Raw genomic sequence first — 552,590 nt, forward strand, 5'->3', positions numbered from 1 at the left:
CTTTTTCACAGCCTCTAAAAACTTTTCAAATAAAATAATCCTAGAACTACTAGTTTTTTTTAAACCAGGAAAAATACAGCTAAATAGTTTGGTTTTGGATATAAATAGCTTGACTGAACCAGTAAATATTGAACTATGTTACTACTGAACATACTGTATGTTTGGATGGTAAGTCCTTTAGATATATTTTAAGTTAACTTATATCTGTTGTTATTTATCTTTACCCTTAGGCTCAACTGGAATGTGAGCGCGGAGGTTCCTTGAGCTTGAAAGAAATCTCAGCATAATGTATGCTAATATAGTGTTGGGGCTTGAATGTTTAATTTTATTAGCCATGTACTGAAGGGTTCTGCCAGCACAGTGGCTGGAGTACAGGACCGGAGTCTGGCAGGTGTAGTGCAGGAATGGAGCCTGGCAGCTGGGAGACAGGTAGGTGAGCCAGTGGAGCCAGGGAAAGAGGAGGCTGCTGAAGCACAACCACAGGAGACTATTGCAGCACATGAACTGGGGACTGCTGCGGCTCAGGAACTGGTGAATGCAGCAGCTTGCGAACAGGGGTCTGCTACAGCTCAGGAACAGGGAACTGCTGCAGCTATGGAACTGGGGACTGCTGCAGCACAGCAGGAATAGGGGATTGCTGTTGCTCAGCAGGAACAGGAGATTGCTGCAGCTCAGCAGGAAAGGGGGCTGCTGCAACTCAGCAGGAACAGGGGACTGCTGCAGCTCAGCAGGAACAGGGGATCACTGCAGATCAGCAAGAACAGGGGGTTGCTGCAACTTAGCAGGAACAGGGAACAGCTGCAGTCCAGCAGTAACAGGAGACAGCTGTGATCAGCAGGAACAGGAGACAGCTGCAGCTCTAGAACGACGGACGGCTGCAGCATGGGCACTAAAGACTGCTGCAACAGAGGCACAGGAACAGGCTGGGCATCAGCAAAGGAGGCTGACAGCTTGGAAGCAGGCTGGGTGTCAGTAGTGGTGCTAGGCAACGGAGACTCTGGAGAACCCCAATGCAGACCTAACAAGCAGATAGGTTGAATGAGGAGTCTTAAAGCTCAAAATCAACAAAACAGGTTTACAGGTACTCAATGGAGAGGTAGTCCAAAACATGCAAACAAGTCCAAAGGGAAAATAGCAGGCAGGCAGGTCAAAACAGTCCAAAGTCAAAACCACTGGAAGGGCAGCAACAGATACAGAAATAGACAAGATCAGAATCAGCTTGGCTGGAACATAAGTATACAATCAGGTAACAAATTAACATGGGAGGAACTTAGACAAACTGACAGAGAAAGAATGTCTGAGACTGGTACATGAACTGAGGAGCTAATGATGGAATAGGCAGCAGGTGCAGACAATTATTGAGTGGAAACAAGTGTGCAGATAGGTAAAGGAGGGAAAGTCCGAGGGCATCTATTGGACACCCTGAGAATGGCAGGTCTGGGGAGCAGGAAGAACAAACATGGACAGGGAGAAGTAATGCAGAGAGCTGGAGATGAGAGTGTGGCTGTAGAGAGGGATTGAGGAGCAGACTGTGACACTGGTTGCCTCATCTGAAGTGGCTGCTGGCCTTTAACTTGAAACTTTTTCATAGGTGAGGGATTCCAGTTTTTCAGTTGTTGCAGGCAAACACGTTCAGCTTCACATCCATTTTGCTCTTTAGGCTCGTGTTGCTGAGCTGAGAGCTCCACTAAAATAACTATTTAGCGTTTCTCCTCAACTTTAGAATGTATGTTTTACACAGAACAAGGACTGTGAAGTTTGTCCTCCAATCTGGGGAGACCCCGCACATAAAGATAGCAAAGCAGGCGCATCTCATGTACCCGGTGGACACAAACACACTGGTTAGAATGGCAGCGGATCACTGGCAGCCACAGTGTAGTTAGAACGCGATGCTGTATGCTGTTGATATTGCAGGTTACACAGCCAGTATGGACAGGAAGAATGATTACAGCCACCAGTAATTCTCAACATACATATTGGCATGCGAGTGTTGTATCAAGACAGAAAAAATACAAGCCTAAACTTTAAGTGTGTGGGGAGCAAAGATAAGCAGACAGTGTATGACTTGCAACCTTGCTTCTGGAACTATCTTCATAATTGTATTGTTTGTATTTTGCAGTGGGAAGGCCAGCCAGATATGGCTGACAATCCTGTTGCTCTCCTCACTGTGGTTTCTGACAACACTACTGGTGTGGTCCACTTCAGCCCTGAGAGCCTCTCTGTTGTAGTCGAAGATGAAATTGCTGTGAGTGGTCTCTCCAGGTTGGCTGATGCATTTGCACTGTTGTTTGGCATAATGTGTGCATTGCATTTGGACTATCCTTAGACTCATTCACATGTTCCCCTTTATCCAGAAAATACTGATGTATCTTGATGATAGTAAACCACTGAAACAGTTCCTACTGAAAATTACTTGTTGAAAGAGTGAACCAAGTGTACTCCCACGAAAACCTATGTTTCTTTGGCTAGTTATAAAGATGCCTGTTCTCTAACACTTCTTTGATGTTACTTACAGGGTGAAAAATATGTGGGAAAGAGCCATAATGCACAGACAGAGTGAGACATTCACACATACTGTATAATTTTCTCACTATTTACTAATAAACAGTGCTGCATGAAAATTACATTGTGATTTAAGGTGGTGCAGTCACTTTTCACATAGGAATAAATTAATTTCCACAACTGTACATATATATAAAGCACTGACCTCTTTTACTGATTTGCAGTAGTAAATGAGTTAAAGATCCTCATCCTGAAAAGTGCCAACAGGCAGACATTTTGACTTGCCATATTAAGAAAGGCGCAGGTGTTACTAATAACATTAACGACAGCTCTGTTCTGTTTAAGCGTCCCAATAAGGCATAACAGTTTGACAGTGAGCCAACATATACAATACCAGGACCCTGAAACTGAAGCAGCTAAATGGAATTCACTTACCATTAACCTTAACTATGTGCATTAAATTTATCATCTATGACATGTCAAAATGTCTTCTAGGAAAAAGGCCTATACCAGCCTTACTTCAACCATACATTTATGTAACTGCAATTCGTTTGTTTACACAGAAGGTGCTTACAAATGTAGATGACTTTTTCAAAACAAGTCAATCATACAATAGAGGAAAATTTGTAATTAATTGATTCTGTATTATTTAACTTCACAAAGACCTCTTCTGATTGATTACTACTTAGAACAAAGTTCAGTCTTTGAACGTGCTCAAAATGTTTCTCATGTTATTTTACACTTTATTTTCAATTTTCAGTAAAATAGTTAAAACAAAGAATATGGACTGCAGAGTCTTATTGAAGCATGTGCCATTTATTGAATGGTCAGTTTTAAGAAATAGCTGGAGCCACACTAACAGACTTATAGAAGAATTTTGGGATTTTGTCACACTTGTTGGTTAAGGTATACAGTAGTTAAATCTAGATAACTTGCTACTTGGTTAAGGCTGGGGAGAGATTGTGTTCATGGTTAAAGTTGTAGTAAACCAAATTAATGGCTGAGATCTGGGAACATGATGACATCGCTAATCTCAATGAGACTTTTACCAAGCTAATAAATGAAAATTAAACCGACATACACTTTTCTCACAGTAGACATTTTCACTTGTCAAATAAAAGTTTAATTAATAACATTATTAATGGCTGGATTTATTTTAGGTGTTCCGGTTACAGAGCTCCTTTTCACAGAAGACATTTTGACATGTCTCAGTGGGAAAAAACACATGTAAATAATAAAATGAATGATGGCTGAATTCCATTTTGCTGTTCCAGTTTCAAGGTCTTGGTAATGTGCATGTCAACTCACTGTCACACTGTCATGACTTGCTGGGGCACTTGAATGGAACAGAGCCATCGTTAATGTTATTAGTTACACCTGTGCTTTTCCTACTGTGACAAGTCAAAATGTCTGCTGTGAAAAAGGCTTATAGTGCAATCTGCCTCACTGGCATGGTTTATTGGCTCACCTGAATGGAAAGGAGCCATCATTAATGTCATCAGTTACAGCTGTGATTTCCTTGTATGACAAGTCAAAATGTCTGCTGAGAAAACAGTCTTGTACCAAGTTATTACATAGAGATGTAAGAGGTTGCAAGGTGAGGGTAGGTTTTTTTGTAACTATTAACATAATTAATAAAATCAAAAAAAGATTCCATGGGAGATCTCTTAAAATGGACAAAGATGCAAAACCATGACTTACTCTTAATGTCGGCACTCATTTCTTTCAAATGTATAGTTTCCTCACATCCCAAGTATACCACATGTATTGATTATGAGACTAAGACCCTAAGACTGATCAATTACTCAGCTATGTGGGTGGGAGCTCAGACACAGCTGTCAAGTTAACTATCTGTTTTTTTGGGGTTTTTTGGAGGGGGGGGTTGTTCTTGTTCTTTTTCTTTCTACACGTACAGCTGTCCACTTTGTGAAAGTAGGGTAATGTGTCTGTTATGCAGAGCTTAATACTTACTAATACTAATAATGCTTTTTTTTTTTTACAAGGCCTTTAGGGCACAATTACTTACTGTATCATGGCCTGTTCCAGATAAGGCATATCCAATAAGAAAGACAGAGCTGCATTCTCTCTCACTCGGTTTCTCCTTTCCTGACATGTTGCACAAAGCCTTTTCTTGTGCTGAGTATCTAAGGTGGGTGAGTGGAAATGGAGGGGTAGCACCATCTGGTGGATCCCCTCACATTAAACCACAGTGACAACACGCAGCAACATTCAAAAATATAGTAGTTTAAGAAGAAATTACAAGTCACAGAATGACTATAGCAGTTGAAACTGATCACCTCCTCAATCTACTCTCTGCTTGCAGATACAGGACCTAAAATACAAGTGTATACATTTATAAATCTGTATGCATGTGTAGCTTATATGTATATATGTATAAATATATCTGGGAATATATGATTTGGCATTAATGTATACAGCATGTGTTGTTGTGTATTTTGTGTGTATTGCATGTATCTGTATATTTTCATGTGCCGCTGCAGACAATGAAAACAAATTTCCTCCTGGGACAATTAAGACTGTTACTTTTTAGTGCTGTCATTGGCATTTGGCCTCAGCACACTGTCACTAATGCATTACTCTTCAGTCAGCTCACCGCAGACCAAATGCTAATTAAAAAGCTACATGCTACCCCTGTTTTGGACAGGACATAAGAGTTGATGTCCTGTTAAGAGCTGTGCTCTTAACTGTGCAAACATTTTTTTGTATGCCAGTGACAAAAGCGTGCCTAGAAACTGCTTTTGAAACAGGCTCTCCAAACTGGCATGGCTCACTGTGACAGGAGGCATGGGCACAAAACTACCAGATGATGACACCATGGGAGATGGGAAAGGGGCAAGAGTTGGTCAGAGTCAGCACCAGACTGACTACATTTTGTCCAACTGCAAAGAAGGGAATAACCAACTTCAAACTTGGTGCAAAAATAAAAAAATAACCAGCGGCTCTTAAGCATTTTGTACTTAAAGCAGCTTTATCTACTTCGTGGTTTTTTAAACTCTTTCATTTTGCATAAACACACAGCAAGCAAAGTGTGGGAAGAGGGGCAAATTGGTTGTCATTTAGAGGATTTATTGCACAACTTAATGAACTGCAGTGCAAAATGAAAAGATGGAAATTATATGTCTGACATGCATCACCCACTGCCATGCTCAATCATTTACTGGTGATGGTTTGACTGATGTGATTTGAATCATCAGCGGAGGAGCCTCTAAATCAAATGTCATGTTGTCAGTTGACGCATCAGTGTTTTCTCTTTTCCCACAGTGCATCATTATGCAGGATAACAGCATTGGCCACAAAGTTTTACAAAGTTTGTCTCAAAATTACCTGTCAGCTTAAGTGTGACAGAAATAGACAGCAATGCGCGCCCTGTTTCTTAACCATGTTTCTGTATGCTGTGATACTCTCAGCTGTGTTGCTGAGTGCTAGCGAGGTTGGCTAAACCACTCAAGAACCAGAGCAGACTCCGCTCAGCACTGGTCCCTCTGCTGCTGTCCAGTGAAAGCATGATTAATTTGTTAGCATTCGACAGCTACAGCTCCCATGAGACTTTGACAGTGTGCCGATGGTCAAGACTCACAGGATATGTTGTCAGGTCTTCTGCTTTCTATAGTATTTTAAAGAGCTGAGAATTCCCAGTTGTGAGGTGATCTCACACAGACCAACATGTTGCCATCACATAGGGAAGATGGTGCTTTAAAGCTGCTCTAAACAATATTTTTATGTTAAAAATTGATTAAATGAATACGTGTAATGTGAACAAGGTTCCTTGAAGTTACTCTGTAGTTCCCCACAGCTGTACAGAGCTTTTTAGCATCCTTCAGCTCATTGTTTTGGTTTTATGTCTATATGATATTATTTCAATGACTATGTTTAGATGAATGAAATATTCCAGTTTTTGCCCTTATTCTGAAAAAAACAATAAGATCCTCATGAAACCCTCTACAAGGCTGTTTTTAAGGACCGTTTCAACAAGTCGGTTGGCTTTTGGAAGGAGGGATACTCCTGGAGTATTTCAGATTGTGGTAGGGATTTTACCTCTAGTAAGCCCTTTATTGCCTGCTTGACACTCTTTATAGAGGAAGGCAGTGGTTTACTATAAAGTTCTACTTCTTCACACAGTTTAAAGGAAGGACAAATGGCAATGAGGAGACATTAAACATTGCAGAGTGACCATCCCTCAGGCAGGAAAAAGACTTGCAACCAGGATCCGATCTGCATTGTGGAAAGGATTTTGAAAAGGAAGGAGGTGAGAGAGCCATGAAAAGCAACATCAAGCCAGGGATGAAATGTATTAATATTTAATGAGTTTGTCCCTTTCTCTCAGGGGGCTCCCTCCAGAGATACATGAGTAAAGTTGAAATTTCAGGAGATATTGCATGAGGCAGAGTTTGGACTCATATATACCCCTGCATTTCAGCACATAACAGCTTTTCACAGTCCTCCTGCACTGTTAAAAGTCTTTGAGTGCAAATTCGTAAACTGTTTGAAATACCAATGTGTAAGATTAAGTGGCATCTAGCGGTGAGGTTGCAGATTGCAACCAAATGAATACCCTCCACCTCCAAGCGTGTAGAAGAACCTTCAGTGGCCACGAAACCCTCTATAGGCCCTCTCTAGAGCCAGTGTTTGATTTGTCCATTTGTCCAACATCCATAGTATTATAGTATTTCCATTTCAAGTGTAATATTTTAGTTTTGCCTCAAGCAACTTTGGAACTTTCCGTATGTATTATGAAACTAAGTTACTGTTTAGCAGCAGTCCAAAACAAAATGCAATAGCAGACATGAAGCAGCCTACTCCTCTGTTTTGACTAAATATCCTCTCCACTGTATGCCTCAGGCTGAGGCATTAACTGCTGCATGGTATAGGGGAGCTCCATCACTCTGCCGTTAACCACCCATCGTTCATATCCACTGTTCCAGGCACCTATCATAGATCAAAAGTCCTGCTGAGTTGTAAGTGTTCGAGCCATAATGGTGAAAAAATGCAAATCACAGTCTTCGTTTTAGTTTTCAATTTAATGGCTTGGAGCCCAAAATGGCACATCATGTATTCTTTCTCCACCAGACAGCAGAAGTCTGACTCAGAAATGTTTATTGCAGATATTTGCGCATGGCCAGATCCCAAAGGATGGAAAATGCCACATATTTAAACCATGCCTCACGCCCACAGTGTGATCTTTTCTATCAATTTTTCTGTCTGTTTCAGTTTTCATTACATTACCCGAGGACATTATGAGGCAGATAAAGAGAAAACATACAGACTTTCTATTTGTAGATATTCACTGATATAAAATGAATACTAAGATTGGAGTCCAGGGACTCCACCACAGCTAAAGATAAAGCTTTGATCGTTTATACATTTAGACTCTTATGTGTTTGTTCTACATGGACCTCGATCCTACTGTGCGCAAAAACCTCTCTGGTACAATATTTGTAAATCAATGAGGCTTCATTATGGGATCAAGTGACAAAGTTGACATGTGTTGGCAGTAGCACACACACACACACACACACACACACACACACACACACACACACACACACACAAACACATACACACTAAGTATCTCTATTTATAGGTTTAACTGTTTGAAATCAAAAGGTGCTCATGTGCCTTTGGGGGGAGCTAGAACATGATTCAATTATATTCTACCATAATTCTGAGGATTTAGATTTTCCTGAATCCAAAATAATGTTTTAGCATCCTGTAGGTTATTCAGTATAACTTTGATTTATACTGTACTAACATTTAGACAAGAATAGCAGCTGCGCCTGAGATCATCTGCTTGTTATGGTATAGAACCGTTTGCCGAGTTCAGCAACATCAAGCTGGTAAATCATTCTACTAATTGACAGTGGCTGAATTGTTGCCTAAAGGCATTAACATCCACACAGAGTCTAGTTTGCCACCAACATGACAACATTTTATTCCGGTGGTTTTAAGCCATCACAATTTAGCAAAAGCACATGTTCGTAATATGAGCTTGTTTTATTGAAAGTATTTGGTTGGTATCATCATTTGGTGATTTTGTATGTAGTTTAGAAGTCTCAGTTGGTGGAAGTGGACTCCTCCTGTCTCTCATTCCTTTTCCTCCTCAAACCGAGGGAGTGGCAGATTCTTTTCCACACTGATCTCTTCTTTTTCTTCCCTGGAACCTTCTCACCAGTGGTTTCCTCCTCTACCAGCATCTTAATGGCCTGTAATGCGACGAGGGCTTTGTCCTCCTGTTCCTTCAGCTCTTCTTTGAGCTTGGCACTTTCTGCCTGGAGGGCCTGGCTTACCTCTCTCTCAGCCTGGAGCTGAGTGGCAAGCTTAACATTGATGGAAGTCTGTTCCTGAAGTCTTTTTTTCAGGTCCATCATTTCACATTTCACCTGGTCCTCTCTCACCCTGTCAGCATGAGACCTCATCTGTGCCTCAAGTTCTTCCTGATGGGTGTCTCTCTCTGTCTGAAGCTGATCAGTGAGCATCAGTCTCTCGGCCCTCTCATCCTTGAGCTTGCTGGTTAAATGCTCCACCTGTTTCAACAGCAACTTATTTTCTTTGGTCTCTGTCTCCAGTCTGGTGGACAGCTCAGTAGCCTTGTTCTCCTGACAGGCAATGTGTTGCTCTGCACTTTGGAGGTGAGCCCTCAGCACCTCGACCTGTACTCCCAGAGCCTCATTCTCTATCTGGCAGTTGCTCAGCTGCCCGCACAACTCCCTGGGGTCCAGGGCCGATGGATTATTTTTTGAAGTCATCTTGTTGAATGTTGCTCTCTGTCACTGATGAGGAGTTTGGTCTTTTCATAACCTGTTGAAAGGTGTGAAATGAACTCATTCTGCCTGAACAGATGCTTCAGTATGCAAATGCCTGCTGATGTCATAATAAACAAAGTTCCAGAGTTACAGTTTAACATGTTTACATTCAGTTCACATTGACTTGCTCAAAGACTTTCCTGTATAGTTTGGTTTAGTTTCATGGTTCATCACACTAAACCCTGAGAATCATCAAAAACACGAAATGTGAATGTAAATATAAAGGGCTGCCCCACCATCGACATTCACTTTATACACAGAGGTGATAAACTGTGATCCATCCATACTGATATGAAATTCTTTACCTGAATCTGGGTTTGTCAAATAATTTGTTTTCATGTGAGTGCCACAAGGAATATTATCTCTAAAAGAAAAAGAACCTCTGATGAGGTTTCCTTCCTTCCATCACAATTTAAAGCACATTGCACAATTTTTCTCCACTACATCAAACTTCTTTAACCATCTTTCCTTCATCACAGCTACCTCCCTGATGACAAACAAGGGGTAGTGACCCTGATGAAGGCATATATTTAGTCCTTTCTTTCTTTTAACTATCAACAAGCATGTCTGATACATTATGAGTTTTCCTCCTTTTGCTCATCATTTAGATTTTTATGTTTGGGAAATCATTTACCCCCATCACATATGCTATATTTTCAGTGTTATTTATGTGTCATGTTTCCACTTTATTTTTTCTCTTTTTTAAATTAATTTTAGATGCTGGACTGGAAATGTAGCTGCTACAAAGTAAAATGGCAAGTCAAGTCTGCACATACTGTCCTACCATTGCAAATGAGACACTGAATTCATTTACACCATGACTACATTTTCCAAGCTTTTGTGCTTAAAATGGTCATTTGCACAAGTTACTTTTTTATCAACTATTTTCATTTCATTTTTCATTTTTAAAGGCAAAGAATGCATTTGAAATAGGATTGTTGCTAAGACTCTGCAGCCTTGGCTTTGTTCTTAATACTTTATGCTGTTTATGTGTTTAAACTAGAAAGTATTGCTTGGAATTAAAGAAAAATATTTCCCAACCAATTGCTTACATATCATTATACTATACCATTAAATATGCATATTTACTTTTCCTACTTCTTACTTCACAGGGATCAGCAGCACCTTTAATGTACATGTGATTTCATGTCACCCACTAGTATAAGTTTAGCTGACAAAATATGAAAAAGCAGTACCAGCATTGAAAACTTTATAGCACATACAACGTGAAACATGTATTTTGTTAGTTATGCTTTGAGCAGGCCTGAAGCTAAATTAAAGTAAAAGGTGCTGACACAGTGCCCTCTTCTGTCCAAGCAATGCTATTGTAATCCTCTGCAGTTGCTTTTACTTTTTTATTTATGCAAACATATAACCACATATTTTCTTTTTTTTTTTTTTCAAATTTCAGATTCATTTTGTATTTAAAAGGTTAGAGAGGGGCAGAGTTTAGAGATGTTTTTGAGATGGTAGAAAGAGGTTTTGCACAGATATCTTATGCAGTCATCAAAAGTCAGGTGAGGGTCAAACCAAACACCCAGATCAGTGACTGAGGAGGAAAGGGGGATTGTCCTGGATGCCAAAGGTGAGATGAGGTATGGGGGAATGACTGAACCTGATGTGGAGTGCCAATAAGGAGAGCTTCAGTTTTGATGGTTTTATCATGCTTATTCATTATTTTTCCCTTGCAGGGTGGTGCTGCAGCTGATGTAATAGCTTGGACTGGCCCTATTTTTATTTTATTTTATTTTACTTTTTTAAATAAACAGCTTTATTGAAATAAGTATACAACACGTTTACAGTACCTTGTGTATACAACTTGAGTCTACAATCACATACATGCTAGTGGGACTAAAGGTTGTAATAAAAAATAAAGTTGTTAAATAAATACCTTGTAAGGCTTACAGTGGATATACATTTTAACAGATTTTTTCATTGTACATCCAGATATTGAAGAAATGTATTGTGTAATGTGAATAATACATTTTAGTTTGGCTTTATGCTTAAGAATTTGGATTTGTGAACATAAAAGTTGGTCAAAATAGTGAAAAATTTATCAAATAGAACTGAGAACAGAGATATGTGTCATATTCAGTGAATCAAAACAATACATTTTTCCAAAGTAATGTAAAGTGAGGGTTGATTTGATCAGCAATAAATCATGACAATTTACTTTAAGTTTCTCTGAGCTCCCCACAAAAGGTACCACTTACATCAATGTCTTTCTTGAGTTTCTGCAAATGATGATTTGTGGGATAAAACCTGTGAAGCATTTTAAAGGGTATCTCTTGGACTTTGTTAGTCAAAAAAAAAAAAAAAAAAAAAGAGTTGGGCAATAGCCAAACTCTTTCCCAACAAACGTGGACCAACATGATAAGGCAGAGGATCAGGCTGTAAAGAGGATTTTGAGGGCCATATGAATACATAAATAATTATATAATTAAATGCTTAAATATATGAATAAATATATAATTATACAATAAAATGCTTAAATAAATGAATAAATAAATAATTAAATGCTTAATTTTCACCATTGTCACAAATTAAATGAGACTTTAAATATGTAAATGTATGTGTATTTATTTATTCATTTATATACAGGCCATATATATATATATATATATATATATATATATATATATATATATATATATATATATATATATATATATTCACACATTATTCACACATTATTCACACATTATTCACAATTTTATTTATCTATTTATAATTTTATTTATTTGTTTATATATACTTTTATTCATCTATAGTGTAACTTGCTGCAGAGAAATAAATAAATGTGTCAACTTCATCCATCACAAGTCAGGGGGCCGGTTAAAGTCTCTGACTGGTCGCCCTGCAGCCTCAGTTGCTGTACTATCTCTGCGAGGATCATGAATACAGCTTCATTAATTTCTGTGTCAGTCAGGTCCAATGTCATTCCAATTCATTCAGCGAAGCCCTCAATTTGATCAAAAAAAAGTATAGGAATTTGCATTTGCCTCTATCTGTCCAGCCACAGCCAACATATCTACCATTGTAGCATGTGAGATTTCATTAAGATCCACACTGGGTGCTGCCATCTTGAATTAGGCAAAAGCAGTAGATTCAAGTTCAACCACTAATTGCAGAGTCCGCCCCCTGACTTTTGACGGATGAAGTTGACAGATTTATTTATTTTGCTGCAGCAAGTTACACAATGGATTAATGAAAGTATGTATAAATAAATAAATAAAATTATAAATAGATATATAAATGTTTTAAATAAAGAATAAGTAAATACATAAATTAATATATGAATGAATAAATAAATAAAAACACAATTTAACATTTATATCTTCAATGTCTCATTTAATTTGTGATTTATTTATCTATTTATGGTGACATTTAAGCATTAATTGATATAATTATATATTTATTCATTTATTTAAGCATTTGATTATATAATCATTCATGCATTTATATATTTAGTTACGGCCCTTCAAACCCTCCATACAACTGGCCCTTTAACCATAATACATCCATGCCTTTAACTCTGACGTTTCAGTTTTCCTCCACGTTGGCCGCACATGCGCAGAGAGCCCGGTCACCTGCTGGAAATCAGGAGCGAATAAGGAAGTCTAGCATTGAGGACTGGATGTCAGGCTGAGTAAAGATAAAATTACATCTCTGCCCGATAGCAGTCATCTGCTTGTCAGCTGTTAGCTCCACCGGCGTGACAAGATGTTTAAAAAACTGAAGCAGAGGATAAACGAGGAGCAGTCACCGCAGAGGAGTGCGCAGTCACCACAACAGGCCCAGGTTGGTTGTTGTGCTGCTGGGAGCTAACAGGCTAAGCTAACATCTGTTTACACTGCCCGGAGTGTTGTTTCAAAGAGGTTTTTCGCGAATATCTTACTAGCTAAACTTATTAAACTGTTCACTTTTAACAAGGTGTTTTGTCAGCCGACCCTCTTGCTTTCTTGTAAGCGTTTAGGACCATGCTAAGTCAGTTAGCTGGCTAACTAGGCTGTCATCAGCTGCTGCCATTGAGGTGCGTTCAAGAAAACTTGTAACGTAAACTGGTAGATCTCGATGTCTCAGGTGGAAATAACAACAACAGGCAGCCAGTATTGAACTTCGTTGTTGCTGAAACACTCGACAACAATCTTATAATCGACTCTTAGACAGTATGGGCGTGTCAGTGCTGCTTGCATGTTACTGTTGGTCAGCTGGCAGCTTTATTTGACACATGCTAATCCAGCTGCTGCACGACAGCTGCCTTCGTGCTCCATAAATATACAAGATTAACTAACGTGCATAGCGTATTTACTACGCTTTTAACAAGCTAACTAAATAACCTTTGCAAACACTGCTCCAAAGCAGTTTGATCTGGGACTTGACCTTGCCCTTGTCTATCATATCCTTGCTGGTCAGGTTCAACTTTTCCCTCCTTGTTACTGCAGTTTGTAAATGTTTGTAACATGATTGTGCACCTTCATATTGAGCAGATGATTTGGCCTGTTAGGAGCTCTGTTTGTTTTTTCATGGTGTTTTTTAAAAAAACCTACATATGAGCATTGTATGTCAAACCTCTTCTGTAGCTGGAAAACTACTAATATGACCAACCTTTGAAGTACTGTTTGTAACTGTGTTCAAGTTCCCTTAGATGTAATAACCCGTTTTGCTTGATGTGTTGCATTTGTTATATAGTTTGGGTTTCTTTTTATGGAATTTGGCAAACAGCAATTTGTTGCTTTAAGTTTGTTCGTGTTTACAGTTCATGACACCCATTGTCTTGTTAATAATATCAATGCTGCAAGGGGTCAAAGGTGAAGATTGACAAACAGTTAGGTACAATGATAAGAAAGGGTAGATTAGACAAATATCAATATTGTAGTGGTACATTACATTGCTTTATACTGTATCAGGGAACCAAAAGATGTGACTTCTCAAACAAATATCATAAGAAAGAAGGGCAGATTATGAGTTTGTGTGTAATTCAGGGAGAGGCATTTTGTGTTTTAATACAAACTTATGTACCGTTTTTCAACAGATCGGAGCTGGAGACCGGCGCAGCAGCCAAACTCCACCATTTCACCATGATGGCTCACCCTCTCCCAGTGACAGAGAGGTGAGCATGGTGTCAGCTTATGATGGATATATGTTTAATATCTCTGTACTCAAACCGCAGCCTGCAGAGGTGTTTTATTCTCTCCCCACCCCATTTTCTCATTTTCAATACAGTGTAATGTTTCTGTCAGTCTTACAAAAATCTGTCATGTGTTTTGTTACGCTTAATGCTCCCCTAATAACAACCAGTGTCTTTTTGCCTTTTTGCTGTGCCAGCAAGTAAAAGTAAATCAGTTACTTATTAGTGCTTTAAGGTTTCAAAAAACTCTAGGTTAGTGATTATCTTTTCACTACTCATCCTCTATCATCAAATTAAGTTTAAAAAAAAATCTCAACAATCTGTCCCTAACTTATCAAAGTTAAATATAACACAAGATAAATATTATTCCCTTCACTTTTTCCCTAAGCATATTTCCTTAATCATAGCTGTTTCATTACTTATACAACAGATGAGAATCATCAAAAGGTCCTCAAACTTTCATGGGAACACTGAGAACACTGTGATAATTGATGTGATGTGTTGCAGAGCAAACAGTACTGTTATCTCATTATATACAGGTACGGTCTGTTATTTCTTATGCAGCTTTTTCCTTCATGTAACTGCATGAATTATGCAACAAAAAGCCAAAACTTAGGGTATTATGATGTTCATCTTCAAGAACATTTTGCCAATGTAATAATTTTTTTTTAAAGAAGCTTCATAACACAAATGATATATCAGTACATTAAATCATAACAACATTTTACAATAGATCATTTAATGACTGAGAATAAATTATTTTTCATTATGGTACAGGAACTTCCCACCCAAAAGAGATTCTCGTTTAGAGTCACTGTGAAGGGCATTTCAATGGCGGAGGGCATATCACATTTCAGCATATTTATGAGTGTTTTGGTTTTTTCTCCTCTGGTGAATTGTTGTAATATTTTCTCCCTAGCGATCTCCGTTTGTGGATATGTGCAAGTTCATGCAAGACTTCTTAGATTCATCAGACAGAGGTAGACCGTCAATGAGATACTGACTATAATTCTAAGATGGATGTTGCAACATGTGGTTAATAAGAGCTTAGATATGGATCTTTACACCTTGGGCTGTTAGATCTTTAGTACTTATTCATGATAAGTTTTCTACATTTTGACACTGGACACCCCAAACTGGAATAGTGACGGTGCACCTCTTGGTCATGTTTCTATACTCTACTTTCCCCTTTTATCCTCGGGAAGCACAAATATGTGGTTATAGTTTGGGCCCATGAGCCCTCAACTTTGAAGCTTCGTACCATTGCAGAATCATTTTTCACCTCACAAATCTTTAACACTTTGACATCTTTGAAAGTGTAAGTTTGTTCATTGAAGACAGATTTGACAACAGCACAACTTAAAGACGACACACTGAGATGTCAAACTGTTATTCATAACATAAATGTTGATTGAGTGTTTCACTTTCCCGCTTTCCTTATTTTTCTTGCAATTTCATGTAGTCTCTCTCTCCCTCCCTCCCTCTCCCTCTCTTTCTCTCTCTCTCTCTCTCTTTCTCTCTCTCTCTCTCTCTCTCTCTCTCTCTCTCTCTCACTCTCACTCTCTTTCTCTCTCTCCATTCATCTCAATCTCTCTCGGCCAGCCTCCTCTGGATGGTCTGGCAAGACAATCCCCCTCAGCGCTATTCACACTCATGGTGTTGTTTTTCTCATTGCTCTCTGTGTTCCTCTCCTTTCCCCACCTTTTCGTCCCGTTACTGCACTGACGGGGTCAGATGCTGGCCGGGATGATAGCAGAGCCCGCTTTTCTCTCTGAGTATACTATCTTTGCTCTGGACCATTCAAAACGACCCAAAACGGCCCAGGTAGCCAGTGTGGTGAGTTTGTCCTCACTTCCTGCCTCTTCCTCATCTTTCTCCTCCTCCTCCTCCCGCCCTGTTCCTTCCTCCCGTCTCCGCGCCTCTGGGGAATCAGTAGAGGACTGTGGCCCACGTAGGGACTGCTTGTTCCCTGCTCTCTGTCTCCTGTTTCCTTTGGAATTAGCAACAAGAAGGCATCTCATATCTAGGCTAACCCTGCATCTGATGGGAGTTATGGTTTCCATTGTGGGATAGAAGCTTGTGTGCTTTCTGCCGTTTGTTGGTTTATTGTCCTACCTTTCAGTTATTATGATCTGTCACTGAATTCAGTATCATCCCCCTTGTCTTCAGGTATCCTTTAGCTTTTAGTTGCTTGCCTTATAGACCCCCAACATCCTGTTATGTTGCCTGATAGCCTTTGTCCCTTCTCCCGACAAGTCTGTTTATTTGGAGAGTTGAAGTTTTCATTTTATAAGCATTTGGCTGGCTTTTATAAGCAGTTGAAATGTTGAATGTCATGTAACTCTTCCAAGTAAACAAACAGACCAGAGCACCCTTGTAGATGCCCTTGTGGTCAAAAGCTAGATGATGTGGAGGAAAACAACATTTGACGCAACTTAGGCTTAATCAGTTTTGGTATCAAACATTTTTCCAGAAGTTAAGGATCAGGCACTAAACCAGTGGAGGGAAATCATACAGTTTCTACTTTACACAAATTAGTTATTAATGCATACATTCATTTTTCTAACATTTCGTATGTCTGTTTACATGTATTTGATGTAACGTACAGTACCAGTCAAACGTTTGGACACACTTAAACATGTCCAAATGTTTGACTGGTACTGTAAAGTGTAAAATATTTCTGTTTAATCTAAATAGCTATTTTTTTGTTCTGGCTACCAACTAACTGCTCGATGTTAAGTGTCTGTGTGTGGCTAGTTATTGCAGTTTCTGTAATGTACATCTATTTTGAAGTTTTAATTTTAAATGCTTATTTAATGTTGTTTATCCAAACTATTTTAAGCACTGTTATAGCTGTCTAATTATGTGGGTATTTAATATCAGCAACCCGTGTTTGCTAACATGAAATACATACTGAAATATATACTGATGTTAATGAATATTAATAAATTATTAATAGGTATCTCCTTACTAACGCCAGTAAGGACATACTGGTAGTGCGGGTAAATGAATGGTCCAGTCACATTCATTCTGTGAGGTTTGATCTCTGTTGCCTTTTACCTCTTTATTACATCTGGACTAAATATAATTGAAAAGGCTGCACTATACTTTTATTCTTTTGTTATAACCTCTGTTGTACCGTCAGTAATAGACTGTAGTGATCAGTTAGTTATTGCTTTATAGTCTGGAGAGTTTTGGTGCTACAGATACAGCAGATGTCATGATCACGGCTGTCCGTTGATAACCTGCAAATTCCTCAAATCCATCATAATGCCTTTATGATTTTCCATCTACACAAAATGTTAAATCCTCCCTCTGTTGATAGTAATCCCATCCAAACTATCTCATTCATTTTGTCAATTTTTACATTTTGTTTTGAAGGAACAAACTCTCATTTTGCCAACTATGTTTGTCATTTTATCAGAGCCGTATTCAAGCAAATTTTTGGTCTCTTTAAAGTATGTTTGTGCTGGTACTTGATCAAGGTAGTGATAGTAGTTACCACTGTTAGTAAAGTCATTTTGGATTCAGAACCAGTCTGAATTTGGTGAATGATTTGTTGTCTGTGAGAATTAGCATGGGGTAAGTAAAGTATGCTAAGTAGCGTTTTTAAAAGTGGCCTCTTATTCCTGTTTATTCAAATAACCTTGTGAAAGTAAAGTAGGCGTATCATGTAGCCCTGGCATGCTGCCTAAATAAAGAGTCCAACCATCTCTGTCCTCATCAGTATCAACCTTCTAGATGTATTACATAGCAGTAACATTTGTGTGTCCTTTATGCTCATTTAGCTCTGTTGACACAACACACACTCATTCACAAAGTCAAACAATTGCCCCAAACCCAGTGACATGAAATCATTTGGGTTTGAAAGTAATTACTAGATTGGCCACTGATGCATAGCAAGCTGTACTTCATTGTTTATTTTTCAGAATAGAGCCATTCTTAAACTGCGACAGCAATTAAAACAGATCCTGGAATTGACCCAAAAGTGATCCCTGTCCTGTTAAGAAAATTTCCGCATGTAACAGAAAAGAAATGTTCAATGTTTTGCAAAGCAACTCAGAGGAAGGAGTAGCTCGGAGCTGGACAAGTGAGAGGAGAAAACTGGCTTACTCTGATCCTGCTTCTAACACGTCAACTAAACCAACTAAGCTGCTAAATATTCACTTCAATTGTGACTCTCTTGTGCTCTTTTAATACAGCTGCACACGGCACTGCCAAGCATCTTTAATTCAAATACTTGCTCTCCCACTTGAATTTAACTGTCTGTTTGTTCTGACCTCATGGCTGTTCAGTAGAGTATAGTTTTAACCCTTTTTTTGTTTAATGTACTGTAGAGATGCCTTCTTTTTATGTATTTAACCCCTCTGTTTTTTCCAAGTTGCATGAGGGTACCCATTGCCCCTGCATTGCTCCCAGCAATACTAATATTGCTCCCTCCAGAGTAATCAGGGAGTGCCATGCTGGGTGTGGATGACTAACTGGCCCAGGACAAGTTCACTGGCACAGTTTTCCTTTCTCTCATAACATCTTTTTTTCTGCAGAGTGCCTCTAAAGGGCCAGCGAGATCTCCCAGAGGTAGCATCAATGGGGATGGAAGTGCTTCTCCTCATGTACGTGAATTCCCAGTCTTCTCCATCCTCCTCTTAAATCTTCAAATTATTCTTTAAAATGCAATTTCTCACTCTTTGAACTTCTTGAATTTTCCAACAGAGAGAGGAGCCGCAGTCGTTTGCCCAAAAACTGCAGCTGAAAGTTCCCTCCATGGAGTCGTTGATTCGCGTCGGCGCCAGTCGAGCGGAGAACCTGTTCCGTTCTCCCTCTAAAGAAAGCCTGGTCCGAAGCTCATCGCGTGACTCCCTGACACCTTTGGGGGAAAACGAAGCAGCGGGCGCCCTCATGTATGATCCCCCCTCGGATATTGAGAGTGAGGCCGAGGAGTCCCCAGGAAACGCAGAGTCCCTTTCCAAAGAGCAGTTGTTACACCGACTGCTTAGAGTGGAGAGGAGCCTGGGGAAGTACAGAGGGAAGTACTCAGAGGTGAGAGTCACACTGAGAATGGTCCCGAGGAGAGTAAAATCTTAAATTTGTCCAGTGCTAGTGTTTAACATAAAGCCATACAATTATACAATAACTATAGTGATAACAATTTTCTCCCTTTACTTACCTCCACTTCTTCACCATGCAGCTGGTCACTGCATACCGAACAGTACAACGAGATAAAGAAAAAACACAGGTAATTTCTTCCAACTACTGTGTTGGCTAATATTTGGTGTATTGAGATATTTATTTCTTTTCATGTTGTTCTTAAGGAGTTTTCTCCTCAGTCATTTTCAGTGTGTGCCTGAAAAACTCATATGTACATTTCTGTTCTCCTTCTCTCAGGTCATCCTCAGTCAGAGTCAAGATAAAGCTCTCCGCAGGATAGGGGAACTACGGGAGGTATGGCTATAATGAGAATATTGTTATCTCTCTGGGTCAATATCTCTTCTTTTCGATGTTCATTTTTGGGAAGGGGGATGTCTTATGAAATTGCTCTCTTCACAACATAAGATTTAAGATTAAATTATTAATAAACATATTGGATGATCTGTAGGAGCTGCAAATGGACCAGCAGGCCAAGAAACACCTACAGGAAGAGTTTGACGCTGCGCTGGAGGAGAAAGACCAGATGATTACTGTTCTCCAAACGCAGGTGAGAGTGTTGGTATGTGGTTGGTTTTAGGTGGGGGCCAAGACTGCAGCAATATCTTTTTTTTTTTCCTTCTTCTTCTTTCAAAGTATAACTTGACTTTGAAAAGCTGCACTAACCATTATCACAAAACCTCTTGACTTGAGTACGGTTCCAACACAAACCACTGGTGCCTCTTATAGTCATGTACTCATAAACTTCAAACATGGCTGCTTAACAAAGGCATTTACATAACTTTGTTTTTTTCTTTTTTAATAGGTTGCATTGCTGAAGAAACGAGTCAAGGGGGTCACTGATGGCACTCTGCCACCTGAGGGTGAGGTCTTTCAGTCTGAAGATGCTGTAGACTCTACCTCTGCCCCACAAAGTCCTTCTAAGGATCAAGGAGTGGAGTCTGATGTCACTGAGGGTAGCCTACCTTTTTATATTTATAACATATATGTAATTATATATTTGCATATATAATTAAAACAATTAAAACATGAAGATACAGTACTGTGCACCAGATTCTAATGAGAATGCTTTAATGTTAATTTTTAACCTGCGCATTTTATTTTCTGGACAGAAGAGGGCAACAGTGATCCAACCAAACTTATGGAGGCTCTACAGAAGAGAGTGAAAAGGCAGGAAAACCTGTTGCACAAGTGCAAAGAAGTGATGCGTACACACAAGGAGCGGAGCACCCAGCTGGGCAGTGAGAATGAAGCTCTGCAACAGCAGCTGCAGGAGAGACTGCAGGAGCTGGAGAAGATGAAGGTGAACAAAGATACTGACAACTGTCAACCATGTTCATACACAAATATTCAGATATTTTTTTACTAAAAGATCTATACATTTTAGATAATACCTGCTTATACCCATTACAACATTGTCAGGAGGGTATTTTCAAAAGTATATCTGATTCCCAAATATTTCAAAGCAATCCCCTGGAGACAGCCACTTATTAGAAATTGATGTGGTGGTAAACTGTAATTATAAGGAGGGTTTATTGAAATGAGGCTGGGCTGAGATGCTGTGAGTCACTGAGCAGTGTGTTTAGACTAATTAATGTTATGCTGCAAAATGTCTGCCAGTGACTTTATGGTCCACTGATAATGTGACTCCATTATCTCGTTGACACAGTGGATTGCTGTGGTTCTCAGAGTCCGAACATCCAAATTCTCTGGCTACGCTCCAGCACCAGGGTTCATGTCATGTCAGCCTGACATGACTGAACCAGTGTTTTCTTTGATTTCAAAACACATTGCTTTAATGGTATGACAGGCATGTTTAGCTTGTCTGTAGCTCCTCTGATGTTCTGCAGCGTCTGATAACAAATGTTTGTTGTTACAGAGACACTGCAATAATGGAGAGTTTGCCTGTGACTGAATGTTGATTGACCCGCTTTCATTTATTGCCATCATTTTTGTGTTGAATCTGTACTCTGTTTTGGAAAAGGGCCTCCCTTGAGAGAGGAAAAGCAGAGGTTAACAGCCGTTTAGCCCTCTTAAAGAGCATGAAGCCATGCTGGAACTGGTCTGGGCAGTGCTCATCCCCTGTCTCAGACAAATAAGTAATAAAACAGGCCATCTGTCTATGATTCCAGACACTCAGCTCAAGGATTTTTGAATTTCTTATTCACAGTCTGGTTGACAGATTATTATATGGCGTTTTTTGTATATTTATGGTGTAATTATAAATATTCCATCCATTTTCTTAAAGATAATGTTTGTCAGAGGACTGTGTAGACACTGTTGCGTTGTTGCACACATAGATCAAACAATTGAGAAATAGAGTCAGCCCAGCATTTCTTGTTTAGTAACCAATGGTTACACAGTGGTGGCACAAAGACACAGCCACTACATGCCACTGCTGCTGAACGGGGCTGTAATTTGGGTTGACTTGTTGGTTTAGCTGGGCTTCTGTACACTCTCCGGTTATTTGGCTTGTGGGTGAGGCATCCTGGGTGGTGCAGCAAGCATCTGATTTTGAAGTTATCTGACCAAAGCATAATAATGAGTCCAAAAATCTGAAATGGCCCACTGTAAAGCAGGATATATTGCTGTATTGACAATGTTGTGACAAATGTGTTCTCATTTGTAATTCTGTCAAATGTTGTAGGAGCTGCACACAACAGAAAAGACCAAGTTGATCACTCAGCTGCGTGATGCCAAGAACCTTATTGAACAGCTGGAGCAGGACAAGGTGGGTGAGAGTTTTTTAGGCTTCAATCAATGAAGTTTATTTGACACATATAAGGTGCAATCACAGTGAAATGTAATACCGCCAGTTCCTTCAATTTGTGCATTAAAAAAGGACTTTAAATAGAATAGGAATTGTAATAAATATGTGTATGATTGGAATGGGGGTGGGTGTGCAGTGACCTCAGGATACCCTTCTACCCTCAGGCAGTGGCCTTAGGGTAACTTCTTCCCAACTGCAGCAGGGAGAAAAGTCTGTTACCGGATGGTTGGGATCCTTAATGATTCTTGTAGCCTTATTCTTGCAGCGCCTGATTGTAAATATCCTTTAGGCAGGGCAGAGCACTGTCTAGTGTTTGTTCAGTCAAACAAACCAATCTTTGCAGTGCCTTGCAGTCCTGTTCAGTGCTGTTTCTGTACCTGGCAGTAATGTTCCTCATCAGGACACTCTCAATGGTGCAGGAGTAGAAATTCCTCAGTATTTAAGGGGATAACTGGAATTTCCTCAAGCGTCTGAGGTGAAACAGTCTCTGCCTTGCCTTTCTCATCACTGAGTCAGTATGCAGCACCCAGGTCAGGCCCTCAGTGTTGTGGACACCGAGGTACTTGAAGCTGTCCACCCTCTTCACTGAGGACCTATTGATATTAATGAGGGTGTTGTTCCTTACCTGCTTCTTCCCAAAGTCCACTATCAGCTCCTTAGTCTTGCTGACATTCAGGAGTAGGTTGTTGTCTCGACACCAGCGGGTCAGGTCCTCTACTTCCTTCAGGTAGGCCTTTTCATTGTTATCTGTGATCAGGCCCATCACAGCTGTGTCGCCAGCAAACTTAATGATGGAGTTGGAGTCGAAAGTGGCTACACAGTCGTGTGTATACGGGGAGCACAGCAGGGTCTCAAAACACTGCCATGGGGTGCTCCGGTGTTAAGGATCAGGGTAGAAGAGGTGTGTCCCCCTACCCTTACCACCTGGGGTCTGCCTGTCAAGAAGTCAAGGATCCAAATGCACAGTGAGTTGTTTAATCCCAGATCCTTGAGCTTTGTGAGAAGCCTGAGGGGAACTATGGTGTTAAACGCTGAACTTTAGTCAATGAACAGTAATCTCACATAGCTCCCTTCTTGTCCAGGTGAGATAGGGTGGTGTGGAGGATATGTGCCATGGTGTCTTTCCGCGGTTGGTTGGATGGTAGGCAAACTGTAGTGGGTCCAGTAGTAGTGTAGTGAGGAGCAGATGTAATCCTTGACCAGCCATTCCAAGCACTTCATCACTACAGAGGTGAGTGCCACTTGGCGGTGGTCATTCAGGCAGGCTGGTCTTGTTTTCTTGGACACATTAATGATGGTGGACTTCTTGAAGCATGTGGATATGACAGACTGATCCAGGGTCAGGTTGAATAACATTGTGAACACCGGCGTTAGTTGGTTAGCACATAGTTTGAGGACCTGCCCACTGATACCATCTGGTCTTCAAGGATTGCCCTCCTGGAATTGCAGTTCCACTTTCTTCCTGTAGTCCCTTTTTGCCTCATTTACTGCTCTTCTTACATTGTAGACAGTTGCTTTATAATTGTCCATGTTTCCAGACTGTAGCCCTAAGTTGTAGGTTGCAGCGCGTGTGTTTATGGCATCCCAGATGGTTCTAGTAATCCATGGTTTCTGGTTGTGGAATGATTTAACTGTAGTTTTGGGTACAGTTAATTCTGTTGTTTCACAAATTAAATCCACCACAGACTCCATTGATGTCATCAGTGACATCGACGGTGGTGTCCTGGAACGTGCTCCAGACCTCATGAAGGGCAGACTGTAGGGTGGCCTCTGATTGGCCTGACCATTTCCTGACCTCTTGCATCACAAGATGGCTACATGGTCGCTCTTCCCGAATGCAGGTAGCAATTCTCCTCTGTAGCCGTTTTTGAATGGCGTTTACAGTGATCCGCAGTGTTTATTCCCCTTGTGTCAGTATGTTGATGGAAGTCAGGCATCACCTTCTCAGGGTTAGCCTGATTGAAGTCTCCAGCAACAATTAGCGTGGCATCAGGATTACCGGTCTGCAAGAAGTTCAAGTCTTTGTAAAGAGCTGATAGGGCAGTCTCTGTACTCGCCTGTGGTGGGATGTAGACCACTATGATCATGACTGACATAAATTCATGGTGGAAAGTGCAGTCTGTATTTGATTGACAATAGCTCCAGATAAGGTGAGCAGAGACAGGATAGCACTTTAATATTCCCATTGTCACACCAATCCTTATCCATAAAGCTCAGGCCTCCTCCTTTTTTCTTGCCAGAGTCCTCTGTTCTGTCAGATCAGTATACAGAAAAAGTTACCTCGTTGAATAGCGCGGTCCAGAATTCCAGAAGTTTTGGTGAAAAAAAGGACATCACAGTTCCTGATATCCCGTCGGAAATTGATATGGGAATGGAGGTCATCCAGTTTATTATACAGCACCTGTTCGCTGGCTAGGATGCATAGTCGCATCTTGATTGAAGGTCTTGCAGATTTAGTTGTATTTGAAAAGTAGGCATGTTTTTACTCAGCCACTGAGCAAAGAAGTCAGACACCTTGAAGTCCCATATTGTTTCTCTTAAACTTTGACCCCAGCTCTGCAGGACAGACAGCAGCTCACGAGATCTCTTTAAGGAATGCTAAAAACCCTAAAATGTTAAAAACAATTACACATACAGGGTTTGACTTGTGGTGTAAAATACTGAGACATTATTTATCAAAACATCATCAATTTGAATGGTAATTGGTTTTCTCTGACTAAACATTAAATGTTGTTTTTTCTCATGGGTCACTGGCTTTTAGGGAATGGTCATTGCTGAGACAAAGCGCCAGATGCATGAGACACTGGAAATGAAAGAAGAGGAGATTGCACAGCTACGGTCCAGGCTTCAGCAGGCCACTGCCCAGAAAGAAGAGCTACAGGAACAGAAAGAAAAGGCTGACAAATCAGGTGAGTGGAATCCACTTCTGAAAGTGATGGTCAGGAAAAAAACTGTTTTTCTGGATACGTTGCTGATGTATGTTTTGTTTTTTGTTTTTTGTTTTCCTCCTTTGTGGTAGCATTTGAGGAACTTGAAAGGGCATTGGGTACAGCCCAGAGGGCAGAGGAGGCCCGAAAGCAGCTGCAGGTTCAGCTGGAGGAGCAAGTGAAAGATGTTGAAAGGGCCAGTGAAGAAGAGAGGAAGAGTTTGCAGCAGGAACTTACACGTGTCAAACAGGAGGTTGTCACTATCATGAAGGTCAGAAAATGACTCATGCATTTATTTTCATTTTGAAGAAGTCATTGATATCTTACTTGCATAACTTACTTGTTCTTCTTTTAACATGAAATGTTGTAATCACTGAAGATAAGCAAAGTTAACTCTGACTCTTCAACCTTTTCATTAGAAAAAAATAGAAACAAAACTATTCCACTACTCACATGGAACACAGTACGAGCCAAATTTATTTTGTTTTGATTTTATTCACTTTTAAAGTAATTGATGTTGACAGTATGTTATGTTGTTAAGTGTCTGAGTACACAGGAAAGCACTGTATGTCAATCTGTTGTCTTTTCTTCTTCTTCCTCTTCTTCTTCTTCTTCTTCTTATTATTATTAGAAATCATCAGAGGAAACCGTGGCCAATATGGAAAAAGTCCACAATGAAGCTCTGGCTGCTAAAGAAGAGGAGATAAGTGCCAGAATCAGCAAAGCTGTGGTAGGTGCCAATGCTTCTCGTTTATTAAAGTTTGCAACATAATCAAATAAAACAGATGGAAAAACAATGCTTTTGAATCTTGCTTTGACGTGGTTTGGTTGCTTGTGTATTCAGGAGCAATGCAAACAGGAGTTTGCTCAGTTAGCCAAGGAGCGAGAACAGCAGGCTTCTCTGGCTCTGGAGGATAAAGAGTTACAGATAACAGCTCTGAAGACAGAGGCTGACAATAAAGTGAAAGAGATACAGCTTGAGCTGGAAGCTGCAAAAACTGTGAGTTTTTTTTTTCTGTTGTTGTTGTTTCTTTCTTTTGGTGTTTTTACAGTTGCATTGTTTGAATGTAGTTACATTGCTAAGGTAGGCTTAAATATTTGCTCATGTCCATGTTAACTGATGATAAAAGTAGCACACACACACACACAGATAGAAGGAGCAAAATGGCACACTTTCTTAGTTTTATTCAACATGACGTTGTACACACACAGTATGTTTATATTCTGTTTACTTTAAGAGCATCACATTCAGGCTGGAAGGCAACTTTCTTTGCATGGTGTTTACCTCTGATAGATATTATTTGTGGATACTTTTCTTTCTTGCATTACAGCCGCAACAGTAACACATCTCTCAACCATCAAGAAATGAGCAATTCAATAAATAATGTAGAATTTTGAGCAACTGCACATACACTGCAAAGCAGTTTTATATTCATCTGAATTTCACACGGTGTTTCAAAGTTTATCACACCAGATGTGTTTTATAAGTAGTAGTTTTACATGAAACAGAGACAGATACAATGCTCTCACATGCTCTTTTTTATCAAAAGCCACACTGTTATTCAGAAATACCACCCACGCAACCGTCCCTCCACACCCATGAAGTTTGAAAATGTCGTTATTGTGAACCATTTGTTTTTATAGTTGTCTCTGCATTGTGTGAAACGATTCATTGTTGTGACTTAAAAGATGTAGTGTATAAACCTTAATGTACATGTTTACAGAGGACATTGGAGCTAGAGAGCTCTGTGGAGAAGATCTCCCAAGATGGATCAGAAGTGTCCCATGAACTCTCCAGTCAGTTGGGTGAACTGAAGGATAAACACCAAGAACAAATCTCTGCCCTAGAGGAAAAGCACCAGGAGCAGCTGGAAAAGCACAAGGGCACCCTAACCCAGCAGCATAACGCTGCTCTCGAGGATCTTAAGGAAAAACACAGAGTTGAAGTGGAGACCATTCTGAAAGATAAGGAGCTGCAGTTCCAAGCACATGTTGAAGACATGAACCAGAAAACTTTTGAAAAACTGGATGCAAAGCAGGCAGAGCTGGAGGCACTTTCTTCTGAACTTTCTGAGGCTTTGAAGAGTAAACAGCTTCTGGAGGAGAAGTTGGTGGCACTTGAAGATGCTCATCGTTCAGCTCAACGGGAACATGAGAAGAGGTTTCAGGATCAGGCGGCAAAGCACAATGCAGACATTGCAAATATCAAACAGGAACATGAGCAGTCACTTGGAGGTATGGAGAAAACTCTGAAGGAGGAACTCAACGCACTGAAGATTGTTCTGAGGGAAAGGGAGAAGGAAATTAAAGAACTTGTCCTTAGAGAAAAAACACTCAAAGATGAATCACATTCCACTCTACAAGAACTAAATGTCAAGGTAAAGGAATTGGAGGAGCTGCAGCAGTGTTTATCACAATCCCAGGTGGAAAGTGGGAGCCTGAAGGAATCTAATCAACAGTTAAGTAAGGTGTCAGAGGATCTTGTTCAATGTAAGAAGGACTTGACAGATATGGAGCATCAGTTGGAAGTAGCAAAGAGTAATTGTCAACAAAAAGAGGAATCACTTCGAGAACTGGAGCTCCAATTAGAGCAGGCCAAAAAGGAACTCTCAGAGCAGGAGAAGTCATACACTGCAGAGCTGAACACTAAGCAGGAGGAGCAAACACGCCTCAAGAAACAGCTGGATGATGAAAAAGCTGCCCACGAGAAGAAGATGAAAAACACTAGAACAGAGATGGAAGCTAAGCTGAAGACCCAGGAAACTAAGATGGAAAAGTTCAAACAGAAGGCCAAAGAAATGCAAGAGAATTTTAAGAAAAAGCTTCAGCAGAACGAAGAATCCATGAAGAAGGAACTTGCAAAGAAGGAGACAGAGCTTCAGCAAAAAGAGCAACAAGTTCAAGAGAAAATTCTAGAGATGGCTCAAAAAAGTTCCCAAGGCCTCAGCAGTGCAATGTCAGAGCTGCAGGCCAACCATAAGGAGGAACTGGAGAAACTACATGACACCCAAAAGCATGAGACTGAGCAAATGGAGCGTCGTTGGCAGGAGAAGTTAGGACAGCAAGAGGAAGAAATGATGGAGAAACACTCACAGATACTACAGGAGAAGGCACAGGAACTGGAGGAACTTTCTCATCAACTTAGTAGAAGCAGAGAGGAGAATGAGCAGGTATCAAGTGAAATAAAAGATCTGAAGGAGGAGCTGGTAATTCGAGAAACCACTGTGCAGAAGCTGCAAGAAGAGCTTAACGAAGCAGCAGTTAAGCTCGAAACTTTATCTAAGGGTGAATCTTTGCTCAAAGAGCAAATGGAGTCAGTGGAGAGGAACCTTAGCCAAGCTCTGAATGAGAGAAACACCCTTCAGGACAAGCTAAACACGACAGAGGAAGAGAGCAGAGAGAAGTTAAAGACTTTGTCAGATAAGTTGGAGGACACAGAGAGGCAGTTTAGAGCACTGGAAAGTTCCAGATGTAAGGAAAGTGTGGACTTGCAGAATAAATTTGAGGAAACTGCAATTCAGCTACAAGCCAAGGAAGCAGAGTTCCAGCAGCAATTAATTATGATCAGTAACCAAATGGAGCATTTCTGTAAGGAGGTTCAATCTAAAGTTGAATGTGGGTCTTCTGAACTCTGTCATAGAGTTGAATATAGAGTTGGAGAGCTAAAAGATAGACTGCTCTGTAATCAGAAAAAGATAGGGCATCTTAAAAACGTTATCCTTACTAAAGTAGATAAAATTTGCACTTTGGAGGAGAATGTCCGCCAGCAGACGGAGGAGAATAAGAATCTATGCATTTCATTAGAACAGATGACAGCTCAGGTAAATGCTCACACGGAGCATATCAAAGCCTTAACACATGAGAAGGAGAATCATTCTCTGTCTATCGATGAAAAAGTTCTGAAAATTGAGGAGCTGAGTGAAGCAAACCGAATCATATCAGAAAGTATAAAAGCAAATGAGTCCCAAATCAATAACTTGGAAGGCATCATCAGTGACTTGAAAAATCAGCTAGCAAGTAGCATAAAAGAGAAGGAGGAAGCCATAAATCAGCTGAACCAGCAGTATGAAGCAAGACAGCAGGCTGTTGCTCAAATGGAAGAGACCATTGAGAGACTAGAGCAGGAGAGAAAGTCTGCTTCAGAGCAGGCAGATGCACTCAGGAACAGTCTGTCGGAGAAAGACAACACTATTATATCGCTACAGACCAGGCTTGAAGACCTGGAGCGAGAAATCTCTCAAAAGACTGAAGCTTTGCAAAGGCTGACAGCAAGCTTTGACAATCAGTCCATCAGCAAGTCTGAGATGGACCAGGTATTGAGTGAAAAAGAGCAGAAAGTCAGTGGACTTACTGTGGAGCTTGAAAGTTGCACCAGTCGACTTGGTGAGCTTCAGGAGCAGTTAGCCTTAAAGACAAAAGAGTGTGAACAACTCACAGCTGATCTCAAACAACAACACAGCATCAGGGAGAATGAAAAGAGAGAGTTGGTAGAACAGCTGCAGCAGACTCAGATGCAGTGCACGCAGAACGGTAACTTGGAACAAGAGATGGTGGAAAAACTACACTCTCTTGAGGAAGACAACCAAAAGTGTAAGCACGAGCTGGAAAGTCAACGGGAAGAATTTGAAAGGATGAAAGATGAGATAATTAAGAGCAAGGAGGAGAGTCTGAAGGCAACTGAAGAGAGGTTATCTGCAGAGAACACCCGTAAAATATCAGAGCTGAAGAAGAAAGCTGAACAGAAAATAGGTCAGATTAAAAAACAGCTGACCTCACAGGTTGAGGAAAAAGATCAGACGATCAAGACTCTCCAGGCAAGCTTAGAGGAAATCCAGAAAAATGAAACATCCAGCAAGGAGAACACAGAAACATTAGAGGAGAAAACAAAAACACTTGAGGAAGCTCTTGTCAAGCTCAAAGAAGAGCAGGAGAAGCAACTTGAACAGATTCTGAGTCATGAGAGGCAAGAGAAAGAAAAGTCTTTAGAGGAACTGAAGAACATGTATGAAGAGAAGTTGTCTTCACTTCAGAGAGATACAGCACATCAAGAGGCGCTCAAAGAAAGTGAGTCAGCACTACAAGACATTGAGGCAAAGCTGAAGGAAGCAGAACAGCAGAATGGAAACCTTCTTGAAGAAATAAATCGCTTGAAAGAAGAAATACAAGAGAAGGACGTCCAGCTTGATCAGCATCAAGTTGCTATTAAGCAGGTCCAAAATCCATTAGAGGCTGAGATGAAGGTGGAATGTAGCAGCGTGCAGCAAACCAAGAGCATGCTGGAAAATGAGATGGAGAACCACTCGCCAATGCGAGAAGCCGATGATGATTCTCCAGAGTCTCTCAAGAATAAACTGAGTCAGATGAAGAACGAGAAAGAGAAAATCCACAAAGACTTCACCAGGTTACAGAAAGACATCCGGTCACTGAGAAAAGAGCATGAACAGGACCTAGAATACATGAAGAAAGAGTTGTTAGAGGAGAATGAGAAAAAGCTGAAGTAAGTTATGTTGCTTATTATTGTATTATAATTTCTGTATGTAAATATTTATACAGGTGCTTGTGGTGTCCATGCTAATTTTACACATTCCCTTCATGTTTTCCAATAGACTGGAGTTGGAGGATATTGAAATGAAGCACAACTCTGCTATTAAGCAGTTAATGAGGGAGTTCAACACACAAATGGCTATGAAAGAGATGGAGCTTGACACAGCAGTGAAGGAGGCAATCGGTGAGGCGGAACGAAAATAAATTGCCCATTGATTTAATTAAACTAACAAGATTTACAGTTGTGTCGTGAAGTGTGTGAAATGGCTAATTGGAATAATTCTCTTATGATGTGGTGAAATTTTAGCGTTCTACAGTCTACTTAGGTTTTAGCCGCACAACTAACTGCATGCAAATTAAATGGAAAATCAAAGTAAATCTAATTGACTTTCATGTACAACAGTAGGGTGGAATAACTACATGGAAACATCATACATTTTTTAATCTTGACACAGGGTGGAACAAAATTTAGGGATCATTGCATTTGGAAACAGTGTGTCTTAATTGCCATGTTTCCTTGTTTCCTTCATGGTTAAATCATGTTACATTCCAGATGGGACTTGAGAAAGCGGTTTGGAATATGAATTTGCTCATTTTATGTGCTAACTCTGGCTTCTTTCCCTTTCCTCTGCACAGCGAAGGCCCAGAGTGTAGAGACAGAGCTCATTACTTGCCATCGTGAAGAAGCCAATCAACTGCGGAAGGTGATTGCCCAGAAAGAGGATGATTTGCACAGAACTGTTCAGACATATGAACAGGTTATACAGGTACTGCGCAAAGATAAATCTTAAATACATTTTCCCTAAAATAAGGCCCTGTTTTATAGGTTTTGTGCTGAAAGCAGAGTAACCCCACCCATCATTTGGAAGCTATTACGATACTAGTTGGCAGCTATCTTCCCTGAAAGCAGTGGTTCCCAACCTTTTATGTCCGACGTACTGTATACCCCCACAGCCCTGTGAGATGAACTCAAGTACCTCTTCTACGTCATGACCTGCCGTGTTTCAAATGTGTCTCTTTGAATTTATTTGAAACAGGATATTATTTAACTATTAATGATATAAATGTGGATATAATAGTTGATGATAATTTTTTTTATACAATTGACAGTTCATTTATCCATTATCTTTACCATCCATTTTATCCTTATTTATATATAGTCAATGGTTTCAACCATTTATCTATTATGTTTAGATAACTATTTCAACTGCTTATCCATTCATTTTAACTAACTGTTTCAACCTCTCTGCTCACGTGTCAACTAGTTTTTATGCACTCTCAAGTACAACATTGTTGAGGTGTTTTAGTTTACTCAGTATCTAGACAGATTTTTTTAAATCAAATCGTAAATTCTATTTAATCAAATTCATTGAGCTGTTCCATGATGTTTTCACTGACACCTTGGCAACTGCTGAAGTACCTCCTGGAGTAGAAGTAACCCCAGCTGGGAATCAGTGGTCTAAAGAACTTGACTGAATTATACATGAATGAAAGCCTGAAGGATTATATTAAAAACTTGGCCAAATGAATATTGAAGGACAGCCAGTGGCTGGTATAAAGTTGTCTTGTCTCCAAATATAATTAAGGGTGGGAGGTCTGAAGCAAAGGCAGTGACTTGACCGACATTCTTGAGTTGTGATGCTGAGATGAAACATAGGAAATGACTCAGACGTTGTTACTTTCATCAGAATCGAGAGGAGGAGATGGGAGACAGAGTGTGGCAGGTTCAGAAGGAACTGGAGGAGCTGCAAGCAAAGGGCCATGGTACTTCTGAGGTACAAACATTTCTGACCCACTCACTGTATATATTGAACAGGTCATCTGTCATCTGGTGATTGATGTCACAACTGGGTGATGTAAAGGAGACACTTTTTCCCACTCAGCAGATGTAGAAATGCAAACCTGTAGCTATTAAAGTAAATTATATCCGAGACTAGAGGATGGTGATTCTGTTGAAGTCATAAGTCACTTCACAATGGCTGCATGAAATAATAATAGTAATAATATTAATAATGGCTGTATGAAATCACATTTTTCAACTCCCTGATGGAAGCAGGAAGTTTTGAATGACAGCCTAATCCAGATGCATTTTTGGTCATCCCACGCTGTCCTTTCAGACACCTTACTATGTGAAAGTTCATATCCAGGCTAACAGACTTAGCAGTTATCAGTGATCTTTTTCTTTGTCTTGCTTTGTAATTGAAAGGTTCCGTCTAAGAGCTCAGGGACAATTTGCTTACATACTTTGCTCTGATCAGTCTATCACTCCAGTCGTGTGGCTGCTCTCCAAAGCGCGCCGGATGCTGTGAAGCTCGTTTGAATCACTCAGGAATGTTCTCCTCGGAAAACAGAGATTGCGAGGCAGCAGCCAGCCTCAATCCCTGTTCTCAATTATCATTGTACGAGGTGATTCTAGGCCTTAGATTTATACTACAGCAACACTCATATGCAAGATGTGCTCACTGGAAAGGAGCCAGGTAGGACAAAAGTACTCCAGGGAGACATTTTGCCCAGGTGTTGAGGTGCCATGAGACCCCCGTGCTGATTCTTCTACCTTTACACACATATCCAGATGCACACAAACTTGAAGAATTACGCTGCTCTCTCTGCTGCATTTTTCCCTGGTGAGGTAATAATTTTATGGGTGGATTGTATGGGTTTATGCTCTGGGAGGCCTTTTCCTTACTACGGGCCTCACAAACCATTCTTCATTTAGACAGTGGGTCAGTGTGTCTCTCCATAGAGACAGCAGAACAACACTCTTAACAAAAGTTCAAAACCAGTTTAGTCTGACTGCACACAATAAACTGGTCTTGAACACTCCATTAATCGGACTATGCAATTAAATGATAAGGCTGTTATACTGTTGCTATTGTCAACAAATCACATTAAAAAAACCTCAGTCTCTTAATACTTTCCAGCTTCTTGAACCTGTCCCAAAGCCACTCATTCTTACTGAAGATGTAATTCTTCAAAACGGGTTAAGAATATATAGACGTTTTTTTTTTGTTTGTTTTGTTTGTTTTTTGTCACACAAACAGCATTAAACTGTGTATTTATTCACAAATATTTTTAGTGGCAAATTAATACACATTTGGACATCTAGTGAGTATTTACAGCAGCAGGATGGTGTATATGGGATCAACTCAGTGTGTGTGTTCATGGTAATGAAAGAGCAAGTTAACCAGTGCAACAATGTGGCTTGTTGATGTGTTTTTAATAGTTTTTCAAATGTATTTAGTATGCTATAAATGACTGTGTGTATTATTGATTTTACTGTTATTACACAAGCATCTTTTCTATTTTATTCTAACATGCAATATTTTCCATTTTATTCTCTTTTTGCGGCCTCAGATGACCACAGAGGAACTACAGGTATGCATCACAGGTTTCAACGTTATGTATTAGTATTCAGATCATGCAAGCTTTGAATTGCCACTGTAAAACAATTGTTTGACCAAGGAAACAGGCATCATCGATAGGCAGACTGTGAGAACACGTGATATTTGTGCTTCACATTCACTACTGAACCTTCTAGTCTTCACAGCTTCCGTCCTCTCATCCTTCTCTACCTCAGGCTCAGCTTGCCGAGAAGACAACTTTGCTGAGTGAGGCTCGGCTGAAGGAGCAGGGGTTTGTTGAAAGAGTGAGTGTGCTCTTCAGAGGGACAAGTGAACAGCAAATCCCATCCAGTGTATTCCCAGGGTCCTGTGGCCTCTAGCAAAAGGAGCTACTGCTCTCCTGCTGCATCAACTTAATTACACAGCACATCTGTTTACATTTGGTTTAACCCTATAAACACTCAAAGCAACACACCTCCCACAGTCTCTCTCACATAGTCATTCTCACAAACATCCCCCAAGGATCACCAACAAGATGCCGTGCTTATATCCCATGCAACAATTAGACTAATGCATAGAATTAACCCTCTGGGGTCAAATGCTTTTTTTATTATTAATCTGTTCATGCTTGTGTGTTTTTCCACGGTAGATTCACTCGCTTGAGGACAAGATTAAATGTTTACACCGAAGCACTGTTGTAACGCATCTTGGGAGCACATTCAAAGGTAATGTTAACACCATGAATCAATTAGTTCTCCTTTTTGAGCCAATTTCCTTTTCAGATCAGTAAAACAAAGATGCCATGCATAATTCTTGAACACAGTACAATATTATGGAAAACTGTGACATGTGTAAGATAAATTACCTTTTATTAACTTTTTTTTACTATAATATGGATTTTTAACACATAACATATAATTACATGTCGTAATAAAACTTTTATAGTTTGTGTGCAATTATGCTTCATAAATGTCCCAAGAACATAGCTCCTCTTTAGGATCTGTAGTGTTTTGACACACTACCATTTATCTGCCAGCACCCACATCACTTCACGGATCAGAGATGGGACAGGAGATGCAGAAACTGAGTAGTGTGTTATGGGGTGTGGGTGTGTGGTCTGGTTTAACTATGCTTTTGAGGACATTATGGCCAACCCTAAGCGTGATTTTTAGCCTTACTGGTTAAGATTGGAGCCGCGGTTATAATTAGGGTTTGGTTAAGGTTAGCGTAAGGGTTAGGGTTAGACATATAACGGTTCTGGTTAAGGCTAGGGTAAGCCTCTAGGGACTGATTGTAAGTCAACGCAGTATTCTCAAGTATACCATAAACTGAACACCGTATGTGTGTGTGAGACAGGATTTAGAGAGATTGAGTGAATTCTAGCCTCTTCTTAGACCTTCCCTGCTGGTGTAATAAAGAGAATCTGCTGTCAGAAGGGGAGCGGTGAAGAAGCCATCCTTGGATTTAATGGGTTTTGCAGGCTGTGTTCTTAAGGTTTCCCACACAGGACCCTGCAGCACACGGACTCTTACTTCTCGAATCCTTACTTCCAGTTCAGATATTATATCAGAGCTGCCTACTCTGTCCTGTATTTCGTTTGCAATACATTACTTAATGTTGAAAGTGTGTCGTTCTCATTATGAATCTGTTGGGCCGATTTAAACTGTCTAGAGCTGTGTTTTCAGGTAGAGAGGCTGCTGATATCTGGTTTCAGGTCTGTAGCTCTGTGATCAGTGGGACGAAAGACTCAGCTGGGACAATGTAGGGTCAAGAGGACAAAGGCTATGGGATTTATTGGTCACCCGTTACTTCACGCCAGAGATCAAAGAGTTGTTTGCACTTCTCTATCACCTTTTCCTGTCCTTTTCGCACAGTCTGTCCTGACACATGCAAAGACATTTGGTATTGTCTGAATGATTATTCCAGAAAGGCAGAGAGCAAGTGGGTGTTCAGTAGATTGTTCCATATTAAAAATCTGATGGAGATATTTCAGTGGGAGAATCAGTAGCATTTGTGTTACCAGCCCTTTCCACGTTTTAACACAGTTTGCCATTCATAGATTTTAGAGGGATAATGGTATAGCTTTGGGCGGAGAATTAAGACACTCATTCTTAGACTCTTGCTGTATTAAAGTGCTCATGCTGAGCCTCGCCATTCTTTCCCATGCTTATAGTTTGTGTTTAATTTGCACCCATACCACTGTGGAAAGTGTTTCTGTATTTTACAAACCAAATTTGTAATGCTTTCAGACCAGCATCCTGATTTAGATCTTATTGCAGCGTGACGGCTGATAATTACAGTCTTAGTCAAGAATGCATTATAGTGTGACTGACCAGGTCTCCCAGTTTAAAGTCCATGTAAAGCAATAATAAATATGTGTTCTGAGTTTGTCAGACCACAGAAAAATGTGTAATTAACCACCAAGCCAAATTTGTCCACTGAAGGCGCTGAAAGCATGGCCCAACTCAACAGTCTGAGTTAATAAGGCACGTACCTCCTGTATAAAAATACACAATTTAAAATAGGCCTTGTTTGTAGGTGTAAGGCAAGCAACATGGATGATATTTTAAAAATAAAGTAACATTAGGAGCCGCTGTTTAATTCGGCACATATTCAGGCCCGTCCTCCCAGCTGAACAGCCGGTGCTGATAATGGTCACTGGCAGCTCCACTCGTCAACAGACGCTTCAGCTGGGTTTAAAATAACTCCTTGAGCACTAACATTGACTGAAAATGGCCCCATTCACCAGTGACAGCGGATTATCCGAAATTAATCCCAGTAGTCTCTGATGAAAGTTTGTAAAACTACCCGGTGTAAAAATAGTAACTGAGTATGTGCCCTCTAGTGTTTATATAGTGGGGGAGGGGTCATGCTAGTAACCTCTCTATGTCATCGAGCTTCCGATTCAGGCCCGCCCAAAAAATCCTGAATACAGAAGTGGTGAAAAATAGTTTAACGATCTATCTCCACAATTCAGTACTACGTAGTTCAGTCTTTTCACATGTTTTCAGCAATTATTTTCTAACATGTATAATGTGTTTTAAAAGAAATCTCTGGTTTTCCTTTACACAGACTTTAATTAAATGGCTTTGTTTGCTTGTTTTTCACAGATCCTGGGTTCACTGATTCCCTCTCAGAAGCCACTGAGATGGAGTACCTAAGGAAGGTCTTGTTTGAGTACATGATGGGACGGGAAACAAAAGTATGCTCTTTTTTCTTACATTATTATACACAGAAAATATTGATTGGTTGTTCACATGATTTTTTAGTTCCTATTTTTTGTCTCAGTCTTGATAAATTGTTGGTGGACTGTGAAAACACCAGGGACAATGATGGAAATAAGTTTGGTACTTGACATGTTACATTTGTTATATATATTAGAATGTTTTCAATAAAGTAAACCATTCAAAACCAGTATATTTTAACTGGGTGCCTGGTGAAACCCAACAAAATATGGCACCACTTAGACAGCCATATAAAAGTCATGTTGTGTCCAGTCTTGTTGGGCAGAATTAACGGCGATCTCCCTAATTAACAGTGCTCTTGACATGGCCCTAAAGTCAGCGTGATTTTCCCAGCTCCTCAACAAACAGTTAGTCTTTATGGCAACATGGCAGACCTCCCCATGTGGAGGATGTCCCCCGGGCTGCCTGCTAGCACATTCATCTTACATGATGCAGATTTGCGATTTAAAGACATACTGGCCTTGTTTAGTGTTAGTTGAGCTGTTAGGTTTCCTACACAGCAGCCCTGTTTCTGATTATCCCCTGTGTGTGTGTGTGTGTGTGTGTGTGTGTCTGTTATGGGGAAGCACATTCACCCTGACAGCTAGGCCTGGAATTGATTATGCAGATAATGATTTTTTTTTTTTTTTTTTGGTCTTGTTACGTTTTAATTATCTCAGAACAAGCGTGCTTTGATTGGATGATGGTGTGAAAAGGAGGGGTTTAGTGTATCTGGTGTTAATGTTTAAGGGATGTTGAAATATTGTACAAGCAGCATACATGAGACATTTATTAAAAAGAGATGTTTCATAGCACTGACTGCCAAAATTTTAAAAATCATATGTTCAAGGGCCTCCTTTTTTTTTAAAATGCAAAATCAAATTTATTAATTTATTTTTGTGTCTCACTCTCAGACGATGGCCAAAGTGATTACCTCCATGCTCAAGTTTCCTCCAGACCAAGCACAAAAAGTTTTGGACAAAGAAGACTCAAAAACAATTGTAAGCATCTGCTCACTCACTAAAGTCAGCTCAGTCATCCTCCAGTTAAAATGTATAAGCAAATGTTATTGATAATTGAATAGATATTGAGAAGTAACTCATATATTTGCTTTAATGTGATTAATCAAAACACTGACAGTGCCATGAAAATGACTGTAGACATACATGTCCCGTTCAAATGATCCATATATTGTATGTTGTGACATGTGATAAGGAAGTATTGTATTAATTTGAATGGGTTTTACGTCTGTCCCTCCACAGCCTTGGTTACGATGAGTGTCTGAATGGTTCGGGTACTTTGAGATGAAAATAATGTTGCTGCTGCTGCTGCTACTACTGCTGCTGAAGGGGAAGACTGCCATGGATTTGATCAAGCCCTTCTCTCTGCATTTCTTGTCATTTTATGTTTATGTGTGATTGTGTGTATGGGCACACACTTGGGTTTAAAGTGTGCGACGTGTGTATGGAGCAATATGTGTGAATATATCTCAAGGTATGAGGGAATTAGAGTAAATGCCGGAAACAGAAAATCTTCCATAAATCCTGTTTTACATTAAAATTAAGTTTGTTCATTTATATGTTTTAGATGAAGATAAATGGGTTTCTTTTATTTTAGAATGTGTTTATACAGATTGGCGTGTGCAATAAATTATATCATTATCACGTATTGATGTTGACGGCCAGTTGATTTATAGGTTTTCTGTGTTGTGCTGTTGTCTGAATCACTTCCTCTGTAAAACTGTAAAAGACCCTTTAACTGTGCACTCGCACCACGTTAAGATACTGGCCTCTGGACCTTGTTTGTTTAACAGCTTTTTTATGCTTTATATTTGGTCACGGACACTGACATAGAAACCCCAAAACACCAAACTGTAAATTGTACTATGACAATTAAAACTGTACTATAGGGCACTATATGATGTGCTATACATTTTCTGACTAACAAATTAAATCCTATTTACAGAACACACCTTGTCACTCCTTTATCTTTACTGTTGTACACTGTCTTTTGTGCTAAATCCAATTGCTTATCTCATTATTTGTATTCACATTGTTTAACCTGCCCAGCAGAGGTTAACGTGTGATAACAACCTGTTGTAATAGATATGTGGAATGCAGACATCACAACAAACCTGGATGTGTAAGATGCTGTTGTGAGGTGGTCACATACTTTTAAGAGTGACCTTTATTTCAACCCACTACAACAGAAATGTAATTTTTTCCATTTAAAGACATTTATTAATCCATGGACCCCTCATTTTATCAGAATTGTAGAAAATTTTATTGGTCAAGTATGTCGACACATGCAAGAAATTTGACTCCAGTTCACAGCCGCCCTCATTATACTCATACACAGTGCAAAGAATAAAAATTTTCCAGGAGGGTATAAATACAGACATACAGCTTTTATAGCTGGTATATAGTACAGGCAAGAACTGGACTACAAACTATACAGGTCAGATTGGTAGTAAATGTGATACAGATAGTGCAAAGACTACTGGCATAAATATTGTAAAGATAAGTCACTGTATATACAGAGATTATGTGGATATTTTGTTGAAAGTATACTGTATGTACAGTATACAGTCTGTTTAGATATAACAATGTGTATATTACATTATAACACACTGGTCAGGAACCCTACAAGGTGTCATAAAATAAGACCGGGGGTTTGCCAGATTCAAACCTTCATTCATACAGGGTAGGCCATTGAGAGCAAGCTCTCTTTTTCAAGGACATCCTGATTACAATACAAATTTAACATAATAAGCAATAATCAGTATGTATAAAAAGCCAATTTAAACAGATAAGCAATATAAAATATAAGAAACAATAAAAGAATATATAAAAGCAATAAAACACATAATATAAAACATATTATGGCAATAAAGGCAATATATGCACAAAAAGTTAAAGCCAAATTAAAACACACATTCACACTGCCCTATGTCAGCTGAAAGAGACTTAAATGAAAGAGGGATTAGCTCGTCAAACTTTACTATCTTCTGCAAGTTGTTCCACTTGTGTGGAGCATAATATTTAAAAGCCAATTTCCCAGTGCCAGTGCTAACACGTTGATTTTCAAGGACCAAATAGTCTTGGGACCTAGTGCAGTGTTAAATTGGACTGAAATTACTAAGACATGTCAGGTTCCCAGGAAGTTTGCCAAGGAGCGCTTTATATATAAATAGAAAGCAGTACTGTTCTCTTCTCACTGCCAACAACTGCCACCCAACTTTCTGATATAGAATACAATGACGAGTTGTAAAGCATCCCCAGTTATAAACTTTAGGGCAGAATGATAGATGCATATAAATTACATCACCATAGTCCATAATGGACAAAAAGGTTGACTGAACAATGTGCTTTCCATAATTCTTGGTAATATATGCCTTATTTCTATGTAAAAATGTCAATTTTGCTCTTTAAGAGTACAGCTTGTCATCTATTCAGACACAAGGGTATTTATAAAAGGATATACATAAACAATTACCAAATGAGCAAAGCAGAAAAATCCTAGTTCTGCAAAAGAAAGTGTCTATTTTCTTGCAAATATTGGATCATTTTATATCTTCAGGATTCTAAAAAAAAATCTAATTAAACAAGGAAAAATATTTGATTGAAATGGCCACAACATATGAAACTGGTGACAGACGGTTGCTGTAAGATTTGTCTCAAGAAACCATATTTGAAAGGGTTATTTTGAGTGATTTTCATTTTGTAAAATTTTGCAAAAAAATGTTTCTTACCATAAAAGCTGCAATTAATTCATTAGAAATGTTCTCCTACATTTTCTTTTTGTGCTGACTCTTAAAGAAGTTGCTCTGCGGGCTCCCTGGTGACCCTTATTCCCATTATATGAGAACTTCAGATCTTGAATGAATACTCATCTACTGCATTATATCTTCTGATATGAAAATGTTGATGTAACACTGCTCATCGTCAGTGGGAAACGTTAGAGGGCAGCAGTGCGCCCTCATCTCTCAGCTTTACTGAACTGATCCCCCAAAGCCCAGGGGTGAAATGTGATGCTTTGCGCCTCAAAACCATCCGCGTCTCTCCATGACTGCGTTACCATCGTCAACGCTGCACAGCGCAACCACATTTTCCGGTTTCACCGTTCACAGTAAAATTCTCCGAGCTCAGTGAGCTGCAGCAGCCATCTCCACCAACACTGCTGCTTTTATTTTGAGCATAACTTGTTGTAGTTTCTGTTACATCCCGGATAGCTCATGTTAACTTGCCGCAGCTGACCGCATTTATCTTCACGACAGGGAGCCTGCGAGCAACAACTTTCTCAGATTGACACAGAATGGAGAGAAGCTGACGCACCGTTATTTACCGGACCGTTAACTTTCCTCCTCAAGCTTTTCCTCATGCTATTACAGCCTACCTGCTGTACTAGACCAGGACAATTTACTGAAATATAGTTTTTTTTAACTGTTTGACCACTGAAGATCTGACAAATCCTGCTTATTGTCTTTTTTCCCTTCTTTTTGGACACTTTAACCGCGTTATTACGCATGATGCGCAAAGGGATGGCTCCTCTTCGCAGACAAAAAACGGGAGTACAACATGTTTTTTATGTCTATCTCTCCATTTCAGTGGCTTATTCTTACAATATAGACTTAGAACATCCTTTGGTGTTCCGCGGACCAAATTCTAGTTTTTTTGGCTACTCTGTGCTGGAGCATTATCATGACAACACACGCTGGTGAGTCTCATGTTTTACTGTTCCTGGAAATGCTGCTGTTTGCTTGTCAATGATGCAGTGGATTAGTACTTTTAAACAAATGTTTAAGTGTTTCTAGAGCTCAGGCTGCATCCACACCCAATACAAACTTAAAAATGAATGCGTAATATGTTCTGTTTGTGCTGTAACTTTTTCTGATGGCAGCAGATTCTGATTTTTCATGTAAATGCTGTAGACAGATTAGAGATACTGTAAGGTGTTTGGAGGGTGAAAACACCCGCTATGTCCCATCCTCTCCCTTCTCTTCATGTCTGCAGGGTAATAGTAGGGGCTCCTAAGGCAAACTCTACCTACAGTAGCTCAGTGCACTCTCCTGGAGCTGTGTATAAGTGTCGAGTTCACAGCAACCCAGACCGCCGCTGCACAGAGATGGACCTGGGAAGAGGTCAGTCACTGCCTGCTGCATCAACAAAAGAGCCTGTAATGACATCCAGCTAACTGTAGCCTCAGGACAACACATGCACCCACACAAAAGATGTAGAAATTAACACTCACCTCACAGGAAAGTTCACAATCTGGTGATTCAGTCCACACACACACATACTCACACACACACACACACACACACACGTAACTTTTTCTTGTCCGTGCTCTGCATGAACTCCCCCAAGCATCTGTTTTGTTTTATGAGAATAATACAGCCTTATACTAGTCTTAGTGGAAGAGTTGTTATACTAGAGTAGCACAGAACCTGGTAGGCTATATGGAGACATGCACAAGACAACAGGGTTCTGTGTGCAGAGGTCCATAAATATTTTGATACATATGATTTATGCTTCTGCTAATATTTTCCAAGCACACGAGCCAAAAAGTAGAGCTTCCACCCCCACGAACCGGGCCCTGTTCTTGTGGTCAAGAAAGCCGGGGTGCACGCATGGCTTTAATATTAACCCTGTGCTCAGTCAATGTGTCACCAAAAAAAAAAAAAAAAAAAACCCAGACATTATCAAAGCGAGCGTGTGCTGCGCTCAGTGAAGCACATGGGCCGGAGGAGCTGGACTCTGATGGGCCTCAGGGAACCCAAACACACTGACACAGAGAAACACTCTCAGCTACATGCCATTGTGCTGAATCAATTGTCTTGAGGGAGAAGTAGAATAAAACTTGGAGAAGTGAACAACTTAGTGAAATAATGTTCTGTTATTTAAGATTTGCACTCTGAAAAGAAAAAAAAATGTCCCACAGATCTGATTCTTTTTCATTTTCTTTATTTTCCCAATGATGTAGATTTATGTTACAACAGTAATGTGCTACTACATACACTAGTAGAGTAAAGCTACACTCAATTTGTAGTTAACACTTTTAATATGAAGCTGTGTAGATTTGTGACTATATTGCATATTGCAAAGATGGATATCTCTGTAGCTGTGCTTTCAATCTTCCTCTTCCTCAAAGTATGATATCCTGTTTTCTGTTTGTTCCTCTTTAGAATAGGTGTGATAACTTAATGAGAGTAGATATAAACATGCTTGTGTAAGAAATTGCTGTTCAGAATGTCGAAAATAGGTTTGCTGTTATTTAGAAACAATGTTTCCATGACGTAGTCTGTCCAACAAAGAGCACTGATAAGTTTATTTTTAAAATGTCCCTCTAAGTACATATCTTGGTCACATTGCCCCAAAAAAGCATTTTGAAGAGATCTATGCTGAAATTGTGTGTTTTTGTTATATGCTTATGTAGAAGAAAAATATTGGCCCATATACAGTTCTGTTTTCAGACTTTTAAAACTCTTAAATATTGTTAAATTAATATTGGTCTCCCTCTGTAAAGGTTACTCACAGCATTGACAGCAGCTGTACAGTTACCCATAAATAGTTGTTGTGCAATACTTGAGATAAGTACAAAATGTAGACAAACAGTTCCCTATTTTTAGTTTTAAGGTTTCTGTTTGCCAAATGGTCAACTAAGTAAATATCACTTGCACATTCAGCAGAAATAATATAATAAAACCCAGGGTCCAAAAAGCTGACAATGGCAAACAAGTAACAAGTTACTTACTCCAAGACATCCTCTGTCCTGATGACTCAACGTCTGCAAACTGCTCTCATTGTCTTTCAGGAAACAAGCAAAGAGAGTCGTGTGGGAAGACCTGCCAAGGCGATAGAGATGATGAGTGGATGGGGGTCAGCCTGGCCCGCCAGGACAGAGCTGACGGCAAAATACTGGTGAGTTCAGGGACACAACGCCGCAGTCACTTCAGCAAATTGTTTAATGCGAACCATGTACTCTCGTAAAAACAGACCTGATTATACCAACATCATTGTTACAAATGTCTTACCATGAACCACACAGTTAAACCGCAGCTGGTCTCAACGTTACAGCCAAGCTTGTCCTTCCTTTCTGTGTTTCATGCTTACATTCTAGTGAAACCAGGCTTTGAATTGCTTTAGTAAAAAATGAACTTAAAATTGTGATTTTGAATTATTATTTTTTGCATAGTCAAAGCTGGAGTAGCTACTAAAGTGAGACAGATTTGGAAACTGCTGCGTGGTTACATAATACTGTGACATTTACCTCGTGTCTGAAGCTGGAAGAGTCAGTGGAACAGGGTTTGTCAAAAGTAGATTGTTGTTTATGAAAAATGAGAGAAGGGTTGAGAGAAATCAGAACTTGTGGTGCTAATCCCAGAGGTGCTCACCTGGGTGTTTGCACAGAGATCATAGGGCATCTGGCAGAGTTTGTTTAGGCTTCAGCCCCTCTGTGGTGGTCCCGTCCAAGGGCAGCCTTTCATTAAACGTTAACCTCCGTCTCCTGCGGGTTACCAGCCAGCTTGCAGGACAGTCTGAAAGCAACCCGTGTACTCTTAAACTCCTTCTCGGCCATACATGTATACTTAAAACACTCATGACAGGTGTGAATGTGCTTGAGTACCTGTCACTGATTGACCTCCTCCTCTGGGAGTTAGAAAAATCACAAGAATTCCTCCCTCCGAAGATGTCCTGATAAGTTTTTGGCCTGTTAAACCTCTATTCCTCTCAATGTATTTGTCTTTGGTCCATTTTTTTTATATCTTCGTGGAATGTATTGGCATGATTTTCAAACCATTATCCTTGGCTTTACTCGTTAGCCCGTCAAAATTTGAGGACTTCTTGGAGTTGTCAGCCTTGGGGAATTTGAGCGAGGGGTTGTATAACAACAAGCTTTTAGCTGCAGACTCTTTGGCCGTCCAGACAGGAGTACGATAAAAGAAAGGTGACTTTCAAGAGCCACGTGTTGCTGTGCCTCTCCAAAGATGCTTTTTTTTCTTCTTCTTTTTTGTATCTCATCTGAATGGACTCACGTTTCTGTGCAACAGAAGGGAAACGGCTGTTTGGCAGATGTGTACAGTGGTGATTTCATCTGTACTTTCAGTGAAGGCCTTGTTTGTGACCAGCGGACTCTTTAACTGAACAGGAACATGACAACAGCACAGACTCCAACCATAAAGTCCTCCTTTGCTGCTTCGACAGACCTTGTCAGCCGCTGCAAGAGCTCCTTTTTCTCTTTTTCTACATTTTGTCAGCTGATTGATCTTTTTCTTTTTTTAAGAATCTGTTTCTAGTCAAGGGAGAGAGTTCATGCTGGTATTGCTACTACTGTTGGCCAAGCTTTCCTTTGGAACACAAGTGTTTCTCAACTAGCATCTTGCTTCCAGACAGTCATCTGACGCTCTGTGTGCGCCCACAACGTGTCGAGCACTTATATTCATTTAGATTGGCTGTGTGTGTGTGTGTTGAGGGGGGGGGGTGCTGCAGGAGTTAAACAGTGTGAGGGGAAATTAACTGAATTTTGTCTTCAGAGAAGCGACAGCAACTGTCCCCAGAGCCACAGAAGCCCCACCACCATCCCCCCGGGGTACTAAATTATTACCACATTCATGATTTGTGCAGGGTCTGAAATCTACTCTATAGTTCCTTGTTTGCTTACTGATCTGTGGAATGGCAAAATGTTGTTTTGACTGTTACTGTCAGTTTTAGAAATGTACTCCGTGTTTTAGCAGCAACATAATAAAGAAGCAGTTTGTTTATTTGTCTTTTGATCCATGTCTCCCTAATGGTTGCTAAATCTTGGGTGCTGTGTGAACTTTTGACTTCTCCCATTGCCTGTAAAGCCTTGAAGAACTGTTTTGAAATGTTAAAAACACAAAATGAAGGTGCTGATAATGTGAGCACTCTCTTCTCACTGCAATATTTAATGCTGTTTGGGAAAACGCAAATCTCAAGCTGCATCTGAGATATTCACACCACAGACCATAGCTGTTATGGTCAGGAAGGGTTATGGATGGGCTTTAATTCCCCCTCTCATTGACTATCGTTTGACAGCCATAGAGACGCGCTGACTCCAGCCCAGCGAGAGAGGGGCTTAAACAACCAGTGTGGTGGAGGAACGCCTGCAGACTGAAGTGTCTGAATTTGTTTGCTGCTTTTCTTGCAGGCCTGTGCTCACCGCTGGAAAAACGTCTACTACAACTCAGAACATATCCTTCCACATGGATACTGCTCCATCATCCCTCCAACTCTGCAGGGCAGGACGCAGCCGCTCATCCCTTGTTATGAAGGTACAGTAGAGGCACCATGGTGGACAAGCACAGGGCAAACTTCATTTAACCCTTTCCCTCAGTTTAACCCATATTAACCCTTTATTTTAACAGTAAACACTAGGAAATATGCAGTGTTAAGGGTGAGAGGGTCTCTTGGCTTAGTCCAGAGATTGCCAACCTTTTTTGGCGTGTGACCTTATGTAGAGAACTTTAACTTAAACTAACTGTCTCCAGGCTATAGCTTCAAATTTATCATACAGACATGACATAATATTGTGAACCTGAAATTTTTTTTTTTTTCTTTTTTTTCCCCGTGTGTATCATCTTGTGAACCCTTAGAGTTCACAGGATATCTCTTCATGCTTTTCTGTGGTTATATTTTGTCATGGCACGTGATTTCTGCACCATCAGTCACGGAGGCCCAAAACTGCTCCCAGCCTCTACTTGGTGTTCTGGCACTGAAGACAAGTAGCAGGAGGGCCTTGAAGTGTGATCTCCCTGTTTCAGTCCAACACAAGTACTTTGGCAAGACCCCACACCTACTTTTTTGAAGGACTCAGAAGTTTGTTATTCTAAAAGTTAAATATGTGACGCACTGAACATTTGGCCAATGGAGAAGGAGCGTTTGTATTCCCCGTCCACCTTTTAGCAAAGGAAAACATTCTTATAAAGGTATAATTATGAGGGCAGCTGATGTTGCAGCACAGATTTTGGCAAGATTATCCAAAAATCAGGAAAGATTTTCTTGCAAGGTAGAGAAATTGTTTGATTCTGTTTCTGATTGTAGTAAATCAAATCCATTCATACTGCAGGTTGTTTTCCTTTGTGCACCCTTTACGGCACTAAAAATCAAATTCCATTTGAAAAATAATGTACTGTGTAATATTTCAAGCTGACTCATGCAAATGTGTCCTTCGTGTGTTTTGATATGTGACTCAGAGCTATTTATCAAAGGCTGTTTTACACCTTAATTGTGCTCCCAGGTCAGGATTTCACTTCCTTCCGTAACTCTTGTTTCCAGCGGTTGTAGAGAAGCCAGACTTGACTTTGCATTGGACCATATTTACAGTGCATTTTGTGCCGATCCAAGCTCAATATTTTTGTAACCTGAGAGCACTGTGTCCCCCTTAAAGTAAGAGGTTGAATGTGGTGTTTGCGCCCCTTTTCTCAATCTGCTTTCTGCCCCCAGATTCCTCTTGGATGGGACTGGGACTTTGACTAGCTCCATATGGAATGCAGGAAAAACTCCAGTAAATGCTGGCTCAAGCACATAGTGAAATCATTTGTGGTTTGTTTTTTCTTACAGACTATAAGCAGAAGTATGGGGAAGAGCACGGCTCGTGCCAAGCTGGGATAGCGGGAGTTTTTACGGAGGTCAGTAACAGCGCTTGTTCGTCTTCTTAATCCATGTAATACTCTGTTTCTGATAGTAGTTTGTTGTCATCTGAACTCTGTTGTCTTGACGCTCACGCAGCTTTTCAACAGCACCTTCAGCCAAACATCTATCAGTTCACTGTTTGGTAAACTGAGCAGTTGAATCACTTCTTCACCACATCTCATCGTAAAAAAATGTGTTCTTTTAGTTTTCATGTTGCCTACTGAAGACATTATTAGTCATTCTTTGTTCCTGTTTCTTTTTTCTTGGAGGACTTATTCAACTTTTTGTTGACTTTGACTCTCCGGGATTCTGAGGACAGTTAGCAGAAACTTTATATATTTGGAGTCATGGGGGATTTTTCCCCCCCAAGTTTTTTAAGATGTCAAATGATGTGGAAAATCTAGATTCTACAGTAAGAAATACACAACTATTTGTATGGAAGCAACTAGCACTCTGCTGACTAACTCCTGATAACTGTAAGCTTATGTTTCCATAGCAGATAGGAAAAGCTGCAGTGGCCTCACTTGACCTCTGGTGTGGTTCAACAAGATAAAGCATTAAAGAAAACACACTTTTCCCTTCCTCTATATAGCTAGGGATGCTGTCTGTATCCATAGATGACATCAGCCTTGGTTGCACAATACTTTTTTGTATCTTACAAAACCTCATTGACTCTCACATGTATTTGTAAGTGTATGTAAGTAGTCATAAGTGGTGAGAGGAAGGTCAAATAGATTTAACTTTTAAATGCATTTTTATGAAGATATGGTTTGACAGGGAAAAATGTGCATATGAAGAATAAATTACAAATTTAAAACTGACTAGTTTAGACATTTTGTTTTCTATACATTAGCAATATAATTCTTTCCTGATGTTGCCCACCAGCGACATGTTCAGCAAAGGTCCTTTTCAAGTCTCAAATTACAGTCACGCTCAATTTGGGACATACAGTAAAGTACAGCAGACTGTAGAATAACTTAAAATGTGTCCTCAGTGTACAGCTAGGCCCTTAGGTAGGCTCACTCTAGATTTGAGGAGAAAGATCCTGATGGAAAGAGCATTTTCTCTTTACTTTAACTCTGCTAAATAACATTTTTTAGCCCTCCTGCTGCAGGACAGACTCACAAGCACACTCAGTAACAAACACAGAGCATGCATAATTGTTCACACATGCTGCTTTGGTTTTAAAATAAGGTTGTCCTTTACTAAAATGGGATAATTTCACATGATCTGCTTGCTAACGTGTTAAATATGTTACTACACATTCTTTGATGTGAATATTTCCACACAGTGTGAAAGTGCCTTTAAAAATCTCAGTCATGGCTGTCATAAACACTCAGGCTTACAGCAGTGTATGACATCATGTGTAGTTTCATAACTTTATTACATAAAACATCATCAAAAAACACAAAATATATACTGAAAAGAAAAGCTCAGGTGAGGAGCTTACAAGTGGAACCTCACCTAATGTTATTGTGCTTAATAGGTTTTTCTCCTCATCATGTGAAACCTGTGACTATAAAAACAACAAAAGCTGAGAGGGAAGACTTTTGGCTTCAGGAAAAGCTCTGATAAAGCTGAATTCCACAATAAACCCACTGTTACAAAACCAAAGAGAAATCATCAAACACACTTTCGTTCGGACTCAGTGTTGATCTGTTAAAGCATTTGAATGACCCCCCCCTCTGAAAGAATGTGAGGAATTTAAAGAAAAGATGTCCAACTGTTAAACCTTATCCTTGTCTGAACCAGGGTCCATATGCCTGGTGGTGCCCAGATGTGTGAAAGATCTGTGAGGTGCTCATTGTGTTGTTCAGTTTGTTTGTATGAAGGAAGTGGAGAAACAGATTTGCATCATGTCAGATTTGAATTAGATGACAGATTGGACTTAGATGATGAGAAAGGATACAGTGCTTGTTTGGGGAGGTATGTGTAGTAGAAACAGAACATATTTGTACTTAACTGTGTTGCTCTGGTCCCTGTAATAGCTGTGGACCATCACAACAAAAAGCTGTGAACAACTCATTTTACAGCTGTCAATTTCACTTGGGCTCTGGATTCCTCATCACATCAAAGGGGTCAACTTGAGCTGGCATGCCATCTGGCTGTGTGGTTAACAGCAGATAGCACACAACACTCTGTGGCCTTTGGTTAACCAGAAGTTCACCCAGCAGCTCTTTTTTTCCCCTTTTTTTTCCCTCAGCAGGCTATGATAGTGCAGATAGAAGGTGAATCACAATCCCAGTTGTGTGAATTATCTGAATGAATGCGGGGGGTGTATTTTTCAGGAGCTGGTGGTGATGGGGGCACCGGGGTCATACTACTGGACTGGGACAATCAAGGTGTACAACCTGACTTCTGAAGCCTTCTACAGCCCAAACAAAGAAGACGTCGACTCCCACAGATACAGCTATCTTGGTGAGAGCCAGTTAATGAGTATCATTGTGTCAAGTAAGAATGTTAAACACAAAAAGGGGAGTTGTAACTAACCATGTCTGCTTCTCCAGGCTATGCTGTGACTGCTGGACACTTCTCCGCTCCTAATGTAATAGACATTGTTGCAGGGGCACCTCAGCACAGCGGCAGTGGAAAAGTAGGAACTTCACTTCATCTTTTGTCTTATTCCAGCTGTTGAATTGAAGGCCTCTGTGTTGTTTGCTACAGTGATTTTGTTTTTCTCCTGCACAGGTTTACATTTTCAAAATCGATGGTGTGTCTTTGGTGAAGACTTTTCAAGCCTCAGGGAAAATGGTATGAGCTCGGATGTGGTCTCTGACAGTCCTGTTTGTAATCATCATATAGTGCATATTTTACATTAAGGCTATTGTCATTCTGTACTCCATCAGAAACAACACAACTGTATTTTTAGTCTGCCTCAGGGATCAAGTAGTTGATTTTGCACGGTGTGTTGTAGACTCTAATTGCTTTGTTGTCAGAACTGCACTGTTTATGTCTACGTAAGTGTTTGGACAGAAACAGTGATTCAGAGGAGAAACCAGAGCCAGGAAGGTAGCTAATGCTTTCCATTCAGAGTAAATAAAAGGAAGTCAGGGCAGCTTTAAGATATCAGTTGTGTAAATATTCTTTTAATATTGGTATAGATATGAAAAGGAACATAAATCCAGTCTAAGCGTGTATATGAACTATGAACTGAAGAGAAGTGTCTGTGATCTGACCCAATACTCTGTGGCTCGGCTTGGTTCCAGATGGGCTCTTACTTTGGCTCCTCATTGTGTGCAGTTGATCTGAACCAGGACGGCCTGTCGGACCTGCTGGTGGGGGCACCCATGCACAGCCAGCTCCGGGATGAGGGCCAGGTGTCTGTGTACCTCAGCAAGGGCAATGTGAGTGGGATCTGTGGGTCAGCAGGAACATGATACCATAACCTGCAGAGTTAATGCAGTATATATGGCACAGACTCTCTCTATAAAGTTATTATTCTCTGTAAGGTTGATTTTTAGCTTTGCTGTAGTTTGATTTATTTCTGTATTATATTAATACTGTATTACCATATTAATTATCATGTAATTAAAATGAAATAGTGAAGAATAGTGTGATTTAACAGTGAGATTATTTAACCTACTAAGATTAGAGCTTCTGTATGTACATTTTATATTTATGAGTTACTGTGAGGATCAGTTATTGTGGTATCTGTTTCGTTGTTAAATTTATGGGATAAAAACCAACTAACTGAAAGTGCAAGTAACTTCACTGCAGCAGTATAGGACTTTTTTTCTTCTTCTTTTTTTTAAGTTTCCAGCTCAGTGCGTAAACTGTTATCTGCCTGCTGCTGTTTTCAGGGGGTGATGGAGGAGGAGGCCGTTTTGACCGGCGACAATGCTTACAATGCACACTTCGGAGAGTGCATTGCCTCAATTGGAGACATAGATGATGACGGTTATCAAGGTCAGTGCAAACATATTATTAGCTGTCAGCTTGACTTCATAAATTCATAAAAAATAAATTTTATATCATGACAATAAATTGCTCACTTCTGTTCTGGAGCTTTCGGCTTTATCACACGCTCATCAGCAGATAAAGTTTGCTCACTTGTCATAGAACTGTAGTTGTTCAAATGTTTCTGAGCACTTTTAGGACTTCTTGTTCATGATGGCTTTTATCATATTAATATATTTTTGTAAGTTTCTATATTTCTAATTTATACTGTATGTTATTATGTTAGTATGTTATGTTATAAGTTTGCTCCTTCTGTATTTTGACAATGGGAAGATCATCATGAGAGAGACCACTGTGTTGCTTTTACATGTTTTAGCCCTTCAACCATAAATCACCTGTATTTTACTTTGGTGCTGACTATTTCTCAAGCATACCAACACTGTCTTTAATTTCTTTCACTATGTAGCACCTCAAAACTTGCCAAAAAAGACAGAGTACATAAACGATCACAGAGAATGTCGGTCTTACTTGTTATCATTGTGTACTAATACATTTGTGGGAGGGAGAGTTTTTAAAAATTCTCATAGCAGTTCAGCATGAGAAAAGCGTTACATTTACCAGCTGTGTTGTGTAAAGTCAAGCCCAGAGGACAGTGAACAAACATGAACATAGTAAAAAAAAAACAAAAGCCAGAGTGTCCTTGAATGCACCAACAAAGAGAGATTTCAAAACCTTACATGCAAAACTAAACTATCACAGGCCATGTGAACTGTTAGTAAAACATTGAGCCACTGGTGAGAGGTCAGAACTAAGTTGGGGGTTGTGTTTTATGTGTAGATTTATAATTTCCTTCCAGTGGTGTATGAAGCAATAATCCAGCAATAATCATTGTATCCAGTGCAATTAGGGTGACATTGTCCTGTAGTCAAGCAACAAAGCTATTTCCTCTGTCAAGTAATAAAGTCATACAGTCTATATTCTTCACATCAGCCCACAAGCAAATGTTGGCTTGTTGAGATATTCAGTAGGTGCAAGAAAACCCGTCATTTCCACAGACATTTTGTTTCGATTACACTGCGGCGAGGGGGATCTGTAGAAAATATTGCCCTCTCTCACCCTTGTGTGCACAGACCCATCCAGACGCAAACCAACTTATCCACACACAGAGACGTACATTTACGCTGTCTGTTTTCCTGGCACTCACTTGGCTTGGCTCTAAAGGACTTGACTTGGCGTCCGTCTCACACTTGAGGCTGGAAGCTGTTGCCCGGTTTCATCTCCGTGTGAGATACGCCTCGAGGCCTGCAGCCTGGCACAGTGCATATGTGGAGAGAGATGGCAGCTGGGAATTATAACTCATCTTGTAACTCTTCACTGTTGGAGTGTCGAAAGAGCCAGACTCGCACGCTGACTGACAGTCTATTATTTACAACTTAGCTGCTACCATTTAATTTGGAAGAACTGTAGAAATTAGAATACTCATTTGGTTTCACTGAAAAGAAATTACTTGTTTAACTCCCTCCTCTACTTAATAAGTTAACAATGGTATGATATTTAATAAAAAAAAAGTACCATTCTTTTACCATTTCTGCTTTGGTATGCTACACTACATGGTATGGAAGTGTTTTGGTTTATAAAAAGAAAGTTTATATGTGGGTCTTTCTGTGGAAATTGGGATAAGGGGACGTTGTTTCAGTGCTCTTGCCAGCACTTTATAGTCTTGTTTCCACTCTCTCAGAGGTCACACAAGTTTTATGGCCACTAACAACACTTAATTGTCTATTAAGAGTCTTACTGTAACAGCTTGTTTCCCAGACACTGGCCAGCAGTCAGTAAACACAGGGTTAATGAAAGCTTTGGGGCACATTCACAAATACATGATGTAATTTCTGTACTCATTCATTTTTATGCTGCGTTTTCACACAAACACTTTTTGTCCTCTATCTGTCTCTTCAGATGTGGCCATAGGAGCACCTAAAGAGGATGAATATGGAGGAGCTGTTTATATCTACCATGGAGATGCCACAGGAATCATCAAAAAATACTCCATGGTAAGAACACTTCCTATTGCCAGACATTGTGCCATTTTTGTTGTTCTTACTGTTAAACAAAGGAGTGTCATGTTGCGATCCTCTTTCCCTAATTTCTAGATTTATTAGTTTCTTTGTGGATTGACCAGCATTTGCTAAATTTTGATGAAAACTATGCGGTCACCTTGCATGTGTGTTGATGTAGTGACTGTTGAGGTAGGTGAGTAATGTGTGAAAGAAACACAGGTGGCAATGTAGCCTTGGGAAAACATATTAGGCCCACAAAGCTGAATGAGGTTGCTCCTTGTGGGTTTCTTTTTTAAATTATGGCCTAAAAAGCATTTTGTTATTGTCATTATGGGCCTGTCTACTGAATTCACTTCATGTTACATTAAAGGAATAGTTTGGCATTTTGAGATATACGCTCATTTGCTTTCTAGATAGAGTTAGATGAAAAGATCAGTGCCATTCTCATATCTGTGCTATGGAGCTAGAGCCAGGAAGTGATTAGCTTAGCATAGCATTAAGACTGGAAGCAAGTGAAAACAATTAGTCAAGACCAAAAATACACCTACCAGCGCCTTTAAAGCCTACTAATTAACACGTCGTATCTGGTTTGTTACAAAAACAAAATCTAAAAATGACAAGTTGTGGTTTCTTGAGGATTTACATGTGGTAATGTCTTAGCGATTAGTTGTCTAAAAGTAGTTACAAGAAATAGTAACAGCGCTTGACTCTTTCCAAAAACCCCAACTGGTTGTTTTTACATTTCTGTATGGAAAGAAAAAAAAAACAAGATAAAACATGACAGATTTTTAAAAAACTTTAGACAGACCCAGGCTAGCAGTTTCCCTTGCTTTAAGTTTTTATGCTAAGCTAAGCTAACTACCTCCGGCTCTAGCACCATAGCTAAAACACAGGCAAGAAAGCAAATAAGTATATTTTGTGACCATGGGGGGAAAATATTTAATATGATTAAAAACAATATCAAAGTATTAATTATCAGTCATAATGAAAGCAAAATAATTGATGGAAATTTACTCTTTAAATCTGAAAAGCAAACATCATTTATCTATAAAAAACAAAACAAAACCAAATACCAGGCAAACCACACAATGTTCTCTCTTTTCCATGTTGGCTCACATGTGTTATTTGAAGGCTGGTATCATCTGTTACAGAAACTATCTGGGCGCAGTGTGAACCCTGGTCTACAGATGTTTGGCCAGTCAATCTCTGGCAATGTTGACATGGATGGCAACGGATACACAGGTAGGGTCATACCAGACTGGATGGAGGCTTGAAAGATTTTCCGAACCACATCAGCAGGAAAATAGAATAAAAACATCAAATAGAAAAAGAGGAGAAAACTATTTGTTTTTTTTAATCTCATGTGTTTTGACCCTCGTTCTCTCGCAATAGCAGTGCTAAACACTCGTGATTGAGGCATCTTGTTTACTGCATTCCACAGCTGATATTCAGGCTTAGCCAGCATGACACTTAAGGACCTCTGTGCATTGTTTTGGATTTGCAGGTGTAAAAAGCGATGCCAGACACAGTTGGAGCCTTTTCTGCTGATGTTGCATTAATATTATATTTTCTTGTGTACATGTTTTTGTTGCAGATATCACCATCGGAGCTTTCATGTCAGATAGTGTGGTGCTGCTGAGGTGAGTGACTGTGACACTGTGAGTGAGAGGCAAAACAGTATTTGTTTCTACTCTCAGAGTCGTTTTAATGCCCTATCTCTCCCACACTGCGTTCCTGTCTGGGTTGATGTGGTTATAGGTCCCGGCCTGTCATTACGGTGGATGTCTCAATCTTCCTGCCTGTCTCCATCAACATTTCGGTGCCTCAGTGCCACGAGGGCCACCAGAACCTAAACTGCTTCAACGTCACCGTCTGCATGCGCTTCCGTGGAAAACAGCTGCCTGGACAGATAGGTGAGGACAAATCTTGACAAGTGAAACCTTACAAAAGTCATCCATCTGATATGAAAGTGCCATTAAACTATCTTTGATTGCAAAAGCATCGATAGGTTTCTTGAACACCCCACCTTTCTATCATATTCCCACAACAAGTAAGCTAGCTCAATAGACGGACAGATATGAACAGAGAAAAAAAAACATCTACAGATGAGTTACTACATCTTGTTGCAGAATACTTGAGTCATTGTGAGAGAGTTTTTGTGGCTCATGAGCAAAATATTTTGTTACAGTTGAAGAGTTTTTGCAGAGTATGTCTCAAAGTGCTTGCAGGCAGGAGGCTTTTGTTCTCAAACAGAGCACATGATGGAATTTTTATAGCCAAAAATCTCAGTAGGCATTTGCCATTGGTATTGCTCAACAACAAAATGAAATTCTTACTTCTCGACCTTTTAGTGGACATTTCAACGAGGGAAATTTGTAAACATGATCATGCTGAGTGTTTCTCCACGAGTTTGTAGACAGTCAGCATGGTTGGCCTTTGGCCTGTGGCTGAAGGTCAGTGCATATGGCCATTGGTTTACCCTTCAGTCTTTGCTAACTGGCTCTTGGGTACAGTGCCTCTTGAGTAATGAGGCGTAGTCCTGTTCTAGTGTTTGGGTGTGGTCGCTCACAGCCCCCCAGGAGAGCAGGAACACTTTTGTTACGTAATGAGTACGTCCTGGCTCGTAGGAATAAAGCCTCTCTGTTTAACCCGTCTGGCGAACGCCATGGAAAGTGTAGCACCATGTGTTTGGTGACTCCCATAATGAAACCTTCCTTTGCCTCCTCTGGAGTGAGCTCATGGCGTTCCCTCTATTGGACGGAAGAAACAGTGAGCTTTGGTGCGACTGGGGTGTGTTTGCCACCCCTCCCACTGTTTTACCAGTATGACGCCCTCTTGAAGCAATTACTACAAACTGAGGTTGATTCATTCAGAGGAATGGATTTTAAATGGCCGAAGGCCCATATATGGCTTTCTCGGAAACATTGGTAACATCTGACTTCATGCTTATGATTACTCAATTCAAAATAAGTTTGAAGTTGGTCAGTGTGTTTACATCACCAAAGCCAGGGGTGGAACCAGAACCACCAGGAATGTTGTTATTGCAATGTTTTCTTTCACATTAATACTAGTTCTGCTCCACCTGATGGAAAATTAATTTCCTTTCTTTGTTAATTCTTGTCTGCTCACCTTAAGCTGTATAAATATCTGCACAAAAAGTAATCTTTTCAGCATGAGTACTGAGCACTGAACTGAACCAGGATTGCTCAAAGGCAATGCTGAATCAAAGTTGATCACAGTAGCACACCTATGGGCAAAGGACCTGAAATTTACTGAAATTAGCACTGTTTTCTTCCTTGCGCAACATGAAACAAAGAACTCCTGTTATGTCAGATGATTTGACCAAGAAACCATCTTCCCTCTGACTGCAATAAGCGATCATTTATTTTTTCCTCATGTTTTGATGGCAATTACCAGAAAACCAAATCCTGCATACTTAAAGTGTTTCTCAAGATTATCTTTGCTCTACGAACTGTCGCTGTCGGTTTAAATTATGTGTAACAGTGTTTCTGTCTCTGCTCAGAGCTGCTGTATAACCTGACGGCTGATGTGGATAAGAGACAAAAGAGCCAGCCTTCCCGGGTTTACTTCACCCAGAGTGGATCTCAGATCAGCCAGATGAGCCAGCAGCTCAGCCTGGACATCAACAGGGAGGAGTGCCAGCGCTACACTGCCTACGTTAAGGTAAGTTTGGTTTGTCTGGTCTTTCTGCTGGCAGTGTTTGTAATGGTTTGTCCATGTGCTGCTCATGTCCTCAGCTATTCTATGAGTTGTTTTCTCATGACCCTGAGCACTCTCATTCTGCAATGTTGATGTGTGATATGAATTATTTGCTTATGCGGTCAGATTTTCTTTTTTGTTTGTTTGTTTGTGTCATTTTTGGTCGGAGCATCAAAGTGCACAGTTTTCCAGCTAAAATGTTTAGACAGCTCAAAGACAAGATAAAAATTTAAAACTGAAGAAAAGGGAAGAACCATCACAGCTGAAGGCTACAGATCAACAGGCATCTGCTGGGAAGCTATTTGTGTCACCCTGCTGGGTTAGATTAAAGGTAACAGTCAGGCGCTTGATGGTTCGTGAAACCATGCTGTACTGGGAGTGCGTGTTACTAGCCTCAAGTGTGCATCTGCAGAAACTGACAGAAACAGGAAACAGAGTCTCCTTTGTCATCACATAGTCCCTCTATTGTGTTCCTGGATGATTTAGCCGTGTAGCGACAGAGAGGGTCCTCGTCCTGAGGGCACCATCCATGTTTCACCTCCTCTAATACGGAGGCCCACTGCAGGCCTGTAAATTTCACTGGCGTTTTTAACTGAGTACTCCAGGCGCTTTCACTGTGGGAGGCTGAGCTTCTGACTGAGGGGGGCTGTCATTACTGCGCCTGCCCCTCTTCCTTCAGCCATTCAGACTATAATGAGAGTATATCACACTGAGCAATAGTAGCAATAAGCTCCTTTATTCATCACGACATACACATCACAGTTATCAAGGTTTATTCAGTGAAGTTTGGCATGTTTATCCAGACTTCTCAGTAAACCTGGATAGTTTAGCAGAGCTCAACTCATGGGAGAATCTAACATTTAAAATTTAATTTTCATTATTCTGCATCTAACTTTCAACACACAGGACATTAACAGGAGGGTTAGTCATGTAAAGTATTGTTTCTGCCCAAAGTAAATCTGATATTTCAACACTTGAACCAAACATCCTTAGGATTGTGGGTGGGCGAGTGAATTATCACTCAGTCGTAGCTCCTTGTCGCCACATATCTGTGGCATCTCTCTAGCTGTGAGATAAACACTCTTATACTTTAAGTGCTATCCATCAGCACAGATGTTACATTAAAGACGAGTGGTATTTTGCAGTTCTTTTAGTCTGTTGAGTCACTAATGTTGCTGGGTGAAATTACACTTTGATGTTGTTAAGGGAATAGTTCAACATTTTGGGAAATACGCTGCTGTAAAAACATTACACTGTGGACTCCGGGAAGTCGCTGCTCCCAGCCAAGAAATAATCCTGCGTACAGCACCCTGTAAAACTGTAACTTGTCATACTTAAACTCTGGTACTTGAACGAATTAAATAAACTAGATATAACATATTAATTATTGAGCTTTAGAGGAGCTGGTAGATGGATTTTGTTACCTTCAGACAGAACCTAAGCTAGCTGTATCCCCCTGTCTTTATGTTAAGCTAAGCCAGCCAGCTCCTGGCTCTAGCTTCATATTTAACGGACAGATATGAGTATAGACCTCTTTTAACTCTCGGAAAGAAAGTGAATACTCATATTTACCCAAAATGTTGAACTATTCCTTTACTACTCAGTAGATGTTTAAGTTTACAGTAAAACAGAGTGTTTTTTGGAGTGACTTTATGTGCGTAACATTACATCATTTGTCTGTTTTTGGTTTGGCTTGACTGAAGTGTGAAGTGCAGCATGGTTGCCACTGTAGCTGTTAAATTCCAAAGTTCGTCTTGTGTATATTTTTATTCTACCTCTGTAAGAGGTCACAAAATCCACCTGCTTAGCAGCAAAAACCTGACATGAGATTCCCAGAGTGACCAAATTCTGCAAAGTCACAAAGGACGTTAAGGTGTGGTCCCCAAATTGCAGACTGTTTACAGGCTGAATGACCTTAGATATGTATGGCAGTGAAAAAGTAAAGGGGACAAAGTAAAGGGGACAAAGATTGCGACCTAGCATGATAACTGTCTACTATGAGTCTTCATCATCATACATCATCATAGTGTTTATCCTAAACTTTATAGAAGAACAGAAAAATCACAATAATCAGAGGTGATCTGGCTCCGCTCTGAGAGAGGGTCTAGTCTGCTTGACCAATCGCATCATTTATCTTCCTCATGTGTCTGCCCACATGAGCCAGTCCTCCCATTCCCCAGAAGAGGTATGGTAATGGAAACCAGCTGGTTGCCCGACTGCATCCTTAAGGGAGGGGGCATTGTGCACCCCCGCCCCACCCGTCTCCCAGCTGAAACATACAGTGAAAACATAGGACTGAGGCTAGCATCACAGCAGGGTGCAGGGCTGCTGTTGTGTCAACTGGACCTGCACGCTGGCGCTGCTGATGGAAAACCTGCATGTCAGGGTTGATTGCTCAAGCCCTGATGCATGAGGGCTGGTGGAAGCAGGCCATGAGCTATTTTGAGCCCCTCTCACATTTGTAACTACTCTGACCATCTGTCGACCCCCATTTGTTCACTGTATGAATTAAATACTTTTAAAAGACCTTAGTTAACAGCAAAACTTAAAAATGTTCTGTTAAAGTTGAATTTGTTCAGCATAATGTACATGCGGCAACAGGACTGGAACAGACACTCAATTTTCACCATCTGAAATCAAATACAAAGCCGGATTGGCCTCCTCAGTAAATCATGTAGTGCTGAGAACACAAGGGCATAACTGCAGTTATTCAGAGAGCAAAGAGTACAGTGCTGGAGTAATTTCTTTTAAAATTATGCAAGTCTTTCATGTTGATCATTTTAAACATGTTTTTATTGGCATCAGCTAACAGCATACCAGACCTCCAGATGGACTTTGGTTATTTTTAGGTAAATAAACTCCACGCAGGCTTTTTACTTCAGTTGTACCTCACATTTAGGGAGGGAAAACAGTGATGACTGATGAATGATTACGGTTCAGATGACTAGAGGTGCTGTGCGTGAGATGATAATGAGTCATTTTGTCAAGAGAACCACCAACTTACTGCAGAAATTTTTGAGCTGGATGTGTTGCATTAAGTGATTTTGTACAATTGGCATGTCAACCTTTTGTGGTGTGGTATTATGCCAAACAGTGTAGTGAAATAGCTTGAAGGTTTGGAGTATTATTCATGTACTGCTGGACGCCAATCAAACATTATTATTGCTGCATCAAGGACAGAAAACTGAAACAGGCCAAATACCGTACTTATGAGACAGGTAAATGACTTCATATGCAGTCATACTTCATTACTGTAGCTTATGTAGGATATGATAAGGAGCACACCATAGTAGTTGGAGGAACGGCAAGTAAAAGAGTCACCAGAGCTTTCACAAAGACCTTTTACTTTTCAACAAAACTACTAAGATTCTACAGCAACGCTAGCGGCTCTGTGAGGCTGTACTAAATGCTAATGTCAGCATGATAATGTGCTCACACTGACAATCCTAACATGCTGATGTTTATCAGGTAGATAAATGGATCACGGAAGTTATTTCAATTCATCTTGAGGGGGATTTGAATGTCTGCACCCAATTTCATGACATCCATCCAGTAGTTGGAGAAACATTTGACTTAAAACCATAAATGTGAATGTCATGGTGGTGCTAGAGAAACAGTCTGGGAATCAAAAAAGTCATTAGGATTCATCACCAGTGAACCATGCATGTCTGAACAAAATATGGAGCCAGTCTTCTGGGTAGATATTGAAATATTTAGCTGGATAAATTAAAACCTAGTGGCACTAGAGGAAATGTCACAGGATCACCAAAGTCTTAAGGATTCATTGTCTTTGAACCATGGGTATATTTACCAGATTTTACAGTAATTGGCCATCATATCCAATAGTATTTGAGATATTTCAGTTTGTACCATTGTGGTGGACCAACTGAATGGCATTGCCATCCACAGAACTACGCTGCTTGTATGGCTAAAAACAAAACAGATCATGTTGTGTGCTTTGTAGTTTAGCTTTGTATGGACGGCTGCTGTATGTTCAGTGGAGGACATTAGCGTCCACAGATCTTAAATGCAACAGGTGTAATGTTAACATTACATTGTGATATTTATACTTACTAACTACAGTGAATACATTATTCAGTATTATTTGGCTGTAGACTGTCTTTTGGCTTTGATTTATTGCTTGTCTTGTAAAGACGCCGTTTTAAATACTACTTTGTTAAATGATCTGCACTTCTTCCAAACTCTCTCTGTGATCACATCTTGAGGTATGGCATGTTTACATCTTTGGCAATTCATCTATCATTGGCGCGCCATGGTAGCCGAAAGGTTACAGCACATGCCGCGTGACTGCAACGTCCCTGGTTCAAATCCGCATAGGGACCTACATGTCATACCCCTCTCTCCCCCTTGTTTCCTGTCTGCTTTTCCACAGTCAACTGTCAAATAAATGCAAAAAAAACATATCTGTTAAAAAAAAAAAAATGTATCCATCGTCATGTATATGTTTCTGTTCCAGCAGACCCATCACAGTGGAGTGCACATGCACCTTGAAATCGTGCCAAGAGCCAATGCCATTTGTGGTCATGAATGGTATTGTGTAGCTCAGTATATGCATCGTAGTCTCCAAGGAAGAGCTAAAATAGGCAGCCAAAGCCCTGCCTGTAACAGTTGTCTGTTTAATTTAGCTCGTAAAGTATCCCACTCACAACCCCCCCCTCCCCCATCACTTTCCTCTGGCCTATATTCCACTCAGTATGTGCCCTATATCTCATGTCCCCCTAACATTTGCTTGGCACCACCACAGCATTTAAGAGTCCATCAAACCCTGTTCTCATGACTACTTCTGTTATTGAGGCATCTACAGAACACCCATCTGTCAAGTTAAATGCACTGAGGCCATCTCCACTCTCATATGACTGAATGGAAAAACTAGACCATACGAATTGGGTAGATGGGCTGATGATGGTCTACAGTGTTATAGAAGGAACAAAGTTATCTGCATCATAACCTCTGCAAATTAAATTGAAAGGGGGTGTCTGCTTGTTGTTATCATCGTTGGCAACGTGCCTCATTCATATCTCATTTGGCTAATTTCAATGGGCAGGTCCGTCTTTTACATCCTATATTTTGTTACAAATCAAAGCCCGGAAGACAAATGATAAACAAACATTAAGTTCAGCTTTACAAATTAGAGAATAAATCCATGTTGTTGGAAATTTGTGTTCTGGTGTGTCAGGGTCATTAATGTAGATCCAGCTGTATTTATTTAATTGTACTGCATGATCTGCCGTATAAATCTGTTGTTTAAAGCTCCAACCAATATTTTTATATTAACAATGGAGCATTTTAGTGTCTAGTGTAATTCATTTTGGGTTTGTTTTGGTTTTACGGCCCACAACTTTACCATTTTGGTGCCCTATCAGCAGCACGCAGCTGTTCTGAACTAAAAAAAATTCTGATGATCCCACTGTACACTTTCTACCCATCACCAAACTGCAAACAGACAAAATTAGTGAGTAGCTGGTGAACATAGTTGAGCATTCAGCTGCTAAAGAGCTAGATATTTTACTTAGGAGTTGCTGTAGACCAAAACGGAGCTAAAAGGAGAGTGAATGTTGGCCAGAAACATGATTCTAAATTGATAATGTTGCTTCACATTTGCTAGATTTACTAACTGTAGAAGGAGATAATATGTCCATGTTTTATTTCCATTTGTCCTTAAGTGGCCAAAAAATAATTAAATGCAGGTTTTAGTTATTTTTATAAGCAGAAATGCCAAAAAATGAATGTTCTTATACATTAATATTGGTAATTTTCTAAGTCTTTTGAGTTTTGTTTTGTTGGTCGGACAAAAGAAGCTATACTAATTTGTCAACGTGGGGTTAGGAAACTTGTGAAGAGCATTTTTCACAATTTTCTGACATTTTTAGACCAAATGAGTCAATAGGGATTCTGACTGATGAACAGTAGAATTTATAGGTAGCTTTACCTTACTGTATGTGGTGCCAGACAGTGAAATATGGCTTATAGGATGGGATTCTCCATCCCAAAAATTCCAGGCAATCACAGATGGTTTGGCAGAGAGTGTACAACTTTTCTTTGATTGACAACTTACCTGATCGTATTTTAAAAGTGTGATGCAGTAAAATCATCCACTAATCTGGTCCCGCAAGTAAGTCAGAAAAAAATGTCAAAAATCTATACCTGACAGTTTGACCTAAGTTTGCCCTCCACAGACAAACAGGAAACCCTGGAGAGTAAAGCAATGCATGAGTTCCTGTTGCTGCATCCCAAAGAGTCCACAGCAGGACAAAGTCCCAGAGCCTCAACACTGTCTAACACATGGAAACCCAGAGTCGGGCCGCTGCCACACTGCCTGCTTTGTTTGCCTCTTTACAGTTCGACAGAAATGTGCAGTTCCCTTGATGCTGTTCCCCCGGTTTCATTTACCTCAGGCCAAGAGAGCTGATACAATGAAAGTATATAGCAGGAAGGTAATCATATCCAGCTGTCTTCTATTACATTGGCTGAAAGTCAAGCACCTATTTATAAAGAATATAATGAAAAAAATGTAAAATATACTAGAGCAGTGTGCTGCAACAATAAATGGAATGGAAAATGTCACAGACACTTTCATATAAATAAGTTTAGCTGAATACTTTGTCCTCAAGTATTAGTGTTAATAGCATTTACTGGATACTATCGGAAGAGGTATTCAGGTTAATTTTAGCACAGAGTAATATTTTGGTCAGGATTTCCCTACATGGTTGTGCCAGAGTGAACATTAGACAGTTCTTCTCAGGGCTTGTTTTGGGAGTGCACAGCCAACAGACTTTTGTTACAGTAAAACAAGTCAAACTTCTCATGAATGTGCATCAAAGATTGTAGCAAGGTATTATTTTTGGTGTGGCTGCTCATTAGACTTACTCTATGTTGTTGCCATAGTAAATCTATCATTGTTAGTCATATCAAGAGCGACCAAAGGTTGCGCTGATTTGATGATTTGTTGATTTTGGCAGCTGAGCATACAGGGCAAAATGTTTCAGCAGTCTTTTGGCTGCGTTGCTGCCACACGATGCCACCGCACGGCAACGTAATGGGTGGCCAAGTCTGACCACAATGAAAGAGTTTTTCTTGCCATGTTTCCCACTTCCACTGCAGAGGAAACATATGTGTATGGGTGCACAGTGTGTGTGTGTGTGTGTGCTGAATCAGAAGCAAAAGCTCCATCACATGGAGCGTTTGCTTCCCCACAGCGGCATGAGACAAAAGACTTTGATTACTTCATCACTTGGCGTCTTCATGATGCTTCCCTGAGAACCTGGTGATGACCCCGTTATCATTTCCCCCTGTCTGACCTATTTGTAAATGGCAGTGTATATTCCTGATGTGCTGGCGTCAACATCATCGTCTACTTCCTGTATAAATGGGTGAGATCCGCTACAAAGGAAGTGGAATAAATACATACATGCATGTCCGGCAGAGACTGTAACCTATCTTCACAAGGTGGATTTGATAAATTTGTGTTTGTGTGCTGCAGTTCCATCAGGCTTTGTCCAAAAACAATGGCTCCAACAATAACACCCATGTAAAAGTGGCCCAGATTTGGTGCTTACTGATGAAATCAGCTGCAGGAAGCATCTGGAGACCTCCTCTATCACCAGGATGGAACAGACTCAAACACAAACACATTGAACTCCATTTAAAAAGGGCACATTTTGAACTGCTCCTCCCTGCTGGTATCTCATCCATCAGCGGGTTGTTCTCTCCTGAGATTGAAATAACCATTTTTAACACAAGCTTGTAATGAAAGTATTGTTTAACCCATTGCAGGGAATCAGCAACTGGGAATTTGAACTCAGCAGTTGAACTTTCTTAAAGAATCATCAGTCTCTGAGAAAATTTGTATCTACAATTAATTGCACAAGTGTGCAGATAATGAGCTTCCTTATGCATGTAGAATACTTATCTTGTAGAAGACTTATCTTTTAGGATGTTGCAGGAAGTTAAGCTGTCAAAGAGAGGAAGTCTTCAGATAGTTGTTTTTCTAAACAACAACCAAATTCTGATGCTTTAAGTGAGATTATTTTAACAGTAAAATCCAATTTTAAAACTTTTTTTGTTGGCTAGAAGCATGAAAAAGTGAAATTGCTGGCATTCATTCAGATACAATTTCTCTGACTCCTTTTTCTTTATTATTCCAAGTATTGATAAAAAAAGAAGATATAGGCTAAAGTGGTGCCCTGCTTTCTATTGCCAAGATCCCAAACTGCTTCCTTAAAAGGATCTCATCTGGATTCTACTTTTTTTTCAGCACTTGGTTTGTTTAGCTTCCTAGCAGAGCCGTGCATGTGTCCTTATGGTGACTCCACACTTGTCAGCCAGGTTACAATAGAGATCAGCTGTGGGGTTAAAGGTAGATAGACATGATGATGATGATGATGATAATGATGGGAGCCCCAGGTCAAGAATTTGGGGAATGAAGAAGCAGTAAGACAGGACCTTTGGTGCTAATTTCCCCTCAGTTCTGCTCCTGTGCTGCAGAATTTAAAGAGCTCAACTCTGCAACACTTTAGGATCATTTCTAGAGAGTCAATCCTTGTAATGTTCTCAAATGAGATGTAGTAATGCCACCGAAAATAGCACAGAAACAAATAATGTGTTGAGAATATCACAATGTGGGGGAGTTGAGTGAGGAGGAAGCAGACGTGTATGAGGGACCACATCTGTGTGTTTATTAGTGGCTGGCTGGATTTCAGATCTAGATATTACACTAATACAGCTATAGTTAGCACTGGCATGAAATCAAGTTGTTGTTGATAGAATGTAGTAAAAAATAACACGCTGATGATTTTGGTATGTTTGAGTAGTAAACCAACTCCATCTGCCAATTTCCACTGGGGAAGTGAGGCACCTTTTCTCTCCTCCTTTATAAATCCCAGCTGTGGATTTAACTGTCCAAGGGTCAAATGTTGAATGCCTTCTTCATGATGCATGTGAGACCATAAAAGTTTCCTGTAATTTGTGTTTACGTGAACGTTGTTTTAAAAAGCAATAAATTCAATACACCTAATGTCTCAAAGGCGTAAGAGATGTATATCTCCTTATCTGCACCCTCGGGATCTTTATTTGAGTGGAGTCATTTTGCTGAAGCTAAGAGGTGTGTGTTTCAGAAGAAGCTTGTAGTGTGAGACGAAGATTCTCAATAGCATGTCGTATGTATTTCTGCAAAAGACTATTTTGCATGCTGTGTTAGGAGCAACATGATATTCATTGGTGTTTAATTGTGAAGCGGCCTCATGCGTGACAGTACAGATGGTATACGTTTCCTGTCAGTTAGGTGATGGTCCTCCTCTGTTTAAGCCAGGAGGAAATATGTGTTTGCTCATGGGAGGCATTACAACACACTGCCGATTCTAGCAGCACTTAGTCTTGCTAAAGGTTAGGATTTGGTTGATTTATGTTTTCACAGAAAACAGCGGCACAAATTGTACTCAGTTCTGTCTTCACAATGAACCGCAGTAACAGCTAAACTATTGCTTTTGGTAGTTTTCAGGCATATTCTATTTCTGTTTTTGTATTGTGAAGGTGTAGGAGGGATGGAAATAAGGGGAAATTAAACTGACTGATCAAACAGACTAGACATGAATCAGAGAAGAAGTGAGAGGATGAGACAGTGATGATTTAAAATGGAAGGAGGGAAAATGCTCAGTAAGTAGAGAGTTAGAAATGAGGGAGGAAATATTCTTATGGATTCAGACTCAGAAGCTCCTACAACAACACACAGAGATGCACCTGCACATTGTTTCATGAGTGAAATTTGACAGACTCACACTTAAATTACACTAACAATTCAGCAATGAAAATATACTCCTGTCTTTCCTCCTTTTTCAAAGGCTGCAGTGAGGTTTTGATTTATTTGTACAAAAGTTCATTGTAAGTGAAACCACTCTGATGTTTACTGGATGGACTATTTCCTCCTAATTACCATGAGTGTACAGCCCTATAAATCAAAAAAATTGTTTTCATCTTTAACTAAATTAGCTTAATAAGAAAAAATATCCCTGGCGTAGCTCTCAGTAATAACAACATATTTACCTTTTGTACTGGACGCAATGTGCAATAACCTCTGAACCTCACTGTACCCTCTTCTGAAATGTTCTGTCAGTCCGATTTGTTTCTGAGCACGGTGTGTTTTGATGGACAACAGGTTGTGAGGTTGAAGTGTGTGATTTATTAGGTTGACGCCTGATGTTGGACAAACATCTGAAAATCTTTGCCTCTACTAACATCAGACAGACTGAAATATTTTCCAGTGGTTGGAGTAAACATGGTTCATGTTGAATGGGAACAGTTTTCAAAGACATGCTGCATACATTTGGTATGAGTGGTAGTCTGGCATTTTCAGATTAGTCAGAATAATTTGGTTTTGGACACGCAGAAGGTATCAAAGTCCAAGCGCATTTTTTTGTTGACTACTAACTTTTTCTCTTTTTTTGTAACCAGATAGGCCATGAAGAATATGAGTACTTTTACTGGTTCATGTCATTGTTCCAGACAACATATTTTCCTTAAAGCTTTAATAACATATTTTTATATTAACAATGGGTCAGATAACTCTGTGTAATGTGAAAAGTGTTGCTTGTAGTGATGAACCCACTGAGAATTATCACCCGACTCTGTAGTTTTAGCATCTTTTAGCTCGTTGTTTTGATTGTGGCTCACAAATTTACTGTTTTGATTCATTCTCACTGCTCTCATCAGCATCATTTGCAGAGCAGGCAGATGTTTTCATAAACTTGCTGTATGCTACCTGCTCAGCACCAAACAACAGACAAACAACGTTAGCATTAACTATATCAACTTTAAATTGTGATAAAAAGTCAATATTGTTTTCACAGATTGTTCTTCTGCCCCCAAGTGAACAATTCCTTCTGCCTTAAAGAACACACCAGAAATATGAGGACAAGACATGAAAATTAGCAATAACAAAGTTTGAAAAATTACAAGAGGAAGAGCAACACCTCATTTGAAATGACAAGCCAGTAAGGGCACAATAGAGGCATAAATACATGAGTACCGGATCTGAGCTATTAAGCGACAGTTAGAGTAACACAACAACAAGAGGAAAAGAACATGATAAATATGCAGTAACAAAACAATCACCAGCTTTTGAGGCGGCTGCACTCCTTCTCTCTAAGCAAAGTCCTTCACAAAGTCCTTGAAGGAAGTTATGTAGATTTTTGAAAATATCCTGTCACTGGCAACAGCAATCTGAACTGAGGAGCTGTTCTTTGAGGATGTTAGCAGGATGTGAAGGGAGGTACTGTGTATGGATATGAGATAAGTTCATGGCAGATACATCAACTAAAAGGGGATCAAACCAAAAGGAACTCTGTAAAATATAATCACATGCCACTGGATTTGTCAATATGTATGTGTGACCACTTTTGGTTTGAAAATAGAGATTGCAGGGGTGTTGTTTTGAGAAACTGTGGTACTAAACAGGTATAGACTCAGACAGATTTAGGAGGACGAGGAATCATTTTCACAGACAGAATGAAGCTGCTTCTAGTTGACTTGTCCAAATACGTTTCTAACAAAATTAATTGGACAAAAGTCTTTCCTACTCCTACACAGTTTGTCATTCTAGGCCTCTCAACATCTGCTAACCTATTCTAATTGGTTCTTTTGGGGAAAGCAGCTGCTATAGTTTGACCTGTCTCACTTCTATACTTTTTTTCAAGAACAAGGCTAAGATAAGCTGTTCAAGTGCATGTCTGCCATATGCTGGAGACATTACTGTAAATACTTTCAATTTCAAGTTGTCTCCTTGTATCTCAGTATACACTCATAACCCTAACCTTTGACAGGCTGAATCCATTCATCACTCAACTAAAAAGCTTTTTCCATTTAAACTAAGATTCCCTGGCATGTAGCCCTTGAATGAAATGGCCTCAACCTGCAAGTCATCCAAACTTACATTGTCCTAAAAAGGAGGGCTGTGTGTGCATTTCTCTCACAAGTTAATAAAGACTTCCCATGACCAGGCTTAAGCTTATATGCTTTTGAGGGAATGGTTTGGCTGAGAGAACAGCTCTTGTGCATTTCAGCCAAGCATGAGGCGTTTAAACGGAGGATCAGAGCCTTTTTCAGCCTTTTGCAGCACGTCATCCTCTCCGCACTCACCGTGGTGGAGCTGGTCTGTGAGCATAAAGGGGCAGCTTGGTGCGTTGCCATCTTGTTGATCAGATTAACATGTGAGAATCAGAGCTTGCACAAGTAGAGTAAAACTGGAGCACAGCTCCAATCGAGTTCATGGTGAAATCTATAAATTATGTTGAAGTAAGTCAGATTCATTCATAAAGTAGGAGGATTTATGTTCCAAAACACAGACACACACAATATGGATATGTGGATGTGTGTAGGAAAGAGTCATACAAGCAACAGAGAGGGAAATGAAGGGGAAAGAATGGTTGGTGAGGGGGAGTGTGCTCAGCATACTAAATAAATGAGTCCTGAGTTGTGAACATAAACACTGAGATAGTATATTTGGCAGAAACCTTGTTCCAGAGTGAGTTGGTGTTGTAGGTGAAGGTTTGCTTCCCAGTTGTTTTCTTTCAAAACACGCAGAATGGTAAGCTGTCCTCCATCCTGTGAGTTGACTGTATGAATATACATACAGAGAGGAAGAGATTGCATCAAGTGTGTCGTAAAAAATCGCAGCTCCAGATTTTTCGTCCTATACCGTAGTTGAGAATTTACAGTTTCCAGAGTATGGTGGGAACTGTTGGAAAACAGTTGCTTCCTGCTGTGTCTGCTGGCATCTCTACAGTATGACTGGAACCATTAATAAGTAATTTTGGCCTTGGGATGATGAGAGGGTTCAGACTATTTCTAAGTTACCATGCAGCAAATTTACCTTTTTTATTGACAGTATTTTCCACTTTAAGGATACTGTCAAAAAATCCTTTAGTTTGTTTAAAGCCACTATGTGTAAGATTGAAAAATTTCTGACTTTGGCACCCCCAGTGGTAGTATAAAAACAGAATGAGTGATCTATCCAGTTTGCTGACATCATTTTCAGTCATTTTTCAATTTTTCATGAGTCAGTTGCTTTAAGGACGTCATCAATAGGCAACCTGACTGAGAGTGGGTGGAATGAAGACTAAAAGCAGGAAAAAAACAAGCATGTCTCCATTACGGAGTGTTTACTTCTTGTTTTACTTTTGTAATAAATGTTTACCTGTGACATTCTTCAAAGCAGTGTAATTGACCACAAGTACACAAGAGTCATAAAGCTGACTGACTGACTTAGTGAGCTACACAGGAATATTTATTTTAAGTTTACTAACAGCGAAAATTAGGCACCATAAGCTGCTGGTCATTCCAGACCAAGTAAGGCTGTAGCGGCAAAACTCTTGAGCATATTGAATTGAGCAAGGATGCATTTTATTGCTTATGAGTTCAACTTTTCATTTGTAAGAGGAAGAATGTGTTACTTCCTTTTCCAAATGTTACATAGTCTTGCTTTAAAACTGGCTAAAACTGATATAAACCTGTTTATTATGCCCACTTTCATGGTAATGGCTTTTGAATAACATGTATTAAATCCCTAGAAATACTTGATCTGATCTCAGATCAGAGACCCACCCTAAAGCTTCTGTGGTTAAATGAGGATTAACAGTGGAGGCCTTTGAGTAGAGAATAACCTGTCACAAGCTTTCTCTTGTGAACCTCTCCAGCATGTAAGGAACAGTTGTTGGGTTTCTTTCCATAAAATTATAGGTAGCAGGCAGTTAACACTAGCCGGTGTCCTTCTCAGCTGGAGCGCAAGAATTCCTCTGTTTCATATGTACAGGCATTACTAGCAGGATCAGGAGGGAGTAGGTGACTGGGCCAGGGGTGGAGACTCGGGTGGGGCAACTGGCAGCATTGATCAAGGAATAATAAAGTCTTAAGCCAAGTGTTACTGAACAGCCTCCGGCAATTCTAATTTGAGCTTGCTGTGAGTCTTGGGTGCTCTCCAGTTAGTTAGCAGTGTTTCGAGAAGAAAGTGATCCTGTATCTGCACAATAATAGATGCTCTGTTAAAAAAAAGACACGGAAATCCCTCCACAGCACACTAGTTTAATGGAGAGACTAAGCCCATTTACTTGTACATAAAAGTCATTCTTAAAGCATGAGATTGTTCAAAACTCCACATTGGATGTAATTATGTCCCCTAGGTCTCATGTGGCTTATGAATATGTGAGATAAGCGGTGGGAGTTTGGGGCCGGAGACCCGAGCATGGAACTCCCAGGGGGTCAGTTCACTCAGAGGCCAACGGACAGGGGCCATTTGAAGCATTCTGCTTTAATGGCCACTGAGGCCGAGGGCTTTGCCAATGCCTTACATAGTACAACACCACTTGTCATGCATTGACCACAACATTGTTCATGTCACCACCCAGCTGAGCAGACATGCTACCAGAACAACACTGTCTCTATAAGTCCAACAAGGCATGAACTGCAGTCCGGTGATGAATGGGAGGTTGACCTCTTAAGTGTTTGCCCGTCAGCCTTATCATTGACCAGTTTTACTGTGGGAATGGAGACTTTTATATTGTCTTTTTTAATTAGAGCTGAAATGATTAGTCGATTGATCGATAAGTCGATTGACAGAAAATTAATCTGGAACAATTTTGATCATTTAAATGATTTTTAAGAAAAAATGCAAACAATTAACTGTCTCTAGCTTTTCAAATGTGAATATTTGCTTCTTTTATTTGTCTTATATGATAGTAAATGGGTGTGTCTTTTACTATTTTCTTACATTTTATTGACTTAATACACCCTATGTGTCAGCAAATGGATCAGTACTGAAAATATCATTAGTTGCAGCCTTATTTTAAATTAGAAACCTCTGAAACTCTCTGATATCACCATCAAGGCCACAGTTTTATCTACAGCAGCGCCATTTCCCACATGAGCCCCAAATCTTCAGTTTCTGTCTATTCATGTCCTGTACTAACGTTTGCTCTTTCCTGCTATAACTCTCTCACTGTTTATGGGTTGGGTGGGTTCTGGTGATGCCTAATGTGTTCAAAGCCCATTCTGGCTCTGTGCCTGCCTGAGGAAAGAGGATGGGTGGGTGGACACTGGAAAACGTTGTGATAATGGGCAAAAGAGGGAAAGTGCAAAACAACAAGTGGCCCAAATGACCACCGGAAAATACAGGGAAACCATTATGTTTACATTGTGGGTTTGGCTCCGTGTTGGTAGACATCAGTTGGGCAAAAGGCCACAGGTTGCCTATGGAGCTTGTGTGTGTTTTTGCTGTGGCTTTGAGACACTGAGACCAGCGCCAGACCCACCAAGCAGCCTTCAAAGAGCTGAGTGTAGCTGTAATGGACAGAAGAGATGAAAAAGCAACATCAGTATCTGCTTTTCCCATGTTCGTCTTTCAGCGCTGTCATCTAATGAAGATATGGGATTTGATCACATTTAGCTCTCTGTTTTCATTCTGTCTGCGTTGTTTCCAGACCTGATGCCAAATCAAACACTTCTTTTGTGGTCTCAGATCGAGCCGCCAGAAACACAAGGATATCTCTCAGAGGCAGTGCCAGCAGGTTATAAAAAAAAAAAAAGATCCATATGTTCACATTACTGAGAGCTTTCATTGATTGCCCCGTTTTTATTACTTTCAACAAATAAAATGACAAGAAAGTAATTTCCGATGATGAGAGAGTTGTGTCAGTCATCCATTAAAAGCAATTCAGATGATTTTGTGGTACACTAGTATACTTACGTCTGTATTCAGCCCTGTGGATCTTTGGCTCAGTGATTACAGTGATAATATCATATCCAGACTGATGTTCTCATAATCTGCAATGTAATCAGTCTTTGTGCCAGGCGTGAATTGGAGAAAGATGTTAAATTACCATAATCATGCAGGCTGTTTATATGACACTTATTTCTTTGAGGTTAAGATTTATTTTTTATATTTCTGTGTCTATGGCGATGCTGAATTCATCGCAATGGTGGTTGTCATTTGTGCTCTCTGCAGAAGGACGTGAAGGACGTGTTTAAAGCCATCACATTCGAGGTGGCTTACAGCCTGGGGAAGCATGTTCTGTCAGGACATCAGGAGCGAGACATGCCCGCGCTCACTCCGGTGCTGCGATGGAGGAAAGGAAACAGGGTCGCAGTGAGGAATGAGGTAAAACATTGTGAAGAACACAATGTGATGGAATTATGCGGTCCTCGCCAAATTTTGGTGGGGCTTTCCAATGTCTGATTTCATGTGGTGAAAGTAAATTACCAGGAAAGGAACAAACAAGTGTGTGGAGAAGTATTATAATTCAAAATGTGCCCTGGCCACTCATATTTTTACTATCTGCAAATTTTGTTAAAATCTAACACAGTGGTCATGTAGGGAATTGCTGTCAGTTGTTGGATCTCAGGGATAAGGAAACACCTATGATGCACATAAATGTAAGAATGTTTTTTACCATTTCCAGTTATATTGTTGAATGTATTTGCCACAGTGTAAATGATTTTATTGGACATTCATTTTCCTGTATTTGGATGATTAGTCACAGATTTAGTGTCACAGATCACAAGATTATGATGATTCACGCTCTCAAATTAAAGCCTCTTTCAATCTCATTCTTGATTTATTTTTTAGAAATTGATCAGATACCATATAATCCTGCACTTTGGTAAGGAAATAGTTCAGTCCAGTTAAGACATACTGTACTGCAGCGATTTTCTTTTATGTTAATCTTGCTCTTGTAGTGAGAGGATAGTAGCTAAAACATGCTAGTTATTTACAATTCATTCAAATTCTGATATACTTAATTTCCTCAGCTGATTGGGCTAAAAATGAAACCTACCCAACACCTGATATAAGGCAGCAGTGTTGTATCTTCCGTTCCACAGAAGGAATGAAGGAAATAGCTCAAATTGAGGTTATAATGATTTGGTGTTAGTTACCAGCTTGTTATTGTCTGTGTTAGCTTTTCTTGAGTGGGATCCAAGAGACTGATTCATTTATTTTCTTTGCAACCACCTCTAACCTGCCCCACATGTGTTTGCCCAGTGTCTGCACTTCTTGAAAAATTGAGGGATTTGTGTCTTTCAGCACCTATAGAACCCTTTTATCTGAACTTCATCAACGTAACATCGACGTTTCCTGTCACGATTTAGCCTTAAACCAAAGACCATCCTTAGACTGATTAAAATAGAGAAGAGATAAAGAATCAAGCCTTCCTGGATAAAATGTGGATTCAGTCCTAAGTTCCAACAACAACACAACACTGCCCCCTAGTCTGAACATTAAGTCGGTGTGTTGAGGGCATTGACAGCATGAGGTCATAATGAACTGTGTACTTTACTGTTTCCTCCTCAGACTTGGTTTGAGAAGAACTGCCTGTCAGATGACTGCGCTGCAGACCTGAGGCTTCATGGGAAACTGTTGCTTTCGGGGTAAAAACCTTCTACTTCTACAAAGTTTAGATTACGATTCATTCTCTATCTTGGCCATTGCATCCAGGACTGAGGAGGAAAGCTGAAGTCATAGGCCATGTGGGTGTGGGTAGTGAAACCATGACGCATGCTTGGAAGATATCCATATGTTTTTCCATGCTTAGGGAGTTCCCTCTCTTTCTTATTGTGTATCTTTTGCTTTCTGTACATTTAGTGACAGTTTATGTGTTTGGTAAAAAGTAGCAAAGTATCCTGTACTGTAGAAAAAGCACACTCAGTTGCCAGTTTATAAGGTACGCCTAGCTCAACTAATGCAGTCTAATATAACAGCCTTGTAATAATACAATACCCTTATAGAAGGTATAATGTTGAGCTTTTTGCTATGGATGTATTCCTATATACAGACAGATGTTTCTGATCATTCATCTACCCCAATATAACCATTAAGTTGAATCAACACTTCTGTAAAACTGGTTCAACAAAATTTAGACATATAATCTTGATGAAGCTAGGTGTATATTCTGTACTTCAAAAATAAGTAAATAATCTTTGAAATGGGAACTTTCCTTTGAATAGAATTTTAAAATAAAATAAACTTACATCCCTCTTAAAAATAAATCTGCTTCATTGATTACTGCTTCATCCCACAGATGTGCTAAGAAATCTGTTTATTTGCTGAGATGCATCATTTACTTTGTGTTCCCATCAGGTTGCACAGCAAACCCCATCTGGCCCTCGGAGGAGTGAAGAATGTCTCTTTGAACCTGACTATCTCTAATGCTGGAGACGATGCCTACGACACCAACATCTACTTCAACTTCTCCAGAGAGGTTTTCTATATCAACTTCTGGCAGAAGGTCTGTTGCTCTTGTGGCTGTTGAAGTGTTTATTTAATCTGGTGCACATGTTTATTTCTGACATCTGGTTGGTTGTTGCTGCAGTAAAGATGTGGATCAAGTGGGAATAAGTCACTGAAATGATACATAAAGTCAGATTTTACACATACATATCAACTGAATATCCTCAGATGTACACTTTTCTCAACGATAGTTTATTTGAAAGACTGATTAAATGTCAGAAGCACAGTATAAACAGTGAAGCATACAAAAAGACAGACCTGCGAATGGAGGGATAAACTTTGCCTGAGATGTGTAGGCAGCACTGCAGAAGAAAAGATGAAGAGGAGGGGAGCCCCAGCAGCAGCAACAGCTGTCCTCTCTCAGAGGGCAGCTTCTCTGGCTGACCTGTCATACGCCTCTTTGACTCGTTCAAGAAAGAGCCACCATGTCAGCAACGTATGAGCTATGTGCTTGAGAACAAATCCGAACATACATACTTCGTATTCCCACACTGCTTGAGTTATGTACCGTTCAAATCACATCATTCATGTTAAAAAAAAACCTCATGGGGACATATTTAATCGGGTAAATACAGTGAGTGTCATGACTGACATTCACAGGAATATTGATTAGATCTGCATCTCACAATCTTTGACCTGTGGTGGAAAACGAGTACAGCATGCTGTCACTGTTAAAGAAATATCTACATGCTGACATCCCACGTTAAACCTGAGAGATTTTCCTTGAGACCACGCTGTACGTGGATGGATTTCACAGTGGCGAGCTCGGAATAAGACATCAGGAGATCCTCTCGCAGCTGAGATAGACTCCACATCAGATCAAGCGCTCTGCCACAGGCCTGCACGGGCTCAGCAGCTTTTCAGATGCTAGAGGGGACAACATCCATCAGGAAGGCTTTTCCCCTCATAATGGACCATATGTTTACCCTCTTGCAGGTTTTGCACCCCTGTGATGGATAAGACCATCTCTGTAAAGCACACAACCTGTGACATGATTTAAAACCCCCCGAAGAAGGTGAAATTGAATTTAAATAGAATATGTGCTGTGGGCCAATATTAGAAAAACAGTCTTTCAGTTTCAGTTTCATAGCTAATCTAATGAACCAGGCTGAAATATAGTATCATGTTACCGGCAGCCACAGAGCCTCATTTTGTTCAGGAACCTGATAAGTCAGGGTGGCCTGCTCCACAAAGGGAACAGGAAGCAAACAGTAGAAGAGATGACAAAGAGGACACTGAGCAGATTTACTCCCGTATGCTCTTTGAGACATTTCTAATTACTACGACAGAAGTCCGAGGTGATGATATGACCCCCTTTTGCAAAGTTGAGGTCAGCTCATAATCCTCCCCTGAGGCTTTTTCTCCAGTGAGTGCAGTGTGAACTTGTACTCCCCTCATATTTAAGAGTGGTGTGTGTTATCTCTCTGTTGTTCTTGCAACACAAGCTGTCAGAAAAGCTGTGGAGGTGAATTGGTTTCAAGAGCGCTGCTTTGACTCCCGTGGGACTTGGAGACTGCCGCACCGGCTTCTGTGTTTTCTTTTTTTATCTCTGAAATGTTTGAGTTGTCAGTTCTATTTTTTTTTTTTCTAAAAGGACAGAGCTGTTGGATAATGGCAGAAAAGCAACAGATGTTGCTTTGGGCCATTGTGATTCCGGAGATAAAACAAATGGATTGTATTTTGGAACAAATCGGAATAAGTGAGCATTGTAGTAAAAAGTCCAGAAATCAGAGAAACGTGTCTAGTTGTAAATTCCTATAATTCTTCAAACCAAAGAGTCTATGAATGACCATGATTTTTATGGCTGTGAAATGTAGCTTTGCACATGCAATTTCACCTTCATACCTGTGCAGATGGTAGAAACCAGACAATGACACTGGTTTGGAAACAGTGGACCAGTAAAGTAAAGCCAAATGTACAAACACTGAAGTGAAGGAGACATGCAGAACATGCAGAAAATGGCCCTCCTGCGTATTGTCATCCCCACTTGCATACTAGGCTTCAGATGACACTAAAGTAGAGTAAACAATCCTGATGATATTTAATGGGCCTGCCATTTGTGAAAATCCCAGCGTGTTTGTTCCTGACAGAGAAAGACCAGAGAAAGTAAGCACGAGAACGAGAGCGAAGAAGTGCTGAACAAACAGACTTAGGTCGCTCTTCCCCATGGAAGCCCAACATGCCATATGTCTGAGTGCTCTGCTCTCTCTCAAGCACTGCCAGGTGGGTGATGGGTAAACAGGCTGACTTCCCCAATCCTGCCCAGCCTCATGGGACAGGCGGTGTTTGCACAGCAGCACGGAGGAATACAGGAAATAGAGGAAATTCCATCACTGCCAGTTGTGCAGGGGTCCCCACTCCCCCTGCAGGGCTCGCTGTAGTCTCTGTGCAGAGGGCAGCGCTGCTTATTTAAGCTGACTTAATGAAGATGGAGGGCACGGCCACACCCTGGGCTGAGGCTGGGAATCTGCTGAATAACGGGAATGGATGATACCGTGGATGTCTACCTTTTAAATATGTCAGCAGCAGAGTCCACCTTCACAGCTCTTCTTCTTTGTCACTTTTGGAAACATGTTATAAACAGGTGTTAAAACTGGCCAGCAGCCCGTGCATGTGCAGACGTTTTGTATCTGCAGTCTGTCTCTTTTTTTTTTTTTTTTTTAATCGTTGAAGTTGTGCATCTCTGTCCTCTTTCATGCTCCCAGCACACAAGCTCAGCCACCAGCCTCTCAGTGAACTTCACTAAAAGAATTCTTACTCCTCGCAGGGTCGGGGCCTGAGTGTTTACACAGCGCAGCCGGTGAAGCTCCATATTGTTTAGACAAGCTTCCAAACACACAGCCTGGAGGTTGTCCAATTACCCACCCGCTAAGATGTGTGTGTGCCATCACTGCTTTGTACATTCTTCGTTTAACCTAATTTAGAACTTCAAGAAGATACGAGAACCTATTCTTTTACGCGTAAAAACCTGTTTCTAACAATAAACTTTGATTTTACTGTAAGTGTTGGCAGGTGTGTGTGTGAGTTTTAAAAACTATAGAACTTGTCGTACACCAGAAAGTATGTAAGTTTTTGTGGTGCCTATGCCGTCAATACATGATTTCTGATATTTGCATTTATTTTATCATCCAAAGCCGCTGCAAATAGTTTTTGCCTGTTAACTTATCAAAACCAGTTGTTCTCTGTTGCAATCTGCTGTCACAGTCTTGTCTACTGTGTCTTCCTCTTTGTGTCTTCTGTCTCCATGGCTGTCACCCACTCTGTCTCCAGTATGTCTATAGCAGCCCCTCTTACTCTCTGTCTGTCTGTCTTTTTTCAGGAAGAGAAGGGTATTTCCTGTGGACTTGTTGACTTGGACTTCCTCAAATGTAGCGTGGGATTTCCCTTCATGAGAGCACAGACTAAGGTAGCTCAACCCAAAGTACAACTAAATTCACAATGTCATAGACTGCATGCATTGTACATACTGTAGCAGATTTATAAGTGTGAAATCTTGGTAAAACATGAAAAGAACTGATGTGCAGAAGCCTCATAGGAGCTTACAGGAAAGAATTTTTTAAAAAAAAGATATTACATTTTGACAGAACTCTGCATGACACCCTGCTTTAACCTTTCTTTTTCTCTCCAGTATCATTTTGCAGTGATTTTTGACACCAGTCAGCTCTCTGGGGAAAATGACACATTGCAGTTTTTGGTGCAAGCAAAAAGGTACTTTAACACTGATATTTTAGTGCAAACCAAACAGCTATTGTTTTATAACAAAGGAATTCCTGTGAATGCATCTAAATTAAAATGCTAATTTACCTGGAAAAATTGCCCCTAACTTGCCCAATAAAGCAAAGAACCTTTTTTAAAAAAAGATCCTTCCTTGTAATGGGTGTTTATTTGATTTATTATTGTATCCAGCGTTGATTTGACCAAATTGTTCTTCATTTGTTTTAGTGCTAATCCTGAACACAAACTCTCTGACAACACTTTGGATCTGTCCATCCCGCTTGTTCATGAGACGGACACAACTATTACTGGGTAAGAACAAAACAAACATGAACACACATATTTAACAATGTGCTTTTACTTATATACTAATACTATACTGCTTATGTGAGTTCATATGCCTCAGAGACGTGGATTTAGTTGCCTATCTGTTGGCTCTTGGGAGAAGAGGGAGTATGATAACGCATTCAGAGATAAGGCTTTTCAAGTTGATATGCTCCATACTGACATAGCACTGCTTCAGAGAGAAGGGAGAAAGATGTAAAACAGCCCGAATCCGCCAGAACTCTGACATCTGATAAGGATGCAGTGTCTGCTGTCTAACGGGAAGGGGAGGCTTCAGAGCAAAGCTGGGCACATCTGACTCATATCTCAACGACTAAAGAAAAACTCTGCTGCATGGCTAATAACACAACTTAAGTCCGAGATATGTATGAAGCTGTTTTCAATATTATTTCTGTTGGCATTAAAGTAAATACATTTCAATGCCTCAACTACATCTGCTGTCATTCTCCTGAATGCTGCTACTGTTGTCTGCAGTGTGGTGACGCCCAGCTCCTTTGTGTACGGAAACTCCATTGATGCTTCACGCTTCGTCCAGTTGGAAGACATGGAGTGCAACTTTCAGCCTCTCAATGTCACTTTCCAGGTACCACAAGCACAGATTATACAGGATGTTCAGTATTTTTACATGTTTTCAGAGGTGAGCTTATATGCTCACCTCTCTGTTCTTTCTCTCCCTCTTTCCCTGTCTGTGTGTGATGTCGTTCCAGGCAATAAACAACGGGCCCAGCAGGCTGCCTGGCTCCACTGTGGACATCAGGATACCCAACCGGCTGGCTGGCAATGGAGCTGACATGTTCCACATCATTGAAACACAGGTGGATGCCAACAGCAGTCTATCTACATTATTTATTTAGCCCAAATCACTATTTATTAGTTTATTCACCTGCAGGCAGCCACATTTTACCTCATTTATTCAGCCCATGTCTGTCTGCCTTGCTTCTCTTCATGGCACAGCTGCCTGTATCCACTTCAGAGGACGCTTTTATGCACAGAAAACTATTAAAACTGCTGCTGAAACTCTTTTTGTCATGGCGTGGGCAATTTGCTTAGTGTGAGGCACCGCTGGGCCAGTGAAAATCTTAAGTGAAAGTGTTGACGTTGCTACTGAAGCTAGCCGACCATTTTGTCTCACAACATTTTGCATTTAGATAAAGAAACGCAATACTCCCGCTGGGTTTAAATGTTTTCTTAACCCTTGCATTGCTCCTTTCATATAGGTAGATCATGGGGGAGCTCAAGCTGTTAATTGTATTTACTGTGAATGAGTAGACAGGGTTGACTGTATCCCACCCTCCTAGAGCCCATCTGGAATCACTTTCAGGGGATCAGACAGCTTGCACGAAATGGGAAAGGGACACCTGCAGAGCTGGCTACTGCCCTGTACCATCCCCAGCCTGGAACCACCCATCATAAATGCTGTTAACGCTGTTTTGAGCCTATGGCACATCGGACAGTTGCACACTTATATTTTATAGCCAGATATTCTTACATTTTATACAGACCTCCATTTGTTCAGACGTGATATACAAGTTCCTGGCTGTTGCTCCATATGTTCTAGTTTTTCTGCACAAAATCACTCAATCTTCCTTATTTACTGTATAAATTCTGTTCTCGTGGGGGATTTCACCATGTTTAAGTTATGCGCGCCCTATTAATCTTCACACCAGCAATGGCAGCAGAAACACAGGACATGAGAAAGCGTGGCAGTAAAAGCTCTGTGCAGCCAGACATGCTGGGTGGTAGTAGCAGGAGCAGACAATGAGGAAGGCCAGAGGAGATTTCCACCTCCAGAGCTTCAGGTCGGACTGAAGAGAGGGGAAAGGGGAAGTGTTCCCTGGGGGCTGGGTAGTAAACCAGCCACCTCTAAATCACTCCATATGGGACATCTGTCTGGGAGGGGTACCAGCTTCTTGTTGGGGAGAACTTCCTGCCACCTCTGAAGACTCATAACAATGGTGGGGTCGGGCCAGTTTAGGTGACAAAAGTGCTTGAGTTCACATTTTCCATTGTCAAACCCAACCCTGTTTTTGCAACATAAACAGGACAAAACTCCTGCTGTCCTTCACATACCCCCATTTTAACTCAACACTGTTATATGTATGACTTCATTTATGTTCATTAGCTTTGATTTTACCTAAAATCAGAGTCAACACAACTCAGTATGACAAGTTTTTCTCCACCGCTGTCCTGTTTCAGGTGACCGACGGCAGAGGGAACTGCACGCCTCACAGGAACCCGACACCGTGCACTATCCCCCAGGACAGAGAGAGCATCTTTCACTCCATATTTGCCTTCTTCACCAAATCAGGACGTAAAGTCTTGGTAAATACGCAGCTCTCACTTTGCACTTTGACATTTCAGAGGTCACTGAAAGTCACCCCCTGTGAGGATTCTTGTTTTATTTTTTTAGTCAGGGCAACATCTGTTTATCACACATCCTTTTTCTCTCACACACTTTCTTTCCTTTCTTTCCCACTCTATCTATCTCTCCTTGTCTATTTTAACAGGACTGCGACCGGCCAGGAAGAGCATGTATGACGATCTCCTGCAGTCTCGGTCCACAGTTAAAAGAGGAAGCTTTGAGCATAGATATAAAACTTCTTCTCAACACTGAAATTCTGAAGAGGGTGAGAGACATTGGTACCTTGATAACTTCAGTCAGTTACAGGTTATTGTGATGCCATGACTAACAGCAATCTATTCTCTCTGTTGCCCTGCAGGATAGCTCCTCTGTGATCCAGTTTGTGACAAGAGGCAATGTGCAAGTAAATGACAGAGCTGTGGAAGTGCCAAAAGGCCTGCCAGAGGATATTTCTGTGAGTACATCACAAATAGTTAATACACCATGTTCCTACAGTGATTGGAATTATTTAGGGACCTTAAACAGAAGTTAGGAAGTTCTTGTCCCTTCTTAACTGTGGATAGATATTCCAAAAATGAATTAAAACACACAAAATAACTGCATTGAACATCACAAACTGGTTATGTGTAGCAGCATAAGAGTAACAGAGGTTAGTTTTTTTTACTTTGAAATCAAATTAAAGGGTCAGGTCACCCACATTTCAATAAAACAGACTTCTCACTTTCCACCAGTGATATCTATCCATGCAAAAACAATGTGTTTTCTTTGCTCAGTCTTTGAGATATCTGTATCTGAGATTTCTGCTGCTAACCCAAAACAGAGGTGAAAGGAATTTATATGTGTCGCTCACAGCACTGAAAAAATATGTTTCAAAAGACTAGTGTCTGCATTCAGGATACTATTTGTTCAGCAAAATGGTTGCAATAAAAAGTTTTTACAGTGAGGTTAGTGGATTGTTTACAACAAGGAAATCTCAGGAATGCATATCTAAAAACCTCGCCAAATAAAACCAAATTATCTCCACTAAAGGAAAGTGAGAAATTATGTTTTTTGTAACTCGGGTGAAATGACCCTTCAAAGTATGGTTGCTTTGGCTCAGTCTGGATTCAACATCTTGACACATTTTTTTCTTGCCAGGAGTCACAGGTGAGGTTGTAGAACACAAATCTTTGGCAGGGACAAAGCTTGTTGTGGCATGAAGGACATTCATCTTACTACATGGCTCTACTGGCAAAAATATATAAATGAGCATATATATTTTCATCTTTCGATGCACAGACCTTCATGCTGCAGTTAGACATTCTGATGTGCTCCACTGTGGAGCTTTTACAGGGATATGAGCCCAGGGAACAGCTGGGGCCAGTGGGTATATGGTGGCACTTATACTGGCTGTTTTTGGGGTTCTCAGCTGTGCTCAAGGACAGACCCTCCCCCACACTGTTGGTTGCTGAGTGATTGAATGGCCGAGCAGATCAGACGTGATGATTATACTGAGCGCTCAGCAACCCCACAGCAGGATCTCTCACGTGATTAGGGCGCCGACCAAGCTGAAGCCTTCCTGACCCTGTGCGCCAGACATGCTCGGAAAATTCAGAGCCGCCATGAATGCGTCCATACTGTGCCATTCTTTCAGCACTTAGTAAATGTGCTCATTCCAGCTACTATTACCCCCATAGGTTTTAGTAAACACAGTTACCTTTTCCCTCAGGAACCCGGCTAGCTAGAGTACACACTGCAAAGTATAATTTGTGGTCCCTGGTTGTATTGCTCACAGCAGGCCTAACGGTTGGCAGCTGAACGACAAGTTCAGTTTTTATCACCCGTGACATGTAAACAAACCAACATAAATCCATACAATTCTGCTGAAGGTATGAAAGTAAATCTAGTGACGCAGAGCTGAGTTGAATGAACTTCCCAGAATGATCTGATTGCACAAGTTAAACTGAGAAAGTCAGAGTCAGAGAGCAACGACCAGTAGAGCTTTTATGTTTTCTGCACACGCAAGCACCTCGGCATGCATAACAACAGTTAGATTCCTGGGCTCAGAGTAGGGGGGAGGTGTTAATGTGGGAAAGTATTCAACAGAGAGATTAATCTTCACTTGTCCACTTGGTTATGTCTTGGCTCGCAGTTGGCGTCTCATGCCACATTTGTGTTCAAAGCCCGTGCAAAACTGTGCAGTGAAACTGTTAAATTCTTCACTTGACTTTGAAATTGTCCCACTCTTGTTTGCAGTAACAAATTACAAAAGATTACATGACATCTGGGAGAATGCACATTATTTTCATTTGTTTAAAGTCATTAGTAAATACATAAACATCTATTTCATGATCCTAATGAATGTTTTGTTCTCCATTTGAGGCCTGGATGCTTACATGAAAGCAGGCCTAGTTGTGGTGCAAAGTAATGCAATATTTCACTGAAGTTAAGCCACTGTTAATTCACTGCCAATCAATTTACGCAACCAAAATAATTGTGTTGGAGATGACTCACGCGCAGAAGTATCAAATAACTTCAATGGAACTTTTTTTCAAAGAGAAACACAAACAGAAAGAAAATGAAATTAAAAGCAAAGCACTGGTATTAGAATACAGTTTAAAATAATTAATTACAATAAATGCAGCATTTGTCACCAGATAGCTCCTCCGTCCTTTGTGGTCAAGTGAACTGAGTTTACTGTCAGTGACAGATTATCCAGTATTCACTCATGTCATGGGAAACAGCCTAAATAGCTTTTATTTATTGTGGAAACAGGCTATTTTTTTAGAGTTGCCAAGCAAGATAACTCTGAGAATCAGCGTCATTGTGGGCTGCAAAAAATCTGCTTCAAGACATTTGGCTCTAAATTGAAAAAGGGAGTGGGTGATATATTGTTCTGAAATGTTCTGGCCTAATAAGACGAATACTTGTAGGCATAGACATATAAAGATTTAGAGAGGTACGTTACTGACCAGTGACAGTCAAGCTTACTTGGTATTAGAGGGTACTTGTTAGAGAGTTAGAGGCAATGATGACTAAAAACTCTGATTTAATTCATTACTGAAAACAAAATAAAGAGCAACAAGTTGTTTACAGTTTGCACTGCCAAGAGCTTTAGACGCCAGGCTTCTTTTTTTTTTGCATGTTGAGCAAAGGTCAAACACTACCCTGTCCTGTCCTGGGTGTGTTCAAAACTCAGGGTGAAGAGAATATATATGGATGTTGCTTACAATATAATGTATGTATGTATGTATGTATGTATGTATGTATGTATGTATGTATGTATGTATGTATGTATGTATGTATGTATGTATTGAATCTACATTGATTTTGACTGTTTGTGCATTTCTTGTTTGTATTATGAATGTGTTTTGTATAAAAGAGATTCCATTAGTGTCCACTTTCCTTTCGTACAACAGTATTTTCGGTTTACATGTAGCCCCTCTTAACTCAAATCATAAGCTCTGACAAGAGCTTAAGCTTTTTCCTGGTTGTTATTGTTGCACTACATTGCATCATTATGACTTAATGCGTATTCTTGTGTGTCCCTGCGTGTGTGCGTGCTGTATCTGAGTGTGACTCATGAGCTGACTGAAGTGCTGTTGTGTTTCAGCTGGTCTTCGAGGCTCTGCACAGTCAGGAGCCGAGGGGTTACGTAGTCGGCTGGATCATCGCCATCAGTCTGCTGGTGGGAATCCTCATCTTTTTGCTGTTAGCTGTGCTACTCTGGAAGGTAAAACGTCACATGAACACGTTTTGTGAACAGCACAGTCTCTTAAAAGTTGCCCAGCACACAGTGTCCGTTACAAAGATTACAAAACTGCTTGCGACAATATTTTTTTTGCCAGAAATGTTTTTATGCTGACGCTGTAATAGTAAACAAGAGGCAGATGTCATTGACGTGAGAGTCGAACTCTGGTTAGACATCAGAGACAGCTGGAGGTAGGGGAAGGGGAGTTAGGCTGCTTCTGGCCTTTAATAACCATGAAGAGGACAAATCACAGACTGGACAATAATTCACACCATACCCACTCACATGAAAGAAGAATCTAAAAGGGAAATGGCAATTACACTGACATCCAGAGGCCCTGTTAGCACAAAACTCCTTTTCTTTTTCACTGCTTCATTTTCCACCGGGAATGCCACAACTGAACCTTGGAATGTTGGTCCTGGGATACACCCCCGACCCCCTTACCCCCCAACCCCCAACCCCCTAACCCCCCATTCCCCAGGTCCTTGGATCTTGCCAAAATAAACCCCTCTTACAAGAGCAGCACATGTCCTGTATTGCTCTTTTCAGGAAATGCCTGAGGAGAGCACAGGTCTGTATCAATAAACTTTCGTAGTCATATGCAGATAAATGAATGGAGTTGTAGTGAGAGAGGCAGCATCTCAGCGTGGCTGCTTTGTTACAGTGGTGTGCTTTTCTGTTTAGATACACACCAAGAATCTACTGTGGTCTCCATCTTTCATATTTTTTTACACTTGCTAAATGCTTGTTGTAGCTCAATGAAATGTAAATGTGAACACAATATTACATTCCTAAAGAAACAGCACATCTCTACAGGGGAAATGCTTGATTTGCTTCCTTCCATGCTGGTGGTTTTGCATAGTTTAGTCCATTGAATTGGAATTATGTATACTTATCTACTTACTTACTTAAGATTATTTTTAAAGCACACCATATGTTTTTTTAATTGATTTCCATTTGTTCAACTACAGAATAAATCTCAGTATGTATGTACAGTATATAATCCATCACAGTGAACTTCAGGTTATTAATGTGTGATGAGGGAGCTGAAAATGTGTCCTTGGTGGTGTGTTCAGTGACAATCCAACATCTAAAATTGTAGGAATCCGCAATGTAATGTTATTTAGCTGCTGAACTCTGTTGTCATAAAATCAAACCCCCTTGCAAAAGCAAATGAATGTTGACGTTGTGAAAAGTATAGGGTTGCAATTAATGCCAATTTGCCAGTTGATTTATAAATTAATTATCAAAAAATAGCGATAAATGCCTATCATTGTCCAATTGATAGTTTTGTCTCATTATACTCACAATTTAGAAGCAGGAACCAATGAATATTTAGGTTTTTTTGCTTGAAAATAAACAATTAATTGATTAAGTGATTATAGTATAATGTATGTAGTATGATACAATTCTTGTTCTTGCATGAAAATGTTGCTGTTCTGCAGCATATATGTGTGATAAGCTAATAATGGCTGATAATACCAGCAGAACAATTTATCCTACGTAAGTTTCATTTGAAAAGGGAAAAAAATCTATCTAAAGAGTTATGGTTTGCTCTGGAAAATGGTCAGCAGTAAGGTAAAGCGTGATCTGTAGTGAATGAGCTGAAACATGTAAAACCTCAGGTTTTTGACTCCTGCACTCAGATGTGACCACAGATACACGTTACTTACCACTCAAATTCTTGTTTCTCTCGTTCTTTGACAGATGGGTTTCTTCCGTCGGCGCTACAGAGAGATCATCGAGGCTGAAAAGAACAGGAAGGACAGTGATGAAAGCTGGGACTGGATGGAAAAGAACCACTGAGACTGGCAGTGGGGGTCCCAGAGGAGCCAATGAGATTAGGGATTGGGTCAGGAAGGATCCAATAGCAAGGGGTCTCGCTGCCCAGCCGCCCCAGTGGCACCAGGCCCTTCAGTCTTCCATATGTGGAAGAGAAGAATATTCTCCATATTTTTTGGAGACTTGATATTTTTTTGTGGGTGGGGGTCCAGGAAACAGGCTTCTGAGGTGACAGTGTGGCTTGCCAGAGGACACTTGCTGTGGAATTCAGCTAATCTCAAAGGAGGTATCTCCCAGCCAGTGGAGTGGAGCTGTTGATGGAGACTCACATCCGTACGGGGATGTGGAGACGGCATGAATACTGGTGGACAACAAAACCCTCAGGGCTGTGTTACATAGCAAATTTATTTTTATACATACACTTTAAGCCATATTGTATAAAACTGGGCTTCGAGAAGAGTTGGGGTTTTGAAGGCCATTATAAACATACTACAGTATGTTTTCCTAAAAGCACTGATGTTTGATAAGAATGAATGCCTTGGCTCCATAGCTTTACTCTCATGCCAAAGATATGTCCTGTATAGTATATGATTGGAGTCGTTTGTATATTCAGTTCTTCCTGGGAGTGAAAGATTGTATCTTTTCTGTTCTATTTCCGGCTTACAAATATCTGGACTACACATCTGACTGTCTCTCTCTCTCGTAGATAATCACCCAGAGCTAATACTGCGTTTAACACCCACACACATAATGATTAAAACGCTGTGTTCTCATGTCATCCGCTAATGTTGTCAGAGATGTCCCAGAGGTGCTGAGTTCAAGCGCTCTCTGAGGTCATTAAGACCTACTTCAGGATGTGGTAATCTACAGCACTGTGGAGTTCTCTATTAACACTTTATTTGCCATGTCTCCTTTATTATCCACGCCTGAAATGCAGACGATGGGTAGTAAATTATACCATAAAAGCCATCATTCACATTTCAAGCTTTGTCACTTTTCACGAGCATTCCATTTGTTATGGTCTGGCTTTTAACCGAGTTGTTAATAGGGGATAAAAGTGGATGTGATATCAGTGATTTTGCCAGATTTAATGTTAATCTTTCATTCTCTGCGATACTTTAAAAGTGCAATGTGCAGTAGAACAAATTATCTGAAGCTACTTTTGCAAGGAACTATTGCTCAGGTGACTTTAGATGGACTCCAAAAACCTTCCAGGTTCAAGTAAAGATATCACGGTGGATTCTGGTATAAATTCTCAATGAAATACAGTAGGAAATGATTTACTTTATGTCATGAAACAAGATCAGATTATGATTTATTTGCAAACCATTCCAGACTTCACCTTAGCAGGCCGTATTTAATTTTACTATTATGTTATTAGGCATTGGGTTTTCGTATGAAATATGAGATGCATTACTCTCCACGGCCAGATGAAAGTCTGCGATGGGAGTCCACCTATAGTCATTTACAGGGGCCCATGGCATGAGTAATGCCCTAAAAATAGGTGGGAATGTGCTGCACTCTATCACTACCCATAAATGAGCTCTTTTCGGCTCATGGGAAAAGCTGATTTTAAGTCAACAAGTAGGAATGTTAGTGCCCTGAAATTCTGCCACCATTAAAGTACATGGCTTCTCAGTGCTTAAGATTTTACCCCACACGAGTCTTTTACATGCTGGGCTTGATTGTGAATGAGATTTTACAGAGTACAGTGAATGAAAATGTCCCCCATACATGCATTAAATTAAGCTCTAAAATAAGTTTTGCTGCCAGATATACAACATGTTCGGATGAAACCCTGCAGCTGCATGAGTTTTGGGACTTTTTCACTGCACCTGAGTCAGATTTAAATGTGCAATGCCAAAGAATAAAAAAATATATATATTAATATGTTTCACACTTCCTCTAAGACTTCAGTGCTAAGACACTTTATGGCTCACTATGATCGCTTGGCTCTCTATTGTGCTGTGTGAATCTTTTATTGATCCGATACACTTTATTTTACCAATTAATTCCACTGGCATGACGGCATATACTGTACACATTCACGTCTTCACTCTGCATCTGTTAAATTGATGCTATACCTGAATGCAGAGAAACCGACACTTGACTTTTTTTTTTTTTTTTGGTAAATTTTAACTGTGATGGTTATATTTTGTTTTGTATGTTTGTTGTTACCGTTAATCACGCCGTTTTTTGGGGTTTTGTTCTGGATATACTACTGTCACTGAATATCATTACCATTATAGTGTGCTGTATGTTTGATGTTTAAAATTGTGTTTGAACTGTATATTTATCTGTTGATAAATTTTAGAGTGAAATTTCATGGTGCTGTATGCTGTTTTTGTCAACATGATTCCAGTGTGGTTGTTGGTTGGTTCACTTTTTATGGTGTGTGGTGCTCTCTGCTGGCTGCTTTGCTTTAAATGTACAGGCACAAACTCAAGACCAGAAAAAAAACATACTACATGCTCAGAGATCCTGGAAAACAGTAATATTTGCTTAAAAGTTAAAGTCCCCTTCCACTCAAAAATGGGTTTGCTTATTGTTACTTACGGAATGATGTATGTGCAGAGTTTGGCGAAAGCTTCTCTGTTCTTATGTTAAATCTGAGTTTAAGACTTGTACATACAAGCAGGATTTTAGTTTGGAAGCCAGTCACAGTCCAATATGCAACTTACACAAGTAATGTGGAAACTTGAAGCCTTCAGTGCACATACTGTACACTGAGAATGGACCTTTTTTTGTGAAGTAAGAGACTTTTTGTATGTAGTGCAGTAGTTGAACATATAAAATGAAATATATTTGCATATCCATAAAGTCTGTATTTAGTAGTAGAGAAGAAGTAGATGTCATTTTAAGAATTTATAAGTTGACTGAAACTTTTTGTGGAAAAACCATATCAGACACAAATAATTATTCAAAGCAAATATATGGTTATATGTCTTAAAATATGTCTCTTGGGATCTTACAAAGTCATTTACAATAAGGATAATCAAGAAAAAGTGCCAAAAAATGCTTTTCAAATGTGAAGATTGTTATAGTATTGGAAAAAAAAAATCAGATGTTTTATAGACTTTTGTAGACTTAATGATTGATTGATTCATTTTAGAAAATAATTAATAGTATAGACAATGTTAAAAAAAATCTTAAATTGCATCCCACAGTACACTCTGCTTGCAGGTCTACATACAAAACAATAAGTGAGGGAAAAAAGGCAACTAATCATTCTATAAACCTGGTGAGGTTATGTGTAGTTGGTCAGGTGACACCGGTTGCTATGAAACACTTGACATCAAGCACAAACTCCTCTGTTGAGTATAATGAATTATTAATTCAGCTACCATAGTGAATACAGCAGGAACACTGCAATACATGGAGCTGCTCACTTTCTTTTGAACAGAGAAAATTACTAACAATGTCATTATTGGATCACGGGTTGATAAGGACTGCAGCGGTGGAGCGGGTGGTCGCACCAATCGCATGTCATTTATGCCACTTGGTGCTGCTGTGTGACAGTGCAGAGGAGCCTGAACAGTTCAGCCAGCTGGAGGGGGCAGCTCAGGCTGTGGCTAAAGCTACTGGGAACATGGCAGCAGTGGCTTCCAGGTATGTACGATGTAGAGTTCACTGAGGGAAGGAATATATATTTAATGGACAAGATTACAGCTACAACTGCCTATAAATGTCACTGGTGTCAAATACCAACATGTGACTTTATGAATGTAATGCTGACACATGTAATAAATTACCAGATGAACACCTGACGTTTTTATTTCTAGGCGTATAAGTGAGACAGAGGATGAGGTTTTGCACATGGAGATGTCGTCCCTGTTGGAGTCGGTCACTGTGTCTGGACAACATGTGCTGCTGGCAGCCCAGAAACTCAGCATCCAGCCCAGTTTGACAGAGCACAGAGAGGAACTCATCACTGCTACACAGAACGTCTTCCTGGGAGTGGTCAAAGTAAAGTGTGATTATTCCTCCCTTGGTTATAAAGGTGGTTACAAGTATTTTTTTAGATGATGCTTGATTGTCCAAAAGGAGACAGTGACTGATTAAAAGCACTGATAGGTTCCAGTAGAATCATCTTCCACAGCTGCGTCTGCTTTGTACTTTTACAGAGGTTTCCTTAAATGGGAATATTGCCTTACACTACAAAAGGTCAAACTGCTGTCTGTTTAACATTTTATACCTGAAATATTTCAACTATTCCACCATGATCTTTGGCCCAACTTTCTGGTGTTGCTAGAAATAACAGTTTAAATTATCCTGTGTTAATTTGGGAAGACAGTGAACTTTTCCCCCAGTGTTAGCTACTGAGTGAAATCTTAACATTAATGTCACAGCCTGTCTGCACAAAGGTATAAATAAAGAATAAATTACCTTATCCATCTCTCTGCTCTTAGGTTCTGTTCGTGAACGACAATGCTACTGTCAGGAAAGTTGTAGCTGCTGCTGAACAGGTGTTGGAGCGCCTCTCTGAGCTAGGCTTATCCCCAGACATCAAGTCCCTGCTCAAATCCTTTCAGTTGTTTTCTGACGGCCTGCTTCTTCTCAACAGTCTGACTGTGGAGAGAGCAAATTCCTTACAGGATCCCAGACAAACCAAACAGCTTTTTGACTCCTTGGAGACCCTGAGGAAGTGTATCTCCATGCTGCACACAGCCATGTGCACAACCATCAAACACCCTACAAGCAAGGAGGCCCAAGCAGCTAAGAGATACATACTTGACAAGGTGCAGAGTACAGTGAGTGACATTATTGCAACCCTGAGGAGTGAATGTCAAAGAGGATCTCTAGGTCCTTGTGGGTATTACACCGGAAGGAGGAACAGTCTGTTGCAGCTACTTGCTAGTTCCTCCACCTCCTCAGTCCGAGGCAGTGGCTTTGACAGCATGGTGAGAGATCTTGTGATTCATTGTATGGTCGTGGCAAACTCTTCCCGTAGAGAGTTTCAGCAAAGATTGGTGGCTCATTGTCGACACATCCTACAGTTCTGGTCCGACATAAAAAGGATTTTTAAGACCTCGGCGGATCCTGATGATTCTGAGCAGCATCTACAGAACTACTTCACCTTGTTGGTGCAACAAATACAGATGCTTGACAAAGCAATGATGACCACCATTCTTTATCAAGTCTTGGACACATTTCTGATAGCATCATCTACATTTGAAGAACTTTTAAGTGTGACAAGACAGGTCCTGGTTGCAGATTCCTCTACAAAGATTGATCTGAGCTTTATTCAGCCACTACTTGAAGATTTCATATCTTACACTGATAGAATAATCCAAGTTGCAAGTTTTATCTCAGCTGTGGCTGTTGATGCAAAGAGCCTGGAGAATGTGGAGAACTCTCGAGTCTGTCTCACAAGACTCAGGGCCCAAATTGCACCTCTTTCACTAGAGCTGGCAGACAAATCGATACAAACCCCTAAAAAGCTTCATGAGATTTGTCAAAAATGGGAGGAGGAGACTGGTCAGCTACAGGACACTCTGAGTGATGTGCTAGATGTCAGGGAGTTCACCAGTATTGCTATTACTGAGATGGTCAGTGACCGCCAAGGGTGTGACGCTGCATACAGAGAGCAGAGCTATAAACTGTTTAATGAACATGCAACAAACTTAATTTGTCATATGAAGCTGGTAACGCACTCAGTGAGGAGGTACTTGGACAGAAGTGATAACCCCATCTACAGGAATGGCCTCCTGGTCCTGTTGAAACAGGGTCAATTATCTCAAGCAAAAGTGGTCCAGTCAGTCAGAGACATGCTGTTTAGTTCCAGTCTAAATGTGGAGGTATATCCTACCTTTTCAGATGATGTTGCTGCTGCCATTAAGAACTTTAAAGTGCTCAGGGAGGGACTGGACGGCCAACAGCATCCACATCTCCTCAGCCCACTGCGAGAGAGGGCACGTCAGCCTGACGTCTCACAGTCACATTTACCGGTCAAGGACACCTGTGAACTGAACCTGGATCATATGGTGAGAAGCTCTCATTCTCCTGTTCTGGAGGTTACAGAGAGGGATTTCCTAACCAAACATGAGGAGGAGCACTCAGATGGGGAAACTGTAGAAGCGGAACTGACTCATAAAAATGACAGCAATGATTTAAAGATACCAGCTGTCTCAGATGAGCCCAAACTGATCCACAGGCCTCCTGAATTTGACCTTTTACCCCTCTTGTGTGAAGTTGTGACTGTGACTAAAGGAAAAGATGTGACAGTACTCAACCAGGCCTGCACTGGTGTTCTCGAGCTGTCAAACTGTTACGCTCAAGCTGCAAAGGAAGCTTTAGCCATTGTTGATGCTGTTGATTGTCAGACGCTGGAAAGCTTTCGAGCTGAACTGGTGTCGCTGACTCCACTGCTTGTCCAGACTGCTCAAGAGACAGCGATGAGCTCAGCGATGAGCACAGAGAGCATCTACAAGCACAGCACGCAGTTTTCTGACCTCATCAACAACATTCGCAAGGTTCTGCTACCAGTAACTGGAACCTGGTTTCATGCTGTTTACAATGAGCTGCAAGGAAATCTACCAACAGTGGCAGCCACTGTTACACAGCAGCTCAATGAAGTAATGAATTCATGTGCAGATGTTGTCCAGCTCTTGACATCATCTGATTTAGCTTCACAAAGTGACGGTCAAGAAACATTCACTGTCTTACACAACAAGCTGAACAAAGCCCAGAATAACACAAGATATCTGGTAGAGTTTTCCACCTCACCAGAAGGGAAAGTAGATCAGCTAGAGGGGCTATGTATCCTCTGGGGTCTGTCTGTTCAGATTTTGTTCAGTTCTTTGGATAAGATTTTGGGGACATCAACTGCAATGAGCCAACTGAGCCCTCAAAAGCAGCTATCAGCATTGTCCGAGAACTCGCTGAGAATCCAAGAGGCAGTGAGGCTCACCAGTCTAAACTGCAGAAGTGCTTACAAATCCAAACAGTTAACAGGATATCAGGATGAGCTAAAAACACTGACTGAAGCCTACCTTCAAGCTGCTGAGGACCTTGGCATGATGCCGAACGTAATGCAACTAGCAAAGTCAGAACTCTTTCGGAGAAAACTTTTGATTAAAATTAAAGTGCTTTCAGGTCACTTAAGCAAAGCAAATAAGGATTATGATACTGCTCTTCAAAATATTGTCAGCATTACTTACTTTGCAGCAGAAAACTTCAGGGAGAATAAGACAGAAAATGCAGAGCAAAAATTTGAAAATGCAGCACAGTTACTTTTTGAAAATGTAAAATCTGCTACCAAAAGAGTCAACGACTGCTTAAACTACATCCGGGACCCACGCTCCCGCTCTAACCTGAGGTCTATCAATGACCATCTGTCTTTTCAGATCTCAGACATAATCAGCAGGGCGAGGCTCATGGTGGAGACTCACTTTATCTGTGACACACTCAGTCTGGATGTGCAGATTCAGTGCTGGTCTGCCAAAGCTCACTATGTGGTGGAGGAGATCAGTAAGCAAGACAGGATTCACCAAGAGGCTAAAGAGTACATCAGGGCTGGCCTACAGGGCAGAGCGCCTGAGGATATCAAAGATGGCCGAACGACAACACCATCTAATGTCAAAGAAGTGGGATTTCAATCTGAAACAACTTCTTGGCTGGAAATTAATACAGAAAGTGTTGACACTGCAGAACCAAGCATGAGCACATCAGCTGGTATCAAATATGGACCTGGAAATATGGAAAAGGAGGTATGTATCTCATGATTAACAAGACTGCAAAGTTTAGTGATTCAAGTGCTTCACAATAAATCCACATTTTTCCCTACAGGATGGAGTTAGTTTATACAAAGAAGCTTCATCCTTGACTTACACCTCCCTTTACCTAAAGCAAGAAAGTGACAGCTGGGATCCCAAGGACAACAGAATTGTCCAGGTGACCAGGAAGATGGCTGACACAATATACTACATGACTCAGTACTTGAAGAAGAAAGGCCCAATACTGGTAATGACCACTAGAGGGCACTTTTTTCTGCCTTGATCTTGATACCTTTAGACACCCATTATCCACAATCATCTCTTTTTTTCTTTTTTCAGAACAAAGAGGCATTTGTCACAGCAGCCAAAGATGTGATCTCAAACTGTCAGTCAGTGACTCATTTCATCAGAGTTATTGCCAACCATTGCCTGGATAAACAGAGCACAGTTGAGCTCTCCCTCATAGTGGAGCAGATTCTCACCATCACAAACCAGCTAAACATCATCTCCAGGTCAGAGGAGCACAGACATCATCAGCAAAGTATAAACATATAGAAGTATATATAAAAGTGTAAAGAAATGTAATAGTAATATAATAGTTTTCCTACGGTTTACTTAGTGTCAATGCTGTAACACCCGGCTGTAAATCATCTGATGAGATCCTGGTGAAGAACACACAGAATCTACTCCAGACAGTCCTGCGTGGTGTCCATGCTGCAGAAACAGCCTGCATTACGGTAAATCTGTAATGCTATGAGATCTTCCTCATGTACTGTAGATAATAATAATAGATAAAGCTCAAACTATCCGTCATTTGATACTCTCCTGATACTCTCTCAATACCAGGGTTTAAAGCAGCCTGAGCCAAACTCAGATGGAGCGGAGGCTACAGCTTTGTGTTTCCAGTGGAAGAGGAAGCTGGAGATCCATCGAGCCCAGCAGACCTCTAACCCAGAGACTGATGAGCTGGGTTTGAGGAAGACCTCATCTCATCCTGTAGCACCGAGTCTTGCCCCACCACTGCAAGAGGGCACTGTGACCACGATCCCTTCAAAAGACAAGTATTTATCTCTTAAAAACAAGTAGCTGAACGCTGATTATATGTTTTCCATTTGATATGATAAAAATGTGAAACCCACTTAACTCTTAAGGGTAACTTCCACAGACATTTTGTGTTGGATATGAACACTAAAATGAGACACAAACTTGATGTTTGATTCTGAAGTAAAATTGTTGATGTTTTATCTCTTTATTAAGATATTTATATTAAAACCACTGAAATGTTATGGGAATATGTGTTGGTAAAATATCATACATTATTTGACAACCATAACCACCATACAGACAAAAAATAAAGCATTATTCATTAAAACACTCAAAAACACACTGTACACATGATTTTTCTTTTTTTTAAAAAAAGCATTTACAATGTGAATTATGAAAACAATAAGGTACGTACGTGACTTAGCTTCAGCCCAACAAGGGAGGCTCACATTATCAAACACATAGCTATCAAATAAAACTAACTCAACCCACATTACTCTCACAACATTCACCCTTTGTAGCACACATTAGCCCAATATGAGTTCATTTACAGTCAACTCCAACAATGAAAAACTCCAGTCAACTCAACAATGAAAAAAAACATTAAGGTCATATTTGTAAAACATACCTGCAATGTAACCAAGATTTTCAATCCCTCTTCATTTCTTATTTGGATGATCTAGTATGAAAACAAGTGGAGTATGTTAAAAGTGCTACTTACAAGCTGGTCAGTATTGAGTGTTTTGAGGAACGAGAAATCAAATGAAGTCACCAATATTAATTTACTCCATAAAGTGCCGGGTTAGCAAGTTGACCTTACATCCTCAAAGCATTTAGGCCACTTAAGAGAATCGCACAAAGTACAAAAAGTACAAAAATCTTAATTGAGACACTGTAATGTTGCAAAAGGACACAATGTAGCTTCTCAGGTAAGAAAGGGACTATCTCATATTGCACAAAGAATTTTGCAAGCACACTGTAGGGACATTAAGTATTGTGTGTATTTCAGGCAAGGAGCAGATGAATAAACTTCTCATGTACATAGTTGTCTTTTAGTTAGCAACACCTGCAGGGATTCTGTATTGATCATCTCACCTAATCATGTTGGAGGTTGAAACATCATTAACTCATATCAGGATATGTGTGGTAAAAATTGCAAATGTTCAAGAAAACATCTGTGAAAAAATCCCTTTTCATAAAAGTGAGCAGAAGCACTGATATAAAAGTGTCTTTAAATAAATATGTAAATACAAAAATTCTCAATGGATTCTTAAAATTGCTGTTCAATTGATTACTCACTATCATCTCTCTGTATGTCGAATTAATGAATAATCTATTCTACAGGGTGTAATGCCTGCAATTAAGGTTAGTAAACAACATACAGTATGTGTCAGTCCATACTGAAAACTGTAACATGATAATTCATTGTTTTTGATTGTTTACAACGAACATGAAAATAAACCATTGACAAAAAAACCTTCACACACACACTTTCAAAACACACATTTCAGCATTAATATGATTACGTTGAAAGAAACTATACATTGTGTCTGCGCACATATTCAGCATCATCTCTGTACTGCTAAATTTACAATGCGCTGGATAGTATGTGATTCTATTCATGATCATTTATAAACAGAATTTATATACAGAAATAAATAGATTCAGGTAAAGCTAAATAATGATTAATAGACATGTCTCATCAATGTACAAAACATATGCAGCTTTTCTACACACTGGAGTGTTTACTGACAGAAAGGGGAAGCAGTGGGATCAAAAGTCTTGAACACGTCCTTGAGTGTCCTGTCTTCTGCCTCCTCCTCTGGATCCTCCTGTTTTGGCTCCTCCACTGTGGTTTCCTCTTCTTCCTGCTCCTGCTCCTTCTTTTCCTCTGCTTCTTCTTGTGCTCCTGTAGAGCCCTGTCCTGCTAGTTTGGCCTGCCTGGGGTCAGCGTACTGGGGTCGGATCAGCCCTGCCAGTGCCTGGATGGGAAGATTATGCACTGCAGGGGGTTTGACTGGTGATGCCGGAGGCACTGTGGGTGTAGTGGAAGGTGGAGGCTGATCTGAGGTGCTGTCTGTGCTTTTCGTCTCCTCGAAAGAGCCACTTCGTTGAGTTGGGGAGAGCGATGGTGGTGGAGTGTTGTCTTTCTTAACAGGATGTTTCAGAATCCCCACTTTTTTAGGAGGCTCTACCTGGTCCTGCTGAGCCTGCTCGGTTTGATTACGAGGATCGTACAGACTGATGCCTCCAAGGATTGTAGTGGGACTCTCCAGCCCTCCACCAGATGACGCCAAACGAGGCGCATATGGCGGCAGCCTCTCAGGCTCTGTCTTGGCTCGAGCAGCGTGAGGAGAGGAGCCAGCACTGGCCTTTTGTAACCTGGGGTCAGCAACTCCTCCCCCAGAAGAGGGCTCTTTCTGACCCAGCAGCTTGGAGTCCAGACTTCCTGTACGCTTGAGTCTGGGATCTAAAGTCTTTTGCTGGCGTGGATCTATAGGTCTCTCTGTGGAGGATCGAGACTCCAGAGATACAGATGGCAGTCGACCCTTCAAACGTGCAGCTGCCAGTCTGGGGTCAGTCGGTGGAGGGCTGGAGACGGGGGGAAGGTCAGGCAGACTTGTTCGGTTCATCTGAGCATCAGCAATCAGGGGTGGGAGGGGCAAGTTGATGGAGTGTTCCTGTTTGGGCACCAAAGAAGGGATGAGGTCCTCAGGAGCCCATACCACTGTCTGAGCAAAGGAAGGCCGCTGCAGCAGAATGTCCACCCGTATGTGGCTAAACTGCTTTAACTGGCAACGTGGATCCCGCAGCACCACACCAGGGCTGGCATCTAGAGGGATGAGGGCAGCTCTGTCCCTGAGTTCCCTCTCTCCTTCCTCATCCTCTTCTCCAGTAGGTGGCTTTTGAGGAACCGGGTGGCTCTGCTGGCGATAGGAGCCCGGCTCCATGGGTCTCAACTTCCTGGGGTCCCTGGAGAGACGTGGATCCGTGCCTCCATCTGACTCCTTTTTCATATCAGGGGGTCGCTGCCGGGGGTCTGTCTTCACACGCGGGTCACTGGGTGTAGCCCTCTCCTTCACAAGCCGAGGGTCAACCAGTGCTGCGGCCACAGGGGCAGGCGGGGGGGTCTTACTCTGCATCTCACTCTGTTTCTTCAGAGATTTGAGGATGGAGGATACACAGCTCCCATCCTCCTCATCACTGGAGTACCAGTTTGTAGTTTCATCTGGAAAGTAAAGATTATATTTAAATGTTTGATCTGTCAGAGCGCTTTGTAAATCATGTCACACCTGAGTCTTGTTGCCAGAAATAGGTATAAGGATAATTTTTTCCTGGGTAATACAGATCTTAAGTTTGAGCTTCATTTCTGATGGGGTTCTGGGTTTCATTGGGTTTCATTTTATTTTAATTGACTGAGTAAACCAGCTTCTTGGATCAGGCCACTGGACACCCACCTCTGTTTGCACTGTTATCATCCTGGCCCTCTGCTCTCGGTGGCTCATTCCCCTGTGGCTGTGACTCTTGTTGCTGTTGGGTCAGGTGTAAAAAGATGGCTTTCTGCACTGCTGGTGGTAGAGACTGCAACTGTGACTCTGCACCCATCTGCTGCTGGAGGTTCTGTATGAAGGCCACACCAGGGTCCACTACATCAAAAAGAGAAAAGACACAACATCATATTAAACACTTTTAATAAAAAAGAATCTTCAAGTAATAAGCTTATTGAATATTTGTATTTTTAACATTACTGATGTGACACAAACCTCCTTGTTGGCCTATGGTCTGGTTTCGGAGAAAGTTGCTGAAGAACTCTACTGGGTTCTGACCCATTGATGGAAATGGGAAGAGGCTTTGTAGCATCTGTAGATCTGGTATTGGGGGAAACGGAGGCCTCTGCATATTCATCTGAGGGCTGATGTTTGGTCGGTTTCCATGAAAAGGCGGCGGTTGACCAGGTGGGATTGGCGGTGGCATTGGAAAGCCGTGTGGTGGGTGCTGTCCTGGGGGGCTCTGTGGCATGGGTGGCCCTGTGGGGAGACCCATAGGACCAGGGGACCCAGATGGAGGAATAGGAGGAGCGGTGGGGCCTGAAGGCACCATACCTCCACTCTGTGTTTCCTCTGACCCTCCACTAAACTGATTGGTACCTTCACCTTGATTCTGAGTGAAGTTGGATCCACTGAAAAATAAAGCTCACAATTAGGTTGAGGCTAAGCTCCAAACACTTTTCAGGGAATGATTACAGTTTATTTTAATTACCTCAGACCAATTTTGTGTGCCAAGTCTACAGTAGGTTGAACCTTGATTTCAAAGAGAGAGGGGATCTTCTTTCCTGCTTGAGCAGCAGCTCCATCTGTAGGACTGCTCTGACCAGGCGTGGGGAGCAACCCTACCCCAGGAGGTGGCTTTGGAAGTGGGGCGATACCTTGCTTCCTCAGATCCTCCAGCTCCAACTCATCCTCACGGGCGTTCTCCTCTTCAGTGTTAATGATCTGATGACGGGTCAGAAAACAGAAGCTTAAGCTGAGGATTTGTTGGTATAGAAGCATTAGAGATAAAAATCACTTTAATTATTCTTTCTTACCTTATCAAGCAACTCTTTGGTCACATCGGTCAAAGCCTCATGGGAGAATTTGCAGTTGTCCCCTTGATAACACTTGGCTCCAGTATGAAAGAACTTGCATGGATATTCATGTGCAATTGCAGGTTAAGGACCATAATAAATTAAAAGATGTAATGAGATTCCAGTTAATCATGATTTAAGAGTCTCATGTTTTACACTCCAGTGTTTCATTTAAAGTCTTGATATCCATAAGAAGACATTTTTGTTGTTTTAAGTACCAAAAACCCTCTAAAGGGCCTCTACCTAGAACAGGCTGTTTTGTGTCTGCTCAACGCCCCTCTATTGTGACTGGCTGACTGTTTCCTGAGTGACAAATGCCCAGGCCAACCACAGGTAATGGATTGTAGCCTATCCTGTAGCTAGGTAAAACCAGGGCTCTGGGTAAAACTCACTGGTAAATTGAGATGGCCACTGCTGAGAATGTTATCCGACCTTTGGAAGGCTGTGCAATGACAAATTTGCTTCCTGACATCCAACAACTGCGCAGCATTTCGTCCACGACTGTCTCTCCTCTGCTCTGCTCCGTGTGTGTGTGTGTGTGTGTGTTAAGGTGCAGTTTCTGAATACAGGCTGTGTGCATTTCTCTGTGGACTGAGCGTTTTGATACTTTCACAGTATTTATATAGCACCTACAACTGTTTTATAATCAAAAAAGAAATGGAAATCTCCCTTTGTACAATATGGGACCTTTAGTTATGCAATGCAATTACACAAATGTAATTAAAAACATCGTTAGTAAAGGATATTGTGCATGTAAATGCAATTATCTCCTTTACTGCAATACCCTTGGAGGTAGAATTTACAGAGTTCCTTTTTCTTATCTGGGACAACAAGCTCATGTTCGAACTTGCACTGTTCCCCCTGTATGAAGACAAAATGATTTTTATGGATTTTATTTTAAGAGAGATTATTTTTGCATAAATAGGTTTGAATTATTAAAACAAGTTCATGAACATTAGTGGTACTCTACCTTGATGCATCGACCTTCCAGGAAATACTTGCAAATGTATCTACCATTGTGTTCAACTGTGTGCTGATTGATAAACTCCTTGCTCATAATTGGCCGTTTCTTCTGAAAACTGGAGGGATTTTTCCCTTCCTGTGAAAACAACAGGCGTGTGTTCTCTAGTTTTGTCCTTTTTAACTCATCAGTTAATGTATGATACAATTTCAAGCTTAAGCTTTGTTGAATTTCGAGAGACACGCAGTACATACCAGTGTCATGTCTTCCATGCCCTGGTCTCCTCCTCGACCTCGTCCACGTCCTCCCCAGGGTTTGCCCTTCAGCTTCTTGTTCTTGTTGAGCATCCCTCGTCCTCTACCTGGTCCACTCCCTCTGCCTCTTCCCCTCTGCCCAACTGAAGATGACATTAAGTCAGAAGTCATTAAACTCTTGATTAAGTCTTTTGATACAAAACATTACATTTACTATTTATTTCAACTTTTTAGTAATGGTCTTGAAAATGTATTCTTACATTGCTGTTGTTTCATGCCCCTCATGCCTCCCCTCTTCATCTGGTCTTTAGCATGGCGTCCCTTTCCCTGACTTGGAGAATCTTTTGACTGCGGGTACTCGGACATGTCATCTTCATAATCATCCTCCTCATCTTCGTAGTCATACTTGTCATCGCTGTAATCGCTGTACTTGTCAAAATCACTACTCTTGTGCGGCGGGGACTTCTGTGAATTGCCGTGGCCCCCCTTTGAATCCCGTCCATGCTGGCAAGTCAAACCAGAGAGAGAATTATGTCACACAATAACGCCCATATGAACATTAAGCTTTTGATGTGCCATGTGGTGAAGAACTCACCTGAGAAGACTGGCCATCGGATCCCTGGCTCTTTCTGTTTTTGGGCCTTTCGGGTCGGTCATAGTCTGAGTCGTAGCTGTCAGAGCTGGAGCTGCTGGAGGGGGAGTGGTGCTGAGGAGAAAATAAAAGAAGTGTAAAACATGAAAGTGAATTATAAATGAGTCTAAGTACTTTACATTGCAGAGTCAGGAGGCCATCTTTTGTTGTAATAAACACGTTTATAACTAGCTTACTTACTTTCTGTCTGTCACGTCTCCTCCTTTTGGACCTCCTCTTCTCTCTGGTCTTTTTATATCTTTTCCTTGAGTGCCTGTGAGTCTTTTCTTCTTTCTCTTTAGCTTTTTCCTTTTCTTTCTCCTTTTCCCTCTCTTTCTCTTCATTCACCTCTGCAGCCTCTTTGTTTTCCTCTTCAATTCCGATCCCCTCATCATCTATTTCTCCATCTTCCAATTCTCCGTCCTCTCTGAAAAGAAAAAAAGCAGTCAGCACAGTGAGTATAACTGTAGGAGGTTATATATTTTGTCTGCTTTTCAAATCAAGAATTGTCTGTTATAACAATTTAATAAAAAAAAAAAAAAATTACATTACATTCATTTCTTTCAGACAGTTTCCATTATGCCTCTAGCCTTTCCTGTGCTAAAAACATCCTGTCAATAGTTCAAGGCTAAGGTTTTATGTCCTGTGAACCAATGCAGTTATTTTATGAAAACCAAATTAGATTCATGCTCAGCTTGAATAAAATCTATGAGAACCTCTTGCAAAACAAATATATTTTCAGCATTAAGGCTATTCAGTTACTTTATATAATAGTATAAATATAATATAAATAAAAGATAAAAACAAAAGTAGAAAAATGGCATAAGTTTGATGACATTCCAACAAAAATGGTGTATTTTGGCTCACTTTTGACATTGACGAAAAGCTATCTGGACTGTCAAATACTCTGGGCTGGAATAAAATGGTATTACTGTAAAGAGACACTAACATCTGTTGCTGGTATGATCGCTATTTAATCGTAATTTTGGAAGAAGGTTTTCTTTCTAACATTTTGCTGTAGCAGCCATGATCGTTGTATATCGGAGGAGGAGTGGTAACTGAAATGACTGAGCCTGAATGAACTTCACAAGCAAGGTGCTCTCTAATCTGTTATGTTTAAGACCAGGATGGTGGTGTAACATTAATGAAATGAAGTGGCAGGTTTTAATGCAAAAGCTTCTGTAAAACTTGGTCCAAGTTTCAAATAAATTAGATTATTATTGGCTGTGATTCAAATATTTGAAACTGGAATCAATGCTAATCATACTAAAAGACCAATTCAGAAAAACCTTGAGAGAAATTCATATAATTGACTACTTTAAAAATGTTGTTAAAAGAAAATAGTCCATGTGAAACCATTTCCTATCAACATATGACCCTGGAATAAATTAACATTTTATAACATGTAATGTCAGCTGCTTTAAAAATATACTGCAGGTAGGAAAGTAAAACAAAAACACCATAAAATGGGAAAGTATGTCTACCCACTGACCAAGGTCTGTTTTTACAGACACTATAGCTGCTGCAGCTCTTCCTCTGACAGCAGCACAGATCAGGCTTCAATGTGAGACCCTCCACATCCAAAGATACCTTGACAACTAAACTTCAAATTTAGTCCAGCTAAAGCAACACAGACCTCGAAATTCAATATGAAACATTTGCCAACTTAATGGGAAAATTGGCATAAAACAGGCCTTGCCTATTGATAATCATGGACCAAATTTGAGATTGATTAGAAATGAAGGAAAATGTGTAATACTATAATTACTGTTAGACTACTGCTTATTAGGATGATATTGTCTATTCAAGATTTGTACTGAAGATAATTTTCCAGGAATATCATAGTGCAATTACAGTAACAACACAAGTTGTGATAAAACCACAATCTCCCTACTCATCAATACAATCACACATAATGATTTCATTGGAGATGTCTGAAGGATTTTTCTGCCGCATTTTAAAAACAAGCCTTTGTAAGAGGTGAGACAGATGCCAGAGACAGATGTGAGGCATGGAAGGTGTAACACAGGCTATTAACAGCTGAGACTCTGCAAGCTTTTGTTCCAAACAAACACCACACTAGTTGCTTCTCCTTCCTTGGCTGAGGTCAGTGAAATCACCTGGTGTAGTGTTTAATGGAAAACCACCAAATTCTTAGCCCGATTTGTTCACATGCTCTTGCAGCCCTGTTGTGGAGCTATAGGCCAGTCTAAAGGACACAGGGCATCCCAACCCTGCCTCCGCAGTACTGGCAGGTGACCGGTAGGGGGAGTCCAGTACAAGGATGGGCGTGGCATTTACATCATAGTCATTTGCATAGTCTCCTGCAGATGGCAACAATGAAGCCACCCCAGTAGCACAACAACACGAACGATGATGTCTGCTATATTGCATGGAAATGATTATGAATGAGTCTTAATCGACACGGTGATGGGAAATCTCAGCTATTTGGACAGTTACTCTATTGCACCAAAAAGGCATGCAAAGATTTTTGAGAGGGGGGGAAACCGTGGAAAATGTCTCTAAACCCTGCAATTCATGGTTAAAAAAAGAAAGAAAGAAAATAAAGAAAACAGCAACACAAGCATGTAGACCCACAGCACTGAAACGCACAGATGAGCGTATTAAGAATTGCATAAGATTGTTACTCGACCTTTCATCCCCTGCAAGCTCAGAGTCTGTCATGTTTTTGTCAAGAACAGGGGCTGGGGGACTGGAAACAAGGCTCACAGAAGCCATTGGCAAAACGGATCTGCCTCCCTTCTCTCTCCCGGTACAAGAGTGAATTAACTCAAATCAGTCAATGAGACGTTGGGTTGTGAGAGATGCTGGAAGATTTCAGTCTGGAAAAAACTCACGGTGTTACATGTCTGGACAGAGACAGTAAACAAGACACTCTCCTCTTTCATATCAATGACGTTTTAACTCTGTGAGCGCAGCTTGATACCCCCGCTTTGCTAATGTCCCGTCGGTTGACAGCTGCCATGGTGAAATAGAGGAGACGGAGGGAGAAACAGACAGTGTTGTAACCATGTTCGTTGATTTCAGCATCTTCATAGGCTTTCTCAACAGGGACATCATCTCAAAATGGCTTCTGAGGTCTGCAGCACATTCCCCTCGATTATGTATTCGTCCACGTATTTATAGTCCCAGCTGGATCTACCTACCTTGGATACCACGAATCCTTGTCAGCGATTGGTCAAACATCGCACGGGGAGAGACAAGCGCGATTCTTATTGGTTCAAAGCGTTGTCAGTTATTGTCAACATCTGAAACAATGAAGCATGTGCGACGCTCAAGTTTTATCGTAAATCAACGTTTTAATTTATGACTGCGTGTGTTGCGCAGTTATAACGACCCAGGCTGACAATATTTAAAAAGGTAAAACGTCGCTTAATTTCCAGTTACGTTTCTCTGTTGTGTGTTATACACAGTCCTGCACTTCACCACTAGGTGTCGCTCTGACTCTACAAACCAAACCCCTTAAGGACATGTAATATTTTGCTTTTCACCGAGTCAAGAAACATATTGCTGTCCAGCAGCTCGAAGAGTGATGTGGGTGTTTCGTTAAAGCTATTCCCAATAATAAAAAATATCATGTGTTGCATTTTAATGTATAAAAATTTGGCCTATTCTTTAACAGTCATAGGTCATAACCTCTTAATTAACTGTGTATCCCTTACAGGTGTGAATTTAGACAATTTATCCAATCAGAGATAACGAACCATTTCATAACGTGCATTTAACCTTCTGCATATCTTATTCTAAACACACAGTCATTGTAGGTTAAGAAATACAAGTGAATGGGACAGTGGTGTCAGACTTTTGGACCCTACTGTACATTTAATAGCTATATGAACAAACACAAATGTTATAGGCATATACTCGCGTCATTTGCCATAGATAGATAGATAGATAGATAGATAGAGAGAGAGAGAGAGAGATAGATAGATAGATAGATAGATAGATAGATAGATAGATAGATAGATAGATGCTTTATTGTCATTGCATGTTAACATAACGAAACTTGGATTGGCAGCAATCCACTTACCAGAATATATAAATATATCAAAATACATATATAATAATAGTCATAATCATATATAGGCATACAGAATTAAGGCAGTAAACAAAACATAAAGTGCAATATGTACAGCATATATGCAGCTACTTTGATACTGTGAGAAACTATGTCAGCAGCAGAGAGATGCAGTGGAAACTTGTGTTTGGGAGTATCTCGGTGGGAGGGATTCTTGCTGCAGGAAACCTAGGTGGCGTGCAGAGCTCACAGAGGCTAAACTTTCCAAGAGCGCAGATCCAGAGACAGGAGCGCATCTCTGTCTCAGACACCTGACGAGCATCCTCCAACTTTTTAAGCCAAAGGACGGACCGTCACATGAGATAACTGCTCTTTTGGATTTTTTATCGAAGCAAACTAAATCTTGGGGAACATTAACAGGGGACAGTATTGCATTATTGTTACTGGACTTACAGAGATGGCACTGTCTTTTCGACGCAGGTGTTTGCTTTTGCTGTGGTTGACTGCTATTCAGAGTAGCCATGCTGCCGTTCAGGTAAGAGCTTATGTATCTTATATCAGTTAAAGCAACTGACTTGTGTAAGAGAAGAAATCTGGGCAAACTGTCTCAATAGAGTGTGTTATTAAAGCAGATCTCAAGATCTGACTAAACCACACTTTAGAAAATTTTCATATAGGCTACTCCCATTTGGTGAAAAGTGATTGATTTTCATGTAGAATGTTAACCCAACAAACAAAAAATGTGATTGTTTTTATTCTGCATTAGCACTTTATTTAGCTTTTATCTATTGTGGCTGTGTGCTCGCTCTCTGTATCACTTTAAGTTTTGTAAAGTTTGTCAGTCATCTATAGTTTCCACTGGAGAAATTACTTCATACTTTTTGCATGTGCAAAAAAAAAGAAGTTTCATTGTAGCATCTGGATATGAGTCCTCTCATGTCTTGTCAGCTGGTGGCATTTCCCCTTTGCCTGGGGCATGTAAAAGGAGGAGACCACTGTCTAACAACTGCACAGGTCCAAACTATGCGCACAATGAATTTTAATGTCTTGAAGCTAGTTGTTATTGTACAAAGACCTCCAAATGCCAGTGCAGGAATTTAAGGTATGCTGCACCGGAGAAATTGTTACAATGAGCATGTGATTAATAAACCCCTCTGAAAGGATTAGAGGCACTTTCTCTGAGGAACTTTGTAATGGCTTGACAACCCCTCTCGCTCAAGTAACTGCTTGTGGCACCCATGCTATTTTGAGTCTGCCCATTCAGGATTATCCAATGAGCATGTGCCTTCCTACCGCCATGCAAAATATACAGAGGAACAGCATTTTGGACTTATGTCCCACTGACATCTGCCAGACAGCTTTTGTCCATCTGTGTCTGCCACTGGAGTTGTGGTAGTAAGTGAAAAGGGGTGAGTGAGGGAGAGAAGAAGAGAGATAGAATATCTCACATGTGAGTGCTATGAGGACTAATGGAAAAATGTGGAGAGCAAAAATTGTGTAGTGTATTGAAAAAATATGGTGAGTTATGCATGTAGAGTAAAAAAGCATCTCATTAATACATCTTATCAAAGTCATAAAGAGTATTTTAATATCAAGGAACCCATAAGAATGACATATTTGTAACCATAAAGACCATGTGCCCACCAATAAGATTCAGTTTCAATTACATCATACTCCACAGCTGCAGATTAATGTTTATTCCCTGCTCATGTTTCATATTTTACGACCGTTAAACTGAAGTAACCTTTACCCCTGCTCCCATTTTCATGAGAGTCGTTGCATTTTGAAATGGTTTGCCAGGACCCTTAATAGTTCTTAATTCTGCTCATCGTGCTCATGCTTTATTCACAGACATGCATGGATAAGCACCAGGTGGTTGGGGTGCTCCGTCAAATGGAGAAATTTCTGAAAGGCCAGGAGATACGGTTTACAGAAGGCCTCCGGATCATGAAGTCAAAACTGGCAACGCTTCAGAACTCTGTCTCTAAGTTGCCCCAAGCAGATCAGTCATCTGGTGAGTAATAAATTGATAATATCAATCACCAATCACCACCGCTCTCATTATTGTCCTCAATCACTGTCTTCAATCAATCAATGTCTTATTACTGTAAATGCAGTAGTTAATAAATATTCAATTTAGCTTCTTTTTTTTTTTTTTTTACAATGAAATAAATAAAATATAAAATATATATAAAAGTGACATTTAGCCTATTCTCACCAAACTACTGAGTGAAATTAATGAAAGAAGAGTACATTTATAGAAATGGTAGGATTAGATTGCATTAGCTTTAGCTAAGAGGACCTAATAAACTGGTAAATGAGTATATATTAGTTTCATTGCAAAACATTGCAACACTGAAATGATGACAATGACAATTAAATATGTAATAAAAGTAGGTTAGGAAAAGTATGGAATTCAGTTTTCAGAAACAAGAAAAAAGTGTAGATTGGACTTTTATTTTTGGAAATGATAAATTGAAATAGTTTCATAATATAGCAGAAGTTTTCAGAAATTTTGAACTGTGCTCAGTTTCTATTAAGATAGAAATAATAATATTATTTTACAACATCATGATGTATGCATGCAGTGTTTGTAGGTCTTTCAACAGATGGCTAAGGTGTATGAAAGTGTTCAAGTCTGTGACAGAAATACAATTGTTGATTAAAATTATGTGGTTCATTTTATTCTGCTATTTTGTAGTAACACTGACAAACCTGCAAAATGTGTGTATAAAATATAAAAATGTCTAAAAGGGATGTTTTAGGCATATTTAATACACATTCATCTGACTATCCTGGTTCAAAAATGAGCATACTGGATGAATAGGATACTGAAAATACAGAATATACTGTATGTCTGTATCTGGTGTGCTGATCATATAAATAAATGGTTGGCTGTGCACCAATGAGCAGGACATTATTTAATCTGTGATGGCTGTTTTCTGTTTGGATCATTCAAAGAAATTCAAAGAAATATCAAAAAAGTAGTCCTTTAATTTGGAATCCTCAAGATCCACGTTGTATAAACTTGCACATGCAAGCATGATGCGAATGAGGCTTTGCTCAATAATACAATGAATGACTAATCAGAGAAGGATTATGAAACATCAAATTTACAACATTTCAGGAACATTCAGTTGTTTTAGGTTGATCATCAAACAATGTTTTTCGAAACCAGTGACAACAGAAATCCAGAGATGGCTCCTTTTATTATGGTATTATATATTCATCCAACAGTGCAAGGCCATCTCAGTTACAGAGCTGGGAACTTGACAGGGGAAGTGGATTTGTGGAATTGTGTTGTTTGGCAGGAGATGCTGAGGCCAATTTGTTGGTGATGGACCAGTGCAGTCCATAACTCTGTGGAGAGTTCTTGGCAGGACAGGAAGAAGCTGATATTTTACATTTACAGCAATAAAGGCTCAACAAAATGAAAGGACAAAAGTGAAATTATTCACCACCTGCTTTTAATGATCAAGATCAAATCCAAAAACCCACATATGAAAATATATTTTTTGAATTAGATATAGTTATAATTAATTAATTAGGAAAATAATATGGATAATAATTTGATCTGTAATGTTTTCCTTCCCTTCTTACAACACACACAAAAACATATTGCACACAGTGTTTTCTCCTGACCTCTGTCAAGCTCATGTTGGTCTGGAAAACATCTGATATAAAAAACGGCTTTCATTATACTACAAACCTGAGCTGGACATGACTGAGTTCTGGCCATGCTAGACTTATTATACAGTGTCTGATCAGTATCTGTGCCTTTTTCTCTTGAGATTGAAAGAATAGCAATAGGAATAAGAATTGGAATAGCAGGAACATTTTCTCACAATCCTCCTGGTTGGAGGAAGCATCAACATCTCATAAAAGTCAAAAATTTAATCCATTCACAATGTTATGTAATGTAATTACATTATATATTATACAAGCGTTATACAAGCATTAAACTTTCCAGAGCCAGAAACATAGCATAACATTTGGCTGCTGGTATTATTCTGACTCATAGAAATGGCCGCTCCTCTGCTGGTTGACTGTAAATGAGGCATTTGAACCGTCCTTTCCCATGAAGGCTCTGAACTGCCCAGTGACACGTGTATATCCCCAGGCAGAGAATGCCAGAGGATGTTGGGAGGCTTACTCCACATGTGACCAGCCTTCCTCTCGTGCTCTCTTTCTCTCTCCCACAGCTCCCACCACCTGCCCCTCCCTGGAAGCCCCTGCTCACGGAACGAAGTTTGGCTCAAAGTATTTTGTCGGACATGAGGTCCATTTCACTTGTTCCCAGGGCTACCATCTCATCGGTTCGGCCACACGTGTTTGCCGGGACAACGGCACCTGGACGGGCATCAGTGCCGTCTGTAAAGGTGAGACATATTGTGATTCCCCTTACTTGAAAGTTTGTAGAGTAAAATAAATCAAAGCCAAGCTTATTAACCTGTCGTAGATCCATATATTTACCCATGTGTGTGACAAAGGTTAGTTACATTTGAGTCAAGAGGCTGAAAGAGACATCAGCCCAGAAGCCAAATGGAGCTCCGCACACACACAGATAACAGGCAAAGAAAAGAGCCATTCTTTATGATGTCTGGAGTTCCTCGGCATACTGAATGAAGCCCTCGTTAGAATGGCATTAAATGTCTCTGAACACAGGAAAACACCTGTACTGCATTCCACTGTGGGGTGCTTTCCCCACCAGGTTTCTACTCCTCATGAACAGCAGCGGTGGGGCTACTGTAAGATAACCCTCCCCTCTCTCTTGCTCATGTTTCCCTGCCTCTTTGACAGCAGTCCCACTGGACGAGGTTTGGTCCAGACATTATATCCACACCATGGTCTGATAGCACTGAAGTATGCTAAGCATGCTATCGATAGCCCCTTCAGCCTGCAGTGGTGGCACTCTTCCAAAAATTCCAAGTGGCACACACAAACATATGTTTATTGACATTCATGGTTAAAGCAACACGAGAAGGCTTGACTCTGCACAGTATTATCTCTGTTCATGTTTTTTCAGCCCAGCACAAGAAGTCTAAATTTAGTCATGCTTAAAAAGCAGTATTGACAGAGTGTGAAAATCTTTTAAGTTAAAAAGAGTTTAAAAATATCTAGCAGGTTGAAGTGGGTCTTTTCATGTTTTGGCCATGTGGTGGCCCCTGGGGAAGCCAAATAAACATTAAAGGGGTTGGTTGTCATCCAGTATACTGTAGCCTCAGCGCTGAAGAGCAGAGGCTGCTTCATCATTTGAACATCTGCAGAGACCACAGAAACAGAGATCATAGGGCATGATGTGATATTCATCCACTTGTTTTGTACCTTTGACAGACAGTACCAAACCTGTGTCGTCCTATTTACTGTTGTTGTGAACAGTTTGCTGTGACTTCATACAAGGTTACTAACTTCTAGGCCACTGAATAATTAACTAATAATGATATATTTTATGCTTTGAAATATAATAAAAAACTAAATGTTGGTAGATGAATTAACGGATCTGTGCTTTGAATAGACTTATGTATTCAATGCATACACATATCACAGTCACAGTGAATGTGTTGCTCACTGCCAAAGGCACTGACAGTAATAGTGAAGTGAAGCCCAAAACATCTCTTGTAAAGAAGTATGAATGAGGATTGCATGAAAACATTAGTCCATTTGCTATAAGTCTGAGAAATTGTTGTGAGAAGGTGTTGACAGCAAAGTACCTCACAACTGTTTGTACCAGTAAAAGAAAAAGCCTTCAAAACTGTCTTTCAATGAAGATGTTCACGCCTTGTTGAAAGTGTTCACATATGAGTAAAACATGGTATATAGTACATCCATATAGTGTAACAACACTGCTTTTGCATTTCATCTAACTTCCAAAAGGCAGATGATTTAAAAAAACAATATAAGTATACTTAAATAAAAATCTCAATTTGATACCATCCAGATACTTTTCTACAATAGGAAAAAATAAAAGGGCATTACTGGCTAATTCATGTGTCCATAATAATTGTCCAGTCTCTCAATCTTACATATAAGTTATCAAACTAGGCGGACACCCATTGCTGCCCCATGAATGGATAGAAGATAGGATAGGCTCACAGAGGCTCTTTCATTTTCTCTGTATTTCATTACAAGGGACTCTTCTCTTTTCTAGGAAAAGTAAAGCCTAAACCTAAAGTCAGTAGTAATAGTTTACTGGGAAGAGCAGAATCATAGACTTTCATATATGTTTCATACAGAAACCTTTCTTCCCATTATATTGCCTTTATAAAGTTCTATTCTGAACAGATTTCATCAAGTGCTTCACTAAAGCGACTTCATGTGTCGGGTGTCTGGACTCACTGTTCTCCAGTACAGACCTAAAAATCAACCCCAGCAGCAACCACAGCATGTGGTGTTTCCTCTAAGACCAGACAACCTTCCCCAGTTAACAATTTCTTTTAGTTAGTTGAATTAAAAATCTATATCCACGAAAAGAGAGAACACAACCACACTCTTAAATCTGCATTTTACACTGAATCCTGATCTCTCTATAAATATTTTTAGCACTTTACACAGCAGTGCATCTAGACAAAAAGACCTTAAGACATAAGCAAAGATTACGTCAGAAGGTGTTAAAGCAGCAGGAAAGGAAGCAACAAAACTGAAGGGAGATGTTTTTTATTTCCAAGACAGTAAGACAGTAGCTGTAATGTGACTGACTGAAATTGCAACTGCTGCTCCTTTGTTCAGTATCCATTCGTATAATGAGAAAAAAAACCTTAACAAGGTCCAGATTGAAATTACTTGAGATGGCTAAAAGGACTTTAAATTCCTCAACAGTTTGACCAGAGTGATAATTCTCTCCTGCGCCCACAGACATCAGTGAGTGTGCAAGTAACCCCTGCCAAAATGGAGGTACCTGTGTGGAGGGTGTTAACCAGTACAAATGTACCTGCCCTCAGAACTGGAGTGGCTCACACTGCCAGCACCAAACCCAGACAGGTCAGTACAACTAGATTAATGTCAAAAACGCAGTTCAGGTGAAGAGTCCTAAGCTTTTGTCCTTTTTAATGCAGCACCGCCTGAGTGGAGTGTCATGAATGATCCAGCATTCAGCCGGAGGCCTCGCTGTGCCCAAGTGAACCGAGCCCAACACTGCAGCTGTGATGCGGGCTTTCACATGAGTGGCACCTCTGACAACAGTATCTGCCAGGGTGAGCTGTAATTATGTGTTACTTAATTGATTCCTGTGGGGAAACTCTCATTTTGCCCCATCCCTTCACTGTGAGGACGAGGTCAGCTACAGAGCAGTTCCCTCAAGCCGGTGTCTTGCTTGACGATATCTCAGCGGGATAGGAAACAGCTGTTATACTTTACCAGGGCTTTCTGGCTGATGTGCAACTCCGCACACCATCTACTGGTGAAAAGAACAGGCCCCAAATACCTGAATCTTTCACTCCTCTAATGAATAATAAGGTTACAAATGAGAATAATCTGTGGAGCCAGTCTGTGACAAACAAAATAATCCTCTCGAGAGGTCACAAGCTGATTAGCATCCATTTAGGTCACAGTTCAGTTGCTTTTAAGATGTAATTGGTGGAGTAACATTTTGAAATCACAATTTTCATGTAGTTGCTTTAAATGTTTTAATGTCCAAGGTGTTTGAGAGGCAAAGACAACCTGGGAGACAGAAACAGTATCTCCATTTCCTACATTTCTTCCCTCCAGTACACACAGTGCCCCTGCCTGGTCATGAGATGTGTGTTTTAGGCAGACATACATTTCCTTCTCTGTTTCTTAACAGATGTGAATGAGTGTGAAGTTTACCGGCTGGACCAAGGAGGGAAGCTCTGTGTCCACGAGTGTGTCAATGTCCCAGGCTCGTACCACTGCTCTTGCCCCAGCGGCTACAAGTTGCTCCCAGATGGGCGGAGCTGTGAGGGTGAGTAACAAGAGGGAACAGAGGACAAAGGCTCATTCAGAAGGCCCCAACTGCAGATCTGGCCGGGTATGTAGCTCCAGAGAGGAATACCTGCGATTTAGAAGGACGAGAAGCCTTCAACAACAGAGCTCTTAGTTTCTGCAGAGGTGTCTGTCAGTCCCAAACCTCGCTACCACTTCCATTTGCACCCCTGAAGCTTACAATGCTTGCCAGTGGAATGAATGACCTCACCCTTTCCCAGCAGAAAGGATCTTTAGGACATGAAGCGTTTGTGGGAGACTAAACTAAAAAACCAAATAAACAACCAGAGCACTGCACCCCCTGCTCAGACTGTGGTAACCAGGAAGCAGGGAGTCAGTCTGGCAAGTCTCTCTCCCTGCTTCTCATTCTTACATGCCTCTGCTGTTTTGTCTTCCAGATGTGGACGAATGTTTAAGCCAGCAGCACAACTGTAGTCAAGGCACAACTTGTATCAACATGGGGGGAGGCTTTCAGTGCGTCAACCCAGTGTGTCCCCGTTCCCATGGAAACATCAGCTATGTCAAGACGTCTCCCTTGTAAGTGGATACAACACAATTTGACCTGTTTGATTGCAACTTTTTGTCTGAAAAAAGTGAAATGGGATTTCATCTTTCATGTTTTGGCAGCTTCAACTTTCCAGTGACCCACTTCATACAGTACTAAATCAGATCCAACTGTGAGACGCAGTGGGAGTGTAATGGGCTCCTGGGGGACATTATGACTTGTAAATAGCAGGAAAAGCAGTAATAAAAGTAATGATTGCTGTGTTCCATTCAGGTGTGTCAATAATGATCCATGCCAGTGAACCAGCATACTGAGTGAGTCAGGATCTAAGGCGCCCTTGAGGAAGGCGTTACATTTATAGGGTTCACCAGCTAAACTACTTCAAGAGAAATTCAGATTTCAAACAATTTGGGTCTTAATTTGGTAGTTTTGGGCACCATTACCATTGGTAGAAATAACATTGTACTCAACAAGTTAACTGCTGTGATCTGGGAACACAGTGACATCACTAAAAGGAAGTCAGAAGCATGAGGAGCCAGACCATTATACAGAATTTAGACAAACTTCCAGGTTAGCCACATTTATTTGGAAGAGAAACAAAGGCTAATAGAAAACATATGAATAATAATTAGTAATGAACTATCACAGTTTTCAAACCAACTCTCTGGTTCACCATTGACACCATACTTAGTAGTTGTGCTCATGATTTTCCAGTGCAATGATGGATTATCACCAACATTTCAGATGCTCTTACTTTCATTTTACCTTCCTTAATTAACTGGATGAAATAATCTGGTCAAACCGTTGATTTGTTTTGTTGACTGAGTGCTCATGTTCCTTGCCCCTTTGTTGTATGGTTGTCACTATGTTCCCAGATCTAATATGGGACAGTGTAAACATAACCAATATACTTACACTATAACACCAACACTATACAAATAAGATTTGTTTTTATAGCTGCATTATAGTGACGCAAACCATTTCTGACAAAGAGCATGCATGCTCAGCAGAACTTCAATTGATGACGTAATTTTTTTCTTAAAAACCACCTAGAACTTTTGTGCTCTGGCCAAATGCTGAGAGACATTACAACTTCCAGCTCCCTATTTGCTAGTCATCATCAAGTTGCCTCATTTAAGGGAATGAAACATAGCTCTGTCTGCTCCTACTGAACCATCAATGTGGTGAAATACTGCTCCACTGCCGGCAAAGGGGATGGATAAATATTTTGGCAAACACATGTAACAAGGGAGAAAGCAAAGAATCAAGTAAGACAGTAGCTTAGTCCCAATTACAGTAAATACTATATACTAATGCTAATACTAATGCATTTAGACTGGAAAAGACACTAAGTTAAGAATACGTAATAATGCCAGTGTTATAAATCAACTTGAGATTTGAGTGTACTTTATTTTATCATTTTTCCAGCATGAACACACTACATACAGTACTGAAAACCTGCCCAGAATTAGTAAGTAGTATGAATTTGGGACACAGATAATGCTTAAAGGAAATGGAACAAATTGCAGATAATGCACATTTCCAGTAATATTTCAGAAAACAAACAAAAAAAAATGTATTGGAAAAATATTTTGCTTCCTCTTTTTAAAGCTTTTATTGACATCTTGATTAATTTCCTTTGAGTACAAAGTGGAAAAGTTAATTAATTTCTTGTATACTCACTGACAGAACAGTTACATGAATGTTAGTATGTAGTACACATTAATATTTGAATTGGGACACAGTTAGTGTTTGTGAGAGGGAAAGCATGGTGGTGATATGCAGGATCTGAGAGTACACAGAGATGGAAGTTTATACTCTCTCTCCTGTTGTTCCTACATGTAAGAATTAAGTTCACTTGACCTCTTATGTATTGTTTGTGCGTCACTTCTCTAAGTCACAAGAAAAGAGTTTGGCTCTATATATACTTTCCCACGGGGATAGTTTGATTATATAACCATTTAGCCCATTTATGTGACAACAGTCAAATACACAGAGAATGTAAAACATTTTATTACTCTGTTCTGTGTTTTCCCCCTGCAGTCAGTGTGAGAGAAACCCCTGCCCCATGGACAGCCGCTCCTGCCACCTGGCTCCTAAGACCGTCTCCTTCCACTACCTGTCCCTTCCCTCCAACCTGCAGACTCCCGCCACTCTTTTCCGTATGGCCACCGCTGCCGCCCCCGGGCGCACCGGGCCCGACAGCCTGCGCTTCGGCATAGTTGGGGGAAACTCCCGGGCCATCTTTGCTATGCAGCGTTCAGACAGACAGACTGGTGAGCTGATACTGGTCCAGCAGCTGCGTGGGCCGCAGGAGATCAGCGTCGACGTGGACATGTCTGAATACACTGACCGCACCTTTCAGGCCAAGCATGTGGCCAGGGTCCAAGTTCTGGTTTCACCTTACAACTTCTGAGAGCGCTCTTCCAAAGGAGGAAGGCTAGAGACAGAAAGGTAAAGAGGAGCGAGGAAGAGTGCATAATGGGCATTGAGTTTACTGATCACCTTCATCCCCTTGTAGCCAGTCGCTGGCCAGCCTTTGCTCAGTGGCCAAATATGCTTTGAGGTTTGACAATAGTAAAAATAACCAAACAAGAGTGACAAGCCATTATTATAGTTATGTTATGAATATAATAATATATGGCAGAAAACATAATAGAATCTTCATTAAGTTGGTTCAGTATGAGCTACATCTCATGTTTGAGTGAGCTTGAATGCATTAATTAGATTTACTTGCGAAACAAAAGCTAAATTAAAAGGTTGGGACAGAAGGATAACTTCTTTTGTTATTGCTGTTTGTATTTTTATGTCCATCATAGATCATCTCTGTGTAGCTCAGGGTTGGCCCTGGGGCTGATGCACTGCTCCCGCTGTACTGATGATAAATCCCTATAAGACATTAGTGCTCCTGCGGCTCTAATTTATTGGAAATATTGTTGCTGGTTTTTACATTGTAACATACTGAATGCCACATGTTTATCTTCCATCATATACTGTATATTTGTTCTTTTGTACTGGCTTACATTGTTATAGCGCCATTCATTCTACTAAGGGAGTTTTTCTTTTATAAACAGTAGATGCAGTACTGTACATTACCTGGGCATATTTCCTCTATTATTCATATTCTGCACATGTATGTATGTTATCCAGAAATAATCTTATTATAAATCAAAGATGATTTTTGGCAAGCTTGCCAATGCACTACGCAGTTTATCTGGAATTTTAATTGTCTCTACATAACTGAAATAAAATCAGTCCAACATTTCAGCGTTTGTTAGAACTACCTCACTTGATGCTGAACAGTGTGCTATTAAATGTCCCTGTGGCTGTGCTTGTTTTCTTTCTACATCCATTACAAGTGAATTTTAACGAGCGAAATTCAAACCAAAGCATCGCTGATAAATGAACCCTGGATGGCTATAAAAATTTCTTTGAATGGATGAAAGGGTAGAAAGGAAGAGTGTGTGTTTTAGACTGTAACCCTCGAGGCAACAGACAGGACAGGTCAAAACAGCATCCCACTTGAAACAAAGGAAGTATTTTTATTTGACTTTTATGCGAAGAACAGTAACTGTCAGGTTTTAAAATCAAATCTCACTGTGCCTATTTGTTAGAGAAAGAAGAGACTAATGTTCAACACATGTGGTCTCTTAACTTCCTTCCATCTGTCCTCTCACGTCTCCATCCAGGGGTTTACATTGCAATAAAAGAGGCCAGAAGAACTGCATGCTTCCAGGAGGGAGTGGAGGGCGAGAATCAAAACACATGTCCTGACAGCACACACACACTGCTCTGAAAATGACAACGTGCCTTAATGGCAGGCGTAATTTCCTTCAGTAACCGTACCACAAGTGCTCACATTGCAGTCTTTGTTTCAGGCTTGTGCTCGGGCCGTTTGATGTTCACATGTTTCATCCATTCTGAGGCGGAAGGATATTGCCAGAGACAATTGGAGAGCACTGAGCTTCATAACACAAGCCATTTGCTGGCAAGTAATGATAAAAATATACAGCGAGGGCCTTGAGGCAAAGCCAGCGAAGAGTGTGGTTTGTACTCATATTACGTCAGAGTCACAGAACCTCGGTGAAACTCTGACTGAATGCTCAGTCCCAATTTCATGAAGTTCTTAATGTGCTGTTAAAGCTTTTAGAGGCTTTTCTTTAATGTAGTGTGCAGTGTTATGCAAGCATTTCGGCCCTGTCAGTGAGTGTTGGTGAACACCTACATGTGATCACTGGTGTTTAATCAAATTATCACAAACTAACTAATATGCAGCATACCTGAGGTACTGCAGGGTCATATTTTAGTGTATGAATACTGTTCAGTTTCTGGTCCTGCCAAAGAGAGACACAGTGGTCACAAGCACTAAATTATACATAATATATGCTGAACAACACCACAAACTACAGCCTCAAAACAAGCTTCAGTAAACTGCTATTTAACTTCAGGGCAATTGTGTGTTTTTATTATTTTGTCCACCCCCTGTGGTTCGACATGTATAGGCTCCTGGTTATTTGCCATCTTCAAAAAGCACATTCACTTTTTCACAAAAAAGGGGGGGAAACAATCTCCACATCACAAATTCTTGAAATTCCAGGAGCAGTAAAAACTTGAACTTCAGTATAAACGTTATCCTCCTAAAACAACATGTCTTATTTTATAAGTCATTTTGAAGTGAAGCGGCAGAAAACCCTTCAATCTATGGATCTCCATCAAAACAGAAAATGGGCATGTGTTACTGGTGGGTTAGTTCAGAATGAAAGGCATTGTGGAGGAATTCTGCTCTACTTTTATTATGCAGGAAAAGGGGAGAGGTCGCCTTTGGATCATCTTTCATGTGGGATAAATGTTTGGAAAAAATCCAGAAATACGCTCTCACATAAGGGAAGCTGGATGGAGGTCCCGGCACTTCAGTGTCTGACTTTGAAGTGGCCTATAATCTGCAATTACAGGCCATAATAATGACACTTTTGTGCCCGATATAAATGTCATATACTGTATGATGCAGGCTTATTATCGGCTACAGCAGACAAGAAAACATGGCAGTAAAAAATGCATGTAGTAAGTTGCTCAGATGTAAAACTGTCAGTTAAGAGGAACCAGGGCTCCCTCGCTCTCCTGGGCCCTGCAGGGCTTTTTTTCTTAAAGGACATGTTTTCCTGTTTGTCTTGTTCATTTTATTGGTGATTTCATAACTGTATATTTGCAGTTGTTGAAACCTAAATACTGTAGTTGAAGCCTAAAGCAGGTTCCTTTAAAGGAAAATGAGGTTTCAAACTCTGAAGCTCCTGTATTTTATCCAAACACCTATGAAGTGACACTTTCACTTCAGAGGAAGGCTTAATCAGTTTGGTCTCCAACAACTTGTAATGTCGACATGACAAACACATTGGCTTGTTTGTGGATTTTATGTTTTCATAGCCCTCTTAGTCACAAGCCTATTAATAACTAATGACTTGAGAGAAACCTCAAGGTTTGTATTTTCAACAACTGTGCTTCTTTCAAACTCTCCTTTCAGTATTTCAGTCTGTGTTTCATTATCATTCATCATCATTTTCCTCACAATAGCCCATTCAGTGTACAGTCTCTTAACCTACTCCCTCTTGAAACTGCAAGACAGCTCTAAAGAGAAACAGATTTTAACTGATGTAATAAAATCATAACATGTGCATTTTTATTGCCAAATTAAGACTTAAAATGAGAGATCAGGAAACAAACATTCTCCTGTATTCAATTAATATTTAATCTGAGTGAACACGCTTCCTGAGAAGGAAGAGAGAAGAAAACTGTTGGTATGAAAAGTTCAAGCTCAGTTCTTCGTGACACCCTTGAAAGAAAGACGAAAAAAAAAAAGACGAGTCATATTATCCAGACACCACTCCACCTGCGGAATTATGAAATAACAGGAATCAGCCAAAACCCATCTGTACAAATAATCAAGGTCCACTGCAGGTGTCTGCAGTTTTATATAACAGAAGGACAGCTTGCCATCATAAGCACAATTATTCCAGGTTTCCAACCAACACACACAAAAAAAAAAGAAATAGAAAAATGGAGGGAAGTTTTAACAGTGACATTATAGACTGCTAGAAGTGATCAACTTGTGCTTGTGCTAACCACATAACTTATCTAGTGTGTCATAGTGTTGGGCTAGCCTGGACAGACAAGATCCTGTCATTACATTTACTCAAGTCAACACACATTAAGACAACAACAATGTCCCAACTCCAGACAACATTGAAAAAAAAAAAACACCAGGCCGGCCGTTTTCAAAGATAATAATGAAAAAACATACTAAGATATTAAGACTTTTTTTAAAAAGAACATGAATATTAAGGTGTCTGTGAAACCAACACAATGACTTTATCAGCAAAGAAAACAAACAAAGAAATAAGATGTTTAGCTAGGTACACTGTGAGATTGTTCGGGGTCCAAGTCAAGCGTATGTTGTAAACACGGGTGAACACACAACTTATAAGTACACTTTAGACACAAATAAATAATACAGTTTTAAAACTCCATATCAACATACAGTATATTGCTCCTTATTTCAAAAGACACCCCTCGACACACATACAGTAGATTCATAATAGACTGCCTACACTGACTACAAACCCCAACGCTTTACTGCTTCATTGAATTCAAATTGTACAAATCACTTATTTATGCATCGCCCCTCTCACACTCATTCACACACCAATACTGAGATTATTGGAATACCAGATTAGGCCTCATACAAGAACTACATGTAGGCACAACTTTGATCTTGAAAGTGCATAGGAGCAAATGTTCTATTCAAAAATCTTAGTATTTTCATTTCTGTATTTTAATGCTTTGAACATGATTTTAATGCTGGTAACAAAAAAAAAAAAAAAGTTTTCTTCGGACAGTCAAAATCATTTGAAAAATACATAGTGTATCCTGAATTCCATAACTTTTGTATTATTCTTTAGGAACTTCACATATATATAGATATATAAATAGATAGATAGAGAAATACGAAAAGAAAGATCCTGTTTGAAATTAATCAATAAACACTCTCTTTCTTCCCTGGAGATCTACCCCGCAAAAAAACCTTAAATCATTCCTGGTGTTAATTACTGCAGAAAAAAAACCCTTTAAATTATTTTCCTGTTCATAAATAAGCATCCTATTTCATTATCTCGTATCAAAAAGACACTTAACGTATATTTAAGAGTAGGTTCATGCATGAGACCCTCTGTTCTTAATTCTCTGATAAAATAAATTCAAGTGAACATAACAGAAATAAATATAGCACTTAATATAAAATGAAACATTCTCTTTGGAAAGAAAGGCTCAAAACTGATCAGATCGAGGAAACAGTGAACCGACGGCAGTTTTCCTCTAGTAGAATCTTTTGTTCTTGAGAAGTTGAGGAAATGAGCAGAGGTCCCCTTCAACTGTGGCCTGCACCACCCTGCGAAGGAGCAGCCATATCGGGAGGATCCCCTGAAAAAACTAAATGGCACTCCACCACCACCTGACTGGAAACCCTGGAGAAAACCTTGCTGCAGAGTCGGGGACGGCTGCTGTGTTGTCTCTCCATGTCAGCTGCTGGCTGGAAAGGTTTTACCTTATTCCAGCTTTGACATCTCATACTTGGTCGTCATGATTTCCTGGAAAATAATGTGCAATAATTAACTCTGCAATTTTGTTCCTGCTATTAAGTTTTAATTTTCACTTTCAGACAAAAAAAAAAACAATGTTACTGCCTGTTATTCTTTGTGTAAGGGGCTAAATTAGTCTATTTTTGATTTCAATGTAGTAGCAATGAAAATAAAGCCTGCCTTAAATACCCACAAACTTCATCCTTTCACTTTGCTCTGAAGTCACTCCAAAACTAGCCCACAACATCCTAAAGCAAGGCTTTTTCACTTACTGTTTATGGACAGTCTCATTCATCTCCACATGTCTAAACTAACCTGTCAGTGGTTAAATAAATAACATATTCTTGTTTTGTAGATTTCAAAGGTAATGTGATTCATACCTCATCTGAGTCAAGCAGGACCGGCAGAGCTCTACCGTGACAAACAGACCAAAAAGACCTTCTGTTAGAATCACACATTGCTGGTATGAAAAACTGCTTTCCAGATTAATAAATAAAAATTTCATATGATGCTTACACATCAGTAAGAGAACTAGGAATGTTATCCTCCACCCACTTCATGTCTTCATCCTGGACAGGTACAAAAAAAAAAAAAAAAAGAGGACAAAAAGAGTAAATACTGCCATCTGCTGAAATATGTGACACTTGTATGGCTGCATTTCCTAAACCTGAACAGTTATTCTCTATTATATGAGCCTAATATTAAATAAATCATGTTGAATTTAAATTTGTAATATAAAACTAGTGTTATTTCAAACCACATGTGCAGTTGTGTTACTGACTGGGTTTGTTTCTGCAGGCTTCACCGTGCCATTGGTCTCATTTTTAGAGGCTCTCAATTTTATGCCGTCAGCTGTGAATAAAAAAAAAAAAGAGATAAAAGAAAGACAAATAAATATAACAAGAGTATTTACACATGTTTGCAATGTTTTGATTAAAAGCAATTCTTCCATGATGTTACTGTACCAATGTTTGAAGAGGCAATAAATTCCTCAATCTCCTCATCGTCTGAGTCATCCATGAGAGGTGTGAAAGCATACCTGTGGGCATAGAAATAATGTGAGAAACAAAACACTGAGAGAAAAAAGAATAAAGATGTTCACTTCAGGTCATGTGAGTGAATTCAACAATGATAACGTAGTACTTGCCTTTGGTTGTTTGCAGATGGTCTCCATAAAAACATTATGACCAACAGAATAACGGAGAACAAGAACCTCCAGAAAGCATCTTCCACCCACAGCTCAATCCAATCCTTCACACAAAATAGGACATAAAATCAAGAAAACGTTTGACCTTCTACAGACAGCCATTATGTAATACAATAAATATACAAAAACCATACTCACAGACTGGCAAACCGCTAGTCGAAATTTTTTTGTTGTCCAAGCCATGAAAATGATGGAAGCTGAGGGAGAAAAGACACACAAATTATCTTATGTTCTCTAGCGATACTGTAGCATTGTGTGTTATTTTTTAACAGGTGTTATACCTGAAGGAAAATACACCAGTACTACCACAGGTCATATATTCTAATCTAACTGTAAGTGTAGTTGTACTACTTACCAATGACAGCAAATATTAATGTGTTTGTAAAGTGCCTGTAGAGAGACAACTTGACAGGGTTTCTCCTCAGCTTCAGAGTCTTGATGGTTTGTGCCAGACTCACAAAAATGTTTGTGGCAGTCAAGGTAAACACATGACAGACATCACACTGAAACTATATTACAAAATAACCGATGGGAGCCTATAACAGCTACAAGTTTATATATACGCTGTAGATATTAACCACATTTTGCATTATCCCTTACAATTATACAATTTTATACAATCAAACTTATTAGATACACCTGCTTGTTTATACCAACAACTCTTCTCCCAAAGTCATGAATAAAACAAACATAAAGCAGTCAGCTCACTTGCTCATTCTAGCTTAACATCAGAATGATGAAAAACATCTTATCTGTGTTATTTTTGAATAAGGTATTAATACAGCTAATATCAGAAACAGCCAAACCTGGACTATCCACTACCAGTCTACCCATCCTAACTAGATGTACCTAATAATCTGAACAACTGAAATATGTATTCAATATCTTTTGATTTCACTCGTTCCCTGTTTTTATTTGGATTTTACTGGCTGATTCAGTATGTTGCTCAAGGACAGCAGTTGAAATATAACCACTTGGCTAATATTGTCATTTTACAGTGATGTTGATCAATGCACATTGTGTCAGTAACAATAACAATAAAATAAAAACACTGATGTACTCAAACACAAATTGTTTGATTATGTCAAAGTGGCACCTAGGGGTGGGCAATATGACAACATCTCTCTACTGAAGGAAGGAATTTCTGTCTGTATGTCCTTTGTGTATCTCTTGAATTGTTTATCCAGTCGACTCCACACTTGGTGGGTGCATTGCTGGAGAACAAAGGGAGTGCAGTGTTGAATTTAGTGCAATTTGGACACGCGACGCGTTTAATATTAATAAACTTTGAATAAACCAGCGATCAGCGAGCCGCTCCGCTCTGTGCAGGGGCAGGGCGGAGCTTCAGGACTCTGCTGACTTGACTCCAGCATGTCAGGGAGAGAGCAAAGACGAGGCGTGACGCGAGTCAGAGAAAAGTGCTCTAAAAACAGAAAGTAAACAGCGAAAATAGAGCTTTTAATCAAAAATGGATACTCCTACCCCGTGTCTGGACAGAAAGCATAGCGTGAGCAGCATGTTTAGCAGATCAGCAGCAGCAGCAAGTGACTAAACGGGAGGTGTTCGGGTACTTTGCTGAGCATAGGTCACCTGCGTTTCGGAGGCACTCAGAGCCCAATACACAATGACTGTAGTTACACCGGTAAAACAAAGGAAATACTTCCATTATTACGTTTATTACATTATTTTATTTTTTAATGCAGCCCTTCTTTTACTTGAAATGAGAAAAGAACATTTATTTACTATCAGAGGACTTATTATTCTGTGTATAATAGAATGTTGTTGGTGTATCTACTCATTCACACCTCACATCAACTGTATTAATTTTTCTTTGCGTTGAAGTAGCGGCCGGAGGCCAAACAATCAGCCTATTACAAACCGGCATATTTTGAACGGACACTGCACTAGTATACTGTAATTGTCACAGAATTTGCTATTCTGTTTATATTGTGGTAACTACCCCTTTAACATCTCTGGGTGTATAGGGTCATTTTTTACAATGTGGCAAATAAACTATCAGGAAAGCTTCGGAGCAATATTGCATTTTTTTAATGATTTTTGCATGAACTGTGAAGTTCATGTAACTGTCTTTCAGTATTTTGATTTCTAATCTAATTAGGTTGATTAGCCAGCTAATTCATTTATTTTAATTTCTCAATAGATGCTCCTGAAAATGGAATACATCATGACATATATTGATATAAAATCAAATATTTTGTGAGAGAAGATTTCAGCCATATCACCCCCTAGTGGCAACCATGTACATATCATCTTTAAACAAGAGCACTTGTAAAGGGTGTTGGGTGGGCATGCAAATCAATCACTTATGCCAATTCAGACCAAGACAGTCAATCAGTGGCAACACAGTAAAATATTATTGATTGGACAAGAAAAGAAGCAGTGATGAATGAGGAGTTTAAGAGTAGTTAAATCAAAACCAGAAAAAATAGTGGTTAAAATTTCTGTAGGGGACTAATGATTAATGCTTGGTTGTGTCTTTCGCTGCTTATTTTCCAGGGGAAAATGAGGAAGTGTGAGATATGTTAAGCACTGATTTCCCAAGGAAATTGGGAAATCCCAGATTGATCTCTCTTGGTCTAATTTGGGCTCATGTGAAAGAGGTGAGGAGCAGGGGGGAACCATATAGGGAAAGGCTGTAGGTGCACAAAAGGATATCCACCAGCAGAGAGAGGAGTCAAGCAGAGCCAGGGGAATGTTGGCCAGCTGGGCCAAGTCAGAGTCTTTTGCCTAGAAGTAAGGACAGAGCAGGACCAGAGGACACAAGGACGAGGATAAAAATGTGGGAGGGGGGGGGGAATCACAGACAGGACGAGATAAAAAGGCAAGAATGCAAGTGATACAGAACCATTCACCAAAGTGCATAGAAAAAAAATAAACAAATTATCCACCCAAAAAGGCAAGAACACTCAAAATCATTGGAGCTCAATCAATAGGTAAAATAGGTCCGGTTTGTTGTGTTGAGAATAGAATAACTTTCTGGGAGGTACAGTGATGAGGAGTACACTGGAAGGATATGAACCAGATGCAGCAGGACTCAAACACAGCCAGAACAATTGCTGTAATGAGAGCTGGGCCATTGTCCCGACCCTTCAGTATGTGAAAAATACAAATCCTGATGTCAGTTTTACTTTAAAAAAATACGACAAATGGACTACAAACTACAGGTAATACCACTAATTTAAGTTATTTTTGATATCAGGTTAAAAACAATCAAGCAGTAGGGAAACAATAAGTTGATTATTTGATCTTTAGAAAATAAATGAAGGACTGTTTTGATCATCAAAATGTCATTTAAGTAAAAACACTGGCTGCTTGTTTATATACTATATGTAATATCTACATTTTTAACAGTTGATTGAATAAAACATGCAATTATAATTCATCACTTTCTGCCCTGTTAACTTAAGATGGCCATTTGTTATTAGTGTTGACATTTTTGTAGATTAATAAAAGAGAAAAAAAAAATGATAGGAGAACACTTCTCACCCCAGTGATCCTCAGAATGCCTTCAATGCTAGCAAAAGCAAAGTAGAGAATACCGAGCCCCACCACTCTGTGCATTACTGTCCCCAGTCGAGGCCTTGAGGGAAAGAGACGTGAAAAAAGTTCATTGCCTGATTTTGATTGTACAATAATTTCCATTTGACAAACAACAAAAATGTTGACATACTTTACAATGCCATAACCAAGGCTGACGATGATGACAAGCAATCGAGCCAAAGTTCTCTTGAGGGCAGAGACCAGCTCGGCAAAGATCAGCAGGCCTGGAGCTAAAGGCAACAGGAACAGAAACATAACAATTACCATCTCACGAGGCAGGTAAAAACTGCTCTGTGATGATCTGTAGACACTCACAGGCAGCGCCAACAGCGTTGGTGTTTTCATATTCGGCGCAGAAGACGGCCTTCTCCACCATCCCCAAGAATATGACCCCTGCTATCCAGAACTGAATCCTCAGCAGATCCTTCCAGTAACAGGCTGCCCAGATAAACCACAGCATGGCGTACAGGATGTACACTATGCACATCACCATGTAGAACTACAAACAGACAACGAGGGATTAGTCTACAAACACATCACACATGGGAGCAATTGCACTTCATTAGGTGGAGACCAAATTCCAGAGAAATGGACAGTTCAATAAATCTTGTTTTTTTCTGACTTCTCATTCAGTTTCAGTGTGATCTGCTTATGGTTTGGATCAGTCTGCTGTAGTTCACTTCAGTATAGTGAAGCTCAAAGGCATTTGGTTTTCAGAAGTAGCAGTAACTTCTCTTTTCAAATAATAGGGTTACAGATGGCTTTTTGTCTTTTTGTGCAGTGATAGTTGGTGGGAACATTTTGTAGAGATCAGTTCTCCACTCAATTGTTCACAATGCAGTCTGTTTTATCATCATCATCATCATCGTCAGATGTTGCTGTAGAGTTTTTAAAATTGAATCCACTCAGTTACATGAATTGGATTATATTGGGTAGGCTTTGTGTTTGATTGTGTTTTGGGGTGAACTGTTCCTCTGAGGTGGACAAATCCTTTAACTTTGTATTGTCGAGTTTAAATATTTATAAAAACACATACACAAACCCAAAGAAGTAAAATACAACCGTCTGTTGATCCAGGACAGGATCATGGGCATGATTACAGCATGATTACAGCATGACTACAAATGAGTAATTAATGTTTTACAAACATAAATCACAAAAATTGATTCCATAGTTATCTACTTACAATCATGAGAGGATAATCTGTGATAGAAATGTAGCCGTGGTCGCCTTTCATCACCACATCAACTGTAAAAACAAAATCTAGACATTAGGCAAATGAAGCACAACAATGTGTTAGGAGCAGCTGAGCAGGTGAACCCAAATGCAAGAGACATTAGGCACAGGAACTGAAGAATTCTCTTTATTTAGACTCTGGGGTGCAGGCAAATGCAAAACTGAACAGGATAACACAAAACTGAACAACACAGAACAAAGGATTAAACAAGACTGAACTGAAACACAGGACTGAAATACTAACTGAACTAATGAGGAGATGAGGCGCAAGTGGGGAGATGGGCGGAGAAACCCAAGTGAGGGGAATGAGGAGATGAAACAGGAGAACGGGAAAGAAGCTGATTGGCTGGAGAAAACACCGGGAAAAGGGCAGGGCTAACGAGACCGATGCAGGGCAGGAGTGGAAGGAAAAGCAGGCAGGGGACACAGGAGAAAAACACAGAGCAAACAGAAACTAAAAGCCCAGAAAACATGATAAGTAGGCTCAAGAAAACTTGAAATGCCAGCAGGCCAAATGTAAATAAAAACACTTTGTGCTACAGAGCTAAGTGGGCTGCAAGATATAGATCTGAGAGACATGTAACCCTAAAAGTCCTAAACATAGATCTGTTCCATGACCCAAAAGCTGATACATAACCACTTGGGAGTGTGAAAAGAATGATAAGCACCAGTGTTTCCCCTAGAATTTTTTTCTAGCCCAGTGGTACGCACCGAAAAAACCCTTTAGAGACGAGGCGTCAAGAGTTTCACAGGCAACGACACAGAGATTGACTCATGTTTCAGAACAGTGCTGCACAGAGGCTCCCAAATGCAAATGATTATTGATTTCCGAATGAATGGATATTTGGTGTTATTTTTGGCATTAAAGAAAAGATTTTTTTGGCCCGGTGGGGCTTCTCGTTGACCTGGTGGCCCACCAGGCCTGTACAATTATAGGAGCAACACTGAGCACTGAACCTGGCAGCTCAGGTGAAGCTATAAAACAGGTGAAGGCAAAAGTATTTCAGATTTCACTTCAGTTCTGTTTGCTCTTCCAGGCGAGCATCTGTATTACGAACTAGGCAGTAAAATGTCTGGACAAAGGTTCAATGCAACAAGCAACAGTATTTCAAGTGGTCCTTCAATATAATCTGCAACATATCTTATCCGTCTTTAACAAACAGGGAAAATGTCTGAAGGCATCTGGTGGACTGATGGAGGGACATAGAGCCAGACTGGGACAGAATCATGACACAATGTTTTCCAACACATCAAGAATTTGTGGCGGTGGAAAGTTTTGAAATCTGACACTTCAGTGTCGGCTGCAAAACAGCCAGCCTTAAGAAGCCAGCCTCTATTTACGGTAGGTATCTTTCTGATATGATTGCACATGAATGCAGCATGCAGAGTAAAATAATATAGGGTGATAATGTTCCTCTATGCAGTCACACATCATATTAGTTGTTCCTGAAAAGAAATCTCACCTGTTAAATTCCAGTTGGCATCTGATTTATTTGAAACTATCTTAACAACCAGCAGGTAAGGCCCGTCCTTCCAGGTGGTGGCTATGACATTGTCTCTGATATTCACGCTGCTGTTCTTGCTGCTGCTGCTGTCATACTCCTCAGTGATCCACCGGTTCTCATTTTCATCCTGCAGTATTACAAAGATATCGCAGGGTTAACAAAACGGACACACTGATGTCATCTACCAGCTATGTCACTTCTAAAATCTTTTAAGACTGTGTATGTGTAAACTATTTAAAGAAACAACATTAACAAAACTATATATCAGTTTAAGACACTGAATATTGGCTGATTATGTTTGTTCTGTTACGTTTCTAGAAGATTTTTTTCTTAAATCTTTGATAAGACTTTATTGATCCCCAATGGGAAATTCACAACTTATATTATTCTATTAAACTTACCAGCACTTCACCCGCCACAGGTGGACTAACCGGACGTGATTCTGCCTTTGTTTTCTGAAAAAAATATGGATGTAGAGAGATAATAAATATCACTATACCAAACTTGTGATTGTGCTGAGGAGAGTAATGTAACAAACCTACTTTTAGCATAGGGAAGGAGCGCAGTCCATTGTTACATGTTATAGGCTGGTGTCTGTGTTCAATGTACTCTCCTTCCCCGAGGGGATTTGGATCGAGGCTCTCCCCACGACTCAGCTGTGTTTTGTCATACATTTCCTACAGACAATGACAGTCACAATTGAGCATATCTCACTTCTCAAGTATCAAGCATGAAAAAACAGACTGTTTGATTATTAGTGTTATATTATAGCTTATATACTTACTTCAATATTATTGAATTCATTGTGACAGCGGTAGTATTTTAAATACCACTGAATGGTGAAGGTCACTTCCTCAGGACAGCCAAAATCCACAACTGGAAGATGAACACACAAGAGTCAAAAAGGTGTACATTATTTGTGATAGGTCAGGAGTGTGTCTTCCATATCTTACCGTTCAATCCAATATCAGTGTCTTTATACATGGATTTCTTTAACAGCAGCAATCTTGAGGTCTGTGGAATAATAAAAACATTTATGAGCTAGGGTGTAATCAAGGATTATTTTCTTATCAATATCAAATTAGTTATCAATATGTAATTAGTTTGGTGGACTGATTAATCATTTAAGCAGGACAGTGTCTGTGTCTACATTTTCTGCCTGTGTTCATGTGGTGGGGAAAAGACCTGTGTGTCCAGTGATTTGAAACTTTAATATTGTCCATAGATGTGTGTGCGTGTGTTTATCTATATGTGTTGTGTAATAAACTGGTGACTTCTCCTCTTCTGCAACTAGATACAGAGACAGACGCAACAACAGACGGAAACCAAAACTTCTCAACACTTGAATTATTGATCAAGTCTTTCTAGTTCCCCTTGCATTAAGTCTGGAAACAGTGCCTTAATCCTGATAAACAGGAAAATGTGCACCACTGTTAAAATGGACTGTGGGCCAAGGTCTGGTCAGGGTGTGTTTTCATTAATTACAACAATGATGTATAGGTTAGCAGGTTAGTAGTAAAGAACATAATTAAGCAGTTAAAGTAAACCTGGACACACAGGTCAAACTGGTGAAGTGTGCAGTGTCAGAGAGGATGGTCGTAGAGTTAGACCCAATGTTACAAATGAGGCTTTCTCCCAGGAGCTCAGCTAAACAACAAAGCTTTTGTAGACAGCTGTCCAACTTAAGCTAAAGCCTGCTAGTTAGCCAATTGCTAACTTTAAGCTTAAGGGCAACAGGCGAATTAGCAAACAGCTGCTCTTTCGGTAGACACACCTTATTTTAATTTATAAAGGACTACAGCAAATACACAGTGAATATGGCTTTACGATTATTGCCAGATTAGACGACTGTCACCACACTCACTGCTGATAGCAAGCTAGCATAACAAGGCTAATATAGCTAACGCGAGCTAACCGGTATCTTCCAAGTAGATACTCACATTTACAACAGTGACTATCCAATGCCCCGGCTCTGGTGCTGCACCAACCGCATTTATAGTACTGAGGAAAAGTACAAAAAGGACTGTCCATGGATAGAAAACTCCTCTGACCGGACAGCTCCACGTCCTCATCCTCCCTGCGGCAGCCATGATCGTTTTGGGCTTGAACACTCAGCTGCAGGAGGCGCCGTGAAGGCAACAGCTGGAGGAGCAACGTCAAACCTTTACCTGTGTCACCTGTTTCAACCCGGTGTTTGACAGCTTTATTTTTTTATTACAAAAGAACAAAGTCTCCGTCTGACATGCCTGTAAGATCTTCGGGTTCACTGTCGGTCATCATTCATCTCACTGACAGCCTTGTTGAAAAGCCCACATTGCAGGCAGAAAGGGGAACTAGTGGGTGAATAGTTCATGTTCCTTATCATCTTAACTTCAAACTGTTTAAGTGAGTTTGAGGAGGAAGACATTGAATCACTTCCTCTTACCTTACAAGAAGTTTGTATATGAATTAAAGTTTTTAGTGTACCGGCATTTACCTGAATATTTCAATTCTGTGACAGTTTTACTCCATTTCAGAGGACAATGTGGTGCTTTAGACTCCACAAAATACTTGTATCTACTTATAACTACTCATCTTCTGCTTACTGGTACATTACATACCTGTAAATTACATACCATTAATCTATGCAATTCCATATACATTTATATATTTTAATACCAATACAAGATATTTCACAGTATCTACTAGAACTGCACTGCATTGCATCTAATTCCAGTGGTGGAAGAAATATTCAGATCCTTTACTTGAGTAAAACTACCAATACTGCAATGTAAAAATACTCCATTAAAAGGATGGTCCTGCATGAAAATAATCCTACTTAAGTAAAAGTACATAAGTATTTGCAGCAAAATGTACTCAAAATATTAAAGTAAAAGTACTCATTCTGCAATAACTGATATATTATTATATTGTATATGAGATAATTGCATCATTAATACTGAAGCATCAGTGTGTAAGCAGCATGTTACTGTGACCCGGACTACACATTGCTTTTTGTAAGACGTCAAAAGCCAAAAAGGTTGGAAACCACTGGTTTCAACAATGTGTTGTACTTTAAAAGCTTGTTATATTATCCATTGTGTCAAATCTTCATCTGAAAAGTAACTGAAGCTGTTAAATAAATGTTGTGGAAAGTACAATATTTCTCTCTCAATTGTAGCGGAGTGGAAGTATGAAGTAGCATAAAATGGAAATACTCAAGTAAAGTAGAGGTACCTCAAAATTGTACTTAAGTACAGTACTTGAGTAAATGAACTTAGTTATTTTCCACCACTGCTAATTTCAGACTTATAAGGTCTATATAAATATTTTAATGCAGTTGTTTTGATATATTTTCCAAAAGTGATTTCCATGACAGTGGTACCAATTTGAAATAAGTGAATCCTGACAAAATGTAGTCTTAAAGGCAGGAGGCTCAGGAGGTAGAACGGGTTGTCGTTCACTAATCAGAAAATCGGTGGTTCGATCCCCGGCTCCTCCAGTCTGCATGTTGAAGTGTCCTTGGGCAAGATACTCCAATTGCTCCCAATGGCTGCACCAGTGGTGTGTGCGTGTGTGTCTGTGTGTCTGTGAAAGTGCATTTAGATTAGATCGTGATGAGCAGGTTGGCACCTTGCATGGCAGCCTCTGCCATCAGTGTATGAATGTGTGTGTGAATGTTGACATGTATTGTAAAGCACTTTGAGTAATGTATTGTATGTATTGCAAAGACTAGAAAGGCGCTATATAAATGCATTTCCCATCCATTTATAAATTATTTATCTTTACAGTATACAAGATCACTTTATAAATGTTCTGTACATTTCTATATTTACATAGCAACACAACATTCAACACAGTAAACAATTTCACAGTTCAGTGTATCTTAAGCTTATAGGAACATGTCCGTGAACATGTTTGATGTTGACACACATAGACAACATTACTAACACTGGCATGTAGGCTGGCCATGTAAAGCGTGAACTGCTTATATAACAAAGATAGCACTACAGATAGTCCACATTAGGAAACGTCAAGGTGCTCCCAGTGCAACGAGGCATAATGTTTAGTACTGATGAACCACTGCATGACATTTTTATTACAGTTTTGATGTGTTGGGTACCAATCTTTACAGCAGGAGAGAAGTGTCGCTCGAGTTGTGATCCATCCCTGTCACATCAGTAACCACGTCTCCATTTGTGTGACTTAAAGCGTTGCTCGACAAAAGAGGAATGTCCACTGCCGCAGATCTCAGGGAAGGATCAGAGGAGATCACCACCACATAACGATCATCGTCCTCATCCTCCTCATCCTCCAGGCTCCCGTGAATGTCCGCAGTAACTATTGAATTTTCTGCTGCCTGGCGGCTGCAGGAAGGGGAGGAGCTGAACATAGGAGGTTCTGCGGACAGTGCTTCTCCATTGGGGTCCTCCTCAGGGAAGCTGGTGTTAATGTAGATTATATCATCTTTGCTGCAGGACTCTGGAAGCTTTTCTGTGAGTTTTTCCAACATTCCACGCAGTTGGGGAAAGAAGGGTCGGTCCAGAGGATCAGACCTCCAGCAGCTGTACATGATCTCATACCTATAGTCACAGGGAAATAACAAATCGAATTAATCTTCATACCTTTTAAAGAGCCTACACCTTGTTTAGGAAAGATATATTTTTAGTTTTATTAATTTTCTACTTGCACTACAGATGGCAGTAGTGAGCAAAGCAATTCTGTTTTATTCAGATGAATTTGACAAAATAACGACAACTGAAAAAATAAGTACTCTACTCATGTGCAAAGCGACTTCTAGGTGCTTAAATTTAGTGTGTAGTTTTAAAGTGTACTTTGCTCCCATACAGAGAGACATTAGAGGGACAATACATATCCAGGCAATGTATGGTAACATTTTCTTAAGATGAATAAGAGCTATACAAACTAGTCTAACAAACAAGTGTTATAACAGACATAAGATGTGAGAAGATATGAATATTCCATCTGATTGTTGGAAGCTGATCGATGCGTCTGACAACATTTAAAGCACAAAAAAATCCAGTTTTTAAAATGTATGTGAAAAGCTTGCATAATACATTCAATATCACCATTCCCACACTTTATTCTTCAGAATAACCTCTATTTCTGCAAGATTTAGACAAACTCAACCAGACAGAGAAACTAAAATCATCAACCATCTGTGCAGAACAGAAAAATACTCACAGTTCATCCAAACAGTTTGTTGGCTGCTTCAGTCTGTGTCCTTCAAGAAGGTAGTCATAAATCTCATGGTTTTGGACGCCGGGGTACGGCGTCATTCCTCGTGTAGCAATCTCCCACATAGTAACCCCAAATGCCCACTGGATGACACAGAATATTAACTTCAGATGACATTTCATTATGTAGATAATACACAGTGCATGGAAAATTAATTTTTCTCTCTGCTATTTACATTTCTGGATTAACAATTACTCTTCAAATATGCTGACTTTCTTAAGTGACCAAAAAATGATTACATAAGCATTATCTACTTTTTATTTTCAGTCAACTCGAAAGTTCAAATGTTTGTGAAATGTGAATGCATTCAGCCTCTTTGGTGTTTTCTTTATTTCCAGGTTTAATATTTATGTTACAGCATGGGGGATGAACATAATTTTTCCAATCAATTACTGTATATAAATTCTGACTTTACACAAAAGGTAGGTTTTGTTTTTCAATGGACTCTTCAGGTAATTGGATTTTATTCTACAACGTAAGCAAGTATTTTCATTAACTACTTTTAAATTTCTAAAAAATGGTAAAAGAAAGGAAAAACTCGTGACATTTACCCCTCTTAGGTCAATGATGTTTATTAAAAACAAAACTATCACCACAACCCTAAAAAGGGGAAGTGTGAAAATGTGTGTATGACTCGTGCACATTTTTGAAAAGTACATGTAAAGACCGACAGTGCTGAAGAGGCAGGAACAAATGGAGATGCTTACCACATCACTCTTTACAGTAAAAACTCTGTCCGCTAGACTCTCTACTGCGATCCATTTTACTGGCATTTTGGCTATTCTGCCCTGCCTGTAATAATCTCCGCTGTAGATCTTCTTAGATAGCCCAAAGTCTGCTACACACACTGTCATGTCATCTCGCAGCCTAAGAGAGAAAGAAGGAACAGACAAACCACATGAGTGACAATGCAATAAATCTATACACAGTCACAAACAAGTCAGGCTCCTTGTCGGAAAGAAACTTAAAAATTGTTGCATTTGAAAAGTCATTGTGCCTGCCAATACAGTTACAAAATACAGTAGATCCAAGTGCGCCATCTACCAACTGAACTCTCTACACAAATCAGAGGAAACAACCTACATGCAATTACGAGCAGCCAGGTCACGATGCAGAAAGTTACGACCGCTGAGATACTCCATACCTAAAGCAATGTCAACCATGAACTTCAGCAGTATCTGAGTGGGAAGGAACTGTGTGAAAACACAAACAAACAAGAAGACGTGACAAGTGAATATTCTGGTAAAATTGCAGATGACAACAGTATTTCAGTGTTTGTGTGATTTCTCACCACTGGACTCTCTCCCAGTCGAGACCGCAGAAGGAAGCTGTGCAGATCTCCATATTTCATGAAAGGAAGGATAACCATGGGCTTGGGAAAATGTTCTGATCCCACTTCCAGGCACACACCTTAAGGCAATCCATCAATACACATGCACAAACACACACACAGAAATTGTAAGGACGTGCAAATGAATGAGGTAGTGAGATTCTACAATGCATGAAAGAGGTATTATATTAGTCCTACCGAGCAGTTTGATCACATTTGGATGATTGAAATCTTTCATGCAGGCCGCCTCATTCAGGAACTCTTCTATTTCCCTTTGAGAAAAGCTGTCCACTGTTAAAAGAATGATAGGAATGTTAAATATTTGCCATTTCTACTTGTTTTATCATTTAAAAAGTATTAAATTATTTAATAATGAAAGACTTGCATTTCATTGTCTTCACAGCAACTTTTTCTGATGTCCCATCTGGTTGTCTTAAATGTCCCTCGACCACAGAGCCAAATTCACCTGGTAGGAAATAAAGCTGAATCATTTATTCTTCATAGTATGTTTAGTATGTATCTCTACTAATAAAGACATGCTCATGTGAATAAAAAAGTTTCCTAAAATGAAACTGTTCACTCACCCTCTCCAAGAATCTTTCCTATGGAGAGCAAATTCCTCATGACCATCACATCCTGGAGTTTAGCCTGGAGTTCATCACTGATACCAAGGTTCCCAACTGCAGACACAAGTCATTCATTTTACTGTTTATTTTTAAAAATGTGCTGTTAACAGGATATGGTTGACATTGTTTTTTTAAATCATAATGATATTTTCGAACATACGTGTGATTCCTATAGCTGATCGATTGTAGGTTCTCTGGGGTTTGTACTGCACAATTGGCTGCAGCTTTTCTTCACCTCCGAACCACCACCTGCAGGGGGAGACAGGGAGAAAGAAAAAACAGGCAATGTTGATCAGTGAGCTAATCCTCCAACTAACGTCATTACCGTCTAGTTATAATATACACACACAGGCTGAAGTTCAGCTGAAAAGGTGGTCGTCGTGAGTTATTTCTTTCCTGACTTTGGGATCAGATTCTGTTTTCCTTTATGAGCAGCAGTCTATGACACATTCCTATCTGTATCCTGACTGGCAAGACTGAGTCAGACACTTCATAATAATGAATTCCAGAGTATTCACAGCTGGCTGTTGTGCACCTCTCCAGCTGCACAGCTATTACTCTCATCAGGTGCAGGCAGCGGTGATTAAGAGGAAGCAAAGGCAGTTTATTTACAGAGTCAGGAAGCATATAGTTTTTCATGTTACTACAACTCACTACTGACAGAGAGATTACTCAACACTCCCTGAGGCCAATGCAGTGTGAACTACTGGACACCATCAAATCTTCTGTGTTGTTAAATCAAAGCAAACATGGCAAACAAATGGGTCACAAACCCAGTACTTAGTAGCTATTTAAAAGATAAGACAATCAAATTTAGAACAAGCTTGGCAATTACATCAACTATGTGTTTGTACAGAAGAGATTAAGCATACCCGAACCAAGAGTCAGAAGTCCTGTTGTGTACACAGATAGCCCCCCAGAGGATAAGCAGCAGAAGACAGAAGCCACACACCACACCCAGTACAATATAGACAGAGTCTGGGACCCTGGTGTCAGGGCTGGACGAAGGGGACGGGACCAATTCTGAGACAGAAGGAACAAATGATGAGCATGATTTAAGTTTAGGAAAAAATAGTCAGGCAGTGGGATATCAAAAATCTAATATTCACGATTACTTATCTGAATTATATTACCATGGAAAATGGGATATTTCAGCACTGTAGCAATGCTCTGTCATTTCATGTCAATATATTTTGTTTTCCAAAATTAAGAATAAAGCAACTTTTCCATTGCTAAGTTTCCACAGCTAAGTGATCCAAATGTGTAACATGTTGGCAGCAACAATGTGTCAGCAAACTTTTTTATTCTCTGTCCTGACTGTTTATTATTAATCCATTAAATGAAATTGGACAAAGAGTTTCTGATATCACTGATGAGCAGTGTGTTTAAAGGGGCACTCCGACAAATTTAGTATGACACATGCCGAATATGTGCCCAAATGAACATTGAAACAGTTTTTTCTTGCTGTGATCATTCCTCCTGTTCATACATGCCATTAAGAAATCCCTTCCTGATGCGCTTATAGTTAAAGTGATGGATGACAAAATCCGCAAGCCTTTGTCTGTGCAAAAAAGTATTTAAAAGTTTGAAGCTAATATGAAGCTTCTGCCATCCATTTTAGTCAAATCAAGTTGATATCTTTCAAAGTTAGTCTTTTTAGTGCCAAATTTCCTCTTTTTATTACAATACTTCCACTGCAGTTCAACAGGAAAACACTGTCAAAGGAAATGTAAAGAGGGAATTTTGAACTAAAAAGACTGTAAATGTGGCAGATATCCACTTGATATGACTTACTCAAACTGCTGAAGCCTCATATAATCTTCACATACATTTTAAATACGTTTTTGCACAAAACGAGGACTCTGGATTTAGTTCCCCGTCACTTACATTGTTAGTCCATTTGGAGGGGATTGGTCAGTATGAACATGAGGAATGATTACAGTGAGCAAAACCTGTTTCAATGTTCATTTGGGCACCTGACTGTTGTTTTTAGACACACTTGAAATATTGTGAACCTATCATTTAAAAGTGGTCAGAGCCTGTGCAGCTGAGGCAGAGAGATCTTTTTTTTCTCATTATGCAACTCCTTCATGCCTGGTAAACACCTCATCTTACAAATTCCATGTCCCCAGTTTGTATCCCAGGCTTTCTATCACACATTTGTAGTCACCAAGCTGAGATAACACTGATCACATCACTATAACATCATCACAGTTATTTTTTGGTTTGAAATTCTCCTACATACAGAAGACATTATACAGCGGTCCACAAACTGAGAAGTACTGCACAGTGAACTATACAAGTGGAGTGACCCTTACATGAGTTTTCCACATTAAACAGACAGTTAGTTTATCCAAACTGTCTTTTTGTATATGTCCATGCTTATCCTGCCTTGTCAAGTTGTGGCAATTTTATCTAAAAAATACTGCATAAACACTCAAAAGGTTATTTACTTATAAAGCAGTAATGATAATATAGTAAAGTCTAATCCCCAAAACAAACTTGGGTCAGTTAATGAAGTTAACAATTTCCAGATGATGAGATAAATCAATAAAGCAGCTTACTGTCCTCTGGTACAAACAGCCAGACTGGTGGGCTGACCATGCCGCTCCCTGCCTGTGTACATGCGGCTACCTCCACGCTGTAGGTGGTGTTGAATTCCTGCACAGCTACAAAGGCCATGGTGGTGGAACTGTGGAACTGAACAACACACAACAATAGACATTTAAATCATAGTCAATCATCTTTTAAAGTTAATTATTACACTTGTAGAGGTAAAGTCAGACTTGTTAGAAGAACATAGGTCATGTTTAATGTTACAATAACGTAAGTCGTTAAACTTAAAGTGAGGCAGATCTTTAAGTCCATGAAAAGAGGTCATACTTTGGGGACATTGTGGTGGAACAGCATGCTGGAGAACATCTTGTACATTTGTGCAACATCTCAAATCCAGCTCATCAACTTTGCTGCACGTCATGTCCTTTCTCTAACTATGTTCCCTTTTTTCTCCTTTCCACTTATGCACAATAGCAAACAAGAAATGCATATAAAAAAGTCCCTTCCAGCTGTTCTCATACAGTCATTTACAGTATGAAACCTTTTTGGAAAATACAAGGAACTGTATACTGGGGAGTATCATATATATAATGAAACTCCCTACAAAAAAAAAGGGAAGACAAAGTTTCTGGATAAGTACATGTGCTGCAATGGGAGGGGGACATGTGACAGACAGAGTCATGTATTTCACAACACAACACGGTAGCATCTTGGCCAATGTGCTGACAGTCTGACTGCAAATTCTGAACCCATGATTAATGCTCTATCATGTCTGTGGCACTAAACGGAGAGTATCATGTGGCAACAACACTAAGTCCGCAGCAAATTTTGGGGAAAAAGAAAATAAGAAGGCACCATAACTTCTACCATGAAACACACAAATATATGAGCAAGTAATAGTTATGATGTATAAGGCTGTTTTATAGGAGCTGGTGAGTCTGAGGATTAAACAAGTTGCCTTTACACACATTTCCAGTAAATGCTTTTATTGCAAAGCCTTTGTCTGTAATGACCTCACCAACTGACTGGACAACACATAAGGATATTTGGGCCTACGTTACACATCCCGTTGTATTCATATTCCATTCACTCTGTGATGACTCAAGGCCACATGCCAAACGAAGAAAAACACCGATTGCCAGTTTTCACACCATCAGCTTCCTTTAACTTCAACACAGACAGGAATGGGAAACACACTATTGTACTAGATAGCACTAATGCAGTATAACTACGCACAAACCCCATCATGGAGTAATGAACCGGATATTTGAAAAAAACAGGAGTTTGTTGTTAACTTAAACTTATTTCATAGAGAGAGGGTGTATCTAAAAATGCTACTATTCTTGTAAGTGACTTTCCCTGCCTTGCTGACTCTTGGGACAAAGAGGAAAAATTGTTGTACACAGATAATAGGGAAGCTGACCTCTGGTTCAGTAGGCAGGATAAAGGGAGTGTCACATATTCCCAGTATCTCCGAATCATTCTTTTCATATTTGTCATACATTAGTCATTGTTATGATATGAACGATAAAAAATGTGAACAACAAAGAGCTATTTTTCATATTACTTGACATATTCTCCCCTGTATATATACAGATGGGTGACAAATTAAAGGAAAAACCAGTAAGGTATTAGTAAGGTTTTGGGCCACCATGTGCCTCCAGAACAGCTTCAATCCGCCTTGGCATTGATTCTACAAGTCTCTGAACTCTACTGGAGGGATGAACACCATTCTTCCAAAAGGTATTCTCTCATTTGGTGTTTTGATGATGGTGGAGAGATGTTCAGCTGGGTTGAGATCTGATGACTGCGAAGGCCACAGCATATGATTCACATCATTTTAATATAAATATAAAAATGCTTAAATCATAGGATAAAGGTGATCACTCAAAACAACTTTGTATTGATTTGCTGTGACCCTTCCCTCTAAGGGGTCAAATGGACCCAAAGCATGCCAGCAAAATGCCCCCCTCAGCATAACAGAGCCACCAGATCCCCTCACTGTAGGGGTCAAACATTCAGACTTGTACCGGTTTTCCCTTTAATTTGTCACCCATCTGTATGGATGCAAGCACATGGATGTATATCATGGGTGGACTAAGGCTTGGATTGCTGCTGATTGCTTCTCTTTCTTTCTTAGTGTGTATGTTTTTTATTGTGTATGTTAAATTTTGTGGACACTGCTTACCAATTTCCCTCTGGGATAATAATAATTTAAAGTTATTCTGATCTAATCTAGTTAGATGCAGTGCCAGTTGTAGTTTGACTACATATAATTCGTTGACTAAATATGACTCGTATTTCAGTTTTTGACAAGTGTTGTGTGTATCTCCAGTATGTGTGTATGTGAGTATACATAACTAAGGATATGTGTGTTTGTATATATATGTATATGTATGTATTTGCATATGTGTATCCTTAAAAAATATTTTAAAATATGAAAGTGGTTACCTACATAACTGCAATATAACATAATCATTTTGCATGTGTGTCTCAAGTATTGTTTTTTTTTTCATATATATATATATATAGTTAAACCTATAGACCTATTATGCTTTTCCTTATTTTCTGTTATATATATATAATGTTAAAATGTCGGATATTCATAGTAAACGTGGCCAAAGTGTCAAATAATGAGGTAAATGTATGTAGAAGTAATCCCATTGAGCAAAAAGCACCGGCTTCAGACTGCTCTAAACACTTGGCTTCCATTGTTTTTTCTACTTTCAGCAAGGGCCAACGTTGGCTTGTGATGAATTTCTTTATATAGTTAATCCGCTTCTCGAAAAGTGCGTGAGTTCATTGTTTGGTTTGCATCGGTAGTTACTTAACACGACTCTGATACAGCCGCCCCTTGGCAAGCATCCAAAAAGCTGGCCAATCAGAACAGAATGGGCTCATCGGGAGGAGAGCCTTAAAGAGACAGGAGCTAAGACTGCCCGTTGCGAGACAGAAGCTGAACTGAGGGGCTGCATAAAGGGTCAGTATACGATAAAGTTTTTTAAACTGTGAATCATGCAGAGCTGCTCTAGTGGAGTCCCAGAATACAAATATAGAGCTGGAAATGAGCATAATAGGTCTCCTTTAAAGTTATTGTGACTGCTATATAAATGTAAGAACTCAATATAATATTATTCACAAAAGAAATGGCAACACTAAAAGCAAAAGGCTAAATCTATAAATACTGTGGTGCTGATGAGCTTACCTTGTTCACTTGTGCCCCATGTCTGACAATAATATCATAACCCTGCAAGATGCCGTTTATCTTATCATCTGGTGGAGGTTTCCATCTAATCATCAGCCAAGATTCATTCTGCTGTACAGTCACATTTCGGGGATAAACTGATGGCACTGTGAATGTGACAAGAAATGGAAAAAAGAGGGATTAACACATCACGTAATAACGAGATCAAAAGACCTCATATAGAATTCCTGTAAAACAAAAATGAAAGAAGAAAATGAGACTGCCCCCCTGTTCAAATCTTTGATTACACTTTGGTATGTGGTCATTTCCTGGCACCGCATATCAAATCTTTCAACCAAAATATCCCCCACAGTAGCTTTAGGAAGGAAATTGAACGCAGCTCCACCCAGTAAGAACTTTGTGTTTTCTCAGTGAGACCACTCCTATTTCCTATGTTACCCTTCAGGAAAACAACAGATTTAGTGAATACAATATTTCTTCTGAGGGGGACTTTCTGTGAGCAGAGCAGGTAGTTATGTAACTCCTGTAAATTCTAGTTATTACATGCTGCTGCTGCAAGAAGGCTTACATTAAGCACATTTTGGATGGGAAAGCAGTAGGTTAATTACAGAGTGCCACATTCTTGAAACCTAAACAGGAATCATCTATGATGATGAAGGAGACAGGAGCATAACACAGAGGTCCTGGAAAGAAAATATACAAGGTGGTTTTTAAAGCAAATACAGTCTCAAAGCCATAAAAATTCGGAATTCAAAATGCTGGGATGGAATTAATTAGATTTTGGATCATTTTGCCCCCTTTTCCCCAGATCTGCTGCTGACTATCGCCAACCACCGACAAAATTCATCCCCTAATTTGTTCCATGGTCCCTGAAGTGCACACACACACACACACACACCTCCCTCTGTAGTGTTGCTGTGGATCCACATGGTGACAGGAGAGGCGCCCACTTCATTACTGCAGGAAACACTCATGTTGTACCACGTCATGGCCTGCAGCCCAGAGACTTCACACTGGAATGGTGGCACTGTGACATTAATGAACCTGGTGGTTGTCACCAGTCCTTTTCTACGACTCACCTCTTTCACCTTAGATGGAACAGAGAACATGTAAGGATTGATCTGAGGGCATTAAACAGCAATGCTGTTTGTGTAGATGTGGATCTTACCCTGATGTGGCACTTGGTGAGTGGAGAGAAGCCATCATGTCCTGGGATCCAGCTCAGCATCAACTTACTGGATTGTCTCTCCATCACAGTAACATTAGACACAGGACTGGGAGGCACTGCAAAACACCATTAAGACCCTCTTTAGCTACCCCCACATGGAGGCATATGGTCAGTTCGCAGAGCATGAAACTCTGTTGGAATGTCGATGGAATGTAACAGTCCCAAAAGGGCCCACTTTTACCTTTGATGTTGATATTTGCCTCTCTGGAGGTGGTGACACCCTTCGTGTTGTTAGCTTCACAGCTGAACCGAGTGTACTTGTCCACACCTGCAGTGGACACATTGGTTAGACGCACATTCAGATAAAGTTATCAGCAAGGTCATGAGAGCGCTGAATATTTTGAAAAATAAATCTCAACTCAAGTTTCACTTTCCCTCAATAGTGGGAAAAAACACTTCACTAAAAGCCAGCAAGTCACATTCTTTATAAGTTTAACTTTTGGTACAAACTAACTGCTTTCTCTGTGTCAAAGGTGAGTCTGGGGTAAAAGTGCCATGTCAGCCTCACTGGAGAAGTGAAAGTGGGGCGAGACTGAAAAATGATACAAAAAAAACACATTTAGGATGACTCACACTTCCATTATTTCTCCAAAGTTCACACAGCAGTGCCTCATGCAGTAAGCTCAGATTGAGCCTCTCCAGTGTTATGTACTGCGGTAACAATCCTTTTGCTGGGTCTCTTTTCCTGATCATACAATTCCTGTCTTTCAACAGCCACAGATCTGCACAGTTAGAATAGGACTTGGGACAGCTGCTAAATAATGTCCCTTTTGTGCTCTGTTTTCCAGTGTCTCTATCTCGGAAACATTTCTACAAAGCTAATCACAAAGCAGCCTGAGAGAGATGACTGGAACCAGCTCGGGATGTTTTGTTTACGTTCTGCAGAATATTTCTACCTCATTAGTTTGCCTTCCTCTGCTTATGAGCACCACGGTAAAGAGTGTTTCACTTGTCACACAAACTCTAAGTCCAGTATGTTTGCACAAAGACAGAGCCTCACTTAAGATAGGTTGCACTGGATCATTTACTGTATAAACAATAAGTCACTTTTCAACATCTAAATAAACTTTGGATCACATGGATCAAAATTGCACTTTGAAGTTTTGAGAGAAACGTGCAAATACATCAGCATATTTTCTAACTAAGCTGTGCAAATGTAAATGTACCACACGCCTCACTTCAATCTGGATGACATACAGATAGTTGAGGCATAGTGGGAGCTGAGCAGTTTTGACTGTAGGCACAGTAGCAACTGAACATTCTTATAAAATTTCACCAAAGAGCGAAGGGGCAACAGGGGCAAAGCCAGGTTAGTACATGTCGCAACTACTGTGGCAGCTTTTCCTTTGAGTGATACTCACAAACTCTATTTCAACCCTGTAGGGTTGAAGGGTGGCTGTATAAAGTTCACTGTATGCTGACTGTGGGCTAAGGTCATGTTAAAATCATTCCAACCACAATGGATTTGCAGTGATGACAAGTTTTCATAGCAGAAAAAGTGTTACAAAATCCACTAATCCAAAACGATTAGTGTATTCCAAACACATAACTGTGCTAAAATAACTCCCTCCAAGCTTTGACAGGTATAGGCAACATGATAATAGATGTTTGCATGAATTTGGCAGTATTTTGGTAAAACAATGGTTATGTCCAAAATACTGAGTAAATATAAGACAACAGAGATGTGGTTTCCTGAATTGATACTCCACCAAACATCTAGTTTAAAGGACAGGTTAACAGTTTTTCCAAGTTGGTCTTAAAACAATAATTACATGCCCATATGTAAACTGAAATAGTTTTTTTGGTTGCTTAGAGTGATTGTAACCATTTCTCCTGTCAATTCTGGCTGTGAAGCAATTTCAGTGCAAGAGATGAATCCACAATCCTTGTTCTGTGTAAAATGCATTCAAAAGTCCCTCAAATGCTAATATGAGGCTTCAGCAGTCTGAGTTAGCCAACTCAAAGGAGTGTCTTCCAAAGTTGCAGTCTTATTACTAAAATTTCCCTGGACTGTGCACGCTGTATAACTTTCAATGCTTAGTTGAATTACATTATATAGTATACTGTGGGCAGTTTAATACTAAACAAAGCACGTTTTACAATCTGATCATCTGTTTTTTATGTAAAACCTTAATTTGCAAAATATGTACTGAAGTAGATATTAAAGTAGCATGAAATGGAAACATCCAAGTACATAAAGTATGAGTAGAAATTTGAACTCAAGTATCAGAATTTGTTGAATGCATGCATACCCAAACATGTAACTTCAGTACTTAAATTGCTTAATTGGATCCCAGTCCACATCAAAATGCAGCTTGTAGAATTGAAAGCACTTTTTGTTTGTACACACATTTATTGAACTGAACATCAAGAAAAACAGAAATAAAGGAATTAAACAAAATGTCATAACAAAATTAATCACATTAAATGTTCGTGGTAGAGGCAAATGCCTATGTGAAAGTTTCTATATCTTCTTGCCCTTGAACAGTTTAGAGAACCAAGAGAATAACTTGTTATTCTTCTTTGGTTTCTCTTCAGCATCTGTTTGTGTATCTAGCTCTGTGCCTATTGTATCTGGCTCTGTGCCTTTTGTATCAGGCTCTGTGTCGGCCTCTGCACTGGGAACCTCCTCTCCAGCCTCTGCACGCTCCCTCTGCCGAAGCTCCAACTTGGTGAGCTCTCTTTCTGGTGCCTCTTGCGGTTTTTTGATTAAGAGGTTGATACAGTATGGAATGTTATCTCCAGGCTTTGTGCCTGCAGCAAAGCTCACAGAGGGCTTGAGATGTTTAAAGAGCGCTGTGGCTACCATGCTACAGGCCTCCACAGCAGCCATCAGGTCTTCCATCAGCCCCTCTCTGGTCAGTCTAGTAAAAGGCAGAGCCTCACCCAGCATAATCCTGAGTGGCCACATCAGTTACTGAATCAGTTTATTTTCTTCCTCTGGGTCCTCAAGACGTTTGAGGGTTTGCAAGTATACTCTGTTTTTATGGTATTTTTTGTCTCTTCTTGCAAGAGAAAGAGAATATGTTCCACCAACTGGCTTTCAAATTCACTGTTCTTCTGGTGCTGCGCCTTTCTGAAGGTCTTATCCCAACCTTTAAACAGTTCCAGCAGGACACGGCGAATAGTGGACTCCTTCACCAAAGCCCTGTCTGCAATCTGAAAAGGTGTCAGAGCACCAGGGTCACCAGCCATAAGCAGGAGAGGCTGACGTGATATGAGGCTGTGAATGCCAGCTTTCCCTTGAATGCCGTAGACAAGCCTCTGTTTGTTGCTGTGAACCAGCATTTGTAAAGACTCAGTCCCCGTGCAGGTCTGAGTCTCAGCTGTCTCCAGCTTCAAGGATGGATCGCAGTCCATGATCTCAACAAAGTAATCTTCAAACTCCACAGTCCTTTGGCGAAGTTGGTTGACTGATAAGATACTGGTCAATGCGTGCTCCAAGCAGCAGTTGACAGCAAAGTGAAAATGTTCGAAAATGTTCATTCCCATATGGGATGCACATTTTTGTTGCTTGCAATACCACACACACTTGCACCTTGTGTATACAGTATTGTTTGTCTTTTATACAATATGTATATTGTGTATTTTCTGTAAATAATATGTACGTTGTCTTGTATGACAATATGTATATTGTCTGCATTGCTTGAGAGGCACCGATGGCCGGAACCAAATTCCTTGTGTGTATTAACATACTCGGCCAATAAAGATAAACTACAGAGTAGAATATGGGAATATCATTAAGCTCTGATACTGCAAACTCGCCTCCTTTCTCCTTATCATCCAGTTTTTACTGCAGACCTACAGTAATGGCATAAATCCACTTCTGAGTACCATGCTGATAAAGCTGCATTAACATTAAGTTCTGCATGCATTTAAGGGTTAAACACACACATTCTTTTAGAGTCATATATTTTTGGGAAAAGGGAAATGAATAACGGACAAGCATTGACATTTCTGCTTTCACTGTACATGGCAAAGTGAATCAAAAGAAAAAGCAACAACACAGTAGAAAAAAAACAGACGGGTTGGCCACTTAGATGGAAACATCAGCAATGATGGAGGCAATTCGGTAAATGCAGAGAAGCGAGTGGTTGATGTAACCAAATGTAGAATGTGGAAGTGCTGCAGCAGCCTGTAATTATCAGGTTTGAGAGCGCGCCATCTTACTGAGCTGCCTGAGATGTCTGTGTTATTTTTCCAGTTTTATATTCAGGCAGCAAATATAGCCATGAAGTACTCTGTCAGGTTACAACTTGGCCTAAAACTTTTTACTCTTTTTTACTGTGCACCACATTTGGTCCATCAATTTACTTTCAAAGCTGAAGCTTTCAAACCTGCATCCACTTTACCACCATAAACTTTATATTATGATGTTTCCATGAGACAGAAAGATTGCCATGGCCCAAACGTCACTACTAATTGAAATTGTCCTCGTCTGTAAATTATGATGCCCAGATTTCAAGCAATATGATTGAAAAGTGCATGCTAATGACTCTCCTGAAATAAAATAAAAAATAATTTACCAACAAGATCACTTTGATGATATCATGGAGCCTTTAGAGGAAAAAGGAGCCCTATATTTTAGTAAGAATGAGCTAAGTTAAGTATGCACAAGAGTGAGTTTACACTGTTTTGTTGTGCCTATGTTTGGTCTTGCACAGAGCTCTGGTAGCCTGCAGCCTGCCAGCCTCTGTGTTCAGCCCCTCCCTGCAGGGTAGTGGGCCGTCCTGTGAATGAGGTCTTTGTCCTCGGAGCCAACCCCCAAACACACTCTCTGTGTAGCCCCCCATCCCCTAACTGCCCGGGCCCTTGCACACACTGGACCATAGCACAGCTCTGAACCTTTAACCCCCTCAGCTTCTGGCTGTATCACTACTCACTGCCTGCGGCGAGCTGAAAATGAGGAGTTAGAGTATACAGAGCAGAGAGGTTATGCTTCTAATAACAAATGTTTGTCTTCAAAGAGAGTCCGTTTAAGGCCATAAAGTCCACACTGAATTCACTGGCTTCACTTTCTGAAATTGCTGGTTTTAATAATCTTGCTGTATATTAAAACTAAAAATCACTAGATTTTAGACTGTTGGTCTGACAAAACAAGTAATGTGAATATGTCATATTGAGCTTTGGGAAGATTTGTTGGGCATTTTTTACTATTTTCTAACTTTTTTTTGACTGAACAATTAAATGATTAATCTAGAACATAACTGCAATAGGTGCAGCCTTACTTTAATGTCACTCTGGCCCAACGTTAATGGTATGACACGACGATAAAAATTCATTCATTAATAGTTAATTACAGCAAGTACTGTAATTTCCAAGTTATTTTCCCAGTGTCACATTATTTACTGTGTACAGCTAGCAGAGCGGTGTTACAAAAGCACCGAACATGCGAGAATGACCACCGCTAACCATTCAGTGGTGTTGCAGAAGGCCCCAATGACTGACCTTGCTGATGAATCTCATTGTAATAAGCACGGTGCAGATGCTGAGGCAGCAGAGACGAGGCAGAAATGAAACCACCAACATACTGATGCTAGCTGAGTAAGGACCAACATCACTGACCAACATTTCTCCATTATCAAAGAGCCAAATGTCCTGTATCTCTCTCTGTTGGTGAATGTTTCCACATTGAGTCAAAGAAGGAAGTCAATCAAAGTGAACCCATATTAAATTACTTAATTAGCTGCAGCTCCTGTGTTATTTCAAGTATTCTACTTTTACAACTTTTTTATATAAGTCTACTTCTAGTAAAAAAAAAGTTCCCTTTACTCAAAAATACAACCAACAAATAGAGCTTGATCAAAAAGCACTTTCATCAACTCTACCCCGATGAATCCAACTTTTAAGGAGCACTTTTAAATCAAACAAAGAAAGTATTTTTAAAAGAGGAAATTACTTCTTCACCTTCTCCAACACATTTGACATTAATAAGGGAACATTCTTATCTGAGTGTGATAAACGACAAAGCAGCATCTTCAGCTTCTTTCTGTCTAATTCAAGGTGTCATTCGAACTGATGTTGAGTCATATTCTGATCGTAAATTCAATATTGTGCTAGGAGAACAGTGAGAAATTACACTTCTCTTTAGAGATTTTCACTACCTCAAGAGGAACGGACAACAGGAGGGAAAGAGCATAGCTGTTATACTCTGTGTGTGTGTGTGTGTGTGTGTGTGTGTGTGAGATTGAAAGAGAGATAAGAAAGTGGACTGTGTGGTCGAGGCTCACCTGACACAGTGTAGCTGCTGGGAGAGCTTGGAAAGTCACTAACAGGTAATCCATCACGGAGCCAGCGGATATGAACGGGGTCTGGAGGTCCCACCGCCGTACATGAAAGAGTGAAAGGTGTGTCCCTTGTTACGTTCCTGTCCTCTGGTTGCTGAATAAATGTTGGTAGACCTGTGGACAAATTAAAGTAAATTAAAGTGTGAAGGTCCAACAAAAATGTAGAGGAAGCTCCCGATTGCAGCATCATGTCAAAACTCACCTTCCACCTCAATGACGATTAGATCAGACTCCACCATCTTGGTGCTGATATTCAGTCTGCAGCAGTACTCCCCAGCATGCACCTTCTGCACCTGGTTGATACTGTAATACAGTCCATAAGGTCAATAATCAAAGCCTGTACATACATCTTTTCACATATCACTCCATGTGTCACATACCTGACAGTGGAGACGTGAGTCGTAACCCCATCTGTGATGGTCTGGAGCTCATTGATCGTCGCCTGCATGTTTCCAGGCAGTTCCTGGCCGTTCTTCATCCATACAATGGTGGGATCCAGGCTGGCATTGGGGATGTTGATAGAACAGTTGAACTTAACCTCACGGCCCTCCGACAGCAAGATGGAACCAATGGTGGGCTTGAATTGCAGCCGTTTGAGCTCATCCGGGCTCAGGTATACCCTTGAAACGTGGCCTGCTATCACAAGAGGCTCAGAGGTCCTGCTAGGTCGGTGAAAGCGGTTCCTGGAATGCTGGGCTGTTTACAGAGCGGGGTGTCAGATTCTGTTTTACTTGCTGGTCAGCAGCATATGGTTTATACTAAAGAACCAGTACAGTTATACTGTCAGTGAGTTGACATCCAAAGTGACAAAACTAGGCCTCCACACTAATGTTCAAATCCAAAATGTTCTCTAGACCAGTGGTTCCCGACCTTTTTGGCTTGTGGATTCTTAAAATTAAGCAGTGTCTACTTGTGACAAAATGACAAAAATTGTGAGCAGTTCAACTGAAAATAGCTTATTCTCTTTTATAACTTTTAATAGAAGGATTTTAGAACCATAAACAGCTAAAGCAAAACATTGGAGTTAAAATAAAGTTGTATAACAGAAATATCTTATTCTTTATCATTCCTTTAAACATCTGGGGACCCCTCACATTTTTTGGGACCACTCTGAGGGGTTCTGACCCCCAGGTTGGGAACTACTGTTCTAGACCACAACAAAGTAACATTCAAAGAGTATGTGACAATTTAGGGCTGCAACTATTGATTATCTTTATTATCAGGTTATCTGCCTGTTACTCAATATATCATTTACTCAATCAATGTCACAAAATAGTGAGAAATGGCCATCACAGATACTTAGAGCCCGAGGTAACATCTTCAAATTGCTTCTTTTAATCAACCAACAGTCCAAAATACTTAGATATTCAATTCACAATGATAGTAAATCAGAGAAGAGTATCAAATCCATCCATCTGAGAAACTGGAACCAGTGAAAGGTTTGCCTTTGTGCAGGAGAAATTGTTTAATTATTAATCAATACTAAAATTAAATTGCTGTTGATTTATTTTCTGTTTGATATGGCTGATATTTCAGCACTGGTCAGTTTTGATTTAAAAAGTTTTTGTTTTGTTTTTTTAATTCTAAAAAGGATGAAGAATTTTGGACTTTGGACTTCTTTCAAATGCTTTTCAGCATGACAGGACTTTTTTATCAACTGGGTACTTGAGGTATCTCTATTTTACGGTCACCTTTGGCCAAAAAAAAGAGCCACATTTACTTAATAAGAAAACCAAGTTAGTAGCCTACTCTGCCTGATTGTTGAAATGTGTCGAAGACCTTCTGCAAGTCTGTAAAGCAATTTTCCTTTAAGCTTGCCACTGGCGGATATAAATCTGTCTGAATAGGCATCTAAATTTGTTCCAGCTGCATGAAGTCTGTCATACAGACATCTGGCTCCTACGAATCGCTTGGATGGAGATAAAGCAAGACTTAAAGGGACATGAAATTTGTACAGAGCAACAAAACTCAGAATATAAACAACTCACCGCTGACCGGACTCCCAACAAAAATCGTTATAGTCGCAGTAGAGAGAAAAACTCCAAACCAGCCTGGAGTTGACTTCTTTGCCATGACCACTGTGAACTCTCCAAACTGCTGCTTTCCGTCCCGCAACAGTCTGAAAAACGTTTTTATTCTAAGCGGTTTGTGCGGGACAAATAACCAACATCGCCCACTGGAGTCGCTTTAACACAGCTTGAGTAAAGACTTGTTGAGCCAAGATCACATTTAGCTGGAGAAAAAAAAAAGTTCACTTTTCCCGACGTCACAGGCGGGATCCCATGGAGGCGGGACTGAGGAACTGTCCGACATACTGAAAACAACCAAAATACAATCAGAGAAAACTTTTACATTAGTTTATACATTTTTTTAAAATACATTTTTACTTCTTTATTTTATTACTAGTTCTTTATTGCATTTTTCCTATTAGGCTTATTTTTTTCTTATACATTTTCGAGACAGCAAAATATGACCTTACAACTTACTTAATCTTATCTTATAATAAACATTATGCAGATGTATGTATCCTACTAACAAAATAGCAAGGTGGTTGATCTCCTGTATTCTCAACTACAAGATAAAAAAATCCTTAGAAGAAAAACAAAAACCCAAGTTATGTTGTCTGTCCAACTCCTCCACCACGTGGTCAACTTTGGCTACTGAGCTTTTCCATAGAAACCCTCAGTATATAACATAGTGGTTGAATTCTTCATCTAAATATATATAATCAGCTTCATATATAGCCAACCTCAGAATATGTTAATCATCAGTAGGAAGAAGAACAACATATTTTCCATAAAGCCATGGTAGCCTTTGGTTTCCATTGTAATAACACTTTGGGATGATCATAGTTGACCACTCAGAGAGGACTGAACAATCTCATGACAAGGTCCATTTAGTAGCAGTTCTGGAGGCTTGGTGGTATCAGCATGATTACCCTCAGCAGATGGACTGTGCCCAGATGTTATGTCAAATAACACATATATAGTTCAAATTTCCACTTTTTGGAGAACTTTAAGGACTTCTATTAAGCTCATTAAATGTTGAGATTAAGAGTTCATTCTAGACATTGAAAACAGTGTAACTAAACAATGAGCCAAGGTCATTTTAGTTGTTGTTTTGGAGCTTTTCTTCTGTAGGTGTGTGTCATTTTTCCATGGGCCTTTTTTCACAGCTGACATTTTGACATGTCAAAGCAGGAAAACCACAGGTGGAACATTAATAACATCTAGGAAACTCAATGGAACAGAGCAATCGTTGATGTTATTATTACACCTTTGCTTTCTCTGTTATAAATAGAAAAAGAAAGAAAAAGACTCATTCAGTGGGTTGAACTGATATCAGATGAGTCACCAGAGTCACCAGCACTCCTTTCAATTCAATAGTTTACAGAGTTTATAACAAAAATATCACCATCCCAAACAATGCAGCATGAAATTGTTAAAATGTGTCATTAACGTCAACATGATAGATCGCCAAATAATTTCCTCCAAATCCAGCATGCATCTTTCTGCAGTTTCTCTTGTCCCTTTGTCCTTTTAACTGTCTTTAACAGTTCTCCTAGTTGCCTTCAGGTGACCTCTCCTTCCTCCTTCAGGTGAAGACTTTGCTGTGGCATGGCAGCCAGCCTCACTCCCGTGCGGTATCCTTTATTTTTGTTTCCCAAATTGCTCTTGATTGCATTTTCTGAGCAGTAGGACTTCATATGATAAATACTGGCCTTGCTTTTACAGCAGCCCATGGCACTCATGAGCTGATATGCGTCCTTTCTGAAAGCCTTGGTGAAGATAGCGTAAAGGAAGGGATTGGCACAGGAGTTTATGGGGAAGAAGAGGACCAGCAGAATCTTGGAGTTGGTGACTGTGATTAGGGGAACCTTGAAGGCAGCAGAGATGGCAAAAAAGGAGATGGGTGCCATGCAGAGAAAATCTGTGAAGATGAGTACAGCCATGCGCTTTGCAATCTTGGTATCAGCACTTCGTCTAGGGAACTCAGGGTTTTTTACCGCCAGATAGATCAGCACGTAACAAACACACACAACAGCAAAAGCGCCCACGTTGAAAAGCAAGAGAATTATTATGAAGGCCTGAGCCAGGGGAGTCTCTATGTCCATGGGGAGGCACATGCTGACTTTGGTGTAACTACTTATACCAACCAGGGGCAGCATCCCCATCCCCAGACAGATGAGCCAGCCAGCTGCCATTATAGTTGCTGCCTGCGCCAGACCCAGACGGCGCTCTATCTGCATCGCGTTGGTGATGGTGTGCCAGCGCTCTATGGTGATGGTGGAAAGCGTGTACACTGACAGCTCCCCACCAAACAAGGACAGGAAGCCTGCAGCACTACAGCCAGGCCCTGTCTGCCATTCAATAGCATGCTGACTGTAGTGGCCACGTGTGCGCAGGTCTACAGTCGCTATCATCAGAAGGTAGATTCCAATGCAGAGGTCTGCAAAGGCCAGGTGGTACATGAGGAAGCGAGGCACTGTCATCTTGCTCCGGCTGGTGAAGAAGACCAGGAGCACCGTCAGGTTGCCTGTGATGGCCAGTATGTTGATAAACCAAATGGCCACTCTGAGAAAACTGAAACCCGCAATGTCCTCACAGGGATTGAAAGCATCTGCTTCAGGTGTGCAAACCAATGTTGGTTGGGTCTGACAGAAGTCCAGTTCTGGATAGTGGAAATTCACATCTCCAAACATCTGGTCAACATCTGAAAAAAAGGGCATGTCCATAACTAGAGGTGTATCTGCTGAGCCTCCGATCACATGCTGAACCCTGTTTTCCAAAGAAATGAAAAGGTCATGAAACAGTTTAATTTCAACAGAACTGAGGCAGGTTAAAGATGAGAAAACATGCTGTTAGGTAGTTAACCAAATCAAATTTTTACCTTGCTGATGGATCACTCTCATCACAATATGTGGAGCCAATATTCCATTCAGGATTAATGGGAAGGTCCCTGCAGAAAAGAAAGGACACCAAATAAAGGCTCATTCAAAAAATGCATTACCACTATTGCTTGAATATTACTTGATTAGCACTGGCTAACTCATATCACACACACACATATACTATATATGTTGTATATAATTATATAAGCAGGTAAGTAGCTTCTTTAAATAAGTTTCTGCTTTCAGTGTGCTGAAAAAATAGACCTGCAGTGGGACAGAGCTTAGTGTAAATAATAAATCTGTATTTGATTAACCTGTAAAATGCACAGTGTCATACTAAATGTTCTCTACTTCTGCAGTAAGTCACCTGTGTATGTTCCAGCTCAGCAGCGCACAGCAGTGACTGTTGTAGGTGAGATAGGCCTCTCGCAGGTTCCACAGTCCCTGCAGAGGAGGCAGACTCTTCAAGGCGTATGTTGACTGAGCCATCAACACCAGAACTGACTCCAGTCCCTGTGATGGTAACTTAGTGAGAGCTGTCGCAGAGATGTCCCTGTAAAATAACAGAGCACACAAATGAGAACATGACTGCATGGGAGTGTAAAGGCCTCTTTGTGTGCATTGTGCTGGCTGTACATTGCCTGAGAGAATAAAGTCTGTCAAAATCACACTATCTCCCATCCAGCCATCAGTCAGTCAGCTGAGCTGTTTCCACACCCACAAATATACGCATTCAACTTGCTGTTGCCATATCCACACCTCACTGTACAGATTTAAACTTTAACACCGTACACTGTTACCGTTTACACCGGACTTTACAATTTGCACTAACTACTACTGCACAATGGGCTTAAGGTCTTAAGACTTAAGGTACAGTTAGTAAGTGCTATACTATCTGTTAGCTTTCTTTCAGCTGTTCTGTTTGTGTTTTCCTGTTCTACCTTCCTTGATTTCCTGACTTTTTTGTTTTTCCATTCCATAGATTGCAGTCAGAGAGGAAAGAAATCAAAGAATTTAATTATACAGTACAACTTGTTCTTTGTGCAAATTGCAATAAAGCTTTGAATTTTGAAGCTGTTACTTTGTCATATGGCATAAGACATAAGACATAGACATTGTGTCAAGTCTCTACTGAAATCAACATTAGTTAAATATATGCATTTGTATTTAAAGTAAAAATACTTTTGCAAGTATTACAGTAAAAATATATGAATAACCCCTGACCCATCGTTATTATACATATGTAGAGTATATGTAGGCATCTTAGAAGTACATGTTAAGTAATATGTCTCAATGATCGAAACAAAAGCTACTAAGCAGCATTAACTTGTTTACTACCTCTCAAGTCTTGACAGACATATCAAGACCTATGATCAAGACTTAAAAAGCTTCTTTAAACTGTAAATTTCACAAATGATGTCTTCCAAATAAATTGAAGTAAATAAAGGTTGCATTAAGTGACCTCCACAAGGTTTAAGAAATTCACTTACAAGACTCCAGGGCCTGTGGCTCCTTTGAAAGCATCTCTGTGGATCACTCTGAGGTTTCGATTATTCTTTAAAACCCTGGAAATAATAGAATGTGGGGTAAATAAGTAAAAGTTTAATGATGTGAGTGCATAAACTTGTTCAATTTAAAAACAGGAACTTGAGAAAATACAGTTTATCTATCTTTGTCCCATTGAAGGCGAGGTCATGTATTTCTCTGAAGCCGTTGTTGTACAGGTTCCTGCAATTTTAACAGTCACAAGATTATTAAGTTCAAAGTACAAGAATCTGTGTCTCAACAGCTGACTAACAATTATTTCCAAATAACTGACAGAGTAAAGAAGTTACAATGAATTTCTTGGTCACTTACATTATGACATATTCCGTTGTCATTCCAGTGAAAGCGTTTGGAGGTACTTGCTTTAGATAGAGGTTGTCACAGATATCCCTGAATAACAGAACAAATCCTGAGCAAATCGAACTAAAGAAGAACTCAAAATGTAATTTGTTTACGTGATGAGCTCTGTTTTGTTATATTTCTTGAGTCTTTAGTAAAAGATTAACTTACAAGACAAACTCTGATTCAAGAGAATTGATAGATGTGATGTCAGGAAAAATTGTTATCCCAGTATTTGAGATGCTCCTGTTGATGCAAAAGAAAACATGTGTCATACAGTAACATTTTGGAGAACTATGTGTCTAACACTGTTTTCATATTAGTTAAAATGAAACGAGTAATGCTCATTGCTCAAGTGTATGGACTTTGAAAACACATTCAAATCTTAAATAAAAAAATATTAATTGTAATATATGAAGGTCTCTTACAAGTAGCGCAGTTTGGGAAGGTTGTTAAACGTCCTTCGTTCAATATGCATCAGACTCTTTGTGTTCTTTATTGAGCTGCAAACATATAAAACATCAGTTAAAACTGTGCTGCATTGCAGTGATCGTTGCTTTCATTATTTCAAAAAATCCAAGAAAGAACTTACATTTCTGAGAGGTTGAGAAGGTTGTTAAATGCTAAAGTCTCAATGGTTTCCAGGTTTACACTCTGAGAAATCTCACTATAGAACAGAATCAAAGCAATGAAGTTCATCCAAAGAACATTTACCTTCAAATTGTAACACTGAAAGAAAGGATGGTTAGCTGTTCTGTGTAAAACTGTCTTCAACCATCAAGACTTACATGTTCTGAAACCTAATCTTATTCATTAATGGCGCAAAGCAGCAAAAACACAAAGTTAATGATACAAATATTGTATGTGACGATCTGCATACCTCTTTTCTTACTCTGTTATATTGCGCTCATTGGGGAATCTGCATTGCATCCATTTTTATTTCAGCTCTAAAAAGGTTTCACACAATCTGTACAGTTGGTTGACTAATCCAGTGAATAATGTGGGAGGATGTAAATTCACACATTCAGCATGTATTAAAAATAATGAAAATTAAATGTGAAAGTACAAATTTTCACCTTTTGAACCATGAAAAACGTATGTAATCCTAAATCCGACCATAGAATAGCACAAATTCAGATTCCCATCATTTGTTGGATGCTTTGCTATCATTGATCCTCATAACAGTAATAATAAAATGTCAAAATTAGTCATAATACTTACATCTGCTGGACTTCCTTCAAACCCTCAAAAGAATGGCTTGAAATGGTGTGTAAAGACAAATCATAGAGAAACCTGAAAAAAGGAAAGTGAGAGGTACATTTCATTTCAGTATTTCAGAGTATTTTTGGAGCACATGAAATCATCTGCAGACAAATACAGACACTTTAAAGGGAAATTTAACCTCTTTGCCATCAAAATATACTATATATTCACTTTGAAATAAAATCTCTGACTTCTAAAGTTCAGCCATCCAGTCTCTCCTTATATCTATTCCAACTGCTACATGTGCAGTTCATGTGATAAAACAAATAAAAACACTCAAAGATTCTGCTCATTTACAGTTTTGGCAAAACAGCAAAGCATTGTCACTGGGGTTCAGCAGTATGTGTGTATGAGGTGTTGGCGTCGTAGTTTGACACATGCATGAGGCTGCTGGCCTCGGCATTCACACACTTATCAGGAGAGACTCAAGGTTCTGTGATTTACCAGAGGAGAGGTCAAGATTCCCCACCTTCAAGGCTTTTGACAGTCTGGTGAACTCTAACAGGGAGTCCTGATGCCCATGAAACCCTATAAACCAAGAGGATGCACTGTGTACTTGACCGTGTGAGATCAACTTGACATTTTCTTTACAGGTAATTAAGTTGCACACATGCAGGGCTCTCTGTTTTCAGACAACAGGGTGTGATGTACTTTGCTTAGTGAGGTACAGCATGAAATAGAAAATATAAACATTACTTAGAAGTTGATGCACTTCTGTCTGCCATGCATCCAGAATTTTTATGTTAATGTTTTCAAAATCCATCTGAATGATATTATAGTAGGAGTAATACATTTTATGTTCAGGGTGCTTTTCTACATACTCAAAGACACTTAAAGCTACAGATCTCATAAGTTTTGTAGTTATGAGGTTTCACTGACTACAATAGGCAATCAACGGTCATTAACAGAAAGATAAAGCATACAACACAATCTGCATACACGGTATGATACATATGTATTTATACTGAAAGAGCGGATGAATGCTTCCACCTGGATGGATGAAGTTGTCATGCAGGGTTAAGCAGCCAGTCTCACTTTAGGTTGGAAATAACAAACAGACCTGACAAACACTTCTCTCAAAACTTGAAAGAGTATCTTGGAGAATTATCTTACAAATTAACAAAGTACAGTCATTGCTTGCTAAAAGAAGGTTATTGCACTACGCTTTAACTCTCAAAGGACTTGTCTGCTACCTTATGCGAACATAGAGGCAATGACAAATGAGAAGCAATCACATTGAATTCTTGAAATATGATAAAATGCTAAATATGTGAAATGTGAAATACTGTCACACGGAAATCATTTAAGCAGCTACGCATTCAACTTAAATATGAGCGCATTTCAACGTGTCACCAAGCGAGTGCGTTCCAGGTGGATCATGGCTCCATGCGTAAATACGCACATGATAATCTAGCAGGGTGAATTCATTGCATGAAAAAAACATTTTGAAATGAATTATCTCTGCAAAAATTATATCAGCAAACTAACATGCTTCCCTAATCATTTAGTAACTACAGGTCTCTATAAATATATACAGTGGCAACCACTTGGAAATCTTTACCATATTCGCAAACCCATCTCAGTAGTGAACTTACAGTCTTTTAAGCCGGTAACCCTTCATCAGAGCAGCCTCCTCTGTCACATTGTTGCATTTGATTGTATTGAGAAAACAGCAACAGATCCTCGGGCAGGCGAAAACCGAAGCGCATTTGAATCCACAGAAGAACAAACCAGATAGGAACAAGAACAACGGCAGCGACGTCCACATTGTTGTACTGTCTGCAAAACGTGCGAACACACAGCAGCTGAAATATCCAACGATGGCTGCGTATTTAGATATTTGGCTTCCTCAGAGTCTCTTTTGATGCTTCAGTTCGTTGATGTAGCTGCATCAGTGCTTCATCCTTTAACTGTACAGAGGGGAATCGCAGCCACCTGATAACCAACTTCTTATCAAGTGACCCATGTGCCACTTAGAGTCTGCTGAGCTCTACGTTAGACACACTGCTGAGAAACAGTATTACACAGAGTAAAATCGGACATTGTTAAACATCTGTTTTTGCCATTGATAGCTGAATATTACTGGTATCTTCTTTTACAGTAGGTATAATGTAAATATTATATTTAAACTGGGAATTATTTGTGAGGTTATCCTGAAATTGACCAATTTCCATGGAACGCATCTGCTTGTAAACCCTCTGGATCAATTGAACACTCTAATCCTCATTTAAGTTGATTGACTAGAGTTAAATGTGCAATATTACCTTTATAGGAGAGTACACCTTTTCATGTTTGATTAAGGAATTTAAAACGTGACTGACTTCAAGGTAAACTGTGATAAGATACTTCTATCTCCCCTCTACCAAAGACCAGAGAGACACTGGTGATTTCATTCATATTAAATTGTGTGCACAGATTAAAAGATGATGAAGAGATGTTCCTCCCCCTGTGGCCAAAGGATTCACCAGTTTCATCAGTAGGGACATATGAACAACCACGTCTATAAAACTGAAGCATTATTACTATCTTTTGAAACAGTAAGACCTTGTCTTTACACCTAAATGTGTTCCTAGGTAAACATTTAGATGTTAACTTCCACTTTTATAAATAATCCTGAAAACAAACAAACACAGCAAAGTGACAGATAAGATGACTGCAGTATTCAGGATGTATAATGTATATTGCATTTTCATTTTCAGATTTAAAGAGATTATCTCACTGTTGTGTCAACAATAATTTGTAGCCTAGAATTTGTGTTTTCAGTGCCACCCTTTCCTTTTGATTGTCTGTAATTGCTGAGTATTTAAGGCTAATTAAAATGAAGATTTCTGCTGGCATAAACATAAAAAGTCAAGTCGATAGCTGTTTCCCTCAGGAGGACAGTGTGACCCAAAGTCAAAAGCCTCCCATGACTATATCTCGTTTGGCGCCAGTTATGTTGTTGATAAAGACAAGGCAACATTATATAGCCTTGGCAAAAAAAATGTTTTGACACAAGGTCATATTCACCATTATGGTAAAAACAGGGCATTTGCAATTTTGTATGTATTTTCCAATAGGCTGGCAACACATGTCACAGTTAAAGTTTTTCTTCCTCAAACATTGATTACTATGTTTGAAATCCAGTATCTTTTTAATGTTGAAATTATGCATGGAATTAGTCAAAACACTCCTCACAAGACAAGCTTGTAAAACTACAAAGCATGGTCATGTCAAGACATGGCTAAATGTCTTACTGTGCTGACAGCGCCCTGTGTCTTACCTTGTCGTTATATCTCCACTAGGTGGCGACAAAGCAACACAAAAACAGCAGGAAGCAGGGTCACATATACAGTACACTGTTTATAGCCTATTTGAAAATGGCTGGATTAATGTAAAATTAAGTGGACTAACGAAGTAGGCTATAGCAAGCGAAACAGTGATTTTTCAGACAAGTAATGCGTATTTGATGCTTCAAAATGAAGGAGAATGCTATACATATACAGTGTGAGATTCATACGCAGCTCCTTTCATAACAGCATTATTTCCGACAGAACCTGAAGGCAGCAGCAGCTCTGAGGAAATGAGGTTGTTAAAGTTGCCTCGCCGAGCTGATCTGCGGTCAGTTTGTGAAACACCTCCCCAGCGATGACGGCCACCACTGGGTGCGGACAAACCGATTCTAAGTCAGCACTTACAGAAAGCATCGTTCGGGAAGCCAGGAAGTCGAAGTTGCTCGTACAGCGATTAAAACTTGTGGACATCAACAGCAAACGTTCAGCAGGAAATATTTACAAGGTCGGACAACACTGACTTCTGAGCACTTTTGCCAGCTAGCTCTCAACGATGGACAAGCTTCGTCGTGTGCTAAGCGGCCAGGAGGAAAATGAAGAGTTGGGTCTCACTGCACAGGTAGCCTATATGACAGTATATGATGCTAATGCTAACGTCATGTCAGTAGATAAAATAGAATAAAAAAACAACACTAAGCTATGCTAGTTTCGCGGCCTGTGTTAGACTTAGTGTTAATGTACATATATCTGCTAATAATGTATTATTTTCTTAGAGTTAGCGTTAATTATTAGCATTAGCCGTCGTTAAAATGTCAGTTAGCTTTCAGGAAAACGTTAGTTAACTAGTGTAACACAAGTCCTGAACAGTTTGTGTATTATACTATAAACAAGTTACTACTCGGTTAGTTTGACCCTCTTTCAAGATAGATATCATAGTCTTCTGTTAATATTTAATTAATTGTGTTTGTTTGTGTATTGATACTTTTTACACGCATTCCCAAGGAGGAGGAAATGAGGTAAGGTGCTGACTTGAACCCTGTGTTTTTTTTATTTCACATGATGGTACTGTTTAACTCGTTGGAAAGTTAAAGTTTTACTCCAGCACAACATCGTCTCGCATGCTTGCAGTTTTTACAGTCATTGGTTCAATTGCTTCAGTTCAGTGTATCCAGTTGTGGCTTTAAGTCAGACCTGTGCTGTGTGTATTTTGTGATAACATTGTAGCTGACTGTTATTTGTCTGATGTGAACGAACATGTTTAAATCATCAGTAGGAAGCCTGTGGGTCTTTCTGCAGGTCGTTAGCTTCGCCTTGTGACATCCTCCCATTGTTCTCACCAGGTCCTTGATGCCAGCACTCTCAGCTACAGCACCAGGGTGAAATGGTTCGTCATATGCTTTGCTGCAGGCATCCTGTGCTCAATACTCGTGAGTCCTGCTGCCTTTTTATGTTAATAAGTGGGGCTGCAATTTTAGTGGGAGGGATCATTTTTGCATTATAATTTTCAATTATGAGGATGATGTGACTTTTGCTGTGGTCTGCACCAAACTATCATGTTAGTTTACTAAAACATACTGGAATCACTGTACCTTACATTTTGTTATAAAACAAAAATTTTTATTGCATCATGAGACACATATCTTTTTTTTTTGTGAACATCCTTTTTAGTAGGGCTGTGCGATATGACGACATGTATCGTGTGATGATAGAAAAACATCATCTTTCATAATATGCTCTATTGTTTATTTTGTTGTGTTGCAAATCACAGTCTTTACAGCAGTATTTTTCATCATTTGGAGTCTGTCTATCTTTCGTATGGATTACATTAATAAATTTCTCTTCTTGGCTTTTTACTTGCGAAGCTTTTATTCTATTTACAGTAATGTAACGAGTGTAGCTGTCATTAACTTGAGTACTTCACCTGGTTTACTGTCTCTCATCTGCTCCACTGTGTGTGTGCAGCGCACACACTGAGGGCTCAGCCGCGCCTGTGGTGAAACGCAGAGGGCAGAGGAGACTAGTATGACGATAAATGACAACGCAGTAGAGGCTCTGTTTATTTATGTTATTTACCTAATTTATGTGCACTCGTTTCATTTCAGCTCAGTGTGAGAGTCTCTACTGTGTTTTATGTCATTTATGGTCACGCTACTCTCCTCTGCTCTCCGTGCAATAAAAGCTTCACAAGTAAAAAAGCCAAGAAGAGTAATTTATTAATGTAATCCACACAAAAGATGGACAAAGACAAATCAAGGAGCTCGTAACTAAAAGAGGGGCTGCTTCTGTTGCATGGGCATGGTTTTGGGCATGAAAAGTCTGACATGGACCAGAAACTAGGTATTCATTGAATTTACTGAAAATGTGCCATATCATGATACATGTAGTGGATATGAAATGACCTAGTTGGGATATGAGATTTTGGTCATATCACACAGCCCTACTTTTTGGTGAAAAACAAACAAGGACAGATTCAGACTCTCACCAGCACCCAGCAGATAATCACAGTGAGATAAAAAAAAAACCCAACCTTTTTCATCCCTATATAAGATAAAACACACATTCCTAGACTATATACTGACATTGGGAATGCATAGCCAACATAACTCTGTTAATATGGTTATCTATGGTCCACAGTTGGAGCAAGTTAGTTTTTCTTGTACTATGTTAACTTTGTAGCATATATAAAAACTATCAAAGTTGTCAACATGGCTAAGCGTCACTGTCATCAAGGCAAATTCCTGTTCTGTTACACATGCAGCTTAAAAATATTCACACATGACACTTACTTAATAAACATGAAGATTCCTCAATGTTAACAATGGGGTATTTCACAGGAAGTCTTGTCACAGACGGCACTTGCTGATAGGCGGCACTTTTAAGCCACCACAGTTATAATTCACACTCACAAAGCCTCAACAAACCCTCTGTGTGTGTAGACTTTGGTGGTGAAATTCACAGAATGCAGAGATCAATGCACATCAGCCAACAAAACAACACGTGATCTTAAAGATTATCTCATCCAGTCATAGATCTTCTTCCAACACCAAAATATCACCTGGCTACCAGCCCTTAAAACCAGTTTCTGTCATTGTGCCCTCTGCAGAAATTATAATTACACAAAGGCATTCACACAACCACACATGGAAGAGTGTGATTTGGTCTACATCGGCCAAACTATTATTACTATTTGCACCAAGAAATCTGGATTATGCAATTGCACATTTATTATTTTAATTCCAAATCACAGATCTGCCTCCAGCTTCAAACTTAAGGTTATTGAAAAAGTTTCAGATCTACTGATATTGTGTATAAACTCACACACAGGGACACAGTAGATACAGTATGCCATGAACATTCATTATATTAATTAAATCTATAAGTGATTTATGAATACCTTCCTTTCTCAGAAGATATACCAACTCCTGAACCTGCTCCTTCTATGAAATCCACCTATTAGGTGCAGGCTATTTAAACACCCTTAAGGCCCCACCACTAAACTAAAACACTTGAAGTAAAATGCCCTCACTCCTCAAATAATGAACATGTATGTGGATTTTAATGCCATCCAGACAGCGCTTCTTAAACAAAGCCATATGGTGATTTGGCACTAGGGGGAGCCCATTGTGTTTCAGTAAACCGATAGGACAGCCCACAAAACTCCTTGTTTTTTCCATAATAAAATAAGAAAATATAAAAGCCTTCATCCTTGTTAAAATCCAGGATTCATTTAGCAATTTAGTAAAGACTGATGTGTGTTGACATTATTCTGTATAGCTGACGGAGACTATTTTGCTGTTTCACCAGGGTTCAGCACTGCTGTTCCTTCCGAATGGAGTCAAGCTTTTCGCCGTCTTCTACACATTAGGAAACATCGCAGCTCTTTCCAGGTAAGACTTTTAAGTGCAGCTGAATTTGGATGGTCTGAGAATATTCCTGCTATCTTATTTTTCTCTCCATGTGGCACACTGCCAGGAATATAACAAATGACGGGAAGCAGACTCATACACTCTTAAATCATTTCTGCCTTGATGACTGCCACACCCTGTTATATTCTTCCTTGGCACAGCCGCACATTTCTCCAAGATTTGTTTCTAGGATGTTGATAAAGAGTGCACGTCAAGTAGTCATGATTATAATTTACTGTTGTTACCCCTGTGCACTCATCACCTGTTGCCAGACAAGTGCCTGAGGGACCATCAGATGTTCTCATTCTGCTTTATTGATAAAGAACAGTGGTATAATACTGTTTCTGCTCTGGACTTTAGGATTACAGCTAAAATGATATTCATCTTTATTTATGATGATCAGTTTGACTTGCCACCCAAATAAGCCATATTTCACTTAATATATTTGTCTTTCTAACTAAATATAAGTGAAACTCAGGTAGACTCAGTAATAATGCCACCACAGCTTGAAGCCATTTAAAGGGATTTATCCCTACTTAGAAAATGTAGTTATGCTACACTTTTAGGTTGCCTCTGAGGGAAGAATACTGTTGCCTGCAGCTGGAACTGTGTTTGGAAAGCACCAGTAAATCACCATGTGTATAACAACTATTTTAATTATCTGTTAACTCCCGCTGCTCTTTCACCTGTTTCACTCTGGGGATGTCTCTGGTTTTTCACTCTGCATTGAGTGTTTTGTCAGACTGATGGTTATTTGGGGTGCTATAACTCTGCGTTCTCCCTCATGCCTCCATGCACCTTTTTTCTGTCTCTTTCCCAGTCCATGATCATGGAGGCTGCAGTGGAAATTGTTAATGAAAGTTTTGACAACATTTTGGTTGCAAATTCAGGAGGCTTATCTCAGCACAGTTACCGCAGTTACATTCAAATCAAGCGCACCTGCAGAGCAGCCGCCCTAGAGCATTGATATAACAGCTACATCAGCCTCACGTCTTACCTGCAAGACTCGTGTTTTAATGCTGTTGTTCATCATTTGTGATGTGAAAACATCAGAGAAATAAAAAGCTTGCGTCCTGGTATTAGTTCAGTTATAAAATGCATCATGGAGCGCCTCTCCTACCGGCTGCTGGCGGTGCTGCCAGCCAGAGAGTCGATCACACTGGATGGTAGAGGAGGATGATGGTAGAGACGCTGGTACGCATCTGTTTAAACAGGAGTTTAGCTGACTTTGCTGCATTTAACAACGGAGCTGAGAGTGTCATAGCTCAGAGCAGGAAACACAGTCATTCTGTGTCGCACTGCTGTCCTCCACCCCCATCATCTCATGCCGTTTTATTTTGAAAGAGCAAGGGATGGATGACCAATGGTGTAACTTCACCACTCACTTAGACTCATTCACTCACAGACAGCCGCGGTTATAGGGCTGGTCCAGCCAAAAATTGGTCAGGCAGGCTTACCTGTGAAAAATGAGCCAGTCTTTTAAAGCAAAGGGCTGATATTGCACCTTTATTAAGTTTATGTAATTATGATAGCAATGATCATATGAATAATTGTGTAAACCATGTTCAGTTTAATTGTGTGTTGCTTCAAAATCAGAAGGTATTTAAGAAACAATAATCATGAGGAACAGACGAGCTGTTTTTGTCTCCTGTTTGTTTAGCGATGTCTCGAGGAATAGACATTGGTGTTTTCTCGCATTATTATTTGCAAACCCAAGTTTTCTGGGGAGTGTTAAAAAGTAAATGATGCCTTCACTATGTAGGGGCATAACAGGCTAGGCTAGTATCTTCTCTGTGATTGAGCACCGTACTTCCAAACCTGTCATTACAGTGTCCATTATTCTAACTTGCTTAAAGCCACACTTGCAGCACAAAAATACAGTTTTTAAAGTCTATAATCAATCTAAAATGTTCCCTTGTGGTAGTGTGACATTGATTCAACCAGTATTTGTAGGATGGTGGTGGCATTGTGAGGGTAGGATTCTGGCTGTGTGCTCTCATAATGCTGTTGCAGTGACATACTGTACTGTGTACACTGTGTCTGGTCCTCACTGTTTATAGTTCAAGCTATCTTAAAGAAAGATCAGAATTCATCTTCACAATTTATCATCAGCCCACTGGATCTTACAACATTATTGATTATTTAATCTAGATAATCCCTTGTCTAAATGTAAAGATGGCTTTTTTTTTTCTTTGACAGACAGTAAAGCATTGACGGGGGGGTTTGTTTTCAGACAGGCCGGTCTCTATTTTCAGGTATCATATGTCCACAAGGTTTAGATGCGTCAAGAAACTGGGTCACCTTCTGCTTTCATAGCCCAGGTTACTGATCCAAAGCAAGACAATGTCATATTTTAAGGAGCTTAAAACATGATAATCCTAATTTTTCAACTGTTCCTGACTACAGAGGTTACAAGGTGGAGATTGTCATGTCACCTTCAGTAGTGGATGATTGTCAAAAATATGAATCAATGTCATGATGGGTCCCAGGCCAAATGTCAGCTGTTGCTCAGTCTTTTGTCAAATCAAGTTCAAAATTCACATCCAGTAGGTTAATACAAGCCCGATGCTAAATGTGTTTTAATTACATTACCGATTTTGTAATAATTCAAATCGATAATGTAATTAAATTGCATACGTCATTTCCTTCCTCTATATCGGCAGTAGCAGTGTGCGTGGATATCATTAGTGTCTCAGTCACTCTGAGCATCCAGCCGTCTTGGCAGACCAGTAGAAAGAGCCTGCGTCAACGCAGACTGCTCTCGTGTCTCACCTAACAGATGTGACGCTCCACAGACTCCCGCTACCCACTCAGCCCAGCTGAGCCCAGAGCCGCATGCCTCGTCATCGGGGAAAGCCTTTGTGTTGTTACACTTAGTCACGTCACACATGCATCATGAAGGAGGTTTTAAATGTGTCATTACGGTGTAGGACATTAAATATTAACCCTCTAATAATTGCAACATGTAGTGTAAATTTAATTATGGTGGCCACACAACAAAGAAGACATTTGTATGTGTGTGTGTGTGTGTGTGTGTAAACATGTCAAGACTAATTATATAAGACTATGTATATAACGTTTATATACATTAGTTGATTAATTTTCTGATGTTGAAAATGTAGAATAGACACTTATTTGACCCAAAATATTGAGAATGGAACAACATCTATGTGTAACTATGTTTGTCATGGCTGATCATGCTGTTGATGTTTGTACAGTTGATCATTTTCCAAAGTGTTACAGAAAGAAGAAACTTGTTCTGAATACATGAACAAACCTTGGTAATGACAAAACATCCCCTACAGAAACTGAACATTTATCAACATATTCACAGTCTAGTTTAACAGGTTATGTCTGGAAAGAGCGATGAAAATGCACCATCATATCTTCATTACCATTATAACTTCATATCTGGTGCACTTAGCACCAGATATGATAACAATCATTTCCTGAATTAACATTATAAACACTGTCCAGTGCACTTTTTACTGATGTTTAAAAACTGTAACCTCTCTGTTTCTTTTTGTTCTTCTAAAGCACCTGCTTCCTAATGGGACCACTAAAACAGTTGAAGCGCATGTTTGAAAAAACAAGACTGATAGCGACCATTGTCATGCTGGTAAATATGATTATATATATATTCATATTTATACAGTGTTGTATTTTGGACTCTTTGCTGAACTAAATGCTTCACTGGATATTTATTCATGTTAAAACTCGTACTGGAAAGTATTTGATGTCCATTTATTCTGTGTCTGCTTTCACACTCGAGGAGGTAAAATGTCTGAAGCCTTTTGGTTTTAGATTAGAAGGTCAGGTTCAATTAAAGAAGTAGTACTCCTCACCATGTGGTCTTAAAGGATAGAGAAGATAAAGTGTCCGATCTTGACAACACATTTCTTTGGGTTAGTGGTTTTCATTTGCTGTGAAATGTCATTCTGCCGACATACAAGAAGATAACGTTCTTATCTTTTCCCACCAGCTCTGCCTTGTCTTAACACTTTGTGCAGTGTTTTGGGTAAGTAGACAATAAAACAACACAAACAAGTTACATTCTTTATAGTTTTATTGCAGTGTTTTTTGATGAGTAGAATAATCGTTCTATGTTTTATTCCACAGTGGCATAAAAAGGGGCTGGCTATCATCTTCTGTATTCTGCAGTTTTTGGCAATGACATGGTAAGTGTGACAGTCTCAGTCATGTCTCAACTGTAGTACGTTGGCTGATCAGTCACACCTACTCAGATGAAGCCGCTTTGGCCTGCATTCAGTGAGGTCATGAGTGGAGTTAATCACACTGCTGGTGCACTTATCTGACCTCCTGCTCTTTGCATATGCATGGATAAATCTATAAATGGTTAAATGATCATTGTCACACTCCCTGCTTCTTTCTATTCGATATTTTTTCATAGTTACCTATCTTTTCAGAATAGTTTGAGCCTAACGAGCAGTTTTTTACTCTATGAAGGGTAAATCTCATATGTTTGTCATATAATGATAACAAGATGTTCATATGTGATGCTAAAACTATGATTAGAGTGATTTACCTTGGTTTGCAATCAGTGACATCTGCATGAGTCAGGAGTGTTGTAATTAGACTGTAAGGTAAGATGCCAGGTAGGTCAGTATATTTTTAGCCTGTAGAGGAAGTGGTAGTGCCAGAACCAGCGTGGACCTACTTTTTTAGACTCGCATACACTATGTGGTCCTGCCAAGTAGAGACAGACAGTTGTTTACAAACAGGACTGAATCACTGCCAGCTATCCCAGGGGTCATTACGACTACAGAGCTCACAGGTGGACAGTCCAATGAGAATTTATAGCACCTAAGTAGTGTTTAAAAACTATTTTTAAAAAGTGTGTCAGATTTAACTGTACGCACCTCAATAATTTCCTGTTTCTACCTCCTTTGAAAAGCTTTCATCAACTCTGCCCAGTTTGAAATAACATGGTTTTGCCATGTTTTCATTTATTGATATACATTCATTAGGACTGAAATATTATGTAGGTTGTTTAGTTGTTGAAAATAATAATTGACTGATTGACTGATAATGAACATAACTGTTAGTTGCAGCCTTAGTAGTCTTCAATTCAAGGTCTTGTTGTCTCATCCTGAGGGTCAGTGGGGTTAAGTTCCAGCATAGCAGTGAGTAAATAGACCTGTCAGTGACATGTATTAGCGTGTCAGTGCATGTATGATCATTTAATGAGGATATTTGCACAGTAGTGACAGAGAGTTTCTGCTCATAGAAACACAAACCCCCAGCAACTCAGGAGGAAGAGAACAGGGAGTTTCTGTGCATCACTGAGCAAGGACTGTGTCATCCTCATCGCTACGCTACTATTGCACCTACTGTTCATGAAGTACATTCACTTCCGCTCTGCCTGCGTTCTCAGAGGCATCGCCATAGCAACCACAAGTCACACATCCCAAGCTCATTCTTAACAGACTGGGGGCATAGTGCACTCCCACGCAGGCAGTCAGCAGTCTGTGTGAAGGTGGTCCAGTAAGAAGACGTCGCCACTGACCGACGCAGACAAGTGGGCAAAGTCCAGTCCTCAGGCTGAAGACTGTAAACTTACAAAGTGACCATGTGACACTAAAGCACACTGACTTAAATATAGAGGGTGGCAGACTGTAGGAAGATAAATAACAAAAACAGAATGGAAAGCTTGTTTTTAACTTACTTATTTTACTTTATTTGATTATTTTAAACATAACTTGGCCATTTCTTAGCTATAACTCCATCCAGGGTCTTACAGTAATTCTTACAGCCCTGCTTAACAGGACAGAGGAGAGTTTCTGCTGACTGGTGGTCACATAAGATGGTAATCTTTCTCAGGCTATAGTTAATCATTCAACTCCTGTAGATTCCTCACATATTTTAAATAAATTAGATGTTTGATCAGGGGATTTTTAAGCTACACTGCAGCTGTAATCGTTCTCTCCAACACAGGGTATCGTGTTTTAGTTGTACTTGGTGTCTGGCTGACAATCTGTCTTGAATCATTAGCACGAAGATTACAGTGTATCCAATTCATTCACAATCACGTGTGGTTAATCCCTCGCCAAGTTACATCAAATACCCATCAGTCCAGTGATTGCTACTTGATGGAGCATTTAAAAACAGAATGTGTTTTGATCATCAAAAATAACATTATTATGCTATTATGCTTAAATCTATATTATGCTTTTAATCTTTAATCTCTGAAACATCACCCAGGCATGCAGATAAGCATCATTGAAACACATGGAAATTTCAGTTTATGTCAAAATCTCAGAGGTCCCAAACATACCAGACATGTCAAGTTCAGCTGAAGGGAAATGTCTTCACTATGATGCTCAAGACATCTTGACTGGTCTATACCAGTGAAATATGAAATTAACATGTACTAACATGTAGTTTGACTTGCTTCGCCTCAAAATCATGTTTGTACTTTTCTTCCATGTCATTGGATTCTATTTTGTCTTTAACATAAACAGTAAATGTTCCCTCATCATGATGTTTTATATTTTTCTCTTTCAGGTATAGCATCTCTTACATTCCATTTGCCAGGTAAGATAACATGATTATATGATTTATATTTGCAGAAAATGTCAGCATTGATTTTCAGTTGTATGTTTAACACTTTATAAGAGTACACCTTTCACTTGAGCCACTTCCCGAGAAACCAGTTGCTGTCATGGAAATAGCAACCTTAAATACATCTCCCATTTTTTTATCATAACGCTCTGTCCACAAATAACACTATTAAGCCACACACAAAAAACTGGAGGCAATACTATGACCGACCGTTGAAAGACAACATGTTTTTTTATTTACGTCTAAACATCCGGCTGTTTGTCTCCACCATATGGCTGTAATCCCCCCATGACTAGGGCCGGCACTAAGTGTCAAACAAATGGCAGCTTGTTGTTTCACACTCCCCTGTGCTGTAGCTCTGTGACGTTATTTGCCTCATCCATGATGTCAAAATGAAATCATTTCTCACGCAATAATGCTCTTTAAGCCAGATTTAAGCCAGATGAATATGCTGTCCCGTATAAAATAGAGTATTGTATTTTAATACAGTATTGTAGTTGTGGTACTGTATGAAAATTAAGTCTCATAATCACATAATAGTCTCACAGGTTACTTTCTTTGTCCTTTGAATACAAGAAAACCTTCCTCTGTATTCAGGTGTTCACCCCTTAAATTCTTCCATATGTTGCACCACCTCAGTGCTTTCTCTAAGCCAAGCATGAGGTGTGATGTTGTTTTGCCAGTCCAGCTGTAAACAGGGTTATGTCTCATTTGGTGAGAGATCCAGTAGTCTCCCCCCCCCATGCCCCCCCTCCACCACCCCAAGTGCCTTGTGTGTTTGGGCGACCCTATAATCTGTCCCGACAGCTGAGAGACCTCTTATAACCACCCTATGTTCCCCCTCCCCCCACCCAAACGCTAACAACAATACAAAGCTGAGACAAAGACCTTTTCCTTGTGCCACCCCACAAAAACCAAATTCCAATAGAGAAATGCAAATTTGACGTCTTATTTTGGGATCGCCTGTTGAAACCTGGTGATGACGTATTTATTTATGTTATCCTTTATTATATTTCTTACCTTTTTTTTTTGGTCAACACATTATTATCCTCTCTTCTTAAGCTTCTTACTTTAATCCATTTTTCATTTAATTTGGATTTGATCATTTAGCTCTCTATTGTTTGCCATGTTATTACAGAGCAAATGCATATTTTGACCTCCCTCTCCATCCCTGTTCGTGCTCAAACAAAGTGTGATACCTGGCCAGCCACAACACCACATGGCGAATGGACTTGATCCTTTAATGTATTTTACCCTGTTGCCTATTTATAACCTCCCACGCCTGAAGTCCAAGGTACAAAAACCTGCTGCATGTGCACTTCCCACAGTGCTTTAAGGCTACTGTTGCTCTAAAATTTAATCAGATGCTGGGGAAGTCTCTGAGAAGCATCATTTATTCATGCAGTTTTTTTTGGGGGGGGGGGGGGCAAAAATAGCATCAAGTGAAAATTAAATTTAAAAAAAAAACAAACCTCAGGCTGTATGGGTGCAAGAGAAGAGGATCCTTGTGTTTTTTTTGTTAATACACCAGAGGGAGGAACCAAAGCATTGGAAGGAGCCAGTCTTCTGTCTGTGCTCTGACCTCCTGTCCTCCCTCTCAGACTGCTTATGATCCCCCCTTCTCCTTTTAACCTTGACTGGGTTTTCACACCTCCTCCACCGAAAATTTAACTGTGGCTGCAGGCGAAGTCTGCATAGCAACACACTGATGGCAAGAGCAAACAGTGCAAGGGGAAATAGAGTAGGCAACGGTGTGTGGTTGCCATGGTGATCGCTTGTATTGCATCATCCCTCAAACACAGAGTACCTGGAGAAAAGGGAGCCCCCATCACCGGGAACATGTGGTGCTTCCCCGCCAAAACACGCTCACTTATTCATGACGAGCCCCACCCAAATCTTCATAACAAAGGATGGAAGTGCTTTTTTTGTCGCTTTTAATTTTGTACGCATCACAGGATTTTGCTCTCGAGGCTCGTCTCCTGGATCAAGTTGTTCCTGGATCATTTTAGAGCAACTCTAAACCAACATTCCTTCATACCTTTTTCTTTCATTTCTTTGCTGTATTGCATTGTTTCCACTGTTATTAAGGTATTTACTCTTCTGTTTTTTTTTTTTTTCACAGGGATGCTGTGATGAAATGCTTCACTACCTGCCTGAGCTAAAGCTACTGAGTCTACAACTTCATGTGAAGACTGGTCCTAATATACAAATTGCAAAAGTGGTTGCTCTGTAAAATATACATTTGTGTTGTTTATACACTATATCTCCAAATTTTTACTTTGGCTGTTTCATACTGTGAATTCTCTGCTTTTTAAGTCTTGCTGAAGGTCTTTAACTATAATCAGATTATAACGCTTATCACCTTTTGCTTGTGTTTTGAGAGAAGAGTGCCTTTAATACTTAATATATTTAAAGATATTCTCATGTTTTCTGAGGGTTTTATACCATTTAAATGCAGGGAAATCATTTTGACTTTGTTTTTGACTTTCTACATTGTAATTTACAGCGCAAGTGCCTTACTGTATAATATTTGTATTTACATACAGTATATATGAAGAGTTGAGACATTGACCAACCATACATATTTACATTTTTAACAGTGTGAGATTACATTTTCTTCTGGATATTTAAATGGTGTGCTGACTTACCCACAAATATTAAAACACATTTTCTTTCTGTCTTCTGACTAGGCACTGATGTATAAATATGCTCTCAGATGTTATTCAGTGTTTTTATCTAACTATTTTCCCTCAGGCAATAGAGGCACCGCTTCAGTGGTAATACACAGGGATATCTGATATCCACGACTCTTTTGAGGTTTTTCCAGCTAAATAGATTAAAAATCAGCGCCTGTCTAGTGTCTGTTAGTCTTCCATGTGTATGTGAATACACCTGCCCCCCCCCCGCCCCCTTAGCTCATTACATTAAAATTGCTTCTCCTTTTTAAATTTGATTTCCTGCCAGATGTAGCAATGACCCAGTTAATTACGCTTTTCTGAACATTGTGCTTTTGACATGACCTAATAACCTAATATAGCTTGCATTGGGATCCTATATTGCTTCAGCATGATGGCATAGCCTTTGAGGATAGGGTTGCCATGACAACCTCCTCCAGAAGATTCGTAACCTCAGCCTACCCCCCATCTGTGCTGCAGATGTTCATATTATCCTGATGAGAAGGTGTACATCTTCTTATTTTATAGAGCACCTTGGACCAGCAGTCAGTCATCAATCTGTTTGGTTTACAGTGAAGAAATGATTTTAAAGCTGTTTAACGCATCAGTCTCCACATAAAGAAAGCCACAGTGCTTCCTATCATCCTATGTAGTAGTTGCAAGGTTTGCTTCAGGTTCAGCAAACATGCCTCTAGGTTTTCTTTGTACTAAATAACTGCATTTCAATGCCTGTTGTGCAGCCCCCACATGTTTTCATTAGGTGCTTGTATAATGTGGCAGTGGATTAGCATGGACAAAATCTCCCTTCAGTACTACTTGTTCAACTAACTTGGCAGAGAGCCAGCAAATCCCTGAGCACCATATACTCTCCAAGTAATCTGAGGGATAAAATAATTATCTTGAATGAAGGGAGGTTGGTTGTTTTTGTGATCAGTTTTCTTTACCCGCTATTTTTGGATTAAAAGTTTGAGGATGTGGGGGGGAAAATACCCTGACCCCAGCAATCTGTTAGTGTCCTGTTTCCTCTTTATTACTTCTAATCCATTGTTATGTCAGAGAGAAGAAGGATACCACACCAAGGCAGCCGCTGAAATTAAACACTGGGTGCTCTTCAGCTTAATGATCCCATCTTGTAAAGATGAATAAATAACTTGTCGTGGTTTGTCACAGATGAGTTAGTCAGGATGATCGGGCTGAACTGTGTACATAAAAATGATCAACTACAGGAATGTTATTCTAATCATAGCAACTATTATGCCAGTTTTTATTATGCCATTTCAAATCACATAGTTATGTTGCACATATTCAGTGTTGTAAATTGTAAAGATATATGTAATAACACTTAAATTTGGTATGGTAATCAATGAATTAAGTAATTATCTGTTGAATGACTTAAAGGCAAAGTGTTCTACAAATTGTAACATATGCTCAGGCAATATCAAATAAATGGTATAAACTATAGATCTAGAAGGTGAGTATTGATTTCCTCTTGCAACCCACACTGAGGGAAACAAAATTACATTGAATCAATTGTGGAACTGTCTGGGTGAAAGTGCAGATAACAGCAGAAAGGAGGAGAAATCAATGCTCTATACTATTTGTATATTCCCTCAGATTGCCTTTCATAGGCTACACGGTCCACACGACAACAATGGGCCATCCACACGCGTCAGTTAATTGACATTTGAGACTATATTGACTGACTGAAAAGCTAAAATCAAGATGCATGTCATTGTGCCTGTGACATGTTTTCTTAGGTCAAGGACAACCAGGTTATCTATAGGCACTAAGGGCTAATCAGTGTTTTTATAAGCGAGATATATTCCCATAGACAGGACTACTGTAAAATCTAAATTTAACTCTTAAAAATAGGTGATAAATATGAGTCACATTTAAGGAAATCAGATAAACCTGCTGTCACTTTAAGTTAAAAAAATATCCATGTGTCACAGAAACTAAACTGACACCATTCATATCAATACATGAAGATGATTAATACCTTCCAGGTTGATTCAGGTAAACAATTTGTGAAGCAGGCTATGTGCGTGTGAACTTCTCCAGTGGCTGGAAAACGGCAGAGGCGCTGTGAGAAAATCTGAGGGGAGCATGAGGTGCATGTGGCTCATCGGAAGTTATTGGAAATGATGAAATGACATCACCGCAGTTTTTTCGTGGCTTTGTTTGGTGCGTCTCCTGACCACGCCTTCCTGCCAGGACGGTCATAAAACAGCCAGTCTGTGTGTGTGCTCACCAGTTGATTTCTAGTCAGTGTGGCCAACAGGTGCACTACAGCCTCCCTTCACCTCGCTGTTGGATAATGCCCGCAGAGCGCCGATCGTCGCTTTGTGCAGGGCTTCCTCATCTGCACTTTGAACATTTGCACGTTTTTATATCCTGATCACTTCCAGTCACAAAAATGCCTTTTCCGCCCATCAGCCTCCACCAGCGGATCTCTTCTCCTGGAAGGGAACTATTCGGGAAAAAGAAAGCCAACGGAGTGCCTCCTCAGACTGAGCTCACCAGCAAATCCGGCGGAGAAAAAGGTTCCGAAAAGGAGAAGCAGTCCACATCTTGGACATCGGCGAATTTAAGGAATTTGGGGCGGAAAGCTCATCAAGAGAAGAGTAAAAGCCCAGCGCAGAAGCCGGGTGCCGGTCAGTGCTCCTGGCTGACGTTGCCCAAACCTCAGGACTCATCGGAAGGTGTCAGGCGCTCCAGCTCCATGGACTCATCCAGACTTCTCCATGGCAAAGAGGAAGGGAAGAAGGAGATTCAGTTCACCCTCAGTCTCACCCCTGAAGCCGTTCTCGTCATCCAAAAACGAAATCTTGAAAAGCAGATGCTGGCGAAGCAACAGAAGTGTTGCGCGGCCGCGGACTTCAGGCACAGGCGCGTTTTTCCTTCCAAAAAGGCGCACGGAGCGTCCAAGGGCAGCGCACCAGTCGCCAAAGCGGAGGGAGCAGAGCAGGACATCACCGCCATCGTTAAAATATCTCTGTTGAACGATCAATACAAGTACGATGACGTGGAGTATGAAGAGGAGGATGGAGATGTGGACGAGACTGTAGTGAGGAAATGTAAAGAGTGGCTCAAAGGGGTCGAAAATGCCGCTGCTTTGGGAAAAGTCGACAAACTTTCTGCACTCCCGCACCTTAAAGGCTGCTGATACCTGACATTTGATTTGATCACTTGATCTTTCATTTCATAGCTGACTGAAGCGATGATGGACTCGTGAAAAGTGTGCACTGATGTAGTCCTGCTGCAATGGCATCTTAAATTTAAGTCTTAAATATAAGTGTAAATTAAATGTTTGCAAATGTCTGTAGAGGAATGTCCACGTGTTTCTGAATTACTCCCAAAATAAGTGTGAAAAAAGCAAATGAGGAAATTGACTCTTAGTCAAGAAAACAAAAACAGACGAGTAAATTGAACTGGAATAAGAAAAAATATCACTTTCCTCAACAGAAATACGATTTTAAAGCTTAATTGCAGCCCATGGCTCAACCAACAGTGCTTCTTATGGTTCACAGGGATGTTGCTTTGCGAGTTTATGCCTATTCAATAATTTGTTGAAGTTTGAATTGAATACCTTAATATTCTCGTCCTTTGCACATGGTTTTTGTTTTCAGTGGGGCGCCTGGATTGGCACAGGGATTTGCGTAAAGGCACGCGAAACCGTTCCTTTGTGTCAGAGAACAATAAGCTGTCAACAACAGCGCTTTATGCGCCTGCTGCTGAAACCAAACTGGACTGTTTATTTTTCCTCGAGTAAGAGGGTTATATCATTTGTAGGGATTTATCAGTGATGTACAATATTTAATATTTGCTAAATATTTGTACTGTCAAACGTTTTCTCAGCTGATAATTTTATGCCATTTGAAGTAAAAATGTTTTTTTTTTAATTACCCAAGTGTCACTGAGCCTTTTAAATCTTAACAAGCTGATTTGTGTGTTGTGCCTCTTAAATAATTCTGTTACATGATGCTGATTTGAAGTCATTTAGATTTCAGTTACACTTCTGGCCAATCTCCAGATGGTATTTTAAAGACTCTTTGTTGCCACTGTAGCTACCTGAGGCCATTTGGGCATTAGTGTTCTAAGCTTCTTAGATTTCCTGTTAAGCAGGGTTGACCAGTGTAGGGCCTCTGTAGGGCCCAGGTGCATGATCCATTCAGGAAATTACCTCCAGTCTGCTTTCCTTATGGAATATCAAACTAAGCATTGCACATAGCTACAAGAGAGCCTTGGTACCAAAATCTGGGAGAAGTTTCTATTCAAAATGTCCTGCAGAACTGCGTGTACATAAGTTTTAGCAAAAAACTGAATTCTGGTTTGTTGCTAGGACCAACTGAGGGACTAGCAACAAACCAGTGTGTTTCCAGCAAAAAACAGAACTGAATGCAATAAACCAAATATTAGAATATGAAGGCTTCTTTACTGAATTACTGCAGGTGTCTGTATATTGTCCTACAGAAACAGTAATTATATGCAATCCTTTGACACATTAAATCTTCATGTGGGGTCACTAACATATTTAAAATGTGTGTATTTGTGTGTATGGGAGTAATAAGCTTTAGCCTTCTTTTATTGTTCTCTGTCACTTGGTAACCAGAGTTTTACTCAGAGTGTGGTACGCTTTAAAGCTCAATAACAACTTGGACAGACGAGTGTGAGCTAGAATATGTTAAGACACTGCAGTGAATTTGAAGCCCTCAAACACCAACAGCTGGTAAGCTTTTTTTGAAAAAATACTTGTATGCTCAGGTAACATTGTGGTTACGTATTACTCTGGAATGTGATGTTTACACATCAGCAGAGAGGATTCCTAAATTTTTTTCAGTACTATTTTTCAGTCGTGACTTGCCTTGTTTCTCTAAAGGTTACCTTGATAGTAGATTTGTCATGAGATCCAAGTGCAAAGACTTTCATCAATCAAGGAATCATCTCTCTACCTGGGATGCACACTTATCACCTGTTGGTGTCAGAAAGGTATTTTCTAAAAACAGACTCATCACCACTCAGAGTTTCATATTTTATTATGCTGTTATCCTGGAAAAATTCAAGAATTCATGACATAATCAATCAGGTGTCAAATATATGTAAAGCACAGCTTTGTACAAGACATTACAGATTTCTTATTTATGCCATGTGAGTAAACAAACGGGCTACTAGAATAAAGCAATGTGTCCTGAATAGATGCTCCCATTCAGTGTCACAAAGTTGTTTTATTGTCGCATGGAGCGGACTGAGATCACGACTGAGCCAGTACAGTGTGTACCAAGACTTGTTCGGTTCTCCATGGATCCTGTGATGATATTATCAACTGGCTCGGTGACTGAAAGTTGTGTAATCCTCCTCTATTGTGTCATTTCAATTGTGGCCTTGTTTATGTGCCTCCCTCCCTCGCTCCCTTTTTTTTTTTCTCGGCACTGGTATTCATTGCTGTCTGATTCAGGCTTGAGGCAGAACTATTCATGACTGTGTCTGTCCTGGGGGTAAGATCTGCATTATTAGGGCTGAAGTTATTCAGATACTTGTACTCAATAGGAAAAGTTGGATTTAAAGAAGTGGGAACTGGCAAAAGTTGAGACGGTCGGCTTGGTTACAACTGGAAACACATTCTTGAATCTGACCTTCAAGGTCTTTCTCATTTTGAGTTCTTAACTCCACCCTATGCTGTAGGTCTTTCCATTGAGCACTGGACCTCTGCCACATACTGTTTAGACCTGCAGCATCTCATGTCTTTTCTTTTCTGATTCTGTTTGCAATGTCTCAATCTCTGATGAGCTCCCAGCCATTTCTCCTGTGCCCTTTTTTGAATCAGGGGTAAAAAAAAAAGAAAAAAAAAAAGAAAAAAGAAATGGCTGCAGGCTTCTGTTCACCTCTCTGCAGCATCATGATCACCGTCTAGTACAGCAGGACAGCTGTATTATCCTCTACTGATTTATAGTGGCAGGGAGCTCAGATGGATGCTGCCTTCGCCCCATCACTGACACATGCACACAGCAGACAGAGCAATGAACTGCAGGTCCCTTTACTCTGCAGTGACAGCATCACTGTGGCAACGGAACTGATAAATCCAGTGTCTCCAGCAGCTTTTGTGAGAAAAGACAAAACAGACACTTCCTGAACAGACTCGGCCCATAAAACTTAGTAATGCGGTCATTCAGTGGCAGCCTGTTAAGGACAAGGCATTTCCCAGAGGCAGCATGACCTCAGAAAGAAGATCAGACCTCCCATCAAAGCTCAAACATGTTTTATTTTTTATTTGAGGGTGATAAAAGGAAGCATGTAGCTCCATGTTTTTCTGTGTAGTTAATCTGCTTTGGCATGCATGTTGCTGCTCCCATTAGCCTTGCATTTTTTTGCCGCATTCCTGATTTGTGCTCCATATTTTGCTTTTCATCTTATATTTTCTCTTTCTACTCTTGATGGTCTTTGTTGGGACAAGTCAACATTTCCCTCTAGATGTAGTGGTTGAAATCTGTCCCCAAAACTTCCCCCTCTGACATCTGTTGAGTATCAATCCTCATCAGCCCCCTTCATCAGGATTAAAGGACACTGTTTCCCAATGATAGGCTTAGGGCAGATCACAGCCTTACAAAATTGTTTTCTAGAGACATGCTGAAGATCTGGATATAAGGGCTTTGCATTGTAGGAAAGGAGGTGGGCATATTCCTCCTTCCTTTTTTTGGCTGGGCATTGCAAGAACACAATGTCAGGCAGTTGTGTGGGCAGATGCTCTTGGCAGACGAGAGGGATTACCAAAAATGCATTCTTTATTTAATCTTTGGGCAAGCTGACTGTTTCCCTCCCACAGCATCTAAATTGGGTTTTTACTGTTGATAGGCAGGCGATGAAGACAAAGCTGAACTCTTGAGGAGGAAGGTGATTCAAGACAGCGGCCCAGACCCAGACCAAGAGGCCAAGGCCAGGCGTCAGGCTCAGCTGGAGCAGGTTCATAAATATCATTGCCACAACCATAACGACACTTTCATAATCACTAAGACACTAATTCTGCTGTCAGTCAGAGACACTATTTGGAGGACACAAATATGCTCGAATATGGTCAGTAGCTCACAGTAATCAATAATGTCATCACGTCCTTATTTCTACTCAATACTGTAATCCCTGCCCTCTGCCTCCATACTCAGGTAGTGCTTCCTTTTAGCTCATTTCCTTTCAGCTGGTTCCTTTCAGTTTCTTTATGTTCCAGCGCCATCTTGAGGCTTACAGGAACATGCACCGTCTCAGAGATGCTCTCTACTGCCGCTACGCTGCCCTGCTCAAAGACAAAGTCCATTCACAAAGATTAGCACTACAGCAGAGACATGAGACAGCCGGAGCAAAGTCAGAGAATGAAAAGAAGGTAAAGCATTGAATGTAAATGTCAACTAAACTGTAAAATTAAGGACTTTATGTGTCATGTACTTGTTGTATGACCTGTCTGACATTCATATTTAGTGGGATAAAATGAGAGATAAGTGTTTTTCTTTTAATAATATTATTTATTATTATACCTTAAATTGTATTATTATATTCTTAATGTATTAAACTTTTACTTTTTACCTGATCCTTGCTGTCCCTGATATCCCATGGCCCCACGTTGGAGTTGTTTCCAGTTTATTGTTTCTATTTCTTGCCTGCAGAGTGTTGTCCCATTATTACTACCTATCATGGGGGTAAAAATCTGCTGCCTAGAGCGCCTACCGGCCCCCAAACCCTTCCACCTCCTGCCCTCTGTGCATTATGTATGAACCCTGTCACCTCCAAGTTAACATCAAGTGCAGATTTCCCAGCAGACTACATGACAGCTTCCTCATGTTGACCATGAGAGTGCTGAAATTTTAATACCTGGCGCACCAGATGTTCTGTTGTTAAATTAGTTTGTGGTAATTTGATTAAACAGGGCTTTCTTTACAAATATGGACCATGTGGGCACAACATAAACTTAGATAATAAAGATCTTACAACCAGAGACCCCCTGCAAGGCACAAGCTCAGGTAAAATGCAAGACCTGCCCTAGTTGATTTTGTACATTGGTGGAAATTTTTAACTACATTAACCAAAATATATATTGATATATATATATCAAAAACCAATGGACATGCAGGGAATCAGGGTTTTTTGGGTCGTCCAGTTGGTAATCCAGTCTTGACTATACTATCTCTCTCTCTCTCTCTCTGTCTGGGCTCAAATACACAACCCTGCAAATCAAAGCCCCTCTTGACTGCGACACCTTCACATTCTCTTTTACTCCTGAAGTGACATGCATATCATTAACATAATTACAGCTGCAGTTAACATCTAATTCCTATGACTGTATGTCCAGCACAATATGGGCAGTACAGTATGTTGATGAACTGTGACGACAGTGGCAACTATTGTGTGAACCTGTTTAAGTTAAAACTTTCTGCAGGTGAAACAAATCATTTACAAGTGACACTTGTGTTCACTCTTTTACTAAAGTCTCACAAATTTCACTTTTCCTTTACATGAAAGAGACCGTTCTGTGTGTAACTCTTCTTCCGCTGTGGCCGACGTGATTGACTTTGATTTTGACTGTCTTGTCTCTCTTCTGACTGGGTGTGAAGAGAGCAATAAGCTTCAGAGAGCGCCTGCATTGAGGGGGTTTAACATGAGAGAGATCCTGTCTTATCTTCCCCTCCTGTAAAAAAGCAGAGCTTCTTTAGGAGGATGTAATTGTCCTCTCTAATGACTTGCACTAGGGGAGGGGGACAAAGAGAACGCAATAAAGGACTTTAGAGGCCCTCCAGTAGGAATCCTTTGCTTCAAATTGCTAAGCAAATGAAACTACCCGTTGTTTCCTGCGCTCAGATCGAGAGGCTCTGTCACAGACACTGAGGTGAAGCAGGACCAAAGCAGGCAAAGGCAAGAACACCTGCTGGGGCCTAATTGGTCCTTGCTACAGTTAATGGCTTCCTGTGGTTGCATGTTTACTTCTCATTTGTCCTGTGTGCTCTGTTTCCCAGCCCCTGAAACAAGGGAGCCTCACTTTAAATCTCTATTCCCACCAAACTCTGTCTCTGTCCTCTGACTGTCTGTCTGCCTCCTTCTCTTTTCTTCTTTGCTCAGAAACAAAAGAAGTTGTCCTTCTCCAAGCTGCAGCACAATGATTCATACCTGGAGTCCCTCCCCAAAACCAGCTATTACCTGGTAAGTCTTGTGCAGCAGCTGTCCCAACACTGAAAGTATGATTACACAAAAAAATGGGAAAAGGAGACCTTACTTTAAATCTCTAATGCCACTATTTTTATGTATCTGTATGTAGATCTTTGACCTCCAGAACCAGTTAACTCAGCGTGGACATCTGAAAACCCACCAAGACTTAGAAGACTTTTACAGGTGCATCAAATATAACTGTCACCCATCTAAGCTGCAGAGAAGTCTGCAGGATGTCAGGGAGAAGAGTTAAGTTAAGTTTGTTATACAAAAATATTTGTTTCTTTTTATATCGTTTATGTAAAAAAAAGTAGATGTGACTATTTATGTATGTATGTTGATGTAATGTGTTAACAGTGTTGGACAGCAGATCTGCAGCTGATTTGATGGCTCAACAGACAACAGCAGAATCACTTCATCATCCCTGCACTGATGGAGATAGAGGACATGAGGACCACATTTCTTACTCAAGGTTGTGACCTGAACAGCAATAAGTCTGTCTTTCTCTCAATTAAAAATTTTTTTTAGTGTTGATCACTTTCTCTTTCTTCTTGTCCGGTGCTAGAAGCTACTTTGTGGCTTATTCTCAATCAGTTTTCTCTAGACATCACAAAAGAAACATTTTTTTCATCTTTGTAGCTAAAAGTACAGCTGAAAAGTCAATCTTTTGATTTCACACTGCACCCATCTCTGCCCTCCGCACTGCTTTTGTTCTTCTGCAAAACATTTTTTGTGGTTACTTCATCAAACAGATCTATAATTTAATTCAAAATTCCATCAAAGTTTTTCTAAACAATTGTCATCTTTGCTCCTTTGAGCACATAAAACCTGCAACTTCACAACTTGTAATGTGACACAATGTGTAAGTCTTAAGCTTTATTTGACTAAGGTACCAAAATGTTGCTCAAATTTTTCCCCACATCTGAGGACAGTTCCCAATTCCTGAGAGGTTTATTGTTTCAAAGATACACTCAGGGTTGGTTGTGGGCCAGCAGGGAGATCTTGGGCCTCTGGTCTTAACTATGAGCTCTCTGGATCTGTGTTTGCACTGCCTTCAAGAACAAACACTGACTCCACTGGAGACTTGTTTAGCATGGACCCTCCTGGAGGAGAGAGCTGATTACTCACGTAGAAGTGAGATGACCAAACACGATCTGACCCCTCTGTTAAGGAGACTCACCTCTTCGGACGGCCACTTGGACTCTTGCAAACATCATCTGGGGAAAAATGCCATAATTATGTCCACTACAAAAGAGATGTGGCAATTGGGCCAGTGGTGTCACTTCATGCCAGCACTGCAAGCAGATGTTGAAGTGTTTGGAGAGTTTCTTCTTTTTTTTTTAAAAGCTTTATGGGCTTCCAGACAAACAGTGCTCCATTTAGTAAAAGTGGCAGAGATAATCTGAGAGCCTGTTAGACTTTGAGCTGTGTTGTGGTTCCATTTAAGGATAAGTGTACAAGTATTATCCCTGCTATTAAAAATAAATTTGCCACAAATGCTTTAGTTTTAACGAACCCATTGAAGATGTTGTAGCCTATTCGGTGATAAGCAAAAACTATTGTCTTAGAAGCAGCACTATAGCTTAGCACTATAAATGAGCTAATTTTCACACAATACAACTCATATCTTCATTTTTTTTAATTGTGTGGGTTTCCTGCCACTGTCTCTTTATACCTTCACACATGTGAATGTTATCTAAAGGAAGTCATCTCCAATGAATCTCTTAGAATTTTTGAACCTGCTCAGATCCTCCAGTGTAGTCGAGGTCCTTTGTGTTTACACACTGTGAATGTCTGACAGAACAGTGTCGGCCAATGTCACCCTTGTTGTTAATTAGCGCTGAACTCTGTTCAGTAGGAGCATGTATGATGTTAGTAAAGATGTTAGAGGCTGCCACTGTGAACAGCACACTGGCTTGGGGACATTAGGAGCTTGGTAAGAAGGCGAGTGAAGGCTTGTGCTGACAAGTCTTCCGTCAGTGTAAAATCTCACCGCTCCACAGACAAACATGGCGAGACAGCGGCCCCCTTTGCCCCCACCTCAGCTGTGCCATATGTACATTCCCCACATCCATGAGAAATACCCAAAATAAAAGCAATTAGAGCTGAAGCCAAAATATGGAGCCGGCAGAGTCCTCGGTTATGTTTTTAAGCAATGAGCCAATTCATCCCTTCTGTCTGTGCCTATTTATATGTTTATTATTAGCAGCTATGATTTATTGGACAGTTCAGGCAGTAATTTGCTATCTTTGTGGCCATCTGGTCATGGTCTCTTCAACATGTTGAATTTCACAAGTATGCATTACAGGTCTGCAAAATTAGATTGACCAGAACATACCATGTCTATTACTATATTGACCTTGATGAGTGGAAAATGTACATAAGACAGGATTGGTCTTGTTGCCCCTTATGTTTAAAGATCCTGCATCAGTTCTAAGAGTTTTTCATTTTCAAGCTTCTACAGTGTCACCTGTCAACATGTCAATGTTATTATTGTACATGTATGAGTACACAGGTCCACATCCTCTTTCCTCCACCTGCATCTTGTGCAGCTCATGGGGTTTGTATAGATCTGTTACCTGCTGCACTGTACTGTGAGTAAACGCTGCCTTGCTCAGGAGTCCTCCCGGGAGCCAGTTTGCACCCAGCAGACAAAGTGTGTTGTCACTCGAGTGTGCAGTGTTATCGGGTGTGAGTTGCACCACACTATGGCTACTCTTGAGAAGTAGCACACCATTAGGAATATATTAACAACTCGACATTTTGTCTGCAGTTCACACATCAGAGCAGAAAGCAAGTTAACCAGGCGATGAGGATGTTTTAACATGTTTTATAAGGGTTGACAGTTTTCTTCAGTCATTATCATTTGTAGATGCTGCAAAATTTCAAATGTGTCTGTGTTTGTAGGTTGTTAGAAGTGTCTGGTTCAGGGGAGAGTTCAGCAGAGCTGGTCTTCGGTGGCAGCCAGGAGAAGGATGAAACTGAGCAAATTTTTCCCAAGGTTAGTGTCAAAACCACAGGGGCAGTAATCCCACTTAACAAGGGCAGTGAGAGGCAAACACACCTGGAGCAGTGATCACCCAACTGCCTCCTCAAACCACCAGGCATGAACCTACAATAATGTTTCTAAATTTCTCTCACGGTGTATAAGTGACATAATGAACTTAACAAGCAAATTATTTAAAAGAATACTTTGACATTTTGAGAAATACACTTACTCGCTTGCCAAGAATTAGATGACAAATTTAATACTGCTCTCATTTCTCTGCAGTAAGTATGAAGCTACTGCCAGCAGCCTGTTACCAAATTAAACAACCGCACTGCCATTTTTACAGTTTTTGTACAAATGAAAGGAGCAAGACATAATGTGTTAATTAGTGAGTTTTAAGTGCTGGTAGGCAGATTTCGCTAACTTCAGATAGAGCCAGGCTCTGCTAAGCTAAGCTAAGCTAACCAGCTACTGGTTATACCTTCATATTGAATGCACAGACATGTGAGTGGTATCAATCTTCTCATCTAACTCTTGTCAATATGTAGAACTATTCGTTTAAATTCTTAGGTATCAAATCAGGGTATAATTGTTTTTGTATTAAGGAAAAGGCCCTTATGCCAATAGTCTAAAGAATAAACAGAAAATCTGTGAAAGTTTGTTGACAAAATTATGAAATATATTGTAAAGACAACAAAAATATAATATTAAGAGGTGATACAGGAATAGATCGCATTATTTTAATCTTTAGGCGTGGAGCATTAGAGACTCAGAAGAGTGAAAACAATGAAGACGAGGTTATGCTCAGGTGCTGAGATGAGCATATACGGACAAGCATGCGGGACTCATTTTTCCCTCACCTCTGTGTCAAAATGGGCCTGAGCAAACAGAGGATGAGCCTGGCTAGAGGGGGAGCAGGGGAAGGCAAACAGTGGTCAGACAAGACTGGTCAAAGCCAGCAGGCTTCCATGAGCATTACTCAACCCAGCTCTGTACTGACATCTCAGATCCACCGCGTCCGAAAAGGCCTGTCATCCCTGTTGACATCCTCAGGGTGTCAATCAAGGGTGCAGGTTGTGTGTGTGTTTAGAAGGCACCTATAGTACGTACTGTATGTGTGGGAACTGAGGTGAAGTCACAACAGCAGAACGCAGCCACCGCCCTTTCAAAACATATGAGTTTTATTGTAGTTGTCCTGAAGCAGACTGCCTCTTCACTTTATCATTTAAAGAATAAATTCACAGTTGAACGAGCTCTAAAGGTCATGATTATTGCTACTTCTTCCTGTTGTGCACTTTCTTGTTTATCTCACATTAATATGTGATGGGGCTCTACAACAAATACTATCCTTTAAAATCATATTTATGTATAAATTTGTTGAGATTGGGTTTTTTTCAACTCATGGTCATTTTTGAGGTCTTAATTTTTGTGTTGTTGTGTAAAATTGCCTATTGCTATTATTTAGTCCACCATATTTCTATAATATATATATGAGTACACATTTAAGGAGAATATGGGTGTTTTGCATCATCATGCTTTATATATTTCAATGTGTTTTCCTAATTTTCAGGTTCCCACATGGCTTCCTTTTATTTCAGTATACAAATCAACTAGTAGAGACTTGAAACTTGTCAAACAGGATTTAGGTAATTAATAACAATGAGCAGATTTTTCTGATTTTTTTTTTTTTTTACATTATTATACAACAACACCATAACTATGAGTATCTGAAAATTAAAGCCAACATGATGTTCACAGTGATGTCATAACTTAAACAGGTTTCATGTCTTATAAAGTTCAGGTTATTACTATACTGAACCAAATGGAAACCAGTGGTGGCCTGGAAGATGTGAAAACCAGAATAAAAGTATTCCAGTGCACAGAATGACATGAAAACTTTGTAACAGTGAAGTAAAATATAGTGTATGTGATTTGTTGTAAATGTGATCAACTGTGCAATGGTCCTTTAAGCTTTAATAGGAGTTAATAAAAATTAATTTTGGTTGCACCTGCATTATCCTGGAGGGATCAGGATGGGGGAGTGCGTGAGGCCATGTAGGACCATATACATCAATAAAATTAATTCACAGTGCAGCAGTCCCACATCAGGAAGTGGCCTAGTGTGACAGTTAGCACTGGGTGGGGTGTTGGAGGAGGAGAGAGAGGCGCCAAATGGGACACTAGGACTGTGGGAAATGACACTGGCTATGACACCCCTGACTTTTACACCATGGTTACCTCAGCTCTTATACAACGGGGTGGTGCTTTTTTAAATTACAAAATGATTAATGGAAGGGGGAATGATAAATGAATGTAATATGTGCCACCCACAGATGAAAGCTCCCACATTTGCAACCTTACAGCCAAACTTTATGAGGAACTTCCAGAGTAAGATGCCTGATTTGGTAGGTCAGCCAATAATTACTCAAAATAATTACCTCTTGTAGACAGTGTGTGTGGTAGCCTAGCACAGGACAACAGTGGGAAATACACATTTGCTACTTTCTCTCAAACCAGATTATTCCTGAGATTCCCAAGAAGAGCAGGAAAGCAGAGATTTACCTGAGAGGACTGAAGAAAATGCATAATCTTTGTGTAACCAACATGGATTTCTCACGAAGGTTGGCCATTTACCAAACAGGCTGATATATAAAGGAAATAATGCACTAATAGATTATACATTTATTTCAAGTCACAATTATAACAAATAGGGGGACAGGAGATAAGGAATGTATTGAAGAAGTCTTTCAACTGCTCTTTAAACTGACTGGAGTTTGTTTTTCTCTGCTTGCTGTGAACTCTGGTCCAGACTTCTGGACAGAGAGACAGACTCACTGTGCTGGCAGGAGGAACGAGGCATCCAAGATTTGGTTAGTAACACAAACCAGCCACAACACAACACAACACCACAGAGCTCTATGGAAGCTTACACGTAGCTGTTACACACTATCTTCCTTTAACGTTTGTTTTTTTTGGAAGCCACCATGGCAACAGTTCACACTGAATGGAATTACCAGCATCCAGTAGTTATTTGTGTGTATGGCACTGCTGTACTACACAGTGTTTATTAGTTCATATGTTTTATTATTTATTAATCAGTTCTATTTTCCATTATGTTTCTTCCATAGGTGCTTCCAGGAATTGACTCCAAACAAGGGAAGAAAAGCCAAACAGACCAGCCAGCTCTCAGCTCTGTGAGACAGCCAAGTGTCCAGAGTGGCCGACCTTCATCTCCTCAACAACAGAGCAATATGACCTCAGCAAGGTGCATGAAAACACACATGCAGACCGAAGTTTTAAAAATGCATTTGTTTGAAATAAAAGACTGATTGTCACTTGGCGTCGTGCATGTGTGGGTGTTTTTCTTGGCAGCCGCCGATGTTTTGAGAGTCTGGTCTGGGACACAGCAATGTGCTGCCGTAAAACACCTGATCCCTTATCCATTGAAGATGTGTGTCAACAAAAGCATGTGAAGGTAAAGTGGTGTCCCACAATGAATTCATTTTTTGTTAAAATTGTATTTTATTGTTATTAAAATAATCTTTTCTGTCCTCCCTTTAGGTAATCGACCGTGGATTAAAACTATGGAGAAACTACACAGAAAACACAGACTACTGAATTTAGAACCACCAGAGCATATTATAGTTAATGTGTTGTTTCATTTATCTGTAACTACAGTTTACGGAGTCACCAGCATGCCTCTTTTCTGTTAATGATGCATTTTACACCCCTTTTTTTTTCATTACAACCCTGTGTTTTATCCATGTCTCACTCATTAACTTCTATTATATCTTATTATAAAGCTCTCTCTCATGAACCAAATAACACTAGATTATTTGATTATTTTCATTAGTTTTAAATTATGTTAATATGACAATTGTTGTGTAGGTTTGAAAATAGATATAAAATATCTTCTATAACAACAGTTAAACCAGTCAAATTGTGGTGAGAATGCTTTGCAGTCAGCAGTGAAGGAAAAACTTCAATACCTTTTAAAGTTTGTAATAAAATCATTATGTATGTTTTTGTTGCACTTGACTGTAAATTTTTGTTTATTTAACTTAATTCATATAGTAATTAATTGATTAAATTATGTGTTAATGTATTCAGTTATATTAGATTGTTCTTTTAGTATTTTTATATCTGGCAAAGTATCAACCTACTAACAGGACTGAAAAGGTTTCATTGTTTCTTGAACATTTACCTAAACTGACTAAACTGACTCACTAGATTTGTCCCATGCAGTCAGAGCAATGTATAACATTCAGTTTTCACACGTTTTTATTCATAAAAAAATGGCAAAAATCCTCATATAGAGTTGAAGAAATCAGGAACGACTCTGGGCTGAAATCTGACCAGCCATGGCCAGCCTACAGTAGTTTGGTCTCTGCAGGTGCTGCTTTGATCTAAGTGTCAATATTTACAGGTTGATGTAATAAAGTAGGTTAAACGGCTTTATTCAAAACGCTGTCATCCTGTGGACCTCAATGACATGGCCGCTTCCAGCCAATCGGTGACAAGCCCGCAAAGATCAAAGAGGAGATGAACCAACCACCTTTGCTCCAAACACCCATCCTGAGATGGAGCTTCTCTTCAGCCTATATATGTCGCTGCCGCATGACGTTCAGCATCTTGAGACAATAACTAGGTAGAAGAATTAGATTCTGGAGCAGTTTTAGTTTCTTCAATAAACGCTGTGATTACAAACTACTCAGCTCCCGAGCTGTTGGACAGGATGGCCACAGGCGCTAGTGAGTGTCCCGGGAAGGCCAGTCAGCACCGGGTGGATCACCTCCTCAGCGCGGTGGAGAGTGAGCTGCAGGCCGGCAGCGAGAAGGGCGACCCCACGGAGAGGGATCTGAAAGTTTCCCTGGATGAGAGCGAGCTCTGGCAAAAATTTAAGGATCTAACTAATGAAATGATAGTTACAAAAAATGGCAGGTGAGCGTAAATGCACAAATATGTAAGCAACATCTTTGGCTTCATAGATAGATAAAACTAATACTGTTAATAATTTAAAACTAATACTTTTTCTTGTTATTCTTCTTACCAAGGCGCATGTTTCCCGTGTTGAAAATGAACGTGTCTGGATTGGACCCGAACGCCATGTACTCTTTTTTGCTTGACTTCGTATCTGCGGACAACCACAGGTGGAAATATGTGAATGGGGAATGGGTCCCTGGAGGAAAGCCTGAACCTCAGACTCCCAGTTGTGTGTACATCCATCCAGACTCTCCAAATTTCGGAGCGCACTGGATGAAAGCTCCGGTCTCCTTTAGCAAAGTCAAACTCACCAATAAACTGAACGGAGGAGGTCAAGTAAGGAGAAGATGTTGTTGCATGATGTACTTTTTTCATATAGGAAAAGAAAAACATTTTTCCGTGATCTTTTGCAAATTCAATGTTTTAATTGGATTATCATTCAAGCTTATGGGGCATATGATCTCTTATTTTCTCAGATAATGTTAAATTCCTTACACAAGTACGAGCCACGCATCCATATAGTGCGGGTTGGAGGCCCGCGGAGGATGATCACCAGCCACTCGTTCCCAGAGACACAGTTCATTGCAGTAACAGCGTACCAAAACGAAGAGGTGGGCAAAAAGATATTTTTCACTTAAAAATAATAATAGTAATAATAATAAAGTGTATTGTGAGCGTACGGAATGTGTGCGTAATTTACGCACAGCATTTACGCACACTTTGGTTCATCTTCTCTGTTTTTTATTGAAGGCAAACCACGACGCTAATGATGTTTCTTTGTTGTCTGTTTGGATTTTAGATAACTGCTCTAAAAATAAAGTACAATCCTTTTGCCAAAGCCTTCCTGGATGCAAAGGAAAGGTAAGAATACACACAAAGTTTTTACATTTTCTTGATGTCTTCAAGCTTTGGGAAAGTATATCATCAATCATTTTATTTCTGCAGAAGTGATGACAAAGACATGAAAGAAGATGCAAATGACAACCAGCAGTCAACTTACTCTCAATGTAACTATGACACTACTTTTTAAAAAAAATGATTGATCTGATTTCATTCAGCACTTAGTGGTTCTCATGTGTTCCCATCATGTCCTCTACCCTCTGTGGAGCCAGTAGGTGGCTGGTTTATTCCAGGCGCAGGTTCCCTCTGCCCTCCTGCCAGTCCTCACAGTCAGTTCGGGAGCCCCATCTCTGTCTCGCCGTCCCACGGCTGTGAGCGCTACTCCACGCTGAGGAACCACCGCTCTGCCCCCTACACCAGCCCGTACACCCATCGGACCAACTCGCCCAGTGAGTGACCAACTCCTCTCACCCTCACCTTCATACATCCAGGAATTACACCACTTCCTCCTCGGCTATTAACAAGAAACTCAAACAAATGTTGCTGAGCGAGGAATGTTCTGCATTCCTCTTGCTTTTGTGTGAGTGGAGCCACAGAGCTGTAAACAGTCAGGCTTCCCACGGGGAATGTATGGACACACATCTTTGGCTGTCACTATATAATACTGCTATCAGAGAAACAAGGCCTGATGAGTCTATATGATACATCATCATCTCTTCTTTGATTTCTGACAAATATATTCAGAATAAACGTGATTTATGTAACTCATTGCTTCTCATTGTGTTACAGCTGGCTACTCTGATAACTCTTCAGCTTGTCTGTCGATGCTTTCAAGCCACGACAACTGGTCCGGTCTACAGATGCCGACACACTCTAGCATGATGCCCATGGCCCACAATTCCCCCTCTGGTACCAACTCAAAGTATGTGTATTCCTTCTTTTTAGATGTAACTGATTCAACACACTTAAAAATGTTCTTTTATGGGCACCATTTTTGAATAAAAGCATAAGTAGCACCTCTAAAATATCCAAAGAGGAAATAAGTGACAAGTTTTCTGTCTCTCTCTCTCTAAAGTCAGTACACCAGCCTGTGGTCTGTGAGTAACTCGCCCCTGACTCCAGTGTCCCAGACTGGGGGGATAAACAACAGTCTGAGCTCCCAGTTCCTGCGAGGGTCCAGCAGCCACTATCCAAGTCTGTCTCACTCAGTCACAGTGCCCTCCTCTGGCTCTCCCATGTACGACACCGGCACAGCCACAGAAGTGCACGACACAGCTCAGTACGACACTTCTCCACACGGGCGACTATCTTCAGCCTGGACTCCTGTTACCCCTCCGTCCCTGTGAGGGAAATGTCTCTGCAAGCAAGCTGGGAGAGAGACGGCAGTGAAATGTTTTGTCTTCTTGACTGCAGGATGTTTGATCTGCTGAGACTTTAAGGAAGAATCAACCCCAAATTGAAAAGATTTTTATTAGTTTCAAAATCAAATTTCACAGGCAAAATACTCTTGTAAGGTTTTGGTAAACTTGGATTAATTCAAGATCTTCACATTCCAAGATTTTTGCACTTTTTTCGATTGGCTCTAACAAAAAGCAGATGAGGCTTTTGAGTTTTTAAACTCAACATGCTTTCATTTGCATAAATAACCTAGAAAAACAACAAGATGAACATGTTTGTTTTTATTATGTATGTTGATCGGATGCTTTTTATTCAACATACTGTAGTAGAAAAAGTGTATTGTAATGTTTGTGAACCAAAATTAAATTTTGAATCTGCTTATATTAAGCATAACAAGATACTCAGAGCAGTAAACTAAAAGATGTACATCTGAAAATGTTAAATGATTTTAAACATTGTTTATAGTGTAAATGAGAAAACAATCCTGCTGTACCTCATGAGGCATGAGGTTTACCATGTAAATAAGTTAAGCTTTTTGTACCACAGCGACGCTGTTTGAGATCATATGCTCCAGATTATTTTAAAATACAATGAAAAATGTAATGTAATGTAATTATTCTGCTATGCAGATGATACACAACTTTTCATATCATTAAAAACATGTTGAGGTCTCTCAAATAGTTGTTTTTGAGGCTACATGACATTAAAAACTTGAATGTGTTCCTGTTACTCATAGTACACTACACTGCTCTTTAAGCATTTATCAGCACTGACGTTTCACTAGCAATAGTAAAGCACTGGTCTCAAGGATCTCCAACACAGAAACTAAATACTGCCAATTGAGTTCTGCAAATTCATACACCTTTGTCACAGCAACCTTTTCTTTGCCCATGTAGTAGGACCAATTCACAGACAAATGGAGCATTATCAGATTTCTTGTCCCCGTTTAATTCATCCTTATATTTCTGGCTATGCACTATCCTCCAATGGGCAGTTTTTGAATTATTACCTACAACAGTGGTTCACAATTCAGGTTCAGGACCTCCAGGGTTCCTTTAAATCAAGAGAGGTCACCAGCAACATAACCATCTGATTTGACTGCAGTTCCTAAGGTGAAAAAAATGGGGAAGTGGTCTTATTTCAATTTTATTAGCAGTTCTTGACAACATTTCTATAAAATCTTTGGATGTTAAATCACTTTCCCTAAATTAAATAGAAAAAACAACAACATTAAAAGCCAACTTTTAAAGCTCCACTAAAACTCAATCTGACTTCTGTGTTTGTTATTTTTTTCTCTTTCAAATGAACATTCAGTCAGCTATTTTGATAAAATGAACTTTAATAATGCTGCTTTCATCTGAAGGAGTTGACAACAACAATGTAATTAGAAAATGCACCTTAAGCTAAAATGAACCTGAATTTCCAAAAGCAACAAACCGTTTTTATATATTGTTGTTTATATATAGTTTTTACATTTCATTTCAACACATTATTATTTCTGTATAATGTTGAAATCAGTGTTGTACTCATTTACCCCCAAAATATACACATATGTTATCGGCTACCTCAACTCACCCTCAGTATTTTGCACATATGGGTGCGGAATTACATTCATGTACTGTATATCTGAGGGAGGGGGTTTGACCGCTGACACTGTAGAGACAACTGTGTGTGGATGTCAGGGTGAGAAACCCTACAGCCCTCTCACCCTGTTTCCATTTACATCTCTTTGTCACGAGTCTCCTGGGTCTCAGATCTTTTGATGGCTGTCAGTGTGAAGTGCATTTTTACTCAAAGAGATACCAATCTATATCATAATCAGTTCAACCACCTGAAGCCTAATGTTCTCTATATATACTTAAATAGCTTAATCTGACAACAGCACAGACTGTATTCAGTATCTATTTGCTTGTTGTAGTGCCTCAGTAAAGCTGTATGACACTGAATTACATATCAATACATTACAATTAACATCTTATAAAAACAATTGTTGCTCTTTGCATCATTCCCTTTAATTAAGAGATGCAGAGGGGCCAAAGAGGTTAAGATGAGAATGACATTTCCATATATTATTTTTTTTATATTATTTATTGTTTAATAATTTGTTTAGCTTTTGTTTGGTAAAAATAGATCTCTATGTTATATTCAAGTGAAAAGTATTGAATATTCACTTGCAAAAATGTTTGCATTGAACAATCATTTGAAGACTTTAGTGGAGGATTACTGGCTATTTCATTTGTAAACCAATTCACTATTAATATAACAGTACTGCACTGTGTTATATCCCCCTTTTAAGTTTGCATAAAGCTTTTAGGCAGCATCCTGTCATACTGCCCAGACATGCATTTTGTTAATTAGGTGAGAAAAATGTATTAAGTCCTGTCAGTACCAGCATAACATGAAAATGACTTTAATACATACAACAGTTTGTTTCTGTGTTCATGCTTGTGGCTGTCTCAATGGATTCACAGCAATATTTTTTACATTATTTATATATTAAAATCTGGTCATTTATAATAATATATGACAACAACAAATCCTAATTCAACATGATAGGACCTTTTCTTCATCCTGTTAAAATATCTTTACTATGAGCGTGGACACCTTTGTACACCTTACTGTTGTAAAAACATAATCTCGGATCTCTCACCGTTTAAGATCCCCCCCAGACATAATCTACTCCTCCTCCCTCATTAAAAATCCAGAATATATAAATGTGCAAATATATTTTATTTCAGAAGTTTAAGTGCCAGACACAAAATTATCCCCTGCTTCACTGAAAAGTCAATTCACCGTGTATGTGCACTGGAGGCTTCAAGTTTCCACATCACACTTGTATAAGTTGAATTTTGGACCAGGATTGGTTTCCAAACTAGTTGTGGTGTCACAAATCCTGCTTGTAGGCTCTCTCCTAAAAATCAGATTTTCATTGAGCACAGAGAAGATTTCCACTTTCAGCAGATGAATGTGAAAACACCCCTCTAGTGTCAAACTCTACACATCCATCATTCTGCACAGTGACGCTCAAACATTCAACCGTAAGAACAAGAAGAAAAACACATTTTTGAGTAGGAGGGCTTTAAGTAAACTGCCACAATCTGGATCTTTTTGGATCTGGGTCACCACATTTGTGATATCAAATGAGAGTCTTCCATAATTTTGGCCCCAGATATTTCTAAACTGATCAAACTTGCTTCCACAGCAGAAAATAGTCCGAGCACCACAGGAATTTCTTGCCCTAAATTGAGCCTCCAAGGCAGCATTTCCTTTCAGGCTGTTTATCATTTTCTCAGAATCAGAATCAGAAAAACTTTATTGATCCCTGCAGGGAAATTGGGGTTTTTTTTGTTGTTTTTTTTTTACAATTGCTCAATAGCTAGGAAAGAGGAAGTAAATAAGTAAAAGGGTAAAAACTACTATAAAATAAAATAGTAATAATAATAAATACACAGAAGTAAATAGAAAAATGTACAAATGCAAATATGCAAAAAGTAAATAGCTCAATTGCTCAACACACCGTCAGTAAAGAGGAAGTAAATAGGTAAAAAGCTGCCTCCTACACTACAATGGTTCAAAACTAATCCATGACCACAATGCTAAGCTGAACAACCTAATTACACCTAAAGATAACAATTTGATTATCAGTGTTAGACAAGACAAGATAGTCTCTGAACCCATCAGATCAGCTTCCCATCTTTGCATTGATTGACACTTTGTTTCTCATTCTCCTCCTCATCCTCAGTGTCTGATAACAGTGTGTCTTCCTCTGAGTCAATAACTGTAATCATTTGACAGGTCTCTACAGATATTTATAATAAATAGGATCAATGATGGATGATTCCTTATTTGTTGGGAATTGCATTGCATGTTGCGTCAGTTGCTACTGGAAGGCCATCATGCAGGAGATAGTTGATGCCCTACTATATGGTGTTGCTGACGGTGGACCTTGTATGACCTTCAGAGACTCAACAAAGTTCTCTGTTGAGCCATCAGTCCGCAGATACAGTCCAGACCTGAATCAACTGACATCCAGCTCCAGATTGCTGTCAGCAGAACATTTTACGTGGCAGCCTTTCTCTCTGCTGTTTGTGAGCTGTCGGGATGCTGTCATGTTGGTTATTTAAAGCTTGATTGACATGTGAGAAGAGGCAAAAAAGAAGTTTTCACAATCAGGGGAAAAGACAGATCCAAAACACAGGAATCTCCTCTGTGTGTCAGGAAGTCAGGAAACCCAAAGAATCCAATGTCAGTGTTTTGCTGAAAACATTTGCTGTAGTTTAGATTCATATGTTGAATTCAAGGCCGAGGTCAACAAACAGCTGGGGTTACCACACTGTGTATAGAACAAAGTATTTATTGATTATTAACATCTTTTTAATAAGTGTATGTATTTCATCAGAACTAAGAGTTTTCTCATATTTCAACGCCTGTTTATCAGTTCTATTTTGAGCAGGTTGTGATTTTGCTTTTAAAACCTGAATGGTAAACTTGATAGGCATCTGTTTCCTGAAGTATCATTTGTATTAAATTAGACACTAATCAAGTTTTTTTCATTGCAAAATAACATGTATATTAGCTCAGATTGTCACCCTCAAGCTCATTGCTAACCAGATGTTCCAGTTACAGTTCAGAACAACCATTTTCCTTTAATGGCCAAGAAAGAGGGGATTTGTTTTTTTTCTTGCAAGATTTGATTCAGTCCCAACTCATTAAGCATCATTTAGGCGAAACATTCTCTGGAAACTTTCTATAAAAGTTCTGCACAATGCTTCTTAAACAGAGATGATGACAACATTAATGTGTAGGGCAGATTTGAATATTGAGACAGTGCAGAGCAGTTGAGCTGAGAAAGAGTTAGAGAGGCTTTATGGCTGAAGTGAAGGCAAGGTCAGCCAACAGGAACAAGAGTCCATTCAGCCCAGAAGATCAAGGTCAGTGTATAAGGACATCATCACATCCTCCCCCTCACAAGCAGCAACCACAGACTGACATGAAGGAACGGACATATAATCCACTAAGTCAGATACACAACTGACTAATGTCTCTGAGCGTCTCACTGAATAAAACGGCTTCTGTCTGTGTGGTTAATGTGTCACCATGTGTGCATCTTGTGTGTATCCAGCGTGGCTGTTCGTCCACGCACAAAGATATTAAAGCTGAGTATTAATACATATCAGTATCGAATGAATCTACACAGACAAGGCGTATTACCTGTCATGTAAGTAGTGATAATACTAAAGAGAGGGGACAACTTTTGTCATTCCTGTGCAGGTTAATGTCCATAAACACTTATATGTATTTTTCTATGTGTTTTATAAATAAATAGATGTTGGATCTTTATGTTCTTTATAGATTTATGTTGATTGCTGTTATAAACTATTACAGATGCAAAAGGAAATTGGAGGGAAAAGCATCATCATCTTACTGTGCGATGATATACAATCATTCAGTCCTTGTAATATGCTGTAAGAGTCAATTATATGTGCTACACCCTTTTCTTATTATAAGGAATAATATTTAAAGGAAGAAAGGATAATGGGGCATCTATCAAAAAAAAAAATCTAAAAATGAAAGCATGGTATTTCTCTAAGCCTAATAATCCCATTATGATCCCAATGAAAAAAAAACGCTCTCTGTCAAAGCAGGGAGCATTGACGCAAGCATGTCTTGACGTCAGTAGCTGCAGTGAATGGGGATTGGGAGGTGGGGAGGAGGGGAGGAGGGGGGGGGGGGGGGCGGAGAGAGAGAGGGAGAGAGTGAGAGAGAAAGGAGTGTTTGCCTTCAGAAAATACCACGAAATACCAGCGTCAATGGTATGAATGCAACTGTAACTGCAAGGAAACCGCCGCGGATGTGCGCACAGATACACGAAAAAAAAAACAACAACAGCTTTTTAATTTCAAAACTATTTGCACTGACATCCAAGTGACACATTTGGAGAAACAGTATAGGTGCTGCACTGGAAATCTAAACCAGATGTAGTAGATGGAAAATGATCCCCTGACCGGGAGTGTTCATAAATAAATCAGCATATGAGAGAATGAATAGAGGAGGGAGGGAGAGGGGGTGGTGAGGTTTGCTCAACTGGTGGCAGGCACCCATCTGTGACTTTCCTGAAAGAAAAATGAATGTGTGAAAGTAGAAGTCAGGTCTGTGCAGTTTTATCCAACTGGTTATCTCTTAAAACTCCCCATGCACGCACAGTCCTTTGTTGGCTTAGTGAAAGAGGAGTGCTGATTTTTTTCTTTCTTTCTCTGGCACTCAGAGCTGAGTCGACCGGAGGGGAAAACTACCATCAAGCAATCTGTAAAAGCCAGACCGGTGGCGTCATTGCCTCCTCTGTAGTACGCGCAACACCACGACTCTCCTGCTGCATTTATTCACAGCTCAAATTGCTCTGTGGCTCCCGCACACTGAAGTGAAAGCAAACCTGCTCGTCCAAAGACTGGTCCTCAGAACACAATGCGTGTTTGTTCGATTTATGTTACTCTGGCACATGGATTAGGAGGTTTTGCGCAAGAAGTGTCAAAGGCAAATAGAGTATTTTCTCCTCGTCGCTGGACTGATGGTGTTGTAAAAGAGAAGGTATTGTACCGCGCACTCCCCCTACACCACTTCTGTAGTACAGTGTCTCCAGTTTTAGGAGGAATCCTCTCCTCCTTCACAGATGTTGCCGGAGAGCATTTTTTACCCGCAACTTAGTGTGCAGTTCAAATGTTGCCGGGAGGACACATGCTTTTGGTGTACTTTAGTGTGCAGACCACGTCCAGATAATCTCAGTTTACATTGGCCTTTACTCTTCAAGATACCCAAGAGTTCCCGTTGTGTCGCCTGTGCGTCATCCATACCTGATTAGACTTGTAGTCTGACGTCGCCGCAAACCATTCATGCAAAACACCTCATACGACGTTGAAAATCTGAATTGGTCCCTTTTAAAGCGTGAGCAAAACCATCCGGAGTGACGAAAACCACTTTTTCTTTTCATAAAGACGCGGATCAACAAGTTGCCCTCAGTGCGTAATTTCCATCTGAGCGGGGTTCAAACATAATCCGCGTCACACGTGATCAACAAATTACTTTAGCTGTAAATATTTCTCGTTTGTCAAGAGAAATAAGTCCCTGACTGTCCGTGGAGACGCATCTTGTTCGATTGCGGCGGGAATCAAAAGCAGACCGGCTCCATGCCTCGCTGCGTCTCCAGATGCTCGGCTGGCGGCTGGCCACCACATGGTAACTTTGCGCACACCGCACGCTGGAAAGAGGACATATAGAGAGTGGATCAATGGGACTGATATTTATTCGCATTTCTCTTCTCGCCTCCCCCAGACTGTTGTGTGTGTTTTATATCCTGCTGGTTGAAGGTGTCTCGCGTTATCAGCAGATATCGACTCTGCGGTGGATAGATCCATCACTCGAATAGGGAGCAGCAAATGTCGAAGAAACGGAAAAGTCCTGACGACCAGGGCTTTGAGGAATCTCCGCCTGCAGGATGCAGCGATCAAGGTAGGAGTCACGGTCAGAAATGACAGTCTCAGAGTTGAAGTGTAGCACAGGGTGCAGGAATGTGATTCCTCTAACCTCTAATATCTCTACAGAGAGTGTGTAGGAAGCACAGTTTTATTGCAAAGAAAGTCAGAGATACAGAGTTGGTCAAAGCATAATTTGTCAGGATGCACTGTAATAACTCTATGAATCCATACTGTATTAGAGCTGTACAATGAAATATCCATATTGCGTCTATCCTCCAAAAGTATTTTGATCCCTAGAAAGCAATCTTGTGTGTTGCTGCGGATTACTTTTTATAATCTCCTATCAATCCTCAGTGGAGTCACATTTGTGTGACATTACGTTTGGTTTCAGAGCAGAGTTTCATATTCAGCTACAGGAGGAAGTGTACTGTAGTTAAATACAAACTGTGGCATCAGAGTCAAAGTTATAGAAGCTGGATGATCTCAGCTAGACTGGTAGCGTGCCTGTCACTCAGGGAAAGAAAGACCTGTTGATTCAAAACTGAAATGTGCACATATGCAGTATACTGATCTGCCTAGATTCTTAATTTGAGTATAGTTGTCATTCTGGAGTTAATTTGTTGAAGCATTGTGCAGATTCAGTGGGATAATCATAGCCAGATCTACCATCAGGGTGTCCCTGGTGTGCACCCAGGGGCCCGGCATGCTAATGGGGTCTTTCATGTGCACAGAAAACACTAAAAAAAATCTGCTGTTGCTAAATGCTGTGGTTAAAAGTGGCAACACAACAGCAGAGAACACTCTGACATTTCCATTGGCAAATCCAACAAAACAAAAACACATTTTCATTAACTAAAAAAGATTAATCAAAGTTGATATTCTGCTCTGACACAGAATGAAGCTGCTACACATATTAACTGTGATGTTACAGGTCAGGTCCCTTTAGGATTAAACACCAGGGAGCATGTGGACGTCTTAATCCAGGATGATCGGTGATTTAGTATTAAATATAAATGTGGGTGAATTGTTGTGTGATCACTGTATAGTGAACAATAGCCAGTATTTAAAAAATGAGTCCTGTTCTAAGAAATATGTTCTACTTTCCTCAAAGTGCTGTGATCTCATGTAACTTAGTCTGATACCACTTACTCTGATGTATACCGTGAGTTTGCATATTGATGATTTACGTAGTCAAACTCAGTACAGCTGGGTTTAGTTTCTACTGCATCCTTGATTGTGTCATTGAAAACTCTCCAGTTTATCCTTTAGCTGAAATTCAAGCATCTCTTTATTTCAAGAGGCAGCTTTTGAAATATGGTACCTTGTGCTGCAGCGTGGATGCTATTATGCTGGCAAACACATGACAGGAGTTGTAAGTTCAAGGCCAATAACAGCATCACCTTCAAGCAGAGCATCATGCCTGCTTGTGTGAATAGTAGAGTAACAATGGAAATGGATTACATGAAGATTAGGCATGTGTGGAGTTTCCTTCACATCACTTATTCAAGTTTAAAATCATGTTTACGTTGGGAAAAATACAGATCAGTAATTAAGCACGTATACATCATTTCATCTCTTACTTTTTATCTCTTTTTAGAGACTAAATCACATTCATTTTACCTTTGAAACTCTGAATTTACTTATGTTTTGTGTAAAATGGAATCTTTGAAATACAACTCTTTAAAGGATCAGTTCACAAAAAACATCTCACTTGTAAGTAATATCCATACAGATGGATAAGGGTTTTATTTGCCCAGGAAATATCTGCCTCCACCCCAATACAGTAGTGGAAAATGGAATTTTGTTTGTCATGCCATGAAAAATTAGCCTGATCGTTAGATTGAATTTCCGATTTGTTGCTCTTTATTCTTTCAGCCTGACAGTGTGTTCATGTTAGCAGATTTCTTGTTTGGTGGATGAAGGGGTGGTTTTGTTTCTCCACAAACAATCAGTAGTGACAGATCCGTCATTTTTAGTTGATGCAGGAGCTGTGATAGCAGTTGCTAGGAGCCGTTAACTCAACATCCAGCAATCCAAAAACTTTAGAGTTGATTTCTGTAGTCAGCTTACAAAAAAATGTAAAAAACTGTCCTCCCAAGACAGACGTCACATATCTCCCTCTGGAGCCATAAATTGTTTTATAACTTGTCCACTTTTTTTTTTGCAGAAATTCTTCCAAAGACTTATAAACAGACTTTGATGTGTAAAATTGGAGGAGTGCCCCATTCACCAAGTTGTTTTTGTGCGTAAACCTAACTAAACCTCAACCATAATGGTGTAAGATCAGAAAACAGTTTTTGTGTCAGTCTGGAGGAATGTAACCACTATTTTTTTGTTTATTGGACTTGTACAGCTGGGTCAATCTCATCAGTGCTCCTCGTTATTTTTGTGACTATTTTTCTGTGGCTATTTTTCATGGATGAAGCTAGCGAGTTTTGCAGGAAGATGATGTGGACATTCTTAATCCCACCTACTGAGCTCCGATTGGTCAACTGCTTCTCCAAGTGGCAGAAACAACCTTCAATTGGCACATTACAAGTATTTGAATGTCTGAACAGATCTGAGATGTGGGGTCAGGGACACTGATTCTGGAAAAAAAATGTTGCTGTCGAATTTTTTAATGTAATTTTTCAGTGCTGTGGACGTCCATTTACCTACATACATTGTATTGAAGAGGCAAAAATCTCAGGGACAGATTTCTTAAAAACAAAGCCTATCTACATGGCAAGACACCACTCAGAGTAAAATATGTTTGTTTTGTTTTTTTGTAATTTGGGGGAACTGACACTTTAAGATCTCAATATAAACTCATGAACGCAGGCCAGGATTTAGTATATACAGTACAGTTTTTACAGTTTTTGGATTATCATTCTGTGGGATTATATTTCTGTTCTGGGACTAATCATTGGTCACCTTACTCTCACCATAGCACTTTATATATATAGTTCTTTATAGTAAATATATAGTTTTATATTTTTTATATTTTAGTTGTATTCAATTTTTTTATTTATGGATCTGATCACTGCACAGATTTGAATTGCTATTGATATTGTAGTTGATTGTTTTCTAGCTAGTTTGATATTGATACATATTTTTCTTTTTTTCTCTACCTCTTACTATATCTTGCAGCCTTTGCACATCAATTTCCCTCGGGATCAATAAAGTACTATCTTATCTTATCTCTCTCTTATCTCATACACAACATTTGTCAGGCTTCCTCTGGCCTGCAGACATGTTTGTTTGTGCTGAAGATGTGACCTGTTTGCATCATAGTCCTTGGCTCCGTATCTTTTTGGGCCCATGCCCAAATGAGAGTTTCCCTTGGCTAACACGGAAGGAGAGCCGGGCACTTCCTTCCCCGACTGTGCCTGGCATCTGTGTCTACTTAGGGGGTACACACCCACTGAACCCCTCCCACTCAAGATTTTGCTATTGTGCATGTTTTGATGCAGGCTTCATCTTCTTTGGGACATAAACGCAGATACATTGTCAAAGCAAATGTAGATGCAGTCTTTCTGTACACTGTTAAGACTCCGTATATTGAATTCAATATGGACAATTGTGCAGAGAATATACCGTAACTTCTAACTAAATCCTCCTTTATTAAAATAGGGCAGTAGTGCATGATCTTTTGCTTATCCATAGAACATCTGTTGCAGGTTATCATGTATGAAAAGGGTTTAATACATCAAACCTCTCATCTGGTGGATCTGGCTCTCAACTACAGTCAGTTAAAATACTTTCATCTTAAAATTAAATCAAAGTTGAACAATTTTATGATGCAACCATTTCTTCAAACCAATTGGATCCTGTTACAAAAAGCAGACAAGTACAGGAAAGACAATATATTCATCATCATCATGAGCGAAATCTGAAAACTAGCACCATTCACCATGGCGCTGTACTGTTGCTGCTCTATTGTCGCCTCTGAGCACTCAAGCTCCTATTTTCTCATGGAGATCGTTTTTGTCTGCTCAGATATCCATGGTGAGGCCAGGAGAGGAGGTGTAGAAATAGGGGCATTGAGATTCATATCAGGACCACAAAGCGGTTTTTGTCTTGCCTCTTGGTGTGCAGCCTGGACCTGATGATTACAGGGCCTCTCCTGGATGCATGCAACCCCCACCACCACCACCATCACCCAGCTCTCTCCCATTACAGTAGATATCATTGCAAAGCTACGGATGAACCTTGATGTGTGTTGCTTAGTTTAATTGGTATTTTCCCACTGTTCTTGATAAAGTGGCCATTAGAGAATGTCAAGATGTAACAATTACTCTGTATTAATGTAATAAAGAATGTATCTAGAATATGGACTGGACGTTCTACATCCATGCACACTAACATACTGTAAATATGATATGGAGATTTCCAGTCAACTATTTTTTTTCTGAAATAAAGCCATCCCACAAATAGGACAAAAACGTGTATATTTGTTCTTAACTAATCTCCCAGGCTAATTTAAAACAGTGATATTGGAGGGAGTGGAACAACTTCTAAATACAACATTTACATGTTATCACCATACAAAGTTGTAATGGTGAATACATTAGCAAACAATTGCTTAATTGTACATCTAGTAGAAACAGAGCAACATTAGCACTAATTTGGAGTAATTTTTCTTTCATTTACTCTTCTTTTAGCTCTGGTTTGGTCACCAACCAACTCCTAAGAAAATATCTGGAAATTTAGCCGCTAAAGGCTTCAGTTTGTTCACCAGCTAGCTTTATTTTGGTGCCGGCAGGTAGCGTACCGAGGGTTTATAAGATCTTTTTTGCTGAAAACAGCTGCCTGTTACTGTTGAAAACGACACTATTGAACCAAAATAGTAAAGTTGTGGGCCATAAAAACCGCAACAATTAGCTGAAAGATGCTAAAACACTCTTTAGAGCTCAGGGGAACAGCAGAGTTGGGTGATAATTCTTTGTTAGTTTGTCACTAAAAGCGACTCCTTTCTCATTACATGTAGTCTTTTTATCCATTGGTAATATAAAGATATGGATTAGTGCAGCTTTAAGATTTTATATATCATATGATATATTATGTACAGTACATGATATATACTACAGTATGGTAATAATAACAATAAAAATAATAATAGATTTTATATCTAAAAGGGAAGTTTAAGTGATGAAAGTCCATATAACAGCTGAAGTTCAGCCATAAAAATTACTAAAATATTCATTAGAGAAATTAAAAGACAAATTGCGGTTGATAAAACCACCACATTGTTTAGAAGAGGAGTTTATGGTTGGTAGCAGAATAACAATTCTACTGTGTTACCTTTGTTTTCCTGCATTAGAGCATTTAGAGCAAATGGTTGCCATATATCCTCCCCACTGTAACGATGATGGTGCTCCCACCTCATTAACAATACGTCAAGAAGAACATTACAAAATGGCCTCCACTCACAGGAACAAAAAAGGGCCTGTTCCTATGTGACAGTACATCAGCGTGGTCAAGGCCAGTTAGAGTTTCTTTTTCGTTTTACAGCCACCCCTGCTGTGCTGCTGACTGCTGAGAGTATAGTTCCAGACCTTGTGGATTGGTTTGTCCTCATGGATTAAACTGAGGAACAGCTCAGCGTCACACAGCGGCATGGTTTTCCAGCAGTGCACCATGTGTGTCTCTTTAGCTTGGCTCTGTGCCCACGATGCTGAAAGACTGTGGAAGTGCATTAGCGGCTCGCAGGGCTGTTTGCCACTCTAGTAACGCTACAGAGCACTTAGTGTATAAACCACATGCAACGTCATACACATTCAAACACACACACACACAACCTCACAATTATTCTTATACACGTTCTTGTCCAAAGACATTGTTGTACAGCAGTTGACAGCAGCCTTGGGGCAGAAACTGCAGACTGTTTGGAACAAGATCAACTTGTACAAGAATACCACTTAGTGGTCTTAATGTGAATTGCAAGTCACAATAGTGCACACAAAGATTTACATAAGGAAAGAATTCAAAATTTCTTCATCTCATCACATATGTTACATTTTATTATTCAAACTGAATGCTGACCTTTGACCTCTCTTTAATTTCACAATAGCTGTTAGATGCCTCCTTCAGGGTCTTCAGACAGACACACAGACACTAGGTGGGGCCAAAGTATAAAGATGAAATTCAGGGAGCAACGTCAGAGAAATTCACTGAGGAGCAGACAATTAGTGATATTTCATATTGAGGCTTTTGTATTTACAGAGTTGGTAAAGACTGCTGAGAGGTTCCACAGAATTATAGATTTATATGATGGTCTAATGTAAAAAGACGTTTCAACACCACAGTTTTTGTTAACTGGCAGATGACAGAAAAAAGCAAAAGTAATCCCATTTCATTGTTTAAGTGAAAAAATTGTTGTAACATTACACCAAGGTTAATGATTTTCAATTTCACAATTTCAATTTGACTGCAGTGCTCAACAAGGGTACATAATACTATTTCATTTTGTAATAGAACAATTGGATTATAAAATGCAATAAATCAGAAAAAATATTACGGCTGTGGAAACATAACATGAATGTGAATGTTGTGCTATATTTTCAAATTTCAGTGCAAGTAAGGAACAAGGCAAATGTGTATGTGCATAAATGTGTTAAGTTCATGAATGGATTGTATCCACGGTGTCCATGTGTTATCAGTAAACAGGCAGACTTGACGTCTGGCTGCTCGGCCTTCTTGGCCTGGTCTGATGTCTGCTGTGCAGAGAGATTGACAGGCCTGTACGTCAGCACCCATATTTCTCACCTATGATTCATACTGACTTTGTTTGGCCTCTGATGAGGGCTGCAGGCAGCCAGTTCCCGCTCGTCCCCCTCAGCCAGTCCTCAAATTCTTTGAGCTCAATATGGAGATCTTTCTCTTTCTCTCTTTCTTTTGAAGGAATTTCTTTTTTGATGAGACCCAAAATGGACTTTTATGAACTTATACAAATGAATGTTGATGTCAGCTACATTTCAGTGAGTATGTCTTGCATCAGTGACTGTGAGGGGTTTTAACATTGAGCTCAACTAAACTAAAATTTAAAAAAGAATTATAACATATGGATATGTATTATTTTTTTTACAGTAATTTCACAAACATGAGAGACGTGTTTCTATATTTTGACATTTAGCTCAAAAATAGGCAACTAGGTTGTTAAATGACATATTTGTCTATTAATTGAATTGTTTAATTGTGTAAAATAACATTTGTTCTTTGAAATCTGTGAAATGAAAAATACAGCAGATAAAAACTGAACATTATCAAATGTGAAAAACTAAATATAATGTTTTTCAAATTGTAAATTCTACAAAACGTGTTGCTTTGTCAAAGATAATTCCCTCATGGTGTGTCCACGTGTAATGCTTGCACAAGGAGCAGAGTTTAACAGTCAGTTGGCAGAGCCTCACTGTATACACACCGTACACCATCATAAGAAATACACACTGACAGGCTGTGTGACATCACTCAGCTGTAAGTAATGATCCAAATGCGTGTTTGGTGGTTACATTAAAAGGCCTCCGTTTGACCGGGACGTTCAGTCCCAGGTGTTAGCATGTCAGCTCAGAGAGCAGCACACGTGTGTTCAACAGCAGAGTGAGTGGACCATGGTGAGTCAGTGGGTAGCATCATATAGCATCGAGGAGGTTGTTTGTCTTTTGTGGAGCCAGTAACAGCTCATCAGCGTGTGTGTGTGAGGTACAGAGGCGAGCGATGGTTTGATGGGGAGCTGATGAGGTCATGGCTCATGTCTCCTGCTTGCGTCACCACCTATAGGATGTGACTCCTGCCGGTAGAGATGCAGCTGCTGCTCTCGTTGTTGTAACAGCATCAGAAGCAACCCCCCCCCCCCCCCCCCCCAAAAGAAACCCCACATCTGATCATGTTTTAGTCCACAGGTTTATTGAAATCATCACATGCAGCAGACTATAGCAAGAATATAAATTTCTCAGATTAAAAAAATGTATTATGCACTGAAACAATAGATTTAATATTTCTAATTGGGGAACATTTGCATCTCTCTCATGTGCACGTGTGAAGACACACATTTGACCTCTTGTTTTGCCTGCAGTTTTACTAGATTGCACAGTGAAGCGTTTTACATGGCTGAGTGACGTCAGCGAAGCGTATGAGCACTGTTTGCACCCCCCCACCCTCCTGCACACACACCCACCCACCCCTCAAACAGACCTCTGACCACATGCTTATCATCATAATCACCCTCTAGAATTACAGATGTGATAATCTAGGTCAGAAGTGGTGCCAACAGAAACACTGCCCGCTAATCTAAATAACCAGGATTTGCATGCGTGAGTGTGTGTGTGTGTGTGTGTGTGTGTAAATATTGCATTGTGTAAGGTGAAGAGTGAAAAAATATAAAAATATATGTTTTTGTGAAATTATTTCTGCATTTGTGAGAGAAATAAGACTGTTTTTTTAGTTTTAGAATTCAGTAAATCTGCATTTGTGATGAAAAAAATCAATTAATGTTTTCAGAGAGAATCCTCAGAAATACCATTAGGTATAAATAGCATAAACGTATAGTATTTATTAATAATAGCATTTAATGTACAGTATAATGTAATTATTGGCTGCACTGTATTTGTTGCTTTATTAGTAAAGCATCCTTTGATACTAAGAAAGCCATTTTGGTTCCTTTGGAAATATTGGCACTTGTGTCAGCTATCAGGCTATATGCTGCATTCACTCAAGTACATAAACACTTGAATGATTATGAATGGCTTGATGTTGTATAAGGAATAATGTATGGAAAACTATCCTTATGAGAAAATGTAAAAAAAACAAACAAAAAAAACAAAAACACTATTTCTGTGCATTCAGAGTAAAATCTTTCACAGTGGTTATAATTTAAGGGGAATAAAATACATGTCCACCAGTGAGCTAATTTAAACGTCATTGAATGGTGCAGTATATGTGTGTAATGCACATAAATTACATTTTACCCCCTGTGTGTGTGTGTGTGTGTGTGTGTGTGTGTGTGTGTGTGTGTGTGTGTGTGTGCGTGTGTGTCTGTGTGTGTGTGGCAAACGTTCAGGCAGGCATAATTTGTGCCAGCTCAGTGACGTAGAGGACATGAGGCCCAGGCGGGTGCTGTGAGTGGCAGTAACAGCATCTCCTGCTCGAGCCTGCCCCATCTCTGACTTCATTGGCTCCAGCTCTGACGCAGATACACCCCCCCCACCCCGCACACTTCTTTCATCACGTTTTTTTTTTTCACCCATTTAAATGTTTTTTTCTTTTTTTTATTCATGTGCTTTCTGCAGTTCCCTCCACTGCAGCGTTCCACACAGCTCCACATCACATATCTGCACCACCTGTCTCTCTCTTAAACGTGCTTTCTCTGTTTTCTCTCATGCACTGATAGAAACCTTATCAACATTTCTTTCATTTAGTTCTCGCCATATTATCCACGCTAATCCTCTTTCCTTTTGAATTTAATTGTGCAGTACGAGGTCTGAATCACAGTGAGCCACTGAGAGCATTAGAGGTGTTATACGGTCACATTAAATTTGCCAGCATGTGGCACACAAGCATAAGACGGCTTCCACTGTTTCAGTCAACTGCTGCATTAAAACTGTTGAAATGTACAATGAAATATGTTCATCATGGATTACATCAGTCCATTTTCTCAGCCAATGGCAGATTGTAAGTGCACTCATATAGTGAATACTCTCACACTCATTAAATAAACTGACTATCATAGATCTTATTTATTATTATATATATTATTGTAGGGGCTGTGTTAAAAATGTAAACATTGTAGTTTTCTGTGACCATTTTTTTGAAAGCCCTTTAGCATTTGGCAAGGAACAACAGTTTAAATGTAGCCATCTAGGTTTTTTGTGGCTCATTTACAGGTTTTCTGCTAATAAACAAAAGAATAAGCAATGAAAAAAGGAAATTAAATAGCTAGAAAAATACAAATGTGCTGAAATGAATTATTATTATTATTATTATTATTATTATTATTATTATTATTATTATTATTATTATTATTATTATTATTATTATTATTATTATATTTTCTTGATATGATGAAATCCTGTAGTAGTAAATCTAAAGTCTATGTCGACTGAAAGTAAAATAAACCATATTCATACAGACTGGTGATGTGGTGCAGCAAGATTAGCCACTTAGCCCCCGCTTGATGCCATCTGGCTACAACTGAAGTGCAGTTGTACATTTGAGTGATCTGCTCAACAACTGTGTGCCTGAATGCTCTGAATTAAGGCAGAGGAATTCTGGCAGTGCTGCATTTACAAATGGTTCATTTTGCAGTCAGAGTGCACCCTGCTGCTCCGAGTGCTGCCTCATAAACTGACGTAACTAATGTTTGGATGATTTTTTACTGTAGAGTGACCTGCTTCAGGTTGCAGTGATGCCCAAGACACTCACTACCCATCACCTTTCAGAGGTGCTACAGTACAGTTTTCCCTGACCTTTGACCTCCCTGGAGATAAAGAATTCCTCATTCAGAATAGCATTTGCCAATAAAATTGGCACAAAATACAATTGCAATTCATCATTATCAGATATGTGCTGGTACAGTACAGTAAATATCAGGTTACACTGGTAACATGTACACTGTATACTTGTTTAATTTCATCAGTCACTGCTGAATTACAATAAGAAAGTGTGGAAATAAAAATATGCTCGACTCCAGCTTTGGGCTGCTTTTATTTGCTTTTTTAAATCCTTTCACACCCACTGCCTCCCTTATTCCTCTGTGACCATAATCATTGATTATATATCCAAGATTTCTTGTTTTAACCAGTTTACTCCTCCAGTTTACTCCTCTAAACAATATATATATATATATATATATATATATATATATATATTGTTATATACTATTATTAATTCTGTCTAACATTGCAATGAGACGTAAAACACTTTATCTTTCATTCTGTAATGTAGGAATAATGCCATGCAATCATTTATTGTAATCTCAAAGAGAATAAAGCTGTCAACCATTTGTTGGCTGAAGTTCTCTAAAATTAAAAAATTAAAAATGTTTTTGAACAGTAAAATGAAAAACGTTTTATATACAAGTATACATTTTTTTTTTTTTTTTTTTTTTTTTTTTTAGCAACGTTCACTTTCCACAAAGTTAAGTTGATGTTGCCGATGAGTACTCAATCACTTAGGTGTCAATGCACTGACATTAGAGCACAATAAAAACATTTTTTAATATTTTAGACCTCAGTGTAGAATGGCCATTCTTCTTGCACTGCAGTATTTGTTCCTGTTAAGTCCTACTGTTGGCCTGGGCTGGGTGTAGACAGCATTGTGCCTCCACTAGTTCATATGGAATTGCTTTTATTTTTTCACCTGACCACATGAAGCATCACTGGAACGGCTTAAAGAAAAACAATGGTTTATTATAATGGATGGATGGATGGATAATATCATTCTAATCACCAAATTAATCGCTGAGATCTGGGAACATGGTGACATCACACAAAACAACCCATGGGTCAACAAACACAAGCGGTCAGATGATCATACAGACTTTTAACAAACCTCCAGTTTAGACAAACTTGTTTGAAAAAGAAAACAAAATGAACAATAAAACTGTTACTCAAGCTGTTGATTTGGTAATATTACAGAATGATTTTCTAGTTCAGCTTACCTACTGTACTTGCTGATTTTGTTTACACAGATATTCCCTGTGTAATGACAGATTATTACTGATATTTGTGTACTCATGTTCGGTTTTCCTTCCAAATAAGTGGTTTAGATAATCTATCTAATCTCTTGGTTTATCTAAAACCTGTCTGTTCCAATAGTTTCTCGCTCCTGTCAGACTTCCCTATCGCAATGCTGCCATGTCCCTTGGTTTTAGCAATTACTTTGAAGAGTATATGTTATCTAAATTGATAGAATCGATTGTTAGAGCTGCAAAAATAAAAAAACAATTTGTCAAGACCAACCAGTAAGAGCAAGCATTTTTGCTCCTGGGTATGCTGTGGCGTTGCAGCAACACAAAGCAAAAGACCTCATACTGTAGATACTGGATGTGTGGAGGCCTCCTTAAAAAGTATTTGCAAATGGGAGCAAAATAACGATGTGTCTAAGATATCTGCAGAGGAAGCACAGCAGACAGCAGAATCTCATATCACATAATGCACCATAATGGAGGAAAGAACAGTGCTGTGCTTCCAATAGGATTAGTCAACAATCAACTCCACCCCAGACCAAAGTTGGGACCATCATCCTCCTCAGGTTCCCTGAACATTGTCAGTGAGTCCATAAAAGGCAACTTTCACCAGATCAGCCTGTTTCCTGTTGACAAGCCAGTGCTGCGCCTCTTCTGGAGGGACATGCATGCAGCTGAAGAGCCAAGTATTATTAGTGGACACTTGCCCTTGGGGACACAACATGTAATCCCTGCTGTGTAATCTACACAGTGCTTCCACTGATGCGACAACACTGACGAAAAAATCATCCATTATCTGTCACAGTTTCACTGCACCCGACTCTTAATTTCCTGTCACCATATTCAACATGCGGAAGGAACTCTTCCAAGATACAGCTGAGTCCTACACGCCACAAACTGTAGACTTCAAACCACACAACCACTGAGAAGATGCTATTGTCTCAAGCTCAGATGAACTCCATCCCAGAGTAGACAGAGCTGCAGAGATGCAACTATGTTCCTCATTGGCCTGACTTTCTCCTGGTTCATCGGACCAGCAATCTACTCCTTCAGAATGGATTATTTTGGCCTGTTTAGTTTCAGGATTGGCTGTATGTCTGAAAGATGCAGAGCTTGACCTAAGAATGCCTGAGTACTTAATGTGTACATTTTGATCTCTTTGACAGTTTGGATCCAGATTCCTCCTCCACGTCTGTAAGAAACTTTATTGCAGTGAGTGGGAAACCATGTTGGGCGATCAAAAGATGCAAAGGATCATCTGGTTGAACAGAAAATAATTCTAATTCAAACTATCAAGTGTTCCACACTTTTTAGGATGCAGGAATTTAAGTCAACTGAAACCAACCTAAAGTTGCTGTTCTAAGGTTTGCTCCAATATCCCCAACCTGACTCTCCACGTTGCAGTCGAAGGCACCACAAATGCTAAACCTCTTGGATATTTATTTAGAGTCATATTGGACTCAGATAAGGGACTCCATGACACATATATTCTTACCCTGGACTGGACGGACACATCAGGCTGTCCAGATAACCTGACTGATACGCTTTATGTCCTCCAGACAATAAAGGTCATGGTCATGGACTGGATGGACAGAAGTGATGGCTGTGTATGAAAGCCTGGACTCTGATAAATTGTGATGACACACACCAATTCATGCGCTTTTAGTCTGGCTGAGTGAGGAACAATCTCAATACTGTGGATATAATCCTGAGAGAATCTTCACCACTGGTTAAACCATTTTATTCAGCTTCCTTCTATTCTTCCTCTTGGTCTTGGTTGCCATTTTCTGTGAGCAACAGCTGCAAGCTGCACTTCTTTTTTTCGACCACTTACATCAGTAGATAACTCATATTATGTTATTGATGTTTGCTCATCATTATTCTTTGTTTTAAGGTTTTTTTCTTTCACAGCATTGTAACAACCATGCTGACGCTGATAATTAATTGGTAAATTTTGGCAAACATTACAGGGCCAGTTGCATTATCTTTTTTTATTAAGAAGGGTCCTGCAAGTTAGAAAAGTTATTTCACGTTTGGCTATTTTATGTGAAAAAGGTAATTGTTCATTTTGGAGTAAAAATCTAAAGTGATAATTCATTCTGTGCTTGTAACCTGCCACTAATTATTGGGCAACCTCATTGAATTTTGGAACTAACTAATTTGTGTACTTTAACTTTTGATTGCTGTATCAAAATATAAATATAACAATATCTAATGTCTTTAATATTAAATGTTAATCTTCTATATACTATATCTACACACACACACACACACACACACACACACACACACACACACACACACACACAAATATCTTGTTCGTTGTATGGCCACCATAATCAAATTTACACTACATGTTGGGTACATGCTGATACTACTTCAATGTAATAATCCTCTATTTTATCACTAGAATTTGCTCTAATACTTTGTTCCACACACACAGGCCAAGGTCAAAATAGACACATGCATTTTTAAAAATTTGTGTCCTTTTGACCCACCGGGATCAGGGATCTCTTTTTTTTTTTTTTTTTTTACAGATAAGACCACAGCAGCACACACTGTATTTGGTTACAGGCAGAAAAACAATAACTATGTTACATAATTTGCCATAGACAACCTCAGAAAGGTGAGAGGAGGGGAAGGAGAGAGAACAATGAGATTAATGGCTCTGATGTCCTAATGATGTCTTAGAAGTGAGGAAAAAAACAGAAAGAGCTTCAGAACATTGAGCGATAAACAAAGATGTCATCTTTTCTCCGGGGACTGTGAGGATGTCTGAGTGTGAGCAACAAACCTTCCCTCTGGGTACGTCTAATATACTACAGTTTGACAGCCGTTATTCAAAATGGCAATTATTAAGACGACAGAGGGCAGGTAATGATGTGCTGTGATTTGTGTTTCCATTAACCTAAATTATGCACCTATCTCACATTTGTCCTAATGGATCACAGTGCAATGACGTCCATTGACGTCACATTTGAGATGATCCGCATTGCAGTCGCATGCAAATTTGTGCATGCCAGGCTTTGTGTAAATGTGGAACTCCTTTTTTTTTATTATGCATTTTCCGACAAATAAGAGTAAACAGAGGCAGTAATATGCTCATTGGTTGTTGAACTAGTTGCGAGCCAAGCTGTGAAGATGTGCATAACTCCCTCAGCCCCCCAGGGACCCTGTATTTTCATGGGCCTGCCTCTGACGTCAATGCTCCGGCTGTCCTGTGGATTGTCAGAACAGACTATTCAGTTGGGGGGAGGGGACTGGAAGTCTCTGTGGTGTGTGTCTGCCGCATGTGATGTGTGTGTGTGTGTGTGTGTGCGTGTGCCTACGTGGATGTAAGTATGCTCCTGTGTGTGTGTGTATATGTGTTCATGTTTGCGTGTGCTTGCATGTGATCTGTAAATGTTTCACTTACATCTGGGGCGTGTGTGTGTGTGTGTGTATGTGTGTGTGTGTGCAGTGTGCAAAAAGCTTGTACAGTGCCTTGAATCAGAAATGTGCTTAAGTGGATGAGGTCTGTAATGTGGGGGTAGGAGGGGGGGTAAAACTGTGTGTGAACAAGCGCACACGTCTGAGGATGTGCAGCTCATGTGTTGGGAGACAGAGGCCGTAATCATCAGGAGGATGTTTGCTAAAAACAGCCGAGAGGGGGGAACAGTTAAGCATGGCTGCCGACCACTTCACTCCTCAGTCAGCTGTTGATCCCCCAGCGGACAATAGCAAAGCTGCTCTTTCACCAGCGGCCATAGGAAGCCTCTCTTCATGTGACACACACACCCCATATCAAGACAGATGAGATTTCTGTTTCTTTCATCATCACCTTTTTGATGTCCATAAATTTCTCTGTAGCACACATGGTATCCATTCACAGATGGATATGGGATTTGGTGGCAGGATAATGTTGACAGAGAAAAGAGTGCTCACTGGCTGTCCAAATTGATACAGATCAAGCCAGGGAGAGCCCTGGCGGACATGTTGAGGTTTTCTCGGGTCTGTGGTGCTTAGTTAATTTATTCCAACTGTATTCAAATAAATAAAAAGATACTGTGATGCAGATTTAGCCACTGTTGACCTGTCTATAATCTATTCTTTTAAGTAAATATGCTATTTTTTTTTACATTATCCTGAATCAAAATCACCCAGGATGGCATTTCTGTCAGAGGACTTTTATTGTTATGTATACTCATTGAAAAGGAGTTTAATACTGTGATAAGAATATTACAGCAATTACAAATAAAAAGTTATTTACAAAAATCTTGTCATGGGTCAGGGTCATAGTAGCAATTTGGTAAACTACTCCTTTAGTCATCCGCCAGAGATGCCAGGCGGCTCCCTAGCAACCAGCAATGTGTCCCTAACAAAATGCAGCTTGCTTTGTGTACTTAAAATAGTACAGGAAACATCTGACAACTCAAGATTGGTTGGGATCATTCTGTTGCTTTTGTGTCTTTTTCCAACCGCTCATATATATACTCCCATGTACCATTTATATATACATAATATACATAATGTTTAATATAGTGTACAAGGGCAAAAATGATTGCATATCTTGCTGTACATAAAAAATAACAATATGTCAGTGTAATATAATAGTGCTGAGGTGGACTCACTCACAAAGATGAAACATTGCTTTTATTTGTCAGGTCAAACTGGTCAGTCACTTCCTGTTGTATAATAATTATTCCAACAGGAAAACAGTTGCTTTGCCACTTATGAGAGCTGCAGATCGGAAGGGTTCACTGGTGGGTCACACAGACACAGTTGTGGCATCCCTTGTGATCTACCACAGTTCTTCATCCATAACCGTCTCACATAAGCTCATAAACTTCCTGCCACGAAAACTTTGCAGGGAACCTTTTAAAGTATTTGTTTTCCATCTGAGTTTCCGTGCATAAGCTCAGAGGTGAGCCCTGAAGGAGATGACAGAGCTCTCTCAGCGTCTTCGACTTCAAGCTTCTCATTTGTTCCTTTTTTTTTTTGTATGTGTTACATTTGACAATTTGCAGTCTCCCTTATTTCATCATAGGTTTTGTGACAATTCAGAATAAAGTCATGAAATTCAATAAAAATATGAAATCTTATGTGCATTTCCCATATCAGATAATCCTAAAATAAGAGGCTGATTATGTGTTGCATGTGAATGGTTTTATTTCACCCAAACAGCTGCATTCAGTCTCCCAAACTCATGGATGTTATTAGGTCAGTATTTCAAATGAACATATGCATGATTTGTTACAACACATATCACACTTACACAAATCAAATGGCAGCATCATACAAGTATGGGAAATAAACTGATGTGTTACTGTAGTATGCAAGTTATTTTTACACTTAAGGGCTTTTCCCATCGGGTTAAAACAGAGGGAAAAGCGACAGAGCATGTCAGACAGACATTATGAATACATTATGTTACACATGACCTCTGAATGGACCAGCTGCTCGAGAGTGTAGGAATGCCAGTGATTGATAGCACACATGCTGACGTAACCCACCACAGCTCCCACACCTCTCTCTCACGATATGATCAGTATGTAGTGCTGCGGCCGTGAGGGAGTCTGGCACACTTTATGCTGTATCATGTTGCCGACTCAGAGCTGTTTAGGCGCACTGAGCGCTGATAACACCGGCGCACATCTACAAAGGTTGTGGAGATAGTGAGCTCACTTCATTTGGAACTTGATGTGGGATCTTCATCTAAACTTAAACAGAAATAATGAACATGTGCTGTTGATAGTTGTGACTTTTTTAACATTTAATCTGAAGCGAGATCTTTATGTGTGCTGTGTATTATGTGTAGTTTGTCGATTTATGGAGCAAAATTCATTCCCTTTCATGTAAATGTGTCTCTTTTGGATATTCTTGGTGGAAATATAAACAACAGTGGTGACGCATTCCTTGGCTTGCTTTAAGGCAAAGACTGTACAGTTCATAGGAACTAAGTGTGGCCTTAAAGACGTCAGAGAAAACTAATACAGGAAATCCTTTGACTTCCTTTGAATTCAAAAATAATAAAAAGAAGAGGAGAAAAATCCTGCATTAGGGTTATTTTGTGGTTACACATATTAATTGTGCTATTGTCTAATTTTAACCTTCTATCTGTGTAGTCAGTTTCTATTGTTTTTTTTCCAGTCAGTTCAGACTGTAAAACATTCATCTGGTTGACCTGAATTTGAGGTTAATTGGATTATATTTATTATTATCTCTGTTGGATGGGATATTATTATTAAAAGATTATAACTCTAGTCCACTATTCCAGTCTAAATATTTCAATTGTACTGCAGATGTGCAGTCTTTGCAGTATTTTGCAGAGTCAGGCATTTGCTAAAGGAATGTACTACATTGATTTATTTTATCATGCCAATTCAAGGTGATATTTACAATTATAATTATGCAAATGTACAACTGAGTTAGCCTGGTGAAATAAATCAATTGAATGCATTCCTTTAATAAATGCCTAACTCTGCAAGTCTCCGCAGATATTTGAAGTCAGGAGCTGAAATATCAACTGTGATCCAGAAAAAGGCACAAAGACAAATCTTATTTACTTCAGACAAAAGAACCTTATGTAAAATCTCCAGCTAGATAAGACCCGAATTAGACCTTGGCATGATGAATGTTTAGACTACGACACACACACACACACACACACACACACTGTTTCTGTGTTCTCTGTAAATGAAGTTTTTTATGCTGCATCATGATGAAAGTGTGTGTTGAGATGTTAAACATGTTTTTTTACTAGATATATTTTCTACTTGAGACTATCAGTAGATTTTTTTTTTTTTTTTTTTGCCAGACTTTTTTTTTTGAAAGTCTGATCTGAATGAAGGTGTTTGTTGGACACAGGCCATTCATAAAATTTGCTTTGGTAATACACGACATAACCTGACTGCTAAGGAGGTCAGAGGTCAGGGTCAGCTCTGGCACCTCAAGAGCAGCAATAAGGTCAGTGCCTTGCAAAAGGGCACATTGGTAAGACAATAAGATACTTACACCCGGTTTGTTTAAACACTATATGCTGCACATTTTCAGCATCTGTGCTGAAGTAGACGCTCCATGTCTTTACTCTGCCATGCTGTGAATTTGGAGGCTGTCGCCGTCTCCTCCTTGACCACAGAGTCGTGGATCAGGAAACAGCAGCGTGTCTCTGGAGAGCGCCGGACATATGGCTCGGCCCCTTTTACGCAGCCAAATTCAGGAACAGGAACAGCAGCTAAGCACCGTCAAGAGCGCGCTTCCAGACGCGTCAAGTATGCAAAAACACCGGAAACAGGGGCGGTGCACCCTTCAAATTAAAATAAATGTGTCCGTTATGGAAAAAGTGTAAATGGAAAAATGTAATATTTGACTTTTACAAGATAGCACACATCAGTTAAGTGCTATTTTGCGTAGTTTTGGTGACTTTTTAGCAATAGACCTACATCAAAAATATGTATATACCAGATATAGTTCAGATAAATATTATATAATGTTAGATTCTAGAAAAAAATGTTTAATCTCAAATACTTAATAAAATCTAACTTTAATGTTCACTACTATTGCTCAAAAAAGAAACAATTTCTGCATCTTAGATCAGTGATTCTCTACTTCACGTCAAGGACTCCTAAACTTAGTCCACTTAAATTAGACCACGGACCCCCATCTAATAAGACTTTAGCGTTCAGATGTTTTATTACAGAAAGTGTATGAAACATATGACCTAAATAGTCATACATTCTGTCATTGTGTTAACCTGATGCGCCAGATGGTTTGTTACACAGAACCATATGAGAAGTCGTCCTTGGAAACTGTTTGGAAAAGAGCAGACACTTTCAAAAAATACTTGGCAGGTGATTTGATGAACCATCTGTCTATTACTGTCTTACCTTCCAAGGCAGCTGGATTCGCAAGATCATGAGTTCATGAGATCACACGAGAATCCTCATAAGACACTGATTGATCTGGACCACCAGTAGTTAGGACACATGCTCATAACTTGAAGCCTGACAAGATGGATTCTTGCGTGATCTCATGAATCCAGCTGCCCTGCAAGGTAATCATTGTGTTACTTATGGATGGAATTATTGTGAAAATCAATTATTCCCCCTGGAACCATCTCCAGGACCCCTAAGAGACCCCCAGGCCCCACTTTGACAACCACTGCCTTAGAGTGCTCAGTATTTGGGCTTTTATTTTGAAAAACACACAGGAAAACATGTGGGTGTTATAGCTAACTTGACACTGGCGCGCTCCTGTCTCCCCGTGTGTGTGTGTGTTTACTCCCATTCCTCTGTGTCTGTGCGTCGTGGTCTCTGCTCCCCCAGTCTGCTGCTGCACATCCACAGCGGAGCTACCACGCCGAGGAGGCGGACCGACTGTAGCTACACCTCGGCCAGCGGTGCTGGGTCATAGCGCTGGTGGAAGGAGGAGGGGGGCAGCACTCTGCTCTTCTTCTTGCCCTTCCTAAACCGTGCACAGCCTCAAGCATTGGGGACACCATCACCTCTGCGCGTCCTGGAATAGTTTTGGTTTTACCAGACGCACCAAGTTGCAGCTGCAGAGGCGCACTTTTCTCCGTGGCTCCTCTCTCATTTTGCGCTCTCAATCCGACATGGAAGATGGTCCGTCTTCAACAAGCTGTTTCAGAAGGTTAACGGACTGTTTCCTGGGTGCAAGTAGGTATTTTTGACAAACACTTGAAAAGAGTAAAACAAAAAAAAATCTTGACTTTCAGTAACAGGGCAGTAAGAGCGCTGAATCGATAAAACATGGGCATTATTACATTATTTCTTCTGGTCCTGCGGGCGTACGTTATTTGCCCATTTGTCTACTCAACTTTATGAATGACAGATTGATAGCTGATCTGGATGGGTGGGGACTTCATTGGAGGGGGACCAGGCAGGACTGCAATTTGGAAAATGTAGCGTGTGTCTCTACAGTCCGTCTTAATAAAATACAGAGCGGGTTTATGAATCCCATCTCGGGTTTGAGTTGTGCGACAGTCAGCAGTGCTGCAATAAGACATGGCATCAAAAAAGCGAAGCGTGTGTAACATGAGGCTACAGTGAAGAAAGTTTAACTGTTTATTCCAACAGAAACCCACAAATATTAATGTAGAAATTAAAAGCCAGTTTCAACATTCTCCTAGAAATCGGTTAAATAATATAAATACACTCATTACAAATGTTTATATTCATTGTGACATTTTTTCTGTACAATATTCATACAATACTCTTATTCCACATGTGATCATATTTAATCTACAACTGAATGCTTTTATTTAAGCTCTTTTGCTTATTTAGTTTTTAAAAAATCTGATATGATGTTAAACATCAGACGTAGATGTGCTCCACAATTTAACATCATTTGTGTTTTTTTTTTTAAAAAGTATCTACATGAGAAATTATGAGAAATGAGAAATTTATGACAGTATGAGGAAAAAATGTTTTTAAAATTGTAGTGTTTTGTCACAATAGAATAAATATCCATAACAAACAAACAAACAAACAAAAATCACTTTCCCTCCATAATACACTAATATCTGTTAAGCATGTTTGTGCTACTCAGTGGTCAATGTACAGTGTCCTTTTTGCATTTTATCTGGTTTTTGTATCCAGTTTTCCAGTGTATGTAGGCTTCTCTTACAGGAATCATCGTAATTTATAGTTTCTGTGTTTGGAGTTTACGCTCTCTGTGTGCCACATGAGTAACTCTGTCAGTGATTCCAGTTGTTTCAGTGGCACCTCAAGTGACCTTTAGTGGCAACCCTGTAATAACAAGTTAGCAGTTCGGGGCCTGGGATAGTGAATGATGCCAAAGCACACACATAGCAGTAAACTGCAGTCATGGAATGTATTATTGAGGTACAGTATGTAGGTATCCCGTCCTCCTCCTTACCAAAAAAGGACAAGAATTTCAGATTTCAGAGAGCTTCCACACTTTTTTTTTTAATTTACAAAACAACAGGAGATGTGGGCGTCAGTTAAAGTGACATCTACTGTATGAAATAGAATACTCAGCCATCTTATGTTATATTGTTTTTACTATAAACCACTCATTCACAAATATGTTGAGAAAAAGTTCATCATTGATTGTCCACTCATGTCAGACTTGTGAGTTCTTGTATGTGAATATCATAGCTCACATTTATGTCTTTTTTTTTTTTTTTTTTTTTCAAATGTTGTTGTACAGCTGTCAATTAATCAGGGTTAAATGTAGGATTAACTTGATACGCTGTTTGCCTTTTCACTGCATGACCGGTTTGGGATCAAGGAATAATGTGTGTGGCGATAAAAACACATGAACAGATGAATGCTTCCTACATGATTCAACCCATTATCTCCTCCATATATATATTTTTATATATAGATTGTTGCTATAGATTGTTTTGTAAACATGTGGTAGGTCACCTTTAATGTGTCAGAAAAGTGCAGGGCTTTTTGTAGTTTAAAAAGTGCAAAAGTGTTTTGTTTTCTAGCAACTAACGGCATGTTTATCATTGTTTGTCCTTTCTGAAATGAGACTGGTTGCAGGACTGTCCAGCAAATCCAGTTTCTCCCCGGAGAGACAGACTCTGGTTTGTAAGAATAACATATTGGCTCATTCACTCCCAGGTTGCTCATATAATTGTAAACCTCACAAGTAGTGAGTTAGTTATTTAGTCCTGGGATATTATAGCTGTTTGTAGTTTCACGTTGCATGCATACAGTATATATGCATATGTGTGTGTCATTGTTTGCGGAAAGTTCTGGTCAGTATCGGAGGTCAGTCTGGGTCAGCCCTAATGTGATCTCTCAGGCATTTTCAAACCCAATTGGTTGTCGACGAATTGCTTAACTCAGTGAAGAAGGGTGCATTGTCAGGCAGGAAGTGCTCACGCTGGACATTTCCTGCCCCACTGCATGCCTTCTCTCTCACTGTGAGGACTTCTCTCTGCACACGCACTCAATATATAAATACACATCACGCTTGATATGATTGGAATATGAAAATTGAAAGCTTGATTGAAATTTGAATGCATGAATAATCCCAGGCTGGGCTGATGCCAAATAGTTTCTCTTTGTGATTTGTCTTCAGTGTTTGTTTAAACTCTCAGGAAATTCAAGCCACAGAAAAGTAACTTGTTACGCAGTTTGAACCCTTTTTATATCAAGATCTGTGCAGGACTGGATCGGTGCCAGGGCACAGTGCACAATATGAGCGGTGAAACAGATGACATTCTCCTCAAGGCGTCCGTTGACCCTCTGTCATCTTGTCGGGGGTTTGTATCTGAGGGGATGGGAAAAGGCCACATGCATTTAGATTTCTTTACAACTTGTCCTCGTGTCAAGGCTCATAAAAGAACACGGCACTGGAGAAGACGCAAGGATCTGTGGTTCTCATTACCGGGTCCCCATTGGGCCCTCTGCGGAGCGGCTGCGGAGTTCAGCGTCAGTCCAGATGTGGAGTGGGGAACATGACCCCTATCGCTGATGTGTGTGGGGGGGGACAGAAATCTAACCACCGGTTGGGGCGAGATGTTTACTCTGAGGCAGCAACACCAGCTTTACTGTTAAGGATCATTATCAGCTGTCTCGGCAGCTGTGTGATCTGCCACCTTTGGCTATGCTCGTCGTTGGAAGAAATGGACAAGGAAGTTTTTTTTATAATCTCAAAGTTTATGACTTGAGTTGAGGGTGAAGGTTGGCCTGACTGCAGTTAGAGTGTTGCTGTTGCTGCTTGCCTGTGACCGCACTATTAGGCTGTGGATCAAGGGACATGCCTTATCTACATCTCAGTTTGCCATTTATAGCCCTTACCCTTTACGTCTAATGACCTGGACCATGCAAGTGGAAATAATGCAAATTACATTTCCATGGAAATCTCCCTCTCTCTCTCTCTTTCTCTCTCTCTCTCTCTCGAGTGTGAGGTGTGAGTTTGCATGTTTGTGCAGCACTGTTTGTTTTCGCCGTGTGGGGGCGTGTCTCTGGAAGTGATGGGATTGCAGTTAGAGTCCAGGGTGAAACAGCATTTTCTTAATTTGACACCTTTTCACTGACTAGTATTGATTTAGCAGCACCGGTCACCTCACCCTTGGCCGCTGTGGAATGTAGGGAGGGTGTGCGTATGTGTGCGCTCACCTGTGTATGTACACACACACACACACATACAAAGCCAGTTTCACCGGCACAGTCTCAATGAATAAATGAGGTGAAAAGTGGGAGTCAAAGCGTTTTCATCTTCAGTGTTGGCTCTTTTTTTCCTCTTTGCCGCTCACTGAATGTCAGTGTTGGACGCTGTGCTCCAGCCCTCCCATAGATAAGATAAGAACCACATGCTCTTCCCACCTCCTGGCAAGGGAGTCCCAGGCGGACCTGCTGACGCACGCACCCCTCAGCCCCCACCTCCTCCCTTCTCCCTCCCTCCCCTTTCCTGCCACAGCCTCATGTCAGGAAAGTGAAAAGTAGTACCTTGGCAGCTTGCCCTTGACTCTCTGCCAGAAGGAGTGCGCTTCAAGAGAAGTGGTCTTTTCCCTTTTTCTCTCATGTGCATTTTTCATCTATGTGTTGCAGAGGAGGAACATCTTGCTCACTAAACATCGGCACTGCTGGGGTCAGCCTATGCTGCTGACATTGCCGCTCGACATCATCTGACAGGAGCACCGAAGACACACGCTCACTTCTGTTCAGGCACTATCACACAGATAGCTAACTGCATCATGGGGAATAGAGATGAGTGATGGAGATAGGGTGGAGTTGGTTGTTGTTTTTAGCAGAGTTTCCAATGCTTCCTTTATCTGTATGCGTTAGTTAATTGTTACAATTAAAGCAATGCATTCCGTTGGCAGTCCCTCCAGGAATTTGCAGGTACAGAAGTGGGAAATAATGTATTTTTTTAACCAAATCCCATGTTATTTGTGAGCGCTTGCAGTTTTGACAAAATTCTTGCAGTATTTCTGAAAAAAAAAAAAGATCAAATAAAACTTTCCTTGCACCACGACATTACCACCTTTTCTACATAAAATACTGGTAGTTAGAGCCACTCTGAGAAGAGCTCACGTCAAATAAAATGACACCTCATCCGCCTGTAGTAACCACCTTCCTTCCAAATGAGTCAATGCATCATGAACTTTCTCTCCCTACGAGAGCTTCTCAAGCAGACCTTACTCACTGATTGTTAAGCTCAACCGTGTCTACCCTCATACCTCAATTAAACATTTTATTTATGGACATTGTTGGGAGAGAGTTTTACCAGACTAGCTTACCTGACAAGCTTAATTCAGGACAAAAAGTCTCTGAAACATGTTTGACTTTGTGGCTAGCTCTTTAAATAGTTCACATTTACCTACAAATTTATAATTTCTCTACTAAAGCTTTTGAAAATATCTCTTACTTTTATTAGATGTTACATTTTATAATTATGATTGATTTCTTGAGACAATCATACTTTTTAGCTCAATTTTGCAAAAATTGTAAATTAAACACCACCATAAAAATTGCTCACAAATATTGCAAATTGCGACAGAAATTGTCAGACGAGCTGTTGAAAATGCAGCCGTCATGGGCTGACTTCATTACAATAAACAACAATTTTGATGATTAATTAATCATGTAAGGCATTTATCAAGTGAACATTTACATAATTTTCTCTGTTTTATATAATTTGGGTGTCAGACAGACAAAACAAGCAAGCTGAAGACATCACCTTGGGTTCTGGAAAATTCAGATTTTCCACAATTTTCTGATATTAAAACTTAATTGAATCACAAAAAGTAATTTACTGATTAATCGATGATGAAATTCATCGTTAGTTGCAGTAGCTAGATGGGAGTGTCTTGGGTAAGAAGCATGCATTGTGATGTGTGGATGAGTCTTTTCTCATCACATACACTCATATTGAGAAACTCTGATTTTGAAATAGAATCCCTCAAGTTAAAAAAAAAGTAAAAGAGGAGGTTGATCAGCAGTTGTAGACATCCAGTGCACTCACCATCATTGTTCCTCTGCCCTCAGATGAAGACTGAAGGAGCGGTGTTGCATCGAAACAGTGGCAGTGAGAGCTTGTGCAGACAAAATATAAATGGCAAAATAAGGACAGACAGATGTCAGTGAGAGAAATTAGGCCTTGCTTCACAGGGGTTTCTTTTCCTTTCCTATTCTCTGAAGAAGCCTCCTATAATGAGATGAAATACTCTGGTGCTTTCACTCCTGTGTGCCATTGATAAATGTTGACCTGCAACGCGTCTCATTACGACTTTTAGCTCTAATATGATATTAAATCACATCGTCAAATAATACAACTAGTTTTTGTATCCCATGATTTGTGATTTTCTGCAACACTTCAAATTTCAACCAGCCTTTTCACTATTTACCAAACCTGATTAAGAATATGTCAAAAGATTAGCAGAATGATTTTGCAATTATTTGTAAGTAATGTTTGATCTGTATCAGTATTTCACCACAACTGTCTGGAAGACTCACTATCGTCAGGTTTCAATACTGATGCTTGTTTCAGTACTTTAAAGTTGCTATACTAATACAAAACATAGAAAAAAAAAAATTTATTGAAAGCACATTTCATTATACGATGAAGTAAATTACTTACAGTTTACAGCATCTCTACAAGCCATTTACTTTTCCATATAAAATCAGACCATGCCTAATTGATTTCCTTAATAAAAATGCCCATAAACTGGAACTGTTTCGAAGCCTTTTCAGGATGTTTTGATGCCTGAAATTCCATCCCACAAATTGATGCTGACCTAATATAGATTCCCAGTCCATGCCGTCTGTAAGTTTGTTCCTTGTCTAATTGGAGTGTGTTAGTACTGAAACTTGGATGCGACAGCACAGAGACCCAGACAGACTGTGACTGGTTTGGACTTCCCTTCCCAGTCCCAGGGTGTGGTGTGCTATAGTCAAGATAAGTGTTATGCAACAATACCTCACTGCATGAATTCAGGCTTTAGCTTTTACACAGGAAGCCCAAGTCTGAGTCAGGCTCCGAAATCTCTGCCAGCTGGGCTTCAGCCACTCACAAACATGCTGCACAACAAGCTGTTTCCCGCCTTTACATTTGTCTGAATGAGTGTACTTCATTTGACTCAAACTCCTATTAGCACAATGGTGCTTAAGCACTCTAGTACTGGACTTAAGTACAATTCTACTAGGTACTTGTACTTTACTTGATTATTTTATGCTACTGTACACTTCTACTCCACTATATGTCAGAGGTAGATATTGTACTTTTTACCCCTCTATGACAGCTATAGTTGTTAGTTATTGCAGATCAGTTTTACATAAAAAAACTTAGGATAATTTTATACAGTACAATACACTGTTAAAGGTTAAACCCACATGTTCTGGATTCTGAGCCATTACAAAAAAACACACATTTCAGATTTCTAGAGAGATTTTTCCTTTAAACTTCTCAAATGGTTTCATCTAAATGACTGTTCAAGACCCAAAGAGGTAAAATTATCCAATATTTCACAAAAAAAGGCAAACGTCCTAAATATTAATACATTTTTTTGTAGCAAAACTTTGTTTCTCTTCTGTGCTACCTCATAAACACTGCATGACCCCCACATCGATCTTGTGACCCTTTGGGGGACCCAACCCTTGGGTTGGGAAACGCTGGGCTAAATTACCCATTGTATACTAAGAAGTTAAAAATAGCCCCAACTCCAAACAACTGTGCTTACATATCAATGCATCAGTATGATAATATATATATTTTATCCTCATACTGTGAACTTATGTACATTCCTACACAAAACTGCACAGCTCTATTATTTTTATCATAAGACTATTATTATCTTCTTATAACACTTTTTCATATCTTCTATGGTTAATTTGTCACTTATGTTTCTTGTATTTTGCAGTGCTTGCCGGCTCGTCACAGTTTATTGTTATGCATCATCAGACCAAAGCAAACCTACTTGGCAATAAACCTGTTTCTGATTCTGACTCTGATATCAGTCACAGGGAGCTTTTTACAGCAGAAAGAATAAGCTTACTTTTGATACTTTAAGTATATTTTGCCAACAATACTTCTGTACTTTTACTTAAGTAAGAATTTGAATGAAGGACTTTTACTTGTCATGGAGTATTTTGAGTATTTCTACACTGAGAAAAGTTCAAAGAAGACTGGCTCAAGATATTGAAGATTTAAAAACTGACAAATCTAAAAAAAAAAAAAAGAGCCTGTTAGAAGATGAGAATTTGGACTTTTATAGTCATTTTGGTTTGTGTGTGTTTGACATGTCAGACATGTTTCTCTATCATTATGTTCCTTAAAATCAAAATCAGCTTATTTTGTCGACACCATTGTCTTTAGCAGTGCTGGCCCCGGCAGAAAGGAAAATTCTACTGAGGTTTGACGAAATAAAAGGGAAAAAACTCCGGTCAAACCAGTGACCAAGCCATTGCTCCTTCCACAGCGGTCTTTCTCTCTCCTGATTGAGTGAGCACATGTGGTTCCCAGTGGGGTTAACCATTCTGGACCACAGCATGTGGGACAGATCTGGCTGCACCTTTGATTAGCCGCCGTAGTCGTAGGCCCAGGACACTGACGCATATCCCACAGCTCTGAGTGTCACTGCGGTCACATTAGGTTGAGCTGTGGCTCTAAAGACTTCAGAAGTCTGTAAGGTCGGCAGAAAGTAGCAGAAAAAAGTGCCATCAATCACCATCATGCTGCAATAGTGGCTATTCAGTCAAACCAGTCATTCTTCTTGCTTCTTTTTCCAGAGCTTTTTAATAGAGATTAACGATATATATGTTTTTGATTTTTTTTTCCGTTAACCACAGATTCTACAAGCATTTAAACTGATACAGATAAAAACATTTTTCCCTTAACTACATTACAACAATGTGTCTATTTGCCAACAGTGGAGTTTTACCTGGACTGTGATGCTTTTTTAGTATCTGTACTGATTCATTACTGAACTGTTTTAAACTATCTGCGCAAAATGTTTAAATTATAAAACTGATTTAACATGTTCTCGTACATTTATTCTAGAGGAAGTTGACTCTTGAAGGCTTCCTGATAATATAAACTGTCTTCCTTTAATGCACCGTATTAATATATTATTATCTCTTCAAGCATTCGGTGCATCATCATGTCGTTGTGACATGTCTGGCATAATTTTGATATCACTCCAAATATCAGGTGATATTCTAAATTTTTCTTATTGTCAACAATCCCATAAAAAGACCAAAACCAACAATGATCCTACTGACAAGTATTGTCTGTGTAGCCAAAGCCTGATATGGATTATTCCTCTGTGCCACAGAGCTCCTTTGTTGTTCAAAAAATACTGTAAATAGTCACTAGCTCACCAATTCCGTGGTTGAAAATGATCCCCTGCAAAAACACAATTTCTTCCTGTTTGGGTAACATTTGCTAAAAACTACAGTGCCCAGCTGTTGTGGGAAATGACAGCATATATTTGTCACCCGTTTTTAAAGATTTACGACTTCAGTTGGAACAAATGGATTTGGGTCTGAGAGCCTCAGACAATCTGGGGAACTAGGGACGTATTGAGAGACTGACTAACACATTGTTGGTCTTTTTTGGGGATTTGTAGACAATAAAAGAAAATATAGAATTTTGCTGGACTTCTCCTTTAAGACATTATTAGCCCTCTTCTAAAAAGCTGACATAGATGTTGTGCTCTTGTACTTTTCAAAAGTCTATCAGTCAAAATAGAAAAAGGTGAAAGGTTAAATTAGGGGTCAGAAATAAACAGCAGCTTTTCTAGGGGTCCTTGCCTCACCAGCAACGCCTCACAAATTATTGTTTCCGCAGTGTTTGCAAGTATAGGTCAGTGATTTTAAGCACATACAAATACTCTGTATGCAGCTCTAACAGATTACTGTTTTATCAACCATTATATGCCCACTGCAATTTTTTTTTTATCACTGTTGTTTGCTTTTGCCCCAAGGAAATAGGACATTTGACTATTTTTGTTCATGTGCACACATATGATAGCTAAATAATTTTCAGAGCTTGTAGAAACAAAACTCGTATTCATAAATTCATACAGCGTCCTTGTTTTTTTATTTTTTTGTAGTGTCACTAATGACAGTGCCTTCTTTGTGTTTCAAATAGGACAAAGTCGTAAGGGCCTTTTGCAGCGCTCCCATTTTACTCCTCTCTGTGTGTCTTTCTGTCCCCTGCAGCTCACTTCACCCCCCTTAACTTTCTCTGATTTATTAAGCCGTATTCTGCCGATGTGCGTCAGAGCTGGCCAGGAGTCTCGTGAGGCGTTCCGCTCCTGAAGAGCTGTGTCTCGTGTCTGGACAGCGTCAGACCGCAGCGTCCTCCACCCTCCAAACTTACCCCCACCTCTGTTTGCCTTATTTGCCTGCAACCACAAGCCTGCTCGACCCACACACACACGCTGAGCAGATGATCCATTGTAACTGCAGATCAAATGATTTGTTTTGGGGGAATAGATCAAAGGTCGTAGGTAGCTGCTCCGGATCTTTACCAGAGTCAGGAGCACTTTGATTATAAAAAATAAATTCACATTGAAAGGGCGGAAGTTATTCCTCAAATGCAACTTTTAAACACTTTTTAAAGACATATAACAGGTTACCTGAGCTGAAGTGGAAATTGCTGCTTCTATCTCCTGCATCTAGTTTTATTTTTTTGTTTTTTTTTTGGTTGTTGTTGTTTGGTGCCATCCTTAGCATACTGCTTTATTGCCCACAAGTGTCTGTAGCCATTCATTACCCCGATATACAGGATTTCAGACTCCACTTAGTAATATTTTCATGCCGTGTGTGTGTGTGTGTGTTGGTGTGTGTGTGTCTGACAGCAGAACACATGCCTTCCAGCTGCATGTCCTCCTGTGATTCACACTTGAAGGGAGTCTACACAGATGCTGCTGATAACCAGACATTTCGTGAGAAAGCAGTATAAAAACGATCGGGGTTTTCTCTCTCGTATTATCAGATAACAGATACTATTACTGTGTACTATACCATAAAATGTAAATTCAGCACTGCCATCGGATTATTTTTGCTTGTCCACGAATGATTTGCCTTCGGTTGCATTTCATGTCAGCGTTAAGTTCACGGTCTCATGATGAGATGACGTCCTGTGGCTGAATTTAGACAGTTACACGTCTTTGTTTTAGACAAACACTCCATTTGCGTGAATGACCTAAACATGATGGTTTCCCAGTGCATCATGAAGGCCTCTCAGTTGAACCGTGCAGACGCCAGCGGGTGTATTAAAAACAACTTTCCCTCAACGATGGTCTGGCAAATTGCTTTTTTCCCTGACAACAAAGACAGTAAACAGCAGCACTTAGCAAGCTCTCAAGAACCTAATTGCCTATTAAGCACAATCGAGTCCTCCTTTATCCTGCTGCCTCTGTTGGGGGCTCCTATCCCTGGAGACACAGCTTTACAGTAAACATAAGTGAGCTAGCCTGGCTATCTGAGAGCTTTAGCTGGATCCTAGGCACTGCTGCCGCCGCGTTCGCCTCACTGTAAAGATGACCTTCGGCTGTTTGTTGCCTGTGCATTTACACATGCTGTCACCCTGAGTGAGATGTTACTTCCATCCTCTTATACCTCATGTTGCTCTCCTGTAAACTTTTTTTTAATACTTCCTTGATTTTGGCAACCATCTCCCAGCGTTATTTATTTATGAATAAAGTTGCGTAGTAAGTGAAGTAAAAGATGTTTTGTTTCTGTGCTCCTCAGGCTTGACAGATGAGAAAGTGAAGGCCTACCTCTCGCTGCACCCGCAGATGCTGGACGACTTCGTGTTGGAGAGTGTGAGTGCAGAGACGTTGGACAGATGGCTGAAGAGGAAGACCAGCAGCAGGCCTGCAGGTACACCCACTCCCAAACACACAGGGACAAACATTGAAACACACACACATGCTGCAGCTCTCTGGATCGCTCCAACATAATGATTGGATCAGCGGATTTCGGTATATTGACGCAGAGTTGTAATTTCTGTAATATTTTGCTTTGGTTCAGTGTTTGTACTTTTTAGCTCACATAATCCCAAATAAATTCCTGACGAGTCAACCACAAATACAGGCTGCCTTGAATATCTGCAGCCACGTCAGTCGTTTGCTTTTATTGCACTGAAAAACTAAAAACCTTCCTCTTAAACACCATGGGATCACCAGAGCTTGAGTGTGCCTCTGCGGGTTCTATTTATTATCCCGGCCATTTGCAGTACAAATCACTCAACTTCACATGTGTCTCCTTTAATCCTCAGCGTGTGTGATAGACAGGAGAAAGGGAGAAGGAACGGACCTGTCGGGTGTTTACAGGTCATTAGATGTGTTTGAGCAGGCCGGGTTGAGTCTGTGCCGTGCGCCCCACACACAGCGGACTGTTTCTCAGACCAACCGCATCCATCAAGGGCCTACAGGGCTGGCACTCTGCCCAGTCGAGCTGCTGACGTCAGAGGCGACCTCCAGAGACATGCAGCCGGCTGAAGGGGGCCCAGGGGAGGGTGGGGAAGGTGGTGGTGGTGGTGGTGGTGGGGGGGGTTGTGCTGCCTCAGGGTGTGGGTGTGTTGAAGTGAAGGGGGAAACTGGCGGAGGATGGTTTTGTCACATTTTGGAGCTGCTTTCTACATGAGGTCTACAGACAGTAGTGTTCAGTGCTGCCACGCAGAGACGTCGATTTCTCGAGTTTCAGTTTGAAACAGTTTCCTGTATACAGTATGTAAGTGTGTGTGTGTGTGTGTGTGTATGTGTGTGTGTGTGTGTGTTAAGGTTGACAGGTACCAAATAGAGGCCCTCATGTTAATCAAACTTGCCGGCGCCAAGTAGGAATAACTTGACTCATTTAGTTTAGATCAGAGTAGATGAATCTTGAGCAGAGCAGAACGCTGTTTCACTCATCACAGAGCGAACCCAGAGCTCCACAGAAAGGAGGAAGGTTTGAGGCTCTTCTGTGTTTTTCATCATTTATCACATGAGTCATGAAACTAAATTCCCTTAGAGCAAAGGTGTAGTTCTCTCAGTTGATCACTAAACTTTTCCCACATTTCCCCCAAGACTCAATAGTTTGAAGAACCATAGAAACCATTTGTTTTTGTATGTTTTAGCTCATTTATTAAGCCTAACCCTAGCATATACTTAACATGACATTTAAGATTTTTAAATTGTCTTTTTTTCTCCATTTCACAAATTTTCATCTATTTCACTAAACACAGAAAAATCTACTCACAGGCACTTGAAACTGGCTTGAGTAAGGTAGCCCATCACAGTGAACAAAGTTAAAGTTATTCTTGCACAGTAAAAACAAAAAGAAATCTGCACCACGTTACTGCACAGTGATAAGTTTGACAAAAACTAAAGCAGACATGGTGTTCATTAGGATAGATTACACGTTTCAAGCAAGTTTCAAATTTCAAAGTTGACTCTCATTTTGTCAAGAAATGCACAGCAACTCCTGACTGCCTGAAAGGTAGAAAAATCTAAAGTGCTATGATATGCTTTGGAAAGTGGTCAACAGTAATGCAAACTAGATTACTGATCCCTTAGGTGTAAAGCTCCTGGTAAAATGGTTACCCACATCAATTTGTTGGATGAGAAAATACAGTGGAGGACCATATATACTGTATGCTGGCATCACTGATATAGAAATAAATCACAGTTTTATGTTTTTTTTGTGTTGTGAAAGGGAGAAAATCAGTGACATTGTAGCTTTTCCCCTTTTGAAATATACAGCTTCACCAATTGTATATAGTTGTAAACAGCATTTGCAGAATTTGCCCACCTGCATACCTTTAGTTCTCAGTGAGTACCGTCACTTACTGATAAATGTAGGTCATATGAAGATATGCAGTCTAGACTTCTGCTCTCTACTCCAAAAATCCTTATCAGTCAATGGCTGATATTAATCCTAATATGTAGAACAAGGTAATATATTATTGTTTTTTTTTAGATTTAGTTTCACTGCTCTCTGTAATCTAATTTGACTTTAAACATGAACAATTTTAACCTGAAAATTATTTGTGAAAACACATTAGAAACAATTGGTTATAAGTCTCTTCAGACACTGTGGTTACAATGTAGCTTAATTATTTCTGTTCTGTTTTTTGTATTGTCGACAAATCTTGTGAAAAGACTAAATCCAACTATGAATTGATCTTAATAAAATATTGGTGATTTGATCCCCGGCTCCTCCAGTCCGCATACTGAAGTGTCCTTGGGTAAGATACTGAACCCCAAATTGCTTCCGAAGGCTGTGCCATCAGTGTGTAAATGTGTGTGTGAATGAGTATTAAAACTCCTGATGAGCTAGTTGGCACCTTGCATGGCAGCCTCTGCCATCAGTGTATGAATGTGTGTGTGAATGGGTGGATGTTGGCATGTAGTGTGAAGTGCTTTGAGTGGTCGGAAGACTAGAGAGCGCTATATAAATGCAGCCTATTTACCATAGAGCCCCATTGTTGTCCCAAAAATCCTAAAAACACATCAGTGAGCCACAGCATTTGCTGTGGCTCACTGATGTGTTCCTTCGTTGCGATTGGCATTGTAGTTTATTTTGAGTTATTTTGATACAGTACTTGTAGTACACCAAATCTGCAACTGAAAACAGTCCCTATGTACTCTATTTAATTGTGTTTTAGTTATGTTTTCTAAAAGCCACAGTGCCCAGCTGTTTGAGGAAATTGTTTAGCCTTTTTTTTTTTTTAAATGAAAGTTTATATTTGTGACTCATTTTTAAAGAACTGCGTTTTTTATGAGAGGTTTGGGACTGAGTGCCACAAACAGGCTGGGAAAGTCAGAAAGTACTGAGAGGCAAACCAACACACTGTTGTTTTTTGTCTTTTGGTTGGTGTTGGTGTTGAGTCTTTATATATGTTTATATACGTATATAGAAAATAACAGCGTCCGAGCCATATTATTAAATTCTTTCTTGGCTTTCTGAGCTGGTTTTAACCAAGTTGTTTGAATGCTTTGTAAAATCCAGTTATTGTATTGAACAACATTCAGCTACAAGCTAGGTGGGTTCAGTTGGGCTCTCGAGCTGTGCGACAGGCAACCAGACTCGGAATGAAAACATCAGTAATCAGCCTGACAGCTCTCTCATTATGCTGCATGTCTCTTCCCGGGTTGATCTTTACATCACATCAGCAATATCACTCTAAGTCCACTTCCTCTGTTAGACCATTGTGAACAGACACTTAGGCACCACTCTGAAGCCTCTCTGCATCTCCCTCTCAGTGGCTGTATCCACTCAAATGACAAGTAGTGACTAATTTCTTGTTCATCACACAGGCTGAATGGTCACTGTGTTGAAATGATGGCTGGAATCAGTGTAACTTGATGACACATGGGACACATTTCTCCCTTTGTTTTAAAGAAGTTCCTGGACATGTTTCGAATGATAAAAGTCACTGTTTAATTCCAAATATCTATTTCTATGTCTGTTATATTCCAGTGACAGTTTTTAGAGATCAAATTGATCTTATATTCTTTTTAAGTGCAGCAGCAGCAGCAGGACCTGTCATCATGTGATCGTCACTGAGATAACCGCTGCTTCCTGGAAGCAGTCCCTGTAGCCAGTCCCGTTCTCACTTATCATGTGATGGACAACATTGGATTACATAAATCAGTACGCGTACACACCAGTGTGTGTGAATGTGTGTTTGTGCAAAAGTTGTGTTACAGCCTGTAACTCCTGAAAAAAAACATTCACATTTGCACACTTGTTATACTACATTAGAGATTTTCTGATTTCTTGTTTTTTTCTTGTTCTTTCTGACTTTGTTGCTTCATACAGTCGGATCAAAATGAGGCCTCAGCTTGCAAGGCAGATGTTGGTCTGTCCTAACAGTGTGATACAGAGCAGATCAGCCTCGTAGCACCCTGTTACTGAACACAGTGAGCAGAACACGTTTTCTCAGAATCCCCGCCGATATCATTTGATCATCACACCTCTCTCTGACCACTGTCCCACCGGCAGTGTTTACTTCTCACCACACGCTGTCATGGGATAGGCCCCTCGTCACTCGTCTGAGCCTCCCGCAGTGCACACACACACACACACAGAGTGTATATGTAAGAGCATCTGTTTGTTAGACTTGTTTGATCTTAAAATTCTGCTCCTACAAACAGTTGTGGATTAAATCTGGATAAAGTCTGAAATGTGTCAGTGTATATTATTATATATTATTTCAACAGGTTTTATGTTTCTTTTGTGAAAGGTCTCGCTTTTTTACACATTGTTTCCATATTGCGTGAATCTGTGCACAAGGAAGAATAATCTGATAGTTAGATAAAAAAATTTGACATTATTCATAATGAGAGCATTATTCACAAAGTTGAATGTCCCTGACAAGTCGGACTGCATGTCTGATTAGTAAAGGAGCGCTTTGAGGAAGTAAGTCTCTGGCCTTTCTGGCCTGGACTCCAGAGGGTAAGAGTTGGGTCTCTCTCTGTTAAGCAGCTGATTCTGTTTCTCAGCTGTGTTTGGACGGCAGTCACAAGCAGACAAAGATGTGCTTGTGTAGCAGAACCTCATACCCTAACACTGTGATAAGAGAGCTGTCTCACCTGCAGGGCTTTCTATCAGGGGGGAGCAGCCCCCCTCGCGAGGCTAAGTGAGTGCAACTTCAAAAAAAAAACTGTGGTCTGAGATGCAGCTAAAATTATCCGCCAAACAACAAGGTTTTGTTTTTGAAAAGTAGAAGTCTTTGCTCAGCCTATAGTGTCTTCCAAATGCTAAAGTTGTTGATAACTATCCTAAATTTCGCAATGACTGCCTTATAATTAGTTGATCCCTTTTTAAAACAGGAAGTCCCACTGAGATCTGGATCTCTGTTCAAAGAGAGATATGCATACAGTAAAAAATAACCAGTAAAAAAGAAAATGGAGGACTGATGTGTAGGTGAACAGGAAACATGGCAGAGAAGAAGAAGACTGCTGCTTGTGGCAGCTGCACGTCCTCCATGGGGCAGGTCGATGCAGGACGACCACTAGGTCGGCACATATTGACCGCTGAGTCACTGCTAGCTGACCGTCCTGTGGGAGACTGTGTATCTGTGGCGGCAGATCAATAAAGCGCCCATCAAGTATCGTGCATATTAGACCCAGCTGACTGAGGGATTTTTCCTCTATGAAAGGCCTCAGTCGGGCTGTGGATATCTTCTGGATGCTTCTTCAATCATTTTTCACTGTGTCAAATCAAACAATTCACCAGATACTTTTGTGCTTACATGTATACATATTACAAGCTATTGTGTATTGCATGATTATGGCAGAAATGATCCAAATTATTTAGCTGTATTATTTAATCTAGATTTTTAATCATTAAGTTGTCCCAATGTCAGTTTTTCAGTTTTTTGCACTTTGATACCTTAAAACATTTAAAGCTGTCGTCACTTTTTCTGTGCAGTATTTATAAAATCAATTCATCACTTTATACATTTATCAAATATAATTTTTGCCAGATCTTGTTTTCTTTCTTACAACCATATCACACCACTGCCATGCAGAAATTGCAGTGTGAGTATGCAAAAGATTAGATAGAAACAATTTTTTTTCTCATGCATACTTTTCACATCTGCTCCAGAGCAAACATTGAGGAGTGATTTCAATCAAAGAAATTAAGTCTAGACGTTGTTGATAATACTCCACACCTCAGGAAGCAGTGTATTAAACACAAAACCAAACCTGAACAACAGCCCCGGCAGCTGCAGTGGACATTTCTATCTAATCTTTTCACTGACCATAACATAGCTGAAATTTGATAAATACTACTAAATACATTTTTCTTGCATCAGTTGAAAGCATCGTTCTGTCTTCGAGATGCTGAATTAGCAGCTGACTGCATCTCTCAACTGTTAATGTTTTACACACAGGCAACATTCCTTGTTGCTGAATCTGATGAGTATGTGATTATTTTATCAGTTCAACTCTTCTATCAGCATACAGACATCTACAACAACTAATATGGCTCCTGTGGGGTTTTTTTCTGTGATACAAATGTCCTGCCCTGGCACAAAAGTGGTCATTAATCAAAATGAAATTAAAATGCTTAAATAATCTGGATGTGTGTTACTGGTGTGGAAAGGCTTTTACTATCCCACTGTTGTTGCAGTCTCAGAACTAAAGGAAAATTTTACATCCTGACTCAGGAGAGGGATTATCCTGTCGAATGTTATGCTGATACGTTCATTTTAACTTTGCTGTTTGTTCTGTTTTTCCAAAGATGGTTTGTGAGAGTTGTGTCTTTCCAGCCAGAGATGTGTACTCCTCTATCTTGCATGTCACAGTGCAATGTGTCATAATTCATATTCAAATTCTTGTTCTTGTGTATTCATCTCAAGAACATAAAATTATAATACAGTATATGATTAACTGCAATAACCATATAGCCCTCTCATTGTATAAACAGTATATGTAAAAAGTGTTGTATTCAAAATTTTATGCAGGACTGTAGGCAATAAACTGAATCAGGGTGTACATTACTGTACATGTTAACCTCATAAATAAAAACTTTAAAAAAGTCTTGCCCACTAAGCATTGGTTTAGAAGTCAGAATAGCATACATCTGATCCTGTTACCAGATAAAAAGTTGTACATCCCAGTGCTGCACAACTGAAAAAAACACTTTTATTGAGGTTGTTCAGGTTCAGGAAAAGACTGAATGAAGTGATGAAAGTTACTAGAGGACGTCTGCTCAGCCTCTGCTGAGTTCAGGAGTTGCTCGACAGTTGTGTTTAGTTTTGAGTGTTGAGTGAGCCGGCCGTATATTTTCGAAGAACATGTCGGCCCTCTCCTCCTATGTTTACTAAAAGCACAGCAGGTCCCTGAAAATATGGGATGGCATTAGAACAGACTACTGGTCTCTGACGCCTTGCTGATGGCTGACCACATCGTATGGTGATAAAAACACACAGACATACATGCACACGCCTGTACACATACAGTACCAGTCAAAAGATTGAACATACCTCCTTCCCATTCACTTGGATGAGAAAGTGTGTCCAAACTTTTGACTGATACTGTTCCTTCCCTCTCGGCCCCAAAGGATAGCTCTACCATCAGGATTAATCCCTTGACACTAATCTGATGAAACAAAGATGTTATTGTTGCAAAACGGGATAGGAAAAAAAGCTATCTATATTTTGGAAGTTATTTTATGTTATGGGTGCTGTCTGTATAAAAGGTCTACACATTTTCTCACATATTTTTCTTCAACAAGAAACAAGAACATAGCCAAACATATATTCAGGCTATTTTCTGGTAAACCAGGGAAATGAGAGCCATGCTGAATCTGTACCTGCTGAATACATGCATGGTCCTGCATGCTTACTCTAAAGACGTTTTTAGAACTGGTCCAAGGCCGTTTGTTTAGCACAACCGACTTAAAGGGCACTTGCTTCCATATCTCTGGACAGGAATTTTCTGCATTTCACCTTCTATGGTTTAGCCTGCAAGTACAACAGCTTCATGTTACTTTCTGGCCCCTCACAGATTTTCACTTTGTGGACACAGCGCTGAGCAGGGACAGTCCTAATTGGCTTGTACCTTCCCAGTTTCATGTCAGCAGCTCACCCTGTGGTTCCTCTGGGACTGCTGCACATGAGCTGCCGGCAGAGATGGTTTGCCAGACTGTAATTGGACCACGCCACAAACACTGCCCCGTGACCATTTCCTACATGAGGGACTTTGAGCATATTTTGGGGACCCACACACACACACTTTTCCATATTTATGGGAGTGGAAAGGCTTGTGTAGGAATGAGCAATATGTTACAGATATATGATCATATGGCAGATATATGCAAAATCACATAAAATTATCAAATTGATGTTCAATGCAATGAATTCCATCAAACTATTTTATGTGAAAAACAATAACTTACTTATTTTGTTACTTTTAAATTAAACTTTTTTTTAGAACAGAATTTTGTAACATGGTAACTTAATATGATCATATCCTCACCACAATACTATTTTACCGATATGACTTGTTGCCCAGTCGTGTTCTTACATATCAGTGTTGTGGAGTCGTTGCCACTGCAACACCTCACACTAATGATAAGTGGCAACGATGTGTCGGTGAGAACTAGCCACCGCAATGTGGCGGCTTATAATAACAGGCGGGGTGGTGAAAACCTCCACACCCTTAAATGGAGGCCAACATCATGTCATGTCTCCTCTGCAACCCAAGAAGTCACTTAGAAAAGACCCAAAATCTAACATTTAATATCATTCATCATGGGCAACATGTTGTATTTTTGCAGCCGCATCAGTTGTCGACTTGAGTGCCAGTGTTTGTGTATGTGTCTGCTAGCATTTGGTGTTGAACTGTCAGTCCTGACCTATCTTGCCCCCCCCCCAACAACCCCCCCCCCCCCCCCCCACTGAGCGCTCCTGTGCCTGTCTCTGCCACAGCCAAGTAGGTGAGGAGGGGGCCTGAGAGCTGAGAGTTCAGGTCATGGAGGAAAAATCTTCTAATGCCGTTCATAGCTCACAGTTACCCAGGCATCTGAACATGTTGCTCATGCTATCAAACACCACGTACACCACAGGCAGTGTACAACTGTACATACACTGTAAATTAAAAAATCCCAAGTGAATAACAATCATCCAAATAAGGAGTGAGCATTACATTTTCTGGTATGTTTTTACAGAGTCTGTATAGTCAAATTGGGTTTATTTATACAATCCTTTATCTCAAGGGTCTTGCACAGAGTTTGGCATACCATACAACATAATATGTACTGTACAGACTACACCATGTACACACCATTTACATCATACTGTATACACATTACATAGATACCACAAAGATACGCAAATGAAAGACATGAATTAAATGCAGCAACTGTAATGTAAGTGTCATTCACCTTCATTAAACACAGTATCTCCTTTCATCATGTATAGAATCAAGTAGAATAAGAAGAATCAATAGTAATCAAGAGGAGTATAACACTGTGTTTTCATTAATATAGTTGTTATTAAGCTGCTTTTTGGTTGTATATTACAAATACATGTAATATTTGTATAATTTGTTCATGTCTGAAGAATCCTGGCTTCAACAAGTCATTATAAAAAAAGATTCTGCCTGAAAAATTTTTCTTCTTTCAAAGGGTTTGGAGTCTTTCAAGTGCAGCTCTCTGTCCTCTGATTGACGTCACGCACGGCCAGGGGTTCACTCTAAAATAGCTCTCATGGCTAAGTTAGGAAACTCATAGCATACTGGAGGCATGTTTAAAACAACAAACAACGTAGCTGGCTGTAATTTCTTTCTTCACATGTACAAAGAGGTTTGTTTCACAAGAGGACCAGCTCGAGTCAGCACTTCAGTGGATGTTTCTAAAATCTACCCAGCTTTTTGCATGGTTTGATCACATGAAAAGTTATCAAAGAGATCTGAGCAGTTACTGTTCTCGTGTGCTGTTGACCCGTGTGTAATGAAGACTGCTTGAGCTGTGTGAATGGTTTTATTTTCATCCCAAGTAGCACTCCCAGACCCTCTCCCAGAGTATAAGTCCAGAAACTGTTATGATTGGCTGAGGCTTTCATTATTATCACATACTTCAGTGTCCACGTCCAAAGACAATAGTCATATGTCTACTGTCTCTCCAACAGCCTGAAATCACACCAGGAATTTGCACTCAAGGCCACAAAATTTTGCACTTGTCAAGTTAAATTAATACCTCTCTTAATTCTGTTTTAAAAGGATCATAATTTAACCAAATGTGTCCTGCATCAAATGTAGACGAAATACTCATCTATAATTTATATTTAACGTGTGTTGATGCTTTGAATGCTGCATATTTTTTGCATTTGCTCACTTAACATTCACCTGACTACTGTTGTGAGGGGAACATATGGTTTTGCTTACTGGTTGCTTGTGGGGATGTGCCTTTGTAAACCATCGGTGCACAAACCCACTGCAGAGTATCCACCCAGCCTTCAAACAGCCAGACCAGATATCTGTGTTGCTCAGTCTTGTTGCTTTTCAGCTTTTAATGCAGAGAAAGTTGGTTGTGCATGTTTTCAGCAATGACAATGAATAATTGCATAGTAACACAGATTTAATATCCATCGATTAAAGAGTAACTGAACACCGTCATTTTTGCTGACCTCCTGTTGTTTAACTTCTCATCTTGCTGCATTGATGTTGACATGTACTCTAGGGTGTTGTCTGTACACTGTGACATCACTGTTGGGTGTGGTTACAGGTCCAACAGAGCGAGCATCTGACCACATCTGACCAACAAATGTGTAACTTTCAACCAGTAAGGGCAGTGAAACACTGCTTTTTATGTTTAATTTCTGCTACACTAGTTTATTAACGCAAACAAATATCAAGTCATATTCACTAACCAATACCAACATTAGCTAACATGAGCTAATATTAGCCAACATAAGCAACTGGTCACACCAGTAGCAGCTGTAGCAGCAAGGGTTATTGCTTATGAATCAAACATTTAATTTATAAAAGGAAGAAGGTTTTATTTTGTATTTCAAATTAGAGTCTCACTTTAAGCTATCAACTTAGTGGGAACTGCCCATTGGTCCAATAGCCGATTATTCCGAAACCCAAATAGTCTGAAAAATGTCCCATTGGACTGAAAGCCCTTTGGTCTGACAGCCCATTATCCCCAAAACAAATGCCCATTGCTCTGAAAATACACACAATGGTGTTGTTTGAGTTCAGTGACTGCCGGCCATACAACTTTCCAGACTTCATTCACATGTTGCTCAATTTTAAGAGATCTGAGTTCCCCGTTACACAGATGGTACTCCTAAATCATAACTTACGACTTTGTATGACTCCAAAAGAAAGACTTTTCATTTCAGCTGATATTTAATTTTAACAGCTCTTCTGTGAACTAAGTTAAATAAACTAATGTAAGATGTGTAACATTACTCTGTCATTCTGAAACGCCAGTCAGCACATCCACACAATTTTTATACCGTGATGTCAGTAAATCAGAGTCCTTGTTCTTTTTAGCAGAAGACCTCAGTAATACATAAAAAATCTGTTTTGTAAGGCAATAAACGTTATCAGTGTCTGATAGCCGATGACGCACTGCCATTATTTATGGTTAGGTGTTCTGATTAGGCTACCTCTGTCATCTTTTTCCCTTTAGTATCTTAGTGTACTTCGACAAGCTTGTTAAAAAGTAATTATGTTTTATGGTGTGACAACACTGTGGTTAAGGTCTACTTTGGTTTATGCACAAAAAACACTTGGTTAACATTCGGGAAAGATCATGGTTTTGGTTAAAATGATCATTTGCACATCAAAATACACTAATATATTAAAGGCAGAAAACTCCAGGGAGAGTGTTCGGAGCAACAGGCCTTAGGAGCAGTGGGCTTTTGTTTTTTGGGATAACAGGCTGTCGGACTAATGGGCTTTCAGTCCAATGGGACATTTTTCGGACTATTGGGGTTTCAGAATAATGGGGCTGTCGGACCAATGGCATGGCACCATCACAGCAAGCTGAAAGGATGTGGCACAGCAAAAGCTCAAGTTCATACACAACCTGATTCTTCATGTCTCATCCACCTGTTGAGAATGTCAGATCCTAAAATATATTCCAACTGTTTTTCAAGCTGTTGTTTAACATTGTGATTTTTTTTTCTCTCTCCACAGATGACACATCAGCTAAAGACGTCAGCAGGGTAGGTTTTTGTTTTATGACATATTTAGGTGACAAGGAACATGAAGCTACACTTTACAGATTATCACATTGTTAATACTTTATTATTGCCTTGCCCAAAGCTAACCATAGTGACTAATTGAGTTCATACCCAAGGAAGGAATGGACACTATGGCTGAACTAATTCAGGGACAGCACTGAACACAATACTCTCCTTCAACAACTGCAAAAAGGTCCTGGTGTACTTGATTAAGAAGCAGATTAATGACAGACTTTGACAACACTTTTGTTTGTCTTCGTGCTTACGTTCTTGAGAAAAGCAGCAATGTGACTTGACTCTTTTTGCCTTGAAAAATATAAAATTACTTTACAAACTCAAACCTGTTCACTTTTTGGTAAGATGCTTGTGACGTTAACACTGGAGTTGTTCAGAAAAAGTTGACTATGAGTCAAGTCAAACAGTCGCAGTGTTAGTCAATGAGAAACAACATGAATGTTTTGCCGCATTGTTGTATGTGAGAAAGTTGGCAGAATAGTTTCTGGAAAGATATATGACATATGTTCACACCTTTGTCATCTTGACACCATTATGCCCCCAGGAAGCAGGGTGTCAGTGCCCACAGCAGGGCCCTGGAGCTGGGTAGAAGGGACTTACACACATATATACACAGAAAAAAAAAAAAAGAGGGCCACTCGACCCCTCAGTGCGTCATCCATACGTCTGTGCAAACAGGATGTGGGAGGATAGAAGGCGTCCCGTGGGGGAGACTTCCTAGTACACCACTCTCCCTGCCGTCCTGTCCTCACCATTTCTGCAGGCGCAGAAATAGACAGCTCTCTGGCCCCGTACAAGGCAGGAGGTCTGCCTCTTACATAACCACACTTTTAAGCTGAAGCTGAGCAGCTAAGCTTGCCAGGGCTCTAATCAGAGCTGTGGGGCTCCGGTGGCCTCCTCTTGGGACTGCAGGGGGATCCCTGGGCTAGAATGCAGCAGTGAAGGGGAGTGTAAGGGTGGGGTGGAGGGTAATGTTGTGATGAATGGCTCAGTCTTTGTGAATGGCAGGGAGATAATCCCTGTTCATTCAAAAAAAAAAAAAAAAAGAAAAAAATCTCACTGCTGCGGTAACATTTTAATTGGTGCAGTACAGGATGCAGGTTGTTGTCACATATTTCTTTGTCGTAGCAGTTGCTGAATTCTGAAATTCAATCTCAGTGTTTATGCAAGGCTGTGGAGTTGCAATTTCTGTGTGTCTTGTGTCCAGCAGTACCAGGACACAAATATGCAGGGTGTGGTGTACGAACTCAACAGCTACATGGAGCAGCGCCTGGACACTGGAGGAGACAACAAACTCCTGCTCTATGAGTTGTGCAACATCATCAAAACAGGTAAAAGAAGAAAATATCCGGTTCATTGATCCTCTCGGCTTCAGTTCACATCACACTGAAGCTGCAAGCTGAAAGTGACACTGACAGCAGACGTTTTTTTAGAGAAGAAACTTGATTATGTTTGTAGTGTTTGTAAGAACATCTCTCCATTAGACTGGTGTCAAATACTATAAGTGCCATTTGGAGACCATTTGTTTTAAAGAGGAGGAGTAGGATTTGCTGTAGTAAATAGAAAAGACAGTTGAAAGAAATTTAGTGTGCTTTTCAGACACTAACTGAAAAGCTTGCTGTTGTAATCCCAACTCATTTGCTGCTCCAATAAAAAGTAAGAACTCTTTGCAAATTAATAGACAAAGGACTCCTCCCCATTCCCCATAAAGGATATGAAAAACTAGAAAATTTGACCATATGATCAAATAATATTCTTTTTTTATACAAACAGTTGGTAATTTTTACTGACTGTAAAAATGTAATTCCTTTTTTCTAAATGTCTTAATGTCAGACTTTAAATGCCTGTCTCCATCTAGATAAATGGTTGGTGTACTAAGAGAAAAACACAATGATGGGACAATGATGACATAAGTCCAGGACTTTATCGTTTATATCCCTGACAAAGTCTGATATGTTGTCAATAAACCAAACCAAACCAAAGGAACAGTTCACCCTAACTTCACTACTCATTAACTTCTTGATCATCAGTGACATCACTGATGCTTCTCCAGTCTCCCTCTTTTGTCACATTGTATGATAACATGACCTATATATCAGCCTGAAATGGGACTGGAGAGGAGGACTGGGAATGAGATGAACTGGATGGCAGTCAAAGCCCTCGGTCAAAGTGCCCTTGTTGTTAAGTGGGACATTGTTAATAGATTGTTATTAGATTGCAACTGCAATGTTGTCTCCATACTTTTCCTCTCAGGTGTACCTGTCATTTGCACTTTTGCGTGTGTTGGACACATCTAAATGAGAGAATATACATAACACGCACATACGCTGACAGCTAATATCAGTTGTTACTGGACTGTGTTATTGTATTTCTAGCACTTGCATAGCGCATCTCTGACCAACGTGTCTCTCATTTCTCCAGCAACTAAAGCTGATGGATTTGCACTTTACTTCTTGGGAGAATGCAACAATGTAAGTGCAGAAGACATTTCCTGAACACATTTTCTACACTACAATAGTTATGTGCATGTATTTGACATTTCTTTCTCATTTTATGTCTCCTTCTCTTTTCTTGTCTATGCTTCTCAATAGAGTTTATGTGTGTTCACTCCAACGGGGGCCAAGGATGGCCCTCCAAGCCTCATCCCCTCCGGCCCCATTGCATTTGGGACAACCATTGCCGCTCATGTTGCCAAGACTCGCAAAACACTGCTAGTAGAGGACATCATGGGGGTAAGGCTGTTTTCTTCCAATCCGTACTGAGTTGTCCATCATAGAAATCACATTTTTCCCTGCATAGCTAGGATTTTCCATTACAGAGAGATTGTTTTAATGAATTCTGTTTGTTATTATTTTTAATTATCAGAATATAAGTAACAGCATGGCAATATGACCTCTATAAATGTTTCATTGATTCCTTGCTTACATTCAACATCACCACCTTGTTCAATGTTCTCAACTATCAAATCCATCCAAGTTGCTCGCAGAAAAATACAGTTCTTTGAGTGATCTGTACTTGTGCATTAGAGTGCTTACCTCATAATACAGCAAAAATAAATGATGGGGGCCTTTTACCAACCAGAGGCCAGTTTCACACACTCTGACCAGAAAAAAAATAGAAAAAAGCTCTGGAGTTCTTTGAAATTCTAGTACATATCAGTGGGAAACATCCAAGACTCAAAAAAGACAAAAAAATCAGATGCTCTTCTCTCATAAAAGCTCACTTTTTATTATTGTGTCTGTTACATAGTGCACATATTAGATAAAATAAGGCTATAGTGGCAGTATCAGAGAGCAGCTACATTGACCTCCTTTGTTAAACTCTAGTGCAGTTCAGGTGATAATGACCTTCACTGACCTGTATGTTCCAGGACGAGCGCTTCCCCGACGGCACAGGGCAGGACTCAGGGATCCATGTTCACTCTGTCCTGTGCCTCCCCATCCTCACTGCCATCGGGGACCTCATTGCCATCCTGGAGCTGCATCGGCACTGGGGCAAGGAGCCCTTCAACCTCAGCCACCAGGAGGTCAGTCTGACCCAGACAAAACACACCAAGAGTGGAAGGCTGGAGCAAGGCTCACAGAACTACAGTTAGCCTGGTATTCACCTTAATCTGGATCTGTTTAAGATCTCTAGAGCTTTGTGGGGTTCAGATGATTGTGAATAACGCTGTATTTCTGGGACATTGTACAAGATGCTAAAATACATACAGTCAAATAGTAATGCAATGAGGAAAAGATTAGTTAACATAGAGGAAGCTCAAGCAAGTTCAGTCATGGTACTGAACTTGTAATTATAAATTGGCCACATGGGGCAGCACAACAAGCTGAAGAATACAAAATTGACATATATTCATCTTATAAAGTTGTTATGGTGAACTTGATAGCAAACAGTTGCTGATTTACACACCCAGCAGACATGAAGCAACATTATTTGAAGTTGTGTTTTTTGCTACTTGACAAATGTAAGTCCAATATTCACTTCCCTTTTTGCTCTTTAGTTTTGGTCTTCACTAACCTTCCTGAGATAGGCCAGAAATATCTGGCTCATAAGCTGCTCCACTATGTTCTGCTGCTTGGTGCTGGTCAGGAAGCATACAGTCAGAGCTTTTTAGCTTTAAACCAGCTGCCAGCTGTGTCTCAAAACAAGGTTGATGAGAGCTCTGAGAGTGAACCAAAACAGTAAAGTTGTGGATCATAAAAAACCAAAACAATGAGCTGAAAGACGCTAAAAAGCTCTGAAGAGCTGAGGGAAACTGCAGAGTTGGTTGGTAATTATGTTTCTCTTTCACATTACACATCATATGAAATATATTTTTAAAATATATAATAGTGCAATAGTAATTTCGCATTGCATGAATTTCAATCCACAATGCTAAACAGACGGACACACCAGTGTTAAAGGGGTGAAACTGTGTTCCCAGAGTGGCTCTGAATCTGTAGGCTAACTGGCTCTTCTGTGATTATGAAACTGCCTGATGTGCCAAGCAGATAATTATGTTGAAATCTTCAAAAGAGAAAATGTGATAAAAACAGATTAAGTCTGAGAAATGTGTGATAACATGTGTTAATTGTGATCTTTTAATTTTTTCCCCAGTTCTTGGGAGTTAAGCTTCACTTTCTTTTTCCAGGTTGCAACAGCTAATTTAGCGTGGGCATCAGTTGCCATTCATCAAGTACAGGTGAGCAAACTTCCACAGGGACCTGGTTAGAATTTGAATATGCACATTGTGACACTTAGTACTATAACACTTCACCTAAGACCTGTGTGGGAACAAGGTAAAGTCTGCCTGCCCTACTTACTATCATCTTGGGTGACTTTGTTTGTTCTGGTTCTGCACTGGTGTTTTTAATGGGGAAATCCACTGTGTACAGGAACTGGGTTGTCACTGGGCCCAGTCCAATCAACTAAGCCATAGATTCAACAAACAACTCCCCGAGGACGTCATTACGCCCCAGTGCTGTTTTTATTTGAACAGATAGCATAACACCTCAGAGAAGCGGTGTCCCACTGCAGCACTGGCCACAGTGGATCTCTGAGCCTCAGTGAGGGGTACAGCACTGCAGCACAACGCACTCCTGGGTTAGCTACTTGCTGCAAAAACACTCTGTTGTTACTGAAACTTATCAAGATGGCCCACAGCCAAGTGTGTAGACAGCAAGGTGGTTTGTTTACAGTACAAGCAGGATGCTGTATGTGTTCTATGGGAAATGTTTGATACTATACGTCTATGGGCTGGGTCATGACCTACCTTTCTTTGTTTGTAGGTGTGCAGAGGCCTCGCCAAACAGACTGAGCTCAATGACTTCCTACTAGATGTGTCAAAGTAAGAATCACTGTCAGTTTGTTGGCACCATTCATTTAATGCTGCAATGTGTAAAGACTGTATTGTTAGTGTATTTTAGTCTCAGCATCAGAGAAATTACGACCTGAACTCTAATGTGAGTCTGTATTTCATCTCTTTTCATGTAAGGTCAAAGGTTAAACAAGGCTTTTTTTCTCACACAGTAAAATAAATAAATGTATTTTAGGAAATTTAGCTTTCATGTCTTGAATGTGAACGTCATCAGAAGTTTCCATTTGTCAAACATCTCAATGCGCCATTTCTTCTTTTCGCACAGAACATACTTTGATAACATTGTGGCAATAGATTCTCTACTTGAACATATTATGGTGAGTGTGATTTCTGCAAGTAGGTGTTCATTCACATTGTCTTCAAGGCTACACATCCTGGGAGTGTGTGTTAACATTATGTGTGTTAAACTGAGTAGTAATGCTGATACACACTGGCCCTCTCAATACTTGAGGTGCACTGCTAATATTTCCTTATAATACTGTACATGCTTGTTGGCAATAATAACGGTAATATTATCTTTCATAATGATTATTATACATATTCATCAATAATATCATAGATAAATAAACATATAAATATAAATATATTTATAAATAAATAGACTTGGCTCAACACAAAATAAGCATGTTTTTTAGCTTGCAATATTTTCTCTACTTTGCAAATCTAAAACAAATATGATCTGGATGAGTGTTAAACATGATTTTCCTGTTTGTTTCACTAATACCTACCTCTCTGTTTGTATGTATTTTGTTGCCTTGTGACTGTGGTGTCATCTCAGTCATTCAAGTCATCTAGTTCAAACACTAAAATGAACTGGAATGACTTGTAGTGAAACTGTGTGTGTTTTAAATTTCTACATTTGACTGTGCCATCGAAGAAATATATCTGACCTATTTAAATTGCAGGTGCTAGACATAACTTTCATGTTTTTTTCAGTTCTTTCCGTGTTGCTCACAAGGCTCTGTCCCTGATGTTTTGCAGATATATGCAAAAAACCTGGTGAATGCAGACAGGTGCGCACTCTTCCAGGTTGATCACAACAACAAAGAACTGTATTCTGACCTGTTCGATATTGGGGAGGAGAAAGAAGGCAAACCTGTCTTTAGGAAAACCAAAGAAATTAGGTGTGTAAGATTTCCTGTTTTCTCTTACAGTGTGCTAAACTGCAAGTCCTCATTCAGTGCAGATAGTAGAATTAGTCTGATAATAACAACACACAAAGCTCATAATTTTCAGTTGCTGACAATTTTAGCTGAGGGGCAGATCAGTTGATTTTGTCTCCATATATCCAAAAAAATGTTTTGTGTCCTGCTCCATGAAGGAATTTTTTACCATAGTTTAAACAGCTCAGAAACCTCTAGTGATAAAAATTGAAGACAAAAATTATTAATTAAATGCAGTTGAGCTGCTAATTATGCATCAGTGTCTCTGTCTGAGTAAAAAACAATAGTTCATCTAAAAAATGTATTAGTATTAAAACACTTATAAATGAAATAAGGAGTCCTATACAGTATTCATTTGATTACATTTGTAAAAATGCAATGTTGCATCTCCTCTCTTCTCTCCCTGCAGGTTTTCTATAGACAAGGGAATAGCCGGCCAAGTGGCTCAGACAGGGGAAGTCTTAAATATCCCAGATGCCTATGCAGACCCACGGTTCAACAGGTAAACTCCAACAGTCTCTGCAATACGTATATCATCACTTATCTCATCACATATTAAAAATCTAATAAACATTGTTGAAGTTGTCCCGTGACTGGTCCTAGACAGCTCCGCTTCAGTTTGCTTTATTTTGGATATAAACACTGTAGTCGCTCTTATTAGAGCGGCCTCCAGACTCGAGTGTACACCAGGAATTGAGACATAAACATGCTGCTCTTGTCTGGATCACATTGCAAAGTCTCTAAATGGACACTGTGTTCATATTTTTCTATCTTGCTTTGCAGAGAGGTGGACCTCAAAACCGGCTACACCACGCGGAACATCCTGTGCATGCCCATCGTGAGCAGGGGGACCGTTATAGGTGTGGTGCAGATGGTGAACAAGTTAAGCGGAAGTGCCTTCACTAAAACAGATGAGAACAACTTTAAGATGTTTGCTGTCTTTTGTGCTCTGGCCTTACACTGTGCAAATGTGAGTAAATTGAATTACTGGTATTCTCTAACAGAAATTCTCAAATCATTCTCCACACAAGTCTGCTCTTTATCTTTTCCAGTGTGGGTACATTACTTGAAGATTATATAATACTTTGTTGTAGTACGGCTGTACGGCTTAGTTGTAGTGGCGTCATCACCATCCTAAATTACTACTCATAGCTGCAAGGTTTATTTCAGCTCTTACTAGGCTACGCATTTCTCCACTTGTCTAGTCATTTTTTGACAAAGATAGTGTCAACAGCTTCTAATTAGAGGTTGAATTGCCCCAAAATAGGAATAGATGCTAATTTTTTCATCATTTGGCATCATCATTTGGTTATCCTTAGATGGAGTACACAGTCATTTCATGAATCATGCTAACTCTTGAAGCTTGTGTTGTGTGGTCTCTCTGTCAAAGCCTCTCCTCTCTGTGGGGCCTGACTCACCCTCATCTCGTGCGACAAACTTACGCAGGAGCAGCGTCACAAAGTTGGTTTTAAAATTGATGAGGCATGTTAATATTTTAAGACAAGCTGTCTGCATCCGTCCACTGACAGGATTTATGTTTAGCTGTAATTTATGCCTCACGTCTCGAGGAAACTCACTTAGGCCCACTCCTGATTTATGGTGATTTATGTTGGAAGGTGTGAGGCTTGGCGTCTGTTCCTGACTGTCTTATTCCTGCCTGTCTAGGAGGGGGACAGGGATACAAACCAGATGTGGAGACACTTTTTAGAGACACACAGCTAAAATATGTCAGAGGACTGTTACCTTAACTGTCTCTGAACTTTATTCTAAGGGTGCACCGATCCAACTTTTTCAGTCCGGATACCAGTTCCTGGGCTTTGGTTATTGGCCAATACTGAGCACAGATCTCATACCAGTGTTTACTTAATAAGCTGTATGCCTCACTGTTTGGAAGAGACCATTCTTAACTGAATTATTATTTATTAAAATAATGGTATCCAACACCAGATCGGCCCATTGTCACCGATACCTCGATCCAGCTATTTGAGTCAGTATTGGACCGATATCAGTATCAGTATCGGTGCATCTCTACTTTTTGCCTCACTGGAAATTCCAATAGTGATACTACAAGATATTTCCATGATATTTATAGCACACACACTGGAGTGTTCAGCTTCTCTCTTGGCATTTTAAAGATGAATTCCTGCTCTGTGATTTCCCTGTGTGTATCTCTGCATGTAGATGTACCACAGGATCCGGCACTCTGAATGCATTTACAGAGTGACGATGGAAAAGCTGTCTTATCACAGCATCTGCACATCAGAGGAGTGGAAGACCCTTACCCAGCTCAACCTCCCTGCACCCATTTATAAAGAGATTGAAATGTGAGTGTCCTTTTTTCCAATGCTTCACAGGGTTCTCTTAATGAGCTTTGAGGACACTTCATAGCTTTGTTGTGTATTTGCTGTCATGTTAGCTCCAGATTCGGAGCTAACACCTAAACCTGTGACTCTGACTGTAGTTGGTCTACAGCCATGTGTCTGTTAAGGGGACAATGACACAGTCCAGACCTGGATGAGGAGGCTCTGCAAGAGTTTGTCAGATGTCTCCTCATCTGTCTCTTCTCTTTCCAGGTGTGCTAATTTAAGAATCCCCTTCCGCGTCTTTCTTTCTCCTCCAGGTTCCACTTTGACATAACTCCCTTTGAGGAGATCTGGCCTGCTGTCTTTATCTACATGGTTCATAACTCCTGTGGAAAGACCAGGTAAGGTCACAAGGTGTCATGACGATGTCAATGTGAGTACTTCATCAAAGGATGATTAAATGTTAATCTGTGTGATCCTTTCTCATTGTATGTAGCTTTGAGCTGGAGAAGCTGTGTCAGTTCACCATGTCTGTGCGGAAGAACTACAGGCGTGTGCCCTACCACAACTGGAAGCACGCGGTGACGGTGGCACACTGTATGTATGCCATCCTACAGAAAACGTCTGGGATGTTCACAGAGCTAGAGGTTCGCTCCTCTGGGTTGGGTCTGGGTTTTACCACTGCTAGACTAAAATGAATGAAATTGGAAATAAGAGTTTTTGAGGTGTGCATTTCAAGACTTCCTTTCTCCTGTCCACTCACTATGGTTTACAGAAGAAAGGTCTGTTGATAGCCTGCCTGTGCCATGATCTGGACCATCGGGGGTACAGCAACGCATACCTGCAGAAGTTTGACCATCCACTGGCTGCTCTGTACTCCACATCCACCATGGAGCAGCACCACTTCTCTCAGACTGTCTCCATCCTGCAGGTAGAGCTCCTCTAGGCAGCAACTACTGTGCAATTATGAGCAACATTTTTTATTTTATATGTATATTATTATTTTTTTATTTAATTACTTAAGTGCTAATATTTAGTATTAAATTTGGTGCTATGACAAAACTTGATGTTATGAATGAAAAATGTTTGATGTTTTCATTACTTAAGCAACATATCCCTGGCTTACTGAAAAACTTGCACAGGTTGGGCTAAAGAAATGCAAAATGATGTTAATTACAAGTGTAAAGGTAAGATGATGGCAAATTAAACTGTTTGTGTCCTTTCATGGCTATATAATTAAAACAGTTGCTATGCAAACTGCAGGACCATGAGTTACAGAAGTTATGAAATAATTCAACATAGCAACATCAAAAAAGATGCCATGCCAATGAGACCAACTTGAAACAGAGAGGAAAGAGGGAAGCAGGAAGCCCGCATTCAAAGCCCACCAATAAAGACAGATGACCAATTAAAAACATAGTTGCCAAAGAGTGTAAAACTATGGCCTCAGATATTGCCAAAAAAATATCATAATCCTCTCAAAGCTCTCAGATTTATAGTGGGTGAATCTGAATTATTCATATTTTAGTTCTTCAATGTTCATTATTCAGTAATTGTTCTATATTTCTTTCTGCATAAGAAGAAAAGGTTGTCTTTACATTTATTAGTACATTTTTAATTTGTCCTCCTGTAAGTGTTGAAATACTAAATGAATATATTATTTGTGGAAAACGAATGCTTGCACTCACACCCACACTCACACATACTAATCTACTGAAATGATTGTTCAATTTAGGTCTGAGTGTCCTCTTCTACAACGTCCAGGATCTGCTGGCAGGGGCTGAACCTGAGATGGCTGCTGGCTTTTCAACCTGTTGTAGTCTAGCTGAGCTGAACGCCTCATAAGTGGAGCTTTTGCTTTTTTATTGATCTCTTTGTTTCTCATAGCTGGAAGGGCACAATATTTTCTCCAACCTGAATTCCAGCGAGTACGAGCAGGTGCTGGAGATCATCCGGAAGGCCATCATCGCCACGGACCTCGCCCTGTACTTCAACAACCACCAGCAGCTGACGGAGCTGCTGACCTCGGGCGGGCTGGATTTGAACAACCACTCACACAGGTCAGGTCACGACTCACGTTGGTGTACAGGTCAAGTCAGGATAAAACCAGGTCTCATTGCATCACACAGAGAAAAAAAAGGGACCTGGTGCAAGCCAACAGCACATTGAGTTCCCCACATGGCTATAACGAGGCTTTGCTCCCCTCCAGGGACCGTGTGATTGGTCTGATGATGACAGCATGTGACCTGTGTTCTGTTACCAAGCAATGGCATATCACACGACTCACAGCCAACGACATCTATGCTGAGTTCTGGGCTGAGGTACAGTGAGATACTGTTGGAGTTTAAACCGTTATAGTGTGATACTCACGCCTCCAGTGTACTGGTCAGATCTCCATTACTAGTGTAAACGCTGCTACATTATCCACAAATAAACGTGATTTTGCTAATTTTTCCCTTGTTTCACTTCACTACAGGGAGATGAGATGAAGAAGATTGGTATGCAGCCAATCCCCATGATGGACAGAGACAAGAAGGATGAAGTTCCACAAGGCCAAGTAAGAACAGCACTTTTACTCATGTGTCTCACTGTGCTTACTCTCTACATGACATACGCTCCCTTATATAGTTTTTAATTTTTACATTCTGATGGTATAGATTAAGCACAAAAGGGGAAACAGGGGTCCTTCAAAAAAATTTTGATTAGAAGAAAATAAAGAGAAGAAACCACAGGTAGAAAGATGACTAGAATACTATGTTGAAGAAGGAGTAGTGTAAGAAATAGTGACGACGTAAGACATGGAGCACTGATCACTATCACTTTTTTTTTTAATGCTAAAATTCTTTGGTTCCAGCTTCTTAAATGTGAACATTTTCTGGTTTCTTCAGTTTTCTCTGACAGTAAACTGAATATCTTTGTGTTGTGGATTGTTGGATCGAGACAAAATAAGACATTTGAGGTTGAATCTTGGGCTTTGAGAAATGGTGATTGACATTTTTCACCATTTTATAGACCAAACAACTAATCACTTAATTAAGAAAATAACCAACAGATTAATCGATAATGAAATAATTGCTGTAACACATTACAGTAGGTTACAGCATAGTTTTATTCTGACCTCATTCTTTATCTTATGCTGATATGATAAATCTTGAATAGTGATAAAGAATGATGGAAAAAACTGTTCAGCAGAATTATGTTCGACCCTTTGTCCCTATAAACAGTTTTACTGATACCTGCCAACTAATCAGAAACAAGAATTTCCTGTGGCCTTGGATTACTTAGAGGACAAACAGACGAATTGTACGAATTGTAATTATTAGTGTTGATTATTATTAGTGTTTTATGTGTTTATTATGCATAATGATAATATAAAAATGATTATTAAGTTAATAATATGGGTGAAACAACAACAAAAATACCTATAGTCTACCTATAGTCCACCCACACAGGTGTTTTCACTTATTATTATATTCACTTATATTTTGCTTAATTACACCTCCTGTCAGGACTGTGTGGGAATGTACAGACTGTTGATTGACAACTCAATCACTCTTGTTAGTTTAGTTTCACCTGTTTGAAAATTTACAGTTTTATTATTAGTTCATAAAGTCACATAATTCCTGTCATAGCTCTACCCACAATGAAATGTGTGTGTGTGTGTGCATTTGTGTGTTCCTGATTATTCATTAATGCATGTTATTAATTTATCATACAGTCTCTAAAATGTTTAAAATATAAACTTGCTGCTATTGTTTAATATTTATTTTAGGTGGGATTCTACAATGCTGTGGCGATTCCATGTTACACAACACTATCACAGCTTTTCCCTCTGTCCGGTCCTCTTCTGAAAGCTTGCAAGTGAGTATCCTAAGCTACACTTTACAAGAGTATCAGGGCAAGTCTCATTCCTCACCCTGTGAAGACTTTTTTTGTATTTTTATGAAAAACGGTTAAAAAAAAAACACAAAATGTGTGAAAAGTTTCGGACCTCCACACAATGTTGTCTCGCTGATGTCACATCTGACACGGTCGATAAATACACAACTTGAAGTGCAACAAGTGATGTGTGTGCTGGCCTTGTCCGTCAGCAGTAATGGGCCAGACAAATGAGATTAGAGGTAACATGTAGTATGTGCAAAGGTATGTGCTAACATTAGATTAAAAAAAACTTAGCTAAGCTCTATAACATAATCAATTAGACAAATTACAGTTGTGATGAATCGATGCAGTCATGCATGTCACCCATGTCAGTGATGACACTCACTTAGTGCATCAGTGTGTTTGGTGTGACTTTGTGTGTAAGATTATATCTAAATGTGTAGTTTTTGGTGGTTGAACAGGATCATATTGCACATTCGCCTCCTCTCCTGGGGTAACTTGCTGCTTTTTAAAATGTTGTGACCTTGATCTGCAGGGAATGTAAATAAAGTGAGCAGTGTAATATTTAAGCCCCGGCTGTACGTCAGCACCGGGCTCTGGGTGGGCAGCAGGCCTAGACCCTGCGGAGCCCGGCTGCTTGTTGTGGGATCTGCCACAGACGTGTAAACTGCATCAAGCTGGCTAATTGAATGGAATGGCAGCAAAGGGCAGCACTTTTTGCACTCGTATGTCAGGCTTGATTACAGCACAGGGGGGAGTGGTTACCTTCATGACAACAAGAACTGATGGATCCACTACCGCGGATGACTAATGAATTGCACACTTGCTCCCTGGCTATGGTGACATGTGTCATTTTGCCATTGCTCATTTTGGCATCCCTCTGGAGATTTTGTCTTGTGAATAAAATGCCTGTGTAATATAATTATATGCATTCGTTTAATGCAGTTTGGTTTTGTTTAATGCAGCTTTTGTATTGGTTGGTTACTGCAATGTATTTACATTTAATATGGTTCTCTTCACAATCACAATTTGATATTCTGATTATGTCAGTATTCTGATATCATAATTTCAGCAATCCTTTTTAAATTTATGGCTGACTCACATAACATTATGTCCATATCATTTTTGAAATCAGATGCACACCCTTGTGGCAGCTGTTGTAGCTACAATAGCACATTATGTCATAATTTGGATTTTAAAATATTAAATTATAATAAATCATTTTAGGCAATTTCATTTTTATTCTGTTATTCTCGTCTAAATAGTTTTTGTCTTCATGAAGTTAAAGACCCCTTCAGAAATATTTTATGAAATATAAAAATACTGCTTTGAATAATAATTTGTGTTGAATATGGTTTTTCCACCAAAAAAAAAAAAAAATCTTTAAATTCTACTCCCTCATGGAAAAACCCAGAATCTATGAATATGCAAATATTTTCAATTTCAAAGGTTTGACTAATAGACATAAGATGTCTCCCACTTCACTGTAAAGTTCATGCTTAGTGTATGTTCAATACCACCGGAGGATTTAAGCTGTCACGTCACTGGACAACAGTTGGCTCTAAACGTTTTGTTGTGATGTCACAAATCATGCTCATACATACTCATCTTGAACTCAGATTTAAGTTGGGCACAGAGAAACTTTCCCCCTTTAGCAAATAAATGTGAAAACAGCCTTCTAGAGTCAAACTCTGCACATAAAAACATTCTGCACAGTGACGCTCAGACAAGCTAAACACATTTTTGAGTGGAGGGGGGACTTTAACAAACCCATCACATGCAGAGTCTGAATCTAATGAGGTGTTTTGTGTTTTCAGGGAGAACCTGAACCAGTGGGAGAAGATAGCGCATGGAGAAGTGGAGGATGTAGTACCCAGCCGGCCTTGTGTTTCAGGCCCCGTCAAGGTGGACAACTGACTACCAAAGGGTTTCTGGCCCACCAAAGGAATACAACCTGAATCCTGCCACGGATATGGAACTTTGTAGGGGGAAGAACCCACGTCCTGTGTTAGCAGGAGTTGGATCAGCTAAAAGCAACTTGACTTTGAAACTTACACAGTTACCTCATTGGGTGACGGAGGTGTCAACACTGACGGTTTCACCGATCCCAGAGACTGACAGACAGCCGATGGGGAGGGACTTCAACCCATCACCCTGTGTCCACTCAGCTTGGGAATTCATTTGGTAGAATGGACTTGTGCTGGTTTGGTTGTTTATTTGGCTGTTTTATGTTATTTTATGATTTTTTTTTCTTTTTTGAGCTGATTCTTTTTCGGTCTTGCATTTGAGAGGCCTTACCCTGAACCTTTCACAGGCTAGGATATGTGAAATCTTGTTGTTGGTTCAGGCTTTTTTTGAAATGGTACTGTTTGCCTTCTGTGGTAAGTTTTATTGTTCGTGTACTACTTCAGCAAGGTATTCCCAGAGACAGAAGGAATGTGTAGAACAGATGTACGGTGTACCACCAACCTTATAGAGAAGGTGGACGTCAGAATGTTTTTTTTATTACTTTTGAGCAAAAATCCTTTGCAGTACTTGAATAAAGACATACAGCCTATTCTACATGGAGATTGCAGAAATCCCCCACAGCATATTCTACAAAACATGGATGAACTGTGACAAGAGGAGTTAGATAATGTCGACACTTATGAACCCAGTCACAAGAGAGTCACAATGTTTCTCCCTGAAGTGGACCCCACAGCACTGCCCCTGGCCCCCTCTGGCATTTAGGAACCTGCTGCATAGTGCATCAACTTTCTTCTGATTAACAGGATCTGACTCCAGGCGAGCAGTCATAATGTTTGTAGGACGGCGTTCACAAGACTAAAAAAGCATGATGCACAAATAGGATCCATTTTACATCAGTTATAGTAAGCCAAGACTGCATACTATTAACTAAAGTTTCCACTCTCATAATATTTTTTCACGCCATTATCACAGCATGAATTATTTTATACAACAATCTGTTTCCTCTCATTAATCATTTCTACAACCATGAATAAAACACAAGTAAAATGAGGATACTTCACAAGTTGTTGAAGTATCCCAGTAGATTTTTAAAGATTAGTTTGTCTGCAGTGACATAAACTTTTTACATGTTGACTACCTTATGTAATGTCCAGACAGCACCCTAATTTATAACACATGGTTAAGGCGTGGTGAATTCTAGAGGTATAAATTAAATAAAGGGTGAAGGCTGGGATAAGACGGGTGTTAGAGCATTACTCCGTGTCCTTGCAGGTTCAAAGCCGTAGTATGAAACATTAATGACACTGAACATTTTATCATGTTGCTGTCGATGCCAGACACAGCAGCTCAACAGAAAAGCTCTCTCAAGATCCGAGCCTGAAATCGAAGCCGAAGTGTCAGCTTCATATTTTCCCAAAATGTCAAACCTGTTAAGCTTAAGAGCATCATACGTCTATCTCTGGGATTGCAACACAAGAATGTCGGTTGACTTTTTGCAGGTGTGTAACAGACGTTACCGTCTTGTCCGTGACCTATCGAAGGAAATAAATCATCCTCCTTTATGCTCATTCTCCAAACACATGCAAGGGGTACATTTGAACTCTTTCAAATGAGTTTCCAAGATCTTCCAAAAGACAAATGTTTTTTTGTTTTTTGTTTCTTTTTTTTTTTTTTGTCTGAAACTGTCATTCCAGTGGACATTGTCCCTCCAAGACTGAAATTACCGCTCAAAATAATTTGTTTTATGACTGGTACTGTGGTCCCCAATGGTGTGAATGTACAATTTGATGAATGTTTTGTTGATTGCAGATCCCTGGTGGTGGCATGTGGGTTAGTACGCCATCAGTTTCCATAATGTGCTCTGTCTTACTTTTCAGAATTGCTTCCAGTAAGCTTCAACCAAGAGCAACAATTAGCATGCACCTAAACTGAAGTTTATATATAATTTTGCATATACGGTAATAGGTGTATCCTGTGTACAATCTAGGACTTAGTTTGTACAGACTAAGACGTATGCTCTGATGGTGCTAAACTGAATGGCAGTCATGCACTTTCTGACTGGGTGTGTTTGCATGTGTGCGTGTGTGTGTGTGAGAGAGAGAGAGAGAGAAAGAGAGAGAAAGCTTTTGACTGTCTCTTTCCCCACTCCAAACCCACATGGTTGAGAACATGGTTAAGTCCATAACACTGCACTGTCCCTTCTACTTTTCAGCACCAGTTATATCCCATTGTCTGCACTATGTTTAGCTTATGATCTTTATCATTATTATTATTATTATTATTATTATTATTATTGATGATTATTATTATTATTGCTATTATTACTATTGTTATTTTCTTAATTAGAGTTAAATTTAAATTAACTTATATTTTTTATACAAAGAAAAATAATGTTGGCCTTTTTGTTTTGTACAAAGTTAACATTAAGATAAACAAAACGGTCTAGACATGTTACTGTTACCCAGAATAATTGAGGAATGTCTCAAATGTAAATGTAAGAGCAGTAGCCCAAATTACTTTTATTAAATACCTGAAAAATGCATTGCTGTGCTGGATCATTCTTTACACTGTACTTCATGTTTGAATTACCTATGTATTTGCATTCATTTACAGTTAATGCATGACGTGTTGGATTGGATGTTGTTGCACATAATCAGGTCTGTTTGTTTAATTATCTCAGAATTGCCTGATACTAGCAGCAGAGAGTTAAGTCAGTGTCCCTTCTTTATACATTTCAAATCAGTATCACACACTTTGTGGCTGGTAAATTGGGTTCTTCAAAATTACTGCCAATGGAGAGAACAACTTCCCTTAATTTATTTCTTCACAAACTGAGAGGGCTGCAATATGCTGTGCATACTGAGTAATGTATGTGCTGAACGCTGTACATGCTAAATAGATGATAAAAATGAGCAACTGGCTATTTTAATAATGTAAATGTAAAAACATCTAAGAAATGTGTGACCTGACTTTGGCCACACTTTTTAGCCTGCATTATTGAAACTTAATATATTTGGCTTATATTATCAATTCATGATACTTTTTTATTGTTTTTGCATGTATATTCATACATTTCACCCTTCCTACTTATCTCAAAAACACAGTTTCTAGTATGCTAACCAGTTTAACTTATTCACACATTATTGCATGATGTATGCAGTAATTGTCTTGTAAGCCATTCATGTAAACACAGCAAATACAACAAAAAGAAGATGAAGACAATCTCCTGACTGCTGCATAATGAATGAGTTGTAAATCTTCTAGGTGGTGTGGCATGTTTGGATCTGTTGAATCTGTACAGCACCGTATGAGTGCATTTGTCTTTGAATATCAAATATTGTCTGGCAAAAGTTTCCAGCACAGGGTTCAAATGGTTCTGTAAGATCTAATACTCATTTGTTATTTCTCAGACCAATAATATTGGCTGCCCACCACTACAGATCCACCACTGTGTTAGACAGCTGGAAACAGACTGTAGTGGGAAGGCATCCTTTGGCTTTCTCTAAATTTATACTCATCTGGACAGAGTAAAAAGAGTGAAAGATGACTCATCACACCATGTTTCTTTTTTCCGTTGCTTAGGGTTTCATATTTTGAGTTTTTAAACCCTGGTCATGGATGTTTATAGTGTTCTTGAACTCAGACAATTCCCAAGTAGCAGCTCTCCAATAAATACCTAGTCTATTAAGTCAGATTTGAAATATGATGGTATTCAAGTCATAGTTGATCATGTTTGTATTTACATTTTAATACTTAAAAGGTACATTAAGCTACATGACCTTTATCATTTTTCCTGGCTCTACAGTTTCTACATTCATAATCACTAACTCTATAAATAAATACTATCTAATTTGTCGTGTAATGTGTAAATCTGGAGATGAATCTTGATATTTCTCATTTCAGCAATGTTAATGGTAATTGGCAAGTACACTTCTGGGATCCTCATCCATCCTCCACTGCATTCTTTTATTTAACATCATTACACAAACAACAATGGACAACACAAGTCCAACTCCATTGTAAAGCCCCATTTGTTTCAATGAAGCATAACATGTAACACTGTCTCCTCCCTCATGCTCAGCTTTGCCATCTGGGTGCTTTCCTATTCTGACTGTTCCAGCCCGAGGCAGACTTTCACTCTCCCTTTCCTCCTCCCTCTCTTTTGCACTGTAGGCCACACTCACTACTATGTGTTTACTTGTATACAATAACCCAATTATTGTGAATAACCTGATTAAGATAAGTTAGATTAAATCATTTACAGGAGTTTTGCAGTAACCAGATTTCCCCAATAACTTAAGTTTACATGATTTGTTTAGTAATTGGGTTACTGTGTGCAAAGATTGCAGCTTGCAGGAAATATAACATAGAAATAGCACGAATAATGATATATATATATATATATATGATTACGGTGAAGCCTGGTGAGTGACACACTGTTTTTTAGTGTCTCCGTGGTTGATATCATCTTTTTTTCTTTTTGAGAACACACTCCTTTCCATGAAACATCAGTTCTTAAATGTGTAATCTCAACTTGAAGGTAGTGGATAAGGTACAAAACTGAGTGAAATAGGGTTATGCTTGTGGCCTCCTGACATTTCAATCCATTCCTGCTCTGCAATGAATCACTGAATGAATTAAAACACTGATGTTCATTTTACACAGGGTCAGCTGCCTGAACTCCTACCTGCCGTCACCCACCCATCTTCTCTGCCCTGATGGATAGGTAATACAAACAATTTTCTTTTTTTGATGTCTATTTTTGTACATGCAGCCTACCTGAGAAGTATCTCTAACTCCAATTTTTGCAATTTATTGAATTCTGTCAACTGAGAAGTTATTTTCATTAAGGGAATCATTTCATAAATAGGACACATCTGTTGTATTGTGACATAGCTGGGAGCTCAGCAGGCATATTCTTGAATATTTCATGTATGTCATTTTAATGCTTGGCTTTCTATAAAACATGAACTTAAACCTACGTAAATCTACCTTAGTTTTCTTGGTCGGGTACTGACTGCAGTACACTATAGGCTTTCACTTTACTCATTTCCCTCATCAGGTACAAACAAGATGTAACCCCTCAAAGCCCATGTGTACGATTATTACCAGGACAGTGAACGCAACGCAAGCATTACGCGCTTCGGTCTCCTTGGCAACCGGGTAATGAACAGACTGTTGTGGCCATGAAGAAAGTTTGGTTTTTGTCGTGATTTCGCACAAAAGTACTTAGGTAACCAGTGAGGTTTCTGTTTCTGGTTTCTCTATGTCTATCTTGTTTTTTCACATGCTTCAAATGCATATTGGCACTATACATGTATTAAAAACACGTATTAAGCTATTACAAGTAACGTTAATGTAACATCAAAAAGCTAAGCACTGTTGACACTTTGCTAGGTACTTCAGGATTAGCTTAAGTTTGTTGAAACGCACTTTGATTTGTTTCTGCACTGTCTGAGTTTACAAAGTTAAATGATACTTTTACCACATTTGTGTGTGAATTTGACAGACAGAACGTCTCATTCAGATACTCAACATTACTGAGTTCATTGTTATTTAGCTATTTCGTGTCTTTAATACAGCTAAGCAAGGTACCTTGAAGCCCAGTTTTTTTTGCATTTGATGCTATGAGTAAAATATTCACATGAATTGTGTTTCACTTTTGGCTGAATTTAGTTTACTGGAACATCATATGATTTTAACTCCGCTGCATATGTCTTGTACTTGGAATTATCAATTATGCTTTTTGCAAGCAAGTTAAATAGTCTGTTTTGTGCCTTCATAGCCATGTCCAGCATCTGTAAGCCAAAACCTAGATGCTTTGGGAGCGACATCCACAGACTGCTGCTGGCTGCCGAAGCTGGTCAGAAGGCTGATATCCTGGCCTACTCCTCGGGTCATCTGGGGCCCCGCAGCCTGAACCAGAGTCAGCCTCACAATGAGACAAAGCAGTCTTTCTGGAGGATGTCTCAAAGCCAAGAAGAAACCCCAAACCCCCTGACACTCCAGCAGAGACGGACAAAGGCACTGGCCTATGTAAAGAAGAAAGACATGAAAGATTCTCCCTCTGAGTTCACCACTGGCACAGCTTTGGTAGAGTCTGAAGTCTCGGGGTCTAGACAAGATCTGGCTACTGATCACTCATCACATGCTGACAGAAAAGAAGATATAAGTCTACCTAAGATAGTTCATTGTTCTTCAAATTCTTTGCCAGTTAATCTGAGAGCCCTTTCCCAGAAAAAGTCAAACTCCTCATATGATCAGGAGGGGAAGCAGCCTTTTTGCTCCAGCCATACTGACCAGTTAGGCCTGAATAGGGAAGACCAGCTGAAGACGAAACCACGGATTGGCAGGCAGGTCGTAGCCAAGCAGGACCTCCGGGATTGCAACAGTATGGGAGGAATAAATGTTGCTGAAATGCATGAGAGAAAACTACAAAAGGTGAGAAAGGTCACACAAGCCATAGAGATCATTCAACTAGTTTGTTTAATTGCACTTATTTGAATTTTCAGACTTATAGTATGTCAAATTTTACCATTTGAGATGAGATGGCAATTCTGAAACGCCTTCTCAAGATTCTTGCAGAAGGTGCATGTATAACCATATGCACAGACTCTCACGCACATGTTCACTTGCTAGGGTTGTGTGTATGTACAGTATGTATGTGTGTGTTCCTGTCATACTCAGGAGCTGAGGAAGCTGTCAGTGCAGAGCTGGCCCAACAGAGACCGCCTTGCGGTGTTCAGTGACGTCTTTGATGATGTATGTGAAGGCTCGCCAGTATTTGGACGCATCCTGAGGGAAATTAAGGTTTTTCCATTTCCTCTGTACCCACTAGCACATTTTTAGCATGTGCCGTCAGACGTCTTAGAGCCAAGAGAGAGTGAGTCCCTGGTGTAGTGGGCGGAAGTAGAGCATCAACTGGAACCTGGTCATGATGCGTCAGGGAGCAGGTCGTCAGAGGGCAATGGCTCCAATACTGCTCATTCATACGAAATGCCTCAGGGTCATGCAAGTTTCTCTTTTGCAAGCAATAACTTTGCTCACACAGTCAATAAAAATGTATATTTGTATGTTTCACTTTTTAAATCATAATTTTGCATTGCATTAGTAGTGTTGGTGCATTTTGCACATTATCTAAATTTGAATTAAATTGATCACTGGTTAACATTCATTGTTTTAACGAGTAGACTGATTTTTACATGATTGTGCCGGTGAGATTGTGTAATTATTTGACACAAATACAATATGTATACTGTATACAACAGTGGCTAAAATCTTAACTTTCTTATTTTTCAATATATTTCACATACAATATGTGGCAGCCATGTTGGAGATAAATGTGTACAGTTTCTAGTGAATGTTTAGATTGTTTTCTTCTAAAAATCAATTCATGAGAAGCTTGTGTGCAGCAAATTGACATTCATAATTTTTCCTAAATTTCAGTCAAGTTTTGATTTCATTTACAGAGTTGTTAACAAAGAAACTATAAACGCCACTGAATAAATAGACTGAAATAATGCTTTCTTTCTTTTTTTTCTTTATTTCTCTCTTTCTTCCAGACAGAATATGATTTGTATATCAATCACATGATGGCTTCCCAACCTTCATGCCATGACATGGTAAAGCACACAGCCTACCTGCGTTCAATATAGATGTAGAGTAAGCTAAATAATACTATTAATAAGATGTGGGACATGGATGTGACTTTCAGGCCTTATTTCTTTTCATATTATTTGATTTGGATGTCAGTTCATTGACAGCAAACGTAACATGATAGCTGCATATTTACTCCTATTGATTTTCTTGCTCATGCACTTTCAAAGTCTGAGGAAACAGTTTTTCATGTTGGGTAAGAATGAAAGCCACCAAATAGAGTCTGTTGATTTTTTAAATTCAGTCATTATTATTCAAATTTAACAAAACTGCATTTATAATTCTGTCACAGTTCAAAGGATCAAAGGAACACTTGATTCTTGACCTAGCTCACAGAATTTGTTGTATTTGAGTATGTCACAGTGCTCAAAAAGCTGCATGTTACAGACGTTTAAACTTTCCACCAAGAGCCTCAACTAGTTCTGCGGTAATCACAGAAAGGCATCTTTTGTCTTAGGCATCTCCTACTCTCATGGCCAAACAAGGTATGTCTTAATATGCTCTTCGTTGTTGTCATGTTACTGAATAGCGGCTGAATACTTCACTTGAAGATCTTGGCAATGGCAAAGTAGAGTTGGAAGACGCTGAAAAAGAGGTCTGCAGGTTGGAGCAGGAGGCCAGAAGAGCTCTAGAGGAGAACAAACGGTACTGCAAGAGTCTGTCTACCTAAAACAAGTTCATTTTTATTATAGCATCAGTTTGTTTGTCTTGTGTTCTTTTTTAACCTCAGAGCCCGAAATGAATTACAAAATGTTCCAGCCATCACACACCCAGAGGACAAAGACGTGCAGAGTAAGTCTCAAGACTACACTGGTATATTTAATCATTGGTAAACCACATCTAAGTATTTTGTTGTATATCCCCCTGTAGGGCAATAGCACATGCTAACTTTTATGTCTTGTGTCTTATATGTCTGTGATGTGGACAAACTGAACAAATAATCACTTTGACAGGCATAAAGAGAGCTTTGTAGTATCACTGAGTCAGCTGTGACTTTATAACGCCCGCAGGGGTGTGTATGTACAAGTTCAAAATACATCGTTAGTCACTACAGTGCTTTCATGCTTGACTGTGCTCCGTTTTGGACAGATACAGATACTCTCTCAGGGTTGCAGGACAGTGAGACTGCCAACGGCTGCACTAACAGTGTCCAATCCAAGAGGCTTCAGGTGTTGAATGTGTGGAAGGAAGTCCAACTGCTGGAAGAGGAGATTAACAAGATGGTATCCACTGTCACAACCACGGTCACAGAGAGATGCATCAAAGACCTAAAGGTGCCGGGGGATAAACTGTCCGCTTATCTCCCGCCACTTACAGTAACCCTGTCTTACACAAACTGATGAATTGTACAGCTTGATTTTTAAAATAACATTGAGAATCCTTTTCTTTCAGAATTGCTAAGAATGCATATGGCTGCAGTTTTTATTTTCTCTGTTTGCTTACAGACCGAGATAATGAGACTGATAGCCTCAAATGACCGTCTCAAAACCACCAACAAGGCAAGGGAGTTTGACCTTTTTCCTTCCATATCATCATTTTCATTTTAAGTATTGCAGATAATGAATGCACGTCCCGTTACGTCATATTTTTAACTCTGTGTTTTTCCTTCAAGGATCTGGAAAACAATATCAACACGGCACTGAGCAGAGAGAAAGCACGCAAGGCCATAAGACGGTACATGTAATATTGCACTTACATGTCACAATTGACTAGGAGCTATGTGACTGTGTCTTACTCTAGTACTACTTTCCTCTGTTTATTACCAGGATGTTGTGGGACGAAATACAGTGTGATCTACAAACAGAGTGATAGTAAACCAGAGGATCATCTCATTGAATGGAGTATTCATCTTTGACAACCCTCATGCAACTTAATTATGAAATTAATCTCACACACACACACACACACAAAACTAGCAAATTAAAATTTTACCAATCTCAGTACCAGAAATAACACTACATATCAAAGCTAGAAATCTTCTCTACTGGCCATTGTCAGTCTGTGGTGGATTCAGGAGTATTCAGTAGTAAGTAAAAGTAGCAATAGCACAATGTAAAAATACTCTGTTACCAATAAAGGTCCTACATTTAAAGTTTTACCAAAGCAAAAGTACAGAAATATTAACAGTAAAATGTCCTTTAGGATCAAAAGTTAAAGTACTTACTATGCGACTGGCCCCTTTGGGAGTTTTATTCTGTAATATTTTATTATTGGGTTATTTTTACTGCATTAACATGCACGTGTCACTCTAATGTTGTAGCTGGTCAAGGTGGAGCTTTAACTACTTTGTATACTGAAGTGTAATCTACAAAGTAAACAGAAAGTATAGCTGTCAAATAAATGTAACAGAGTAAAAATTACAATACTCCCCTTTTAAATGTAGTGGAATACAAGATAAAGTAGCATAAAATGGAAATACTTGCGTAAAAGTAGTACAATAGTTGACTAAATGTATTTACTATACTGTATTTATCTTTCAACATTTCCTTTTGCTGCACAGAAATTAACATTCTCAAGCCTTAAATTATGAAAGTGCTTCAAGGTGCAGCGATCACATGTGCATCTGGTGTTTCATTAGAGAGAATGCTTCACGGTTTACAGTCATCCAGCAGTTATAAAAAAAAAAAAAACAGCAGTGAATCTGACACTTCACATCTGGTGTTCCAGTGGCTCGGGGCTTTCCAATTAGTATTTGTTAATATGAGCAACTACAGTACCATCTTAAGGGAGAAATAAATAATTTGTGATGTCTTATCCATGTACAGTCTAGAACTACTCCAGTGGTCATGAATGGAAAAAAGAACCGTTTCAAACCAGAAAAAAGCCAGGATATCTCAGTTCTGACTACATGAGATAATTGTAAGTATTTGTTTGTACAGACTAAATAGAGAACAGGAAGAGAAAAACCTTTGTTGTGCAGTTTATCAGTAAAAGTCCCCTGCTGTGACGTTGAAAAGGATTAAAAATACATTTGATTTTCAAACACCAGAGGGCAGCATTGACATATGAGAAAAGTGGTCTGTGTAGTACATACAGTTAGCTGCATAGAGACTCACTGGAGCAAGTTTGAGCTTCCCTTGCTGGCTGTTTAATTAGATATATTTCATGTTATTTACATAATTTTGTGTTAATTTATGGGCAGCACTTTGTTACCCATGACATTGCACTTAAAAAGATATATCTTATAATATTCATGGTAGATGTTTCGCTTTGAAAGGTCCACCCCACCACCTCGTGCCAAATAAATAAAATAATGTTCTGTTTGTCTCTGTACTTATTCAGTACTAAAGTGTCGGTCTGTGACCTTTATCAAAATACAGTGAAGATCCTTTGAAGTTCATAATGTCTTGATAAAGGTCACAGCCTGAAATGCCAGAATTAGCTGTGCTGAGTGTTAAAGTGAATACGAAGAGGGTTTTCCTTTAGGCTCCAGCTCCATGTGATTTCTGAGTCATAAAAATACAATTATACCTTTGTGGATAAAAGTGATGAAATTAAACATTTGATGTGTTCAAGCATCACAGAGAATGAAAAGATTAGAGTAATTATAGAAGCTCTCTTTAGATTGATATGGAGTGACCTTTGCCCCTAACACGAGAGAGTGCCTTGCTGTCTGCTAGAGCCTAATCAGAGGTCAAAGTCCGCTCTCTGGGTGACAGAGCCAGTATGAGCAGAGTGTGTTTTTGTCTTTCACTGTCAAAGCTCTTCTCACCCTGTTAACAACACCTCGTCTCCTCTGCTCGGACTGTCGCAAACCTAACACCATGCTGCTTCGGACTGTGGTCCTGCTCCTCCTCTGCATGTCCTCGGGCATGTGTGCCACTTTAGGCCACTATCAGACTCCGGCACAGGAGGAAGAGGCTGCTGCTGTGGACCCACAAATTACTGATGGTGTTGTAGCAGCTGCCTCTGAGCAAGAAGTTGTAGCTGCTGCAGATGCTAAAGTAGGTGATTCACCTGAAACTAAGGAAGCTAAAATACCTGCAGTGGATAACCCAGCAGCTGACAAACCTGAAGTGGATGTCCCTGTCGCAGATGATACTACAGCTAAAGAGCCAGAGAAAGACAGTGATAGGCCAGCTGGAGATACCCCTGCTATGGAAGCCCCCGTCCAGCAGCAACCATCTGAGGAGGAGTTGAATGAGATCAGGCCAGTCCAGACCGACCAGTCCCTGAACAGACCCTTGGCACACGAAGATAGTAACAGTTGGGGTATGAACTCAATTAGAAATGGTTTCCAGAGTGTGCACGGATACTTTGACTCTTTGGTGGAGCTGGTGGGGGGACGCAATGGTGTCTGTGAGTACCGCTGCAGATATGGTAAGACTAAACTGCTGTTATGTTATACAGAATGTTATACACTATAGCTGTTATCAGGGAGCCAAACGTTTCTATTCCATGGTAGGTTTTCACATGATTATTATGTTGTCTGCATTCAATATTCCTTTTGTTACCACATATTTATTTTCTATAGGCACACTTTAACTCTCTAAATGTGATCAATTGCCGTCAGTTTGTAAGCTTCACTGCTATCAGCTACTATACTTATTTCTTAATCCCAGATAATGTGTGTGGCCCTCAGGCTGCTGATACTGAAACCTGAATACATTCTGGTTATCAGTCTGGAAGGTAGATGTACCCAGTTACACAATCAATGCGGACGTTCTCAAACACAAGTTACATCTTATCTGCGAAGTGACACACACCCAAGAACACAGATAGATACTCAGTGTGATGACATCAGTTTGATGACTTCAGCGAATCTCCAATTGAGATACAAAACAAAATGCATCTTTTCTGTATTTCTTTAGGAAAACTTCCTCAACCTCGTCCTGGCTACCAGCTTCCAGAGCCCAATGGCTGCAGCACCTCTCTGGTGGGATTCCAGGTGAATGCCGCTGTAGGTGGCCTCTTCCTAGCACCAACGGCTCAGAACCACGTTATTAAGCTTATATAATGGAGATAACCACAACCATATTAGCTAGAAACACTTGGTTATGTGAATAACACTGCTGACACAAGACAGTGCTTTCTTTTCACAGTTTGACTTGGGGATCCCTGCTATGACAAAGTGCTGTAACGAGCTTGATGTGTGCTATGACACTTGTGGCACAAGCAAGAACAACTGTGACTCCAGGTTACGCTCATGTCTGCATGGCATCTGCTCTGACCTTAAGAAGAGTCTGGGCTTTGTGTCGAAGGTACAAGGTGAGACATTTACAGAACTTCTCCCCTTTGCTTGGCCGTGGAACATATATACTCGTTATTATTACTAATGTTTAAACAAATGAATAAACTCTCCCATTATTTCTGCCTTCTCTTCTCAGCCTGTGAGTCGATGGCAGATGCAGTATACAACACCGTGGGGACTCTTGGTTGTAGACCTTACATGAACAGCCAGAGGGCAGCGTGTGTCTGTGAGGAAGAGGAGAAGGACGAACTGTGACACAGAACACCATAGATAATTCCTGGACACAAGAAAAATAACAGAGTCAAGGGTATTTCCACAGATTATACTGTATATTTATAGTTGGGTTTTAAAGAGGAAATACTTAACATGAGCCCTCTCAAGATTCAGAGCCCGGGAGTTAGAAAAGACAGATGCATAAGAACAGTTTATTCATAGGCAGCACTAACAAATATGAGGTGTCTGAATATGACTTTCAGAATCTTAATTAGCTGCTCATGCATATTATACTCTCCATACTCCATTTCATTTTAGGCCATTTTTAGGCATATGACTCCATTACCATAAATTACTTTGATGACTCCAAACAAAGTGCCTGATGGGAAGGATATTGTAGTTGGATTAATTTCCTCTTGATAGAAAGACACAGGATAATTGCTACGGCTCACATGGCTCCTTGCATGCTGCTGTTTAACATTTATCAGGCTAGTCTGCACAAAACATAAGCCAGTGTCATGTAAATGTAATGCCTAATACAGATGTTAACATGTTAATGTTTGATGTAAGTTATTTGCCACTTATTTGTTATTTTTTTATGAATAAATGCATGACTAATTGCATTTTAACTGACATGAATAATTGCAGATTAATTGTCAGAGTGATGAAGTGGATGAATAATTCCCAGACATGGCTCACTGATATCTCTTACACCGGAATGTGTGACGTGCTCCACAGCCATCTATTAAACTGAGGGAATGAGTCAGAATGCATCTATGGATGTTCCACGTGTATTTTTCAAGTCAGTGGTGTTGTAAAATATAAACCATTTTCATAAATCCACTACTGTAAATCTCTAAGCTGAGAACCCTAATCAAGCCTGAGAAATGCCTATGACCTAGAAAAACATTCCTCATGCAGCATCATGTTGTTACAAATGAACTGTGGCCCCTCCAAATGATTTCTAATAGAAGTGTCATTCAATTTAATGTCGGTAAATTGTGCTGCCAGGCAGAGTGGCAGAGATGCACAGACTTAGATGTACTAACCAGAATTCATGTGATCCACAGCACTGTGACTGACACTGGAACTTGTGTATATACTGTACTTCTGCATGTGTATGTATATATGTGGGAATTTCAAAGAGAGCAATGTGGACTGCTCTGTGTATCTAAACCTATGTTTGGTGTATTAAATACCAAATAAACTGAAACAGTTAATCTGCTTTCATCTAAATGTAGTTTTTGTACTCCTTTTGTTCTTGTGTTTTTCCGGCTGTTTGTGTCAATGGTTTTATGCTAGCGTCATGGCTCAGGCATGATGAAGATGGGGCCTCCACTCAGTGTGTGCTGCTCCTGAGATCCACCAGTCCAAACCTCCCGGCGAACACGTCCCCGGCAACGCTGAGCGCAGCGAGAGTCTCCTGCCCCGCATACTAACACCTGACAGTGGAGGAAGACTTGCTGTAAACAGAGAAGACATGCTGGTTTTATGCGGAAAAGAGATTAACATCACCATCACAATGTAAGCACTCTGCTATTTCAGATGGTCAGTGTATCCTGTCAATGAATGCAGTCTAAACAGTTAACTGCAATCCAGACTTAAGTCCACACACACTCGCCAGCTGGCTCCCAGCATGCTTCTTTTACTCACTCGGTTGTCCTTGCCAATGAACTTGAAGACAGGGACCTGGTAGTGCTTAGAGAGCTGGTCCTTTGAGGAATACTGTGTCACTGTTTCATCAGAGATACACCTGGATAAGAGGCCAAAATAGAGTTAGACATACAGCTGATATCTTAACTCAGTACTCACTGATTCATATATATTTCTAACAAGCTACTTCATCAAGGTTAGCTACCCCGAGGCCCTAAAAGTGTTGTATATTTAATAGGAAATTGTGAAAGCAGATTATAGCCCTGCTCTGCTGGTGTCTGTATAGCAACAGGAGGAAAACTCACTCTGAATTCAACAGAGAAATGTTTTGCCAAAGGTGAGTGTTCCCCAGATAATAAGGCTGTTCTGTATTTTGATTTCGTTTCGGCCCCTAAAAATTCTTTTTTTCTTTCCACATTCGTCAGATTGTGACGCTAGTGGCATTTTTCGTTTGACATTTCCTTGAAGAAGTGGAGAGTTCCTGTCCTGTAACTGTCAAGCGGCTGATGCAGAGGCTTTGTGGGAACACAGGCTGCTGTGTTCCCACAAAGCCTAAATGTTGGTACAAATGCCTTTTTGGTGTAAATAAGACAGAATTCTGCATCTGTTTTCATCATTCAGGATTCATTTAATTCACCCAAATTACAAATAAAAAGTATCTTTCTTACTTACATCTAGTGCTATCCATTATGCAGATACCATGCAATTTTGTTTTTATTTACTCATGTATCTTCCTTTCAGATTTCTTCCTTTGCTCCGGTGCAGCAGAGGAAATTGAATTTCATCTGTAGTGCTCACAGCGTTCAAAAATTATATTTAAGAATTTGACAGCAACATGTGTCTCCAGAAACAATTTCCACGGTCTCACTGTCAACAGTTTTTATTGGGGTGACTTTCAACTGAAGACACAGCCCTTATGAAAACTGATGGCAGCATGTTCTCTGACTTATCCAGAGTAACAGAGCTACTGACTCTGGAAAGAATACATTGCTGCCTTGTTTCTTTTTTAAAAAATGTCACTGTCATTGCTGTGAGCACCACAAACACAATTCCAGCTACCACCATTGTGGCCAAGGGGTGAAGGCAGAAATCCAAGGAGGGATTGCCCAATTAAATTTGGGCAAATAAAACCAAAATTATTTGCATGGCTCGATACTACTACAAGTACAGTATTTGAGAAGATGTGTTTTGTTTTTGAGGGGGGGCGGGGGGGGTGTTATCTGGGTGAAATGATTATGTGTGTTCTGATGAATCTTGCATATGATTTTGTTTAATTTTTTTTTTTTTTTTTTCTTTTTTTGGTGCTAACTAGACATTGCTGTTTGCACCACTCCTTACTACTGTGTATCATCTTTGGGTTTCCTGTTGATATAGTGTATTGTTTTGTTGATACCACTTTTTCTTTTTATTCAGCCACGGTGGTTGAAATCTTTAAAACACTATAAACAAGCCTGTCATTTTCAGTAACATAAAACATATCACTTCCTGTGTAGCAGAGGATTTTTGTCTTGGAAGACTTACCTGACACCTGCAAATGTAAAAGCTGTCATGAACCTGTATTACTTTATAAACTAACCAATACCAATAGAGTGTAGCAAAACAGAAACTTATTCATTTTTTATTGAAGTCATGAACATAGTGCTCCAGCACTGCTGTTTATCTTAGGCTTCTGCAATAATTGAGTTATGTCAAATAGCAACTTTCATAGTATTCACCCGTCTTTGATGAGGTAATACTTCAGGGCCTGGTCAACTTTGGGTCCTGGTGTAGCGAAGCAGCTCTCTACTAGCGCAGAGAGGCCCTCCACTCGCTCTTTGGGCTCCACTCCGAAGAACAGGGAGTCGTGCAGACGCAGCTGTGGTGGTGTGCGGTAGGGCTCGGAGAATTCCGCATTCTTGAACAGCTCCAGGGAGAAGGGGAAGACTCCCTCACTGTGGCCTGCCAGCTCCAGGGCTGAGCTGCGCTGACTTGCCTGATATTCATCTGATACATGGTATTCTCTGGGGAACTCACAGGTAACTGGAAGCACTAACTTGCTGGTGCGGACAATCAGGTCCCTGCTGCTGCCCGGGCTGCTCCTGGGAAGGCCCGTCACCAGGTTGGTCCCCACAATCTTGTCGTCAGTCACCTGGGGGGTCAACATTCAGTTTACCTTACTTAAATGGCTTTTTCAGTCAGTGTCAACCTTAACCCGCTTTTAAGGCAGAAAATCAGATATTTCTCCAAGCCCTAACCATAGAGACTAAACCCTGTACACATTAAATCTAAGAAATTCCAGTCAGTGCCTCTGACCTCCACCACAGTGCCGCAAGTCTTGAGGCTGAAGCTGAGATTGATGTGTGTGCCGTTGGAGACGCCACGACAAGAGGAGTTTGACAGGAAAAGCTCCAATCCTCCTACAAGGTCCTTAGGAACTGACACTGTAATAGAGCTGGGATCACACTGGACCGGCACTGCAGGACAGGGGGGAAGACATTTACATATGTCACATGTCATGAAACAGCATATGAACACAACAACAAAGAATAGCATAAAAAACATCCGCTTGACATCCAGTACCAGTTAAAAGTTTGGACATACTTTCTCATTTCAAGGGAATTGGATGGTGTGTCCAAACTTTTGACTGGTACTGTAGATAAAAACATACTATACAATCTGTCTGTAGGCTGTGTATATAAAAAGCCATAAAAACTAGATACTGTGGCAAGACACATGTTTTGTTGAAAGGAGAATAAGATAAAAATTTCAGCTGAAAGATATTTTTGACTTTGGCATCCCCCTGGTGGTAGCATTAGAGGTAATTATTTAAATAACAGAAAAAAAAAGATAATTTCATGGTTTCACATATTTATCAAGCAAACATTCAATAGTTCCAGCTTCTTACACGAGAGCATTAGCAGCTTTTTTCTTATCTCTGACATTGAAAATTGAATATTTTCAGGGTTTGATCCATTTCTTGGAAAAAAACAAGCAATTTGAGGATGTCACCTTTGGCTCTGGGAAATTTACATGGGTATTTTTTAACAATTTCCTGTACTGTGCTAGAGTAACAATCTATGAATTACAAAAAAAATCTATAGATTGGTTGATTAGTTGCAGAGACAAATGGGATGAAAACATATAGGCTACACTGCACCGTTCTTCACCAGGATTTTCTCCTTTTTACCAACAGAAATTATTGTAATATGAAAAATAGTATTGTCCAATCATGTTATCCACAGCTAATATGATTAAAGAACCTGCTTGGCATATTAATAACCCTTTACTGAAATGTTGTTTTTTATAAAAAATCAGTTATAGCGTCTAGTCACTACTGTATGTTTTCAGATAAATGTAACCGTACACGCATGTCAGTTGATTGATTATCTAACTACAGTATCCTTTCACTCACATGCACACACTCATACACACCCTGACATGTGCGTTTATCGTCTCCCAGCTCCAGCCCTCTGGGACAGTGGCACCGATAGGAGTCCAGCAGCGAGGAGCAGCCATGGCTGCAGCCTCCATTGTTAACATGACAGCCTGCTGTCTCTGCAGGAGGCAAGAAGGAGAAATGAAGCCAACTGTGTGGTTCCCTGGTGTAATTATCTCTGTACAACACTGACTGGTGTGCCCTATAAACATCAGCATATGGATGTACCTCTGCAGTTGTGTCCATCCTCATCCGGCACTCGCCCTGGCCCACACTCACAACGCCTGGAGCCTTTGGTGTTCACACACACCTCTGCACAGCCGCCGTTGCCCTTCTCACACTCATTCACATCTGAACATAGGACACACATCACACCTGGGTTAGATTAAATAATCAGATGAGTCTTGTTTTAATCGACTTAGTACCAGATGGGTGGAATTTATCACCTCAAGGCAATTCACTTAGTGGTCCTGGGGGTAGGATGATAAATTGACTTTAAAAGACTTCAAAACTAGGTTTATAATGCTGAGAACACTGTTAAAGAAATAATGATGGATGAAATAAAAGGAGGGACAGAAGTGAGAGTGCAAGAGAGTGAGGAAAGAGAGGGATGGGGTGCGATGAAGAAATGAAGAAGTCATTTCTGAGACAGGGGAAGGCAGATTTGGTTGATGGGTGAATAATGAGATAACGGCAGTTTTCAAGCCGGCTAGGTTCCCAATGCATGCCTGTCACCCATCATTAGGTGAACCGTCCAGTGTACCACATACACACACACACACACACACACATACCTCCACCTTGAGTTGATTCAGCAAATAGAAAAGATAGTCTTTCAATCTCTTTTGCTGCCTCCTTCATCAGGCTTTGCACTCATCCTTCCTATTTTATGATCTAGCTTATCATTCAGAATACGTAGCACTAGTAATACATGTAAAGACATGGAATTGTACATTACAAATATCCTGTTTTCAGTACTCAGGATTACAGTAAGTCATAAACTGCATGTATGTCAACTATCTCTGAAGACCAAGAAAAATGAATTTATGAGTTTAATTTCTCATCATTAAGTCAAAATACATGTATATTTAAATAAGAAGAGCATGTAAACAGTTTTAGCACCTTTACTGGGATATGAATGGATTTGTCAGAACAGTGGGTGAACATGATATAAATTCAGTTTGCTTGATCTCTCTTGTTATTGTTTTTCAGAAACCATTTACAGCCTATCCCTCTTCCATATTTTCTTGCTTATCTTGCTGCACAACTTATCTGTCCCCTCTCTTCCTTCCTCTGTGTCTGTCTCACCCAGGCATGTTTGTTTGTCTGGTCCCAGGACAGTTCCGGGCCCACAGCGACACTCGGACTCTGGACATCTGGGACCTACGCAATCCATCTCATCACAGATATCATAGAAATCTGTGCAACACACAAATAACATATTAACACAACATTAACAGAAGATGATGTAGTAGAAGTTACATCAGTTACAGGATACACTGAATGCTCACTCACGGCCACAGTAAACATGGAAGCAGACTGAGGGTCTGGGCAGGCGGTAGACAAAGTACCCCCCAGTGCAGGCCTTCACATCTACACTGGCGTTCCACTGGCAGCAGTTGTCATTGAAGCTGGCGCACACAGGCAGGGTGATGATACCTTCGTGGGGCTGGGGGTGGCTGCCGTTGAGCCAGATGGGAGCATGGGTGCCACAGTGATTCTCAGAGATGCAGAAGGTGGGCATGGCATCACCCGCCATGCCAGTGAAGCGATACCATTCTCCAGACACATGGCTGTCGCACAGGGGCACACCAGATGACTGGTTGACATGGTAATCAGTGTTCCTCCAAGGTTCATTCAGGCTGATGTAGGCAGAGCAGGGGTCCAGGGCTGAGACATGAAGGGTGAGGTGGCAAAGGTGAACTGGACATACTTGTGCATGTTTGGTTTAGGATGATCATGATGTAAAAGTTTTAGGATAAGGACGATGAATGAGAGAGGAGGGAGTTTGGGCTGGACAATATGGAATCTTAAAGGCTTAGTTCAATCAAATTATGAAAAATATTTCCTTCTTTTCCAGCCATGCAGATAGTTTTGCTTTTGCTTTTTTCCCAGGTTTGAGATTTCTGCCTCCAGGGCAAAGCAATGAAGGTAAAAATTAATTTTGTTTGTGGTGCTCACAACACTGGAAAATTACATTTAAAAAAAAAAAAGCAAAACAGTTGTGCCCTGGTAACCTGAGTACCAACCATGAACCGCAACTGTTTGGGTACGTTTTTTTCACACCCATCCCTTCTCTCCCTCCACTCATTTCCTGTCATGTCTCTAAAGTCGGCATTCGAAGAATAATCCAGAGACTGCGCCATAAATACTTTACATAGGAACTATTTCTTCACTATGAAGCACAGTACCAGTCAAAAGTTTGGACACACTTTCTCATTCAAGGGAGTGGGATGGTGTCTCCACACTGTTGACTGGTCCTGTAGTTTCAATCAAAAGTTCACAGTTCTGTGAAAGGTTTTTAAATGTAATTTTCCATTGCTGTGAACACCACAAAAAGCCATTTAACATCCATTGTATTGGGGTCAAGGCAAACTCTGCATGGCTACATACAGTATGACTAGAGGTGAGTGAGAAAATGTGTTTTGTTTTGTTTGGGTTTTTTTTTTGTAATTTGAGTGAACTAACCATTTTTCACTGGTGAATATAAAGCCAGTAGTTACTTTACTAAAGGTTCAAATGCAATATATCTTTGACCACACTGCATGTACATCCCTTCTGGTCACTTGGGCAAACTTGTTACCACTACTTTACTAAAAGCCAACAGGCTGTCCACAAAGGACTCTTTACAAGAACCTCTATCGACAGTGACTCTTTTCACTGCAGCCAGTTGTGTAAAATCAGGACAACAACTGAATGAGCAGAGTAAACAAAGTGCAGCAAAAACAATCAATAGTCTCTCCCTTTTTCATGCCCTCTTAACAGAGTAATTAAGAGGCAGGCGTAAAACAAAAGGAGAAGAAGAAGACACGTGGGATGATGGGAGGAAAGTAGGCATGAGTGAGAGTTAATGTGGGTGTTAATCACTGAGAATCAGTGGAGAAGAAGAGACAGCAGGAGGATGATCAGCTCAGCAGTAAAACATCTTCAGTGACAGACCAGAGCCAGGAAACATGGCAGCTGACAACCAGAGCGTAACACTTCACCGCAGTAGCAACCACCTCTACAACCAGTGCTGCAGGCTTTCCATTTAGTTGGATTGCTCCACATAAAATATCTATGTTTATGCTTTCCCGTACCTTGAATGAAAAGTGCTTTCTGTGTGGCATCTAATGGAGGTTGACTAGAGGTTTACAGTGATGAGAAGTAAGTGATCCTTCTCTCATATCTGCTTTCACAAGCACACATGAAAACACACAAACACATACTCCAAATTATGTTTGGAGAAGTGTATTGACTGCATTCAAGTTCCTGGAAGTTGTGATAAAAAATGTATGAGCTGGGATTAATTTATGGGTGTGAATCATGTCACCACATACATTTTCTAAGATAGTTCCTCCATCTGCTAATGGACAGTCCATCTTGTCACTGCCTGCTGCTCCAAAAAGCAAAGAGATTAGTCCTTGGTCTGGGTCTACTGACAGTATAAATGACCAGTTTTGGAGATGTACAACAGACCAACTGGGTTCCAGGTCATGCAGTGCAGACAAGGCAGAGGACTTGGCTGACACATATATGCCAATAGGAGCGTTAAATCTTCCAGATGGGGCTAGAATAACATAATATTGCTATGAAGGGTGCGTGAAGACATGCTTGACCTGATCAGACCCCAGCATCTTATCTGTAAAGATGAAGTGCTGCCCCATAAACAGCATCCCACCTTATTGTTCTTCATAATTGCTATTTTTGGTTAAAGGACAAATATTATCTGTGTATCCAAAGCCTGATACAGTTTATTCCTCTTTGCCATCAAGCTCCATAGTTGTCCAAAAATGAATCATTTGCACACTGAAGAAGGCATCACTGAAACAGCTGTGCATTTTACCCCCTGTGCTAAAGTTTGATGGAGAAAATTAAATAAAAGGAACAATCTCACTTTGTTCAAAAACTAATAAAACCACATAGATGAGTCACATCGTTACACTGGGTGACATGTTCCTTCATTACCATGAAATACTCCAAATTTGTATTAATCCACAGCTGAAAATAGTCCTTAAGTAATGCATTATTTATCATGGCTTGGGAATCATTTGCTAAAAACCACAGTGCCCAGCTGTTTTAGTTCATCCCTGAGCCCATTTTAAAAATGAAACTATATATTTGTTACCCATATTTGCTTGGGGTTAAGTGCCACAGACAGTGTAGGAAAGTCAGAAAGTATTAGAAAAGACTAACTTATTTTTGGTTTTGGTCTTTTCATGGTATTTGTCATCAAGTTACCAGGTTTGTCCTTTAATCTGTAGTTGTTTTTTTTAAAGCACCATAAACAGATGAGTGCGCCACAATAATGTGATTATAATCTTAATACATGAGATTTTAGCTTGTTTTGGGTGTAAACATGAGAAATGTTACACTCACCTACAGCTGCAACTGCAAGAGCCTCTTGCAGCAGAATGGTAACCCCAAGAAACATCATCCTGTGTTTTCTCAATGTTGGACGAAAGATAATCCAGGATCAGGCTAGTATGTGTGTGGAGCTCTTCTGGTTCATCCTGAGGGGAAGTCTGCCTTTAATAGGCGACTCTTATCTGTATGTGTCATATTGTCATACATCTGTCTCACCTTGACCCTTTGAGCTCCTGCTCCCCAAATCCAGTGACAGGACCATCCTCCCATTGTTTCACACTGTACACTCCTCAAATTCTTCTCCCTCAATCCCCACACACATGACCTTAAACTACCCTAAACACACTCTTTTTTTTCCTGTCATGCTGAGAAAAAGTGTAATTATGGTTTATGACACTTTTACGTGTGCTCTTAAATCTTCTTTCTAATTCTTCTCCTCATTTCCATCCCTCTTGATTTAAAGGGCATGGAGACACGAGCAATGATCTAATCTGCAGCAGCATAAAACCAATCAGATTAATCTGTTTAGTGTCGTGCTCAAAGGGTTTGCACACTCAGGATTTACTCTAAAGTAAAGATTAAGACTGAGAACCTTGCAGAGGACACACTGTGCCAGCAGAGAGAATATGTTCTCATCTAACGCATTACTTGACCACCAGACTAAACCAAAAAATGTAGAAAGCTTGTCCGGTCTCATTTAGTAACTGGCCCAACTAACCTGACGCTTGCAGTTTTTGTTTCTTATGTGTAATTAAATCAATGAAATGGTTCGCAATGGTTGAGCTGCACCTTAAAAAACTGTCTTTTGTTTGTCTTCTCTGGTACGGTAGTCAGCGAAAAAGTTTCAGTGCAGCAAAGAAGGACTCGCACACAGAAACCAAAAAAAGTATTCAGACTAGAGTCTGGATTTTAAATATTTCTATTTGTCATATTACAGGGCTGTACAGACAGTGAGACATTCAAAAGTATATAGAGTGCAAACATGTCAATCCATGTTGGACTCGCTTCAGTACAAAAAATGAGGATGCATGACAAGTCATCCTATATGTAGGTTACTCTACAGGTGCACCTTATCAATGATCTAGAGCTTGATTGAACACCCATGAAGCTAATTTCCAGCAGATCAGGTCATGACAAACACATTAGGATAATATAATTCCATAGCATCAACACATTCTCATACCCATACTGATGTATATATACATGCAGATGTCAGCTTTTACACGGGGAATGGGACCCAATGGTACAGAAAGACAGGAAACAGGCCATATCTAATTCTTCATTTGAGCCACCAGGGTGTAGCGTTTTTAAGTTAGAAGATATATCTACAGTCACATTGGAGTAAAATTTGATCCATATTTCAACTACGACCATTAGGACTTAGGAACTACATACCATAGAATGCCAAATCCGAAATAGAATGATTGCCGTCTGCAAAGTGTCTTGCAACATATTGGACGCCACATTTAGTACATGCAAGAGGGGAGACAACATTACTAGAGCTGCATGTTATCTTTTTTTTTTTTAATTTAATACTCTTTTTTGGTCACAAAGCTGGTAAAAGTGTTGATCTTTTTACAATGAGAACATGCAGCATAATATCGGCAAGGGAAGAAACCTGTGATATTGTCCAAACATCCCTGGTGGATTGAGTTTTTATGTGTGTCTGCATGTACCAGTGTGTCCCAAACATTCTTTGTTCTAGAAAATATAGAAAAGTGGAAGAGAGCTAAAGATGTCTTTGCCAATGTCATCAACAAATAAGATGTTCCAGTGTTCTATCACAACATTACATATCTCATGCCCAAGTGGTGAACAGGTACTATTAAATACACAAGAGGATGTTTTTTGCTTTTCGGGTATACATTTGGTGAATAATTCATTTCTGTTTTTCTCATAAGCCTTTGCAGATGCCTGATCCAAGACATCACATGGATACCCTCTCATTAAAAACTGATCAAAGAGTTTGTGAGCTTCTATTTGGAAATCATCATCCCTTGTGCAGATGCATCTCACCCTAAGAAACCAACTATAGAGCAGATTTTTGAGACGCATAAAATGATAGCCTGAGTAGTGTAAAATACAATTTCTGTCTAAGGGTTTGGTGAAGAGTATGGTGTAAATGTCTCTCCCATTATAGATTACCCATGTGTCCAAAAAACTTACTTTGTGACTGTCACATTTCATATTGAATTCAACTGAATCAATACCATTTTTGAAATACTGTGAAAAAACCTGGAGATCACAATTACAACCATTCCAAATCAGAAATATGTCATCAATATATCTTTTCCAAAACAATGGATTCAATCACCAAGAGTGTCAGATTCAGTTATGTATTAAGATTTCACATCATTGTTTCAGCCAATGGTTGACATCTTCTGTATGCGCAGGCCTCTAGGTATTCATTTGTGGGCACATATTCACTGAGTGTTGACCCATGGAGTTGATGTCTGATTCTATTTTGTTTCAGCGTTTTCAGTTGTTTTGTAAGGTCATCGTTGGATTTTGTGGGTGCAGTTAGAGAAGCATTGCTTGGAAACAGGATGGCTTCAATCTCCTGCTCAGTGAAGGAGTAAGTTTGTGCATGTTGTCTGTCAAGTCTTGGATCTCAGAAAAACTGGACATCTTAGTTCCACCAGATAAGTGGTGTTGCAAGCTCAAGATAAGACAAATCAGTGGTTCACAAGGGTTGAGTCTTTTGTTTGTCTTCTTCTCTGCGCGGTAGTCAGGTAGCAAGTTTCAGTTGCGCACAGAACAAAAAGGATTCAGACTAGAGTCTGGATTTTAAATATTTCTATTTGTTACAGTGAAAAAATGTGCAAAACTAAATAAATGGAGACATTAATCCACAAGGCTGTTAGGCGAAATGAGGTGGAACATGTCATTCTTCTTTTGTGATTACTCCTGGAAATAAGACACTGTTAGCCCTCCTGGCTTCAAGTCTCCATGGTATAGGCAGATTCAATCAGCACTTTATTGCAGTGCTTCATACTCCTACTTAAACCCCGAAAGGTATAGAAGAGAAAGAATAGATTTGTGTTTTTTAATGATCACCTTTATCTCTGGTTCAATTATCCTCTAAATGTCGCCTTAATTTAGTTTTTAGAGTTTATGTTTTTGGATAAACTTTGTAATTTTATTACATTGGTTTGTTTTACTGTAGGTGGATAATTGTGTTCTGTGTAAGTGATTTCACCTCTGTGCAGTGTGTTGCAGTTTAGATAAAAAAGATTTCTCACACTTGCACTATTGCACAGTTAGACAGTATTTCTCCCCAGTTCCAATGATCAAAATATGATTTTTTAACATTTTTTTTTTCAATAAGCATTGTAAGACTTTAACCACCATGATAACTGCTCTATGAGACTATACCTAGGCACAGCAGTGATTTGAGCTAAATGCAAATTTTTGCATGCTAACATGCCAGTTTAGCCAGTATGTTTATCATGTTCACCATCTTAGTTTAGCGTGTTAGCATGCTAACATTTGCTTATTATCACAAAACAAAAAGTACAGCTGGGGCTGAGGGAATGTCATAGGTTTTGCATGTATTTGGTCATAACCAAAGTATTGAATAAATTAAAAAAAATTGTCTTTATGATATCACTTGATGAAAAGTCAGGATCACCAACATTTTTACAATTCCCCCAGCAAGGAACCTGAATGTGTGTAGTTAAGTTCAAGGCAATCCATTTAACAGTTATTGAGATATTTCAGTCTGGACCAAAGTGGTGAACTGACCGATCAACCAAGATTGTCATCCCTGGATGGAAAAATTATATATATGTTTGTTTGGTTTTTTTAATCAAAGTATTTTCAGATGTTCAGACTCAAGCTTTTAACAGACTATTGCACCCATTATGTGTTACTTCATGCATCTATTGTAAATGATCAGTTTTCCCGCACAGGTCTATCTCAAAGGATGTCCTGTAAAGGAAGAGCTGGAGGTCAAGGAGAGTCAGACAAGGCGGTCAAGACCTTGAGAAGCTGCCACTTGTAAACATCTGTAATGTGACACATTAATCAGGACGTCCTCACCACCAGACAAACCATAAACCTCAACTGGACCACTGGCTCCAAAAACTGGATAAGGATTTTATTGATAATTGAATTACATTTCTCTTTTATACATATTTCATAAATGATACAGGATTTTACATTTTCTTTTTTGCCAACATTACAGCATCATATGTCAACAGAAACATAAAGACAAGAAAAACAAAATAAAATAAGAGGTCAGAATGGAGTACAAGATCATTTCAATCCTATAATTCTGCTTCACTCTTTAGGCATTTTAAACATATTTTATTGTAAGTGCACACAAACAAGAATTTCAAAACATAACACACATTCAAAACATAGAATAATAATGTAATTTGGAGGAAAAAAGGCTGTGGGTGGAAGAAAATGACAGGAGAGAGGGACGAGTATGAGAGGTGTTCCCCGACAAGCGAACGGAGTGCGCCCGACACTTTTTCCTATGGACTCAGATCCAGGACGTTAGTAACTGAGGTCAAGAGGTCCTAAAGCCTCCTTTATAGGTGCACAGAGGATGGAGCGTGTTTCTCCATTTATTGGGGAGTTTAAATGCAAGCTGAGGAAGAGTTATGGGGGTAAATAAGGTGAAGATGGGGCTGGGATTTGATGAAGAGCAGCTGGTTGGCTGGGATAAAGTCAGATTTGGCAGGGCAGATTCTGTCCACTGCCCTTTTATAACTAGGAATCTCTACAAACAACGTTCTTAAACTATCTTTGCGGTTTTTTTGATAGATCGTCTTTTTTATTTTTACATAATTTCCCATGTAAACATACATTCATGCAACACCCTCTTTATAATAAAGTTCCCTATATTTGATATATTTTTGTTTTTTAAACAAATGAGATAGAGAAAAAAAAAAAGGCAATAAATGGCGGATGGTGTGATAAAAAGGAGGAGGTGATGATGGAGAGAAGTGTAGAAACAGCAGAGAGAAGGACTGGACTGCAGACAGAGGCCTAAACTCTCTCACCTCCCACGGTACATCTCCAAGGAAACACTGTCACTTTGATTGTGTGTGTGTGTGTGTGTGTGTGTGTGTGTGTGAGACAAAGTGTGTGCAAGTTGGCCTATTCAGGAAAAATAGGAATTTAAAGCTAATGACTGCTATGAAGTGGGATGAGAGTGGAAGTGATTTTGTACCGCTACTGACAAGTGGCGATTAGGGGCAAAGGATTCATGAATATGGTGATATGCACTTTGCCCCTTAGTGCACTCACACTCCACACACACACACACACACCCACACACACACACACAGAGAAAACCCTCCTTTACATCAGTGTTTCATACCAAACAAGATCTTATCACTGCTGTTTACCGAATTGCTACGCTGTCTATACTGTTCATTAATCATCCAAAAGGCACCATTTCCCTTGGAGATAACACACCAACATCCACACAAACACACACACACACACATATATATATATGATAACAGATTACACCAAATCCTGCCTTGAGATCTGCATGGGTAACTCTTGATTTGAGCTAAAATCATGCATTTTAATAGAAAATCTGCAGTTAAACACATGGATCTCATCGGTAGGATTCAGCCGACTGTCCACACACAAGCAGGAGGAGGAGTCTACAAGCGGGTACGACATGTCATTGTGCTTCCCCTCTGCAGAGGTAATCCACAGCAGTTCAGGGTGAAAACAAAAAAACGTGCTTTGGAGTCAATTAAAGGGCCGGAAAGAGGGCCGATCAATCCTCACCCTGTACAGAAAACGAAGTAAAGCTGATAAAGTTTGGTTTATTCAGTGAACCATCCCCCCAAAAAAATGAACATAAACACATGGCTTCTATAATCTTAGAGATAACCAATCAAAGGATGAGACTTCAGCTAGATGTGGCAAAGAAAAGTGTCCAATTGAGTACAAAATTGCAATAATGCTCCTACACATTCACAAATTTCTACTGAGGGCATACCACAGCATGCAGTTTACCCTGCCTTGCCATCGAGGGAGCAGGGGGGGCATTACAGCAACAGTGGGAGGAGAAAACCCTGGCTTCATTTCAAAGCCTCTGCGAACCAATGCCATGATGCTCTTTTAGGTGTAGTTTGTTATTTTGGCTATAAGCTTCATGAGGGTGAGTTATAAAACTAAAATGCACATTACATGCTGCTAAACTAAACTCCAGTTCATGTAAAAATCTGTTAAATTCAGGAAATGGTCCGAGAACAATGCTTTCAATTGGAAAAAGAAAAAAAAAATGTAGGTAATGTACACAAACTCCTCTTCTATGAAGTAGCATTCTTTCTTTTGAAGCCACATTTTGCAAAATTTGAGTTCATCACATATCTTCAACTATAACATGCCTGTGGGTTTGTCTGGGGAAACAGTTACTAAACAATGTAAACAAGTATTTCCGCAGCAATGATAGAATGACATGATTATAGTTGAAAAGCATGGCATTATCCACATCGATATTCTGTGTTGCTAAAACAAACAAACAAAAAAATTCCAATCAAAGCCATTTTAGCCCTGATTTGGCTTCAACATGGTTCCCCCTGTCTGGTGGACATGCACAGGAGCCTTACGCCCAACCTGGAGATAGTTATTTATTATTACAGATATGAAATAGTTACTTCAAGGTAGTAAATGCATACAATGCTTTTCATATGTGTGCGTTGGACTGTTAGGGGGGGTGCTTCATGTTAGGAGATCTTCAGATGTAAATGAGTTTCAGATGAAATGACATTTGTAAGAGAGCTCCTCCCCCCACTGAAAGAAACTAGCCTCTGGTCATCTGTTTATTTGATTGTATACATATATATATATATATTTATATTCTTTTCATAACAAATATACTATGGCTTTCAAAATAAAAAGTGCCAAAATATTTTTTTGGAATAAAAGAACACACAGTGATGTTGTTGTCGGTAGTACTCTCATACTTGCGCAGACCGGGCCGCTACAGGAAATCAACAGGAAGAGGAAACGAGACGCGCCGACTGTCGTCGTCCCTGCATCCTGCGAGTCGAGACAGGCTCCTGACAAAGGTCACACGGGGAAGGACAGCTGTCCGTTACCAGGAGGAGGAGTGGCCCAGGGAGGGAGAGGCAGCAGTGTTCAGCCGCAGGAAGACGAAGGTCTCCCTGATGGTGCGACTGCAGTGAGCCCCAGCCGTGGCACATCGCAGCAGGCGGGGTGAGGACTTCCTTGTAAACTTTAATGAGTGGGATAGAAACTCTCCCTAGAGCCTGCCCCAGCCAAGTGTGTGTGTTGACAGTTTGACTGCAAGGAGAAGCAGGACTGCTGTACACTGCTGTGTCGACCCGCAGAATGGCCAGGGTCGGTGTCCCAGTGTAACCTGAAAGTCCCGCAAACACACACACACACACACTCAACAATGACTGTCCCTCTGAGTGTCCTCTGTCCTGGAGTGTCAAGAGAAGAGGTGTCTCCCCCTGGAGTTCCCTGCAGGCTGTCCCTCCAGAGACTTGAGGCATTTCCATAGTGCCCAGTTTAATTCCATCATCATCATCTTCATCGTCGTCCTTTTCATCATCCTCACCATCCTTCAGGCTGTGAGAGTTTTTTCAGTTCCCGGTATTCTCACCATCCTTTGTGTTTTAGCGGTTTTCACTTGCAATTCCAACTGGAGTTTTCAAGAAGAAAGTAAAAAGAAAAAAAAAAAAGAAAAAGAAAAAAAGGAAAAAAACTAACTCCCACAGTCAAGAAGGGGATGGGCTTATTGGGTGTGGGAGGGATGGGGAGGAAGGAGGGTTTGATATTGGGAGGAATAAGGGAGGGGCGGGGTGTTGGACGAAGGGAGGGGATATAGGGGATAGGAAAGGTGGGGGTTGTAGGAGCTGAGAGAGGAGGGAGTCACTCTTCCCATCAATTTTTACCGGCGTTGAGCTGCTGAACTGGGAGCTGGAGCTGGAGCGGGTCCCGAAGACGCTTCAGATCCAACTCCACCTAGAGAGTATCGATAGGGAAGGAGGGAGGGAGAGAAAGAGAAACATGAAGCGTGTTTGGGCAAATGGTATGAAAGTAGGTCTACGTACAGCTGTTACAATTCCAAGTACGGAATTGTGAAATGTGTGAATCCCCAGTGTGGCTTCGGTGTTAATTTTACATAACAAAACATCCAGCTTTCACCAAGGAACTATACCTCAGCGATATCATCCTTCAGCTTGTTGTACTTCTCAATGTCGAAACGTGTCCTCTTCACCCCCTTGTGGAAGAACAGCAGATACTGTCTGTCTCTAGCGTCGGGGTAAATGTACTCCTGCGGGTTATAAAGAGACAGAGACGGAGCACATTGTAAGAGGAACCAGTTCATCAGATGTCCTGCATGCTCTGTTTTCTAGTCCTTGGACTAGATCACACTGCTGAGAAATCCAATATCAAACAGACTCCATGCCCCTGGAGTTAAAACTCAGTGATTTATGAAAGCTGAATTCAATTTGAGTCACCAGATCAGCCACCAGTTTAAATAACTAAAAATATTATTATAATATTTATAATATTATTATATTTAGAGCAAGATGTTACAAAGAGAGTATCATAATATAAAATGCGTATATGTGTTGTATTTTGTGGCGTCTTACCTGGCGTGTGAGCACAAAGTAGGCGTACATGGCCATCGCGGTGCCGTAGGTGATGAAGTAGGTGACGGGCTCCATGATATCCCAGGAGTACTCCCACCAGGTCAGTCTGGCCAGAATGCCAAACTGGGTGGCCATGTACGCCATGCCGCCCCACAGCACCCAGGTGGTACGTCGCTCTGCCTTCTTACTCAACTCCTCCCTCACCTACACATAAAGCAAGAGGAAAGCAGTCACACACACACACACACCAGAAGTCAGTGTTTATTGAACAAGGGCAATAACTCTAAAAACACATTATGGATTTTCAGCACAAAGGGCACAAGTGATCTCTCATATTCATTTTTACATTACAGAGTTAATAAATTCACAGTTTTGCCAAGATCTCAATTTGTTAACCATGATGGCTCCACTGCTCAGTTATTCTTTAATATTCAATGCCAGATATATTAAACTAATGCTGCAATGACATAATTATCTGCATATAAGAGGATTACAAACAAGCCTAAAATAAAATATATGAGCAACCAAAACTACCCATGACGTATTCAAGAACATACGAATTCTGAATGCTCCATTTAAAGGAACAGTTTGACATTTTGGGAAACAGACTCATTCGCTTTCTTGCGTTCTCATGTCTGTACGATAGATATGAAGCTAACGCCAGCAGCCGGATAGTTTAGCTTAGCTTAAAGACCGGAAACAGGGGGAAACTGCTAGAATGGCTCTGTCCAAAAGTAATAAAATCCACCTACTAGGACCTCTAAAGCTCACTACAATCATTTTCCCAAAATGTTCCAAATCCAAAAAATTGTGCGTCTAGAGTGTCAGTAACCAGCAACTAGAAATCGAAATTGTTGAACATGTTAAGGAAGTCAGACCTTCTCTAGGGGGCGGAGTTGAGAGTTGAGGTCCTCCAGTCGTCCAATCAGCTCACGTTCTTTGCTGAGTTGGTGCTCCTCGATGCGCAGGGTAGTGTATAGCTGCTGCACCAGAAACTTGACGTCATTCAGCCTCTCTGCCTCCTCATGGGGCAGCAGCTCTGAGACACACACACACACACAAAGACAGACTTTAATATGAACTTCTATCAACAAACCATTCCTTCCTCTTATTGGTAGTGACCCTAACAAGTGAGGGGATGACTCAAGAGTAAATGGCGCAGGCTCTGCCCTTTCTTCGACAGTCCTCACCTCTCCTTGGTGGCCGCACGAGGTGTGTGGTGTCATTGATGACAAGCTTGAAATCATCCAGCAGCAGGATGTCTATACCTGTGGAGGAGGCAACCCTCGCTCCATCTGGAGAGAGAGAGACACAAACGGGAAGGGAGGCGTTAACAGAGAGGGAGCGCTGATGGGTAGCCACTTCAAATACCCTTCACCTCTCTTGTTAATCAGGCTTGTTTCTGTCTGATCATCATGAGAGGGAGAAGCTGAGGCACTCACAAACTAAGATTAGATCAGTTGTTAATGAAGCCTCTGAGTGGAGTGAAGGCTGCAAAATCATTTCATGGTGCATGCAGTGGTATTAAAATCTGATCAAAATCAAAACATCAAAATACAAGAACACTTGAAAGCATGTAATGGCATGTGTATGTGTAACCTGCTGGGTAAATGGATACAGTGGGGGTGTGTGTGTGTATGACTCCTTGTGTTTGTGAGCATACCTGTGGAGTAGATCGCTACCCGGTCGATGCCTCTGTCCTCCGCCTGGAGCTGTTGCAGGAAAACTCCAACACAGTCACTGAGAGGCTTGAGAGTGAACTGACAGCGCTCTCGCCTGGACGGCAAACTGACTGAGATCACCGGCAGCCCGTTCTGATACACCACTGTCACCTCTGAGGGGGTTGCAGGCAAGCAAACGGGACAAATGTCACAAAAGCAGAAAATGTAAAATGACACCCAAAGGTCCTTCAGTGAACCATGGAGAAGAGCTTTCATGTATTGTGCTCCCTCTGCTTCGAGTAACTGAGGGTGTAATGATGAAGAATAAGGAGCAGTCTTTGTTTTGTTATATTCTTGTTAGTCTTCTACTGGACTACTGCATTTTGAACATATACAGTACAGAATTAGGAATTTCTTACTCATGCTGAAATATTGATGTGATCATGTTTGGCACTTTAATACTTTTAACTTGAGCGGTTTGTTTGGATGGCACCAACTGACCCATCATCGTCTACAACAACACCGCAAAACTTGCAGCGTCTGCAATTCCAATGGTGCTAACTTTAATTTTTCAAAAATAGAGCATTCATTTGAAGTTACAGGAGTGTGGTTGGAGACCCCCAGCAGGGGGCAGTACAGCAGCAGCACCACCTGACGGAGGTGCTCAACAGCAAAGCTAACAAACTAAGAGCAGCAGCAGCAGCAGCAGCCCTGATCTGGACTGTCCCCATGTAATGCAACACATGAATAAATCTCATTGATCAGCATGCTCACCCTCACGCTAGAAAGCATGTACAAGTAGATATAGAGATACTCTGATAGCAAAAAATTAGCCTTCTTAGACTGTCAGGTCCTGAGGATCAATACAGTACAACATTCCTAACCTTTCCCTCGCAGAACTGATGTCGATTTGTTGATGCCAACTATTGATATTTCTTATTTCCACGGAGAGGCTAAAACGACCTCTAAATGATGCTTGTGTGATGGGACTGACAATCACAAATACCTTGAGGAACACATCACATTTTATCCAATTCTTGAAAGGTTTTTTTTCATAGCAGAATAATAAGATACATGGAATGAATATATTATTTCTAGAATACTTCTACTCCTGACACTATCTCAGGGTTATACTGTATGGTGATAACTGTGTGTGGAGCTTGCTGTTGTAGCACAAACATAAGAATTGTCATTTTGGTCCCAAACAGCTGAGCTACTGTTCTGCTCATTGTTTTTTTTTTAGCATAATAATAATAATAATAATGGTCTGTAATCTAGCCCTATGAGTCCATAACCAAACTCACTGGTTATAATGAGTCTGCATAGCTTATACCATTATCATGCTGAGTGGCCCCTAATGACAAAGCTGTGATCAATGCAGGTGGCTGCGAGCCCACAGCGGAGGCGATCCAGGCTGCCTTGTTGCTGCTGTACCCAACAACCTCTACCTCCTCCTCAGGACCGCTGCAGTGAATCAGCAGATCTCTGCTTGGGCCCGCACCAAGAAGAGAAGAATCACCAGCTAGCACAGACAGCACCAGCCGGCAGCAGTTTCAACAGTGTCTTGACCGTGTTCAAAGACAGAGATTCACAGACACTTCATTTTACCACCCACTTCTTCTTTTACAGTGACAATTTAAAATCTTGTCCTGAGTATCTGAACTGTTGTCTACCTGCAGCTGTTCCCTTTGTCCTCCCCTATTTTATCATCCTATCATCACAGACACATCGCTAAAGGCATGAGGATCCTGTGTCTCTCTCTGCTCCGATCCCACAGCTATTAAAGCTAACTTTAAAATCAAATCAGCATGTTCTGTAATACTGCTGCCTTCTCCTCTTAACCCCCCCCCACCTCCATATTCCATATTAATTTCTACTGTCTGTTAACTCCAAATGAGCCTCGGCTATCTGATCAATGCAGAATTCCTCTCTTGCACAGGACTGATGTCTCTAAGATGGGGGCAGAGGCTGGATTTGGGGTTTTATGGACAGAAATAAAATGCTACAGTATGAGCACAGTGCCTGGAATTTGCCGGGTAGCGTGCGAGGTGAATGAACTGAGGGGTAGTGAGCACTTACCTTCTGGAGCAGCAGAGGAACACAAAAGTCTCTGGCCATGCCATGAGGGGGCGCCCCTCCAAACCTGCAGACAGGAAGAGAAAGTGCAACAATCTGGTTAATTCACTTGCTTTCTCTCATCTAACATGCCCGTTCTTTCAAGTAACCCGAGGTGCTGTGAGCTAGACACTCGTTGTAAATCTTCAGCGCAACATGACACTACCATAATCTGTGCCATCCACTTGTCTAATTGTTTACATATGAGACTGGTTGGGAATTATGTTACAAAATGGCTTCCTCTGTCTCAGTTTCCAGACATGTTCCTGTATGCAGACTGGAGCCACACCCAAGAAGCACAGATTAACAGATCTAACTGCAACTTCCCAGTCATGGAAATATTCTATAATGGGCTTATGCATGAAATAAAACCACACACACACACACACACACATACAGCCTTTCACATCCTATCTAAATTCACCATTCACAAAGAAACCACCACTTGGAGAAAAACACCACAGTGGGAGACACAGGAGGAAGGCAGCCAAATGCAGCCTGAATAACAACAGTGCGGTTCAGTAAGTATTCTCCACTTGTGTCACTGGAGGGAGTGAGGGAGGGAGGGAGGGAGGGGAGGAAGAAGAAGAGAGGAGCAGAGCTTGGGGAAACCCTCATCTTCTCTGTTGCTACTGAATATTGTTAGCACAGCAAAGGAGGAGTGTCCATATATGCTGCACATGTTTCAAATTACAGAGCTCGTCACGTTTTCGGCTGAGCTGCGATCGAGCCTTTTAAGGCATAGGATGGGCTGTCAGATCTCCTCACGCTCACACAGAGCAAAGGGAGGACAGGATGAGGCATCGGAAATCAAGCAAGAAAGAGCACCAGGGGGCAAAAACAACTTTTCTGATTTAAGTTTTAGTTTAATTTATTATAAAGTTTCAGCACACACACAAACAAAATATGCCTCTACAGCATCATAAAAAAAGAGATCTGTTTCCATGCCAACTGGTCCTAACATTTAATAACTGCCGGATGGAGTCATGCAATGTGTCACACTGTAGTGCTGTATATAACATACAATGGGTTCTCATATGAATGAAGGGTGTTGCTGCGGAAACAGGCCCTCAGTAACATGTTCATTAACCCTTCAACTCCTAGAGGAACAGGGTCTCTTTCACACTGACTCTAAAAGCCTTTACACTGATCTGACTGCAATGCACTCAGCATCCACTGGGCCTCAGCAACAAGCAGGATGCACTCACTCTGTGTAGAAGTGTAGTGATATCAGAATTACACACACTCACTGACCTTGACTAAGCAAAACCACAACAGCAAAGCAAAGCTCTTACAACTCTTTTATGACTGTACACTGACAATTATGGACTGAAAAGATGTCTCAAGTTTGATAGGCTGTCACTGCAACCAGATACGTTCTAAATCTGTAGCATTGAGCTAAATACCCATCACAGCATCTCTGTGCTGGGCAGCGTACCACAGGCCAGATGGTATTGTTGCTCAGCAGCAAATATCCAGGCTGACTCTGTGACACAGGCACCAACAGAGGGAGCACAGGTGCTCAGAAGACAATGTTTTTTTCCCACTGAACACCTGCACAGAGGTCCCAGTGACGCATCCTGAGACATGGGGAATATAGTGACTCTAGTATTATTTCCTATTAGTATTTTATCGTTTGTTTTGGCTTACTCAGGTAAGGTTTGTCATGGCCAGTTTGAGTCAAAAACTGTATACAATCACACAAAGTTCAAATTCAGTCAAGTTTCCTACAACTGACAACTGTCTGAACCTTCCAGTTACCGTCGTACTCCATGCCAGTTGAAACAAATGCCAAAATTTTGATTTGAAATTTTGATGAGACTGTCTGTCCCACTAATCCAGGCTAGCATCAACCATATTGGATTGTCCAATCAATAGTGTAGTTTAAGTAATTTCTGTGGCATTTCTATGGGCCAGTCAGAACTTTGATCTTGTCTGCTACCCTCGACCTCGGCGAATGTGTCCACCAAAATTTGAGGTAAGCTTTTATTTTCATAGCGAACATTAACGTGCATTGTTACTCTTATCATGTTTGGAGGCTACATTGCCACACTTTATTTGCTCAGGCTAAAGTGAATTACATGAGAATGACTGTCCATGGCATGAGAGAGTTTGCCATGAGTCAAGTTTGATGACCTGCCAGCCACTGCCTTACAGAACAATGCAGCGTAAATAACATTGAGTGTTTAAAGCCACCCTCCTGATAATAATAGCTAAACTAGCTAGCATTAGCTAACTTCATAGCATTTGTAAACTCAGTTATCAGTGGTGGAAAGTAACTAAGTATGTTTACTCCAATACTGCACTTAAGTAAAAATTTGAGGTACTTGTACTTTACTTGAGTATTTCTATTTTCTATTTCTACTTCTACTATAACTTACTTCTACTCCACTATATCTCAGAGGCAAAAATTGTACTTTTTACTCCACTACATTTATCTCACAGCTTTAGTTACTAGTTACTTTGCAGATTCAGATTAACAATACAAAATATAATCAATAAATAAATTATGATATTATATCAATAAGCCTTTATTTGGCCCCAGGAGGAAATTCACAAGCGACCCAGCAGTATATTAAGTAATATATTTAATTAAATTAAAATTAGCTCCACATTTACGAGCTGCATTACTGGCGCATTAAAGTGATGAATACATTAATGCAACAATAATTATAATCTAATAATATAATATGATATATATTAGCAGTGTGAATCTTTGGCAATCTCACAATTTGATTTGATTCTGATTCCCTGGTGTTGGATTCGATTCAGAATCAATTCTTGATTCAAAACAGATTCTTAATTTAATAAATAGAAAAGGAGGCACAATTTTCCATCTCTTGCTCTAGTAACATAACTGGCAATTAAGATAAATGGTCCACAGCCTTTTCATTTTAAAGTTAACTACATTAATTAATGAATTTGAAAGCATCAGCACAGTCTTCTGTCTGTATGAGATTAATAAAATGAGGGGAGGCGTAGGCGGAACATTTTCAATGCAGGACATTAACTTGTAACAGAGTATTTCTACAGTGTGGTATTACTACTTTTACTTAAGTAAAAGATCTGAGTACTTCTTCCACCACTGTCAGTTACAATGTATCCTGTAATTTCTTTTTCAGAATGAGAGTGCTTAAAAGAGGAAGACACTATAAATACAGCACAGCTAGATTCAGGAGTGAGATGTAAATGGAACTGAGCATGGCTTAAAGTGCAGGTGAAGATTGAGGTGAAGGGAGTCCAGCACACATTGCCCCTTTCTCAGTGTTTTAAGGAAGTAGACAAACTGGGACATGCCAAATGTGCCCTCTGTTCAAAAGAGATAAATTACACCAACAGGGGTGTGCATGCCCTTTTGTCACACTGCCAAACAGACGAACTCCAGCAGAAGTGTGCACCATCATGACAACTATGAGTGTTTTACCTGAGACTGCAGTTCCCAAGGGACCAGAAGCCATAAAGAGAGCGAGTGCAATTGCCTGTATCTACGTTTCAGTATGTTGCAAATGCAGAGGTTTGTGCACAGAACTAAATAGGCAAGGCTTGATTTAAGATGAAGTAACCTACAGTTGATATAAAAATTGAATGAATTATTGATGATTGAATTTAAATTATGAACTGGAAAAAGACTTTTTATGTTCATTGTATATCAGCTATATAATATGAAGACAAACACAAATAATACATGCTGTGGCATCTTAGTAATGAAGGGGGGAAGGTTTACAGATTAAATTTGAATCATTTCTTGTTTGTTTTGCTTTTAGGCAATGGTTCTTGCTTCTCTGGCAGAACATTCATTCCCTTTCACTATGACATCTGTGGTCGTGGAGCTGGCACAGACGTTGGCTGCAGACACAGTTGCACTAAACAGCATGAAGCTGTCACGCACATCAGCATCTTACAAAATGGTCCGTGGATTGGGGCAGACCTTTTTCTGAGAGGATCTTCAGCAACACACAGAAGTATCCATTTTCCATTAACCTTGATTAAAGTACTTCCAATGGTGATAAAAAGGTGCTTTCTATCCTGGTTAGCTACTTCAACCCAGAGAGGAACCACACCATTGATGTGAAGCAAGTTGTGTCTTTCTAAATCTTGAAGGTCACCACAGGAATTCTGGAAAAGGCTGTGTTAAGTTATTCAAATATATCAACATCCCATGGTCCAACCTTGTGAGCATGATGACGGATTCCTGTGGTGTCATGCGAGGTAGCGAGACGGGTCTGGAAACAAGAATGTGACAGAACCACTGCCCAAAACTTCTGGATATTGATGGTGATTCCTGCCATCATGTGCAAAATGTTTCAAAAAAGTTTTCAGCTCCTTTTAACAACTATCTAGAACCGCTTTTCTGTGACCTTCATGCTGATCACCAGTAAAAACATACGACTCATTGCATTCCATGACATCATTGCTAAGTAATGTGGCAATCTGCAACTATGTAGCAATCAGTCTGCATACATCAGACTGGTATTATTGTATCATATTTCTTTTATTCATAAATACATCTTAAAACAAAAGAAGTTTAAGGTTTTGGTTGTCCTCTTATTCATTACCTCTCTGATTAAGTATCATATGTAATGAAACCCATGATCTGAAACAAATATATGTTCTTTCTGTTTTTGTCAGCGGGCTTGGCATCAGTACTCAGATGATGCTTTCTGCCTATAGAGTCCTGTACTTCGGGTTCATGGATGAAGAAGACAAGACCCTCTACAAGAAACCTTTAGAAAAACTCTACGCTGATCACAGCACGTGTGAAAAGACCCAGAGACGTATTCAGTCTTTTCACAGTGACCTCAGCAGGAAAGGTAACTCAATCCATTGATATTGTAAATTAACTGGTATACAAGAGTGGACAAATTAATGGAAACACCCATCGTGTGTCAAATGGTGTGTCAAAGTTGGCCTGAATGTCCCCTATCTGATATGTGCATTAACAATCTCATGTACAGGTGTTCGTAATAATGTGGTCAGTGAGTACACACAAATTTTATAGAGCTTTGTTTTTACAAATGTGCTCTTTACGGAATGACACAGCAGGACAAGAACAGAAAGGTCAAAAGGGTGTGGCATTAAGTCACCAAACCAGAGCTTCATCTCAGTGTTTACACAGGTGTCCTGGCTATTCTGAAAGAATACGTCATGGTGTTCCAGGGATGTTTTTATATAATAAATATCCTACTGATTCACAACTAAGATAAACTCCAACTTAATTTGATTCTCATAAAGCTTGGATAGTTAGAAAAGCAACTGATTTGTGGCCCCAGAAAGGTGTTTAAAATGAGTCTTTTTTTACTATTATACCAATCCTGTGTATAACAATAACTAATAGATCTGTCTTTGGTAAGATGTGATGTATTGTATGCCAGAAATTCACATCCATCTCTCAGACAATATTACTCCCTCCTCAGGGTCAAGACATCCTTGTCCACAAAGTGCACGACAAGCAGCTGCAAGTTTTCACCAACTTCTTTGAATGCTTTGTGAAGCCAGATTGCCTGCCGCAAGTCCACAAAACCCTGCAGCTCTTGAACTCAATGCAGACAAACTGCTCCCTGCAAGAGGTGTACGTGGGTCGAGAGGCAGACAGATTCAGACAAGCCCGTCTACAACACCCTGTGAGTGGTTGAAAAATATGTAGAGTAATATAGTAAGGACTACAGGTTTAACAAATGTTGCTTCATTATCACAACTAATAAAAATAGGCACAATATACAACTGAGATGTTCCAAAAATGTTTTATAGAGAACCCAAAATATCTGATGGTAGTTATAAAGGCAGTTTACCAGAGAACATTAACATCACAATATTCCATGCATGAACGTTTCCACGCTGCGTGAAATCCAAACTGTGAAACACACCTTGCTTCCCCGGAAGCAGACAGCAGTGGAAATGTTCAAAAAAGACAAGACATTAAGTTCAGGCCAGTGGAAAAGAGGATGTGCCACAACATGACATCAGCTGGCACCAAGGACAAAGCTCTGACACAGCAAACAGCTCTGAGGGAGAGAGCACACAGGAGAGAGTTTAACTGCCAACCATGCACAAGTGCTGCCGAAGCAAGACGAGGCATGGTTGAGCAGGAAAAGCCGGCAAAAGGAAGGCATATCTCGAAGCAGCGCAAACGTGTATGTGAAATGCTTTTATAGGCAAAGAGACTAAAGAAATAAAAAGAAAGAAAAGCACGATGTGTGTTCCCCCTCTTCTTCTCCTCTCTCACCTGTAGTTAGACATTGTGGTTAAAATAATCAAAATTCAATAAAACTTATGTGTTTATCCGAACAAGATATTGTTTTCTTGTTGTGTTCTAATCTCAAAACGCTCCAAAAGGCTTCGCTTGCGTATAAAAATCAATACTATATTCTTACAGGGGGAGAATGCCCCCGGACCCAGCTACCTCATTTTAGTTTCGGATCTTGTCAACTTTCTCACTACTCTAGAGTTTGCAAGGCTGGCAGTTATAAAGGCCCAGCAGTGGGACTACCTGTAATCCCAACTTCAAAGTGAGGCACAGAGACAAACAGAGCTGCCTATCAACTGCTGCTAATTAAATGTCACAGCTGTCAATCAAGGAACGTGACTGCCAATCACATCTTCACAGTTTCAGATGGAACAAGACCCCTGCAAGTACAAGTAAAGACGATGCTGAGGGGATAACTGTTTAGATTAACACATACAGTGACAGTTAGCCACCACTTAACACTCCAAACCCTGAAAACTGTTGAAAATGTGTCAATAACAGAACATGACTGGCGTGAATTAGCAAAAGAGGCGCTAGCCAGCCTGTTGTCGGCTCTGGATCTTGACCATTGCTCCTTAGGACGGCCGGGCACCTGCAATGCAACACTGACTGTCCACCTCATTCAGAGGCTCAGTGAGGTCAAATTATGCCCATTTCCCAGTTTAATATTTTTATTTTTGTTGTCTATTTAAAAATATTTGCATGTTTTTATGGTCAAAAAGCACCTAGTTACAGCTGTATAAGCCATGGATGCAGGCTGCGTGAGACAGAGGGGCTGACTAATTGGCTGACTGTGACGCACGCCGAGGCAAACAACAGGTAACGGATTGTAGCCTACTGTAGCCGGTTAAAACCAGGGCTCAGGGTAAAACTCACCGATAAATTGCGATGGCCACCGCTGATGATAATGTTACCCAACCTTCGGAAGGCTGTGCAATGACAAATTTGCTTCCTGACATCCAACAACTGCACAGTGTTTCCTCCGCAACTATCTCTCCTCTGCTCCGCTCTGCTCTACGGCCTGTGTGCATTTCTCCGTGGACTGAATGTTTTGATACTTTCACAGTATTTAAGTAGCGCCTAGACCTGCTTTATAATCAAAAAAGAAATGGAAATCTCCCTAAGTATTAGGTCCCCTTTAAAACTTTTTCTTACTATCTCTCAACTTCTGCAGCATACACAGGGAATGGTGAAGAAGTGGATGAAGAAGAACACTTGAAAGAAAAAGTTAGTGCAACCACTGCAGCAGTGACTGACACCAACAGGCCAAAGATAAGTGAACGTCGTGGAACGGCACGGAGAGAAGTGTGTTTGCGTGTGTATGTGTGTCCTAAATGAGAATACTGATTACCGTCCCATGATACCAAGTAGAGCCCAAACAGTGATTAGGCTGCTGATCAGATGACATGCTTAGAAAGGCGTTTTGGCTGGTCTGAAATAGCTGCACAGTTTGCAGAGAGCGGTCCAACACTTGCTCATTCATTAAGTTCAGCTGCTTGAAGCCAGGGAGGAAAGATTTCATTGAGATACCCACAACGTCACCAGACCCACGCAACCTGAGACTGGGCGGCATCACCAACATATGCAAATGTGGTTCTGGTGTGTGTATACATCCATCTGTGTGACTGACATGCATGTGTGAATGTACCTCTGTGTGTTTGCAGGTGGCGTGTGTGTGTGTGTGTATATGTGTGTGTGAGCCCACCCGTCTGTTCACCAGCCTGTTTGTCAGCAGTAGTTGGAGAGCAGCTGAGTAAAAAACCCCTCCCCTCCCTCGGCACACAGCCACTGAAACGCTGCCTGAAATATTTAGCAGCGTAGCAGCAGTCAATAGCACAGCAACCTTGGAATCAATGTCATACGACTAAGAGAGTGGGAGAAAGAAAGGAACGGGCGTCGAGTAGGGATGGGAAGACGGACAGATGAGCCGGAGAAGTGAAAGAGGTGTGGAAGGATGGAAGAGGTGGAGAGAGAACGTGAGGATTAATGGAGGAGCAGCAGGGGAGCGATAGAGATAAATGAAGGCTGGAGTAAAACGGTGTGAGTCACGAGTGTGCTTGCGTTTCTAACCATGCGCTGCATATACTGTACCCTGCAGCAGACAATCCCTCCCTGCTGAAACGTGACTGTAGTGTGTGTGTGTGTGTGTGTGTGTGTGTGTGTGTGTGTGTACGCAAGTGAAGCAGAGATGGCAGAGGGAGGGAGGAGAAGAGCTGTAGACTTTCTGGGAGGAGGGGAGGGATGGAGGGAGGGAGGGAGGAGGAGGGGGGGACTGCTGATCACTGCAGTAAAGGAATCCCTTGTCTAGAAAGGGGGGTTGCCCCTCGCTTTCACCGTCCCTCCTCCATCTCTATCTTACTCACGCTGAATCTTGATGTGCTGGTTTGATCTTCTCTCAATTCTCATCTGCACTGCGCTTTAACTTCCGCTGCATTTCATCATACCCTATGTGTGCATGTGTGCGTTTTCCTTCAATTAAAAAAAACCACAGTCCTCAATTTCAAATCTCACCTTCAGCGTAGTAAACGCATGGCGAGCAGGGACCCGGTAGATTATATGAACTGTGGGAGATGAAAATAAATTTGATACACTAAAAAAAAAAATTTATGGCTTCTTGCTAGCTGCACAGACTACGAGTCCTTCCCTGCTCTCCACATAGTGTAGTAACACCTGCAAGAGGCATGACATTGATCTGAGGGAAAAATTAATCATCCTCATACAGTACAGCTGGAACAATTTCACACACATCTCTCAGAAGTCCCAGTTTTTCAGAGGGAGAAAAAAAACCCACCTGCGGTGGGGAATCAACACACGCAACCCTTGAGAGTAAAACTGCTGCAGCTCTGCCTGCTATCTATATCTTGCCTATGTGTAACTGTTACCCTTTGCTATGTTGAATTCCTGCTACATAGTGACATTCTTGTTCTCATTTCACTCCAAATTATGTATGTGGAGAAATTTGCAAGATTCATTTGCCTCCTCCTCCTCCTCCTCCTCCGGCACAGTCACAAAGATTCATAAACTCTTAGTAGAGCTGCTTTGAGGGTGGATGGAAACTACTGTCAGAGTTGTTCAGCCACAGAAAAAAAAACTGGGTTATTTTAGGCTTTTTGTGTAAGTGACAAAAAAAAAACTGAAGAGTCTGAGAAATGTATGACATCTTATTATGTCTAACTTGCACTGTGCTGCATACAGCACATATATGGACAGTTACTTCCTTTTTTAACTTTCGCTATTACGGCTGGATCTGAACACAAAATGACACAGCAGTTTAAAAATCTTCTTCCTCAGAACACATCCTTTTATCTCCAGACACACCGCAGGGAAAATCTTAGTGTAGAGCAAAAAGCATGTCTGTGTGTGTGTGTGTGTGTGTGCTGGTAACAGACACCACTGCTGAGGAATAATGTCACTGACATAATTCCCATTTCATGGTGCCCTTCTGGGGGAGTGGAAACCTCTGTCATTTATCTCCACAATGACTGCATCCATCTATGTGGTAATATGCTGTCCCGGGCCATGGCTATGGACCAGATAACATGAGCAGTCAGACAAAATCACTCATGAAATCATTCATGCATACATGGGCCCGTATACACCCCACGCACAATGCATGTCAATAGAGCTCCTTCTACTCCTTCTAGGCATGACGGCACAAATACATCTAAAAGATCTTTTCATATGGTTAAAATCTTTTTACATCCATTTCCTTTTTTACTGGTTGAAGTCATACCGTGAGGACGGATTTACAATCAAAGGAGCTGGGATCAATTTCCCATCGGCCTGGTCGTTTGATAAAGTCTTGGGTCAAGGAGAGGCGAGGTTCTCCATCACGCTACCATGACAGACAAAGCTGAGAGAGGAGCCGTGATCAAGGTGGGGTCAGTGGGAGGCCAATCTATGTAGAACAACAATACACCGGGATCAATATGAAGCCGGTAAACGGATCCTGCCTTTATCTAAGAGGTGTCCCCAAAATCCTGTTATGTGCAACCACTTCCAGTCCCTGTGATACACTCTCTGAGCGAGCTGGGGTAAATGAGGATATAATTGGATTTAAAGGAACATAGTTATATCACAGTATATCACCGACAATCAGCTGGGGCACCAAGCTGACTCAACTTTTGGGGACTATTTCCATGTGGATTCTTGAAAAAGTGCGAGTGAGGTTTATGAGCTGTTAAATTAGAAATCTACTATCTCCTCCACTGCTGGAGGGAATGTGTGTGTGCCATGCTCTCACTTTTTCTGTATCCTTGTGTTTCTGGCTTTATTACTCTTTTATAGCACATTAAGAGACTGCTGACACTTTAAAACCCCTTTTTTCCTCTAAATTCCTTAAGTGTGCAGTATTTTTATTTTCTCTATCAAATAATAACATATCAGCTAAATTATATAAAAGCACAATTTGTTTGATTTAAATTTAATTACTTTAGACCAAAGCGTATTTTTACTAGGATTCTCAACAATAGTAGGAAACAAAAGATTGCAAGATTAGACATTTGTGAGCTGTGTAGGTACATGCAAAAGTATCAGTTTGACTGTGTCTGAAGGCAATTTAGTATTAATTCTATGAATTTGGGGGACTTGGAAGAGACAGTTTATAAAAATGAGCAAAATTTGCGTAGCAGAGGCCGAGATATCAAGATGCATATCAAGATCAAAAAACATCCCACAATTGAACTCAACAGCATCTTTTGTGATATCTTTCCTGCCTAGTAAACACCCACATCTCTCAAACTCCACACCTCAAGTTTGTAAGACAACCTTTCAGTTCAAAACTTCCCAAGACCAAGCAATTAATTGTTTAGTCTATAAAATGCCAGAAAAAAGTGATAAATTCCCATTTCCCAAAGCCCGGGCTGTTATCTTCAAAGTGCTTTTAAATTCAATTTACAATTACATAAAATAGAAAAAGCAGCAAATCTTTACATTTGAGAAGCTGCAAATGTTGCTTGATAAATTGCAATTAAGCAATTATGAATATCAAATATGTTCTGTTGATTGGCTGATCAATAAACTACATGCAACATATGTGCTGAATTCCCTCACACTGAAGCAAAAAGTCTTGCACAGGACAAAATAATGGCTGGCTCCTATCTTATAAATTATACTGCTGGTATGTAAAGGTCATATTGTGTCGGTGCAGGACAGCTGATGTGTCCAGTTTTCTGCCTCACCGCTGCGCTGCATGTCACCTCCTCTTTCTATCCAACTCCGGGGGCGAGGTCCTGTCCACTCAGCTCCTTGCAGCTCACACCTCCCAACTGTGGGGGTTAACAAGTTGAAAAGCACAGCTGCGCCCGTTCCAAAGCACTCACATTCCCCTGCATGAAGGAACGCACATTGTCCGTCCCCTCAGAAATATACGCACAGACAAAAGCACGCATACACCTACAGTAGATAAGGCGGGCACTCAGCAATTCCTACAGAAGAAAGTGGATTTGAGTACAGTGTGACAATAATCACTTTGTCATTTTTCCAGGCCTCAGCGCCGACAAGCTTATGTAACGAAGAAAATGCTGCCTTTTCTCTATGGCTGTGTTCCTCGCCTGGTAAAAAGCCATTAACAGATATGAAATCTGCAGTCACATTCACGAACGCAACAGTATTAAGCAATCCCCGCCGCTCTCACACTGAGAGAGAAAACCGTGACAAAGCACAGCGTGCCCAACGAAAGCCTATACCAATCTGATCTCTCCACTGCAATGCAGAGTTGACAGTGAAAACAACCTTCCTCTGATTAGGCTATTTCAAAACATCAAAACCGCACACCAGTTACAGCACGCTATAAATAATTCCGGCTTAATCTTTCGTTCCATTTCAATAAATTGCCTTTAAGACCCTGGATATGCTTTGATTAATTAACACCAGCTCATCGCCTGCTCACGGGATAAGATCTCAGCTGTGAATGAATCCTCTTTTGTGGCACGTGGGCTACTTTAGAAGGGCCACATGGACCATTATAACCCGCACCAACCCCTGACACCGCCACCCCTCAACCCTCCACCCTTGTTGCCTGGGACCAGCAGCAGTGGAACCTGATGCATTATTAAACAGCAGTACAGGCTTTCACGCCACAGCTTAGAAGAGAGCCGGCACTCGACCATTGTGCTTTACAGCGCAGCCGCTCTTTGAAGAATTCAATCCATCTGAGGAGCGGTATCTGCATATTCCAACTTCCTTTAGGTCACTTTTGAGATCAGAGCGCCGGGTGAAGAAATTGAAAACGGTGTTTGCATGCATAATGTGCATATAGAGTAAATGTGTGTGGCCGTTCTGCAGGCACAGTATGACCCTCTCTTTGATTGCTCATACACCAGATGGCACTAGCTGCTTGTGTCAGTGTTACTTTCAGCGTAGGTCACGCAACACTCAGCCCCTCACTCGCAGGGACTTCTCCTCGCTCTCGTTCTTCTTCACTTCCTTCAGCTTCATCAGTTTTTCCTTCCCTTGAACAAGAAAAAAAAAAAAAATCCAACCTGGCTGACATTTAGAGATACAGTACGCATCTAAGGAATGCATGCACACACACACACACTCACTGTTACTCTACCCTGGCCCTGATTTCACTAGTGATGATACCAGCCCTGATTAAGCTTCAAGAGTGTGAAAAGGTAGAGCCCTGCAGCTCCTTCACATCACACGCACCACAGACTAATCAATGCTGCTGAATAAGCACTGTTCAATTCTTATTACGCTCTCCCTTTCTTTCTTCCCACCATCATCAGTGTGCTGAGAAGCTTCCAATCTATCTATACTTCCCACCATTATAGTTATTCTCTTTTCAAGTACGCCTCAGAGAGCAGAACTACATTTTGCTCCAACATTTCCCATTGTTTTTGAATGCATTAATTACAGTGGGAGATAATGCACTTGGTTTTGAATTGAGGAATAAAGTACCTCCCATTCCTTCTCTCTAAGATGGCGGAGTGGTCCTCTGTGGCCAAAACACTGACTTTTCCTGCTGAAGCTTCTTTAGGCAAGCGATAAGCAGAAGTATTCTGCCGAGGTTTACACAGAAGTTTGGCCTCAGGATAGTCTGTCAAACCGGTGTGATTTCTAGGTGTGAGAAAACCAATCCAATAAAGAGGCGTAAAACACAACTTTCTGTAGGAGTCCTGTGGCAAAAAAACATTCCCTTTAGGATTCAAAGTTCATGATCACTTTTATTAAAACCCACACTAAATAAAATATCGTGTTCAGAGTACACGCATTAGTACTAGGTCATCACCAATTCATCTCTCATCTGTGATGCTGAAGGGTGAAAGATGCTCCACTTTTCCCTCTACTGCTTCATCTCCCGCCGTGCTTTCATTATCTGAGCCCCAAGTTATGTTTTGGCAAAGTTTTGTACCTCTTCTCATCTTAACTGGTAAACTGACATATTTAATCTGCTTGGTAAACAAGTTTAAACATCTTGCTGTCCACGTCACAAATCAGGTACATTACGCCAGTGGTTCTCAAGCTCTTTCACATGAAGGACTCCTAAACTGACACAAATTAGACCAATTAGAATTAGATGTTTTATTACAGAAAGTGTATGAAACCCATGACCAAAATAGTCACTCATTCTGTCATTGTGATACTTATGGATGGAATTAGAGTGAAAATAAATTATTCTCCCTGGAGCCCCCTCAGGGACCCCTGAGAACCACTGCATTATGCTGCACACACTAGCTTAATATGCATTTCTCAACATACTGGACATTATCATTTTGAGCAGTGCTGAAACAATTAGAAGGAAAAATTGTTCTATAACAATTTTGATAACTGCTTAATAGTTTCAGTTGTATATCAAACAAAAATCGCTCACATGTCACAGCAGGTTTCAGATTTTCATTTTAATTCTTTTTTTGGGCTGTTGGTAAAAAAAACAACAACCAAAAAAGCAATTTTAAGACGTCACACCCTGTCCTTTAGGAAATTGATGGCATTTTTCACTATCTTCTGACATTTTAGACTAAGTGATAAAATCAGAAAAGTAACGCACATTTAAATTGATAATGAAAACAATTGCTAGTTGCAGCTCTAGATTTGAGTTTGCTAAGCTACATCCTTTCCATACTCATTTATAAAAGTTTTTAATAGTTTAAATAAGAGCTGGTTACTTCCAGTTAAACTGAAGTCCTGAGTACTTTAAAAAGGTACAAAAGGTACAAAGCTTTTTACTGGGCTTGTTCAGTTAAGGGACTGATTAATTAGATGTCAGTTGAGACAAAACATGCAGTGAAACTCACCAATGAAAATGTCAATTTTAAATTACAAGGCAGTAATGTTACTATTTATCTTGACTGGGGTGCTGGTTTTTTTTTCTCCTTTTTTGGCTCTTCTTCCAAGCTTTTTAGTGGAATGAGATGAAACTGGCGGTGTTGTTTGGCTATAACAGACCAGTGGTGAAGTGAAGTGAACATGGTAAATTGATAAGTACACTACACACTTTCCCTCTTTCTAAAAATTCTGCTACGCTCAATACAGTCCTAAAATGTTAAGTGAATATATTTACACATGGGATGATTGTGGGTATGTCTGTGTCCAAAGATAAAGCAAGTCTTATTCATGTAAGAAAAACAGTTAAGTCTCCTCCCTGATACTGTGAATCATAAAGACATCTGTGATGGCTGTAAAAATCTGCACACTGTTAGTTGTTCATAACAGCTGCTTCCAGCTGGTCATAAATGGTCAGCTAGTGAAGTGCACGTATTCACAATGTTTGCTTGACACAGAGCTGGTCCTGTAAGAAGACTGGTTGTCTCTGCTCTCTGCGTGAGGTGACATTCAGGCCACTGTACAGTTTCCCAACAGGCCATCATGAATTCCTCCTGAAGCAGCAGCTATTATTTATGGAGCGGAGCCTGGGAATGCTCCTTTTGAGGAACTCTGACAGTATTCCTCTCATCAGAGCCTCTTTCCTCTGGACCTTAATGCCTTGAGCATGACCAATGGACTGTAAAAGTACAAAGTCCATGAGAGAATCCTCTAAAATTGCCTAGAATATCAATGCAAGCTCCTACAAGGTCACTGTTCAAGTATCAATCTGCAGCAGTAGCTGTCTAGCCTCATCACTGCATGGTCCATGGAGATAACTAGAAAGTCTAGAAAAATGAATCCACAGTATTGTAACTCTGCCCTCTTGGCTGTGTCAGCCAATCCGTCACATTTTTACATTGCTGCTGTGGTCCACATGGACATATGGCATGCAGACATGCCAAAGCTAGAACTGGGCTAATGAATGCTACCCTGACACAGACTGGGCCAGACATCGCCGAAGTAGCTGAGGGGAGGCTGCACACAGCAGCTGACTCATACAGAGCAAACTGTAGTAACGCACAGCTCTCCTCACAATAAATACAACTGGACAAGCAGCTGCTAGTTTGAAAATTAAGTAGAAAGAGGGATGTTTCACATCTACAGCCAAGAGTAAAGCAGGATAAAGGTTCCCCACATTAAATCCATATTTATAGATCTGTGCCACCCAGTAGCAGTAAAGGGTATTTAAGCCATAAATAAAATACCATAAATTTTATGGCATCTGGCAAACAATGTTGAGAGTGGCTTGACGTAAACCCTAATCCTTAAATACTGACTGATCTCAGTAAAAACTCTTTAGAAAGCCACGCTTCAGTTTGTGACTTTAAATTATTCCTCAGAACACCTGAAGTTTTGAGCCAAATCAAAGCAAGACATGTCCAACAGCTACAGTCTATACAATTTAATTGAATAATTTAATTTGCATAACAGTACAGAGAACTGAGCAAAGGCAAAAGTGGCAAATATTTCAAGTGATAAAAGGACTAAATGATCTGAGGAAATCATCTACTGTGATGTAAAACTGTGGGAATTTCAGGAAATGCTCAAATCACCAACCAACGGAATTAAATTAATTTATGAATTTCAATTCATAAAGAAAACAAATAAAGAAAAGTGCTTGGCTGACTTATCATGATAGTAAAATATGGATCCTACATCTATGTTTATGTTCTCTTCACGTGACATCTTGCCAGCCAATCATGCTTGTTGTGATGAAGAATGTGTCTCACGAGCACGGCTGTCATGCTCCCGGCAGAGTTTGCTTGAGAGATAGCTTACTGCCGCATCCATGTGAAAAAAAGTAAAGAAAATGAGTGAAATGAGTGAAGAGTTTTTAAAGTTCGGCTCACCAGACCCATGGAGACAGAGAGTAGCCTATCAGAAGACTGCACAACAGCGGGCTTCGTGGAGCTTGAGCTGATGAGGTAAACATGTTAATGATGTAATTTCGATGTAAATGCTGAACAGGCATCTCCTCGTGTTGTTATAGTTTACTATAACAGCCTTTAGTTTTTTGAACAGCTATGCTTTTGCTTTAAATGTTGGGACATTTTTATTTAAGTGAGTCCTGAACCTGTCAGCAATTTTTTATTTTTATTTTTTAAACAATGTGTCTAGATTTGTAGGCAGCATCAAAAGGTCGTTCGTCTCAATACATATGTCTTTTCTGAAATTACACAATTACGCCTAATTATTCTCCTGGTTATGACTCACGTACGATAACTTTCCTCAAAATACAATCATTCTAAGCCTCTGGTATGATACTTTGACATTTCCCATCTGTCAATGCTGGCTTTACCTCTTAGTTAGCCGTAACTGTGGAGGAGAGTTTACAGAATTATTTTTAGAGAGAAACTATATTCTTAGAAAGATAGTAAGTCTAGTCCTATTTTTGCTGATTTTCTTTTTTAAAAAAAGCTTCACTGCATTTCATTCACAACAAACATCAAATATTCACAGGTCCATGTGGGGAGCAGCTCGCTCCCACGCACACTTTGGACGGTTTGTGGAAAGTGGGCCAGCGTCTCTTAAACATCTATCATTCTACCCACCTGCAGGGTTCGGGGAATGAAAGTCACAGTAGTCAAATAACCAGGCGGCTCTCAGATCTCAAAGGGTCCTGGGCAGCATCTCATACACCCCTTCCTGCATGCGATGTGACGGCCGCTGCTCTATGAGCTCTGGGAGTCATGACAGACACGCCGCCCTGACTCACGGACGACACCAAGGGGCAGCAGAGAGGATTGACAATACTAAACTGTGTCTAATAAAGTCAGTTGACATTAGTTCTGGATCAGACCGCATAGCTGATGACGACTTTTGTTAAATATTGTCCCCATCCTCTCATCTCGCCTCCAGCTCTTCCTCTCATCTTTGCCCTTTCATTACCGCTAAATGACATCATGACCTAAAATCGAAGTGAGCTAGTCAGTCTCCCTAATGCTCTGACAAATACGCTGCCTCCATATCTCTCTGTCCTCCTGCTCCCATTCACAATATCTTAATCCTCATCATCAGTATGCAGCTCATTGTGCCGCCTTTCCTCCTCGATTCCTTCCAGTTCGGATGTGATTCTCCATCTTTCCCAAGGGCTTCCTCCACCACTCGACCTCCCACTGCTATTGTTCCCTCCCTATTTTTTCTCTCCCTCTCTGCAGGATTCTGTCTAGCTTGGATGGTGGCAAATGAGCTCAAGCAAGGGCACCCAAGTCTCCAAAATCATGTTCGCTCCCACCGCTGCAGCTCCGTTTGCTTCCCATGGATGGTTCCAAAATGACTCAAGCGATTAAGGTACTTTGAAGGAAAATTTCTTCCTATTTTGTAACACGTGTTAATGATGCGTATGCTGAGTTAATCTCCAAGGGCTACTATTACTACAAATTAGAGGTTTAACAGCTTTAGTGTGATCACAGTCTTTCTGAAAGCAATGCCCTACAGCGTCACCTTAGAGCACGCTGCCAGACACAGCATGACCTCAGCTGCATCACTGCTGTCAAATGGAACGAAGAAAGTCCTTTGATTGGATCACAATCCCCCTTTAAACACTTAAATCACAACTATTTCTTCATGAATTTTCCTATTCTCGCTTTTCTAACAAACCACCATATCTATGAGTTTAATAGAGACAATATTTATCTAAAGCATCGACTGTTAATGTCGGCATTTCTTGTTAGCTCCTCAAATTCAAAGGCCAAAGCTCTGCAGACTCATCATTTTGCAGACTTTCAACAGTGTCTACATTTATACACAAATAAATATGCGATTAAGGCGGTAATGCAGGTGAGGTGGAGCAACCCATAAATATCACACTCTGACTATGTGATTAAGCTTATAAGACTATTTTCAGAATTGTGTCAAAACATACTCAGGAGAGGTTATTCATATTCAGATGTCTGCCGCATAGCTGTTTCACAGTGGCACATCTACAGTAAGTTATAGAAATAACCAGCTTCCAGTCCATATCTTTGAGGTTGCCATAAAATCCTTGTGTTATTCTTATTGGGAATAAGGCTTGTCTAAAAAAAAAAAACAAGGCTTTTTCTCCAGAGAATTCAGGGGAAAGAAAAAACTGAATACAGCAGCTGTGTGTGGTGTACACTGTTTATTATGATACTAAGTAGACTGAAAGGAGCTAGAGTGGAATATTATGAATAGCTTACAAGTTTTATGGATAAAAAGAAGAGGTTTTGATCTAAATGAAGATGTTCTTGAGAACAAAAATGTGTTTAGATCGACTTAAAACATAAGACATTGAAATTATAAATCACGGGAATTCATCAACTCGGCCAATTTGCAAAATCTATGAGAGGAAAAACAGAAGGGCGAAAACAGATACAGTGAGAAAGTAATTAAGTGAGTGAGTAAGCCCAGCTGGAAATGCTGATAATGTTTAATCATACTATAGCATTGCTATAGTGCTATTTGAGTGTTTATAAGTTATTTGGTGCACCATTCCTATATCACTTTACATCATTCTTGTGTTTAAATGAATGATAAACAGGCTAAAAAAAAGTTTATTGAGCCTTTATGACAAGTAAATACATATAAATCTTGCATCCTTTAGACAAATGTTTCTTGCACCAGTTTGTGGTTTAAGCATCAGGTTACTTCTTTTTTCTTCCTTCATATGGGGTCAACCAACAATTTAACCTGCTTGTAATTTAATCACCACTGGTGTATCATCATCCTCCATGTGTGTTTTTCTATCACAATTGTGCATGCTCATAAGTGCTGTATCATTTTACCCACTTTACGTATGTATGTATGTATTAAATATTCTGACTAAACATTTTTAAATGACAATTCTTGACTAAATTGATTTTCCCATCCCTACTGAAGATCATATATTGACAATATCTCAGTGTAAGATGATCCGAGGGAAGACTTTAAGACAAAACCAACAGGTAGCAATTTATCATCGATTCCTTCTTGTTCTTTAAAGACTAGAACAAGAGAGGTGATGACTTTCTGAGTTAAGGGCATATTTAAAATCAATGAAAGTTATAGGTGTGAAGATCAATGAATTTGTTCTGGCAGAAAATGTCAAATAAAGTCCAGAAAGAAATCCGCTTTCTTCTTGAAATTCGTAATATCAATTATGTCATCAATCACAGAAATTCACTGAGTTCACAGTTTAGACAAACATGCAGAGAGAAAGGTTGTTTGATCTGATATAATTATCAAAATTAAAATAAAATTAACAATCTATGTGTCTGCAGAAAATGATTTTTTGAAAAAGCATTTATGTTCTTAAATTGAGTCTAAAACAACTTCTTTTTCTTTTCTTTTTTTTTATTTTTACAAAGGACTGCTGTTACCACAAAATCAATACACACTCATAAACAAAGTTTTAATCGACTGTCTTTTTGAATGTGGTGATATCTCATTTGGGACCCACAAACAGTGGTGGAAAGTCAATTTACTCAAGTACTGTACTTAACCACAATTTCGAGGTACTTGTACTTTACTTGAGTATTTGCATTTGATGCTACTTCATACTTCCACTCCACTACATTTCAGAAGGAAATATTGTACTTTCTGCTCCACTACATTTATTTGACAGCTTTATTTACTTTTCAGATGAAGATTTGACACAATGGATAATATAACAAGCTTTTAAAGTACAACACATTGTTAGAGATGAAACCAGTGGTTTCCAACCTTTTTGGCTTTTGACGTCTTACAAAAAGCAATGTGTAGTCGGGGTCACATTTCAGATGTCTATGAGTTGTTAACAGCTCCACCAAATAGTGATTCTTCCCTCTAAACTTCTCACATGGTTTCATTTCAATAAATGTTCAATCAATCCAATATTTCACCAAAAATTAAAGATTAGAAAAAAAGTCTGAAAACTGAAAACAGATTTGTATCAGAAAGTTGTTTTTTCTTCTTTTCTCTCCCATTAATCATCTCACGACCCCTCAGACTTATTTGGTGACTCTTTGGAGGGGCCCAACCCCTAGTTTGGGAACCACTGGACTAAACTGTATCTAAAGTAGTTAAAACTAGCTCCACCTCCAGCAGCTGCAAGAGTAACATGCTGCTTACACATACGTATTAATAATCTAATGATGTCATATATAATAATATATCGATCAGAAGGACCAAAACACTACTTTTACAGCAATACATTTACTACATCAAGCTCATAATACTTATGTACTTTTACTTAAGTATGATTTTTCGTGCAGGATTTTTACTTGCACACTTGTACTTGTTTACATTGTTGTATTGGTACTTTTACTTAAGTAAAGGATCTGAATACCTCTTCCACTACTACCCACAGAACAGTCACACAACTATCCCCCTCCTTTAATTTCCAACTTCACTTGTTTCTTTGCCAATATTAAGAAACATACAGGATGTCTTTGCCGTCACCTTGCAGCAATTTTACCTGTGCAATATCGGTGAAAGTTACAAACACACACAAATGGATCAATAATACAATTAGAGAGTGATGGTACGTCAACCTTCGTTTTAAGCTTTACTAAGCCGTTTAAGTATTGCTGATCTGTATGTCATGATTGAATTATCAATTGCATTTGAAGGCAACAAACTCAATGACACAAGAATTTCCCAGAGCACTTCCTTTACCCAGCATCACATCATTGACATGGAGTAGTTTAGATATATTAGACTGATTTGGGCTGAGCTGTTTTGTTTTTTTTCATATCAGCTGACAAATCTGATAACAGCTGTGATGACTCTTCTCACTCTGTAGCACTGAAAACAAACAATTATACCAGAATGCACCTGTCAACAACCTAATTTACTGCTGAGTTAATTAAAGCTGAGCAAGTCTAGTGCTTGCTAGATGTTCAAGTAGAATAGAGGATTATGTATGCTTGTAAGAGGCGAACTTGAGATAATCCATCTGTTAACAGCAGTCAGCAATTTCACAAACTAAGAGAAAACACATAACGAACCCGGTCATAGAAGTGTGACAACTGTGTTCCTCCCTCACTTATTTCTCCCGGCCTTTCCCTTTCCCTGCCAACCATGAAAAGAAAACGAAAATAAAAATGCTTGAAACTACAGATTTAGTTCACTCTTCCCCTGAGAAGGACTGCGCAGAACAATCAAGAGAGACCTTCAGCACAAGCAGGCAAGCCCCATCAATCTTTTGGTAGTTTATCAGTACCCATTATTAGCCCCCGCTTGAAGCTTTGAGGTAAGCTGTGCACACACCTTCACACACAGGCTCTCTGTGTCCATTTGACACAACACAGCTAGTAAGGAGGCAGTCAAATAGAGAGGGCCGTAGATAAATCTTAAATTTTAATTGTAAATTATGTAAAGTAGAAGAAGGTTTAAGCCAATCCCTGATGAAAACGTCTCTCAGGTTAGGGAGTGTGTTTGGGAGGTGTTTGTGTGCAAAAGGGCAAGTGAGTGCAAGTCTCGAGTCTCCTTCAAAGGTAAAGCTAGGACAATAGAAGTCAGACTAAAAAACTACAAGCCAGGTTTTCAAAAGGGCGTTGACTGGGAACACTCTGTGACAAAATTCAAACAAAATCCTTTTTTGACCTCTACTTTCTGGGAGATGAGCCAGACTTTTGGACTCGCTGTTCCACACAGTTTATGGTCAATCAGTGTAAATGGATGGTATGGCACAAACTCTTGCTGATATGATGCCATAAAAAGGGGAGGAGGAAACGGAAATGTACGAACAAAGACAAAGAAAACAGGAACCACTGTATTCTGTATTTGGTCATTTTCCAAACTCCTCGCTACACTGATACAAGCCTGTACATTGAGCTTTGCGAGCCAAAGTGGCTTCTTGAGCTGCACCCACCTGCTAGAATGGATAACAATGATCGAACAAGGTTTTTCAGGTAGAACATTACAAGACAGGGCCTGTCATGTGTGATCTTCCTGTTCTGTCTATCTCATCTTCAATCTATCCACGTATATGTACCCTGCAATTTATTCTTGCATACTGTCATACACATGGAGTGACATGACTTGCATGAATTGGCTTGCAGTTTCCAGCGAGGAACTTGTTTCCCCCTCATTTTCATTTCTCTCCTCATGTGTCTGCGTGACATTTCACAACTTCTCCAAATTGCCACAGCTCCCATCTGTAAGAGCCGAGTTGCAGATGGGTCGAGAGGTACATGCATGAATAGTGCTGCTGAGATTCGCTCTGTGTGTGTGTGTGCGTGTGTGTGTGTGTGTGTGTGTGTGAGTGTGACCCATCAGGCCTCGTGGGAAGCCGCAGCTAAACTGATGGATGCCAAGGAAGGACAGAGGAGGGAGGGAGGGATGGAGGGAGGGAGGGAGGGAGCGCTGGCTTAGCCAAGTAGGAGACAAGTGTCTGTACTGCAGCAATGCAGGAGCGAGGGAGAGGGATGTCAATGAAATGACAAAAGGAAAAAAAGAAAAAATGTTGACTGAAAACAACGCAGTACACAAATGTCAGACGAATGGTGGGAGTCGATGTTTGCAAGGCTAACAAGTTTATTCAACCTGATTTTCATTCTAGGAGCGTTTCTGTACGGTGTCACTGTTTTGCTGATGTATCCGCCTTCCGCTGTGGTTATGACAATATCATCCTCAGCCCAACCTAGCAGAGACAACAAGCCCCAGCAAGGCAAACACTCCCTGCTGAGCCTCCCGCGTCTCCTCCCTCCCCTGCCCTCTGAACAAACAGCTCTCCCTCTGGAGGCTACATGGCAGGGAGAGGGACACTCGGGACTATCGACGGGCTCCCTCTCAGCTCTGTTGTTTCACCCTGTAGCGAACACGGCCTTGCTTGGACGACCCATGGCTGATGTTTTCACTTCCCAGCAGCGTAAGTAATGTATACACTTCCTCTGTTCTCATTTACCAACCTTCCCCCAATGCCTTTCCAAGCGGCCCGCTGCAGTAAAATGTAAACACAGTCCGAGGGAAGCCTCTGCTCATTTTTCACTGTACAACCACCCCCACCCCGTGCAAACCCCCTGCCTGCCTTCTCTATTTCATATATCCCAATGACACACAAGCACGCACGCACCAACACACAGCACATCAAACATACGCTCGCTCGCCCGTGCACGTAACTGCGCGCACATGTACGTGCGCATAAAGAAGAAGGAGAGGAGCTAATGCACCGCTATCCACAACAGGAGGATTGCAAGCACTCAAGGAACAAATATCCTGTTCTCATCATAAAATTTTCATCCTGTGCAAGCTTGTTGGTGGGCCGTGCCTATTTCCTGGTGAAAAATATACACACTTAACCTTGAGCTGATCTTTCTTAACATAATGCGACTACTTTATTGGATTCTAGCTGGCCCTTGCTCACAGGAATACCAAGTGCAAAGAGTTGTTGTCTGACAATGCCAAGTTGAGGAAGAGGCGAAGGACAAAGTGGCCGTGCTGAGAAGTCCTTCTCTCGGATCTTATGACTGGTCGCCATGTTCCGTTGGAAGGACACTGATATGACACCCTGTACTGAGAACATTGTGACAGCGTTGAACCTGATACCATGAAGGAAGCTAATTAATTCAAACAACTCTGACATGTATGTATATGTATGCATGCTCATTTTAACTATACTATAATGAGGAATATTATTAGTTGACAAAATAATCTCACCTCAAGGTCCATTTAGAAACTGCTTTCGATTATATGATGATATGACCTTTAATGGGAGATAATACTCACTCACTTTTAAGCCACCTGCTGATGAGAATGATGTGCTGTGAAAGCTTAAGATCATCTAAGAAATGGACCTTGTCAACTTCTGTTTCTAAGGTCAAAGATGTAACTACGAAACTCAATTACAGTTTAATTTAGCATAAAATGTCAAAGTTGATTAACGCCAAGTACGTCACTTTCACAGGAACTGCATAATCCAGGTGAGATCTGTGATTATATGTAAGATTTGTTCATATTTCTCACCATTTCCTTCTTTTTTTTTTTTGCACCTGTTGACCTTCAAAAAAAACAGACAGTACTTTCAACACCCTCCCTGTTTTTTTGCAACACTATTAATGCAACGTCTCATGACAGAAAAAGCTGAGACGAACCAAGCTCTTGCTGGAGTGCCCAACAATGTGATCCAAAAACAGATTGCAACTAGAAATACTGCGTCATGGTTGTATGCCCCCGCCAACCAGTCAAGAGGCAGTTTACATCCAAGTAAACTCATAATATTTGTAGTGAAGACTTCGAAGGACTTCAATAAAATCACCAGTTTCAAGGTGGGAACCTAAGATTAGTGTCACCAATTCAGTATCTGACCAAATGTGAAATATGGTCACAATCTACTCTTCTGTTCCTGAGTTACTGCGTTATATAATGACCTTTTGGACATAAAATGTCATCACTTCTTAAGTTGATCCTATGAGACATCTGTGTGAAGCTTTGTCATAATTAGCATATGAATTCTTGAGTTATGGCCATAAACATCTTTTGTAAGGTCACAGTGACCTTTGACCACCAAAATCTAATCAGTTCATCCTTGAGTCCAAGTGGATGTTTGTGCCAAATTTGAAGAAATTCCCTCAAGGCGTTCATGAGATATTGTGTTAACGAGAATGGGATGGATAGACAGACAACCCGAAAACGTAACGCCTCCGGCTACGGCTGTTGCCGGTCTGGAGCCATAAAAATCAATCAAGCAACAGACATTACACAATAACATAAACGCATCCATTGTTTTGTCAGATAACAAATTTCAATTTGAAAAGCATTATGAGTACGTTTTCCATAAGTGCCGGCTGTCAGCCAGATGGCCGGACATTAAAACATTTCCAGCCGACAATTTTTTTACTGTTTTTTTTCATAGCAAGTTGCTTTCTCACCCTATTGATGTAAGGTGCCCTGCATCCAAATGAGTGGAGCCTACATCATGAAAGCGAAAGCTAACTGTCACTCACTGCTTGTCTGTGAGTGCATGCTTGTCAGTCACACGAGGACTAAGCAGGGCAAATAATGAGGCCACAAAGTGGTGGGGTTTTCCAACTTAAAACCAAATGGGGTTTTTTCGGCAAACAAACCAGACACATGGCTATTTGTTATTGTGAGCTGCTTTTCACACTGATCACGGTGTCACGCTGATTGATAGATGTGGAGTGTTGTTTTAGAACTCGTTTGTCTTGCCCATCTACTCTATATTGCTTTTAACGCTAGTCATGCCACTGAAAGGTATACTATGTAACTTTCCCGCATTAAAATGTCTTAAAACAACTAAACCTATGTTATATATTTTGTTTAATTGTGTACTTACATTATCCCAAATACACACAGAAACACAGAGAAATCCGTAATTTTAACTGACTTTTTATCCAGTTTTAAGCCACACACACAGAATACAGCCTTAAAAATGTGTGATAGACAACTTTAGCTCACGTTGTTGAGCAGCAGCAGCAGCAGCCCCCCCCCCCTCTGCTTATATTGTGAAGCAGCAGCAGTCCCCCAGCCCCCCCTGGGTCCCCAGCTGGCAACTATTTTCACCCAGCTGGACACTGTATGCACTAGTGGAAAACCCTGTGACACATCTGCAAGTCAATTAAGTATATTAAAAGTTAGATGACTAATTTAACTGTGTGAATGTTAAAAAAAAAAAGAAGAACAAAGATGTGGCACTAAGCATTATGTATTCATACATTACTATTCATTTCGGTTTCATACACAGCAGTGCTGCAGTGAAATTACTTGGTGGAACGTTTTTGATAAGTTTGCTTTCACATCAAAGCCACATGTCACCGAAACAGCTTGTTCTCCACTGGTACATGGCACATTGGATTTGCAAATCTTGCTGGTGTTTATAATCCAAATAAATTCTTGTCAATATGTTGATTTACTGGGTGTATTAAGGTTTTCTGGGGAAACTGGTTTCATATGGCAGCTACTTTATGTCAACGATACCGTACCACGGCGACAACACCCCAGCAGAGAGGTTGCTTTGAACAGTGCGATTTTTAAATAAGTTTAGATAGATTGCTCCTGGTAATGGCTTTATTAAAAGGCTGGCGTCCAGGGACCTCATCAACCATTCAAACGATCCTCCCCTAAATAGGCCTTGCATGCTAATCACTGGTAAACATGAAATAATAGAAACAACAGATAACAGCTAGTCAAAACAGGCAAATGTAGTGAAGCATTATTACTGGTGAAAGTCAATTAGCTGGAAGAATGCGTCTGGACTAAGGCTGCAAAATGAAATTTGTGTTAAATGTGGGGTTAGGTGCAGAATTTTATTCTGTCAGCATTTGAAGATCATAGGGGAATAAACAAATCATTAAAATAACAGCCATAGTTGGCAGCTTCTTAAGGCAAAATGACGCAGGTTACACTGACTGCCAATACCTAATTGGCTAATATTGATCTAAAATCTAAAACAATCTAAAATCTTGGCGTGATGATTGTACAAACATTTTCTGATTGACCTTTTCAAATCACTTTAAAAACTGCAATCGGGTGATGCAGGCTTGAGAGAGTGCTGACGATGCTGATGCTAGCTCTCAAGTCGGTTGGATTCATGTGCTGTCCACATCAATGAGCCACCCACGTACACACAGCTGAACTAATAAATATTGATTTGCTATAGAGCCCCTATGGCAGAGAAATCAATAATGTCCAAAATGAGACAGATCTAGTATTTTCAATTCCGCTATAATACACATGCAAACAGACAGACACACTAACCTGTGGAGACAGGGCAGTGGGAGGCTGGCTGAAGAGTGTGGAGTGGGCTGCTGACCGTAGGCCATGTGCTCTCCTGACAGTCTGACGGGTGAAAGGAGCAGACAGTACCTCCTGCTGAGGAGAAGATAGAAAAATCAAGTTAGGGAGCATCATCATTAGCTCAAAGTGGAAACAAAGGGTCTGGGATAACCATAACAAAATGGAAAATAGCAGCCCTCATGCTATTTTCAAAATAGGCACCATCAGGACCTATAGTCTGTTGCTATGAGCTACAAAGAGGCTTAAAATAATGAGGCGTGAAAGTGGTAGTCGTGTTTTATTTTCTATTCTATCCACAGAACAGGGGCATTTCTGCTTTTGCTTTTCGCTTATTCAAACACACCATGTGGTCAGAGTGGTGCGTGCAGGACCTCCTGTCATATCCTGTGAAACTTCCTGTGTACTCTGAGGTGAGCGTGCGAGGTAAACTCCAAAGCTGTGACTGTCAGTGAGAGATGAAAGAGCTGGCCAGCCTGCAGCTGCTTCATATCTAAACTAGGATTAGCAGTGAGTTGGTTCTTTCACTATCAATGCATGATGTTGCTCAAAAGCTGACTGTTATCATACTTGAGGAAAAAAAAGCACAAAATATGGTTGCTTTGATGTGTGTGGGTCGGAGTGTTTGTGAGCTTGTTGGAATAGAGAGAGAGAGGTTTTCAACTCTGTGTGTGTGTGTAGGCAGGTGTATGACAGAGGGGTCACGGTAGACTAGAATGACTAAAATACTTTCACCTTCAAAGTTAGCGTATGCACTCAGATGTTCTCTGCCTCCCAGCGCAGAGGAAAGATAAGATGGAGATAAAGTGGGATCCATTATAAACACTGAGAGCACCTTGACTGTACACAACAAGTGCATCCCATTAAAAACTCATATTAGACACATGCACATGGGCTTGATTACCCACTCTTACAGTATAAGCCCATCAGTACAGTACACTCCACCGGCTTTCTCTTGAATATGAGCAGACCGTGTTCTACGGTAAGCAATAACCACCAGAAAGGTCAGGCTTCAAGATTAGATTTTCAAAATCGTCCACTGCACCAGTGCATTTCAGATTTCAGAAGTGTTGCTGTAAAAAAATAAACATTTAAGGCCCTAATGTTCATGTTCTTTAGTTTAGTGTGTTAACATGCTAACATGAATTGCTGCTTATGTTTCTGAAACAGAAGTAAGTCACTCAGACACAGGGAGAACATGTCAGCGCCGCACAGAAAGGCTCCAGGTGGCCGCTCAGTTCCAGCTGTGAGGCGACAGAGCGAACCACTAAGCCAGCGTGCTGCTGGTAAATGTCAGCTTTACATTAATTCATCAGTAGTAATCACTGAAATACCATGTAATAAGAAGGCTGGCACAGAGAAGCCTCAGTACAGCAGTAATTCTCTAATGACATATCCGCTCTGTCCTTGCTGCCATCACAGCTCCAATCTATGAATGGGAGTCTGTTTAATACCTGCTCTCCCTACATGTTATTACACAACACAACTATAAAGGGGTAACAGTTATGAATATATCTTCACACCAGGAACACTTGTTAATTAGGTCTGTAGTTTCTCTCAGATCAATCAGTTGCATATAAAACAAAAGTGTGATTTTAATTGGTGGGAAACCTTCAGCTCTCAGCTTCTGGAGACCTGCAGAGGTTCAGGCTCAAACATTAGCAACCCTGGGGACGTACTATAATGACCCACATTGATGACATTTATTTCCTCCAGCTCTTGATGTCTACAACTGCAAGCAAACAGAAGTAATTCTTGAAAGGATATGTTGCGGACAGTTAACGAAACAGACTGTCTATTGTTAATAATTGTGTTTGAAATGAGATTCTCAACACGAACTGAAGCTGCCTGTTAACCCCCTAGAGAGGCCGAATTCAATAACTGACCACAATCACAGTCCCACAAAGGAATATGCAGTACAGCTTTAAGTGTCTTTCAAACACAAAGTCCTCAACATTAAGATGGGCAATGGACCTTGTTATTGCGATCGCATATTGCAGCAGGGTTATTGCCTCTCCCTTATCTATGACAAGTCAGGCACACAGCATCAACACATAGGAGGGGCCCATGTTCAAGACTCCAGCGACTATAAAAAGTGTCCATGAACTGCAGAAACAGTCTCCTCCGTTCCGTTACTGTGGAGGAGGAACAGCATTTGTCGAATTGTTGACACTGTGATGTGGGATATTTACTGAAGCTAGGTCTCTGCCAAGCAACCTAACTGACTCATTCTCATTCTGGCAGTGGATTCGAGCTGCAGCTTCAGTTATAGAATAATATGTCTGTACTGGTCAATAAGCTCCCATTCAAAAACACACCGCAGGGGTAATTTATTGCGAAATAACTGTCAGCTTAAGGTGTAAATAATGGATCGCATCAAAAATCTAACCCCGTTTTGGGATTTTTTTGTGGAATTACATGGTTTATTAAAACATCATCAACATGATCTTTTTTTTGAGAAATTTTGAGATAATTTAATAGGATTACGGCTTCACACTAGACCACTAACCAAAATAACAAGATCCCCAGAGACTCTGGGAAACACAGAACCAACCACTCTGAGCAATGAAGTCTCTTCATACTAGGGCTGATTATTTTCATTATTGATGAATCTGTCGATTGTTTTCTCAATTAATTGCTTAGTTGTTTGGTCCATAAAAAGTCAGAAAATGATGAAAAATGTTGATAACTGTTTCCCAAAGCCCGAGTTTACATCCTCAAATTTCTTGTTTTGTTCCAACCAACAGTCCATAACCCAAAGATATATAGTGGACTAAATAGAGGACTAAAGAAACCAGAAAAGATGTCTCAAAACCATTAATCAATTATCCAAAGAGTTGGCGGTTAATTTAAAAGTTGCAGCTCTGCTTCATACACACATAATCGTAAATCGTTTGAATGTACAACAAAACTGAAAAGTATGGAACTACTAACAGTTACAAAACACAACCAAGATTTAATACCAACGCATTTTAATCATTTTAATCTTCCAGGCAATTAAAATATGACTAATTGTCACACAGTGAATCATATATGTTCCAACCTTTAGTCTATAAAGGTGTGTTGGGAGCGTTGGCTGCGACGTCTCTGCACCGCCACGCCCTGTGACCCAGTGAGTGCCCGCCCCGTCTATTTCTGTTGATTAGATTGCCACAGAGGACAACAGCTGCTCTCACTAGATACCAACTACAACAAACCAAGTAGGACCATGTACACACACTCAAAACACCACCACTACCACTTACTCTCCTGATACAGGCCCCAGCTGGTATAGTCCCTACTGACAATACCTCTTCTTTGTGGGCAAAATACAATAAGCAACAAACAGGGGAGGAGGAGGCAGATTTATTTTCTTCTTACAAACCGCCAACTCAGGTGCAACAAACAGGAAAACATCCAATATTGTTATTGTTCTGGCAGTGAGAGTAATTACAAAAATACTGTCGACGCGTGCTTACGTCATAGACTCCGCTGTAGTCTACACCGTCGCTGCTGTTATGGCTGTAAAACGGTGGATAAGTTGTTTTGAGCGTCACACAACCCCAACGAAATGACTCCTTTCACTATCAGAATTTGATCCATTTGGTCCGATAACATTTGGAAAGTCTAGAATAGCCACACGATTAAATTATTTTATCACCATTCAAGTTGGCGGAGAGCTAACCGGAAGTTAGCCACTCGGTCGGTGGACGTCTCTGGTGTGAATACTCTGCCCATAGAGCATGTGCAGTATGCATTCATCCAGCCAGCGAGGGAATGTTGCCACCGACACCAGATTAAAAACTCTGTATACTGTGAAATACAGAGATTTATCCGGCAGTGATAGGCTTAATCAGCATTGTGTGAACTCGTTTGGCAAGGGCTTGAATGTAACAGATGTTCATTTATATATAAAATTTGGCACTGCAGGTTTAATGAAAATAACGTCTAGAAGTCTACCACCTAAAAGTTAAACAAATAAGTAAGAGAAGGTAAGTAAAGTGCAAGACTCACTGCATGTCAGTAGCCTTATAAGCAGACTGATTTGCCAGTTTTTCCTCATGTGAATTGCTGAGTTGTGGACAGCCATGGAGAGGTCTGGGACTGGGCTGTCATGTCAGTGGTGTGATGTTTATAGTCTGACTTAAAACAGTCTATTGTACAATGGGTTGAAGATATGACACAATAAAGATAAGTAACGAGTCTATGAAATTTAATTTAATATGTAAGGATAGCGTTACTTCAGAGGACAGCAGCATTGATGCAGTTTCAGGCTTTCAGTTTGGCTTAAAAATCTGCTCCTGGTGATGTTTTTTTTAGCTGAAGAGTCGAGCATGTTGAAGACATGATGTTGCAAGTCATACAAAAAAAATATGTAAGTATTAGAGAAAAGCAACACACTTTAAAACATTTTTTTATTTTAGATTTAGGATCATATAGCATGTATCATAAGATTCAGACAGAAACATGTGTCATAATCCTTGTCAGAGTGACAAAATAAGTGACCACTAGCTGTCATGCACTGATTTAATGATTGACTTATGGCATGGTGTGTAAAGAGCTTGCTGCTGCTAAGGGAGCTATCTCCACCGATCACAGACATGTCAAATGTAAACTCTGTGTGATGCACAGTTGGTAGTCTTCTCAGGTAACCTCCAGCTCTTTATACATCATGCTTCACATGTTGTCAGTCAGCTGTGTTTGACACCTGAGCGCCGCCTGATCCACAGCGACACATACTGGAGTGTTCGCGGGAGGCTCGGATTCAGGGCCAGAGTCCCGGCATTTTGTCACCTCTGCACATTCCTCATGCCTGGACGGTGACGTGATCCTCACCAGCCTTAATTACTGGAAACGACTCATCAGTAAACAGCCGGGACACTCAGATGTCTCCTTATGCAAGTTATCTCACAGTTCAGATCGGCTAATGGTTAACCTTAGATGTCACAGATGCTAAGTTAAGTGAGCCTCCGTGAAAGATTGTGCAATCCAACAGGCCTGTGGGTGTGTTCTGTGAAAGCAGCATCGGACTGTGAGTTTTCAGCACAATCTACGCAAAAGCCAATTAGCCTCTAAAATCTAATTTTGAAAATTCCCTATGTGGAAATGGTTGGTAATGTCTTGTATATCCTTGATTACTCAAGTCACCACAGGGTGAAATTCAAACAAACACAAGCAGCTACTCGAGCCTTAATATGCGGGAAGGGAGCCAGTGGGAATATCAAATACCCGATACCTACTTTAAAAATGGCCGAAAGAACTCAGATGTCTAAAAATAATACTCTAAAATAATTCATCATACCTCAGTAGTAGCCAAACGCATCCCAATGGAGCCTTTTCATTTAAAAACTAGGCAAGTTTGATGTAGGCCTACATCTTTGACCTCACGGGTTGGATCAATACAGAATCAATCTGACAATTACATCCATGAATGCCTGTAGACTACAATTTAAAATTTTCCTCTTCACCTTAGACCTAAGCCTGACACTTATGTCATCTTGTACATGGCTATAAAATTGCTTTTAATGTGAAATAATAAACACTGGTTCCTGAGCAGGACTAACAAGCTGCTCAGTTATAGAAAAAGCATGACAGACGGGTTGGACAGGTGTCAGGACATGGCGTGCATGTGTGTTAACCACAAGCAGATCATATCATCCAGCGGATGGGGAAGCTACTGAGGGATAATTGCAGACAAATAAACAGGAGTATTATTTGGTACCAGTTTAGCGATCTAAAAGGAGCAAACCAGCACACCAGATGGTAAATAGAAGATCTAAAGTATATCATGTCCTGTTGTCCTCTGTGTGTTCAATGCACATAATATTGCATGTTGAGCACATACAGAGAATGACATGTCTGTATGTCTTATTATTTTTGTGAAGTGCTGTTCTCAATGACTCTGCACCTTAGTGACCAACATTTATTGTACAATTTAAGTGATTCACATTCTGATCCGGCCATCTCTCCCTATTCCCTTATCTCTCTCTCTCTCTCTCTTGCTCTCTCTACTTCATCCTGCCTTGCTCACTCACCCTCTCTGCATCTCCCTCACAAGTAAGAGAAAGGCAGTCAGCCCTGGAGAGATGGGGGGAAAGCAAAAGGAGGGGGTAAGGAGGAGGAGAAAGTGGGGAGGCTGCAGGCAATCACTGGTCACAGAGAGGAGAGATGAAGAGAGTGAGATAGGAGAGGGATGAGGAGAGTTAAATGAAATTTCCAACACATTAAGCACACCCTGTTACCCAGTGCCTACACATGCAGGGTAAAGAAGGGTGGGGGGGCTGCTGAGTGACCGCTGGCCAATCAAAGTCTTTCATAGCTAAGGAGAATTGATCCAGTTACAGGGGTTCCCTGGATGGTGCCTGATGATAGGCAGACGTACAAAGACAGGAGCTCAAGGAGAGAAGAAAACACCCTGTCCAGGTAGGCCGAGGGGATGTAAAGGACTCAAACTAACCACATCATAGCGGCGGACACTGAACCCAACAGTCGGCCTCTCCGTTCAAGGACATGTAGACGTTTCTGTGTGTGTTTGTGGTTGTACATGTGTGTGGTTGTGTGAGCTTTGCTGCAGGGGTGGACAAAAAAAAGAACAACAACAATACGCTGCAGGATTCCTGCAAACCAATATAAAGCAGACAGAGGAGAGCCAGTGTGTGACTTCACCATTAATCACCTGATAAACATGGAAACCCACCAAAACACGTACGTGATGCCAACGTGTACTCCTCCTCTGCTGTTTATTCACTGTTCATGCGGGATACACACATGTGCGCAAACAGGGTCATGAAGGCGGGGCGCGCAGAGAGTGAGGGTGACAGCTTAGCGTCTCCTGCTGCAGCAAAGATGAATGGGCGGGCTGAAAACTGTCTTCATTCATAATGGAATACGGCAACAAAGCAGCTTCATCCCCAGGTGTCTCGGGGACTTAAAGAACTGGAGAACAGCAGGGCAAACGCGGGGGAGACGATAGGACAGGACGGGAGGACTGCAAGGCAGCACAAAGGCTGATACAGGCTCCAAAAAGAGTCCTGCATCAACCATAAAAATATTTTTCTGATTTATTGCACCAGGTGTTACCCAAATAAAGCTTAGAAGGGCTGGCGTGCCCTGGTAGCCTACTGGTTAAGACGCATGGCATATAACCCCAATGTCCGCGATTTGAATCTGGCCAATCACTCTCTCCCTTCAATTCCTGTCATCTCTCTATTGTCCCTTTAATAAAAAGGTATAAAATGCCCCCAAGAAAATATATTAAAAAAAAAAAAAAAAACTCAGAAGGGCAAAGAGAGCAACACCATAATGCCGCTGGTATTGTTGGAAAGTCGGAATGGCCTGGAAATGTCAGAACAAACACTACTGAGTTTATCAGACTTTTAAAGCCCTTGCTGTTCCGTCTAGCTTTTTAAAAGAGGACTTAAGGTCCTGTTAGCAAGAACGAACTGAATAGGAAGAAGTAAGGAAGGGCAAAAATGATTTAGAAACAGGCTGCGGCGGCAAGGATAGAGGCAGCCAATAGGATAAAGGGGAAAAACGAAAATGTTGGATGGAATAGTTTGCTTTATCTCACACAAAAGACACAAACACGTCCTCCTAGCCGCGTAGATAAAGCTGATGATCAGCAGCACAGAGAGTAGAAGCGTGGGCGGCGTGAGGGGGAGGAAGTACAGGCACAAGAGAGAGAGAGGGAGAAAGAGAGAGAAAGAGAGAGACTGAGTGAACGAGCATCAGAGAGGAGAGGAAGGACCGGGCAGGAGAAGATTCTGTCTGTGTGTGTGTGTGTGTCTCTGCGTGTCTGCTGGTCTGTGTGTGTTTGTGTGTGGAACCTTTACAAAGCACTCATTCTTAGCATCAGTAGAAGCCACAAATAGCAAGAACCACCTACTGGCACAATGCTATATGAATAGCCAAGCTGAATTATAATATTGGAACAGGGAAGAGCACATTTTCGATCTTTAAAAAAAAGTAGCCAATGCCAACATTCACTGTTTACACAATTAGGTACAAAGTCAAGCAACACAGCCAAAAGTTGTATATATACATATTACGCATAATACTCAGTATTGGCTAGTTTCCAATCTAAGTGGCTCTAATTCTACACAGCCAGCAAAAAAAAACTTACAAGGGGTGTTTGCATGTGTTCACATATTTGTGGGTCTTAGAATAGGAACAAGTGGCTTACAACAGCCCACTGCTGCATGAGCATGTAGGGCAACCGCACCATGTTTGCACACTTTGTAGCTTGCAGGAGAGTCTCACTCAGCCCAGATCTGTTCTCCATTAAACCTTTTGGTCCTGGCCTCCTGACGAAGAGTCTGTAGAGTGGCATCACAACACTGCGGCTCAGTTTAGGCTGTATGTTGAGCCTGTGCTGTAATTCTAGTCAGACACATCAATCAAATTTTTATTGGCCTGTCATTTATCTCAGTTGAAACTGAGGCTTACGTACGATAGGGTTACCCGGTTCCCCTGAGGACATGTTTAAGTGTGCAAGACATTGTTATATTAGGGACATAGAGATGTTCAGTAGTATGATAGGAGGCAGTGATTTTCCCCAGTTTATCCCAGCTCAGCACTGTGTTTAGCAGAAATGCAGCTATGTGTGTTACATAGCTGGACTACCCATATATAGCTACTGTACAGTAAATGCAACAAATATTTCTCATTGCAGCAGCACACACTATACCTCCTGTGAAACACGTTAAACTGCTTCTACTCTGTGATCATTGGGTTTCGAATTTCACAACCTGTGTCTGAAATATACTGTCGAGGGCCGTGTACGTGACATCTCTGCTGATGTTAGGAACGCTAACACCATGTGTTCCATGTTTCCAATCCAGAAAACTCTCTTTATGTCAGGTATTAGAGTGGGTTTTTGGCTGATTAAGCACATCATTTACATTTTAAAGATTCATGGTTCCTGATTTTGTGGGTTGTGGGCAACAGGATTACCCGCACCACTTGACCGAACACTTGTCCTCTCACCTATGTCCTTCTTATACCGTCTTGGTGTAGCACAGTTTAGTCATGGCAGTGTGAGAGGAGCTTGTATGTCATTTCCACTGCACCCTCACATGAGGAAGTAACCTCCTTGACCTGCAGTATCATGGCTCTGCTTGGAAGCTTCTGTATGTTAGACTCTATTTATCCAGACTCAACACTTTATGCTGCTGCTTCACATCAGCCAACCACTGCAAAACATTTATTGTGACCAAATGGTAACATCTTGTTGGATGAAATTTTTCTACATACAGTTTTTAGCACTTTTCACTCCTCAGTGCAGCCATAGACAGCTGGTTAGCTAAAACAATGTAAGCAACAGGGACTTATTGCAGTTTGGGTAACTGTCAGACCTCCAATTTGTCATCAAAGCAAGCAACACATTTTACTATGCTCCCCTGTTGTACCATTAAAGCTGCACTAATCAATATTTTTACATTCACAATGGATCAAATGACTATGTGTAATGTTAAAAGGAGTCACATGTAGTGAAGAGCTCGACCCTGTTTCCAGCTACAGCAGGCAGCTGTTAGTGCCAGATTTTTTTTCTAAGGAATGAGAACGCTGGCCAAACCTGAGCTAGTATTAGAGTGCCTATTGGACTTATAACCATCAGGTGGACAGAAACATAACCTCAAATGAATGCTAGCGTTGATTCGTGTGATAATATGTCAATGTTGTGTTCGCCACTTGCTCTGCTGCCTCTGAGTAGCCAAAAAAAAAACAGCTTTAACCACCTCTGCCATGGTCACACCACAGGTCCTGATCTCAGTTACCCATGACACAGTAAAACTCAACAGTAATATGCACCATTTTCATCTGTTAGCTGTTACAGATACCTCCCCACAACTTAAGCGCCACCAGAATCTGGGGAACACAGTTGCCGTTATTCTGATCAATGAATTCCGATCTATTCCAATCTGTGCAGGAGACCATGTGTGGAAAGGGGCTCCGCTGATTCTTACCTTCTCTGACACCCCCACTGCCTTAGACACACGAAATGTGTTTTGGTGTGTAGGAAGATGTCAGTTAAACACAGGGGGGTGCAGAAATGACACCACTTTATACATATTAGACAAAGGGAAAGATAAGAACTCAGCAGCAGCAGCAGCAGCAGCAACGGTCCTCAAATTATATTTGACAAAATATCGATTTTATATTCAATTCTGCATCAAAAGAAATATAAATATGAAGGAACGCCTCATAGGCAATTCAATAATTCAAGAGTGGAATGAAAACTGCCACTGCCTGTGCATTGTAGCGTTACATTTATTCAAAGAGCCAATTGAATGGCAGGAAGTAAGTGTGGAAGGAAGCGTAGTGGCCCAATAGCCGAGTTGGGAGAATGGCTTTCTACTGTGTACATATCTGCACAGAGATATGTTGTATCCTGCTGGAAGAGATGATGTCAAGAGTAGAGGAAAGATTTTTGCATAGGAAGCAGTGAATAGGAAACAATGAGATAGATAACCTTTTCTGTTGGAAAAAGGACATTTTCTTTGTGCAAAGTGTTACCCAGGCAACAGCAGCAGCAGGACTTTTGAAAAGCTCCAGGAACCTGTGTATTTACTTTTATCTCTTCTCGCCTCTGTCACATACTCTGTAGCCTTGATTTTTGGCAAGGAGGATTCCTCACGTCTTCCTAATGTGTGTGTAAAATAGCCGGATTTACAAGACAGCACAATACATTATAACATTAGGAATTCCGCCTGAGGCTGAAAACAAAAAAGCACTGAATAAGTGTTGCCATTCTCTTTCCACTCCCACGTTCTCCCTCTCTCTCTCTCTCCTTTCCATGCCCCTCCTTTATTCTCCTTCTATCCCTTTGTCTTTCCCCATCAAGTTCATGTCCAGGTTGGGATTTCCCCAGGGTTCCCCTTAGGACCCGGGTCGTTAAAGGCTCTGGCAGCGCGAGTTGAAAGCTCAGCTGGAGGTACGTCACTGATTTGCCCTGATGCTAAGCTGAGCTCTTCTGCCTCCTCACTACTTAACTCTTTTCCATGGGAAAGCAACAGCCGAGCTGATAGCTGGTAACTGTCTGGCTGAGTGACAAGCTTTTGATCTCCATGCAGTGGCTGTATGAAGGAATAACTCTGTAACCTTTCGCTGACAACCAGATAATTGTCTCCTCCCTGCATATAACACAGAAGTTCTGGAGCTGTCACAAAAGAGGAAGCAAAACACCACAGAGAAAAAAAAAAAACAGGGTCAGAGGAATGTGTATCAGCTGAGTTTTTTAATATGCATGGAGAGGAAAACACAGCTCTTTTTTTATTCTGACACCACGGGTGGTGAACAGCCCCACCCACTCATAGATCAATACCCCAGAGACAACAGTTACACTCTGTTACCCACATTAGCAGAACAAGGAAACAGCTGAAAACCAAACATTCAAATAATTTAATAAAGCTGCCACAAGCTGGACATGTGACTACTCCTAAATACCTGAAGAGCGACATAATGGAGTACAATTATCCAGAGACGGACATATTCACATGCCTCATACAAGCTGCCAGTGGGTCATGAGTTTCCAGTTCTACACAAAAAGCCTCAAATACTCCCACTCTCAGAGACGGGCCTATGAACATTTTAAATCTGCATTTGTGTGTCTGTCCAACACAAGATATTTTGCATGCATTTACATATTTTCTGTGTGTGTGCGGTATTAAGCGAAGCTGAGCGATGTGAACTTTAGGAACATAAAGGTTTGCAGAAGCCTATACCGTGTTGTTTCCCCGAGCAAAACCGGGATGGTGCTGTATTTAGTCTAATCTCAAAGGACTGGGTCGACTCAGACATCTGCAACCGACAGAGAAGAACAAGCTTGTTTCAATTTGGCCTTCACAGCCTGCTGTGGCAACGCAGCCCAGACAACTAGATATGGAATGTAAATACATTCTTTTACTTAAACAAGCCCAGAGTCCTGTCCTATTCAATGGCTCCCTGATCACAAAGCCAAATCCCAATGAACATCGTCTCCATGGAAATGCATTCTCCGACAAAGTCTCCTCTCCACCATCTCCTCCGTCCTATTTATAGAATGGTGGAGCGCTGGCTAGTTGGCAAAGGATGAGTAACACTATAGTGAGAATGGAAATGTCTAGTATTCTCCACCTCTCCATGCTTCCTGTCTTTCTTCCTCACAGCTTCATTTCAAATCAAAGGCTTTGAACAGGCCTTCAGACAAACAGCTGACTAACAATCCCCTGGTCTCGCAAGAGAAAGCGGGTTTCATGTGTGAAGTTGTGAGAAGCCTTTGCGTTTCGAGATGATTCGCGGCCTGCAGGGTATATCCACACATGCATTATAGTGCGAAGACAGCCGCAGCAGGGTCACTGCTAACCTTCTCTGGCAGAAGGTCGTGAGACTCTGTGGTTCGTTGCTTTTTGACCTCCGCATGTGGAACGGGGGAAGAGAAAACCACAGGCGGTTTCGAGGTCAACAGCTTCTTCCTTAATCTACATCAAGAAAAGGGTGTGAGGTCAGCGTGTGTATGCACAAGCACGTGCACAGAAATGAAGAAATAAAGCGATAGATGTTTCTAATTTCCCCTCACAGGTACGTCAAGGGCTGCACTGGCATACCTACAGCAAACCTGCAGCCTACTAAGTGAGCAACAAAGAGACCTCAAGCTCAGTCAGAGTCTGAAAATACTGTCAGAGCTCAGGGGAAAAGTGCTCCCCAATGAAGCTGACAGTGCTAATGAGCATTAGCCTACATGAATGTCATGCTTATTAATACCACAGCGCAGTTGCACCATAAAGATGAGCTCTAACAAATAGTGTGGCATTAACTCAACGACCGAGAACAACAATTATGGCTGTCGGCTCTCATTAACAAACACACTCACTCACAATAACCGCTAAACGAGACGAGTCGCCATCGTTTTATTCAAACACCGCCATATCTGTGGTGCTGCTGTTGTTATCATAGGATATCCTTTCTTGATTTGATGCCCTGATACCGCTGAGTCGAGAGTTAAGTGCTCTTTTAATCCAAAGCACAAAAGAATTTCTTAATGTTTCGCATCCGGCCGTCACATCTGAGACCTCATCAACAATGGATTACAGCTGCAGGGCTATTTACATAAGCAATTTACTTACTGCCCGGAGGTGCCTTTGAGAGGAGGAAAGATTGTATCTCTCACATATCATCCCCCCTTAGACCTACCTACCTGACTTTCACGCACCAGAAGACAGGACACCATGATATAAAGGAGGACACAGTATTTTAGGCCACGATGGATTCACTGAACACATGTAACTTGTATGTTCCTCGTAATGTAATCAATTGAGCTGTATATGTCTTTGTAGATTTATCTCATTCACTCAGGTGCCATGTCAAGTCAAAATTGATGTATCCACTGGACCATTGCTGTAAACGATATATGTTGTGAGACAACAGAATCTGGTCAGAAGGTAGGTAGCCTTTCCTTTAATTGTCATTGCCGTCAATGTTGCAAGTTAACAACGCTGCTTTATGCCAATTTACAGATGTTTTTGCATCAGTGTTATGAAGTACCTTCATTTTTTACAGAAGGTTTCTCAGTTGAATTAACAGACAAATTATATCACAATATTTTAGAGCTGCAACGATTAGTCGATTAATTAATTAGTCAATCGGCAGAAAATTATCTGCCAGCTATTTTGATCACCCATTAATCATTTTGAGTGATTTTTAAAGAAAAAATACGGAAATTCTCTCACACCCGCTTCTTAAATGTTTTTATTTTCTGGTTTCTTTAGGCTTCTATGGCAGTAAACTGAATATCTTTGGGTTGTGGGCTGTTGGCTGGAACAAAGCAAGACATTTGATGTTGCTTTGGGAAATGGTGATTGACATTTTTCACCATTTTCTGACATTTTATAGACTAAAAAGCTAATTGATTAATGGAGAAAGTAAGTTTATCAATACCACAATATAAAATTGTACTGTATAAATATACTTTGGTGGGAGATTTTAACCATACTGCATACCGATAACCTAGAGTTGAAGGCATTTCACCACTCAGATGAGACATTAATCTGTTTATATGCACTAACTGTTGTCATATTGAACTGTAGCAAGTACTGTACTGTACTGTACGTATTGTACTGTAGTATTGAAAATGGATGACACTAGACATTTACAAGATGCATAGCTGTTTTGAGACAAAAAAGGTTGAGTCACACCATGAATATGAATGGAAAAGCTAAATCCGATACACAGCAGTACAGTCAGTTAACAGAAATGCTGCGTTGATACCATCCTGCCTGCCAAACAGTCAAAACTGTGATATGATAATTCGTTATATTCCCGAAGCCCTGCAACATTTGCACAATACCCTTCTAATAGGATTATCTGGTCAAAATCGCTAGTCCACATAGAAATGCAGAATACCATTAAAGTGACTAGATGGTTGGAATGAGGCTTCCTCTTAAGTGCTGAGGAAGCAAAAAAAAGAAAGAGAGAGCCTTAAGCCTTCCAACCACCACTCTACCGCATGTTTGACCCCTCTCCACCTCTTCTTATGACACCTCATACAGCCTCAGCTCAGCTCTCTGTAACAGACACGCTCATTCCACATGTGTCTCCAGTCATTAATCCACTTGTGCTGATATAGGAGTTAATTAAAGAGGAGACAAGGCTCAAAGCTCAGACCCTTGATTCATTTAAAACTAGCAGTTCAGTAGTCAGAGGCTGGCTTACCATCTACAGGAAAATGATTAGAATCAGGGCGTGTAAATCTGCAAAACAGCTACACATGTACACTAAAACACACATTATGAAAAACATGAGCTTGGGTTACAACTGAGCTTGCCATCACTTGTTTGAGACTTGTGGTGCTTGTCCCTCTGGTCCACCTAATCATTACACATAAAACAATTGGACTTGAGGGCTTAGAATCCATTGTTGGACATAGATGTGCATCCTTGTTTGTCTTCTCCATGGTAAATCCCCTGTGTGCTTGTGTCTACCATGGCCCTGCTACAATCTGAGTAATTACAGTGCAAACAAACTGGGCACCAGGCCGAACAAAGAGTCTTGCTTTCTGAGGCTCATTGACTCCCTGGATGTGCTCGCAGTCTGATCAATCTCAGTTAAGGCTCAGTTCTTGACTTCTGGTTGTGTACTGAGGTTGTCACAAGCATCATTCAGAGAATGCAAGAGGCTCATTTCAGGCAGAGAGCAGGCTGGTATTTGGAAAAGTGAAGAGGGGCAAAACAGAAATAGTTTAGTTATAACTTTTGGTAGTCAGCACAAATAGGCCTTGAGGCTCCTGGAGAAGAGAAGACATAACAACAGAGAGAACAGCTGAGCTTATTTCACTGTGTACTATGTTGTTTGCGCCATTTTTTTGTCCCATCTCCCATTTTTTGTCATGACCTTGCAGACTGCATGTTGTCTCTGAACAGCTGCCAGGAAACCACAAAGGACTCCTCCACCTGAAAACCAGACTGCTTCCTCAACCTCACTGATGTAAGTATTATCTGTTTTAAGTGTGGTGAATTCTCATCACTGAGGTTATGCTAACTCATGACCTCATTAAAGAGCAAATGGTTATTGAAGATGCTTTTTTATCATTCAAATGGAAGAGCTTTGCTCATTTAGCCCTGAAACACAGAAACATGTTTTGGGAATTTTGTGGCCTTTAAGGATCAATTAATAGCATAATAAAAAGTGACTGTACATGTAATTTACAAACTCAAAAAAGTGGATTTAGTTTTGAGTTAATTTTTAAAAACAGGTTTTATGTGTTGAATGTGTTTCCTTACTCAAAGAACATTTGAAAAGCCAATTTTTTAAAGTATTTCACCATGTTTGTTAGCTAGCTTCTTCTTCCCTGCATTTGTTTACACAAGACTCGTATAAGCACATGTATGTGATAAGCATACTATCAGTAGGAATGTTTATCACACTCACATGTGTTGTCACAGGCTTGCACAAAATATTAACTAAACAGGGCCCACTAAAAACATGAATATTTAGCTACATTAACAGTCAAAATCTAGTCAGAGTACCTTAAAATCGCATTTCTAGAAATTGTTGAGATAATTATACGCCATCATGCTACTATATCAACAACTGTATTCTATTTCCTTTGGATTTTGAATTTGCTTTGATCACTAAAACCAAAGATGACAAACCAATTTTTGCTAAGGAGACACATGTCAAATCTTCTTTGATTTGCTCTTAGCACAAAATGTGGAGTACATGTGTGCAAGTTTAAACAAGCTCTATTGTGACGGCTGTAACTAATGCATGCCAACCACCCAGGGTTAAAAAAAGGAGCAAATGTGAGCTAAAAGGAAACAACAAACAGCAGGCTGCTTGGCACCACGCCTCACTAAGCCACCGAGGAGAGATAATTCCTCTCAAGTCGACACACGCTCCCACTAGCCACAATGACCTCGACACAAGGATGATGTCACAGCTCCCCATACATCCTGTTTAACCATGACCAGCAAAGCCCTCATTTCCCTGGTAACCCAACACCCGTACGTTTCACAATGCAGATAAAACTCTGAAATGCATGCAGATTTCCTTTCAGCAGAGCAGCCTCATCTCTCCTCCCTCATCACCTCAGAGACCGACTGGCTTTATCAGAGGAGACACTGGCCCGTATTCTCAAATCACCAGGACAAAAAAGGGGTAACGAACTTGAAAATGTCAAGCACTCTTACCATTAACCCTGTGCATCGATCCAGCGGGAACAAAACGACTACTTATGAGCTTAAGTGCTATTAGCGTTGTTTAAGTTTGCTGGGGTCCCTCTTTGATAGTGAACTGTTAAGTAATTTGCACGCTTTATTTGTCTTTCAGGGATTGTTGTATTCTATTTTGGTTAACATAATGGAGCACATTTGTGTCCTTGAAAGCCCGGTAATGTTTTACTTCTTCCTCTAACACAGTTTATAGGTGACATGTGTGCATGCATAAATGATTAACACAGTAATTATACACAAATCAGTTGTCAGGGATTTGACAGAGAGATCCCAATTAGATGTCTACTGAGCAAAAAAAGTTAGTTTAAGCCTTGATTGAGCGTTTTTACCTGTGCATCTGCTAATTTAGCTGGAAACAGGGTAAAAGCCGTCTTGAGTGAAACCAATTTCAAAGCGCAGGGTGTTCTATAGTTAGACGTATGCAATAAGGGTTTCAGTTCTGCTGCGAGTGAGATGGGAAAGCTGTAATGAGAAGCAGTCATGCTCAACCAGTTCCTCCTCAGTGAACGAGCTGAGCCCGAGGCCAAGGGAATCCTCACATCATAGAACCCCAAAATTCTTCTAAACAACTTTCCAGCCATTACTCCACCAGCAAAACAGGACTCATTCATACATAATGGCTACTAATTAAGAGCTACCTCATTGCTGACGGGCGAGCTAGTTTCTTTTCTCCTGCTGCCAGTCTTACAATGATGCCTCTCCTCTCGCTGCCCTGCCCTGATATGATTGTTTTCTGCTTTTTTCGCTGCACAACTGTAATTTATGGATCTGTCAGATTCGATACACCATATTGTTTTCAATCCAATAAAGCAGCACAATGTAGATAAGTGGCAGCAAGGCAGGAACATTGGGCAGAATGGGTTCAGTGAATACAGCTCTATTATGGAACTGATATGAGGAGCTCTACACAAAATAGTCTGATAACTGTTTTTTACTTTCACTGGGATACAAAGTCTGTCTAATCTTGAACCAGTGTGCCTCCTTTCCCCTAGTATTTACTGTAGGTGGGGCTTTTTTTTTAACCTCTCAGTAAAGGTATGGCCAGATTTGAATTTGCAATGCCAAATTTACTTGCAAGCTTTAGCAAAAAGCAGGTGAGACAGGCAATAATGTGGGTGAGCAATAATGTGTTGCATGCAAAAGTTGCTGGGGCTAAATAGCATGCTCACAACAGCATTCACAAGTTGAAAATTACACACCTACTTATCAAACACTTCCCACTGTCAATGCACCCGCACTCAATGCAGCCAGCATCCCTCTTACTCTGCTGCTTGCATTAATTCACCATGAACACGTATAAACAATCAATACATCCTGAAGGAGAGGTCGACCCCACCCGCTCTCCCTCTAATTAGCTGGAGATTAGAGATTGATATTTTGCAGGGCAAAGCTTTATCAATATGAACTCTGTGTGACAATTTTTGCAACAGGAATTAAATGCATCTTGTCCCCCTTTTTCACTGAAATGACTGGAGAGTGAATGTGACAGGAGCCAGAGGTGGACATCTCCAACTTTGACACATAAATGGAGTGCATTTTAACAAATCCCTGAAAGACAGCTGTGTTAGGGATGCCGAAAGCTTGGGCAGATACACACACGAGTACACTAAAAGGTAAGATATACTCACATCGTGACCATTTGCAATTAGACTGTCCTATTTTTTAAGGCCCTCTTGCCTGCAGATGTAACTGACTCTCTCCCTTCATATTGTTCCTCCATTAGCTTTTTGTTGCTAACATGTTATTTTCCACTTGCCAAGGTTTTATGTAAATCAGCATGTAAAATGTAATAAGTAATTAAAACACGATTTTCAAGTCCAAAGAGCACCGCATCAACACATAGTACAGTATCTAAACTGCAGAGTTAATAGTCAGACCATAACCATAAACAGAAATATGTGAATCTGTGCAGATTTTGGCAACAGCAGTGCCTTGTGCAGGTGTGTATGTTAACAACACAGCCATAAGCATGCCGGTTTAGGTTGTGGAGGAGACAAACAGGTCGAGACCACTGACCCACACAAAATGACAGCAGAACACCTCAATCTGGAAAAGCTTTCACATAACTGTCACACATTTTCTGACAGATCTGGGCATTGCTTACTTTCATAAACATGCTAAATCGACCCAGTCTAATCCACACTGTTCATCTGGAACCCAGCATTGCCGCAGATTTGTCTGGCTGTCACAATAATGAGCTCAATCCCAAACCGAATAGCAAGAAAGGCTGCGATGCCGATGACCTTCAGGTTCTGGCAACAGCCTCACCTGCCCTCCTGGCAGAGGACGCCACCAGCCCGACGTCCCAGAGATGAGAGGGGGTAACCAAGCGTTGCATCCATCCATCATCACATTACACACGTTGGCCTAGTTTAATGTCCTTTTCAGACTTGACTGGAGGCACGCTGGGCCACACAGAAACATGGGAAGCAGCTAATTAGTCTATGCCAACAGCCGAGGTTCACCAGTCATTTACCACTTCAAGGGTGAAATCCCTTCCAGAGTACTAATGAGGACTTTGTCTATCACAATAGTCTCATCCATTACAATACTACAGCATCTCCATAATGAACAGTAGATTACAGAGGTATGTGGTCACGCTGTCAATGCAGCCTATCCGTCTAATAAGGAGTCAAAGCAATAAATTATAACCGTACTGTACATGCCGGCAAATAGACAGACGAGGAGAGAGCAGCAGCCACACTTGCTAATCACTTTCTTTAGTAAGTGTCTAATACTGAACCTTTTCACCTTCCAGGACAGTTCTTCTGACCATAGGGCAAACAGCTGGTGAGCGTGAGAGAGGGTACCGTGTAAAGCAGGTGCTGCAATGTGATGGGCTCAGACAGCACAGGAAAATTAAAAGGAGGAAAGCACAGGGGGGAAACAGGACATGCACCAGCACGCCTCTGGAGATACAGCCAGCAAGCGAGGGAGAAGGAGATTTTCTTCCTAAGCTCGTTAATTGGCTGAAAAGCACCTTATTTAGAAAAAAAATACGCAGTCATATTGTGACAAATTTCACAGCTGTTTGAGTGAAAATACCTGCAATAGAAGGTCGTTCTTGCAGGGCTACCTGCAGTTGCAGCAGAATTTTTTAAAATGTCAAAGGCCATTAGATGTTGCAATGTGATTATCACTATACAATACCCAAGAAACAAAGTATAACGAGCCTCTTTAGTTAATGGGATGTAGATACACTAGAAGAATATATATAGGATGTATATTTGCACTGCTTATTTCACTAAGAAGAAAAACTGAACTCTGAGGCAGCTTATCTTAAGCCTCATCATCTTACAGACCTGTCAACTTATTATAATGGAAACAGTGTGACTGATGACAGAATCCCTGCAGGAAAAAAAAAGAGTGTCAAAAAAAGGGCCTCTGCTGAACAAATGCACCACTCTCGATCGGAGCGCAGAACGCTTGCCGGGTGAGCCGCACAACTCCCGAACCGTGGCCGACATTGAAAATCACCCTGGCTCCTGCACCGTGTGCTGACAGGAAGTCTGTCAGAATCACAGCCACTAAAGCCATCAGTATTTCATCACTGTACCAAGATGACAACACACACTTGTTATTTTTCTTAGAGTGTGACAATGCATGACATTTTCACTACACTGCCATGAGATGCCAGCAGAGGCACTGAAACGTGAGTCTCACAGGTAAAAAAAAAAAAAAAAGAGACTTTACGGGTCTGTTCCTGCTTTACTTTGAGGGAATGAGTGAGTGTGCAACTACATATACTGGTCAGGACATGGGTGCCTTGTCTGGGATCACAATTTGACAAAGATAACAAGTGTACAGTGGGAGCACAGTGGTGGAAAAATGCAAAAACAACATTGTGACCTCAGCGTACCAGCAAAGTTGTTCCAAGAGAGTAATCATAAAGAAAAGAGTTTTGTTTCCCGCAGATAGTAAAAGAACAAATGTGCATCTCTGGCGGGAGGCGAGAAATAAAGAAAGATCAACCCTCAACAAATTGCACCTTTTCATATGCTACTTGCTTCGTTAACTCATCTTTGAGTGCACTGTTTTCATGTCAATATGAAAAATGTCTCCCAACAAAATGTCTACTGGTGGTGCTTGGCTGTAATCAGCTATAAAATTTGGTTTGATAAAGAATGAAGCGTGGTATGCGTAGTGACTTGAAAAGGGTAAGGTGTTGAAAATTGCTAAATACAGTGTGCTCTGTTGTAGTGAACATGTTTTATTATCTGGAAAAAGCTTGTCTGTCACTGCTGGGTGTTTGCAAGCACTCATTTTCCCCCAAAATGCACCTCCCTTGGTTTGGGGAATTGGGAATCACAATAATGCTGAACTGCACAACATCAGACTGCTATGGTATTATTCACTATGGAGCACAAATGGTATCTTTCAGTATCTTGTATTGCTCATTTGATGATCAATTGCAGTATGTTTGCTATACTGTAATGCCAACTCTCACCTTATCTTTTACCTTTATCCCCTGCCCACACACAAAATGAGAGCAAACAGCAGCACACTCCTTTACTAAAGCAGCAAAGGAGCAATGTGGCCTCATTTCTGGTGAACAATTCTCAATACAAACCATACAAACACACAGGGGTCACAAATTCTAGATTTTACTCTGCTATGGTATCATCCAGAAGGGCAAATCCATTCAGTAAAATGCAGTCATTTTGTCTCTAGAAACGGGCCTAACTAAGATAGGTTGCTGGCCACTGAAGGCAGAGAGGGAACTAACATGCCTGCCTGATGATACAAGATTGGTTGTCTCTCCCCTATTTCCTGTTCATTGCTCTGCAGCCCGCCATCTAAAACTAATTCAAACACTGAAGAAGTAGGCAGTCAGTAGTAGACTGAACTACTCTGTTGTTCAACTGCTTAGAGGGGGTAGATATGAAACGGGCTGCAAGCTTTCATGTTTCTGAATGAGTTTCTAAGAGATTATCAGTCCAGGCTTATCAAAAACACCTCAAATTAGTGAGGTTTGATTGAGTATTTTTTATGGCTTTATTCTATACACTATAGCTATCATATAGTATTACACTGCTAATCTGATTTTGACATGCTGCCAACTTGATAGCTCCCAAGCCCTGAGATAGGGTCCTCTCATGTGTGATTCTTGCCTAGGTTTCTTCTTTTTTTTCCCCAAAAGGTTCTTTTGGAGTTTTTCCTCAAACAGCCAAACAGCTTTACATGATTTCTTTCTAACTAGCAGTTTGTGAAGCAGTTTTTTCATGCAGCACCCAAAAAATCTGCCTCATAAGATCCATCCTACTGGTTTGATTTGCTCAGTAACAAAATCTCATGATGTAGCTCGTTGAACAAAACCTGAGATCCTATTGCTTATTGAAACTTTGTATTCTGTAATAATTGGAAACTAAAAATAATATTGACGACGCATTACCCAGGCCAGTTTATATGCAAATATGGAAAATGTAAGCATGCATGCAAACACCAGCAGCAGGAACATGAACAAATATCCAGTCGACTAATCAAACATTTTTGTAACCATAACTCTGACTGACTGTAATTCTATCATATGACATCGTCTCATATAGCCTAGCGAGAGTGTATTAAACCCCACGGGAAAACTTCGATCAATTTTCTCACCCACTAAGGAAAACCCTCTAAATTGCACTTCATGCCCATTAAGATTGGCTCTGTGAGATAGTAATCCTATATCAATGAAAAGATGGAATAGTGCAGCTGCGCTGACCAAAGATGATTAAGATTCATCTCCTACAGAGGTACCAGACATAATATGATGAGATCCGAGTCATCATAAACTTCTGATGTCATGAACAGCAATAAAATTTTATCAGTTTATCAGTTTATAAGCAGTACACAAACATACAATAAGTGGTTTATAGCTCGCTATAATGCAGTTCTGAGCAGATTAAAAGTAAAGCATTAGGCTACCTACACAACTGACAATCAATTATTTCCCATAACAGGAAACAATAAACCTGTCAACTCTGAAGTGACGAATGAAATTATCATTAATTAGCCTTGACCACATAGGGGACAGCTAATGTGACATTCAATTCATCATTTCATGTCAAAATGTTTTGTCCTCAATACAAATCACCCATTTCCCCTTTCAGTCATACATGTAGAAATGAGATCATGAATGAAACCAGTTTGTCCATAAAGTACAGGGTTACATTAATGTGACTGCCTCTGAGGACAGGTCTACCAATCAGTCAACTGCCTTATCACTTTTCTATAAGGCAACAGCCACAAGCTGACAGTCATTCTCTTATCACACTAATCCGGATAACTTCAGCACTGAGCCCACGAAGGCAGCAGGGATAAATTAGTTTACTCCCTTACTGATTGGATTAAAAACCCAGGAGTGGGCCTCGACCTCCTGGCCCTAACTACTACAGCCACCAACTGCTAAGCTTTAATGAACATGTCAGTTTAAATGGAAATAAATTACTTGACAAAACATGATTTGATCTCAGTCTGATACATTTTATTTCAAAGTTCGCCATGAAATTACCTACTTCAGATGTAACATATGAGTACCAACTCAATATGCTCATGCTATAGACAAGCCCACCTTCAACCTTTGATTTATCACCCTTTTTACAAGGACTGTTTATTCCCAATGATTCAAATCCCCTGCCAGACGTCAAGAGAGCAGCATTTTATATGACAGCTGACTCAATAGTAATCCAGTGCAGGTTAAATGTGAGTCTCAGGAGCCCACAGTCTGCTTTGCATCCCTGGGGAGATGACCCACCATGACTGCACCACAGCTATGGAAGCAGCAGTCAAAGAGATTAGCCTGCTCACTGCAGAAAACTGGGCTCTAGACAGCATACTTTTGTCTTCAGAGGAACATGTCCCCCATACAGACACTACATGCTTAATGGCAACTCATAAGTAAGTGTCCCACTGCAGCTTTATAGACAAGTCTAGAAACAGAGAGTTCTCACACTGCAGTGATGGACTCATAAATGAATACAAAGGCACGGCTGTGACACAGTAACAGGCCTGCGTTAGGAGTTGCGGCAGCCACGCTTTGATGGTAGGAGACACAATATGACAGGCAAACAAAACTACAACCTGGGCTGACTGAAATAAAATGAAACTTATTAGACCCTCTCTCTGTCAAGACACGGTGAGCCGCAACTCCCCCCGCTAAATCACTTACAGTTTAAATAGGCCCTTTTATTTCAGAAGAGGAGGGAATATTACTTCTCCATAGGAGTAAATGTGTTCTATTGTAATAGTTTGCAGCGGGCGACAGCGCCAGGGGCCGGCGTGCAGACGTGGACCAAGTGTGTCTATTCTGACAGCCACTTAACCTCCAGGCCAGCTCACAGGAAGGAGAGAGCCTGGTTTAATTTCACAAGGCCTGTGGCATGTGTGCAAGTGTTTGCATAAGGGAGGAGTAAGAGAGGAAAAACCTAAGAGAGAGAAAGATAATCAAAAGATAAAAAAAAAAAAAAGGAATAAGAAAAAAAGACAGAGAGGGAGTGAGCTGTATGGCCAAAAATAAAAGACTCAACAACAATATTTCTAGCTACAGTGAAGAGGCCGTCCTCTCCTGAGCTGCAATGACTTCCTCATTCTTTTGTATTCAAGTCCATCCTGTGCCTCATTCCTCTCATCAGGCAGCTGCTGTAAAGGCTCAGAGTTTCAGCCGAGGGGAGTGGGTCGCTGAGGCAGCGGCGAGATGTGCAACTATTTCCTTGTAGTGGCAGTTTTGTAAATGACCTTACTGTTATTATGTGCATTTTTTGAGGCTGCATCTACTGCCACAGAAAAAAAGGACCTGCATCAGCTTGCAGGAAAACCCAGGATCTCCCAGCTGAATGGGGAAACACCCGCAGGGAGGGGAGAAAACAGCAGGCTGGCTGGAGAGTGTGACATCACCTAAGTGTGGGCTTCCATGTTTCTGTGAAGTCTCATATGTGAGTGTGTGCATGAACAAACAGTGAGTGTAGTTTTCCCTCTTTCTGCTGCAGCAGCACCACCACCACCACCACCACCACTCACACTCACTGCAGTTCACACAGCATGTAGAAGCAGAAAGATGAGGGGGGAAACATCGGGCATGGACTGGCTAAATAAACCTCCCAGAAAGCTGCAGATAAAAAAAGCAGCTCACACACAACCTTATTGCAACAGCACTAGAATTAAGACACCCATCCCCGGCCGTCGGTAATCAAACCAATCCCAACATCTACTGCAGATACTCTGAAACGATCCCACACCTTCAAACGAGGTCGCATTCAAATTCACACACGGCGATCAGTACAGCATAGGCTGCAGATATATGCCTACAAAGTTGAAGGACACGGAAGATACGAGGCATTATGTGAAAGCAGAGTGTCTGTAGGCTAGTTACAGTAAACAGCCGGGCAGCGCCAGCGGGCTGTTGATGGGATTCAGCAAGCGCTCCAAAAAAAAAAAAAAACCCTGCATTGCCTCTATTAAAGCTCCACGTCCCACTGTGGATTAAAATAACCAAAGACGACACCAGGTTGGGATACACATCATGACTCATCTTATGCCTCACCTTTCCATAAAACGCTATCTCAAGAAAAGAAATGAGGCTAGTTAGCTTACTTCCTTAGCCAGCCCAGCCACCACCACTGCTTCTCTTCGGTCCAGCCTGGCCGGTCCTACACCTCTCTCTGTGCGCACAGACGTCCTGGGACTTACCGGTCTTATGTGCTGATGATGTCGCTGTGAAGAGACAACAAGTGCGGGGAGGCTGCCGGCCACCGCTCCGCTGCTCCGGGACAACAGGAGTACTGATCTGCACACTTTCGCAGCCATCTCTGTAGTGAAACCTCGCCGGGAAGGAGACTGCTGCGGGCGGACCGAGACGCACCGAAGGGAAGAGGGAGGGTGGTGGTGGGCGGGTTTGCGGGGCTGGACTACGGCTTCATACACATGCCCAGTGTTGCACCAGAATGCAAAGATAAAACACTTTGATGCTGGCTAATTCAAAACAAACACACGCACAGCATGTATTTCATTCAACTACAAAAAACGTCCATCACACAATTATTCTATCTAAGACCATGAAAGTATGATAATCATGTAATAACTTTATTACAAGTGTGTACAGATGTGACAGTAAACATATATTGCTGGGATAAGACAGTGGTGGTTTTTCTTTTAAAAAGGGGAGCAGCAAAATGTATTTCAGTTCAAACAAAATGATCTCAGACTAAAAGGGAATGAAAGCAAAGGAACAAAGAAACCACAGGCCACTGCCTCATCACTGTTATCTCAACTAATCTCTGTGAATATATGAATCCTGCAAGAGGAAACGCCATGTGGTTAACTAGAGTAGATATACTACAGGTATGTGATACAAGTATATCTTAGATAAATATTGGCCTGTTTTCAGTTCTAACATACATCTGTCAGTCCCGATAGTAGTAAAAGATTAAAAAACAACCATAAAGCCAGTGCTGTCACTCTTGACAAACAACTATAAATCTGTAATGATATCTTATTAAAGATTAATTGCTTCGTCTGGGTTACTTACAAATCTGGACAAATAGATCCTTTATATTAGCAAAATAGTTCATGCCATTTTGAATTTCTTGACTTTAGTGTCACCCTCTACAGTCAAAGGTGTATTGCTTCCTTCCTTTTGCTACTGCATAATTGAAACAGTTTATTATGGGAGGTATATGTGGGACATGGTGACTATGCTGTGCGTCTGTATCCATTTGCTTAACCATTACTTCAGCAAAATTTGGCACTTTGTGTAGAGCTGGCTTTCACTTCAAAGATTGGTTATTTTCTTGAAACTGACATACGCAATATAACTTGTCTGAAATGTCTCAGTGTTAGGCTACATCTTGGCAGACTTTCTGCCACTGGCCACACCATCAATCCCTCTATAACTGTGTGTCTAATATTAGCTTGTCCTTCAGTCACTCTCGTGACTATGTCCCAAAAGAGTAGCCTAGAGGATCAAATCTAATTTAACTGATCTTCAGTTACTTTTAAACAGCGCAGGCTACTTCCTAATGTAAAGCGTTTTAATGCATTTCAGAGCTTCTGTCGCCAAATGGCAGAACACAAGGCCAAGCGGTCAAGTATGAGGCATTTTTGTTTTTTTCCAGAGTCACTCAACCACTGCAAATGCAGGTAATGGGAGTGGTAATGGATCCTTTTGGTCAATGAGTGTCAAGGAAACTCCCTTTAGTGGAATGTAACCTATCCTGTTTAATCTTCGACCGAGCCTGTTATACTGCCATCTGCCACACCTGTTTTGGTCAAAGGAGAAGATATACACTAACATACAGTATTTTAACATACAGATCATATTTTGTAACTTTCACTGTGGTAATTCTAATATGGCTGGAGCTTTAGAGAATATGAAAAATAAGAAATAAGATAAAAAGCAAATGGAGTTTGGGTTGTTTTGTAGATGACTGTGCTTGTCTTATGTTTGTTGGTGAAATAATATGCCATTGCTCCTGAACTCATCCCAGTTCCTTCTGTACTTCTTCAGGTGCAGTGCATCAGGCTGTGTGGGCGATGTAATTTAAATGCAAATTGTCAGCCATGGACAAGGACCTGCTCAAGGCCTCTAGGCTGCATCGATTCAAGGAGCGAATCTTTGTGTGGTGCCAAATACCGAGCACTGTCTCACGTAAAGCTTTACTGTACTGCTGTAACTGTGCCGTGACAGTATTCATTTGCACATGCTGCGTCAGCAGTTTAAACAAAAGAAGCTGCAGTAAAGTTAAAAATACATGCAGGTATTAGATTTCATCTAGTGACTGAAGTTACAGTTTTTAAGATGCATGTTGCTCGATTTTGTTTGATCTCTGTGTTGTGTGCATAGAGTCTTAACGTCAGCTAGATGCATATTATATTCATGTAGACTTCAGACTTGATTTTATACGTAATATCTACTTATCATACTACTTTCATGGGTAAACTTATCAGTGATGAAACAAAAACTTTTTATATAAAAATATTAAAATATAAATGACACAAAATAACAAATCAGTTGATAAAAAAGCCTCCCACATGAAATATCTGTTGACTGATAAAAGAGATTAATACCACCAGATGGCATGTTTGTAAGGCACAACTAACAAAATGTATGTAGTACAAATTTACACTTTCAATTAGAATATCAGTTTCACCTTTATAGTCTTAGTTTAGACTAACCTCTCTAAGACAGGTATTGTGATCTAGGAAAAGCAAACAATTAAACTTCAATACAAAAATGTCACATAAAATCAGCAACTTTCCAACATGAAGCTATTGGCAGATAATAGCGGCACCAAATGTTGTTGAGTCCCTAAATGTGTCTTGGAGAGATCACTCTGAATAGAAAAAACAAAGAGGAATTTACAAGTATAAACCAAAGTCTTTTTTTTTTTAGTAATAATCAAATTTAATTTCAAGACACAGGTTGTCAGTCCACATTGGGTCTCATAAATTCCACTATTTCCACAAATTTAGATTTATGCAAATATGATCTGTTGACAAATCTTTTTTCCACAGTTGTCTACAAACTGTTGAACCATGTCTCAAGGTCAGAGATGGATTAATTGAGCAGAGTACAAGAACAGGTGTGTATCCATGCCTGTGTGCAAATGTGTGTGTGGGTGCATATCTGTGCATGACTGCAATCTCTCCTTGAAGCATGAGATAACCCCTCCCATGATTCTAGGAAGAAGGTTATTCCCAAAGCAAGCATATGTGGGTGTGTAACTTCTATTTCATCACACCACTAATAAATAAGGTGACTAGGTAATGTTGTAGACCTAATTAGGACATGTATGCTGACTTTCATTTCCTGCTTACTCACAGCAATGTGCCTGCTGAAACTGGATCCCTCTTTTGTCTGTGGATCCTCACCTGAGTTATCTTTCATCATTATACAGAGACACAGCTTGTGGATCAAGTTTCGTCGTAGTTTTCATTCTACAGAGCAGCTCAGCTGGGACTTGGTAGAGTGTACACAAATTGCTCTAGTTGCTGTAAAGCCAACACTCCCCTAAGGATTTACAAGTGTGTTCTTAATGTAGCTCTCAAGGGTGAGAGACCCTCTTAAACTAAAAACAAGTCACAGTGGTAGCAACACTGTTGTCAGGCACAGCTGAACCAAGGAAGCTCTTCCTGCTGTCTTATCTCCTGCTCCACCTTTGCACTGCCTCAACAGCACGGTGGCAGTAATCAGTATGCAACGCTATTGTACGTATTGCTGTTAATATAGCAGCGAGGTAAACAGTTACCTTACATGCTTAACCTTCAACCCAAGTTAAGTAAGACAAATGGGAAGTGTGCTAGAGTCACAAAGTGGAAACCTGAGAACAGGGAAGACACAGTGTTTCTTTTAAGGTTTAAATGACCGGTAGCTGATCCTTAAGACCTAACTTCTAATAGACTAGGACACTGATCCCTACACCATGCCCAGATGCCTCAGACATGGTGACAGATCTAAAAACACTGAGGTCATGAACACATGCAGTGGAGAGCTGCCGGCGTATTTATGTCCTTTTTAAAAAAGGAAGAAGGGAGGAAAGAGAGGAAAAGGAGGTATTGAAATTTGCTTTACAGAGGATGATAGGAAAAGACAAAGAGATTAGTTTAAATAATGGTGTGGATCAGGGAGGGTAATACTGTAAGTTGAAATATGTCTATTTAATATTTTAGAGATGGTCGTCTATCCGGAAAATAATTACCCCAGCTTCACTGAAACTTGATTGAAAACAGTAACTCCTGTGTATTGGCTATATGTAGCAACTATAAAATAGCAAATGCAGAAACCCTGACAGAAAATAGTTAGAGAGAACTGCAGATGACCCTTGACTTCTGTGACCACGGGTCCATTTGTTATTGTAATAGTTGTATTGATTAAGCAATATATTGACGGAATGCTCAAGTTCTGGCCCCACTTGGACAGTTTTCCATTTATAAATGCATTAAATCACATGATCCTTATATATCAAGAATCCTCAGAGGAGAAACTTTTGGCTCCATTTTCACAAATTTATAGCTTATAAATCAATCTAAAGCCATTAAACCTCCTTGCATTATGTATCACACCCAACAAAGTGTCACAAGAATTTGATGACCTGATACAGCAGAGTAATGCAAGACTGGTGTTATTCACATTCTTTAGTTTAAGACAAGTCAATCTACCGAAGCCGAATGACATTAAAAGGAATGTGTTGTTATAAACGGCACGCTAAACAGTATACACACTGAAGCAGAGTCTCCAGGCACACTGAGCAAAGAATGCATCCAACATGCCTCCTCTTGCCTTTTAGATTGCAGTAATTTGCATTTGTCTTGTCTGACTGTGTGCGCGTGTTAGTATTAGCTGAAATTTCTTTGTGTTTCCAGTCATATCACTTAGCAAAGGGTAGAGGTGTATATATTAACCTCTTATATTATGCCTGACCAATGAAAATACTGATTCACTGTGCTAACTGAGCACTTTAAAAATCTTTCTTGCCAATTAATTAAAATGCATTAGGGCCAGAGATCTATCTGAAAAGCTTTTGCCATTTAGACAGAGCAATTTGTTATATAGCTTTTTGAGTTTAGTGATATTAAATACAATATGAGTATGAACACAGAAATATAATAATGGTGGTATGAGAAACACAAACCTGATTGATTACACTTTGTTGGTGTCTAGAGGTTGGGATAAACTACTCAGTCATCCCTGGCATTTCTTAAAGGAGCAAGCAGTTGTATTCTATCACTCTTTATTTCATTCATAACCTCATTAACATTGATATAGGTCACATCAAGCAGAAATTTGAGCTGCTCTTTCATTGGATGTGACAAGTCCCTGCAACCCGCAGTCATCTATGACACGTCCCCACTCGGCTCAGCAGCTCCCCATATTTTCCTTTCACATTTTGGATTCACAGTCCAGCAAATATGTATTCAAGGCAACAATTATAACTGGCATACTGCAAAGAGGCAAGTAATTTAGCTCTTATACATTTTTATGCCGCAGCTCTGTCAAGGCATGCTTGACTGACAGCAGAGCCTCTCTATCTCCCACTTCAATTCAGTTCTGTTATTGAAATGAATAAAAACTAATAAATATAATAATGTGGAAACAGTTTCGAATCATAATTATCATTGTGTAAAAAAATATCAGACATGAAAAAATACTATACAAATGCTGTGGCCTTTAATAACAAGATATGGGTGAAAGCAGCTTTAGTCCTTTATGTTATTTATTGTCTTGCAGTTTGTTTGTGCATCACTTTGTTCACCTTTTCATTCTTGCTTCATTTGTAGTCCCTGATTGGGTGATTTAGATGATTGTACTTGTAGGGAACAATTGCCATCTTTTCAATATTGAAAAAAACGCCTTTTATGCCTCCCTGCCAGCGAGGCCATGGCCAGAGGCATTATGTTTTCGGGTTGTCCATCCATCTGTCCTACTCTCTGGGACATGATATCTCAGGAGTGCCTAGAGGGAATTTCTTCAAATTTGGCACAAACGTCCACTTGGACTCAAGGATGAATTGATTAGATTTTGGTGGTCAAAGGTCAAAGGTCAAGGTCAGTGTGACCTCACAAAACACGTTTTTGGCCATAACTCAAGAATTCACAAGCTGATTATGAAAAAGTTTCCCAGTCTCCAAGTGAAGACAGCATGTTTCTCACCGGAAATTATTGACTGGAATCATACATGTCAATATAGTGATAACCAAGAAATACACCTAATACCTTTTATTAAATTCCTTCAAAGTCTTCACTACAAACATTATATGAGTCTGGACAGACATGGATGTAAACTGCAACTTTTTGGCGGAGGCATACAACAGCGAGGCAGTATTTCTAGTTGAAATATTGATTGCAATTTACTGTAATGTTACCCTAGCTTTACCAGCCTAATTAACTTCATGTCTAATTTGATGATATACTGTGTTGAATAAGAGTAAACTCTTAACACCATGCCACGTAGCTAAACACCATAAAATGACATTTGATGCTGTGTTACTTACAAAGCGGCTGAATTCCCTCCAGTAATGGGAGGGGGGGGGGGCATTTCAGCAACATGGGGGGCGGGGTGCGGAGAGGTTGCCCCACCCCGTTGTCTGCACGGTTGTTGGTGAACACGGAACTGCTTCCTGCGCTGCTCTCCATCTCTGTAGACACAGGAGTCAAAGACGTACTCTGAGACGCCGAAGACATTATCATTTTGGACTGACTGGTGTTCGTGTTGTCACTAGTGTGAGTAACCGTATCACTTCTTGGCTAAGACAGCTTTCTAACTAGCAGTGTGTAACGATTGAAATAGCAGCTCGCTGAGCTAACGGCGGATATTTAGCTCGCTAGCTAGCGTTAGCTGCCCTACGAGACAATTAGCGTAATCTACTCGATAGCTAGGCATGTCAACACTGAAACAAGTGATACAAAATAAGGGTTGACGTTGAACTAAAAACATATATTACTGGGTAGGTTAGCGGATAGCTAACCGCTGTATTACATCAGGCTGTTGGCAACAATGTTAACTTGCGGCTAAAAACAAAACATTGGGGTTCTTGTGCACCACGGGAACAACTTTTGGGTCTCTGGGGTCCGCTCAGCGATTTTGACAAGTCAAATAAAACCATAACAATGATTAAAAAACATGTTTTGACATCCGTGCTGTAACGTTACGTTTGCTAATTGGCTAACTGTCAGTCTGCAGTGTGCAGTCTTAACGATTTCTAAAAACTGTGAATGTCAACAGACCCTAACTCACTGATGGGGTCTTCATATCACACCATCAGCCGCATCCCATACATTCAGGAGTTTGTTCATTTGATCCTCATCTGATCAGATTCTTGTTAATGTTGTTGGGTAGTTAAATATATACGCCTAGTTGTCAATTTGGAAACTAAAACGTATGATCCTTTTCAAACAGGCTGTTATTGTGCTAACTTCTGCTAGACCTGAGAGTAAGCTGATTTTGTTTGTGGGCCCTTGAGTGTCTTTGGATCCCAGTTTTCGGGAAACTGTGGGGTCTAAACAAAAAATAAAGTGTGTGAGCTCATTTCACAATGATAATGCTAGTATATCAGTCTGTGTCACCTCAGTTAAATGGGTGTACCAGCCTAACCCCCCCTTTTAAATAGATGCACCTGCAATATACAGTCCTTACATTTCTGTTTATAGACCTGATGTTCCTGTAGGGCAGTGAAGAATAGCGTACTATGTTCTGAGTCATTGAATTGTTGAAGTGACCCAACCCTTGAGTGTCAGCCCAGCGTATTTGGTTTAATACTAATAAACTTTCAGTTTACAATTCAAAATTGTGATCAAATACTTATGTCACCTTTAATTGGTGAATAAATATGTGAGAAGATGTCATATGTCACTGTTGTTTTCATGAGACACTTTCCTTGGTCTGTGCTCTGGGCATGGTAACACTCATTTCTCTGATTATATTTACTGCTTGAAGGCAGAAAACATCCCTGAGCAACAGAGGAAGTTGAAAGTTAAGCATCTCAGAGCTGTTAAGTTTACTATTATATGAGAGGAACACATCACTTGAACTGAGGGCATAAAACATATTTTTTAGTGCCATTTTTAGGAGGTAACACTGCCCCTTTCTGTTTTTGTTTATGTTTTTTAAGATGGAAACATCCAAGTACCAAGTAGTGTTCACATGGCATAGATACTTATGTTTCTCTTGTGGGCAACTCAACATCTCATTGTCCGGTGGGGGAGACTGTTGATGATGAAGAGAAATATTGATTTACCATGTCCCAGGTCACTTCCAAGTCCCAAGATGTCTTTGTCACCAGGTGATTTGGGATTGTGCTATGGGAGTGGCTGGACTTTTAAAATAAAGGAAATGGCTTTTGTTAAATACTAAGGTCACTGTAAAAGGATACAGCCTGAGACATTTATATGCAAAACCATATTCTGTTTTTTATCCTATCAGTAAGAGAAGAGCATTAGATTTAAAATATAGTCCTCCCTGACTAGGGTATGATGTATGTACATGTTTCTAAGGCTGGGCAATCTGATACATTTCAAACAATAATTTAAAGGACCAGTGTGTAAGATTTAGTGGCATCTAGCCATGAGGTTGCACACTGCAATACCCCTCCCCTTACCTGCCCCCTCCAAACCTGTAAGAGAACCTACGATGACCACCAGACTCATGAAAAACACGAAAGACCCTCTCTAGAGCCAGTGTTTGGTTTGTCTGTTCTGGGCTACTGTAGAAACATGGCGGTGCAACATAGTGGGCTCCGTGGAGGGGGACTCGCTCCCTATGTAGATATAAAGGGCTCATTTTAAGGTAACGAAAACACGATTCTTATTTTCAGGCGATTATACACTAATGAAAACATACTTATGAATATTATATTCAATTTCTGCCAAGTCTGTTCCGCTAGATGCCACTAAATTCTACACACTGATCCTTTGACAGATTTACTGTGATAACAATAAATGAAAGAACTATTATCTGGATTCCCTGACAACTACAAGTTTGCATTACATTATCTGCTGTAATAATATTTTAAGTGCTAGCAGTGACACTTGCACTTTGCTTTAGTGATGTAAAACCAAGCCAGGGCAAGGTGGACACATGTAACTGGTTAATAACTGGGTTTTAAGGGCAGATTTTTCAGCAGCACCTTTAGAAGGCTTTTACCAAACATACCAAAATGGACACGATTACATAATGCTTGTCAATGACAGTATATCAATATGTTTTGTAAAGGTTGTTTTACTTGCATATTAAGCACTGATGAAGAGAAGATGGCATGGCTGTTTAATTGTAGTGTCTTTAAGTTGGCAATATTTGTTTCTATAACCTGGAAAAAAAGACAGGATGGTAGAATCAAGATAGAATCAACAGGTGTTACCATACTTACACAACCTTGTAATGACATGGTCGTCTTCAACTCTACTGTATGAAGATGATGAGTACAGATGGCAGTTTGTAGCTGACTGCTTCATCGAAGATAGATTTTACATTCCCAGTGTCCCTCTCCTGACCGAAAAATTCAGACTGGTCGATGAGATGAAAGACCACATTGTTGTGTCTCAGCTGTAAAAATCTATTTACTATACAAGCTCCAAGTTCCCAGCTGGGGATTTCACAGATCCTGAGTAACTTTGATAGTGATTAATTTCAATTCTGTAGACATATTTGAAAAGCCCAGGCGGACATTAATTACACAAGCCTAAACTGGTGGTCCTCAGCTGGCTGCTTAGCTGAAGACCGCTAGTTCAAGAAAAACAATTTTGTATTTGTCCCTCTGCCTCATGTTTATTATTTATGCTTATCTGGCATATGTTTCTACATACTAGTGTCACAATCAGGTTGGAAAATTAGCATCAGTCACCAGCCAAATGCTGGTAAAATATGAAAGTGGCCAGTAGATTTCAGACACAAAATAGTGATTACCATTGAGTGGCTGGTGAACTTGAACATGTATCTATCAGTTGCTGGTAGATGTTAACATTTTAAAAAGATCTCATACAGGCATCAAGAAATCCTCCCAGGTCAGAACTTCAGAACTTATAGTTTTAGATTTTCGTGTTTCGTGTACCAAATTACAAAACTGCCTGTCTCAACAAACCTTCTTTTTGGTTGTTCTGTTGCAATGCATAGATGTGTCGTCTTGTTGCAGCTGGCTGTAGTAACAGTCTTTCAGCATCAGTCTGTCTCCAGTTTCACAGAAATGGTGTACATGCAAGCCTGTACCCCATCAGTCCCCATTGTCATGGGCTGCTGAACACTCCATTTAGCATATTCCATGTCTTTTTCTTTTCTTTCAGCTGAATCAGTTTGACAACCATTGTCTGAATTGTTAATAGCATATCGACAGGTGGCAGCTTCAGGCCCCCTTCAGTGAGGTGAACTCCTCTGTCCCATACTTTTCAAAAATGCACACCCGGGAGCTACAGATACACACCAGTAGCCCCTCGCTTAATTGTTAATCATCTTTCCGTGACAGTGATGAATTAAGAAACAGTCTAGTCCAAAATGAAGTTCTGGAGCTTAGCTTTATTGCTGGCAATTAGTTTTATCCTTGCTTTGGTCTTTCTGTTGTTTATTAATTGAGGTGTGTGAGGGTTCCAGGACATTTATGCATTGACCGCAGTGCAGTAGGAAGACAGATCCCAAGAGTTCAATCCTTTTGTTCTAAGCTTTGCCCCTTGAGATGGGTATTAATTAGTTTTTCTTTTTTGACAAATTCTCCAAATCCATACCTAAGACTTCCATGGCTTATGACTGGAGAAGGATTGTGCTTTAATAACGCAGTGGTTGCTGTGGGTCAACTTGAGCTTCTGTGTGACATTTAGATGAGATAATGTTGCAAAGTATGAAGCAGTTTTATCCTTTTGGATGTCAGAGAAGCAGAAACTGCCACATTTTTTGGCTGGACCGCAACAGCGGGGCCAGCTCGATAACTGCAATTGTCCGTGACTGAGTAGCTGAGTGATGAAGTTACACCATTGTTCAGCAAAATGCCGCCATTTCCTGTATCTGTTTCAAATTTAAAGTCCTCTAGCGCTTCATATTAGGGTGTACCAGAATGTGTCGTATGCATCATGGTGCGGACGTTACGGTTCTGTGCATGAAGTCATACGTCAAAATAGTTTAATAATCCACTTACTCCGATGTGCGGAACAATAATTCTAGAGCACGAGTTCCACCTGGAAGGTTTAGGCAGCACACAACTTAGCTGGAGCATGCTCATGGGTGTATGCTAGCCGACTTAGCCAAGGTAGTCTGGTTACCCTGTAGTGTCGCTGCCATTAGACTGATAAACGAGAGACCCGTAACACTGACTGAGTGCAGCACCGATGTTAAAATATACTCTGTTATGTCCATAGTGAAATGATATTGCGTCCTCCCGTCCCCCTCCCTTCTCTGTGATGGTTGGCTTTTCACTCACTTGCCTTTGAGTGAAGCTGTTCAGCCCAACGATTAAAACATTTGTTTTCTGACGTCAGACAGCACGTCCTAAGAACCAGTTCTGAGGCAGAAAAATGTAGTTAAAAAGTATGAAAGTAAAAATAGTGATTTGACTGATATTTTTTTTATTAAACCTTAATTTAATCAGGAATTCCCTTCAGATTGACATCTCTTTCTGAGGGAGACCCGGCCAAGCCAGCACACCAGTTACAGTTCAAGTAGAAATAAAACACAACAGATAGGGAATACAAAAATCAAACACATGAGGAAGAGAATCCAGCTCAAATAAGGAAGTTGCAGTTCCTCAGTTGAATGGACTTTTAACACAGCTTTAAATTATTCCATATATATTATTATATATGACATCATTAGATTATTAATACTGAAGTATCAGTGTGTAAGCAACATTTTACTGTTATAGCTGCTGGAGGTGGAGCTAGTTTCAGCAAGTTACTTTATATACAGTTAGACCATAAATCAGCATGAAACAGCTGTCAGCAGGTGTCCTGACTCATGCAGGGAACAGAAGGGTTGTTTTCATTTTCCATTGTTTTCCAATTAACTGTTTCAGTAATAGTTTCCACTGCAGCACAACTATACTGTTTCAGTAATAGTTGCAGCCAGTGAACCATAGTCGGATGTTTACATTTTTCAACTGTACTGAAATCGTACCGAACCGTGACCCCAAAACCGAGGCACCTACCAAACCGTGAATTTTGTGTACCGTTACATCCCTATTTCATTCACAGTCCAGTCATATACAAGGTTTTGATTTAGTCTTGTTTTTCTGCCATCATATAACATAAATAAAATGCCCCAAAGCAAAATGGTAGCGCAAGTGTCAGCCTTCTCTGTTTCACCTCACCTTTACTCTTTTCTCTCTGCAGGATGTTCCGCTTGCGGGCATTGTCCGCAGCTTCAGTGGGTCTGGCGCAGCTGTCCCGGCGCTACCACAGTGGGGCGGTGCGAGGGTCAGGCCGGAGGAGACTAATGCTGGCAGCCCTGGCTGGGGTAACTGGTGTGTCTGCTAGTGCTGGACTGCTCTGGACAAGGTAGAAATAGGCCCATTAATACATCTGTGTGCTTCTTTGTGCTATCCAGAAAATAATAATGGACTTCAGCTATTCTGCCATCACATATGTTTGTCTTGAGTGATGCACCATGCTTTGAAGTGTGTTGTCTTGTGTCTTTCTTTAGACAATTGCTCTTCTCTTTATCTGCTCCCATTAAAACGAACAGACCTTGATCCATATTGAGTAAACAAGCATTTGCTTACGGTGCAGTATTAGATAGCAGTTGACTCCTGAGCTCATGCCAAATTCAATTCCCTCACATTATACAACTGTTGGGGAAACCACCCCATGAAGTGGCTTACCCATATTTCTGTTGACATTCCAAGGCACCACCCAAAGTGTGTCACAATGTCTTTATGGCTATCCATTACTAAGGGGGCCTGTGTTTGGTTAAGTCAAAGCTGTATAGAGGGTGTTGACGTGAGGGCTCTATAGGGACAGAATGACTGTGCTGCAGGAGGCAGAGTGATGGATGGTGCCTCAGGGCATTGGAGACTGATGGGAAGAGACTGTTCCAGGCCCTCACCCCAGGCTTCATTCTACTTGTGTCTCATTAAACTGAATTATTCAGTCTGCCCCAGACAGACCCAGCTATTTATTATTATTATTCCAATTTTCAATTTAGTCAGAAAAATGGCCAAGTGGGAGTTTGCATTGGTAGACCTCTCCACATTGCACAGACAAGCAAATCACAATGCAGCACATTATCTCTCTTATTCCCTCTCTCAATTTGAACTCTGTTAAGCATCATAGCTACAGCACATACCTAGCTCAATGACATACCATCCCGGCTCCACTTTGTACTAGAGCAAAAAACAAAGAAATATTGCTTAATCTTATTGACAGAGTACATGGGAATGTCCCCAAGGTGTTTACCAGTTTCTAATCTGTTTTTTTTTTCTTTTTGCTGTTGTTGTTGTTGTTGTTGAAAACTAGAGCGTATGCAGATGCAGGGCCTTCCGTTGGACACTTTGAGCAACCAAACAGAGAGGAAGCTGATTTCGTCAGGGATACAGACTCGGAAACGGAGTCAGAGAAATCGGTGGAGGCCAGCAGTGGAGATGAAGAAGGAAAGGATGAAGGTGGTGAGGGGAAAAAAAAGAAGCCACGCTCTGGATTCCGTGACCGCAAGGTAATCAATAAATAATAAACATTCGGCCATTTAGTCAGTCTCCTGTTTAATTCACCTCGAGAATGGTGTTTTGAAAGCCCTCCCAATCAATGTTCAATATGCAAACGCCAGTATATTTTGACAGAATATTTTATGGAGAGACACAAAGGTAATCAGCATGCATTTCTGCTGTCATGAACAACAGAAGTGTACCACGCGTAAGACTTTATTGCTGTTAATTAGGCAGCGGATGACAAAGGACAAGCAGAAAGGGTCTTTGGTACGATGCCAATTAAACACAGTTCAGTTAGCTCTGCATATTATTGTTGGAGGACCAGCGAGAAGGAAAGAGGAAGCGCTTTAAACAATAGATGCCATTATTTTCAAACACAATGTGATGAAATGGTACATCTGACTTATGGGTAAGGATGTGAAGATTGTGCAATCACTCTTGCAGCAGCCGTTGTCTGTTGAAAGCATATAGATGTCAGGGGAGCAAACTGCTTTAGTGAATCACAGCACCACAGGATTCACTAGTGTGTTGGTAAAAATAGGTTGTTTGTGCCAGCTCGCTCACGATGTCAAATAAAGTATCTGGCTTTGCTAAAGCTCACTGTCTGAAGTAAATTCTGTACGTATGTGCAGTGCATCAATGCTTCAGAGGCTGTCCTTGAAATGGTCCAATTTTGATGTGAGTTGTACAGCATGTGTGGTGGGTACAACTAAAACATTGATTGTTATTTGTCTTTAGAAAATGTATTTTGAGTTCCTAGATCCTTCCATGTGTTTTTGTCTTTATTTTTTCTGAAACGTGGAAAGAACTTCCTGAATAACATCTACTCAAATGCAAAATTGTGCAGCAAGAGGGAATATTCACTCTAATGTGTGTTTAAAATTCACTGCTTTCACTTTCTTCCTTTTAAACTGATTTACCACTCAGATGTCTCAGATGTAGCACAAGCTTTGAAAAGTGTGTGGTAAAAAATTATAAATAACTGATGTGACTTGGATTTCACCCTTCTGGCTCTGTGTGTGTGTGTGTGTGTGTGTGTGGAGTATTTGTAATGAGAGCACAAATGGCTGAAAGCTCAAAAGAACAGGCTTGATTCTCCATCAGTGTGGGTGATGCTTAGATCAGTAGCCTGTAAATCTAAGGAGATGAGAGCCAGAGTGAGATGACAGCGTAGCCCTGGCTTTCCATCAGTCAGCTTCTCTGGCTTTTCTGTACGACTGTCCCGTAACCTCTCATCCATACAATGATGGTTGCCTCTTGTGGAGACACGTTCCTGGTGATTTCCCTTAAGACCAGTAAGGTCTGCTAAAGAAGAGGAACCAACACAGAGGCACGTAATCATAGTTTCAGACTCAAGAAGAGAATCTAGTTAGAGCAAAGTCTTTGTATCACCATCTGTTATCAAATTGGAGGGGATAACAACCTCAGAAAGTTGAAGCTGTACATCGTGTGTTACCTTTTCCATGGGAAGTTTGTGTAGCGCACGCAATCGCTCAGTGTCACATAAAGTAAACAGCCTGAGTCCCAAAACGACACAGCTCTGTCATTTTCTCTGCCATGCTGCATCTGTTTGAAATATTCTGCAGAAAAGAGTGTCAAAACAAACACTGCTGTGTGCTAATGTGTGTGGCAGAGCTAAATATATATATATTTCTGTATTTCCCAAAATGTTGAATCACAGTTTGTCAGTGACACCATGCTCTTAGCTTATCGTTCTTATCTGTGATAGTACTGCAGTCTCCCTTCCTGTCAGTCACACTGATCTTGAAAACACTTTCTCTCCTGTTTTGATTAAGTAGAAGTTGACTCAGCGACTGGGAGGTTAATATCCCTTGCTACCGGGACTGACATCTTGTTTTCCTGCTGCTACCTCCTTCTTTATTCTGGTCGCCTCTCCTCCCCCTATTTGCACTCTTTTCACTCTCCCTGAAATGATTTCCCTTGCTTCACATAGGATTAGAATATTGCCAGTTGTTTGATCCTGTTGATGTTTAGGTGTATGAGAGTGGTGCTAATTCCTAATATGTGAAATTGTGTCATTAATTGCACTTCCTGTCTGGTTGGCAGGTGATGGAGTATGAGAACAGGATAAGGGCCTACTCAACTCCAGACAAGATTTTCCGCTACTTTGCCACGCTGAAGGTGATTGGTGAGCATGGAGATGCTGAGGTTTACATGACGCCCCAGGACTTCATACGCTCCATCACTCCTAACGAGAAGCAACCGGAGAGTGAGTCTCCTCCCTTTCCCCCATCTGTGCTTAGTCTTCGGCAGTGACTTCTTCCCTATTTCACCCATTGGGGTGCTTCTATTCTTTTCTCTGATTTCCACCCCTTTTTTTCTTTATGCCTTGAGTCTAGCTCTGTAGACAGAACAGTAAACATAGTGGCTGTTTCTGCCGCTCATACAGGACTTTGGCCCTAAATACACCTTGTCGACCTTGCATGTGTTGTAGTACATGCATACAGATAGTTTATGGTCATCACTATTCAGGGTGTGATGTTCCCATTTACCAGTGCTGAGATCATATCACTCCACCGACAGAGCCTTACCCAACACAGCTCCCCCTGTGCTCCAAGGGGGTGTAACAGGGCTGTCCGATCATGCTGAGGTGAGGGAATCAGGCACAGCAGTTGGTGTATCAATTAACGGGTTCAGACCAGAGCAGATCTCAGGCGTCACATGTGGAGCCAGTGACAGATATTTGATCCTCAGCCATGGGAGGGTTGGGAAGTCAGAGAGCTTAAAACTTGGCATAGACACGTTTCAGCACCACTCTTGCCTTTTATCTGTCATTATCAGGTTATTCCAGTGCACCAAAATTCATTTAGTTTTGTGTGACATTTTTTCGTATGGGAGTATATTAGTTTCCATAACAGACCTGCGGTTGAATGCTCACAGTGTGAGCACTATTACATCCTGAGCATTCATCCACAGTGAAGGAGGCAAACCTGCAGTTAGCACTTAAGAAAGACTTAGCTGGGCCTGTCATGTCTGCATTGCCATTCCTGCTCACCGCAGCGCTTCCATCTCTTCAACATGCTCAAGAATTGGCCTAGCTTGGCCCCCATTGGTCTTCCATTCTTAGACCCAGCACATCTCCTCTCCACCTCCTGATTCCCTCAGCTCTTCCCTTCTTTATCCTCTCTTTAGCCCATCCAAACTGGAATTAAATTAACGATGAACTGAGCTCTGTTGGATAAGAGAAGATTTAGGAAAGCAGATGAAAAAATAAAGAGAAACTCGAGTTTATTTCATTGGCAGCCATGTCATTCTCTTCTCCAAACTTCCAGGCCCAATGAGGTTAACCATGACTCCATGGCCAATATTAATAATAATGATAAATCCTCAGTTGCTGATAAATTGATAAATTATGATAAATTACTCTGCTTTTGTTGATTTAATGCTCAGAAATTTTTGTGCATTTTAAATGGAGAATAACCCATGGACCTGATGATAATTAGACAGTTTTTGCCCCATTTTATTGTTTATCCAAATTGTCTGTTTGGACAGAGTCTGACAATACTAAAACCAATAGAACAACTGTGTCCTAGTTCAGAGGCTGAATCATCAGGACATGGTGCACAAAGGAGGGTCCTTCAGAGGACCTGAAGGCCGGGCTAAACCTGCATCCCAAATCAGACAGTCTTCCCACATGCAGACCAATGCTAATGTTGCTTTCAGGTGGCCCTAATCAAATTGTTAAGTCAAAAATGTGAATGACTGTGACTGCCAAAAGTGTAAAAACAACAGGGAATGCCAGTGGGAATACCTTACAGTTCTTGACTTTTACTTAACCATGTGATGGATGACTTGCAAGTGATGTATAAATCTGGTAAGTATATCCACGCCCCTTCTAATTCCCTGCAATGCTTTGTGATTTACATCATAGTCAAGACGCTAACAAGAGCAGTGGCCTTTTTTGCCTGGTTTCCATTGTTCACACCTTGCAATATCGTTTTCATTGGTCATGGTTTTATATTTATCAGTGATTGATGACTACCTGTGTGCAAACACCTGGTAAATATCATATGGTTACATAATATCTACTGGTGTTACAGTTTGGCAAAGGATGCTTCAATGTGCGGTAAAGAACTGACCAACACAAATTGGATATGGGATAATGATGACTGCAAAGGATAGACCATTTGTGTCCTCTATATCTGGGCAAAAATAGATTATGTCTGTAAAATGCGACAGGCCCTGTTGGCCTGTTATTCCATCTAGACATCCAGACTTCAGATCGGAAATCCAGCAAGCGTCTCCATTATCGACAATGATAACTGACCTGAGGTTAAGGATTATTGACGCCGGGACACAATAGGCCATGCTGCTCCCTAGTCAGTTTGTTTCCTGGTTAAAAGATCTGATTTTTAAATTGGAGGGGAATGCAGGATTAATAAAATGCTGCATATATTTACTTGTCTTGTGTTAAAGCAAAACTGAAGAAGGTGGTAGGCTGTTGACAGAGGCCTCTGGTGTGATAAGGTGGTGATTTCTGTAATGCTGATGAAAGCCAACATCAAACAAACACTTTATTAGTGTTCAGTTCAATGAGATTATATTCCTACCATCGCCCTCAAAGTCAATCTTATTTAACACTGATTTAACAAGTCAGCGTGCTACTAGTCTTTCTGTGTGCTGTGTTTTTTTTTTCTCTTTTCACTGCATGTTTCATCGTTCAACAGATGAAAAGCATTTTCTTGCATAAAACGTAGAAAATAATCTCCTCGACAAGGTTTATTAGTTTCAATTACCTATGTTTGAGGGTAAGATAGTTCTGTTTTTCCTCAAAAATCACATCTCATGTTTGAAGTATATTTAATTTACTTCAGTAATAAGAAAGGAAAATCTAATTTTGTTTCATCCTTACAGGGAGTAGAATCATATTCAGCTACAAAATAAATTGAATTTTTGTTTTCTTACTTTCTTATAAGACATGACATAGATATAAACCATCCCTAAGACTAGAAGGACAAAATACAAGTGCACAGTGAAGACTACTAATTCTCATCTGATCCTTATATGGACTTTACTGGAGTCCTTATTCACTGTTAGCATGATATAATGGCATTGATTTCTTTACTCATTTTAAGCTACGATGTATATAAATATAGATAAAGGTTTAGCTACTAACTCTTATTGTTGAACTTGCTTTGTGCTGCTTAAACTCTGTATGAGAACTTTGTCATGACCAATGATTACAAAAATCAAAGCTGAATGGTTATGATTTTTCGTTTTAAAAAATTGGCAAAATAGAAATGGGTTGTTAATGACTATTATTAATCTCTAGTACGTCAGCGATTACCAGTGATACAATAATGATACCAAGTAAATTCATTTGTTCTGCTTCATGCAAGGCATATGTCTTGATGCCCCCGCTGTGTAACTAGCCTGCCTCTCATCTCATTTGTTATATTTGTCTCTTTCTAATCTGCATGTCTCTGTTTATTGTCTCTGTCTGTGTGTTTTTCAGATTTAGGCCTGGATCAGTTCATTGTGAAACGCTATGATGGGAAGGTAAGAATCTGGCGTCTTGGCGGTAGAGAGGCAAAAGGTCAACTTAGAAATCATGAAGGCAGTTTTTCATAATTATATAAATGTTTCAATCCTGGTTCATAAATGTAATTTTAAGTAACTATTTTTGGATTTTGTTAATATGCTGTAAATTACATGAGTGCTTGTGCATTGTTATATGTCCCCAGAAAGCTGTGTTCTAATAATATTTCATCTAGGTTACTTTTCCTCCCACTGCACAACATGCCAGTCTACCAGAGGGGTTTATTCCCCAGACTGGCCAAAGTCAATAATGACTTAAAGGATCAGGTCACCCTTAATACTAAAAACTTATTTTCTCACTTACCCCAATTACCCATGGTGCTGTCTGGCCATGCAGATAATTTCAGTTTTATTTGCCGAGGTTTTGAGATATCTGAAACTTTGCCGCTACCCCAGTACATCGGAGGTGAATAGAATTTTGTTTGTGTTCCTTAAAGTGCTAAAATAATATAATGTGAAAACTGAACAATAACATGTCATCCCAGAAACAATGTCCCGGTTACTCACAGACCTGACTTTTCTCAGCAGTTTTCGTATGGGTAATTTCTTCAGTCTAAAGTAGTTCCAAGTAAAAACTTAACATTCAGCAAAAACCTTAAAGTCACTGTATACTTTTTTATTTTTTGGAAAATGATCTTTTCAGAATTTTGTCAGTCTCTTAAATGTTGATCCTATTGCCATGCAGAAAAGATTAGGCAAATGATGTCAGCGTTTGATAATTAGGCTTTATAACCCCAGAATACGGTAAGGGTTTTATCTGTTCATGAGTTTTAAAATATGCATACACAGAGGAGAAATTATAATTTGGTTTTATTTCGATGCAGTAGTGCAGGAACTGTTAATGACATGAAGTGAGGGAGAAAAAAATCAAAGATGTTATTATCTCTGAATGGAAAAAAGAAATTCATTCCAACTGATAGATTAATTTGTAAGTGGGCTTACCTATCAACACAATGAAAACTTTGTGTGTACACTTCCATGTAAATGAACTAAAATTGTTCATCAAATGTCATGCAGTTTCTGTTTTAGTTCATTTTAAATGTGTCTGTTGCTGAATCCCAATCCTTATAGGTTTAATATTATATAATATAATGAAATCCCTCTATAAAGTATAAATAAAAGCACTGCCCCATTCATTTATATTGCAGGCATTGAAGAAAGCAGGTAAATAGAACTGGAATGATGAATTGAGGTGATAACTTAGTGTCGTGGAAGTAAACAGACACTCATCAGGGGCAGTGAGCTTATGGTACCATAAAAGATGACATGTGATAAGAGATAGTGGAGCAAATAAACACCATTGCATTCTGTCAGCAAAGCGTTCAGAGATTAATAGAAAAAAAATGCAAATTGCACTTCTAGGCCCTGTTTGTTTGTTTTTGGTGTTCCTTATTTCTTTGGATATCTGGCAGAATATACAAAAGCTGATATCGCACTGAGATACTGAACTTCCATATTTGGTATATGTTTTACTGGAAACTAATAACATCAGCAGTGAATATGATGTTAAAGTCTTCCCACCCTCAACATTGAGGGTGGGAAAGTATGTTGTTTTTGTACATGTTATTCTTTGCGTATGTCTTTGTTTTAGCTCTTGCTTTGCTGTCTGCTTTTCTTTTTTTATTGTTAACTCATTATTTTAGATATGCAGATTGAGATTAGAGCAGGGAATCAGAATATCCTTCTTCCAAATATTGTTTAAGCTCTCAGCATGTTCAGAAATAGGCTTAAAGGGTAATGAAGATCAATATCGTTGTCAACCTAAGCAAGAATACCATATGTGCTTTCAATCACAAAGTATGCAGTTAGATCAGGAAAGCCTAGCAGCTCCATGCTTAATCATTAAAGTGGACATGTACAAAGTGGACCTGCCCACTGCATAATGACCTATTTAAACACAGTAACAGCAGGTGAACCTTGGACGGGCTAGTCCCCTATAGCCACAGATTGACTGAAAGGATATAAGGATAGAAGCCATCAATATATATCATAAACATCATTATTTTCATTACTGCTTTCCTTGATATTGATTTGTGACCATTGCTGTTCTCTCACTGATCCCAGGAAGCATCTGTCACACCCAGTTGCCCACCGCGTTCATTCATTTACTGTTAGCTAATCATCAGTGTGAGGATTGTAGTTTCTAACCTCATTACAAAACCCATCAGCCCCCAGGCTGGTATGATGATGAGTAAGTCTGTACCCCATGTAGTAGTCAGATGAGCTACACCATGACAGTGAAGCTAAGGACAGAACAAGGCCTATTTCTTAATTACAACTTCCCTCCTTTACTCCCTTGTCCGCTCCTTCAGGAAGTCATGATTTTACTAAGAGATACTGCAGGAACTCATATTTAAAAGGCATGTCAACCAAATAGCTTTGGCTATATATTAATTAAAAGGGAAACTCAGTGGCAGGCGGCAATCCCCTGACTAAAATCGCAATGTAGCACTCTACATTTATGGCCCTTCTCTGCTTATGTAAATATCATCCCTATCTCCAAGCCGTGTGTTTCTTTTATTTGCCAGGCAAATCTCTGGACACATGGTTTTCTCTGATACTGTATTTAGCTTTGGTTATCCCCAGATACTTTCCTGCCATGACCAGAGTGGTCCAAGAGCTGCTCACCCTCACAGATTCTGTTCACCCCCCTTTTCGCCCAGAGCCACGTGCCTGCCTGCCCCTCATTGGCTTGATGGGCACCTCTAGCTAGTTGGAGGAGGAATAAACATTTACTGTTTCCTGCCAAGAAGCCATGAAATCTAGCTCACATGAAACCAAACACTGCAGTGAATTAGATCTAGATGAAATGGCCACGGCAGTATAGTGTGTAGTGGCGCAATATCTGTAGTGTGTGTAAATCATGAAGTTGATGGAGGGTGTGGTGAAGTACAAGAGGAGCTTTTCAGATGGGGGTTGGGTGGCAAAGTAGGATGAAGGTTAAGGTCGATGGCAGAGAGGAGTATAGTATTGTGTATGTGAGTAACATGAGAGCTCTCTTAAAAGACCTCTGTGTCTCTCTTCCCATGGTTTTATTTAAAAATAGGCACGCCAGCTAAGAGATTTGTCACATGCGAGCCATTTTGCCAAATGAGAACATGTAAAAATGTTTGTGTCATGAACCTCTCACTACCCCCCTCCCCCTCCTCCACGCCCTCTCCTGCTGACACTAATTTGTTCCAGGTTCAGTCTGTAAAGGCAAACATAAGATGCCCTGTGTGGTTGTTTAACAATTGTTGTTCATATTGACTCATCCTGTTTGTTTTATTTTTATTTTCCTGTCCCGGGCACACAGTTATTTTAGAAGTCTTTAAATGGGATTGCTTGTGTTTGTTCGACCAATTGTGTCTCACCTTTCTCTGCTGTTAATTCGTTCATCTGTGTTTTTCTTCTCTTACCTTGTATAATGTGGGCGTGCTTTCAGCTGCCATGATCGTAAATTGATGTGACCTGATGTTGCAATTGTTAACTGTTGATTATACTCTCGTGCTCTTATCAACCATTCTCTCTCATTCACATAACAAGTAATCCCTCCATTTTCTCTCTCTCTACCCTTCCTCGTGAATAACCATCATCCTCCCAAAATCCCCACTTTTTCTTTGTCTCCTCCCCCAACCATTCCTCCTACTGACCCCCCCCCATTCTCCACCCATAAACTCCCCACCCCTCCTCCTCGTCCTCCTCCCTCCCTCTCATCTCCTTCTTTTTCTGCCCCTCCCTCTCTGCAGGACTTCTGGCAGGTATGGGGTGTGTGCCGAGCAGCATGTGTGCACCTGAATGAAAAACTGCACTTTGTAGTCACTACCTACTCCCTCCCTCTACTTTATACTTTTTCTTTTTTTTTTTCCTATGTCTCTTTCTAATTTTTCTCTCTTTTTATTACTCACTCTCTCACTCCCTACTAATGAGAAGGGCATAGCTACTCACTGTTGTTAGTCCAGGGGAACAGCTAAGTAAGTAGTTTCTCTGTATTTACCACATCTCAGCTTCAGCAAGTCTGAAAACCACAGTCACGGCCTCAGTTACATTTACGATCACTATGTTTAGGACAGCAGCCAAACTGTGCATTAAGTGTATATTTCTTTTAACAAGAAATCAGTGGACTGGTAATAAAACGTTGAATTTACACCTTGCCTTTCTCTCACAGGGTACATGTGCAGTAGGTGTTGCACTCAGCAGGAAGGGGGAAGTTAAACAGTATGAGGATGGAAGTAGAATAGAGCACCACCACTGTATTTTCTCATATAATAAGCAGATTATATCATGGCCACTAGATGATTGGCTGGCAGGTGTTCAGCAAAATTGTATAGCGGGTCATGTCAAAGGTACACTTTAAACTGCAGATAATCTAAATAATGCAGCTTCTCCCTGTGGTAAGTGGCCATGGTATAAGCACAAAAATACACTCTGAGATGTCCTAATATGGAAAATGACACATTTGGTGGAGAATGTACCACTCTGCCTCTTCACCTCTGCCTTATCTGTTATTTCCATATATCTAGACACTAAGTCAATTACATAAATGTGTATAATTTGTTCATTTCAGCAGTTAGCGGCACCCTTGTTTCTAACAACATGAATGTTAAGTTCACCAAAGTGCTTTTGAGAAACCTTTGGTGATTTTAATGTTCTGATATACACATTTATGTGGGTAAACGTAGATAAATGAGCTTTGACCTATAAGCTTTATCTACTAAATGATTTGGCCTTTAAGCAGGTCTGAATGCCTGTCAGTCAGGGTGATGTGAAGATAAGCCAAGAGCAGCAAAGGGCAGGTTACAACCTGTTCATCTTTTTAATGATGGGGAGTGTCAGAAACTGAAGTAGGCACACACCCTATTGTATCAAATATGCATACTCTGTATTGTTATTGGACATTGTATTGGAGACCTGCCTGATGCCCTTTGTATAGCCTGTTGGAGACAGCTGCCTACCATGCCTTCCCTGCTGAATTATTAAAAGTGAAGACTTTATACTTTGCCTCTACAGGGATCATTAAACTACTGCAGCACTGCTACATAATTTACTGGCTAGTCAGTGCCCCAAAGTAAAGTTCACATACATCTATACTATAATTTAAAAAAAAAAAAAAAGTCAAATCTTGCAAAGCTGAGATGCAAAGAGCAGCTAAAATGAGTCATTTATAAGGGACTTGTATTGGTCAAATGATAGCAGTGCTGTTCCCCTGCACTCCCTCTCTGTCTTGCTTTATAAATACTCCTTTTCCCTCTCATCCTTTCATCTTGTCTAAGAAATATCAGCTCTAGCTTTCCACACGCTTTGGCACTCTAGTCTTTTTCCCAGCATGCCGTGCTCTATTGCCTGTATCTCTCAGAGAAAGTAGCCGGTGGTGGCGCCCCCTTTCTGCGCATGGTGGCAACACAGGGTGGTTTTGGACCCAGGAAATGGCTCTGTTAGCTAAAGTTGAGGCTGTATTGATGTGCTTGAAAGCCTTCACAAATCCATTTTCTGGCTTGTCCAGATGTCAGTGCTGCATGATTTCTGTAGAGCATGGTTTAGATTCATTGAAGGCAGCACTCAGTCTGTACATCTGAAATGTATCCAAACTGTTCCTACATGCTGTGGCCCTCTCTGTATGAAAAGCCACAGTGTCTGCCGCCTGATCTGCTGCGACTGAGAGCGGACACCTGTCACTCAGAAGGAGTGCGGAGGGGGGCTGCTCCAATGGAAACAAGCCTCTTGTCACACCAACTGTTGTCATGTTCACTCTTTCTAATTTCACAGGAAGCTCCCGAGGGCTGCTGTTTGGACTGTCACTGCTCTATTTCTCTATCTTTTCACAGTCTTCAATTCTTCAATTCTCACTTGGCTGTCTTTGCCCTCTTTCTCTCTCTATGATTGTGTCTATGAAAGCTCACACATACACACACAAACACACTCACACACTAGCTCCTTCTCTCTCTCTCTCTCTCTCTCTACCTCTCTGTTCTCTCCTAATCTAGTAGAGGTTGGGTTGATCTGTGCACCCAGTCAGCTAATTTGGTTCCCCCTCCTCTCATGTGAACAGCTGCCATTCCTCAGCGACCAAAATTTATTTATTGAGTGTTCCGCATCAGGGTCCATTATTCTGAATGTACCCCCAGAATAATTATGAGTTATTAATGGTACACCTGCTCTTTGGTTACCCAAGGGACTGGATGTGGAAAGCTAATACATTAGTGTTCTCTCCACCCACCCACACACACCCGCCCACTCACCTAGAGGCTGTGGCGTTTTGGTCCTAAGGTATCCCCATATACAAGGAGAAAACATTCACTCTTGACCACTGTCAGCAATAGATTCTGGTTACGTGTGTATATTTGAGGTGACGTTCAAGGCAGTGTGTCAAATATATAATCATGTAGTGTGTAAGTGGCTTTCTTCGGAGCGCGGATGGAGACAGTGACCTAGTTGTATGTGTTGCAGCACAGGCCAAGTGAGGCTTTTCAGCCACCGTTCAGAAATGTCAGCCTCAGACCCGAGTTGACTTTCCCCTGAAGCTGGTCATTGAATCACCTTTCCTGTGAAACTCACATCTTTTCATTGTGCCTGCCAAAGTGACACTAACCCCAGAGCAAGCAAAGCGGCACAAAGGACATACATGTAAAGATAATGATCTATTTTTAATGCATCTGTCTCGCCTCTCCCTTTTCCACTCACTCCGCACTCTCCGTCTGTCACATTGTGCACGTCCCCCCGCCCCCCTTTTTTTTTTAATCAGTATATCCCTACTGATGCATGGAGTTCCACTGAGACTCACCTGTACAAAAGATGAGAGGCCACTCGGGGACAGGCATCACTCAAGCACACACACAGTCATGAATGCATAGACAAAGAGAGTGCTTTTCATCCTCAGTGTCAGGTTGCAGAGTAGATCTATAAACTCATCTCTTTGTTGTGGCGCTCAGAGGAGACCGCACAGACAACAGACATATACTATAATATCAGAAAAATCATTGTGTTGTTAGTCGGATAATTCCTATTTCAAAGTTTGGACAGAATGTACGTGGCTCACTGTATATACTTACCTCTCATCATCCCCTCCCCTTTCCCGTTATCGGGGTGTCTGCAGCTGCAGTGTTGGACAGGGTCACAGATCTAATCAATAACGAAGCACTGCAGCCAGTACAGTGGCATTAGGGAGGGCCAAGTCTGAGCTTCCATCAGCTCCTAAGCCAAGTTCCTGGCCACACAAAGTGCTGGCGGAGCAGTGTACAGTAAATAATGAGAGTGAAGCAAGCAAGAAATTATACAGTGGATTGGAGGCACATGACATATTTTTAGTATCTGAATATTCATGTGAGAAGATTGCAGAATAATGTGTTGAATAATGTATCATCTCAATCACATTCACTTGAAAAACTGCCTGTTTTCTTTTGTTATGACATGATGATGCTGGGTGTCAAAGAAATGTATGCCTCCATAACGGCACAGTTGTGACATTAGCTGAACCCATCAGAGTAAAAATGCTGTGTGGTTCATTTGATCATGTTAAGTTGTTTATGTTGTATAGTTGTTTGGAAGAACAAATGGAGGCAATATATTAAAGCTTTCATCATTGTTGAGAGTTATCTGTAGACAGTGATGGTTCACAGAGGCTGAGGATGTAAAAATGTATTGCAACAAGCAAATAATTCCTCAACACTCTGGATTTAACAATGAAGTGTGAACATCTGACATAACTTTGATGTAGTCTAAGAACGTCTCCGTGCCGACGACAGCCATGGCCGAAGGCATTATATTTTCAGGTTGTCCATCTGTCCATCATTCTCATGAATGTGATATCTCAGGAACGCTTTGAGGGAATTTCTTCAAATTTTGCACAAATGTCCACTTGGACTCAAGGATGATTAGAATTTGATTAGAATTTGTCTGATAGGATAAAAAGATGAAGTGATGACATTTTGTATCCAAAAGGTCAACAGTCAACTTCACTGTGACATCATAATGTTCCGCAAAAACACTTCTCTGTCCATTATTCAACAAACGATATAACTCAGGAACAGAAGAGTAGGTTGTGACCATATTTCACATTTGTTCAGATACTGAATTGGTGACATTAATCTCGGGTGCCCATCTTGAAACTGTGGTGATTGTTTAGATCTTCAGTGCTGCTGGGTTGAAGATGTGAGTGAAGCATTCACGTTTTAGAATTTGTAGCTTCTTTGCAGCAACATCCATATCTCAAGCTTTGTCTACTGTCACGGCTACAACTTCTTTCAGCTTTATTGGCAAAGCATGTGAACACATATAAGGAAAATATACTTAATGCCTTTTATTAAATTCCTTCAAAGTCTTCACTACAAATATTACATGATTCTGGACATGGATGTAAACTGCAACTTGACTGGTTGGTGGAGGCATACAACCGCGAGGTGGTATTTCTAGTTTAATTTTTAGTTTAGTTTTTAAGTTTCACTTGGCAGTAGTGTGTTTCGAAAGTGTTTCTTAGCCATTCATGTGAAATGAGCAGAAAGAGATTTAGCCCTTTTGCATGCATGCCACTGGCTGTGCTTGACTTGCATGAGTCCCATTTGTTGGACTCTTTAAGCTTGGGCTAGTTGAAATTTGGCTAGGGCAGCAATCGGGCTGCTGGGTAGCCTGGTGCACTGGAGAGATTAGATCTTAACCCTGCCCGTGTGTGTGTATATGACAGCAGTACATTTGACTGCCCTGCCGCCAGCGCCATCTAGCCAGCAGCTCTGTCAGCACTGTGTTTCTGCCTCAACTCACAGGCTAGTTGGGCTGTTCAGCCCTTCATCTGAGCACAGCCTGTGGACTTGGCCATAGCTTGGCTGACACAGAGAGACATGTAGAAAGACATGAACAGGCTCAAGGCGGAGATTTAAAAAGAAATCTTGCTCACATACACACAGAGAGCCACAGAGCTGACACTGATCAACAGACACACACTGACAGACAAGGCATTAGCTGTTAATTAACTTGAGTGCTGCAGCAATTACGTTTACAGTCATTTAAAGATCAGTGCTTTGGGAAAAATTTACGACAAGTGTTTAATACCGACTCTGATGTAGTTGGGATTCTTGTAGTGATTGCAGCAGCGTGTTTTATAGGCATAATGTCCTCTGAATTGATGAATCAAAACTGATGAAGGACAAGACTGATGAGACACAGAATCCAAGTCTGTCTGGGGAATAAAGTAACCTAATATGTATCTTGTTATGATAAAACTTCTTTATCGTAGAAGTATGTAAGCTTGTTTTGTAGTGTTGAGTAGCGTCTTGCTGTATCACCTCATGTTGCATAGTGTCAGTGAGAGGTAGAGGCTTACATCAGTGGCAGGAAGATGAAGGATGATCAGGAAGATAGTACAGCAGAGCCACAAGCTCTGTGGAAAAAGCTTAAAAGCCAAAAAAGAAACCCACAGCACAGCTTGACAGGCACAGGTTCACACTGCCATATGTCTTCATGTCGGCTTGAGAGAAAGCAGAATGTTGCATCATTTGTCAGAGAGATGTACGTACGATAGCACAATATGTATGTGGGAAAGAGCAAGAGATTGAAGGCTGTAGGGTCGACTAAAAGGTTTTTTTTCTGTTTATTGGTTAGTATGCCAATGCAGACCCTGAAATCCTTTTCTTTTATCAGCTGTATCTTCAGCCATTAGATTTGTTTTCCTTCAATGTCATTTTGGCTATTCTGCTGAGCTGTTTTTGTCCTTGACTTAAAGGGTGAGTTATCATACCTTATGTCCTCTGTGCCTCTGTTCTGATCATTATAATGAGGGCCCGGTGTGTTTATTTCTCTCATGTGAATGGTTATGTGGGTGTCTGTGTGGGCAGTATTTTATGCGTATGCCCATTTGAATACACACCTAAGTGGTTGTGTGTGTCGTTTCTGTTTTTAGTGGACTGACATCAGGGCTATAGCTCACCTCAGACCCAGAGGGCTTTCTCCGTGTGGCATCATTCTAATCTCAGGGCCAGATACCAACCTCTTTCCCATTCACATTTTCCATTTTTCCCTCTCTCTTCTTTCCCTGTCCTTTTCTAGGACTCACACACACACACACATATATAAGGAAACACCGAAAAATCTCCCAATCTCAAGGCACCAAGAATTTCTCTTCCTCTCAACTAGTAGCACTGCTCCAAAAATAACTTTTTCTCTCTCTCCCACTCCCTTCTCCCTGTATACTGTAAATGTAGATACCATCAATAATAAATGTTACAGTAGAAACCACTATTTGCTATATTTGCATCAGTGACGTTTAAGAGTCAAGACGGACACGAATTGGGGATAGTGATACATTTTCTAAGCTTATACCAATTGTCTTTAGTAGCCATTATATGTATCTCATGAGGAGGGAGTCGGTATATGGGGAATGAATTTATGTTATTAAGGGGGATGCCACCAAATTTTAGTTTTCAGATATGTTTTCCAGTGAACTAAATGTTTCTCCCATCTCTTTCAGGCAATGATATGAGTAAAGGTGGAAAAACGAAACAGACAATAGGCACAAATAACTGCTCTAACAGCCTTGTCCGTAAAGCTGTTACTGACAAGGCTGGAGAAAGCAGTCTTTGTTTGACACGTTCTGGTTTTGGCAGGCAGTCTTGTTCATGTGTAAAAATTTTAATTGCAAAACTGCAGAGAGCACCAGACATAATTGAATTCTTAATTTGTGTGGTATCCCCTAATTATCTTGTTTTGGACAAGATGTTTTGTTTGTGTGTGCTGTGTGCGACACTATGAATGCACATGCGTCTTTGTCATTCAAGGCCCTGCTAAAGACAGCAGAGGCCACGCTGCTCTCTAACAGTTGTCTCTCCTCCTTCCTCCTCCTCTGAAATGGACCTCTTACAGACGGAGGTAACTCCACAAGGGCTTAGCGTGGCCCAGCCACTCTCTCCCCACACCTTCCTAGGCATGCTCTGTCCGTCTGTCCACTCTGTTTGGTGGAGCGTCCTACTAGTGGGACACTGTATATATCAAAGACTCTGTCACTGACTGTGTAGTGTGCATGTGATTAAGTCACACTTTCATGCAATGCTGTAAATATACACATGCTAACAGAATTAAACGTCAGCTAACTGTGCGTTTGTATGTGTGTCTGTGTGAAAGAGAGCGAAAGTCACTTTGTTTTTAATGATTAATACATTTGGATTGTGTTACAGATATGGTTTATCAATAGTGTGTGTGTTTGTGCTACAGTCTCTCGTGATGTTTCCCCCTCTCTTTATGTCAATTACACTCTGTGAGTACAACCTCTGGTGGATAATGTGTTTGTACACGAACTGACCACAGACTAATTGTTCGACACTACCACCCTCACCTGCCTCCATGTGTATGCAGCACTTGCATGACTGTTATTCTATTAAGCCGTCTCTACGTAGTCATCCTTATGCATTGTAATTTTTTTGTCTCTGTGTGTGTAAGTACAGTGTGTGTGTACGTCTCCGTGTCTGAGCATGTCTCTGACTGAGCTTTGCTCTTAAACACACACTCTTGCTTGCACACACACAAAGCCGCCACACCTGGGGCAGCCGTAAAAGCCATATGGCTTGTGCTGAATCATGTGAAATGTTTTTAATTTTACTTCTTTCTTTTTTTTTTGCCCTGGCCTGGATGAGCAGAAGATAGCCCAGGAGAGGGAGAAGTTTGCAGATGAGGACAGCATATTTTACACACTGGGAGAATGTGGCCTTATCTCCTTCTCTGACTACATCTTCCTCACCACTGTGCTGTCCAGTAAGTACATCGTTGAACTGTATGGACTGCCCACAGATCAAATGTTTCATATAACCCACCCCCGCCGCCTTACCTTGCACACTGATCATGAATCAAATCCCAAAACAATCTCCTATGTGTCTTCTCTGATCTCTGCTTTCTTACTGCTTCAGTTACAACAGAAAGTGAAGAGGAAATCATTTTTCCAATAGAATGTTATCAGCCAGGTTAGAAAGCTGCCTGTCTGTCTATTTAATAAATAAGGCATTACTAGAAACAGGGAGTAGATTTCACATTTATGTTTCCTTTCGGAATGTGTCAGACTCGACAGTAATGAAAAGCCCTGAGTGCTTCCCCTCCAATCGCTAGTAAACTTTTATCCGAAGCTTAGCTCGACCATTTATTATAATCCGTTCATATGGAGAAAGTCTCTGGGGAAGTTTTCAAGGACAAGTCATTTTTAAGCAGACAGGGCAGGATGCCTTATGGTTGGTTTCAATCCATTTAACATGGCCACCAAAATAGTACAAAGGAGGACATATTTTGCCTGACAGACACACACATTGATTCCAACCTCCAAGTTGTTCATGTTTACTGCTTTGAATCTGAATCCTTTGTCAGATAAGACTAGATGAATCTTTAATATTTCCCTTGAAGGAACTGAGTTGTCGAAGGAGTAAATGGTTATGTAGTAAAAAGAAGAAAGTTGAATTTAACAAATAGAGATTATACGAAGTAGTCTGTAAATATCAGGACAGCAACACAACTACAGCAACTACTAGTTGTAAGCATTTGAAAAATACCAACAAATTATTTCATATCTTCCTTAGGAAAATATATGAATTTGATTAATTAAATACATGAATTTACAGTGAGTATATATGATATGTATTATACTTAAATTAATAATGCTACTGAATGTCATAAATATATCTATAGAAGATAAGCAGTAATGTATTATGAGGAATAATGTGTCAATATGTTGCATAATGACATTTGCATAAAGTGCACTGATTGATTAAACAGTGCAGCAAATGCAAATACAAATTCAAATACCATTTTTGCAAATGTTGTATTCCTTGTTCATATAGGCAGCGCAGAGTCTGTTCTAGTAGCTTCCCTGTCGGCAGAGAGTGACACTGATTGTATAGTAATCATTGTGCAGTCTGATGGCTTTTTGCTCAAAAAAAGAGCATCTAAAGCATCACTGGCGGGGTGAGATGAAGGCTGAAGAAGCCGCGCCATTGATGTGTAATGACTGAGCCGGTATCGAACTCTTTAGCTGTTGTCTGGGTCGATTCAGTGTGACGTGTTGTTTTCATATTGTGATGTATTGATTTCAGAATGTGTTCCTTTGTGTGTGTGTGTGTTTGTGTGTGTGTGTGTGTGTGTGTGTGTGTGTGTGTGTGTGTGTGTGTGTGTGTGTGTGTGTGTGTGTGTGTTTGTGTTTATGTCCTGTGGTGTCCAGCTCCCCAGAGGAACTTTGAGATTGCTTTTAAGATGTTTGATCTGAATGGTGATGGAGAGGTGGACCTGGAGGAGTTTGAACAGGTTAGTTTGTGATCAGTAGCAGCAGCACACCTTGCATACTGTAGTTACACACTAACACACACACACAAAAAAAATCAATATATTAAAAGAGACACCAGGTTAAAATAGCCAGCCCACACATTTGGACTGTGCTTTAATATCTACAGCAGCTGTGGATTGTATTTCAGTAACCGTTAACACACGCTGACATGCAATTGATAAGTTCCTACACTGATGTGCACCACTGTGTTTTTTTTTTTTCCTGCTCTACAACTTGAATCTGGTCAATGTTTGACCCCTACTTCCACTCTACCTCTCTAGGTCCAGAGCATCATTCGCTCCCAGACCAGTATGGGCATGCGGCACCGCGACCGCTCCACCACAGGAAACACCCTAAAGACAGCCGGCTGCAGCTCTGCTCTCACCACCTACTTCTTTGGGGAAGACCTGAAGGGAAAACTCACCATCGGCAGCTTCCTGGAGTTTCAGAGGAAACTGCAGCATGACGTGCTCAAACTAGAGGTAATGGAAAGGGAAAGTGAACGAGTGGAAGATTATACTGAGAATATTTCATCTACTGATTAACGGCACTATTGTGTTCAGTTTTAATGAATTCATTCGGCTTTGCTGTCTTCGTAAATCCTCTGCAGCTATCCAGAGACTACAAATAAAAATTAACAGCTTCCCAACTAAGAGGAAGTAAATATTGCTATCTGTGTTACATTTACTCCCTCGGTAGACAAATGAACTAAAATATGTTCAAGTCAAGATTAGGAGAAATAAGGAGGCAGTGACAGGTGAGCGTTATTCAAAGAACAACAATGGTTGAGGTTGACAAATACGCCGTATATGCACTCTCTCCAGGCTGTCTGTCTGTCTTCCTGCTTCTACAGCAACAGCAACTGCTTAGTGTTGTTAAGCATATGGTTATCATATTAATTAGCGTGGGTAGGGCCTAACTAATACTTTGAACCGTAATTGGCGCCGTCATCTAAAGCTCCAAGAGTGGGATGCGAGTCTGAGCATCTGCCAGAGAGAAAGAGCTATCTGTCAGGTCTTAATGATAGCACGATGCTCTGAGATTGAAATCATAATGCCACAGATAAGATTAACTCTGTTTTTAAGGTGGTTGTTCTTATTCCTGATGTCTCTCTTTCACGTGCTCGCCCTTACCTCATCTTACCTCACCTTTCTTTAATTGCTGAGACTGCAGCTCATCCTGGGGCCATATTTGACCAGCTGTAGCCATTTTCCCTCCCTCACTTATCTCTCTCACTTCTCTTATTCTCACACTCTATTTTGTAACACTTCAGTCAATCAGTCGATCGACAGAAAATTAATTACCAACTATTTTGATGATCAACAAATCGTTTTGAGTATTTTTTAATAAAAAATGGGGAGAAAGGAAGCTGTCTTTCACAAACCTGTATGTCCATGCATAATAACAGAAATATCAGGATAACCAGAGTTACTGTCCTTAACTGGCCCTCACAAAAGGTTGATGCTTCATGAAGGGTCAAGTCACCCTGAAATGTTCACTCCGGGCTTATTTTCTGCTTAGTCATGAACTGCCTCTCTTAATTTGTGTGACAATAATATTACAACAGTAACACTTTGAGAGGTCAGCATGTTCAGAGAGAAAAGAGGAAAGCAGCCGTGTGGCTGTCAAACAGCTTCAGATATAAATCAACCGGATTGACCTGAAACAGTCAAGGCCCACTGCTGTTAAGCCATTCTCCAGTGGAACATTGGGAAAAAAAATGCACATGCAGATTTAATGTCACCAAGCCAGCTCCAAGCATGATTCAACTCGAAGCCTGACACCAGTATTTACTGTTTCTCATCTTCCCATGCCTTCCTTCTCTTATTAATTTGTTTGTCCCTCTGCACAGCACTCAATCTTCTCTCTTCCTCCCCCCTCCAGTTTGAGAGGAACGATCCCGTGGACGGCAGAATCACCGAGAGACAGTTCGGGGGTATGCTGCTGGCCTATAGTGGCGTCCAGTCTCGTAAACTCAAGCTGATGCAGAAGGGCTTGAAGAAGATGTTTAAGGATGCACAGGTAGATAAATCTGCGTGTGTTTTAAGTCCTGTGTGCATGGAACTCTTGAGATAAGTAATTGGTGCTTTGTGGTTATATATGAGTGTGAGTGTTCCAACTAATAAGCCAACACAAGTTGTGTGACAGACAGTGTGTGCCCGAAGGAAAAGGACATTGGACTGGGACATTGTGAGTGTGTGTGTTAGAGACAGGATTGAGAGGTAATGCATCACAGGGAGAGGACAGCACATTCTGAGCCTGACATTATCCACCTCACCAGCACTCACTGTCTCCAACTCTTCTACCTTCCACTATCTCTGTTTGTGATGACCAAATAAAGAGCACCCAGTGCCCAGCAGAAGGGCATAAGTTAGTCCTCCATCTCTCTCTGTGAGCTCCTTAGTGAGCCCCTTCTCTGACAGTGTCTTTCACCTCCTCTGTTTACTCCAGGCTTTGTCCTCCCCCTCATTTGCTCTTCTATCAATCAACAACTGCTTATTCAGTTTAGTTGACTTCAGACTGAATATCACCATGGCTCGGCAAGGTTTCTAACAAAAAGAAAAAGAGTTTCGACTTTCTTTTACCCAGCCATTCATACACCAAAAAACACCCCGTTGCTTTAAGCAAGTGAAATGGCTCCACTGGGACAGAGCAAACAGGGGGAAAATCTAAAAATATTCCAGATTTAGAGGGCTTGAAGTCAAATTCAGTCCATGTCTATCCCTTTCCCATTTCCAGCGATTTGAATGAACTTTGGTTTCATGCTGGTTCTGCTTCACTGTAATGAGCCCCATCAGTCATTTGACTGAAGTCACACCCAAGCATAACGTATCCTCTAGAGGTGTTGCAGCAAAATATGGCCAATTTCCCCCTTTTTTTTTTTTAAAGATGGCACACATCATATGGTCGCTTGTTGGTATACATTAAAGCACCGCAGATGTCAGACTGAGCTATGATGAGGCAAGTTTGATGGTTAAATGCAGCGATTAGCAGACAAAAGAAAACGGAAAGCAGGGATGCTGCTGTACCTCCCAGGCATGAGAAAAAAAATGAGCCGGGGTGCTGCCAGAGCTGTGTCTCTCCAAGGAATTAGACTGCAGTAAGCATCTTTCTCTCTCCTTCTCTTCCTCTGTTTTTTTTCTCCATCCTGCTTTCTTTCTCTCTCTCTCTCTCTCTCTCTCTCTCTCTCTCTCTCTCTCTCTCTCTCTCAGCATTGGCATAACCTGGACGGTAAATGAGAAAAAGTGATATTTACTGTCTAAGACCAGCTGTTTAGTTTTCTATGCAAATGAGCTCATCAGCAGTGTGGCAGCTGTGTGACTGTGCATCTGTTAATATGTGTATAGGTATGTGCGTGTGTGTCTTAGACCGTCTGTTCTCCTGTCCCTCCGCTTCACACTGTTCATCCATGTATGTCCAATGCTTCTGCCCAATTCCTCATTTGTGTCACACCGCTGCGCTGCTCCCCAAACATCACTGTGCAGTCGCACCTTTTGTCATGACAGTATTTGGTTGGTTTTTCACAGGACTGCAGTGCTGTATTGGCTCAGGTAAAAACTGTAGGAAAGATTTGTCCCTGACCTTTTTTTAAAAAAATATTTTCTTTTCTCGTGTAGGGCATCACATTCGAGGAGGTGGAGAATTTCTTTACTTTCCTGAAGAATGTAAATGATGTGGACACAGCCCTGAGTTTCTACCACATGGCTGGAGCATCCATAGATAAAGGTACACCTCTAATTTGCCCTTTTCCTCTGACATTCTCTCTCTCTCCCTAATTCCTCCACCTTTAGATTTCTCTGCTGCTCCTTCCTCTGTCTCTGCTAACACTCCAGCCAGCCAGATCGGCTTCTCACATCTCTTTTTTTTTTTTGCATGGCTTTGCTCCCAATCCTAGCTCAACTATTTGCCATCTGTATGTCCATCCATCCATTCATCTACTACTTCTTCCTCCAGGCCTCACAGCAGAACACATGCTTCAATCCTCGGACCACGAACATACACGCATGACAGATCGCTTCTACTTAACAGTACAGGCTGCTGATTCCTAGTGACACATGCCAGCATCATCACTAAGAGATGGAGGGGGGGCTTTGACTCGGCTGACCCATCATTGCATGGTTGTTCTTTGCCTCCTAAGCACCAACGATTCCCACCAACACTGCATTAAGAGTGCAGTCTTGGTGGTCGTCTTATTACAGTCTTATCTACAATGGATAATTACAACCAATTAAAGATTGGTATTAAATTAAAGACCAATTACTGTGTCAGATTAATCAAAAGTCCCCCCCTCCCCCCTTTTCCTCCTCAACACATTCATCATTACTAAATTCATTCAACTGTCACTGACTTTCATCTTTCACAATGAAAGTCAATTTAATGTGAGAGCAGCACAGGCAAAGAGGAAACCTGTAGCTTTTATAATACGGCAATTGTTAGATGAATCAACGTTTCCTTCATTCATCGCAGTGATTCAGCCCTTCAATAAGCCTCCATATGTTTTCTGTCAGCACATCCATTAGCTGCTGCTTTAAGAGACTGCAGGATCCAGCCAGAGGTGATGGTTTCCAGAGTCTGATTTCAGCAGCACGCCTACACAGTAACAAGCCGTGTGTGTATGTGTGTAAGCATGTCGTGGAGGAGCATTGAAAAAAGGCTTCTACATGAGCTGCCAGGCATGCGTCCGCAAATTCTATCCGTCCTCCCGTTGTCCGTGCACTGAAACTGTCTGCCTACTGCTCCAGCCAGAAGGAGCTCTTGTTTTTTTCTCTTCTCTTTTTTTTTTTACATCATTGTTTCTCTTTCTCCTTTCTTTGAATCTTTTTCATCTCACTCTCAAATCTGATGATTTCACACCCTTTTAGTACAGTTTCTCATATGTGGGTGTGTTATCTAGAAGTGCACATTGGCTTAAAGGTAGAAAAAAAGGCCACTAATGAGATTTTTTTGAGGAGCGATTTGGCTCTTTTTTTCTTTTTTTTTTCTTTTCCCTAAAGTCTCGCCATTTGCAGGGAGGTTTTGTCAGACATTCTTTTTATCCCAGCCCTCTACTGATTTTCATATTCCTCTGTTTCTCTTTACCTTCCCTCCACCATTTGCATGCCTTTTAAGTCTGATAATCAATAATTCTGGTTGAGACTAAGGAGATTTTCATCATTTTATTGTTTTTCGCATGATGACACTGAGGTTTTTTTTCTTCCTGGACCCTGACACCTCCATCTTTTTCTCATTCCTCTCAGTCTCATTCTCCACTCGATGTTCTGACGCTGTCTGCCCCTCCTCCTCCTCCTCCTCCTCTTCTCAGCCCCTTCTTTCTCTTTCTCGTGTCTATCAGATAGTCTCCCCTGTGAGTGGCAGCCCTGCCTGCTATCGATCCAAAGCAGTTTACCTCGCACACAGTCTCCTCCACTCGGGCCATTTATGAGCTGGCTCGCGTGAGAGTCTGTGTCCACTAGCACCTCTATTACTCTCTCCAACTAACGCTGAATCTCTCTATCTGTGGTTCCCTCCCTCCGTCTCACCAGTTACCATGAAGCAGGTGGCCCGCACCGTGGCCAAGGTGGAGCTGTCAGATCATGTGTGCGACGTGGTGTTCGCTCTGTTCGACTGCGATGGTAAGTAGCTGGCTGGTTAATCATAGCTGTCCTCTGCGAAGATTTATGCAAAGCAAATAACGCCTCTGCTGACAGGTAGAAATCATCAATAAATGGAAGTCATCTCCTCCTCTTACTTACTCTTCCTCTATTATTTCATCATCTCCCTCCCCTGTCCATCGCCCCTCTCCTCCCTCCTCTATCTCCTCTCCCCCCCCCCCTGTCTGTCTTCTTCAGGGAACGGAGAGCTGAGTAATAAGGAGTTCATAGCCATTATGAAGCAGCGGCTGATGCGTGGGCTGGAGAAACCCAAGGACATGGGCTTCACTCGTCTGGTGCGCGCCATGTGGAAATGTGCCCAGGATACCGCCTGGGACTTTGCCACACCAAAGACATAATAGAGACAGGAGGCAGCATGCGAGCGTGAGACAAAGACAGCGTGTGAATACAACACCGGTAGCATCAGTGGCATTCTCCTTCCACAGGTCTCAAGAATTTAAATAGACAATTAATGCAACAAACTCAATAAGACTACAGCTCCGAGGGGCATCATCAATCATTAACGCATGTCAGTGTAGTTCAAGCTATCAATATAGTTACTGAAGCATGCTGACGCAGCACCGTGTGTCCCGAAAGGCTTTCCCAGCATGTCTTTCTAAGGCATCATGGGTATTTGTATATTTATGTCTGCCATATTCTGTAGAGGAATGCCGCATCAGCAGGTATCTGTGTGACCCTTTTTCAAACGCCAAAATAGCACTTTTATATCTGTAGTTAACATGTTTTACTGCAAAAGGCAAGACAAGAAGTGAAATCAATCTCGTTTGACCTTTAGTTGTATAATGCCGCAGGACGTCTGTCCTATACTGATGACAGACACATTTCTTTGGTGGGGACACGGACCCTCAAGTCTGTAATCTTGTTAGCTCCTCTTTGTTCAGCCTGTTAGCTCCAGCTGCATCCTTACTCCTAGCATTTTGGCTCATAAAGGATCAGTGATGCTTGTCTCGCCCTATAATATATTGTTCAAAGTGTGTATTATTCTGATTATTATTGCTCCCTGAAACACTTTATATAAGATGGATGTTTAAGAAAATGCTCTATTAAAGATGTTTTTAATAATTTAAAACTGATTGCACTTACATGACTGTGTTCTGCATGGTGTGTAAGTTGGATTGTTGTCTTGCCATGTTCTCATTTTCACTCTTTTGGGATTAACAAGACTAATCTATGGGGCACCAAAGAAGTCATTTGTCGTGTAATGAAATGGGGTGTAAGATTTTTAAGCAGAATGAATGGCTGATTGTATGCAGCGGCTTTGAGAGCGTGCCAGAGGAAGAAAAAAGGATGGTAATGTGTGTGTGTGTGCAGAAGAGCAGTCAGCAGTTTTGTCTAATTAAAATGGACAGGATAGACAGTCCTAGGCCTCTGCTGCCCATTAAAAGATTGTCCTGCAGCTCCTCTGTACACACACTGTGCTGCATTGGCCTGAGACGAACTGACTGGCTCGCTCACTTGCACACGGACACGCTGCGACTGACAGGCGGAAGTGGTACTCAGGAGTGATTGTTAGGCAGGAGATAAGGTTGAAGAAGCTCAAGTCTGGCATTGCAATCACATGGAATGTAAGATGCTTTTAAGATTCTTCACAGTTGCTTCAGCTCTGACAGGCCAAACCACAAAGACATTCAATTTACAAAGATACAAAACTGATGAAAGAAGTAAACATTTGAGAAGCTGGAATCGGCGAATGATCGAGTTTCTCCCAGTTGACAAATCGATTAACCAACACATTTTTTCAGCACTAGTAACATCAAAGCAAAACGTTGACTTCTTATGCTTTCAAAACCTGCCTAAAAAAAAGGCTCTTGTGGCTCATAGTGGCTAAATAGAGTTCAGCATGCCTCCAAATGCATCGAGTCTCCTGACAACAATTCCATCTGCACTGAAAAATTGCCCAGTAACAGCTCTAGCTGAACTGCACACCCCCTTCTCAACAGCTCAGCCATATAAACCCCAAGCAAGAACGCTCTGTAAGATTTCTCTGCTTGGTGAGCGCTGAAGCAACACTCAATGGTTAACTGTTGTCAGACTTGGGAGCAAGGCTATATTTGGAGTGACTGCAGAACTCCCTCCTAAGTCAACAGTTCTTTGTGTGTATGCACAGAAATGTACACATTCCCAGTACGGACAGTGCATGAACTGTTCTTAATGTGTGCGCTAGAATGAAGCTTTTTCTTCATGCTGAATGCAGTGAGTGTTTGCTTCATTAGGTCATCTGTTCTGTACCATCTGTCATGTCATTAAAAAACTTTGTTATTATTGCATTAATGTAAGTAAGGGCCATATAGAAAGGCCAACTAATTGGCAAGTAGTAATGTTGTCTCTGCAGATCCAGGCTACTGCAGTCACCAGACCTATTTAAAGGGACTTAGAGGAATCAAAAGGGGAAAAAAATCATTTATTTTCTGATACAATCCACCAACTTTGCACCACTGTTGCCAGTTTTATTGCCGACATTGAAAGACCACTATCTGTGCTTTGCAAGAGCAGGGAATTTCAAATTTACCTCTGCTGTGCTGTAAAATGCTGCGGGGCATCAAGGATTTAAGGCAGATTTCAGTGGGAGCCACAGCTGAGTGTCATTGGTGTTAAAATGAAACAAAATGTGTTTACAGATGAGGTGTAGCTATAGTTCAGCCATATGGCATCCCATGTGTGATATTTAAATGATGTGAGCATTTATAATATCCAAAATCTCTGGTTACAGTAAATGTTTTATTGAAGAGGTGAGAGCTGCACTTGTCCAAAACCAAAAGAAGTTGGTCACTATGAGGAACTAAGACCAAACAAATATACTGTTGGAGTTTATAAAGCAGCTAGCACCTATATGTGACTACCAAACTCAAAAGAGGTGGAGGTGAAGAAACATCTTGTGTTTTCTCTGAGTCTTCAATTTGTAACTACATTAATGTAAACTATGTAATGACAATTTCTAATTTCATGTAAATAATTAGAAATTAGAACAAGAGAAATATGCCACTCTTGCACCTTCAACCACACTGGAACTTGAATGTCAGAACTTAATCATTGTGTCATCTATTGTTATCAGTTGAAAAATATGCTCATTTACAAGAAGACTCAAATATAGTTGAAGTGGTTGGTGTGTTGATTAGCAGCAGGGGGGTCTAACTGAAAAGCATGACCATTTAAATACATGTAAGGGCTAATGGACTGCAGGTAAGTTATAAACAACATCTGCAAATCCTAACAGGCCTCAGCTGCCTGACTTCACCCTTGTTTAGAGTGAAACAGAACCTTCGTCACACGTAACCTAGTCCAGTACAGGACACATATAACAGGAATAGGCAGTAATGCCTGGACATAACAGTCAGCCTCATAACTGACCATGGTATGAAGTGATAATGTGAAAGTTCACATCATTACTGAAGGTCAGTGATGCCTGACTGCCATCTAGTGGCTTTGAGGAGAGTTTCAGGTTTACTTTCTGAGAATTTGGATCATTTTCTAATCTGCATACCTCCAGAGGAAGACCTGGCATGAATGGACTGATTGCATAATACTCCAAGTCTTTGAAGTACATGTATCATGGATTTGACTGTAAACTGGACTATTGCTTCATATCAGACCTAGTGACAGAAGGCATTTTTTGATAAAAAAAACACTATCTGTGGATTGGATAGACAAAGCGGCACATGTACGTGACTATTAAATCATCCCTTACCGTTCTTTGTAAAAGTATAGTGTCAGCACTGAACACAGGTCTAAGAGAAGCTGCTCTAAACAACAAGTGAGAAGTATCAGTATCAATTTGGAGGAAGAAAAACATATTTCATGGTTCCAAATCATACCAACATTTAATGTCAGGTCTTTAATTACAGTTACAGTACAAGACTTGATCATAAAAAAAAATGAAAGCAGTACACAAAAAGTCAATTCAACTGAAACAACATGGCTCCTGATTATGTTGGTGAATAATAAGATTCCATAACAATAAACAACAGAATAGAGAGGTTGACAGGAGCATCCTAACATTCAAAGCAAAATGGCTTGTAAATAGCATGGACAAAACATCTGAGGTCCTAAATGTTGAAATGGAATAAAATGTAATAAATACACAGCATAAAATGTAGTCTTACTTGCTAAACGTCCTCATGTAATGTTAAGAGAAAAAAACCCAAGTACAGACCCTCTCTAGTCTCCATGTTTAAAGATGGCCAAATAAAAATGAACATACAACCAAAGAAACACCAAGAATCCATGTGATCCGTTAAAAATCTATTTCAGCCTTTTTCTTAACACATAATAAAGAACCTGTTGGGATGGATGGCTGTCTTTCAAACATAGATAAATGAGAATGAAAAGTTTGTTAGAAAGAAATTACATTTGTCACTTGAGAATAAGGTACAGGGTTAAAGTCAAAATACAAACAAAAAAAAGGGGGGCTCAACATACAAATTGGCTTTTTACCATTAACTGGTGGCCTTCAGCCACCTAGTGGCTATAAGTGTAATAATGTCACATGGATGTCAAAGTCACAGCTGCGAACATCTTTCTCTTGCTGCCAGAGCTCCACTAAACTGTTGCTTTCAGATCACAGATCAAATGAATGGTGTCCATTACAAACTAAGGGCAAATAACTGCATCTAAGTGCCAGCTCAGCTCTACAGGTCACATTCTTCTGTCAGTGTACTGCTGCTACAGGGAGGTGATGGTAGAAGGACTGTTAACCGGGGGGAGGAAGCAGACAACTGGTAGTCCTGATCACACAGGTAGAATACAGTTCAGGTGAGAGAGAGTGAGAAGGTGCTCAGTCACTGTCAAACTTGATAGAGTTGACCGAGGTAGAGATGGCTCCACCACGGTAGCTTCCCCTCTTCTTCTTTGTCTTTTCGTGGCGAAATGACTTTCCTTTAGTGAACCTGAGCACATCGTTGGCTTTCTGGCCCCAGTCACCTTGGGCTCCATACTGGAATAGCAAAGACAAATGAACATGTTTGACAGCTTCGCCTCAGCAATCTAAATGTGCAGTACCGCTGAAACAGTTACTGAACTCACCTTTGCGTCAAAAGAGTTGTCTGCAAGACGGGGATCCACATCTACTTCCTCTTCTCTTATTCTTCGGAAAGGTATGTTGGAAGACTGAAAGACAGTTATTTTCATTACATTATATCTTTTTCCTACAAAAACACTTACATCCAGCAGCCATAAGAGTTGTATTATATGCTATGACTGATGTGGTTTTAGAAACATACATGGTAACTCAGGCTTAAGGCAACTCTTACCTTCTTATTGGCTTTAGGAAACGTCTGTGGTGTGGTTGTTGTTTTCTTGTTATTTGGCGTCTTTACATCTGCCTCTTCCTCTTCACTATCTGATGACTCCTCATCCCTTTTTCGCTTTCCATTGGTGCCTGAATGAATCAAGAGGGAAAAAAAAGAGTTAATTACATCACACTTAAAGGCCAACTTAAGTGGGGTAAAAAGAAATATGGCCACATCACGTTCAGTTACCATTTGTCATGGGGGTGTTGGGTGCTGTGGCCGCTTTACGTGGTGCTTCCTCCTCATCTGATGAACTGTCTGATGAGCTGCTGCTGCTGCTCTCCTTGGGTTTAGCTACTGGGGTTGTCTTGGTGGATGCAGCTGGTGTGGCAGGTTTCACAGTACTTTTACTGGCCTCCTCCTCTTCTTCAGAGCTGCTGTCACTGGATGAGGACTCAGCTGGTTTTGCTGGAGCCTTGGCTGCCTTGGGTGTTGCTGCCTTGCCGTTGGTGACAGTTACAGACTTGGCAGGGGTGGTGGTTTTGGTCTCCGCCTCAGAATCTGAGCTATCTGAGGAGTCAGAGCTGCTTTCCTCAGCCTTCTTTTTCGGAGCTGGAGCTGCCTTCGCGGCTGCGGGCTTGGGCACCGGCGCTGCCTTCTTGGCTTCCTCCTCATCACTGGAGCTGTCGTCACTGGTGTCTGCAGGAGCCTTGGTGGCACTAGCAGCAGGTTTCTTGGCGGCTGGAGCTTGTTTTTTCACTGCAGGTTTGGCTGCCTCATTCTCAGAGTCTGAGCTGTCAGAGTCAGAGCTGCTTTCTGCTGCAGCGGCAGGCTTTGCGGCAGGTGTGGCGGGCTTTGAAGCCGGCGTCGCTGGTTTCGCTGCAGCTGCTGGCTTGGCTTTCACTGGTTCTTCCTCATCAGAGGAGGAATCAGAGTCAGAGCTGCTTTCTGCAGCAGCGGCAGGCTTTGCTGCAGGTGTAGCAGGCTTTGAGGCTGGGGTGGCAGGTTTAGCAGCTGCAGGTTTAGCCTTTACTGGTGCTTCATCTTCAGAGGAGGAGTCAGAGTCAGAGCTGCTCTCTGCCGCAGCCTTTGCTGCAGGAGTAGCAGGCTTTGAAGCTGGGGTGGCAGGTTTAGCTGCTGCTGGCTTGGCCTTAGCTGGTTCCTCATCTTCAGAGGAAGAATCAGAGTCAGAGCTGCTTTCTGCTGCAGCAGCAGGCTTTGCAGCAGGGGTAGCAGGCTTTGAGGCCGGGGTAGTTGGTTTAGCTGCTGCAGGTTTAGCCTTGACTGGTGCTTCATCTTCGGAGGAGGAGTCAGAGTCAGAGCTGCTCTCTGCTGCAGCAGCAGGCTTTGAAGCCGGTGTAGCTGCAGCTGGCTTGGCCTTGACTGGTGCCTCTTCCTCATCAGAGGAGGAGTCAGAGTCAGAGCTGCTCTCTGCTGCCTTGGCAGGAGGTTTAGAAGCAGCAGCAGGCTTTGGTGCAGCTGCAGCTTTAGCAGCCGGTTTTGCTGGAGCCTCATCTTCAGAGCTGCTATCTGAATCTGTGATGAAAGACAAATAATATTTTTGAACATTTTGCAGAAAGATAAACATGAATGTATGTAACAAAGCAGGGGTGACAACAGAAATTATTTTCAAGTCCTAACTGCCTGTTCTCATGATGAATTTTATATGGTGAATACTAACCTTGATTCTGGTCTGACAGGACATTTAAGCTTTTAGAGCAAATACTCGAAAATGATGAACTCGCATGTTCAAAATCAGGTGTGTCTTACCTGAGCTTGAGGACTCATCTTTTTTAGCTGGGGTCGTCTTAGCGGGTGTGACTTTAGCTGGAGTAGCCTTAGCTGGAGTCACCTTCACTGCAGGTTTCTTCACCTCCTCTTCCTCGTCTGAGCTTGATGAGTCTTCAGAGTCTTCCTTTTTAGCAGGTGCAGCCTTGGCTGGTGCAGGTTTGACTGGGGTGGCTTTAGCTGGGGTGACTTTGGCTGCAGGCTTCTTTGCCTCCTCCTCATCTGAGCTTGAATCTGGAAAGACATGGGTATGTTGAAAAACATTTGTCACACGCATAGGATCACGCTGAAGAGAAAATCACTGACTGGAATCCTGATCGTTACCTGAGCTGTCAGAACTGGATTCCTGCTTCTTTGCAGCGGGTTTGGCAGGAGTGGTCTTCTTTACCGGTGCAGGTTTAGCTGTGAGGAGTATAATGTTGTTAGAAACATCAGCACTGACAGTTCAAAATGAGAAAAGGTGGGGCACTTCTTACCAGCAGCTTTCTTCTCTTCTTCCTCATCACTGCTGTCTGAGGAGTCGCTGTCTTTGGCCTTGCTGGCTGCTGGTGCAGCTGGAGATTTCTGGACTGAAGCAGGAGGTGGGACTGCGCTGTACGCTCCTACAAAGACAGAGGTAGGTGATCAGCAGCGTAATAAATAGCCCAGGACCTCAGTGCTAACTTTACGTACTAGAAAATGTTTTAAAATCATTCCTGATTGGACCAGGTGATCCATTCTTCAGGTAGGTCACACTATATGGTGCAAACACGGGGCCATGGACAGGAAGTATAGAAACAGTTATGGGGAGGAATAAACAGTGTTGGGGAGGAGGGAACATCGTGTGTCATGGTAATCATGGCTTCAAGAAGCAAACAAGCTTTAATCTTATATTTGGACTACACAGCAAAATTAAGGAAATGGACTTAGATTAGTTTTTGAACAAGAAAAAGATGAACAGCACAGACACTATACTTTGCAAAAGAAATGTAAGAGTAATTAAAAGAGGTAAATGGGCTTGTTCATGGACACTTAAATATGTAACTACTTTCCATCTAGCACTGTATGACTGTATAGTCATTACAACAAATATAAGCTGTGCACTGATTGGTGAATGTCACTCAAATCATTGTGAGCGCAATCAAACCTTCCCTGATGGTCACTGTTGCTTCCAGCACCTCAAACCATTTGTACCGGGACGTTACTGTGCTGTTTTTGGGTAGTTTGGGGAAGCTATTGGACATGCAATATTTAAAAAAATTAACACACCTGCTTTGGGTTTTTTGCTGGGTGGAGCCTCATCTTCAGATGAAGAGTCTTCACTGCTTGATTCAGCAGCAGCAGCAACAGCAGCAGCCTTCACTGGGGTGGGTTTGACTGGAGCCTATCAGGACATGTGAAATATTATTTACCAATTTAACTTGTGCTACATTATTCTAACCTCTCGAATAAAGACAAAAACATGTAGCAATATTTAGGGGTGGCCTGAGTCTTTGGCATACCTTGGCTGGTTCTTCATCTTCAGAATCAGAGGAACTATCTTCACTGCTGCTCTCTTGCTTTTTCTGAGCTGCACCTTTAGCAGCAACAGCAGCTTTTGGTGCAGCGGCAGCAGCTGCCTTGGGTTCTGTTATCCATAGTTAATTAAGGTAAATTAGATCAAACATTATCAGCTTAACTTTAGTTAGCCATTAATAACAGTTACTTTACACCATACTAAAGACATGTGGCTATAAACTCACTTGATGCGGGAGCTTTGGCAGCCTTCTCATCCTCAGAGTCAGATTCTTCACTGCTTGAGCTGCTGTCTTTCTTCCTTGTGCCTGCAGCAGCAGCAGCAGCGGGCTTCACAGGGGCCTACAAGCAGAAAAATACATTATAATAATAACATAGACCCACCATTGTCTTGCAGCAATGACTATATCTGAGAATTGTTCATTTAGATGTTTCTGCCTACCTTAGCAGGAGCCTTTGCAGGCGCCTTCTCGTCCTCAGAGTCACTTGAGTCTTCACTGCTGCTGGATGCAGCTTTAGCAGCAGCTGCTGCTGCTGCTTTAGGCACCGCCTTGGCTGTTAAAATAAACATTGTAGACAAGGTTTCAGAATATAACATTACATACAACATTACTTACAAAATTTAATTTAAATATATTGATATTACCTGCAGGGGCTGCCTTTGTTGGTTTTGCGACAGCTTCTTCATCCTCGCTGCTCGACTCTTCGCTGCTGGAGCTCTCTGCACTGGTTTTTGCCTTCTTGGCTGATGGACCGTTGGTAGCTTCAGCTTTGTCAGCAGGTGCTTTCCTTTTCTTGGCTTCAGGAGACCTAGAATGACACATAGAGAGGTATTAAAAAGGAAAATTTACGCTAAAAAAAGAACAAATCTGTCATTCCTCAAAAACACACAGCTTAACTACATTTCTGAATATAGCCATTTTCTCCTGAAGCTTAACAGAAGATAGATCGCATTACTGATGTTATCGAGAGACTTGTAGCGACAACTCACAGCGAATAAACTCCAGGTTATTGTGACAGCACCGGTGGGAGTTTTAGAAATATATTTTTAAAAAAGGGAAAATTAACATATATCAATATGATTAAAAGTTGCCCATGTTAGCAAAATATCTAATCATCAACTGTTGTCCATGACTCTAGGCCAAAACATTTTAGTGGATTATGGAGATATGTTCTGAGTCACAACTGTGAGTCTGATAAGCTCCCAGGGTCAATCACAAATTCATACATCTGTCCACCAGCTAATCTTTGTGTCATGTGATCATGCCAACAGCTCCAGTACTGCTGTTTGGAGATATTAGCCTTAGAGTCCAAAATGCAGAGTCAAGCCTGCTTTAGGATAGACTTGAGCAAAACAACAGTTCAACATTACAAATTTCTGAATATGGCCGTTTTCTCCTGAAACTAAACAGAAGATAGATCACATTGCTGATGTTATCAAGAGACTATCCTGTAGCTCCTGCACAGAGAGTGAATAAACTGTAGAATATTGAGACAGCACCAATGGTGATTTTGTAGATCGATCTTTAAAAAAGGGAAAATTAACATGTATCAACATCACTATAAATGCGCCACTGTTGGCCAAATGACTAATTTTCAACTGCTGCCCAGATGTTAAACATTTGAGATATTTTCCAAGTTTATTGGCATTAGAGTAATACAAATTCATAGTTCATAATTCAAGTTCATAATTAAAGGACAGAACGAAAAAGACAAGTGGCAACTCACTTCACCCAGAAGTTGAAGATGTTTACAAGGCTTTCTTCATCTTGATCTTGAGGATTCTGTAGAAAAAGAGATAACGTCAATTTTAGCCAATCCAGCTATTCTAAAATATGCAGAATTTAACAACTAGCTGTAATAACACATAACATTCACTATCTAACGGTGGAAAAAGATAAGTTCAGGATAAACAACTAGCAGTTTATATAGGGGTGTCCCTCCACGTGCTAACACCACGAGCGGCTGCACGGTCTCCACGCACAGCTTTAAGGCTCCCATACAGCCTATTTAAAGAAGTTCACGTGAGAGCACCTGGAGACAGACAGCGCGTCAAACCGGCTGTCAGCCACAAACCTGCGAGCCTCTTACCACTTTAGTCTGTTTGAGAAACGCCTGCGCCGCCTTGCTGAACTTGTTCTCCAGCAGGAACGAGTAAACACATTTATAAAGATCGCTCGGCACCGACTTCTGCGCCGCCATCTTTGACACCACGCTTGGACAGGAAGGAACGGAAGTGAACGGAACCGTCTCTTTGTGGGCGTGTGCGCAGGCGCATAATGACGACGACGAAAGAAGAAGAAAAAAAAGCGAGATGGTTCACTCTGTTTAAGAAAAAAAAGATAACAACGTTTGAACGAATCTGTCCAGAATTAAAGAAATCATTTCACCCAAAGTTAATAACCAGAGAAACACATAAACACTGACTGTTCGTTGGCAAATACCATCAGTCATAAACTGCATTCAACCTCCACTGTTTAACTAATTATTTATTGCACATGTAACATTTCATTTTCCACAATATTTCATTTCAAGTTTTATATCCCATTTCAAGACTATTAATATGCCATTCTTTAAATAGATTTTAAATTTAATTTTTTTCATTTAATTTTAGTACTACTTTGTTTATGTTATTATTTCATTATTATTATTACCTTACTCTTGTTGTATTTTTATTCCTTTATGTTGCGTTTGTGGGGGAAAACACCAAGACAAGACTTAGCTAATAAACAGATTGATTCTGATAAAAGTGATAGCTCTGTATTTACAATGTTTCATCTCGGTGGTACCCAGGAATCGAGGTAGAGTGAGACATCTGTTGCTACTTCATCTTTCTCTTCGGATCCCACGTGTTCATATTAAATATCGATATTAAAAATAGCATTATAAAAGTTTAATCGGGCGTTGTTATTATTTATGCACCACAGTTTATACATTTTATCCTGTTTTTTATGTATATTAGCCATGTTGTTGTCAATATATGATATTCAGAGGGAGAGGAGGGAAGAGTCACTAGGAGGGCTCTCTTTAGTTTTTAAGTGACACGAGTTTATTGACTAAAATCTAAAAAATAGGGTAAACAACATGATGTTACATACTTGTACAGTAGGTGGCGGTATGCGCCGTAAAGTTGTTTACGATTCTCCAGTAAACCGAGAAAAGAAGAAGATATGACATGCGCATGTTTTATACGTCATAAGCAAAGACCTTTCCTGTTCCTCGTGTCATAACATGGTCGTCTTTGTACACAGTAAACTGGTAATGACACCAGCCTAGTACAAGCTGAATTAAGCGTGTGGATTTCGCGGATTTCTTCCCCGAAGCGATGCCTCGTTACGAACTGGCCCTGATCCTGAAGGCGATGCAGCGGCCGGAGACAGCGGCTGCTCTCCGGCGGACGGTGGAGACCTTGATGGAGCGGGGCGCAGTGGTGAGAAACCTGGAGAACCTCGGAGAGAGACTGCTGCCCTACCAGATAACCAAACACAACCAGAGGCACAGCCGAGGGACTTACTTTTTGGTCGATTTCTACGCAGCTCCTAACATCCTCACAAGCTTCCTGGATCACCTGCACCGTGATGTGGACGTGGTGAGGCCCACCGTGCTGAAGAAGGACACTCAGGTGTCCGGTCAGAACGGCTGTGGACCCCAGCAGTGATTGAATGTAAGGAAGGGCTGATGAGGATAAAGCCAAGTGCATCAGAAATAACCACGCATCTGTTTAAACTTGAAACCAACAGCAAGTGTTTGAGCAGGAGTGATGTTTTCATCCAGACCTTGTGCACAAGTCGCCAAACTCCTTGTGACTGTACTGTACGTGCAACTGGTCCCTTTAGGACTGTAATGAGAATATGTTCACCACTAAAAAAAATCTGTTCTATCTGTCATTTAAGAAACTGTGACACTGTAACACATCACAGAGTTTTACTATTTGATATAAATTAATATATTAAAAACAAATGATGAGAGTAATTGGAGTACATTTATTTTCTGTTCGTCAACAAAGCGTTAAGTATTACCTGAATTAATGAGAAGTAATGCATTGCATGGTTTTAAAACCCTGTCTACATTTGAAATTGTTGGGCTTGGCAGCTCTACAGAAACCCTTGTGCTGTTCTTATATGGCAGCAGAGCTCTCCCTCAAAGAAAATAGATTCTCAGCTGACTTAAGAGCCATAAAATTTGTATCAACTAATAGCATAGTTCATTTAATTGAACAATCTGTGAAGTTGTTTCATTTTCAAGTAATGGCATTAAGCTGATAATTGAAATGCTATAACCAAGAAGAATAATATTCAAAACTACAAAAGAAATTCCCAGATTGTAAAATGAACCTTTTGACTTCCTTATAGTTAATAAAGTTGAATAATTGTTAACGAGTTTTAAGGACAATACAATGACAGTAGAGCCCGGCCGATACTGGATTTTTGGGATCAATACTGATATTAGGGGGTAAAAAAATTCTGATATTGATACCGATAATCTTCCATATACAGAATATACATTTTTTTGCAATGATCCCTCAAATGTGGTCATCAAACACTTGTGACGAAGATATGTAATGGAGGAGTGACATTTTACAGTTTCACAATTAACTTTATTGTGTAAAATGAGAGTGCACTAAAACAGTAAACTTTACTGGGAATTTAATAATTAATAATAACATATAACTATAACATATAAATATAAATAAAAAAACGTATATATTAACTTGAATTAAGAAAATGGGTAAAATATACATAAAATGCTGCCTATATAACTTTTTAAAAAAGGAAAAAAAAATATTAGCGCATATCGGACAACATATACACTGATACTGATATATCTGTGATAGCCCAGTATCAACCGATAATATTGGCTGACCGATATATCGGTCGGGCAAAGACCAGTGAAGATTTTGACACAATCTTAAAGCAATGCCTCTTACACTGAAAAAACATCAGACAATATGAGTGAAAGGCAGAAAGAGCAAAAACATTTGAGCTGATCATAGATACATTGTATTGGTGTAATAGTATTGACCGATAGTTGATAAGAAATTGCAGTACAGAAATTCCAAAGATATATTGAAGTAATTAAGAAATTATGGTGCCATTACATAGTTTGTCCACTAGAGAGCACTGATATTTTGGTTGGTTTTTTTACTGTAAAATTTCCTGCTTTGTACCGGTACATGGTCACAATTCTTTAAAAAACAAATTTAGATGTATTGGCTGATACATCATTTCTCTCAATTATTGATATTGGTATTTTCTGCAAAAATCCAGTATGGGTCAGGAACAGTTAAATTATTTCATAAAATGTTTTCTTGCAGTCGATCTCCTTTACCCACTGTTTATGGAGATCATGCTGTGCTGTAACTTAACCCCATATAATAGTTGTTCTTTTTGTTTTACAGGTGTTCACAGCTCATATCCAGAAGATGTACAGTGTGATGCTTCCCTCTTTGAACTTTTCCATAGTTGTTGACCTGCAATTTGATGCTATGTCACAATAAACTACTTTTTTTTCTACCTTAGTTGCAAGTTTTGCTTCCTTTCTTGTCAAAAAATGTCAGACAATCTGCTCCACCACATGATGCTTAAAAATGAGATGACAGTTTCAGTTACTTTCATTTCCGTCTTATGTATGGGTCATGCAGTTCTGAAACTTTGAAGTGATATATTAGTCACCCGGGCTTAGTCACTGTCCTTTAAATAATGACACTATGACTCTAACTGTCCGAATTTGGGTGAATTGTCCTCATCAAACTAAACCACCCTGCATGACTCGATGAGATCAAGGTCACCATTGTTTTTCAGTGAACTTTCTCAGGCATGTTGAAATTGATTGGTTTCCTGGAATGACATTTATTACATATAACAACTTTATGTTGTGTAAATCCACCTTTGCTTGGTCAATCTTTATCCACAAACATACAGTAATAATCACAGCATGCATTTATGGACCAGGGACGATTTATGTAGGTTTAGACAGTTTTAAATCAGTAGTTAGGAGTTAATCTTGTCTTGTCTCTTATGATACCAAGGAAATGTAAGTGTGGAAATGATAAGTTTTACACCCATTACTGGAACTTCTAATGTGCGAAGTAAAATCCTAGTGTTTAACATCGAAACATAAAGCTGTAGAATAGAGTTTTCTCTAAGGCTGCAACTAACGATTATTTTCATTATCGATTATTTTCTCAACTATCAGTTGTTTTGTCCATAAAAATGTCAGAAAATGATGAAAAATGTCCTTCACCGTTTCCCAAAGCCCAAGGAGACGTCTTTAAATATCTTGTTTTGTCTACAATAGTCCACAACCCAAAGATATTCAGTTTACTGTCATAGACGACTAAAAAAAAGTCAGGATGTTCACATTTGAGAAGCTGGAATCAGAGAATTTTGACTTTTTTTCTTCTTAAAAAATGACTCGAAACGATTGATCAATTATCAAAATAGTTGGCAATTAATTTAATAGTTGGAAACTAATCAATTAATTCTTGCAGCTCTAGATTCCACCAAACACTCCTAACCAATGCACTCACATCTCACTGGTTGCATTGGGCTGGTAAATATATTTATATGTATTTGAATTTATGAAAAATAGTAGTATTAAAGCAGTAAAAGTTTTGAAGGACTTGATCTTTGTTACGAATGATCACATCAGAGACATCAGGGTCGAGGCAGAGTCACATGTCTCTCTGAGCAGTCAGCTGACAGTCAGACATCATAAAGCCATCAGCGGGACTCTCCGCCTGCATTGCAGTGTTCACCTCCTGGCTGGTCTGCCTCATCCAACGCACAGATATCAGAGGAAAACAGCGGAGTCATGCTGCTTCTTACTCTACTTTTCGTGTCTACAGGTAACGCCAACACCTATGGCAAAAATTAATATTGTGCAAACTGTCGGTTATACGGTTGAGGCGGTTGTCAAGTTACAATAAAGGTTATTTGGTTGTGTAACTAAGTGCGTTTCAACATCAAAAGGCGGAAGCGTCACAAGTAGCTCTGGTAAACATCAACAAACAGGCTAGCTAATTTAGCTAAATGCCGCCTAATATGCGATATTATTTCATAAACAGACATCGGGTGTTTGTCTTCATTAGATTCGACAAATTTGCTAAATGTGTAAAGAAGTTAAGTGAGTCTTCACAAGAGGATTGAAGACGTTATTGTTCGCCCACTCCCGTTGGTAACGGCTCGGCTAACGTTAGCATGAAAGCTAACGCCTGGAGGCTAATTGAACACTGCTGTAACATTAGCCTCACATTGGATTGTTGAAAAGCCTTATGTTACTGTTTATTTTTTAGCTATCTCGGACCACCGCCTTAAAGCTATTCTATTGCCCATGCAACTGTTTCACTGACTCGTTTTTGAGATAATGTGTAAAACAGAGAAAACATTCAACCGAACATAACGTTCGGTTGAATGTTTTCTCATTTAATCGGGTCTGTTGAACCTGGGCCCTAACTCAGTAAACATCTGTGACCAGCTAACAGTTAATATATTATATGTGGTCGTGTGCTTCGTTGACCTTGTTTAGTTTTAGGAGGAAGTATAGGAAGGGTATGACTACCAGCATCTGTCATATCAGCTTTTTAATAAACTGCCATTCCAGTTTTAGAGTTTTGCTTTCAGTCTTAATTCTTCTAGGGGTTTTTTCTAATGGGACCTGTATCTACATGTCTACATTTGGCCTTTTGCCACTAGCTAAGCCGTCAGTTTATCTATATGTTCAGATAAAACTGGGTCACTGCAAACGACAGATAACTTGCCGCTGCAGTTATGTTTTGCTTAAATATATAGGCAACCAGGCTATTTATATTATTTATTGATGTCTTGGCCTTGTGGCGTTTGAAACATGGTCCTGAAATGAATTTCATTTGTTTACTTATCAGAACACAAGTTGTGGTTTCGTGCAATCCACTGGAAATATTGGTTTCTTTCGGCATTTGGACTTTGTGTGTGCAGTGCTTATCTCATGTCTGACTTCTGGTTAAATGTAATGTGCAGTTTCACATTCTTGCATGTGTTTGCTGCAGAGACATTCCTAAGTGCTGCAACACTAACACATAGTAAATGTTATGTATACTTCTATTAATCTTTGTTGGGTGAAACTAATGTGTAGCCCGCTACACTGAAAATGTGCCACAGGTCGCTTGCTGTTGTTGAACAATGTTATGAGACCTATTAAAAGCCTTTTGCGTTTCACTTGGTCATGTGATGTTGATTCACTCACATTATTAGTTTGCTGCATATACAGGCCCATACATGTCAGTCTTTTTCGCTGACTACTTATAAAACTTATGTTCTGGGTTTACAGTGATCTGTTTTTTTTGCTGTGGGTAATTACATAAAGCAGATAGAAAAACACAACATACTGTATATTTTCTGCTACTGTATATGGCCCAGATGGGTGTAAATGGTTAACTGCAGTACATAAATCTTGTGGAGAAATGCCTTCCTTTCTATAACAGTCAGTCTGCTGAGAACAGCTTGTTATTTTGTGTGAAGGCTCATGTGACTCTAGTGGAGGGTTGGGTGGGTGTGACCTGCCTGCAACTGTATTGGCATGAATGCTGAGCAGGAGGGGCTTTACGGTGGTGTAACTGGGTTATTGAATGTTTGTCAGTGTAGCCTGATCTGTATTGCCAATTCTTTACAGTTATCACAAGATAATTCTTGACAGTTATCACAAGATATGCAAGAGGTGCACAAGTCCAGTGGCTGACCTTTTCAGTCACTGGACTTGTGCACCTCTTGCATACTGATCAGCTTACACTCTGAGCATTAGCTGTTGTGTTAAGTTTGCTTTTATTTTCTATTTTAGACATGTTCATCTTTACAACACTTTAGTCTGACTATATTTCCAAACTGTGTTTTTCTGACTCAGATGAGATAATCTGTCTGTTTTTTCTTAAACGTGTTTTGAAAGAGTAATAGGAAAAAAACAGGAAACAGTGTTGAAAGGCATTTGGTGCTTTCCCACATCACCTTTTCCACCTCACTGAAATGAGGAACTGTGGGGGAAAAAAACATGTTTTTTTGTGTGTGTGCATTGGACCAAACGTTCATTTGTTTCAGCATCTGGGACAGTAATGTATATGTAAATGATCAGTTCCCCCCTATGGTCCATTGCTTAGTGACTGGTATACGCAGGCTGAGCGTGGGAAATCATGTCAGATTTAAATTTAGAGGCATATATAAATGCGGCTTAGCAATGTGAGCTAACAGGATTTAGTGTATTTTCCTTGATAGCAGTTATAAAACAGTAAAGCTGGATTTTTGCCCACAATGCTCGCTGTGTGACATAGTTCTAATTTCACAGAGAAACCCACTGATTTTCTTGCATCACACACAAACAAGACTTGTTGCATTTGGTCAGATTATGGATGTTGTGAGTTGACATAGATCAGACTGACGTAGCTGATTGAGTCTGTCTACAATCAATTGACAGGTGATTGACAAGGGTACGTCTTTTAATGAAATGTCTGAGCTGAGAAGTTCAGATCAAATTCAAAATACATGGCTGTTAACTTTCACAGACAAAGTATGCTAAAGCTGACGTGGTTTAGGTTGACCTTTTTATAGAGTTGTAAAATTAAACCTGCGGTGCATTATCAAAGTTGAAAGAATTATTAACAACTTCCTCCTTAATATCTTAGACCTACATTGTTTTGGGGAAGTTAATGAATCTTGAACTTCCCCGTCTTGTCACTGTAGCATCACCAGACAGATCAAAAGGTGAAGTAAAACCATACTTTCACCTGAAAGTTGCCTTACCAGAAATTCAATCTGAGAAAATGTTGCTTGTTCCATGTTTATAATCTCTAATCTACAATCTAGATGATACTTGATAAAATATCTGCAGTGCCTCCTAAATGAAGAAAGTGAATAAGAAAGTGAAATTGGAAAATTAAAGAGCATTTCTGCCGTCTACCTATGAATATGTGGGGTGTGCTTTCTGATCTCTGCAGTAAAAGGATCTCATCAGTATGAAATTTGACTTATTTGTCTACTTTGCAGCTGTAGCCACCCCTCTGCTGGGCACTGAGCAGTGCGCTCGTGGTCCCCCCTACTGGTGTCAGAATGTAAAGACGGCGTCTCTCTGTGGAGCTGTGACTCATTGCCAGCAGAATGTGTGGAACAAGCCCCAGATGGTGAGGCTCTGATTTTTATTTATATTCATTTTATTAAAAATGTGAAAATATATCGGACACAGAACACACATGCTCCTCTTTTTCAAAGTTTCACACGTTTCTTAATTATGGTTTGGGTGTTCTGTACATTCTGAATTATGTGACAAATAAATAATACATTTACACACCCTGTTTCCTGGTTTCAGAAATCTGTGCCATGTGACTTGTGCAAAGAGGTGTTGATGGTGGTGGAGCAGATTCTGAAGGACAATGCTACTGAGGTAAGATTTTAAAAAAAACAAACAAACAAACTGTTACCTACTTTATCACAGGAAACTCATTTGCTTATCAGAGATGAACTCTACTTTTCTATAAAAAGAAATAAATAGCCATATTTTCATAATTGCAGGCAGAGGTTCTCGGGTACCTGGAGAAGGCCTGCCAGCTCATCCCTGATCAAGGTTTGACTGCAGAGTGCAAGGAAATGGTGGACGACTACTACCCCATCCTCATAGGAATCATCACTGGAGAGCTTGTGAGTACAGGCAACCTGTTTTTCCAGGATTTGGCCTCTTTTCAGTATAAAAATATATTGTGAAAATCTGTGGTGGAATGTCCGAGGTCATAACAATTACCGGAAATAACATTTGTCAGTAAAACAAAGGTCTGAATTTAGAACCGCATCAGAAGCTTTCAAATAAGCTGTAAACTAGTTTTGACAAAGATCTTATTAAAGCTTGTTTGGGGTTGATTTGTCTGTCAGTGTATTATTCTGCTTCATCTTAGACTCTTGATTAAACGGCTCATCTGCCCGTCGGTGTCAAAGACAGCGAAAACAGAAGTGGCTGTGAGTGAAGTGCAGGGAGCTGAATAAGCACTATTGATAGGGAAGTGAGCCCAAGTCTAAATGGGAACAGAGTAGTCATTGTGTAATACTAAACCCCATGACTGGGAGCATTAGTTGTAGTTTTCTTTGTTTTAACTCTCACCTGCTACTTCTCCCATGGGAACAAAAGAGACAGTTCTTTAAAGATCTCATAAAAACAAAACATTAGTTTTAGATAATTTTGTTAGATAATTTGAATTTGCACACTTGACTGTGCAGGTCATCCAGGCTTTAAAGGTAGGGGTTCATATGTGCTTACAGTTGACAGATTTTTAAATAAAGCATTCACAGTTGAATGTGCATTGATGCCATCTCTAAATGTTCTGACGAGGCGGTCCCGGGTGGTCACTCTTAAACCCCTACAGATCACACCATAAACACTATACGCCCAGAAATGGTCAAACCCAATGCAGCTACTGTGTGCAATGTTAGTCCACTGGCTCATTAGATTCTAAACAAGGAACTGCGCTTTGTTAGTTCAGGTCACGTTGCATGGAGCTTCAGGTCAGTCAGCACAGTCTGGTTATGCCAATGGAATCTGCGCAGTCACCTATCTGTGGTGTCTTGGGAGTCTCAGGGCCATCTCCCTGACCTTGGTTACCCTGACAACGCCGGTTCACTCTTTATCAGGATGGCTCCTGCTTTCCCCAAACATCCAGACACACTATTCACCCAAGGAGAGGAGCCATTGTCTCTCTCTGTAAGGTTTACTGTTGCTTACTCTGTGACCTCAAGGCCCATGCTTGACCCAGTGTAACTCGATTTGTAACCCCTAAAGTTAAAATTTTCTATAACAGAAATTATTTTAATGTGGTGTGTTTTTTTTTTTTTTTTTTTTTTAGGAGGATCCTGCTGTGGTGTGTGGAGCCATGGGACTGTGTAGCTCTCAGCAGGCAGCCCTGGCTCAGGCCAAGGAGCAGCTCATGTCCAACGAAATCCCTCAGGTTGACCTTTCCCAGCGTGTGGCTCCCTTCCTGCTCAATGTGCCCGAGCTCCTCTATCCTCAGGAGAGCCCCAAGCAGGAAGCTCCTAAACAAGAGACTCCAAAACAGGTGCACTGTTAAATTCCTCTCAGCACCTACATAGACAACAATATGTTCTCCACCTGATGAATATTGTTTCTCATTTGGCCCTGATTATTACTCCTCTGTAGGGAAGCGATGATGTTTGCCAGGACTGCATTAAGTTCCTGACTGACGCTCAAGCAGAAGCCAAGGCCAACTCCTCATTTATCGACACTCTCATTGCGAATATTGAGAGCCAGTGTGACCTGCTGGGACCAGGCTTATCTGCAATGGTAAGAACCCCTGTGCAAGTTTTTTTTTTTTTTTTTTTTTTTTTTTTTTTTTCTTCTTCTTCTTTTTAAACAAAAACATAAAGGCTGCATATTGACTGTTTTTCCTCATTGCAGTGCAAGCAGTATGTCAGCCAGTATGGTACCCTTGTTGTGCAGCAGCTCATGTCCATGGTGAGTCTTCCAACCCTCCCACTTCATGTGATTAACTGATTTTTTTTTTTTAAAAGAAAGTTCAGGAAAACTTTATTGTGTTTATTGCATACTTAAGCTACATTATAACATAAACAGTCATTATATTCTAATCCTCAACGATGAGCTTAATGAACTGGTCATCAAAACTAACGCGTCTGTGATAATATTTTTGGACATTCTGTTGATGCTAAGCTCATATGCAGTCTTGCAGCACCACCTGGCCTGCTGACATCTTTAAATCGTTTACTTTTTTTCCCCCCGTCTTAATGTCTGTTGTCATTTTCGCCTGTGTTCCTTCTTTACTTTTCTCCCCCCCCATTCATGTTGTCTTGCTCTGTTTTCTCCTGCTCTGGGTTTTTGTGTGCTGCTCCCCAGGAACAGGTAGGTCTCTCTGTGTTCAGCCTGTAGCATCTTAACCCCTTAGCTCTTGCTTCTTGTGCTGTCCACTCCTAGCGCTACTCACCTGACTCTGTAGTGATGCATGTAAATGGTCTAATTTTGAGTGTGACTACTATATTAACATGAACATTTTACTTGTTTGGTTAATGACTTGACACTTAAGTGACGCAGCAAAGGGCCACATTAAGCTCCTCTTCTGTTTCCCCACATTAAATAAGCATACAGCGCTGTCATACTTGAAGAATGTTTGGATCTTGTGATGTGTGCTTGGATCTTATAGTTTGCACAAATAAGTCAACTGAGAGATGCACTAGTCTTTATTAACATGGAAGTGGCTATCCTCATCAGAAAAAGCACCATCTTTATTGTACTATACATGGCTGTTCTTTCTTTTAACACTGTGGCTGATCTTGTGGAATGCCTCAGAGTCGGTAAACATTTGCCAGTATGGATGTGTGTTGGTGTGTGTTTGGCACTGGTAAAAGACATGGCCACCATTTTTTTTTTTTTTTTTTTTTTTTTTATTGTGGGTTTTTTTAAACATGGAATTATATGCCTATTGCATGGGTGGTATTGCTGTGGAATGGTATGCAGATTACAAACATGGTTTATACTAGCTGCATGTAATGTGGCAAGTTTCGTAGACCTTTGGCTGTGTATCTTAAACATACTGTCTGTTTCCGTCTTCAGCAACCCAAGGAAATCTGTGTCCACGCTGGCTTCTGTGATGAGATGAAGAAGTCTGTTCCCATGCTGAAGCTGCTGCCTGCCATGAAGGTTGTACCTGCTGCCAAGCTTGTACCCGCTGTCAAGGTTGTACCTGCTGTCAAGCTTGTCCCTGCCACCAAGGTAGAGTCTGCCACTGACAAGTCTGCTAAGGTAAGTCATGGTGCGAGTGGGTAGACCTGGTTGCCTATTTTTTTTATCAGCACTCGATATTGATGCAAGATCTTAAAAGTTTTGTACATACACATAAGACACTCCCTCTGTGTATTGCAGCCTATGGTGCGAGTCCGTGATTCCCCAACCTGTGCCATCTGTGAGTTTGTGATGAAACAGTTGGAGAGCATGTTGCAGGATCAGGCAACAGAGGTAGGACATGTGTTACTAGATGTATCAGATATGGTCATAAAAATAAACTCTACAAAGCTGCTGCCAACATACTGTTGGTGCAGTTAGTCGGACTCAGCTCTGATGTCAGACTGACACATCTTGTGTCTCAGGAGGAGGTGATCAAAGCTGTGGAGAAGGTGTGCGGACTTCTGCCCTCCTCTCTGTCTGGCCAGTGTAAGGACCTGATTGAGACCTACGGCCAGGCCATTATTGAGCTGCTGGTGCAGCAGGCTGATCCCAAGACTGTCTGCACAGTGTTGGCACTCTGCAATGATGCCAGACGCGCATATGTCCGTAAGTTCTCACTCTTCACAGCACGCTGAATGGAAGTTTTAGATGTTACAGGAATTATGTGCTAAAGCCATATTAGAGATATTACAAATAAGCTTTTTATACTGACACAAGAACAAGATTACACAGGAAATTATCGTGAATGTTTGCATCAAAATGCCCACACATGCCAGAATCTTGTAACAATGTGCTCCATGTCAATTATATGTAATTAGAGTTGTGCTTTACTGCTAAGTTGTGCTATTTTTTTTCCATTTTTGGCTGGTCCTGTAAAATGTCAGCTGCTTATTTTCAGTTCTCTTTTTATAGTGTTTAGTTGGCCTGATTTTTGGTTTTTGTGAGCTCTAAAATAAAACTTTTCTACAATTCAGAGAATGCTCTGCTAGGCTTAATTTCAAAATCTGTTTTTACATATGCATCGGTGAAGCCCAAGGTCTATTTCCTCATGTGGGGAATAACACTGGTTTCTGTTCTGCTTCTAAGCTGCACTGGACCAGACTCGCTTTAAGGCTGGTGGCTACTGCGATGTGTGCAAGATGGCCGTCACTTACATTGATGGCATTCTGGAGAAGAACGCTACAGAGGCAGAGATTGAGGAGGCTGTGAGGAAAGTATGCAGCTTCCTGCCTGACTCTCTCCAGTCTGAGGTGAGTGGTTGCATTTTCTTACCTTTTGTGTAACATTAATTCTCCTGAGCCTCACATTAACCCCTCTGTGTCTGTGTCAACAGTGCGACCAGCTGGTTGAACAGTATGAACCAATGCTTGTCCAGCTGCTGCTCCAGATGCTCGACCCCGACTTTGTGTGCATGGTAAAGAGCCAATTGAATTAATTTATAACAAGACAAAGGAACACTTTATCTTCATGGTTGAGATGCTTTGAGTTTCTTGTTTGTCAGGAAACATTATTATTCACTTAATCTAGGAAGAATTGAAATCATTCCTATTGTCATGTCAATTTGCATACTTTTTTTTTTTTTTTTCATAAGTTGTTGGTAGCGGATATTAAATTGAACTGGCTTGCGCTAAAGTCCTGCAGCCCAGTTTAATATATGAGCTACGTGTTTTATTTTCAACAGAAAGTGGGAGCCTGCCCTGAAGCTGTGCGCAAGCTGCTGGGAACAGAGCAGTGCAGCTGGGGACCTGCATTCTGGTGCAAGAACATGGAGACAGCAACTCGGTGCAATGTAAGTAGTCCTATTCTGACACGCAAACATGCATTTGTAGACTCAGACTTCTTGAGTTTGTCATGAGAATACACTTTTTCCATTAAGGGTATGACTCTTGAGGGACAAATTGTCACTGACAAACTGCAGTGACTAAATGCTTCTTACTGTGTTTCATATCACAACTGATTCTCTAAAGCTGTAAAATTTTAGGAAGATTGCTTCATAGGGTGTGTCTAACCGCCTGTTTGTGTCTTTCAGGCTGTGGCTCACTGCCAACGCCATGTGTGGGTATAGAAGAAGAGGAAGACCAGGACAAATTGGCCTGTAGGGAATTAAAAGAAAAAAATACTGTAGTGCTGCTTCCCACTTTTAATTTGTGTCCTGTTTTCTTTTTTTTTTAAATAGAGTTAAATGACTGCAATTCATGTTTAAATTAACTTTGATATTTTGAATGATGTCATGATGGAAAGGGACTGGACATATATTTTTTTTGTTTGTTTTTTTTTGGGAGGGATAGGGGAGGATTGATTACGTGTATAGCAGCCTGCAGCTCAGTCTGTTTTTGCTTCACTACGAGCAGATGTTACAAAGCTTCACTGTAGAGCTTTGCAGATTTGTTTCATTTGGGTTGTACTTACCTATATTGCTTGCCTGGTGTGGCACATGTAGGAACACAAATTTCAGTTTCACATGTTGTATAATGTCGACAGAGCATCAGATGGATGTTCTGTTTGTCGACGCCCCCCAGCTGTATTTGATTCCTCCTCACTGGAGGAACTGAGACAGCTCAGTGTGTTAAGAATGACATTAATATTGTTACTTTTAGCAGTATGTCCAATCCTACAACAAATTTATATTTTGTGGACAGATAGAAAATGTGTTGATGTTTGTTTTAAGGAGCTGATATGGAGGTAATAAGATGGTCTGTGTGTACCTCCCACTCACCTCCCATTGTTTGCACTCTTCCTACTGTTTGTAAATCACGGCTTTTCTAACGTTCAGAAAGCATCTCGAATTCGTCTGCTTCATACCCTGAGCAAACTGTCAGTTGATCTGTAAATTTTTAACAATTAAAGTGATCCCAAATCCACTCTTGTTTCATTTTCCCTTTGCTGATATTGTACTGAATAAAGCTCTGTTCTTATCAAGTCTGTCATATACACCTACTGGCTTGTTTATTACAGTGTGGCAACACACTCTAAGTGTGCAACATATTTGCAGACCAGCCCACTGAATTCTGGGAAGTGAGTAACTAGTTTTATTGTTTTCAAACAGGTCAAGATAACACATCAGATACTGAGTTCAGGGTTAGGCTCAGAGTCAACATAGGACCGCAAATACATCAGAGTTATTTAGCTCACTTGGCAACGAACTCAGCATTTTAACAGTCGCCCAGTTTCTCCAAATGTAACGTTATTTTAATCAAAAACTGTAGTTAGCGATCTCAAATATTAGCCGGATTTGCACAGAAAGCAACTGATAAGCAGTGTTGGGGTTACTCAAAAAATGTAATTTATTGTACATTACTAACATAAGTGTTAGCATGTTGCCTTTGCAGTTGCTGCTGTGTGGTGTATTCACAGCAGTGGATAGTTGTTTCTGGCCTGGGCACAGTTTGTACTTTACCGTCACATTCTCGTCTTTTCGCGTAACAACTTCGAAGTAGTGTGCATACCTCCACCACTCAAAAGTTGTAGACCGCTCTGCCATTTTTGTCTTTGCTCCCACACGTGTATACATGTGTGTCGGAACTCAAGTTAAAATCATGTCATGAGAGGTCAGGCGATTGTTGCACAAGCGTGCATGAAAGGCACCTTTGATTATTGTTTAATGCAGATAACTGGAGAACCTGTGTAACGCAGGTAACGACGGAATTTTTAACGGATTAGTAACTCTAATGTGATTACTGAATGTAGGAATACTAACGCGTTACATTACTGCGTTATAGACAGATGTGCTGTGATTACAGTAACCAACACTGGTAGGAGATGCAGACTCAACAGAACAAAAATAATAAACGGGAATGATTTGACGAAATTCATAAGCTATGTCTACATTAATCAGACAAATATACACTATCGCCTCTCTCGCATCCATATTCGTCACCACCTCTCCATATAAAAGACAATTGCTTCAGTAATAACGGGCAATAAGAAGATTCTGATATTGTATGGCTAAGATACATTTACTGTGTGCCGACAAATTAGTTTAATATAATTCGCATGTTATATCATAATATGCTATTTTTTACCATGGATGTATTAGAAGAGCTCTAATAATACATCCATGATTTTTACGCGTCAGTGTTTCATAACCCGGAAGGGGTCATTGTTGTGTAAACGGACTTCCGGATGGCACATCCCGTAGTAGTACAACAATGGCTGAAGCGAAGTCAAAATGTCACTGCTGTGTACCTCATTGTCAAGCGAACAAACAACGGCAACCTTACTTAAGTTTTCATGGCTTTCCTAGTGATATAATTGAAAGGAAGAAGTGGGTTCAAGCAATTCGTAGAGATGAAGGTCCGGACTTTACAGTACTCCGAGGAAGTACATTTGTTTGTAGCCGGCACTTCAATCAAGTTGACTTCACGCCAGCAACCGATCGCAAGCGGCTGAAAGTCGGGATAGTCCCCTCCCGTTTCCAGTGGAATAACTGGGGAGAGTCACAGCAAGAGTCCGTTTATGATAGAGCAACAACTGGCTTGGGCCATGATGTTCACTGGTGTGAGGACGCCTCCCCTGGGTCAATAGATCACAACTACGCGGCTGGTCCTGCTCCAGGTATGTTGATGCTCGAGTGAATGTTGAAGTAGGCTATTCTTTCTGGCTCTTTATATGTTGTTTGTTATTGGTAGTTGTTTTTTTATGCACCGAATGTTGTACACATTTTTAAATATTCTGTATTTTTGTGAGTACGCACTTTTATGTGACATATGGGCTTATGTCAAAAGCTTTACAGTGTAACACCTGTAATAACATTTATCTGATTCTGAGTCAAATGGCTTCAGTTTTCTTCTCTCTTTTTGTTACCCCAAAATCTCATACAGGTGTACTGGAAACAGAGCCGCCACAACTGACAGTGAGCCATTTGCATTTTCATGGGTTTTGTGTCTCCGATGAGAATATCCACTTCTATACGAGGTTTGCTTCGAAAGAGGTTTTTCATGCCTTCTGGGAGACTGTTCAACCATCTGCATCTATGCTGGTTTACTGGTCACAGGCGCAGAAAAAGGGACAAATATTTGCACCCACTTTTCCTAGTTCAATACGCAGGTTGCAATTAATTGATGAGTTTTTTCTGTACTGTTGCCGTGTTGCTGCAGGCCTGAAAGAGACTGTGCTGGCTGACATCTTTCAGGTCAGTGTGTCCACAGTCTGCAGCATTGTAATAACTTGGGCTAACTACCTCTACCTGCTCTTCAGCTCCTTGCCCATCTGGATGAGCAGACGGCAAGTGGAGTCCACAATGCCGCTCAAATTCAGGCAGTACAGTCCAGAGGTGAGGGTGATCATCAACTGTACAAAGGTTTGGTGCGAGATCCCATCATCCCTCTCTCTCCAATCAGAGGATTTCTCAATCTACAAAAATATTACAACCTTGAAGGGGTTAATTGGGATTGCCCCATGTGGTGCTGTGACTTTTGTGTCCAGTCTCTATGCTGGCTCCATCTCAGATCGAGAGCTCACTGAAAGGTGTGGCATACTTGACTTACTGGAGCCAGGAGATGGCTGCGTGGCAGACAGAGGGTTCACCATTGAGAAGATGCTGGCTAAGCGTGGGGCAAAGCTGATCATACCCCCATTTAAAACCACAGCGCAGTTCAGCAAAAAAGGTGCTCTGAAAAGACAAGCCATAGCTCGACTTCGAATTCGTGTTAAAAGAACAATCAGAAGAGTGAAAGAGTATCACATCTGGGACACCACTCTTCCTTTATCTTTGTCTGGGACAGTCAACCAGCTGTGGACCAACTGCTGCTTGATGACCAACTTTCAGGGACCACTTGATTTGAACTTAACTTAACTAAGTACATTTACTCAAGTACTGTACTTAAAGTACAATTTTGAGGTACTTTTATTTTACTTGAGTATTTCCATTTAATGCTACTTTATACTTCCACTCCACTACATGTCAGAGGTAAATATTGTACTTTCTGCTACACTACATTTATTTGACAGCTTCAGTTACTTTTCTCATTAAAAAAACATGAAATGCTTATATATATATATATGATGCAGTACTGTGCTACTAATCTACCCAGTGATATAAAATGTATCTAAAACTGGCTCCACATTGAAGAACTACAACATTCAAATATTCTAACACATATTTGTTAATATTTTGTATCTCTTAAGCAATATATCTCTTAAGCAATATTGAAGAACTACACCATTCAAATATTCTAACACATATTTGTTAATATTTTGTATCTCTTAAGCAATATATCTCTTAAGCAATATTGAAGAACTACACCATTCAAATATTCTAACACATATTTGTTAATATTTTGTATCTCTTAAGCAATATTGAAGGAGTATCAGGCCTCCGTATATGGTTACAAGCCTTGTGTAGATATTTGAGTTAATCATCTCTTTTTGATATGTGAATTTCTGTTATTGTTATCATACTCTGTCAGCCACTAGTCGGCACTGTTACTTCACTTTGGAGTATTTTCTCATAGTCAATGCCTGTATTCATTGTCACTATGTGTATGATGGGAAGCAGATTTCTTGGATTGTTATTCGTTAAAGTTTATTAGACTATGGTATTTCTACTTTGACTTAAATAAAGGATTTGAATACTTCTTCCAACACTGCCTTTAGACACAAAAAGTATGAATTTATGTTTGATGTAATTGTTATGATATGATGAGAAGTTAATGTAACAACAGTAAGCTTAATGCTCATTAGACCAAGTCAGTGCATTTTATTCATTTGTTTACAATTGTCTTTTCTGTAGTTATGCAGTAATACAAATACAGTAATCCAGTAATAATCCAGTAACTATACAATTGTGTATATATAGAACTTGCCAAGAACAGTCACTCATGTGAGCTATAATAATAGTTTTTAGTTTGTTTTTACATTGTTTAATAAGACCAGTTCCAATGAAAATTATCCATTTACTAAAATACTTAAAACCCCATAATATGTCTAGTGGAATATATTACATTTATAAATATTTACACATATTTATAAAAAAATGTACACAATAGGCTCCTAGATATACAGGTAAGATATCTGACAGGTAGGAGGAGGAGACGACAAAGGGTTACTGTTCATTTAGCTTTCTGGATATACATCCACATATTCACTGGCGACTGATCAATAGGGCACAGCCCCACCTGCTGTCACCAGAAATAACCGTGCAAACAAATGATGTTATTTTCAATTTTCGAACTGTAATTTATTATCTATGAATATAGCATCTTCATAAATTGCATTATATAATTTGTGTCAGGATTTTAGTTCATTGTTAATTGTTCCCTGCCTTGCTGCTTCAGACTGCGCTTTCCCGTTTCGTGTCCGCAGTGGGCCTACCGTGGCCGGCGTGAATGTGAGGCTAGCCCCTCTCTCACAATGCAATGTGTATCGTACGCAGGAAAATATGAATATGCATGCCCAGAGTGTTACTGTAGTCAATGTAGATCACACGAAATTGATGACAAGTGGGGGAGACAGCCCGTAGTCCCACTAAATTTCATATTTCATATTTCAAATGACGCTGCTGTGGAATTTACAGTCGGCAAAAAAGAGGGGAGACTTTCTTAGCTAACGCCAGCTAACTTGTAAAAAAATAAAGTGGATTTTATATTCGAGCACAGGGTATAAACCCTTTATTTGGAGGAGAAACTGTGTACCAAAAAAGTAAAGGTTCACCTTTTCTTTCATTTCTGTTATCATTTCATCATTCCTCCAGACTCTTTCAACAGTTGTGTCCTCCTCAGTGTCAGTAATGAAATCGCACCAGCTCAATCCAGTTACTGCCAATTGACCTTGAACCTGCCAGTAGAATTTATGATTTTGTTTCAGTTTTGCCTGCCGGTTCACACATTTGACATGCACCACCTCAGAAATGTTACAGATGTCTGTCTTCTAGCACCTGAGGTTCATGCTCAAGGCCCCTTGTCATTGCACCAGTTTGTCGTACTCCTTTAAGTATCTGCGCTGCCAGTGCCTGACCAGAAGACTCCCCTCACACATGGCAAACCTCATAGAACCTACTGGTTGTTACTCTGGGCTGGCACATTTCTTTCCATAATGGACACTCAGACTGCTCTTGTGTGCCCTCCTGTATCATAGCTGCAATCTCCTGTGTGACAGTTAGGCAGTCAGTCAACTGATGCAGATTAAGCTCTAAACGCAGTTCTTTTAGTCTGACAGAGTTTTTTTGAGAGCCAATCTAAATTCAAATCACCCAAAATAACTAGCTTAGATTAATTTGGCAATTTCTTCCAAGGCCTCACAAATTGCAGATGGGGGACGGTAGATTACAATAGCTGTGAAATGGTCACCACCTCAAGGGCAGATGTCCAGAATAATATATTCAAAACTCTTTGACAGCAGCAACATGAAAAACAGAAAAACAGAAACAGTAAAAAGTCTTTGACATAGATCAATACTCCACCTCCTTTTGATTTTCTGTCAATGTGAAAGATATTGTTTGTCTTTTGTTTTGTTTTATGATTAGTAGTTTTTATTGTTTTTCAAACAGGTCAAGACAACACATCAGATACAGACAGGTGACAAATTAAAGGAAAAACTGGTACAGGTCTGAATGCTTGACCCCTACAGTGAGGGGATCTGGTGGCTCTGTTATGCTTTGGGGGGCATTTTGCTGGCATAGTTTGGGTCCACTTGTCCCCTTAGAGGGAAGGGTCACTGCAAATCAATACGAAGATGTCATCACCTTTATCCTATGATGACACATTTCTATCCTGATGGGAGTGGTTTCTTCCAGGATGACAATGCCCCAATTCACAGGGCATGAAGGGTCACTGAATGGTTTGATGAGTATGAAAATGATGTGAATCATATGTTGTCACCTTTACAGTCACCAGATCTCAACCCAATTGAACACCTATGGAATTTGGACTGACGTGTTAGACAGCACACTCCACCACCATCATCAAAACACCAAATGAGGGAATATCTTTTTGAAGAATGGTGTTCATCAGTCTCGGCATTGATTCTACAAGTCTCTGGAACTCTTCTAGAGGGATGAACACCATTCTTCAAAAAGATATTCCCTCATTTGGTGTTTTGAAGATGGAGAGTAGTCGTCAAACTCCTGGCACCGTCCTCCATCTCCTTTGGGGTTGATGACCAACACAGCAGGGAAAATCCTATGTGGCGTTCATGACGCATTTCTTTGCATTGTTTGAACTGTCTGCGCATGTCTTTCACTGCCTTGGAATAGTACAGGAATATCATTATGCAGTGTCCTCTCTATGACAGCTTCCCCTTGTTTTGTGCTGCTTGCATGATCTGGTCTTGATAGTGCAGGAACCTAGCCACTATAGCCCTGGGGAACTGGCTGTCTGGTCTGCGTGGAGCCAGTGCCCAATGGGCTTTGTCTAATTCCAAACCTTTAGGAAGTCGAGCCCCAATCACCCTGGTTAGAAATAAAAGGGCACCATTGTAGTCACAGGATTCAGGGAAGCCCACAAAAAACAGGTTGTTGTGGTGGCTTCTAGGGTCTAGATCATCCACCTGCTGGCCAAGTAGCTCCAGCTCGGCCCAGGTCACAGGCGGATTGGCTTTCAGCGCCTCATTGCTATCCTAAAGGGGGTCTAGATGACATACTACATTGGAGAGGTGCATGGTAACAGTTGTCAGTTTGGACTCCATGGATGTGGTGGCTCTGTGGATTTCACTTTGTTGTTGTGTCCACTTGAAATTTCTGTAAGGACGCTGTATATATTTGCAATATCAGCGGCAACCCTGCCTAGTTCACAGTCGGAGATGGTATCATTAGCTGTAGCTGCTGTGAGTGTATTCTGGGGTAGGTGAAGGGGGATTTCTTGAAGTTCTTCTTGCAATGTTCTTGCTACTTGGCATTTCATTAAGTTTGTTTTTGGCTCAGAGTGTATAGTTGTGTTGTTGTGTTTTCTGTTCAGGCAGCCATTCTCAGACTCTGTGTCACATGACTCAGCTGACAAATGTATTTTTAACTTATGAACAAAAATGTATAAATGTAACTGCTGACCCTTGTCCAAATAATAGCCTAAAATAAGTATGTAGATTGATTTCTCCAAGGAGCTACTGGCTTTTAATCCACTACAGTAAGATGATCAATTTGTGGAAAATAAAAACTGAATTCATTGACAATTTGGAAAATGGCCTGCAGTGATGTGAGGTGCATTATTTATAGTTAATGAAATGTTAAAGTGTGCAAGGATTCTTAATAGATTCTCCAAAATCTAATATCAGGGTGTACAAGCTGTACAGTGAATTAAATAAATTGCTATACTTTAAAGGCTTTTAAAAATCTAAATACTAAGTAAACAAGAAATTTTTAAAATGATTTTAAAACGGGTTATATTATATCTACATGGACCAAAACTCACAGTGCACATTTCAAAAATGATGACAGTAAGTCAAGAGTTTTTCGTGGAAAGTTATTACATTTATAGACAGCAAACATGAACGTACCAGCAGTTGTTCACCAACAACAATTTGCCACATTTTCCCAGCTGTATTTCTTGATAACATATGGTGTTTCTTTGCAATCTACATATTGTATTGAAGCTGAACTAAAAATAACAGTTATTCAACACCCCTATTATATACCAAAAAATGTTACCCCTTGAACCATATACAATTGTGCAAAATGTGTGTTTTGCAATATGAAATATATAAAATATGAAGATATGCTGTTTGATGATGTGTCCCTTGTGGACTGCACTGACTGTTTTCACTGACATTTCTTTCTCTCTTTTTAATATGTAAACGACCTGGTCATGGTGGACACAGCCCTGAGACTCACATCAAGAGCAACATTAGTGTAAACATAACACACATTAATGTGAGGTATGAAGGAGTTAAGGCTTTTTGGTCAAGTGAAAATTAGGAGCTTATGTGCACTTTTCCCTCATAGCAGACAATTGGTTTTACGGGTGCACTTTGCATCACAGTGCTTTCAGATTCTGATATTCACAGACTCTGGTGTCCAGTCTCTTGTATAGCTCTGCTATACTACTGTACATGACAAGGCTATTGCCTGATCAGATAGAGTGCACAATAAGGGCAGAGAAAGCAGATCCAACAGCCAGTCCCAGAGTGAGAAAGAAGGACATGACCACTCCTGTGGCCTCTGCCAGCTCCCGAGGTACCACTTTTGGCCCATAGATCATTGGTAGAGTGCCTAGGTAACCATTAGTTAGGCCTAGCAGGCAGTTAAAGATCACAGGGTACACATCATGTGCAAACAGCACAGTGTGGAGGTGGTCTCTCGGCTGATAGTTACAAAACATGAAAAGTGGGATCATGGCGGAGCGACACACCACCAGTATAGGCAGGACTTGGCTGGTGGGGCCAGGCACCTGCAGCCAGGCTGTGGCCTGCCTACCACAAAAGTCTGCTACATTGTACAGGAGGAAACTTGTGAGGGGCACAAAGTAAGTGGTGGTCCAGATGCTGCCACTGTCTTTGTTGACAGACTGGATCCCTGATGATACTGCAGGGAACACCATGATAGAGACGCAGAAGACGTAGAAGACGCTCAGGCCTAGCACCCATGTCTTCCTGAGGATACGTTGCAGTGGTGGGGCGGAGACACCGTTCCCTGTACCTGCTGCTGCTCCCCCCTCACTGTTACCTCCTGGACTGGTGCTCGCTGCTGCCAGCATGTAGTGTCTGGAGGGAAGAGAGGAACATATGAGGTATTGGATGAGCTATTACCTCAAAAATCTCTAAAAGTCATGATAAAAATAAGTGGTTTTAGACAGAGAGAATCAAATGGTAGCAACAAATTCAAATGCACAAACAATGTAACTGGAACAAGCAAGTTTAGAGTTTTTATTGCAAATCTTGTGATGAGATGTTTAGGATTTTTTTCTAGCTTTAGCCCCATCTGGTGGCAATAACAAAAACGACACTAAATCTGTAATCTATGGTATCCAGATTCAGCTGGAAGTTTTCTTGAAAAAGGTCTTCTGATAAATTTGAAAATTAAAATACATGTTTTAAAAGTTGCTGTATGTATCTATATGGGAACAAGAATCTCTATCTTTCTTACTGACCGTGAATATGCAAGTTTGGGCAGCAGCAGGTATGTGAAAATGCAGAGCAGGATGAAGACGTCGGCTGTCAGGAAGTAGGCCAGAGCACTATCTGTCACATCTTCTGCCACTGCCAGGTCTACTATTGATGCTACTGCACTCAGTGTGCCTCCCATAGCCTGGCCTGAGATAGGAAAGGACTTCAGCTTATGTACAGTCATTTCACAAGAGACACACAAGAAAAAAAGGAGAGAGGGGTAGAGTGTGCTCTTCTTGTTGTGTTCACAAGTACGTGCCCATACACAGACACCGACATGACAACATCATGTCACATACATACATCATGTTTGGAGGTGGCAAGAAATAAACATTCATGACAGCAAGTTACTTCATCAAGAAACCCTTAATAAAGCCGACAAACAGTACATACTGTAGAAAGTATTTGTACAATGATAATGTATAAAGAAAATAGTGTCAATAAGAGACATTCCTGAACTGAATAAGGACTGTACCTGATATGAGGGCCTGGGAGATCCTCATGGGGAAATGCCCGCTGATCCCAAATACGCTGCCAGAGAAGAGGTTCGAGGCTCCGCTGACGACAGCGACGCAAGCCAGTGTGCCAGCAAAGAACTCCATCCTGCAGTCTGACACGTCCACTTTCACCAGCACTGTGGTCACCACAAACACCAACAGGATCACAAAGAGAGACCACAGGATCCGCACGTTTGATGACAACCTATGAACACCCCCCGCAGACACATACATACACAGGGATTAGGCAGGTCAGTTGATCAATGTAAACTTAAAAATTAAAGCAGATGTAAGGTTGGCTGTTTTTTGTGTCAAGGACAGTTTGATTTGATTACAGTCTGTGTAAACCACAAATCTGCATACAACACTGACTGTTATCACAAAGATATTAACTATCCATCACAAATAATAGATATAAAATTTATTCTGAAGGAGATGACTTTTAAAAATGATAACACATCCTCTTTGCTCCGTGTTATCTAAGACCAACACAGACTGATCAAAGTCCAGAGAGAATATAAAGGGACACACAGCATTTTAAGGTCACTGGGTAAATTAGATTACTGTAATTTAATCTAATGTACTAAAAGCACTTTATTATGTTTATCATGGTGGAGTGAGAGACTCAACAAGTTAGAAATTCAGACCGAGAGGAGTGTGTTGTGTGTGTGTGCATGCGTGTGTGTGTGTGTGCGTGTGTGTTTTTGGTGAAAGCAACCTGTTAACAAGGACATAGTTGAGTATCAGACAGAGCACAGAAGGCACCGTGGAGGCAATGGCCAGATAACTTTCAAAGTAGTCCTGTGAATAGTTAGAGAAAAGACAAAACAATTTCAATTCACAGTTTCTTGCATAGTGTCTGTGTGTCTCTCTCTCTCTCTCACACTCTCACACTCTCTCACACACACACACACACACAAACACAAAGAGGAAGTGAAAAGAGAAATCTAAAAATCGAAAAAAATTCTCTTCTTCTTTATCGTTGCTATGGTGACTGAGGTCAAGCATTAATCTCTGAGAAACCATCCGGACCGTTTCACAGATTTAACAGTCTTATCTTAAATAATAGCCTGGTATTAAATTGTACTGTTTTAACAAATAAAAGCCTGTCTTCAGTAAACCTCTGGGCAAAGAAATTCGTTGCTGGTTGCTCAACCATGCTGCAAGCCACTGTGCAATTATTACTGAAGGCAAACTTTCCTAGCCAGCTTGCTATATCTGTACCTAGTGTGGTACAGATACACAAAGATTAGTTGAAAATGAGTTTGAGTCATAGGAATCAATTACTTAGGAGCATTGGCCTTTCTTTTGGATGTTGTGCGGTTCTTTCAGTTGACTACACAGATGTCTGTCTTTGTGACACTCCTGTCCAAATTGATAAGTGAATCATATAAATTTATACCTTATTGCTTGACTATCCTGACTCATAGCTACAGTATCTGGCTGCAAGACACCTTCCTTTTACCCTCTCAACCTTCCATTCCTCAACAAGTCTTGTGGCATTTCTAATGGTATAATTGTGTTGCAATGGATTTCTGTGAGATGTGAAAGGACCCTCAGTCCTCACATCTGTCACACTACACACATATTTGTGAGTATAAAACACACACACACACAAACAAACAGTAAGAAAACACAGTGCTGTTGTTTTCCTCTTACTCACACTGAGGTCTGAACGTTCCTCCTCACCCCCGCTGTGATGAGTGTTGTTACTCAGTTTGTAAAGCCAGTAGTGTTTGGCTGTTATGAAGAAGTTCCAGGGCAGCAGGGAGCCGATGCCCATCAGAAAGAAGATGATGTACACCAAACAGTAAGAGTCCTCTGGACTGTAGCGTACAGCCAAAGGCACTGATGAATGTTTGGGCAGGAGGGATGCAGAGGGACTCTGGTCCTCGTTTTCCTCATCATCAGATACATTGTGGTTGCCGAGAGCAGTCGGAACATAGGAGGAGTTGAGACTGGGCTGCACAGGGTCTATGCCGTCCATTTTCAGACAGCACACTCACAAAGTAAAGAGGAGAGAAAAAGGGGAAGGTTGGGGGAAAAGGAGGTAGTAGAAAACTCTAAGATGGGAACTGTTTAACAGAAAGCTGTGAAAGAGAAAAGGAAAAACATCTTAAAAAAAGACATCAATGCAACATGGTAATGTTCCTGCAATAAGTGGGATTTGGAAGATGCTTACTTTTAATTGTGCATGTCCACAAAGGAAAAAGTAGACTGTGTTTGCTGTGAAGCCATACTCCGGAGAGAGCTCTGGGTCGTAGCTGGTAGAGAGCAGTCCAGTGGTCAGTGTAATGCAATGCTGCAGTAAGAGGAGTCACATTTAAGCCTTTCTGGGGATAAACAAATATTTTCAACATTTATCCCGTCATAAATAAAATAAATACACATGTAAGATAATGTGAGACCCAAAGAGGAGAAGCTGTACTCTGAGCTGAACTGTTTATGTTCAGCACAAAACACTGAACATGACGCTCATAAAACGTCTACTGCTCATGTCATCTTAAAAAGAAAAAGAAATAAGAAGCACTTCAGAATGACAGTTCTACAGCGTAGACTTTATTCCAAAGCTGACATTTTGCCAACGATGCGCTTTCTTCTAAGCTACTGAACCTTTGCCAGTTAATTAAGTATGACAAACAGCTACCTATACAATTCAGCAATGCCTCGTAATCATGTTTCAGATGATGTGGAATGTCACATGAACACATTGTCCTTTTCTTACTGAGCCACTGCAGCACCAACAATATTACTGGGGGCCCCTGCCATCATTATTATTTGACAGCAATGTGTGGATGTGAACCCGCTGCACTCCCACAGGAACCAGGATTTTATAAAGTTGACTGCTCCAGTGTGATTGTTTGACTCATTGTGCTGTTTTTCAGCAATCACCAAATCTGCACGTGCTCTACAAACTACAACCTTACATGTAAAAAAAAAGCACTGAATTGTGAGCTTGTGAGGAAAGTCATGAGACAGGCACCGGAGAGCTGCGGTGTCTGAATGTCACTGACAGAAATAGAAGGGCACGTTTTCAATTGCATCACTTGCTTGAACAATATGAGGTTATTACTTGAACTATTTAAGGAGACTAAAGGAAGACTGACATGGCAGAACGAAGCTGAGCTTGCATTTTAAAGCATCATGTGTGCCACTAATGAGGAACCAGTATTCACATGATGCTTACTCAAGAAAATACAATTACACCGATTTAAACTTCAGACTACAGACTGAGAAGTTTCATTCAAGGAAGTGGGCTCCTTGTCACTGCGGACAGCTGCTTTCACAGTGTGTTTCCACAACTCAGAGAAAAGTATTCCTAGTTCTTCATTATTGTGGTCTTATGACGAATGGGTATGTCAATTTGCCATTTATTTTGTGTGGGCATCGCAGTCAAACAAACAAACAAACAAACGTAAACTGACCAAACCGGTTGGCAAAGTGTTCAAAAATGTAGCTAACTGATCTGACTAGACCCGCGGCTAATGTTGGGCTACTTAAATAAAATGTAAACATACCTCACTGTTGCAGACTCACTGGCGGTTGCTTCTGTCCTTCTTGAAGCGTTAACCTGACACAAAAATCCATTTCACAGCAAACTTCGTTTCTAGTCACCTGATAAACAACCACTCTTCAGCCTGTGAACCCACGAGCAAGCGTTATTTTTTTCCCCACCTGCATTCTGCGAAGACCTGCCCCTACTCTGCCTTTTGATTGGCTCTGACCTTGATACTCTTACGCTATCACTAACCAGCTCACTCCTCATGCCTACACCTAACCAATCCAAACAAAGAAAGCAACAATTACTAGCCAATCAGAAGCAGAGTGAATAAGGTTGGCTATAACTCTCGCGAGATTTGAACCCTAACCTTAACCTCACCCAACCTCAACCGTAACCTTGCGAGAGTTCGTCCCTCCGGCTCGTTTACCAAAAAATAAAGCTCACAGGCAGCGACAACAATGAGAGTTCCGGCATGAATCCTTCAGAATAAAAGCCTTATCTATTCCACACAGACTAAAACGCACTTCGCACAATGACTACATGAATTACGTATAGGAAAAAATATCATCTGGTTTAAACGTTATTTAAAAACTAATTATATGATAGAACAAAACAAGAGACTATAAAATAAAGACTGTAAAAAATCCCCGCTGTTACTCTGACAATTACACCAGACGTCTTATTTTACTTGCGGAACAGCAGTCGTCTTTCCGGTCCAGCTTTTATAAAATAAAAGTATGAATATTAAGGACACTCATTTGCACAAAATTATTATCCAAGATACAAACTACTATTAACAGATGCTTCTTACAACATGTTTTGAGTGTCATTTTGGAAAAAAAACAACAACAGTTGCTGGACTGTGGATGAAAAATGATGAACAAACTTCATTGAGAGTTAAACTGAGCCTTTTGCTTTTTCAAGGAAAATTCTGGGATTTTAAATAAAAACCAGTGATGTCATTGATAAAGTGAGGATGAGAAGGTAAGGTACTAATCATTCAGCTGGGGTTTTAACTTTTTTTTTTTCTTTTCTTTTTTTTTTTTTTTTTTACATAAATTTAAAGGGGATGTTTTTGAAACAGTGCCTTCTGGTAGATGGATTTTATTGATAAGTAAGTAAGTAAGTGTAAGACAATGCTATTTTTTATTGTTTGTATCATATACAGGTTTGATTCCCATGTTTCTAACAAAGTCTTATTTGATGAAATAACATCCAAATTGAAGGAACTAAACAATAAATACCAAGGTTCATAAATAATTATTTGTGGTGATTTCAATGAATGTCCTGATGATATGGAGGACAGATACCATCCTAAGCTAAACCAAGCTTCACAGAGCAATAACCTTGTTTCGTTACTCTGCTCCAACCTTTCTTTGATGCATGGTGTTTCTTCAACCCTTTTAGTGTAATAGAAAACTAACTTTAAAATCAAGAATTGATCTATTTTTAATTTCTTACCCTACCCTTCAATTTGTGAAAGAAGTTAATCATATTCATGCCCCATTATTGGACCATAATCAAATAATTTTGAAATTAGGTGCTACCCAGGAGACCTCTTGTATGCAATTCAACAATACTCTTTTAAATGATGATTCATTTAATGATACTATTGAAAAACTAGCAGACAAAATCCTCAATGATGGCTTAAACAATGACTAAAGGAAAAAAATATGAATTCTTTAAATGAAAGGTTAGGTATGTTGTTATTAAAAGAAGAAAAGAAAAAGAAGAACTAAAGAAAGAGGTATTCAAAAAGCTGACTTGATGTACAAACTTGACCTTCTACTGACAAAAGAAAATATCACTTTGGAAGAAGAAATCCAGTTGAAGGGCATCCAGCTACAGCTGGATCAAATTTGTTTAGACATGGCAAAAGGAATGTTTATTAGGTCTAGAGCCAAGTAGCTGGAGGAAGGGGAGAGGAACACAAATACTTGAGAAAAGAATTTATAAAAGGAAACCATTAACTGCCCTTAATATTGGGTAATTAAAAATGGAAAAGAAAGATCTCAACTCAATATATAATTTTGTCACTGCATTTTATGGAAAATTATACAAATTCAAATTGAATGCAAAATATTGTGCAAGTGTCCTGGAAAAAATCCAAACTAATATCCCTTCAACTGGTGAACAATTTAAATCTATGTGTGACTCTGACTTGTCAGCTAATGAAATTAGAGATGCATTATTTTCAATGAAGAAAGGCAAATCTCCAGTAATCGATGGTCTATCTGTTGAATTTTATACACTTGCACTTTTGGGAACTTATTCAAAATCTATTAATCTCTATGTACAAATAATGCATCAAAGACAGAAAGCAGCACCAATGAAGCAAGGCATTATATCTCTTATCCCCAAACCCGATAAAGACCCTTTATCAATAGATAATTGGCATCCTATCACTCTTTTAACAATAGATTATAAGATCTTGGCCTTAGTATATGCAAACAGTTAAAAAAAGGGCTAGATCCTCTTATAGCTGAAACTCAAACAGGATTCATGAAAAACAGACATATTAGTTGTAATATAAGACTCACCTTAGATTTGTTAGATCATGCAGATGCAGTTAACTCTAAGGCACTTATCTTGTTTTTGGACTTTTATGAGGCCTTTGACACAATCAAGCACAAGTTTCTTTTACAGTCCATCAAGGCATTTGGTTTTGGTAATAACTTTGTTGACATTGTCAGTATGTTTTACAAAGATATTAATAGCTTAGTTATAATTATTTTTAATACCTCTAAAAGATTCCAAATTAATAGAGGGGTCAGGCAGGGTTGCCCTATTTCTCCTTTTTTATTTAATTTAGTCACTGAATTAAATTTTCCCAACTGGCAGATGACACTACGCTTTTTTTTTAAAAAAAGACAAGAACCAGTTGTGTAATTCAATTAATTTGATTTCTCCAATCAGTTCTAAGACTGAATATGTCCAAGTGTGAAGTTTTGTATCTGTAAGATTGTGACAATTCTGTAATTGAAAATATCCTGGTAAAGGTAACATTTAGTAACATTTATGGCTAAAAATCTCATAACTAGACAACATCTACATTTCTTAAACAGACTAAAAAAGACCAACACTTCAGGTTTTCTCTGGTAAAATTACAAATATTTCTGAATAATATCCAAGTCTGAAATCAATAAATGATTTTTAAAATGTGCAACATAAAAAGTGTTTAACTAATTGCAATAAAATATCATTTATAACATCAAGCTGACAAAATACACTATCATGCACTATCATCCACTTTGTAGTGGTAATTAATAAAATGAATCTAATCTCCAGATATCACATGTAGATAATTATACACACATCAGAGCCACCACCTTTGACTGTTTGCTGTCTTAGAGCTATTAATGCTGTATGTTGTTGTGGACTGTGTGGAAAATAAGTTATCATATCAGCAAATTTATCTTATTATGTTTTCTTTTTCTTCACAGTAATAGACATGCTGAGTATTGTGTCTTTTGGAAAATATCCCATTTAATAATCTGATGAAAAGCACATTAAAGTGTAAAGGTTGTTAATTCACGAATGATTTATTAAAACCAATAAGAATTTAAAAATTCAAACTAACTGTAAATATTTCCTGTTCATTTAGAAAGATTAAAGAATAATTTTATACAATACGGTACCATTGTGTGTACTTATGTACAACACGTTGAAAAATGTGGGTTACCCATCACATTTACCAGCAGAGGGCATCATAAGACAGTATAGTCAGCAGTGTGTTACTGCACCTCTCTGGGAAATGGAAATAGTTCCAGTACCTGTAAGAAGAACACAGACTAAACCAGTATGTAGGTTTTTCAAACATGACACCAGGTGACTTTATGTCTTTGACTGGAATGAAAACCTGCTGTCTCTTGGCCCTCCACGACACATGAGTGAACACCACTGGATTAAACTAATAATTATGAAGTGAGTCATTGTCCAAATCCGACTCACAGCTGCTGAACTGCTGTTTCCTCCTGAAAAACAACAGAACTAATTGAGCAATTTCAATCTGCACTACTAATACACTCAGAAATTATTTTTTCACCCTAAAATGAAATACACCCTCCTCATACTTAGTCTGCATATTATGACACTGAACACTGATTAGATTATTTTGTAATTAATGCCCATTATCTCATTTAGGTTTGTTGTTGTATATTTTCATAAAAGGGTTTAGTACATTTTATTGTGAACCCTGATGCTGGATGTCTCAATGCATATAGTCACATATCATTTTCTGCTGAGGAGAACTCAAATAATTACTTTTATCTTCTAATAATGCAGAAGAATATGTGTTGGAAATGCTGTACATCATGTATGTGTATGCATGTACTGGCATCACATCTACTGTAGTACGATCTTGAGACTATTTTAGAAGAATAATATTCTCACTGCCAATTCATTCACCAAAAACTAACAAAAAACATCCTGTGCAGAGGTGAGTCAGCTTTTGTACCAACATTTCATTCCTTATAAAAGGTTCAGTTAACTTGCACACTGAAGGGAAGCATATCAGTCCTCAATTAACAGTGCATCTAATGAAACAGGTGCAAAGTGTTGCCTGCCATTAAGACCATACTGCAGTGCACACTCACTGCAGATGACTCACTGGGGCATTTGTTCTCGATGTAATTTGATGAATCCCCACATATCTTGCACTCATAAAAAAACTGAGATTAGAATGCTTGATCTAAATGCCTCGAGTCAATCCTTAAAGGCCACTATTAGTGTCTCTAAAACCTTGTTAATTTGAACACTGGACAGACTGCCAGTTAAAAGCTTTCAAAGCTAAATGGACCTAAAGGGAATTTTCCAATGAAGTGTGAGGAAAAGAGGGATGGGTTGAGTAGCTCTGCATTTTCTGTGAAAATGGGGTGTAATTGATAAAAGCACGGATGCCATTTAACAGTAATTTTGTCCTGCCAAGGAGCTCACAAGAAGCCTGTAATTTGGTATGTGGATTTTATGGAAACGGCTCCCAGATTGTTTGGCTTTGCAATGACAAAGTTTTAATTCAAGACCAACAAAACACACAGACTCTGTCTTTAAACTAAGAAATATAATTTATTGCATAAAAATTATATTTAGTTACAGGTAAGAAGGCTAGACGTTTATTTACAATTGGTACTTTACAGAGATAAAATAATGTCACTGAATCCATTTTGTTTTTTTTGTAAAAATGTCTGACTTCTTGAACAAAGGCTTAATTTTTCTCTTTGATTGGAGCAAGGTAGAATCCAGTCCAGCTCCAGCATGAATTATCCCGAGCTATGGCCAAAGATCCAAAAGATACTCAAGAAATCTGGACGAATGAACACTGTAGTCTACAGCTAGCCAGTCTGTAACAAGATTTGAGGAAAGAGAATAGTCCTGCAGTGTTCAGGGATCCAAAGTACTGAACCGGTCATGTTCAGATATTTCCTCATGGGCAAAGACCTGCAGGGCACGAGTTCATGATGCTAGTCACAACTTGTATTATAACCAATGCACCACATTTTTGTTTTGTTTTCCCACATGTGCTTTTTCAGTAGTAGCTTCCTCGGTCAGTGATCCATTTCTTCCGATCCAGGTGGAGAATTCCCACAAATACTACCATCACAAAAAAAAAATGTTTAACTACTCTTAAACCACTTTTAGGATACAAAATCAAAACCCTGTCAATGCCCAGATCTGAAAAAATAGAATTACTCTTCCAGAAAACAAAAGAAGTCAAAATGCTTTTCTTTTCTTTTGTACTTGCATAGCACTTACAAAGAGAAATGACAGATCTTAAGCGTGCGCACCACAGACTGTATGTGCACACCCGCCTGCCCAAACATACCCACTCACACACACACATACACACACACACACACACACACACACACTTAAATTTCAGTTCATTCACACAAAACAGTGACATGACTCACTGCTGAGGAGGAGGGATACTGCCTGTGTTTTGGTTTAGTGGTTTTAAAGATATGAACACTTTTTTTTGCTTTGAGGGAGAAAATAAGACTAAAGTAATGACAATGTTTGATTTCAGCATTTCAATTCCCGTCTAACAATAACTGACAGAACAGTATTGATGATGCAAATAGCTTGAGGACCCTGACCACAAAGCAGGCGGCTTAGTAAAAAGGTTAACAATATGTTAATGTCAAATTGAGAGAGGGGAGACGTAATGAGTTACGGGGCGATGGATGGACAGATGGACAGATAGATAAGTGGTGGGGAGAATAGACTGAAACATAATGCAGTTAGTGTTGAGGTAAATGTTATGGTCCCTTGCTGCCTATTCAAGAAGGCTAATCTATTCTGCAATATTCGTCTCTGAACAAGTAGAAACCGCCCTCAGTTACAGCAAAGCAAAATGCCTACGAAATACAGCGTACAGTATATTCACCTGGACATCTGACCACCTCTAATCATGTTTTACAGATTATATTTTACACTTTGAATAGATACACAATATTAAAAAGAACAAATAAGCATGGTTCTGTTATTCACAACTGAGACATCCACTGTGCGCCTAACTCTCCCAATTGGCCTGCTCTACTAGAATCAAAAATAGTACACAGCAGCTCAGAAGCCTTCACAAGCATAAATGATAAAACAGGTTCTATATGATCATAACAACAATGACAATGAAAGAAAAAAAACAAAAAAACAACAACAAACAATCCACAAATATGGATAATAACTTAAAGAGCGTTCCCCAAAGGAAACTTTTAAGGGATGACGAGAAAGCTCTCCTGTAGTTTATTCTCGACAGATCGGGGGACTGTGGCGGAGCGATAGAGGAATGCGAGGAGAGATGAAAGTGAAACACCCCTGTGAGTCGGAATGATATACCAAGGCTTTGAGGCATTTGTTGGTACAATATAAAGAGTCAATCGGTCTAGTTATCTGCCAATTCTGAGACAATCTTCAAAATCCACCCTCCTACCACAAAGAAGAGGCAGCTTTTATTTTTCAGCCCAAAGCGATATGCTCAAGCCCTCAAATCTTGAGAGATGGGTCCTCATTTGATTTGTCTGCAGTCAAAGCAGTAAGACAAGAAATTCTAGCCTGTCTGATTCAGAGCCCATTAAAGACCGGTTTGTCCACATGCGTTTTGGAGTGTGTCTGTAGCCTGAGGAGGTTGCAGACAGGTCGCTGCTGCCTGTCATTCACTGCACACGCAGAATGACAATGGAGATTTTGAGAAATGATGCTGCGGCGAGAAAACAAAAGCCCCTGCCATGAGGTGTGATGGTGTTTAATCATGCACTTTCATGCTGCTACTGGAACATGTGTAACCTCACATTAGCGTTTTTGTGTTTGTGTTATTGTGCGTGCTTTAGTGGGATAAATACTTTTTTTTTTGTTTATCCCAAAGCATTTTTATTTATATACAAGAATATAGTCATTTTCAATCTTTGAAGGAGATAGTCAACACCACATGACAGATGACTTTACACCTATTTTACGCCTTCGTACCTTCAAATTGGTTTCACATCTTTCAGATGCAGAATTGCTTCAGAGGCTTCAAGCTGAACCAGGTTAGCAGTTATCATAGGATGGCCCGCATGGGAATGAGTTATGGTGGATATGTAGCTACAGCAGCTGATCAGAGGCCAGTGAAAAGGGTGATGAAGCAGAGGTAATACAGTACGTGTGAAGGAACCAGAATGCTTTGTGCCGGGGTGTGCATATTCATAGGCAGGTATTCATATTTTTTTCTGTCTTGCTCGCTCTCTTGTTCCTTGACCAATCAACAATCCCCATCTGTTGTCATGACAACTAGCACCTCACTTTTGCCCATCTCTTCCAGCGCGGTCGCCAGAGAGACCAGGTCTGCATCACCTTGGTGACAAGCTTCCCATAAGTCCAGTAGAACACCTGTGGGGCTGGGCTTTGTTGCAAAGTAGTTCAAGTACCTGAGGAAAAGAAAGAGCAGGCAAACTGTAAGAGGAGCAGCTCGTCGTAAAAGCAGCACACCAGTGGCTATTTGATTACAAACATTTCTAAATGACCAATACTGTATATTACAAATACTGCTGGTTAGATTTATTTGGATAGCGATGTTCAACTAGCAATCATATTTCACACTGATAGATTAGCTAGTTAGCCACATAAAACATACCATGAAATAATGTCTGAAATTTAGTTTAGCAATGTACAACATGCATGACTGAATCGTATTCTTGGGATTATTATTCAAGTGTTGTTTTGCAGATTATAATGAGTATGACCAAGATAACTTAACCTAAGTGAGCACATTTTGTATCATAATCTCATATATCTGCCTTCAAAAAATTAATGTCTACATGCCACCTTTTACACATTTCTGAGTTATTATTTTACACTCAAACTAGGAACCTGGGTATCAACACTGGACTCACTAAACACCACTAAAGCGTGACTAAGCTGCCTTTCACACATAAACCTGTGAGGGAGATCTGACCTATCAAAGCCTAGACTGCGTGCCAGCAGTCTCCAGTCACACCCGCGAGCGCTGGGTGCATCCAAACTGGCACAGATCTTCTGGCGGATGGAGTCAGGCAAGCGAAAGGCATAGGGTCCAACTTGAGATGAAGGCAGGCAGGTGCCTCCCGAGGGGAGGGGCGAGTGTGGTGGTAGAGTCTGGATTGACAGAGAAGGTGAGAAGCGTTGAGTCCAAATTTGGTGTTTTTCATGGCAATATTATCTACGTCAGCACAAGCCTTAGTTTTACTGTCAGTATTACCTCCTGGATGTCTGTGTGTAGCTGAAATATCTGTCCTTCCCCTTCCACCTGTCGGACACAGATCTTACAGGTGAGCTGTGACACAGCCAGGCTGCCTCTCTCCAGGCTGAAGGTGCAGTGGAGGGGTCTCTGACTGCCGCTCCAAATGTGATAGAAGGGGATCTCCTGTTAACAAAAAAAAAAATCATAAAATGGTTAAAAAGAGAGCTGAAAAAATGTTCTCTTACTGTGATTAAAGTGGTTTTGTCCTGAGAAGCATAATCAGGAAGGATCTTGAACACAGTTTCCATTCAAAGAGTGTGCAGTATGCTTTATTTTCATATGGAGTGTTTCTACCAACTGGGTCTCCGTGTGTCAGTGCACAATTTATTTCTAAAGCGTACTGTCCATAAATTAGGGCCACAATCAGATTTCCTGTTTGTTTATTCAGAGTGGGTTCAGACTGCAATCTCTTTGCTGCCGCCAAGAGAATGCATCAGAGAGTTTGGATGTTCATAACAGCAGTGAATTGTTTAAAGTCCCATTGCTGTATTTTCTGAGAAAATAGATATTCTGCTAAAGTGAAATCAGGAGTTTGTTAGACCAAAGTTTATGCTTATTAGTTATTGCTTGTTATTTTCAAAGTAACACTGACGATCAATAAGTATTTCGTTTTATCTGCTTTATTCAAGCTACTGCTGATTTGTGCTCTACTAAAAGTGAGGCAGACTACACAGACGATAATGCTGCACACACGCCTACATCTCTAAACCCTAGGATCTTATATCTGTATTTTGAGCGTCTCACCTGGTACTTCGCCAGCAGTTTGCTTCTCCAGTGAGTGTGAGGAATGTCGTGGATGGACAGACGCAGGTTGTGGTAGCTGTCTTTGAAGAGCAGTGGCTTGGGGTCCTCCAGCAAGACTCCACCTAGACTCCTTTCCAAATCCAGCACCTCCTGCACAGACGCACGGAGAAGAACAGATTTATTTCATCATTTATAATCATTTACAATTCAAAAACAACTTTTATTCTTTAAAAAAAAGCTTCATTAAAATGCGTCGTGTGGTCGGCGTCTCGAGATGGAGATGTGTTAGAACTAACAGTTTGAAAGGTGTTTGAACTTTAGCAGCCAGAAATCATGTAATGTGATGCCAGTAAACTGCACACAGCACGCTCATGTTTACCAGCCCGGCTGCTCTGTGAACACTTTACACAAAAGGGATTGTGTGAGAGAGAAAATATTTAACATCAGTGAGTCTCTGGATGGAGTGCTCATTTGCTGGTTGTATTGTGCTGTAATATTTTGAGTCATTTCTTCCAGTGAGACAGGAAATGTCAATATTTGTTACTGGAATTTAATTTGGCCAAGAAGGGTGCATCTGCAGTTTAGAGGCGATGGGACTCAGTCACCCAAAGCCTTGTGCAGACTTAAGTAAATTACCTGTACTGTACTTCTTGACACTATAAATATGACTGCCAGATTGACACAACAAAGACATATATCAAACACACAAAGAAAGGGAAAAGCAAGAAAGGCAACAGAGCTGAAAATAGCAACAGAACAGCATGAGGAAGATTGGCAACCAGCTGGACAAACAGACTGATTGTGAACATCTACACTCATACAGGCAAAAGAGATTGACGAACACACAAGCAGCACCTTGAGTGCATGCGGAGTGTCGTGGATGCAGTAAATACGGAGGCTGTAGTCCAGGGAGAGGCAGGGCGCTCGGGGGGCAAACAATGCCAGCTGCAGGCGCTTGCAGGCAGGTTGTGGAGGGCAGGATTGGCCCACCAGGCCATAGGTTCCCAGCTGCTCCATGAGAACATGACAACACTCCTCCTCCAGCTGCAGGTAGCACGGAGATGACAAAGTCTCTTCTCCCACTGTCAGCACCTCCTGAAAAAAAGGTTGAAGTCAGGTTCAACGCTGCCACACATCGGACAACAGGATATCCATTATTTGAGACCAGTGAGAGGCTGTCTCACCTCCCATGCGCCCTGATGGGTCTGTGTCTTGAGTGTGAGTGTCCAGTCAGGTGTAGGTGTGTCTAGCTGGGCACAGTGGGGCAATGTAAGGACAACAGGACGATTCAGCAGCATGCCGGATGGGCCACAGCTCACCACAGGACTTAGCACGGTCTGACTGCCCTCAGAGGGTAGCCTGTAAATTTCACACACACAGGGAGAATCTTGTATTTGCAACAGTTGCCAAAACATCACATTTCATTTATAAAAGAACACTGTGGCCATGACACAGTTTGAAACAAGCTTGTATTTACGTATCTGAAGCAAAATGAATATCAAACATTCGGAAAATTGGCAAGAAATTAATCCACTCAGATTTTAGTATAAAATTGAAACAAGTTGATCATTTTTTATCCATGGAAAAAGTGACAGCACTTCCAAATAAACTTCACAGGTAGGTGGTTCACAATAGGCGGGCTTTGCATGTGAAAAATTCTGATTGAGGTGAGAGTGAGGTCTATTCTGCCTCGTGGTTGCAAAGAAGATGAGTGAAACAGAGGAGTACTCACGTTGTTTTGTCCCACTTGTTGATGATGAGGTACATCTCATAGAACTTCCCCTGGGGGATGGTGCCAGGTGGGACCAACAGACTCACACCTGAGGGAGAAGGGATCATATTTTATCTTGTCTTATCTATGATTCACTGATAATGTAATTGGTTCACACTGGGTCACATCTTGATGCCAAGCATGAAAAGAAAATTGCGTTTTGTAGAGTTTCTTATTACCTGTGTTTGGGATGGTGAGGCGTCCTCCCAGATTTCCCAGGGTGGCGCTGGTGCTCAGCCCAGGCTCTCTGGACAGGGTGTGGCTGTGGTAATCTCGCTCTCTACCCACAGTACCCACCGACTTCAGGCTGAGGATCTCCCCGTCGACCATGCACATGTCAGCGGGGAGCTCCAGAGAGGAAAGAGTGGAGGAGTTGTACACCTTGATTTTGAGACTGGGCAGGGGGTCCAGCAGGGGAGAGGTGGTCATTGGGATTTTATGGGGGCTGTCATTGACCCCCTGCTGCAGGGAGAAGAGAGGGCCACGGAAGGCCCCCGCTGTTGCTGTCAGATCCGGAGGAGCTGAGGGATTCAGAGGGTGAGGGTTATCTGTGGACGCAGGAGAAGAGAGGAGCTCTCTTATCACCAGAAATGACACAGGCCAGGCTGAGAGTGCTAAAAGTGATGCGAGTGAAATTGATTAATGTTGCTAATTAATATTTGATTGCAAGAACAAGAGAAGGGATACCATGACAAATGCTCAAAATGTAAAAAATTGTAATGCAGTAAAGAATGGAGAATTGACAGTGCGAGAGGAGATAATGGTAAAAAAATAATTTATGGGATGATATAAATAGCAGCGTGATAATGAAATGAATTGTGAAGACGTGCTTCTATAAGGATGAGTAAAAACAAGAATATTTGTGAAAATATACACAAAATGTTAAACAGGGGAATTGTGTGTGAGTGTGTACTGTATGATGTGCGTGTGTGTGACTGGGCGTATGTGAGACTATGTGTGTGAACTCACCCTGTCTGGGAGGCTTGTAGTTGCCAGGGTGGAAGGCAGCGGTGAGAGCTGACGAAGAATCGGTGATGTCTCCGTGGAGATGGCGGCATCTGCGGCAATATGCCAGCACACCCACACATAGCACCAGTATCACACACAGCAGCAAGGCCCCCACCAGACCAGCGTAGACTGCTACACCCATACCTGGAGCCAGCGCTGCAAGAGGGACAGAAGGACAGACTGTCAAGACATCATAATGAGACACGAGTGAAAACACACAGATACAAATGAAAGGAAAACACAAGAGGGGAGAAAATGTAGTTTTTTAGATATCTGATTTTTTATTCTTTTCTGTTGTAGCTAAGTAGTCTAAATGATTGTTGAGTGGATTAGTTAATTAATGGATTAGTCAATCATCAGAATGTCAATCAACAGCAATTTTTTAAATTGATTAATCCTTTCAAAGTCATTTGTCAATTCAAAGATGTGAAAATATCACCGGTCTCAGCTTCTAAAAAGTGAGGTTTTGCTGTTTTTTTCTCTTTTAAATCTTTGTAATTGCATGTTTGGGAATTTGACTGTTAATTGGACAAAACAAGCAATCTGAGGATGTGACCTCGGACTCTAGGAAATTATGACAGGCCCTTTTTTCTCTATTTATTCTAATACTGACATTTTATAAAGTACATGACCGATAAAATCAACAGATTAATTGATAATGAAAATAATAAATGGTTGCAGCCCTTTTTTTTTTGCTTGAGCAGCCATAGTTGAAATTAAAATCTTCAAGGGTAGGTTCACATTTTTTCATGTCTATCTTATCACAATGCTGACACGCCTTTATGTACATTGAAGGAGCTGTTGGTCGCTGTACTTGTCCCCCGTCCATACTGTGCTTGAAGAGATCCCTCCCTGATGCGCTTCCAGTTTAACATATGGAGAACAAAATCCACAGTCCTCATTTTTTGTAAAAATACATTCCAAAATTCAGCTGAAGCTAATATGAGCCTTCAGCAGTCTGAGTAAATCAAATCAACCATGTATCTTATTAGGCGGATCAGGTACGATGTGACAGTTTCTTTGTCAATGTCATAAAATTCACAGTTTTTGCTATGAGTGACATTAATTCAGTCATGGCAAGTCGTTGACTGAGTTACCCTGGAATCATGTTAGTTAACATAAAAATAAGGATCCAAATGAGTTTCATGCAGTAACCTATATAGTATTTAAAGCTGGGAAAGAAAGCACTGGCCAATCAGTATCTGAGGTATTAGAACTGGTATCAGGAGAGAAAAAGTTGGATCAGTGCATCCCTGGAAAATGTTTAATTTGTGTGACTAAGTCAGTCAGCTGAAGTCTCATTTTAGCATCAGTGTACTGTGGATTTAGTTCTTCATCTGTTACATGGGAATCTCATTAGGGATGGGATCACTTCACAGCCAGTATGGAGAGAAGGAATGATCCTGTATGTACATATGGGCATACAGTATGTAAAAATGTGAACCTATTCTTCTTCTTTTACTCTGGCAGTATACCTGCTATGATGTACCCAGCGTCCAGTTTGATTCTAGCGAAAGCTGTATCTTTTTTTGTTAAAGATCATCCGAGCAACATTGGAAACTAGCTCCAACTAGCCCGCAGGAGGTACATCTGACACCAAAAAGCAGCATGGGTGGAAGTAGGGTGAGGAGGGTAGTTGGCCTTAACTTCACCTGCTCCCTGTTGGCTCCCTCTCTTTTTTCCTGCTGGGTGATTGGTTGTGACTGGTCAGCAGGCCCACCACAGCCTGTTTAGCTGTGACTCCCCAACACTAGCAGAGCCAGACCCAACTCAGACACGTGAGCCAGTCACACCACAGCAGAAAAGAGGAGAAGACAAGGAGTGAAGTTGGCGGGAGACAAAAATGAGCAAAAAAAAAAAAAAAAAAAAAAAAAGGAGTAGACAGGCTGGATAAACCGAGGAGAGAGCTAGAGGAGAGGCAATTTGGCAAAAGGGATGGGAATGATTTAGATAAGGTTGTGATTTGTTGAGAGGACAGAGGGATTATAAGTGTGGTGAGGAGGAGAGAGGCGATAAGGATAGCAGTGCTTGAGTTAAAGGCCCATGTTAAAAGAGGAGAAGAGAGCAGGGAAGAAGTTGGAGGAAACCACAGACGCTACAGAGAAGCAGTAAGAGTAGAAGGAAGTGTGGAGGAGAGGAAAAGCCGGAGGCAGACGGGCTGGCAGAGGAGAGCTCCCATGCTCACGTGGCGCGATGGAACCGAATCCGACAGCCGTCCGCACTTATTACCAGAAACGGAACAATAGCGAATTAGGTGCATTACCGTGGCTGCTCTCCCCTGAGCCCACGTCACATTAAGCTAGAGGAATTACCATCACTTCAAATGTAAACTATATCACAGATTAACTGAAAGTCAGACAGAACTGTTTTTCTCCAGGAAGTGCTATACTTTCACCTCATAGCCTATAGATCAAAGTGTCTCAGCTTAGAGCCATGTCATTTTGCTCCCTCTGTCAACAGAGCTTTCAGATTTTCCCCTCTGCCATGTTGAGTTATAGTGAAATGAATAGTTTTGGGGCATTTTGCCTAATTATACCATAATTTATTAATCAGTTTGTTGTAATTGTATCTTCTTTTTTTCTATCCACAGTTGAAGCAAGCTGCTATGTAAATGGTACGATGTGCTAACAAGGAGCCAGCTCGGAAACCTATGCTACGCTTAGTCAACAGACTAGACAAGACGGGATAACAACATTCATAAGCAGGCCGGACAAGAAGGTGAGGCATGTCTTCACTGAACTCGATCTGAGATGACAACAAAGTGCGGATAGACAGGCTCACCACAAAACGCTGCACGCACTCAGCTCCACATGCTAACACAGATGTTAGGACTCCTAACCTGTATGCACGCACAGGCAGGCACACACGCACACGTACTGTACAAACACAGACAGTATGAGAGAGGGAAACAGTGAGCAGTAGGAGGGTGAAGTCATGGGAAGGTGAACTTACGATGGCTTGCATGTTCAATAGAAATCTTTTTATCTGTTTGAACAGGAGAAAAAACAAGAGAAGAAAGAAAAAAAAAACACAACATAAAAATGGATGGACTTAGTCGTTATGCAAATGAAAGATACAATAACATAATACAAAGAAGAAACAGGAAAGTAAACAATAGCTCATCAATATGAAAATAGAAATGTAAACATAAAAGGCATACTGCAAGCAAGAAAATATCTAAAGAAAATAACCTTTTCTACAAGTGTGTGAGAATGGCCAGCACTGGAGCATGAATGTGTAAGCTCAGCATAATTGTTTATATAATGTACATAGAAAAATGACAATAAAAGCTGATTAGAAAATGGCTGAAAGAGATTATTATCATTTAGATGAGAGTGGCAGAAATAACGATGGTTTTGAAAATGAGCAAGGATGGTGGTGTTGTGCGGTACACGGAGGAGACAATGTAAATTGAAACCATGTTGTCAGTGCCACTAACATCGCTGTATACCCCCCACAGGGTATGTTATCACTTCCATCCTATGATGAAAAAAAAAAACAAAACACCTCCATCCTGACGGGAACAGTCTTTTCCAAGATAACACCGATATGAATCATCACCAATATGAATCATCACTGAGCGAGTAATTCTGACGAATGTCGGATTGTGTCGCTTACTAGATCTCAAACCAAATAACCTTCTCTCCCACGCATCATCAAAACAAATAGGTTCCCCCGACTCTCCCATTCATCCAACATCAATTAAAAACTACCAATATGCAGTGAAGATGATGGCTTGTGGTGTCTCAAAGCATTTTACATTTATGACCTGGTGTATTTAGCTTATGAGACATTAGAGTGAGCTTCTGTTTGATTGTCTGAAGCAAAGAATGCAATGATTCAATGTCACTGGGACAATTCTTCACAACAAAATATTCATATTAACGTGCTGAGAAAAAAAATAAGGCAGTCAGTAACCTGTAGTTTGCCAAGTGACACATTTACTGATTTTTTTTACAGTGCAGTGCTTCCCATCTTCCCCCTCGTGTCACTTGAGTGCATGTTTTCCCGACGACCTCCTGAGAATGCTCTGCTCTGTGCAGCCAAATCAGAAAGTGTATTTGTCTAATCTGGCCGCTCCATGGAAGCCTGTTTATGTCAAGACTCGTGTGTACGTCAGATAGAGTTGAAGCACAGTGTTGCTCCGAGTGTGCATATGATCCCCCCCCCCCGTTGCACGTGCAGGAGGTTTAGGAGGTTCGTCTGCATGCTCAGGCGTGTTGGTTTGTGTCTTGTGTGTGTGTATGTCATTTTAAGTGTGCACTTGAATGTATCTCACCGCCTCTGTGGATGTGCGTCTCTAAGACTCTAATGCGCTGTCAGCTGGATTCTTCCCAGCTCATCACGGGCTGCACATTGGGTGTCAGTGTGAGTCTGACTCACTCTCATATGCTCAATTTTTCGACTTGGCTGTGTCATGCTCGCTTCCCACTCCACGCATTCCGTCTCTCTTTCTCTGTCTCTCTCTCTCTCCATCTGTGCTTTTTAGATGTGGATCACTTGCCTTCTCTCTTTGTGAACCTAAATTTTCCTTCATGAAACATCTGCCTGAGATTTAGCTGTTTTTCCTTTCATCTCTCTTTACATCATTCACGCTCTTCCCAATGCCGCTGCTATAGCTAAACACCTTGGGAATATTGCCCTGTACAAAATAGCTTTGAAATGCAATGCACCTAATAAAAGTGAACTATGAGCAACAAAATCACTGCCTGCAAGATTTTCTATTATGAATTCAACAACCACCTGAAGCAGCAAATGTGCTGTTAGGGAATTGACCCTGATAGACACATTATATTCTTTCAGATATTAAACAACCGAACTACTGAATTTGTAAGTGAACTAATACTTTTGGATACATTACATCAATAAAACATATATATGAACTGAATATTTACTCAATTTGGACATGTAACCGTCACCCAAATTCGAATGCATTGACTAGGTGACTTACTGCGTGCACACAGCCCCTCAGTACAGTTTTTACTCTCCATCATGCTGCCGCTGCAGTGCTTTCCTCCGTTCCTGGGTGGGGGGGCCTGGCACTCGCGGCTGCGCCAGTGGGTGCACTCTGTCCCACAGGCGGACCACTTTGCCCACTCTGTCCAGCCTCCATCCACTGGAATGAGACAGCAGAGATGTGAGACATTTAAAAACTAACAGCTAAATACCTTCCATCACTCCAGGTCGAGGGGAATTGAGCATGACGTTTGAATGCGACATGAAGCATATGTAATGGTTTGAGGTGCATCATTTTGCAATTTGCAAACCCATTCTTTGGTTTGTTTTAAACCATTTTTGAGTCAGGATGGTCTGACACACAGGCCAAAGCAGTAAGTGCCCGAATCAGACAACACTGTGTTCCTGATGTGAATGACTTTCCATGATGACGCCAGAGCAGTTACTTGACTGAAAGCTATCCTTTCCTGGTTGGTTGAAAAAATTTTGAGAGGACCTTAAAACATTCTGGTTTCCTCTAAAGTTGAACCTCCTGTAGAGAAACCCAACATCTGATGTAGATGTTTTAAAAGTTTTAAATTTAATTCCGGTACTTCCCATAAAATGGACCATTTCGGAAATTTCCTGATATACCAGTATGTGTCTACTTCACCTGAAGAAGATATAAATAATACAGATGAGTATGTCATCTTCACCTGGGCACAGTGTGGTGCAGGTCACTCTCTGGAAGGGTGGGCCTTCACAGAAGGCTCCTCCATTAAGAGGGGCAGGATTGGTGCAGCTACGTGTTCGTCGCTGCCAGCCCCGCCCACACCGAGCATTACACTCCGACCATTCAGTCCAAGAGGACCATCCTCCGCTCACTGAAAGACAGACAGACAGACAAACAGACAGTGAGTGATCAGAATCAGATTTCATTAAAAGTTTTACCATTGTCTTACATAAAAGTACAAAATTCCACTATGTGTAGTTTAATTTAATTTAGGTATAGAGCTGCTAAAATATTCAATTTTCCCATTTGTGTTTTGTCACTATTATCACTCAACATAGTGCAATGCTAAACAAAACTAACCAGGAATTCATGAATAATATAAAGGGTTGACTTATAAACCAATCCCCCTAACATTTAATAAATTTCTTTCAGCCTCTCTCATAATGTTTAATTTCATCTATGGTGAACAACAATAATACTAGATTCCTCCTCATATGTGAGCTGTGAGAGCAGAAGAAAAGGAAGTGTGTATATTACCATAAACAATGAGAGTAGCGGTGCTGCTGCGTCTTTTGGCCACCACATTACGAGCCACACAGGTGTAGTTAGCAGTGTCCAAGAGCCTGGCCTGTTTGATTATCAGATCATGGTCAATGGTGATCAGAAAGTTAGAGTCTTGTGATGGATCTATGATGTCCTCATTCTTCAGCCAGTCCACCTGGAATGAGACACACACACACACACACACACACACACACACACACACACACACACACACACACACACACACAAATAAATTAAAATACTTTCTTGTAAAGACAGAAATCTCTGGCGTGATCCCATAAGTTAAATTAATTACAATTTAAAAATGAAATAAATTAGGTACTATTTTAAACAGCAGTAACCATAGTAGCTAATAATTTAGTGGGATATATACAACTCGCGCTCTCAACCCTCTGTGTCACAGCAATTTTGAATGATGAACTTCCTTTAATTCTTTTGGCAGATTCTCTCTTCACTCTTCACATAAATTATTATACAAATCAGCTGGTGTGTATGCATAAACATGTGTGAGAACACCACTCACAGACCCATTTAGTAAACACTACAAACCTGCAGGGTATTAAGCCATCACAGCACACTTCAATGCCACATGTGGTATTGATCAAACATGGTCAATATTTGATTATTTTTAGTTTGCTCAAGAAAAAATACTAATTAGTGGCTTCTTTTGTTCAAACTCTATTTCCCCCACTTTTTTTTTGAAACATCTTCCTTACTAAGGAACATAATAAACCATAAACAATATAATTACCATTAATTATCAAATATATCAATGCTCTCCTGCAATCACGCTTTTATGTCACATAATAACAATGTCACTTAGCCATTAAAAATAAAAATACAGCTTGGAAGATGATAAATATTTACTTGTATTATAAAAATATATGAATACTTAGTTTTCTTTTTCTATATATTGTTTTACTGCTGTTTTATGAAAGCAATAAAACTGATGAAGTGCTGCTAGAGCAGCTTAGCATTAAAATATGACACAAAGTGGATTTAAGTACAGGGAGCTTTTTCTTGATGCTGCCTTGTAGCTTGATAGACTTAAATCTCTCAAACTTCAGCGGCTTGCCCTTTACTTTGCTCCCTTGTGTTTTGTGTTGCAGACTGAAGCTCATAATTTTGGTGCATGATTGATGGTTTATAAGTTAGATCTAGGGGTTGAACTAGAACAATTATCAATCAGTATGAAAAATATAAGTTTAATCCCGAAAGGGGCGGAAGACCGACAGAAACAGATGAGCATGGGGATGAGGAGAGAGATTTTTACTGTACCTCAGCAGCGGGCATGCCCTCTGGGGGGCGACACTGCAGCAGCACCTCCTGCTCGAGTCGCACCTCCCTTCCCAGCGGCTCCTGCTCAAAGTTCTTCCTCAGGTCTAAAGGGGACAACACATATGTGGTCAGCACTTAGTGAAGGCTGCATCTTGACAGCACAGTGACACCCTGTTTATCGCTGTGACACACACACACACACACACACACTCTCCAGGCAAAGCCGTAAAAAGCCTCTGTCACCCTGTCGTTTTTTTCCAATTCATACCCTCATAAACATGCACAGTGTCAATCACACTACGCCACACATTACCACGGGGGACTAAGATGGAGTGCTACAGCAGATTTATTTGCATATATACTTAAGCTGACACAGATGACAAGCCAAAAGTAAGAAACATTTGCCCTTCTGCTGTCTCTCTTCCTTCCTTTTTCTCTTAAACATACACACGCACACATACACACACAGCCTTGGTACTGACATGCAATGCGGACATAGGCACGGTTGCTCTTGGTGGTGCCAGCCGAGCTCCAGGCCACACACTGGCACCAGTAGTCCTCCAACCCGAACAGCTCCTCCACCTGAGTTCTTGACACTGAGATATCCACCTCCCTCAAAACCAGACCTGAGCAGAGAGAGCGCAAGACAGAGCGAGAGATTAGTGGGGCATATTTTTCACAGTGCATATAAATAATGCATTGGCTGCAGGCCAAATGCCGTTAACGTGCTCATAAAACCCTATAGGAGCTAATGGATTATATAGTTGAAAATGATGTCTGTAAAACACAAGGTGACATTACTATGTGTGTGTAGCTGTGTTTACAGTACATGCAAGTATCACCTGTGATCTGGTCGAGACTCTCTCTGGTGATGTGGTCATTTTGATTGACCCATTCTCCGTTGCATTTGAAGTAGATCTGGGTGGCTGGTGACGCCCGGCAGCGTAGCTGGACCGGCCGGTTCTTTACGATGAAAGCGTCCTCTGGTTCGAGCAGGAATTCTGGGAGAGGTTCTGCTGGTGCCGACGGAAAGGAGTCAGGGAGAACCTCGGCCTCGCTGTAGTCGCTGCTCTCTGAAAACACACGCAACAGATACACGTGGAAGTGATTAGGGTGACTGTTCTGCAATGGAAAGAGCTTCCACGTCTGTGAAAGCCCTGCTGGAGGCGGACTTGAGCAGTGCAGCAGTGTAATTGTGTATTTGGATGGCTGCTCTGTGGCCGATAATGCACTCTGACCTCACCGTTGAGGAGGTAAGAAATAATCAAAATGACAAATTTGCCCCTCGGGGATCAATAAGCTATCATATACCTGGAGGGAAGGTGTATGTGTGTGACAGTTTGTCTTGTGTATCTCCATCCACCTGCAGGGCATGTGTGAACAAATCTGTCAGCACTGTGTCACTGTATACATTGAGGCGACCCTGTTAGTGTATTTCAAGAAGACATTTAAGGTGCTGACAGTTTGCACTGTAAATGGAGGGTCACTGTGACATTTTCGCCCCCTTGTACTGCCAGTAATCTGGTCAATACAGGCCTCCTGCTCCGGTCTCTCTGGAAGTGTCCATGCCTCTCAGTAGGGGAAGAGAACTGATGACCTTCTATGGACAGGTCCTGTTGATCGCACATTATCCCCTGACATTTTCGATGTGACACTTCCCTCCTGGCAATGCTGCCAAGAGCTTCTCCTGGCAGGAAGGACACGGTATTTCTGACCTCTTCACTCTGACTTGTTACTTTAATAATGACGGGAAGATTCCAGGCAGTATATCAGTGCTACTATTGGCTACTATTGGTACAGTAGTAGTTCCACGGATTAAGGTATATATAGGGATTACTTTGCTACTAAGAACTGCATTTAAAAAAAAAAAAAAGACATTCACTGTACACTGGGGTGTTAAGGGTCTAATATAGATAGATTGTCATCTGCTGTACAGATTGTGAAGCCCTGTTTTGGGTTATATAAATATAATTATCTTGAATTGACTTGACATTTTCAAGAGTATTATAATGATAAAGTACATCACTTAATCATTACAACACAGCATACACTGTCAAATACATCACATCACTTAACATTTATCATTTTCTCCAGCTGTTACTACTGGCATTGGGCACCAAACTTCACATCAGTCAGACTTGTGTGTTTACAGGGCTTCAGGGTGGCAGACCATGATGCAAACCCAATCCTCGCCACAGCTCATGCTTGTATATCTTGTATCTTCCTGTACTTCAGCAAGACGCTGAACTGGGGATGACCTTGTGACATAACACTTACAAACAACAGGGCTGTAGCAGCTTCTTCCATGAAGAATAACCTGACAACAGTCAACCTTACACATTTTGCACCTTTTTTAAAGTATGTTCCCAAAGACAATCTAAGTCAGTAGATGCTAGACACTTTTCTCTCTTTTTATGCGATGCTTTAATATCATCTACTATCAACTCTTACCATCACTTTCTGACTTTCCCTTTCGGGTAATCCAGGTTCTTATGAATTGTTAATGGGTCTGACCTTCCAATAGAAAACTTTGTTCTGCTCATGAAAATGATCTGAATTCAATAAGCATTAAATGGAAGACTGGAGCAGAGTGCAGGGGATTGACAGGGTCGGCTCCAGTCAGGAGATACAAATAAGGTATGGGCGGCCCAGTGCACTTTCTTTTCTTGACATACAGACACACACTCAACACACATACAGCTTATGGGCAATTGTGTTTTTCTGACACAGCAGTCTCATAGTTAGTCATAGCACCCTCACAGTTCTTCTATCTCATTCTCTGCATTCACTGGGTAAAGAAAGAGGTGTGAGGGCAGATTCAACAATGAGACTTAAAGCAGGAGAATTTGCAGCATTCAGTTTTCAAAATGTATCGAGCTCAACATGATCCGTTATTCCACAACCACGGAACAAGAGAAACTACTTAGAAAGATACCATCTCCTATTTTAGGAAAGTGAGCACTTCCCCTCCCCCCATCCCAATGTTCCCCTTGACAGAGTCTGCTCTGAGACATTAAGGAAAAGCAAAAAGGAACACAGAGCGTGATGGGAAGTGGGAGAGAAAGTTGTGGCAGGGCTCAAACCAAGGCTAGCGGGGATTCATGGGATTCCAGAGGCTGTACCATCTTCAGGTATGGGGATGGTACCATTTCTTCACTCCACTAATGTATCGTGTGATGGGTGAAGTGGCTTGTCGGGACAGAAGAGGCTGCAGCAGGACAGGACAGTCCCAAAAGGGCAACAGCTGCTCCAGGCCCAACAACACCATCTTCAGTCTGTGTCTGTCTGGCTCAACTTTCTCACGAACACATCCTTGATCTTCTCCAGAGACTTCTCCTACAAGGACCTTTCACTGACTACATTTATTCACTATCCCATGACCTCAACCTGAGCCTTCATAACCACATGCCTCACGCTATCCTTTACGTCACCTAAAACCTTGCGCTGTACAGTTTAAGTAGAAAGGTTTATTCTGGTTAAATAGTTAAACTGATTACATGCGTGAGGAAATGAATGTAAAATGCTGTCTTACACTGAAATGTTTTTGACATTTTCAGAAAAGTATTTTGAAGAAATATGCTACAATAAGTAAGTAATACAGCATTTATTACATTTAGACGTGGCTAAAAATCAAACTCTGCACACAAATGACTAATTTCGCTTTACAATTTCATGTTCTGACTCCTTCTGATGCTCTAAACTGGCTCAATCTGTTCTTGCTTACTTTTTCAGGTCCATGTAGAGCAATAATAAATGTGTGTTCTGAGTTTTTCACAACACAGAAAATGTATTATTAACCATCCAGCCAAATTTGAATGATTAAAAAATCACCAAGTATATACAATTAGGTTTCAAAATCATGGAAAAACAAGCAGTATTCTGAGCCCTGAAATGCTGGGGGCGTGTCACTGATGGCGCCTCTGAGCCTCTGAACTAAAATAGACCTTGTTTGTGGGTGTAAGATAAGCAACATGGATGATATTTTAAAAATAAAGTAAAGCTAGGAGGCACTGTTTAATTTGGCACCTATTTTGTAAATGTAGACTTTCAGTAAAAATGTAACTTAAAAGACCAGTTAACAAGCAATCCATCACCAATCATCGTTATGTTAAATTGTCGTTTTTTCAATGGCTTGGTGCACAGACAGTGCCATTATCGAGAGGCACTGCTCTGCTAAACTAGAATATCTCATAGTGAAGTGTAGACCTTTCTATCTGTCAAAAGAGTTTACATCTACTGTTGTGATTGCAGCATACATCAGGATGCTAATGCCAAGCTAGCAAGAAAGAATTGCATGCTGCCTTTAGCAAACAACAGACTACAGACCAAAAAATCCTGACCACAGAAATAGTGAAAAACAGTTTAAAGGTCAATTCAGTACTACATAGTTCACAGTCTTTTCACATGTGTTCAGCAATTATTTTCTAACGTGTAATCTGTTTAAAAAGAAATCTCTGATTTTCCTTTACATGGAATTTAAGTTTTTCTAAGCATGATCAATATGACTTTGGTCCCTTTTTATTCTCATCAGAGCTTTTTCATCTCAACAGGTGTTTTGGTCACACATTGAATGTTTTGCATTCACGGGTTGAGATTGCATATGTACTGAATGCATTTGATATATCACTTAGGGACTTTCAGGGGAATTTCAAATCTAAATACACTTTATTTCACAAAATTATGCCTCTATAAATTGTGGAAATTTGTGAAATATGATTCCCTGTAATTCACTGTGCATCACACATTTGTCTGATGGATCAGCATGGCCACATCCTAGCTGAAAAATTAATTTTATTTTAGCCATACAACCAACCTTTAATACTAAACCGACACCTTATAAACACAAGGATGAACCAGAATTGACTGTACTATGCTAAATTCTCCCCCTGAGAGACTTGACATGTAAAACTCAGAGTGGCTCTCACAAAGACAGAGCAGTACAGAAGAGCAATAAGAAACCACAAAAACATGCACTTAGATCCACGAATTTGTGCCCTTACAAGGCACACACAACTTGCTCCCACAGATTTCACCCTAGCAGCAGTCCCCATTTTAAGTGACGCGTATAAACTCAATTAAGCACATACAATACTGCAACTAAGTACACATGCAGGTGTGCACAAACACAAACACAAACAAATAATTAATGTTAACACATTACTCAAAGTGATGCTTAACCATGAGCATGAATCACGTTTGTCGTCGTGCCTCTTTCACAATCCTCTCCTCTCTGTCTGTTTTCTCTCCCTCCATCCCCTTCCTCTCCTCTTACTAAGCTGTCGCCTCAAGTCTTTCAGACTTTGAATTCTCTGTCAATAACCAATTGTGTTGCCCCTCCCCACCCCTCACCCCCGCTCTTTCTCTTTGTCCAGCATTGATCGCTCGGTGTTCAAACAACGGCTGAAAAACACAGCCTGTCACTCTTCAGGCGCGATGAGAGGGGGCAAGGAGAGAAGAGAAAGAGGAAGGGAAGGGAGAAGAGGAATGGCAGCAGAGACAGACAAACAGAGAGAGACGGTGGTTGAGATGGAGACAGAATGGGAGGAGAGCCCTTGCGTATTTGGATAAACTTCTCTCTGAGCAGTATGTGTGTGTTTGTGTTCTGGGGCCTGCAAAGAGGCACAGTTTAATTAAAACACTTTTGGATGATAGTGGTAGGAGACAGACAGACAGACAGCTTCTTTCTCCCTCCCTGTCTCTCTCTGGGATAATGGAGCTGGGGGCTTAAAGTGGAACCTGTGTTTTTGGGCCAGCATACAAACATCCATCAGAGCTCAGCAGCCGGCAATTTGTGCGGAATGGAAGAGCCTTAAAGACAAGAACTCCTCGCCGTGCAGCACAGCAAGTCTTTTATTACTGTAATGACAGACAGCAGACAGCTAGAAAGCAAACACAGGCTTCTGGGTATTCTCTTCTAGAGTGCACAATAACACAAACATACACACACGTAGACCCAGACACAAGATGACAACCTATGCTTATATAGTACATTCTCACCCACTTTTATTCATGTATGCTAAACTCAAATAGTGTAACTGAAGGAGTCCCCTCCTCCGGCGAGTGTGTGGCGGAGTACAGAGCCTCAGTACAATGTAACTGAGAGTCGGAGTGACAGTGGTGGAGCGAGGCCACACTAGAAGACAGAACTGTGTGGGAGAGAGATGGAGGGAATCAGGAGAGAGGTGACAAGATGGGAAGACAGGAGGGCTGGCCAAAGACAGGTCAAAAGACACTAATAGACAAGTGGATAGGAGAGAGACGATGGAGTACTCATAGAATGCACACACACGCACACACAATGCTAGACTTCTACAATAGCTTGTGAGGAAAATTAATCACAGTAATGTCTGTCTTTGTCTCAGCCTGACTCTGGAATTGTCTCTGTTCTCTCTGTCCTCTGTCTTTCTCCACCCTCTCTTTTCTCATCCTCTCAATCTCACACACACACACACGAACACAAGGACGACTGTAATTTTCTTAGCCCCAACGCCTCTAGCCAGAGTGGAGTCTAAAGTGTCTGTACTTTATCATTACCTTTACAGAGTTAGTCATTACTGTCCCCTCTAGAGCCCTCACTATCCCAACACTGCACTCAGAAGAGGGGTGGGTAAGAAAGAGAGAGAATAAAGCAAAAGGGAGAACACTTTGAAGCAGTCAAACAACAGAGAGACACTATAAAAGGCACAGGGTCAGGTTGTGTTTGGCAAGATCAGGAATCTCTTTTTTCCCCACAGTCATATTTTAGGTGTCCTGTGAGAGCAAAAACAAACAAACAACAGCATATCATCCCTGCTCCTCCCTTCTGCTTTCCAGTTTGGTGTCTGACACAGGAGTGCTTTACTTCTTGCCCTTCGCTGACTCCAGTCTTCCTTCCCTCCTGCCTGCTGGATTCAAAGCACTTTCTGGAGCTCCAGTCGACTTCAAATGACATCCTACAGCCTTAAACGCAAACACACAAAGAGAGAAAAAAAACTATAGCCCACAGCTATGAAGCACAAACAGCTCACTGAGACCACTAAGGACAAACAGCTGTGAGGACAGACAGTCAAATAAGACAACGCTGCCAGAGATAGAGGAAACAAGGCCAATAAATAGAGTGATCAGCAGCCATTATGCAACATTGACGGGCTGACCATATCCATCATCCTCATCCAATCTACCTCATTATCATCATTCTTGCAAGGAAGCCCCTAGGTAGTCACGCACGCCGCGTGCACGCACACACAGAGGCAGGTCGAAAGAGACAGAGATGGATGGAGGGAGACAGTCTCTCCTTGCCTTCCTTAAAGGACAATTACATTGAGTGATTGATATTCAGACTGACCTCATCGTCATCAGCCTGAAAACAACTCTCTACAGGAGGAGAGAGAAGAAACCAGCCAGGAGAGAAAAGATGAAGTGAGGAGACGTGAGGACTGGAAAAAGCAAGTGTCAAGATTTAGACGATGGGTTTGATGGAAAATCACTGAATGTGTGATTGGGACAGTCTGTGTGTGTAATGGCATCAGGCAGGGCATGAGACGACATGAGTGCAGGTTGGAGCGACGCAGCATCACTTCTCACATCAACAAAGGCAGACGGAGTGTGAGGAGTCATGCAGTTCACCCATCTGACTGAGTACACACACACACTTGTGCAAACACTTAGAGTATAAACAGCCCCTTTGAGCACAGACAGGGGGGGAAATTTGGTCATCTTTTAATAGGAAATGTTGTTAATTCACCAGGGACTAACAAACACGCCATAATTTCATTTCATTATGGTTGCTGTGAGGCAACAGGAGGCAGGAAGCAGAATCTGACGTCCTGCTATGAGCGACACAGATCCAACACTGTGTACTGTCTCTTAATGCCTTCAACACATTGGCCTTGAAAGTTCTTGTTTGGATATTTTGATACTACCACCAAGATGTGCACCTGCGGTGGCTCCACATGGCTCTGCAGCCTGTCTCTTTGTACTCACCATGGTGACTCTCTAACTAACAGACCTCATCTCTAACACAGGCAGGCACAAACATTCCTCCTCAGGTCCTTCATGATTCTTACTTACCTTTTTTTTCTGCCTACAGCTCTGAAAGTTTTCTTCCACTCTAACTAGCAAAACTGACAATATTTTTTTTTTTTATTAAAAGACCTTTAAACTACAGATTGATGAGACCAAAGCAACAGTCTGGCACTTGGAGAAAAACACTTACTTGCTATTTTGCCGAGAGTCAGGCAAAAAACAGAAACAAAAACAAAACAATATCAGTTTAATCTTCGTGCCTCCACTTCAGCAACAGCTCCATGATGTGTTAGCCTAGTTTAAGAGACTGGCGATAAGGGAAAGAAACTGGCCTAGCTTTGCCAAAGCAAGACACTTCAATGCAACTTACACATTGTATCTTGTGCATTTAATGTGTAGCAATTTCATAAGGAGTTAGCTATGTGAAGCCTTTTCTTCAAGAAACTCTGCTACATCACAGATGTAATGTAACAGCTAAGTTACTTTGCTAATTAAATCAAGGTGATTAGCAAGTGAGCGCACTTGGTAAAATCTGCTAGATGCACAGAGGTGCTGGACAAATTAATAGACAGTTTGTTAATACACTGCTTCAACTGCATAACTCAATGTTATATTTTTATTTCTGTATATTTTAAGTTAAATATTCAACATGGCACAGATGTAACTCACTAATGACTGAGCTATGCTAGCCCGCTTTCCTTTTCTAGAGTGAGTGCTAAGCTAAGCTAACTTATCCTTGAACTGTTGCTGTACTATACACACAGATGAAATTGTTGTATTCCCTTCTTACTCTGGATGCAACAGGACACAAACAAATGTTGTAAATTAAGTTTTCCTAGTCTTCTCATAGTTCATTAACAGTTCTGAAACAGTTTAACCCCAAAGACAATTAAGACAAATATTGCCTACTATGAATCACATAAAGATGCACTCACTTGTGAGCCCACTGTCAGATACATACACATGCTAGCATGCTTGTTTCAAGAACTTGTGCGCTGCAACTTGTTGGAAGTTCATCATAGCTGTGGAAATGTCACACCTTTGATTGGTTCCAACATGTTAATGAGGACGCCTGCAGAGTGGCTATTTCTGTGGAGTGCGAAGCCTCCCCTGTTTCATCGAGATACAAGCGCAAGCATGTAATTGGTTGTGTGAGGTGTGTGTGCAAGAGTGTGTAACTGAGTAACATAGATGGAATCTATGTGAGTCAGAGAAAGGCAGAGAGAGGGACTGAAAAGGTGTGTGTGTCTGTGTGTGTGTGTGTGTGTGTGTGAAAGAAGAAAGAGGGAGGTGACAGGAGGCTGGAAAGCAGATTGGCAGAGAGGGAAGGCCGAGCAGGTGATGGAGATGCAGAGTGACAGAAATGCTTCGCTTGTCCATCCAGCATGTCCGGGTGGCAGGAGGAGAGAAAGCAAGCCTGAGGACATAGTAACACACATACACACACACACACTGCAAATAAATGCAGAGGCTTGCAAGACCCTATTTACAGATCTGCTTGTAAATAGAGTGTTATCCCACACTCTTAGCTGCAAGGTGTGTTTCCCTACAACCCTCTAATTGTAAATGAAGTGTGACCTGCCCTTTTTTAAATGACACACTGTCTGTCTCGTTTTTCCCATAACCATTGGTGTTATAATGACACTTAATCAGCCCTGTTGGAGGGTATACCAGGGGGGAAACACATGCACGCACACACGCACGTACGCACGTACGCACGCACGCACACGTAAACATGCCATCTAACTTCATGGCTCCAGACAGTAAATAAGACTCAATGACAGAGTGACAGTCAGCAGTGTTTTTTACTGATAACTGGGAGAATATTGCAGAATTTTGTGGCTGTTTTACGTGAACCAACACTATATTCAAACTGTGTGTGAGAGGTTTGGCGGGTGTGTTTGTAACAGACTATGGATTATATTTACCCAGTGTGTATGCAAGGGACAGCCTACTCTGAGTGAGATTCTGTGACTGTGTTTTTGAATGTGTGGGTGAGTGTGACTGGGTGAGTGGGAGCGCTAAGAGGATTTGTGCTTGTGTTGCAGCAGCAAGCCCACTGCTGCTACTGGTGCATTTGAATAGACAGAGGGGGGGTGGCTACATCGTGGCCAAACGTGTGCTCTGTCACAGCTAGGGGGCGCCACCCCCCCACAGAGCTCATTAATCATAGCCCATCAAAAAGTGGCCCTGTGCTGTTTGTGTGTGACCCAGCGACCACCTACTGTATGGGAACACAGGCGTACACAAGTAGCACTATCAATCACTATCAGAGGTGGAGAGGGTGAGGGTGAGAGAGAAGGTGGGGATAGAGAGAGAGAGAGAGAGAGAGAGAAAGGGAGGAACAGAGAGGAGACAGAGTGGGTGAGACAATGTTGTTGTCCTATTATCCTCTCGAAATTACAGACCAATGTCACAACTATTACTTGGAGGTCAAACTCATATGGTAGAATGAGGCTCTTCCCCTTCCTGTGTGTGTGAGTGTGTGTGCATGTGTAGACATAACTGTATGTGTTGAGTGTAAGGCGCCACTGCTTGTCTGCTCCACCACTGCGCAGCTGCTTGATGAGAGTTGCGCAAATCTACCCAGAGTGGCTGGTTGCCATGGTGGGTATTCACATGGAGCCGGCTCCTCTAGAGGTCTGCAGTCTACACAGCCATTAACTACGAGATACACACTGCACACACACACACACACACACACACACATTGTCTGTAATCTGTCTGTCTCTCCATCACTCTTTCTTTTGCCACCTCACTTTGCAAGTTTTGTTGAAAATCTGTCCCTCCCTGTCACTGATTGTTTCACAGTGACTGGGAGTGTGTGTGTGTGTATGTGTGTGCTTGTACATATAGTGAATAGGTGAGCAGTACAGTGGGATGAGTGTTTGTAGGCTGGGGCCGTTTAAATGGCAGTAATTACATGAGAAGATGAGCTGCATTCCTTCCTGAGGGCAGGCTGATTACAGGCCTCTCCTCTCTGGGCCCCTGTAATTACCCACTCTAGCCCCCCCATGCCTCACCCACCATCCCACTGTACTTGTATCGACTCTGCTCTGCCTCGGCGGGGCTACAGCCGAGTTTACCCCCCTCCTCCTGTCCTCTGATCCACCTCTCTCCCAACTTCTGCAACACTCCACCTCTCCTTCCCTTCACCAGGTCACTCTTCTGTCCTCTCTCATTGCTCCTCCAACTGATTACTACTCACACATGTACGCACACTAAGAGACCACTCAGAGAACAAATAGCAGATGTGGCATCATGCACATGCAGATCTCTTATTAAGAGACGTTAAATTGTATGGTGCATTGGGATTCCTAAAAAAATAGACAGGGTCCTGCAGTATGCATATTAACGCCATATTTATTAAATCACAACCCATATTATTCAGTTCTTGATGACTACTATGTCCACTAATACTACAGTCCCTCCAGGAGAGATTTTTTTGTAACTGTTGCAATCAAAAATGCTTGATTTTGCAGTGGTTTTACCTTAAAAATTGCAATGCAAGTTTTATGTGATTTTTTTTTGTGATAAAATTGCGATGATGTGTCATGTTGGTTGTTTTGATTAAAAGTGTGACGATTGGTGGCCTAATTATCATGATAAGACCACATTTCCCATAAACCTTGTCACTTTTTGTTTTGCAGTTTTTTCCGATCAACCGGCATGGGGTTTGTTTCGATGATGAGAGGAGAGGTTGAGGTTGAGCCTTGCCAACTGTAAATGAGTTAATTTTGTTGATAAAGCAAGTTTTGTTTGGACAGGTTTACTTTGTGCCATAATGCCTTCAGCAGAACTCCTGTGAATCTGACCCACTCAATATCAATACAAAATAGAGGATATCAATGGAATCATCACAATCGTCTTTCTTTCTCATCACAAGGTATGGACATTAAATTTACGATGATATATTGATGTCAAAGTCTTCCTAGTAGCACTTGTAATGCAGAGAAAAAGTGGGAATTTTGCAAAATTGCAAGCCCCACAATTATTGTGGAGATTGGTTGAATTTGCATTAATTATAGCGATCGCAAGATTGTGATTTTCTGGAGGGACTGATACTACTACCACAACTGCAGACATGTTTATATGTGTATTGGTAGGGGGAGGGGGGGACTGCTGTCAAATGCCAATCAGTCCTGATGGCCACTCCTTGAGACAAGACATACTGACAGCTCCTGCCTTACAGGTAAATCCCTGCTCTTTCTCACCCCACTTTTGTCTCCCTCACAAACACACACACAAAGTAAGGGTGGTGTTGAGTACATGACCTCACACATACACAAACCTCGAGAAAACCAGTAAGTCCACCCCAGGCTGGGATTCCGGTAAGATTGGAGACACACAGACAGTCAAATTACATGTCCCTCGACCAAACACCCTCAATTGTTGCAACAAACAAGAGTCTGAGTCGCTGCTACTCTTTCATTTGTCTCCAAGCACATATTCAGCGTGGGACTCATTTACAGTTTGTCCATTCAAGCTCTCAGAATTTCAAGATGCTCTTTTGTTGAAAATTTGAGTACATTTTATAAATGTTGTCTTGCAGTCCTGTCACGTGACAATGTGTTAAGTCAAGAGGCATGAACTGTGATTGTGAGAAGAGTTGGCAAAAGGCGTCACAACATATGTGTTTTTTATTATTTGATATGACAACTCGGCTCCCCATAGACAGGAAGACGGCCGGATCAAACTTCCTGTACAAATCACATCAGACACCCTGAGCAGGTGATAATGAAGAGAGAGGAGAGTGTTGGGGGGGGGGGCCTTAAAGAGCTGGAGAAAGAAACTAAAACATCGCGGGGGAAGACGGATGGATTAAAAATGAAAAGTCTCAATCTCTTTGAGCATTATGAAGACAGAGAGTGGGAGGAAGGGAGTCGGAAATAGAGATAGTCAGGGAGAGAACTTCAGGGAAAAGACAAGAAAATGGGAGAGATGAAAGGGTAAGTACAGGTGACCTAAACTAATGTAAGATGGAGGGAGATGGGGAGGAAAGAGGGAGATTAATGACAAGGCTGTAAGCTTTGCTGTAAGTGGGTAGCCATGCTAGAGGGGATAGAAGGAAGGAGGGAGGATATGTGGATGGAAAGAGCGAGGGAGGAAGAGATGGAGGGAGACACAGAAACACTCCCTGGGTGCAGATCAAGTGCAACTCTTGATTGGTCTGTGTGTGTGTGTGTGTGTGTGTTTGTGTGTACTGTGGGTATTGGCTATGGTTGCCAGGATTGCCAGTGCTATTAGAGATGCCTGCTGCTGTAATGTGTTGTGACAGGGGCTGATTCTTGTGACTAACTGCTTTGGCAGGAGAGCTCCTCTGTCATGCTAATGAACAGATGAGGAGATGAGCCGGATTGACAGCGGATCGACGGGCCACAAGCATGACTTCTCACACACTCAGACACACACACACACACACACAGAAACAGAGGGTTAGACGGTATATACGAAGACACGAGCAGACCTCGCTGTCATAAATGTGTACAGCATATGACACACTGATGCTGACATCCCCCTTCACAAATAACTGTTACCAAGTCATTGTGATGGAGATGACAACACATGGACGAAGAAAGTGAGATTTTGAAAAAACAAACATGTGCATGCGCAGATGCATGATCACACCCCACACAAACACAGCAGGGTTGGCGTCACTCTGTTGCTTCATTGCGTCCCCTTGCATCAGAGAAATCCCTAGATATGCAGTACACAACAAGCAACATGCTGTAGGCTAGCCTTTGTGTGTGTATGTGAGAGGGAAGGAGACATGGTTTGTGAGCTTTGGAAATTTGGCCAAAAAATATTGAAATGCACTGTTCAATATATGTTTTAAATGATGAAAGTGCATTACTATGAAAATAGGCTACAAGCAAAAACATTGGCAAAACGTACCGAAGGACTGACAAAATTACATATTTATTGGTGATGATATTAAGCCTGTTAACCAGAATTTACGAAAAACATATTTAACTAGACATTACAATAAAAATGAGAAAGATAGAGACGGAAATAGACAGAGGGAGGGAAGAGACAGAGAGGTAGACAATGGACAAAAAAGATTAGGGCACTAATAGGCAGAAAATCCATGTTGGAGGGGATATATGACGAGAGGCGATGGGGAGATAGCAGAGGAAGACTAATGGAGAGGAAGAAGATCGAGGTGAGATTCAATCTCCTCACCCCACAAAATGTCGGGGTCTTGTAAGCTTAAGTAGTCCTGTGCGGAAGCTAATGTCTGTTTTATCCTTTTGATCTTTTTCCTTCACTCCCTTTATGCCTCACTTCATCATTCTCTCAAAATAAATTTCCTTCCCCGCCCCAGCTTGGACACACTTGCTCAAATCAGGCCAAAGGAAGCAGGAAGGGCTAAGTGGAGAAAAATACCTGTTCGCTCAGAGCTTTCCATCCAATCCGCATGCTTCAGTGAACCAAATCTGGATTGACTTGTTATCATCTCATGATTGTCAGAAATAAGGGTCCATTTTTGCTATTTTCTAAGTTATTCTGATACATTTTGTTTATCCAATCCCACAGCAAGCAAGAAAAAAAATCCCCAGAGGAAGTCAAACTTCAGAAGGAAATGTGCAGTTCGAGATAGGGAGGGAAAATACACCACACTGTTTGACTGCCAGGTAATCTCAGTGCAGTGCAGAACCAAAACATAAAAGTAATAACTAAAGCGCAAGCATCTCGCAGACTATCACTTTAGGCCAAGCCAACTTTTCCATATCTGGCAATCTCTGCTGCTAACAGATTGTGAAACAGTGAGAGCTGATAACTCTGCATTGCACAAAGGGACCAGTAGCATCCCTGCAAAGTTATCTGCTGCCTGGGTGGCCTGTGCATCTCTTCTCTTCTCTAAAAATGTAAATCTTGTTATGTTTCAGGTCAAAATATTGGTTCTTTCCCCAGTGTGATGAGTCAGCATTCGCACATCAATCATTCATGAGGATCTGGTTCCTGCCTGATGTCAAAGTTTTTCACTGTAGCTATGGACCGTGTCCTTGACCCGGGGACGGGATGGGCACTGGGCTGGAGCAGAAAAGAGGACATCTCAGAGCCTCAGGCCAGGACCAATACTGCCACAACTTCGTCTGCCATGCTTTATCATTGATCCTGTTTTCAATTCTCTTGTCATTTCAGTCGCTCCCTCCAGCCTCTTACTACCTCATTCCCTTCACCTGAGTTTCTCCGCCCACCTACTCACCTGCATCCAATTCCCTCGTTAGTCCCTCTGTGTATATATACTGGTCCAGTTGCATTCCCTCTCCGCCTAGCTTTCCAGTATGTCATTCCTGTCTGCCTGTTCCTGACCTTTTGACTGCTTTCTTTATTTTTGATTCCCTTTGCCTGCCCCCTATTGGATTTGACCCCTTGCCTGTCTTTTTTTATGTCTGAGCTCTAAGTAAACTAATGTTACCTGAATGAGATTGTGTTTGTTGTTGTGTTTGTGAGTTCTAGTCTGTCTCCAGACGTTACAAATATGACTGGACTGGCATGGGGTGGCGGTGATGGAGAGCTGTGATGAAGAGAGCATGATGAAAATCCCCTTGGCATAGATGAATATAATAGACGGCTGCGAGTGAGAGAGAAAAGTGCTTGTGTATGTGTGCATAAGCTGAAACAGGGAGAGATGGATGGATGGAAGGAGAGGCAGAGTGTCAACCGCCAGACGCCCAGGGCCAGCACAGACTAATGGTGACACTGAGTGGCCAGAGTGTGTGACACGGTGACAATAATGATGAGAGAATCTTTCCCGATCTCTCTCTGGCTTCTTCTTCACCTCTCACTCTCTCCTCCCTCTGTCACCCCCTGCAGCGGACTGGTGCTTTGATCCACACTCTGACCGCGTGTCCTCCTCCGGCCTGGGTCAAATCACATTGTCAAGCAAACTCCCTTGATCCAGCAACTCATGTGGAACTCCTCAGGAGTCAGACAAAACTCAAAAAAGTATTTTTCCATCCAAGTGAACACATTTCAAAAAGGTTTTCATGATAAAATGTGAAATATTGTGTGTTCTGACAGTGGATGCAACAGCAGCAGCTGCTGCCCATACAGCACTTTAAGAGCCCCACCTCCACCCCAGTATTCACCTGTAGACTCTGAATAAACCTTGCCCTTTGGGGGGCAGCTAGTAATGTTGCTCCCCACTCCCTGCTGTGCTGAGCTTGATGTTTCCTTAGGTGCAACAAGGTCAGAGCCATTAATGCTGTACATATTCTACATTTACATAACAATTTATTCCACGTTAGATGGCTGACTGAACTGTTATTTGAAAACTGCAGAAGATGCAACAATCTTATACAATTAATTGAGTATTAATAACGTTAGTAACTCCAGTATGTCTTAATCCCTGCTTCAGGCACTGGTGACACATAAAGTATAATCCAGGAAATCCAGTTTGAGTAGCAGTTTATAATGCTCTGAGACAAGATTTTACAACTTTGGAAAGTTATCATTGCGGCAAATGATTTTTCAGTCAGTTTTGTCCAGACAGTCGCAAGATAAACAATAGAAATGCAGCATTCATGTTACAACCAGGAATGTGCACTTGCCGCGTCATGCAGCGTCATGCTGGGTGACATTGTATTGTGGCAAAAGTTACTCTTATGCAAGACCCACTGGTCCAGTAGAGCTGCTCAGTGGCCAACAGGTCAGATTGTGTTTGTTCTGGGCATCTTCCAGGTGTGAAAATGTGCAGGTGTGAAGAGGTCCTACTTTAAAAAGAGCTGCTCTCTGAAACTGGAACTCTGCTTCATCAATAAAGCAATCAAGGAGATTTTTTTTGTTACATTTTGATGTCTTTCTATTTCTGGTATTTCCATTTTGATCTTTTTATATGCTGTATTCAAATGCACCTAGCAAATCAAAGGGAAAGACATGATTGAAAGTATAAGTCGACATATTTCTGGTCTCCTTGCTTTGGGTTGATGCCAGCTGAATGAGGGGGCACATATCTGTGGCTCCAGTGGACAGCAGGGCATTAACTCTGTCCTAGATCCTAATGGCCCTAGCCCACTGAACCGCTCACAAACCCGAGGCAGCCCGGAGTCACGACTCCTCCTCTGCACGGACTCCCAACAGCATTGTTTTGTTTACACTGTACATTTTTCTGACCTGTGCATTTGTGTATGTTTTCAGTGTGGTCCTTGGTGTGTGTGGCCTGGCTAGTCACTCAGTACTCCCTCTCTTGCTCTCCCTCTCTGTCTCTCCCTCTCCTCAGCTTCACCCAGCTGAAGCCATGGCAGCAGTACTGGTTAAGAGGTTTGTGTATCCCATTAGGATGATGAAGAGGCCTTTCATCAGTACACTCCCTCCGGCCAGGCGCTGACAGGAGCTTTACCTCGACAAGCCTCTCAAACACACCGCTCGACATGAGACAGCACCCAGCGAGGAGGTCCGCAGCCCGCAGGCGGTACACATACTCACTGACAAACACTCACTACTGTTCACACACACACACACACACACACACACACACACACACACAAGCACACACACAGGCTCAGAAAAAAATGTGAATCCTGGGACATTTTGTTACTAACTTTTCACTTTCAATCTTATGTCTATTTCTAACATGAGCCAATAGAGAAGAGGGGGCTGAAGAGGAAGAAAAGTCTTGACTAATTCTGACTCTCTGATCTATTTTTAATCACTGCCACACGAGGACTAATAGTTTAACGGCCATGCAGGGCTCTGTCCAGATGGGCAAAGTAATTTTTCAGGAGGGGAGAGCGAGAGGAAGAAGACAGAACGTGAAGACAGGAAAAAAAAAGACAGGAATAGAGAGGAAGAAGACAAAGATGAAGAGAGAGTACAAGCAAGAGAGGAAAAAAGACTCAAAGAGATTGATCAAGACAGAGTGGGAGAGAGAAGGGGAGACAGAGAAGCCACAGGAGCCAAGATGACCTGGATTCATAAGACCAATATTGATTACTTAAGGATGAAAAGCTGAAGAAAGCGCTCTGCTTTGAGACTAGATAAATGAACACACACACGGAGGCCTGGAGAGACAGAACTGGGTGAAAGTAACAAACAAAATTTACACATCCAGGATCCAACTATTGCAGCTCCTTTGTCTTAAATGTGACAAGGTAGAAACAAGTCATCTGCTTAATCCATCACTATGTTGGATAATACAGTCTGATGGATAAAAAAATATGACAAGTAGGGACTGGAGCTGTTTGTGTATAGGCTGGATCTACACACAAACAGCATTAACAAGAGCACACATGCAGCATATGGGAGACTACATGATCTGATTAGATTTTACTCCGTGTGGGATTTATGGGGCAATCTATGAAATGTGTATAGATGATGTATGGGGGTTTGAAGCCACACACACATTTACACATACAACAGAGAAGCCCATCTCCCCTTTAGTATTTTGGATTATTCTGCTTCACGTAGATTAATTTTGTATAATCGCTTTGAGAATTCTGAGCTTAAAGCACTGACGCCGCCCAAAGACGCAGCATCAAAGACTCACACTGCAATAAAATGAACCACTGTACCTACCTACTGTACTGTAACACATACACTCCTGCAACAATCCACTTCCTTCAGCTACACATACTGTACCTAAGCATTCATTTGATATCTATCAAATGTGGTGGACACTTTTATCCATAGGGCCTTACAGTACCAGACAGCACTTAGCTACTTGTACCCATTTCAAAATTAGTAAAGAAAACAGATGATTTGGGAAATTACAACAAAAAAGGACAGTTTGAAGTCCTTTTGAAGAAATTATTTTGAAGAAATTATATGTAGTGTCACAGTCAGTACATCACCAAAATCATCAAAACCAATTCCTGTATGTTCACTGGACTGTAAATAAATAGATAATCAGATTTTTTGGTCATTTGGGGATAGCACAAACAAGCACTTAGCATATACAAAGCAACATTAGCTTTGCGTCGATTTTCTGGCCACCTGATAAATGTAAGTCCATTATTCACTCTTCTTTAGGCTCTGTTTTGCTCTCCGCTAACTCCCGAGGGAAAGATCTGGCATCAAAATCTGCTAAATGCAACACTGTGGTCACCCGCTATTTGCTAACATCATTTATCTGATTATAGTGAACAGTGGGGTTTTTAAAGCTTTTTAGATGGAAACAGCTGCTTGCTGCATCTGGAAACAACACTGCTAAAAGCCGGCAGAGTGAACCAAAACAGTAAACTCTCAATAAGTTAAAAGAAGCTAAAATGATCTGTAGAGCTTCCCCATTACACATACTGTAGTTATTTGGTTGTCTGTTAATATAAAAAATATTGATTATAGCAGCTTTAAATAGAGTTTGACTGATTGTATATATTTCAAAACATGCATGTATTGTAAAAGTAAAGTTTCTAAACTTTCTAATTTCTCCCCTGAGATGTCTCTTGGTTCATTCTTCCTAATACTGATGGCCCACACAGCAACAACAGCGCAGGCCCTCGACAGCCAAACAGTGCTGGAAAACGTAAGAAAAGAACAGCCTGACCCTCATATGCCAGTGGTCAGTTGGGTCATTTGTGAAGCACAATGGCCAGCTGCTAACATAAAGGTGTTTATATCTTTCCTACAATTTACAATCTATTCAGCATGACTGACTTCACAACTTCCATTTCTACAACAACAAAGAACCAGCTTTGGTGTGTGTGTGTATGTGCAGTGAGCGTAAAAGATGTAAGGTCTGTGCTGGAGAACATGTAGGTGAGTGGTGTTTGGGTGGCCGACCGGAGAAACAATCTGAGGTATTCAATGCTACTCTGTTAGCATTATGAAGCACATGATATTCAACACAGGCTGTTTGAATAGTTAACACACCAGACGAAAAAGCAAACAGAAAATGATTGATGTGAATAAAATGAGAAGCTGTGTGTGCAGATTCTCTACAAATATGCATGAGGCAAAAAAATTATCAACTCTACGGCGTACAGAGGCTGGTAAATAACATTTAAGATTCATGTTGAGGTTTAGTTCTGTAATCATAGCTCACACTGGTGCCCTCATAATACATCAATACAAAACACTGAAAATTATCCAGTGCAAATCTGTAGGTCAGAGGTCGCAGCCTTTTGTTAACTCCATATCCCAGGCTCCACTGCTCAATATTATAATACCCTCATGGTTCTGCTGCACTAAGACCTCACGCTACACTGATAAAACAAGCACAGCAATAAAGGCTGAACGCACATGCCATTAAAGGTCTGTCAGCCTGTGCCATGGCCTCACCTTTCTGTGACCCCTGACCCCTCAACTCCATCTGTGATAAGTTCCTCATAGGTGACCCCACTCAATGCAGAGAATGTGACTATTCTGCATGTAGAAAAACTACAGATCACAATTTAATTACCCAACATATAGGCTCACTACTGTGTTTTTCTCCCCATGAAATATTATAGCATGCACAGAACAAAACTGCTCTAAAAGTAAAAGCACATTAATATACATTACAGTCTCCAATCACTTTAATGGCTGTGGAGACACTGAAAGCAATCAGTGGAGGAAGAAAAACAGAAGGAGAGGGGTACAGAAAGACACAGGAGAGCCGAGTTGACAGGATGAAGTGAAGCTACCTGTGTACTTAAGTGAGAGTGAGAAGATGAAAAAGAGAGAAAGTTAGCTGAGCAGAAGAGGCAATTTTGGACAGTGTGAGATTCATCATGCCGTCTTGTCTTAGACTCATCACGTTCTGAGGTGTTCCATATAACAAGGTGTGGAGATCAATAGCATCCATTTCAATAGCATCCATTTACTGAGGTGCAGCTCATCTAATCATCTGGCACTCTGCTGCCCACAGAAGGAGCTGCGACACACACCTGGGCCTCTGGGGGATAACAGAGTAATGAAATGTACACTGCAGCCCAGTCTATCTTCAAGTCCCCAACAGCGAGCACAAACAAAGCCCCCGCGCCTCCCCTGTCTCACTTCCTTCATCTCCTCCGCCTCCACATATGAGCAATAAACCCAAGCTTCACCTCCTCTTCTTCCCTCCTTCTACTTCTCCTTCACCACACGCACAGGCTCTCATATGTTTGACTTAAGTTGCATATCGTGTGGTCCATTAGGAATCTGAGGGGTGTGAGGCACAGAGACCAAAAATATCCACAGCACTCTGTTTCTTTCTCCAACTCATTGACTGAGTGCCTCAGGGTAACATCACAATAAGCGCTCCTTGTCCCTGTTCCCCAATGCAATTCTATAATTCATCTTAATTGAGAAAAACAAGCAAGAAAATGGGAGCACTGGAAGGATTTATTAATACTGTAGCACATTGAGTTTCACTATGAATGAAAAGTGCGGTACAAATTAAATATATTATTATTTATTTATGTAAAGTGCAGGTCATGTATTTCTGGGACTGAGGGACCTTGTGTATGTTTTGTGCCAGTGAAAAGTTAATGTATGTGCTTACAGTTCCAAAAATGTATTCACCTTTCTCCTCTTTTTTTGTGCAAATGTTACTTTCTCTAATGAGGTTGAAAACAAAGCAGTGACAGATTATGCAGGAAAGTACAAAATATAAAGAGGAGTAGACTTTACGGTCATTGGCTCAATTGACACAATAGCCAAATAAATTGAGACGATGATAAGCTATTATTGTACAAGTATGAGGCATTATAAAGGGAGTTTGGCAAATCACCTAGAAAATTACAGTCTGTGCTTCAAATATAATGAAGGAATGGGAGTGACTTTTTTTAAAAATCTTCGCTCACTGTGATTTTTACACATACACTGTAATCTGTTCAAGGGTTCTCTGGTTCAGATTTCTTAGCTTAGAGACAGAGGTAAAAGGCAGATGGTGTTTAAACACTATCTTAAAAATGCAGAATAAACATATCGTCTGAATATCAAATTGTTGAGCAACTTTCACGCCAATATGGCAACACAAATACAGATGGCGCTTTAACTGCATGCATGCAGCCTTTTGCTTCAGGTAATTCTTTTTTTTTTTTGTTCTCTTTATGGAAGTTAAAAGGCAAACTCAATTTAACTGGTTGGTTGAAGCAAATCTTGTGTTTCAGTAGCCTGTTAAACATTTATGAATTTTAAAAAATCCCAGCTCTTCTAATGTAGGATCAATGCAGGATAAATGCATGAAAGGAGGATTCTTCTGTGCTCAGCATGTACTGCCACCACTCTATTAGAGAGTACATGTTTTTAGAAAATGCAGCACTGTATCATTTGTGTTTGCTTTTATGTTTTCATCCAGTTTCCAGAGACTGCGCTATCTAGGGCAGTGGTCAGCAGTTTTAATCAATTTTCCAAACACAGGAGCACTACGGCAGTCAGGAAATCCCAGCAGGACTGTAGGGAATGGACATAGCAATAATAATAACATAAATTCTAATCTGAATTATGCTCTAAAGAGATTAGGTCAGAATAATCCCCAGAATAAACACAAATGGGGATGGGGGAGGCCGTTTGTGATAAAATGCAGTGAGGGGAGCCACATTGCTTGTGTGTGGATGTTTTCATTCTTGGCTGTGGGATTTGTATAAAGTTGTGTTTGATTTTGGGTGTGAGAGTGATGTTTATTTTGGGATGGATTCCTGAACATCTTCAGTCAAGAAGCCAAATTGAGTAAATTCATTTCTAAATGGAGTCCAGATTTACGAGAACATATTGCCACTCAGTTAGACAAGGACCTTGAACCCATACAAATGTATAGTTTAGTCATTGTGTAAACACAACGCCTTCCACAAGTCTCCTTGTCTACAGTATGCAATTTGAGAGATGAGGAACAACTGGCACAGGAATTGAGAGTATGAGAGAGCAAGGCGGTGGGTCTGTGATATCAGTTCACCTATTTTTACTTGAAAACAGTAAAATTGCACTGCCAAATCAAAAATATATCTTAACATCAGGACACAGAACTTTGTTTATAACAATTCCAGCTTAAGCCAAAATTAAAAGGAATTTGGTACGGCCAGCAAATGCACAAGGACAAGGAGACTCCAGGAAGTTACGGCACCCAGCCACGAAATAGTTCCATCCCTGTAAAACCACAACTTGTTGCCTTTATATTTATGTTTGTATTTTGATTGCACAAAAGAGATATAATGTGTTAGTTAAATTTAAAGGTGCTGGAAGGTGAATTTTTGTAAATTTTGGAAGGAGCCCAGATGACTGTTTCTCCCTGTTTTCAGTGTTTATGTTAAGCTAAGCTAATAACAAGCTGGCTCATGCTTCATATTTAGCCTACATTATTCATGTAACTCTTAGCAAGAAAGTGAATATGGGTATTTCCAAAAGTGTCAAACTATTCCTTTAATGCCAGCCACCAGAGGCTGTACTGTATTACAAAGTTCACAGCTCCAAACTGTGATTTTGGTTGATTTGCTCAGTTTACTTCACTCGGCTTCTGCTGTGATGTTCCCAGTGCTGACTCTGTGTGGTGAGGGTTCAGGGATCAGAGTGGACAGGGCTGGAGCAGACCTTGAGGTCACCGGCTGCCTTTCTGCTGAGCAGGCTATTGTCCAGCAGCTGCATGGCCGCACCACTCCAGGTCTATTCAGAGTCTATTCAGCAGCTTCAGCTAAGTGCAATAGAAGACCCTGGTCTATTGTCTGATGCCGAGTCTGTTTGAGCTGCACCAGAACGCTCACTTCATCTCCCAGTGAGTTCAGAGAAATAGTTAAGTCTCAATGAATAGGGGCGGATTTACACAAGTAAAAAGACATGTTAAACACATTCAGGCCGACTCCAGTTCTCAAACAGAGAGCTGCTTGACCTCTGTGACCTTTGCAGAATGTCAAACTGCACTGTATGACCTCCCTTTGCTTCCCTCTACACAACACAGAAATACACATTTAGAAATCAACAGAAAAAAGGTGAAGGAAAAAAGAAAAATCTCTAATGGCATGCAACACTTGCCAACTAGATTCAGGACGAACCTATTAGTTTCAACACCTATTCTGGAAGCATGCCATATTGGCTTGGTTTATTTGCATTTCTCTTCAGTTTGATAGCATAAAATAAGAAGCAATAAAACATTATAATGCAAAAATGGAAAACAAGACACCAGCGGCATTGCTAGCAAGTTAGCTATTCCCAAAGTATTGTGTAAGTGTATGATCATGGACACAAAATGGCCATATCACACTCAGTAAAAAAGCCATCTGGAGACATCAGCACTTCTATGGGCGGAATTAAGTCAGAGTGCAATGACTTTCTCGTTTTAAGTGCCTCCAAAGAGCCCCATTATTATCTTCCCAGAATGCAAATGTGCTTTGGGCCAATTAGAGGTTGAGCCAATACCAATGTAAAGCCCATAAAAACCCGCCCTTCCATAATCATTCAGCAATATGACTCATGGGTAAGACTGGAGCAGCGGCCTGTAAATGTGTCATGATTATGACTGTGCTTAAAATGAATGGGGGAGCTGTGTATATCATTCCCACAGTGCTGGAGCTGAGCCACGCATATGTTAGTGTCAGTGCTTCTAATGAAATAAATAGACTTGTGATTGTACTTATTAGCCCTTCATAAGTGGCAGGTAAAGACAAGAGGCCTGTGGTGGATCAAAGGCAGTTAAATGACTCTTTTTAGATCTCCCCCTATCAAGAGGTATTTAGGGGGAGAGGTGGTTGCTTTTTTGTTTGTGGAGACAGACGCCCTCATCCAGGATGTCTCTGTGTAATTACACGCCACAGAAGACCTTCATTCCTTGTCTTCACAGAGAGAGATGAAAGACAAGAGAGACAGAGGCATGTAATCGCTCCTCTGACTGAAAGAGCAGGAGAGGAGGTGAGGGACACAAAGAATAGAAGGACAAAAGGATGGTGAGTGGTGGTGGGGTTTTAATAAACCTCCTCTGTCTCTTGTTTACAGAGTCTCTCCTACCTCTACCAAATTCTCTCTCTCTCTCTCTCTCTCTCACACACACACACACATATACAGTCTCTCTTTGACTTGAGACTTTTATCCGAGTTGCCTGTTCTTCGCCTCAGGACAGATGTGTAAATTGTTGTGCTAATGTAAGGCCCACTGCTGAGAGCTTTAGACGGAAGGAGATTTACACACTTCACATCACTGTATAACTGTCACTCACAAACTCACGCTCACAAGAGCATAAAGAGGGGCGCCGTGAGCGACAGCATCTCAGCACACACACTTACCAGACCACGTGCACATATGCAGGCATTCATACACACACACACACACACACACACTGGCATTGACAAGAGACGTGGGTGGACAGTGACATGCACACATAAATGTTCTATTTCCTTCTGCCATTCACAGTCTCCTAGCCTAAATCTTACAAAAGACTCCCTCACCTCCTCGCAAAGGGCTTAAGAGTGGCAGTGAAGTTACAATCTGTCTCTGTTCCACTGTAAAACTCCAATATTTTTCTATAAAAAGTATTTTTTAGGGCACACTCTACAGGCCCCAGGGGCAAAACACCAGAAAGGTGCTGTACCTCTTAATGATTTCCCATTGCTTCTGAAGCTATGTTGAGGTGGTAATCTGAAGGATCTTTGCGTTGTTCATAAAGTTTTATAGTCTTGCAAGAGTTAGACAAGAGGATTGATATCTGTTCTTTAAAAGGTAGAAGAAACTCAAAATTGTGAATTTGTAGCTTGTTTGTTGTCTTGCCATCAACTTTTAGAAATGTCACCACATGCTATAAATAGCTTAAATTTAGGTTCTTTACCTTAATTCTATTATGATTATTATTTCCTTGATCAGAAACTGGGTTTCAAGCCCAATTGACTCGTCACACTGCTCTAACTTCTAACTAATGACTAACGTCATTTGTCTAATTGACAGGAGGTGACTTCTTGACTTCTGTTAAGCGTTGGACAGTGTAGGACAATTACAGGTGAAGCATGTACATTTGGCAGATTGTTTTACCCATAAATCATCCATAGAGCATATTCCAAGTAAACCAAGAAAAGGATATTTGGGTGCGGTGCATATGTTTAATGTAAATATAATAGATGTGAGATACCTCTGTTAGCCTTATACTGTGTGCCATGTTCAATTGTCATTTGTTTCCACGGTATCATTGATTTTATTTGTATCTAACTGAGATACCCACAGCGTCCTGCTGTCTGGACTTACGAGAAAAATAATAAAAATCAATGAAGATTTTGAATTGCTAACAAAATCTGCTTTCTAGCACCTCTAAAGCTCACTAATTGACCCATTCTATATTATTTGTTCAAACCTTACAAAAACCGAAGTGTAAAAACGACATTTTGTGGTATTATGGGGGTTATATGTTGGACTATTTCATAGCCAAGCACAGTAGCTTCCTGGAGTCTTGTTGTCACCGTGAGGTTACCAGGCAACCAGCAGAGACTCCAGGAAATGACTGTGACTGGCCAAGAAATTATTTGGCAAATAACCTCCTGTAACACTATCGTACACTGAATATCTTCAGTTTTGGACTGTTGTTTGGGCAAAACAATAATTTAAAGATGACACGCTGGACTCTGGAAAATAGTTATGAGCGTTTTTTTGCCATGTGTGTAAGTTTAGTGGCATCTAGCAGTGAGGTTGCAGATTGCAACCAACTGATAATGCCTCCCCTCACCCTCCCCTTCCAAGCGTGAAACTCAAGAAAAACACGAAAGGCACCTTTTGTCCGTTTGGTCTGTCCATTCTGAGCTACTGTAGAAACATGGTGGTGCAACATGGCTGGCTCTGTGGAAGACGACCTGCTCCCTATGTAGATATAAAGGGCTCATTCTAAGGCAACGAAAACACAACAATTCTTATTTTCAGGTGATTATACACTAATTAAAACATACTTATGAATATTATATTCCATTTCTGCCATTATTTGTGCCAATAGATCCCCTTAAATCTTACACACTATTATTTAATAATAATAATACTAATAAACAGATTATTTGTAATGAAAATAATCATTAGATGCAGCCCTATGTCCCTGCCCTGTTGAACTTTTTTCCCTTCTGTTTTTACTCTGAGTCACATCCCTTCCAACCCTGCATGACACTGTGTGACTGACTACTGCTCTGTCTGTCTGATGGCGCCGAGGCCTCCAAGGGGCTCCAAACAACCCATCTGCCTAGGAATCTGCCCTTCCTTCTGTCTGTCTGGCTCTCCGCAGGTATGTCTGTCTGTCCCTGCGTGATCCATGTTTCTTTTATTAAGTCATGTAAGAGGAGGGCAGAGGCTGGCTGCAGCGTGAAGGTTGAAGACGCAGGCAGAGAGACACTGCTCAGTGTTTAATGACCCACTATAACTATACCTATTCATCTCCCCCAGCAAAGCACTGAAATGCCATAGAAATGGTCCTCTGCTGAGCATATTGCATCATGCTAAATCATAACTCTTCAGCCGGTACCAATGCGATCACGTGAAACATGTTTCTCTCGCTGCTTTTCATGTACAACATCTCTTCTTTGACACTAAACGACACAAGGAATATGTCAGTACAATTTAACTTCATTTGTATGCAGTTTAACATAATGACGCCACAGAGCACAACAACCGAAAATCAACAGCCACTGCACTGCTTCCAATCAAGCAGTAACTTCAAGCTCACATCTATCCCCGATCAATAAACATCTATATAGCTTTTATTTGCTTGTGTGAGATGCCTTCCCTACCTGCTGTACCTAATCTCTCTCTTTCACACACACACACACACACACACAAATACAGAAACACACACACTTCTTGTTGCTGAGCGGATTGGAGGCAAGTGAAGCTGAGCAACAGCAGCGGTGGAGTCAGAGCAGAGGCACCCAGAGTTAATGAACCCTCACCAGTCAGCATGGCTGTCCATCTGCTTTCATAATCCTCATAAACAGCAGGCCATGGGTGCTGCCCAACCAGCGACACACACACACACACACACACACACACACACACACATTCACAAACAGCATATCGTCATCCTAAATATCCTACATAAAGAATCAGGGCTGTGTGTGTGTGTGTGTGTGTGTGTGTGTGTGTGTCAAAGATTGGGTGTTGTAGGGGAAGAGGGTGGGGGCTGATGTGTCCATTATAAAGCTCAGCTCACCAGCTAATCTAAGCAGAGTGGCGGGGAGAGGTGAGCGTGAGGTCGGCTGTTGAGCCCATCTGGTCAGCAGCAGGTAAGAGGCTTGAAACACACACACGCCGACACACTTGATGCGTGTGTGAGCTCATACACTTAAATCTAACCTTAATTACATGCAGGTACATCTGCCACATTAGACCAGACCTCGTCTCGCTACTTCACACATGGCGCTCATTTAAAACGATTCCCCACTCTTCAGCGACTGATGTCTGGTGGCATTTTGTAGCGTACGCCGCATACACCTGGCGGATAAACCAGGTTTCCTCCTGTGCAATCAGAAAGCCTGCCAGAGCAAGAATGATCAGTGTATGTGCGAGCTGTGTGCTGATTGAGACTGGGAGTGTGACCCCACTGTGACCCATGCAGAAAAGGGAGTAATACCTGAGCAATACGGCTGGCTTCCCATCAGCATGCGCCCATTGCACACTTCATACTCACAAACACACACACACACACACACACACACAAAGCAAGCCAAGACGAGCCTGTCAGCCCTTGATTAAGACCTGCATCCAAGGCGAGAACAGAATCTTTACTGTGTTTGGATGCTCCCAGTCAAAGCCTCTGGAGGAGAAGTAAGAATTAAGTCCTGGAGCTGAGGATGGGTGGAGGAATTAAAGGGTGGATGAGGGCAGAATTCATTCTTTCACTCTTTGCGATGGTTGTGCTCCAAGAGTGTGTGTGAGCAGAAACAGGGATTACTACCCCTGCTGTGCGTGTTTGTGTGTGTCTGCATATGTTTTCGGGATGAAGATAGATACTGAACAGCAGACTTTTTCCTTTTAGCACAAACTGAGGAGAGGAGAGGAGAAAGGAAAGGAAAGATCTGGATGTGCCCCTGTTGACCTCTGATTAAGTGGCCAATCACCGCTCCATTACAGACAGAGACATTAAATAACACAGCAGCACACTACTGACATGCAGCTAATCACAAGAAACCCACCAAGTTCTCCCTCCCCCTCAACACACAGACACACACACTCACACACCCATTAACCATCATTCGCCTTGATTTAAAACACAAGGGAGGAAAAAAAAATTGCAAGTTGTTTGAAAGTCCTGCTGTTGCCTAGCTGCCTGCCATGCAGACAGAAGGATGAAGGATCATTTCCGTTCCCTCTCTCAACCGGAGACACGCACGTACGCTCAACACGCCCGTCTTTCCGGGTAGGTCTGTGTGTCATTCCCCTACTTTAGACACACCAGCTGCTCAGTGTGTGCTCTGCAGTGTTAAAAGCCCCTTCCCACCTTGCACAAGACCCCAGTGGCACCCACATCCACTTACACACAAGCATGACAAAGCTCTCCCCCTCACTCCCCTCCTTTACCTACCCACGACAACCCAAACACCCCCCACATTCATAAGTACCCTAAGGGCAGATGGGACCCTAATAAGCGTTACGCTCAGAGAAATGGGATTCTTCACAGTGCCTTCTAAAGAGCAATTCCCAAACTCCGCCAGAGAGCTGGCTGGAAAAAAAAAATGATGGAGTGAGAGAGATATGGATGACAGAGGTTGGTATATGTGAGACTATAAAGCTATAAATACCCCTGATGAGACTATAAAGAGATTGAAGGAAGAGGAAGGGGAAATGGGGACAAGTGAAGGCAATTTATTAATGTGGATGTGGGGAAATGTAGCTTTGTATGCTAAATTCACGAGACGAAATCAGAAAAAATGCTTTAAGGAGAATTTCCCTCCGGTTAGCTGAGCCTATACAGACACACTCCGATACAAACAGACACAAACACAAGCATTAAGAGATTGGCTGTGGTCTAAGCTCTGAGTGGACTTGGCTCAACTGCCTTTTGAAGACAAAAAAGCCTCTGCTAAGAAGATGAGGGGAATCTACATGGCCTGAAAAACTCCCTTTTTAGATGAGGACACACGCAGAGTGCTGGACCACAGCACAGCCAATCAAGTGCTAACACAGCCTCTGATCTATAGACCTCAGTGCAACCAGTTTTACCAAGTGTGTGCGTCTGTATTATGTGTGCATGCGTGTGTGTGTGTGTGTGTGTGTGTGTATGTGTCCATCTTAGGGTAAAGGGGGTTGTTCAGGATCTGGCGTGACCCCCCGTAGTGAATCCTGATCCTATTGGTCACGATGCTCAGAGTGCTGCTGAGATCTTAAATGAAAATTCCTGCACTCGCTCACTCACTCCTCCCAAGTGACCCAGCAGGTCTTCCACCATTATACACATAAATGCTACCTCTTCGTCAGAGGATGTGGCTCTTTTTTGCATGTGTGGGTGTATGTTTGTGTGTGTGTGTGTGTGTGTGTGTGTGTGTGTAGGTGGGTGCTCTCTTTTTGATGTCAGATGTCAGTGAGCATGTCTTAGTATATCAATCAGCAAGAGAATCAGAGACTTTGGAGCTAAAACAAGCAGGTGTGGTCTTTTCCTGTGCATGAGTGGGTTATGCAACAGTAACACACCTCTAAAGAAGCACGCACACACATACTCATACACACACACACGCATGCTAGTATAGTTCCTGCTGAAGTTGTGACTGAGTTCTGAATGTGTGTGTTCTGCTGCTGCCCCCCTTTACCCCACACAAAGGGGCAGAAAAAGCTCTCTGGAGTCTCCTATTCATCTAAAGCACAATGGAACCCCACAGAGGTTTTCTTCCTGTTTCCCTGTCTGCCCCACCCATCTCCCCCCACAGGGCAGGATAGAGGGGCAGGGGGTACCCTGCACTGCCGGCCCAGCAGCAACTCAGCTCCCATCTGCCACCGAAACTCTCCCTCCTCCACCCCCGGGTCCAGCCAGCCATCCATCCCCCTCTCTCACTCCAGCTTCAACTCTTCTTTACTCCACTGACTAGCTGTTTCAAGAATTGTGGCAAATTCAGGGTTTTATTTTGAAACATTGCCTTCAAAAGTCATGCACAGAATAAAATACATTTTGTCATTACTGGGGAAAAACTAGTTTGACCTTGGGATAAAAAGCTTGGTCAAAAACATTTTTACATTTCAAACATGAATGGCTTTGAATGTCTGGAATAAATTGAAACATTCCTGCATTTATCACAGTTTTATACGAAGGCTCACAGGTAGGGGAGACCATCTGGTGTGAGATAAACAAGACATTTTTAACCAGAATCCAAGAAGGCATTACATGAAATATTTAAATAGCTTCACTTGATGATAATTACATACAGTATTTTTGTTTGCGTTTTAAATAGCACACAGTTTGAATAAGTTGGCAGGCACAATATTGATTAAATCATTATTACCACAGATTCCAAACACTTTGAGAACAAATAGTCTTTGCAGAAGAAAATAATGACCTGTGCTTAAAACTATATTCATCTCGAGTCTGCCAATCTCTGCTCGAAACTTTCTTCTGCTACTAATTCCTCTTTCCATTCTTTATAGTCAGTTCCCTCCTCCATTTACCTCGCTGTTTTGCCCTCTTCTACAGAGCCCTTGCTGTTTGCTGCAGATTTATGGTGCGGTCTAACATGCACATTATTGGCAAAGCATTAAACATGTCCACTCTTAATACTGTGAGCTCTCTCCATCGATAAGAGCCTTAATAAAAACATCCCCCTAGTGGATTTGTGTGTCTCTTTTTCACTTTCCACCCTCTGCCTCCCTCCTCAACAATATCCTTCTCTCTTAACCACTGTTTCTTCTGCTGCTTTGCTAGCTTCAACCTGCTGCTGCTGCTGCTGCACATCACTTCCCTTCCTCTCATTCTTTACCACCTATCCCCCCGCCCCCACCTCACTGCCTCATTCTCTAGCCTGTGCCAGAGGTTTAATGACGCTTGAATGCCACTGCTATGGAGTTTTCTTCTTCGTACTTTTCTCATAAAGGATATTTAAAAGCCATGCCCTGAGATCAATCTATCTCAATGTGTCTCTCATGGATTCATTTCTCTTCCATCTCCTCTTTCTGTTTTTTCCTCCTTACTCTTCAGATGGATAGCAATACACTGCGTAACCCCTCTCCTTGTGTGGTTCACACACATCCTCTGTAACAGCCCCTGGCTGCAATTGGCACACTTGCTCGAACTGCCACTCTTTTATCTAGTCTATAAATGCCTATTGGTACCCTAAAATTCTTCACTACCCAGTGTAGCCATCCAGGTCAGTTACCGATGAGAGCCAAGCAGCTGGTCCCCTACCACCTCTTTCTCTTTTGCTGTCTCTGATGTCAAGAATTTGAGCATCATAAGCACATTTTAAATATTAACAAAGACCACTTTGCACGTATGAATAATACAGCAGAGAGGGCAGTGGCTGGCCAGCGATCCCATCCCCTGCCGCCTGACGGCCATAAAACTAATGCACTGCTCCGGGACAGAGTGTGGCCTGGTCTGGTCTGCCACCAGAACTTGCCTGAGGAACTAGTCTAGCCTGTGGCCTGGCCCTGAGAGAGCTGTCTGTCTGTTTATTTATCACAGTGCCCAACCACCTGTCTAAATCTCTGCAGATGCAACAGCCTGGCAGCACTTTTGTTATGACTACATGTTTCAGAGACACTTTAATCTAATCTGACATCTCAATCTGTTGAGCGTCTTTGAAGCCAAATCTACTTTGGTGTTTGTTCGAGGTTAGCTTTGTTGTCACATTCCTTTCTGTTCATGCATCTAAATCTTCATACTTCAGCTGTCAGAAAATTGCAGAATTCCTCTGACCAAATTGTAGAGCAGGGCAACAAATATTTCAGTGTAGCCTATTACTGTACTTGCTCATATATATTAAAGAATGTGAGTCTTCTTGCAGTCGCTGCATTGTTATTTTAGGAACAAGAGGATTCCCACACTTAACACAAATGAGACAGCACGTCCTAGAAGAGTGTCACTATTCATCCAGCTCTCTATGGGAGTGTCTGACATGCTACGCTCCCTAACTCTGAACACTCGGCTGCCCCTTCGCTCCCCTTAGCCTCGCTCTCCTCCTGTCTTGACTCCCCAGTCCGGACTGGGCCCCTGCCCCTTCACCCCTCAGAGCTTCCTGGGCACCTGATGGTCTCCACATTTAATCCTGATGTGTCACAAACAAAGCGCTAACACACTTCCCATATGTCGGTTTTCTAATTCTGATGAAGTCATTAATAATGACACACACAGAGGCAGTGGACAGCAGGGTAGTTACTCCAGACAAGTGTTCCTGGCAGTCTGGGTAATTAATGTGTATGTCAACACAGAAAGAGGAGCACCATTGCAGAAATGTGAGCTCAGCACATCCACAATACAGGTAGAGACTGAAAGAGGAGGGATAGGGGGAAGGCGGCAGAGGAAAGATATACACACAATGGGAGGAAAGATAAATGCAATCTGTCTGTCCCATCATGCATTCCCTAAATATATCTCTGCCATCCTCTCTCCCAGACAGAAACTTCACTGGGGCACACTGAGCTATTGTCCCCCCAGTATCCCCTCCTCCCAGCTCTGCTCCCCTAACAGGACCTCACTGCAATCCTCAACTGTTTACATCAACGTTTCTCATTTCTCATGCAAGGATTTCAGAACAGTCCACAATTTTAATAAACGTAAGCTGCTTTTCTGCTCCGCCTGTTCAGGGAATAATACACACATGAGGGGGGTGGAGGGGTAGTAGAGGGGTCTTATTGGCATTCAAAGAAATTGCCACAGACATGGACGGACAGTGTGATAGTGCGTCCTCTAAAAGATTACGGCTGTCATTAACAAAAAATTGACCTCTTCACAACAGTGTCAGATTTATTTCTTGTAGTGGTCTTTTAGCAAAGCATCCTTAGAGGTGCACTCATTGTTGTCCGCATTGTTCTTTTTTTTCCTACTGTAAACCGAGTTTAATCCACAATCCACTAAACCTTCAGATTTCTGCCTTGTATTTCAATCTGATCTGACAAAGGGAGGGGAGGAAATGTCTAGGCTCCCCTTATACTAGGCCACACTAAAGGTAGTCATTAATCTAACACTGGAGATGGGCAGTGTCACCTTGGTATCCAGGTCCTGTCTCATCAGCTTACCAACACTGACCTGTCCTGTGTGCCAAGTGATTTCATCGCCATGAGAGCCGGCAGCAGTCTTTGATGGCATTAAGGCTGGGCAATCCACTGATAAAAGTCTGCTCTGCCCTGATCAAAGCCTGCACTGTTCAGACTGAAATACTATGTCTAGTGAAACAGTGAGTAACAAGGTATAAATGCTTTATGATCAACTGAGTGAATTCAGAAATTCAAAAGCAAATTGGTACACCCAAGCTTTAAACAAGTCACTAAATTTAGATGCTGTTTCTCGCAATAAGACAAAATTTATCTTCCCCGGAGCACTTCAAGTGCACTGTCTTAACTTTTCACGAGGTTTTTGCTTTTTCGTTTTGGAGGGGCCACGAAGGCACGGAGCAAAACCATTACTCCCTGTGCACCGGGGAGTTAGATTTTTCCGCTCCAAGTAGAAAAGGGAGCTTTGAGCTCGGGTCCACTGTAAGGCTGAAGACTTTGTTGTGGGTTACAAAAAGTGCTGGACAGCAGGCGACCCCAGACCCCTGCACTGTGGTGTACTACCTATAATCCAGGGCATCTTTTTTCTTCCCATGGTCCAAAGTTACATTTTAATGCAACTTGCACTCGGAAGCTGGACACGGATGAGAAATGGCAGAGTCTGATTATTGTGTTATCATTTGACTTGATCTTATCAAAATAAACAAAACAAGAACTCTGTGCGCGTTTGTGCGCGCATGTGTGTTTTGTAAATGATGCGCCATGTGACATGTGTACAGTATTTCAAAAATTATTACACCCCAAACTTGTATTTAATTTCAAAACTTACCGCTGCCAGACACGACATATCCTCCGACCAGGAGCAGAAGCACCAGAGGACCGAGACCTTGGTCACGCTGCATCCGAGCAGAGAGCATCTTTTCCGGCTACGCCGTTGCGAAACGCCCCGGGTAGTGCACACAGCGTGCTGTTGACACACCAAATGTCTTTTCTCCAAAGAAGTCTTTGCTCCTGAAATATTTATCAGGAGAGAATAAAATACTAACCAGTCCAGTAAATGATGTTGGACCTCGTTGTTTTGGTAAATAGTTCACTCTTTACTTTTGACGCAAATAGGCTGCAACGCTCAAAACACATCCATCACCGAGCAGCTTGAGAGTGTCTGAGAAAGACTGAAAATGTGTAATTTCCGCCCGTCATCAAAGTTTGAAGAGGTCCGTAGATATCACACCATGTGAATATAAAGAAACAATTTGTCGGCAGTATTCCTGGTGGATTTCATTTCCAGCTCCACTTAAACCCGGCTTGTCTGGGAGCCATAAGAGCAGAGGTGCCACAAAAGTCACCAAAAAGTTTGACGCATCGTTGCTCTGAATGGAGAGATGCAATTAGACGGGAGAGTCCGATTCCCAGAGAAAAAAAAAACAACTTGGTTTGCAATCTTACAACATAAGTAGGCTACGACGGGGAGATGCTGTCAGATAGCCGCGCTCATTGCAGACTGGACTCCAGAGTCTGTTGTGGGCCCATGGGTGTCTTCCCCGTCCGCAAGGTGTAAACAAGAACACGGGGATCAGCGCGGAGCACAATGCCAGCCTCCGGACTACCAGTTCCCGCCTGGCCAATCACATACCATCCTCCTCCTCCTCCTCTCAGAGTGAAGGCTGAACAAGTGAAGGTAAACTAGTAGCAAGCCAGGAGGAAATAGATGGAAGGGGAGAGATAGAAAACCCGGACCCTAGAGCGCACAGCTCTGCTCTGGATTCAGCAGACTGCAGGCACCAAGGTCTCACTGCAGACAGGTGAGGTTGAAATTATTAGGATCTATCTATCTATCTATCTATCTATCTATCTATCTATCTATCTATCTATCTATCTCAACAGCAGCAGCACCAACCTTGGTTTATGAGAGAATATTATTTCCTGTCAATCCATCCTTTCAGCATCTCTGGATCATATTTTACTCCAGGTGGCCACAAGAGAGCAGCCTTTCATAAATGAGCCTATCTCCAGTGAGGATCAGGACTGACTGGATCTTCTGCAGCACTCTTCATTATGAAAGTCGTTTCCTGTATGGCTGGGCCCCGGTGGTGCTGTTACTGCCTGATTGGTGAGTGGGCACCACAGCGGGGTCATGATGAAGAGGTGAGTATTACTTTAGTATTGAAGCTGGGTGCTTTAAAGCTAATATATTTTGTAAAAAGCAGTGATTTGAAGAACATTCAGCTCCATCACAAATAAACAGAGGTAAGGGGTATTTTGAATACTGGCAACATATTTTCATGTTTCCTGAGATCACCTGTTAATTATAACACTTGCATCCTATTTGAATTTGCTGCTGTTTAAGTTTCTTTGGATGACTGTGTCTGTTTCTTGACTATGGCGACAATTTTTACTCATGTTAATGACTAGTTTCTTCCCCAATTTATAACAAACAAATGACTTTTCTTGATGCTTCTATAGGTTTAAAGCCATCGCTGCCTGTACACTGGATGATTTCCTTTGACATACCAACACAGAGTCCATTGCAAATGCTTTCATGGACATATGATGTGGTGAAAAATTAAAGACTGAGAGGAGAAACATAACAAATGCAGATGCTTCCATACAGAGCAGTAGGGCAATATTTGAGTATGAAAATGTGGGAATCTTATACTTTGGTGTTTGCAGTCATCAGATCTCAACCCAACTGAACACCTATATGTTAGACAGCGCTCTCCACCACTTTCATCAAAACACCAAATGAGGGAATATCTCTTGAAAGAATGACGTTAATCTTTCCAGCAGAGGAGAATCACTGCAAAGAAGAGTTGAAGCTGCTCTTGTGGCTGTCTCTATACTAATAAAGAGTAGAAAAACAGACATTTATTTATATGAAAATGTCACAGATTATTTTCTGCCTTTCTCCGATATTACTCTCTATGGGCAGTTAAGTATCTGACTCATACCCAGACTAGGGTTCAATCTGTCTTTTGCGTGAGTCACACTGATAGTCGGTGAGGGGAAGGTTTAACCTAGCATTACTTGGACTTTGAGATTGGGTTAACACTTTAGTATAAAATGTAAAGGAAAGAAGCCCACAGTTTTAAGTGTGGGGTGAGTCAGAGAGAGAGAGTCGATATGTACAGTATGCACGCATGCTAAAGCGAGGCCCGTTCTGAGATGTGACAGTATCTGGCAACAGAACAGCATTGCTGCACTTTGCTCAAATCCAACTTCAAAGGTCATAATCCGTCTGGACAAGTGATGACTCCTAGTGCCTCCCTCCTCTGATGACAATTATGCTGTTTCCTGGAGCACAGAATACACTCCGGATTATTTATTTATTCTCTAAGTCTTTATTGTGAGTGGTGAGAGAGGGAAACAGAGAGAGCTAGGAAGAGAGTGATGGAGACAGTGAGAGCGAGAGAGGTTATGCGTGAAATGGAGTTCGCAGGTTGTGTTTGAGGCAGATTTGCCTCGTGGAGCTGCAAATGCATTTTCTGTTTACATGTCTGTGCATGCTGTAGTTTCTGATTGTGTTTCTGGACCAGTTTTACCGCTCTCTTCTTTCATTTTCTGAGTGTATTGAGTATGTTCTTATATGACATCATGCCCAGTCATTTTCAAATCTGGTCACTTAGCTGGATTTCTCACCGTGTGTATAGAGCTCAGTCAACAGTTTTTATGTGACAGACTTCAGTGACACATCTACCTTGATGCGGTCACACATTGAAGTTAACACGTTGCAAGCTCTAATTAAACAATTTGCCCTCTCTTCCGTCTCCCCAACACGTATGCCCAATTATAATTGAAATGATGACAATGTTTAACTTGTCATTAGTTATAATTTTTTCAACCCTTTGCTAAGACTAATTGAAGATATAAGTCAAGGGCACCTAATGGAAAACTGGAGAGGAAAGCTGAGGTAAAGGAGAGCCGTAATCGAGTAGGATGGAACTCATATGCGGTGCACCATACAGAAGAAGAGACAATGAGAAAGCTAGGGCTATTATTAAGACATAATAGGTTATCCGCCGAGGACTGTTTAGCACCGCTGACTCTCCGTTGCTTTCTGTTGCAGGCTTGACATAAAAAGGATCAAACTGCCTATCTCTGTAAAACAGAGGGGGTCTAAAAATAGGAGACATGCTCTAGAAGTTGCTGTGGAGATAATTGAATATTATTTTCAGGAATGATTAAGTTGACCTATCCAGTAGACTAATTATTTCTTGCAGGCCAGAGGAGAACTTGTTTAATAGATTTCGGTTGCAGTGAATAAGGCAAAATAAAGCAGCCAATCTGCAGGCTTTCTGCTTACCAAGAAAACATCATTCATGAAAAAAATGCAAAATACAGATAATCAGAGTTTGGCTTGGGGGTGATCATAGGTTTTCCTCACAGTTATTTGGTGTCCCCTGCCATTTTCTTTGGATGTGTACAAGTTTCAGGAAATGAACTGGGTTTGAGTTTTTCAAGTGTCTCTCTCCAGCACAATGCAATGAAGGTGAATTGAATTTTCCTTTGTGCAGCTCAAAGCATTGAAAAATTATAATTGAAACTCAAATTCAGTGTGCTGCCTCAAGAAGCAATGTCCTTGTTACTCTGGATCAGTGTTGGAAAATAACTAAATGCATTTACACAAAATACTGTGTTTAAGTACAGTTTTGAGTTACTTTTACTTTACTCGTTTATTTCCATTTTATAGTACTTCTAATACTTCAGAACAGAAATATAATATTTTTTACTCCATGTAATTTATAGCTGTGGGTGCTAGTTACTTTACAGGTTCTGATTTTACATACAAAGCATGCTATAAAATATGACTGTGGGCCATACACTTCACATAAATGAAAGCAACGTCCTCGGTTTCATTCCGGCTGTGGACTTTTTTTGTTTTATGTCATCCCCCTCTTTCTAACTCCCCACACATCCTTCTACTTGTATCTACTATCTATCAAATAAAGCCAAAAAAACAAACAACCCCCCCCCCCCCCCCCCCCCCCCCCCCCCCCAAAAAGATGCACTGTTAGATGCAAGTACCCAGCAGTATGTAAAATAGTTAAAATTAGCTCAACTATGACAAGCTGCAACATGAAAATGCTTTTTATCATGTTCATGCATTAATAATAATAATGCAATAATATAAAATATATATACAAATAGAACAAGAATAATACTAATAATGATAACTTTTACTTTTGATATTTTAAATACATTTTACTGATAATATCTCTGTGCTTTTATTTAAGTAAGATTTTGAAAGCAGGACTTTCACATGTTATGAAGTATTTTATTTTTTAGTGGTATTGCTACTTAAGGATCTGAACACATCTTCAACTACTGCTCTGGATAATCCACAGACCTCAATGTGACAAGATTTCACTGGAACTAATTTCTCCCAAAAATTAGTTCCCAATGAAAACTATTCAGAAAATATGTTTTTTTTTCTTCTGAGGTTTGTTCGGCTTTTAGATAAAAACTAAACTGTCCACCAGTTGTGCACAATGACACTATATATGTCCATGTCTGTCAACATTTGTGTGGGTATGGGTATGTGTGTGTGCTTGACAGAGTGAGACAGACTGTTTGTGTGTGTTTGTCCCTGTCAGTGAGCATTGACTTCACCTGCCCTCCACCGTTGTAATCCCTGCGTACACCTGGGCCTTTGGGCTTCAGGGCTTTTAGCAGATTGCATATGTCAGACTTAGGACAATTACACTGATTGTTGCCCTAGAAACTCTGCTGTTCCTCTGCTTCTGGGGGGAAAAAAGTTAATAAAATTAAAGGTGAGAGAACAATGTGGAAAGTGAGAATATGTCCGCAAGCTGCTTTTAATACATCTAACTGAACAAACTCTGTATGGAAACCTTGACAAACAAATCAGAATGAGTTTCATACATAAAAAGGTCAGTTCTGTTACTGCCTGATGAAATCAAAACTTTTTTTTTTTTTTTTTTTACCAAAGTTTATTTAAAGTTGGAAAAAGTAAGAGCTGATTTAAATGTAGACAGATTCTGTCATCTTCATGTAAGTCCATAAAAGTATATTTCTAAGTAGAGAATTCATCAGCAAAAAACATCATACTGCAGTCGATATGATTGCTCTGTTGGATTTACCTTCATGTCCAAATTGTATCTGTTGATATTCAGGAAAGATAGGAAGCTTAATGCTCATCTTATTCTCTAATGGCCATGATCAGATTGAGCCCTCCTCTCAACCATGCACAGGCATCATTAGTAAACAGGAGGACCGAGGAGCAACATGATGGTCAATTGTGCTGAATATTCGAGTATAGAAAGAGAGGCCAGTCCCCAAGGAGGCTGTTTCATTTCAGCTCTCTGTTAAGATAAGGGACGTAACTCTATTGTGCACAGTCTCCTACAACAGTAGAAAGTGATCGATGCATGTTGAGAAGCATGGATCATTAAGACAAGAAACTCAGCTGCATCTCACTAGCAACAGATGAGATGTAATGTGTGTGTGTGTGTGTGTTATTTTACACATCATAGCTCATTACAGCTGTCTTATTAAGACACACAATAGGGGAAAATAAGTGTTTGAAATACTGCAAGTGTTTATTCTCAGTCAGAAACAGAGAGGGGGGAAAATATGTGTAAATTGTGAGGTGGTGAGACTCAGAACTGCAGTGAAGAGTGGGTGTTAACATTAATTAAACATAACATCTATTGGATATGGAGACTCTGGCAGCTATGAAGCTAGTGATCAATTCATCCGCTATTACAAACCACAATGTTACTGTCATTTTATGTCAAACTGAACACATTTAGTTGATTGATGGCGAAGAAAAAGAGAAACATCCTGCGCAAGCTTCACATGTGGGAGTTTTCAACCGACTGTGGGCCTTTGTCAGGTAATGTCTCAGTTTATTAGCCCTGATATGAACTATAAACCCAGATTTTGTTTATGATGAGGAGCGTCAGGGCATTGTTGACTGATTATATTTCATAAGGGATGCATTATGCACTTCATAATATTGGCTGCTCAGCACATTCGCTATGCTAGTCCAGTCCGGACTTGTTTTTTATAGCTGCGCAGGGCTTTAGGACACTGTAAGTCAGGATTTCATGTATGAGAGCAACACTGTGGCTTCATTCCTGTATATACTTGTGTGTATGGGTGTGTGTTTATGCGTCTAGATTAATGACCACTGGCATAAGGAATGCCAGCGACTAGCGTTTTACACAAACAACTTCAAGTTTTGTGACGATATAGGGAAACGCCTCAGGGTGGAAACATGCCTTTTGCTGTCCTCTGTTGCTCCCTCCATCTCTCCCTCTCTTCATCATCCATCGCTCCTGTTCACCTGTGCCACCTCACTAATGATTGCTCAGCGGCTGTGAGTCTACCATGCATCATTTACCATGAGCCTCGGAGAGGCAGCGGCGAGAGAAGCAAAGAGAGACAAAGGGTGGAAAAAGAAAGAAATTCTCTATTCATGCAGGTGGGAAGGCTGAAAAAGAGCAACAGTGCTATCCTGAAGGAGAGAATGAGAGTAAGAGGAAAAGTTGACAGAGGTGCAGACACTGTGAGACAAGCATGTGTTGCAAAGGCAGTGTAAAGGGAGAAGGTGAGAATAGGCTGGAGGGGACCAGGAGGCCCATTTTATTAATCACAGCCTTGATCTGGTGGGAAACGCTGACAGCTCTGGATGGAAATAATACTCAAGAGTTGCCGCTACTGCACTCCTGCCTGCCTACGAGAACGGGTGGAGACTGAGGCAAAATATCCCCCTGAAAACAGAGTAATCATCTTGGCATGATATGTGTGCAATTTGTGACTAACACAATTGTACAAGCAGATTATTGTTATTGAGACAGAGCAGGATATAGTCACCGTGCTATACAAGTATTGCCCATTTTCTAGGAGTGTGATGATTTACAAAATTTACGGTTTGATGTGATACATTACACTGGTGTCACGATTTAATACATTTCCAATATAGCAGAAGGAAGGACTGTCTGAGAAAGTGTACAACAATAACATCCACATTTATAAAGCAATCTTGGTGAATTTGGAATGAAACAATTGACACATCTGAGTAGTTTCACAGCAGCGACACACAACAAAACAAAAGCAGTGCTTCACACTTCTGGAAAAACTGCAAGATGTGGTGACAAAAACAGGAACAATCACAGCACTGAATTGTTATGGTTTTTGTACCAAATGCATGATGAAGTGTTTGATTCACCACATGTCTGTACTAGCCTGTACAAGACTCAATGGCATCCCATGATGCAACGCAACACAGCGGGGTTTTATATCATAGCTTGCAGCACAATATCAGTCATTCAAAAGGCTTTAACATTACAATTTACCTTTCCGGGCATAATGATAGAAAAAAGTCGATAGAGCCGAGTGAAAATTTTTCCACATTCCTCATGCATGCTGAATGGACACTATTATTAGCTGTCTGACTAGACGGCCAATCAAGTTGATCATAATAGCTTGGATTTCTGCAGACAGAGGATGGATAACACAGAAGCTGACCTCGCAGTGCAGCCAGCCAGCGGTCATCTTATTAGCCTATAAAAAGCTCAGGTGTGGGCGTGCTTTGTTTGCCTGGACATGGTCTCCCATCATACCAATATCACCTCATTTCTGGAGGTGGGAGCCAACACTGGCAGGGAGGGAGAGAAGGGGAGAGAGGCAGAGTGAGGAGGAGGGAAAGGGATGAAAAATAGGCAGAAAGGAAATCGTGGCACTTCTTTTTTTAGCATTAAACGACAGCATCTTCTCAGACGAGTATGATTGCACTCAATAATGATGATACATGTCATGTTCGTTATTAGATGAATTAAATATACTGCAGTGTGCTCTGAGCACAGTGGCCTTTTCATAAATTGCATTAGACATCTGAAAATGGGGATAATCAATGTATTGGCTGGTTGTTAGAGTAACCAGAGGCAAGAAGGACAATCTGGAGTTTATCTTGTTTCCATGTGTAAGTCTTTTTCTCTGACCTTTGTGCTCTGGCAGTTGATGTGCTTTTTCTTTTCAAGGGATGCAAATCCTTCTATGGTTGCTAGACAAATCCATGCAAAGCAGTCAGTTGAGCTCGAATCCACACAAGCCTCAAATCAGGAAGGGGAGATTACGCAGCATGGAATAAGGTCATATTGTTGTTATGACAAGTCCTATGTTGTAAACAGTCAGAGGAAAACATGGAATTTTTTTAGTCACTCAAGGCCATTTCACCAGTGATGTGACTGAAATATCACCATTTTAGAGCTCTTACTTTAGATGATGTAAATGACAACAAAGGAACAGTAACGCAGGGTTTTAAACAAAAGGTGCAGACCACATTGTGCAGAATTTTACTGACAAATAAATATAATAAAAGCATGAAGTATGAGTCACTTCTCATGGAGAGAATCACAAAGAGAAGACAGAGCTGTAAAAATAGCAATGGTGTAGGAGAGAGACAAGAGAAAAAAAAAAAAACAGGGTGCACTGTAATGTAAGGTCATAACCCGAGATAAGTTAATGAGCAAGTATTGCACCTGCTTATATGACACAGACCAGGGTTGAAAAGGTGGACATCTGATGCTGGAGACACACCTGCTCCTCTCATCTTCTACATGATTCTTACTTGAAGAAGAATGACATGATGGTCGGCATTAGTCGGACAAAAACCTCCATCTCTACGAGTCCTGACCTCCTTTGTAGTGCAAACTCACAAAGTTCAATCGTTCCTATAAAACGTGAACTCATGAAGTGACGAGCAGCGAGGATGTGAACTTGAAGATCAGACCTGCAGTCCTTCTCCCGTCACATCTTCTGTGTTCAGGCTTTAAAGCAGTTTCTTCTGCGACTAAAAGAGACAAAGGAACAATCATACAACTAACACTGTGAGTAAGCGTGCTCCCGGGCTCCCACATTCCCTTTGGAGGGCGCACCGCCGCCTTTCATCTCTGCTCCCCCCTCTGTATCAATCCTCTCATCTCTCTGCTTTATGTTCTGCTTTCTGAGCAGAGTTCAAACACTGGGGACCAGTTTAAATACTGGAGGTTCCCACTGCAGTGCTCCAGTGAACTAGAGCATATAGTGAAACATAAAAAGCTCAGGCATTTGCTCATTTCCCCCCCTTTTTTTAGATTGTTAGCCTCACATTTCTATGAAAAGTCTCCCCTTCTTTTAATTAAAGCATATTATAAAGGTGGCATTATTACACTGAATGTTAAGCTTAATGCCGAGGTTATTAAAGACAGGCAGAGCACAGGATGGATGCAAAAAGACCTAAACTTAGAACATGACTATGTGATGCAGCTTTCCAAATACAACAATGTACAAATCAATACATGAAAAAAAGCAAAATAAATGAAAGGAAGGAGGATGCACCTGGGTCGATAAACTTGCAGGTGATTGAGAGGAAATGGAAGCCTTGTTGTGCCTTGTATGCATGTGTGTGTGTGTGTGTGTGTGTGTGTGCATGTGTGTGTGTGTGCATGTGTGCGTGTGTTAACATCATTTGTATGCTTGTGGTTATGCTTAAGACCTATATTGCACGGCTGTACTGTACTTGTGTATTAAGAATGCGACTGTTTTGTTCTTGTGGTTTATCTTGTGGCTACTGATCTCTTGTTTGGTATCGACTCTGAGTCTTCCACAGTAAGTATTTTTCAGAAGAACAGGGAGAGAGCTCTTTGCTGCACACAGACCTTTGAGTACATCAATAAAGAGAAAGAGAGACCAGTGGAAAACAGCAGAGAAACAGACAACCCCATGGAATCCAAAACATTTACAACAACAAAGGGGAACCTAAAGACAAAAACAAAAATCCACTTTTCATGCTGCAAAAGAATCCCAAAGTGAAACACGTGCTTAAACAATCATTTCATCATTAATTGGATGCTAGCATATTAATCTCGTGCTTCTACAAATACAATTATATGGATTAGGTAAGAAGACATAATCTGCTGTTCAATCCTCATTACTATGGTGATTAATCCACACTGATTACCTCATTTTAATTAACACAATGAGATACTCAGAATGCTCATTCTGCTAACAGTGAGTGTGATCTTTGGTTATGTTTTGTGTGCCCTGAAAGCAGTATTGTGTGTGTGTGTGTGTGTGTGTGTGTGTGTGTGTGTGTGTGTGTGTGTGTGTGGTGTTCTACCTGGCTGACAGGGACGAGCCGCCGGTTGAAATTAGATTACACAATCACAAACGTCCCAATCAGGGCTCATGCATATTTCATCCCCCTGCCTGGCTTTCATAATTACTTAATTAATTCCCAGCTCAAAAGAGATAGGCCGGTGCTAATCCCTCAGCCTCCCCTGGGGCTTCCCCGGACTGCTATAGATGTCCTGTCCCAGGATGCACTGCAGCGAAAAAGAGGGAGACATCCTGAACAGTTTGTGGACCGTAACCATGGAGCTAAATCTGCTCTCTTTGGAGACCTCTCTTCGCTCTCTTTCTCTCCGCCAATGTAGGTTGGGATTCAGGATTCTAGCATTCCAGTAAAGCTCTTAGCTGGGGTTGTGTACAGCCACCGTTCCCATCCCAGTATGAATTACATTCAACTCTGGCACCCACTGTGTTTCCTCTGAGAGTAAAGAATGGAGTCTGACTGATCTGACGCATGGAAAAAATAAGGAGACGTACCTGCTTGCATACTTTTTACAAGCAACATGTGCTCAGCCTGTTTTTCGAGACTTCTTCATCTCTTGTTCTTTTAGTAGGGAAACACAACGTCTCATGCACTCAGTTTGAACTAGAGGCAGATAAGGAACCAAAGGGAAAGTTTTTCAAACACACTCCCACATAGTAATATATTTGAATACTCATAGATGGGAGGAAAACATCCAGCAAAACCAAATTTAAACTTCTATTTTGTGCTTTTTCTAGACTGCTATAATATTAACTTTGGCTTATGCTGTAGGAATTAATTACTTTTTATTCAGAGAAAGGAGAAATGCTGTGAGCCATGTCTTAGTAAGCTGCAATCCAAGTTCCCTTGGATCTGTGGTAAAGAAAAAGATTTTACAGAGGAACAACAGTCGTGACTAATACTAACAGTCATAAGCTGTACAGCATTAATTCCCTTTAGCTTTTAATGTAAAGTCTAATGAACCGGGCCTGAGATTCCTACCGGACCAGGAGCTACTTAATCGCTGATGAATGAATATAAGCAAACATAGCAACACTTATTTAATCACACCTCCACAGCCTCTATGGTAATGGCAAATACCATCTATTACTGAAATTATGTTGACCCAGTATGAGTGAGATGACGGCCTTTCTTCCCTTGCTCCCATTTGAAAAATGTTCTGTCAGTTATTGGGCTGTAATTAGCCATTATCTGTAGATACAAATAATTTCTTTTGAACACTTAACAAATTAATTATATGTCCGCTGAGAGACGAAATCACCACAGTTGAGGCTGTGTGTCAACATTGTGCAGAAGGACCCGTCACCTGCTGCTACTGTGCTGCGTGAGTCCCCACAGCGGGACTCTAACAACTAAGAGTTTCCACAGAGACCAAGATAGAAAGGAGAGACAGCGAGGGACCAAAGAGAGATTTAAAACACTCCAATCAATCAGTGATTTGGCTTGGGGCTAAATCCATGTTGATAATTAGCCAATCAGAGCAGGTTGGGTGGTGGGAGCTTGCCAGGGAGGTGCCTAGAGGCCCTCAGGGGACCTGAACTGTCTCTTCCCTTCATTAACTCCACTCGTCCTCTCCCCTTGTCCGCCTGATCCTGCGAGCGGCCGGGGCTGCTGGGTAATTCAGTCTCCAGTCTCTGAGGTGACCCCATGCCGCAGGGCTGAGGGAGCCGAGGATACAGCACTTCTTTTTAACCTCTCTTTGACTCCCTTTTTCAGTGTCTTCAGAACCACTACTGCTGCCTGTTGTTACCTCTTTGTTACCGTGGTTGTGCTCAAATGGTCTAAATACCACGACCTTTTTATTTTTTCGTGACCTTCCACCCAGTCTTTAGATATGGAGGTCAAAGAAAAAGAATGTAGCTCTTCTCCTTTGTATCTTTATCTACCTTTTTCTCTCTGTGTCTGTCTGTCAGTTAGTCTGTCTCTGTGTAGAAATGCAATTTCCTCCCACCTCGCTGTATGCAGCCCTTTATGGGCCCTTTATTGCCGTTCTTAGCTGATTGCTCATATTTATTTACAACGAATGCAGTTATGAGGTACGGATGTGAATGCAGTGGGCATATAAATGCAACCCTCATCTCCTGTTAGCTCATTAGAATGTATTGCATAGCTTTCATATGAACTTTTTTTTTCCTTTTGTCTTCATGACTGCAATTTTGAACCTCCCAGGATTCTCTCTTAGATTAATATTGTCAGAAACAGCAGCTTTGTTCCAGGAAAAAAGTGCTAAAAACACGAAAGGCCTTTAAATATGAGCTAATATGTGTCAAACCGTTTTGGACTGAATTGTCATAATATCCAACTTTAATAAGGGATGTGCAGAGATCCTTGTCTCACAGAAATCCACCCACCCACGCATGCACGCACACATGCACACACAGCAATCAGTATGATTTCACATTATGGTTTTGCACATCGCCATTAAAGCTGAGTTACAATGTGATTATTGCCTGTGACAAATGAAGAGGTTATATTCAGCTATTAAACAGCTCATAGCTTTTGATAGGAGACATATATGATCAGTTAAGGTGCTTCAGGCAGAGAAATGCTGTCTGTCTGTCTCTGTCTATTTTCCCTTCCTTTTCTCCTCTCGATATGTCACTGTAACACTAAAGATAGATATATTTATATTTTTTGAATTATGTTAATCTGCAGGTTTTGAAGTTGGGAGGAAAGAATACTGCAAACAATATCATCAGTTGTTCTCTACCACATAAATTTGAATTTGTGTGTGTGTGTGTGTGTGTGTATGTGCACAAACACACACATACATAACCAGTCGGAACATGTTTTTCAAAAGTATGTTAATCTGTAGGTTTTGAAGTGCCACAAAACAGAACTTCAACTGAAATAAAAATGCCAGAATTCACACATGCACGATTGTTTTTGCTGTAGTAATGAGTAAAATCAGCACATCCGATGGAGGATTGTGCCTCCAAAAGTACCTCTTTTGAGAATATATATATATCTATCAATACAAATGCAGGTAAAATGACAGAAGGAGCAAGACAAGCACGTACAAAATATGTGCATGCTGTGACACACACTCACTCTGATGACAGGTGCAGTACACTTCACTGAGCAGCTTTGGTTACTGACAGATTGTGGCAGGTGAGCAGGTCTAAGCAAAGCGACGACTGTCACCTTTAATCTCCCAAATCCACATGCAAACACACACACACACACACACACACACACACACACACACACACACACACACACACACACACACACACACACACACAAACACACACAAATTCCCCCTACCACCACTGGCATTACAATATTTTTCTGCACCACACCCTGCATGTCTGATTGCTATCCTGTCTGCTGGGGACGGCAACTACCCCAGGGGGAACCATGTAGAGCCACTGACTAAACCGATCTACCTCTCCCTAGAGACCCTGGTCTCTTCCCCCAGTGCATACACACCCAAAGTGCTGCTGCCGTCCCATCTTATCCTGCCCAGGCCCATGCAGGCTCCTGCAGGGCATGCTTTAATGACTTCCTCTCGCCTTCCCTCTCTGCATTTAGGTGTGGCTGCCATCTAAAAAGGAGTAGGGGGGAGGAAGAGAGATTAGCATATCAGATGTTCAGATTGGTACTTCTGTGGTATGTACATGTACTGACAGAGGGTGGTAATGAGAAAAAAAGGTCCCCCCCCCCCCAGCCTGAATCAGTTAAACCCCTGGTTTAACAGAGGGAGTTCAAATGGAACCACCGATAGAGACGCAGGGCCTCTGTTTCTTTATCTGCTCTCTACAGGTACAGGGAGAGACCAGGTTTGCTTCAATTTAAGGGACGGGCTAGCACAATGGTCAGAGAGCTGGGGATTAACCCTAATCCTACCGACTGGGGTACTCGCAGACCCGAGAGGTTTACTTTTTGTTATATCTCACAGGTACTTTATTCTATCATTCCAATTTCTTATGACGTTGTCGATTAATTTGTTCAATGACTTGATATCATTGTTTTCTGTTTCTGTTTTAAAAATATCAGTGTCTTGGGGTCCTGGGGGACCCCAGTCAAAAGCACCCAATTCTGCCTGTGCAGTTTTAATAGATGGAACTGTTTATTGAGTTTATGTTTGCCATGGGTCCTAACTTAAAGTATCACACAGTATCGGGGGGGTAGGGACACTCTGTCAGTCATTTTGAAGGACACAGATGCAGCAGACATAGATTTCCTCATGTGCTCCGTTGACGACCCTAAATTTTTGTTTTACACAATATGCAAATTAACTGTAACTTTCCTAAAATAATAATAATCTGTTTTTTTTCAGATTACATTAATTACATAATGAATAATATTTTGAGAGGAAATAAGTTTTGAAATGCTTTGCTATGTTGGTAGTTTTGCCTTTTGTCCTTGTATGTTAAATATGTTGGTAGGATGAGGGTTAATGAGATCAAAATGCCATGCAGCAGGAAAAGGAATAGAAAATAGCGTTCTTGAAGATTCTTTGTGGTTTGGGCTGGTTGTATTTTGCTCAGATCATGTGATCACTCTGGTTTCATTCCAACATAAAGACAAACTCTTTCTTATATCTTTGCCAAGCCAAAAACTAAGTTTTCTCCTCTCTATGTTGTTCCCAGTGAGTGTCCTGCTGGTTAGGTTGGTTTTGGCCCCTGTCCAGCTGATCCAGTACTGCCCGCTGCCACCCAGCGAGAGGCCCGGGCTTGGTGTCAGTTGTGATACGAGAGCATGACTGCCGGTGCCCTGTCTCTGCCACAAGGCCGAAGAGGTCCTTACCCCCATGGATTTTTCATTTGTAGATTTTGCAGAATCAATGCTCTGTTTTTGCCTTCCCAGACAGGGACCATGGATCAACACTTTTTTCTTTGTATTTCTGTGTATGTGTGTGTACCTATGTGTGTTTATGTCTTTCTTACTTTCCATAACCTTTCACCCACTCTGTCTGTCCTTTTGAAACCACATTCTCTTTTTGTCATTGCTCTATCCTTCTCATTTCCCTCTCACTTCTTTCTCCTCTCCTTAGATTTCTGCACATTTTTAACACACCAGCAGAGGTGGTACCAGTAAATGAGACTTAGATTCAAATAATGCTTCTCTTTTTTTCAACTAATGAGACATCCTACAGGGTATTTAAAACACAAAGGTATTTATTTATATAGACAAATTTCTGTCTGGAGCTGTTCTCTTCTCAGCAAAGGTCTAGAGGCAGCAGAGGGAATAGCTGAGGATTCACAGAAAGTTGGGGAAAGTAGGGCAGGAGTCCCACTTTGACAAACTAAATTGTTCAAACCTTTCTTTAAAGCACAGCATGGGGCAGTTACAGGGCATTGCTTCTTCACCTGTTCTCAGTTGGATAGAAGAGCATGGTATCAGGTATTTTTTTCATCACTACCCATGGCGCCTTGCTTCCTAAGAGACTCTTAGGTGGATAGAAGTCATTGTTAACATTGCACCTCACTATGACAATGACTGTGTAACAGGGAGTCTAGCAGAGCCTTGCTACCTTAAGGGCTTCACTGCACACAATGTAAATGATTCCTCTCTTTTGCTCCCTCATTTCTGCAATTCAGTGGACCATTGGAAACACATAATGAGCCACATTTTACGCCTCTACCGTGGCAGAGTGGAGAAGTGAAAGGTAAAGCTTTACAAAAGCGCCTTTACAACATGCGGACCAACTACAAGTTGCTGCTGCCGGCCACTACACAAATAACGTTCAAGCACAAGATGGAAAACATAATTGCATTTTCACAACACACTCAGACAAACACTCCCTGCAGACATTTGGGTCAGTTAATTGGAATTTCACTTAGTGACAACGAACCATCAAGTAAGGCACTGGGTTTATGCTGGCCACTGTTCATATTGTGCTGCATTAGGAACTGAAAACCTCCCACACTGCTCTAATTATCGGTCTCTAGATAGTTTTGGAGGCACAGTGTCGGCTGGCGAAGGAAAGTGTTGGGATGAATTTAACAATTAGAAGGAGATGTCTTTTTTAATAAAAGTGAGAAGGGTTTTTATTCATTTAAATGAAGCCGTTTATAACCTTCACACTAGTGACAGCATATAGGTGAACAGTGCTCTGTGATTAGTGCATTTGGCATTGCTGTTTTTATGTTTCTTATCTTCAAGCTCATAAGTTTTAGATGCATATGTCTTCCTTTTTCTACAGCAATACCAACATTACACACTGACCTTTCAAATGCTGCAACAAAAAAATATTGAACCACAAAGAAAGAGAAAAAAAAGGGGAAAGCCAGAGTTTCACTGTCCCCTCTCAGTACAAGAGGGGGTTCAGGTAACATCACTGAGGAGAGGATACACAGACAAAGATGAGTTTGTGCCACTGGATGACTTTATTCAGGCTTCCACTGTGGAACATAAAGATATAATGTCTTGACTGCACTACCAGGGAGTAGAAATACATTAACATTTACACAGGGGTGATATTTTGACTGTGCTACTCTTTCCTTTTTCATATTTCAGTTCTGGTCTGGACCTAGTTGGGATGTGCATATTTTGTCTTTCCCTAAGGTGTGGCCTCTCCCACAAACCGCACCTTTCATCATACGCTCTGCCTTCCACCAACCACAGATTCCTCATTATTTGCACTTCTCCGGTGACCATTTCGTCATGCAGTGTTGTCATGCCCCAGCCATTATATGCTACAGCCAGATAGTATCAGTGTCCAGCAATATTTCCAACACTTCCTTCCCCATAGCCAGGGGAAGTGTTAAGGGTATGCAGAAAGCCATGCAGGTTTAGCTTCACCTCCTCATTCTGCCTCCTCCACCACATATTAAATCCCACCCACTCCCTTGGAAAGCCAAAGGGCCATAAAAAGCACTGTGAGAGAGAGAGAGGAAAGGAGGAATCATTACATGCAATTTATAAACCATTAAGAGCCATATTAAAAAGCCTGCAATCTAATTCACCCAGCGGTGGGCACTGGCAACGCTGGTGGCTGAGGGGGAGAGGAGAGTTCATTTAGGGAGTGTGTTTTGGCCACTCAGAGTATGTGTGATGTTAATAGGGTCCAGAGGGTCACCTCTAGCCAAGGGAGGTTGCTTACCTCTGCACTGATGCCCAAGTCAGCAGTGGGAGGGCGGTGGAGGGAGGACATGAAGGCTGACAAAGAGAGAGAAATGGGAGGAGAGGGGATAAGAGATTTGAAGAGATATGATACTGCTCACTCGTCCCACCTAGTCCAGCTGGTCATCTCTTAAAAGTAATTGTTATGTGGTTTCACAGATGTACAGTTTTAACAGGGTATGCTGGTAAAATAAAAGTAGAAACTTTCCTCTTCAACCGCAGAGACCACTTGGTGGGTCCATCATGTTTTGTGGAATAATACTATTCAAAGCATCAGAACTTTATTTTAAATTGCAGGGAAGAAACCAGGTTTCCCCAGAGATATCAAATATGTCAGGATGAATTACAGGAAAACATGTCTAAAGTAATGTAGATGACATCTCCAGTTTTCCATTTCATATAATAGTGCATTCATAAAAATGTCATCTTTGGTCTGAGTATTTCACTCAATATGCACAATAGTGTGATGCAGTTTCAGTGAAGTGCTGGGACAATGTAATGTTTTTCAATCTTTCTTCAAAGACCCTCTACAGAAAATAAATGGGAAATGAGGCTGAGTACAGCTCAACATTTTTCAATGAGCCTAAAATACCTTTTTATAAACTGTGCTTATTGCGCTATTTTCTATTCCTATATATGTGTGTGTGTGTGTGTGTGTGTCTGTGTGTGTGTGTGTATACATGTATATACATACATGTATATGTATAGTTAGCTTACCTTAGCATAAAGACTGGAAACGATGAGCAACAGCTAGCCTAGCTCTGTCCAAAGTTTTAAAAAAAATCCTCCTCCCACTAACTAAAGCTTATTAATGTTATAACTTGCTCATTTGATCTGTAGACTTCACAGAAATGTAGGTGGATTGTGAAATTTCCTGGGGAGCCAGGCTAGCTGTTTCTCCCTGCTTCCATCTTTATGCTAAGCTAAGCTAATCACCTCCCCTGGATCTAGCTTCTGACTAAACAGACAAATATGAATGTTATTGATCTTCTTATCCAACTCTTGCCAAGAAAATGAGTAAGCATGTTTCCCAAAATGTTAAATTATTCCTTTAAAGCCTCAATCTTTTATTGTTTCTTGCTGAATCAAGTTGAGGTGAATGAAATTAACCTGTAATTAAACTTTGAAATGAAAAGTCTAACTCAAAATCGGACATATTTCTCAATTGTCTAAACAAACCTTTACAGTTTCAGAAAACATTAATAATTTAGATTTAGGTTTGTCTATTATGTTAGTCACTGTATAAAAATACTTGTTAATCAGTATGAGAGTATGATGTCCATGTATGAGAGTGATCCAATCTGGTGTTTTTATTTTTGGTGAGGGAGTGACCTTTTGGTTTGCATTTGCATTATGGAAATGTATCAGTAATGTTTTCTTGATGCAAATAACCAACAACTTTGACAAGACAAATTGCAGTATTAAAGTAAAAAAAAGAGGCTATAATTTAAATCAGGCTACATTTGATCAATGAATACGTGAATATGAATATATCAGTGGTACTTGCCAGTTTTTGTTAGGCTACTCCATGCTTGATGAAGTTCGATACCATTGGGAACATTATTCGAGAGGTTGTGAGCAGAAACATTTTAAGCATTCTTGTTTCTAATAAGTGCAGACTGACTAGTTCTGTTTATATTACTGTAGTGTTGATGCAATATACTGGGACAGCATAGACATGTCTATATTGTCTTTGTAGGGAGAAGGTCAAGAGGGTCAATAACTGTGGCGGTGAGAGCGTCTGCCTGGAGCCCGAAGCCCTCCCTCACCATATCACAACAACACCACAGTCAATACGCTCCAAATTGAGCCCTCATGCAGAAACTGCACAAATCAATATTCTTAAAAAGGTTACACGTCAAACTATTAAATACTTTATTGATCCATATGCAATATGTAGTGCTTATATAGAAATCTATAGATATGTTATCCCTGTTCAATAGCACAGAAGTAAGAAATATCTCTCATTATTTTGATTTCCTGCAGTATCACATAGCGAAGTAGATGTGGGAGAGAGGCAAATAATTCTCATTCAGTTGGCCTCATGCCTTGATAACTGCCGCTCTTTCTCTTTTCAGAACATCCTGTCAAACTCAATGCCAAAATTTGACAGTTTAACGTTTCCGGCATGCAGTTTGACATGATGTTCTCTCCCATACAAAAACAGAAAGAGGAAATGCGACATGTGATGTGGGTACCTATAACTCAGCCCTTACATAAGCTATGTTAAGAATATCTCGGCAAACAGGCTGAACATCCCATTTTGAACCTATTCATCTTCTTCCATACGGCTGTCAACAGTTGGAGAGAAAACTCCTCTAGCTGAGAAACTGAGACAGTCACAGAGCATCTCTGTCATCAAACCCAACTATCTCAAAACCTAACATTAACTTATTTTTCCCATGCCAGCCATGTCATTCAACTAAATGGAGCCACTGCACCAAAATCACACAATGTGAGATAAACCTGTCACACTCTGTATGATGGGAAATTTAAAAAACAATAGCAGGTGTCGATGAGGATGGAGATTTTGTTTTCCAGGTGTAATTCTGGCAAATGGGAGAGAAAGGGGAGCAGGAAAGGATTGAGGTGACCAAGGTAGATGGATACGTGATATTGAGTGTCAAGGTGAAAGGTACAGCATGCAGAAGCATGAAAACTGTAACACACCCCAACCTCAATCTTTGTCATGCAGAAGCATACTGTACCTTTCACCTTGAAAATGCAAGGCAAGGAAAAAAGACAAGAAGAAGGTGCCAGAAAAAGTTAGCTGGCAGTTATAAATGTACTAGAGTGAAGTGTTATTACTTGGGATAAAATATGGCTTCATGATAATGGTGTGAAAACAATAATAAAAAAATGGAACCTGAGAAAAACTTACATCAATTGTAAGTGGTTTCATTATTTGTAGTTCTACAGAACCAGAGTGGTGAATAAGAAAACTGAGTGGCACTCTCAGGTTTGATGGTGTTTTTGATAGCCTTTTGGACCATTATAACAGGAGGAGTTAAGAGGAACATCACAGGAGGGAGCAGGAATAAAAAATAGCATGGGGATGCAGAAAAGTACAGGGACACGGTGTAGAAATAAGTGACCACAGGCAGTTATGAATGCTCTGTCAATAGAGAGACTGAGAATAGGTAGAAGAGAAAAAATCGAAAAAGGGCACAAGAGAGCAAGAGAAAGTGAGTGGGATAGAGAGAAAAGAGACTGACAATGAAGAATGGAGGCAGATAAAGATATCTACCGAGTGATCTGTTATTACAGAAGGAGGGAGACAAACAGCTTCTTTTTTCTTTTTCTTTTTTTTTACAAAGAAATAAAGACACTCATCAATTTAAATTGGCACGGTTCCTGGACCTCACCTTTTCTCTGTGTTCCCCATTTCTCTTGTCCATTCATCACACAGAGGAAGAAGACACCCCTCCAGGGGCATCCTGGGTAATCTTGCGTGGCCGGAAACGTGGCGATGGTGAGCGGATGGTGGTAGGACCCTTTGTTATTTACTGCTCACTTAGCCCCTCTGCACCCCAACACACATACAATTTATGAGGACAATTGTCGGGCCCGCCGCGCTCCATTGGAGCACTCCCTGATGGATGTACAGGGAGCCGGGAGAGGAAAGAGAGCGAGAGGGAGGCAGGGAGAGTCAGAAGACAAAGATTGAGGTCGGGGTGTCTTACAGTTTTCATTACTGTAAATTAAACTGCTCATTGAGCTTCAAAAGAAAAAAAATCGTATCAAAACAATGGGTAATGAAGATCATTTTATCTGGCAAAAGTATGCATTGAGTAAAAAGATATTTTAGATATGTTAATGAGCACTTCTGTGTGGCAGCTTGAATATTTCAGAGGGTGTGTGGTCCCCTCTCATGCTAGAAGTGATGTGAACTGAGCTACCTGCTCGTATGTCTTGCGAAATGCCACCGACACACCAAATGTCAGCGGAATGTCAGCATTTCTACTGTCTGTGTTTTCAGCTTTTATTTTGATGCAGTCATTTTAGCAGATACTACTGTTATTTGCCTCAGCCCTGCCTTTATCCTCTCTGCACGTCCCCAAATCTCACCTCTGCTGTCCCTGGTCTCAGTGATTTTGCTAAGGCGGCCGGTGCACAGTACAGTAAGTGTTCGATCATAACAATCCATTAGAATAATCACCGATAACAAGTCCATTTTCATAAAAGAGGCGGGAGAGGGATTAATGAGCTTAACCCTACTTATGTTCCATCCATTCTGTGCTGTAAATCAATAATCCACTAATAATGTTCTTCAGCAGAGCAACAGAGCCCCAAGAGCAGCATCCTCTCTCTCTTCATGAGTTATTTGAGCCATCCTGCTATCTGCTTTGTTCTCTATAAAGTTGCCTTTTGGGACGGCCGAGACCAAACACATATATTTTTAGTCTTTTCTACACAGTCTGGTGTGAAACAACACAAGGGATTGGTGAGACTCCAAGAAGCACAAAGCGCACAGAAGGGGAGGGGAAGGGAGGGGTGGAGGAGAGGGGAAGAGAAGGAGAGAGCAAATGAGCGGAGAGGAGGAGTGATGGGGCTGAGAGAGCAGGGGAGAACATGAAATGCATGGGGGGAGGCAAGAAGATGGAGGAGACAAATGGAGGTGGAGGGGTAGAGTTTTTACATGCCTCTGCTTCACCACCCTCTGTATGCATGGCTGTGCTCTAAGATACATTACTTCTATCCAGATCACTCTGTAACTGTTTATTTTGTTGTTTCTTTCATGAGATCTTTTGGATTTCAGTGGCACTGAAATCAATAGTATTTAATGGCAATGTGATAATAATTGAGTTGGCAGCAAAATCAATTTGTATTCAATGAGTTAAAAGACAAACAAAACAAAAAACAAATAGCCTATATCTGTCCTCCCATCCATTGCAGTACATACAATGTTTGCTACTGTAGCTTGTCACCCCCCTTTCTTCCCTATATGTTGCTAACACTGTGGCACATTGCTTCGCTTCTTGGTGCCTTACCGCCACCTGTCAATCAGTAAAATAGTGTGAAATCATTAGCAGGAATGCATATTCATGCATGTGCACTACAAAATGGGCACCATTCATCAAAACATTGCTCCATAGTACTACTAAAAACTCCACAGGATACCTTATATTTGTATCTAAGGGTGCTGGCATGGACAAAAACTTCCTGAAAATGAATTCTGTCCTTTGTCTTATGTCTTTTGTCTCTTGTCTAGTCTTGTCTAGTGTGGACCTCACATCACCTGGTTGACCTTTCTTGTCTTGATCCTAGTCAGAGCGACAAATCATCTTGATCAACCTAACTCTACAAGCATGCTGATAAGTATATCATGCATTTGATAATGATTAGGTCATTCCAGATGAGGTCTGGAGATTACAATTCATGGGGCCTGATGAGGGAGTGACGAGGCACATCCATGCCTACACATTGACCCTTAAAGGATAGGTTCACAGTTTTTTTTAAGTCTGTCTTAAAACAACAGTCGGGTACCCATATGAACATTGAAAGAGGTTTTCCCAGCTGTAATCATTAATCCTGTTCATAATGATATTAGAAGATCCCCTCCAAAAGCATTTACAATGTAAGTGATGGAGGACAAGATCCATAGGCCTTGTTTTGAGCATAAATTTATTTAAAAGTTTATCTGGAGATAATATGAGGCTTCAGCCATCTGAGTTAGTCAAACAAAGAGTATATCTTCTACAGTTACAGTCTTTTTAGTAAAGAATTCCCTCTTTGTGTCTTGATTGTCTTTTCATGTTCAGCTGCAGTGAAAGTATAGTAAAAAAAAAAAAAAAAAAAAGAGGAAATTTGGCACTAAAAAGATTGTAACTTTGAAATGTATTGACTTGATTTGACTAATTTGGTTAGCTGAACCTCATATTAGCTTCAAATAGATGTGCAGAAGGAGAGCTGTGGATTTTGTCCCCCATCATTTGCATTGAAAGTATATTATGAAGGGATATCTTAATGGTCAGTATGAACAGGAGGAATGACTACAGCAAGAAAAACGTGTCAGTGTTCATTTGGGCACCTGACTGTCGTTTTAAGACAGACTTGAAAAATTGTGAACCTACACTTTAAACCGCTGGAATGGCTAAATCAGACATCTTGTCTTTTAGCTTTATGCTTATCGCTCATCTTACTGTGACAATTTAACCTCAGCAATAAATCGCACCAATTTTCTCCAAATATCTACAATCGCCTCCACGTCAGGAACTGCTCTGTCTACTATGCTCTTCATGTTAACATCCAAAGAAAAAAAAGGCTTTTTGAGCAGCTTGATATAATTGGAAAACATACTATGGTTGTATGTTTACTATTTGTTTGAACTTTGTTCCAGCCTTGAGTGACAGAGGATGGTAGTGTATATAGCTAGGCTCCATTCTGGTTGGAGGGGATGAGGGCAGAGCTGGGATAATTTGAAACATGTTTGAAGCATCAGAGTCCAGACAGTCTCCTGTAGTCCCAGCTGGCAGCTTCCATTCTCCTCCACCCCTGCTCTGGCTGCTCCCATCCCCACGATGCAGTAGTAAGAGAGAGAGAGAGTTGGTAAACTCTGCCAATGCCAAGCCCCAACACTGCACTGCCTGTCTCAGCAACAACCTCTGCAGCATTTAGAGCAGGGGGTAATAGCCCACAACATACCCTGATGCTGCATTTATTCAGAATATGTAGGCAAATTTGAATGTAATAGCAACATATCTTTTTTTATTTTTCCAGATTTCAGTAGTTTAGTGGTTAAGGATCCAGCAGATCTGTGCTGCCACAGTACTGCCCTCAGGTCCATATGTGTTTTAGTTGACACAGCCTCCACAGTCCTCAGGTGCCATGTTTACAATCAAGTAGAGAAAGGAGGGTGATATTATACAAGGATGCAGCCCACTCAGGTGAATGAGATGTGACAAAATGTGTGAGCTTCACCCCCTCAAAACATTATCCTTACACGTCATGCACATCAAGCAGATTAGAAAATACGCTTTATTCCTATTACATAACCGCATAGCGGGCAAGAACTGCGGAGGAATCTAAGACGCGCTGTGTAATTGGAAGCACGGCTTCATTAGAATAACTGGTGCCATATTTGTAGGGATTTACAGTATATTACAGATAAAGTGCAGCATCTTAAGAGTACAACATGAGTTCAGCATTCCCAGATGAGATGAGGATAAGACTATAGTAAGAATGAAGAAACACCAGAGGCCATCTGCATGTGTTATTAAACCGTCCATCGCCTTGCACTAAATCCCAACAGTGGGAAAGAATCCAGCAATCAAAGCACATATGGCCGGCGACTGGTGCCTGAATTATCCTTCAAATGTAGGTTAATGAATTCAGGAGCAGGCTGTGCTCATGAGCATCATATCTTTAACAACCTGACAGACACACCTGCCAATATGTGGCAGGAGGGAGGAGGGGGAGAGGGCGGTGGGGGGAGGGCGCGAAGTAGGAGGGAGGAGGGCGGTATGTTCAGGGGTGGGATCGATAAGCACCTCAGAAGTGTAGCCTGTTGGGTGACAGCCCCACCAGAAACGCCGGGACACCCAGGGCAAGTCCATTCATCAGAGACCATCAGGAGCTAATGAAACACACCGAGAGAGTGATTAAGACACAGACACCCTCTACAGCAGGGCCCCGCACCTGATGCATTAATCACAGCCACTGACTGCGGGTATCTGAAACCTCTCTGTTGCTGTGTCTGTATGTGTGCATACATGCCCGTCGTGCATGCCCTGGATGTGTGTGTGTGTGTGTATGTGTGTTTGTGCATACAGACACACCTACATATCAGTGCCTCAGCCTTTATGTGCATGTGTGTTTGTTAGGGAAATAGTTGCGGCATGCATGTTTGCCCTTGGATATGGTCCACCACCTTTGTGGCTCTGCCAGTAAAAGATACCTAGTGTGGACTTGGCATAAATGCAAGATCTCCTACTGATCATTAACTTTTGGTGTTAATTGATTAATCAAACCTTGCTGATAATGTGTACACACCAAAAACCTAAAACTGTCTTCCATCTTGGAAGGGTTTGCCCTGTCAATGCAGATGGTACAAGAACTTTTTTTCTTTTTTTTTTTTTTTTTTGGTAAAAGATTTTTCTGAAGCCAATTGCTCATTCCAGTCTGGTTATGCATACGTTTGTCACATGAATTTGGCTGTTAGGAGCTGCAGCATCTTTGTTGGAAGTCCAAGACAGTGCTGCCGCATTAAGGCTACGCTACAAATTTGTTAGACGACATCCAAACACCATCTGTGGTGTCACCGTCAGAGAGAGAGGCTGCATATTGTTTATGACAGAACCAAGATGAGGTTTTAATACCCGGTTTTATTGCTTAACAAATGGAGACAGGCTGAAGGTGATTATTTATATCTATTAATTAAGTTAATTAAGATGGGAGGATTTGCTTCCCGCGCCCCTGTTGTTAATTACATCTGTGTCTACAGCGCTGGGTTGATGCCGTAAATACAGATGTCATCTCTGCACAGGCAATGTTAGAGATTAATCTCAGCATGTGTTTGTGTATGCATGCTTGTGCATGTGCACATGTGCAAGCAGGTTTAAATATCAGTGTCACCAATGCTTGCAGTGTGCTATGTGAAAATTTCTCTCTTCTCACAAAACAGCAGCTGGGATGGATGACTACTGAGTTGTACATTACAAATGAAATATGTGTAATCCCTAGAAGTGAGAAAATATATTGTCTCTCATTGTGTTCTGTGTGTCTTTGTCCAAAGCAGCCCAGTAGTTCGACCTGCTGAGTGAGCAAACCCACTCTCTCCCCACTCTATCTCCGTCCCTTCTTCAGATTCGCTTCTGTTGCTGCAAATGGGACAGCGACCAAGGGGTCTGCACTACAAGCAGCAGATTAAAGGATTACCATTAATTAGATGTCAGGGACAGAGAGGGGCTTTGCCTGTCTTGGCCATGATACAATATCTGTTAATCTGCTGCGCTCCTGGATAAAAAGAAATCAGTCCATTGACAGGAAAAATAGGAAAAGAGGGATGGGGCCAGGAAAGAATTGAAAAGAAGAACAAAGAGGCAAAGGAGGGAGAGGAGGGTATAGAGGTTGGAGGAGGGATGAAAGAGGTGTAATAAAGCAAATATGATCATGGTCCACTTGAATGTGCATTGAGCTTTTTCTTATGGAAAGAAAAACAGCTGGTGATAATAAGAGGCATGAGGGTGTAAGAGACCAAAAGGAAGTAACAATGATTAATAACAAGGTGGTCTATGGAGAAACAATGGGCTGAAGAGAGGGTGAAGTGGTTGAGGCCCGAGTGGAGAGCAGTGTGACTTCAGCGAGAGATAAAACAGTTCTCTCTTTATTTCATTTTTACTTTTATTGTTATTTTTATACATTTTTTTTCCCCCTCAGACAAGGTTGGCCAAACCTCTCTCCCTTATAGACGTTTGTCCAATTCATGTGTCAGTTTTGCACTGCTGCAACTATATGATTGTCCAAAAACAAAAGTGAAAAATGACCAGCTGCACTTCACAGATATAGTGTTCCTTTGTACACATCCATGTGTCATTCTTAATTGAAGACTCGGTCAGATGGATAGCAGGTGAGTCAGGTGATTGACAGGTGACTGGTTCAAGTTTGATAAGGTGCCAGTCCATAATAGAAGTCCTGACCCTCACTTTTAGTGCTATTAACCTGAGCCAGAATGATTGCGGTGACTTCATCTTTCTTTGACAGGGAGTTTGATACTGTGCCTCAGGCCAGGTGACGACAGGCTATCGGGGTCCTGTTAAACACCGCCTACTGCCCAGCAAGATAACAGTCACCCTGCGGGCATCCTGGCTTTGGCTGCTGTCTTCCCAGTCTGGACAGATCACCCACACTGAGCCTACAGCTGCATGAGGCTTATCACCAGCATGTTCACATAAGATGATAATATTGCTTATATGAAATATAAACTATCTGCAAAGTGAGCTTGATCTTAAAATATACAACCATGCATTTTGTTGAGTTGGTTGAACGCCTAGAGGTAAGTGCAGGACTGCACATTTTGCTGCAGTGAGTAGCACCTAATGTAAATTTGAGTTGTGAGGGGGTAATTGATTGAGAAGGGCTGGGACATCATTTTCTTATGGCCAGGCATAGGGCATTCCCTCTATTTGAGTAGAGGGACTCTGGGCACCCCTATGAGCCCCTCTCGCCTGAGACTCTAATTACTTTGGGGACCTGGAGAATTCAAAGGATTTAGATACGGGAAAAAAAGAATTTCCAATTTACTGCACCACTTGATGTTTGTCTTCGTTTGTGGTACGACTTGTGCTTCGGGAAGCAAACGGACACAAAGTGCACATTTGTGAGTCCTGATAAAAGTGAAACATTATTAGAACGCTGTCACTGCTGTGTTTATCCCTGGGGAGTGTGTGTGTGGATAATAATCTCCTGGACAAACACACTGTAACCTCACCCCCCACTCTGCCAGGGCTATCTTCATCTCACAAAGCTCAACCCCTGCCTGCCTGGCTGCTAACATTTTTGCTCATGCTGCGGAGCCACCGCCCCAAAAAACCCTTTACACTGGGAATAAATTACCTCGGAAAGTATAAAGACAGAGCCATTGGTTTCATGTCTTGATTGAGTCATATCTCATTCACTTTTATCATGCCGTTGTTTAGACATTTACACAGACTTGTGAAAAATTCAATAATCAGTTCACAGTTGGGGAAATGTTCTGAATAAGAATCTGGATATGATATTGTTGAGTCCTGGAGAGGTCTGTGGTCCACTAGGCAGATGATTTGGTTACATGCAAATGATCTTTTCATTCCCTGAGCTTATATAATTAGAATTCTGTGATCAAATTCAAATAGTAAAAAAGCATAAAAAATATTCATTTCAATTTTTTCATTAGTTTGTAGCTTGGATTACATTTTCGCCTGATTGAGAACAGTCCCCTGTGGACTGTGGAAGGTGCTGTCTAAACAGTTTAAAACATGGCTTACTTGACAACAGACCCTCTGAAGCATGATAATCAGAAACACATTTTGGTTATGAGGTCAACCGATAATAATTGCCTGGCAGGTTGGTCAATTAACACTTTTCCCCCATACGTGTTTGGATCTGCATGCACATGTTTACCTTTATATAGTGTTTCACAAAGGTGTAAATTTCTTTAATTTGCATGATTTAGTCAGCACACATTAGAAAATGCAAATCACATGGCAGGATATTAGTATATCAGACAAGGGGAGCAGCATGCATTTTACACTTATTCAGCGTGACGTGCTTTGGAATTATGAGGCCACAAAAGCTGTAAAAGCTTAATTTGAGAGGTTACATTGTTGCCGAATGAAAGCTATAAGAAAGTTCAATGGTGAAAAAAAAAAAAACTCCAAGTAATTCAGTTGTCATCAGTTGAGAGCACCCCTACGCATATGCATAGATCCATGACCAATGAAATGGGAGTGAGAGAATATGGGTGGTAAACTTTCCATCATCTCCATTCTTTCCTATTTAACAGGGGGATATTTTGCTCTCGGCCTAGGTGGCAGAGACCAGTAAAGCCACGCTGTTTTATTGCCTCCAAGCTCAGTGTTGACAAAGATTGGGCACCAGAGAGGCATGCTAGAAAGTCACAAAGTCATGCAGGACAGAGAGTGGGGCTTCACATAGTGATCCTTCACTGACAGAATCTACAGTTAATGTTTCAAGGCATTAACGCCAAACTTTCACACTTTAATTGAGCACCCGGTGAACGAGATGTCAAACACCGGAGCTCTCCAGGGTGGCATATGTTGTTGAAGATAGGCGTGTGCATGTATATGTTTGACTGTGTGTGCTTGTGTCTTTGCAGTTGTGTTTGTGTGAGTGTGTGTGTGTGTGTGTGTGTGTGAGTTTCACCTGTGTGGGAGTGTGACAGACAGAATGAAACCTCTCAGCAGAAGATGCTGGGGAGACAATCAATACTGCTCACAAAGGTGTACGGCTATAGCCCTCTCGTTATACGTGCGAGGGAGGCTGCTGCTGAGTCTGGCGGAAGAAGAACCAGGGGAGTATGGACACACACTCGTGGAGGCCCCCTGACGCTGGCCTTTGCTGTCTTTTTTATGATACGTGACAAGATAATGAGTCTATAGCACCCTAGAAAATATCCCCCATGGGTGCATTATCCTTGTGTATCTTTTCTGTGGAGGAGGGCTACTATATTCTTTCTTAAGATTCCCCATGAACAATGACACCAGATGTCCATTCAAAGGCACCTTTATTTTAGATGTGATGATGTCCAAAACCAAGAGAGGCTATTTGTGGAAATGCTGTACCTACTAACACAGGGGGAGGAAAAAATGAACAGAAAATGATACCTACAGCATACCGTGACATTGGAAAAAATATCTCCCTGCAAACAATGTGGCCCCTATTATCTACAAATAACCAGAATCCCGAAGGGGCTTTTGGATTAAATATAACTGTGAAAATAATGGGCATATTTTAAAATTTGATAATGCAACCCAATCCTTCTGGGCACTATTTTCTTGGACCAAGACTGTGGGACAGTTCTGTCGAGCTGCACCCCATCCCCATCCATTTTTATGCATGCTGCCAGTAAGCCGTGCCAAAGTGCTGATATCCCTCATTAGAAAAGCAGGATCCAGGAAAGAGTCCAACTAATGCCAGCCCACACTGACACAATGATGGTGCAGGGTCTCCACAGGAGATTTGAAGGTCAACAAGAAAAACAGGTTGTAATAGATAGTAAATCGTGTCCTGTGAAAAGCTGGCCATTTAAATGGAATATCTTGTGCTCATGTAGAATGAGCTTAAGGGGAGTGGAGATGTTCCCTCATGCTTGTTAACGCTAACTGAATTTGACTGCAGAAGGAAACAGACATGCTGATTGAGGAGAGTCTGTATGCATGTGTATCCAAGTGAAGCCTATGTGATTTCCATGCCAGCAGTCAATTTATCCACACAGTGTGGTGCCTTGCACTGTAACACGCACACAAGAAGTGTAGAATATTTGGCATTGATTAGGAAAAAGTGCAGGTATTCGAACAAGTCATTCATTATCTGGTGATACCCAAGATAATTCTATCCACTGAGCCCACAAAAGCCAACATTTATCCAGCCCTTAGGGCAGAGCCTGGGGACGCTTGGCTCCAAGCCGACTGGAATATGGAGTTAACACAGGTCACATCCCATCTCCCATATCCTTAGGCAAAATAGGTATCCTCATTTCCAGCAAGTCCACATATCAGCGGCGCCACATTTTTCTGTTATGACTACATTTATCATCATATTTCCCTCTCTTTTTCTCGTTTGCTCACTCAAACACACATGTGAGCACAAAGTGGATTCACACTCCCGTCTTAGTTGAAAGCCTTCTCCCTCCTTCGGTTCTTTGCGAAAGCTCTGGGGTGCTGCAGGTGTGGTGAGGGCCTTTCGGTACCAGATAGGGCATGAGGATTACACCCACACTAGATTAAACCACCACCATTGCCTGCTGGGAATTCCAACAATTATCAGCCTTGTACTCCAGGGATGTGGGACTGATGGAGGACAGGGGGTCCTGAGGCAGAGGAGGGGGCAGCCAGGCATTGGTTGTCGTGCGGGTAATGTCTCCATCTTGAACACCGGCCTGCCACATTGAGATAAACAGTGCCTGCCAGCCAAATGTATTACAAAACATCAGATGTCTCAAATGTACTGTTAAAAAGCACAGTTTGAGACATGGCTTTGACCGTGCTGTTTAATGCGACTGGCTTAAGAACACCCTGCTGCTTATCTCCTTTTGTTTTATTCTGCATCCTTGGCCATAACACCCGTCACTGATGCTGCTGTTGAAAGTGTTGTAGGTAAATGCTCCCTTTTGCCGCCCACACAAAAGCAGGTCTCTGTCATTTTGGAGCCTGTTGTAAATTGAAGGACCCTTCTGAGGGCATTGGGGAGAGACAAGAGGGTCTGTAATGAGAGCATTAAAACAACATATGCTGCTCTCTTGCACCTCTGCACTTAAGACTGGCTTTTATTTCACCCTTTTTCCCTCTATTGCCCACTCAACTCCCCCTCTTTTGAATTCCCACTTGCCTATTTTTGGAAAGTCATTGAGAGTCTTTGACAAAGACGGGCTGAAGTGAATGTGAAAGCGTGCCCCTGGCCTTGTCGCCTCATTGTGGAGCAGGCCATCTGACCACCAGCAGCATGTTGGGCCAAGTGGGGCCATTAGACCAAACCTGGGAGACCCGTGCAGCCACCACTGCCAAGCTGCTCCACTCTCCTTCAAGCTTTAGACTACTCTGCCCATCTCAGCCACTACCACCCCTGCTCCTCTCTTACCCCTGCAGGTGCCAACTCCTCTGCTCAGCCAGATCCCACTGGAGCACACTGAAAAAATCCATCCAGTCAACCCCGTTCTCCTGTGTGTGTATGTGTGTGTGTGTGTGTAGGTGGACGAGTGGAACAGAGATGTGAAAGAGCACTGGTGGCAAAATGGGACTCATAAGGGGAGGTGTCAGAGGAGGTTCAGTCCCAGGAGGGCTAATTTTATATTGTCGTCCAGATGACCTTGAGCTGGGTACCATGGAAACATTTCTACCTTGACTTTGCGAGGTGTCTTGGTGGCTCTGCGCTCTTGTGGCGACAAAGCCCTCTCACCTCAGAACAGAGAGAAATCGCCAAAGGCAAAAGGCTGGAAATAATAGCTGGGCGCCTTTGCTACATGGGGAAGGAGAGTATTAGCAGGAAATCTTTTGAGGTGCTGCTGTTCATGCTCCATAGCTCCTCTTCAGACATGTAGCTGTATTTGAAAGCTATTGATGGCCTTGTTCAATCAATGGAACAACAAAGTCCTGAACGAAAGTGACTCAGAGAAAAGTGAAGGTAAGTGTGCGTGTGTGTGTGAGAGAGAGAGAGACAGATGGAGAGGAAGAGAGAGTTTATGATTGCATGTGTTAATGCCAAGCCGCAACATCACAGCTGGAATTGAAGCCAATGCGGAAGACTCTTAAAGTGCAGTACCACTGACGGTTGCTAGATGCTGGCTCCAAAAAATCCCTGGCTCCAGTAGACTCCCATTCAAAAGGCATCAACTTTTCTCTTTCTTCTTTCTTCTTTTTTTATTATGGTCATTATCATTTCAATCTCTAAATTAGGGCCCTCTAATAAGTGTGCTGGTGGTCATTTTGGAAATTATTGCTCCGTTAATAAGATATAAAGACAAATAATAGCTTTGATGTCTGCCATGTGGGTGTTGATCGACAGCTGTGATTGACAGTTCGCTCCCTGGCTCTGGGACTCAGGCACTATATTTTGGTAAGTTTAATGTTACTTGATAATGATACTTGCTGTGTTAGTTAGCTTATGTTAGCCCAAGTCTGCACCACTTGGTGTTCCTGGTAAGCTAGCGTTAGCTTGGGTCCAAGGCAGCGGGGAGTGTTTCCAGAGCATGAAAGGAAACACCCAATACTCCATATTTGGAAGGTCTTGACTCCAAATAGAAAACACGGCCGTAAGCAATAACTCTGGGCTTCACACTGGCTCCAATGCAAATATGACAGGTAACGTCATGCCTTGCTACGTCCACTTTATATACTGTCTACGGATAATGCATGTCTAGAAGGGCATGTGTTTTAGGGGGGTTGAGTGAGTGTGTGTGTGTTTGTGTGTAAGGAAGAAAGAGCGAAACAAAGAGCCAGAAAGAAAAAGAAAACACCTGAGAGATTTGATCTTGTAATATTAGTTTAGAAATGTACCAACCTCCATGTTTGTATCCAAGCAACATGTACACTCTATGTAAATTTCTGGCAGCTATATTCAGCTGTACTGTATTTGTCTGCTGTGTTTTGATATCCAAATGAAGTCAGCTGGAATACATTAGACAAACAAACATTTATTTCAGGAATTAAGTAATATTAAGTTTTGATTACTAAAAACTGTGCCCAGGCAGGACAAGACAATATTTGTATGCAAATGTGAAAAAAACAGAGACACATCGGCTGAAAATGCTAAATAGGGACATAATAATGATCCTTTTCATTCAGTCTAAAGACAAATGCAAAAATCTCTAACTAAACAAGCAAATATTTGTTTTTAGTATTTGCAAAATCATTTGATTTGTATGTATTTGAAATACAGATTAACTGCTTAATGGTAGTTAGTTTCCTGTCATGGCGTGGCTCATTGTCATGGACTGCAACTGTATGTCTGTAGGAGGAGGAATAAGAAGTACATGCATCTTTCTTTGTGCCACACCCCATCCACTGTGGTGTTGTCTCAGGCACAGCCCATCTGCCACCTCAACACACACCCATGGAAGAAAACGGAGTGATGTTCCCTTTGATTGGTTCACATTCATGACTTTCTCAGTCAAATCCAGAGCAGGGATTGAGTGAATGGTTGTGCGCAATTGGCATCAATCGTTCTGATCAGGAAGGCAGGCAAATGGGCTTATGCAAACAGCCTCTGAGGAATCATGTTTTGTTTGCTTCCTTGTCCTGTTGAAACATTAAGCAAGTTAGCATTTGTTGTTAGCATTAATTAAGAGTTAATTACACACTGTCTTGTAACAGAACAGTGTTCTAAATACAGTCTAAAAGGCTGTGCGTCATTGTTTAGTATTTACACTGAGCAAGCATTTGGAGCCCAAGAGCTGGTATCTCTCTTCCTGTGAAGGAAGAGAACCAAGTCTTTTATATCTCAATTAAAGTGCTTTCCCTGTGCTCCCTTGCTCTGAGCACGGCCATTATCACCATGGCTCCCAACAGTCTAATTATGCCCACTCCCAACATCACCCCCTCCTCCAAACCCCATACCGCGCCCACGCTGCTCTATCTTGGACCTTGGCAAGCTCACCTCAGCCTCTTGTAGCCAATCAGAGAGCAATGTGGGCCATCATTAGAGTATGGCATCGGCTGTGTGGCGCTGGGTGTCTCTATGGGAGGCATTGATGAAATACCCCAGGGGACACCTGGCACAGCAAGGCTGCTGCTAAACCCTGAGCTGCTTGTCAGCAGCACTTTGTCTGAACATGATAAGTTCCTGTTAAGAGGCAGTGCAGCCATGGCAGAGCACACGCCCCCAGCAATGTAGCAGGGACCTCAAAAAACCAGCCCCATATTTCAGAGCAGCCTCTGGTATCTGAACAGCAGTGCTTTGATGGCATTCACTATTTAGTAACAATTACCACAATGCTGACAGCAAAAAAATCTCAGAATTATGACTTAACATTCAACATTCATTTTTTGCTGTGTAGTTCACCTCAGGGTGCTCAGAAGAGCACAACCCCATACAATACACATGACATTCATTTAATAAATTACACATCATTCAAGCTAGTTAAAGGATGAGGCTGGCAATGTAATATATTTTTCTTATTGTCAACAAATCAAAAAACAAAAACTAATTTATTGTGCCTTTATAGCCCCAGGATGTTATAGCTTATTCCTCTGTGGTATGGAATTCCATTGTTGTCCAAAAACTATTAAAAACACATAAATGAGCCAAATCATTGCACTGGATGACATGAGCCTTCATTACCATGTACATGGGCATTGCAGTTTATTTCGAGACAGTTCCACATACACTGTCCTGCTGCCATAAATACTCACCAGAGTACCATATCCATGGCTGAAAATAGTTCCCAACAAATGCACTATTTACTCCTGTTTGAGTAACATTTGCTAAAAAAACTTAAGTGCCCAGCTGTCTGAGGAAATTCCTGAGCCTTCTTTGAAAATGATACTATATTTGTGACCCCTTTCTTAAAGATATTTATTAATAACCAAAGGGCTTGGCACTAAGTGCCATAGACAGAACAGGTTGAACAAGTTGTGAAGTATTAAATGGTTTAATCTAATCATTCTTGGTTTTGGTTTGGCTTTTCTTGGGATTTGTTGACAACCTCAGCCTTACACTGTAGTAGAAAAATAGAAATTTAGACAGTGATAACCATCAACATTTTAATAATTACTGAAACTGCTGTTGGTAATTTCTGGGGAAAAGGTTTCAAAAATTCAGTGAGACAAGTAATGACACACATCTTCCTCCTATAGCTCCAGCCCCCAAGACAACTGCCTGGGGATGATTGATTGGTTGCAGTCAGACCTTCTGCCTTCAGAGTCATCATTGGATTTTTATACATAATTCACTTTAAAATGAAAAATAAAATGAAATTTTAAAAACTAGTTGAGTTTACAGAATCACTTACAGGTTAAAGATGAAACGGAGACTTCTCGCTCATGATAGCCCTGTGCCTTCTTCCAGAGAGAGACAGATAGAAATATGAATCGGCTCGATGACTTGCACCTTTCCATTGGCAGAGTGGCAGCTTAATGGAAAATAGGGAAAAGAATAGAACTGCCAAGTGACAAGTCCGGGGAAGTATAGAGCTTCAAACAAAGCACACCTGTTCTGCATAGAGAGCACAAATGAGACTTCACTATCATAAATCATACACCTATAGCAGACAGGTACCTACTCATATTTAGACTCTGGGGGCAGATGCAAACTGTGGGAGCATAGCAAGACTGTTGTTTGTAGAATAAGCTGCCATCACTCCTTAAACTAAAACTTACAACATGCCTCTGACATACAGGAGCTAGAAAAGGAATAAATGAAATGCCAAATAGTATACGAAAGTACTGTAGCTTTTAAGGAGGGCAACTAGCCTTCAGAGCGGCTTAAAACCTCCTTGAAGTTCACTCATACTGCGCCTTACACTATACTGCAATATTAAACCATTCTTCAAGAGCGACAGGATCCAGTCTTTGAGGGATGAAGGAGGTTAACATCTACTACACACACTGTCCCCCCCCCCCCCCCAAAAAAAAACATCCCAAAGGTCCGATGATGTTTAGATCTTTTAAATTAAAAGATGTGTGACTTCTTCCTAGTGAGCATGAAACCACTTTTTAATTTATTTAGCAGCGTGAACCTTGGCGTTATCATCTTTGTACATGGAAGCATCACCAGGGAACAGCATTTGCACCACAGGGTGCACTTCGTTCTGTAAAATAGCTTCATACTCCTTGGCTGTTACGCAATCATGCAGAGTAATCATCAGACCTAATGATCCCCAGTAGATGGCTGCCTTTACCATTACAGCTCTGCAGCCATGTTTAACAGTCAGCAACAGATATTGTGGGTTGAAAAGCATCGTTTAGCTTTCCTCGGAATTTGAAGTGGGTGAAAGATGACTCATAAGATGATATTGGTTCTCACTGTTGTTCAGGGTCCAGGTTTACTGCAAGTTATATACTTTTATTTACTGCCCTTGGATACAGTTTGCTTCCTAACTGCAGCTGTGCCAAAAATAAAAGGTTTGTGTGGCTCATGAAGTGCAGTTTTTGTTGTGTGACAGCGGTGTTTATTTAATACTGTGATAATATTTGACGCTTAGCAACTATCTTATTAAGTGCCTGTCTACCTTTGTGAGATTGAAGCTGTGTCAACATTTTCCTCTCTGCTGATACAGTTTGACCATATCTGTCTTTATGTTTAAGACCGTTTCCCTTGACACATACAGACAATAATTGAGCGGCTCTGAATCTTCTGTTTATCAACAGATTATTCAGCCTATGTAAAAATCATTCCTCTTTTAAACTTTAGACATATACCGCTAAGTGGCATTCAACCGACTGTATTATGACTCACTCTAGTTTTTGAAATGATTTAGTTATTTATGTTGTTTTTTTTTCTTTTTATTATTATTTCCAATCTTTGTATCATGTCTACAGTATTATCTCTGCATAATCACCTCCTGCAAGGTAACATTTTATGTTGTGCTCTTGTGAAGATACAAAGTTCCTGAAATGCCCAGAAAGTGCAATTGTCCTTGATTTTATGAATGAAATCTTTGAATCTAGCCTTATATATTAGATGGCTCACACAAATTGAAAAAGCATGCTCTTATCATTATGTATAGGAAGGCTGATATTTCTAACAATTCATGTCTATCTCTTAGTTGTTCTGTTCTTGACTCTTTTACATACATACATTTACTTTTTCATGACTGCACATATCCATTTATTAAAATATTAGAAAATTTACATGAAGCAAAGACTCTTGATAGAAGATAAGCCATTTTCGAAGATGATATTTTGACGTGTCAAACAAGAGAAAAACACAGGTGTAACGTTACTTTGCATGCTGGCTACTGTCACACTGTCATGACTTGCTGGGACACTTGAATAGAACAGAGCCATTGTTAATAAATCAAACCTGTGCATTCAATACTATGACAAGTCAAAATATCTGTTGTGAAAAAGGCCACACTTAAGCATGGTGCTTGCTGGGTAATGTGCTTGATATTCCATGGTGAATTGGCAGAAAAGATTGTATCCACTGGTTGGCCATCTTAAGCTGCCATTTTGGTGATACCAGCACAGGTGCAGGGTTTGTCAGAGACTGAATGTGCACAGATGGCACAGACTGTACTATCATGCATGCCCTCTTTCATGTGTAAAACTAAGGGAAGGGTGTGAAAGGAATGTAAGAAAGTGAAAAGTGACATGTTTTTGTTAATGCAGCAAAAGTGTAAATTGACACAAGTGTAAAAACAACAAACTACATAAGTAACGCACTATTTCTATTTTACTCAACACCAGTGGTTAAACTACTCGAGGCTGAGGTCTGTCAGTGAGAGCTGACAGATATCCTGGCCCTGGCCTGTCCAGTTAGCCTCAGTAAGGTTGTTTGTACACACTGTCAAGCTGCACATCACTCCTCAGACTGCAGGCACACAGCATTGTTAAAGGTCCATCCATCTGTACAGACTGTCTCTATCGCTTCCCCCGCGGGTCATTGTGAATCACTGAGGAAGGAGAGACAGGGATAGCGGCTCAGAGAAGTACTGTAAAAATCTAACTTACTTATATTCCAGCTGTGATGGATCTTTGTTCTTGTGAGAGCTAAAAATACAGCATCGTAGGTTAAGCCTTTTTTATCTTAAATAGATATTTTTCATTGATACTGTTACTCTCAAGTAACGTTCTCTCAAACCAACAACGATCAGTAGTAAGTCATTTATAAGACATTAGTTAATGATGAACTAATCATGAACAAAACATTAATATACCTTTGTAAATGATTAATTAATGCTATGTTAACAAATCACAAATATGTTGTAAGTCATCTATAAATGATTAGCTAATTATGAAATATTCATGAACTAATCATTAGTAGGCTAGATGATTAATTAATGATGTGATGATATATTATGAATCACTTGTGACCCATTCAAAGCAATTATTAGAAATGATGTTATTACCGTATATTATATGAGCATCCTTTGGCTGCAGATTATTTTCCAACTTAATGGTTTAGAAAACCCAATAACTCAATATTTGCGCTTATATCAAAAGTTCCTGATGACCTGATCCACAGAACCAGGTTTGAACTTGTGCTGGCAGTGCTGATTCTTTGTTGGGGTCGGTTGTGTGTGGAGTCTCCCAGGAATTATATCCGACCGAAGACATGGAAGTAGGCTCCTCTTATTCGGTGTTTAAATTTGAGTTTTAGCCCTTTGTATAGAGATAACATTACAGGATGTAGCTGCAGGCTATAATGTGGAGGGAAAGCAGACACAGCTATTTGGCAGAATGTAACTTCGGTTAATGGAGAGTTATATCACCTGGTATAGGATTTAGTACAATTTGCAGAAGGCAGTAGCATAGACAGAAATTGTATTTTGGGTGGGCCATTACACAAGTGGGCAGGCTTTTCCAAAAAAATGGAACACACATAGCCGAACTGAAAAACAAGCTACAAGTTTACTTTGCAACATTCTGCATCACAAAGGCAGTTACAGCAAAACACAGTCTACCCAACAGGTTGTACACAACAGTACAGACAAAAAGCTGTCTTTTATAGCCAGCCTAAAATACAGTATATTTGCACCGACAAGGCCAGCTGCACGTTGACAGCCCACAGCACTGTTAATTAACTGTTTTATTTCACAAAGTGGTAACTAAACATAAACCCAGACAGCAGAGGTGTTAACTTAGACAGAAATCGCACATGTAACACATCCCTCATGCATTCATTATAGCCTACAGCCATTGTTACTTCAGTACCAGTCAGGTCACGAAAAACCAAATCTGAACATTTTACAGAAAACTCCATCCTTACACTCTATTAACTGTCCATACCACATTGATGAGAGGTTATATTTCTTGTGGCTGAACTAACAGTTGTTCGGACCAATCAGCATCCTATGAGGAACTACTGGCAGCTACGGGCATGGTTTAGGTGTGACGACAGTGAGAAGTTAGTTTACACTTTAGATTAGGGGGATGGAAAAGCACTTGTAAATGACTTGTAAATGATTGGTCATAGATTTACACATCATTTACAACTGATGAGGATGATGAAAGTAGTATAGTATATAGTATAGAGCTGACACATGGAGTCCTCAGCCCCTGTTCACCTGCATGAGGAGCTGGCCAATACTGGAGAAAGTGATTCATAATATATCAACAAAACATTAATTAATCATCTACAAATGATTTATTCATGAATATTTAGTAATTAACTAATCATTTATAGACAACTCACAGCAAATTTGTTATATGTTATCATTGTTTAATCATTTTTTTATTAATGTTTTGTGCATGATTAGTCTTATAAATGACTTACTACTGATCATTATTATAAAGTATTACCAACCATCGTGGCAACATAATTAAGTAGTTACGATTTTTCTGTCTTGGATTTGCTGTCTTTAAATTTTAATAATTCTGATGAAAACAAGTATTTTGATTTTGTCAAATGTGTGTTATACATAATTTGTGTCTGCCAAATCTATACACACATACACGCACATATAAAATGAATTATTATTTTCTTTTTTTATGCATATGTCAAATGGATAACCGGTTTGTCAAACTAGTCCAGTGCCCATTCAAAAACCAAAGATCTCAAGAGCTTGCACTCGACACTGCACTTCCTTGGGTCCTCAGTAATAAACCCGCCAAGTGTGAAGTCGATTGGATGAACAGTTGTAGAGGAAATGGAAGGACAGGCATAAAAACATACAAACAGAAATAGACTCCTTATATTTTAGTTAGATGGTCTAGAAATGGAACAGCATGACACTTTTTCAGTGTTTGCAAATAGATTTTATGAGTCACTTAGCCCAACATGTCATAACTGATCTGCAGCTTGTGTAATTTAGCAACTGTTTTTTTCACTTAATTCTCACAGATAAATGAAGCAGTTACCATATTAAGGTGGTTGTAAGAATAAACCTCGAAATGGATTTGGCTGAAATGATGGATAAATTGTTTTGATGAATATTTTATACAATGCAGAAGCAAAGACAGGAGAGTGAGTGAATATAGGAGAGGAGGATTGAAAGAGAGAAAGTAAGAGAGAGGATGATAGAGAAGAAAAGCAAGATTAGAAAGCCAATTATTTAATCTCTATTGTTGTTTGTGACTAATGATGATTAGGAATAGCGCACAATAATTACAAATTCAAATATATGGGAGCAAACAAACTGTATTAACACAGCAGTATATATCTTGTTATCAACAATTAACAGCACAGCAAACCACTGTTCGTTTATCACATAATTCATATTTCTACCCAATGCACTGGTAACAAACTGTGCTGGAGGATGAAAGAACATGCGCTTCATAGCCTTATGTATTATGACTAAATGAAAAAGTTGTACATCTTTGAGTGTTTAAGTAATTACTAAAGCTTGTTAATGCTTTACTCTTAATAATATTCTCTCAGTGTACGACTCAAAGATGTATTTCCTTTATGGAACGCTCCATCCTGTGAGGCCTTGGTTTTTTGATAAAATAGCATACAGTGGCGGGAGGCAGGGATGGATGATACGTGTGGGAACATTAATCATATGCATGTGTTTGCAAAAAAATTCTCCTTTTGTTTGTGCCGCCGGGCTGCTATGCGTCCTTTAGTTTCAAAATCAGCAACTAACTAACCAAATGAACATTCAAATGTTCACACTGGCATCCATACATGATTTGCATCATTCCCCAGCATCACATGAACACGAAAAGAGCTTTGCCCATGTGCAACATTAAGTAGGATATATCCATAGATAGATAGATAGAAGCGTGTAGCATTGATTTTCCTAACAAGTGTCCCCCGGACTTCATATCCATGCTGGAGACAGTTCCAGTGATCTGGTTCCCTGCCACCTTGGAGCTGCTGACCTGGATTTACTTTGACATCTTGATGTTCTCTGAACCCCAGGAGACCATCATTGTGGCTCCTAACTGATGCCTCTTACATATGGCAGCAGTGTTTCCTCTCAGCAAGACGGACACATGATCAATACTTTCATGATATCTTGCTGGTTTCTGGGCTCTCGTTTCCTCTCACAGTCCAAAGACATACAGGTGGATTCTAAATTGCCTAAATTGCCTGTCAGAATATGAGTGTCTATTTTGTTGTTTTAGCCTCGTAATAAGGATGTTAAAGTCTAACTGAAATTTAAATTATCTTCATTTTTTTGTGTGAGGAAAAACTGATAGTATTTTTCCTTTTTCAAAACCGGATAAAACAGTTGCGTGATTAAAGTTGTCTGTCCCTTTATAACATTCAACATTTGGGAAGACCATTGTGCTGTTATGTTTGTGTTTTATTCATAAAATCCAAGCTAGCTTTCCTTGCTAACATTAGCACTAATTACTTCTATAAGTTATTTTTCATTCATGTTATTTCAACACCGCTGAGTCTTTGGCAGCTCCTACACACTCACTGCTGTGTTCATACCACATTATTGAAAAGAGGGGGGTCCAACTACCATTACCTGTCTTTATTTCTTGAGTCCAGTTGAGGCGATAGCGAAACTAGACCAAAACTCACGGAAACAACTATTCCTATAACCTCAGCAGTCTGTACATTAGGCCTACGATGTCAATCGAATTACAGCATGGAGTAACATACGGATTCACAAAGTTTTGTAGGGAGTGCTCAACAGCTAACAACTCAAATTCCATCCAAATAAAATTAACAAACACCAGTGATATACAGTATCAGTCAGATGTTTGGACACACTTTCTCATTCAAGTGTATGGGAAAGTGTGTACAAACTTTTGACTGGTACTGTCACACAGTGAGCGTCTCGAACAAAGTGGCTCAAAAGTGGCCAATTTAACCAACAACTGAGTAACAGTAACGTAACAAGGATCGTCATTAACTCGGCTACTTTACTGTCTCTCCTCTGCTCCGCTGCTCTCCAGTGCGTGGAGCGGCAGCCCCGCCTGCGGTGAAACAGAAGAGAAGGGGAGAAACTCAGCGTGACCATAACTGACAGCAAAACACAGTAGAGAGCCTCACACTGCTGAAATGAAATGTGTGCACATAAATTAGCTAAATAACATGAATGAACATAGTCTCTATTGCATTTTGCTGTCATTTATGAGTTTCTCTCCTCTCCTCTGTTTCACTGTGGGAGGGGCTGAGCGCTCCACACACACACAGGCAGAGGAGAGACAGTGAACCTGAAGTACTCGAGTTGACGACAACTACACCCGTTATGTTACTGCAAGTACAATAAAAGTTTTGATAGTAAAAAGCAAATAAGAGTAATTTAAGTTGTAAGTCTTTTTCTTGAAAATGAGTATTGAAAAAAGGGGGGTCGTCTTCTAATCAGGGTCGTCTTTTCTTCGGGTCAATACAGTATATTGATTTCTTAACAAAAATTCATTTTAATTTCAGTCCAACTTTATGGGGTTTGCAGAAAATGAATAAAATTGATTAAAAAGTCATATTTTTGGACATAACAGACATAATTTGATGCAGAGTCTGAAACCAGGCCCTGGATTTTATCATTCAAGAATTCAGGTCCCTGGTATTATAATAGTGGTTGGGGTTAAAGACAATGGGATCAGGTCAGCTCACAGGCTCATCCCACCTTCCCTACTCTAACTTCAGTTTGTCTCTTTCTTCTCTTCTGAAATATTCAGCACTCATCCCTTCATCTTTTTGACTCAGATGTCAGTCCCAGAAGAACGGTGGGTAAAGATCCCTCCTCATGAACACTACCTTATTTCCCTAAAGATAATCTCTCAGAGGAGAAAAAAAGACTGACTAACTGAAAGTGATGGCTGGTGGCCTCAGAGGGAAAAAAGGGAGAGGACTAAGAATGAGAAAGAGAGTCAGTCATGGAAAGGAGGGACTTTATTGTCTAATCTGTCAGTCAGACGTCACTCATTGGTTCCTCTCAAAGTGGTAGGAGGTAGAACGTCGACTTCATCCAACAACTGTCTCCTCTGAAGACGTGCTTCAAAGTGACAGAGAACCCTGTCGACTACTCATCATCAACCCTCATTAAAGAGAAACAGGAATTCTCCAATCCTTTCATTTTACCACTCCAGCCCATTCTCATTTGGAGACATCCACCAGATTTAACTCTTGGAGAGGAGAAAATGGGCACATAAGTGAACATAAAGTGAAGGCATTTAATAGTGATGAGCATTAAAGATGCTGCCAGTGATTAGTACTCTCTCTGGTTTCAGAAGCACTTGGTGTAACTCTGTACAATGAGGGGTATGGAGACAAGCATGACGAAGGTGTCAGGGTGTGAGCACAATGTGAGATGATTATCAGGAAAAAAATTAATTAACTCTAGGGCCTCGCAGGACTCTTTACATTTACATCCACACCTCACTGTCTCACAAACCTCTCTCCCTCCTTCCACATGCTTGCCTGTCATCATTAGCTATTGTATCCTCCTGTCACACTTGTTTCCCTGTGGCTACAGACATACAACAAGAGTTGTTTGTTTCAAACTGTTTGTTTCAATCTACAATGCAGCAGTTTAGGCTGAGTAAAAAGTTAGGCAAGTTATTACTACCTTTTGTCTTAAATTTATTTTTTTATTGCTTACTTATTTAGTAGCATAATTCTGATGTATACTATTAAACCTATATGATATGATAGCAAGGTTTGTGTAACTTAAAGAAGACAGGTGAATGCATTTTCACAAACAGAAACAAAATAAAATTAGATGAGTTTTTGTGAGGTAAAATTTTGTACTTGCTTAGAGTAACAGATGCGGTCTCCCATACTGGGACAATTATGATGAATTATCAAAACTACAAATAAATTGTTTTTCATCACACTTTTTCAAACCATCATCCTCTTTGGCAAAATCCTCAAGCTGGCAGAGCAAAAAATACAAAATGCTATTTTGAGCCAGTTCTGCAATCAGGTGAGCTGGTGAAAAGCGCAAATACTGCTCCACAGCAGAACAGGCCCGCTGCTCTCAGGCTCCTTCTGTCCCCATGCTGCCTGCCTGCTCCCAAGGGCCCAACGGAGGAATAATCAGTCATTAACTGGTGCAGGCCTAGCTGCAGCTCCAGAGTGCCATGTCCCTGGGAGGATCAATAGGCCGGGGTAATTAAAGAGCTGGCCGGGGAGGGAGGGGGGCATGTTGCCAGTAAATCCACCGCAGCGACAGGATGCCTGTAGCCAGAATGACTACAGCACTGACACTGAGAATGCCACTAAGGGAGGGTGACTGACCACACACACACAAGACACAAACACATGCACACAAACACATAAACCTACAGACAATACAGCAGTACGGCCTGCAAACTGGCTCAAACACAAGCCTGTGTAATTATAAAAAATAATACACACAGTCTGTGCAAGATGGTACCATTGCATAATTACTTGACTTATTTAGCTTTTTTTTTTGAGATTTCCATTGTCATGTGGTGTAAATTGGCATAGATGATAGTAATTACTGTGATTTAGAGTTCTGTGCTGCGCCCAAACACTGGAGGATTAATCGTGTCTTCTTGTGTATCCAAGTGGAGATTCAAATCTATTGAGCTGTCAGGACACATGGTGATTTCATTTCACTAAGCTGCTTTTAGCGTGAGTAATGTTTTATTTTGGAAAAGGTAGCAGCAAGGTAAGCTGCATGAGCATGAGCCATATTGCTTTTCATATCCAAAACACCATGGATAGATTCCGTTTTTACACCAAGAATGAAGTTGTTCAGATGTTAAAGTCCAATAAAGAGACGAAAGAATTACTTCACAAATCCCATAGGAAAGACTGATTTGACTTACTTTGTTTGTTTGCAGAGATATAATGTGTTTTTGGAGGGTAAAGTTCAGTGTTTGCCCTAAATCCCAGCGCATTTGTGGACTCTGCTGGCTTCTTTAATCTTATGCATTAGTGATCCTTACTTCATTCTAATAAGGACACAGAGGTCTTGTGTTGTTGTCAACCCTCTCAGACTTTTTAAATCCAGCCCTTGACACTACAGCACCTCTTAATGTAATCTGCAATACACAGAGCAAAACAAGCAGATAAGTGGTGTATATGCTGCAGAGTAGTGTGTCGCTTCAAAGAGATGCATGCACTACATGTGTAGTGATGAATAATTAACTCTACATCTGGTGACCTATCATTTTACATGTAGAGACCACTAACTTGTAGACTCTAATGTCAAAGGTGACAAAGCAAATAATTTGTCACAGGAAGATGTCAATCATCAGTAATGTCATCTTGACAAATACTGTTTGTGTGATTCAGGAAGCTACAGAATACAATACTGAATAGAACAGGATATATACTGTTGCTGGAAAATGTCCATAGCTGACTTTACAGCACTGCCATGTTTTTAATAGTGGCATGGCTCCGGCAATGGCAATGTTGGCTGGTCCATCATTCATATCTCAACAGCCATTGGATGAATTGCCAAGAAATTAAGTACGTATATTCATGGTCCCCAGAGAATGAAGCTTACTGATTTGGGTGACTTTTCCTCTAGCACCACCATGAGGTTGACACTTTGGGTTTTGAGTGAAATGTCTCAACAACAATTGAATGGATTTCCATGAAATCACAGATATTCATGTTCTCCTCAGGATGAATTGTAATAAGCTGGTGATTCCTTCTCATCTAGCACCATCATCACAATTTACAATTTAAATTTGTCCAATACTTTGGTTTATGACTAAATATTTGCAAAACTAATGACATTTTCATCAGCCTCAGTTGTACTTTGTGTTTAGTGCTAATTAGCAAATGTTAGCATGCTAACACACTAAACTAAGATGGTGAACATAGTTAAAATTACCTGCTAAACATTAGCATGTTCAGATTGTCACTGTTAGCATTTACGTCAGTCTTATTAAACACTATATGGTATATGCTAAGCATATTCAGTTTAGACATATCATTGGGTGCTTATCATAAATTAATCATAAAATTAGAGCATTTAGGTAAGGATCAATCTAGTTCAAATGAGGACAAAATAAAAATATTAAAACATGATTTGTTATTTTAAATACATATATATATTTTTTTACCCAAAATAGAAGAGAAACTACATTAAACCTGGTGAAAACAGCGCAACTATAGCAGTAATAAATGAATGCTGTGAATTTTGAGTATTGCACCGAAAGGTTAACAAACCCAAACAACAGAGGATAGTAGGAGAGGAAAGAGGAGGTGAACGCAACCTGTCTGATTCCAGTTTAGCAGCTGGTCAGACCAGGTGAGCTGAATTCTCCACCCTCCAGGATCTTGCAGAGAGACAAAGAGAGAGAACAGGGAGGTGTGTAGACAGAAGGCTGTCACAAAAGACCTGAGAATTTTAAAGTCTATTTTACAGCATATGAAAATGGTCTAGATATTGATCACTGTAATGAGGTCCTTTTAGTGGATAACATCCTGTTTATTTGGTTTACTATTGTTGCTAGTACTTATGTAGTAAAGCCTGACAGCTAATTCAGGCAGCCCAACACGAGTCTGCTGCTACACCCACATGGCATACTCTTCTCAATGCAACATATATCCAACACACCCTTTTAATCATGACGATGTACTTAAGCTGTCAGTGCTCTGCTTAATCTTTGGCTGCCATGCCTGCTGCCATCACTGCTTTTCAAAAGCCCCACGGTCACCCCCGCATCCACCTGTAGGTTCTGAGTCTATAGTACCTTCCCCCTAGAGCCTACAAGGACATATTTACATGATCTATTCAATATGAGTTGGCTGATTGAATTATATATAGAAATCTTTTTGCCTCATAAGTGAAGGGCCTGAAGATTGTATCATGTGTTGGTCATTCGATTGAATGTCTCTCCATCCATCTGGTCCAAGATATTTTAACAACTCATGTCCTCATTTTGTTGAAATTTACTCTGGATATTCATGGTCCCAAGATGATGAATTTTGATGTTTGTGAAACCTCCTGATCTTGTCTCTAGTGCCACCATTGGGTCAAAATTTCCACTTGCAACAGAAATATCAACTTTTAATAGGTTGATGAAATTTAATTAGCTCATTCATTGTCGTCAGAGGAAGAACCTTGTGAATCTTGTGACTACATCTTATCATTTCGTTAATGAACACTGCAGCCTCTAGTGGTTGTAGTGGTGGTAGTGGTTGCTTTAGAGCGTCAGTCAAGTTTGCATACAATAGGTCCGCAAGACCCTTTTTGATCAGAGTTTGACCAGTTTCCAGGTGCCTTCTGATAGGCTAAGCTGCAGTGCTCAAAGATACTTAAAGTTTGTTGAGAGTTTCTATGTAAGACAATACTTTGTTTCCTCAGAGTAAAAATAACTCACCTTTTCTCTATTGAGCTGTCACTGCGCCCCCTTAATGACTGCTGAGTGTTTCACCAAAGACCTAAATGTGTGGACCTATTGATTGGGAAGCTTTCAGTTCCTAAGTGGGCTCTTTATTAGTGCTTTATTAAAGGTAGTTACACTGGAAAGGTCACCTAGTTAATACTTTGTGTTGAAAAGACACAAACAGTTGTAGCATCAACTCTTGTTTCTTACAGGAGCCTGATGCCATTTCCAAGTAGAACTAGGTTTCCATTAAGATAAATACACATTCCTCCATTTGCTTTCTTAATTCATGTAAACCTATTCCTTACTGCTTTCTAATTTTGACATATTTACACTATAATGCACTTTAAATACAGGGTTTGAGATGTCACCTGAAATGCAACGCAAGGTGTTGCTTTTGTTTAGCAGTGTATATACTTAACACAAGCACTGCCCAGGGCTGTATACTGATGAACTATTTAAGTTAACCAGAAAAAAATGAATAATAGGTTACCAAACAACCAATTATAGTAATCAACTCTCTGAACCTCTGGGCTTCGGACAATGTGATATTAAGGTAGCACAATTGGCTTACAGTGTTTGTGTACTGTTGTTCCAACAAAAAAAATATGTCTTTTGTGTGTGAATATATCCATAAAAGAATACATACAGCACGCTAAACATTTATTATACCTATCTGTGTATGTTTTTATTATTATCATTGCATAGTGGACTTGGAAAAATACAGTTTTTAAAAATTTCCATTTGCCAATAACGATGTTGTTATCTCTAATAACCTGCCATATTGAGGCCTTTCCAGGCACAGAACCTGACCCACTGGTCCCATTGGGTCTGTTCCTTCCAGGGACTCTATCCTGCCTGCTCTCTTGGGCCCATTGATTATTTGATTTATTGATCTGACCAGTGTTTTTTCCATTAAGACGTACAGGAAAACTTTGTCCATTGTTGTAAGGAGGCAGTGACCTGGCAAGGAGGGGGAGTAGGTGAAGCATATTGATTCTGTGGACAGTGACTCTGATCACTTTGAACAGCCTGGGATCGACAAGCCGTCCCCAGGCGGAGCAGAGCCTTGATCTGGCGGAGAGGAAAGCAGCCGATGGGCGTGTCCATCACAACAAACATTCCACAACTCGACAAAAATAAGAGAAGGTATTAACTGTGAGGCCCATCGATCGGTCAGTGCTGCACACAGTCAGAGAGCCATGCTGGCCCATTCGATTTGTCTGGAGACAGACTTGCTGTAATTGTAAGGAACTGCAAACAGCAAAAAAGACACCGTGGGTCAACAGGACATCTTCAGTTTGAACACATTTTTATAGTGTGTTGCACACACTACAAAAATGTGTGTTTTTGCACACCTGCAGACAAAGAACCAGGGAAATTGTAAGGAGATGAAAGACAGAGGGCTTGGACAGAGGAGAACATAGACTGAGAGAGGGAGGGGAAAAATACTCCATAGGGGATTGATCTAAGCAACGTCATTAACAGTCGAGGCAGAGATTTCCTCCTGGCTTTACTGCCCACTGTGCACCGAGGGTCATTCTTTCCAGACAGATCCATGAGCAGGAGGGACATATATTAAGAGCTTAGAGGAAGCTTTATTTTGTCATGTTTGGCAGAATCTCACAGGTGGGGGGTCAGCATAAATAGCACAAGTTATAAGTTGCTACACTGTCCTTTTCCTCCTGAGGCTTGACACCCAGCTGAGTGAATGCACAAGAAACACACAAACACAAGAGCTGTGAATGCTCGAGGAGTCCACAGTTGCTATGGATTCTTTGCTTTTTTTCAGAATATGCAACATATTGTAAAAGTACTAGGCACAATGCAAGTGCCCTTAAGATGTGAGTTGAGCATTTGACTGTTGTCATGGAAATAAAGACAGGTTTCTAATTCTTAGGCTTCCTAAAATCTTGTATTTGAAGTTGTAACTATGGATTTCCTCTTCTCCTTTAGGAAAGATTCAAGAAAATTGTACTAAATTGTATTAGATTTTTCTCCTTATTTCTTCAAACCCTACAGCAGTTTATACTGTATGTTTATGTTGAAAGAATGATGTCCAAAGTGATAAAGCTAGCACAGTAAGAGCAAAGCAGTGCTTCAAGCCTCACCTAAATCAAAACACAGCATGTCTTGTGGCTGCATGGCCTTGTTCTCATTTAATATCATCAAGTGAAGATACTATAATCCATCTCTTTTATGATGGAAATCTCCCTTTATGATTCTTGAAGATTGGTACATAATTATGAGTCTATTAAAAAGCTCATTTTGATTGTTTTAGATAATTGATTTTGTTTTGTAGCTGCTGGAAATATCTAGCCACTATGTCGAGTCATCAGACCACCAGTTGACTAGAATAAGGAAAAACAAACCAGAAAGACAAGGTACATCACCTGTAGCTGTGAGTAGCTGAAGTAAGACATCACTACTTCTGCATTATCAAAATCATACTGCTTGATCATCTATCATGTCTCAGCAATTATTATATGAGATTGCTGTCAATTAAAATGCTAAATATCTTTTTATTTTACAGCATCATGCCTCATCTTGTTTCAAGCAACAGTGTAAACATGTCTGTCTGTAACAATATGTTACAATTGCTTTTTAATTATCTGCATAATTAACGGCACTGCATGTAGCCACATACAAGCATACAGAACGTTTAAGCATATTAATGTAATATATTAATTGGTTAGAGTGTCTGTTGTCACTGAAAATCATGTACATATTTGTGTTTGTGCTCCTGTTCAATTTCACCTTGTATTAAATGATTGATTAATCAAGTCCACATGAATGATGTCAACACCCACATTTTGTGAAATGTTTGGGGGAGCCTAATGACAGTTTGATGCAGAGCCAATCTAGAGAGCAGACAAGAAAGGTGATTGAAATTCATTGCTTTTGAATGGCTGTAATTTCTGTCCAGGTCAGAATATGCCAATTGCCACAAGCACTGGGCATTTCCCAAACCTGCAATTAAAAAGGGAGCACATAAATCATTGGAGGAGGACGAACGACGGACAGCAACTTTCTAATCATGGGGATTCGGCTGTAGAAGAATTGATTTTTTTATTAAAATTAGACTGATTTGAGTGGCAGATGACAAAAGGCATAGTTATTAATGAGATTTAGGGTTTTCTTAACTTTTCAATGTTTCTGAAATACATTTTCTGTGCACATCTTGCTTCACATCATATTTGACAAAGCCTATTGTCCCCCATGATGAAAAGGACAACTGTTAATAAGCCCACCGTCTGTGTAACTGTCTATCTGTCCATCACAAACAATAACCTGGCTGGATGCCATTAACTGGCCTTTGACAAGTCTTCAAGAAGTGGTATTTTCAAAAATTGCTCTTAATACTTTGACTGTCGGGGTGCTTTTGTCTGTACGTGATACCCAATACTTCAGATTCTGTTGATTAGATTTTCAGAAAAATGCAGAAAAACATTTCTCTCTGCTATGTATTTCACTGAGAAGTTAAAGTACATACACATAACTTATTCTGATATAGATTTTGCTTATTGTGTCACAACATTTTAAATTTTTACTTGCTCTTTCCAGGGGTCATTTCTGTGAATACAACAAAACAGATCATTAACTCTACTGCGTGGTATTTATTTGCTATCATTTTTCAAACATAGAAAAGTCAATCTAAACATCTTTAACAAATATTTCAAACACATCTTGACCAAATCCTAATGTGTGCATCTCAGTGCACACATGTCTGTGATCTCAGACACACACACACACACACACACACACACACACATACACAGACAGGTAGCTGGCTCTCAACTCCCATTGCACAAAGCCATTATTCCTGGTGTAATTTAAGACAGCCCCTTGTAACATGGTAATTATGGCAGATGGGAAGATTTTCACATTACGGTAATATAGAATTGCTGACGGGTCGCTGGATTTCTGCAGTGAGAGGGAAGAGGTCTGTGAATAGATTAACAGAACAATCTTTTATGTTTTATCTCTGAGACACATGCAGAGAATGAAGGTGGTCAGATTGCCTTTAAATCACCGAGTCAATTACCTCGTCCATATGGGACAGCAGTGATTTGGATATTAAAGACAAGCAGAGTTGTGAGTGAAGGAGGTGTATCAAAGGGGTCTCCCCGAGCTATCGTGTGTCCCTTAAGGCAATACTTATGAACACCTGACTGACTCTGATTTGGGGCTGCGTTGGTTGCGATAGCTTTGGCAGCAGTAGCAGCTTGAGATGAGATGTAAGATGGAGCACCTGGTCCAAGAACAACTGCTAACATCTCCTGGGATTCTCATAATTAGCCCCAGATTCACATCATAGCACCTCTGAAAATACTGTTGTGTCTGGCAGCACAATAACACCTACTATTAATGTTTTAAAATATACAGTATAATCACCTGCTGCAGTGTCAGAGAGAAACATTGACATTGACATGACTTTTGTTGTAGGCTTTTTTTTTTTTAAAAAAAAAAGTCAATGTAATGGTACAATACAATGTGACATTAAAAAATAGATTGTATTCAAAAAACACATAATGTATTGTTTTGATTAATACACAATGTATTTACGGCAATGGATGTGTTGCATAGCTTAAATTTAACTCTACATTAACAAATCTATGACAATTTTTCAACCATTTATTACATTAATTTAAGAAGATAGATGTTACATGGTGGTGATGAGGATGTACTTTAAAGTCCAATGGAAATCACATTTAGTCATCCCTTATGTCAGAGTTATTTTAAATGTATTGTCATTATATCTTTATTATGAAAAGGAATAAAAATGGTCTTTGGGGAAATATCAGAAATACTCCTTTTACTTTCAGTGGCTGGAGGGTCATGTCTGTGTCTAATTGATAACAGCTGGCAGGCTGAGCTGTAGCAGGGGAATGAAAAAGAAAAAAAACAAACTTGCACTGTAGCTTATAAGCCATGGGCAGACAGTGAGTTGTTAGCAGGGGTTTTGAATAATAAGAACCACAACAGCATCTAAATGGACCAAAGTGAAATTTACAGGTAAGCTTACATGCTGTTTAATGTGCTGAAACTGACCAGCTAATTAGCTATTTAGCCTGAAAAAATAATGGTAGCAGTGCACCTTTCCCACTGAATGTTTGTTTGGTCATTGGTTTAACAAGCTAAGGTGCAGGACCAAATGTGTGTTAATGTTTTTAAGTTAGATAAGGAGAATTTAGCAGGGAAGCTAATGGTTCAAAGCCTTTGTAGCCTTTAGTTCAATTACTGCTTTATGCAAATCCATTTTAAAATGAAGCAATTTGATTGGCTGTATAGAAATAAGTTCTCCATCTGTGTAATCAGAGAACAGTATTCTGATTAATTGACGCAAAAATAGGGACGCCATTATGAAATCAAAAATTCTAAATATAAATTTCTCCTTTTGGTTTATGTTTTTTCTCACAGAACATGACACAGGATGGGAGGATGTGCTTTACAGAGTAGACATTTAGAGAAAAAAACAAACAAACAATAAGTTTCAACTGGACTTCAAGACAATGGGAAAGCAAGAGTTTCATTCCAAAATGTAATATATCCATCATTTGGTGTAAGTGACACTGACACCCACAAATGACTAATGGTTCAAATGTCAGGAAAGCATGTACCTCAAGATCTTGGCTAACAAAATAACCACGGTATAGACTAATTCATCCTGTATTTTTTAAATTTAAAATAATGACTGATTAACAAAGAGTTCCTGTTCTATAGAGTTCCTATTATTACATTTTCCTATACATTAAGAAGCAAATGTGATGTTCTTTAAATGAAAGCTTCGAGATAAATTTCAGCATGCCAACCAACTGACAAGGTTGACATATTTCCCTCTAATAGAAGGAGACTGAGCAGATTTCAGGTTAATTGATTCAGTTACATTAAAGTTGAGTGGTTGACATAAACGTCATATAGAATGATCTTTAACTTTGCTTTTACACAATATTCTATTATCTTCTCAGCCGCTCTGACAGGACTCATACAGCTGTTTTTTTATGGTGTGATCAGACTGGATCATCTGTCGACCATCACATCTTCAACTGACTCAGAACTGAGGCACAGACAGAAACATCTTTAAATAGCCAGCTTTAATCCTGATGTCAAAAAAGCCAGAAAAATGGACGTCATTGTTAAATTCAAGCCTCCAAAAAGGAAAATACCAGACAACAGCCCTCTTGGGTCAAAGAATCAGGCTGTGAGCAACTCAGAGGAAAAGGCTGCAAAGACAAGAGGAAGGGAGTAACAGGAGGATCATTCTGCAACAAAAGATCCTGGAGGAGAAATAGAAGAATGGGTGAAAAACCTGTAGAAGGAGAGAGGTGAGCGAAGGTAGAAACCAGATCTTTTCATCGACTACTTGACTTGCATGTCTCCAATACCTGTCATGCCATCATCAGAAAAAAAAAAACCGAGGCCTAGAGGAAGAAAAGAATGACATCAAGGATATAGCAGTAAAAGGAGAGGGAGGTATTGACTAGAAAAAGGATTTGAAATTCTAAGCGCAAACAAAACAACCATGTGTTATAATGAAACAATAATCACTGAATTAGTATATATCCATGAAAATGTATGATCTGTTCCATGATTGTATTATGAAAAAAGTTGGATGTGGTAAGATTTAAGCATTTATCCTATAATTATCTTGATTAATGTTCAAGACTTTATTTTATAATTGTTGGATGACAAAAATCTATTGTGTTATGGAATAACTAAATGTAAGAATTGGATAATTAAAGAATTCAAATTGGCGGGGGAAGAAGGGAAGTGGCCCAGGGGATGCAACGAGTCAATGGCAGCGCTACTCCTCGTTGAACCCCCCCGACAACCTGTCCCATGAAAGCTCAGGGCAGAAGAAGACACACAACAACCTTTGGACGCTCCTGTTCCTGAACCAGAGAGTGAAATCAAATACCTAGAAGAAAAATCACTACCTGAGGAGGCCAACGAGGATGGGGATAACTGGCTTACAGAAGCCTAAATCCTTAAGATCATGGCTGTATTACAAGGTTGAGAGGCAGATACCCCAGTATAACAGCCCATCAGAAGGGCTAGCTCAAGACGACACACCTGAGCCAGTGGGCTCAAGCTGGCTATCTTACTGATGGCTTTAGGATTAGCATACTTTGAAATAGCAGATAGCAGCAATTCCCCGCTGAAGAAAATTAAGCCAAGAGTTGCCAGCATGGTTCAAGACAGTACTCAAGCAGAGTATGGGTTCAGTGATGAAGGCTATGTTCCAGTAGAAACCAAAGATAAAAAGAAGAGAGACTTTGGAACATGATTACTGTGCAATCTATCAACCTTAGTCCGAGAGACCTGGACCTTCCAGAGAGGGAGGAGGACATCACTGTGCTACATCCAGTTCCGCCCCGAGAAGGAAGGGTGGAGCCGAGAGAGATCCAGTTCACTGCCCAGTGATAATGATTGAGATTGGCATTTGAGAGTTGACTAAAAACTAGAAGGGCTGATGTTAACCATAAGGCCTAAAAATCCTGGTGAAGCAAGAGTTACTTACCTCTGTGAACTTGGAGAATGGTAAACAGTCAACATACGTCTGAAGAGGCAGTAAAACTTTAGATTGGAAAGGTGACCCAGATACAAGTTTCTGATGACAAGACAGTAGATAAGTTCTACAAGATAGCAACCATGGGTAAGGCAGATAACAAGAACGCTAAGAATCAGAGGATGAGAGCCTGGCGGAAAGAAGGAGAGGATCGCTAAAGTTACTGAAGAATTACCTGGACAAACAGCCTTCAAGCAAATGCACCATACCACTGATATACATGATATACATAAGGAAAGAAATATTGGCCTTAGTAGCTTAAAGAACTGCGGCAGAAAAGAGCAAAAGAAAGTCAGAATTCTTCAAAGAGTTACACACCGAAAGAGAAAATATATGTTCTGTCACATCAGCAGAACACCATCTCGGAGGCGTTGAGACGAAGGGTCTGCCTAGAACACCCCCCAGGCTGAATTTGACAGTTGTCATTGTCGGAGAAAGCCAAGCTCGAGTCCTGTAAAAAGGACTCTGGTGAGAGATCATGAGTGAATCCAGCCAAGGTGCAATGGGTTATATAGGAGCAAGCCTACTGGAAGGGGAATGAGATCAAAAATGTTACCCTGGCACTCCAGTATAGAAGTCCAGACAAGCTCTCACATTAGTTACAACTAACCCGCCTGATACTCTATTGTACAGCTGTTTTCTTCCTTAAGTCTCTCGTACTACCTTTTCACAACACCCCTAAAGACCTGATCTAGAGATACAGAGTGAAAACACTTTAGTTAACAACAGCAGATCTTTCCATTTTGGAACAGTTGTTGTGGTTATTGGATAACTATTTAATCTGCAAGTATAATTTTGTTTCTAGGGAAATTAATTTCAGAGTCTGGACCAACTAACAAGACTCTTCTTCTATGGACTAAGTCGCACACCATCTGTACTTTTACATCACCGAGGAGAGGCTACTGATTCTCTAAAGAAAATCCTTTAACAGATTGTAATGAAAAAGCTTTATAATAGTCAGAGTTTGTATATTGCTGATGTCTTTAGATTATAGCTAGCTATCTTGGTGATATGTTTGGTCATGTTAAGAATGGTGAGTTTTATAGTCTCACACACATTAATATCATACACAACATAGATTAGAAATAATATTTTAAGACAAAAGTTGGTGTCCTTTTAATGATGTGTGTAATTTTCTTTTTATTAGCACCTTGACATAGGCTGGCAAGTCAAAATGATCCAGTGAGGTCCCAGACAGCAGTGGATAATCCAAGTGATCAAAGGGTCTTAATGCAATATGAGGGTTTTTTAAAGGTCAGTTGCAGATCTGCCATTTCTTATAAGTCCTGTGCTCTCCTCTGGCCTGCCAGCCATTAAAGGTCACATCATACTACTCTCCTGCAGACAAAAAGATGGCAAAGGGCTCCGTGTGGAGGGGGACCGTTCTTCATCTAATAAGGGCCACAAGAGCGGACACTTCTATTATACTACATGCTGTCATACCAAATGCACAGCAGGTTCTCTCAACACTGAGTTCTGCAGATGAAAAGGTTTGTCAGCCAATGAGATGATTAAGCTTCAGAGGTAGGTCCTGTATAGTGTTTACCTAAATCTGCAGCAGTGCCTTTAAATCGTACTAATACTTTGATAGAAAGTAAAAAACACCAGTTATAATGAAAATAAATTATGCTCTTTCTGTTTTTGTATAATATGTGTATGATATATCTTTTTGTCAAATGCAAGATAATGCTGTAGCACAGGTATGTACACCATGTACTGTACAGTATATTATATCCAGTGTACACCTCGGTGGCAGCTATTTATTATTTTTTATTTATTTATTAATTTTCTCTGGTTACTTGTAAGATCACATGGGGTTAACAATTTACACTAATAATGACAAAATCACCGCTAACAACTGTATATTTTCTTGCACATGCATAATATTTTTAAAAGTAGAAAATGAAATGCACCTTTTAAAACATTTGAACGAATTTGAGAGGCATGCAACTTTAGGTAGCTACACGTTTCCTCGATGAACTGCTTCAAAACATCTAAAAAAAGGTTAACAATATTAGCATATAATGAAAAGTATTTATAATTTAAACTAGGTGTGCTATATTACTGTTTGAGTTCCTGAACAGAACAACAGAATACTGAGAAATAGGTGTGCATTGTGCATGTTCTTTCACTGTTCACTTGTTTGTTTTATTGTTTACAGGATATAAGTGTTTGTTTACTGTTTACTGCAAATAGATGTTACATGTGTAAAAGTGATAAATCAACATGTTTAAGACAAGACTTTAAATTACGTTTATTATATATATTATATATTTCAATTCTATTTTTGTATGTGATGTAGAGCAGCATCAGATTAAACTGAACACTTTAGTTTTTGACATTTACATTGTACTGTAACAGGGCGGAGAGAAAAATGGAGCTAATTAAGAAGTGAAATGAATTAAATTAATTTATTGTGGCTTGTGGGCACTCGGCAGCATTGTGAAGGCTCAGTCAACCAAATAAAGCATACAGATGTGATGGTGTATTTGTGTGGTTCAATGCTGAAAATATTGCCAATTGACCTGTAGCATTCTTATGTCAGTGATGTTTTTCTTTCTTTTTTTGTGTCATGGAAGAAAAAGACGAAGCGCTGTCATTTTTAATTGCCAAATCTAATTCACTGCCAATAAGAGATAAATAATAGGGGCTTATGTTTTATGAAACTGTTAAAGGAGAAGTCTTAACAAGAAACTTTCCTCATAACAATATGTATATGAAGTTCAATACATTTCAGGAGGTATTTTATGGCGAGTGCTGTAATTCGCTTCTTTAGTGTCCCCATATCCTCTTAAACTAGAGATTGACAAAGTAATTTAAAGTGAACCTGGTGCATTCAGCACGTATACTGTAGGTAAAGAGAAACATTTTTCATAACAAGAGCAGCTGTGAGAGCCGTTACTCTTACGCCCTGTGGCTGCACTGTTTCTGGGCTACTGAGGCTCTGTCAGCATGGAAAATGGATCTCTGACAATAGACTTTTCTACAATAGACTTATTTTCCCTTTATGATTGTTGAAATTTTGTGTGACATTGCAGCTGCTTTCATTCTTTGGCCAAGACACACAAACCTGAAACCATGTTCTAATGTTAACAGTGCAATAAAGATGGCTGCAAATATCTTTATGTGATGTAACTTCTACAAATGTCTTGAGTTAGACAAAGTGTTGATATAAGTTTTGTCTCTGTGTGTTAAGTGGACAGACTGGTCTAGGATGTGTTAGCCTAGTAGAGGTGCTAGCATCTATCAAAAGAGGAGAAATTCTCCTCTTAGTAAATCCAAAGTTGCAGAATTTACATGTTGTGTGTTTTTGGCTGGCTTACTAATGTCACAACATCTCATTTTCTATTTACACACAGAACAAGATACAGTGATATAAGATGTGATATATGAATGTGGACTTTGGACTTCTTGACAGCGCTGTGCTGAGTACCAATGTAAAAGTAAAGTAATGAGTAGTGATTACTGTAGCAGTTGAATAATTAGTAAAGTAATGTAATTACTTTTAAAATGAGTGATGTGGAGCTATTTACATTACAAAGTAATTTGCTTAACATTGGTTAAGACATCAAAAAAGAACTACAGTCTGTGAATGTGTATTAAATAAACACCTGTAATACTCTCCCTCCCTTTTTCACTACCGCAAGTATGTATGTGTGTGTGTGTGTGTGTGTGTTAGTGTGTGTGTGTGTGTGTGTGTGTTAGTGTGTGTGTGTGTGTGTGTGTGTGTGTGTGTGTTACCTGCCATAACAGAGCCATGGAGGCTTCAAGCTCACTTTCCTAGCTAATGATTTAAGTAGGCTGTAATTATTAAATCGTTGACAGGTGCAGCAGGACATTAGTCATCGATGAAAAGGAGATTTTGAATGAATAATGTTGTTTTAATCAGAGATTTATGTCATGCTGCCTTAAAGGGGAACTCCACTGCTTTACACATCCAAGTATGTTTACAGATCTTGGGGAGTACTACTTCATACAGTATTGGGAAAAAAATGGTATAAAGCCATTTGTGGCTCTAGGGGGAGCTACATCAGACAATAAGTTTGAAAATGAAAAATATCTTTGCATGTGGAGTTAGAAGGAGGTGACGTCACCAACTCTGTAGCCCGCCTCTCATCTCTTCTAGAGGCTACATTAGCTGCTACTAGCATAACATCCTAATCTGTACGGACGAGTGAATTTAGTGAAGTTGAATTGTGGGTAATGAAAACCAACTTTTCACAAGCAAGAAAAATACATGGAATAAAAAAGATGGTATCTCTTGTTCTGCTGCCTTGATTTTGATCCTTTATTTAAAAAATGTCCATCATGAGTCTGACAGTGTTATAGGAGTACAATGCTAAATTGGTGGAGTACTCTTTTAAACATAACTATGATGTACTGAAGCATTTTTGATCATGTAAAGAGTCAGTTTTATTTCAAAACCTTTAAATCTTCCATTGAAAACATCTTGATCTGTAGGTTTACCAAGCACACAGCAACATTATGCCTCATGTCTCTTATGTGTGCTTACCAGCCTGGTCTGGCCCAGCACAGCCAAAGATCCCGGCTAACGGTGGCATCACACTGCTAAGAGTGTTTGCCTGTTAACACAGATCAACAGTGACACTCAGGATTAAATCTTTCCACAGTCTATATACACATGCTCTGGTAATGAACACAACAATACCCTGATCCGCAATTTCTTCACTGCTCTGCTTATATCCACTTCTTCTCGAAAAAAATCCGCCTGTAATTGAGGTCTGGGAAGTCACATTTATACAAATTGAATTTCTAAGAGAAACTGAGAGTGAATGTTGACAAAATGGGAATCAGATTTTTCTGGGTGAGAGATTTGGTTTGTGTTATGAAAAGTATAAAGTAACTTGTTCTTGGCTGTGGCTTATTCAGGTATTATGTATGTATTGTTATGTATTAGTATGGTGCTCATTTGATTTGAAATAAAAGAAATGGAAATTCCAGGATATAAATAAACTGTTTAATGGCAGAGTGACCAAAGATTCAGAACAACAAAGGGTGTGAGGAAAGAATGTTTTTGCACTGGCCATTACAGAAAAAACTGACATGTTAGGTAGACAGAATAAAAAACGACATGAGAGGAAGAGAAGGGCAAAGACAGAAAGACCTACTCCAAGGTCATACCCTCTCCATTCATCACCGGTGTTTGTCACCATGGTTCCTATGTCCTGCATGCTTTGGTCATGAATGTACATCTTTCCACTGTGCTCTGGGACGAATTTCTCCATTAGTATGACAGCCACAGTGAATGTCTGTTGATTACCAGCCACATGCACTCACCATCAATCCATAGACGACATTATTCAGCTCCAAATCAGGAGCCGGAGAAGGATAATGTTTCCTGAAAAACCACTCGTGTGTTGATAACTGACACCTTAAGTCATGCATATTGATTAAGGCCTGGAGGCATTAGCAAAATCAGTTGAATCTGCAGAATGGAGAGGTGGACTGAATGCTGCCTTAACACTGAGTGAAAGACATTTAAAGACATTTGAATAGAGCTGTGTTGTAGTGATAGGAGATGTAAATAAACCAGCAATCAGGATGCATTAGCTTCAGCATGAGTAGCTATGATACACCACTGTGATGGACTGTGTTAGTTAAATGAGAAACAGAGCAGCCAGGTGGATGAGTCATTTTGAAGTCATGCCCTCGCCAGACGGCCTCATTGTCCTCCTTGAACACATTTTCTAGATGTATTTACGGGGAAGTTTCTATCCACCTCATTGGCTTGCTTTATTTTTTCAAATTGCCCTGAAGAAAGGACTTGCCCTACACTTGGATGTCAGTGTCTCTTCAATTATTGTTATTATGATGAGGTGTGGTGTGCTGCGGCTATCAGTACGCTTCCACCTACTGTATGATGCGCTTTTTTTATTTAAGTCTGAGGTGGTTATGAAGCCCATAATCTGTAATCATGGTAACAATAGCGCAGTCATGCCTTCAAAAAAGAGCTGCAGCTCTCCAGGTGTTCTGGAGCCTGATCAATGTTTGTGCAGAAGTCATGGGGACAGACAGTGTTGGCAGCGACACATTTTTCCTGGAAAACTGTCTCTGGCTTCCCGGCATCTACCTCAGCAATGAAGAGAGAGGCACCTCTTCGGATTTCCTGCTGAAATCCAATGTGGCATCTTTAGTTTCCAGAGAGGCACATTATGGCTTTTCAGTCGTGATTATGAGCTAACCACCACCACAGACAGGAGGTGGAGACCACATGTAACTAAACACCTCAGTGAATGTACAAGAAAAGGCGTAGCACATGGATGTTCTCCTGGAGAAAGGGACACACACACACATGCTTGCAACCACAGAGTCAAGCAAATATACTGTTTGCACAAATGTGTACATGTACTAAAAAACCTCGCAGACACGTACCAATCACAGCTCTGCTGAACTCAGAGGCATTTATTATTAATAGAGGAAATCATAGGAGGCTTTTAATTGGAGATGCTCTAGTGGGTGTCTCAGAGGTAAGCGGGGTGCTGTCACTGTCGATCTGCAAACTTCCTCAGCTCGGAGAAAAACGGCGGGACGTCGCACTTTCATGTGCACCTCCTGTTGACTGTGAAGGATGTAATTTGAAGCCGTCCTTCTCCTCTCACCACAGCCTCTGATTAGCAGCCCTGACTCCCAGGCTGGAGAATACTAATTCGGGAACGGCAGTCTGGGAATCGCCACCATTAGTGGCAGGTATAGAGAGTAAACGGCATAAAATGCAAATGAAAGGAAAGCATCACCTTGGCTGTCAATCACCAAAATTAAATAAAAAATTCTGTACGGCCGCTAATAATACCTCGCCGGAGGGAGGGAGTGGAGGAATGCAGATGAAGAGAGACGGGGAAAAGAGAAGTATAGAGAGGATAAATGAAAGCAGTGTGGAATCAAAGCCGACTGGCCTGCACACATGTGAGGCTGTGATCATGGCAGGCATTCGGGCAGTCAGTGTGAAATGAGCTCAGACACTGACGTGAGTTAATGACAGGGAGGGCTGCTGTGCTGCCAGGACACCCCTCATCATCAGATGCGCATTCCTGTCTCCTGTCACCCGTTTGTCTCTCCAGGACAGTGTTGTGACTTCCTGTGTGTCTACATAATGACAAGCTGCACCTGACCACTCATTACACAGCTCTGTTCACAAAGACAAAGCGCTGCGTCTTTTTTTACAGTCTCTTTTCTATCAACAGTAGCACAACAAAGGCATTCAGCGGGGATGTTAATATCACACACCCCATGTGAAGAGAGGACAATGTCTCATTACAGCCTAAAAGGACTTGATGTTCTGTGGGTATTTGGGTGTTTGAACCCGGCCCTGGTGTGCCACAGACCTGTTGGTAGATCACACTGTGCTGGCTGGTATGAGAATCTGTAAGTCCCTCTTGTTTATCACATATTGACCCACTTTGCCTGACAGCTCACAAATCAGAGCCATCAGTCTATGCGCTCTGTGTGTCTGTGTGGGTGTATGTGTATTTACACACCCTCCAGCGCCACCTCCCCTCATGGAGCCCCCCAAGAGGTTTCCAGGGCCTTACCTCATTTGCACTCATCACAGCAACTTGGGACTGGGCTGACAGGCTCATTTTCCCCACTCTGCATGGAGCGGCACAGCAGCAATGCCTAGGAACAACCAGGCACCCAGAGTGGTTTTATAATTAGCTACTTGCTCTCTGCCACTAATGTACAGGGAGCAAGAGCCTCTTTCTGAGTGTGTATAGTTGGCAGGCACTCAACATGTGCAAGTCACCACTGATGATAATATATAGGTGTATGCTGGTATATGTTGACTGAGGTCTCAGTGACAGGCTGGAGCGAGGTGAGAGAGCGAGGCGGGCGGGGTTGCGATCGTGCGTAGATAGCTCTCGCCGTCTCGCAGCTCAGTGGGTGAGAATTGTGCCTGGGGCTGGTGGCTGATTGCTTTGATGTGAAATGATTGTGTTTTAAGTGGCTCTGAGGTGCACAGACCACAGGCATGGCCCTGGTCTCATTGTCACATGGTCAGCCGGGCTTAGGTTAGGTAGTGCTGCACCCCACTGGATCCCAGAGGGCTGGTGGCACATGTAGCTGTTGGTACATATGTGTGTTATGGGGGCCTGAGAATGCAGCTGCTGATTTCACCTCCAGGTAATGCCTCTAGATAAAAGGGTCTGGTCCTGGCAAGGAGGTGAAAATGAAACAGGGAGACGAAGAAGTAACAAGGGCACTCTCTCAATTCCTGAAGGAAATGTTCTTACAATGTCAGTGAATATAAAGCAAACAAAAGACTGTGGGATATATGAATGAGATAAAATTAAGTGCTATAAGAAATAGCAGAATGCTGGATAAAATAGAAAGCTTCAAAGATAATTGCAAACACCATAATTTGCAATTTTTTTTAGTTTTTATTGTTTTAAACATTGACGAGGCTCCGCAAGCTTTTTGTTGCAAGCTGTCCAACATCAACTATATATGGCATTCATAAAAACAAGTTTGTGGGCTCTGGATGTTATGAAGCCACACAAGATTACAATGTACACAATGTCTCATTTCATCTCATTGTACTTTACTGCCACCACTGCACTATTTTTTCCTGCCTCTGTAGGACAGACAACATCTGTTGTTCAGCCATGCTCAGACAGCGGATAGAACATCCAGTGTAGAGGTGGAAATGGAGCGATCAATTAGATTTTAACAAATGACTTTCTGTGTATCACCCAGCAGCTGTTAAATCGGTCAACCTTAGCACACCCCCCTCTCTGAGGGGACAGAGGAGAGGGCTTGTCTGCACTGCGTGCTACATCACGGCAAACTGCAGAGAAAGTCAGCCGTGGCCTGGGGCGAGAGTGTGCTACAACTAGCGTGGCTGTGGACGGAGATGGAGGGACGGAGGATGGAGGTGGGTCAGTTGGACTCCAGGGGCCCCTAGTGGAGATGATGTGGGGACTGAGGGCCAGGAGATGGGCATGTTGCATATGGAGGTCCATAGTTACCTCAGGCAAAGGCCGGCCAGACCATTTGTTCACTTCCTCCACTCTTAAATATATATATAATATATAACCCACACTAACATGCTCACAGGCATTGGCACACAATCACATACAGTATATACGTACATAAATGCAGAAACAAGTGTGCATGCACAGGCACAAACTCACTTCACAAAGGACAGACCTACTTTTTGTCCAACTACTAACCTCCGTCTTTAAGGGCACTGGCGCAATTCAGCGATTCAGCTTCCTAAATGATGTAGTTTTATGGTGAAGTGCAACTAATGGCTCAGCAGAACATCTTTAAAGGCCACTTAAAAGCTAGCAGGCCCATAAACTGCGTGACACACAGCAGTGGGATCTGACCACACAATAGTCTTTTGACTGACTGAATGCATGGCGGTGTGTCTGTGTGTTGTGTGCTGGTGATAAAGAGGAAAAGAAAATGAGACAGACTGGCGGTGTATAAGGTGTGACTGTATTTGCGAGGTTGACTTTACTTGCTTTGTATTGCCACCTCTGAGTTCATTCAGGGTATATTTTCCATAGCTACTAGATTCAGCAAATAGGTGAGAAAACATGGAAGAGAAAGTTATTCACACCTTGGATGCATAGACAGATCCATAACAGATCAAACTTCTGACTTGTATGTCTCATGTCAAGTTAGAGGACTGTATTCCCAGAAAAAAACAACATTTAGAAAGAGCTTTTTTTCAGTTGCAATTTTGAGCCGTAGTCAATAGTTAAATCAGTAGAAAAGAACTATATCCTTTAAATTGCACATCACCACACAGGCACTGTAATCACTGAGCACAATAGAGCAGAAAGCCTCTACTTAGGGAAAGTACTGTATAATGGCAGAGAGGTTGGTGAAGTCTGCCATTAAGTTTTGATAAGATGGTTGCCATGCTAACCCTCATGGAGGTGAAGAAATAAAAATAAATAAATAAAATCTCTCACATAATCCTGAAAAATAGTCTAATGAAGAAAGGCATGCCATTTAATTTAATTAAATCATGTTTTATGTGTGTCAAAGAGAATAATGTTTTTACAGCAACCCTTTATGTAAGGATGCAAACTATCTGACTTCAATATTTGTGGTAAAGTGATTTACTTTTATCTAGCAAGTTGGAATCGCTTGCTGGATGTTAAGCATGTATAACATATCGATGATTTGTTTCTCACATTTTTGCCCCATGCTTTTACCACTTGTAAACACAAGAAAATGATATTTTTTTAGTCTATTTGCTTTTCTGCATTTTTTATTAAATGTGGATGACTGACTGACTGAGATGAATTTTTCATCCAGGCATTTCAAAACATCCAAATTAATAGCAAGCTTATAACAGATTGGATTCTGTCTGAGAGTCTTTCTACCCACAGAGTAGCAGCAGCAGCAGCAGAAAGCACATCAGCACAACAAACATTGCTGCTCTGAATCATCCTGATAAAGGAAAATGTAATTTTGTTTATGATGAGAATTGCTCTCCAAATTAATTTCCACAGCAATTAATCTTGATGCCTCACCTATAAGATGCATTCTGCTCTTTGGGAGAGGTGATAAAATGCAAAATAATTGAATTGATTATTTTATATATTTTTGTAATGACCAAGCTGTAATGGTTTTCTCTTTTTAATTGAGTTTTTTTTTTTTTCCATTATGAATGGCCTATGTTGTCTGTGACGTTCAATAGCCTGTGGGCTCTCTGATATTTAATAAATATCCCTTTATTGTGCTTTATTCTATAGGTGAAGCTCAAGTATTGCCTCTCTTGTCCAAAGTGCTTTTTATATCCCTCTTCCCCATCTATCACCAACCCCCAAGCCCTTATAACCCCACTGAGGAGCATTTCTTAATTAAACCTTTATTTATCTACTTGATTGGTATATAAGAGGGGACACGGTTAAGTCTGTGATTCTCTATCTCATATTGGGACTTGACTGGTTTCAGCCTCGAGGGAATAGGTCTTTATAATCTGAACATCAGGCCCACTGAGAACTATGGTTTGCATAGCTGTGTAAGCTGGGGGCTTAATAATGAGGAGGTGAGACAGCCAGTCCTGTGATGGGATGAAACTAATGAGATGAGGTTTGTGAAACAGAGGAGGGAGTAAAGATAGCACCAAGGAACAGAAGGTGGAAAGAAAATGATAAACAAAACAGAACAATTCACACCTGATAAAGATTCTCATATTTTTACCTATTGAATGAAATAATGCAAAAATGTATCCGTCTGGCGCTGAATCACGGTACCTTCACTAGTATGCTACAGAAGAAAAGCGAGCCTTATTACTTGTACATTTTATTTCAGTGGCTGGGGGGCAGAAAGAAATTACACTAACAGCAGTGAAGAACAAATCTTTTGAAGGTGAACAACACTAAATTTCAGTATTGGAATATCTATTCAGCACTTGGGAGATGGGGTGTGATGCATTTTTTCATTTAGAACTTTCAGCAGGACTGTGAAACATGCATCAAATGTCACCAGTTATTGGCTCAGTTATCAGGAAAATTATACAGACTGTCACTGGACAGCATATATTACTGCTCTCTGGGTTGGTAAAAATGTTTTCCTAATTTGCTTGACCATCACTGGTGAGTCACAGCTTGTCTCAAACTTTACAAGAGAATGTAAATCTTGTAAATCTAATCTTACAGAAGCTGGTCAAACCTGAATGCATAAACAGAGGCCAAAAGCAGAGTTTGGGGAATGCAGAAATTTAGCTTGTCAGTGGTGGAAGAAGTTCTCCAGTCTTTTGCTGTAGGACCAGTGCCTTAACTGATCAATACTACATTAAAACAACTACATTTGTTGTCATCTACTTTAAAATATTCAAATTACATTAAAAGATTCAATAGAAATAGAAATATTTACCTTAAATCTATATCGACTGATATTTTTTGGCCATTTGGGAGCAGCGCAACAAGCTACAAACATATCATTGACATATCATATTATAAAGTTGATATACAGTATGTTGGCACTAGTTGCATATTTACACATCCAGCAGACACTCAGCAACATTAGCATTTATTTGGAGTCGTGTTCTAGGCAACGCTGGGAATACAATACTCTCTTTCCCTTTAGGTCTGTTTTGGTGATCACTGTCTCCTGATGGAAATATCTGTCTCTTTAGCTGCTAAATGTTCTACGATGGTCACTAGCTTGTCACTAACTTTGTCTGTCTGCCATTTGGTGAAAATAGACGACTGCTCTGTCTGGAGATAATGCTGATGAGAGTGGTAAAATTGAGCCAAAACAGTAAAGTCATGGACTGTAAAAGTTGACTACAGCTTTAAAATGGTATCCAAGTACTCATTGTAAAGTCTACTGTTGCACAAGACTATCAGGTGCATTTTTGTATACATTTCTTTGGTCATGGCATGCTGCTCAAACCATGTGCCTGGACTTTGAACTCGCTGAATTTTGGTTTAGATTAACTATAAGCTCCAAATTGATCACACAGTAACACTACATCATTGTCACATGGAGAAAAATATAGCTGCACCTAGTGGGAAAGGCTAATTTTCTTGGTGAGTAATTTAAAGGTTAAACTTTAAAGGTTAAACCAACATTACATGCCTCTGAGCAAAAAAAAAAAAAAATTCTGCTGCACTGCTCTCTGTAGGTTGAAACTTTTTTAAACATGCTGCTCTACTGGCCCCACTCCACAGCAGGTGTTTTGCCAGTAGATCTTTTTCACGACAGACATTTTAACATGCCATACCAGGAAAAGCAAAGGTGTAATTAATAACATTAATCAAGGCTGCATTCCTATTACGTGTGCAGGTTTCAGGGCCTCGTATTGTGCCTGTTGGATCACTGGCTTGGCATACTGGGACACCCAAATGGAACAGAGCCATCGTTAATATTATTAGTAACACCTGTGCTTTTCCTGCTATGAAGAGTCAAAATATTGGCTGTGAAAAAAGTCTATTAAAGCCGATGAAAAACACCTGCTGTGACGTCACCTATTGAATGTGGCCAGAAATGCAACATTTTTCAAACCACAGAGAGAATCACAGCAGCAATTTTCATCCAACACGATAACTGATGAAAAAAGTACAAACTGCATGAAATTAGGTCCTTCTCTTCTTAAAATACAATTAAAGTTGAATTTCTCTCTATTTTCAACATTATCCATACCTCCACATTAGGTTTGCTAACAGTTGCATGGCAACCAAGTGCTCCATGCACCAATTGAGCTGTCAGGGTTACTAGTGACATCCACACTTAAACCTTGCATTTGAGCAGGGAAAAATTGCCTCAACAGCCTCAACCTGTAAGAGGTATTTTCAAGAGGCTGCTGTGATTTTTTTTACTCCATATGTTGTTGGCTGATTTAAATCCAATTAAAGGTTTTGAATCTATGTTCATGTAACAACATGGACATGGATGATTTCAAGGTTTTCAGGTGATGGTGTTGGCTGTAATTTGATTGTGTTTAAATGTTATATTTTGTATGAAATATACTTTATACTTTATACTTTATGCAACTACCAGCTCTACATATGTAGATACACTGTGTCAGCCTTAATCACATAAACTAATACTGATATGATTAAAGGCCGAATCAGTAATTTTTCAACCTGATCATTTCAAGTATATTTTCAGCCAATAAAATCAGGTAAATTTTCAAAACACACAAAATGTTTATTAACATAAATACAGACATGTTCACAAATATTACTGATAAAGCTTAGTGGCATCAGAAAAAGAGAGATTTATCAGATCAGATCATATAATCATTTTGGGTTGATATGTTAGTTGATCATAGTGCCAAACCCACTGAGAATTAACACCTAGCTTAACAGATCTATGCTTTTATCCACTTTTAGCTCTTTGTTTTGGTTGAGTCTCACTGTTATAAACAATCTCTCATTTAAAAAAAAATTGTCTGCAATTTTTTATAGAAATCAAGTTCATACATGCTAATTGCACTCTATAGTATCTGTCCAAAATGGAACAGTAGAGAGATCAAGTAAAGAATAGCTGGTGAAAAAACTTCTTGCAGCTCAGGTTGGCAGATCAGAAAACACTGTTCTGGAGTGACAATGAATTTTGTCATGAAAGGGGGGGGGGGGGGGGGGGATCTATTTTGTTCCTTTTGTTGAAGGGAGGGTACTGTGTTGTTTTAACGCAGGGTTGTTTTTGGTCTGAATGTACATTAAGTCTGAGTGAGGTTAGAGTCACTAACCTGCCAACAATCAGGTAATGAGCCTTGTGGCGTCAGTGTTTTGGAAACAAAAACAAACTTTTAATGGCATATTTAGATGGTGGTCGAGTTAATAAAGATTCAATCAGCTCACTAACAAAACAATAAGACATGATACCAGATACAATTGACTTGACATTTACATTAACATTTAATTTTAATTTTAATTAATTCAATTGTTTAATTTAAATCAATCTAACTTTTTTACTTTAATTTAATTAAACTTTAAAATTTGATTTGATTTACATGTGATTTAGTTTATTTGATTTGATTTAATTCTAATATAATTAATTTTTTTATCTTAGTTTATTTTATTTATTTCAATAACTTAATTAGTTAATTTAATATAATATAATCAAATTTAATGGTCATGGTTACAATAATAACTCTCCAAATATAATGTGAAATGAACAGCCGTCTAGCGTGTTATAGCCCGATGTTTTGTTGACCCGTCCATTCACACCGACCTCTTCCTCACTATGTGTATTTTGTCACCGTATAACAATGTCACCTGATTTCCTCCTATCCCATCCTAGAGGTGTCGCTTACGGAAAAAAATATGTTGTTTTGCAGCACTTGCTGAAATTCTATGGTATGTATGCTCAGCCCCTGGAGGCCTGGATGTGAAACTGCCTTGCACCTGAGAATAAATGCTAAATAACCTCTCATTAAAAATTCCCCAGTCTTCCCTCCTCACTCCCCCTTCCCACCCACCTACCCCAACTACCCTCCTCCTCCTCCTCCTCCTCGTCCTCACCCCCCACAGAGAACAGCTTAGGTCATTACAGTCTGCTGTCAAAACCTGTGACCGCTCCGCGTTGGAGCCGCCAGGATTAAGGGCTGTGAAAACAAGAACAAGGAGGGAAAGGAGGTGAAAGCTGACAGAGGGAGCAAGGCCTTAAATATTTTCTCTTTCTTCCCTTCTTTTTTCCCTGCCACAGTTGACCGCGTGCTGATTCTTGCAGCTACTTTGCGGCGGACTGCACTAATGTGAAGGGATATGGAGTCACATGGAAAACACGGAGAAGGAAGCTGGTGAACTGAAAGTGTTCAGATTACTGGTTGTTCAGTAAAGGTGTCACTGTTCCTTGCTGTCCTATCTATAACGTCATGGAAAGACCCTTCAAAGAATTTTAATTCTCAGAATTGGAGAACAAAGACTTGTTCAGGTGATGTCTTGTCAAGAAAAATAACCAAGTGATAATATATTGAGCTGTTAATAGCAGTCTGAGATGCTGGCTTACTTTTAATTAATTCCCTGCTATTGTTCTTCCCTGCTTGGCATACTAAATAGATGGGGCTGATTTTTTTCTAACTTTCAACATATCTGAGAATGTATCTACTGTCCAGATGCTGTCGACCTCACAAATCTGGTACTGCAGATTGAGCTCTAGAGGAAGATGAAGGATGATGTTATGGGTGTATACACACACACATGGGCATGTGTGTATTTTATTTGCATTCAGAAATTGTCAAGGTTGACAACAACAGCAAATTGCATTCTGAATCAGACACTCAGGGGTTGAAGGGTTGAGGCCGTATTCTTGCATCAGGCCTGTGTGTCTTTTTCTTTCGCTGTATATAAGTGATATTATCTGAAAAGAGAGATCAAGCCATGCAGGTGTCAGCAAGCGCAGGGAGACTATTTGACTTTATCTCAACCGTTTACTTCTGTGTTGATACCATCAGGAATTTACAATTTCTCAGCTCAACAAAAGATCATCCTCTGCCTTCCCTATTTCACTGAGCAAAGTGCAACATCTCCTTTTTAAAAGCACGGCCCCAACTGGATGCATTCTGTCCTGCTCTCCATATTAAATCAGCTCCAGCAAATTGGACAGCATAAAGCTGAACCCTGACTCCATTAGCCACCAACATTAATTTGAAATGAGTGTGAAATCATTTGCCTGTTTGGACCGGCTGTCCTGCGGAGCGGGCCTGTTTGGTGTTTTATTTACCGTCACCTCCATGCCCAGAACTCTGTTAATCCTCTGTTTGTGTTCAAACACCTTAGCTGGTTGCTCTGCGTCAGTCTGTCTCCATGCTGGCTGCTGTGAGCAGTCGGTCTAGCTAGCTGCCAGTGGAGCTGATCTGGCAGGCAGCCTGCTGTTGGGGACGATGCTTGATTCCAGAGATGTGTGACAGCGGATAGTGGATCAGTATTGTCTGTCTTCCCTGCCGCCCGTCTGCCATTCTGTCTGTTTTTCTGAATATCTGTCTGTCTGTTAATGTTTTTCTGTCTCTACATCTGTCTGCCTGCCTGTCGGTCTCCGAGTTAACAAGGATGTTTTTAACATCTTCATAAAAAGCATATTTGGCAAGCTTTCTTTATTTGATTTATTCATGGCTGAGAATATTCTTAATCAATACAAAATTCATCTCCTGAAAGGATTAGAAGACTCTTTCATGAAAAGAGGAAAACTACAGAAAGTGTGAAAGCTTCAACACAACTTTCACTTTTCTTTAAATGTTCAACTCTGCTTTCGAGCTCTCGCCCCCTGTAGGCTGGATATGAGCACTGACTCTGTTCCATGGGCCCATCAGGGTCATCAGCAGGCCCCGTGTTCTGGTCCTCCCCCTCACCCTGGTCCTGAATGGTACCCCTGATTATCTCATAGTTTTGCTGGATATTCCCTCATCTCCCCTTTAAAAGGACTGCATTACTTCCAGCTCCCCAAACTTGTCAAAACCAATTTGCTTTCCTATTATTCCCTCAACTGATTTCACCATGACCCCTCCTCACAGCCCTCCCTCCACAAATCCTCGACCCTCCGCTTCCCTCAATCGAAACTCCCAACACGACCTGTGCAACCCCTAAACCTCCACCACCCCCATGTCCTGTGATTTTTTTTTTTCTGACCCCGCCCTCTTCTTTACCACTCTTATCTGGCTCTGTCTAAACACTGCGGCAAGTTCTCTTTCATGTCCTGGCAAACCTTTAGAGGGAACACAGCAAACGGCTGTGAATGAGCCCATCATACACACACTAACAGGGCTTTGTGCGAATGAAAGCCGACAGTGAGTCACTGACTACTAAATAAAACCTGTCTAATGGAGATCAACGAACCTGAAAAACGTTTGGTTGCCAGTGCGGGCAGCACTTTCACCATCATATCCTGCACAGCCCCTCAACCCCTCCCTACACCCACCCCATCCATCCGTCTCCCGTCAATTAGCGCCTCACCAGTGACAACACAGAGGATCTTCATTAGTGGAGAATGCTCAATTATATCAGTTGATATTCCTTTCCAAAACTAATTATCCCAGTTGCATGGTACGGCTGACTGAGCCTGCCCTCACCCCGGGGCGCAGCAGTTACTGATGTGATTTGGTTTTGGCTCCAAGGTCTGCTTTCCTCTCCTCTCTTTTGTTATCTTCTCTTCCCTCTTCACTCATTCAACACAATCAACCCCACCAGCGAGTTACCCTTCACAGTACAGCCCCCTCTACTTTTAAGTTGTTCATAATGACTTGTTATACTTGTATGATCCATTTTTTCCCCCACTAAAAGCAAAGAGCTCCTATAAGATCTTGTTCCTCCTGCCGGTAAGACAGGTAGAATTAGCAGAACTGTTTTAAAGCTACAAAAGGCTCACCATAAGAGCCCTCTCTCTATATAATCCTGCTCCTTTGTTCATCCTGTTGGGGATAACAAAAATAGACAGCAACAGCTATAGCTGAAACAGAAATGGTGCAAACACTGTCTTGTCATGAGACGAGACTGGGAAGGAGGTGAAAACTGCAGAAAACATATGGCGGAGACGCTAGATGCTGTATATTGGCTCGAAAAATGTTTACTTGGAATTTATCCACTAATGATGACAAACGAAATATGTTGTTCATGAGGGAAAGTGCTCATATAGCTCATGACATCTGTTTGTAGAACAGAGATATTTTATGTTACTGCTTTTCTTTCAATTAAAAACATTTAAAGGAAGTGTTGATGGTGCAAATAACTATCTTCTACATCTTACCAGTATGAT

The 552,590-nt window shown here is 40.5% G+C and overlaps 25 protein-coding genes and 1 long non-coding RNA gene across 49 annotated transcripts; 16 read left to right on the forward strand and 10 right to left on the reverse strand.

Moving 5' to 3' along the window:
• Nucleotides 1-1,425: 1,425 nt before the first annotated feature.
• On the forward strand, nucleotides 1,426-2,690 carry LOC121911977. Of its 2 annotated transcripts, XR_006099989.1 has the most exons (3): nucleotides 1,426-1,591; nucleotides 2,120-2,245; nucleotides 2,516-2,690. It is a non-coding gene; the product is annotated as an uncharacterized LOC121911977 (long non-coding RNA). The 2 variants fall into 2 exon arrangements; XR_006099988.1 differs by lacking the exon at nucleotides 2,516-2,690 and having other exon boundaries at nucleotides 2,120-2,398.
• Nucleotides 2,691-8,427: 5,737 nt separating this feature from the next.
• On the reverse strand, nucleotides 8,428-11,566 carry LOC121912105 (interactor of constitutive active ROPs 4-like). Of its 2 annotated transcripts, none has more exons than XM_042434188.1 (2): nucleotides 11,537-11,566; nucleotides 8,428-9,318 (listed from the first exon to the last, which is right to left on the reverse strand). In XM_042434188.1, exon 2 carries the CDS (start codon nucleotides 9,264-9,266, stop codon nucleotides 8,574-8,576), a length of 693 nt encoding a protein of 230 aa, XP_042290122.1. In that variant the 5' UTR covers nucleotides 9,267-9,318; nucleotides 11,537-11,566; the 3' UTR covers nucleotides 8,428-8,573. The 2 variants fall into 2 exon arrangements, with proteins under 2 accessions (XP_042290122.1, XP_042290123.1); XM_042434189.1 differs by lacking the exon at nucleotides 11,537-11,566 and adding an exon at nucleotides 9,629-9,689.
• A 1,319-nt stretch (nucleotides 11,567-12,885) lies between these two features.
• golga4 (golgin A4) lies at nucleotides 12,886-39,376 on the forward strand. 3 transcript variants are annotated; one of them, XM_042433714.1, is made up of 24 exons: nucleotides 12,886-13,124; nucleotides 14,359-14,436; nucleotides 18,999-19,067; nucleotides 19,168-19,494; nucleotides 19,643-19,690; nucleotides 19,840-19,896; nucleotides 20,051-20,149; nucleotides 20,405-20,555; nucleotides 20,712-20,902; nucleotides 22,247-22,330; nucleotides 25,131-25,278; nucleotides 25,389-25,567; nucleotides 25,928-26,026; nucleotides 26,141-26,296; nucleotides 27,021-30,793; nucleotides 30,903-31,024; nucleotides 31,477-31,607; nucleotides 32,529-32,615; nucleotides 34,195-34,215; nucleotides 34,418-34,486; nucleotides 34,831-34,906; nucleotides 37,292-37,383; nucleotides 38,320-38,406; nucleotides 38,668-39,376. In XM_042433714.1, exons 1-24 carry the CDS (start codon nucleotides 13,047-13,049, stop codon nucleotides 38,680-38,682), a joined length of 6,237 nt encoding a protein of 2,078 aa, XP_042289648.1. In that variant the 5' UTR covers nucleotides 12,886-13,046; the 3' UTR covers nucleotides 38,683-39,376. The 3 variants fall into 3 exon arrangements, with proteins under 3 accessions (XP_042289648.1, XP_042289649.1, XP_042289650.1); XM_042433715.1 differs by having other exon boundaries at nucleotides 20,715-20,902; XM_042433716.1 differs by lacking the exon at nucleotides 18,999-19,067.
• A 2,053-nt stretch (nucleotides 39,377-41,429) lies between these two features.
• Nucleotides 41,430-90,279, forward strand: itga9 (integrin, alpha 9). Its single transcript, XM_042433721.1, has 28 exons — nucleotides 41,430-42,121; nucleotides 42,418-42,545; nucleotides 44,219-44,325; nucleotides 46,574-46,697; nucleotides 47,986-48,053; nucleotides 50,346-50,475; nucleotides 50,565-50,650; nucleotides 50,746-50,808; nucleotides 51,264-51,401; nucleotides 51,858-51,963; nucleotides 53,911-54,005; nucleotides 55,163-55,253; nucleotides 55,606-55,651; nucleotides 55,770-55,924; nucleotides 57,535-57,695; nucleotides 73,741-73,893; nucleotides 75,085-75,161; nucleotides 75,871-76,018; nucleotides 79,340-79,426; nucleotides 79,649-79,728; nucleotides 79,963-80,046; nucleotides 80,554-80,662; nucleotides 80,787-80,894; nucleotides 82,276-82,401; nucleotides 82,587-82,706; nucleotides 82,800-82,895; nucleotides 86,034-86,153; nucleotides 87,879-90,279. Exons 1-28 carry the CDS (start codon nucleotides 41,931-41,933, stop codon nucleotides 87,975-87,977), a joined length of 3,096 nt encoding a protein of 1,031 aa, XP_042289655.1. The 5' UTR covers nucleotides 41,430-41,930; the 3' UTR covers nucleotides 87,978-90,279.
• Nucleotides 90,280-92,345: 2,066 nt separating this feature from the next.
• LOC121911841 lies at nucleotides 92,346-97,077 on the forward strand. 2 transcript variants are annotated; one of them, XM_042433719.1, is made up of 6 exons: nucleotides 92,346-94,981; nucleotides 95,300-95,662; nucleotides 95,742-95,915; nucleotides 96,008-96,180; nucleotides 96,288-96,405; nucleotides 96,515-97,077. In XM_042433719.1, the coding sequence occupies exons 1-6, from the start codon at nucleotides 92,609-92,611 to the stop codon at nucleotides 96,752-96,754; spliced, it is 3,441 nt and encodes a 1,146-aa protein (XP_042289653.1). In that variant the 5' UTR covers nucleotides 92,346-92,608; the 3' UTR covers nucleotides 96,755-97,077. The 2 variants fall into 2 exon arrangements, with proteins under 2 accessions (XP_042289653.1, XP_042289652.1); XM_042433718.1 differs by having other exon boundaries at nucleotides 92,346-95,662.
• LOC121911842 (zinc finger CCCH domain-containing protein 6) lies at nucleotides 96,894-106,299 on the reverse strand. The gene is made up of 12 exons (XM_042433720.1): nucleotides 105,836-106,299; nucleotides 103,384-103,609; nucleotides 103,147-103,257; nucleotides 102,812-103,055; nucleotides 102,552-102,694; nucleotides 102,307-102,435; nucleotides 102,083-102,197; nucleotides 101,298-101,407; nucleotides 100,973-101,205; nucleotides 100,477-100,892; nucleotides 100,171-100,359; nucleotides 96,894-99,941 (listed from the first exon to the last, which is right to left on the reverse strand). Exons 1-12 carry the CDS (start codon nucleotides 105,919-105,921, stop codon nucleotides 98,458-98,460), a joined length of 3,486 nt encoding a protein of 1,161 aa, XP_042289654.1. The 5' UTR covers nucleotides 105,922-106,299; the 3' UTR covers nucleotides 96,894-98,457.
• A 170-nt stretch (nucleotides 106,300-106,469) lies between these two features.
• On the forward strand, nucleotides 106,470-118,931 carry LOC121911857 (fibulin-7). Of its 3 annotated transcripts, none has more exons than XM_042433750.1 (9): nucleotides 106,470-106,563; nucleotides 107,702-107,756; nucleotides 109,073-109,235; nucleotides 111,424-111,600; nucleotides 114,074-114,199; nucleotides 114,274-114,411; nucleotides 115,002-115,139; nucleotides 115,558-115,696; nucleotides 117,708-118,931. In XM_042433750.1, the coding sequence occupies exons 3-9, from the start codon at nucleotides 109,079-109,081 to the stop codon at nucleotides 118,078-118,080; spliced, it is 1,248 nt and encodes a 415-aa protein (XP_042289684.1). In that variant the 5' UTR covers nucleotides 106,470-106,563; nucleotides 107,702-107,756; nucleotides 109,073-109,078; the 3' UTR covers nucleotides 118,081-118,931. The 3 variants fall into 3 exon arrangements, with proteins under 3 accessions (XP_042289684.1, XP_042289683.1, XP_042289682.1); XM_042433749.1 differs by lacking the exon at nucleotides 106,470-106,563 and adding an exon at nucleotides 106,581-106,737; XM_042433748.1 differs by lacking the exon at nucleotides 106,470-106,563 and having other exon boundaries at nucleotides 107,188-107,756.
• A 3,188-nt stretch (nucleotides 118,932-122,119) lies between these two features.
• tmem87b (transmembrane protein 87B) lies at nucleotides 122,120-133,138 on the reverse strand. Of its 2 annotated transcripts, none has more exons than XM_042433735.1 (19): nucleotides 132,742-133,138; nucleotides 131,755-131,815; nucleotides 131,586-131,677; nucleotides 131,344-131,478; nucleotides 131,203-131,256; nucleotides 130,760-130,928; nucleotides 129,247-129,308; nucleotides 128,376-128,559; nucleotides 128,191-128,290; nucleotides 128,007-128,100; nucleotides 127,536-127,607; nucleotides 124,855-124,963; nucleotides 124,638-124,696; nucleotides 124,440-124,543; nucleotides 124,258-124,331; nucleotides 124,074-124,144; nucleotides 123,809-123,861; nucleotides 123,673-123,703; nucleotides 122,120-123,301 (listed from the first exon to the last, which is right to left on the reverse strand). In XM_042433735.1, the coding sequence occupies exons 1-19, from the start codon at nucleotides 132,889-132,891 to the stop codon at nucleotides 123,260-123,262; spliced, it is 1,716 nt and encodes a 571-aa protein (XP_042289669.1). In that variant the 5' UTR covers nucleotides 132,892-133,138; the 3' UTR covers nucleotides 122,120-123,259. The 2 variants fall into 2 exon arrangements, with proteins under 2 accessions (XP_042289669.1, XP_042289668.1); XM_042433734.1 differs by lacking the exon at nucleotides 127,536-127,607 and adding an exon at nucleotides 127,176-127,247 and having other exon boundaries at nucleotides 132,742-133,137.
• A 1,394-nt stretch (nucleotides 133,139-134,532) lies between these two features.
• mertka (c-mer proto-oncogene tyrosine kinase a) lies at nucleotides 134,533-153,470 on the reverse strand. Its single transcript, XM_042433724.1, has 19 exons — nucleotides 153,260-153,470; nucleotides 151,652-151,967; nucleotides 151,474-151,574; nucleotides 151,215-151,385; nucleotides 145,166-145,252; nucleotides 144,925-145,040; nucleotides 144,655-144,844; nucleotides 143,757-143,902; nucleotides 140,560-140,695; nucleotides 138,868-139,018; nucleotides 138,156-138,244; nucleotides 137,954-138,049; nucleotides 137,755-137,835; nucleotides 137,568-137,660; nucleotides 137,331-137,449; nucleotides 137,123-137,232; nucleotides 136,747-136,906; nucleotides 135,986-136,122; nucleotides 134,533-135,363 (listed from the first exon to the last, which is right to left on the reverse strand). The coding sequence occupies exons 1-19, from the start codon at nucleotides 153,342-153,344 to the stop codon at nucleotides 134,910-134,912; spliced, it is 2,838 nt and encodes a 945-aa protein (XP_042289658.1). The 5' UTR covers nucleotides 153,345-153,470; the 3' UTR covers nucleotides 134,533-134,909.
• Nucleotides 153,471-153,589: 119 nt separating this feature from the next.
• lhcgr (luteinizing hormone/choriogonadotropin receptor) lies at nucleotides 153,590-161,265 on the reverse strand. The gene is made up of 11 exons (XM_042433733.1): nucleotides 160,905-161,265; nucleotides 159,268-159,339; nucleotides 158,639-158,713; nucleotides 158,475-158,549; nucleotides 158,218-158,292; nucleotides 158,020-158,097; nucleotides 157,822-157,890; nucleotides 157,653-157,727; nucleotides 156,530-156,715; nucleotides 156,162-156,230; nucleotides 153,590-156,049 (listed from the first exon to the last, which is right to left on the reverse strand). Exons 1-11 carry the CDS (start codon nucleotides 161,075-161,077, stop codon nucleotides 154,843-154,845), a joined length of 2,154 nt encoding a protein of 717 aa, XP_042289667.1. The 5' UTR covers nucleotides 161,078-161,265; the 3' UTR covers nucleotides 153,590-154,842.
• A 1,631-nt stretch (nucleotides 161,266-162,896) lies between these two features.
• sft2d1 (SFT2 domain containing 1) lies at nucleotides 162,897-175,324 on the forward strand. Its single transcript, XM_042433759.1, has 8 exons — nucleotides 162,897-163,200; nucleotides 163,922-164,008; nucleotides 166,386-166,468; nucleotides 170,024-170,105; nucleotides 170,469-170,504; nucleotides 170,606-170,664; nucleotides 173,012-173,041; nucleotides 175,191-175,324. The coding sequence occupies exons 1-8, from the start codon at nucleotides 163,135-163,137 to the stop codon at nucleotides 175,228-175,230; spliced, it is 483 nt and encodes a 160-aa protein (XP_042289693.1). The 5' UTR covers nucleotides 162,897-163,134; the 3' UTR covers nucleotides 175,231-175,324.
• Nucleotides 175,325-175,840: 516 nt separating this feature from the next.
• On the forward strand, nucleotides 175,841-181,007 carry prr18 (proline rich 18). The gene has a single exon (XM_042433758.1). The coding sequence runs from the start codon at nucleotides 178,160-178,162 to the stop codon at nucleotides 178,907-178,909; it is 750 nt and encodes a 249-aa protein (XP_042289692.1). The 5' UTR covers nucleotides 175,841-178,159; the 3' UTR covers nucleotides 178,910-181,007.
• Nucleotides 181,008-184,649: 3,642 nt separating this feature from the next.
• LOC121911861 lies at nucleotides 184,650-191,887 on the forward strand. 2 transcript variants are annotated; one of them, XM_042433757.1, is made up of 10 exons: nucleotides 184,650-184,920; nucleotides 185,036-185,109; nucleotides 185,284-185,398; nucleotides 187,834-187,927; nucleotides 190,249-190,320; nucleotides 190,433-190,536; nucleotides 190,725-190,785; nucleotides 191,044-191,180; nucleotides 191,288-191,390; nucleotides 191,477-191,887. In XM_042433757.1, the coding sequence occupies exons 3-10, from the start codon at nucleotides 185,313-185,315 to the stop codon at nucleotides 191,531-191,533; spliced, it is 714 nt and encodes a 237-aa protein (XP_042289691.1). In that variant the 5' UTR covers nucleotides 184,650-184,920; nucleotides 185,036-185,109; nucleotides 185,284-185,312; the 3' UTR covers nucleotides 191,534-191,887. The 2 variants fall into 2 exon arrangements, with proteins under 2 accessions (XP_042289691.1, XP_042289690.1); XM_042433756.1 differs by having other exon boundaries at nucleotides 184,651-184,920; nucleotides 185,036-185,175.
• A 680-nt stretch (nucleotides 191,888-192,567) lies between these two features.
• On the forward strand, nucleotides 192,568-195,723 carry tbxtb (T-box transcription factor Tb). Its single transcript, XM_042433752.1, has 8 exons — nucleotides 192,568-192,856; nucleotides 192,970-193,234; nucleotides 193,375-193,509; nucleotides 193,698-193,759; nucleotides 193,844-193,905; nucleotides 194,011-194,187; nucleotides 194,528-194,660; nucleotides 194,814-195,723. The coding sequence occupies exons 1-8, from the start codon at nucleotides 192,651-192,653 to the stop codon at nucleotides 195,082-195,084; spliced, it is 1,311 nt and encodes a 436-aa protein (XP_042289686.1). The 5' UTR covers nucleotides 192,568-192,650; the 3' UTR covers nucleotides 195,085-195,723.
• Nucleotides 195,724-201,191: 5,468 nt separating this feature from the next.
• On the forward strand, nucleotides 201,192-262,882 carry pde10a (phosphodiesterase 10A). 7 transcript variants are annotated; one of them, XM_042433726.1, is made up of 23 exons: nucleotides 201,192-202,366; nucleotides 202,463-202,639; nucleotides 233,947-234,078; nucleotides 245,844-245,872; nucleotides 247,113-247,236; nucleotides 248,327-248,376; nucleotides 248,497-248,637; nucleotides 249,276-249,431; nucleotides 250,536-250,586; nucleotides 251,173-251,231; nucleotides 251,527-251,578; nucleotides 252,243-252,385; nucleotides 252,834-252,926; nucleotides 253,208-253,394; nucleotides 254,606-254,748; nucleotides 255,045-255,128; nucleotides 255,224-255,374; nucleotides 255,503-255,658; nucleotides 256,615-256,787; nucleotides 256,937-257,048; nucleotides 257,204-257,284; nucleotides 258,500-258,588; nucleotides 260,427-262,882. In XM_042433726.1, the coding sequence occupies exons 2-23, from the start codon at nucleotides 202,567-202,569 to the stop codon at nucleotides 260,524-260,526; spliced, it is 2,379 nt and encodes a 792-aa protein (XP_042289660.1). In that variant the 5' UTR covers nucleotides 201,192-202,366; nucleotides 202,463-202,566; the 3' UTR covers nucleotides 260,527-262,882. The 7 variants fall into 7 exon arrangements, with proteins under 7 accessions (XP_042289660.1, XP_042289659.1, XP_042289662.1 ...); XM_042433725.1 differs by having other exon boundaries at nucleotides 201,192-202,639; XM_042433728.1 differs by having other exon boundaries at nucleotides 201,192-202,639; nucleotides 256,618-256,787.
• A 2,823-nt stretch (nucleotides 262,883-265,705) lies between these two features.
• On the forward strand, nucleotides 265,706-271,492 carry LOC121911855 (uncharacterized protein C6orf118-like). The gene is made up of 10 exons (XM_042433747.1): nucleotides 265,706-265,810; nucleotides 266,363-267,018; nucleotides 267,265-267,387; nucleotides 268,140-268,199; nucleotides 268,763-268,878; nucleotides 268,964-269,025; nucleotides 269,323-269,507; nucleotides 269,679-269,732; nucleotides 269,846-269,907; nucleotides 270,000-271,492. The coding sequence occupies exons 2-10, from the start codon at nucleotides 266,365-266,367 to the stop codon at nucleotides 270,040-270,042; spliced, it is 1,359 nt and encodes a 452-aa protein (XP_042289681.1). The 5' UTR covers nucleotides 265,706-265,810; nucleotides 266,363-266,364; the 3' UTR covers nucleotides 270,043-271,492.
• Nucleotides 271,004-274,873, forward strand: pla2g12b (phospholipase A2, group XIIB). Of its 2 annotated transcripts, none has more exons than XM_042433754.1 (5): nucleotides 271,004-271,092; nucleotides 271,936-272,553; nucleotides 273,045-273,133; nucleotides 273,276-273,441; nucleotides 273,561-274,873. In XM_042433754.1, exons 2-5 carry the CDS (start codon nucleotides 271,998-272,000, stop codon nucleotides 273,677-273,679), a joined length of 930 nt encoding a protein of 309 aa, XP_042289688.1. In that variant the 5' UTR covers nucleotides 271,004-271,092; nucleotides 271,936-271,997; the 3' UTR covers nucleotides 273,680-274,873. The 2 variants fall into 2 exon arrangements, with proteins under 2 accessions (XP_042289688.1, XP_042289689.1); XM_042433755.1 differs by having other exon boundaries at nucleotides 273,045-273,121.
• On the reverse strand, nucleotides 273,733-283,363 carry oit3 (oncoprotein induced transcript 3). Its single transcript, XM_042433739.1, has 9 exons — nucleotides 283,284-283,363; nucleotides 280,221-280,595; nucleotides 280,014-280,124; nucleotides 278,934-279,056; nucleotides 278,702-278,824; nucleotides 277,583-277,743; nucleotides 277,006-277,418; nucleotides 275,291-275,390; nucleotides 273,733-275,100 (listed from the first exon to the last, which is right to left on the reverse strand). Exons 1-9 carry the CDS (start codon nucleotides 283,339-283,341, stop codon nucleotides 274,942-274,944), a joined length of 1,623 nt encoding a protein of 540 aa, XP_042289673.1. The 5' UTR covers nucleotides 283,342-283,363; the 3' UTR covers nucleotides 273,733-274,941.
• Nucleotides 283,364-287,349: 3,986 nt separating this feature from the next.
• mcu (mitochondrial calcium uniporter) lies at nucleotides 287,350-348,410 on the reverse strand. Its single transcript, XM_042433753.1, has 9 exons — nucleotides 348,229-348,410; nucleotides 322,841-322,954; nucleotides 295,615-295,678; nucleotides 293,538-293,708; nucleotides 293,065-293,169; nucleotides 292,753-292,913; nucleotides 291,875-292,078; nucleotides 291,436-291,552; nucleotides 287,350-291,239 (listed from the first exon to the last, which is right to left on the reverse strand). The coding sequence occupies exons 1-9, from the start codon at nucleotides 348,343-348,345 to the stop codon at nucleotides 291,159-291,161; spliced, it is 1,134 nt and encodes a 377-aa protein (XP_042289687.1). The 5' UTR covers nucleotides 348,346-348,410; the 3' UTR covers nucleotides 287,350-291,158.
• A 6,196-nt stretch (nucleotides 348,411-354,606) lies between these two features.
• On the forward strand, nucleotides 354,607-387,189 carry micu1 (mitochondrial calcium uptake 1). Of its 3 annotated transcripts, XM_042433740.1 has the most exons (14): nucleotides 354,607-354,756; nucleotides 360,340-360,504; nucleotides 361,462-361,657; nucleotides 363,717-363,879; nucleotides 367,126-367,169; nucleotides 370,937-370,948; nucleotides 378,036-378,041; nucleotides 378,806-378,920; nucleotides 380,368-380,450; nucleotides 380,751-380,951; nucleotides 382,354-382,491; nucleotides 384,087-384,195; nucleotides 385,992-386,081; nucleotides 386,298-387,189. In XM_042433740.1, exons 2-14 carry the CDS (start codon nucleotides 360,341-360,343, stop codon nucleotides 386,456-386,458), a joined length of 1,482 nt encoding a protein of 493 aa, XP_042289674.1. In that variant the 5' UTR covers nucleotides 354,607-354,756; nucleotide 360,340; the 3' UTR covers nucleotides 386,459-387,189. The 3 variants fall into 3 exon arrangements, with proteins under 3 accessions (XP_042289674.1, XP_042289675.1, XP_042289676.1); XM_042433741.1 differs by lacking the exon at nucleotides 370,937-370,948 and having other exon boundaries at nucleotides 354,608-354,756; XM_042433742.1 differs by lacking the exons at nucleotides 370,937-370,948; nucleotides 378,036-378,041 and having other exon boundaries at nucleotides 354,609-354,756.
• Nucleotides 387,190-389,919: 2,730 nt separating this feature from the next.
• Nucleotides 389,920-396,874, reverse strand: nolc1 (nucleolar and coiled-body phosphoprotein 1). Its single transcript, XM_042433722.1, has 14 exons — nucleotides 396,719-396,874; nucleotides 396,356-396,411; nucleotides 395,274-395,437; nucleotides 395,070-395,182; nucleotides 394,855-394,969; nucleotides 394,615-394,739; nucleotides 394,382-394,496; nucleotides 393,610-393,735; nucleotides 393,458-393,535; nucleotides 393,116-393,367; nucleotides 391,595-392,881; nucleotides 391,367-391,494; nucleotides 391,140-391,223; nucleotides 389,920-391,050 (listed from the first exon to the last, which is right to left on the reverse strand). Exons 1-14 carry the CDS (start codon nucleotides 396,827-396,829, stop codon nucleotides 390,892-390,894), a joined length of 2,913 nt encoding a protein of 970 aa, XP_042289656.1. The 5' UTR covers nucleotides 396,830-396,874; the 3' UTR covers nucleotides 389,920-390,891.
• Nucleotides 396,875-397,792: 918 nt separating this feature from the next.
• Nucleotides 397,793-400,145, forward strand: mrps6 (mitochondrial ribosomal protein S6). 2 transcript variants are annotated; one of them, XM_042433762.1, is made up of 2 exons: nucleotides 397,793-398,293; nucleotides 400,030-400,145. In XM_042433762.1, the coding sequence occupies exon 1, from the start codon at nucleotides 397,953-397,955 to the stop codon at nucleotides 398,283-398,285; it is 333 nt and encodes a 110-aa protein (XP_042289696.1). In that variant the 5' UTR covers nucleotides 397,793-397,952; the 3' UTR covers nucleotides 398,286-398,293; nucleotides 400,030-400,145. The 2 variants fall into 2 exon arrangements, with proteins under 2 accessions (XP_042289696.1, XP_042289697.1); XM_042433763.1 differs by having other exon boundaries at nucleotides 397,793-398,291; nucleotides 400,026-400,145.
• A 1,202-nt stretch (nucleotides 400,146-401,347) lies between these two features.
• On the forward strand, nucleotides 401,348-411,186 carry LOC121911850 (prosaposin). 2 transcript variants are annotated; one of them, XM_042433736.1, is made up of 15 exons: nucleotides 401,348-401,474; nucleotides 404,638-404,771; nucleotides 404,957-405,031; nucleotides 405,160-405,285; nucleotides 406,479-406,688; nucleotides 406,790-406,933; nucleotides 407,048-407,104; nucleotides 407,501-407,506; nucleotides 408,215-408,403; nucleotides 408,524-408,616; nucleotides 408,748-408,931; nucleotides 409,412-409,575; nucleotides 409,659-409,739; nucleotides 410,007-410,114; nucleotides 410,355-411,186. In XM_042433736.1, exons 1-15 carry the CDS (start codon nucleotides 401,441-401,443, stop codon nucleotides 410,388-410,390), a joined length of 1,641 nt encoding a protein of 546 aa, XP_042289670.1. In that variant the 5' UTR covers nucleotides 401,348-401,440; the 3' UTR covers nucleotides 410,391-411,186. The 2 variants fall into 2 exon arrangements, with proteins under 2 accessions (XP_042289670.1, XP_042289671.1); XM_042433737.1 differs by lacking the exon at nucleotides 407,501-407,506.
• Nucleotides 411,187-411,379: 193 nt separating this feature from the next.
• LOC121911854 lies at nucleotides 411,380-414,192 on the forward strand. Its single transcript, XM_042433746.1, has 2 exons — nucleotides 411,380-412,879; nucleotides 413,146-414,192. The coding sequence occupies exons 1-2, from the start codon at nucleotides 412,474-412,476 to the stop codon at nucleotides 414,117-414,119; spliced, it is 1,380 nt and encodes a 459-aa protein (XP_042289680.1). The 5' UTR covers nucleotides 411,380-412,473; the 3' UTR covers nucleotides 414,120-414,192.
• A 4,427-nt stretch (nucleotides 414,193-418,619) lies between these two features.
• Nucleotides 418,620-424,538, reverse strand: slc29a3 (solute carrier family 29 member 3). Of its 3 annotated transcripts, none has more exons than XM_042433745.1 (7): nucleotides 424,371-424,538; nucleotides 423,035-423,116; nucleotides 422,516-422,942; nucleotides 421,571-421,653; nucleotides 420,831-421,057; nucleotides 420,340-420,502; nucleotides 418,620-419,953 (listed from the first exon to the last, which is right to left on the reverse strand). In XM_042433745.1, the coding sequence occupies exons 3-7, from the start codon at nucleotides 422,837-422,839 to the stop codon at nucleotides 419,323-419,325; spliced, it is 1,428 nt and encodes a 475-aa protein (XP_042289679.1). In that variant the 5' UTR covers nucleotides 422,840-422,942; nucleotides 423,035-423,116; nucleotides 424,371-424,538; the 3' UTR covers nucleotides 418,620-419,322. The 3 variants fall into 3 exon arrangements, with proteins under 3 accessions (XP_042289679.1, XP_042289677.1, XP_042289678.1); XM_042433743.1 differs by having other exon boundaries at nucleotides 423,035-423,154; XM_042433744.1 differs by having other exon boundaries at nucleotides 423,035-423,185.
• Nucleotides 424,539-429,431: 4,893 nt separating this feature from the next.
• Nucleotides 429,432-479,829, reverse strand: unc5b (unc-5 netrin receptor B). Of its 2 annotated transcripts, XR_006099962.1 has the most exons (18): nucleotides 478,950-479,829; nucleotides 444,982-445,212; nucleotides 444,622-444,765; nucleotides 444,140-444,243; nucleotides 442,835-443,015; nucleotides 442,281-442,448; nucleotides 441,581-441,745; nucleotides 439,582-439,614; nucleotides 436,591-436,785; nucleotides 435,801-436,169; nucleotides 435,583-435,670; nucleotides 435,035-435,209; nucleotides 434,706-434,945; nucleotides 433,851-434,000; nucleotides 433,065-433,229; nucleotides 432,783-432,961; nucleotides 431,816-432,255; nucleotides 429,432-429,943 (listed from the first exon to the last, which is right to left on the reverse strand). XR_006099962.1 is itself a non-coding variant. In XM_042433723.1 (17 exons), the coding sequence occupies exons 1-17, from the start codon at nucleotides 479,035-479,037 to the stop codon at nucleotides 432,090-432,092; spliced, it is 2,841 nt and encodes a 946-aa protein (XP_042289657.1). In that variant the 5' UTR covers nucleotides 479,038-479,829; the 3' UTR covers nucleotides 429,432-432,089. The 2 variants fall into 2 exon arrangements, 1 of the variants encoding a protein (XP_042289657.1); XM_042433723.1 differs by having other exon boundaries at nucleotides 429,432-432,255.
• Between the last annotated feature and the right edge of the window lie 72,761 nt (nucleotides 479,830-552,590).

Source organism: Thunnus maccoyii, chromosome 14 (assembly GCF_910596095.1).
Source record: "Thunnus maccoyii chromosome 14, fThuMac1.1, whole genome shotgun sequence".
Taxonomy (NCBI): Eukaryota; Metazoa; Chordata; class Actinopteri; order Scombriformes; family Scombridae; genus Thunnus; species Thunnus maccoyii.

Coding starts and splice junctions, on each gene's coding strand:
- LOC121912105 (XM_042434188.1), bottom strand. CDS start 9,266: ATGACTTCAAAAAATAATCCATCGGCCCTGGACCCCAGGGAGTTGTGC.
- golga4 (XM_042433714.1), top strand. CDS start 13,047: ATGTTTAAAAAACTGAAGCAGAGGATAAACGAGGAGCAGTCACCGCAG. Junction 13,125..14,358: donor AGTCACCACAACAGGCCCAG/GTTGGTTGTTGT, acceptor GTTTTTCAACAG/ATCGGAGCTGGAGACCGGCG. Junction 19,897..20,050: donor GGATAGGGGAACTACGGGAG/GTATGGCTATAA, acceptor GATGATCTGTAG/GAGCTGCAAATGGACCAGCA.
- itga9 (XM_042433721.1), top strand. CDS start 41,931: ATGATGCGCAAAGGGATGGCTCCTCTTCGCAGACAAAAAACGGGAGTA. Junction 80,047..80,553: donor ACGGACACAACTATTACTGG/GTAAGAACAAAA, acceptor TGTTGTCTGCAG/TGTGGTGACGCCCAGCTCCT. Junction 80,895..82,275: donor TCCACATCATTGAAACACAG/GTGGATGCCAAC, acceptor GTCCTGTTTCAG/GTGACCGACGGCAGAGGGAA.
- LOC121911841 (XM_042433718.1), top strand. CDS start 92,609: ATGCTGCACACAGCCATGTGCACAACCATCAAACACCCTACAAGCAAG. Junction 96,181..96,287: donor CAGCTAAACATCATCTCCAG/GTCAGAGGAGCA, acceptor CGGTTTACTTAG/TGTCAATGCTGTAACACCCG. Junction 96,406..96,514: donor CAGAAACAGCCTGCATTACG/GTAAATCTGTAA, acceptor TCTCAATACCAG/GGTTTAAAGCAGCCTGAGCC.
- LOC121911842 (XM_042433720.1), bottom strand. CDS start 105,921: ATGGCTTCTGTGAGCCTTGTTTCCAGTCCCCCAGCCCCTGTTCTTGAC. Junction 101,408..102,082: donor TAATTGCATTTACATGCACA/ATATCCTTTACT, acceptor CTGCAATTGCAC/ATGAATATCCATGCAAGTTC. Junction 100,360..100,476: donor GACCATAGGCCAACAAGGAG/GTTTGTGTCACA, acceptor TTTTTGATGTAG/TGGACCCTGGTGTGGCCTTC.
- LOC121911857 (XM_042433748.1), top strand. CDS start 107,679: ATGGCACTGTCTTTTCGACGCAGGTGTTTGCTTTTGCTGTGGTTGACT. Junction 115,140..115,557: donor AGATGGGCGGAGCTGTGAGG/GTGAGTAACAAG, acceptor TTTGTCTTCCAG/ATGTGGACGAATGTTTAAGC. Junction 115,697..117,707: donor TATGTCAAGACGTCTCCCTT/GTAAGTGGATAC, acceptor TTCCCCCTGCAG/TCAGTGTGAGAGAAACCCCT.
- tmem87b (XM_042433735.1), bottom strand. CDS start 132,891: ATGGCTGCCGCAGGGAGGATGAGGACGTGGAGCTGTCCGGTCAGAGGA. Junction 131,678..131,754: donor CACTGATATTGGATTGAACG/GTAAGATATGGA, acceptor TTCATCTTCCAG/TTGTGGATTTTGGCTGTCCT. Junction 128,560..129,246: donor CAGATTATCCTCTCATGATT/GTAAGTAGATAA, acceptor GTCTGTTTGTAG/TTCTACATGGTGATGTGCAT.
- mertka (XM_042433724.1), bottom strand. CDS start 153,344: ATGGCAAAGAAGTCAACTCCAGGCTGGTTTGGAGTTTTTCTCTCTACT. Junction 151,386..151,473: donor AATCGTCATTGAGGTGGAAG/GTGAGTTTTGAC, acceptor ATTTGTCCACAG/GTCTACCAACATTTATTCAG. Junction 137,233..137,330: donor GACTGGGAGAGAGTCCAGTG/GTGAGAAATCAC, acceptor GTTTTCACACAG/TTCCTTCCCACTCAGATACT.
- lhcgr (XM_042433733.1), bottom strand. CDS start 161,077: ATGTGGACGTCGCTGCCGTTGTTCTTGTTCCTATCTGGTTTGTTCTTC. Junction 158,714..159,267: donor TTGAAGGAAGTCCAGCAGAT/GTAAGTATTATG, acceptor TCTGTTCTATAG/TGAGATTTCTCAGAGTGTAA. Junction 156,716..157,652: donor GCCACAGGCCCTGGAGTCTT/GTAAGTGAATTT, acceptor GTTATTTTACAG/GGACATCTCTGCGACAGCTC.
- sft2d1 (XM_042433759.1), top strand. CDS start 163,135: ATGGACAAGCTTCGTCGTGTGCTAAGCGGCCAGGAGGAAAATGAAGAG. Junction 163,201..163,921: donor AGTTGGGTCTCACTGCACAG/GTAGCCTATATG, acceptor TGTTCTCACCAG/GTCCTTGATGCCAGCACTCT. Junction 166,469..170,023: donor AACATCGCAGCTCTTTCCAG/GTAAGACTTTTA, acceptor GTTCTTCTAAAG/CACCTGCTTCCTAATGGGAC.
- prr18 (XM_042433758.1), top strand. CDS start 178,160: ATGCCTTTTCCGCCCATCAGCCTCCACCAGCGGATCTCTTCTCCTGGA.
- LOC121911861 (XM_042433756.1), top strand. Junction 190,537..190,724: donor AACATGGATTTCTCACGAAG/GTTGGCCATTTA, acceptor ACTCTGGTCCAG/ACTTCTGGACAGAGAGACAG. Junction 191,391..191,476: donor GTCAACAAAAGCATGTGAAG/GTAAAGTGGTGT, acceptor TCCTCCCTTTAG/GTAATCGACCGTGGATTAAA.
- tbxtb (XM_042433752.1), top strand. CDS start 192,651: ATGGCCACAGGCGCTAGTGAGTGTCCCGGGAAGGCCAGTCAGCACCGG. Junction 193,906..194,010: donor GCAGTCAACTTACTCTCAAT/GTAACTATGACA, acceptor CTGTGGAGCCAG/TAGGTGGCTGGTTTATTCCA. Junction 194,661..194,813: donor CCCTCTGGTACCAACTCAAA/GTATGTGTATTC, acceptor CTCTCTCTAAAG/TCAGTACACCAGCCTGTGGT.
- pde10a (XM_042433725.1), top strand. CDS start 202,567: ATGTCGAAGAAACGGAAAAGTCCTGACGACCAGGGCTTTGAGGAATCT. Junction 245,873..247,112: donor CAGCTAAAGACGTCAGCAGG/GTAGGTTTTTGT, acceptor TCTTGTGTCCAG/CAGTACCAGGACACAAATAT. Junction 258,589..260,426: donor CCTCTTCTGAAAGCTTGCAA/GTGAGTATCCTA, acceptor TTGTGTTTTCAG/GGAGAACCTGAACCAGTGGG.
- LOC121911855 (XM_042433747.1), top strand. CDS start 266,365: ATGTCCAGCATCTGTAAGCCAAAACCTAGATGCTTTGGGAGCGACATC. Junction 268,200..268,762: donor AACCTTCATGCCATGACATG/GTAAAGCACACA, acceptor GTTACTGAATAG/CGGCTGAATACTTCACTTGA. Junction 268,879..268,963: donor GCTCTAGAGGAGAACAAACG/GTACTGCAAGAG, acceptor TTTTAACCTCAG/AGCCCGAAATGAATTACAAA.
- pla2g12b (XM_042433754.1), top strand. CDS start 271,998: ATGCTGCTTCGGACTGTGGTCCTGCTCCTCCTCTGCATGTCCTCGGGC. Junction 272,554..273,044: donor TGAGTACCGCTGCAGATATG/GTAAGACTAAAC, acceptor GTATTTCTTTAG/GAAAACTTCCTCAACCTCGT. Junction 273,442..273,560: donor CTTTGTGTCGAAGGTACAAG/GTGAGACATTTA, acceptor TTCTCTTCTCAG/CCTGTGAGTCGATGGCAGAT.
- oit3 (XM_042433739.1), bottom strand. CDS start 283,341: ATGATGTTTCTTGGGGTTACCATTCTGCTGCAAGAGGCTCTTGCAGTT. Junction 279,057..280,013: donor AGACAAACAAACATGCCTGG/GTGAGACAGACA, acceptor TCCTATGTTCAG/ATGTGAATGAGTGTGAGAAG. Junction 275,391..277,005: donor TATTACCTCATCAAAGACGG/GTGAATACTATG, acceptor CCTCTTATCCAG/GTGTATCTCTGATGAAACAG.
- mcu (XM_042433753.1), bottom strand. CDS start 348,345: ATGGCTGCGAAAGTGTGCAGATCAGTACTCCTGTTGTCCCGGAGCAGC. Junction 322,955..348,228: donor ATCATCAGCACATAAGACCG/GTAAGTCCCAGG, acceptor TCTTCTCCTCAG/CAGGAGGTACTGTCTGCTCC. Junction 293,170..293,537: donor GGTAGCGATCTACTCCACAG/GTATGCTCACAA, acceptor CTCTCTCTCCAG/ATGGAGCGAGGGTTGCCTCC.
- micu1 (XM_042433740.1), top strand. CDS start 360,341: ATGTTCCGCTTGCGGGCATTGTCCGCAGCTTCAGTGGGTCTGGCGCAG. Junction 360,505..361,461: donor GCTGGACTGCTCTGGACAAG/GTAGAAATAGGC, acceptor GTTGAAAACTAG/AGCGTATGCAGATGCAGGGC. Junction 363,880..367,125: donor TAACGAGAAGCAACCGGAGA/GTGAGTCTCCTC, acceptor TGTGTTTTTCAG/ATTTAGGCCTGGATCAGTTC.
- nolc1 (XM_042433722.1), bottom strand. CDS start 396,829: ATGGCGGCGCAGAAGTCGGTGCCGAGCGATCTTTATAAATGTGTTTAC. Junction 394,497..394,614: donor AAGATGAAGAACCAGCCAAG/GTATGCCAAAGA, acceptor ATGTCCTGATAG/GCTCCAGTCAAACCCACCCC. Junction 391,224..391,366: donor TTCCTAAAGCCAATAAGAAG/GTAAGAGTTGCC, acceptor ACTGTCTTTCAG/TCTTCCAACATACCTTTCCG.
- mrps6 (XM_042433762.1), top strand. CDS start 397,953: ATGCCTCGTTACGAACTGGCCCTGATCCTGAAGGCGATGCAGCGGCCG.
- LOC121911850 (XM_042433736.1), top strand. CDS start 401,441: ATGCTGCTTCTTACTCTACTTTTCGTGTCTACAG. Junction 406,689..406,789: donor AACAAGAGACTCCAAAACAG/GTGCACTGTTAA, acceptor ACTCCTCTGTAG/GGAAGCGATGATGTTTGCCA. Junction 408,404..408,523: donor CCACTGACAAGTCTGCTAAG/GTAAGTCATGGT, acceptor TGTGTATTGCAG/CCTATGGTGCGAGTCCGTGA.
- LOC121911854 (XM_042433746.1), top strand. CDS start 412,474: ATGGCTGAAGCGAAGTCAAAATGTCACTGCTGTGTACCTCATTGTCAA. Junction 412,880..413,145: donor CGCGGCTGGTCCTGCTCCAG/GTATGTTGATGC, acceptor AATCTCATACAG/GTGTACTGGAAACAGAGCCG.
- slc29a3 (XM_042433745.1), bottom strand. CDS start 422,839: ATGGACGGCATAGACCCTGTGCAGCCCAGTCTCAACTCCTCCTATGTT. Junction 421,654..422,515: donor AGGAACGTTCAGACCTCAGT/GTGAGTAAGAGG, acceptor AACTATTCACAG/GACTACTTTGAAAGTTATCT. Junction 421,058..421,570: donor AACTATGTCCTTGTTAACAG/GTTGCTTTCACC, acceptor GGGTGTTCATAG/GTTGTCATCAAACGTGCGGA.
- unc5b (XM_042433723.1), bottom strand. CDS start 479,037: ATGCTCTCTGCTCGGATGCAGCGTGACCAAGGTCTCGGTCCTCTGGTG. Junction 436,786..439,581: donor TATTGAACATGCAAGCCATC/GTAAGTTCACCT, acceptor TCCCTCTTGCAG/CGCTGGCTCCAGGTATGGGT. Junction 433,230..433,850: donor AACTGCTGGCGAAGTACCAG/GTGAGACGCTCA, acceptor TTTTGTTAACAG/GAGATCCCCTTCTATCACAT.